Genomic DNA, 446168 nt, shown 5'->3' on the forward strand with positions numbered 1-446168 from the left:
TTGCAATCTTCTTTGGCTGACAAAAGTTGTAAGATGTTGCCATTTTTATTTTTAAATTGCTTCCCCTCATGTCATTTGCTATAAGCAGAGTGGATATTTATGGAGTGCATTTTTTAGATAAACATGCACTGTTGCTTTCAAGATATTTTTCCCCCCTGGAAAATGCCACATCAAAACACTGTTGATATATTGAGTGTGATGGGCAAGCGGCCCCCTCCTGTGTTCATTTTAAGTGGTCCATCTCTTTTGCTCAATTTCTGTCCTGGCACTACCAGCTCTCTCCTTCTAAGTTGTCTTCAGGGCATTTTCTCAAGGCTGCTAGCAAAATTCTTTCTATTTCAGCTTTAAATGGAAATTAATTCTATAGACAACTCTTGTGTTTTTCACAATATACAAACTGACCCTAGGCCTAGGATCACCTCCCAGGGTGTTCTTACTAACAAATACCCTCAAATCAGTTGTTATCTACACCAGGCTACTTAGATAAATATGTAATATAAGGGAAGACAAGTCCAGACCAATAGTATTTTTGTTCCAAACTGTTTCTGAATAGCTTCCCAAAACAAGGAAGCACTGACTAAATCTTAACAAAGGTTATCCTGCAACCCAGTTAAATGCATGTTAATTATACAAGTCACTTTTTTTTCAAATGTTTTGCCTCCTGGTTTGGTGATTATGATAGTCCCCTTCAAACTGAACACAAATATAATTTCAGAATGACTGTTATTATGTAGGAATCTTGAGAAATAAATTCACTTTTAATGACTTTAAAGTATTAAATTGCAATATATTTCTGACATGCTACATGAATTCAACATGGCTAAAAGTGTTTTGCTGCTGATTCTGGTTTGTACTCCATGTCTGATACATCTCGCTGTATTGTCCAGCAACAGTCAGACAACACTTATGGATTCCAGTTGCCCTGGTACCATTTTTCCACTGTGGCAGTGTCCTAGTGAAACCTTTCACCGTATTCATCCATACTGCTCCAAGACTTTAGGGAAAGAAGTCCAAGTGTGAATACAGAAAATGAATCTTCCATGATATGTTGCACTTCAAGGTCTTGTATGTTGTAAGAAGTTTGTCAACCAACTGAATATAGTTTGATGCTCTATAGTTGAGAAAATTCTCAATGACATCTTTGAATGCACTCCAGGTGATTTTCTCTGGTCCAATTAACAGTTCTTTGAACCGCTTGTCATTGATGACATACTTGATCTGTAGACCAACAAAAATGCCTTCCTTAATCTTGGCATCAGATATTTTTGGAAACATTTGTCTCAAATCATGAAAACCTTTACCTTCTTTGTTCATCACTTTCACAAAATTTTTCATCACCTCAAGTTTTATGTGAAGCAGAGGCAAAAATATATTTGATGGGTCAACAAGTAGTGCCACTTGTTTTTAACCTGAAAAGAAATTCTTTCATTGTGGCCATTTCTTTTCAATGTAATATGACTCTCACATGCTGCATTGTTCCATGTCCATCCTCCAACCCCTCCTACAAACAGTGCTTTGGGTGGTTAATTGGAGGCATTATAAAGACTCTGGATTTATCCCCCAAACAACAATCAGCTGTTAAGGTATCCTTGCATCCACTCTACCTAAGACTTCTTATGGAATCATTGACAAATTTGTACTAAGAGGTTTATGCCATCATGAAGGTGTTTGTCTTGATATGTTCCTGAAAAGGGAGCATTTGTTTGAGAAAGACTGTCTGGAAGAAACTGCACCAATGTCATGTTTGTTCTTCTTCTTGTGCCATATCCGTTATCGGACGTTGGCGATCATGTTGGCGATCCTGTTTTTATCAGCAGCCGCACGAAAAAGTGCTGCTGAGTTTTGTCCAAACCAATCCCTTAGATTTTGAAGCCACGATGTTCTTCTTCTGCCTGGACCTCGTTTGCCTTTAATCTTTCCCTGGAGGATTAAATGGAGTATGTCACATTTTTCTGGGTGTTGCATCACATGACCGAAATATTCTAATTTTCGTTTTTTAATTGTTTCGATGTTTTCCCTTGGCTTTCCCAGGCGGATTGTCCAGAGAAGACCATTCAGATTTGCACTAAATGGAGAACAGAATCTGCAGTGGTTCTCCACTTCAAGCAAATATTGTATAGATCTGTCCAAAGCTGACCAAAATCCATTATTTCGATGCCATAAGAGAGCACCCTGAATTTTTAATATGTATTATGCATTTCTTCTATCTTCTGTTAACAGGCAATAGATTGCTTCCTCCCAGAAGAACCACCAAAAGTGATGCTCAACAAGATTAGAAAACTTCCTTCCCAAGGATGACAGTCTCCAAATGTGCTGAGAATGCAACTCTGAGATTTCTTGGGAATCCTAGAATTTGTAATTATTCCATATTTGGAGTAGCCAGTTGAGGGACGGCTGCTGAAAATAGCAAAATGCAATTTCCCTGTACCTGGAGTCAGCAAAGCAAACAACTACATTCATATCTTGCTCACCTCTGTATGACTGCTTGAGTGATTTAACTATGATTTCTTGAATGAACCAAAATTGGCTGTGATCATATAATGCACGGGTGTCAAACTCGCCACGTCATGTGACGTGTCGCAACGTATCGCAACTCTTTTTGCATTGCCGGCAATGGGGTGGGCACGGCTTCAGTATGTTTGACACCCCTGACATAATGCATTGGACTAGAAACCATGATTTACATACCACAAGGGCTGGTTTCAAATAATATGCTAAGCAAAAATCAAAGTACAGCAATTACAGTACCATATAGCTGTAATACATTGGGCCAGCCAAATGTTTTGTATGTGGAGTGGAGGTGATTGCTAAATACCAGACACCTAAATGAAAGACACATTCCTTCCTAATCACGATGACCTGCCCCATGGCGCCATGTGATTTCCTGACTTATGTATTAAGGCATTTTATTAATCTCATAACTCTCCTTCCATGATAACTCAAAGCCATGCATTTGCCTGGGTTTGCCAGAATTACATAGTTAGCTTTTGCCTTGGAGATTTCCTGGACAGAAACATGGGTAATCTCTGCAGTTGCAGTGAGAGTTAGGCTTGGGAGAGCAAGAAGCAACTTGAAATTCTCTTTGGATAATAATTTATGTGGGGCTGCATTGGAGGATATCTGTCTTAATACCTTTCTCCAGCTTTGAAATGGAAATTTCTAAGTGAGTGAAAATACTGCTCATTGCTGTAAAATACTAAGCCAAAATGTGTTTCTTTGTGGCATTTTTCATGGGACTCTGCATATTATTATCAAATGACAGTAATAATACTGCTAATAATTTATGAAATTTATATGCTACCCAACCCCCAGCAACTGCTAAACTCATATAATTCTATAGATATCTATGTGGCATAGTGTTGCATGAAACCAATCACTGAGATTTGTAAAGTATAAAGGGATGTGAACATAGTAAATTGTGCATTTCCAATTCACAACGATTGAAAAATTCTTTAGCATGTAACATAAAAACAGCTTAACAATGTTTTATGAACTAGATTAGAATTTGTGATATTGATTTGGATCACAAATTGTGCAAAATCATGGCTTGTTGAGTGAACCCCAACTGCTGGGTTTATACAACACATTACATCATGATTAGTTTAACTATGATTTATTAACAGAATCACAATGGCTTGTTTGTAGAATACAATACATGTAGTCCTCAACTTACAACCACAATTGAGCCCAAAATTTTTATTGTTAAGTGAGGTTTGCCCCATTTTATGACTTTTCTTGCTACAGTTGTTAAGTGAATCACTATAGTTGATAAGTTAGTACACCGGTTGTTAAATGAACCTAGCTTCCCACCTTGCTTGTGAGAAGGTCGCAAAAGGTGATTACATGACCTTGGGACACTGCAGCAGTCATAAATATGAACCAGTTGCCAAGCATCTGAATTTTGATCACATGATCATGGGGATGCTGCGAAGGTCGTAACTGTGAAAAACAGTCATAAGTCACATTTTTCAGTGCCATTGTTAACTCTTGAGTGCTCACTAAACAAACTGTTGTAAGTTGAGGACTACCTGTAAGCCAAAACCAAATAAATCATTTTATGACTAGTGCAATTTGTGAACTATACCACTCAGGAATTTCCTTAATTTTATTTCTAAGTAAATTTATTTTTAGAAAAACAGTTTTAGAAAATGTGGGCCCTGACCCTTAACTTGGTGCTTCTAGACCAGGGGTAGGTAACCTTGGCTCTTTTATGACTCGTGGACTTCAACTCCCAGAATTCCTGAGCCAGCCTGGCTCAGGAATTCTGGGAGTTGAAGTCCACGAGTCATAAAAGAGCCAAGGTTACCTACCCCTGTTCTAACCAACACATCCACCACTATCAATTAAAAGCAGCTACCCAGCCATTGGGTTTTCCCCTCCTTAATAGGATATCTTTTTGGCTGGGAAAAAAAGTAAGAAAAGTGTTTGTCTACAAATTAAAGACAAGATCATCTGGAGCTTCTTCCTTTCTTCAAAGAAGTAACTCTTTGCAAATTCATGACTGGAAAAGAACCAATGTTCCTGCTCTGTGCTTTCTTTTTCTTGCTAGCATTTTCCAGCAAATGCAAGATCTGTTCTATGTATTAATTTAAAATGTTCATAGAAGAGCAGGCAGAGCTGGGGGGGGAGTTAAATGCACCATCCATTTAGAGTCCTTGTGATACCACAAACCAGTAATGGCGAACTTTTTAGAGACTGAGTGCCCAAACTGCAACCCAAAACGCACTTATGCATCATTGAGTGCCAGGTGGGTGTGGCCCATTGGCTGGGTGTGGCCAATTGGGTGGGCATGGCCCATTGGGTGGGGTGGCTGCAGTGGTAACGGCATATTGGGTGGGACTAAAAAGTTCAATCAATCAATTCCAACTTTGCAAGATCTTTTTTTTTCCCGCGAGAAGTTGAAATTGACTGATTGAACTTTTTTTTTTTGCATATGGCGGTGGAGGCCTAAAGCAAAAAGGTTTTATAAAACCCAGCTGAAGGCCTAGGACTGGGGCGACGGCGTGCGTACCCACAGAGAGGGCTCTGAGTGCCGCCTCTGGCACCAGTGCCATAGGTTCGCCACCACTGCCACAAACAATCCAAGTCCACCCCCCACTATTCCATTGACACTTATCTAGCACCAATTTAGTACTGACTTGGAAAGTTATTTGGCAAAGGAAGAAAGCTAGAGTAAGACTGAAGAAATTAAGGTTCTGACCTATTAGATGGATATTATACTACTAAACAGACGTTTGAATATGACTAAGAAAATAGATAACTGTTAGAAATAAAAGTATTATTATAATTAGAAGGATAGGATTTGTAACTAGAATATTATACTTTGTTATGAGATGGGAAATATAAAAATTCTAAAAGGGTTTGAATAAGGGAAACTTTTGGTTACCCAAATATAATTTATTATGAGAAAATTATAAGCTATAGAGATATGTTGAACATTGATGGGAAATTAATTTTTTTTAAAGCGGGAAAAACAGGATATTGCTTGAATAAGTGGATTTTAAGTGCAATATATATATATATATATATATATATATATATATATATATATATATATATAGGCTAGAGAAGATATTATAAATTGATACTATCGATATGTATAATACCAGAAAAATGTGATGAAGTTGTCTATATTTAATTGTATATGTATTAACAATAACAAGAATTGTATTTGCCCAGTGTGGAAAAATGCATACTACTGGAAGAAGAGAGGACCAAGGAAGCACTGGATGATATAGTATTGGACTAGACTGAGAAAGTTAATATGTACCACTGAATTACTAATAGACCCAGACAACATGTTACTTATTAAGTACTTATGATTGTAAAATTAGAAAATTAATAAAATATTTATTAAAAAAGTGTGCAAAGGGATGGGAATTTTTATTAAAAAAGCAAGGAAAGGAAAATGAACAAAATATTAGGGATTTTAATGGAAGAAGAGATGAGTCTGAACAGACTGTTAAACTGAACTATTTGTCCTTACAGCATTAGAAAATATATATATATATATATATATATATATATATATATATATATATATATATATATATATATATATATATATATATATTAGCTATTATGAAAAAGGCGGTGACAGAGAAGCTGTTTAAATAGTAATAAAAACAGATACCTAAAACCTTTTTGCAAATAAATAAGGATTTTTCCCCTAGTAAATATGCACAAGCTTTTTAAAATTTAAATGATCGTTGCAGTTAGAGCTTAAAACATTTAATGAAAACGGAGTTATTGCACACAAGTGTCAAGAGAGACTGTTTTATTTGCATCAGAGTGTCTCATATTTTTAAACAATGATTCATCTGCCATTTCAGTTTCTGTCCTCAGAATGCAATCAGCACACAAAATAGTTACTGTTGTACTGAATGTACTGATTGTGTTTTTTTCCAGGCACAGAGCAATGACTGCTGTGTCTGTGGCTTGCAAGTGCCAGCCTAGCCAGCTGTTGTGGATTGATAGCTTGTGCTAACCCTCTGCAGCTTACATTAATCAATAGCAAAGAACACCGAGACTGGTACGTTCCAGTCTAAATTCCATGTAGAAAGTAGGGAAGCTATGTAGATTTAGCAGGAAGGTACAACATGGTTTGTTCAGAAAAATAAAAGTTTGCTTTGGTTGGAGTGATTTCTTCTCTTTGCAAAACAAAAACAAAAACCCTGTGTGTGGGGGGGGACAACCATAGATCTTTGTGCATCTTTAAGTATGATTTTCTGTGTCACTGAAATAGTTGTAAATAGTTGTTGCAGTGTTGGATGAGAAAAAACTTAAACCTGGGAGACTGACAACCAGCACCCCCAAAATTACATGTAGTCTTGGCTTAAATATAAACAGTTTTTTATAAATGGTAAGGTCAGGTATCTGACTAAAACAATCTATCCCTCCTTTTCTGGATGGGAAGGAAGAGGGGGACCAAATGGGGAAAATGTGAGTGTGTGTACAAGAAAGTGAAATGTGCCTTCAAATGAGGTGTTTGTATAGTAATTTCTCTGCCTCAAACTGTACAGAATAATATTTTTTCCTATTTGTAACCATGCTGTCTTTTTACATCTTTCTTCTACCAATAGTATAGATAGGTATCAACTAAGGTTGATCTGGGCTGCAAACCTCAAAAGGACCACTAGATGGCAGGAAAGTGATAACTCCTTACTGCCATCTAGAGGTGGCTCTGAGGCAATTGATAAACCGTTTTAGAAAAACCTTGTCTAGAGAGAGAAAGAACAGAGACAAAAGAAGACTCACTTCTATTGTTCTGACCCAATCCATTCCTGGATTCAGTCCCACCTATCCTGGCCTACCCCAACACATTGTCATTGAAGAATACAGTTCTTATGCTTGTGCTTGGCTAGCAGTATGAACACCAGTGGTGTTCCCTAAGTTAGTCTCCTCCAAATATAATGGACTTCAATTCCTGTTTCCAGTCCTGTTAGAGAACCTGAATCTGAACCTAATCATTTATTATTGATTCCCTTGTTGCATAACATCACAGCAATGCAACTCAGTTGCATGATGCACTGGGCAATATTGATAATTATTATAATTAGACAGAGAACATTCTATTTGAATGTACTGTATAGAACAGTGGTTCTCAACCTTTCTAATACCGTGACCCCATAATACAGTTCCCCATATTGTGGTGACCCCCAAGTGGGTGTGGCCACCAATAAGAGGGAGTAGGTCAGCTAGGGAAAAGGAAAAAAATGGAGGACAGCGTGGTTTGGCGACCCCCGTGAAATGGTCGTTCGACCCCAAATGGGGTCCCGACCCACAGGTTGAGAACCACTGGTATAGAAGAAACAAGTGATTTTAACTTTGTGCTTTTCTTCTGAACATTTGAATCTGGCTTCAGATTCAAAAATATTGAACAGCTGAATCCTGTTCCAAAATTCAAGATAGCAACATTTGAGTTGTACATGTTAAAAATTAGAATGCATTAAAGATTCATAGAAACAATTGGAAAACGAATTTGAAACAAGAAGTTGTGTGCATAGTCTGGCTTGTTTGTTTTAGTTTACATATTGTATGACCAGTTTTGGTTATTCACACAGGGTTTTGAAGAAGAAGAAAAGCACTGGCATACAAAAAAACCAAAAACCCTCTAAGCCATTTTTCAAAATACTTAATACTATGAACTATTAAGTCTTTTGAAAAATGGCTTTTAGCTATATACCTTTCAGGCTTCTGTTTTGCCTAAAAAGATTTTGTCCTTTTGCATTGAAAATTACAGTTTGGTAGCAAATTTTGGAGACTGCAGTCAACATTTATAAAGAGCCACAGGCTTAAGAGGGATCTGCATTCCTGATCAAAACGCTGCCCTTTCTTTCATTTTTCCCATTATGGAGCACCTTAAAGGAATAAGGTTACAGCAATAATAAGTATTGCACTACAGTAGAATTGAATTTTTCTACTGTTGGCATTGTGCCATGCTGAGCTAGCGTAAGGGTCTAAGAACCAATGGTAGTTTTCTCAGTGGCCATAACTTGCAGATAAGATTCTTTTGTAAAGGTGAGATCATATGGAATGAGAAGAAGAAAACATAAGGGCAATGTCAGATATTAGTTCTTGAGAATGTGGGAAATCTTTCTAAGCAAATTAGAAGCCTATCTTCTTTTAGCAGCTGTTCCATTTAATATTAAGATCTTGGACTTATACAGGCAGTCCTGGGGTTAACTAGGGTCTGTTAACCAGGGACTGGCCCTGTGTTATTAATATATTATATTAAGGTCTTGGACTTATACAGGCAGTCCTGTATAGGCTCTGTTAACCCAGGGATTGGGTTAACTCGATTAAAGGCCTGAAGACTAAAATATATGAAGAACGATTACAGGAATTGGGTATGGCTAGTCTAAAGAAAAGAAGGACGAGGGGGAATATGATAGCAGTATTCCAGAATTTGAGGGGCTACCACAAAGAAGAGGGGATCAACTTATTTTCCAAAGCACCAAAAGGCAAGACAAGAAACAACGGACGGAAACTAATCAAGGATTGAAGCTGGAATTAAGGAGAAACTTCCTAATAGTGAAAAGAACAATTAGCCAGTGGAACAGCTAGCCTTCAGAAGTTGTGTGTGCTTTATCACTGGAGGTTTTTAAGAAGAGACTGGACAGCCACTTGTCTCAAATTGTATAGGGCAGGGGTCTGCAACCCTGCAATCTTAAACACTCAAAGAGTCACTTCAACCCGTTTCCCAGAGAAAAGAAAACACTGGGAGCCGCAAAACTTGTGCGCGCATTCAAGCGTGCACGGGGGAGCTTGATTGAAGAATTTAATTAAAAAGAAATAGAGGCTGCTGTACATGAGTTCTCTCTCTCTCTCTCTCTCTCTCTCTCTCTCTCTCTCTCTCTCTCTCTTTCCCTCTCTCTTTCTCTCTTTCCTCTCTCTCTCTCTTTCATCTCCCCTCTCTCTGTTTTTCCTCTCTTTCTCTCTCTCTTTCTCTCCCTCCCTCCCTCCCTCCCTCCCTCCCTCTCTTTTTCTCTCTCTTTCTCTCCCTCTCTCTTTCTCCCCCCCTCCCTCTCTCCGATCTTCTGCTCACCTGGCAAACTGGCTTCAGGCTCTTCTCCAACAAGCTGACACACATTATTGGGCTGGCTTTCTCCTGCCCTTTCTGCTTCCTGCTTCCTGCAGAGATGCAGCAAAGGGAGGAGCCCTGCCCAATAAGCTTGTCAGCTCATCGAAGAATAGGGTGAGGCCACTCTCTTTTTTACACACACACACACACAGAGAGAGAGAGAGAGAGAGAGAGAAGGGAAGCACAAGTGCCTCTCTCTGTCTCTGTCTCTCTCTGTGCAAATGGCAGAGGAGGCTGAGAGCCGCAGGAGAAGGCTCAAAGAGCCACATGCGGCTCTGGAACCATGGATACCAACCTGTGGTATAGGGTCTCCTGCTTGAGCCAGGGGTTGGATAGAAGACCTCCAAGGTCCCTTCCAGCTCTGTTCTGATTGATTGTTCACTAGTTCTGTCTTTAACCCAAATTCGTATTTCAATCACAACTCATACTTGCAAAGAGATTGCCTATTATTAAAAATGAAGACCACATTGTCTTTCTTTGAGCTGACAAAGTGCTGAAGGTGCACAATGCTTTCAGGAAACACTGAAAATGGCTAAAAACAGGCTGTATACAATGCACAGCTTCAGCACTTCAATGGCTTGAAGAAGGAGAATGACATCCTCCATGTTTAGTTGTAGGCAGCCCATTCATGTCTATGCGTTATCTTTAAGTCAGGCATTCTTAACCTGGGGAGTGTCTGTATACAAACTTCACAATACAGAGACATACGCACTCACACACATTGCCAATAAAGTCTAAATGATTTTTTTTTTAAAGAAAAGAAAAACATGATTATCAGATAATGGAATTTAATTGTGGTCAAATCATTCAAACATTAAGGACCACAATTTAATTGAAAGTAATTATAGTCTTTCTGAAGTATAATTGTAGAATATTCTTTCCTTTGACATTTCTACTGCAGAATGAAAAATAAAATGTTGTCAGAATTGTGCATTTTCCATTCATTCCATGATTCCAATCTGTCTTCAGATAATAAGAGAGGCTGAGTATCAGAACAGCAAGAAAAGTTAGGGAAAATAATTTCACAGGAGAAGATGCTATGAAATATTTTCTTTTATGTTGAAGAAAAAATGAGCCCCTTTGTATTTCAAAACTAAATCAGTTCTGAAAATTATTAGGATACTGGCCAAAGACCTGAGACAAACAATCAGGTCATCCATCCAGCAAACCTAACACAGCATTTTCACAATGGCCAAGTAAATGTTAATGGGTCACCAAAGCAGCAATGTTATCCTATTTCTTTTTGGCCAGAAACTGATAGCAAAAGACATTCTAACTACTGCAAATCTTATGCCTAATTCTCTTTTCAAGTATCCCAAAGGATAGGTATCTTAATATCTTGCATAGGTTAGCTAGTTGCAGTGTGAACAAGTATTCCATTCATCTATTGCAGCGCTTCTCAACCTATGGGTCGTGACCCCATTTGGGGTCGATCGACCATTTCTCGGGGGTCGCCAAACAAGGCGATCCGCCATTTTTCCCCCTCGGGGGCGGCGCCGCGCATGCGCGCCGCACATGTGGGTGCCGCCGCGCATGCGCGGCACGTTTGTGTGACGGGGGTCGCCGTCACACAAACGTTGAGAAGCACTGATCTATTGTGAATCTCTTATGCTTCAGCTTCCCTGGATTCACTTTCTCTACATTGTCCCAAAAATGTTTTTTTCAAAAAGCAACTGGACTTTCTTTGTTTTTCCTTGAAGATGTTTTACTTCTCATTTAAGAACTGAAGCAGCTTCTTTGATGAGAAGTGAAACGTATTCAAGGGGGGGGGAAGTCCTGTTGCCTTTTGAAAAAGCACTTTGAGATAACCATGATCTGGATGACTGGGAATCACCATAGATATTCTCCACGTTGTATTTATAATTGTAAAAACCTTTAATATGTTCTTCTCCCCACATTGACTGATTCATTTTTTTTTCTTTCAAAAGTAAAAGTCTCCATTGTAACTATTCCTTATGAGAAAGATTTTTACTGCTATTGTTCTTTTTTATATAGGATTCCCCTCTCTCCCGAATAACCTTCCTGAGAGAAAGGGATCAGAATTATGGCAGAGTTTAATTCTAGGTAAAACTGATTACATAGAGCAGTGTTTCCCAAACTTGACAATTTTAAGGCATGAGGACTTCAACTCCCAGAATTCCACGCTGGCTGTGGAATTCTGGGAGTTGAAGTCCACATGCCTTAAAATTGTCAAGTTTGGGAAACACTGACATAGAGTATTCCCTGGGGTCATGCCCTATTTTGTTTTATAAGATTTTCAGTATTGGCCATTTCTTCTGGATGTCTTTCTGGAAGATGTAGCACAAAATAGATTTTGCCTTTTGTATAGTTTCCTTCCCTGGATGCATTCACACATTGCATTTAGTGGATCCTATTTACACATCTCATTCGTGCATATAAATCAACTGACAATCCTAGGGAAGTAACAGAATTTTTGAGGGAGCATTTTAGTGTCTTATAGGACACTAAACATAGTGAAGTATTTTGGGAAGGGTAAGGGTTCAAAAGAAATGACCACCCCATGGATGCTGCTGACCTTGTCAATATCTGCTTTCTGGGATAAGTTCCTCCAATCTGCCCAATGACAAGGCTGGTCCTTGGCCAGCTGCATTTAGGGGTCTTTCTCCTCATTTGGTTGAAAGTGCCCAGATTTCTGCCTCAAAGATTATAATTGGTTGAATCAAACACCATTGATTATATTCCCCCATAGCTCTAAGCCAGTTCTTCCCAAACGTGTATATAAAATACGCCAAACTGACTAAAAGTGATTTTTGTTTGACTAACGACACATGACTTCATTACCCATCACAATAGGAACACTTAAATAGACTTTAAAATTGCCACATGTATTAAAAACTCTCCCAAAGTATTCCTATTAACACAAAAATAAATGAAGGTACCAATGATAATTTATTGAAATGACATAATTATTTATGAAATGACATTTAAGGATGCTGTTTTTATAATATAGATAGTCCTCAATTTATGATCATTTGATTGCTGACCATTTGAAATTATGACAATGCTGAAAGAAGGAACTTAGACCTCAACGCTTGATAAGACTTTCTAATAAGTGGTTTAGAATTCAGTGTTTCTCAACTTCCGCAAAAGATGTGTGGACAAGGCTAGCTGGGGAATTCTGAGGGTTGAAGTCTACATATGCTTAAGTTTCCAAGGTTGAGAAACATTGGTTTAGATCAGGGGTCTTCAAACTTGGCCCTTTTATGACTTCTGGTCTTCAAACTTGGCCCTTTTATGACTTCTGGACTTCTGCAAGTCATAAAAGGGCCAAGTTTGAAGACCCCTGGTTTAGATAATGAAGGAAATCATTTGGGAAGCACTACTTTAGTTTTCATAGTAATGCATGGTTTTCAAGCCAGAAAGGATTTAACTAGACCCAAGCAAATCACATTAGGATTAAATGAAATGATATTTGCAGGGGGGAGGGGGAGACAGTAATGTCAAAGCAGCCAAGATGGCCATGATTATGTGATTGAAGACTTGCTGTGACACATGTAAAAAATTGGTTCACTTGACTGTGGCTTCCATTTTGACGTTTTTTAATGGCAAAGCCACCCACTCTGCACTTGGCAGATGGCTGGCCTTACAAAACACTGATTAACATTCCATGAGCAAAATATCACTTTTAAGTTCTACTTGCCTTCCTGGAAGCCATCAGAGGAATTTCTTGAAGACTGCTATTGAAAGTAATATGCATTAGCTTTGCCTTCTTTTGGCAGGTGATCTGCATGGCCTGCTATCAGGATTCACCCCCTATTTAACTGCCTTTTAAAATAAGGAGCAGCATTATTTACTATAATGAGACGTTTGGGCGGGGTTGAGCAGTGAAAAGGTTATGTGGTTGTGTCCATTTGTTTTATATCTTTGTGTTTGGCACCAGGTCTTGAAGTAAATGCTACTTTGTTGTCAAAGGTGGGCATGCAAATTCTGTGCACTCCTGTTCTGGTGAAAGGGTTATGTATGTCTGTGTCACTGCCAAGTAGGTTGTAATGATTCAAGTTCATGCATTGTGGCCTAATTAAGTCTCTTTGGATCTACAGAGCTTTTAGCTGACTTGCAACCAGTTGCATTGTGCATTTGTGTCCAGAAACAACATGCATTAAATTGTAAAACTTCAAAATCTGCTGAGTCTAATGTTTAACTACTATCTAATATGGCTTTAGCAAAATCTAAGAACGTATAGCTACAATGTCAGGGTGCTGTTAAAAATTCCTCTTTGCGGTCTTGATAATATGTTTATTAATTTAATTATTTGCTGGACTTTATAAAATAAGATATTTTGCTTTATTTTTCTAAACTTGTATCTAACAATATATTTTAGTTCTTTATATATCTAAAATATGTCAGATTACGGACATGCAGATATATTAGCTAGAAATATAGAGAAAAGTGAAAACATTTCCCATTTTTAGTTCCTTTTTAAATTTTATGAGAAGATATTTCCTCTTTTTTCTCAGTTTTGCAGGAACATATATTAGGCTGGCCACTATATCTCAATTAAGCTTATTCATTGGGCAGTAGGGGTGAAATGAAAGAAGGAATGTAATCTATGCTCTTAGAGGAAATGGAAAATATTTATCTAATAAATAATGACAAGCCTGCAAAAAAGAAACAAAGACAATAATTTTGGACATGAATTTAAAAATGTATTAAGAAAGTGTTCTATATAGATAGGTGAGCATTGTTTCACTAACTGGAAAGTGTTAAAGAAGCTTTAAGCACATTTTGTTATACTAATGTTTGATTTTGTATTAATGCAATAGTTGTGTAATGCAATGCAATCTTTAATTCAGATCACATCATTTGCACAATGTCATGATGTCCATGACGTCACTGTCTTCCCCTATCCCTCCCCCTATAGATGCCCATGGAGAAAATATACCTTAACCTTTTTTTTTAAGTCATCTTATGTCAGATTATCAGGGGAGTGGTCCAAGCTGTTTCTTGGACAGTATATCCAAGAAACAGCTGATCTCAGGCATGAAATTATTTTGACAAAGAGGGAAGCTTTTAATTCATAAATTCCATCAAATTATGCGAGTCCTGCATGTTGAAAACTTCAGGTTGAAATTTTCTGGCTAAAAATGCACTATTGCACTTTTCTGGCTAGAAAGGGAGCCAGCTCCTTTTTCTACCTTCACAGGTAGAGAGGACTATAAGTTGATCTCTTATGGATAAACCAAATAGATGGCAATAAAAGAATCTGAAATTACATATTTTCTTATAGGTAACAGCTAGAAAAGATCAGCAGCAGAAGATAAACTAGAGAAGGGGAGGCAGTTGGAAGGTGGGGTTCTTTGTTTTACATTCCAATCCTATTTCAGCTTTATTTATGCCAAACATGCTTGTTCTTTTCATTCTAGGCAACATTCCTTTCCTCTCTTCTAAAGTGCCAGCCTATGCTCTTTTCAAGCCTGGAAGTATTATTTATTGGGAAATAAATTTTTAAAAGAAGAAGCAGCCAAACCCCATCTAAACTCCAGGCAAGAATAGGAGAATTGTAAACAGAGGCTAAACTTAGCTCAGTCTGATAACCACAAAGAGGAAAAGCTTCCTACTCCACCCACAGCTGCTGTTCAATGCCTGCCCTATTAAGAAAAGCTTGGGAAAATCCACAAATTTAGAACTCATAGTTCCAGCAAGCAAACAATCCCACTGGATGAGAAAGGGGCTCCCCAGTATTCTGAACACAATGTGATCCTATAGGATAATGATTTAAGTTTATTTATTTAGAACATTGATTCAGCCGCCCAGCTTTCAAACAAGCAAGGCTCCCAATCAAAGATTAACATACATATAAAATCATGTTTATGTTTGTTAAAAATCTTTATGTCCAACATGTTTACATTATTTGTGATCCCCAATCTAAGAAATGAGGGATGTTCCACCCTCTTTGGGGGCTAAAGGGCAGATATGGGATTCTGAGGACACGCAATGGACATGTCTACAAAATGGCTACCATGATTGGCCAACCACAATCTCAAATGGCAGAATGGGGCTATTCCTACCCAGGTTGTTCCCAATACATTTGCTCTCCTTGACAAATAGATCACTTTCAGACAAAACACTTGTTGCTGCTCACCACAATTTTATTTTCAAAATATGCCACTTTGGACCCCACAGGCATCATTAGGAAAGATAGAAGACTTGAAGTTGATATTTTGCTTGGAAGCACACTACTTTCCTATTTATTGATTTTCAATGCAAAGAATGTTAAATAATTAAAGTCAGGTGATGTAGGGAGCCTGGCAAATTGGTCCTTATAGAAACGCATTAGGGCACAAGGCCTATTATTTCAAGGATAAATGTAAATAGTAAATTACTTTATTGCAGTCATTAACCAGCACAAGAGAAATAATATTCAAATATTCAAAATATCCAAAGCTAAACTGACAATGTCAGGATAGTTATGAAAAGTTCATACAGACAAAAACAATGCTGCTTTTGTTTTGAAAACCTCAGGTGGGCTATATTGTTTTTTTCAGGCTGGGTTCACAGATAAGCTACTTTACAACTTGCTAACTCATGGGTTGTTGAATAAGCCAGAATTGACTAGAGATATATGGCATAATAGCAGTGCTTTGAAACACTCATTGGCTCATTCACACATCTGAAATCTCCAAAACCAATCTTTTTACGGCCTAATGAGATACATAAACCCAAACACATATCTGTGAAGAACTTGTGAGGTAGGTTAGGTAGAGGCATTATGGATGGATTAATATATCACACTGTCATAATATGGGCTATTTTATTTCAGTTGAGTACAATATGTGAATCCAAACACCATCCTTCAGACTGGGGTATTTTTGAGATAGTGTTGGAAGGTCTTTTTGAGATAGTGTGAAGTGTGAATCAAAATGTTACAATTTTTTAGTTATTCTGGCTAGATGTATAAAGCTAGCTTAGTCAATAAATCTTGATTCTAAAAAAATCAGAGCTATGTTTGATGTGAGAACTCACTAGTGTCTGAACAATCCATGATGGAAAGACAAAAGCAATGCAAACGCAACATACTAAACAGGATCAGCCATCTGGCTAAAAATCACTTTGCAGACAGATGGGTTGCAAACAAATTTAATAAATAAATAAGATCAAGAGTAGTATCAAATCAAAACAAATCATAGCTTACTATGTTGGCTTGGTTCATGCAACATGCTAACATGCTAATGTATGGTATTTATGTTTACATATGCTTAACTGATGGCTAACTATAGTTTTTTTGGTTACTCCATGGTTTTTGTATGTGTGTGCTTTCAAGTTAGTTTTTGACTCCAGACAACTGCCTGGATAAGTCCTTGGAATTTCCTTGGCAAGATTTTATAGAAGTGGTTTGCCATTGTCTGTTCCTAGGGCTGAGAGCGACTAGCCCAAGGCTTTGTGCCTAAATCAGGCCTAGAACTCACATCTTCTGGTTTTCTAGCCTAGTGCTTTACCAAAATGGCTCTGAACACCAATGATTGGTGTGAGCATATCTCACCGAATTGCTGACTCAGTTCTTGCTTAGTTCCAAAGTTATTGGTTTATTTATGGTTCAACACAGGCAGTAAATGAGAGTGGCAAAGAGGCAGATGGACATTTGTATTATTAATAATTCAGTTTTATTAATGCCACTGATCGATGCTCAAGTTCATATGCTCAACAGACAATACAAGCACAATGTAAAATTTAAAGTCAGAGAAAATTAGATAACATTACTCCTAATAAACATATGAATCGTTATTCTATTTACATATACTTCATTCGTCTCTAAATGCTGCCACTCAACCATTATAAACAGCCGGACAAAAACTTACCACTTGCCGTGTAATTCTAGAATCACAAATAAATGGCTAACATAAAAATCATCTGAGCCATCAGGGATTTTGCTAACTGTAGAATACAACAAAGTATTGCAAAAATCCTTATAAAAGGAACTGTGTAAAAGAATGTGAGCCAGACATCACTTCGATTATGTCTACTCCACCAGGACAAAGTCTTTTGTAATAGTGTATTTTTTTACATACCTACCTTCCGCATCTGCTGAGGAAAGGATATTAAACTGAGCCAAGGTAAATGCTGTATGCTATCTTGTTAGAGAAAGATGTTCCAAATATTTTGTCACCTGTGGTTTGAACATCCCCTTTCCAATTATTACATCTGTATGATTCTATTATGCTCTATCTCTATGTCAATATCAATTATCTTTTGTCTTAGCAGTACTTTAGCTTTATTGTATGCCATTCTCAGAAGCAGTGCTTTTTTTGTAAAAAAAAAAAAAAAAAAAAAAGTGCCGGAACTCACACATGTCATACAATCCGCCTTGCCTATTGTACAAGGTTCCATCCAAAAAAGGTGCTGGAACTCCGTTCTGGGCGTTCTATGAGAAAAAAAAACCCTGCTTCAGAAGCATCTATAAGGCAAACCCAATACAAATCATTCTATTCTCTACCTCCTACACTGGAAGCCAGGAATGATCAGGGGTCTTGGTCATGTAGGCAGAAGCTCTTCTTAGGCCAAAAATTCATTATTCTTAGCCAAGTTGGACTCTGACTTTTTCGATTTGCTTTTAATCAAAGTGCTGCATTTGAGACATGATTTCCTGCCCGAAAAACCTTTTTAAAAGAACCTGGATTGTACAGGTAGTCCTCAAGTTACAACCGTAATGGAACCTGCCCTTCAGGTTCGTAACTTGTGACAGGCATAAAATGGATTGGTCACATGAATGACTCAATTTTACAACTTTTTCGTAGCGTTCCGTAAGTGAATCACCACTGTTGTTATGTGAATCACTCTTGTTAAGCAAACAAATAATTTGCTATGAGTGCAGTTTCCCCAAACACTGGAAGTAAACGCCAGTTTCAACAAAACTATCATAAAATGCAGTCACGTTATTGTAGGATCCCGTAGTCAGCCATAAATGCAGCCTAGTTGCCAAACACCTAAAGTGGTGTCATGAAATCGTGGGGGAGTCCCCAACCATTGGAACTTTGAATCTGGGTCATAAATAACCCCCAGGTAGGTCTGTCAGAACTTTGAACAGTTGCTAAGTGACAGGTCATAAATCAAGAACTACCTCTACAGTCTTTATTGCAGATGTACCTCTCAGGAGGTAGTCAAGAAGTCAAGAAAGTAATTGTGATGGTGTGATTAAGTTCCACAAGTTCATGGAGCTTCACCCTCCCTGGTGGCTGCCATGTTGACTTTATGACCATATCCTGGGATAATTCAATTTCTGTTATTTTAATCTCTAAACATCGTGCTACTCCATAAAGAAGTTGTATTAAAGATTTAGTTGGGAGTAGTGTGACTGGTATGTTGGATGCCTCTGATATAAAAATACAAGGCTGAAAGTTTCTTTTGTGATTTCTGAGCAGCATGTAGGAAGTGGAATTTAAAATTACCGAAAAAATGAAAAATCCTCTCCAGATAATTGAATTGTACTACTGATTCAAAATTCTACCCAATAACAATCCTTGTTCAAATCTGGGTCTTTTTGAAAAAGTCATGTTTGCCATACTATAATTCAACTATAAATATTGTTCCTGGTTTTTTAAAAAAACCATACTTAAAGATGTACAGTATGTAATGAAATCCACTATCTGTATGTTACTCCAGTGGGATATATTTATTTGCAATTTAAGGGGATTAAATTCTATTTTCTCAAGTTTTCAGCCTGAATAAATATGGAAATTACAGAGCAACAGGCAATAAACATTCTGGTTTTACCTCTTTTCTAGTGAGTAATAAGTCAAACTGTAACCAACAATGTTACATCTTACAGTATATGAAAGTACTAATCTTAAAGTATCTTATAAATAAGAGCAGGTAAATAGCCGTCAATTGATGTGGCTCCAAGTCTGCCCTATAGTTTTACTGCTGAAACATGGTCAAATGCCTGCTTGAAATTATTAAATGCAGCATATAATGCAAACTTAAGTTGCGACGTATATTATTCCACGAGATAGCTTAGAACACAATTCACAGCACGAATGTGCTTCTAACTGCTTGCTCTTGTGTTAAAATACTCTGCAAATTAATTTGTGGACTTCTAGTGTAGGTGTCATATAAGTCTTAACTAGGTTTAACAAAACCAGGCAGTAAGTAGCCACTTTGTTCTTTTCTCTTCTAAAAGATTACTCTAGCCCAGCGGCTCCCAACCTTTTCTATACTCCGCACCCCTAGAACACTTCTGATATATTCCCGCATCCCTTATAAAAGTTTGAAATAACGAATTATGCATATACACTATAATTTTGAAACTTCTAAACCCAAGTTTCACACCCCCTGGAATATCGTCTTGCACCCCTGGTTGGGAACCCCTGCTCTAGTCCTACCCTCTTGTCTTGTATACATGGCTGTGCTATCTATATATATGAATAAAGGACATTAAGATTGAACCCTGCAAATCCAGATTATTTTTAATCTGCTCTAGGGGAATTAGGTCATCTGCCCTACTGCTTTTCCAGCTGTTAATTGATTAATGTTCTGATACAAAATAGGAATGATACACTTCAAAATCTCTTTATGAAGAGACTATAGGACTAAGCTTGTGTGCATATAAAGCACGAAAATATTTCATAGCTGGGATATGACATTACAATGCAAGTCCCAGAGAGATGAAGATACTAATCTCCAAAATCTGGAAGTGTATTTTGATTCAGCAACTTTCAATAGTTGATCCTGTTTTTCCATTATCTTTTATTTCTTTTTCAGTTCCTTATTTGTTTATGGGAAGGTAACTGTGCACCGTTTGCATATAGTTATGCCAGCCACATGACCATGGAATTGTCTTTGGACAACGCTGGCTTCCTCAGCTAAAAAATTGAGATGAGCACAGCCCCTTGCATCAGACACGACTAGCAGGAGAAACCTTTATCTTTTAAGGATATTTATCTTTTAAGGATATTTTTACTTTATTCTATCTATCTTATTGTCTGACTTAAATCTCCTCCTTAATACCCAGTTTCAGTTTACCCTTGGTATATAAATCTTGTTCTCTAAGTTGAAGCCTTAGCATCACAAGTAAATGACTAATAAGCAACAATTCACCCTAAATGTAATCATGGATGCAACATGCTACCTGAAATATCCAAACAGTCTAAGGTATTCATTGTGGTATCCAGGCAGTAGGTATGAGTTATCTTCCGTTATACATACCACATATATGAATGTATGAACCCAATTAAGTCTGGCTCAATTGCACTTTGATTTTTTTTACATTGCTGTACTAGAGAAGATAAAGCATCTCTTCTAGGGAGGTGAATATTGCTGAAATTTCCATTTAACTCATTTCTAGTCTAGCATTAAAATCACCATCTCCTGTTAAGTGAGCTTCCCGATAGCCCATTATCATGTTGTCCAAAGAGGTCTTCAAATAACAGCAATAATAATAAATTTGTGCTTTAGTAATGTTGGAAGGAAGATATGCATTCACTAGTATGAGACTAATATGTTTAAATATAATAAATAGTGCCTGGCTATCACTCTTTGGGGGGGCAGTTTAATACATGAAACACAAAATTTGGAATAAATCAATTTTCCTACCCCTTCATTGGGCTTCTGCTAATTTCATTCACATTGGCTGGCAGGACAATTGAATAATACCCATCTAAACTCATTCCTTCTCATATCCAGTTTTCTGATATAAATATCATAGCACATTTAAATAAATAGCTAATATAACGTGCTTCTTTATACATGGTCTTCCATCTTGGTATTTGCCAGGAGATTGATATGAAGAGATTAATTCTCTGACCCAACAAACACTTGTTCTACGAAAGCCACTGTCCTAACACCAAGCCATTTTCCTACCATGCTACTGTCACAAGTGTTATTTCTTCTCCTATAACCTGTTCTGCTTTTTTATGGGTTCAAAAACGCCATCAACCCAAAGATATTTATTTGACTAGATTGCCTATTAATATTTGTTATAACAGATGTTTGGATAGCATCAGCTGTCTGTACATTATCAGAATGAAAAGCTTTCATCAGAATATAAAAATATGTCAACCAATTTCAGTGTGTTATTTCAACCAATATTTTGGAATTCACTCTTTACCATCTTTGCACTGAAATACATCAACTTAATATTTTTCTACATTGGACTACTTGTGAAACCTATTAGCATGCTACAGTCTAATGAAATATAAATATGATCTTTATTTTTAAACTGCAAATAGTTTCATTTTTTCCTGTGTGAGTACAGTGTTTCCTTTTTTCTTGCTGTTTTCTAAGGTTTAAGTTTTGGTTTTGGAATAAAGAATGTATTCCACCAACAGCCCTAAGAGTAATGTGATAAATATATATTTTTATAACTTGCTCCAGCTAAGACATTAGGTTGCAACATATTTTAAATCTGAAAAATAAACATTTAAAAAGGGAATAGAACAGAAATTGAAACAAAGAATGTCTCTTTCCTATATGCATGAATCAATTAGTCTGGAGACCTCTTCATGCAGAAGCTGTCTCAGTTCAAACCCTTTTTAATATTTTACTCTGCTTATGAGTAAATTTGCCTACGTTAGGTTTTTTTAAATATACAGTATATGCCCCACAAAAACTATATAAATGATGGTGGCATCATTTAGCAGATGGGGAAAGAAATGTGTATTTCTTTCAGCAGATGGGGGGAAAGAAATGTATAAACAGGATACGGAGTGGATGGGTTGCTTGCTTTTCTTATATACATATCTCACATCATCTATTATCATAACATTCAACAATATTTTACAGGCCCCTCCCATTAATTGTTTCATAGATCTGTGGTTTTAAAGCTTTCTGCTTAAAATTGTTCTGCATGTGTGACTTCTACTTTTCCAAATAAAAATACCTAACAACAGAGACAAGGAGCAGCTAAATCAATATGCAACACTGGTTGTTTTGTCCTCAGATGTTTGCAATTATTATTAAGCAAAGGAGAGACACTGGTGCAATTTTACATGTGAAAAGATTTCATTTGTCTTAGTGGCAATAACAAAGGGTAAAGCTTTCACTGAAAATGGTGTAGGTGAGAATGGGTAAAACACAAAAGAGCTTCTTATAGTTAATTAATTTTAGAAGGAATCCCTTGGGGATTTGAACATCACGCTGAGCTTGTAGTAGAACAGTAAAACAAACATGAGATGTGAGCTACAAGAGGAAATAAGTGTTAGTTTATTTAATTTTTTTATACAAAGGAATGTCCACTCAAAATCATGAGAAATATATACAAACTAGCCTTCTGCTTGCAGCAGCTCTTCAAGGAGACTCAGTTGGATAAGCCAGAGACCACACTATTGCTATCTCCAGACTGTGGAAACTGAAATAGCACCAATTTAGGAAGCTTAAAAAACTGAACCCACCACTTCCACTAAAAGCATGTGCTGATAACTGCAACTGTAGAACTGCATAAGCATTGCATATCCTATTTTGGGACTCCCATGGTTTTCTTAACTTGCACTGTTGAATTTCAGTGACAGTTTTTGAGCAAAGCAGTACCGAACACACAAATAGTGGAAAGCCTACCTTAATTTTAACTCTCTAAATGCAAAAAATTACCTATCCAAAAAGTGTGGGAGAATAAAAACAATCCAAGTCCTAACTACTTTGCATTATTGCCTTACCTACCCCTGCCTTTGAACTCCATTTGTTTTTAATGTAGTCTTCAGTAATGAAAATCTGACTAGGTACTATAATCATATACACCAACAAACTTTGTCTCAGTTGCTTATTGGTTGTGGCATAAAGAATTGCACATATCATAGAGTCTTGGGTCAGATGCATAATCCTCAGAGTTGTGCTCATAAGACACAACTACCTATCTTTAAGCTAACCAATGAATTTTCTATTAACCTAGATTTGGGATCAAAAGACACTGAACCATAATCAGTCCAGTTGGGTTTACACAAAACACAATTAGCTAATTATGGATTGATGGAAACACAACCAAGAAATAAGCAGTGATGATCTTCAAAGATGCTGAAGAGAGCAAACGGAGAGTTTATATTAGTAGATAATTGTGGCCTGTGGATAATAGGTTTTTTTTTTTAGCTTTGTTTGTTTCTTCATTTCAATTATTGTAATTCTTCACTAAGTGTTCAGGAACAGGATTAATTTATATGCTCTTTCTTTTCCTGGCATGATATAGTTTGTGATGTGATCTCTCTGATGTGATGCACTGGTAATGGTACAGATTATGTATTAATTTGTTTATTTCACATCATTTTCACATTGCCCCAATCAGTTACCTCTTGGCATTAGGCAATAAAGCCATTCATAAAGCACAACATCTACGAAAATAACCCTACATGAACCCTCATTAAAATCACTAAAGCATAACAAGAGCATAACTGAAAGAAACACAATTAAAAGTCACCTATTGTTCTTTTGCTAGGAATCTAAAGCCTGCTGAAGAACATTGGTTTTCAGTGCCTTCTGGAATGCCAGAAGCAAAGCACCTGTGGTGATGGGGAATGATGGAGTGAAAATTTTAATTTATGTGTACCACATAAAAAAGAGGCAGAACTTTGATTATGTAGTCACACTGCTGTTGTGATTTTTTTGGGGGGGACGACAGTCAAACTGATAAAAATCAAGGACACCTCTGGGGCCACCTTGGAGAAACCACACCTTCCTTTTTATCTCTCACAGGAACCAGACATTAAGCAGACCCTGAGCAGCATCTTGTTGTGGGAAGAGGTCCATAACTGAGTTAATCTAAATTGACAGTTTGTCACATACCACATCAAAAATATTTTGTACAGAAAGCAAAATACTTAGCATTAAATTTCAGGGTGCTTCAAAGGAATGGAGCAGCAAGAACTACAGCCTTGCCTATAGAACTGAAGGAAGCTTCCTGAGAGATGGGGTTAGTTTTATCAAATAGAATTTTCCCATCCATTACAATTTAATGAAGTAGGTCAAGGGCAGCCCTGGCACCTTAGCCAGATGGAAAATCCCCAGCAATCTCAGCCTAGGAGAGAGATTACTGAGAGGTATCCTGCCTGAACATTATATTCTGATAGGTCTAAATCAGGGGAAGTGTACAACCTTAGCAACTTTAAAACTTGTGGACTTGTGAGCTTGAACTGCCGGAATTATCTGGCTGGGGAATTCTGAGAGTTAAAGTTTATAAATCTTAAAGTTGCCAAGGTTGGACACTATGGTCTAAATCGAAAGAACAATTGATCTGAAATAAACTCTCTCCTTCTATCTTTGCACAGAGAAATGGAGGTGTGATGGGGAAAGTTTTGTGATAGTGTCAACTAAAAGGAGCACCTTCATCAACATACTGCCTCCATTTCTCTCTTTCAAACACTTCTTCCAATATGAGAGTGGGAGAAAAATGTGGTTGGAAAAGGAACAACTCCTACTCTATTAGTTTAGATTAGAAGACCTTTCAACCCTATCATTCTGTAACTATAGAATCTAAAAGAGCAAAGCGCTGCATTTTTAAAGTTTAAATTAATCTAGTTACTTAGAACTAATGGCTTAATGATTGTATATTGAATAAGATCCATTAAATTAAAACATCTTTAAAAGTCTCTGTCTCTCCTGAGAGTAATGTCTGCAGTGTTATTAAATCAGAATTGTGTGTTTTTTTAAAAAAAAAATTAGTAGTCGGTTTACTCTGATAATAATGAAATATTGCCATGAAGCCATTACACAAGTCAACCCCCTCAAAGCATCCATCGTTTTCGACTTTATATATCGACAAGCATTAATGAGAGCTGTATGTTCTTTGAAGATATAGCATTTCCTTTAAAGAACAGCCCGGAAACATTAGCACTACAACTCCCAGAATCCATTTTGCACTGGCGAGAAAGTTTTCCTTTGCTATAGCATGGGCTGGTAGTAGTTTAAGCTTGCTTTGCTTAGCTTTCGAAACACGTGTCTCAGCTCGAATAATGCTTTCTTGAGGGGGGGAAGAGGAAGAACATTTGCAAGCAGGCTCCAGCTTTGGGCTATGCAAATAACCACGTCGTCTTGGAGAGAGCCAGGAGTTTAGTCCTGCCATGTGGAAATTTCAGGCAAAGCGTTTCGGTCCGTTAAAGTGTAGCAGAAGCACCTGATTAACAGCCTCGGTTTGCTTGGTCTGTGAGTTATCAATTTCACGTTTGTATTGTTAATGGGGAAGAGGAAATCCTAAAGTAAACCTTTTCGGGGAACACCTGCAAACGATCCTGTGGCTGCGTCCCGGAGAGGAATAAAGGGTCTCAACCACTCATAGAAGAGTTAAGAACCAGCCAAAGTGAGAGTCGCGTGTGCGATTGCAACTAAGAATGAACGAAGCGAGGATTTAGCAGTCTTGAGACGTTTCTTAAATCTTTTTTTTCGGGGTTGATTTTCCCATTGTTTCGTTTTTTGTTCCGAGTTTTTTTTTCCCGTTTACAAAATTACTAAATGGAGGGGGGTCACCAGGGGGTATGTTTGGAATGCCTGTACTATCACAGCAGGTTAGTTTTACTGGTTTTGGACGTGGTGACCTCCCGCTGAGAGCTGCTGGGTGAAAACGCGAGAAAGGATAACGCTTTTACGGTGTATTTTATGCCTCTCAGGAGATTAGCTTGAATTTAGAAAAATCTGGTGGAGAGGCTGGACTTGGTACCTGGATAGATTGTTTATAACTGATTAGTTCATGATTTATTTAATCGAATTAAGCGACTTGTGTTTGTACAAGTACAGAGGCACAAACTAGCAACCATATATTAGCCGGGATGCTATGAACTCCTAACGATTGGAACCTGGGAAACTTGGGGTGAAAACATGCCCTTCTGGTTGTTTTATTTATTTTTTTGTTAAATGCGATCTGCTGCTCTGTTTTTTCTTTTTCGCCTTGTATGTGTATCTGTGTGTATAATAGAGACTTCAATATCAATCTGCTCAAAACCAAAACCTACAGTGTTTATAACATTTTGAGGTAATCAACCCTTTCTTCTTCCTTAACTTTGTATGAAAAAATCAAATTTCACACCTGTAATATCCATATCCTAAATTGTATTACTGATAAAGTAGCTTCCCCTCCCTCTATTTCTAATACTCCACTTTATCTAAACATTAGACAATACTATAATAAACAGTAATACTGTAAAAATGTAGTTTTGAAAAAAAATATAATGTATCAAGACTTGTAACAGTATAATAAAGAGGAAAAAATACTTTTTACCATAAGGCCTATATTGCCTTTTTAAAATCAGTTACTGTCATTTAGTTTAACATGTTTGTTAACAGGCTTGTTATAAAGGCTGGCTGGGGACGCTGAATTGGAAACTGAAGGGGGAGCTGCCCTGAACCTAAAGATAACATGTAATTAATGCCTAATAGTAAACTACCAGAATAATGTTGCTGTAATGGTGGCAGAGTGATTGGCAATGGGAAATTATGAGTGGCTGCAGGACTCTCTGTACACAGGTCTTTAGGCCATTCCTTTATTAGCACTACTGTAGCACTTGGGTGCTAAAATTAGAAGAAAGGACATGTGGGTGGCTGATATATGAAAATTGCACTTTTATATGAGAACTGCAAGGACATCATTACTTCCTGTTCAATTGTGCTAAATCATAAACTAGTTTATAGAAGTAGGGTATACTCCAAACAAAGCCAAACAATGGTTATGTCTAAACACTGGAGGAAAAAAAGTCAGTATTTTTAGATAATGAATGAATAGGCCATAATTGTGCTGCTATGTTTAATTTTTCAAGATCCAAAGTCCAAAGGGTGGAGCTGTCTTGCACAGGCTTGTGGTGTGGTTTACAGGTTTCTGGGCAAGAAGGGGATAAAAGGAAGAGTTTAGTACAGCCAGGAGCTAATAAAGTTGGCACTTCCCCATCCCATGAAATTAACACTTACCTGACCAGCAAAAATTTAGGAGGTGAGATTTTCCCTGTCATTTCCTCTGTACGTGCATGGGAGAAGTGTGACAAGAAGGACTTATTCCAATGATCATTGAATGCATAACCAATCTTAGCTGTGTATCTTTGTCTGCTTCCAGCATAGCCTGGTTAAAGAGAGAAGTATGGGATGAGACATCTTTTTATGTGTGGTTGACAGCAGGGATTGGTTGGTGAGTAGTATTCAATTGTTTCTAGAGATGAAAACTTAATGAAAAACTATGTAGCATTTCCTGAAGTATATTAAAATGGAAGGGAAAGTTCATGCTAAATAATATTGGCGCTGTAGAAGACTAGCTAGGTTTTTGCTGCATAATCTATGCAAGTCTATTCACAAGTAAATTGCACTGAATTCCACATAGCTTATTCCCAAGAACACGTTTATGGATTGCAATCTAAGTAACTAATATATCACCCCTGGTTGTACAAGCCCTTTTGTTTGGAGATTGGGTTCTGAAGGATTGGATTGTGATAATGCATAAAACAGTATCTTTGCAGACATTTAATACAATTTGGGGATTTATAGAGAACTCAGAATTATTATTTGCAGGAGGCAAAAATAAGATAGACCAGGTACAGTTAATATATCATGAGAATTTGGTATATTATCTAAAAATTGTCATGTGAATGCATTCTCTGGGAGGAAGGGGCAATCTCTGTACCTTGTCTCTAAAGAATGGCCAGTGGAAATCCAACCTGAAAAAAAAAACTCTGAAAAAAAATTAATCTGAGATGGGTGTAAAGAGAAGGAACTGTAGTTCTTGTTATCATATGAACCACATATGTTGTTGCACCACCTTCTATTCAGGAGAAAGAACCCTTTTTTCCAAAGTTACAAAATATAACACATTCCACAACAGGAAAATATAATGTTCATAACAAGACCGCCTCTCTAGGATTATTGGTCTAAAATAATGTTTCCCAACCTTAGCTATTTTCTTTTTTTTTTTAATAAAGATTTTATTGGGTTTTTTTTCATCAACATATGTTAATTTTTCCAATCAACAAGTTGTCTGGAGTTTGCTATGCTAATACATGTTCATTTCCTAATCCTTCATTCTTTCCTCTAGCCAAGAATAAAAAAGGTCCCAAATTTGATAGTAGTCTGTATCTTTTTTATCTTTCAACCTCATAGTTAATTGTCCATCTCTGCACATTCCAAAATTTTCCTGATTATTTCTTCTTCTGATGGCAATCCTTCATTCTTCCAGTATTGTGGAAAAATTATTCTCACTGCTGTAGTGATGTGTAAGATTAAATATAATTTTTGCTTATTAGTATTTTTAGGTATAATACCTAGTAAAAAAAAGTTCAGGTTTAAAATCCACATTCACCCAATATTTTTTCTAACCACATATGTACTGTATTTTCCGGTGTATGAGATGACTTTCTAAAGCATTCAAATCGGCTCCGAAGTCGGGGGTCATCTTAAATGCCGGAAATTATGGTAGTTTCCGGCGTATAAGACGACTTTCTAGGCATTCAAATCGGCTCCGAAGTCAGGGGTTGTCTTATACGCCGGGTTGTCTAATACACCAGAAAATACGGTATCTTTCTCCAATAGGCCTTTGCCTTACCATATGTCCACCAAATGTGATAGTATGTGCCTATGTTATGTTTACATTTCCAACATCTATCTGACATATTTTTAAACATTTTTGCTAATCTTACTGGTGGCAGGTGCCATCTATAAAACATTTTATACATATTTTCTTTGTATGAAGTTGAATTGTTAATTTGTAGTTTCTCTCCCATAACATTTGCCATTTTTCTAATTCTATATTATAGCCAAAAAGTTTTGCCCATCCTGTCATTGTTTCTTTCACTTGTTCACTTTCCATATCCAAAATTAACAAAGAGTTATACATTTTCTGAATTAATTTCTCATCTGAGGTTAACAAAATCTTATTAAACACAGTTTGATCCTTATAAAATCCATACATTTTTACATTTTTTTCATATCTACTTTGTATCTGTAAATGTGCCCACCAAGACAAGTTAATTCCCTGATTTTCCAGTTCTTGTTTAGATTTTAATTTCCCATCAATATTTAGAATATCTTTATATGTCCATATTTTTTCAAAGTCTACCAAGTTTGGATGTATAAATGCCTCCATTGTTGATAACCATCCTGGAATTTTTAAATATACTTTAGCTTTAATTTTTTCCCATACTGTTGACAAGGCATTTCTTATAAAATGATTTTGAAAGTACTTATGGACTCTGTTTTTCCTGTACCATAAGAAAGCGTGCCACCCCAATTGTAAATCATGTCTCTCTAGATACAACAACCTTTTATTTCTAAGTGTTATCCACTCTTTCACCCATGTTAACACAGATGCTTGGTAATACAACATCCATTCCGGCAACCCAAAACCTCCATTTTCCTTAGCATCTTGTAATGTTTTCATCTTAATTCTAGCTTTTTTCCCCTGCCAAATAAAGTTCAAAATTAATGAATTTAAATTTTGAAAGAATTTTCTCTCAAGTTTTATCGGAATCATTTGAAATAGAAATAAAATCTTCAGCAGCACATTCATTTTTACTGTAGCAATTCTTCCTAATATTGACAGCTGCAGATTTTTCCATCTTTCCAAGTCTAGCTTTATTTGCTTCAATAATTTTGTATAATTGTCTTCTTTTATTGATGAACACTTAGCTGAAAGATGAATACCTAAATATTTAACTTTTTTCGCTATTTGTACTTCTGTTTTTTCTAATATTTGCCTTTTTTTGTTTATCTGTGAGGTTCTTTACTATTACTTTAGTTTTTTCTTTATTTATTTTTAGTCCTGTCATTTCTCCATACTCTTCTATCTTTCCCTATAGTTTAGGAATCATCTCTAAAGGTTCTTCCAAGATAAACACTAAATCATCAGCAAATGCTTGTAATTTATATGTTTCATCTTTTATTTTCAATACTTTAATTTCTGTGTCCTGTCTTATCCTTCTATTTAGTACTTCCAAAGTAAAGATAAATAATAATGGAGATAGTGGACACCCTTGTCTCGTACCTTTTCTTATCTCAAAGCTCTCAGTATAATCTCCATTCACTCTCACTTTTGCTGTCTGGTTGCTATATATTGTTTTTATCATATTTATAAAATTGTTTCCAAAATCCATTGTTTGTAATTGCCAGGAAACATTATCAAATGCCTTTTGGGCATCTAAAAACACTAATGCTAATTGTTTCCCTGGATGTAATTCATAGTATTCTAATACGTCCATTATCATCTTTAAATTGTTTCTAATTTGTCTCTTTGGTAAAAAGCCATTTTGATCTGGATATATAAATTCAACTAAGTATTTTTTCAATCTCTCTGCCATTATTGAAGTAAAAATTTTGTAATCTACATTGAGTAATGAAATCGGTTTATAGTTCTTAATATATGTCAAGTCTGAATCTTCTTTTGGTATCAAAGTAATATTTGCTTCTATCCATGTATTTGGAATTTTGGCCTCTAACAATAGTCCATTACAAACATCTTTCAGTGGTTCGCTTAATGCAGTGGTTCTCGACTTTTTTAATGCCGCGACCCCCAACTGGTCGTAAGTCGAGGACTACCCAACCGGTCGTAAGTTGAGGACTACCCAACCGGTTGTAAGTTGAGGACTTTCCCTGCCCGGGAGCGTCGTGCATGCGTGGTGCTGCCCACTGTGCCAGCTGAGGCGTAGCTGGCAAGCGGCAGAGACGGAGCAGGCCGACGACCGGCTGGGCCACCAGCTGGCCCAGCCCAAGGGAGTTAAGGCACCCGCTGGGCCCCACGCGCACCAACAACCCTCCCTGCGCCCGCCGGCCTCCCACCTCTCACCCCTGGCCCTTTTTTACTTACATTTTTAGTAGTTGCTCAGCAGGGAGGGGTGGAAACTTCTACACAGCTCGCCTTCACTGCAGACAACTTGCAGCACCGTTTGCAGAATGGGACTTTTGGCGGGCTCAGCAGGGCAGAGACAGCCTGGACAATTCCTATTGGCTTTTGAAAGCCAATAGAATTAGACTCTATTCAAGAGAGTCTATTCTATTGGCTTTCAAAAGCCAATAGAATAAAAGGGACTAGCACAGCTAAGGAAAAGGGGAAATAATGGCGGACTGCGTTGTTTGGCGATCCCCGTGAAATGGTCGTTCAACCCCAAATGGGGTCGCAACCCATAGGTTGAGAACCATTGGCTTAATGTATCTTGTAGATTTTTATAAAGTTCTGCCGGTAGCCCATCTGGGCCTGGTGTTTTCCCATTTTTTTGTCATTTTATAGCCTCTAATATCTCCATCGTTGTTATTCTTTCTTCTAACATAGTTTTGAATGTCTCTGGAATTTTTGGCAATTTACTTTCTTCTAGATATTGAGCAATTCTCTCTCTTGCAGCCTCTTCTTTACCATATAATTCCTCGTAATATTTCTTAATTATCTTTCTTATTTCTTCCTTTTTAAATTGTAAACAACCTTTCCCATCTACTAAATTATGTATTATTTTCTTCTCTTTCTGTTTTTTGATCTTATAAGCTAGCCATCTTCCTGGCTTATTGGCATTTTTGAAGAAATTTTGTTTTCCTTAGCTATTTTCTTCACGTTGGCTGACAAATTCTGGAATTTAAAGTCCATATATTTTACAATGGCTAAGGTTGAGAAACACTAGTTTAAAATGAGATATAGTACATTATGCATGAAATAAATTACAATCAGATATTGCATGCGGTCATTTTTACATGCTTATCCTTTGACAATATATTTTAATAATTACAGGTTTGATATTTTTTTTAAAAAAAACAAGCAAAAATATCTATGTTGGATATATTTAGCTGACTTGAAATCAGATTTGAAAATCATGATCAATACAAATAATATGGATCAAACTGTATTTGAGAGCTTCTAATGCTTGTGCATTTTAAAATATAAGACATTTGATTCATGTACAAAAAAGGTAGTTTTTTGTACTACCTTTTTAAAGTCTAAGCTAATGCTCTCCTAAAAGGATTCTTATTGAGTTATCGATGAAAAGCAGGCAACCTGTGTTGGAGCATTATCTGATGCATGAAGATGCTTCTAGCAGTCTTTGTGAAGCCACTGAGGGCTTTTGTAGCAAATTGTTCAGTGTAGTTTCATCTGGCATTTAAAAAGTAATCTATGCATCATGAAAAAGATATAGAATTCTGGTTATTATTATTTCAGACTGTAGGTGATGGGATGTATCATATTTTTCAATGGTCCCTAAGGATAACATATATTCTCTGCAAATAGTGTAGGAGCTAGTTCACAGAGGAAAATAAGGTTAAGTATCTTTTTTCCCCTGAGGGCTAATTAGCTACTTGCAATATTTTTTTTTAAAGTCTATATTTTTATTTCCTCTTACCAGATGGATACCTACCAGAAATTATATATTCTTATTTTCTTTGAACTTAATATGTTTTAAGATAATTGATTCTTGGCCTTAAAAGTGTTCAGACTTGTCTGAATAGAGATTTTAGCCAGTGGAGTAAACAAAGAATCACTTTAAAGACTACTAAATTTATTATTGTGTAAATTAATCTTTAGAATACCACATGATTCCATTGTTTTTGCTGCAGCAGATCCACATTGCTATCTTTCTGGATATTATTAAATAATATGAAGGACCTTATTAGATTTACTTGATATTGTTGCATCTTTTACCTGTTCAAAGAAGAATCTAGATTAAACTGCCGTAGAAGTAAGGCTGCATAGTTCAATAGGACTTACTCCTGAGTGTGTACAAAACTGCCTTATAAATTTATGTATCAGATATTAATCCCAGGTGAGAGAAAGTAAGTATTGTAAAATTTTGGAAGCAGCTGGGAGTACTGACAGTTACCATATATCTCTAAATCAAACACAGGACTAGCCAAATCTCCAACACCAAGTGATAGTAACATGAATTTATTGTCTTTCTAGCAGCTTTGTTTTCCTACTGAAACAGAAAACAATTCATTCTGAAGTCACATGGGGGCATAGCCTGTTTACTTGGGCTTATTTGTATATTTGATATTTGCAGTGGACTTTCACTGTTCACACCCAAAGTATATGGTAACTGATATGGAAACTGATATTCATGGTCTTAAATACATACTTCAGTGCTTGATGGGAAAAATAAAAAGGATAGTGAGTTTTTTAGTCAACTTAATCACCTTCAAACTGGTATGCTTCAGGTCTCTAGGAATGCATCCTGGGTCTTTAGTATTGGGGTGTGAATGTGAGAAACAAATTTACTAATTGCTTCATTTGTGATACTATACTAGTAATTCTTACTCTTTAATTTGTAGTATATACCGTAGCTGCTGATGTACAATGCATTGCACTTACTAATATATAGTGTGCTATATATATATAGCACTCAAGAAAGAATTCAGACTCCATTCACTTTTGTCAATTTTGTTGTGCTGCAGCCTGATTCTACAGTTGATGAAATTCATTTTTTCCATTTTTGTCCAATTAATCTACTATAATGTCTTCCACAATGACAAAGTAAAACACACACACACACACAGAGAGAGAGAGAGAGAGAGAGAGAGAGAGAGAGAGAGAGTAATCTTTGATTTAGAATAAGTTTCAAGGTTAACTTGCAGTCAGTTATATTACCCAACTTCATTTCTTCAGAATTTCATTTCTTTGAGTGACTCTGATTGTGAACTGTGCCTAGATAATTATAAGGAACTAGGTGGGGGAATGATTAGAGATGACTTGTTTCCCATAGTGGGTGAAGCAAAAAAACAAAAAAACATAAAGTTGCATGATTTGAACACCACAGTTCATGCACTGGGTTAAGGCATAATCAGCTTGGTTGGTTTAAACATGTTGTGAAAACCCAGCCATTTAGCTTCACAATTACATACAGGTAGTCCTCAACTTATGACCATAGTTGAGCCCAAATTTTCTGTTGCTACATAAGACAGCTGTTAAATGAATTTTACCCCAATCTACAATTTTTCTTGGCATGGTTAAGTGAATCACTGCAGTTGTTAAGTTTGTAACATGGTTGTTAAGTGAATCTGGCTTCCCCATTGATTTTGCTTGTCAGAAGGTTGCAAAAGGTGATCATATGACTGCAGAACACTGTGACCATCACAAATATATGCCAAGTGTTCAAATTTTGATTATGTGACCATGGGAACGTTGCAACAGTCGTTAAGTCTGAAAAACAGTCATAAGTCGCTTCTTTCAGTGCTGTTGCAACTTTGAACGGTCACTAAATGAATGGTTATAAGTTGAGGACTACCTGTATGGTTAAACACAATATAACTTTACACTATGTCTGAACCCAACTCAGTATGAGATTTTTTTTCTTACAGGTTTATTTTTATTTTATTTTTCCTATTTACATGTTTGATAAGAGTTTGAAAATGACTTGATGGCATATCATTTTGCTGGGTTATACCGACTGGTGATTTCCAGTCTATAGTCTACGGTGTGGACATAAAATAAAAATAACTCAGGCAATTGCTAAATCTGGTAAACTTTTAGCATTTTGCTTAACCTGATATCAGCCTTGCAGGATAAACCAGACAGGAACCACAATCAGATTAGCTATTTCTACTTTATTGTAAACCTACACTGACAGAATCTTGGAAGTATGAAATTAAATTCTCCACTCCCCCACTACTCCTTTACTGCCAAGAAACGAGGGAGGGTTTCTTCTGAGCCTCTTATCCTAGCTACTGCCCAGTTGCAGGCTATGCTGTCTCTTACCTAATTGTTCCCTTGGCAGCATCTCTTTGCCCAGTCTCCTAAAGTCTTTCTCACATACATTACACCAGTGTTTCCCAAACTTGACAATTTTAAGGCATGAGGACTTCAATTCCCAGAATTCCACAGCCAGCAACGCTGGCTGTGGAATTCTGGGAGTTGAAGTCCACATGCCTTAAAATTGTCAAGTTTGGGAAATAATGCATTACACCTTGTAAGTGATCAGGCAAGAACACCTTACAGTGTTCAAGCTTTGCAGACTGGGATGGAAGGGATGGTTCTATGTGAGCAGCGTGCGTGCAACTCCATTTGTGCAAGCAGTGAGCATGTGCACCCGCTGCTCACACAAATGGGAGTTGCATGCACACTCCCCCACTGCTTCCACAAGTGGAGCTGCATGCGTGCCTGCCTGCCTGTGCCCACCGCTTCTGTGGCCCAGTTCCAAATGGGCCATGGCCTGGGAATTGGGGACCCCCAACCTACAATAATGAGATTTCTGAATGTCAGCAAATACTATGCATTATAAAAAAAAAATAAAAGATTTTATAAAAGTGTTTATTGAGTGTCCCCTCGAATTCATTCATAGGCATTATGCTACTGATGCCTATTTTATGTGGTGGCCTGCAAGAGCTGTAAAGGATGATGCAATGGTTTATATAAAGCAAGAGGTTGTGAATTGAGCAGCTGGTACAGTCCTTACTTAGAGGTCTCTAAAGTTTGCTAAGAAGAAGCAAAAAAACAACAACAAACCTCTAGTGTGAATATCATAAAATTGATCTGTTAATATCAAAACACATTTGATAATACCTTACATCATGTCTGATAGGACCCTGCAGATTCTTACAGCAATTCACTAATCTGCTGCAGACCTCACAATACCACTAGTCAAATTCTCTTTCCCTTTATATCCTCCCCAGGTGTTTTAACTTTCTTACCTGATATAAGAAACCTGAAGGTTGACAAGTGTAGGTATTGCTGCAAAATAGGTTAGCACACAGGTCGACAATTGGAGCAACATAAAAACCTAGTAAAATAAATCAATAAAATGCCTCTTTGAAGTTACCCTGGGGATTTTTGTTGATTAGATTTGCATACAGTTGCAATCAAACAAGATAGTTAATAGCAAAGTAACTATATAAGAATATAAGTACAATGCCCAAGGTAATTCAATAGAAATTAACCCATTTGTAAAAAAAAATACAAAATCTTATAAGTAATAAGTAGGTATTCAGTGGCAACCTCTTTTTCTCTACAAGGATTCTGAAAAATTTCTCTATTTAGTAATAGAAGATTAACAATATCAGAGTAAATCTCACTTCCAGAGAAAGGCTGTACTGTAATCCAGTTGCACTCATTGGAAAACGGTGCCTGTGTGCCTCATTTTACAAAAGTCAGGGATCAACTGCAGTCTCACATACTCCCAAAAATACTGCAAAAGACAAACTAGAAACAAAAAATAAGCAAGAAAATGATAGTAGAACACCTATCTGACCTTGACAAATATAAATCACCAGAACCCAACAGATTACAGATTCCCTAGTTCTGAAGGAGCTAGCAGATGTTATCTCAGAACTATTTTACCATATCTTTCAAAAACCCTGGAGCACCAGGAAAGTACCTGAGGATTGGAAAAGGGCTGATGTAGTCCCGAGTTTCAAAAAAGGGGGGGAAAAAAAAACAGACCCAGGAAACTACAGACCAATCAGTCTAATATCAATATCTGGAAAGAACCTGGAAAAGATAATCAAAAAACAGATCTGCGAACAACTGGAAGCAAACAAAGTTATAACTGGTACTAGCATGGGTTTGTTAAAGCAGATCATGCCAAACCAATCTTATTTCATTCTTTGATAAAGTGACTAAATTAGTAGACCAGCGAAATGCTGTGGACATACTACACTTAGATTTCAGTAAGGCATTCAACAAAGTAGATCACAATCTATTGCTTGGTAAGCTAGAAAAAGGTGGAATAGACAACATCACCACCAGATGGATTTGTAGCTGGCTGACAAACCGTACTCAATGAGTAGTCCTCAATGATACTACATCCACATGGAGAAGAAAGCAGTGGGGTACCACAAGGCTTTGTCTTAGGCCCAGTACTCTTCAATATCTTCAATGAAGGGAATAGAAGGGGAACTCATCAAATTTGCAGATGACACTAAACTGGCAGGAATAGCCAACACCCCAGAAGACAAGTTCAGGATTCAAAAAGATCTTGGCAAACTGAAACAGTGGGCCCTACCCAACAAAATGAGTTTTAATGTGGAGAAAAGCAAAGTTTTACATTTGGGCAGGAAAAATCAAAGATATAAGTACAGATTAAGTGAGACCTGGCTCAAAAACAGTAACTGTGAGAGGGACCTTGTGGTCCTAGTGGAAGATCACTTGACTATGAGCCAGCAATATGCAGCAGCAGCCAAAAATAGAATCCTGGGTTGTATAAACAGAGGCATAGAATCAAGATCACTTGAAGTATTAGTTAGTACTACTTTATAAAACTCTAGTGAGACCACACTTGGAATACTGCAACCAATTTTGGTCACCATACTACAAAAAAGACGTTGAAACCTTGGAAAAAGTTCAGAGAAGAGCAACTAAGATGATCCAAGGCTTGGAGACTAAAACATATGAAGAATGGCTGCAGGACGTGGGTTTGGCTAGTCTAAAGAAAAGAAGAAATAGGGGTGACATGATAGTATTTGAGAGGCTGCCACAAAGAAGGGGGTCAAATTATTCTCCAAAGCACCAGAGGGCAGGATAAGAAACAATGGTTGGAAACTGATCAAAGAGAGACGCAACCTGGAATTAAGGAGAAAGTTCCTAACAGTGAGGACAGCTTGCCTTCAAAAATTGTGGGCACTCCATCACTGGAAGTTTTAAAGAAGAGACTGGTCAGTTACTTGTCTGAGATAGTATAGGTTCTCCTGCTTGAGTGGGGGACTGGACTAGAAGACCTCCAAGGTCCCTTCCAGATTTCTTTTCTTTTCTATTCTATTCTATTCTATTCTATTCTATTCTATTCTATTCTATTCTATTCTATTCTATTCTCAGGACATGCAAATCAGATGGGTGAATTCTGGTTGGAGAAGGCAGGCTTAGAAATTTAATGCCTATAGTATCATATTAGGGCTGATGTACTGAGTTTGCATATAAAGGGTGAGGGTAATTTAATCCATCCTTTCCTTTTTTTCTCCCTTTTTTGCGGGAGAGGGGAAGTTCTCTTCTGAAAGCATTGTTGGCACTGTGAGAAAATGCCAACTGGCACTAATGGAGTAATCTCTTCCTTAAAAAATGCTGTCAAATTAATTTTCTCCAATATAATTAAGAAGTTCTTCATTTGCAGGTAAATGTATTTTGGACTTAGAATTAGCATTCTTCTCCTTAGTGTAGCTAATTAGGTTAACATTGGGAAGCTCTTGTACATTTTCTGAAGTTAATCTCAGTTTGATGAGACTAAAGTGTTGACTTTATGGTATTTTCTTTTTAAATAGCTATTCAGAAATTCCATATACTTTCATATTTGCAGGAGAATGAAAGAAGCAGAAAAAAGCATCAGTTAAGGTTTCCCATTGAGATTGTAGACCAGGAAGGGCCTCAGGTCCAGTGACTCACAACTTGCTTATGACTTTAAAGTTGGTGAAGCACTACACATTGCCATAAAGAAACTGTAGTCCTCAAATACTTTTTTAAATATAAAATCACAAAATTGTATTATTAAATTGAGATAAGGACTGGGCTCCCAATTCTTTTAAATTCCAGTTCTGTTTCTTATTAAAGCACCTAGTCAAGCTAAATCAGTGGTTCTCAACCTGTGGGTCGGGACCCCATTTGGGGTCGAACGACCATTTCATGGGGGTCGCCAAACAATGCAGTCCGCCATTTTTTCCCCCTTTTCCTTAGCTGTGCTACTCCCTGTGCTACTCTTGAATAGAGTCTAATTCTATTGGCTTTCAAAAGCCAATAGGAATTGTCCAGGCTGTCTCTGCCCTGCTGAGCCCGCCAAAAGTCCCATTCTGCAAACGGTGCTGCACCAGTTGAGTAATCCTTGACTTACGACCGGTTGAGTAGTCCTTGACTTACGACCGGTTGGGGGTTGCGACGTTAAAAAGGTTGAGAACCACTGAGCTAAATTTATCTTTGGATATGTTGCTTTTCCTTTTTATATAATTCAGAAGTTCCAGTTGGTGCCTCTAGAGCAGTGGTTCTCAACCTTTCTAATGCCGTGACCCCATAATACAGTTCTCCATGTTATGGTGACCCCCAAGTGGGTGTGGCCACCAATAAGAGGGAGTAGGACAGCTAGGGAAAAGGGAAAAAAATGGCGGACAGCGTGGTTTGGCGACCCCTGTGAAATGGTCATTCGACCCCAAATGGGGTCCCGACCCACAGGTTGAGAACCACTGCTCTAGAGAAATTCTGTAGAAGAGGAGGAATTGTTGGAAAGGGAAATAAACCTGTGAAAAGACCTCTGTTCAACAGGGAAGTACTTAAGGAACAATATTTTACCCTCTAAACATTTTTCTCTGCTCACCTAGCTCTTCCAAATATTAAAAAACTGGGTGGGTTTTTTTGTTTTTGTTTTTTTGCATTTATAGCTGTCTAGCCAAACTTGTAATATGGAAAGCTGGCAGTTTCAAAGATCTCTCCCTATGTTTTTCAACTTCAGCAATTTTAAGATGTGTGGGATTCAACACATGCTGGCTTGGGAATTCTGGGAGTTGAAGTCCACACATTTTAAAGTTGTTGAGGTTGAGAAGCATTCTTCTAGAAGCTCTCTGGGTCTTTGTATATCCTGGCCCCGGTTCCTTCTTGCTGTAGCAGCTTGGTAATTCTTGCTGCCACAATTTATCTTTCAAGGGATGCCTTGCATCATGCCCTGATCCTAACCTTTGACAATGGCTGATTTCTTTATAATCTCATGTACCAGAACCTGGGAAAATTGCCTTCTTGAAACCCTAGAAAGCTGCTGCCAGTCAGAGCTGCCAGTAGTGGGATCAACATGCCAAATACTTTGGCAGAATGCAAAGCAACCTCATAAGTTCAAGATTTCCTGTATCCTGCTTGCCGTAACTACTGCTTTTTTGCATGACATGGGTTGTTCATTTAGAATCAAATAGTGCTGGCAAAGGACACAATAAAAAAAAATATTGACACTGACTTGAGGAGAACAGTCCAATCACTCGATAGGGAAGAGCTGGTTGATTGCAATTTCCCTGTTTTGAAGCAGGTGCTTGCTGGACCAGAGTGATGTGGCAATGCATTTATTGATTTAGATTTGCAGTTGGAAGTGTTGGTGCTATTAATGCTGTAAACACAGGCACAGCACATTGGATGTGTGAAATGCTTTGCAAAGCTGCTAGTGAACTCATTGATCTTTTTACTTAATCTGTGGAATACACAGGCAAGGCACTGCATGCCTTTTTTAGAACAGAGGGTAAACTCTAGTTTGGCTATTGTATGGACCAGTCTTCTTAGGAGTGACTTTTGTTATACTGGTGATTTAGTGAGCATATGTCCATGTGCTTTGGTGTGATAAGAATACATAATATAATAGAAAATTAGAGAAGCCTTAAATCTTAAATAAAATATGTATTTTAGGATTAATTACATTATCGAATAAATTTATTTTACTCCCAGTTCTATCAATGCTTTCACTAAAATGTAAAGTAAAATCTAATATGCAAATTAAACCGGAGGCATTAAAAACAGCCATAAAATCAACTGAAAGGCTGTTTTGAAGGTCTGCCTTTATATTTATGAGAATACAATATAGAATACTTGTTTCTGAGACTTGCCAGAGAAGGTATAAAAACCTGACTTTTAAGATTTTAAAATTTGCATAATGTTGTCAAACAATTATTTGATAAAGCCACACTCGGAATGTTTAGAGCCTAAGTATCCAAATCAAAGGAGAATAATCCAAAAAACTTCAGGGGAAAAACTGTTCAAGAGGGTGACAGAGAAAGTATGCCAACTCTGTTGGTTCTTATGGGATAGGCAGAGACAATTGGAGAAAAATTGTCCCTCAGATATCCAGGCCCTATGCCATTTAAGCTGCCTTGTAAGCAATAACTATTACCTTGAATTGTATCTGGAAGCCTGCTAATACTAAATGCAGTACAATTAGGAAGGTTACATGGCTGTACTGAGGTACTCCATTACTACTTGTGCTCTGCATTCTGGACCAGCTGTAACTTCTGAGTGGTCTTCAAGGGCAGCCCCATGTAAGACCTATTGCAGTATTCCAGAATGAAGTGACTTGGGCAGAGAATCCAAACACTGCTTCTACACTTGTTAGCAGCTTGTAAAAAGAATTATGTATTTAAAATCAAGTCATTATGAATGTTGTGACCATGTAAAACTACAGTATATTATACCTGTCTTGCCACTTCCTCAAACATTTTATGAGCCTTTTTGCTGTCTTTGAGGTGCTGCTTAGAGATAGATTGAGGCTGCCCATGCTGAATCTAAAGAAATGTATCTCAATGTCAGCAAGTTTAAAATGTGTGAACTTTTAACTCCCAGCTCAACTAGGAAATTCTGGGAGTCGAAGTCCTCACATCTTAAAATTGCTGAGTTTGAGAAACACTGATCTAAACCTCCTTTCCATTCATATCTTGACCAGAAGTAGTCACAGCAACATGTTTAAATGGTGTGGAGTTGCTTTATTTTATTCATAAGGGGGTCTTCTTACCAGGGAGTAAAACACTTATCCAAAACAGTGAAGAATATTTTGGGTGGCTAGAAGGGATGTGGCATCAATGGATACTTAGTTTTGCACCAATGAATACATTATGTCCACTATAGGAGTCATTTTGTGAAAATGCTCATGATATGTTGTTAAAACTCTAGATAAGTCTTCTAGCACAAACTAGAAGTTTATGTAATCCAATGTTCTGTTCTCATAATCTTCAACAGATGTATGTGACGAATTATATGACTTCTTATTTGTGCAAAGACTATTGCAGAGGTCTCCAACCTTTGGGGCACCAGGGACTGGTTAAGTGGAGAGAGTTTTTTCGTGGACTGGAGAGGGTGTGGTTTTGTGTGCTGCCTGCATCCTGCAGATGTGGCTTTGCTTGTTTGTGTGGACCGGTTGCTGGCATGCAGCACCCAGTACCAGTCCACAGTCGGGGTTGGGGATCCCTCGTCTGTTGGGTTATGAATGGTCAGGGAATGTGCAGTAAAACACATCAAATAATATTAAAATGTATAAAACACAAACCATTAGCTGAGCGAAATCAAAAGGTGGCATAGATAATTAGGTTTCAACATATACCTTGATAGCAGTAGAGTTAGAATATGCCCCTTCTGTTGGGGGATTTCCTTAAGTTTCTATAAATTGAGTGCCACAATAGTACCATTTGATGCCAATTGCATATTCCCAAATTTAATCTCCAGTGCTGCTAGTTTTTAACTTTTTCAGGCTTTTGAAAAAGACTTAAAGGGTAGATGGTTATTTCTACTCAAATAATTTAGTGCTGAGCTAGAATGAATCAGTGATCTACTCAGTGGAGGACATGTTTACATGTTAGCTAACCTTCTCTTTGGATGCCAAGCATGGTACTTCCACAAAGACCTATTTTTTTTTGTTTTCATTTCTAGAGGTGATTTTTAATGTAGGTCATTTTCCCACTACTGCATTAAAGTACTATCAATCCTCGATTCAGCAGAAAACTATGACATTTGCTGCCTGAGTGCTGATCACTATTCTCTTTCAGTTGCTTTGTTCTCATTCACTACTGAATGGTGCTGTCCTGTCTGTGCATGTGAACATGTGATAAGCAAAGCGATTAATTCACATCCTCCCTCTTCTGCACATTACTGGCTGTCAGGAAAGACATTTGCTAATCGAGGCAATGCGGCAGTGCAGTGCATATGTGGGTGCAAAACTCTGGTATCATCTCCAAACTCTTCCTAGTCCTCCGGCTCCTCTACCCTATTTTGTTGAAAACTGAACTGAATATTTTTTTTTTTAAAAAAAGACCAAAGTCATAGAGCAAACTGAATCAGAAGCAGCATTTTTAGGTAGAATTCTTTTCTTTCTTTAAATAAAATAAGCAATAAATTGCTGAAATCCAGTTTCCTCCACACTCTATTCAGGAACAATTAGAGGGGGAATTGGGTTGGTTCCCGCATTTCATGAGTACCTTGCTTCAACCTTGCACTAAACTATAGAGTTACTGGATGATCAGTGTAGCACTATTGCATAGACCTGAACCTGAACCAGTGCATCTTTAAAGAGACAACAGAAGAGCAGAGGTGGCACAGCAGTTAGAGTGCAGTATTGCAGGCCACTTTAGCTGACTGTGTTCAGCAGGTCAGCGGTTCAAATCTCACCGGCTCAAGGTTGACTCAGCCTTCCATCCTTCCGGGGTAGGTAAAATGAGGACCCAGATTGTTGGGGGCAATGTAAATATATATATACATTGCTTACTGGTGTACACCGCTTAGAGAGTGCTTGCACTTAAAGCGGTATATAAGTCTCATAAATAAATAAATAAATAAACAGCAGAATGGCAGCAGATGAGACACACTATGGACTGGAAGAACGAAAAAAACAAAAACAAAAAAAACGCTCCACTGTCAGCCTGAAAAAGCCAATATTTTGTTCCATTCCACTATTGATCATCTGACTTTATCTCCAGGATAAAAAGTGGAAAGTGTCACAGATTTTACAAACCTTGTTAATGGATGCTATTGATGGCTGCTGTTAGAAGGAAAAGCCATAAAAAATGACTGAAGCTGGTCTTCATAATCTAGGAATGAGATGAAGGGAATGCCACAAAGACACAGTGGAAGCCAGATATATTTCTGCTCCACTTAGGTGCAGGTGGGAAAAGAGATATCGACAAGTCTGCAAAAAGCAATTTGGCTCATTCAAAATTTGCTTAAGTCTTTGGATAGCCTATTTCTAGAGCTGTCTGTCCAGCAGTATTGCTATTAATCAAGAATGCAAGGCCACAGTCTTCATGTTGTGTAAGATATTTTCTATTAAACAGAGATGAAGAACTCATTGATTTTTTTTACCCACTGCCCTCTGGGCTTTGAAATCTATACCAGGTTAGTTCATTCTTATCCTTTATTCATCTCTACATGCCAGCTCTGTGATATCAGGCAGCACTTATGTAAATATTTATTGCTGCTGTAGTTGTTAATGTTGAAGGGAGGATTGGAAGAGCATTGTCTTGGCCTACTAATGCAGGAAACCCTTGATTCTGTCTATCTAAAGCTGCAAGAACAGGAAAAGTTGGTGTTTGGTTTTGGAGTGACTTTGATGTAACTTAACTTCCTTGGTTCCTCTTTTGCTGTCGCTTGTCGCTTGTCATTTGTATTAACGGTTGGAAGTCTGTCACCTCCTAAATAATGAAACATCCTTTTTTTCTGCCTGTTTGACTAGAGTGCTTCTCCAGCTGAAGACAATGGGACTTACAGATGTCTTGAGGCTCGACTTTATTGAGGCTAATGTTACAACAGCCACGCTGACTTTTCTGGTGGTAATGTTGGCTTTCCTTGCTTGGTAAGTGGACTTATGAGTTAAACTTTCTCAAATACAGTTTAAAGGAACAATGAGATCATAACTATTTGGTTTCCAAATTAAAATTATTTTTGAAGAACAAAAATCCACAGACTTTTGTGATACTATCAAATTAAAGGTCAGACTCTATCCATCTCAAGAAGTAGACTCAGGTCTGCAAAAGGTTACCTCTGATAAATACTTTAAAATAATCCCTTTAGAATAATCCAAGAAAGTTGAATATATGTGACTATGAATACCATATTAAAGATTAATATATTTGTGAAATTAGAAATAGTTAAATTTATAGTTGCAGGAATTCATCAACATTATCATCTGGTTGCTTGTTTGAAACTATGTCAGTTAAATTTTAATTAGACCCTATGAAAGAGTTTCTGTGTAGATGCTGGTGTAAACCATTCTTTGTACCTCTGATTCAGACATGTCATTCAACATTATTTCCATAACAATATGTGGTTTGTGATTCTCCTTGACATAAACTATTAGAATAATTAAGAGACTTTTATGCTATATTATTGAGATCAATTAATAGAAGGAAACAAAGAAATTGATTGACTTAATTTTTCAAAAAACAGGCTCACAACTATAAGTAACACAAAATATATTGAAAACTGATACTATAATTAAATGACTGTTCTAAATACCTTTAAACTGGGTAATTGTTCTTTTTCCTTTTCCAAGTCTCCATAGGAATTAATTTATACTTATGTGATTATTTTGTTTCAAAATAATGGGAATGAAATGAATAATAGTTGTCAGCTGGAAATATTTTTTTCTTCTGATACTTCTTTGCTTATGATTTTTACTTTTCCAGCTCTACCATTTTCTGCTATCCAAAGATTTCCTGCTTTATAATGTTTATAATCAATTTTTATCTTGTAAACTTTTTAGAGTAGACTCAGGTTTCTGTAAAGTGCTGTGGGTATGAATAATGGTATATAGTACTACTATTAATAATCATTGCTATTATTGTTATTATAAATTAATAGTTTGCTGTATTTTTGTTCTTCTGAGCACATTTGGAATTTTAAAAGCATTTCATAAGTCTCCTCCCAAAACAGCTATTGTTGGGGCACTTATTCACAAAATGGCTACCGGACTGAATATAGCCTGTCATACACCATCCATTTACTATAAAACCAGTTCTAGCTACATAGGATTCTGCGTATATCACTCCAATGTATCTTTAATTTTTTTTGTAGGTAAGTGGACACTTTCCCACATATAACACTGAACCAATTCCCTCTATTCTCATTTTATTTTGTTTTGTTAAATGCCAATTGGGCATTTGGGGGACCTTGAAAACAAGATGCTGTAGGTTATACTTTTCTTTGTAGCATGACAACTTTCCATTTTCAATTAAAAATTGAAATTAAAAGTTGGAGTAGGGACCACCTGGCAGATATCAAATAAAATGTTTATAGATTCACTGGTGTTTGTTGGCAGCATACTAACTCTGCTTTAATGGTAGAAGGATAGCCTGGATGCTTCTTTGAAAAATATTCCCTTGCATTCCTAGATTTTCCAAAAGCTACTTGTTCAGCAGAAACAGTGGTAATAAGCCCTTCTCTTGGACTGTCGCTGTTCTGCATTAGACTATTGGATCCAGCTCTCCAGTGTTAAGTTAAACACCCAAACAGAGCTGCGATAGGTCTCCCTTCTCAGTTTTGGAAGATTAGCACAAGCAGAGCTGTGTCTTAAATGGCCTCTTTGTTAGGCACATATCGTGGAATGCCACGCTTTAAATGATATGCTGGCTGATAGAAAAGCAACCCTGATGTGCCTGGGCTAATGCTGGTAGCAAAACATTTGTGTCACTTGTCATTTACCTGCAAAGATAACCTTCATGCTTTTTGAATGAGCAACTTCTTAGCTGTTGGCATGTGTATTTTTGTCAGCTCTTTGGTTATAGAACTCAGTTCCCTTTTATTTTTTCTTAATAGAAATGGCTTAGCTTTGTCTCTTGTTTAGTAGAGGAGAATATGCTATTAGTAACTAAATTCCATAGAATCACATAGCCAGATTTTGGGCTCAAAACCCTCACAGATGTTTGTTTGGCAAAAGGGAGGAAAATCCCACCGTCCTTGCTACCATGAGACTTTTTTGCTTCACTGCATTTAATGGCTGTGTGGAGAGACCACAGCGTAGTTACAGAACCCATTATTTGCATGCCACACCAGACTCAGTACTGGCCATTGCTGATGAAGAATGTCAACAGGAAATATATCTGCCTCAGACCCTAAAGACTAGTTGCCAAAACAAACCATCCTTTCCCCATCTGATGCCCTCCGGGTATGCTGGAGCTACAATCAGCAGAATTCCAAGTCAGCATATGAAGCCAAAACTGAAGAGACCTCTTTATGACTTTGTGTTTAATTCAGGAATATAGTGTACCACAACTTTGCTATGGCTTATCTAATTTTGGCTTAACGTGTTATGAGAACCCAGCCAACGTGGTTGTTAAATCACATATAAATTTGGGCGTAGTTCCATGATCCCAGAATCACACTATCTCTTTTGATAATAAAAAACCAAGTTGGTTCTCTGCTTGTGCAGCAGGAAGCAATTGAAAGATGTGCATCACAAATTGGTTAGTTAGCATTAAAACAAATGGCTCAGTGAAATATGTGAATGTGACTAAAATAAGATCAATAAATTGTGTTGGAAGAACTGAGATCCTTCTGTGTCAGGATTGCTACTTTGAGATCAGAGGGAGGCTAGGAAAATTTGTGATGATAGTGAAAATAATTAGAGTGGCTCTTATAACCAGAGCTAGAAGCACAAGAGGTAGTTATACAGATAGTCCTCAATTTACAACCACAATTGGGACTGGAATGTCTGTTGCTAAGCAATGGAGTCATTAAATGAGTCACACCTAATTTTATCTCCTTTTTTGCCACAGTTGTTAAGCTACTCCAGTTGTATTTTTGTCTAGTTCACATCATTAAAGGTATATTTACCTGTATCCTCCACTTCTGTCCAAGGACAATTTACTGTGCAATTAAACAAAAGCTACAGCACTATCCCTAATATAGTAGCTCAGTTAATATCAATAACAGAATTATTCATTTAAACAGCACTGCTTAAAATATAGTATCCTTCCAGTTCTTTAAAATGCAAATGATTGAAATGCCTGCCATAATAAATTTATATTCACTCAGCACCTTAAGACGTACCACTGTAAAGAATTCCATCACTAGGACAACAGACAGTAAAGTCTGTCTTTATTGCCATCAATCTAATCTCTGACATGGTGAGAAGAGCTTTAGTGAAAGTTTTTGAAGCTCAAATAGATTGGAGGAAGTGTTCCTTAAGATACTTAGGTCTCAGGTTTTAGATCTCAAGGTCAAGAAACTTGTAAGCAGTGTAGACCTCACAAAATGGATGGTCTTTATTCTCAGTGAACCACACCAATCCCCCCAAATTTTGACTTCTGTGTTGTGCTTCAAATTATGTCCAAGGAGCAATGCAATGCATTCCAGTAGCCCATGTGACATGTTTTTAAAACATGGATCCCTCTTGCATTTTTGGTGTAGACTTTGTTTCTTCGTGCAGGTGGAAACAGAGCTTTGAAAACCATTCTATGGCTGAATCCAGCAGTAGAAAGAAAATATAACACAACAGCTTGAAATAAATAAATTTCCTTCCTCCTATTCTTCATCTATACTAGCCCAGGTGGAGACTGGGAAATTCACTATTGGGTGCTGTCATGTATTTGTATTATTATATCACAGAGATAAAAATAGTACAACCTATACAGTATAACAGGCACTCCTATGCTGAACAGAGATGGACATATCAACAGCAGACTGCAAGGATCAGATGGTATAGCATTGGGCAGGGATAGGCAACCTTGGCTCTTTTATGACTCACGAACTTCAACTCCCAGAATTCCTGAGCCAGCACAGCACACAATTCTGGGAATTGAAGACCACAAGTCATAAAAGAGCCAAGGTTGCCTACCCCTGGTATAGGGTGTATGGCAATATAAATATGGATGCATAAGGTAAGAAACAGATTGTCTCAGAAAATGGGGGGGGGAGTAATGGCTTATACTGGTATTAAATAAATTTAAATGTATTTAAAAACATCCAGGAGAATGTTGTTTGAGTGTCAGCCACAAGTGATCAATGCTGCATAGTGTCCTTACTTCTTAGACCAGGAGGATCATGGAATTTATGGTAAACTTTGGATGAATAATGGCTTTAATAATAATTTTAATAATAATGGCTGAATAAGTTGTTGGTTTGATTTAATTTGACTACTTTGTAAGGCTTCTTATAACCTGTGGAGCTAGACTTACCTTAGATAAAAACAGACTTCAAGAGTCTTGGACAATCTTATGAAGACAAAGCAGCTAATATATATAGGTTTACCATAGCCTTTGCTACGTATGTATGTATGTTTGTATGTATGTATGTATGTATGTATACGTGTATATGTATATGTTTTCTGAGGTTTTCGCGGGTGTTTGTATGTCGGTCTTTGGTTGTTCGGGTTTTCTCCCGCGTAAAATACATACATATATATATATGTATGTATGTATGTATTATCATCATCACCATCATTTTAGTCATTGTCTATCTATTGGAGGATGAAGGCCTCTTCCGCATGTTTCCAACCTATATGCTCCTGAGCTTTCTTTTGCCAGCTGATTCTGCAAAGTATGGTTTAACTTTCTCAAAGTCATCATTGCCCAGGTTCTATCTAATAAAACAATTACTGTTTATGTTCCATGATTTCTGGATTCTCTCCTGAAGTTTAAATGTTGATATTCAACAGATTCTTTACCCAAACACTGTTTTTTTTAGTATGTTATGATATTTCTAAATTCTGTTTCTTGGAAGCAACTATTAAGCTTTAGAGGGGAAAATACCCCAGAATGCCTGGATTTAAATTATTGTAACCAAAAAAAAAATCAAATCCAAAATAGCTATGAGTTGGTTTGGTGTTATTTATTGAAGCTTTGCAGAAGAAAAGTTCAACCTCATACTAACATAGCTCACTGTTGCCACTATATATAAGAAAATTTAAAAATAGCGGAACTAGATCTAACTAGAACATTAGTACAGAGTTGAATCTAGGGACAGTTTTCTACATTTTGCAGTAGTGGAATTTATTTTTTCACATTTGGTGAGATAATAGAGTGTCTGAAGGTACAGAAAAACTTACAAGATAACATGGGGGGTAAAAAAAAATAATTTCCTGCTTTTAGGAATTTTCAATTGAAAGATTACCAAGGGGCAAAGAAGTACTGGGAGAGAAAGGGAGGATTCAGGTTTTGACAGTAATAAATGCAATTACACATTTTTTAAAAACATAAAGATGTCTTGGTTTCTATTGGCCCATTGTATTATGGCAGGAATTGAATTTGCCCAGACTGAGCCCCATTTCTGCTCTCTGGGATTTAAAGACTGCACTGTGGAATTCATGTACAGAATAGTGAGGCCATAGTTCTTGGCTGAATTTACAGAAAACCCCAAATTAATTTTCCAGCATTTCTGGTTAATATTTATTTATTTACTTACTTACTTACTTACTTACTTACTTACTTACTTACTTATTTACTTACCTATTTACTGACTTACTTATTTATTTAACATCTTCAAATAGCCACCCATCTCACATATTACTTTTTTAAGGGGGAGGGGCTGAGTAAAATCATCTATCTGAGCAGTTGGAGTGACATTTGGGACAGATGGATGGATAGTCTGAGTCGAGGGTTACTAAATCATGCTATGGTACATGGTTTATTATCTTGGATGAACTCAACCAACATGCACTGTAAATCATGATTTCTATCTTGGCAAATATGCGCATCCAGACCCTTGTGGCTTATTTAGCAAAAATTGGCTAAATTGTTCATTTCATATAAGAACTTAGCTAGTGATTAAGGTCAGATATTCAAATAAGTTGTTTTGCTATGATTTGTTGAACAAGCCATAGTGGCTTAGTTCGCATGTAACACTGATTTATGTAAAGTCACAGTGATGGGATTTCATGAGCGAATCAAGCAAACTGTATAATGTCTGTGTGAACAAAGAAGTATAAATAAGTGTTATACTTGCTCTAAACTATGTATGTCAGTTTTTATTTTCTTATGGTTAAGAGAGCTATATCTGCTCTTAGGGATTTTTCAGTCTAGCCGTAATGAGAAATATGATAATATGTGCTATTTACAGTCAATGTTCCTCCACATTTGCCGTCTTTTTTTACCATATCCCATCATGAGGTTTATTACTGCCAGAATCTGACCTACAGTTGTTCTTCCTGAACTGTCTTTTAGTTAATTAGTTCCTTTGTGTACGCATATAAATACACATATTCTCTCTCTCTAGGGCAGCATTGGAAAACATAAGGGAGGTGTCACCAAGCATGGAACCAGAGGTTGACCACTCTTTTTGATCCATCTCATAACGTCTTGAAGTTAGAGCATGCTGGGAAGCAAAATAGTTTCTCTCTATAATTGTACCCATTAGGACACTGTTTTTTTTAAAAAATGCTTCTGCCCTTGCTTTGGGAGGAAATAATTCTTCTTTATTATTTATCTTTATACATTAGAAAGGAATCCATCTGGATGGGGAAAACATGGTACATAGAAGAACGATTGTTCTGATTTAATATTAGCACAATCTAATTTGAGCCATTCATATATTTTCATTAGGAATGATAAAATTGAGTTTGTAGTAAAGATATGAGCCATAACTCTTTTTTTTTAAAAAAAATATGTTCTTTAAAAGCTACTCCAAAGACAATTGGAAGCAAAAATAAATTATAACACTTCCTTCCTTTTTGGCACCAAAAAGCTGCTTTTTGTAAAATGTCTAAACAGTGAAGACTATATCCAGTCGCAAAAAGGATCCAAAGGCAACAAGTATTGAAGGTGAAACAATAATGAAATGGAGGGGAAATTATAGCTTTTCTTGTTCTGGGGTGGGGTGGGTTTTTTTTTGTTTTTTGTTTTTGCATTCCCTGGCAGTAATGAAAGTTCTGTGCTTAAGGAACGTATCAGATAAAAATTTGTGCGCGTGTGTGAGAGAGATATGATGCAATTGGAAGTGTCAATGTTTCTCCCAATGAAAAAAGCTTGAAATAAAAATAAAAACAAAATGTAGTATACAATCTCCATGCATAGTTTTATTCTGTCAAAGGGACAGAAAAAGAACAAGTAAACCATTCAGTTATTACCCTGTTACTTTAGGATAAGGTTCTACGATGTTCACACAAAAGTGAACTATAAAAACTTAAAATTCAATACTGTATTTTAAACAGCTTTGCTTGGAATATGAATGCATTCAGGTGTGACAGTGGAGAGGTGTACAAGATGGTCTCCAGGGCTCCAGTGTGCACCCTTTCTGAGATTGTCCAGAAACTGTCACCAAATTTTAATTTTCATTGTGGCAGAAAAGCACATTATTAATATCCTGGAATAATTTTATCAGCTGTATCTAATTAATGTTTTGCCTTGGCCCTATCCATCCCTTTGGAGTGTGCTCCAGGTTTGCCCTTTAAAAGCCAGGTACGGTTTCCCCAGTTTAAAAGTTTCTGTCCTTGGAATAATGAAGCACATTTATCTTTTATATTATTTTTGTTGTTCTTTAATGGTATTTCACATGAAAGTAGGCTATGAAAAAAATCTTATCTTTATCCATACTAGCCTAATCTGGACTTAACCTTTTTTGTAAATTAACTTTTATTCATCCATCCATCCATCCATCCATCCATCCATCCATCCATCCATCCATTTTCTATAGCCACCCATCTAAGCAAGTAACTCTGGACAGTTAACAGTCATAAGGCAACTAACATCAATTGTGATATAGTACAAATTAAATATAGATGGCAGCTAAGAAAAAAATGTCATTATAAATGTCAATATAGGCAGGAAACAGGGACCTTCACACATTGAGCGCCTAGGCCCGAACACAAAGCCAGAACTTCAAGGCTTTACAAAAGGCTTATAGGGTTGGGGTCATACTCCGAGGTGAGAATATTCCAGAGGGCAGGGTTATGGCAGAGAAGGCACATTTCCTAGTCTCCACCAGCTGGCATTCTGTGACTGGTAGAAACCATAGCAAGCCCAGCTTCTTGCTGGACTCACATTGCTGGTGTCCATTTCTTTTAGATGGAGAATGAAGTGAGACATATGAAGTGAGAATCTATATTTGATGGCAGAGCATCTCTCTCTCTCTCTCCAAATTATGGACTTTGTCATGTGAGCTGCATGGATTCAAAACATACTGTTTTTTACAAATGTGCTTAGTGATAATAAGAAGGAAGGAGGTAGTAGGAAGAAACATTCAATACCAATTATGGAATATCAATCGAACAAGTTTCATAAGATTGTATTTTTCACTGTCTTAAACATTATCTTCGGTTTCAGGAAATATAGATATAAGCAGGTTTATTCAGAAGAAAATCCTGCTAAATGAAGAGAAACTTGCTTTCTGCTACAGTTTGGTAAGATTACAGCCAGAAGGAAATGGAGAAGACTAGATAATTCTGCACATTGAATCTATTTATTTGTTGAATTTATATAGCTGCCCATCTCACCAAAAGTATCTCTAAGTGGCATACAACAAAGCCAAAACAAAGAATACATACATAAAACCATTTATCATTAATTATGAAAAATGTTTTAAAACTATAAAAAAAGAACAAAACAAGAAAATAACAGATGGAGGGATGTTAATAATAGAGCCACTTCACATTTTATAGCATGAATTTATGCATTGCCATTCATTACAAAAAGAAAAGAAAAATAAAATACAACGTATGCAGTTTTTCCCCCAATGGAAGATATTTCTGCCAAGCTGATAGTAGGTTTGCCACCTGTTTTCTGCTGAAGCTGCTCTGTTTGTCAAAGACTTTTGACAAGTAGAAATTTTACACGCGAAGTCTTTTTTATCTGTGACCGAAACCAGACAAAAGCAATGTGAGCCATGCAGCTTTGTTTTGTTTAATTTATATAACATGTATTTATGTATTTACCTTTATTATGTTGAGGTTAGTCATTAGATTGTTCTAGGAATGAAGAAGAATGTCAAAGTTGGACTGAAAGGCTAAGAACTATTGAACTTGATTACCAACGCATCTTAAGGGTATTTTGAGAACCAATAATATATAAAAGAATCTAAAATAGAAAATTTGGGGAGTCTACAAGGAATAGCAATATTTAATAATGTACCTACTAATAAAAATGGATGTTTGGCCATATTCACCATGGAAAAACCTGGAACCATAAAAGGTCTCAATATTCCAAAATTAGGGCCCCAAAGAATAGGTAGTATGTGTATAAGTGTTACCGACAATCTGATAATATATAATTTTAAAAACTGAACATTAAAAAAACCCTGTATAATTGTTTGACAAAATGTTTTACAATAGTAATAGTATGTTTAAGGTCTGTGTTGATATATATAAATTAACTTGCTGAACTTTGTTAAGAAGTCTTTGTTAGAAGAATTGTTGCATAATTCCAAACATTGAATGGAATCTCAGGACTGATATTGCTAAATTAGACAGAGAAGATGAGAGGTAGTTTTAAATATTTTTAGCCTTCACAGTGTTGCAAATGCAAAATGTTTTAAAGGAAAGGGAAACTTTTAAAATCAGAGGAAGGGTGAATTCTTTAAAATGTCTGTTGCTTTGTTGCAGATGAAAACATTATGCAAATGTTCTTAAAAGGTAGCTCTAAGTTGTCTTACCATATTTTACAGATTTTTCTTAAAATGGAAGTCTTTCTGATTTTTACAATGCAGAATTTACTTTAAAAAGCTTTAGATGTCTTCAATGTATTGCGGACATTTATTTACCATAAAGAGCAGCAGTGGAACCAGTTACTTTCCTCAGGAGTTCTGTAGCTAGAAAAAATTAGGGACTGTATGTTGCTCCACTTTTCTGTTTAATATAATAATAATAATTCTGGAAAAAGAAAGCAAAGATAGTATCAACAGTAACAGGCACCTTGGATGCAATGCCAAAACAGCTGAGTACCACTTGAACACCATCGGCATTGACAAAATTATCATATCAGTAGCAAAAGGAAGCTTTATTTAGCACAGCTTACAGCCTGCAACAATATATTTAACACCATTAAACAACAGTATCTGCCTATCCCAGATCCCTGGGAAGGACTCAATAAGTGAACAAAAATGCCAAATCTAAACATCTGGCTGACTGTGTGATCAACCATGAAAATAGTAATTTATTAAATTTGCATGCCTCCCTACTCCCACCAACTCTACAAAAGAGTTTTATGAGCCTCTGTAGCTTGCATCCAAGCTGGTACTTGGACAGATTTACCAGTATCTACAATATAACTGCAAATTCTGTGTATCTGAATAGTATGGCTTCCTGGGAAATATTTAGTACTAAGAAATAAAAAATGCATGTCCACATCAGTTCTATTCTGGGGAACTTTAGAAAATGTGTTTAAATATCTTAGAATATCCTGTGACTGTGTTATATGTTTGTAAGCTTCTTTTGGGCTACTTTTATGTATTTATGTTTTGATCAGATTTATAGAGCTGATCATCTCACAGAAAGTGACTCTGGATGACTTCTAACAATCCAGTAAAACTAACAAAGCTGGTTCACTTTGTTTTAAATTAAAACAGTGAGAAAGCACTCTTTATTTACAGATCTTCTATTCCAGAAATATTTGGATAGTTTTTTTCAAGCAGCCATAAATCTGAAGTAAAACTCTTACAAGCTGATATATACCTTGTTGTAAAAATGCAGCAGCTGACCTTCTGCCTGTATTGCACAGGGCTGTGAGAAAAAATTATATTCTAATGTTAAACAACTGAAGCCCCCGCTGTATGTGTTATGGATGTTCACAGGTTTTCTCAAATGGAGTTTTGCTATGCATCCAACTGCCTTCATGAATGTGATGACATTTCAGTGATGCCAGTAAGATGTTTACCAAAGCTGCTGGAACTTGTCTGTTACTAGGTGCTTCTAAAAGTAATATATTTCCTTGTAGTTACAGTGCAGAGATTTAACAAAAGTTTTTTTTACAAAAAGTATTAATGTTAACATTTAAATATTTCAGCCTACTAAGCATGCCTTTCATTGAACCTGACTGCAATCTGTAAAGTAACTTGTACAATATATATATCAGTAGAATATAACTGTTCTTCAGTTTCACTCGCCATGCAAAGAAAGGTAAGATGTGTGAGAGAGCTGGATCCAGCATGACACAATTATCTTGAAAAAAACCACTCCAAGATAAAGTTATTATATCTGGCCTGGCCTTTCCATTTTTAGCAACTGCCTATACCTACCTATAAATAACTGTTCTGAATTCCATGTAACTTACAGAGTAACTTACTCCATGAAGTTTAATCTTTTGGTGATGGCCTACGAAATGTTCTTTCCTAGGAGATTTACATGGTCAGTTATCGTATTTTCTGGTGTATAAGACAACTTTCTAAAGCGTTGAAATTGGCGCTGAAGTCGGGGGTCTTATACGCCAGAAATTACGGTAGTTTCCAGCGTATAAGATAACTTTCTAGGCATGGAAATCGGCGCCAAAGTCGGGGGTCATCTTATACGCCGAGTCGCCTTATATGCCGGAAAATACGGTATTATCGTCTCCTTGGCTATTCAATATATTCTTTTTTAACTTTCCCATTGTACTAATGAAAAGTGGCTTTGGGCCAACTTTCTTCAAAGTGTACCCTCTCAACCTTGGCAGCTTGAAGAGGGGTGGACTTCAACTCCCAAAATATTGCATCATCATATTTATTTATTAAGAAAATTTGTACAACTACCCATCTCACCAAAAGCAACTCTAGGCAATGTACAATAATTGGATACAAACAATAGATATAAAAATATAAACATAAAATATAAAAAACTGCCTTAAGAAATAAATGATAAATACTATAAAAACAAATACACAAACCCCTAAGTGAAGAGAGGATAAAAATGGCCATCCTGACAATCTTATTACTTGTAGATAGACTGGATTATATAGAAAATCTATATATCTTCTTCTTGTGGTCTGCTCAGAGACTATAAATAAGATTATCCTGGGGACTTTTTTTTATTGTAGGTTCTTTCCACACTCTTACCTGTTTTCAACAGCTGTATGTTTGTTATGTACCTTGCCATTGAGTGTTTTACAGATGACTATTTAAAAGTTAAAAATGAATGTTTACATTCTCTGCTTTTTTAAAAAATAAAGTTTTATTCTATGTATCTCTTGTGAGATTGGTCTGTTTCCCCATTAAAATGGAGGGAGAGGAGGGGCTGATTTTTCTAATCCCATGCCTCAGTGCTACAGAGCCAAAGCTAGCAAATGTATTCCCCTTTTATTATTTCCTCCTTTCCTTGGCCAGTAAAGGACATAACCTATGGGTCACGTCTTCCATTTATGCTGTGAATGAATGGGAAGGATAGACATCCTTCTTGAAGACAGGTGGTTGCAGGATTAACTACCAAATTGCATGCCAAACAGATCTTGGGTATATAGTTCCAAAGTCTTCCAGGGAAGGTGATTTAAGACCCCCATTCTTTTATCCTATGGGCTCAGCTTTACTTTAGTCCCTCCTCCCATATAGAAAAGTGGATTTGATTCTGTGATAAGTGATTTATATTTTCTTGACTTTTTTTCTTGAATGTTTTCTATTTGTGCTGCTTATTTTGTTCCATTTTGTTTTGAATCACATACCTGTATTTTATCACTCTTGTTTTTTAGGTTACCTTGGTAATTATTTTGACTATAAATCAAATAATGAAAGCATGTCCATCTTTGCCTAATTACTTGTGCACTTTTTAATGTGCAGTACCAATGCATATGCTTCTGATTGTGCTTGGCTTCTGGGATTATTCTGCATCCTCCTAACCATAAGATCTCATCATCAAAATTCAGTAACACACTGGCTGTATTTCAATATGTGTTCAGGCCATTTTCAAGGTTTGGATAATTTTTAAAAGCTGAATAGAGTGTGATTTATTTTTAGAGGTCCCCTGCTATCATTTCAGATATCATGGGAATATCATTCTCATAAGCTCAAAAAGAGCCAAAAATGGGCCTTTGTTTGAGTTTGATAGGGAATGATAGCATTTGGTCTCCTGGAGACGACTTCCTTCTTTTTCCACATGTAGATCTATCTTCTACATTCTGGACCTGACAAAAAATGCTATGCATCTTCCAGTGTCGTAGCAGCACCAACCCCCATATCAATTATACTGTACTTACTGTAAATGTGTTGGTGTTGCAAGGTTACAAGTCTCTTGGTTATCTGTAACTGCCCATGTGAGTCACCAAATATTATGAAAACATATTAAATAAACATATTGCAAGGTCAATAATAGACTTCATGGATTCTAGCAGTTACTGTTAGTCTGAATATGTGTCGATCTAATGCACCAGAATATTTTTGCTTCATTTGTTCCCTGTGTCTCTGTTGAATTTGGCTTGAAAATGTATGCTGGGTTACAAAAGCATAACTTTCCACTTTCGCCCTATTTTTCTCTATCCCCACTTTGTTAGTTGCAGTTGGAATTATCTTGTTTGTGCAACATTTTTCCTCTGCAGATTTCTTTCATGCTGCCACTAAGGCAAACATCAAACTTTTGTGCTGAAAGCATCCAGAGATCTATTTTGAGATAACACGGCCCTGCTTGCATCTGTATAATCTGGGATATTTGCATTGTGTTCATTAATACAAGGAACAAAAAAGTTAATCCAGGTGCATAATTATTGGTTGTGTTCAACTTGAGCGGGTTTTTAAAAATAGATTCTTAGGTGGTCACTTTGCAGGACATAACAGATGTGCCAGGAGCCTGGATCTCTGCCATATTTATTACGTACACCCTGTTATACACAGCAGCACCTGTGAATTAAATGAAAGATTTCATTCATATGGAAGGCTCCTGTTTATGTTCCTTGTGAAGACCAAGAATGTAAAGGAAGAGAATGTTGAACAAGAAGAGAGAGAGATTTCTTAGGATTAGAAAGTATTTATTTCTGAAGTATAAAGAAAACTGAAAGAATCTATTTAATTTCTGAATGAAAATTTGGCTATGATAGGATTTTTTTTTGTTTGTGACTAGAATAGAATCCATACACAGCTCTCTTTGTACAGCAGAGGTTAGCATAAAGTTGTTAACATGTCAAGAGATTTCTAAAGCTTGAAAGAACTTGTACCTTTTATATGAATTAGTCTGTGTAGATGCACAAGATTCCAGTTTTATAGAGTGAGATTTTACAAATTCTTTTCAAACACTGAAAATTTATAAGATTTCATCCAAATCCTGCAGCATTTCTTCAGCACTTTTTCAGGTACCTGGGAGCAAAATCTTGCTGTCAAATCAGCCTGTCAATCTATCTTGCCAAGATTTCAAGTTGAGACTATTGCCTTTTCTCTTATTTGTGATTGTTTATTTGGAGGCTGAATCTGGATCATTTTGGAAATAAAATTTAATTTTACTGTTAAGCTTGCCAGCACTCAAAAATATCTGGAGACATCAAATTTAGCCCTGGATTGGTCCTTAATTACAAGCCCCCAGCCTTACAATCTGTATATCTTTCCCAAAAAGTGTAACTTAATCACTTTATTTAAAATTTATATTCCATCACCATGTACCTAGGATCATCTTCATCCTTTTTTTTTTTTTTAGGAAATTATCCTTAAATTAGAGTCAGATTAACATTTCAATTTTTTTCTGGCAAATCATAGAGCTTTTTATTGTGTTTGTATTATATTGCTGTCCTACCTTTGATATCTTTATAAATAATTCAAGATAATGAATATAACTAATATCCTTCCTCCTCCTATTTTCCCCACAACAACAACAACACTGTGAAGTGTGTTGGGCTGAGATGGACTACCTGTTACAAAATCACCCAGCTGACTTTCATGTCTAAGGCAGGACTAGAACTCACAATCCAGATATCAGTAAATGACACATGCAAATACATAAAGCTTTTAGTTAACCATGGTTTATTGACTATGCCTTAGTAATCCCACAAAAAGCTAAGCTCCAAGGCATATTTATAGCCTACAAATATTACCCTACTTATGAACTATATTTTGAGAGGGCATTTGTAAATATGTTTTGCTTGCAAATCCAATAGGCATCAAAAATATGCTCAGTTCAGACCTTGCTTTACAAAGTAATCCAGTGAGATTTGGGTGGTGGGAGGAGGCGGTGTGGGGCAGAGATTTGGAGAGGTCAAAAGGTGTTGGTTTCTGGCACATCACACACATACATGGCATGGTAGAAGCTGATCTTTTCCTGTCTTCTCCCATCTTCCTTTTCTTCCTTCTCCTATTGCTGGCCGGGGTTTCACAGGACCTATCAAATTTTGCTGCAATGCTGCCAATTGTATGGTTGAGAATACCATACAAGTGACAGTATTGTATGTCTGTAATTGTAATCTAGGGGGATCCAGGAGTCAGGAGAAGGCTGGAAGGGTTTGGTTTCTGGTACATGGTGTATGTACTTTGCCAGTATGAACAAGCCTGCCTGTCTTTTCCCGACTTCCAGATGCAAATATGTTTGTTAGTATCGGCAAAAGTTTGCAACTTGAAAGTTTGTAGGTAATGTCTCTACAGTAGTATACCTAATGTCAACATCACACTAAACTAGAACGATTGTAGTTTAAGTGTTTATAGCTGAGACTATAATATTCCAGTTCTTCCATTAGAGAATGAAAAAGGTGAGGATCTACCTGTGATTGACTACAATCTTGGACATAATTAGTACAAAGTAAATTCAACATATTTGGGGTCAATATGGATAGGATCTTGTGTTTTTAAACCTTTTATTTAAGCAAACAGTACATCAACAAAACAGTATATTAACTAAACATCAGCACTAAGAAATAGCATAATGAAAAAATTATGTAAGATTATTTTTTAAAAAGCATAGTGTAGAATCAATTTATCAATTTTCATTATATTGTCCTAAAATATAAAATATATTTATATAGGAATATCATTGTTAATATAAATAAAATATTCTCCAATTAAAGGACTGCTCAGGACTCTGTTGCTATTAATTTATGACAGTGATATTTCCTATATTTTTAAATAACACTGATCCAAAGAAATATACACTGTACTTAATTTTCAATGCTTTACGCTCTGGCAGTTTGCAACAAAAACTGAATGAGCTTCTTATATCATATGATTTTATAAATCTTGCTGGAAATGTATAAGGAAGACATAACAGAAATAAAAAAACAAAAATAAAAATAATACAATAAATATAAATAAATAATAAATAATATAAATAAAATACTATAAATAAAAGTAATAAAATAATATTTTTTCATACCCCCAAAATGTTTATACTAAAACTAATAACTAAATGAATATTGCCACCAGAAATGGAATTAGGTATCATTTGTTCTGTTTATTTATGAATGTATAAATTACTTCGGTCAAATTATGTCATTACAACTTTTCCAAAACACTGTGATTAATCTAATGTTATTTTATAGAGACTTATTCCGTTTAAACTATTTTTATGTTGTTTTGATGATTTACATACATTTTGGGGGGGGGATATCATACTGTATTATAAAACATTCAATTCATTAGAATCAAAATCAAAATGTTGAATTATGTTTCCATACTTTTGAGAACCTAAGAAGGAAGCTGTGTAATTTTAAATATTTTTATAACAAAGATTCTAGAGTTTCCATTGTTAAAAAATAAACAAAGAATATTCTGTTCTGTGACTGTAATAAAAGATAGGACTAATTGAAGAAGATGCTAGACTAGAAAGTGAGGAGGTCCTGAATTCCAATCCTCCCTTAGTCAAGAAGCTAGTTGGCTGATTTTAGGTCAGTCATGATTTTTCAGTCCAAACTACATCACAGGCTGGTTTTTGTGGGGAAAACAGGAGATAGGAACATTATATATGCCACCTTGAATTATAGAACCTTTATGAGGCTGTAAATTTATTATATAGGTTTTACTGTGGGATCCTGGGTGCTTTCTGAGCTTAATTGTTTTCTTGCAGATATTTCCTTACCAAATAATGTAACATCATTTGGTGAATCATAATGAAACACCTGCAAGAAAACAACCAAGCTCAGAGAGCACCAAGGACTCCACAAATAAATAAATAAATAAATATGGGATGTAATTCAGATAAATAAACTCCTAGCATTTTTCCTAACTTGCCAAGTTTGATAGCCTCAGATTCCCTTCCTATATCCTGGATGTAACTGCTAGCATTTCTAGCAAGATATGATGGGAAGGTCTTTGGCATAAGGTCCTTTCAATCAAGAACTGAATATTTAGGGCAAAAGTCTGTCAAAAAAAAAAAAATCTAATCTGGTATAAAAGATCTTCCTAGGTATAAAGTTGAACTCTTGACAGTACACAGTTGACTCATTAAATTATTTGCTCTTTTGCTATGCAGTTTATTAACTAATCTGTGCTATAGACTGAGCTCTGTGGAATTTAAAGGTTGTCTGGCACCTGTCATTGTAATAGGTCTACTCTCCAAAAAGAGGTATTCAGTTAATTGCCTAGGACTCAAGCCCTCCTCACATTATAAGAACAAAGCTCTATTAATCTGATTTGAGATCACGGATAAAATACTGTTCCTTATTCAAGACTGCATGGATTAATATAAAAAGAAAATTATGCAAAGGGTATTGGGGCAATTTTGAAGTCTTTCAAAAGTGTGTGGTATTTAAACTTGAAAAATGATGTAAAATTAGACTGAGAGGGAAACATATCACTAGATGCCTTCAGAGGCAAGTTCTTCACTTCACCTGTAATGTTGAACTGAAAACTCTGGAGCTCTTCAAATGCCAGTTTCAGCATTGAAGGAGAGGCTACATTTAATCCAAGCATGAAAACTGCAAGTCAGCACAACATAACTAGACACTTGTTCATGTTATCCAGTAGATCTGTATACTGGAAGGATTTCAGAGGTCATTGCTGTACCACTGACTTACTAGCCTGAAGGGATTCATTCTTAAACCTGGATAAATATAGATTGTGCAAGTGTCCTCTGAAGATTAGCTTTCAACTGCTTCATCTAGGTCAGGTGAAACTTTTCTTTGACATTTTTATAGAATGAGACTTTTGTATTGCATTATGTTAAGAACATTGTATGCTTATATACTTTGGCTTTAAGGAATAGAGCATTAGGTAGAAACTTTTACTCATTTATATACACCTGCTAATTATTTCATAAAAGCAATATATTAACTGAAAAGTCTATGTTGCAGAGGAAAATGAGGATACTTTTTAGCCCTACGGATCTTGTTGATTGATGGGCAGGAAGACAGTACTTAGCAATAGCACTTAGACTTACATACCATTCCATAGGGCTTTACAGCCCTCTCTAAGCAGTTGACAGAGTCAGCATATTGCCCCCAACAATCTGGCTTCTCATTTTACCGACCTCGGAAGAATGGAAGGCTGAGTCAACCTTGAGCCTGTCAGGATTGAACTTCTGATTGTGGGCAGAGTTAGCCTGCAATACTGCATTTTAGCCACTGGGCCACCCAGGTCTACATATAGATATTGTAGATATTAGATATTATGTAGATATTATTGATATTAGATATTATGTAGATATTAGACCTATATGAATACAGTAGACATAGCTTTTTTGTTGATCATAGAATTATTATAGTTACTGAAAACCACTAGGCTTCTCTCTTTCCCCCAGTGATAATCATGGATTTGTTGGAAGGAAGAAATGTTTCTTGGATCTTTCAATTTTCTGTAAAGATTAATGCCTTAAATTGGGAGTGAGTGACTCATGGACGTGGAAGGTGTTTTGAGGGGGTGCTGCTATTCCCTTTTTTGTGGTCCCAGTACTTCGTTGATCAGCAGATTCCTGAGGAAAATGCGAAAAAGATGAGTAGCTGGGCTTTGTAAACTTTTTCATCAACTTGTCTACAGGATGCCAGATTGAGATAAGCTAACGCTATGCAGAGAGTAGACCTCAGACCCAGGAATCATGTAATAAGTTAGACATGATTTACTCATGTTTTCAACTGTCACTTTCCTCAATCTTGAGAAATTAACTGTTGGTACCTGGTGTGGTAGTGGTACTGCCAGAAGATGTTTTGAAGACAGATGTCTTGGAAATAGGCTTGTATCTTATAATAGCTTCCTCCCTCCCTCTCCCCCTTCAAGTTGTGAGTGCTCCATTATTGGAGGTTTTCAAAATTAGACTGGACAATTACATGACCAGGATGATATAAAGTCTCCTGCCTTGAGCAGAGGGTTAGACTCGAAGACCTTTGAGGTCCCTTCCAGCCCTATGATTGTCTGTTCTAATGTGTGGAACTGCAGTCAAATATGTCTCATATGCTTGGTGTTCAGTCAGGTCACATATTCAGTAGAAAATGTGTTTTAAAGAAGTCAAATTGACTCCATTGCAAATGCTCTACCTGAATACATAAAAGAATCTATGTGTAATTCTCCTGTCTTCTCCACCACCGCACTTAGAAGAAAAAGATTGAGATCAATCCTGCTAGGCTGTTCTTTACTGCCAGCAAATCTTTTGTAGGGGATTATTTAAAAGAAAGGAATAAATTTGTTCCATCGTTTCACTGCAAGTGTAGGCCACATCATGAGTTAGCTTCCTAATGCTTACAACTGAAGTAGGGAAATCCATGGAAATCCATGACAATTGCATGATATGAGATACCTTTTCTTTGTAAGGTATAAAGGTTGCCTCTGAAAAACGTATGTGTGGAGTGGTGCTAGCAATGAACCCCTGTGGCCCAGAGATTTTCCACCTCTGCAGCTTTCTAATTGGCTCAAATAGAATGAGTGACTTAGAAAGCTGAAGTAAATGATCAATAGAGGCATGAAATGTGAATAGAATAAATAAAATAGTCTTGGCTATGAATAGTTCCCATTTGCCAATTACTCTTCTTTAGCCAGCTCAACAGTATGTCGGGCTAGATTTGATCTTCTGCCCTGGTAATCTAACCACACTGTAATCTTAGGGAGCTTAGACCCCATCACCCTTTGTGCTGGTTTATCATCACCAGCTGCAGCTTGTTAACAAAACAATGGATACAACAGCAGGATCAGAGGATGTGTGTTTCATAAGCACCACTGACTCATCTCTCCTGTTTGTTGTTGTCTTCCATGAACCAGGTGTGTGTAAGTGCGAGATGGCTCAGCCTTTTACTTGCCAATATGCCAGCAGTCATAACTGAAAAATGCAAACTTCTTCTTATCTGCTGTCTTTGAGGAAAACATTTTGACTAACATGTTTCCGATGATTTCTCCCTTGATGGAAATTCCTGTCCCCCCCCCCCATTATAACAGAGTTTTAGGGCTGTAGGAGAAAAGCAAGACATTAAAAAGATGCAAGGAATCAGTCTTTATTGAAGAAAGGAAATTGTGATTGATTAGAAAACTAATTTTAGCAATAACCTTTGTGAGCAAAAAATTAAGGGGTGCCTGCAGAAAATTTTCATACTTCATCCTCTCATAGGTTTTGCAGAAGGTCAAAAAAAAAAAAAAAAAAGCAAGCCTTTACTCTGATTTGACTTTGGAGGCTATTTTTGTATCCCAAAGTCTGCTGCTAATGTTAATGGTGTAAAGAAAATGCAAAATCATATAGATAGTCCTCGTGTAATGACCATAATTGGGATCAGAATTTTCATTGCTAAGCAATGCAGTCAATGACAAAACATCATGTGATCTCTTAGTGATGTTAGTTTTAGTAATGTCAGTTGCGATTGTTAGGCTGCACCATTGTTAGAGGACGATCTCATGTTTCTTCTGCCCTATGGCTCTCATTTCCACTTGAACTTCCTCCAACTGCTTCTCTTCCCCCATCTCTGCCCTGAACTCTGCAATCCCTGGTGCTGTGATGGCCATAACTTTGAAGACTGGATGTTTGTTTATTTCAGCACAGTCGTAACTTCAAGTAGTTGCTGAATGTTGTTAAATGAGCTAAGGACAGGAATGGAGCTGCTATGTGGGTTTATGCATTAAGTTAAACCAAAATGCATGTGTATTCATACTATGTGACATCTGCCAGAATCGCTGTTAGGAACACTTTGATCCGACTGGCAGATCCTATTGCTTCTGCCAATACTTTGACTCTATTGGTTCAGGTTGCTTGAAACGGAGCAATAAAACTAGAGAGAAATTTTGGCTCTTCCTTAATGTAAACATACTGCAGGTACAACAATCCTTACACAATTGCTGGGATTGAGAAGAAAGACCTATTCTTTGAATTCCTGATATCCTCCTCCATTCACCCCAAAGTCTTGGGGTGCTGGTGGAGGGCTGCTTATTGATATTACCAGGAAAATTAAAGGGAGAGCAAATGTGAGCCTGCCCTGCTCCAGGCTGTTATTTGTAGTTCCTCTGGTGAGGCAATGTCCAGTTCCCCACTGCAGTCTTACCTGCAGTGACTACAAGTGTATGTCTCCACAGACTGTAGTGGAGATGGACAGTGACCACAAATTGCCCCCAAGTGTTCTGGAGGCTCATGCAGTATCAAGCGGGATAGTATTAAAGCACGTTATTTGTTATGACTTGTGGTCAACACAATAAACTGATGAATTAGCCAACTGTCTTCTCCCTTAATAAAACAGACACAAAATATGGGATGGTATCTGAAATAGGTAAGCATGTGCAGGGGTCAAACTGGGTGGCATTTCGTTCTTCCAGTCTTTGGCATTCTTCCTAGAAAACATCCATATCTTTTCCAAAGAAACATGAAGCAGATTCATGGTAAGCATGATAGAGACTTAAGCTTATGTCATTTTTTTGAGAAATCCCAGAATAGCTTTTTCCCCCATTGTCAGATTGATGTAAAACTGAACTGTGTTTAAATATGGACCCAAAATGAGGAAGCAATAGCAATAGATTCTGGCATTCTCAATCAAGTTTTAGATAAGCAGTTTACATGTCATGTTCTGTCAGTTGTTTAGTGTGAGAGAGAACAGGGCTGGTGTAAATCTGGAGCAGCCAAGTTAGAGAAGGCTCTTACTGTACAGATAACATAAATGGTGTTGTTGGAGAAGATGCAGAATTATGTCTTCAGAGTGAAAAACAGTGGTTGACTTCCAGAAATTATTTTCAACAAGCTGCATATTTGAAAATTACAGAAGAAAATAGCTGGAGGTAAGTTCGAAGTTACTCATTTTGTGTCATTCCTAATTCGAAATATGTTAATAAAATCCTTTTTTTTAATGGATTGTTGTCATTCTGCTTCCTGCATTAGCTGATATCTGCTGAATATATCTCTAAATGACAAGTTCCTGGAGAAAGACTGGTTTATTATGAGTCATTGACTTCAGTGGACCTCTTGAAACTCTCATACCAAAAGTTAACAATTATGGTCTCACACCAAAAAAAAAATCTCACAAGATATGGAGATCTTGCCCAAAGTCTCATGTGAGTTGGGTAATTTTTGTGAGATGTGCAGCCAAGTAAATGTGATCAATAATAATTTGAGAGTAGAGTAACTGTGCCAGGCCATTGTATAATCAAAAATAGTGAGGTGATCCCTGATTCAAACAACCATTTATTTAGTCCCATTTGAGTCATCTGACTCCAAACTAATTTTATCTTATTAATTCTTTATGCTGCCCATTTCCCCTATAAATTGGTTTACAATATCTAAGTTATTGGTCTTCTGTCTTTCGGTCAACTCTTTGGTTTGCTTTGGTCTATTTTTTTAATCCTTAATAAAAGCTGAAGTGAATTCTAGAAAAGCAGTTAATATTTGCTTTCAGTAAATAGCAAATCATCCATTAACAGGCTATTTATCTTTTTTCAATTGTATCTAAATGTCCTGCCCAGTATATGAAATAAAGGGATGTAAGTCCCTGTTCATCCTTTGCTGCACCAAGATCGATTCTATTCATAATCCTTGCCTTTTTGATTTATTGAACTATACACTGGTACCTTGGTACTCAATTGCTTTGAAACTCATCAAATTTGGTATTCAATGCATTTTGACATGAAAATTTTGTCCCAGTACTCATCATTTGTTTGGTACTCAACGCATAAGCTAGAAGCTGTTGGTGTCAGTTGCCTTGTGACTCACTACATTATTCCTTATTGGGAAAAATTGTTTGTTATTCATCATTTTGGGCACTCAGCATGCCTCCCAGAACCAGTTAAGAGTAAGTACTGAGATACCACTTATGTCCCTGACAAATTAATTATTGTCAAAATTATTGCAGAATGAAGATCTGGAAGAATCCAATTGCTTTTCAAGGGTGCTGGATTCTCTTGTTGGTGGCAGAATCTTAGATATTTCTATTGTTCCCCCATGTCATCGTCGTCGTCATCATCATTTTAGCCATTGTCTGTCTACTGCAGAATGAAGGCCTCTTCCGCGTGTTTCCAACCAATACAGTCCTGAACTTTCTTTTGCCAATTGGGCCCACAATACTTGCTGATGTCATTGATCCATTTTGTTTTAGATTTCTTATGTGGACTCTTTTTATCAAGTGGAATCCATTCTATGATGGCCTTGGTCAATCTGCCATCAGTTCTTCTTGCTATGTGACCAGCCCATTTCCATTTCAGTTCTTTTACTCTCTTGATGATATTGTATACTTTCGTTTCTTTTCTAATCCATGTGCAGGTCTCTCTATCTTGTCTTGCAATGCCAAGCATGGATCTTTCCATGGATCTTTGCACCACTTGTAGCTTTTGTATTGATTATATTACCCAGTTAAAAATTATTTTGTTTCAGGAGACTGGAACTAGTGATTTGCATATTGAGGGCAATAAATACTTGTTTCTTCTTAGCAGCCCTTGGAACAGGACAAGATTTTTTGCAGATTTGAACATCCATATTTCAGTCACTCACTAGAATTTGTTTCTAATAAATGTTTATATGCCTTATAATATTACCTTGACCTTGAATCATAGAAATCTGGTCAAAAGTGGAAATCTACATTAATAGTCTTTGGCTATGCTCCCCATCTGCTTATATTGTTATAGTCAGGGAATTCAACATAAGATTAAGCCTGAACAATATTCCAAATTCTGCCATCCTAGAGATTGATCCCCTTTGCTAATCAGAGAACCCAAGAATAATGTTGAAGACACTTGTATATATAATACAACTCTTTTAAGAATTAGATCTACAGATCTTGAATGGCCATCTTCTGGCAGAAATTTCACACTGGGCAAGCATAGAGCCCTCCTTGATCAATTCTATTGCAATTTCTAGAAGTCTTTATTTTTCTCTGTTTAGATTTTATCAGTCTGAACCATTCTCTTCTTACATAGTACACACTATTACTCATTGTTGTAATTTGTATTTTCTTTCTTTTCTTTTTGACCTGTTTTGTTTAAAACAGACCCTTGTATACTGACTTGTCAGCTGTGAAATGGTGAGCATACGGAGTACCAAAGGGCTGGATACTTGAGTGTGTGACAGACAATATATGAGCCCAATTCTCTTTGAGAAGTTGGATAGTTTTATTGAGGCTGTAACCATATCTCAGATAATTAACAAGGGATATCTCCGTGCTGTTTCTAAAAGATGGGAAAGTAGTGGCTCATCTTACTCATTTTAATGCAAAGAATATTAATCACACAACAGGGCAGATGCTTCCATCTCTTTCTCATGTGTTTCAGTGTATTTAGATCAGAATTCGTTCATCCTATTGATATCTCAAAATGGCTGAAGTTGTATCTAGAAGCACTTGTTTTACATTTGCAAAGGGGATCGCAATGCTAGCATATGATCTTGCATAATAATTAAGATTTCTAATTAAGCTGAAACATGTCCTTTTAATTATGCAATTAAGACATCAAATTATATAATTAAGACATGTAATTACTTGATGAAAAAGTGTTATGAATTTTTCTGCTGCTTAGTTGAAATTGCATTGAAACGTTTTTAAAACTATCACATTTCAAAGGCATAATAAATTTTCTGTGTTTGTTCCTGAATTAAGAGCATATAAAACAATGGTTCTCAACCTGTGGGTCGGGACCCCATTTGGGGTCGAACAACCATTTCACGGGGGTCGCCAAACAAGGCTGTCCGCCATTTTTCCCCCCTTTTCTTTGGCCACGTCCCTGGCACCCAGTGATGGATAAGTGGTTGGGGGTTACCACAACATGGGGAACTGTATTATGGGGTCGCGGCATTAGAAAGGTTGAGAACCACTGATATAAAACAAAAGAAAGTACATATCCAGAACTTATCAAGGAAAAATTATGTTATGTTCCTTCTGGACATGTAATTAGGAGATTATGTTTGTGGAATTGGGCTGTGATATCTGGACTCAAGATATCAAATCAATTTAAAGTTGGTCTATTTCAGAATTGCAACTTGTACCATTTTGTTACATTTTGTAAATGAATGTAACATCTTTTAAGACAGACCATTAGAAAAGCCCACCTTTTATATACAACTTGCATTTTTTTTGTTTCAATTTCCCCAAATATATCCATTAACTTTTCAAAATATTTATCTGCTCATTTTTGTTAAAAAAATAAAATAATAGTAGACTTGCTGCATTTTTCTTCTTGCATCACATAATGTCATCCATTTTGCCAGATGAGGCCACTTAGTCGCACTAAACCATAATATGGCATGTTTGGCTATAGTTTTGCATGTTGTGTGAACCACTGTTTATAAACTATGATTTATGGAACCATGGTTCAGGTTTATGGCATAATTGTTTATTCACATCACTGCAACATATGGTGAATTAGGACCCTGTTTCTCATTGCATGTAAATAAATTTAGGTAGTCCTCAACAACAGTTCACGTAGTTACGACAGCACTGAAAAAAGGGACTTATGACCATTTTTCACACTTACGACCGTTGCAGCATGCCCATGGTCATGTGATCAAAATTCAGATGCTTGGCAACTGACTCATACTTATGACCCTTGTAGTGTCCCAAAGTCATTTGATCATCTTTTACAACCTTTCGACAAGCAAAATCAGTGGAGAAGCCAGATTCACTTAACAACCCTGTTACTAACTTAGCAGCTGCAGTGATTCACTTAACAACTGTGGAAAGAAAGGTCATAAAATGAGATAAACCCACTTAACAACAGAAATTTTGGGCTCAATTGTAATCGTAAGTTGAGGACTATCTGTATATTCAGTGTTAGTCTTTAATGGATTCATTCCTATGATGGGAAGATCACTCTGTAATTCTGCTAGCATGAGACAATCAATTAAGTTCAGACTCTGGTTGACAATGTGTACAGCAATTTCACATATCTTTAATATTCAGGAATGAGATAGATGTCTGCCAAAATATATAGAAGTTTGGCAAGATAATACCAAACATGCTTTTGTATCAGTAAGGTATAGCTAGATATTGTTAGTGGAAAAATTCCTTGGAGCATGTCATAATAATGGCTAGCTTATCATGGTTTCCTCATTACCATACCTTGTTTCACTAAATATACAGCAAGCAAGTGTATCTGTTTCCCTCTGTCAGAGATTGAAGAAAGTGTAAAAATATATTTTTGATGTTATTTAGTACCTAGTATGTTTCCTGTATGATATAAATGAATAAATAATTGTCATTTTTAGTCCCAGAATCTCTTCTTGGTTTACAGTGAATTAATTAGGACACTGGATAGAATTGGGGGGGGGGGGAACTAATACATATCATCCACTGGCTGGTATGTAGCAAATATCTTTGTAGCTTTGGTGAAAATGATGATGATGATGATGACAATGACAACAACAATAATAACAACAACAACAACAACAACAATACCTGGCTATGGCTAAAAGCAGGAAAATTGAAGAAAGAGACTGAGGGACTAATTTTGGCTGCACAAGACCAAGCTTTAAGGACAAATGCATACAAAGTCAAAATTGAGAAGACAGCAACAGACAGTAAGTGCCCCTATGCAAAAAAGCTGAAGAAACAGTGGACCACTTGGTAAGCTGCTGTAAGAATATCGCACAGACTGATTACAAGCAGCAGCATGACCAAGTAGCAACAATGGTGCATTGGAAGATCTGCAAGAAATATTATTTGCTGCAAGCAAGAACTGGTGGGATCATAAAATAGAGGAAGTCATAGAAAATGATAACATTAAATTGCTCTGGGACTTTAGAATTTAAGCAGACAAGCACCTGCCACATAACACCCCGGACTTAACAATTGTTGATAAGAAAGACAAAAAAAGTCTGGATAGTGGATGTGGCAGTACCTGGAGACAGCAAAATAGAAAAGAAAGAACTGGAGAAGATAACAATCAAAGATAACGACTGTGGCAAAGGCAAGCAAGGGTAGTACCAATAGTAATAGGTGCCTTAGGTGCAATCCCAAAAGAACTGGAGTACCACTTGAACACCACTGGCATTGACAAATTCGCCATTAGTCAATTGCAAAAGGTGGCCTTACTGGGAACTGCTTCCATCCTGAAACAATATTTATAATACCATCAAACATCTATCCCAGCCTATCCCAGATCCTTGGTTAGGACTTGATAGATAGACAAAAATGTCAAATCCAGTCTGAACATCTGGCTGACTGTGCAATGATTAACGATGATGATGATGATGATGATGATGGAAGAGATCTTGGAGATCTTCTAGTCCAACCCCCTGCTCAGGCAAGAAACCCTATACTATTTCAGACAAATGGCAGACACATTTGTCCCAGGTGTTGCCAAATATTACTGTTCACTGATAGATTTGAAACAAAAACTGAGTTATTCATAATCCATTGCTTTGTGGTTTATGGAAAAGTGACATTTCTGTCGTTGTCAACTGGAAGACCAAAAGAAAGAAGGGTTGTAAACTAAGGTGACCAACTTTTTTACAATGAAAAGGAGGACACAAATTGAAGAAAAAAAATCATAAATAAAAGAAACATTTTATTCATTGCAATAATACAGAATACACTATAATATGATAAATGCATAATAAAAAACATTTGCAACAATAACATTTTATATTGTAATTATGCTTACATGCCATGCCCCTTCCTGCAGCCGCCCCGCCAGTACTGCTGCCCCGCCGTGTAGAGCGGACCCCGCGGTTCCCAAAGCACCAGCTGCGCCAGCTCCGGCCCTGGGGCGCAGCCCGCCATCAACACACCTCGCTTGCAGCCGCCCCGCCAGCACCACCGCCCACCCTGCACAGCCCTGTGTAGAGCAGGCCCCGCAGCTCCCACAGCACAGGGGGCAGCCAGCCACCACTGCCCCTCACACCCCCACCCGCAGCAGCCCCACTGCCCCTGCCTCTTGCGCCTGCAGCCATTATTGCCCTAGCAGGGCCAAAGATCAAGAGAAAGTTACCGTGGCGTCGCCGCTCCAGTCTCCTCCAGGTATCTTCGGGTCTAACTAGGAGATGGTGTAGTTGGGTAGCAGGGAGGGGTGCAAAGTTCCTGCCAATTCGCCTTCGCTGCAGACAACTTACATGTGCAAAGTTTGCCGGCCGGGTGTTTTGGCGCGCTCAGCAGCAATTCTTATTGGCTTTCGAAAGCCAATAGGGGGAGTAGCTCATCCAAAGGTTGAAAAAAAAAACATCAAAAAAAGGTGCTGGAACTCTGTTCTATGAGAAAAAAAAAGCCCTGCAGATTAGTCTTCAAATATTGAAAAGGAGGACACGTAGGAGGACACTTTTCGAGGGAGGACAGAACTCACAAAAGGAGGACTGTCCTCCCTAAAGGAGGACGGTTGGTAACCTTATGTAAACAGAGGCTAATCTCACATTCTATGCTATGCCATAATATGATTTATAAACCATGGTTTATATCTAACATTATGGATGAATTGACACTATTTGTCTGTACATCATGTTTAAGACAAGTTACAGTATGTGTAAAATCATATGTGTCCCTAGCTTCAGTAAAACAAGAAAATTATAGCTATTGAGTTTGCTTTTTTAGGATACTAACATTGACTTATATTTCCTGTCATCAGGATACATATTTAGCTAGGATCCACTAAACTGTTTCTTAAAGTTCAAAAGTACTACTGCTTACACATGTTCTGTAATATAAAAACTTGAAATCCCGTTGAATGGGGATTTGCAAGCACTACAACCTGCCTTATTCAACACTTATTCATCTGATTATGCAAAATCCCATGTTTCATCTCCAACTATGTTTTAATTTGGATTAATATCTGATCAGTAGCAGTAGTCAAAGCACATCTGGTGCAGCTGTACAATGTTGAATGTTGCCTATAGTTAATCCAACTTTGCAGAGCTTGGGGAATGAAATGATGATGATGATGATAAAAAAGGAGGAGGAGTTGGAGTTCACTGCTGGATTGATTATTGATTAAATAATTATCAATTATTAATTGATGGTTGATTACCCCCTCAAATTTGCATCTAAGAAACAGGATCAGAAAAAGGAAAGGGGGTGAGGTTGTCCTACAGGAATACAAGCTAATTTGAGGGCTAATTCACATGGAGCTCCGTTTCCATCTGTCCTGTTTGTCATTGTTCGCTCCCTAGAGACTAAAATGGACATTCTGAAACTTGAGCTGGCCATGGAGTGTATATCGGAGGTGGTGATCCTTTGAGAGCTGTATGCAACGAAATTTTATTTTAATGTATGCCAATTGGTGTACATTCAAAGTGACAATAAAGTTTTTGTTGTTGTATTTAAGAACATTCCTTTTCTGTCACATTAAAAATGGCAATTTCTTGGTGACCTTCAGAGGGTAGCTATAGTACCATACTCAAAGCTTGTAGGGCTACCAGCAGCTTTGAAGCCTTGGCTGGCCTATTCTTTCTTGTACCTGTTTAATATTTTTCTGATAATGTGAGCTAACAGAAAGTGTTGTAGACCAATAACTCTCTTCTATGAGAAAACTATTAGAAGAATGATGGGAAAACAATGATGGGAAAACCATGTTCATCTGCTTGGAGTACCAGCCAGCACTTGTTTCTGCTTCCTAACAAAATTGAAGAAAAATAATCTTGTGAAAGTATTTATAGGAACCGGCAATCCATTTTTGTCCTTCACTATTATAATCAAGAACACCCAGACATTTTGCCTTTGACAAAAAGAAGGGTGTTTTTTCTTCAGAGTGGAGGGCAGAGAAAACCCAAATATTAAAAGATATGCAGGCTATCTTTTAGACCTAGCTATCTCTTCCCACAAAAAAGCCTACCCTTCATTAAAAAAAAAAACCCATAAGGAACCATCCCTTGAAATCCCATTTTTACTATAAATCACCTCTTTGCTCACTGTGGCTTTTTTGTTGTATCCTGTCACAGAATAGCTCATGTTCTTCCACCATATTGCCTGTCTCTGCTTTAATGGTACCAGGAAAAATGTTATAATATATAAAGCAGAATTTCCTATTATACCATGAAGGAAAAAGAGTAGTGATTTTTTTCCATTACTGTCTCCTGGGGTCTCTTTGCTAGCAATAGACAGAAATTTTGGAAAGCAAGCAAGTAATTCCATAAATAAACATTAGATCTTGTTGAGTTGTATTGAAGGCATCTAAAATGACTTTCTCTGTGTGGGATTCTCCAGCTGTGTTAGATGATAATTTCCATAAATCTACCACTTGCATCGCCCATGAAGGCCATAATCAGAATTATTCAGTGGATACCAGATGGGTGATGGCTGGTCTAGTAAGATCAATAGGGTTGGATTTCACAATGTTGTGTGAGAGAAAGTATCTACCAGGGCCATTATTAGTATTGGGGCGATTTAAGATTACTGAAGTCTGAGAATCTGATTTTATTTCATATATCTAGTTTGAATCAACAGCCTTTTCTGAAGTAAAGTGATAACAAATTTGGGAATAAAAATGGAATGAAAGGTTCCTATCCCATCTTGCACTGCAAGTGGTTGTGGGAATTTCCCATGATTGTTCTGCCATTTGAGCTTCATAGCTATCCTCTCACCTGAGTTCTGAGCCTTATTCTTCCAAATCTGAAAACCTGTGAAAACTTTTTCACTTTTTTTTAAATTCAGGCACACCACCTCTTCATTCTCCAGGCTTGATAAAGTGGGAGTCCGTCATCCTCCATCTTTGCCTTTCATTGGAAATCTGCTATATTTTCGTGAGGTAAGAAATTTTTTGAATGATGGCAATTTGGAGTCTTTGTCCCATCAGTCCATTCCATCCAGTCAGGCAGGAAAGGTATGTTGCAGACCTTGTGAGTTAAGGAATTCCAACTGGTGGGATCTAGGAAGAGATCCTTCTCTGCTGTCACCCCCACCCTATGGAATAGTCTTCCCTTGGAGGTGAGACAGTCCATTCTTTTGGACTTCTGAAAAGGAGTTAAGGCATGGCTCTGTGGCCTCACGTGAAGAGCCCAAGGAAACATGCAGCCCTGGGTCTGGTTAGTCCCTTGAAACCCCTCCCTTCGACTTTTAAGTAATTTTAATCTCTTGTCTCATCTTAAAATTTTAAAAACATTTTTAGGATACACATACACACACAAATACAGATAGACAGTACAGAAATGTGATAATAAATGATTGACTGAATGAATGAATTTAGACATTACTAAAGAAACCCTATTTATCCTGCCTTTTGACCACCTTATAGTTTACATTGATTATATACAGATTGAAAAACCTGCTGGAACTTTAATGAGGCTATTCTAATTTCTGAAATGTAAAGGTCCGTATCTATAATCCATTGTTCCAATGGCTTTTACAGAAAGAGATAATTCAGCAAGATATCTACTTCCCTGTTTTCCCTTTTATTTCTCCTAGCATCAGTGATTTGGTGATGGTGCTTTATATCCATTTTTATTTATGGTTCATTAATCCACACCAAGACACTAACTCTGTGTGCCAAACATACAGCTAAAATAAATGTAACTTGTCCAGGCTAATGTATTACATTTGTTGTGGTTGTGCAGAGTGGCTCAACCTGTGTGAAGATAGATGTACATAAGTTCTATTTAAACTTTAAAATGAATACACCTAGAGATAAGGAATGGGAATATGTACAATATCTCTCCTCAACCCTGCAACCAGCATTAACATTTAAGTAGTATTGCTTAAAACTTCCTCAGCAGTTAATATTACACAAGTGCTAATCAAAACTGCACAAAACAGATGAAGTGGTTTGTTTACATTTAGAATGTCAGCATTTGGAGAAGAAGCTTGCAAATGAGGTAAGCAATACCCTTCTATGCCAAAAGGCTATCCAGTGTTGTCAGTAGGATGACATCTCAGCATTGCAATTCTGAGGGGCCCCAAATTCAACACCACCCCTTAAATCAGAAACACTATCATCTCCTAGTTATTTATTTTAATTATCTTTACAAACAATGGATAATCTCATACAGCCTCAGATACTATAGGTAAACCACTGAGCCCCAGAAATGATTTTGGGAATGCTACCAAATGGATGTTCTTGAAAAGTGAATGGAAGTTGGGGTACCCTGTGCTGGGGGAACATGGTTTGAATTTGTGCTCTGCTTGGTTGCAATGGATGAGTAAAATTATAATATTGTAAAATATTGGCTGTAATAATTTTGACGTCAGCATGTCTTCATAAGCTTTTTTTCCTCCCTCTATAAGCCTTTCCTCCCTCCCTCCCCTTTTATTTTATTAGCCAAGCTGTTGACAGGGTGCGTGCAGCTTCCCTGGGTTGAATTTTAATGGAGACATCACTTTCTTGAGCTTTTCTCAGAGTGGACAGGATATTCTTTGTTTGCTCTGTTTATTCCTGTCTGGCCTATTTGTAACTCCTGGATGCTCTGCCTGAGTGGCCCATTTTGGTTGAATGGAAGATGGGAGCTGATGGGGGCAGGGATGTGGGAGCTTTGTTGAGCTTTTGGTTCTGGCTGGGCTGAGCTATTTTATAGCTGCTGGGAGGATGAGGGGAGTAGGGAAAAGAGAGAGAAGACATTACACATTCTTCATTCCACATTAAACTCCCTTTGATAAGCAAGACAAACAAAACACAGACTAGGACCATGTTGTTGAAATCAAATGCTGGCCTACTTTAAAAACTATATTGTCAGTGCTTATATCTTGGAGAGCAGAAGCTTGTACCAACAGTGTTGGACATTGAAGAAATAAATAGTAAAATGAAGTGGAAGACTTAGTATACAGTGTTTGCAGTCCCACTTTTAATTATCATTTACACAGAGAGTAAAATGTTTGCATATAGTTAAGATTGCTCTTACAAAGACAAATAGAATGGAACTGACTGGAGTATTTTCTAGCCATTTGCCTGATATTTACATTGAAGTTAAAAAAACCCAAAACCTAATGTTTTCTTCCCCTCCCAAATTTGGATACGGCTAAGCTCTAAAGTAGCTTTCTCTGTTGTGACCTCTAAATAGATTCCAGAGCAGAGAATTCTAGAAGCTGTGGTCACAACATGCCCTCTTGGACAGTACTATATTAAAGATTTATTTTGCAAATCGTTTTACTACCATAGAAATTGTATTCATTTCTGATTGCCACATTTTGTTCATACTGTATTCAAATAATTGTTTAAAATGTATATATAAGAAAATAAGAATATGTCTCCGTTCCGCTTATCTTCTCAATCAGATTGGTTTGAAGATGAGTGCTAGTCTACCAGTAGTAATGTAAAATAAATCTTAATTCTTCAGCATTTCTGTATCTTTTAGCAAGGCTCTATTTCTTAAGGCAAGTTCAACTGGTAGTCTGCAAAATAATTTTAATTGGCTAAAAATAATATGAGTTTTGTGAAGTTAAAAATTCCAAAATCCTGGGTGAAAGATAATCTTCAGATTAAGGAGAAATCAGGTAATCCTAAAAGTTGAACTCTGAACATTTTCTCTAAATCATTTATTTCCTGTGAGGTAAAATGCATTTAATTGCCCAGTTAGATTTGTTGTAAGTCTGATTCCATCAAACATTCCACCAGATTTCCTTTGTTTCTGGTCACATGGATTTTACAAGCTGTTGATCACAGTTCTGCACCCACATCCAAAGATTCTGAAAGAGCGTCATGTGTTCTCTTTGCCTCCTACAGTACTTGTGGTCTCTCGCTGCCAGTAATGTCAGATTTAATTGAAAAACAATTCAACTTTCCCTCTGATTTTTGTCATGGTCAAACTTCACAGAGCCCTGTTACCCATCAGGAAGTTAATGCAGTATGTAACAGAAATATCCTTCCAAGGAAGCAGCATGTTGCTCTTTGGAAATGGGAAGCAGGATGACAAGTGTATGCTAATAACACCCAGTGTGGTAATAGCAATGATTTAATTTAGTCATCATTAGGAGGACAATTTACTCTTGCAAAATGGTTTATTAGAACATTTACCACATTGACTCTCATCCATCCTGTGGCCAGAGTATTCCTCAGATGAGCTTTCTGAGTTTTGAAAGCAGATTATAACTCTCACCTGGACTTTTCTCTCTTGTATCTTTAAATGTCTGACGACAACTATAATTAACAAATGCATTCAGATTACAACCCATCCTGCCCCTCCCCCCCAAATTTGAGCTGCAGATTTCATTGGCATAATATTTGGTCTGAGATTTGGACTTCAACTTTTCCATCTTCTGTCTTTGACATCTACTTTGATTACTAGATAAGGTAATCTGAATACCTATATAATCTTTGGTATTATTTTGATTAACTCTAATTCATCTCTCTAACTAACCAAGGGTGCATTTTTCCATACTGATGGACCAAAACTACAAAATCTTCCTTGGCTCATGATAGTCTAAGGGAGACATGGCCCGTAGTAATTGGGATCAGAGCTATCTGCAGATTTTTGTGGTTCCCAGAGCAATATTGACTTCTTATTGACCCAATTTCCTCTTTGCCTCCAGTTGCCAGTAAATCCATTTGTTTGATCTTCACCTTTAGGTCCAATATGCACACTCTCTAAGGAAGGTAAGCAGAGATTACTGTTCCTCTTTGCTCTTATTGATGCCAGTTCCCATGACTTAACATGTAGCAAATCTCATTGATTTTTTCTTTGGATTATGCTGCATCCCCAAGTGTCTTATTTCTAACCCCACTCCACAACAGGGTAGACATGGCACCCTCTATGTGTATGTTTCGGGTTACAGTTCCTATAATTCTTATTTTTTTCAAAATCAGCCAAAGTTAACTGGGCATTGCCACCTGTTGTGATTAGCAGTCTGATCTCTTGCTCAGTAAGGTATAAAAGTACCTTACTGTTGATGTCACCTAGCATGTGAATTTACCAGTGATGACTTTCCACAGCAGCATGATGGGGTATGTTTCTGTGATCTGATCAGTCTAGATTGTCACTATTAAATTCTTAGCCCAGGTAATATTGTAGGAAGAAAAGCTTGGTTCAAGAAAGACAAAGTAGACATGCCATTAGCTATCCATCAACAGTTCAGCCTGAATATGTTGTCTGCCAGCCGGATTTCTGCTAGCTGCAAAACACATTGAATAGCTGTGGGACTCAATCCAACATATTGTTATGTCAACAGGGTTTTATATCACTTCATCGATAACTCCTGTGGCTTTCTACTGCAGAAGGCTCAGTGGCACAGACTGAGGACTGACTGTTGGAGAGATTTGGAAATGATAGAGATGAGAAATGGAATGGAATCTCTTTGAAAAATGCATGATTAACTGCAATCCTAAACAGCAGCATTTGACTGTTTAACCTTTTATTAAGAAGGTCCTGATTAATCCTTTATATATCTTTTGTGTCTACTCATTGAAAGTGAGCATTGCCTTAAAAAAAGCTAGGGTTATTTAAATCAGTTAACTGGAAAAGACTTGTAAGCAAGTGTGATAAAAGAAGTGGTATTGCTAATGTCTCTGGAGATCAGAAAGTGTATGTGTGAAGTTGCCCCAAAATAAGAAAGAATGTTGGGCCAGGAAAGTACATGAACAGAAAATGGTCTAATATCAAAAGTTAATTAATGGTCCTCCAGTGACAAGCTGATTTAGTTGAAGCAGTTCAGCCTATCAAGACAACCTGGCATTAGACAATCTAGTGAAATAGAATGATTGTCACATGATTCCTCAAGAGGTAGAATTATCAGAAGTTAAATCTTACCTTGAACAGTTTCTGTTCCCTTCTTTGTTGTAGAGCAGTGATGGCAAACCTTTTAGAGACCGAGTGCCCAAAAACTGGCTCTGCCTCCACTCCACCCCCTGCCCTGCCCCCGTTCCACCCCCCATTCCCCACCCTGCCTGCCCACAGGGCCACTCACCGCCTCCAGGGCCCGCCGCAGATCGCCCAGGCAGCCCAGCAGTGCTATGGCAGTCACGCCCTCCGCCCGCGCTCTGCAGCATCAACTGTGCATGATGGGTTGTGAGGGCAGAGTCCTGTCTATGCTGCCTGGCTGCCTTGTCCTTGACTGTGCTGCTCCACGTGGGCCACGCACAAGGGTGACTCTCCTTCAGGGGGCTGCTGGAGAGGAGGGGGAGGCAAGACTGGGGCAACGGCACATGTGCCCACAGAGAGGGCTCTGAGTGCCGCCTCTGGCACCTGTGCCATAGGTTCGCCACCACTGTTGTAGAGCTTAGAAAACTGCTGCTTTATTCACAGCCTCCCCGCCTGATTCCTGTTGCCCATGAGTTGGTTTGATCATGCTTCTGAAATTTCATGAGGGCCAAATGACTTTAAAAAAAAAGTGAACAACTTAAAGAAAAATCACACCAAACAAATTCCCAAGGAGCAATTGCACAGCCAAGATTGCTGTCAACCTTGATTTGCTATTGAGATCAGTCTTTATCTGTCAGACAATAAATTTAGTTGAGACTTAACGTTATTAGTGATATCTAAACACATTATGCATATGCTCTCCAGCATATGGGTAAATAGATATCAATTTATTTTCATTAGTGTTTTATGACAGGTGCTACTGAGGTAGGGGCTTTTGGTTTTGCTGGAGTTGTCATTATTAGGCTAGTTTTGCAGAATAAGAAGTTCCATTTCTTTGAATATTAAGACTGTTCTGCAGAGGCCTCCTTAAACTGCCTTTGGGTGATGGTTATCTACAAATTCATTGGCAAGTCCTGAGCATCTGAGGATGCTGTTTAGAAGAGGTTAGTCTATTTATCCATTGAGCTTAGTGTTGGCAGTGGCTTTTTGGGGTATTTTCTCTTCTCTTAGTTGTGGGAAATAATTATATTGCTTTTTGGACATTGTTTTCAGCAGTTGTTTAAATGTAGGCTTTTTAATTTAAGATGATTGCTGATATTTTTGGCAAATATTTTGAAAGAGAAAAGTGGATGTGCATGTTGTATTAATTTTAATAACATTTGGATTGACACCCAAACATGTATAGTTGTACTTCCTCTGTTCAGACATTTCCCAAGTTGAAGGCTACACTATTTAAAAAAACAAGGGAAACTGTCTTAGAAATCTCTGTCAATAGTTCTGTTCACAAAGAGAAGGCAAACTCCATTTCAAGCCAGCCCTTGCATTTAATAAGAAGGGAATAAGTTGTCGAATTCTGTTCATTTGAAATTGTTGTTAAACAACTCTGGGTTTGAATTATGCTCAGGTTTTGTTGGTCTGGCTGCTGAATGCCAGCAGTTACTTGTTTGCCAGTACCCTCTGTTCTCTAATATGCTAATTTTTCACTTTGTTTTATTGGCTTACATTGTCTTATTACTTTTCTTTTGATCTCTGACCATAAAACAAATGAATAAAAACACTTTGAAGGCTGCACTTGACTAGATGTGCTAGCTAGGACTTTATCACACACACTCCATAGGTAAAGCCAAGGAAAAAATCTATATTTGATTCTCCAATTATACTCTCCAGTTATGAATTTAATCATTTCTTGTACCAAACTAAAAATTATTTTTTAAAAAATCTTCTGGTGCTCTCCAGAGCTGCACATCAAACCTTTGGAGATTGCATGCCATCCCGAGGCCTCCAAGATTTTAGATACATGTGTGGCTGAGGCTAATAAATACATAATTTAATGAATTCAGGACTTTCCGTCTATACCAAGTTATGACTGTTCAATAAGCCTGCTGGAGCAATTTTAATTGGTTTATGCTTGGTAGCTCCCTTGTATGAACAAGCCCTAAATGTATAATTTTGGTTTTGTTTTTTCTGTCTTTGAGTCACTGCTGACTCCTGGTCTAGTTCCTACAGTTTTCATGGGAAGATTTCAGAAGCAATTAGCATTTGTCTCCTTCTAGGAGTTGAGAGAGAGACTGACTGTCCCAAGGTCACTCAGCTGACTTCATGCCTAAAGTGTACTAGAACTCACACTCTCCTGGTTTCTAGCCTGGTGCTTTTACTCACTACATCAAACTGGTTTTCAAATGTGGGATACTCAAGATTTTGGTCAAGCTGGGATTCTCTGTATGAATCATCTTCCCAAATTGTTTTTTTTTAATGGAGAAATTCACCCATTTCCTGTTCTTCCTTTCCTTTACAAACTATAAGGCTAGCTAGTGAAACCACACAAAACTTTTACACATACAAATATGAATAACTGAGGCAACAATTGTGCAGATATTTGGAGTAAATTTTCTTAAGATTGTTCCGATATTATCATGCAATTGATAAGATTGCATCATAATGTGAAACTAGGCTTCCACAGTAATATCTGTACATTATATATGGTTAACATTTGTAAATGTTAATTGTTTAAAAATTTAATGACTTCTCTGTCTTTTTATGGATTCTCTCTCTCTCTTTCTTACCTTCTGCTTTATTATTGATGTAACCTTCATGTTTAATTTGGAGGAGGGTTTTATTTCATAATTTAAGAGCATGTCTTCTTTTCACTCCTTTGTTTTTCTTTTCTCCAATTAAAACATCCATTAAATTCATTATCATCAATCCCAGGTTAGTAAATAAATCTTGGTATGACTTTGATTTGTGTTTTTCCTCTGTAATGTCTGTTTAGTTTTTGTTTCTATTGTTTGGCAGCTTAATGAGTACATTTAACAAAAGCCCCAAATTATTCACTTAAATTCCAAGCATCACAGGTGCTAGCATCATAGTGACTTTTCCTTTGCTTTATTTCCAACTCTGAAAATATTATTCTTTAATATAAATATAAATGTGATCATTGTTGAGTCCTCGGCTTAATGGCGAATAAGCACAGAACATCTCGTAGTGTCAAGAAGCCTTTATTGTAGTCTCTTCTGCTCCGTTACAGCTCTGAGGCTTGCAGGCCTCTCTGTTTCCCTTAAGAATGTTTCCCTGGGCTGAATGGCAATAATTGGCGCGCTCCGCGCCTCGTGCATGCGTGCGAAGCTGGCGCCAGCCAGTCTGGTCCCGGGCAGCTTGCAACTGCCCGGGACCATTGCAACGTCCCGAGCCTGCCTTTGCAGGCTCAGGACACAACACCCCTTCACCCTCGGCTAAGACTAATAAACTATATGAATAGTTACACGCAACCTCAACACGAGCGTGGTGTGCCAACCCATGCTCCAAATGGTACCAGGCTATTGTTCTGGGGATTAATACCCAATGCCCATATTTCCATTGTTCCCAACAACAGACACCTTCTCACTGTTTCTGCTTTGCCAGCAGAGTTACAAAGTCCTCAAGATACTTAGGAGATCTCTTGACTCTTTGTGATCTCCTTAGACCCTGAGAATCCCCAATTTCTTTTTGCACAGAGGATGACATGAAGTTGCCCTCTCTTTCAGACCCTGGTGGTCCCCATGGACCGTGCCCCATTGCCTGGTCTGCTTGCTTGCCCACCGGGCTCGTCAGACCAGGACTTTGTTCTCCCAATAACCTGGTTGACCTGCCTAGTTGCAGGCTCTCTGGCCCCTCTATAAAACTGCCACTGTTAGGCAACTCTGTAGAGCCTCCCAGGCCCACACTGGACCTATCAAGGGGCTGCATTCCTTCGCTCCCCAGTCCCATAATGGGACTGTCTGAGGTTTCAGTATTTCCCCAAAACTCAGTTGCCCCCCCCCATCTGTGCAGGAGGTGTCAGAATTTGGATTTGCCTCCCCGGCCACCTCCCTGTGTGAATACCTCCTTCTGAAAACAGTAGCAGTACTGGGCCAACTAGACTGTTTGTGTGCCAGTTCTCTTGCAATGTTTGAGTTATTAGGATGCTCCCGGTTATTCTCCCTGACTGGAGTGCTGAATGGTATTGTGAATGATGAGTATGCCCCCTGGGTGACTCCCTGGCTGGAGTAGGCATTGGTGCCTGTGTGCTTTCTAGTTGCCATGGATTCCTGTTTGGAACACTTGCGGAATCTTGGAATGGGCCGTCTGTGGCCTCTCTGTTGGGGCCCGGCTGCTGCCAACACCCATCCCTTTGCCCATAGTGGTCTCCCTCCCCCCCCCTGCAAAAGGCCCAGGAGTTTCTGAGGGTAAGTCCAGTCTTGTACGCAGCTGGTCGATATGCCGCCGAAGGACATGACTGTCATCCAACGAGACCTCGTATGACAAAGGGCCAGTAACCTTGCATACTACAACAGGAACCCACAAGTAACTTGGCCCGTAATTACAGGTCCATACCGGGGCACCCACTTGCAGATACCTCAGTGCCCTGGGTTGTGTAGCCTTAGGAGGCAGTCTGTCCGGGTGCAACCTGTCAAGTTTGGTGATCAGTTTGCACCCCCAGCAAAGTTCAGCTGGGCTTTTCCAAGTAGAAGTTAAAGGTGTGGTGCGGTACGCAAGAAGAAAATCTGCCAACCTGTGGTGCCAGTCCCCATAACTTAGTTTCTTTAAAGCATCCTTGGTGATGCGGACCATCCGTTCAGCCATACCGTTGGTGGAAGGGTGGAATGGTGCAGAGGTGGCATGATGAATCATGTTGGCCTGTAAGAAAGCTTGAAATTTGGAAGAGGTGAATTGAGGGCCATTGTCAGACACCAAAACATCCGGAAGCCCAGTGTAGCAAAAATCCCCCTCAGTACTTGAATGGTCTTGGCAGCGGTGGTTGACGAGACAGGTACAACCTCAAGCCACTTTGAATAGCTATCAACAAGGACCAAGAAGAATTGACCCTGAAAGGGCCCAGCGTAATCAATGTGCACCCTAGACAAGGTGACTGTGTTTCCTCCCATCTATGTACAGGAGCCTGAGGCATTTCTGGGTGTGAGCGCTGACACAGGTGGCATACATGCACCTTAGCTTCAATTTCCTTGTCTAACCCAGGCCACCAGAAATGGCTGCGCACAAGCGCCTTCATTCTTACAATGCCAGGATGAAGGGAAGCCAAGATCCTAGATCTCATTGAGGTAGGAATAACAACTCTGCTGCCCCACAGCAGACAACCCTGAAAAGTAGATAACTCATGTTTCTTAAGCCAGAAACTCTGAAACTCAGTACCTGGACAACTCTCTGGCCATCCAGACAAAACCCAGGATAATACACGAGAGAGTGTGAGATCTGTGGCTGATTCAGCAGCCACATCCCTGGCATTTAACGGTGACTCTGGCAGCACCTGAATGGAAAGGATGTTGATGGCAGCGGCGGGGTCAGCCTCTACCACTTGTAAGGGTAATCTACTGAGGCCATCAGCATGGCCCATTTCTTTGCCAGGGTTGTGAACTAAAGAAAAATCATAGGCTGACAGAAAGATGGACCATCTCAGCATCCTGGGGGAGATGATATGGGGGGGTTTGTTTGTTTGTAGTAAACAACCCCAACAAAGGCTTATGGTCAGTGTAGACCGTGAAATGTCTGCCATATAAAAAATCATGGAATTTTTTAATCCCAGCAACAACAGCTAAGGCCTCCCTGTCTATCTGGGCGTAGTTTCGCTCAGCAGAAGACAAGGTTCTGGAGTAATAAGCAACAAGAACCTGAGTTCCATCAGGTCTTAGATGGCTAAGTACTGCTCCCACCCCATAAGGGGAGGCATCACAAGCGATGCACACAGGAAGAGTTTCATTAAAATGTGCAAGCACATTATTGGATGTAAGTAAGGCCTTAACCTTATTGAAGCTTGCTTCATGTGCTTGTGACCACTGCCACACTGCCTGTTTGTCCAGAAGCCTATGAAGTGGTTCAGCTACATTAGCTTTGTTAGGAATGAATGCATTATAGAAATTCAAGAGGCCCAGAAAAGCTTGTAGTTCAGCTTTGGACTTAGGCCTAGGAGCTTGCATAATAGCCTTTAATTTGGACTCAGCAGGATGAATGCCATTGGCATCTATTTTGAATCCCAGAAAATCTGTAGAAGGCACCCCAATTTTACATTTGTCTTTTTTAAGCTTGAGAACCGCAGCAGGACAGCCCTCAATCTCTCAGCTAAATTTTGAGTGGAGTCTCCAGCTATTAAGACATCATCAAAATAGGGGCAAACCCCTGGTATACCCCTCAAAGTATTTTCCATTATGCTTTGGAAAATTCCAGGAGCCACATTTATTCCAAATTGTAGTCTTTTGACTTTGAATGCCCCCCTGTGTGTTACAATGGTTTGTGCTACAGCAGCAGCTTCATCAACAGGTAACTGTTGATAAGCCTGTGCTAAATCTAGCTTTGCAAAAACACGCCCCCCCTTGAGGGAGGCCAGAATATGGCTGACTACAGGTACAGGGTATGCATGTTGTTGCAATGCCTTGTTTAGAGTGCATTTGTAATCTGCACAGATGCGAATGTCCCCATTAGCCTTAAGAGGCATGACTATGGGAGTTTCCTAAGGACTTGAGTCAACAGATTCTAAGACTCCTTGCTGAATCAATTTGTCCAATTCAGCATCAATTTTTCCTTTTAAAGCAAAAGGTACTCTCCTTGCTTTTACTCTGGTAGGAGTGACAGTGGGGTCCAGCTTTAAGGAAACTGGGGGCCCTTTGTATGTACCCAGCTGCGGGCTGAAGACATCTGCAAATTCTTTGCAAACTTCTTGTAGACCTACTGTTTGCAAACTGTTAAGCCCCGTAACTTATATTCCCAAGGCCTCAAGCCAATCGAGTCCTATGAGACTCGTGCGCTCACCCCCAACTACCAATACATCTAATGGACCTTCAAAATCCTTGTATTGTACATTAAGGGTGGACTCCACCTTAACACACACTTTGGAGTTTTGAAAGTCTGTTAGAACTATATTGGATGGCCTAAGCTTGGCCTGGAACCCACAATCAAATCTTTCTGAATGTGTGAATGGAAATAATTGAAAGTGCAGACCCAGTGCCTAGTTCCATAACCAATGGAACTCCTTGCAACTTCACCTTAAGTGACAGTTTCTTTTTGAGTGGCTTGTGTGTGCCTGTCCTATAAATGCTTCTTCGTGATGCACAGAAACCCACCCTGTTTTGGCTGGGGACCCTGGTACCTTTCAGGTGCAATTCTTCTTGGGGTTGTACCTTCTGACGGCCCAGACACACAGCTGCTATGTGGCCTTGCTTTCCACATGCTCTACAGATTGCAGAACGGAACCTGCAGTCAGTCCTCTTGTGGCGACCTCCACACCGGAAGCACTTGGGTACAGCTGAAGACTTTTCTTTGCCTTCCTTCTGCTTCCTTTCTTTGGCTGGGTAGAGATGATCCACCTTGTCTTCAGGATCCTCTTCTGAGCTCTCCTGGACTCCCTCATGGTGCATGGAAACAGCTTCTGGAGTGCTTCTGATAGGCCTCATATTCTTGATTGCCCCACCTGCTGCCTCTTCTGCAGTGACCTCTCTCAAGGCATCTTGGAACGATATGTCTTCCTTTGCAAAAAGTCTCTGCTGCAAGTCTCTGTTCCTAAGCCCACATACAAATCCGTCTCTCAACCTTTCTTCTAAGTCTTTAAACTCACAGGGCTTAGCTGCTCTTCTCAAAGCTGCAATGTATTCTTTAGCTGATTCACCAGCCCGTTGATCCCTCTGTTCAAAAGTATGTCTCCATGCAATAACAGACAACTTGGGCTGAAAATGTTCTTTTAGTAATTTTTTCAAATCTGTGTAGGTGACAGATTCAAGAGGCGCAGGGGCTGCTAAGTTTTCAGCAATTTCAAATGTATCTTGACCACAGACACACAGCAAAGTAGCGGCCTTTAAGCCATCTTCTCTTACTTGGTTTACTCTAAAATAGTTTTCTAATCTGGCCACATAAGACTCCCATCTTTCTGGGTGCGTGACATCAAATTCAGAGAGTCTCCCTATCTTTGCCATTTTCTCCTTTGTAAGGAAGGGGTTTATCAGCCAGCATACCTCCAGCGACGCTGTACTGGCAGGCAGGTGCTGAATTTAACGCCATCTTCCTAGCTGCTCTCAGGACTCCTGGGTAAGCTTACAATTCTTCTTAATTGTAAGGCATCCCACCTTCGTCGCCAGTGTTGAGTCCTCGGCTTAATGGTGAATAAGCACAGAACATCTTGTAGTGTCAAGAAGCCTTTATTGTAGTCTCTTCTACTCCGTTACAGCTCTGAGGCTCGCAGGCCTCTCTGCTTCTCTTAAGAACATTTCCCCGGGCCGAATGGCAACAATTGGCGCGCTCCACACCTTGCGCATGCCCGCGAAGCCGGCACCAGCCAGTCTGGTCCCGGGCAGCTTGCAACTGCCCGGGACCATTGCAACGTCCCGAGCCTGCCTCTGCAGGCTCAGGACACAACAATCATAATTTCAGTTTTTTTAAAATTCAATAATTTGAAATATAGTAATCCATGAATCATGTACCATTTCATGATTATTGCATCATATTATTAGCTGATTGGTTTATCTTCTGCTTTTGGACATCACCCAGGTATGGCTTGATTCACAACTTTTGAGATGCACAACTTGCCATACTTAATACCAGCTAATCCCAGGACATTTAAGTACCCAGCACAGTAAATGAAAGCTTGGCTGAAAACTAGAAATCATATCTATGCAAAAGGTTGACTACTATAGCATATAGGAATATAGCTACGTGGCTGTGTGTTTTGGTGTGTGTATGAGGGCACCCAGGGTTTAAATCTTAGCTCTTTTCCTCCTTCCTTCCTCTCTTTCATAATAGCAGATTTTTGTGTCTCTTTTCCCATCATTCAGGGCAGAGGCATTATGTTTACATAATGGTTTTGTGATCTGAAGCTCTTGGATTCTTGCCTTGCCAGTTCCAACTTTCCAGCCCACTTACACCAGACTTCTCAAACCTTCCGATATGTTGACTTACACTTCCCATCATTCCCAGCCAATCTAATAACTTTCATCTCAATCTACCACACTGAGTATCTGTGGAAATATAATGAAGAGAGATCCTCATGTAAGCTGTCTTGAGCTCCTGAGAAGGATATAGATCTCATGCATAAAATATAAACAAAGGCAATTTCTCTAGTGTCTACCCTGTTAGAGAAAGCCAGCTTATATCTATACTGCAGGGAGTTTTGTGAGTTATTTCTCAAATTGCTGATTCCCTTGAGCAAGATAAATACTAACATAGGTAGCAGTGACAGGTGGAGCATAGGAAGAATGCCTTCATAACCAAGGAGACTGAAGGGCAGTTTATAATGGAGTGATATGGACCACAGGTAGAACTGCCTTTCTACCAGAGGTCACCACTTTAATAAAGAATCCTGATAGATTAAATTAAGACATACGTAGATTCCTATATTCAGGTATATTTACATTTTTCATCATTGCTTTTTATGCTTCCCCCTTCTCATCTATGTGACCTCTGTAAATACAGAATTTTGCTTTCATGACACTTAATTTCTGGAAGGAGAAATAAAACAATTATTCTGACCCTAAGAATGGCTCCCCAAGGCAGAAAAAAAAGTAGACTCTGCTATTGAGCTGCAAATAGGGACAGTAGGCTAGTCTAATTAAGGAAACAATTCCATTTTGTGTGAATTATTCAATTAGTATAGTTTTTCCTCTTTCTCTTTCTCTTCATGCCCCATTTACCTGCATGTTTCCCCCAAAGAATCCCTAATGTGGTTTTCTGTCTAATATGGAAGCCTCCAAGTTTTGGAGTTTCTGCTGAAACTATTCCAGGCATGTTTATCAAAATAAGGCATTGAGATCAATTTTAGCATTGTTTGAGCAATGCATTCACATGTAGAACTCACAATCTGGGCATTGTTGAACCCAGTGCAATTGTGTGGGGAAGCCTTCATGCACAGATCTTGTATGCATAACTTCAGCTCTCCATTGAGAGCCAATCTTAAAAAGGGAAAGTGGCACACCACTGTTTGCACAAAACGTTTAACTTGATCTGGCAAGCAGTTAACATGTGCTATTTTAACCAAATAACATGGTAGGTAAGGTTGAGTTGGGAATAGTCTTAGTAGGTCTTCAACAATATTCTGAATGACAAAGTGACATGAGCAGAGGTTCAGCAGAATCAGAATTAAGAGGAGCCTAATGTTGGCAGCTTCAGTTAGACGGGTTGAAAAGATAGTATAGATTCAACTAGCTTTGCAATCTAAGAGAAAAACTCCTTACTATTGTGCCCTTGGCTTGGTGGAATACTGGTTACTTGTTGAACCCAGAATTCATTGTAATGGTCAAACCAATTAAACTGTGAATTGAGATCCTTTCAGCCAAAATAAATCGTGGCCATGATCATGTTTGCAAGGATTGAACAGATCACAATGTACAAATTTCTGTAAGGTCCGTTTCGGAAACATAGGGAGGAAGCTTCGCATTTCAAATTTGAAATCATAATATCTAAACCCAGTTATTGCATTTTTTGGAAATATGAAAGCAACAATCTTTCACTGTTATAAAAAGGGAGGATTTGGAGTCTTCTGTTCAGCAAGTTATTTTAGAAAAATTATTTCTAATTTGAATGCAATTCCTTGGAGGGTGACAATATTTCTAATCAGAACAGAAATTAAATTGCATATATTAATGACCGATCTCTAAATAACAGATTAAGTCCAGGCTTGAATTCATGCACCAATATTTTTGTCCCCTCTTCTCTACAGCGTTCCCTCCATCCCATATACACAATAGGTTGGAAGATCTTACTAAAGAGGATAGTCCATTGGATGGAGAAGAGACTTCTCTCCTGCAGAGATGTCCTTAAGAAGCTTTCCCTTCACAAAAATTCCCATGTCTCTATCTAGGTCCCCAGGTTCAACTTACTTCTTAATCTTTCAGCATAACATTTGGGGGGGGGGCAGAAGGGGCAGGGAAATCTGATCTTATGAGCCCAGTTTCTCCAACCTGATGATAGTTCATTTAACCGTATAACAATTGGATCCTGTGGGGTTTCAAAAGGAACTTTGGATATTGCCGTACCTCTGTTGCATGGACCAACTGAGATCTTATGCAGTCTGCAGTGATAATGACCTTGGTTTGGAATGTTCTGTATGAATTCTCTATAGCAGTATTTTTCAACCTCAGCAACTGTAAGATGTGTACAATTTAAGGTATTGGTAATCATCTTTAAAGTTTTGCTGCATTGCCCAAGGCCACATTCACTGCAGGATCATTTGTCTTCTATGATTGTTCCCACACTACCAGATTTGGCAGGATAGGTTTGCTCCAGGTCCCTTCTGTGAAATAGTATCATCCTGCAGGACTCTCTGTTGCAATATCTGCCCTTTGGAACAGCTTTTTCCCTGAGATCCAAATAACCTTGATCCCATTGGCATTTCAGAAGAGTGTGAAGACTTGGCTTTCCCCTCAGGTTTAGGGCCAGGATGTTAGTGGAATCCAATATATGTGTTTGGTCCTATGAATATTTTAGACATCTTGGCTATAGTAACGGTACTATGGTGATTCTCAATTTTATTCTGTCTTCTCCTTTATTTCCTCTTTTATTGCTTTGCGTGTTGAGGGAGATACAGAGTTCTTGCTTTTGCTCTTTGGCAACCTCAGTCATTGTTAATTGATGTTGTAGTATGTCTTTGATACCTCATCTTCTGGATCCGCCTCATGTTCTTTGACCGTCTCCTCTTTTTTGTATATATCTGATACAGTATGGAATCCCACGATATCTTCTCCAGGTGAGCAAACCACTTTATTTGCTGGTTTTGTATGTAATTTAAGAGTGGTTCTATGCCTGTTCTTTCTCTTATGGTCTCATTTCTGATTTTATCTCTTCTGGTCAAACAACTCACTTCTGTGTTGACTAACTTTTGTTTTTGTTTTGTTCTAAGTGGTCTATGTTTGGCACTGGTAACATAGAGTAAGGATGAACATGCTTTGTATTAGACGCTTCTTTGTGCTTGATCAGTACTGCCTTATGTTGTAGGAATGGAGCAATATTGTCCCGATACTTGGTTTGCCTTACTGCATCATATGCTAATCTCTTCATCCATTTTACCATCTTTGTTGAATGTTTTCCTAAATATTTGAACTTTGATACTTGTAAACTTTTATTCTATATTGTCCTGTATTAGTAACTATTGCATTTGTTAATAAGGTACCTCAAACCAAACTAGAATGCTGCCAGAATAGACATGCCCTAACTTGTATTTTTAATATACCAATTATAAATTACAATTTTTATAGCAAAAATAAAAGAAGGAATAGATGGCCCTCTTTTTGATGAATATGTAAATGTTATGTCCATGTGCTTCCCCCAGTGCTGTGAGAAGATAGGTGCATCTCAGTTGTAGATTAATCACAGTTGAGACTGTGGTTTACAGACTAACAGAGTTGGAAGGGATCTAGAAGGACTTCTATTCCAACCCCCTGCTCAAGCAGGAAAGCCTATATCATTTCAGACAAATGTTTGTCCAATCTCTTCTTAAAAACCTCTAACATTGGAGCACCCACAACCTCTAGAGGCAAGTTGTTCTACTGATTAATTGTTCTGTCAAGAAATTTCCCCTTAGTTCCAGGTTGGTTCTGTCCTGGATTAGTTTCCACCCATTGCTTCTTGTCCTGCCTTCAGGTGCTTTGGACAATAGGTTGACCCCGTGTTCTTTAAATTTAACTATAGTTGTTTATAAACCATCACAATCCATTATTTGAATATTTCTAATTTCAAGTAAACTCTAGGCTAACTATACTTCATTTCATCCTAATGGACAAGCAGGATTCATAGAATCAAAAGCAAAATCTTCTCTGTGGAGGGATAACTACAATTTGCTATCACTTGTTTCATCACAATTACCTTTTTTAAATGATAATCGTATGTTTGCTTAGTTCACATTTATAAATTTTTTACAATTCAAAATCTGCTGAGTATCATACTAAATAATGTATAGTATGAAATGTGAAATGTTACAGAATCTTTTATGTGTTAAGCTTTTGAAGATTTTCAGAGTACCAGTACTTCCTGCAAATTGGATACTGATTGGCACAAATGAATCCAGATGGGTGTGATATTGATCTGTGGTTCTGACTGTTCATTAATCTTCTGTATTTTGGGGAAACTAGGAGTAAATTACTATGTATCACATTAAATATATAAAATAATTACACATGAGCAAGTTGTTATTCACAACATATTTTGGCAAATTTCTCAATTTCTCTTCCTGATCTGATGCAGTTTATGATGCTATTGTTATATATAAATAAAAAGGATAAATAGTTTTAATTTATTTTTTGCAACATAATTTTAAGTCCAAGCTAAAAAGTAAACCAATACGGAGCATTGAAATCTATCCTAAATAGCATATTAAATTGTTATAGTAAGAATTACTCATAAATATATGTGCTTGAGTAGAACTGATGCTATGCTTTTGATTATTTAAATCAAGCAAGCCACACTGTTATATTACACATTGTGGAAAGACCACAATGCTATAATTATTCCAAAAGATTTTCTAAGCACAGCTATTTGTCTAAAGATTATCCATTATTGATTGTTACTTTGAAAGTGACAGAATCAGAATCTAGTAACAAGATTTATGTTGCACTATAAAAATATATTGTTAACAAATTCCAGTACATAAATAAGATTTATATAAATGTATGAATGGATTTTTATCTGATGCACAGCAAATGCTGGAGGCATTAAATTGCAATTCATCTCATCTGTTTTTACTGTATCATGACCCCACACATTAAAATCTTTGCAGTGACAGCAATTTTTAATTGAAACAAATAATTAAGAATTTCCCTTATGTAGGAATTTGTTTTGCATTGTGGTTTTAGTCTACTCACTCACACGTCCTTCTTTCATCTAAGAGCAGTCTAGTGCAATCAGAGAATCTGGCTAATTAACTTATTCTTTCTGGTATACAATCTCTTGAAGGCAAGGGGAATTAACTGTGGCTCTCTTCATGAAAGTGGAACTCTACAGAGCATGAAGATATAGGGGTGCCCCTCAGGCATCCATCCCAGACGGAATGATGAGCTTTTACATCACCCCACTTCCCTGACATCAGTTTGTATCAGCTTTCTGCTTACACAATATACATGAGAAGGGCTCTGGAATATCAGTGTTTTCATTAGTATGTCTAACACTCTAAATCCTTTGTGCGGTGTATGCTTGCTTTTTAAAACAATGAAATATACTGATAATTGGCAGGTGGACTAAGGCAGTCATAGAATGAATTCCACTGGATAAAAAGCATCCACAAAAGAGACCTAAAACAAGATAGATTGACGACATCAGCAAGTACTGAGTGCAGGCTTATCTGGCAAAGGAACGCTCAAGACCATATTGGTTGGAAACATGCAGAAGAGGCCTTCATGTGCAGTGGATAGATAATGGCTAGAATGATGATGATGATACTGATAATTACATGCTCTACACATTAAATTATAAAAAAGAAAGGCTGAAACCAACTCTATACATTTTGACCAGATTATTCAAAATTCTTCACAGTGAAAAGTATAGTTATATTTTTTCTGGCAACTTTTGCAATTTATAAATTTTAATAATTTCAATGTTTCACTGGATTGTTGTATGCTTCCCTGAGTTACTTTCCCTGAGTGGGTAGGGACTTAATTTGAATAATAAATGAAATAATTTTTAGAAGTATGTCAATTTTTGAAGTAATTCAAGAATGTTTTAGTAAAGGCTTTGAAGGAATCAGGTTGTATACTTTATACTAAATCAAAAGTAAAGCAAAATATAACACTATAATGCATTAAATAAAATCTATGATAAATCTGAACTTGCTAAAATTAAAAACGCTTGTTTGAATTAATCTAACCATAGTAGGCAATTTTTATGTTCATTTCTTCTTACATTCCATGTGGATTTAAATTACACACCTTCTGTTTCTGAAATGTAAATAGCTTTCCTGTGTGATTTTTCAATAAAAAGATATGTTATTAAATTTCTGTAGTTTATGCTTTATATCAGGGGTCTTCAAACTTGGCCCTTTTATGACTTGTGGACTTCAACTCCCAGAATTCCTCAGCCAGCATGCCTGGCTGAAGAATTCTGGGAGTTGAAGTCCACAAGTCATAAAAGGGCCAAGTTTGAAGACCCTTGCTTTATATGCTGAAGGTTGCATGCTCACCAAAAGAAAGTCTAACAGTTTGATTCTATGAATAACATTTTGACCAGGATTCTCAAATTTTGTCAAAGTGAGATTTATTGAGATTCAAAACTAAGTATTTCATTCATTTGATTGCAGTATACTTCCTATGGTAGAATGGCTAGCATTTGACTTCTCAGAATATGTTGAATACATTTAGGAAGACAAGGCTATCTCTGGTTACCTGAGCAGTCGGCTTTTTTGTGTGACTTTTCACAATGCAGAACATAGGGGTAATTGGCCTGTTGTATAGACCTGACTTTTTTGGAATAGCACCCTCCAGTAATATACAGTTCCCATTATCTATAATTGTGGCTACGAGCATTGAAAATCGTAGTCTGATGGTGTGTGCCAGGTTGGAGAATTTTATTGTACAGTAATTATGCAGAGCTTGACTAAGTGCTATGCTGGGAGCAAAGTAAATGACAAAGAACTGTTGTCTTATTTCTGTTGCCTTACAGAAGATTAATTCTTTCAGGCTTACAGAGCAGAGGGCATCTATCTATGCCTTATGTTGATAAGGTTACCTGTAGGATGTCATAATATCCATGAATTGAAGCAAGAATCCATACAATTCTTGCTTCACTCAACCATTCCCCAGACTTGTTGATAGTATATTCTAGAACAACTATATGATACTCGTGTTGGGAAAAGAAGGCTGTTATCTCTATTTTTGTAGGCATCTTGCTATGGTTTGTCTTCCTCTCAGTGGATTCTTCTATATCCATCTGCCTGTAGTTCTAATCACCCCTCTTCTCATATTGGGGCACTTATTTTATTCATGCAGAGAATTGAGCATTGAGGCTATTGCATACTTAAGAAATACTTTTCAAATCAAGCACTATTAGCATCATACTAAAAGGTTGTTTCATGCCATATAGCTCCTCTTTTGTTGTTAATCTGGCATTCCATCAGGGCTCTTAGAATTTGCTGGAGAATCTTTCCCCCAAATCTTATTTATTTAGACTCCCACCGTCTGAACTTCTATTACCTCCCTTAGTCAGCTGATTACATTAATCTTTATGAAGTATGATGCCTGGCCAGATGTACATATCATGCTTTGTTTCATCATGTTTTACTGAATAAGCCACTATTGGCTGGGTTCACATAGCACATTAAGATTTATAATGGCTGGGTTTTATACTAGAACTAGCCAAAATCAAATAAACCACATAATGGATTCATCCAGTATATGGACCTATCCATAGTCGTGACAATACCTTCCATTTGTCTTCTCAGATCTCATTATGTTTGTGCACTGATAGTTGTGAAAGCAACAGTGCAAGGATGTAAGGCTCTGATCACTTTTTGCAGACATCTCTGTATCATCATATTTATTATTTTTTTCCCTACAATCCTTTTTGTTAGTCAATTAATTGCTCTCTACTCTACTAGTCAGCTAGTAAAGAAGAAACATTTACTTTAAGGAAGGGTTTGAGAAAGAGAAAGTGCAACATTTTAAAGAAATCATTTGTTGGCAATGCTTCTGTTTCAGTTGTGCAACAAATAACATGAGACTTCTGGTGTTCTGGCCATTGATAACTACGATTGATACCACTTTCTTCCTATTATTTCCACTTTGGGTGTATTTGTTTATTTTTTGCCATTAATGTTCTTTTGTCTTGTGATGTTTTGTGATTTATATTGCTTTTTGTTTTTAAATGTTTTTAAATGCAACTGTAAACTGCCCAGTTTACTGGGAGCCAGACGGCACATAAAATTAACAAATTATTATTATGGTTGTTCCTACAGTCAGCCAGATGTTTAGACTGGATCTGGCATTTTCAGCCATCTATCGGGTCCTTCCCAAGGACCTGTGACAGGCAGATGTTGTTGAATGGGGTTAAAGGTATAGGCACAGGAGGTAAGCAGTTGCAAGTAAAGCTGCCTTTTGCAATTGACTGATGGTGATTTTGTCAGTGCAAGGTGTTAATTGCCTGGATGGTATTTCCTCCACTGAGTTTGGACATGAAGAAGATCTTCTTCGCTCTCATGATATATTCATTTCCAGCCTTCTTCTTTACTTCAGTATGCTTGATGTTGTTATTTTGAAGAATGTCCAGGTATCTGTAGTGATTTTCTTTATCCACACACTGATATTATTTCTGTAGGGCATCTTGATTCCTTAATTTGTTTTTACTATTTTGCTCCTGTAGTGTAGATGATAAGCATGGCATTATTAAATATACAATAATGTGAAATCACAGCTGCTAATTCTTTCCATTGTTGGCTTTCATAAACATCAAGTTCTTCCAGAACCAACAATGTCCTAATGTATTGGCATAGTTTATATATGGATTCATGCAGTGTGGACTTTTGTAAATGGCCAATAGAAATTTTTCAGTGCATAAATTTTCTAAGTATTGTCCAAATTTTTTGGGGTATGTTACCCAGTCTGTTGGTAACTACTGGGATTACCACAGCTGGTTATATCAAACTCATTCAACTTGGCTTTCCAGATCTATGTAAATTCAAATTTTCAACTTGAAAGAACTTTTCAAATTCTTTATTTTCTATTATACTGTGGCCAGATATTGCCACATCAATTATCCACACTTCCTTCTTTTATTTATTTTAATTATTAGTATTATTTCTCAGCTTTCTAATAAGGCAGTATTGTTAAAACAAATAAGAAGATTAGCTAGGAACATTGGCTGAGATATTTGGATACTGCTCAGGAATGAAAGGACTAGACAGTTGTTTTTGCTCTCTAAATGTTGTTCTTTGTAAAAGCTTTAGATGCCATAGCATAGAATGTCTGCTGAAACTCAAAAACATTCATAGAAAATAATTCTTTCTTGCTTATGATATGTCCAGTTTTATTTTTTCCATAATAGCTTTTTTAATTTTTTTGCCTAAATCAATATATGCCCATATGTTTATTATGACTGCATTTCTTAAATGCAGAATATTTAATCCCTTTTTTAATTTGAAAAGCTTAAAACAATAGATGCATTAAGTGTTACACAAAACATTTGTATTAGAAATTATTGCTGTTTTAGCAATAATTTCTAATACAAATGTTTTGTGTAACAAATTGAGAATGCAGAAATTCAGTATTCTCCTCCAACTTGATGCCCTTTGTGTATTAGAGTTCAGGTGCCAGGATTCACAGCTGAATTGAACAATGTATTCAGAAGACCATCAAGACGAGGAAGATTGGAATGGAATGTTAGAACACAAGGTTTTAAAAACATAGTTTTATTATTTAAAACTATACAAAGAAGGAATTTCTCCTGATACAGATTAATTTCCCTTTGTTTTCTCACTTTTAATTTTTTTTTGTCTCTTTCTTTAAGATTTCACTGAAATGAAGAGTTTGAGGAAATGTTTGATGGTTCAGAGAAAATGGTGGTTGCTGCCTGGTGCAAAAAAGGAGCTGATTCAATAATTAGTAGAAAACTAGAAATAGTTTTTACTTCTATTAAAATTTACAAACAACCAGTTATGGGAGGGAGAATACCCATCATAGATTTTAAATTTCTGGATCGCTTCTTTTTTGTCAACTTGCTAGAATGTTTTGAGTAGACTTTGCTTATTAAGCTCATATACACATGGCATGTTTGATGAAGACCCCAATATAATCATTTAAGACAGAGGCTATTTACTCCACAATAGACAAATTTGACTCCCCTGATATGATTCAAATGAGGAGAACAGAAAGATTATTTATTTAAGACTTTTTTGTATATTTTCCTCACTGAGACCATAAAAGAATACTAAAAATCTTCCAGAGCATTTGTGCCTTGGATATAGACAGCCCTTCACCACATATCTACTGTATAGCTCCTCATTATTTGGCAAATAATGGCTGATTGAGCTACTTTTTCAGACTGACTATTTTTATGATGTGTTTTGGGAAAGTATGTAGCAGCTGTAGGAAGCTGTCCCTTTTCATCATCTGTTCTCTGTCATGATGTATAGAAAAAGAGGCATGTTTGTGTAAAAGCTCTAGGAAATTCTGAGTTCATGATTCATAGATCTGAGGATAAGGAGACAAGACTTTTACTGTGGACAATTTATTCAAATATGAAATAGAACCAAGATGGCAAGATACACCTACTACAACTTGTGGTTATTATTTATATAATCAAAAACTTTCTTGATTTTGCTTGGAATGTTTTAACTATAAATTTCTTTATAGCACAATCTTCCATGTTTTAATTTAGCAGTAAATCCCAATAGGTTCACTGGAGTTTGTTCACAAGTAAATAGGCATAGAATTTCAGCCTTAGGTAAAATGCTATAGGCAACAATAGCAGTTGATTGTATACTTTGTCAGACAAAGAAAATGCAAATCGAGGGCAAAAAGCATGCTGTTATATCAAATAGCCTCCTTTTTCCATTTTCTATAAAGATTATAAGAAGCAAAATAATTTGCTTGGGTTTAGCTAAGGTAATTTTTTAAAATTGTCTAATGAGAGTGCATTGTGCTAATATTCATATATGGATTCAATTAGCATTTAGTTAATTAGCATTTACAAATGAGGATTAACTTAATTACATAACACTAACCTCTCAATAACTCTAAAGGGTAAAAAAAGCTGTTTTTATTAAATTTAGAAGGCCTGTATATGTGCATTAAAATCTGAAATGGCACACACATAAATGAAAGAATATTACCCACAGAGGATGACTATTAGAGATGATGATCAAAGGAAGCAAATTGTGTATGTGATTTATTTTTTTAAAAAAAAGATGGCATACATAAAATTTCATGCACATGTGTATAGCAACTGGTTTCTATGCTTATTCCTGCTTTATTAAGAATAAATGTATTTAAACAATAGTCACTGGAGAGATTTTTTTTTTGCCTGATGTATAGTCTTTGAGAGATCATTGATTCATATGGTTTGACCTTGTGAGTTATTAGCATCTTTTGGAAACAATATGTATAAGTAAGTTTTGGGGGAAATGTACTTATTTATATTTCAATCTGATATATTGGTTTGAGGAACTTTGGCTATGTTGGGCATGGGAAATCACAGTTTCAGTTTGAGAAATTTGAAAATTAATATTATTCCAGATATTAAGGACTGGATTCAGGAGATTTGTAATCTATCCATTTTTGACATTTTGAATTTGATAGATTTTTCAATTTTTTTCAATTCTGCATGAAGTCAGTGCTTTGTTGACATTTTTATACAAGCAAGGAATGTTCAGTGTGAAAGCTAGACACTGCACATAAAATACATTCCAAATTGTGGTACTAACTTGGAGATTGTGACAAGGAAGATGGGTCATTCTCAGATCTGACTATAGTGACCCATTTGCAGTGTTTAGGCTAAGAAGGTTAATGGCTGGATTTACACTGGATTTAATGTCCACCACCAAGTCACCACAGCTTTATATTTTAGATGTCACCATAGGCGTAGATGAGAACCAGTGGCTCTTCCTAAACTGCCTAAAGCCAATTTTTAATTCTTGGCAGCTGATTCTCTGTTTCAATAAGGCATTATAAAATATTTATTTAGAAACCATATATCTCACTTTCCTTGCAAAAATCCAGGGTTTACACTGAAAAACAAATGTATCATAATTCAACTAAATGATCCTTTGGTAAATCAATTCATTTGTCATTCTTTGCTGATGTTCAGCATTATCAACCTAATGTTGTTTCGAGTTTGAATATCTCTGCCACTGCCTTATTAGCTATTATTTTGTGCATTTTGAAATTCATATTCCGTGACAATTTTATTGGAATATTTTGTGTTATATTAAAAATTGCAAATACTATGAGAAACACTACGTGCTCCTGGAAAATACAGTATGTGGCAGCGCATAAATGAAGTGTATCAGTGTTTCTTAAACATTGTTATTCTTAGAGACTGTTTTGTCTGCTTTTTAAACAACCATTAAATGTTATGTTGGAAGATACTTGAAAAGCCTGTTCCTTTACTTACTTCTATTGTTTTTACAAATAACTCAAGGAAGCAAACACATCCAACAAAACTTTCTCCTCCTACTTTTCCCACAACAACAACAACTAATCCAAGATGAGTTGAATTGAGAGAATTACTGAGTCAGGTCATTCAGTCCTTTATCTCTGTATCTAGATTTTTTTTTTATCTGTAAAAATTCTTGAAATCCGATGGACAGTTCAGTGTTGGTAAGGCAAAGAACCAGCTATAATTTCTGTCATCTCTTTGCATTCATTCAGGGCTTTTGGGAGAGCCACAACAAGCTGATCAGTGATTATGGACCTTCTTGTGGGTAAGTTTTTTTTTCCTGTTTGCTTTTTATTTTATTTATTTATTTTATTTATTAAAATTTATAGACTGCCCCATTCCCGTAGGACTCCGGGCGGCTAACAATAAAAACACAATATAACTTAACAAGACAAACAATACAGTAACATTCATCCAGGGGTCAGATTTTATAAACTCCAAGCCTGCCGGAAAAGCCAGGTCTTAAGCAGCTTGCGGAAAACCAACAGGGTGGGAGCGGTCCTAATCTCCGGGGGGAGCTGGTTCCAAGACGTGGGCACCATCACAGAGAAATCCCTCCCCCGCGGCCCCGCCAAATGGCATTGCTTGGCCGACGGGACCTGAAGGAGGCCCAACCTGTGGGATCTAACCGGACGAAGGGAACTATGAGGTAGTAGGCAGTCTCGCAAATAGCCTGGCCCTGAGCCATATAGAGCTTTAAAGGTAATAATCAACACCTTGAATTGGACCCGGAGACCAACAGGCAACCAGTGCGGCTCACAGAGGATAGATGTAACGTGGGTGTACCGAGGAACACCCACAATCACTCGCGCGGCTGCATTCTGGACCAACTGTAGTCTCCGAATACTTTTCAAGGGTAGCCCCATGTAGAGCACGTTTTGACTTAGGGCATGAAACTTCTTGTGAATTTTGACATGTGCTTAGCCATCACCCATCCCTGATCTGGTATTTTTTAGTTATATTGAATAAGAATTTTCATTATTCTCCCTAAGGTTATTATAAATTGGATCCAGTTATTTATTTACGTGTTTTATTCAATTTATATGGCCACCCATCTTACATATGTGACTCTGGTCAGCAAGCAAAGGTTAAAAACATCAATATAATTATAAAAATGGCAGTACACCACAGAGAAAATATTTTTTAAAATGGCCAAGAATGAACATCCATTTTAATAGCACACAAGCTTATCTGACCTCTTAACCCTCTCAATGCCAGGAGGGTGGGCTCTTAGCTGATGCAAAACCAGAAACTTGAGTGAACACAAAGAGTAGTACACCTCTTTCAAGCTCAACCAGGTAAAATAAACTAGGTCAATTTCTACACTCTCAGAATGTCCCTTCAGGACTTCTCATGTTCAAACCCATACTTATCATTCCTTGGAGATTGGAGGCTAAAACATATAAATAACGGTTGCTGGAATTGGATATGTCTAGTTTAATGAAGAGAAGGATAAGGGATGACATGATAGCAGTGTTCCAATATCTCAGAGGCTGCTACAAAGAAGAGGGAGTTAGGCTCTTCTCCAAAGCACCTGAAGGCAGGACAAGAAGCAACAGATGGAAATTAAGGAGAGAAGCAACCTAGAACTAAGGAGAAACTTCCTGATAGTTAGAACAATTAATCAGTGGAACAACTTGCCTCCAGAAGTTGTAAATGCTCCAACACTGGAAGTATTAAGAAGAGATGGACAGCCATTTGTCTGAAATGGTATAGGGTTTCCTGCCTAAGCAGGAGGTTGGACTAGAAGACCTCCAAGATCCCTTCCAACTTTGCTATTCTGTTCTGTTCTGTTCTTAAGCAAATCCCACACTTGATCCTCTTGTTCAAAGATTGCTGAGTTTTTTTACTATCACCTGAAAGAAAACCTCTGCCTAAAGATGCAGTGGGTTACAACTTTCATTGATCCTTGGGGGGGGGGCTGCTCCATTTATCATCATTTTAAAGGGGATGATTATTTCCTTTATGTCTTCTAAATTCTGTCAAATGACCCATCTGTTTTGCCATCCAGGATCCAGACCCTTAACACTCCTTCTGAAGACCCCCACTACTATATTGAACAGATTTGTCAGATGGGATAAATGCATACAGTAATTTCTAATGGAACATTTTTAGATTCTTGACAATTATTTGAATATGACTTCTGTTAAACTAACACAGCTGTGACTTTTCAGATTTATCTTCTCAATATTTTTTTCATTTTTGAGGACTGACCTTCCATTTTACTGAGATTATGCTTTTTTAACGCTGAATGATGGCACTTGTATTTAAAGCCATTAAAAACAAAAGCCAGAATCTTCAAATGTCATATCTCTGCAATTTTAAATACCAAAAATTCCCAAGTGATACATGTTTAATCACTTTTAAGCCCTTTCTGATGACAAAAAAGAGAATGCTAATTATTTTAAGCACCATATTTTAGATACTGAAATATTTTAACTACTGTTAACTACTGATAAAATATTGATAAGAAATTTTGTGTGTTATCTTTCTCTTACTACCATTTGTTATTATATTATGATATTCAAAGTTTATGTTAGTGATACAAAAACTTAAGATTTTGATTTATTTCAGTCATAGACACAGAATATTCATTCTTTAGTATTTAGCATTTACTTTTTTCAAAACTTTGCACTTTTTAAGTTCTTTGCTAAAATCTAGATTTCTAGCAATTCTTCCCTCTCTCCCCTCCCCCAAATGAATTGGTAGCACAACTGTTCACTCCATACCTGTGGAAAGATCTGCTGCTTTGAAGAAAAGCCAATGTTGGCAAAAGTACAAAAACATTTTGTAAAAAAATTCTAAAAGGAAGTGATATTTCTAAAATAATAGTGAATGGAATGCTGAATTGAAATAATTTTCTAAAGTTTACAAATAGATAAAAAAATAATACAAACAATACAGATAATCTTTGACTTATGACCACAATTGAACCCAAACTCCTTAGTCAAATAGTATTTTTCTGTTGTCATAATGGGTCTCTGCTACTTTATGTATAATGCTTAGTTCTCTCTGGTTCCCTCTAGTCAATATTCAAAATACTCTCTTCTTATATATTCATTTTCTGTCTTATCACTGAAATAATTAATATTGGCTGTTTAGTATAATGAAACATAATGAAACATCCAAATGAAAAAAAATGTTAAACTTAGAAAACATGATACAGTCATCTGTCTTAAGTGTCATGTATCACTCTAGGGCCTAGGCTTCTAAAAGCTCTTCAATAATTTAAAAACATTCTATGGTTTCTAGAAGACAAATCAGTTTAAATTGTAGAATATTTCAAAATATATACTGTACAAAATAGCAGTTCCTTAGTACATGGGGAAATTATGATATAGTTAATTTCCTTTTTAATCCATTTCCTTTTAATCAGTTGACTATCTAGTTAAAACAAATGCTTTTCCATATCTCTGTTCAGAAGTTTATACTTTAAACTTATTTTGTTCCTAGTGAATGTACCTAGATGTATAGTATACAAACACATAGATTTCTTTTTTCAGCTAAAGCAGCTACCATTTTGTGGCTTGACAAATATTTTGTGAATGGAAAAGCTCCCTCATGGCCACCACTTCCCTCAGAACATGCCCTCTGAAATTCAAATATGTTCTGATTATAACTGACTAAAACATCTTCCTTCTTATGTGCGATAGGGGATTGCTTGGTATATTCGTATATATTTATATTTTCATTAAAACAATTAATTTCTTTAAAAAGACCAAAAACAGAAAAAAGAATGTTAACCTAATTGGTTTTAAAAACTGATTTTAAACAGTTTAAAATAATTTTTCTAGCTGATTCATTCATTAGAGATTGCATGCCTCTTTGTTATTAGAAAGAGTGCCAACATTTGAGCACATGTAGTATTCCATTACTATGGAGCAAATTGACATAGAAAAGTGTGGAGGTGAATAATACGGAGAGTGCCAGAAGCATTTTATTTGCTAGAAACAAACAGCACTTGTGACATTGTTCCAGGTTTCTGAGGTGAATTTTTGACAGAAGCTTTCAGGAAATGCAGCTCATACTGGGGAACAAATTGGTTGTTGTGACATTAGATCCCACTCTAGAGTGTCTGTTAATGGATCTGGGAACTTTAGACAAGTAAAAATAACAACAAACTAAGTACTGAAAATAGAAGAGTAACCAAATTCATTCACCTCGGCTGGATATAGATTACTAACAAGCTTTTTCAACCAGCTTGCATACAGTTGCCAAGAAGTTGGCATGGACATATCCATGAGTCTTTAGAAGCTGAACTTCATTCAAAGAAAACTTTGTGTCAAGGTTCCGATAGACAGGACCAAACAAATGAGAATTCTGAGATTTCCTCAAAGAATATGTTTATTGATTACATAATATCAACATGATCAAAAGTGAAACCAAGTCTGAAATTCCCTTCAAAGAGAGACAATATTACAAAGTTGAACTTCCCACCCCAGTGCTATGCAATTAGCTACATTCCCCAATAAAACAGTTTGGTGGGCTTTCTAACCAAATGCTCACCTCCCCCATCTGACTAACAGAAATGATCTTGTTTCCTATGGGACAGTAAAATGTTTAGACTAGTAGAAATCCTCCACACCCTTCCCATTCCTGTGGCAACCTAGAACGATCAAAATGGCTGCAGCCAGGTTCATTGTAAAGTTGACACTTTGCTTCTGTTACACAGCCATGAAGAGATGAATTTTTCTTTAGTGTAAGGCAGTTCAGCAACTATAACTAAGTGAGGTTGTTGAGGTTCTTCGACATTGTTGAAGAACATATTGCATGTGCTATGCCCATCTAGGTCGTCTCTGGGAAGGGCAGGAAAAGAGTTGATGTGAATCTCTGGAGACTTGCCCCTCAGCTGCCGGAGTCATACTTTGACATCTATTTATATTCCTCGTGGACAGCTGGTCATTCCCTCCATTCCCCACCATCCAGTCAGAGCTGAAGAAGCTTCTTGGATGAGAAATGAAACATCTTCAAAGAAAAACAAGGAAGTCCAGCTGCCTCCTGAAAAACCACTTTTAGGACAACCATGACCTGGATGACTGAGAATCTCCGTAGAATTTAGCTATTCCCTTGGGATGAACATCCTTCGAGTAGTGCAGGAGTATGAACAGATTTCCAGAAAACATTGCAGACTACATGAACCATCTGCACTTTAGTTGGAGATGCATACAACATAGATTCATCCCCAACAGCCTATTTTCAAGAGTGCCTGTTTTCAAGAGTGAATGGACACAGAGCAGAAAACATCCTGCAGCCAAGAAGGCTCCACACACATTTGCACTACTCAGCTGATCCTGAGGACACTTGTAAACCTCCAGATGGCCCCAACAACTCTCTAAAAGAATGCAAATGACCAGCTGTCTGCAAGGAATATAAATCCTTCCATTCCCCACCATCCAGTCAGAGCTGAAGAAGCTTCTTGGATGAGAAGTGAAACGTCTTCTAAGAAAAACAAGAAAGCCCAATTGCCTCCTGAGAAAGCACTTTTGGGACAGTCATACTTTGACTTGTTTCAATCCAGCTTCCGATATGCCGCCCTGACTTTTCCCTAACCAACTGTGCAAATGAGATTAGGACTTCAGTGATTCCTGAAGACAACAGTTCACATGTTTTGTTTGCTGTTTTGGAGAACACTCTCCCAATGTAAGTCGCTTGTAGGTGAAGAAATGTGTGGAACAAACAAAAACTGAATGTAATTCCATTTAAATTGAATTAAAATTACATTTCATTAGATGACTAATAATAGATTTACTCCCTGAATGTTTAGTCATTTCCCTTTTCTGCCACTGCTGAATATACCATCTGATGGCAAGTATTAGAATGGTTCTAGAGGCCACATCCATGGTATTTATGAGCTGCATACATTATATATTGTGTTTCTTTATTTTCCCTCTTGTATCGCTGCAGCTGGTGGCAGTGGAGAGGAAAATTCATTTCATGTCCGCCATGGATAAATAAAAGAAATTATCAAAATATGAAAAACTCTCTGCTGATATCAGAATCCTTTGAAACTCCGACTCTTGGGCAGCAGGAGAGATTATACCATCTACTGAAGTACAAAGAAAATGCGTTTTGTGTTTTTATTCTTGGCACACAAATTGTTGGCGGGTGTTGTGGAACACACACAATCCTGTATACAATCAGTATTATTATGCCTGAAAAATGTCTCAAGCATCATCTTCTGTCACTCAAGAAGCTTTGCTAGTGCTTGATTTTGCAATTCTCTTGGTTCTTCTGAATGCTGGTAATGAATGCTGGGTGGAAGCCTTATACGTATAACTGACTTCAAGGGTTTGACATGGCAGGGTTAGAGAAGAGGCTGCATTTTATGCATTCCAGATTGAAAACTGCTTCCAAATGAATATGAAGAGCTTTATTTACCCCCTCCTTCATTTTGATGAACACAGAGCTTTGAAAGTTGAACCTTTATTATTTTTTTTTCCTAAGGTCACTTGAATCATTTGACTGATAGGATCACAATTTGTTTTCTTTCGGTGTGAACTGGTCTCCTTGACAACAGGATGTCAAATCAACTTTTCAGCTTTAATCAAGTCAGAACAATATGCTGTATTCTATCTATTCTGAAAGGCTTCAAGTTCTGGGAAATTATTCCAGTTCAGGTTTTGTAGGGCACATTTTTTCCCCTTTAGATAACCTTTAGTTCTGGGTGTAATTGAAAAATCGGGCCTGCTTTTATATATGGAGGGTCCAAATACAAACAAATTTCATTGTTCGGTGACACCTTAAAAATGGATAAGTTCACTTAACTGTATCAAAACATTTGGTATGGGCTCAGTGGTGGAATGTATATTTTGTATACATTAATTACTAGATACAGTCCACGATATTTGCAGTTTAAGAGATCTGGGAATAGGTGATAGGAAACACTAAAATCTGAATTGCTGCCAAAGAAAACAATACTGAGTTCAAGGAATACAAAATACAGAATAACAGAGTCGGAAGGGACATTGGAGGTCTTCTGGTCCAACTGCCTGTTTAGGCAAGAGACTCTATCATTTTAGACAAATGGCTATCCAGTCTCTTTCATAAAAACCTCCAGTGTTGGAGCATCCACAACTTTTGAAGACCAGCTGTTCCACTGATTGTTTGTTCTTACCCTCAGGAAATTTCTCCTTAGTTCTAGGTTGCTTCTCTCCTTTTTCAGTTTTTGCCTGTTGCTTCTTGTCTTGCCTTCTGGTGCTTTGGAAAATAGATTGACCACCTTTTCTTTGTGGCAGCCCCTCAAATATTGGAACACTGCTATCCTGTCAAATAGCATAACAAAACAAATAGTGTACTTGAATATAAAATATTTCCCATCATTCAGGCTTAAAATAATCTCATATTAGCAAAGGCAATGTTTGTGCTATTTTTCCTGGAATGGGAAAAAAAATGACACTGCCCCAAACCCAGGAAAGTCAAATACACTGGAATCATATTTTGCCAAAGAGCCAGTTTAGTCTAGTGATTAAAATATTGGGCTAGAAACTAGGAGACCATGAGTTCTAGTCCTGCTTTAGGCACAAAGACAGCCAGATGACCTTGCAGTCCTAAGAAGGAGGCAAGGGCAAACTATCACTGAAGAAGGTTGTTAAGAAAGTTGCAGCACCTTGTCTAGGCAGTTGCCAGGAGTCAACACGGAATCAAAAGGCACAAAATCTATCAATCAATCAGTCACAATGGATTGGATTCTCATACCATACAGTATTCAGCCAAATCCTTCCCTGGATAACCTGCATATTCATTTAATAATGAATGATATCACTAGTGATAATGAGCTGTGTGTTCATTTAGTGGCATGTGTGACAGATCATAGTGTGTTGTAAGGCACAATCATTCATATGTGAATGTGTGTGCCTCATTGTAAAAATTATTCTTCCCTCTTTTATTATTGGAGTTTTATAAGCAGCTGCTAGTATTTTTGTTTATACTTACATACTTACTAACCCATCTAGCTATTTCCTTTTGGAGTAAAGAGTATTATTTGTGACTCAAAAAAAAAAAAAAAAAGTAAAACCATCAGGCCCACAAAATTAAAGACCTGAGATAAGAAGATAAAAAAGAGAAGTAGTTAAATCTTGTTTATACCAACAGAAGCCACTATACCTCTCCATTCGTATCTATCATTAGAAGTCATTCTTACTTCTTCTGCTCATTGCTTAAGAGTATAGGAGAAAAGCTCATAGTTGCTGATCTGCCAGCTGGCTACTCACTGATATCTGGCACTGCAGGGACAGAGAACATAAGGAGCTTCATTACCCGCAGAGCCCCATTCTGATAAAATATACCAAATAAACATAGGTCCCTGTTTTTCAGAAACCTGCGTTCCTATTTATTTATTTATTTGTAAGCCTACCTAACATCTGCATCAGGGGTCCCCAACCCCTGGTTCCTGGACCAGTACCAGGCTGCAGCATGCCAGCAACCAGTCCGCAGAAACAAGCAAAGCCTCATCCGCGGGATGCAGGCAGCACACAAAACCACGCACCTTCCGGTCCATGGAAAAAACCTCTCTCCACAGAACTGGTCCCTGGTGCCCCAAAGGTTGGGGACCTCTGATCTACATATATTGCTTTCTTATTCCATTGATTTCAGATTTAAATTATAAGAGGTCACAAGACGTACCCTTAAATCCTGACTTTAAATGAAGAATCTTTTTTCTACTTTTGTCACCCTATAGGTAACCTGAATAACCCAATATTAAATAACTTTTCTAATGTGTGTGTGTGTGTTTGTGTGTGTGTGTGATATGCATTGTCTGGGATATATGCATAATCCTGGGGTACTGTATGTGGAGTTAGTTTTAATACAGCTAAACAATTGTGATGTTTTTAGAGCAAAACAGACTGAAAATCCAGAGAACAGCTGTGTTGTTTCTCAGTTTGTATTGGGACCAGCTACATAATCAAGTTTCTTTTTCAGAAAACAGTGAGATTGTTTATATAGCTTAGAATTATGTAAAAACCAGGCTGAACTGGCGAGAGGCAGTTGTCCCAATGTCACAGTCAACCATAGTTCTGAAGGGAAGGAATTAATTGGTCAAGTGCCCCGGAGAAATATGTGATAGCAACAAGATCACAATCTTTTTTACATACATACATACATACATACATACATACATACATACATACATCCAATTTTACGCGGGAGAAAACCCGAACAACCAAAGACCTACACACATATGTATATATAGGTCTTTGGTTGTTCGGGTTTTCTCCCGCGTAAAATTGGAAGTGTCTTGGCGACGTTTCAACGAAGTCCCATTCGTCATCTTCAGGCTGGTGTTTTCAGCTTCGTGCTTTGAGCAGCAATGTGTGGTCTTAGCTGTTTCTTCCTTTTAACTGCCAGTGGGGGTATGAACTGATTGGGTGGGAGCTTGGCTGTGTTCTGATTGGGTGGAGGTGTGTTCTGAATGGTTAGGGGCTTGGCTGTGCTCTGATTGGCTGGGGAGTGTTCTGTTTGGTTGTGCTCAGGTTAGTCTGAGTTGCAGAGGGATTTAAGATTTTGGGCTGCCTTGCTATTTTTTGGCTTCGCGTTCGTGGTCGTGCCTCCTCTTCATGGAGGGTGTCAGTTTGCTTCATGTATGGATTGGAGGGGTTTGAAGTGGCTAATGATGCAGCTGTGGTCTGGCTTCTGGTTTGTGGTCGTGCCTCGTCATCGGTGTGGCTTTGGGTTTGTTTTTTGCGTGGATGTGTGGTGGTGACATCCTGTGTGGTTTTTGTGAGTGTGGGTCTGGTATCATTTTTTGTGTTAGGGAGTCGTTTGTCAATAAGGGCGGGTTTCCAAATGGCTGGTAGGCGGGAGGTATCATCTCGCTTGTTCATGCTGTGTGGGCGTTTTTCTATCTCGATGGCTTCTCTGATTATTCTGTTATTAAAATGTTCACTTTTGGCAATGGTTCTGGTATTTTTAAAGTCAATTTCATGTCCTGTGGCTTTAAGGTGTTGGACCAGGGAAGATGTTGGTTCCTCTTTTTTGACTGAGTTCTTATGTTCTTCAATGCGTGCACTTATTCTTCTGTTGGTTTGTCCGATGTATGTGGTGGGACAAGTGGTGCATGGGATTTCGTATACTCCTTGATTTTCTAATTCAATTTTATCTTTGGGGTTTCTAAGGATGGTGGATATTTTTCTGTTTGTGCAGAATGCTGTTTTGATGTTGTGTTTATGGAGGATCTTACTGATTCTGTCTGTGGTGCCTTTTATGTATGGGAGGAGGGCTTTGCCGTTTTCTTGTTCTTTGTCTTGGATTTTAGTGGGGGTTTCTTTTTGGATTAGGTTTGTAATCTTATTTCTATGGAATCCATTGGATGTTAGTACATTGGTGAGAGTGTGTAGTTCGGGTTTTAGGTGTTGTTCGTCAGCTAAGCGTTTTGTTCTGGAGATGAGTGTCTTGGCTACAGAGTTGATCTGTGATGGGTGGTGGTGTGAGAGAGCGTGCAGATAGCGGTTTGTGTGTGTTTTCTTCTGGTAGATGGTGTGTCCTAGGGAGCCATTGGATTTCTTGTAGACTAAGACATCCAGGAAGGGAAGTTGGTTGTTAGCTTCTGTTTCCATGGTGAACTGTATTTTGGGGTGTAGGCTGTTGAGGTGTGTGAGGAAGTTGTCCAGTTTTTCTTTCCCATGTGGCCAGATTATGAAGGTGTCGTCTACGTATCTGAGCCAGAGTTTGGGTTTGTGATCCGATTTTTCTAGAGCTTGGGTTTCAAAGTGTTCCATGTAGAGGTTGGCAATGACAGGTGAGAGGGGTGATCCCATGGGTGCTCCTTCTGTTTGTTTGTATTTTTGTCCATTATAGATGAAGTATGTGTTGGATAGGCAGTGGTTGGTCAGATCTAAGATGTGTTTGGGGGGGTTATATTTGTTTTGAATAGCTGTCAAGGCTTCTTTGATAGGCACTTGGGTGAAGAGGGATATGACATCGAAGCTCACTAGTAGGTCGCTGGGCTGTAAGTTTTGTTTCTTTATGATCTCTATAAACTGGAATGAGTTTTTTACATGTGAGGTGATGGATTCTGCATAGGGCTGTAGTTGTTTGGCGAGAAATTTGGCTAGGTTTTGTAGAGGTGAGCCTATGGAGCTGACTATAGGTCTGAGTGGGGTTCCTTCTTTGTGTATCTTGGGGAGACCATAGAGTTTGGGGCATCTGGATGATTTCTCTCTGGGAATGATTCTTTGCTGGATCTCTTCAGCCAAGCCCCTAACCATTCAGAACACACCTCCACCCAATCAGAACACAGCCAAGCTCCCACCCAATCAGTTCATACCCCCACTGGCAGTTAAAAGGAAGAAACAGCTAAGACCACACATTGCTGCTCAAAGCACGAAGCTGAAAACACCAGCCTGAAGATGACGAATGGGACTTCGTCGAAACGTCGCCAAGACACTTCCAATTTTACGCGGGAGAAAACCCGAACAACCAAAGACCTACATACAAATACCCGCGAAAACCTCAGAAAACATATATATATCTCAGAAGAGTAAGTTTGGCTGATGAGGGTTAAAGGAACCCGAAATAGCTATACCATTCTCTCTTTATTCTTTGTTAGCAAAAAAACCTAAAAATGTAAAATGATGTCGCAGTTAGTGACTGCTGCTTGTGGATGGCTCTAGATTGAGCTGATACAGGCAAAAGAAAAGAAAAGAAAGAAGATTTCTTTCTCCCATATCTGGGCTGACAGGGTGTTCATTCAAGGTAAAAATCTCCTCCCCCTGTCTCTCTCCTGGTAGCTAACAAAGTGAGAGAGAACCCGTGGCTTAGAGGTTATAATATCTGCCTAACATGCAGATAGCCCAGGTTCGAATCTCAGAAGAGTAAGTTTGGCTGATGAGGGTTAAAGGAACCCGAAATAGCTATACCATTCTCTCTTTATTCTTTGTTAGCAAAAAAACCTAAAAATGTAAAATGATGTCGCAGTTAGTGACTGCTGCTTGTGGATGGCTCTAGATTGAGCTGATACAGGCAAAAGAAAAGAAAAGAAAGAAGATTTCTTTCTCCCATATCTGGGCTGACAGGGTGTTCATTCAAGGTAAAAATCTCCTCCCCCTGTCTCTCTCCTGGTAGCTAACAAAGTGGGAGAGAACCCGTGGCTTAGAGGTTATAACATCTGCCTAACATGCAGATAGCCCAGGTTCGAATCTCAGAAGAGTAAGTTTGGCTGATGAGGGTTAAAGGAACCCGAAATAGCTATACCATTCTCTCTTTATTCTTTGTTAACAAAAAAACCTATATATATATATATATATATATATATATATATATATATATATATATATATATATATATATGTTTTCTGAGGTTTTCGCGGGTATTTGTATGTAGGTCTTCGGTTGTTCGGGTTTTCTCCCTCGTAAAATTGGAAGTGTCTTGGCGACTATAAACTCTATAAACTGGAATGCAGCAGACAAGGGCAACGCCACGGTGGTTATGAACACATCTGACTACCAAACCAAATTAACCAACCTACTCCAAGACTCCACATACAAACCCCTAAATACAGATCCCACCACCTACCTGGAAAAAACCACCAGATCCAAAATAAAAGCCTCCCCCATTAGCGAAGAGATCCAGCAAAGAATCATTCCCAGAGAGAAATCATCCAGATGCCCCAAACTCTATGGTCTCCCCAAGATACACAAAGAAGGAACCCCACTCAGACCTATAGTCAGCTCCATAGGCTCACCTCTACAAAACCTAGCCAAATTTCTCGCCAAACAACTACAGCCCTATGCAGAATCCATCACCTCACACGTAAAAAACTCATTCCAGTTTATAGAGATCATAAAGAAACAAAACTTACAGCCCAGCGACCTACTAGTGAGCTTCGATGTCATATCCCTCTTCACCCAAGTGCCTATCAAAGAAGCCTTGACAGCTATCCAAAACAAATATAACCCCCCCAAACACATCTTAGATCTGACCAACCACTGCCTATCCAACACATACTTCATCTATAATGGACAAAAATACAAACAAACAGAAGGAGCACCCATGGGATCACCCCTCTCACCTGTCATTGCCAACCTCTACATGGAACACTTTGAAACCCAAGCTCTAGAAAAATCGGATCACAAACCCAAACTCTGGCTCAGATACGTAGACGACACCTTCATAATCTGGCCACATGGGAAAGAAAAACTGGACAACTTCCTCACACACCTCAACAGCCTACACCCCAAAATACAGTTCACCATGGAAACAGAAGCTAACAACCAACTTCCCTTCCTGGATGTCTTAGTCTACAAGAAATCCAATGGCTCCCTAGGACACACCATCTACCAGAAGAAAACACACACAAACCGCTATCTGCACGCTCTCTCACACCACCACCCATCACAGATCAACTCTGTAGCCAAGACACTCATCTCCAGAACAAAACGCTTAGCTGACGAACAACACCTAAAACCCGAACTACACACTCTCACCAATGTACTAACATCCAATGGATTCCATAGAAATAAGATTACAAACCTAATCCAAAAAGAAACCCCCACTAAAATCCAAGACAAAGAACAAGAAAACGGCAAAGCCATCCTCCCATACATAAAAGGCATCACAGACAGAATCAGTAAGATCCTCCATAAACACAACATCAAAACAGCATTCTGCACAAACAGAAAAATATCCACCATCCTTAGAAACCCCAAAGATAAAATTGAATTAGAAAATCAAGGAGTATACGAAATCCCATGCACCACTTGTCCCACCACATACATCGGACAAACCAACAGAAGAATAAGTGCACGCATTGAAGAACATAAGAACTCAGTCAAAAAAGAGGAACCAACATCTTCCCTGGTCCAACACCTTAAAGCCACAGGACATGAAATTGACTTTAAAAATACCAGAACCATTGCCAAAAGTGAACATTTTAATAACAGAATAATCAGAGAAGCCATCGAGATAGAAAAACGCCCACACAGCATGAACAAGCGAGATGATACCTCCCGCCTACCAGCCATTTGGAAACCCGCCCTCATTGACAAACGACTCCCTAACACAAAAAATGATACCAGACCCACACTCACAAAAACCACACAGGAGGTCACCACCAACATCCACGCAAAAAACAAACCCAAACACACACCGACGCACGACCACAAACCAGAAGCCAGACCACAGCTGCATCATTAGCCACTTTAAACCCCCCCAATCCATACATGAAGCAAACTGACACCCTCCATGAAGAGGAAGCACGACCACGAACACGAAGCCAAGGAATGGCAGGGCAGCCCAAAATCTTGAATCCCTCTGCAACTCAGACTAACCTGAGCACAACCAAACAGAACACTCCCCCAGCCAATCAGAGCACAGCCAACCCCCCAGCCAATCAGAGCACAGCCAACCCCCCAGCCAATCAGAGCACAGCCAAGCCCCTAACCAATCAGAACACACCTCCACCCAATCAGAACACAGCCAAGCTCCCACCCAATCAGTTCATACCTCCACTGGCAGTTAAAAGGAAGAAACAGCCAAGACCACACACTGCTGCTCGAGGCACGAAGCTGAAAGCACCAGCCTGAAGATGACGAATGGGACTTCGTCGAAACGTCGCCAAGACACTTCCAATTTTACGTGGGACCTACATATATATATATATATATATATATATATATATATATATATATATATATATATATATATAATATATATATATTTTTCAGTAAAAAAGGAAGCGATCACCAGGAAATAAAACACCAAGGTTTTAATAAATAAAATCAAGCTTTCAATGGCTAGCACCTGCCATCATTGTCAGAATATAAGCTAGCTAGTGAGGAAACCTGCTTAGCCACGCCTAAACTCTATGCATGGACCTTGTAACAGGTCCAAGCCGACTAATCCTTGCTTCACTTACAGCCTTCAGTGATTCTTTCTTATAGCTCTTACTTACATCCACACAACCACCCACTTCCCCCCTCCCTTTAGTTCCTGAGTCATATAGGCAACGTGTGTTTCTCAAAATTAAAGGGTCCTCTGCACTATTGAGTTGATTCTTCTTCCTGTGTTCCTCGGGACGTTTCTTTCCTCCACTCCTCCGGCATGCATCGCACTCATTTGCATTCTTCAATCCTGTCACTCCTTCAATCCCCCCACAATCCTTGCCACCAATCTCATCCACACTTTTATTTCCCCCCACTGTTCCCAGCATATCGCATCCTCCGTGCTCCTCCTTCGTGCCATCCGGTGCAACTCTCAATCCGGTTGTCTCTCTTTCAGTCTTCCGTAACGCCGCTTTCCGGGAGCGCGTGACCACCCCCATAATGGGGCGGCTGTAAGTATTGATCTTCTGTACATCCATTGAAGGCATGTCTCTGTCTCGGTGGCTCCGATCAGTGTGGCCGCATAGCAAAGGTGTTATTCTGCCGTCGCTCGTAGTAGGTATTGCCTTTTTTGAATTCCTATCCATTTCCAAGGCACCGGCGACCAGGTGTGTTGTAGCAGGGGCACCATTGGGGACAGTGGAGCCGATATGGTCACTGGGGTAACGAGTTTGTTTTGTGTTAATTGGGACACTTGTTGTTCTTATTCTTGAGTATTAGGTATAATGCAAGGAGGTGTCTGGGGCATCCGAGGATGGGCCACTAATATCAATAAATTTCTTAATTAACGGCGGATGTACACACAAATCGTTAACTAAAGGGGGTCTAGATTGTAGATGTCTCTCTTCTTTGTTGCCAGTTTCATCTAATGGACACCCAGAGTTTTTGTTACTCAGATGTTTTTTCCCAGGTCGTCTACACATTTCCCACGCTTTCATGGTCTGATATGCTGGGCGTAGGTCCACATGTCAATTGATTGACATGCTGTCTGAAAACCAGTCTTCTTTGAGTAACCTACCACTCTTGGAGGTGTCACTGGCAACCACCCTTACGTCGTCAAAATTAAATTTATGACCAAACTCCTCCATGTGAATGAGTATTTGGGAGTATTGCTCACCTCTTCTTATTGCCAGCTTGTGTTCCTGCATTCTTGTTCCGACCCTTTTGGAAATTTCTCCCACATAATTGCCTGGGCAGTCATTACAGTTAATCCTGTAAATGACTCCAGATCTCTCAACTATGGGGAGTGGGTCCTTTGGTCTCATAATGCAGGAACGCAACGTCCGGTCAGGTCTATGTGCAACCCTTACACCATAGGGTGCCAATAGTCTGGTGGTGGCTTCCGAGACATTGCTAATGTAAGGGAGGGTAATACGGGTCGTCTGTGATGGTACCATCCCACTTGATGGATTTGGGGATGGTTTGGACAGAGTACTGTGGCATCTGATGAATTTCATGGGGTACCCATTGTACTTACAGAGACGGAGGAGATGTTTTCTTTCCTCCATCCTAGCTTCAGCTGTACTGCAGTGGGAGTCCACCCTCTTAAAGAGGGTTCTAATGCAGCTGACTTTGTGGGCCACCGGGTGATTGCTGTTGTAATGCAAAATTCTATCGGTGTGCGTGGGTTTGCGATAGACCCGGGTGGTTAAGGTCCCATCTGGCTGGCGTTGGACTAAGACATCAAGAAATGCCAGCTTACCCTGATACTCCTCCTCCTCCGTAAATTGCAGGTCCACGCACACCGAATTAAGTGTGTCCACAAAGTCAGCTTTTTGACTCCTCTTAATTATGATGAACGTGTCGTCAACGTAGCGGGCCCAAAACTTTGGGCAGTATTGGGTCATCGCTACGTGTTCCAACTGCTGCAATACAGCCTTAGCAATAACACTCGAAATAGGTGACCCCATGGGGGTGCCCTTTATTTGCTCATACATTGTGCCCTGAAACGTAAAATATGTTTTGAGGCAAAAGACTAGAAGGGCCACAAGGTCATCATATATATGATTGCCAACTCTGATCTTGTTTGTATGTATATAATATATATAATCAGTATTAAAATAGGATAAGAAATGTGATGAGGTTTGTAAAATCAAAAAGTCATCAATTTACACAATGCCTACTATCTTCACTTCTCCCTTATTTTCTTCAGGGACGTTGCTCACATTGTACATTATGTATCTAAATAGACTGAATATGCATGGAGTGTTGTGTGTTTGTGTGTATGTAAAATAGCAACACATACCGGAATCTTGCTCACACAGATACTGTATGCACATAAAATATTTATCCAATTGATCAGAGTAATACATTAATAGTTATATTCAATATATTTAATTTTAATCATTTCTGTGTTAAGAAAATGTAAGTGATACAAACTGTTTTTCTTAGTCGCTTGATAGTGAGATGGGCAACATTTAAATGTAATAAAATAACTAAATAAATCAACAAACTATTTTTAAGTGTACAGAGGAGAATATCATCTTTGAAACAACCGTGCCCTCGTAGTTGGTGAAAGCGGTAGGCTAGACCACTGAAAACTTTGCCACTTCACAAAAGGTTAGTCAGATAATAGCTGTCTTTTTTAAAAGGCAGACAAAATGAGCCTCAGATGAGCTGAGTTAAAATGTCACAACCAAACACAGGTAATAAAATGGTCAAATAACAATGGCAACTGGGTTCGAAAAACATTTAAAAACACTCTGTTTGCCACGAGTTGCCCAGATAAAGTATTGTCCACAGTTTCTTCCTTTGTTAGCAGGAGAGATGACCTCTCATCTTATTAGCATCACATTCCTATTCAGAGCTGAGAAGCACAATCCTATTAACTGCTTTCATTATGCATTAATGAAATGGAATACTGATTCAGCTAATCAGCAGCAGCAAGAGATGACATATGTTCACCGATGTAGTTCTGGTAAAGCCTGTTACAATAACAACAATAGAAAGCAAAATAATCTTGGAATACTAGGCTGTCCACCCACCAAACAGGATGCTATCTGCTAATCCAGGTTTACCAACCTGGTAGCCTTCAGATATGTTAGGTCTGTATGACCCCCCCCCCCAGAATTCCCAGGAACCATATTTTGGTACCAGTCAAGCAATTGTTTATTTATTTAAATTTTATGCTTCTCAACCGCCCATCCCCCTCTGTGCAATTTACAATTTAATCAATAAAATTAAGCTTTAAACATGAAATAATTTAAGATTATTTTTTTCTAAAATTATAAAACATTATAACATTTCAAAAGATAGAGAGTTCCAAGATGAGAAGGTTAATAGTTGTTAATACAGGTGGGGGAGAAGTTGTCATGGGGCCAATCAGCCCCATGGTTGCATGGGCCCCTGTGACACCCCCCCATACAAGGCTACACATTATGCATTATACACTTAACTTGCAAGTGATACAGTGTGTATTTCATTAAGTTACTTTCTTTCTTCAAATACATTCCTGCCTTGATTAATCAATTTTAATAATTTGCCGATTTCCATTAACTGCATTTTCCCCTTATCTGCACAGTACCCAAATGTTTGTTTTCATTCCCAGATTCTTGTTTGTATGAGCCCTTGGTTTCATTGTAAGATTAATATAAGTGGTTTTCCATCATTAGATTGGACTTTATTCATGTAAACTAATATGTCTGTTCATAAACTGGTTCCCACATTATGTTAATACATCATGTGGTTCTGATTTAGTGTTATGATGAACCCAATTGCTGCACTTTTGAAAACATAGCTAATTATGATGTATGAACTAAGCATTAGTTACTGTCTTAGTTTTAATTGCAGATACATCTGGGATAATTTACATGCAAAAGATGTGCTTTTGTGGTATAGCCACTCTTCAAATGTGATGGACCCTATATCTGGTCATATATCTGCAGAATGGAGAAATGTTATTTTATTTATTTATTTAATGTAATTTTTGTACCAAAGGACTCAAACTGACTTATAGAAGAGAAATACTGAGAATTAAACTGAGTATCAAAGCAGGGAAAAGTAGCAGGGGAAAAAAATCTATGCTGCCTGTGTATAATATCAAATCCTTTCCTTACTGCTGTCACATGTTTTCAAAGTTCACAGAATTCCACTGGTACTGGAAGAAATGGAACAACAGATTGAATGTGTGGTTCATTTCAATATCTTATGTGGTTTTGATTGATGCAAACCACATTTCAGGACCTTGAATTCCCTTGTTGACTTCCTTTACTTGAGCATATCTTCTCAACTGTTTTTCTGATCAGTCCCACTTTAACTGTGTGAATTTTTACAACAAGAAGTAATGGATGGAAATTTATCAAGCAACCTAGAACTAAGGAGAAATTTCCTGGCAGTTAGAACAAATAATCAGTGGAACAACCTGCCTCCAGAAATTTTGAATGCTCCAACACTGGAAGTTTTTAAGAAGAGATTGGACAACCATTTGTCTGAAATGGTACAGGGTTTCCTGCCTGAGCAGGGGGTTGGACTAGATGACCTCCAAGGTCCCTTTCAACTCTGTTATTTTCTTCTGTTATTCATTTTTTAAGTGGCACTGAAGTTTTTTGTTTTTTTGTTTGTTTTGTCTTTAATAAAAAATACCATGTAAGTATATTAAGGATGCTTTAACACATATTCCTCACATATTTAAGAAACCACTCATAAAGTGTTGAAAATGGATTGAAATTCTACATGTAGCTTACAACACAATAGCAATTACTGAGTGGTATTAAAAAGCTTTCCGTCTGGAAGTACCCTTGAATTAGCAGCTGTAGCAGAAGAGGCTGTTACTTACTGACCCTTAAGTAAGTGGTTTATTGCAGGCCTTTATGGGTTGACTATTTTTGGAAAAACTGCACAAACAGCATCCATTGAAAGCTTGATTTAGCAGTGTTGTGTACTTAACAACTCAAACTTTTCTTCCCTTTACAATATTTTTAAAATGTAGACATGATTATGTTTTTGGATCACATGGGAACATAACATAAGCTCACTTTTTAAGGCAGAGTAGCCAACATTTCACTGTGGAATTTTTAGAAAACAATAATAAAGTGGAACATTATGCTGATACATTTAGAGTGACACTTAAAAGAGCAAGTTGAAAGAATAGTTGTCTGTGTGCAATATCATATAAAAAATGTTGTCACAGCCTTGCCTGTTTTCATTACCAGGAAGGAAAGAAAAGGAAGGGAATAGGAGAGATATATGGGTGGGATTATTTTTCTTATACTTCATTCAGTCATCACTTTTTCTATAGGCTTTGTATGCAATCCAAATACAACATATGAATAAATCAAATGAAAATAGTTAAATGCATGTGTATGTGTGTATATATGTATAGATAAGTGGGGAGAGTTTTTAAAAGTTCATACACATATGAAAAATCCATTTACAGTCAGTGGGACAGTTCCTTATGTCTGCTGCAAAATCTTTTCAATTGTTGTTTCTTTCTGTAAGCTGCTAATTTTCATGAGCAAGATAAATAAAGGGTGACTATGTGTATGTAAATCTGAAATAGCATGCCATGAATTCCTTCCCCTTCTTCCAGTTTGCAGTTCTGATTATTTTAATTTGGATGAAATTTGAAACTCTGTTCACTTGACAGTTGTTAATAATATGCAATAAGACTATGCTAAATCTTATTTTTTTAAAAAGGTTAACCATCTGCAGTCTAGGTGTAGCCTATGTGCAAAGCAAGCTTTCTGGGTAGTATGCTGCCATTGATGCAATTAGGGGAGAAAACCCTTGCACAACCTATCAGTAAAAACAGCCACATGCAGCTCTTTAAATTATTTTGATGCCTCTGAACAGACTTTTTGTCTATTGGCTTATTGTCAGCATCCTGAACAGACAATTCCTCGGTCCTGAATGATCATGCATTAGAAAACATGGCCCAATTAAAAAGAAAAATAATTCTGCAAAATTTTAATAACCAGAAATACTGGAAAGTTTTTGTGGAATTGTCTAGGTCAAAAGATATGATTAAGACCTGCTTCAAACAGAACATGTAGGAAATAATGGCTTGTTGAGTTAAGTCAATAATTGAACAGTGTTAGGAATGGGAATCCAGAAGGCAGGAGCAAAGAACAAGTCAGAATTGAAAGCCCTAAAATGAAAGATCAAGGCAAAATTATGGTTACATGGATATATTCAGACACAGCTTTCATATCAAACTAAACTAGAATGGAATTTGGTTGAATCATACATAAACCTAAGACAAAATCAAATATTGTGGTTTGTATATTATTAAACTATAGTTTAAAATGCTATGTGAATCAAATCTATACAGCTAAAAATAATGGAGGTAGAAGTATTCACTGGCCAGCCTAGATACATGGACTATAGGACAATTCTTCACTGAAAAAGCTGCCATTTGTAGTTTATGGACTAACCACTGGATTCAGCTACCATTTTGCTGAAGAATCAGAATTAGTTCATAAGCACCTATTATTTCTGAATAACTGACTGCTTTTAAATTAGATGCAACAGAACGACGTGCATGAGTCTGTTCTCAGATGTTTAACTTTATAAAAACCAGGCTGAAGATTTACTTTCAGCTCCTGACATCTCCAGGTAGGGCTGGGGAAAAAAATCCTTCCTGAACCCCAAGAAGGCTGGGGTTGTTGACCATATTGACAATTCTGGGTAAGAAAGATTATGGGTTCTAACTCAGCAGAAGATAGCTTCCTACTAGGTTTTTCTCCCAAGCCTACTCCAAAACCATATAAAATATGCTGGAGGAAAAAAATAATTTAACGCAATAAGAACATATTAATTCAAGGGAGAGAGAAGATGTCCTTCACATCTCACACCCCACAAAAACTTTTCCTGTTCTCCCTTTGATATAAACACTACATATATGTGATAAAGTACATTTCTTACAAATACTAAGTTCACAATATGCATGCCAAGGACATACCTTTCTTCACCAAGAAAAGCAAATTGCCAACTGTGTTGCTTAATATACCTATAATTATGATGCATATAAAAATAGAAATGTACTTTCCTCCCTGTTTTTTTTATCTGTTAGCCCCTTCTTTCTGAGTCTTTTATTCCTTACAATCTCTCTGCCTCTTGAAATCTTAAGGGTCATGTCCATTCTTAAAGCAATTTTAAAAATTTGCCATAGAATGCAATTACCTAATAAAAAATATGAATACAACTATGCTTTCATTTAAAAATAGATGCATACAGACACCAAAGGTTTAAAATTGTGGGCTTTGTCAAAACAACTTACAGACTTTTCATGTGGCCTGTTAAATCACATAACATTATATATATAATTTTTTTTTACAAAGAATCAACACACTGGATTGAAGTAGGATACTCTGATGATTTTCTGACCTCTGAAATGATTATGCAAGCAGTAATTGCCAAATATCTATTTTTAAAGGAGTCAATGTGTGCTTTATTTTCTGGGAGTTTCATTACCTGCTGTGACTGTGGCTATCTAAAAATAAGGGACAGAACAACCTCGGTCCTTCTGTTTTCTTCAGAAATGGACACTTTAGAAAAAAGCATTTCACTTCAGCATGCTTGTTCCCCACCTCCCCTCTCTTTTAAGAGGACAATTTTCCCCTTTTTCTCTCAGCCAGATAAAAGATAATGTCGTTTTCCTTTGCATTTGGTTTTTCAGGTGCTGTCTGTGTGGCTCTGCCAGCCATTGGTCTAAAGAATAAAGCAAACCCTTGTTTTACATCCCTACTCTTTCTCCCTTTTTATTATGATGCATGCAACGTGTTTGAAATGCATAGAACTGATAACAGAAAGGGAGATCAAAGCTGTCTGCAAGTTGATGGCCGGAGCACAGGTGTTTTCCCACATACAAGCCTCTTCTTTATGAAGTGCCTGTCTGTGAAGCGAGACAGAATCTAAATGGTGGCAAATGCACATTGTATAAAGACTTAATGTCTAATGTAGCATTAATGAATGACGGGGGAAAACATTAGGAAGACTCTTGAGTGTAGATAAGTCTAAAAGAATGATTAAAATGAAAAACAACAACTGTGACTATTTAGATATTGGTCCATGATTCTTATTATACAAGTAAGATTCTATAAAAGCAGACAATATATTACAAAATACTCCAAGGAAATTTGTGCATTGCAGTTAAGAAACTGAGGTCTGAGTCCTCTGTTTAGATCTTATCACAAACTCACAAGGTGCCCTTGAGAAGCTAACATTCTTCGGAACCCCATCATTTGCAGTATATTGATAATAATGGTGTTACTTCACACAGAAAGGATGAGCAAAATAAGTATTGCTAAGAAAATGTATATTAAATGCTCAGAACATTTGAAGACTTTATCCAAACGCTTATTTTGATCAATTCCGCTGGGCGATGCTACCATGGAGCAGTATACATAACAGCAATTTGTAATCCAGAGTATAGTATGCAAATAATGGTAGGGTTTCTGAAATGATGAATGATCTAATGTTGGGTAAATTTTATTTAAATTGTATTTCCTTAATGTGGTGCCCTTTGGTTGTATATGAATAAGTCTCTCATATAATTGAACTAATTGGAGCTGTAGGCTTCCTCTTGTTGAAGATAGTTGTTGTTGACTAGAAAGCTTGAGATATAAAAAATAATACTCTATGCATCACTGAAGATTTAAACACTTCTTTTTGCCAGTAAAAGATTCCATGGATAAATTAAATGGAAACCAAGAACAGATTAGCAAACTTGTCTATATATCTGTCTATATGTCTGTCTATCTTATCACAATAGACACTGATAGTGCTAGTGTCAGGCATCTGTTGTCAGTATGATAGTTTCACATTGTATTTTGATACAAATCATGGTGTTTGATTGCATTTTGGAGTGTTCCACTTTTAAAAAGCTATCCTTGAGTTCCAAAATTTAAATATAAATCACACTGTTCAGATGAAAGAAAGAGAATACAAATTAAAGAGTAAAAAAAGAATTGTGAAAAGAGAAGATACTGTATTCATATTATAATTTATTTTCATTCTTTATTGTCAAAATATTTTTTCTTTTTTTTCTTTCTTTTTTTATTATTTTAGACCAACAAAACAAAACACAACAAACATTACACACATACAAACGTAATATATCCTTTTTTGTTAACAGCAGTTTGTAACAGTACTCTTCTATTCTTTACATTTCCCCCCTCTTCTTTGAAATATTTGTCCTTATTGCCCCATTGTTTCTTATTTACATTTTCCTTCTTTTATATTCTACTACTTACTAGGAATCCAACATTATTCATTGTAGTAACACTCACATTTTTTATAAGACTCGACCGGAATTCCATCTAAGCATGGTGATCATACAAATATTCTCATATTATTTAGTGCATATACTGTTTTTACTCTAATACTTTTTCCAACATTAAAATTCATCCCTTTTCATCCAAGTATATTTATTTAATTTTATTTTTCTTTGACATATATAATAATTCCTCCTTTCTTGTTTTATGCTAATATTGTGTATAATGTTTCTAAATTTTACTTTCTCTAGTAATTTTCTATAATCCTGTTTTATGTAAACTTCCTAAAGATACATCACATCTACATCCAATTTCCTTAAATTGTTAAACGTCTAAACTCTTTTTCTTGATATATTTAATCCATTAATATTTATAGAAAAGAGCTTAAATACCTCTCCCATTTTTAACTTGATCTATTTTTTTGTTTTTATTTTGTTTTATACTTCTTGTCTCTATAAGTCTTCCTTTTGCTTCTCTTTCTAACCTTTCTCTTTCTTGTAACTTTTGTATTTCTCGCTCTCGATCAACTTCCTCTAATAGATCTTCATCATAACTTTTACTCTCCGGCTCTTCCCTACTTTCTTGTTCTTCTCCTTGTGAAAAGTAACTCTCAAAATATTTTTTAGATTTTTGAAACTAGGTATCCACTGAGATTCAGTAGGACAAACAACTACACCATTATCGATATTTCTGATCAGAGAGTGTAGCTGACTGTTTCTGTGACCAAGAGAGATCAAAATAAAAATAAAAAATAAGATTATGGTGTAAAAACTTTGCTTTTCCAAAAGAAAGAGCTAAATTAGAAATGTCAGCAAAATGAGATATCCTCAGTTGCTCAATAATCTGGCACAATATTTTGCTAGAAGCCTTCTTATATCTCAAACTTTATAGAAAATATTAACATGCACAATTCTGGGAGGGGGATCTTGAAGACCTAGTGGACGATCACTGAAACATGAGCCAGCAGTGAGCAGCAGCAGCCCAAAAAAGCTAATACAATGGTTGTATAAACAGAGGCATAGAATCAAAATCACGTGAAGTATTAGTACCACTTTATAAAGCCTTAGTAAGGTCACACCTAGAATGCTGTGATCAGTTTTGGTCACCACATTACAGAAAAGATATTGAGACTTTGGAAAAAATGCAGAAAAGATCAATTAAAATGATTATGAAGAATGGTTGCAGGAAGTCTAGAGAAAAGAAGGACTGGAGTGACATGATAGTATTATTTCAGTATTGTGCCAGTATTTGGCACAAAGAAGAAGGGGTTGACTTGTTTTCCAAAGCACCAGAAGGCAAGACAAGAAACAATGGATGGAAACTAATCAAAAGAGAGAAGCAACCTGGAGAGAACAGTGAGAACAACAACAAACTCCTTGCCTTCAGAAGTTGTAGGTGCTTCATCACTTTAAGAAGAGACTGGACAGCCACTTGTCTGAAATGGTACAGGGTCTCCTGCTTGAACAGGGGTTGGACTAGAAGACCTCAAAGGTCTCTTCCAGCTCTATTCTGATTGATAATAATAATAACATGCTCCCTAATAACATTCTCTTTAAATTTCATAGATGCTAAAAGGGACATAATTCTTCCTATTGAGTCTTTTCCCCACTACATACTTCTAAAAAATGATTTTGCTTTTGTCAGAAGTAAGTCTTCATCCTGGTTCATCCAAGCCGGGGATAAATAAGCAACAAGGCGACTGCTTTGGAAAGAAGGTTACAGTTTATTGAAGAAGCAGAAAGATGGTCCTTGCAAGAAAGAGCAGAGGAGAGGAAAGAGAAGTTGAGCACATGGGCAGTAGGTTTTTATACCCCCTCTAGCCTTTTGTTTGGAATAGTTTCCTGTTCCTGTGGCATGAACCTTGAGGCTCTTTCTGAGTGTTTTTCTAGGCTTTGATATCTGTGGTTTAATCCTATTATCATATCCTGCTTCCCAGGTGATGGGGCTAATGACTCCTAGAGTTTGGGTGGGGCATGAAGATTTTCTTTGTCTTCTTGAGTGCTCTGGCTTCAACTTTCTGATGGTTTTACATCTGCATTTGTATGGGGTTAGCTCTTGCTTGGGGCAGAGAGATAGATTGGGGGCCAGGTTTGGTTTCTGCTTTTCAAAAAATACTTTTAAAAATCCTTTTGGTGAAAAATAATTTTTCTGCCCTTTTTAATATTTCCTTTTCTGGGCTAACTTCCCTCACTTTATTTATACTAATTCTATTGATTCTACCTCTGACTATCCGCCACTACTTTAAAAACCACAAGACTGCACTTTGGTCAAAGATAGACTCATTCTATATCTAATTGTTCTGTAGTAGTTTAACAGTAGTTTAAAATATACCCTGGTATGCATTAGGCACAAGATGCAAGGTTCCTGTGAGATGTGATTTCAGAAAACTCCCAAGGAAGAAGGTATATCCCTGATAAATGACCATTTTAGAAGTACATGTTTTAAAAAAGAATAAGAAGGCATCTGCAAAAGTTAAAAAAAATATGGATAATGATTTTTCTAGGAACAGGCATGAGAAAGTCTATAAAAAATAGAACATGTCTTTTTTGGCTGTTATTTTCTATAAATAGACTTTTTGACAAATCAGCCTGCTTATGCCCTCAGACCAGTTTCTTTTTCAAATCTCAGCCTTTATTTTGGCTGAAGTAGGAGGGTGCAATTTTACATTGTGGAACATATATTTCTCTTTCCCTCCCCAGGCTATACTATAGGTATAGAATAAGTCCTGTGATGCATAGGTTCTTGTTTAATCGGATGTGTAAGTCTTTAGCTGACAACTATTTTATCTGCGCATGTCTCTCTTTTCACTATTTGGTTTCTTTGTTTGCTTGAAGCTTTATTTCATTTCGTGGTTTGTTTTTTTCTGTAGCAGTTAAACCTCTTGAATGGAGTGTACATAGTACAGATAAATGAAAAGTGGTAGGATAGTGGAAGTGTGTGCAATACATCTTTAACTTTTCAATAATAATCGATATTTGCCTATAGGAATCGGTATTTGGGAGGTGTGTGGTTGTTTTTTGTTTTTTTTTAAGTATGTGATCTGTGCAACCTTTTGAAAATAAACATAAAACTATAACATTTTGAAGGGTGACAACTTACAGTATGCTGATCTAGATCTCTTTTCTCTTACAGTTTCTTTATTCCTCTTTTTTAATTTGCAAGAAAACATACACAGACCTTAGTAACCCAGCAACCTAATTTGTGGGAACAAAATCTCTTTGGCTCCCTCTTGAGGCGATATAACAGAATTGTTCTTGATGAGCAAATGTCTCTGATAAATATGGGAAAAAAATATGCCTATCTCCTAGCCCAGTGTTTCTCAACCTTGACAATTTTAAGGCACGTGGACTTCAACTCCCAGAATTCCACAGCCAGCTGTGGAATTCTGGGAGTTGAAGTCCACGTGCCTTAAAATTGTCAAGGTTGAGAAACACTGTGACCTAGCCCATAATAATCTAGGTTTTCTCATAACACCATTCGAAAATTGAGATTGCCTGCAGATATACAAAAATGTGGCTCCATATGAAGACAAGATTGTTCATAAGGCTCAATCAGAGTGATAGAAGGAAACAAATTGTATCTTTCTGGAAAACTATCTGGAGTTTTTCAGCCGTTCCCTTTTTTAAAATCTAGCAGAAAATAAATGGCCTTCCTCACCTCACCCCAAATGGTGAAATTTACATAGCTGGGTTGCAAGATTCTTGCACTTACATAGCTCTGAGAAGGTCAAGGAATGTCAATGAGTTTCTTATCTTAAATGATATAGTTGGCTTCTTACTTTCTGGGTAAATCTTAAGAAAAAACTTTGTGATGCAGGGAGTCAAGAAAGCTATAACCATGTTGGAGCAAGGAAAAAGTAACACCAGTATTTTCATTCACATAAAGTAAGCTGAAATATATCACCCCAACCCCCTGAAACAGTCTGAGAATCAGACAGAAAAACAGAAGATTCTTCGGTAAGGGAAGAGAGATTTTGACCTAGACATGTTTCCTAACTGAGAACAATCAACCAGTGAAATGGCTTGTCTTCAGAAATTGTGGGTGCTTTATCACTTGAGTTTTTAAGAAGAGACTGGACAGCAACCTGTCTGAAATAGTATAGGGTCTCCTGCTTGAGCTGGGGGCTGGACTAAGAAGACCTCCCAGGTCCCTTCCAACTTTATTCTATATTCCTGTCAATTTCTGCTTAATGAACTATGTTCAGTATTACTGCTTGTCCATTTTCCTAATTCTTGCTATGTTGCAAGCCATTGGTCTCATGGCCATTTATGTATTCTTCCAGGAACTAGAAATAAACACAAATGTGTCCTAAAGGTTAGAACTGGTGAAACTTGGGTTTCAGATTCTGTGAAGTTTTAATTTGCACTTTGTATGTGGAATGAATGGTATGTTTGCTTCAGTTTTTATATTGTGGAATTATCATCTGGATTGGAGATAGATTGATGATAAATCAAAATGCCTTCCCTTCTCTTCCTCCATCAAGTTTTACTTTTTTTAAAAAAAAAATCTCACCTTCATAGTAGAAAGAGTGTTTTCTAAGAAGCTTTCATTTCTGGCAATATCTTTTCTTAGAGAATGTATGAGTTGAAAGGGACATTTTAAAACATTTAGTCCATTTCTTTGCTTAGTGCAGGGATCTATTATTTTAATGCAATAGCCTTTGTTGGAAAACTCTAGTAGGAGGAGTGTGTGTCCATTCATGTTCCGCCGTGTAATAGCTATTAATATCAGGAATTCCTCCTAATCTTCAGCTTAAACCTTCTTTCCTTTATTTTGAATCCACAAGTTTTTGCCTGCTCTCTGTTTCAATAGAGAACACATCTGTCCTTGCACATGACAAAAGTCTTTTAGAATTATGCCTCCATTTAGTTTAATCCTTTGCAAGTTAAACATGTACAATTGTACATACTGTTCTCTTCAGGGAACCCAACATTGCATTGGGCTTTTTAGCTGCTGCATCAGCTACCTGCCCATGTTGAGCTGGTGGTTCACTAAATACTCTTACATCCATTACACACATGGTGCTTCCAAACAAAGTCTACCCAAAACTGTGCCTAGATATTTCATTTGCCTATCCAGATTCATAATGATATACTTGATATAGACTATTATCCTGATGCATCTGGCCAGTGCTTTGTCCTCTAAGGAGTTAGCCAATCCTGCTATTGTGGTATCATTCATATATATGATAACCAGCTCTACCCTTCCATTCTCCAGATCATTTATAGAGTTGTTGAATGGCTCAGGCTTAAATATGGAGTCCCCCCTCTCAGTACATTCTTCCAGGACAATGTTAAACCATTTATGAGCAAACTTTGTGTGAAGCTTTTCCACCAGTTGCAAATCCAATGAATTGAAGTATCATGTAGCCCACATTTATCCATCTTTTCTGCAAGGACACCAAGAGAGACTCAAAATATTACTGAGATCTAAGCATCCATGACATTCTTTGCTCTGTTTCTTGTTCAAAATAGATTTTGTTCTGATGGTTGAATATGTGCTGCTTGACAATCTGTTCTAACACCTTCTCTAATATCTTTAGTATTCTATAAACATTAAAAAATCTTAGCTGTAGGCCCTTGAGTTATTCTTCTTTCACAACAAACCAATGACCTTGTAGACTCTTGTGTTGGATATACAAAATAAATCCTTTTTATTATATTTTATGGTCCTCGGTGGCTTCATTTGACCTTTAACTTTTCTAATTCCATATCTAATGACTCTGGTTACTATATGCCTTATTAGTTATCTGCCCATGCTTCTGTTTTTATACAACTTTTTTTTTTTGTTTGTTTATTGGATTATAAGAGAACTCACAATTCATTCATACTGGCTTTTTAAACTTTTCCAATTCTTCCTTCTCATGGAGATTGTTTATATCTGTGCTTTTAGAATCTAATTTTTCATGATTTCTGCTCCTTTTCAATTTATTTGAGGATTTCATCCCATAATTAGCTGCCCACTTTCCTGAATCAATTAAAAATAGCTTTCCTGAAATCCAAAGTACCTGACTGACTTCTCCCATCTTTCATTCCTTATATACTTCTCATTCAAACATGAGGTGGTCACTTTCTGTAAAGCTGCCTTACACCTTCAGGCCATTGACCAATTTCTCTCTGTTAGTCAGGATTAGGTCAGGAAAAGTTGACCTCTGTATTTCTTCCCTTTTCTGAAAAAAATGAATTTTCTGAAAGATGAAATTTATAACATATCGGAATTCTGCTCTATTTCCCACACCTAAATGAGTTTTCTAGCAAATGTCATGGTAGCTGAAGTCTTCAATTACCGTTCTAATCTGCCCTCTTGAGAACTTTAAAAAGGCATTGTTAACTTCCTGTATCTAGTAGATGGCCTGTAGTAAACTCCCACAATGGCAAAACTTTGGTTTCTTACTGGTTTTAACCTTATCTATATACTTTCAATAGGCTTTTATTCAAGGACAAGAATTTCTTCGCACGCGTATTGGATTCTTTTTTTTTCATACAAAGTCATTTTGATTCCCCTTTTCTGTTTCTTTGGAACAAGTAGAAGATACTACAAGAAGGCACTTGTATTTTCCTCTTTTCAATCTTAATTCCCATTCTGCAAGTCTTCTATAATAGCTATTACAGGTCATATTTGCTTTTCTGTGTGAAGATTTCTAGTTCTTCCTGTTTTCTACCTTATACTGTGCATTAATGAGGAAATTTAACTCACAGGACTCCCGGTCTGATTTTCAGTTTTGCTAGTTTATTTCAGAGTAAAAAACTAAAGAGTGGTCAGCTGTCTCCTTCAATTTTAGAATAAAAAAGCTTCAAAATAAAAAAGTGAAGAAAGTATTAGCTGCATGCTGCATTTTTAACCCAATGTGTAACTGGACACTGTTATAATCACAGCATGGATCCACCCTGCCCGAGCCCTCTCTAGATACGATTTTGGAGGAGGAGGAGGAGGAGGAGGAGGAGGAGGAGTCAGCAGTGGAGTTGAGTCATAGCCTCCGTTGGGGCTTGGAGAGTGCTAGCCTACAGAGCAGCCTCAGCTTGGTTGATCAGAGGAGAGACAGTCTGAGGCTAAGTGAAGTGAGCCACACTGTAGCAAGTTGGTGAGGAGGCTCCAGGCGAGGACCGAGAGCAACTGCTGCCCATTAACAAAGAGGAGGAGGTGGAGTCCCACCTCCAAGGCCATGTAGAGCAGAGAGGAGACAGGCATAACGCCGGTCAACTAGACTATTCGTGAGAAGGCAACTTTGCCTCTCTTGAAGTTCTGTACCAGCATTGCCTACTTAATCCCACCCTGAGGACTTGAGCATTGCTGGAGCAATGTGCCCAGTTCCATGCCTTGTGTGGTCATGCCATATATCCTGACCCGTTCGACTTGTGGGCTGCTTTCTAGGACTTTGTGTATGCCTGTGGGACTTGGTTACCTACTGACTCTTGCCCTGCTAAGTTCAGAATCTGAACCCGTGCAACGGGTGGTGCTTTCTGAGAACCTTTTTAGGTGAGGGGGAGTTGAATAAACAAGAACTCTTGCTGTACTTGCATGTGTGTGTGAGGGGAACGGGGCAGCACACATCACTGGTTACTCTGGCCAACACCATGAAATTGTTGGTTGATGAAATAGGGAAATATATGCATGCATTCCACAGAGGAAAGGCAATGTGGAACTCGATAAATATTACTACATAAACACATTAGAAATGAAGGGAAATAAAATGGTGTTTTACTTGAGGAGTGCAGGAGACAAATGTTCTCTTCCCATTGCCTAAATGGGATATACCCATTAAAACTTATACACCATGTCCTTTTGAGCACAGTTTGCAAATCCCTTTGAAACGATCTGAATAAGAATTTGAAAGGAAATTACTTTGAATTATAGGAAAAATATTTGTGATGTTTACCTATGATAAGGTTGTACTTAGTAATCTCTAAAAGCCAAAACCATCAGTCCTCCATCTGAGTGCTCCAGTGCATCCCCCCAGTCGTTTCCATGCCTCAACATCTTTTATTTACCAATTAAGGCTGAGTGAAATATACTGCAAATATGCTAGTGGAAAAAAATAGAGCAAAGTGTTTGAGGTAAGAGCTACTGCTGGAGATGAAAGGAAGTAGTAGGTTGTTTTATATTTCACTTTTTCTTCATACATTTTTTCCTGATTGCAGATTGGCTCAATTAAGGCATCTTTGCATAAAAGGCATTTTGCTCAATTTCCCTCACCCTATTTTAAAATTCATTTGTGTTTTGGTAAGATTTCTCTTTGCTGTTTTTTGTCAGCCTCTTTCCCTAAAGTTACTGAATTCATCATCATGGCACAAGAAAGTGCTACAGTTAACCTCATTATAGGTGATCAGGTAGACCTGTTATCAAACATCCCCTTGCTTATATATTTTGAAATAATTATGGCATGTGCTATTCAGGTTTCTGTCAAGAACATTGTGTCTTTCAAATGGTTAACTTTGTCCCTCTGATGAAGTGTGAGATTACGGTTGGAAGGAGGAAGTTACATAGAAGCTGCATGTATTCTTGTAAGAATTTGGGTTATGCACTATGTAGGCTACTTGTTTATTCAATAATGTTTGTAGTATGACTGACATTAAGGTGAACTATGCTATAAACTCTGTTGGTAGACCTTTATTTATAAAATCTAAATAAGCAGCACACTTCTTAGATTAAATCCTGTGTATAAATCTAAGATTGCTTGAATATATTACAGTTCACAAGGTTCTCACAGCATGCTAAGTCAAAAAGAAACAAATTACATCATGCTTTAGTGTGGCATGGAAACTTTGCAATTGTGGCTGTATTGAGGACATAGCAAAAATGCTAATTGATATTTTATTTAGCTTTCCTGGAATAGGGAGAATAGAGACTCTGTTGTCTATCTCTCCCGCTAAATCTTTCTTCCAGAAATTGATGTACAACTCCATGTAAAAAAAATTAGGAATGAAATTGCTTTTCTTAAGGTCAAACTAGATTCTTTACTACATTATACTTGTAGTGACCAGCAAACTTTGGACAAATATTGAACAAATCCTTTTTACATTTTATCAGCTTATAATATTTGAAAGTGTACGCTTGTGACTTCCCTCCATAGTTAGTGTTTCTGTTTCACCAAAGTCCTTATATCTACTGCCTGCTTACTTTAGTCACTAATGGAATGTTCTTCTGTTCATTTGTAAATGAATACAGGTATTACATTGGTCGACGAATGTATATAGTGGTATCTGAGCCAGATATGATCAAATGTATCTTAGAGGATGATTTCAGAAACTTCAGGAACAGAATGGTAAGTAAGCAGATTAAAACTGTTATTCCTTCTTTTTAATTCTCTGTTTCATGTCCTAATATTGTCTTCAGTGGTCCTGTTCTGAATGTCTCCTATGTAGAGATATAAAGAGTAGATCTTTTCAGTGGTGGCCCTGTTCTCAATAATATATGCCCCACAATAGTTTGCCTGGAATCTACTTTGTTTTCTGTTAAGTGTAAAACTAAGACACTTTCATTTTCTCAGGCTTTATCATGATAAGTTTAGATTCATACTATAGTGTGGCATTTTTGACACATTTTTATGCTTCTAAGCAATTGATATCTTAAAAGAGCTGTGTTTTCTTTAATTGAAACATTTAATTGTGACTTTAAAAGGTTTAAAAACCACACTAAGAAAACTTTTGTTTTGAAGGAAAACATATAGGTGAGATGGGTGAGGTGAGGTGAGATGGATGGCAAGTAAGTCAAATAAATAAATACTTTTAAATTAAAGGGGGGGAAACCCAAGCAAATAAAATAGTAAGAATGCTACAAGGACTATTTAACTGTTGTTGTTTTCAGTATTTCACTGATTCTTTAGTGTATGATGTAAGTTACTTTAAAGAGGGTCAAACACCTCTCCCATATTTCATATAAACGTTTTAAATAAATAAACAAATAGGGATGGGACTATGTTATGGCTAAGAGTTTCAGCAATAAGTCCCTTGCTCAGATTTTTGCATCACTTTGGATTGGTTCAGTATCATAATTGCTTGTTTCTATTAGGATCACAGACTGAATTAAGAATTTGAGTTATTTATTTGTTTGCTTGCTACAGTTTATACGCTGCTCATCCCAAACAAGGATTTACATACAGTAGTTTACAGTATGTTTACTTTTGGGGCAGTTAATCACACCTTACCTCAATTGAAGTTTCTCTTCCCATACCCATTTGAAAAAACATACAGGTTGACTTGACTTACTAGGCCCATGTTAGGGAAAGCAAAGGAATTGGATTGTCTCACATTTTTTATCCAAATTACCTATAGTCACAGATCCTTTGTTTTCAAAAGAGGTAGATAGAGTATGGTAGCATATGAGAAAGAAATGGGAGGATCTCTATACATAAACAAAGTATATAAACTGTGAACAGTGTTTCTCCATAATGTTTTGGAATTTAACAATTAACTTGTAGGTTTCTTGAAAGAATACAGAAAAGACAACACATTCATGCATGTCACAATCCACCCATAAGAATGTCTTCAAAACTCCTTTGAAAGACTTTATTGTCAACAAACTGAATGAGAACTTATAAAAAGACATGGGACATCATTTCCCTGTACAGCAGTAAGATATGCAACTATCTTTTAATTTGGTTCATTGATAGCTTCAGTTTGAGATGAGAATACGGATCTCCACTATCTATTTCAGTGTTTCTCAACCTTGACAATTTTAAGGCATGTGGACTTCAACTCCCAGAATTCCACAGCCAGCAATGCTGGCTGTGGAATTCTGGGAGTTGAAGTCCACATGCCTTAAAATTGTCAAGGTTGAGAAACACTGATCTATTTTATAGCAGAGATGACAACTTTTCATTGGTTGCATTTTAATTTTTGGGAAGAATGATAGCAAGAGGTTATGGTGCAGTGTTACAATGTTGTGATGGTGTGACATGCTTACATTTACATTTCAGGCAGATTGCACATTGGGAAGGGGTTGCATGGTGGTTATTATTACTATGAAACCTATGCAAAAGCTTACGCCATTTTTGCATTATTTTCTATTGTGTATTCTAGTGGCAGAATTTGGATACAATGATAATGGTCTTGAAGGCTATATTCAACCAGTTCTTGCTTATTTCTGCTTTAATAAAATAACTTTTGGAAGCTTACATCTGTGTAGCCAATTTCTTCATGAATTTACCTTGTATTTCCAACTCCTAAATTCTGTATTCAAGACTGATGAAATAAACACCTGGAGACTTTAAAAGGCCACACATGCCTTAGGCTGAAATTCCATCTCTGGCCAGTTAATAATCTCTTCATGATCCTGTCTCGTTCCCAGACTTAGCACACTTTGATGGTGTCAACATAGACAGCTTTAGGTTCAGCTATTTTCTCACTCTATGTCTGGCTACTGAATTTAATTAATATATTTAATTAACATTGACTCCTGTCCTTTTAAATTCCAAGAATTTGGGATGCGTGCAATATTTAAAGACATACCAAAATGTGTACAAGGTGCACAAATACATCTGTTTTAAATCATTTGGGATATGTTTTTGTAATGAAACTTCAACCAGATTCAACCTGCAATCCTAGCTACTTCAAATAAGAAATCCAAAATAACATTTTAAAGACAAAGGAGAAAAAAGCTCCCTTGTTCAACTTTGAATGCACTGGAAGAAGCTACTGCTCAGTTGTTTCTCAAAAGCTCTGTGAGACGGCAATTATCCAAGGCAAGGACATAAGAGCAGCAAGTGGAAATTTTTCTTTTCTTCCTCTTCCTCCTCACCATCAAATATAATTGTTTAATAAAGATAAATCAGACATTAATAAATTAATGGGAAAACAAATACCCCTCAAGATGAGATCCACCTCCACTGTCTTGGCCTTCCAAAAAAGCCTCAAGATTTTATTCTGCCATTTGGTTTGGGGACATGATTGGGGTATTCCATTTATTTTGGGTTTTATTTAATCTCTGTTTATTTTCATATTTAATGTTTTAACATTTTGTACTTACTTTTATAATGTTGTAAGCCACTCGGAGTCACTTGTCAATGAGATGGTTAGCATATATAAATTGAATAAATAATAATAAATCACTGCCTGTAGGGAAAAAAAAATCCTTTCTAAGCTCTGTAGGTGCCAGCCCTTTGAGATAAGGCAAGTCAGGAAATAGCCAGACACAAGAAATACTTTAGTGATAAAGGCTATAATAATAGAATCTTGAAAGCTCACTGGGTTCCCATCTTTTTTTTTTACTATGACTGCTTCCTTTGTATACTCTCCAATTCTGAATAGAACATCATATAATTGTTTGATTTCAGTAGCCTTGCAAGTTTATTTATCTTCACTTATTTCTAAAATGTCCAATATAACCACCACCACCACCACCACCTCCTCCTCCTCCTCCTCCTCCTTCTTCTGCAATTTTAGGTTTTCCCCAGTTTATGCTTTTCATATTCTATGTTCTAATGGCATATATTGTTTAAAACAAGGAGCTCCTTTTCCAATAATGGCACAATAAGTAAGTAAAGAAGTGTTTAGACTTCTTGACAGATTTGATCAAGTCATCATCTTCAGATTTCCTTAGGAAAGCCTAGCATTCTTCTACAGTAAAACAAGACATATCTTTGACCAGGGAATCTATTCGTCTGGCACCCAAACAAATGTTTTAGCGATGTCTATATATTTTAACACAGTGGTCACCAACCTTTCGGGCTCCATGGACCAATAGCAGTGGCAGTGGGTGGAAATCGGTGGGGGGGGATGGTTTCATGTGCTCAACTTAGATCCCTGGCATGTGCAAATGAAGCTTTGTGCACACAGCCAATGCTTGCGTTGCCCAGTTCCCAACCGATCAGGGACCAGTATGGGTCCACAAACCAGGGGTTGGGGACCCCTGCTTTAACATCAATAAAGAAAGAATTTGCCATTACTTTTTCCTGATTTGAATCTGGAGTTGGGTTGGCTGTTCTTATGTCCAGAGATTCCCAGCTACTCTCAGCCTCACAATTTTTGGTTTCAGCCCTCCATTTTCAAATTTAGCACCAACAGTAATATTATAAGAAGCTGATAGTGAAGCCAACATTGCTGTCAGTCTCGGTAAGGTTAAAGTGATAATCCCAGTTTTATATAATCTGTTTTATATAAAATACAGTCAAAATTAAGTCTTAGTCTGTGAACATAATTGTATTTCAGGCAACAGCAGATATGCAATGAGACAGAAAAAATTCAGTTGAGTACATAGAAATCATTCTGTGTAGCTTTGACAATTGTAAAGCTCAATAGTCTGTTTAGGTAAGAAGTACTATATTTTGAATATTACTCCAATAAACCCTCTCCAAACTTTTATTCAGAGCCTGTGTTCAGTCTACTCTGCAAAAATGAAACTGCTCTCTAGCATTGTTCTTTCCTGTCCCCTCTCAGATGAAATGGAGAGAATAAAACATTAAGCTTTTTGGCTTAAATGGTAACCACAATAATACAGATCATTCTTGAAACAAAATATCCTTGCTGTTTTTAGAATTGTTTTTCTCCTCTCAGATTAGAGTGAGTATAGAATCTATTACAATTTTTTTTTAAAAAAACCCTCATTCTTATTCTCTGTAGCCCTTCAGCGAACTTGGCATGTGTGAGACATATCTATTCTCCCTGTTTCATAAGCTAATTTGAGCATTAGAATGAACATATTTCAAGTGACAGAACATTCCTTTATTTGAAAACATTGTTTGAAGGGCTGCCCGGTTTGAGTCCTTCTATAATTTTTGATAGTGTACAGGTGAAACTCGAAAAATTAGAATATCGTGCAAAAGTTCATTTATTTCAGTAATGCAACTTAAAAGGTGAAACTAATATATGAGATAGACTCATTACATGCAAAGCAAGATAGTTCAAGCCATGATTTGTCATAATTGTGATGATTATGGCTTACAGCTCATGAAAACCCCAAATCCACAATCTCAGAAAATTAGAATATTACAAGCAATCAATAAAACAAGGCTTGTACATAGAACAATATCGGACCTCTGAAAAGTATAAGCATGCATATGTACTCAGTACTTGGTTTGGGCCCCTTTTGCAGCAATTACTGCCTCAATGCGCTGTGGCATGGAAGCTATTAGCCTGTGGCACTGCTGAGGTGTTATGGAAGACCAAGATGCTTCAGTAGCGGCCTTCAACTCTTCTGCATTGTTCGGTCTCATGTCTCTCATCTTTCTCTTGGCAATGTCCCATAGATTCTCTATGGGGTTCAGGTCAGGCGAGTTTGCTGGCCACTCAAGCACAGTAATCCCACGGTCATTGAACCAGGTTTTGGTGCTTTTGGCAGTGTGTGCCTCTCCATTCTTCCTCCAGACTCTGGTTCCTTGGTTTCCAAATGAGATGCAAAAGTTGCTCTCATCAGAAAAGAGGACTTTGGACCACTGAGCAACAGACCAGTTCTGTTTTTCTTTAGCCCAGATAAGACGCTTCTGATGTTGTTTGTTGTTCAGGAGCGACTTGACAAGAGGAATACGACATTTGAAGCCCATGTCCAGGATCCATCTCCGTGTGGTGGCTCTTGATGCACTGACTCCAGCCTCAGTCCACTCCTTATGAAAGTCCCCAACACTTTTGAATGGCCTTTTCCTGACAATTCCCTCCAGGCTGTGGTCATCCCTGCTGCTTGTGCACCTTTTTCTTCCACACTTCTCCCTTCCACGTAACTTTCTATTAATGTGCTTTGATATAGCACTTTGGGAACATCCAACTTCGTTTGCAATTACCTTTTGAGGCTTTCCCTCCTTATGGAGGGTGTCAATGATGGTTTTCTGCACAACTGTCAGGTCAGCAGTCTTTCCCATGATTGTGATTCCTACTGAACCTGACTGAGAGACCATTTAAAGGCTCAGGAACTTTTGCAGGTGTTATGGCTTAATTAGCTGATTAGAGTGGGACATTTTGAGCCTAGAATATTGAACCTTTTCACAATGTTCTAATTTTCTGAGATTGTGGATTTGGGGTTTTCATGAGCTGTAAGCCATAATCATCTCAATTATGACACATCACGGCTTGAACTATCTTGCTTTGCATGTAATGAGTCTATCTCATATATTAGTTTCACCTTTTAAGTTGCATTACTGAAATAAATGAACTTTTGCACGATATTCTAATTTTTCGAGTTTCAGCTGTATAAATGTCCAATTTTGCTTTTGAGATAAATTTAAATGCAAGTCATTTTGATTTAAGCTCACATCTTGAAAACTATGTTGGGGCTGGCTATAGATCTGTCATTTTTGTAATGCACAATTTTTTTCATCTGCTAATTGCTCCTTTGCTGAAACTCATTGAAATTATTCCCTTGTCTAACGGATCTGACCTTATGAAACTAATAGGATGGCTTAAAGAAAATATAACAAAAATCACTATCGGTTGTGATGTTTTACATATACAGTATATTCATAGAAATTTGACAGGCAAGCTCCATAAGAGTTCTTTTCCATGCAAGAGATGATCTAAATGGATTTTATTGTTGTTCTTTGTCCAGTTGAAGACTCATGTAACATTATTTTTTGATCCAACTTGTAGTCCTTTCTAGTTCTAGTCAATCGTATAAAACTAAAATAGATTTCTAAGTATCTTCTTGAAGTTAGGTGTGGATAAAAAGTCCTAGATAGAAAATCTGGGCAGAGACTCAATCAAGTCCAAGAACAGTAACCAATAAAGGGTTTCACACAGGACTGACCATCTAAACAAGAAGGCCTAGCAAAACTTCAACAAACGTAGTCAATTGAAAAAAGATCAAAATTAGAATAAATTTCATTTTTTGAAAAATTTATGCAGGTCTTTATCAGGTTGATTTGTTTCTGCTGTTCTGCTGTTATTTTTACAGTCAAATTCATAAATCCCTTTTTTGACTGCTTGTTTTACATGCTCTCCTGCATGGTGTAATATTTTTAATTTATTTAATTTATATTTATTATTTATTTTTGTTTATTAAATATATATCCCACCCATCTTGCTATCACAAAAGACTCCTAACAAATCTTGAGGAACCCAAAATGCAAAAGTCCATTTTAAGATAAATGAAAAATTCTGAGGTCAGCACAATGCAAAGCTATTCTAGCCCACTCATGTCAAATACTGACCCTGGCATTAAATGGGTACAACTGCCAGAAATTTCACATTTAGAGACATGGGGGAGAATAACACTACTTAACTGACATTAGCAAGACTTGGATGGAGTATTAAAATAACAAACTAGGGACAATGATGAAATTGTGATAGAAAGGAATAAACATTAAGCATCAATACCCACAAATTAAATTGAATATGCATGCAGTTAGGATGTCTCAGTGGATTAAGGGAAGGATCTGAGAAACAGGTAACTAAAAGAAGCAGGGATTTAAAGTGTGAGATACCAGATGGAATTGTTAAAACTTCCAGAAAATTTCCCAGACATGTAGCACAAAGATCTATATTTTTAGCAGATGTTAATAGAAAAGTCAGATGACAATTCAGTGAACTTTGCTAAAAGTTTTCTTTTTTTATTTTTTTTATTGAAAGTTAAACAAATCCCTTCCCCAAGCCCCCCACCCTCCCATACCCTCCCCCACCTCCCCAAACCTCCCATACCCTCCCCCAACCTTCCCAGAACTGAGTACAGGCTTAATTAAAATTTTTCAAAAAAAACTTAAAACACATATAAATCCTAAGCAAATCTAAATACATTAAATTAAACAGGTTATCTTCTCTAAAAAATAATAATTGCAATCATTAAACACATTATATTATACTCTAAACATTTTCTAATATCATACTTATATTATTATCCATCATTCTTTATAAACTCCTTCCACAACACAAATTTAAACATTACTTTCTTTAAATATCTATACCTACAATATAAAATCTAATCTCTCCCTCTTTCTTTATCCTAAAACACAAAAGTAAACATATAAACATTCATTATACCATTAAAACTAAATACTCTTTTGAATACTTAAACTAGATACTTGAACTTAAACTTCTTATCTAAAATTTTCATTCAATCTCCATAATCTTCTCTCCTATCAAAAAAAAAACTTAAAAAACATATAAATCCTAAACAAATCTAAGTATATTTAATTAAACAAGTTATCTTCTCTTAAAAATAATAATAATAATAAAAAACCCAATCATTAAACACATTATAATATACTCTAAACCTTTTCATATCATATTATTATCCATCATTCTTTATAAACTCCCTCCAAAACACAAATTTAAACATTACCTAAAACATTAAAATTCCCTTATACATATTTAAATCTTTACCAATAACAAATTCTATCCACAATAAACACATTCCTTATCAGTCTCTCTTATCTATAAACCTCGAAAGAAGTGCTTTGAAATCTGCCGTTAAAGGTAGCTCCAAAAAGTTTGTAAATCTTGCTTCTCCCGCAGACTCAGTACTCTTTTGAATACTTAAACTAAGTACTTAAACTTAAACTTCTTATCTAGAATTTTCATTCGATCTCCATAATCTTCTCTTCAATAACCAGTTCCATCCACAGTAAACACCTTCCTTATCAGTCTCTCTTATCCATAAACCTCGAAAGAAGTGCTTTGAAATCTGCCCTTAAAGGTAGCTCCAAAAAGTTTGTAAATCCTGCTTCTCCCGCAGACTCAGGAACAAATACTTGTGAGGCTTCCTTAACCTCCTTCTTCTGTTGCTCTTTTTCTTTACGTTTATATGTTGCACGAGTTGTCCTCTGCTCCTTCATCTCGACTTGTTGAGGCCCCTCGAACTGAGATTTCCCATTTTTCATTAATATAGGCTCTTCAGACTGCAATTCTACCCTTAAAGGTTGCTCCAAAAAATTTATAAATCCTACTTCTCCCGCAGAATCAGAAACCAATACTTGTGAGGCTTCCTTGACCTTCTTCTGTTGCTCCTTTTCTTTACAGTTATATGTTGCACAGGTTATCCTCTGCTCCTCCATCTCAACTTGTTGAGGCCCCTCTAACTGAGATTTCCCAATTTTCATAAGTATAAGCTCTTCAGACTGCAATTCTACCTTCTTTTCTTCCAAAGCTTTAAATGTAATAGATGGCGATGAACATACCCCCAGGACCGAAGTATAAAAGTCTTTTGCTTTAGAAACAGTATTAAGTCTATAACGTATCCCCAGGTAACTCACCACCATTCCAGTCGGAACATCCCATCTGAACAAGATTCGTCTCTTTTTAAGTTCATCTGCTAAAAAAGCAAACTCCTTTCTTCTTCTTAAAATTTTAGATGGGATCTCCTTTAAAATTATAACATCTTGTGAAGCAATTTGAAACCTCTTCTTATAAAAAGCTTGTATAATTTCATTGCGCAGGGATCTTTTCCCAAAGTAAATTACCACATCTCTTGGCAAATTCTTTTGCTCTGCCACCACAGAGTTAACTCTAAATGTTTTTTCAATTTCACTAAGTATTTCCTCTTTTTCTCTATTCAAAATCACAGCAAAGTCCTTTGCAACCATCTCTCTCAGATCTCCTTGCACAGACTCTCTCAAGCCTATTGACTGTGCCAAGGAAGAGGGTGAAGCTATTGATTTAGGTTGTTGTGCTGATGATAACACCGAAGAAGAAACCACCTTAGGAGCTGTAGGAATTACTGGATGCTTTGGAGCCATCTTAAAAAAATCTTTACTCCTTCTTAAATATTACCAAAATTAAGCAAAAGAAAAAGAGAGATTAACTCCAAAAAATCAAAAAATCCTTCAAAAGGAGATCATTATAATAAAAAGAAAGGAGTTAAAAAAAAGAAAAGGGAAAAAGAAAAAAATGATTAAATAGAAAAAATCCATTCCATTTTTTAAAAGTACAAAAAACAAAACAAAGAAGTTAAACAATTATTAAAGTGCCTATATTCAGTTGTCAGGCCTTTGTTCATGGGAAAAATGGACATAATTTGTTAAATGTAGACTTACCATAATATCTTGCATAGTTCCAAAATGAATATCAACTCATTTTTAAAATTGGAGGATTGAAATTATTCAATATTTACATAATACTAGAAAGAAATGTCACTAATATTTTACTAATTCATTTGAATTAATTTATAACCTGTTTTTCCATTAAAGGATTGACAAGGCAGCTAATAAAAAAAATGTAGTTAAGATATTAGTTTTACGAAATTGGGGATACTGAAAGCATTTTGTCGTAAGTGTAATTTCAGGGTATCTTATCACTCATGTTTTGTTAGTGTAAAAATGTGAATCCATATCTGTTAGACATATTTATTCTGTTTTTTAATGTTCAAATGATTTCAAGACTCAGTAGAAATTCATGTCATTTAAAAATGTCAACATATTTAAAACAATTTCTTTGCATTACGAATAAGCACTTTGGTATTCACACGTCCCCAGATTTTGGGAAGGAAATTCATCAGTATGTATAAATGAGTTAGGAAAAATATAGTCATAAAAACAATGCACAAAATCCACTGTCTTGGAAAAAATGGCATGTTTGGCAAAATGTTGTGAATACTTTAGTACTCAATATAGAAAAAGGATGGAACAAACTTAACTAAAAATTGACACATCTGTCCATTGTTAAGCAGGCCAAAGAAATCTTCAGTATAGACCATCTTGGTTTCACATTTAAAAACTAGTAAGAAAGGATTTGTAAATTTCCCTGAGGAGGGAATTTCACAGGCTTGATGTCATTACAGACCAGAAAAATTCATTATCTTACGAATTAAATTCCATTTGAGTATTGTGGTGTTTACTAGCCAACCTAGAACTAAGGAGAAATTTCCTGACAGAACAATTAATGTAGCAGGCCTGGAAGGAATTTGTGGGTGCTCCAACACTGGAGGTTTTAAAGAAGAGATTGGACAAGCTGCGAGATTATTGGCGTGAACATAACCTGGAGGAGAGAGATTTCACTTTCTTTTCGGATAGACATCAATCCTTTTCAAGAATTGATTTTTTTTTTTGATTACGACGGATTTATATTTTAGGGTAAAGAATGTTAAAATTTTTCCCAGGACATTGACGGATCACAGTCCAGTTTGGATGGAATTGGTTGATGAAAAAGAGGAGAGGAGATCGTGGAGGATGAATGAAAATTTATTTAGACAAGAAAAGAACGTTCAAAAGTTAAAGGAGCAATTAAAGGATTATTTTGCTTTAAATATGCATAAGGGAACTTCAGTGTCAATGGTCTGGGATGCAGGTAAAGCCTACATGCGGGGGTGACATCTATTTATTACAAAACATTGGTACAAGAGATGACTCAACCTTTAAGTGAGCTTTTAAATAATATATTACAGGGTTCAGAGATTCCCCCGTCATTGGGTAGAGCTTTTATATCTTTGATTCCAAAAGAAGATCAAGATCTCACTTTACCAAAGAATTATAGACTTATATCTCTCTTAAATGTAGACTACAAGATTTTTTCAAAAATTTTAGCTAACAGGCTTATGAGGGTTTTGCATCATGTAATACATATGGATCAAACGGGTTTTATAACTGGAAGGTACATGAAGAACAATGTCAGACAAATTATTAACTTATTAGAATATTTAGATAAAAATAATCAAGTTTCTGCAGGATTGATATTTTTAGATACTGAAAAAGCTTTTGACCAGCTGAATTGGCAATTTATGTTAAGATTAATTGAGAAAATGAATTTTGGAGAAAAAATTTTACAAGCTCTTGGTGTTATTTATCAAAAGCAAACGGCACAACTTATAGTTAATGGGGGTTTGTCAGAGGTGTTTACAATAGAGAAGGGGACTAGACAGGGTTGTCCATTGTCACTATTGCTGTTTGTTTTAACCTTGGAAATACTGTTGATTAAAATTCGAGAATCACAGCAAATAAAAGGAATAGAAATTAATAAAAAAGAATATAAATTAAGGGCTTTTGCAGATGACTTGGTGGTTACCTTATCTCAACCTACTTATTCTGTAATAGAGTTATTACAATTGATACATCAGTATGGACAGGTTTCGGGTTTTAAAATTAATAACAATAAGACTAAAATATTGCCTAAAAATATGACTAATCTGGATAAGCAGACTTTGGTTAAGTTGACAGATTTTGAGGTTGTCAATAAGGTAAAATATCTGGGGGTTATTTTATCTGTTTCTAATGCAAAATTGTACAAAAATAACTATGAAAGGCTGTGGGTCAATATACAAAGAGATTTGGAAAATTGGGAGAAGTTGCAATTATCTCTTTTGGGAAGAATTGCGGCGATCAAAATGAATGTTTTGCCAAAGTTTCTTTTTTTATTTCAAATGACACCTATTTTAAAGAATGAGGTTAATTTAAATGAATGGCAGAAAGGTATTAACAAATTTATCTGGGCAGGGAAAAAACCAAGAGTAAAACTTAAAATTATACAGGATATTTGTGAGAGAGGTGGACTCAAGGTACCGAATTTGAAATTGTATTATGATGCTGTGGTTTTAACATTAATAAGTGATTGGGTTAATTTAACAAATGTAGAAATACTCCTCTTAGAGGGTTGGGATTTACTTTTTGGATGGCATGCCTATTTAATTTTTAATAAAAAGGTTGATAGGGTCTTTAAATCTCATATTATAAGGATTTCTTTACTTCGGGTTTGGAGGAAATATTATAGAAGTGATTTTAAAATTCCACTATGGGCTATACCGGGGCATGCGATAGAAGGGATAAGGAGAGGAGTCAAGATGGATAGCGTTTCTTATGCACAACTACTTAGATGGGATGGTAAAAATTGGCAATTAAAATCTTTGGAAGATTTAATACAAGAAAATATTATTTATTCATGGTTTCATTATAGACAAATAGTGGAAAGGTGGAAGATAGATCGTAACGTGGGTTTGCTTAGAGAAGATGAGAATTTATTAAAACAAATAAAAGATCAAAGACGAATCCATATTAAGAGAATTTATGGGGTGTTAGTAGAATTGGATTCAGAAGCAGAATTAGTTAAAGAATGTATGGTCAAATGGGCACAAAATTTTGCTGAACCGGTTCTATTAGATACCTTGGAAATTATTTGGGTGAGGAATGTTAAATTTACACAAGCCCAAAATTTAAGGGAAAATTTTTACAAAATGTTTTATAGATGGCACCTTGATCCACAAAAAATGTCTTGTATGTATCCTGACTTACAGCCTAAATGTTGGAGATGTGGATGTCTGGATGCTACTTATTATCATATCTGATGGTCATGCAAAAATATAAAAGCTTTTTGGATTAAGATATGGTGGAATATTCAAAGAATTTTTAGAAGAAGGGTAAAATTTACCCCGCAACTGTTTTTGTTAGATATTGTTTCTGATTGTGATACTAAAGAGACTATATTGATGTTAAATTTAATCACAGTGGCAAGGTTGTTAGTAGGGCAATGTTGGAAGAAGGAATCTTTGCCTACCTTGCAAGAGTGGTTTTTTAAAGTTTCTTATTTGGCGGAAATGGCAAAGATTTCGGCTTTCTTGAAAAACCAATCGCAAGAGAAGTATTTTTTGGTATGGAAAAAATGGATAGACTTTATACAATATAAGTTGGATATAAAAAAATATTATTTAGCTTTTCAATAACTTATACTTAAAATTTAAGATATTTTATAGACTTTTTTCCTTTTTCTTTCTTCCTATTTTCTCGTATTTCCTTGTATTTTTGTTTTTTTTATACATATATTATTGTTAACTAGTTTACAATTTGTTTAATTAATGTATTTAGATTTGTTTATGGTTTATATCTGTTTTAAGACTTTTTGAAAACTTCTCTTTTAGTTTAATCTCATCTTCCAATTCTTTACGTTTCTGAATCTGCTTTTGTCTATAAACATTATTCATCTTTATCAAGATCCCACGCATGAAGGCTTTACCTGCATCCCATACCATTGATATTGATGTTCCCTTATACATATTTAAAGCAAAGTAATCCTTTAAGCACTCCTTTAATTTTTGAACATTTTTTCTTGTTTAAATAAGTTCTCATTCACCCTCTAGGATCTCCTCTCCTCTTTTTCGACAGCCAATTCCATCCAAACTGGACTATGATCCGTCAGTGACCTAGGAAAATTTTTTACATTCTTTACCCTATTATATAAGTCTGTTGTAATCAAGAAAAAATCAATCCTTGAAAAAGATTGGTGTCTATCTGAGAAGAAGGTAAAATCTCTCTCCTCTTGGTTACGTTCACGCCAATAATCCCTCAACTCCCAGTCCTCTTTCAAATCAAAAAAGACTTTAGGTAATTTAGCCTGTTTGAAGAAAGTAGAAGAACCTTTTTTGTCCTTTTGTGTATCTAAAACACCATTCCAATCTCCCATTAATATCACAGACCTATAGTCCAGCGAAGTTATTTTCTGATGTAACAATCTATAAAATTGTTCCTGTTGCTGGTTTGGTGCGTACAATCCCACTATAAGTATTTTCTTACCATATAGACCAAGTTCAATCATAACATATCTTCCTTGAGGATCTGATTCTACCAGGCAGGCTGGTAGACTTTGCTTAACATAAATAACCACACCCCTTTTTTTCCCAGGGGCAGGAGATGCAAAATGAGATCCCAAGCGAGCATTAGCTAAATATTTTTGATCTTTAAGTAAGATACGAGTTTCCTGTAAGCAAATAATATCATTATTATGTCTCGGGGAAGGGAACCGTATTGTTTTGTAAAATTTAAAAATTTTCAATAAAAAAAAAAAGAAGAGATTGGACAACCATTTGTCTGAAATGGTATATAGGGTTTCCTGCTTGAGCAGAGGGTTGGACTAGATCAGTGGTTCTTAACCTGGGCGATATTGTCCCCCAGGGGGCGATTTCATTTTTTAGAGGGGCGATGGAACAAAAAGGGGCGATGCGGGGGCGAAGGAACAAAAAGGGCGATATGGGGGCAATGGAGTGAGAAGTTTTGAGGACACTTTTGAGACTTTTTCGTACAGTGAATCGCTGCATATCTGTCATACAAAAACATCAGATCGCTCGCTATTAGTGGATTGAATTGTGTTTTCAAATGTTCCTCCAGCTAGCTTCAGTACAGAACGCCGTACATATGTGAAGATGCATCGCTTATCTTCATGCGCATTGCGCAGCATCCTCTATCCTTTTTATATTTCTTTTTGCATCTTAAATTTCACAATCACTAAATGTTACTGTTTTTCTTTTCGGGCATTTCACTTTCTTGCAATTGAATTTTGTTTTCAGTGGTCATTACATTTAAGTGTCTTGAATAAATAAGATAATAATGAAATACATGTATCACGAAGTTTGGGAATAAAGTGACGGGTGGCACCAAAATTTTTCAAGCAGTTGAGATATGGGAAAAAGACTGAAAATAAATTATTAGCATCGATATGTCCTGATGATAATTTTAAAGAAAATAAAAAAAGTGTTTGCATAAATTGAAGAATTATTTCCTATGTTGCGATTGAGAGGTTATGTTTGGGGAGGGGGGCGATGACAACTTCCTCATTGGCTCAAGGGGGCGATTCTTTCAAAAAGGTTAAGAACCACTGGACTAGATGACCTCCAGGGTCCCTTCCAAACTTCAGTTTGGTTATTATTAGTTCCCTTCTTCTGCAGTTACCGTATTTCCTATTTGGAGCAGCTGCTGGGCTCTGCTGGTCTGGAACATAATTGGTCTTCAATTTGTATACCTGAGTGATCACACCCATAAAAGCTGGCAGAGCCAGGATGAAGAAGTGGGTAGTATTAAAATAACAAATTTGATTTTATGTAATGTACAGTATACGTAAATATGATTATACATTTTAATTATACATATTTAAGATTTTCCTCTTTAGTATTAAAAAAATTACAATTTAAAGGCAACTATTAGAGAAGCCCTGGGGACAAGATTTAGTCTTCTGAAGATTTCAGGTTGGACACTTGTTCTCCAGAGCCCATTACAGGAGTTCTTCCAAGTCTGTGGAGAAGATTCTCCAGGCACATGAGAAGTAGGTAGAGCAGGGGTGTCAAACTGCCAGCCTGTGGGCAGGATGCATCATAGCGAAACCGCGCCTACCCCATTGCCGGCAATGGGGAAAAAAAGTCACGATACATCGCGACACGTCACGTGACATTGCGAGGTAGAGTATATATTGTAGGTATATTTAGACACTGCAAGTATCTGCAGCATCTGAGATATATAAAGCAAGTAGCTGAAGTTAACTTAGAGTAATATACTAAGAGAACAGTCCTTAAATGGTTGAAAGTACTGAGATAACATGACAGCATATGAGTAGGCTGCAAAATCTTAAAGTAGAAGGCAGCTGTGTTGTATGATAGCATCTTATAGTGGTCATTGCTGTGTTTCCAATGGTTATGAAGTACCCTTGCACTTCATGTTGATGACACAGAACATGCCACACAGCTTCCCTACTTGCCATGTCAATGGGTAAAGTGCAATATCCATGTTCCATGTGGTTCTGTGGCATCTCACCCATACTTGTGAGTCTCTATTGCATTCCTCTTTCCAAAAGACTGAAGCTGAGAAGTGGGGAATACTTACTTTTGTCCCACTTTTGCTTCCATCATCTGCTTTTCAACAGGTTGATTATTTTTCTTTTAATTTGTTTTACCAGAACCAAAACAGCTACCCTAAAAGTAGATTTCAGGGTGATCTGCTGATCAATCTGATAAGGAAGAGATCCAGGTCTTAAACTACAGCCTCCTGTGCCTTTGTGGGCAACTCTTAGATTGTATCACCCTATGTACTTGCTTTAGCTTTGTCAGATCATCAGACAAATTTCCTTTGAATGTTCTCCAGAAGAGCATTTTAGGCTTTCCTCCCAATTTTTCAATTATGATTTTTTGGGGGTCTAGATTAATTATATGTGCAGTATTTGCAGCAGGCCTGGAAGGAAGCTATGGATCCAGAAAGTAGTGAGATTTCCTGCAGGTATGTCCACTTTATAAAGACAACTAAATACAACAAACAGAGTGTTAATTTCCTGTAGAATTAAATACTGTATATTATTTTTATCCACTTTATAACTAGGTATGCAGTATAGGTAGTCCTTAATATACAACCACAATTGAGCCCAAAATTTATGTTGCTAAGTAAGAAATTTATTAAGTGAGTTTCCCCCCATTTTATGACTTTTCTCGCGACATTTGTTAGGTGAGTCACGGCTGTTGTTAAATTAGTAACACAGTTGTTGTTAAGTGAATCTGACTTCCCCATTGACTTTGCTTGTCAGAAGATCGCAGAAGTTAGGACACTGCAATCGTCATAAATGTGAGTCAGTTTTCAAGCATCCAAACGTAAATCACATGACGATGGCAATACTGCAAAGGTCATAAATGTGAAAAATGGTTATAAGTCACTTTTTTCAGTGCTATTGTAACTGAAGAGTCACTAAGCAAACTATTGTTAAGTCAAGGTCTACCTGTAATGGCCTCATCTTTTTTCTTCTTAACATACACATGAATTAAACTGGAATCTGGACCCATTTTTTTTATGTGATTTATAAGGCCATCCAATCACCAGAGTATCTTGGCAACTAACAAAGCAATAATGAACAAAAATAAAAATATACAAATATTATTATGTATTAATTAATGTAGATTTCAACCTTGAAACACACTAAAGTTTGGAGACAAAATAAGCCATTAGTACTGACTTCAATACCTGGGAAGATCCTGGAAAAGATAATCAAACAACGAATCAATGAACACCTAGCGGCAAACAAAGTCATTACTAAAAGCCAACATGGGTTTGTCAAAAATAGATCATGCCAGACAAATCTTATTGCATTCTTTGACCAAGTGACAAAATTAGTGGATCAGAGGAATGCTGTGGACATAATTTACTTGGACTTCAGTAAGGCATTTGATAAAGTAGATCACAATCTACTACTTGACAAGATAGAAAAATGTGGGGTAGACAGAATCACCACCAGATGGATCCGTAGCTGGCTGACCGGCCGTACTCAGCGAGTGGTCCTCAATGGAACTGCATCTATATGGAGGGAAGTGTGTAGTGGGGTGCCCCAGGGCTCTGTTCTGGGCCCAGTGCTCTTCAACATCTTCATCAACGATTTGGATGAAGGGATAGATGGGGAACTCATCAAATTTGCAGACGACACCAAGCTGGCAGGAATAGCCAACACTCCAGAAGACAGGCTTAAGATACAGAAGGATCTGGACAGACTTGAACACTGGGCACTAACTAACAAAATGAAATTCAATGGTGAAAAAAGCAAGGTTCTACATTTAGGCAAGAAAAACCAACTGCACAAGTACAGCATAGGTGGCACCATGCTCAACAGTAGTAACTGTGAGAGGCACCTCGGAGTCCTAGTAGACAATCACCTAAATATGAGCCAGCAGTGTGCTGCAGCTGCCAAAAAGGCCAACACAGTGCTAGGCTGCATTAACAGAGGGATAGAATCAAGATCACGTGAAGTATTAATACCACTCTTCAAGCCTTGGTAAGGCCACACTTGGAATACTGTATCCAGTTTTGGTCACCACGATGTAAAAAAGATGTTGAGACTCTAGAAAGAGTACAGAGAAGAGCAACAAAGATGATTAGGGGACTGGAGGCTAAAACATAAGGAACGTTGCTAGAATTGGGTGTGTCTAGTCTAACAAAGAGAAGGACAAGGAGGGACATGATAGCAGTATTCCAATATCTCAGGGGCTGCCATAAAGAAGAGGGAATTAAGCTATTTTCCAAAGCACCTGAAGGCAGGACAAGAAGCAACGGGTGGAAACTAATCAAGGAGAGAAGCAACCTAGAACTAAGGAGAAACTTCCTGACAGTGAGAACAATTAATCAGTGGAACAGCCTGCCTCCAGAAGCAGTAAATGCTCGAACACTGGAAGTTTTTAAGAAGAGACTGGACAGCCATTTGTCCGAAATGGTGTAGGGTTTCCTGCCTGAGCAGGGGGGTGGACTAGATGACCTCCAAGGTCCCTTCCAACTTTACTACTATTACTAGTATTAGCTCACTCTAACAAAATAAAGTTAATTTATATTTAGATTAACCCAAATATTTGCTGTGAATCATAACTAGCTATTCAAATTCAACAGGTGTTCACCTGTTATAGGCAGGGCTCTTTGTGAATACTTCAATGTACTAAACATTGAACATTCTGTGTGTGTTTAGTTACATCAGACTTTTCCCTTTGTAACTCATATTCCTTTAAAAAATTAAAATAAAAGATGAACAGTAGTACTAATATAGTCGGCTTTTGATTGCCTGCTTCCCATTAATACTAGCCAGATCTCTTTGTCAAAGGCACATTTTTTCCAAACCCCCACTATACTTAATTAAATAGTGTGCATTCAAGCAGTTGTATAAACTTACATGGTTTCTTGTATTAATAATAGGTAGGATAGGTAGATTAAGAGCCAGTTGTGGTACTTGGTGGTAAACTTTTCCCTGAAATTATTTTTTCTTGTGAATTAATAAAAAAGGGAGGGAGAGGAGGATCCATTTAGCCAGAAGATATTAATGAATCAAACTGCCTGCTTAGTGGGAAAATCAAACTTAAACTACCCCCAACAAATGGGTGACTAGTTCCACTACTAAGCTGTTCCTAGTGTTAGTATATTTTCCTTAACATTCAGTCATCATTTGTCTACTTGTATATTATGATACATTAGTATTGTATGGAATTGACAACAGATAGTTGTGCCAAATATATGTTTTTGCACTGATCACCAACATAATACAGCTAGTCCTTAATTTACAACTATTCATTTAGTGAACTTTCAAGATTACGAGGCACTGAAAAAAGTGACTTATGACTGGTCCTTGTAATTATAACCATTGCAGCATTCCCCACAGTTACATGATCACAATCCAGGCACTTAGAAATCGGCATGTATTTATGACAATTGCAGCATCCTGGGGGTCATGTGATCAACCTTTGCGGCCTTCCCAGGCTTCTGAGAAGAAAGTCAATGGGGAACGCCAGATTCACTGAACCACTGTATGGTTCACTTAACAACTGATTCGCTTGACAACCATGGCAAAAATAGCTGTAAAGTTGGGCTTGATTCATTTAACAACTGCCTTGCTTAACAACAGTTATTCTGGTCCCAGTTGTCGTCATAAATTGAGGATCACCTCTAAAGTATTAATTTTATTTCATATGTGTTATGTTTTGTCACTCTCATTTTAATGCCCAACCGAAATGCTATTGTTTTGGTTTCACTTTTTTGGTTCTTATTTTATGGATATTTTAACTGATATTTCTATTGGTATAAAATAAAAATAGCAAGCTCTCTGATGACCAATTTGGCGCAGCTATGGAGAAATGGCCCAAGAGACAGACCCAGGACTTTAAACTTTGGACCAAAGTTGTTGAAGGTTTTGTACACTGTGGAACTTATACGTATGTTTCTGCATGTATTATTTCCATCTCTTAAAAAGTCTTCAAATTAACTCACAATCATTGAATTACTTTGGGAAACGTAAATCTATGGTTATATCTTTCCAACTAAAACAAGTGCTTAAAGATGCTTATTGTAATGGAAGGTGCTCATGTTTTTGCTCCATGAAAGAAGTTCTGATAGTTAAACAAGACTTTTGATGTCTTAATATTTCCAGGAAGATACAGATGTAAGAATCTATATATCAGGGATTCCCAGTCCCCCAGCCACGGAACAGGGCCACGGAAGCAGCGGGTAAGCTCACACATGCACTCACGCATCCACACTTGCACGAGCAGCCAGGCGTCCATGCACGTGCATGCACAAACTTGCAAGCTGCTCGTGCAGAACCATTCCCCCCACACACACACTGCCAGTCCGCAAAGCCAGAAAGATTGGGAACTCTGTTGTAAATGCTTATAGAAGGGTAGAAATACTTTAGAATTGATTTGTGTATTTTAAAGTGACAAAAAACTCATCTTTTCATGGAATCATTTTAGTGATGTGTATGTACTGTATGTATATATCTGTGTGCCTGGGTGAGAAGTATTTATGTTTAAGTTTCAAGGAAAAGAATTATAACAGTGACTCCAGCAAACTAATTTTTGTCCAGCAAAATTAATTACAGTTAAATCATACAAAAGCAGTGGAATGAAACATTATTATTTTTAAATTAAGTTTTTCAGTTTGTTTAGTGCATTTTACTTTTCCCAAACTTACAAAGGATCACAGTCTTGCTTATTTCGATCCCTACTATCAGGGATTGTTTCTAATGAATTTAATTGCACTTGAATTTTCCAAACTGTGACCTGCAAATTTAATATTCTCTGGACTGTTCTCCACTTATGTACAAAGCAGTAATGCTTTTTGAAGCATTTAACTACCAGAAAGCAAGGAAAGGCAAAATGGAGTAATTCTTGCTTTAATTGTCAGTATCCCTAATTTTGCCGTGACAGGAGATAGTGTAAAAGCAATGTTCCTGTACACTATTTATTAATTGAATCCCAACATTACATTTCCAAAGTAATTAGATAAAGTCTTAATTTTAAAGTGCTTGATATATATTCATTCCCCTATCCAAGTAACAGAATATTAATTGCACAAATATTACACAGAATTAAATATATATCTTTATAGTTGGGCCAATGATTCTAGATGGAGCTTATTCAGATGTGGTTAAAGTATTTTTCCCAAATACTGTCATCACAGTTTGCTCTGAAATAACTTGAAACTGACACTGACTGAATAGCATCATCATTCTTTTTTACTTAATCCAGTGTTTCTCAACCTTGGCAACTTTTAAGATGTGTGGACTTCAATTCCCAGAATTCACTAGCTAGCTTGCACACTTACTGTAAGATAACATAGTCCACATCCACACTAAACCACAAAAAAATTAAACAGATTTATTTTTGTTCTGCAAATGAGAACTTTGAGGACTTTAACTGGTTTGCTTAAATGGCTTCTGTGAACCGTTCATTGTGATGTGTGAATCTATGCGACTTGTAACTTATTCAGCAAAGCATGGCTGAGAAGTCATCATTTTAATATGTGAATCCAATCTATGTGACATTGGGACATATAACGGTTCCTGGCACTGAACTCTGAATATTTTAAATATATTAGGTTCAGCCATAATATAGGCTGGCCATTACTTCCTTGTTCAGTTCTTGCACATTCTATTTCCTTCTCTATTTTTTATTTGTAGATGATTTGTGCATAGTGTATTTCTCTTGAATACATAGAAAACAATGATTCATTTTAGTGAACATTTCTCCTAATATATGCATTCAGTTTTCACAACAAATTATTCTAATGCAAGGCATTTTTACACATTTCTCATCTTGCATTTTATTGATTAATTACATATTAATTGATCAAATAATAAACTGAAATAATTTGCCATGAATGGTGACTAATCATGTTTCAAATGATAACTAAATTTTAGTTTTTTTGTTGGCTAGAATTGCAAAATCAGATAAACGCATGTGATTTTAAATAAATCTTGGATGGATTTCTTTCCCATATATGCTTCCATAGCCACATATTTATATTGACTAAGTCATGTGAATTGGTGTAAACTGAATTAAAATCCACTCTTTAAGCTCACTTTAGTGGCAGTTCCTTTTGTATCCCATGTATTTTGTAGAGTAAAAAAAGCCTATACTCAGGAAGATTCCAAATATTTTTTTAATACTATTAAAATTTTATCTGCCACTCATATATTAACAGCCAGTTGTTATTGTTACTTCTTATATTCTACTTTTCTGCCTTCAAACTGGCCTTGAAAATAAATATTTAAAATTGCATATGGTTGTGTGACACACTTAGTAATTTGCTATTTCTGCCTTACATTTCTACTGAGGTAGTTATAAGGTTAACAGCATCTATATCACAACATCTTCACTGGATGTTGCCACCCACAGATGACTTAGAAGAGAAAGAGTTTTCCATTTAGTGGTGCTAATGGACTCTTTCTGGAATAGAGATAACAGACTTTCAATGTGGCTCTTGGAGACCACCAGTTGTTACCACATTGTAATTCTCAATGTGCATCAAGAGGGAAAATCTTACATATTCCACAAGAGAATGTGCATATTATTATTGTTTGAATAGATTAAAATAACATCATACTTAACGTTGTTTCAAATCCATCTTATATATTTTGGAGAACAGCCACAGCTGGATATAAACCTCAGTCTGGAAAAAGTTGTGCATTTCTGTTCTAGAGACATCTCTGAACCTTTTTGCTGTATTTACTTGACTGTCAGACTGGGACCTTGCTTTCCTATCAGGCATCTCATCTTTAATATTGTATTATTATCATCTTGGTTTCTCTTTGCTTTTTCTTTTTTTATATATTTCTAAAAATATTATGTTGGGCAGCATATTAAACCAAATGCATTAATAGAATCCAAATAAACAATTTATTAAAATCAGCAATATATAAAACAGTTAAAATGAGCAGCTGAGACATCTCAAATTACCAATTAAAAGCTGCCAGAATAAAATATACTCTGGTGCAAAAAACTGAAGATAGGGGAGGGACTCTGATAAATTTCAGAGCCAAGGCATACTCAGTACAAGACAAAAGAGCTTTTCTTTCTACACATACCTAGGTTACTTGTTTCTGTAAACTTTCTTCTGCTCATCTTTGATAACTGGGAAAAGGGAGGGACAGATTTTCCTGTCAGCTATCTACTATAGTGGGTAGAATTTTTGACTACATTCCCAGGGTGGTACTTTGGCAGCAAATTGCCATAAACGTTATTCATTCAATATTCAATATTCACACATACAGGATGGCAGAAATTTTAGAGGAACTCCATGCATTAGGGTCATGTCACTATAGCAGGAGTGTCAAACTCAATTTCATTGAGGGCCACATCAGCATTTTGGTGCCCTCAGGGGGGCTGGGTGTGCTTGGCCCACTGGGTGGGTGTGGCTACAGTGGTCACGGCTGACTGGGTGGGGGAGGACACCTGAGGGGCAGAGCAGGTTGGAGGAGATCCAGTGGGTCTCTGGTGAGTTGGGCTCTGGAATGAGGTGAGGTGAAGCAGGGGCTGGAGTGGCTGCTGCCTGACACCATCGGCCCCCACACACAGAGGCCAGCAAGTGCATGGGGGCCAACGGCGTCCACCAGCAGCCACAGCCTGCTGTCCCCTTTGCCTTCTTCATGCTGGGCGGGCCTGCAGCTCTGAGCGGCATCCTAATGGACCTGCATGAGTGGCTGGTGGCCACGGCTGCAACGGGTACCAAGGTGCGTGAGGGGAATGCATTCCACCCACAGACCACAGGCAAGACCCACTAGGGGGCTGAGGAGATGGCAACCTGCTCTCCAACCAAAACGAGATGGGATGGAGTAGGTGTGTCTAGTGGTCTGCATCACATGCCGCCAACCCCGACTCCAAGTGCTGCCAGTGCCACCACAGAGCTGCTGCTGGGGGCCAGCCCAATATTCACAACGGGTTACCCAGCCCCTGCTGCTGGATGCAGTTGGCCCCCATGTACTCACTACCTCCTGCGTGTGTGCCTTGGCTGCCAAGCTTGCTGGTGGGGGCCAGTCCCTCGCCATCTCTGGGGCATCCCCGAGGGCCAAATATCGGCTAATCGTGGGCTGGATCCGGCCCATGGGCCTTGTGTTTGATGTTTCTGCACTATAGCAAAGCTTAATCTGCTGATTTACAACTGTATGTGGTATAGGATGCTGTTTCTGTCAGCTTCTCTGGGCCTCCGTGCAATCACAATAACACCCAGTCTTTTTTTTGTAATATATTGCATGTTCCTATTGAGTTATTAAAATCTCTAACTGTAAAATTAGGGTATACCTTGCATGAAAACCTGGGCAAAAGAAACTGTATCCTCATTCAACAAGCATATTCTGGGAGCCAGCTAGTCTCCCTGCTCTTAAGAGCAGGAAGAAAAGCCTTAATCTTAAAATACTTTTTAGCTGTGTCACACTCATTATGATGAAAATGTCAGCAACTTAGGAAACACTTATTCAAACAAAGACTGGTAAGTAGACTTCTGAAGCAACCCTCAGTTAGAAAAGCATTTTAATTATGTGCTTAACTCCCATTAGTTTCAGCAGGGCATGAAGAGTTGTTTAAAGCTAAGCATTTGTTGGAATGGACTGGAGGACATCCAAAACATCTGGATAATCAGAGGTTTGAAGTGCTGTTTATAATGCCATATGGTCTCAAGAGAAACATTTAGAGAAGTTGAATGAGAACTTTTTATAGTTTTTGTTTGTAGTTTTTATTCTCATTTCACCCCTTCCTTTTATTCTGGCCCTTCCCACACAGTTCTAGCAGCACATCTCTCTCTCTCTCTCTCTCTCTCTCTCTCTCTCTCTCTCTGTGTGTGTGTGTGTGTGTGTATAGATAGATAGATAGATAGATAGATAGATATAGAGAGATAGAGATACACACACACACACACACACACATATATATATATATATATATATATATGTATGTATGTATGTATGTATATATATATATATATATATATATATATATATATATATATATATATATATATATGTATATTCAATAATGATGGTGAAAATGCGACTCCCGGGCATAATTATAAATGGAATGAATAAAGCGCGTTCACCAGGAGAGTTTAAAGTTAAAATACTTCAATTAAAGTATTTTTACTATATTAAAATAGTACTATTTTAAATATACTATATTTACTATATTATGCGAGCGAAGATAAATATGGGAGCACGCAGCAGAGGAAAGATGTTAAATTGCAGCCGATGAAGCCCCGCCTCCATGGTAGGATACACAATGACATCAAACTAAACCCCCCCACTGCAACGAGAGCCAATACTGCCGGGAGAGGGCGGAACATAACTTTAACAATACCCCCTGAAGTCGACGGAAATGTGAACAAAAGTGCTCGAGAGAACGACAGAAGAAATCTTTACTCCGATCCCCCCCCCCACCTATCAGCTGTTCAGCAGGGAATGCTAGCACAGTCTAGGAACCACGCGCAGACGTCTATGGAACCCGTTTGAATCACCTTGTTAGAAACGGTCTCTCAGCCCTGAAGATGTTGGGGAGTTTTCCCAACGAAAGCTTGGCAACCTTTTAATATAGTAAAATACTTTTTACTATATTGCTATATTACTATATTATATATATGATTGCTAACAAAGAATAAAGGGAGAACTGGAGAACTGGAATAGCTATTTTGAGTTTCTTAACTCTCATCAGCCAGACTTACCTTTCTGAGATTCAAAACTTGGAGGCCAAACTCATAGCCCTCGCCCTCCAAAAGGATATGCACATTTCAGATCACAGTATTTCCACAACAGGTTTTACTTTTTGATTCATCAAAAATGTAGAGAAGCAGATCTATTTTCATCTTTATTCTTCAGCAACTCTCACATGAGGAGGATCTCTTGGCAGATTCCTCGTATGATCTTGAGCATTCTTTTGGCAAGCCATGCTGGATTTTATGGCAGGGTAGGGAGAACTATCATGTGTGCACAACCTGCGATGAAGATAAATATAGACTGGTCTTTCTGTCACACAAAAGTTGATCTGAGGCCGTCTTGCATATAATATTTCTTAAGAATCAATCTAAGGTTTTGAAAGGGTACATCTAAGTGACCAAATGAAATGTGAACAACAGGCATTTCATGTATGCTTAACAGAAACTATTGCTAGGTTGGCCAAACTTAAAAATTACTCGGCTTGTGAAAAAGTATATGTACTGCTAGAGTAAGTGGTAATGTGCCATTTTATTTCATTGTTCATTTTTGAAATACCTCTCTACTAACATGATAAAACCCCAAATAGTAAATATATGCCTACAAAATGCAGTAGCTGCACTTAGTGATAACGGGGAGACAACAGGTGATGTAGTATTCATTATTATGAGTGAGTATTGATTTATTAAATTTATTTGCTACCCATCTCTTTTCAAAGTGACTTTGGGTAGCTTAGAGTACGGAAATATTAAAATTATCAGAGATGTTCTTCCTTATTCTTCCTCCTCCTCCTCTTCCTCTCTCTTCTGAGGAAGGTAGAGTGAGAAAGGGCTGCTCTTTGGCCCTGTAGAGCAGGGGTGAGGAACATGGCACTTTTATGAGTTGTGACTTCAGCTCCCAGAATTTCTGAGCCAGCCATTCTGTCTCAGGAATTCTAGGAGTTGAAGTCCACAAGTCATAAAAGTTCCCCACTTCTGCTGTAGAGCAAGAGTCCCCAACCCACAGTCCGTGGACCAGTACCGGCCACGACATGCCAGCAGCCAGTCCACACAAACAAGCAAAGCCCCATCCATGAGATGCAGGCAGCACACAAAACAACGCACCCTCCAGTCCACGGAAAAACCTCTCTCCACGGAAGCGGTCCCTGGTGCCCAAAAGGTTGGGCACCTCTTCTGTAGAGGATGAACACTGTTTTTGTCCCTGAACTATTGAGAGCATGACTTCAGGGATATTTTCTCTTGAGCACCTTGGCACCTATTTTTGCAGCCTCCAGGCCAAAAATCTTTAATCCAGAATTTTTTGAGGGGTGGGGGCAGACAGAAGTTTGAGGATATTTTCAAATTTTAGGGGGGTATTCTTTTTATGTTGGAAAACAATTGGAAATTATGCTGCTATCTCTTATAGTTTGTTGTCTGCATTTGTTAGAAGAAAGATGGCTGAGAACTATATACAGCTAACCATTGTGTTCTGTAAATGCTTTTGCTGGAAAATAACAAAAGCTCTACTATAGAAATTTCTGAAAAGTAACTGCTAAATGTTATTTAAGCTCCCAAGCATCTGTCTGAAACAAAACATTGTGGCTTGCTCACTGGTGGTGACAGGACTACTGTTCTATGAGAATCTCTATATTTTTGGAGACTAAAGAAGTAAAATAAACTAATAAAATAAATAGGGTAAAGGGACATCTCCTTTGGAGGAAAATTGAGCCCTGATGAGGTAACGTATCCATCCACACAGTGTTTATGGCAGCAGTACGTAAATGCTATTGCTTTCAGATTTAATTTTTGGCCCCCATCCCTGGGATTTCCAGATGACCAGTCATCCAAATACTAACAAAGTCTGGCCATGGTTATCTTTTTGAGACTGACCAAAGTTGTTTTGGTGTTACCACAAACAGAAGAGATTAAATGTACAGATTATTCATGCTTGCTATTTCCCTTGCTTTCCTGGTTAAATGGTGAGAGTTCCTGGCAATTCAGCACATGTAGGAACAGACTACAAGAGGACAGAACCCACAAAGAAAGTTCTTTCTCTATTACTTAAAAAAAACACACGAAAGATGTCAGCAGAATAAGAGACTTCCTGGAGAATTTCAAAACACTTATCACCTTTTATAGGAGAAGACAATCTTAAGATAATTTGGCTTGAGGTGTTTTTTTTTTTAATTGGTGTGGTTTTACAGGTCATAATTAGCCTTTTGTATTGTGTCCAGAAGTTGGCTGGCAGCCAGGTTTCTAATGGGTATCTTCTGTTAGCACTTCATGTGCCAACTGAAAATCTTTCTATGTATCTGAGCATTTGGTGGCATTTAACAGGGAGGGCTTTTTTTTTTTTTTTTAGTGCTGGATCTGCTATTTAATTGCCATGGTATGTTTTTATATTCAATGTTTTTTTAAAAAAATAGTCTTTCTTGCATTATAGTAAGTAATTGTCATAGGGCCTCTTGAGGATCATCTTGTTGAAATACGGGTTATAATTGTAATATGGTAGGTAATGAATTAAATCTGCTTGGAAAGGAATGTGAAATGAAGTACAGAATTATTAGCAGAGTACATTGAGACTTGATTAAGCTGCATTTAAAAGGTCCATTTACTTACTGCAGTTTTATTGTACCCTTGTTCCAAAAAAACTCAGGGTAAAAACCCTAATTAGAGAGAATGACTGGCACAAGGTCTTTCCATGGACATGATCTCCAAGTGGGGATGTGAGCATGGATTTCTGTGATTCTGGTCTTATACTTGAACCATTATATCACTTCGTACTATATGAATGCACCAACATGCTGAGCTGCATTTCAAATAAATGCTATTCCATTTTCATTCCTTATGTGTCTGTTTACAGAGGATACAATCATTAAGGACTTGTCCCCTTAAGGACAAGCCGAGATTATCTAGATACAAACATTGGCGATAGGGCTAGAAATCTGTTAGTATTTTTTTGCACAAGAAAATAATATAGTCAGTGGGGAAGCTTTGCAACCCTCCCCCCTTCAAAGTGGAAACCTTTATCTGACATTTAACTTCTATTGCTTGTCAGCTGTTTGCATTTCCTTCTCAGAAGTGTTCCCTCTGCAGGCGGCTTGCAATCTTTAAAGACTCATCCCGGGGGCATTGACCAAAGAGGCCACCCAATATTTTTTATTGATTGTTGTGGCAGCTAAAACTATTGTTGAAGAACAATGTAAGGTATCTTTGCAAAAGTTGTTGCATTGGTGAAAGGGGTGAAGATTTCCTGAACTGAAGCCTGCAGTTGCCCAGATTGTGGAGGCAATTAAAAAACCCACCATTATATGGATCCTCTCTATGTATGCTGAGTAACACATGATCTGACCTATTGATCATCACTAGAAGCAACTACTTTCCTTGCCCTCTGCAGTAAGCAAGCCTGTGCTGAGTACCTCTTTCAGTATTAATACCCAGTTATCCGATGTATAAGAGCTCCTCTCCATAGGCAACTATTATTAAATAATGAAAGATAATAATAATGATGATGATGATGATGATATTGGAAGGGACCTTGGAGGTCTTCTAGTCCAACCCCCTGCTCAGGGAGGAAACCCTATACCATTTTGGACAAATGGCTGTCCAGTCTCTTCTTAAAAACTTCCAGTGTTGGAGCATTCACCGCTTCTAGAAGCAAGTTGTTCCACTGGTTACAGTACTTTCCGGCGTATAAGATGACTTTCGCAAGCTTTAAAATTGGCGCCAAAGACGGGGGTCGTCTTATACGCCGAGTCGTCTTATACGCTGGAAATAACAGTAGTTTCCGGCGTATAAGACGACTTTCTAGGCATGTGACTCGGCGCCGAAGATGGGGGTCGTCTTATACACCAGGTCACCTTATACGCCGGAATATACGGTAATTGTTCTAACTGTCAGGAAGTTTCTCCTTAGTTCTAGGTTGCTTCTCTCCTTGATTAGTTTCCATCCGTTGCTTCTTGGCCTGCCTTCAGGTGCTTTGGAGAATAGCTTGACTCCTCTTCTTTGTGGCAGCCCCTGAGATATTGGAACGCTGCTATCATGTCACCCCTCGTCCTTCTCTTCATTATACCACCGATGAGAACCACTGAGCAGTTCACCTACAATTTGAGTCACTGTTTCTAGTTTTTCAAAGATATAAATTCAATTAACTTACATGGATTTTGCTTACTTTTGGTGAACTTGATACTAAAGGCTTTGGGGAGAGATCTGTGGAAAAAAAGGTACTATAAAAGTGTATTAGAAGGAAGTTCTGAACTGAGAGTTGCAGCTGAAAAAAGGCATTATTTGATGTAGCAGAAGAGCTTCAAGTGTCCATTGACATCTTAGCCAAAGAACTCATGTTACTGATTGAGATTAAAGCACAATCAATCAGGGACCAATAGACACCCAATGCTAGCAATGCAACTTAAAGCTATACTGTCTGGCCATCATGGTCCATTGAATTATTTTATTCTACTGTAATTATCTTCTACCTTCTGCTTACTTAGCTAGGTGATGGCACCAAGGTGATCTTGGATGATCTCAGAAATCTAAACAAGATTGATCTCATTAATATTTAGAGTACAAAATATCTCAGGACAATGATACACAGTTGCCATATTGTGGGCAGGAAAAACTAAATGGGCTTGTATACAAAGCTGGTGTGAACACAAAGGAGATTTTGCTTATGAACCTCTTTATTGACCACCGTACCACCAGGAGACTTAAATCCAGTTTTAAATCAGCAACATTTGAATCATGCATGCACTTTCTCTGTGGCAGATAGCCTTAAGGTTGTCTTTGCATTCATTGCTTCAGCTTTGATTCTGCAGTTATAAACAAACATTTTGAGTAAGATTGTCACAGCCAGTTATAAATAAATTGTAACTTTATTCATAGCTTTGCCTGTTGAGGTGTATACCTTTTTTCTTTTTCCTTTTTTTGACAAAAGGAGAAAACACATATTTTACTGACTGACATTTTTGTGTTTACTTGCCTTTCTTTTTTCAGAAAAAAAAATGACATGTGTAACTGTGCTAAAGTGATATTTATATGTATCTTTTGACATTGGCTCTAAGATGTGACAGGAAAAAAAAATAAAAAGCCTCAAGGGTTTTGTTTATACACTTGACTTTTTTATTAGGCAGTATCTTAAGATACAAGTTTATGGGGCTGAGTTCCTTTGTTCCTCTTGTACAGTATAGACTCTGCCTGAAAGAGGAGAGAACGTGTGGTATATAAAGCCAGAATTCCAGAAATTGAAGGCCACACATCTTACATTTCCTGAGACTGAGAAACACTCTGCCACGCCATTATGTCCCAACATAATGCTGGTGAAAAGTGAGATAAGGAAGAAGAAAAAGCCATATTCCCTATGTCAAGGTTGTGTTAGTCCTTTGAATGCTCCAGGGGACACATGGTGATAGATAGTTTGCTATTTCCCTGCTTTTTTGTGTGCAACTGTGTGATGTTGGTTTGTTTCTTTTTACTGGAAGAATAGGTGTAAAACTTTAGTGGAGATTGTTAAAAGAAGAAGATCCAAAACTATTCCACTCCAAATCCACTAATTGTGGATGTTTCTGCTTTCAGAAAATGAAGTTGGGCACTTCATGGGGCCCGTTGTGTTGCTCATCTCTTTTAAGGCACTTGCCTTTAAGTGCTGAAGAACTATTTCCTAAATACTATTTATTTATTTGCAGATTATATCCTACTTTTTGTCCAGTAGTTCAGGGCAGTGTACACAGTCCTCCCTGTCCTTGATAGGATATATTGGGTTGAAGGAGAATAACAATAGCTTAGGCCATGAGTGAAATTTAAATATGATACAGATTGGGGGGGGAATAATAATAATAATAATAATAATAATAATAATAATAATAATAAGTTGGAAGGGACCTTGGAAGTCATCTAGTCCAACCCCCTGCTCAGGCAGGAACTCTACACCATTTCAGACAAATAGCTGTCCAGTCTCTTCTTTAAAACTTCCAGTGTTGGAGCATTCACCGCTTCTAGAGGCAGGTTGTTCCATTGGTTAATTGTTCTAACTGTCAGGAAGTTTCTCCTTAGTTCTAAGTTGCTTCTCTCCTTGATCAGTTTCCATCCGTTGCTTTTTGCCCTGCCTTCAGGTGCTTTGAAAAATAGCTTGACTCCCTCTTCTTTAGGGCAGTCCCTGAGATATTGGAACACTGCTATCATGTCCCTCCTCATCCTTCTCTTCATTAAACTAGACATACCCAATTCCAGCAACCGTTCCTTATATGTTTTAGTCTCCAGTCCCCTAATCATCTTTGTTGCTCTTCTCTGTACTCTTTCTAGAGTCTCAGCATCTTTTTTACATCATGGTGACCAAAACTGGATGGAGTATTCCAAGTGTGGGCTTACCAAGGCATTGTAAAGTGGTATTAATACGTCATGTGATCTTGATTCTATCCCTCTGTTAATGCAGCCCAGCACTGTGTTGGCTTTTTTGGCAGCTGCAGCACACTGCTGGCTCATATTTAAGTGATTGTCTACTAGAACTTCGAGATCCCTCTCACAATTACTACAATTGAGCAAGGTACCCCCTATACTATACCTATACATTTGGTTTTTCTTGCCTAAATGTAGAACCTTATTTTTCTCACCATTGAATTTCATTTTGTTAGATAGCACCCAGTGTTCAAGTCTGTCCAGGTCTTCTGGAGTGTTGGCTATTCCTGCCTGTCTTCTGGAGAGTTGGCTATTCCTGCCAGCTTGGTATCATCCACAAATTTGATGAGTTCCCCATCTATCCCCTCGTCCAAATCATTGATGAAGATATTGAAGAACACTGGGCCTAGAACAGAGCCCTGGGGCACCCCACTACACACTTCCCTCCATGTAGATGCAGTTCCATTGAGGACCACATGCTGAGTACGGCCGGTCAGCCAGCTAGTAATCCATCTGGTGGTGATGCTGTCTAATCCACATTTTTCTAAATTATCGAGTAGTAGGTTTTGATCTACTTTATCAAATGCCTTACTGAAGTCCAAGTAAATTATATCCACAGCATTTCTCTGATCCACTAATTTTGTCACTTGGTCGAAGAATGCAATATGATTTGTCTGGCATGATCTATTTTTGACAAACCCATGTTGGCTTTTAGTAATGACTTTGTTTGCCTCTAGGTGTTTGCTGATTCGTTGTTTGATTATCTTTTCCAGAATCTTCCCAGGTATTAAGGTCAGGCTGATAGGTCTGTAATTTCCTGGATCCATTTTTTCCCCTTTTTTGAAGATGGGAACTACATCAGCTCTTTTCCAGTCCTCTGGTAGTTCCCCAGTGCTCCAAGATCTTTGAAAGATATAGTTCAGTGGTTCTGAGATCTCATCTGCCAGTTCCTTGAGAACCTTGGGGTGTAATCCATCTGGTCCTGGTAAAACAAGATCAGATGATTTTGGGGGGTGCTTTGTCTGTGTACATGTTGCATTTCACTGGATGCCTTGAAATGCATTGTGGTGCATTTCACTACAATGATTCTATGTCACATAGCGTTTGTTTTTTACTAGTTGTAACTTGGTAGAGAAAAGAAGGAAATGAAACTAAAGAAGAGTCCCTGGTTATTTCTCTTCCACACATGTAACATCTGGCAAGAAAAAGTATTAATTAAAGGATGATATTGTTCATAGCATTTCTTTATACATGGTAATGGTTTCCTAGTACAAGTCAATCATTACTCACTATAAACACTCTTGATTATAAATATAATTATAATTCATTAACAAAAAGAGACATTTATAAATGCATGGCTTTCTGTTTTTGTTCTACCAAATAAAGTTTCAGTAGGAAAAAAAATCTAAGAAATATATTCATTTCAACTATATGAGTAATTGTGTGTCCGTGGAGTTGTTTTTGGTAAGATGGATGGCTATGTAAATTTGATTTAAAAAAATTAAAAAAAACTTTCAAGCTTTTTTTTACTTCTTCTCTTGGACTCCGTGTACTATTTCTTCAGGATTCATATTTATGGAATATAAAAATGGCTATTATGACACTCCTCAAGTGTGACTGAATATTGACAGCCTGACAATTCAGACTGAGAAATAAAGAAGTATCTCTCTTCTCCAGAGAACATTAAGGATTGAAAAAGCAACAACAGTAGCAGTAGTCCACTATACCATGGGTCTTCAAACTTGGCCCTTTTATGACTTGTGGACTTCAACTCCCAGAATTCCTCAGCCAGCATGCCACAAGTCATAAAAGGGTCAAGTTTGAAGATCCCTGCACTATACCTTTCTAAAGACATTTTAAAGGAACAACTGCTAATTAAAAAATGCCTGATGAGATCTGAGGAAGATCAGCAGTCACAGAATGTAGAATGATAGTTGGAATAGTAACCTAAAAAGGGGGTGAGGAACACAGAATGGTGAATCCTGTAGAAAGACATATGTCATGTGTCTGATTAATGAAATGACAACATAACTGGTTGATTGGCTTGACTTTTCTAGTTTGAAAGGTGGCTATAGTGTAGCATTTACAGGCAGATGATATCAAAGCCTGTTAGAAAAGCACAAATAGATAGGTTTCTACCTCAAGAACAATTAAGTTAATGTTTGATGTAGGAGTTGCAGGAGAAGGATATAGAGGCATGGAAAAACTATTGAGAGCTGTGCCAAGTTGCTTAAGATGGGCAGCCATATAAATCTTTTACATAAATAAATAAATACATACATAAATAAAAAAACTGAATTGGGATTGGTTATAATGTATAGCAGTGGTTCTCAACCTGTGGGTCAGGACCCCATTTGGGGTCGAACGACCATTTCACGGGGGTCGCTAAACAACGCAGTCCGCCATTTTTTCCCCCTTTTCCTTAGCTGTGCTACTCCCTTTTATTCTATTGGCTTTTGAAAGCCAATAGAATGGACTCTCTTGAATAGAGTCTAATTCTATTGGCTTTCAAAAGCCAATAGGAATTGTCCAGGCTGTCTCTGCCCTGCTGAGCCCGCCAAAAGTCCCATTCTGCAAACGGTGCTGCACCAATTGAGTAGTCCTCAACTTACGACCGGTTGAGTAGTCCTCGACTTACGACCGGTTGGGGGTCGCGGCATTAAAAAGATTGAGAACGACTGCTGTATAGGATACTGAATTAAGGAGTTCTGTAGTGCTTTAAGAAAAAAAGAGACTTTGAAGAGGGATCTGAAGGGAATGCTCAGTTGGTATACATTTAGGCAGGGGTCTTCAAACTTGGCCCTTTTATGACTTGTGGACTTCAATTCCTAGAATTCCTCAGCCAGCCATGCTGGCTGAGGAATTCTGGGAGTTGAAGTCCACAAGTCATAAAAGGGCCAAGTTTGAAGACTCCTGCATTTAGGTCAGAACCGATCCATTCTTTATTACAATCATTGATCAGAATGACAAGTCACCACAGATTTGCAATAAATATTGCAGTGTGGAGTGCTGCTTTTTTTTAGTGGTACTGCTTGGCAACAAATTTAAATGTACCTCAATTTTGTTGTTGGCACGTAATTGAGAACCAGAGTTTCTCAGATCAGAAATCATATAGCATACTTGATAGCTGCGTCCTCTTGACTCATACTAGTGATGCATTCCCCTGTACAACATTATAAGGGCTATAGCTTTTTGAAATCATTCACTATGGTTTCTTAGGGCAAAGTGTTCACCCTGTGGCCAACAGTATATATTAGAAGATGGATGAGATGACCAGAGAACATAGCTAGAATTTACACTATATGAATGGGGGAGGTCAAGATGCAGCATTCTGATTTTTACCTGTCTCTAGCATTTTGAAAAATGCTATTACAACTAATATACATTTCCAAAGGTTCCAATAATTCAGCAGATTAACAGTTTCTCATATAATATTACTGAAATGTTGAATTGTCATAATATTATTCTCATCCTGGTTAAAGCTAGATAAACTGAATTTAGGTTTAACTGAAATCAGTGGTATTAAATCTTGGACCCATAAAGTCTTGTTTTTGCAATCTTTCTTTCGAATATGTCTCTACTAGTTCTGAACTTTAAAATCATGGTTTTACTTGGAGGTTCACAAAACTCCAAGTAGGAACAATTGTGGACAACATTCTTGTTCTAGAGCAGGGGTATCAAACTGCCAGCCCATGGGCCGGATGCATCATGCCAAAACCATGCCCACCCCAGCTCCGGCAATGGGGGAAAAGTCATGATATATCGCGACATGTCACGTGATGTGGCGAGTTTGACACCCCTGTTCTAGAGCAATGAAATCATACCCCCACAGGAGCTTGGAATAGGATATCTACACAGTTACAAGAAAACCCCAGTGTGCATTAGCTTTGAGGACTCTGTGTGTGTGTGTGTGTGTGTGTGTGTGTGTGTGTATAAAGCACAAGCAAGAGTGTGCAGGCAAACCAATACAGAACTTTTCAGAATTCTGGAATCTGAACATTATTATCCTACTTCGTATTTATCGTACTTATTCATCAATTGTTAAATTGCTATTAAGATTTGTCTATTTTTGATACTATTCTATCTTTGTCCTCAATTAGAGTCTGGATTTGGTTTTTAAGCCATTTGCAGACAGCATTGTCATGTTGCGTGATGAGAAGTGGGAAAAGGTCCGGAGCATATTGACCCCAGCCTTCGGTATTGCAAAGATAAAAGAGGTAAGATGCAGGCAGGTATCACAATCGCACATACGAAACCCTTTTCTTTTTCTTTCTGCTCTGTTTCCCAAATGTGCACTATTACATAAAAAGTGACCCACTCATCCACTGCAACATGGTTAATGCCTTACTGGCTGCCTTTGCAGAATCACTGCTCCCTTAAGGAGAAGGGTTTCTCAGTATATCAAGGTGTTTAATTAGAAAATGAAGAATGAGCTTAGTTTCAACTGGACAAATAACCTTTATGCAGTTTATCTGTGTTTTTCTATCAGATTTGGACTCCAGATCCCTGTGATTGATCTCTCTCCCTCCCCAAAGGATATGACATTAGAAATCTTTATACTACTTTGGAATCTCTCCAAAAATTGGGAGGTACCTATAAACACAGGAAGACCAATTTCCACATAGAAATTCAGTATATATTTGGCAGAAATGTTTGGTTAGCATTTGTTCACAGAATCTCAACTAGAACAACTTTCATGTGTGAAATACCATAAAACAATAATATCTATGACACTTGCTATTCAGTAGGTTCAGAAGAACAGTGCAACACAACATCCATTGCATTTAGAGCATGCACAACTGCTCTACGCCCTGTTTTTGACAAAAATCTAACAGCTGAATTTTTGAGGTGACCAGTAGCTACATTTTTTTATTATTTTTTGTACATGGAACTGCATAAGTTCAAATCGTTATTTGCTGTGGATGTAAGCTTTTTTTAAAAAAAAAAAATACACAAATGAATCAGTCCTTTGCAATCTAACAATCTCTTGGGGAAAGCAGGGATTGGAAATACTCCTTTCCTGCCATGGTCTCTATGTGATGTGATACGTCTCTATGTTTCACAACCTAGTCTTATCCAAGAACTTGATCTAATTGGTTTCATAATAACTTAGGCCAAGGGTAGGCAACCTTGGCTTTTTTATGACTCATGGACTTCAACTCCCAGAATTCCTGAGCCAGCATGGCTTGCTCAGGAATTCTGGGAGTTGAAGTCCACGAGTCATAAAAGAGCCAAGGTTGCCAACCTCTGCCCTAGGCCATTTTCCTATAGTGACTTAAAGTGTTTTCATAACATTATCCAGGCATCAGTGCAGCAAAGAAAAGCCTATCCTTATTACTCTTATTTGGCACAGGGATATTGAATAATGCCAAATGAAGTTATAAGTCACTACTGTGGAAATGACCAGTTTCACAGTGCCAATGGGAAATTTCCTGACTTGATTCCCCCCCCCCACTTATATAAGCATATCTTTTCTTCAAGAGCTTTCCAGCGGGCTAGCTTTATTAATCTTTTTGCAGAAAAATGAGGAATGTTGTGGCACATTAAAAATTAATAAACCACATGAGATTACATGAATGACTTTAAAATTGTTGTGGCAGTTTAAAAAAAAACTCATTTATTAGTGCATAAGCTTTGCAGGGATTATTGAGCACATGGCCTTTGATAGCCAAAGTTTATGCAATAATGCATTTGTTGGCCTTTGAAGTTACCACAAGACATTATGTGTTTTGTTTCCCTAGAGTGTCCTCAAAAGTAAAGCTACCACAACATTTAAACACTTCATATTTAGTGTACAAAAATTGAGATTTCCTCAAAGATGCATCATTAAAAAGTGCATTTTCTTAAAAAAAATACTTTTGAGAACAAAGGCTTAGGGCAGGGGTCTTCAAACTTGCTGGCTGAGGAATTCTGGGAGTTGACGTCCACAAGTCATAGAAGGGCCAAGTTCGAAAACCCCTGGCGTAGGGTAAATAATTGGAATCTATGTTGTGTGTTTTGCAAATAAAAAGAATTCATCTCTGGATTGCTATGAGTTAGAATAGGGAGGGCTGCGTGTGTTAGCATTTACTGGCCACAAACTGACCACATCAGCTATGTGAGTTGGGCTTTGTTGTAGGAGTATTATTTAGTTTTTAACTTATCTCTGCTTTAACCTTAGTCTCAGATTGCATATCAGATGTAAGAATACATTTCTACTGTCCATAAAATCAACTCGGATAGCAAATAGCAAATGTTTTGTAGACAGCTTAGGAAAGTTGCTTTATTATAGACAAGAAATCATATATATGCAAAACACATAAATCAGACTGCCTGCCTCTCTTGCTCTCTCTTCCCTCTCTCCCACCCCAAGTTTTAAATCCCAAATCTTTTCCTGCTTTTTGTCTTTTGAAGACATTTCCCCAGCCTTGTGATAAGAGGGTTTGCACAACCCTTCTGGCTGGCCCATGCACAGCTTGTTCCTGCTTTGTCGACATCAATGCCTACAATATTATATTTCTTCATCTGTTTCCCAACTCAAATAGTGGAAAATAGTGCTGTCACTTTTCAGCATCCAATGCCAGAGGAGACTTTAAAGTCTGCTAAAAGGGGGGGGGGGAATTGGCTGCAAGTTACCCACCTTTAAATTAAAGCTTGTGCTGATATGATAGTCTGCATTTAGCTAACACAGTTTGGACTGGCAACTTGGTTGTTAAACAAAATGGGTGTTTAGAGAAATTGCAACTGTGCTTATGATTTTAAAGTATTTTGGCTTTCTATTGCTTTACAGAACTGCAAAGGCTGTAAATGTGAGAATTGTTTTTAAAATTACTTTTTCACTATCATTATCATCATCATAACTGCAATGGTTGTTGTATGACACATTCACTAAATGAGGACTGCCTGAAGCTATTTCTCTAATTCTCTTCATTTGTATGTTTATTTATTTTTTTCATATAACTTGTTGCAATATATACAGACATATTTCTACGAATAATTCTCTGGGCTCACATACAAAACGGTATGTGCAAAATAAAATGACAATTTTTTAGCACATGCTTATTTTTATCCAATTCCCCACAAAAATGTTGATTTTTACTTTGCCAGCTCTGCCCCTCCATAGCATTATTAGGCTCTTCCAGGAAAGCAATAGGTTTTACGTTCCAGCTCAGATTAACACAAGCGCGTGAAATGCAATACAGCAATATAGTCCCATTAGCCTAGTGCCTATTTTACTCAAACCAACTGAAAAATTGGATCCTGTTTTTGCTAATAAGAAGTATATCTTTCTTGTACAAGTGGGATTTGCCTAGATGACTGCTCAGGAATGGTAATTACTCTTTCGTTGGTAATTTGGCCTTACCCATGGCCTGCCCTAGAAAAAGGACTCTTGCTGTCTTCTAAATAGATCATTTCAGAATTAATTTCTCTAGATTATAGTCATGTATCTCTTAGAGAGGGCCTCTGAAAGTGTTTGGGGGTATTAATTTCTCTTGCTTCCTAGTCTGATAGCCTATTTCTCTATATCCACTCATCAAGCATCTGGAGACTTAATTTATCATGAGATAAACTTCCAGTTCATTAATATGTTCTCTTAATTGAAAATGAAGATAGCATTTCCATTACTGAAAATTCATCTCCAAACAGTATATACAGAGAAGATCATTCTTTTCCCTCACAGTCATATTCTTAAAAAGGAAATATATTTCTCACCCCATTGGCTGTTCTTTGGTTAGAAAATAAAATTACTGGACATAAGCCTATGTTGTTTTGACATGTTGCTGTCGAACTCTGCAGTAGCATCTAAATGTGTCTGGCTTCTTTAGTTCTATAGACAGCTGTTGCTTAGCAACACCAGCTGTCACCCCCTTATTATGGTAAATTCTAATTGGCCATAAGCCTGCGAAGGACCCCTGATTAATCAGAACTGACAATATCATTGGTAATGTACCTAGACAACTAGCTTACTCCCTGGTTTGATAGTGAATTTGACAGGACTTAAAGTAAGGGAAGCAATAAATGCAAATGTGCTCTCTATAATTTGGAGGGAGAGAGGCTAAAGAAGAGAGTTTTGTATTGCCTTGACAGAAATTAATCCCTCTTACTGTGGGTCATTGGCATAAGACAAATCTTTGCCTCCCTTCTTTCCCCTCCTTAAATCTAACAAAAGATAAAACCTCTGGTATACACAGAGCCAGACCCTGCTGGCAGGAGCCAGACACGCTTTAGAAGGACAAATAGTTCCTGGATATTGTGCTTTGCAGGGATAGATGTCTCTGTTTACAGAGTTAATTATTTAAGTCAAGAGGAAGATTCACACTGTTGCATTTTAAGCTGCACAATGTGAAGGAAAGCAAAAAATGTCCAGAGAGGAAAGGGAGCAGTAGTCTCAGAGAAGAAAATTACAAACAATTGCCCTTTTAAAACAACAACAGAATATTTTTATTCATGCTTCATAGCAAGTCATTTTAACAAGAAATAAGCCACAATCGAGTAGATTCATACAATATAAATCACAGGTTACAAAATCTTAAAGATTGGCAAGTATATTATACACAGCTTATACAACATCACCATCCATGCAGAGAACATTTGCATTAGCTGTAAAATAAAGAGAAATGGGGGAGGCCACCAAATAGCCCACTGGGAATTAAAAGCATGCACAGAAGAGCCACAGAATGCAAGGGTGTGGGGAGGGGGGCAAAGACAAAATAACAAAAGGGAGTGCAATGCAGTGCAATGCTTTATTTTGAAAGTAGATATGACAGATACCTGGAGCCAAGGTGGTTTTTAAAAAATATATATCTGAATTGATCTGGAGGAGGAGAGGAGTGTTGTTATTTACCTGAACCTACAAATAGCAATAAAGAACAAAACAGAAGCAAAGGGACAGCAGGAGGCAGTTCAGTTTTCATTTGCATTCCATTTTACTTTTTCTATGTAAAGCTTGAGTTCAGAGGGAAAATATGTTGCATTTCAGTATTTAGCATGATAAAATGCTACAGTTCTATTCCAACCAAGGAATATATGAGGATTGTAGGTTTTTATCTCTATAATGACTAGATTCTGTTGTTACTCAATGTTGCCCACATTATGTTTTATGCTGCAATCTCTTTCCTGAGGGCTGTCTTCATATGTCTGGCCTGACAAATTCACTATTTTCAAATATGCGTTTCTGATCATTGTTCCATCTGTGTGATGATGCGGTGAACTCTTTAATGAGCACCTGGTCTCATGTAAAATGTATATTTTCCAGTTATTTATGTAAAAAATGAATGTGCCCTTCCCCCCCCCCCCCAAAAAAAACCTATGGCTGGAGTCTTTAGACTCTCTCTACAAATTTGTATTTACAGTATAGGTCAACAATGATAATTTCACAAGGTCCTCTGCAGACACAGATTTTTATTTGTTTTTTAAGGAGTCTGAACTTAGTAGCATTATAAAAGGTTTATCTTGTTTTTACCCTGCCTTTCATAAAGCTAGGTGCATGCTGTTACTAGGAAATACACAAAACACGCTTGTGGAATTTTACTTCATTTGCTGTTTGTTGAAAACAAGTACTGGCAGGAATCAAGCATGGAAAATTTCAACCTGAAGGGTTAAAGTTCAGCATTATCATGAGGAAACCTAAAATAGTGGGTTATATCAAAAAGTTGAACAACCTTGCTGAGTTTATGAAACAGGTTCCACTGTTTATTTATTTAATTTGTGTACTGTTCTTCACAAAATATTACAGAGCAATTTACAGAAGCAAAATAAAACTCAAAGAACTATAAAATTCCATTTGTTCCAATCCAGTGAACACATCAACAGGTCTAAAGATATATTTTGTGTAATCAACAAAACTGACTTCTGTGACACAGTTGATCCAGGACTATATATCTACTTCACGGAAATGTGACTCTATGGAGAACAAATAGTTCTTTCATTCAGTAACACCTGTTTTTTTTTTCCAGCATTCTCCATCTCTGCCTTGTATCCAGCTCATTTTAGTCTCTGGAACAATCTAATGAAGAGGCAGTATTGATGATATCTCATTACAAACTTTTGTATAAACTTCCTTAGCAGCTTGATATTTAGCAATGCATTTAACTCCTCTCAGTTTGTCATTTTTGATCTATCAGGCCCACTTTTTCCAGGGTTTCATGGCTGAGGCTGGTTTAGTATTCATAGTCTTTGAGTTTCTAGGCCAGCAACTGAATCTCACCAAGTTGGCTCTCTGGTTAATTGAACTTGAGAATTTTTTTTAAAGTTTGCATTGAAATTAGCATGTGTTTTGACACATATTTTTGAAGCATACACATTTATGTTAGTAATATTCATAAATGCAGTTTTTTTCACATTGAAAGCAATTTGTGTATTCTTATCCTGAATGTATGCATATATAAGTGTGTGTATGTGTACACACACACAAATACATATATACACACACACATATACACACACATACATACATACATATATACATACACTAAATTACAACAGAAATTACAATAGAAATTACAACAAAAAAGTGTGCATTATAAACTACATTTCAGTTTTGTATACTCTTGAAAATCAGAAAATATTTAAATGTGAACTAAAATAATGGATATACCTTAAAATAAAAAAAAAACCCAATTTAATATGACATAAAATAAGACTGTCAGATTTGCTGCACCATTTAGTTTTTGAGAAGTTATTCCTCTTCTTTGTTACATTTAAAATTATTGATTTAGGATGCTTTCTGTAGGGTAGCAAACAGTTACCCTAATGTTCCAGGATTTAAAAATGAACCAAGAAAATGCTTTTTTGGAATATACATACACATACACATAATTAAAGAGTTATATGTGCAAACAGAATTCTACAGTAATATTTATATTACTGTGGATGATATGTATGTATGTATGTATGTATGTATGTGATACATACATAGGAGCAAGAAGCTGAAAGCACCAGCCTGAAGATGAGGAAGGGGCTTCGTCGAAACGTCACCAAGACACTTCCAATTTTACACGGGAGAAAACCCGAATAACCAAAGACCTACATACAAACACCCGCCAAAACCTCAGAAAACAAATATATGTATGTATGTATGTATGTATGTATGTATGTATGTATGTAGGTCTTTGGTTATTTGGGTTTTCTCCCGTGTCAAATTGGAAGTGTCTTGGTGACGTTTTGACAAAGTCTCATTTGTCATCTTCAGGCTGGTGTTTTTGGCTTCGTGCTTCTAGGAGCACTTCGTCGAAACAACCAAAAACCTACAATTGACTCTGGGTGGATATGGACAATTCCTGTTCATTTAAAACAGTGTTTTACAAACTTGGTGACTTCATCTCCCAGAATTCTCCAGACAGCCATGTGATGATATAGCAGCATGTATTGATAAAAAGAGGAGAGATCTCAATAAAGCTGCTGATCTTCTGCAGGAAGGATAGCATATAAGAATTCTGTAATAAGACTAAGCATTAGCAGTAGTTCTTAAGTCTTAAGATGGCTTAATGACATTCCAATTCATTTCTACGGAAATGTGTTAAGAATGGATGATTGATTATATTATACTAAACTACAGGAAGGCTTGATTTAGTGCTGCGGGATAGACTAGAAGAATGGAATATCCTATGTTGAAGAATCTCTTGTCAGGTTTGATAAACAACTTTGTTCCCCTGTTTAGCTGACATAATCCAAAGTATATTGATTTTTTTTTATTTTTCCTGACTGTTCTCTTGTCATTATCAATGCATAGTTCAATGTATAGTTTTACCCACACACTCCATGGAAAATTGATTAAATAAAGGTACAGAATCCTAAGTAATTGAAGCATATAGTTGATGAAGTTCTTCCTTGTATATATTACAGAATTAAATTACTAATAACTTGATTAATAGGATAAAATCATTTGCAAAACACCCCGTACTTATTTATTTCTGTGCATAGCATTGCCTCACATTTAAATTCCTGGAACTCCACATAGCTCCTGGAAATCTGGGATATAGTATTCAGGAACCTATTAGCAAATTGTAATGCTTAATGTGACAGAGAAGAAAAGTATTAAATAATTGAACACTATTACATGATTAAATACTTGACTGAAATTTCACATTCAAAGTTATTTAGAAGAGCATTTGAATTGTGATTCTTGCCATCTATTTATTTATATTACTCAGTGGTGTTAATTTTGATTTTATATTGCTTGTTATATGTTTCATTATAACCCTATTTGTATTTTGTTTACTATGGATGTTTTAATAGAATTTATTGGAAGATTGCAATGTATCAAAAAACAAAGCCACCATCTTCGCTTTTTTTCAGCTTACTTCAGATGTAGGCAGAACCAGGCAAAATAGTGGGTGAGGGGAGGAAAAAAAAAACCCTTTAGGTTAGGTTTATAAATAATGACAATCATCCTTCATATATTTAGCAATTTCCCTCTTGCATCTTCATAAAATTACAGTATGATGATAATCATCTGGCTTGGTTGTCATATCTCAACTTTTCAAAGGTTACGTATGGCCCTAGCAATTCAGATTATGTACCTCTATTCTCAGATTACAATACTGACTTTTTAGGAGGCCCTTCAACTTGGTAAGCTTGCATCAATAAAATTTGTGGCATAGCTTAAGACATTCCCTTTGCCTGATTTAAAAAGTGATATTGCTTTCATTTTATACATACATAATAAAACCACAGCCCTAACCTATATACTGTAGCTAGGTACTCTGAAGTGGTTTTCCAGTCTCATCACAATTTAATAGTAATTTAAATAATCCAAAGTTTGAAAGAGGGGTCAAAGAGGCCATCTATGTCAGAATGAATAGCCTTCTCTCAAGAAAGGGGGAGGGATGTAACATCATCTATCTCCAGTCTACAACACAGTCTTTCCAACAGTTCTAAGAAGGCTCCACACCCATTTGCACTATTCAGGTGACCCTGATGTCACAGATAAACCTCCAGATGAACTCAACAACTCTCTAAAAGTGCAAATAATCAGCTATCTGCAAGGAGTATCAATCCTTCCATTCCCCATCATCCAGTCAGAGCTGAAGAAGCTTCTTGGATGAGAAATGAAATGTCTTCAAAGGAAAAACAAGAAAGTCCAGTTGCCTCATGAAAAAGCTTCTTTCGGACGACTATCGTCTCCCATCTTGCTAACCAGTTTGGCTACAATAATTCTTAGGATATCAAGGAACTATGAAGGAGCGATATCTGTGCCAGATGAAAAGGACTGATGATGAAAACATTAAAAAAGAGTGCTTAAGAAAGATAACTATAGGGAAAGAAAATCAGAAAATTAGGTGCCTGCTGCTACAGATAGCAAAATTTGGAAAGAATAAGGATTGGTCTGAGAACATCCGATAGAAAGCTGTGGTACAAGATAGGAGAAGAGTACAACAAATCACAATCTTCTTCCCTATCTTTGCTTTGATACTGGTATCATCATGGCGATAATTAAGCAGATGCTTAATTAATTAAATTTAATTTATGATTTATCAAATAAGGAGAATATTGAACACTTCAATTTTTTTTAAAAAAATTATTTTATGCTGAAGTTCAGTGTAACTCTCTCTGTATATCTACCAAGTATATAGACTTCAATTCATTAAATTCCCTAGCCTGCATGACTGCAGTATTGCTGAAAATTCTGGAAGTTGAAGATGACATACATCAGATAAACACTGTTCTGATAACAATACTCCTGAATCAGACTGAAGTCTATGTAGCATAGCATTCTGTTCCTCACAGTGGACAACCAGATTCCTCAGTAAAGGAAAACATAACTTTCTGTTCCACTTGTGTCCTAGCAACTGTTAATTTAGAAGCATGGTGTCCCTTAACTTGGAGATAGCATATAATCATCTTGACATGCAGCCACAGATAGTCTTAACCTCCACTAATTTGTCTAAATGCTTTTAAAAACTGCACAACTTAGCTATGGTATTACTTCTTGTGGCCAATAGCTCCATATTCTAATTTGTTCAGTTGTGTGAAGTCTTCACCCAATACCTTTTTATAAAATGTTAACTATGGGTTAATAAAAGTTTGGAATAATTAAGGGAGAGGTTTCCATTTTTCAAATGGCTAAAAATTTGAGCTGTTTCAGCAAAGTAAAAATTTAATTTGCAGATTAGAACTACTAAAATTTAGGACTCCTTTAAGTACAGTATATCAGACCAGAATACCAGTTTTGTTAGAACTGAATGCTACAAATTATTAAACAGGCTTCTGCATTCAGGAAATTAAAAATGAAACTATAAATAATAATTGTTCAGTGCAATCTATTATATAATATTTGGCTAATGGCATGTAGAGCTAGCCAAATAATTGCTTGGTCTTTAGTAGTTAAAATTAGTAGGTTACAGGCTGACATAGAAATCAGAAGCACTTCATAGTCTAAAAGCTAGCAGGTTCTTAAGTAATTGACAGTCAGTGGGGATATTAACAGATTCACTTCATGAGAAAGAGATGAACAATTAATTCAGATAAAGATGGTGAAACAGGACATTTTGAGGGGAGATCAATATAATCATACCTATTCAGTTCCAGTTAGAAAAAAAAGAAAGTAAGTCAGTAGGATACATGACAAGGGTTCTTGACAAGACAAGGAAATAAAGAATTCAGAGTAAGATTAAAAGATATATGAGTCTCTTCCCCAAACAAGCAACATCAAGGCCTCTTGCCTCTACAAAGAAAGTAGGAAGTTTGAAGACACATCATTCATCTACAGATAGTCCTTCACTTATGAACTTCTGACAGCTGCCTTCTTCACCCACTCACCTCCTGCAATTATGCCATCATATATCAGGTACTCAGCAACCAACCCACATTTATGACCATTTGTATGGTCACATGACCACAGTTTATGAAGTTTTTGCCCAAAAGTGTTTATGGTAGTTAACCACGCTTAACAACTGCCACAAAAAGCTCATGAAATTGGATTGGTCAGGTGATGATCTGCTTTACAACTATCATGCTTTATGAGCATAATGGGCAGGCTCTATTATGTCAGGAACTAATTGTATACCCATGTTAAAGGGAAGCATTTTTGCATGGACCCAACTTAATTTGGGAGTGATGGACTCCTAGGGCTGGAAAGGAGCTTGGAAGTGTTCTAGTCTAATCCCCTGCCCAAGGCAGAAGCCTTTATGTAGAATAAAGGGAATGTAGAATAATGATAGAGAAGGTTATGTTTCTAGAAAAAAGCTGGAAGGGGGAGGGAAGTAGGTGGGGAGGGAGGATTGCTGGATGAGGAAGGAGAAAAAGACAAAGACTTTCCTGGAAGTGCTGGGTGGGCTTGAATTGAATGAGCTCTGATAGAAAATGGCTTAGCTGCTTTTGGATAAAGGAAAAAGATTGGGAGAGAAGTGTATCACACCTTGCTTTCCTCTGGCTCCTGGGTTATTATTTCTGTAAGGATTTAGCTAATAAAAAAGTAAATCAAAATCCTCCTACAGGCTTTTAGAAGGTCATCAATAAGTTATTAAATAAAAAAAAAGAAAAGGCAAATCTGGTTTTTATTTCTCCTATGTAGATTTAGGCCAAGGGGAAAGGATAAGGAGATTCTTTAGCACCATGGAACAGTGATGGACAGAATCTCTTAATTGTTGCATTGTCCTAACTAAAAGATTTTACTGAAGTGACCAGATTTGGCAAAAGTCACAAAACATTGTATATGTGGAATACTGGCTTTATCGATTATTCTAATGTTGCAAAATGAATCTATGTCATTTATATTCAGCATAAGGACAATAAGAGATCTTTCTGTGTATGTACATATACATAGATATATTTGTATGTGTCCATGCAGAGGAAGATACAGACATACATAAATATTAGCATTACTATTTTCGCCTTAATAAATCAATGGCAATTGGACAAAAAGTAATGGAGCAGGAAAGGAGAAAGAGTTCATGATGATGGGGTGCTCCCAAAACCACATAGCTTGCTTGTGTTTTTAAAACAAAGTTTCTCTTGTGCCTATACCAAACTGGAATGGTAAACATTTGCACAGCCAACATTACTATGATAGGGTTAAGTGCAAAAGAAAAAAATGCATGGAGTCTATGCTCCAGGAAAGAAATATCTTTCATTAAAAACAGTAGTTGTTACCACTTTGGCTAAAATATTGTTGATCAATGGCTCGGTCAGCAGGATCTACTTGAATCTGCTTCTGGTTCCTAATTCTTCCTGTTTTAAGTAGCATTTGCTGCAAGAAAGGATATGGGCTTTTTTTTTAAGGGCAAAGGTTTACTAAACCAAAAGACACCAGATAGGGGGCATTGGAAGGAGAGGAGAAAATACCATCCTAGCACAAACTGCATTACAAAAACAATGATTAATGAATAGAAGCAGGAGTTTAAAGGTCATAATTCTAGAATGGCTTTCCTGCTGGCAGGAACAAAGATTGTCAAAGAAGCTGATAGAGCTTGATAGGATCTTTAGGCTCCTTCCTTTGTTTACCAAAAAGATTCAATAGAAGGGATGTTTGTACAATTTTGATCACGTAAGTGGTTTGGAAGGTCATCCCTGGGTCACATTAATATCATTTTATTCTCTAATGCTACTAGAAATTGCTGAGCAAAGAAGGTCATAGAGGGCACTCCGCTTTTCTGCTAGACTAGCGTCAATGTGCAAGCCATCCAGAACTTGTCTACTAGTCTCCTTTTAGTATGTAATTGGTGCAGGTTTTTTTTGTTTAGGTGCTGCTTGCTGCCAACAGAACTTTTGGTCTCATTTCTGGACCAAAATATTGTGGTTGCACAAATCTTGAATCTAATTGGGGTGGATGCAATTCACGGGGGACATGGTAGATCAGCAAGAAGAAGACTAAGCAGTACGATAGCTTTGATTGCTCTTACCTATGCTCTTGGTGTCGTGCAGTAAGATCTTATCCTCTTTTAGTCTTTATAGTTGTCTTTAAACCACTCAACGAAAAACTCAAAATCTCTCTGTTACTAAGAAAGCTGTTCAAGCATAATTCCTTAAGAGGCTTTGGGCCCTTCTGCTTAAGGAACCTCTAAAGATAGCAACTTCACTTGTCTGTGGCAACATCCCTTCTTCCAGCTCTTAGTAAAACTATTTACAATTTGGTACCATTTTGTCATAAAAAAAAATCTAAGAGTAACTGTCAGAATTATCAAGATAGAGGGGACTGTCAGGGGATTTCAATACGGGAGAAAGCATTTTAAAATATAAAATCTCATTTGTATAAATGCAATACTTCACTTTCTTCCTTGAGAAAATAACTTCCTCCATTGATGAGAAGCTCTTGAGATCAGTTGGCTCCTGCAGTATATAATTAATGTAGAAAAATACAATATGTTTTAAAATTGGAATATATACCTGTGCTTCTTTATAGTTGACTCCATTAATTGACGAGGCATGCAGTATCCTGCTGAATAACTTAAAGGTCTATGCGGAATCTGGTACTGCTTTTGACATTCAAAGGTACTTTAATAAATTATCTTCTACTGGAGAGTTTTATCATCATTGACTTGCCAAATTATCCTAAATATGGAATTATTGTACAAATGTTTTAATTTTTCCCCTCTTTTTCTGTTGTCATTTGACACTTTCGAAGGCATGCGTTTCTCCTATTGATTTGGTTATAATTTATTCGAAAACAGTAATTGTAACTAAAATGATTGGTACTTGTGTATCCAAAGCAAGGCTGTCTATAAATGAAATTTTAAAAATTAGAAAGGAAATAAACCCAAACTCTAACTACATTTACATGTTATGATAACACATAGTATATTGCCCAGAATCACTTCAGTAGTGAGATGGGGGGCATATACATTTAATAAAAAAAATAAGCCTATATTACATAAACTCTCCTTTTACAAGTTACAAGTATGAGATCCAAAATACCTGTTTCCTAATAGGATTAACTGCAGCTTAACATTATGGTGACACTCTACTGCGGTTTGTTGGAAGAAGTTGGATAGGTTACGTATTTATTTACAAAATATTGACTCTACATGTTAGCACAGGGGCTTCCTGTAGTTCTTCCATACAGATTTATTATCCAAGAAACATGACACACAGAGAAAAAAAAAGGATAGAGAAGCAAGAGAGGATGAAACCCACTCAGGCAAAAGTTCTGAAAGTTATGAAGTTCTTCATGGGACTAAATGTGATTTTTTTTGTTTTGCTTTGCTGGTCAGTGACTGAAGTAAAATGACCAGTGCTTTTTTTGTATTAAAAAAAAAAAAAGATGCTTCTCACACGTTATACAACCCATCTTGCCTACCCTACAAGGTTCCATCCAAAAAAGGTGCCGGAACTCCGTTCTGGGCGTTCTATGACAAAAAAAAGCCCTGAAAATGACTGACTACTCCAAGGAACCAGCTTGAACAGAGTTTGGGGGTTGGACTAGAAGACCTCCAAGGCCTCTTCCAACTTTATTATTCTGTGGTGTTGTTTTATGATAATTTGGGTTCATTGTTAATCAAAATGTCTACTAGTAGTAAAAAGAACATTTCAGGCAGGCTGATTCAATATGATTTTTTTTCTTAATTGAGAATAAATGAATAAAAAACTATTTCTGGTCAGTATATAATGATTTTTTAAAAAATGTTTTAAGAAATAAAGTACTGTTTAAAATGGCAGATAAAAGTGACACTAGATTTATATTTTTTAATCCACATATTACTGATTAATAACTCTTGAATACCACTTTAGCTATTAATTGTTTATATCATTTTAAAAAAACTTTAAAGCAATTAATACTACTTTTTATTTTTAAAATGAAAAGATGTTATTACATTCATTTCAGTACCTAGTGACTGACAACTTAATATGTAACATGTTTTCATTGCCATTGACATCTTAAATAAGATCCATTCTGGAATTGTATTTGTGATGTCACATTCATAAATGCAATTATCACTTGATCTGGGAAGCATAAAATGATGAACCAACCCTTTGAAAATTCTATTTAGAGAAAGAAGGGAGGAATTGATTTCCAGCTGTTCATAAGATTTCATTATGATAATATGAATGGTACTGCGTTCAGAGCCATGCATAAGAAATTGTGGTTTCCCATTTTATGGTTTTAAAGTATAAGATTTTTTTTCATAAAAAAGAATAAAGTTTAAAATTATCATTGAAGAAGCTACACATAGACTGACAAGTTGTTATAAATAACTCTTGATGCTATGATATGAATTTTAAATGCTTTGACGTAAAAAAACCCTCAAAATGCCTTGCAGCAAAAAAAAAGGTAATGAAAAAAAGGACATATTAACATCCACGTTTTTGAATTTGTTGTAGGAATTATGGCTGCTTCATGTTGGATATTGTTGCAAGTGTAGCTTTTGGTACCCCTATTGATTCTCAGAAGTCTCCTAATGACATTTTTGTTAAGTACACCAGAAGATTCTTTGAACCTTTAATATTTAAACCTCTTCTCATCCTTGCTGGTAAGTATATCTCACATTGATGACTGCATCTATTCTTCCACATTTAATCCAAATGGATGGTCAAAACGTTTGAGAAATATCAGAGGAAGCTAAGAAAGATTCAAAAGCTGGAAAAATTTCTTAGCTCTTTATTGTTAGCTATGATGTGACTGCATGTCTATTTGCATTTAGAGATGCCTAAGCATCCTCTTAGTTGCTCTGAAAGGTATCAAGTCTCTGGGAAAGTTGGGAAACCTTTGGGAGATATCAAATTTTCACAAAATTTTGTTATTTTTCTTGATTTAATAACTGTAAAAAGCACAGAAGATGTGTTCAATGATCTTTGCTGCAGGCAACCATTCGCCACATCTTCTGTTCAATAGATTGAAATTACAAGTAATACGTTAATTTCCTGTTTCTATCATTCCTCAAATCCCATACATATTTGGAGATGAAGCTTTCTGGGATCTGAAGAATGCTTTCTACTTGTCTTGTTTCGTCTGCTTCAAAATAAATTGCTGGGTACATGATATGAGTTAATTAAACCTGCAGGATCAAGATGGGCTGAGATCTACAGATAGTTCTCGGTTTAATAACTACCCATTCAGAGAGCAGTTTCTGATGGTACTGAATGACCGGCTGTCCCAGCACCCTTGTGGTCATACGATTGCAAGTTGAGCCTTTGGAAACCAGGTCTCAAGTATAACAGTTACAGGGTCCCATAGTCATGTTATCTTCATTTATGACTTTCCTTGCCACCCTCCCACAAGCAAAGTTAATAGGGAAGTCAGCACAGAGGGTCTCAAATTACTCTCACTGCTTTTTCTCTCAAGGAACGTGGTTATGGGATACGAGATCCCAGGGATCTTATACTGTGTATTGTGCGGCCATGTGTAACACTCCTACCTGCACTTGGCAGGACATGCCTGCACAATGAAGTGGCAGCCAGCAATGTACTCTCCCATCTGTGTTCACGTAGTGTGGCAGCTGCCATCTGCATAATCCCCCCTGCCATGGCCAGGTTCTGACTTCATTGTAACAGCCATTTGCCCACCCACCAGCCTGTATACTAATCACTCAGGACTTGCAACTTCCTGCCAACTTTTCCATTTACTTTGCTTGTTGAAAACAGCAGGAAGATGAAAGAGATTCTCTTTAATGACCCACAGTCCTCTCTTAATGATGACAACAAGGACTGTTGGAATGGCCATTGCTAAGCAACACAGTCATGTGACATCATGGTTTATATCTGCATCACTTAACAATGGAAATTCCGGTTTGCCATCGTGGCTGCCGCAGATGCTGGAAGGCGAGCTCCATCTTCCGCATTTGGTTTCTCTCCACTGGGGGACCCTGGAAAGGGTCGAAAGTCACCCTGTAGGGGTGACGAGCAAGAAGGGGACCCCCGCTTGATCTTGGGAGAGCGGCAGTCCTTCTGCTTGATCCAGGGCAGCCCTCCAAACTGGCAGAGGTAAGACTGGCCATAGCAATATGGCCCATCACTAGGCTGCAGACAGCCGAAGTCAAACTTACCACCAGGCACTTCTAAAGCAGTGCGGTGAGACTGGGTGAGATCTAATCTTCTCTTTACCCTTAGTATTTTTTCCTGTAAAAGCTGCCCGAAGTACCTTTCCCACTGTGAGGAGAGAGAGAAGGGAATCTTCCTTCTCTATCCCACCCTCTAAGAATAGCGGCAACTGACTACCCAGAGGAATTAAAGCACTAAAAGAATATCTTTAATCTAATTGGATTTATATGTTCTTGAAACTTGGGGACCAAAAATTTTCCTATTTTTATTGGAGACTTTTGCTTTTATCTACGAAAAAGAAATAAGATTGGAAAAAGGATTATAAAAATTTTGGACTTAAAAAACTTTAAATGGCATCGGTGACATCTTGTGGCAAAGTTTGGTATTATAACTTCTTATTTCCTAAAAGAGACTTGGCTCGAAGCCCAGACCTTAGATAAGACTCTTCTGGCCTTGGCGCTACCTATGAGAAACTCAGTTGTATGAGAACCGCTGGGTGGCATAACTGAACTGTGAATGTAAACCTTTACTGACTTTCAGAATTATATGTGGGGAATTGGCTTCCTATCTCTTTATTTGAGGAATATTGGTTACTATATGAGATGATGAAATACCTTGGACTATAAAATCTTGCTTGACAAATGACTTCTACTATAAAGACTATTTATAAACACATGAAAGAGATGGATCAGAACCAGGAAAAGATTCCTTCCATGTTGAAAGCAATACATGAAACTATTCTTTCAAATAAGATGTTACAGAAAAGAACAAGATGTCAGCTTAGATATACAAACCCAATTCTGACTACAACTAAAGGACTAAAACACAGAAGGTAACAGAAGAGGTGGAATAATCAAATACTAAGACAGAGGACTCAATTGACCAACAAATACAGTTAATGGAATATCCAGAAAAGGGACTGACAATACTGAAAATGGAAAAGACTTTCTATATAAACCAGAAGAAATTTGAGGAACAAGAAGAACAGAAGGAATGGAAGATAAGCGTACCAGGACAATTGTGGGGATTTGGAATAATAGGGAGACGATTTAAGGAATACAAATGGGCTAGCACTTCCCAAAAAATGGCAACTAAATGATTTCTCTTATTCCAGACAATATATATAATAATAGAGAAAGATCCATTTGATGATTTAAAAGCGTTGACATGAAAGGCTAGTTGGCAAAGAAAAAAAGGCAGAATAAGGCTGAAGAAAATTGGGGTTTTGATTTATTAGAGGGGATTTCATATTACTAATTAGAGGGCCAAAGGGAGAAGTTGAGATAAGGGAAATTTTGGTCATTAAATTTAAAATATTTGGAAATTAGTGAAAAATAAGGATGCTATTTTGTTTAATACATAAAAATTAGACCAAAAGAAAAAAATATTATGAATATGTTTTATTTATTGATTAACTCAGACAATATATATAATGGGCTTTGATTTATTAAAGGGGATACTGTATTATTAATTAGATGATGTAAGATGGGGGAAATAGATAACTTTTAGGAAATAGAACAAGATTATATCCCAATAGATAAGATGTGTATTTTGAATATTAGATTCTGTTATGAATTGAGATAAAGGAAAAACTTTGGTTACCTAAAACCTGGAAATTATAAATATCAAATGTTAAATTTGAATATTGATGGGAAACTAAAAGTTGGGAAAAACTAATTACAGGACATTGATTGAATATAAAGATTGAATGTAAAAGTAATTAAGATATGTATAAGCTAAAAATTATTGATAAATGTAATAATGATGTTTTTATTTAGTTGATATAATAAGAATTGTATTAGCTTAAATATGAGATAGTAGATATTAAGGGAAAAAGAGAGGAAATATTTGAGGTTGTAGTTTGAGATTTCTACTAAAAAAATCTGTATGTTACTGAACTATTGATTAACCCAACCACCATGTTGCTTTTTAAATACCTAAATGTAAAATTAGAAAATAACAATTTTATTACAAAAAAAAAAAACAATGGAAATTCCATTACCGTTGTTAAGCAAGGACTACCTGTATTATCTTGTTCCCTAATGCCAACTTTTGAACTGATTTTTTTTCTGGATTTGTCCTTGTAAAGCTCTATCCCACCTTTAAGAATATTTTTATTAGCAGTACTGATTGGATGTAGTCAATATAAAATCATCAAACAGAAAAGGGTATACCAGCAAATACTGTAACTGCATTATGCCACAAATTTAAATATTTTAAATAAAAATAAAAGAAATATCTCTTTAACAATGCTACTTTATATTTAACAAATGTCAGTGAAAATGAACATTATTATTTTTGTTTTTGCAAATGATAATATTGGTATCTTTGTTGTTCTATCATCCTTGGATATCCCTGTTTTAGTGTGACTAAAACAATAACGTCTTATTAATATTTTTATGGGAATATGCCTCCCTTTGTGACTTACCTCCAAGTAAACATGCATAGGATTGAACTGCAAGCTATCTTTCTGTGTATGTGAAAGCAGTTTTATATTTTTTATTTTTATTTACTTTTATTTTGAATCCATCAATATTGCAATAGTTACTCTGTGTGGGGACTTCCGGTGGATCTGCGCGCGTGATGGCGGCTACTTTGTAGCCGTCCTCCTGGGTAAGTGTTTGAATCTCTATGAACAGCGGACATCAGCTGTTCAGCGGTTCAAAATCCCCCTCCCAGGCAAAGGGGGGGGAAGAGGGTTGTCTGAATAGTGGTAGAGCCTCTTATGCACCCCCAAGGCTTTTTTGGGGGGGGGTGAAAAGAGTGCTCCCACAGAGTTCAGACTGTCTCCGCTTCCCAGCTGCTTTTGTCCCTAGGGACAAAACAAGCCGCTGCAACCACCTCCGCGATTAAAGTGAACTGGTGAGTTTTTCTTAGAGACGGACAGAGCTGAGTAGAGGATTTAGCTTTTGCTTTCTTTGATTTTATTTGGATTTTAAGTTTAAAGACTTACTTTTACTTTTATATTCCCTTTTTTTTCCCCTTTGTTGAAAGGGAAAGTAAAATGGCGATCGGCAGGCTTTTCGGTGTTTTTTTTTCCCTTTCTTTTTTTTTTTTAATGACTGGAACGGAATGTGGACTTGATTATTTATAATGATTTTTTGATGTTGGGTTTGGATTTTAGAAGCATTATTATTTTTGTTTAACTTCTTTGTTTTGTTTTTTGTACTTTTAAAAAATGGAATGGATTTTTTTTATTTAATCATTTTTTTTTCTTCTTCCTTTTTCCTTTTTTTTAAACTCCTTTCTTTTTATTATAATGATCTCCTTTTGAAGGATTTTTGATTTTTTGGAGTTAATCTCTCTTTTTCTTTTGCTTAATTTTTGTAATTTTTAAGAAGGAGTAAAGATTTTTTTAAGATGGCTCCAAAGGGTTCAGTAATTCCTACAGTTCCTAAGGTGGTTTCTTCTTCGGTGTTATCATCAGCACAACAACCTAAATCAATAGCTTCACCCTCTTCCTTGGTACAGCCAATAATGGTGAAGGACAAGATATGATGGGAAATGTTATATCTCAGATTCGGGAAGAAATGAAAGAGATTTTAGAGGAAAATAATAAGATTTTGAGGCAAGAGATAGTTTTGGCTTTAAAAGGAGTTGCCTCTGTTCTTGAAAAGCTGAACTCTCGCGTAGAAGAGGTAGATGAAAAAGTGGAATTGATGGAGGGAAAATTTGAAAGCATGGAAAAAGAGATGGAAAATTTTCAAGATGAGATTCTTATGCTTCAATATAGACAAATGGAATATGCTTTAAGAATCAGAGGTTTGAGAGAGTCTGTGCAAGGAGACCTGAGAGAGATGGTTGCAAAGGACTTTGCTGTGATTTTGAATAAAGAAAAAGAGGAAATACTTAGTGAAATTGAAAAATCATTTAGAGTTAACTCTGTGGTGGCAGAGCAAAAGAATTTGCCAAGAGATGTGGTAATTTACTTTGGGAAAAGATCCCTGCGCAACGAAATTATACAAGCTTTTTATAAGAAGAGGTTTCAAATTGCTTCACAAGATGTTATAATTCTAAAGGAGATCCCATCTAAAATTTTAAGAAGAAGAAAGGAGTTTGCTTTTTTAGCAGATGAACTTAAAAAGAGACGAATCTTGTTCAGATGGGATGTTCCGACTGGAATGGTGGTGAGTTACCTGGGGATACGTTATAGACTTAATACTGTTTCTAAAGCAAAAGACTTTTATACTTCGGTCCTGGGGGTATGTTCATCGCCATCTATTAAGTTTAAAGCTTTGGAAGAAAAGAAGGTAGAATTGCAGTCTGAAGAGCCTATACTTATGAAAATTGGGAAATCTCAGTTTGAGGGGCCTCAACAAGTTGAGATGGAGGAGCAGAGGATAACCTGTGCAACATATAACTGTAAAGAAAAGGAGCAACAGAAGAAGGTCAAGGAAGCCTCACAAGTATTGGTTTCTGAATCTGCGGGAGAAGTAGGATTTATAAATTTTTTGGAGCAACCTTTAAGGGTAGAATTGCAGTCTGAAGAGCCTATATTAATGAAAAATGGGAAATCTCAGTTCGAGGGGCCTCAACAAGTCGAGATGAAGGAGCAGAGGACAACTCGTGCAACATATAAACGTAAAGAAAAAGAGCAACAGAAGAAGGAGGTTAAGGAAGCCTCACAAGTATTGGTTCCTGAGTCTGTGGGAGAAGCAGGATTTATAAACTTTTTGGAGCTACCTTTAAGGGCAGATTTCAAAGCACTTCTTTCGAGGTTTATGGATAAGAGAGACTGATAAGGAATGTGTTTATTGTGGATGGAAATGGTTACTGGAGAGAAGATTATGGAGATCGAATGAAAATTCTAGATAAGAAGTTTAAGTTTAAGTACTTAGTTTAAGTATTCAAAAGAGTACTGAGTCTGCGGGAGAAGCAAGATTTACAAACTTTTTGGAGCTACCTTTAAGGGCAGATTTCAAAGTACTTCTTTCGAGGTTTATAGATAAGAGAGACTGATAAGGAATGTGTTTATTGTGGATGGAATTTGTTATTGGTAAAGATTTAAATATGTATAAGGGAATTTTAATGTTTTAGGTAATGTTTAAATTTGTGTTTTGGAGGGAGTTTATAAAGAATGATGGATAATAATATAAGTATGATATGAAAAGGTTCAGAGTATATTATAATGTGTTTAATGATTGGGCTTTTTTATTATTATTATCATTATTTTTAAGAGAAGATAACTTGTTTAATTAAATGTACTTAGATTTGTTTAGGATTTATATGTCTTTTAAGTTTTTTTGATAGGAGAGAAGATTATGGAGATTGAATGAAAATTTTAGATAAGAAGTTTAAGTTTAAGTACTTAGTTTAAGTATTCAAAGGAGTATTTAGTCTTAATGGTATAATGAATGTTTATATGTTTATTTTTGTGTTTTAGGATAAAGAAAGAGGGAGAGATTAGATTTTATATTGTAGGTATAGATATTTAAAGAAAGTAATGTTTAAATTTATGTTTTGGAGGGAGTTTATAAAGAATGATGGATAATAATATAAGTATGATATTAGAAAATGTTTAGAGTATACTATAACGTGTTTAATGATTGCAATTATTATTTTTTAGAGAAGATAACCTATTTAATTTAATGTATTTAGATTTGCTTAGGATTTATATGTGTTTTAAGTTTCTTTTTGAAAAATTTTAATTAAGCCTGTACTCAGCTCTGGGAAGGTTGGGGGAGGGTTTGGGAGGTTTGGGGAGGTGGTGGAGGGTATGGGAGAGTGGGGGGGGGGTTGGGGAAGGGATTTGTTTTGTAAAATTTAAAAACTTTCAATAAAAAAAAAAGTTACTCTATGTAAAACAGAAATTCATTGTTCTTCACTTTAAGAACAATGGCTGCTTTCACATTCACTTTCTCGCTGCTTACAGAAGAATTACTGATTAAGCTTCAAATTTGTGCAGTGAACATAAGTAAGTTATTAATATTAACACCAGTAAGTTACACTATAACACTTACAATATAGTTCCTATAAAGGACAAATATTTCTGGCCAAATTCCCCATATGAAAAGTCTTCACTGTCCTTCTGTTTCATAGTTCATTAATTAAATGGTATATTTACACAAAACCTTACCACAGCCAAAAGATAGACCTTCTAATTGTTTCAGGATTCTATAAATATTGTTTGTGAAAAATATGCAAATATTAGTCAGTGAGGCAGACTGGGTTTCAGAACAAGACAGGTTAATGGGTATGAATTCATAAACTCATAATTGTATTTTAGAGCCATCATACATTTTAGGAACTTCTTTTAAAAAAAAAAGCCTTGTCATGCTATCAATTGGAGCACCCTTTAATTTTTTTTTACTGAAATTATCTCAGTAATTTTTTAGTAATAATTTTTACTGAAATTATTATTTTTTAGAAGATAAGCTAGACTATTTAAAAAAGGTTAAAAAGGGAGAAAAATAGATTTCTGAATTTGGAAGAAAAACAGTATGAAATTAAGGGTTGGGGTTAATTGCATTAATTGATAATTGAACAACTGCTAATGTTGGTCTTTCAAAATTCTATTTAAGTTGCATTTCCATGTATAATGATCCCTCTACTTCGCATTTTGCCAAATAAAAAACGAGATGAAGTGAATGGTTTTTTTATCAGTCTCATCAAGAATACGATTACCTTGCGAGATCAGCAGGATCCAAATGAGGTAAGGTATTTTATGTGTTGCTGTACCAGACCAAAGATCTGTTTAATTTCGTTCTATATAACCAACAAGCCATATTAGAGATATAATTCAAAAGACAGAAAATGAATTTATTTCATTTGGGCTTGCCTTAACATTGCTGTATCTGGGTAAAAATGTATAGGACTATGAGATTGATTCTACAATAGCCATACTGCTGTTAAGGATGCATATATGAATCTCACATTTAGCAGCAGTTGTAAATTTAAATAATGTTATGCTTATTAATATTAACATTTTAGAAATCATAATAAATATTGATATAAAGTTTTTTTTCTTTGTCTTTAAAGGTTTAAGTCAGAGGTAGGCAACCTTGGCTCTTTTATGACTTGTGGACGTCAATTCCCAGAATTCCTGAGCCAGCATGGGTGGCTCAGGAATTCTGGGAGTTGAAGTCCACGAGTCATAAAAGAGCCAAGGTTGCCTGCCCCTGGTTTAAGTTATCTAAACATTAAGAGCTTTAATAATCTCCATTTAGCACTGCATAAAAACTACCATACCTAAATAATACTGTATTACTTGTGTTTTATAATCATAGAATAAAACAGTATTAAAAGAAAGAATCTATACATTTTCCAAAGTTATATCCCTAATATAAGGAATCTAGCCGAAACTTAAGGTAAACAGGGTAGCTATGAGAACTATTGTACAACATTGGATGAGCAAATCTGTGCTGGCATCCCAGAAAAAGATGATCCATACATTTTGTCTTAATGTTTGTTTTCTTGACAGATGGCCAAAGAAACGGATTTTAAAGCATTTTGTACTTGTATATATTTTCAGGCAATTTTTAGTTGTATTTTATGTAAATATTTTGTATTGTATTTGCAGCAGTTATTCTGCTAATTTACATAAAACAGTCCTATGTTATATAACTTGTATTGAAATTAATACACAAGCTTTTTTGTTGATTAAACAATGTATGTTAATATTGTTTGTTTCTGAATAATGTTAGCTATTCCTGGAAAACTTGTAAACTGGACATTAATTCAGTAATCCTTTTCTGTTACTTTCTCTTCTCTCTTCCTCTGGCTTTTAAAAGTATTCTGTCCCTGCCTATTATAGGAATGATAACTAAACTGGCATAGGACACTGTTCAAAATGCCATAGCTGCTCAATTTAATATTCTAAACAACTCAGTTGATTGCTTTAACCTTGACTTCTACAAGAACATTTTGCTGGTGGTTAAAGGTTCTCATTAAAACTAGAATTGAAAATTCCACTTCAAAGTTAATGGTACTAATTTCCAGAACTGGTATTTCATCTGTTTAAAAGCTTTTTTCCCCACAAAGCATTTGCTCTCTCTCTCTCTCTCTCTTTCCCTCTCTCTCTCCCTCCCTCCTTCCCTCCCTCCCTCCCTCTCCCTCTCCCTCTCCCTGTTCCATTGTTTCGGATACTTATTTTGTATCTATTGCTTTCATTCTTGATCATATATTTGATCCTTTTGTATTTATTTATTTATTTATTGTCTATCCCCCTTTATTATTTTTTACAAATAACTCAAAGTGACAAACATATCCAAGATACTTTCCTCCTCCTATTTGCCCCACAGCAACAATCCTGTGATGTGAGTTGGGCTGAGAAAAGCGTGATTAGCCCAAGATCACCCATCTAACTTTCTGGCTAAGGCAGGACTAGAACTCACAGTATCTCACTTTCTAGCCTGGTGGCTTAATCTCTAGACCAAACTGGCTCTAGTGTTGAAGCCCAGTTAGTGCTATGTTGTTATTGGGGATTGTTGTTTTAGGGCACTGGGTGCTGGGGGGTTTTTTAGATTTTTTTTCTTACATATTTTTATTGTTGCTGTGAACTGCTTAGAGTTATGTTGTACAAGATGGGAGACCATGCTAATTTTTTTAAATAAATAAATCATATTAGAGGCTTTTTCTACTTCCTTTTAGTTGCAAGTCAAAATTCTTTTCTTCCAGATAGTTGTTAATAGAAAGATTCATCCTTCTCTGACTCAAGTATAATTATTGGTGCTGTGTTGCATATGAAGCACCAAAGGCTTAATAGCAGCTGATTCTTGAAGCTGGTAGGAAAAACATAAGACATAGTTATTAAAGCAATGACTGATCTGGAAAAATAGTTTGCAGATCTGTACTACAAAGATGGAGCAGTAGAAGACATACATTGCACTCTGTACAAGGTGCTAGACACAATTTTGGGATCTCAAGGTAGGGCTAGAAAATCTGGAACAACTGCTGCCCATCAGTGTTGGAAACAGGATTAACAAATCTGACCTGTATAATTCTTGCAGCCATTTGTAATACTGTTCAGAATGACTAAGAAAGGGCTGTCAAACAGTGTTGGGTTTTTGTTCATATTGTGGAGTGAGCAGCTAAAAGGCTGAGAAGGTCACCTCAAACAGCTGGTTTGCATTATCATGAAAAGGCAGAAAACTCTTACTTTTAAAATTTTCTGTGTTAATTATACAGTCAGGGAGGAGAGGATGTTCTTGTTGAATTTGTGTTTCAGATGCCAAAATAAATTGGCTTAGGTTAGATGTTCTGCATCTTGACTAGAAGGAAGAAAGTGGGAGTCTATTAACAGTAAATCATCCCACACCAGTTTCTCAGCCTGGTGGTAGAGCAGACAAACCTGTTCTAGCTGAAGGTGTACATCTGGGTCACAATGTGTCACAGTCTAGGTGAGGGTGCAAGGATGTCTAATCCAGGTTTAGGTTTAGGTTTTTTTTAAAAAAATCATATACTTCATTGTTTTTTAAATGCAGTTTAATTACACCTTCCACCCAACATTCCAGTAGTACTGGCAGTACTGAAAATGTATTTTTTGTAAATTGTTTTATGTGGACCTGTGTTAGTTTTATAAGGCATGTTTCAGAAAACTTAAATAATATATTGCAGAAATCAAACCTGAATGTAGCCACTTCTGAGATTAATGTATTGAGGCAAAGCTGCTGGTGTCCTGTTTGTTTCAGCAATATATTTGTCACCCCCAATATATTTGCCCCCTCAGCACTATATATTGCACTCCCAGCAATATATTTGCCCCCACGCCCTCCCTTTCAAGGCAACAAGAATATTATGGCTGTGTAGATTTATAAAATCTGCTATCAAGAAAAGTAGCTAGTTTTTTTCTGTTTTCATGAAAGCTGAGCTCATGAAGCAGAATTGCAAGAAGCTATTTTTGAAAATTGTATCTACAGAACAAGTATATTTTAAGGGGAAAGGAAGAAGAACTGGATAAGTAATCCTTTCAGGGAATTCTGGAATATGATGGAATTCCTATTAATTTATTGTTATTACATTAAGTGTATTTAATTAGTATTCTGCTTTTTCCCATCTTAAGAAGTACCCAGAGCAATATACAATAACTGCAAGTGGGAGGAATCATTGTCATCATCATCATCATCATTATAACCATCAACATTTTAAATCAGCCAAGATGCAATTAATGAGACTCCTACATAAGACCATTTCTATAGCTAATTTGACAAACAAATTAGGGAGGAAACATGAACCAGGAGAATATGTTTACAGTAGCTGGGCTGTTGGTTGACCTGGTAAAACCACTGTGAAAAAATCCTTTTATTAAAATAGCTTTTAAATCATCATCATCATTGTATCAGCACCGTGGCTGCCTGTAAAATACATGTACATTTTACAAACATTTGGTTTGTAAAGCCTATTGTTTGTATAAGTCAGAAGAATGAAAAATGTGTTTCAGATAAGGGCCATCATAAATTTTAAATGAGTTTCATAAAAGCTACAATCAAATGTAAACTAGCCCAAACGAAATTTCTAAAACACACAGTTCCTCTTTGGTTTTCCCACTGCTTCCTATCATGAAAATTGTTGTGCAGATTAATAATTCATTGTTCTTGATTCAGCCCTGGAGGAACATTGACTACAGTGGCATTTCCATCTGAGTGGCTTTTTAAAAACTTCCCAAAAATGTAGCTATGAATTTGCTTGCTATGTAAACCCACCAACATACATCGGTTATGGATAATTTGGTTAATTGGCTTTTTTGCTGCAGATTAATGGAAAAGGAACCTAATGGAAATTTAAACCTAAGCAGTAACTGGTGAGATGCATGGAGAATTTTGCCAACTCATTCAAACAAGACATTTAGGAAAAAGCAAAATGCCTACAAATTATATGAGAGAAAAGACTTCACTTTTAACCAGAGCCAGTTTTATTATTAAATACTGCAGATGTTTGGAAGCAGACCATGGTGTAAATTGCCAGATAGGGGTGTGTCTGCCTTGAATACCTCCAAACCAGTTTGATGCCCTCAGAAGCAGAAGCAGATACTTGACATGGATCCAATGACACTTACTCTATTAGATTCGAGACAAGAATCCATTTTGGTAGATCAAATGAAACGAAGAGGCACCATCTTTCTTCCCCCCTCTAGTAGCAAAAGATCGTGGAATGGACTTTCAAATTTAAGCTTCTATGGTTGTTTTTCTCATCTATCTTTTTCTCAGCTTTCTTCTTTCCTGCTTATTATGCAGTGTATTCCTTGTAATAGAAGCAGATGGTGCGATTTAGAAAAGAATGTCCTGATTTACATAGCCTGCTATGCTCTGATGTGTTTATTTGGGTTTGCCTTATAATATCATATGAATATGGCTACTTTGGGTTGCAAACTTGATTGGTATATAAATACATTCAGTTGTGACATAATAAACCATAATTAACTAGTAATATATGAATTTAGTGAGGAAGAAATAGTGGTTGACTAGTCACCTTCCCTATCAGAGCATTTACCACCCAGTGACAAGGTGGAGTTGGGTTGCCTTATAAATCTAAATTATATATAAATTTAAAATGTATGCCTAGGCTGTAATCCTAAATATTTCAGCTATTTGTAAAATCCAAAAGGGAAATCCTTTGAGTTTCTTTTGTTTAATAGTTTATATATCATCTTATTTTTCCTTGGAACATATTCCAGGGAATCTGTCCTGCAAAACCTTCATGATTATCTCCAGACATTAAGATAATGTAATGTTTATAAGTCTTCTCTGAAAAATCTTTTCTGGCACCCACTCTTTAGGGAACAAATCTTACTGAAAACATTGGGAATAACTTCAGTGTAGACTACTCAGTTAGCAATTTGAAAGAGCTTGAGCCCAGATTTGAAGGATTGATATGCCTTCCAAATCTGGGCTCCCACAATTCTAGTGGGCTTCGGACCACACTGTACTTTAAGGAAAAAGGAAGGGTGGGGCAGATCAGTTTCTGAAATTCCATCTTTAAAAATCATAATGATCGATGTAGTGGATTGTGAGAAAAGCCTCAAGGAACAGAAGAAAGAGCTGTAGCCAAGGCAGTGCAGTGGTGAGATAAGAGTCCAAAGCAAGAGTGGAATTTGAGAAAATGTCTCATTCTTGACCCTTTCTCATTCGCTGTAAGAGAAAAGCAGAGGAGGGAGACACATTCAGAGTTGCAAAATTCTATTACCATAACCCCATCATAAAAGGAGTTTTAGCATTCATAACTTTGGTATTCAAGTCTGGTCTACCTGATAGAACATGGCAATTCAAGGATGATTCAAGCATTAGCTTGAATATTTCTTTTCTAAAGCCAGTCTAATTCTTCTCTAATACGGCATTATTCAGAGATGTAGGTCTATTCATTTTCAACCAGCATGACCAATGAAAGTAGGTCAGGAAAACTACCAAATTAAGTAGGGAATCATTAGCACAGTGAACACTGTCCTCCAGAATTAACTAAAATTAATATTTAGAGTTTTAAAGCAAAGGTCCCCAACCTATGGGCTGCGGCCCACTACCTGGCTGTGGTCCCTTGGTCGCCAGGCTGTGTGAGTGCCACCATTGCCGTAAGTGTTGTGTGGGCAGCGGCAGCACTGCTAGTATTGTGTGGATGGCGGCAGCAACGTGAGCGGCAGATGGGCTATGACATGATCCTCGTGCGGGGGCAGTGGTGTGAGCCTCACATGGCAGCATCGCTGTGGGCCATGGTGTGGGCCTTGCATATGGCGGTGGCGTGAGCCTCGTGCAAGGAGCAGCATCACTGCGGGCCGTGGTGCAGGCCTCATGCAGGGGCAGTAGCGTGAGTCTCGCGCCAGGGGTGGCATCGCTGCGGGCCGTGGAGTGAGACTGAAGGTGGTGCCACAAGCCTCACACAGGTGCCTCCATTGCTGAGAGCTTTGCGCACATGCTCTCAACCCCATTTGCATGGTGCTCATGCTCGCAGCCTGTTTGTATGTATGCGCGCACATGTGACCACATTCACATTTACTCATGCACGCGTAATTCACCTTCCCCTCCCTCTCCCACTGGGCCATCTGAACAAAAAGGTTGGAGATCCCTGTTTTAAAAAGTTTGAACAATGGCAAAATCATCACAGGCTTATCAAATTTCATGAGTTTTCACATTCTCAGATGTGAGAGTAAAGATGATTAATTGCTGTAAAATTTCAAGCAAGGTATTGCAATTTCAGAGTACTTGGGCTACTGTATTTTCATAAGGTTGTGTCATTTAAAACTATTTATTTTTGTACAAGACTACACAATGAAAATATGATTGATCCCTGATTTTAACATACAAATTCAACATGTATAATTTACACTGAAAACAGTGAAAAGTAAACAAAGCCCTTGGTTTCCATTAATTCTGGGGAACATTAATTTTTTTTAGGTATTTCTGGCTTTTGGTTAGGTGTTCCAGGTGTAGAAAAGTTAGAGGGAGGAGTTGAATAATTGGCCACTGTAATTCTTAAAGATGGTTCTTATGTAAGAATCCTTGTTGATATTCTCAGTCCTGTTTCTGATTATCTTTCAGGTATTGTACTATATTTAAATATATTCAAGCATAGAAGTGGAAATCCACTTCTTTGAGAAAACATTCCGTATTTCAAGTTAAAGACAGATATCAGAGTCCAATTTGAAGGGGAAAAAAAATCAAAAGACTAATTTTTAATATTTCTTTTTTAAATAGTAGAACAAGGTTACACGATGTATCCATGTTTTATATTCCTATATTTTGTTGGACATTATTTACTTAGTGAAGTGTGAAAATAAAAATGATGAAAATAGAAAAAAAGGTAATTTCTGGATTTCATGATTGAAAAAAAGGTTGTATAAGGGGTTCTTGTAAGGTTAAGAAGGGAGAGAGGTAATGGTTTTGTTTCTAACTGCTGTAAAGAAGAGCAGATGTCTTTTAGTTAAGTAACTTTTTTTCTTTCTTTAACTGTATCTTTTCTGCACTTTTTCTTCTTTCTTTTCTTTCTATAATTGTATATTTGTTTTTTTTTCAGTTACATAAAAACTTTTAATAGAAATTAATAATAAAAGGAGAAACCCAGTAGTGATTAAAGCATCAGGCTGGAAACTGGGAGTCTGGGAGTTCTAGTTTCACCTTGTATATAAAGCCAGCTGAGTGATCTTTGGTTAGGCACTTTCTCTCAACTCCCAGAAGCAGATAGTGACAAACTACTGCTGAAAAACCTTACCAAGAGAACTATAGGAACTTGCCCAGACAATCTTTGAAAACCAGACATGACTGAACAGAAGAAATATTTAAAAAAATATTAACAAAAAATAAGGTCTTAAAGAAAGTTTTTTGCATGGTTTGTATTTGTCCTTTACGTGACATAAAGTTTACTATTTCCATTAATGAAGAATTGCTTCCTAGGTAATCAGACAGTGATTACAAAGTCCAATGAACAGAAGAGACATGGCCCAGAACTACTACTATGTCACAAGCAATAAAAGAAGGGATTATTATCTACAATACCATAAAGTCAAGCATTTTATTCTCTTGCAAAACTATGTTGGGCTAGACATTCTATGATAGCAGCATCAGTTGATTTTGTGGTAAATGCTTTGTCATCATACCCCACCCCTAGAAAATGAATATATGATATTTAATGATATGCCTCTTAGTTTAGTGCTTTTGTTGCACTTTTCTATAATTCAGTTATTGCATAGATGAGCAGAATAAACAGTCTTCTACATGGGTACCTTTCAGTGAAAAAAAATATGGAAGGTATGAATCTATTCTCTCTAGTCTTTGTTCTATTCTATTCTCTATTCTATTTCCTTTCCCTTCCTATCCTATCCGCATCCCATCCTTGTCCCAACATATTTAAAAATGGTACATATGAGTTTAATTTGTTTTATATTCATATTACTTTGTGAAGCATAGAGCCTATTTAATATGCTTGTTTGATATTTTATAGCAATATCCCAAGCAATCTATTTTCTCCATCATTTTATCATATTAATATGTTATCGTTACTCAGAATTAAGAAGCTCAAACTCTTTGAACCTTCCCAAATATGTCAGTGCTTGCATCCCAGCCTATAATCATAGCAACAAAATATGATCAAAAACCTAGGTTGGCTCTGAGGTTATCTGAGGAATTTATTAGGTCACGTGAGGGATCTACTTTTTGTTTCAGATGTTGACACTTTGTGGCCCTGAATGAAAAGGTTGAGACATCAGTGAAGCCAAGGACAAAAATCTAGGTCAGTGATGGCGAACCTTTTAGATACTGAGTGCCCAAACTGCAACCCAAAATCCACTTATGCATCGTCGAGTGCCGGGTGGGTGTGGCCCATTGGATGGGTGTGGCCAATTGGATGGGCGTGGTCAATTGGGTAGGCATGGCTGCAGTGGTAACGGCAGACTGGGTGGGACTAAAAAGTTTGATCAATCAATTCCAAATTTGCAAGAACTTTTTTCCCTGTGAGAAGTTGAAATTGACTGATTGAACCTTTTTTTTTTTTTTTTTTGCACATGGAGGCAGAGGCCTCCAGCAAAAAGGTTTTATAAAACCCAGCTGAAGGCCTAGGACTGGGGTGACAGCGTGCGTGCCCACAGAGAGGGCTCTGAGTGCCGCCTCTGGCACCCGTGCCATAGGTTCGCCACCACTTATCTGAGTGTAGCTGAGATATCAGATTCTAAAGAAAATAAGGCTGTCAAAAGAAGTCCCAATGATGGACCAGCTCCGTTTGTTTGACTTTTATCAACCAAAAATAAGTTGCACATGAAACTGTAACTGACTATAAAAAGCATCTTTGTACTGTGGGCTTGTGATATAGGAGATAAAAAGGAAGAACATGCAAAAAGAGAAAGTAATTTTCTAAAATGCAAGCGGCTGATATTTCTTACCACCCAAAATATTCTTTGGAACTGCAGGTTCCTCCTTCCAAGGCATTAAGCCTAATAAATACTTGGCACATTAAAATGCTGAGAACAAGCTGGAGCAATCTGTAGAAATAATAACAGTCTTTCATACATGATTGGATTCTTTTTCTAAGAATTGGAATGTCTAAAATATTTATCACAATTAATGTCCCTGAAAAGAAAGCTCGTGTTCTTGGTTCTGAAAAGAGTTGGGTTCTTAAAAATAAAAGCTATTTGTACTTGGAAGAGCTAGTTTTTGGAAGAGCTAGAGAATTCAGGGGTAGTCAGCCTTGGTTCTTTTATGACTCGTGGACTTCAACTCCCAGAATTCCTGGCTCAGGAATTCTGTGAGTTGAAGTCCACGAGTCATAAAAGAGCCAAGGTTGACTACCCCTGAGCTAGATTGTTCTTTTTTTTTTTTTTGTCCTTCTCAGAAGGTTAAGCACTCAGTCTTGACTGCTGATTACTCCAGCTCATTATATTCCTCTGAGCCCCTTAAAGAGGCCTGCTCATTTAACTTGGCCTTTTATCCCTGCCTTCAGGAAGTTTGGTGTGAATTTTGCTGTCTTCTGTGGTAGTACTGAGTACAACTGGCAACAATGTGAAGCACTCAGGGATCTTATAAATTCAGTCAAGAAAGAAAAATATTCAATTTTGTTTTCATAATTTCTATAACAAATGTGTATGGCCACTTTCCTTCTTTGTGCAGACTTTCTTGCCAACTCTGCAGGGATTTATTCTAAACAACTGTATCACAAACAGCTAAAGCCAGAGTTCAAGGAAAGTTAAGTGCATTTAAGCGATACTGAAATCAATGAAATTTCAGTGCATCAGTTAAAATGCTTATATTCAATTGATTTCATTTAATTTTGTCTGGATTGTGTCCTAAGGCTAGACCAGAGTTATGGGTTTGAAGAACTTAATATTGTTTTCCTATAATATGTATATATACTACTTTTGTCATGTCTACTTCAAAACCTAGAAATGAACCTGAACATATTGTGAATAGAATAGAATAGAGCTGGAAGGGACCTTGGAGGTCTTCTAGTCCAGCCCCCTGCTCAAGTAGGAGAATCTATTTTTTTGAATATTTTTGAAGGTTGCATGAAAGTCCATATATGAGCTACATATAAACTATCTTCCATTTCCTGAAAAGTAATATTATTGTTTCCTGTTTACAACCCACATCTAAGAAGGAAAGCCAATGTCTGAATAATTTGTTGAAGAAGATCTCTATGGGGGATTTAGAGTACTAGGTAGCAAATGAAACTTGTAAATATAGTGGACATAACAAAAACCCTATGGAAGAGAATTGGTGGAATACCATCATTTTGGGAGTTGCCCTGGCACAGGTTGTGCGGTAAACAAATTTAATAAATAAATTTTGGAATACAAACTTTATAGGAAAGACAAAGAAATATTGGTAGAAGAAGCTGAACTTTATATCAAGGACGGTATAAAATTTAACATACTAGAAAACATTGAAAGACCAAATTCCTTATATGGTTAACAATATCTGATCACAAATGTAAATAAGTTCTTGGAATGTGCTCTTGGAACTGAGCAGAGGGGAGAGTGGCCTAGACTTAATTCTAAGTAGTGGCAATGATCTGCTGCAAGTTGTAGCCAGTAGTAGGAAACTGGACATAATACTTTCAGCATACACATGAATGAGAAATTGCCAGCACTGTGGAATACAGTCACATTTGATTGCAAAGAGGAAACTTCTAAAAAATGAGGGCATTCGTGAAAATAATACTGGAAAATCCAGGAAGAGACTAGCATAGCATCCCAGTAATATACAAGTATTTGTTAAACCTTAGTAGATTTTGGGAGGGAAGAACCCAAGGGGAAAAAATTCACCTTACCCAAAAGCTTGATGCTTGACAACAATCTTAAAGGAAACCATAGGACAATTCATATAAATGGATTGGAAACAGAAAACCAAGCAGGGAAGCAATTGGGCAGTGAAATAATAACAGAATGAAAGGATTCTTGAGGCAGATATGGAAACTCAGAGAAGGAATGAAAGTGTTGCATTTGCCTTTAATAGGAAAGAGATTGTACTGAACCTGTATTGATTTTTCTCAGAGAAGGAATCTAAACAATTAAAATAAATGGGGATAAGCAGGGAAGTTATGCTAGATCATCTTGAGATGATCTGCTGTAATGGAGACCTGATTACACCTGCCCAAGTGTTCAAGACCAGGCTGTTAAGAAAATTTGCAATGCTTCCCGTGCTGCCTCTCATTGGAGCGTTTCCTCCAGCATCAACATGGCAGAGTAACAATCTCGACACAGGTGTGGAGGAGAGGAGTTTTTTGGAGCTCTGCAATCACCAGTGAATGGAGAAGTGCAGCAGACAAAATAAAGGCACTTTTTTCTTCAGAGGGAGGGGAAGATGGGGGGGGGAGTGCAGAGACCCAGTAAGGAAAAGCACAACTTTGGAAAGGTGCAAGAGCTCTGCATATTAGCCATTAACAAGCAATAACAGGAAAAAGAAATCCTGCAGAGATAAATTAAGACAGGCACTGTAAGGAGCAAACATTGATATGTAATAATACAGTAATGGTATAGAACAGAGGTCCCTCACCCTTGGTCTGTGGACCAGTATTGGGCTGTGGCATGCCAACAACCAGGCCGCACAAATAAGCAAAGCCCCATCCACAGGATGCAGGCAGTACACAAAACCAGCTCCCCTTTCTCCACAGAACCAGTCCCTAGTGCCCAAAAGGTTGGGGACCTCTGGTATAGAATAGAGGCCTATATAGTAAAAGAATATAAGTAATAGCAATAGAAATATATGTAAATAAGGTAGAGGTACTACACACACATACACAAACACTTTATACATCACTTTTATAAAATACTTTTGTCTTACAAAAAAAAAAAAGTCTCTACATCTCTTATAGAGAGCTATAAAGAAACTACCTGGTCCAGGATCCAGTACTTCTCTCTCTCTTGAGCCTGGGTCAACTTAATTGGGTATGGTTTTAAAAAGAACCTATATCACTAAGCATTCTGAAAGAACTCAAATGTGAAATTTCGGCAGAGCAAAATTTATGTATTATCACTTAAATTAGGCTCTGTGCCAGAGAATAAAAAGGTAGCCAGTGTGACACTAATTTTTAAAAGGAGATCCAAGGATGTTGTGGGAAATTATAGATCAATACATTTATAGTTCCAGTCAAGTTGGCAGAAACAGTAATTGAAGTAGATAGATAGATAGATAGATAGATAGATAGATAGATAGATAGATAGATAGATAGATAGATAGATAGATAGATAGATAGATAGGATATTTGCTTGCAGGTGTTTATTACCATACTAGGTAATGTAATGTTATTATTTAGTTGGATAATGAAACATCTGCAAATAAACAAACTCAGCATCAAGGACTCCAGAACACATGTGGATGTAGATAATCCAGTTGACTGTTATATAATTAGTTTTTCAAAAACCCTTTAACAAGAGTCTTCATCAAAGGCTCCTGAGTAAACTTAGTGGTCATGGAATAAGAAGGCCACATCTTTTGCAAATTGCTAAGTGGCTAACAGAAAACAAAGAACAGGAATAAAGGAACAGTTTTCTCAATGGAAGGAAGGAAGAAGTCTCCATCAACGATCTGTCTTGGCATCAGTGCTTTTAACTTGCTTGCAAACGATATTGGATTAGGAGCAGCCAGTGAGCTAATCAAGCCTGTAGGCAATAAAATGAAGAACTCTGGAGGTATCTCTTTAAGTGGATGGTTAACCAAAAGGCAAATAAACACAATTTAACTAAAGATAAACTAATGCCCATTAGGATGAGAATCAGTAACTTCAGATACACATTAAAGGGTCCGAATTATCTCTGACCAGAAAAATGATTCGGAGCAAAAATGGAAAGCTCAGTGAAGAAGCCCACCCAGTTTATAGCAGCTACAGAAGGCAGTCTTCATGCTAGAAATCATTAAGAGTCTGAAGAGAAGAGAAGAGAAGAGAGCTGAAAGGGACCTTGGAGGTCTTCTAGTCCAACCCCCTGCTCAAGTAGGAGAACCTATACCAGTAGTGGTGAACCTATGGCACGCGTGCCAGAGGCGGCACTCAGAGCCCTCTCTATGGGCACCCATGCCATGCCCCGGAGATGGCAACTGCCCTCTTCAACCAGCCGCCTGCTAAATCGCCGAGGTCCCACGTGGCCGGATGCATCCCAGCACCCATGCACTTGCTGGCCTCTGTGCGGGGGCCGATGGTGCCAGGCCCCTGCCTCACCCTGCGACAATGGCACCCCTGCCCTGTCTCGCCTTGCCTTGCCTCACCCCTGCAGGACCAGCCTCCTGCCCACCGCCCCACCTGCCAGAGACCCCCTGGATCTCCCCCAACCCTGCCCAGCCCCCACAGGTGTCCCTCCCCAGGAGCAACATCGAGTTGACCACCCCCACCCATCTGCCATGACCACTGTAGCCATGCCCACCCAGCAGGCCACACCCACCCAGCACCCAGCGATACATAAGTGGGTTTTGGGTTGAGGTTTGGGCACTCGGTCTCTAAAAGGTTCGCCATCACTGATCTATACAATTTCAGACAAGTGACTGTCTAGTCGAGTGGTTCTCAACCTTCCTAATGCCGCGACCCCAAACATGTGGTTGTAAGTCAAGGACTACCTGTATTTCCCTGCGGGCGGGGCAGGAGAAGGCGCGCACGCTCCGCCTTCTCTCCTGTGGCTGCACGTGGGCCATTGCCCAGCAACCACCTCGGCCCAGGAGCACCGCGCATGCATGGTGCCGCCCCCTGTGCCGGCTGAGGCGTACCTGGCAAGCGGCAGTGACGGCGCAGGCTGACCACTGGCTGGGCCACCAGCTGGCTCAGCCCAAGGGAGGTAAGCCACCTGCCCAATAGAGTCTATTCTATTGGCTTTCAAAAGCCAATAGATTCTATTGACTTTTGAACGCCAATAGAATAGAGTCTCTTGAATAGAGTCTATTCTATTGGCTTTCAAAAGCCAATAGAATAAGAGAGAGTAACACAGCTAAGGAAAAGGGGGAAAAATGGCGGACTGTGTTGTTTGGCGACCCCATGAAATGGTTGTTCGACCCCAAATGGGGTCGTGACCCACAGGTTGAGAACCGCTGGTCTAGTCTCTTCTTAAAAATCTCCAAGATGTCTGAAGGCAAGCTGTTCCACTGGTTAATTGTCCTCACTGTTAGGAAGTTTCTCCTTAATTCCAGGTTGCTTCTTTCTTTGATCAGTTTCCAACCATTGTTTCTTGTCTTGCCCTCTGGTGCTTTGGAGAATAGTTTGATGCCCTCTTCTTTGTGGCAGCCCCTCAAATACTGGAATACTGCTACCATGTCACCCCTGTTTCTTCTTTTCTTTAGACTAGCCAAATCCAAATCCTGTAGCCGTTCTTCATATGTTTTAGTTTCCAGGCCTTTGGTCATCTTATTTGCTCTTCTCTGAATTTTTCCCAGTCTCAACATGTTTTTTATAGTATGTTGATCAAAATTGGTTGCAGTATTCCAGGTGTGGTCTTACTATAGTTTTATAAAGCGGTATTAATACTCCATGTGATCTTGATTCTATGCCTCTGTTTATACAATCCAGGATTGTATTAGCTTTTTTGGCTGCTGTTGCACACTGCTGGCTCATATTTAAGTGATCATCCACTAGGACTTCAAGGTCCCTCTCACAGTTACTGTTTTTGAGCTAGGTCTTGCCTAATCTGTACTTATACCTTTGATTTTTCCTTTCGCTTTTTTCAACATTAAAGTTCATTTTGTTGGATAGGGCCGTTTGTTGAAATTTGGATCCTGAGCTCGTCTTCTGAGGTGTTGGCTATTCCTGCCAGTTTAGTGTCATCTGCAAATTATCTAAGTCATTTATGAAGATAATTGAAGAGTACGGGCCTAAGACAGAGTCTTGTGGAACCCCATTGCTTACTTCTCTTCATGTGGATGTAGTGCCATTGAGGACTACTCATTGAGTTTGGTTTGTCAGTCAGCTACAAATCCATCTAGTGGTGATGTTGTCTACTCCACCTTTTTCTAGCTTTCTAAGCAGCAGGTTGTGGTCTATCTACTTTGTCAAATGTCTTACTGAAATATAAGTATACTACATCCACAGTATTTCTCTAGTCTACTAATTTAGTCACTTTGTTAAAGAATGAAATAAGATTGGTTTGGCATGATTTGTTTTTAACAAACCCGTGTTGCTACTAGTTAAAACTTTGTTTGCTTCTAGTTGCTCACAGATCTGCTTTTTGATTATCTTGTCCAGTATCTTCCCAGGTATTGATGTTAGACTGAGTCTGGTTTTTTTGGATCTGGTTTTTTTTTCCTTTCTTAAAGATGGGAATCATATCAGCCCTTTTCCAATCCTCAGCTACTTTCCTGGTGCTCCAGTGTTTCTGAAAGATATGGTGCAATGGTTCTGAGATAACACCTGCCAGCTCCTTCAGAACTCTGGGATGTAATCTGTCGGGTCCCGGAGATTTATATTCGTCAAGGTTGGATAGGTGTTCTTTTACCATTTTCTTGTTTATTTTAATTTTTGTTTCTAGTTTGTCTTTTGCAGTAGTTTTTTGGGTGTGTTGGGCTATAAGAAAACTGATGCAAAGAATGAGTTAAGCAGCTCTTCTTTCTCCCTACTGCCTGTTATTTCCTTGCCATCTTGTCTCTTTAGTGGACCTACAGTTTCCTTGACTTTTTTCTTGTTATTAATATGTTGAAAGAATCTTTTTTGAAAAATCCTTGATTTCTGTTGCAAGTCTTTGTTCATTCTGAGCCTTTGCTTTCCTGACTTCATCTTTGCATATTCTGGCTATCTATCAATCCATCAATAGTTTCTACTCTTGAAGATTCAGTGTTTCTCCAAATATTGGTTGCAAGGGAACAACAATTGGAGAGGAATATTTATCTATAGCTAATCCTTGAAGTATGACCAGTCATTTAATGGCTGTCAAAGTTATGACAGACACCTGCCCCAAAAGCTACATACAACCCCATTTCAAAGTTAAGGCAGCTGCAGTGCCCCTGCGGTCATTCATTCTTACAGCAGTCCCTTGTTTAAAACCACAGTACTTGGACCTGCCCCCCACATGCCCATCCCCCATCACAGTTATCTTTGAAGATCACCAGACCTCATATTGGGGAAGGAGGGCAGGCATACATTCCTGGGCCACACGAGAGAAACCCAGAAATGCCTGCCTTTTCATCATGCTGCACAAAATAGTGTCTGCTTCTGAGTTATCACTATGTGGCCCAGGGATAAGTCATTTCATTTTGCTAATTTAACAAGGTCTGCACGGTGCTGTAAAAACTTTCAGAAGCTTTTTCTACTACTGTGCAGACTTCTTTAAGCAGCAAAATAGTCCACATGGCAGCAGCCTGGAAAAAGCCGCCATTTTATACTGCTCACTTGAGGGAGCAATAAAATGGCAGCCTTGTGACAAAGCTGCTTGATTTCACTGCATTAATGAAGTCTGCAGAGGCAGCCCTGGGCCTATACTAGACTTCCAAGGGTCTACCACAACCTTGAAGCACCCACACTCTGTTTAACAAAGTGCATTTTTGCTTAATAGCTGCTTCAGGAAAATAGGGGTAAAGGTTGTTAAGCAAGGCCATTTTGCTTAATGGCCATTGTGACATGTGGCCCTAATGGGCAGGCTCCATTAGGATTGTATCTAAATACTATCTGTATTTAGTCCTTTTGCAAGCATCCCAGGGGCACCTGTTTGACCACTGTGAGAAACTGAATCTTAGACCAAGACAAATCCCGGCCAGTAGAGCAGTTTTATGTTCCAGTTAAATTAATATTTAGTGACCAAGTAATGCAAGTAAAGAAGTTAAAATTGGTGCACTGTGTGTTGATTATTAATTTTTTTCCTTCAAAAATTATTTTTTCATTTCCATGGTTTTCAGTACTTCTGTTTTTCTTTAAAGCAGTATTTCTCAACTTTGGCAACATTGAGATGTCTGGACATCAACTCCCAGCATTTCCCAGCCAGCATACTGTCTGGAGAATTCTGGGAGCTGACATCCAGACATCTCAACGTTGCTAAGGTTGAGAAACACTGCTTTAAAGCAAGTGCAGGGAGTAAGATCATTATGCCCCATTCCCATTGAGTATTCTTTCCTTCTTTATCTGTCAAAATCCCTAAATCCATGTCAAATACCACCCATGAATACACATAAAGATAAATAAATCCTGGTTCAGTAGGCTCATTGACACAGTGGAAGAGGAGAAATGTTTTACAGACCTATCAAAGCAATGTTTCAGTGTGGAACTGTGTCAAGGGACTGCCCACTCACATAATCCCCTCTGGAAGTGGATCCACTCACTGAAAATCTAGAATCAATCTGAATATATAAAACACTTTTATTACAATCACAACAGCTTAAATGAGACAAGAACATATACTAACGACTATAGAGTCCTGTCATATATTTGGTTAATGCAAAATTAAATCTTGTTTCATTCTGCTGTCCTTACAGCACTGGTAGCTAACCTATTCTCAGCCTTATCTCCTATAGTCACTTGCATAATATTTGTATAACTGAGATCTCTTTTCCCAGCCTTTCCTCTTCCTGCCTTGCTATCTTTAACTCTGGCAAGCTGTTGACTAGAATTTGTATATATTTTTCTAGGGATATAAATCAGACTTGCTAGAGATGTCCATTAAAATTGAATGGCCAACAAATTTGAATGAATGAATGAACAAAGAAACAGAAAAACAAATTAAATATTAGAACTCTTGGTGTTCTTTCCAACATGACTCCTTCCTTCCCTCTCTCCTGGGCATAATTTCAAAGGTTTTAAATAGCCGTAGTTTTCTATTTTGCTGAAATTAAGAAATGATGAAATCTGGATGGGGACATACCAGTAACTTGCAGTATTGTTCAAAGTATATTTAATACTGTGACTTCATACTGAATATGGCAGATCAAGCAAAATGTGGATCCATGGAGATTCTGGGGTTTTACTTAAAACAAGTGGAGAAAAGGAACATTTACATAAGGGTGAGACTTGTTCATAACTTAGCTTGTAAATAGTTTGAGTCAATGACATATAGTTGCAAATATAGTTGTCTTGTGCATTCTGATAGGAATTTTGCAATACTACCAAGTGGAATATGGTCCCCCTCAATAACAATTGCAGAAATATACTGCTATAGTATCAATCAATATCCTTTATTACCATTGTTGTCTAGAATTTAATACTTTGATATTGTTTTTCCATTGTAAGCATTGTATCCAGCCAACACCAAATTACATTCCTATAATATTGCTATCTTAATCATTATGGACTATCCATATAGGATGTTAAGAGACAATGTATCAGGGAAATGGGGTGCAGGCCTTGGAAATGGCTAAGCCAATTATTTCCTTAGAATTTAGATTGAGAGCCCAGAATTAGTTTTGTTGAACAACCCCCTCTGCTCCTGCCCAAGAAACTTTATGGATGGCCTTTCCTTCTAGCTGAGTCATGTCACTTAACCAGCTGTATAGTCAAAGTGCAGTATGTTAAATATTTCTGCTCCTTTGTTTCTCATTATTCCTGTCTCAATAATCTGATAAAGTCCTTTGACCTATGTAATGAATTATTCCTTCACATTCTTATCTCATTTGCCCTTTCCTCCTGCCTCTTGCCTTCCCCTCTATTTCCTATCATGATTTCAGGAATGTAATTTGAAATATTTAGTTTGCACTTTTTAACTGTTATAACGAAGCATAATCAACCCTGTTTCAGCTTGCACTAGCATCTGAAGTAATTGTAGCTTTGCACCTATTTTGCATCTCTTGTTTTTTTTTCCTGACAAAATTACACAAGAGTTTCAAGAACTGAAAGCAACTTAATGCCACAATAGACTAAATGTCCATGCCAGCAGTACTTACCAGTACATAGACTAAATGTCCATGCCAGCTTTAATAAATTGTTGTTGAGTAGATTTCTGCTGAAAACTTTATTTATTGAATATTCCATGCATAGGGCAATAGCTGAATGGTGATGAAAATGTAAGATTGCAAAATTACCATTAAGACAGATTATTGGTAAAAATCTGAAACAGTAGGCACAATCTAAAGAACTACAGATCTAGTTGTATACTTCCAAGTACTTTTTGGGCTTGTGTCTTTTGGTCAGCGCGCACACACACACACACACACACACACACTCCATTCAGGAGTGCATCTGAGCTACTTAGATCCTTGCAAGCATTTAGAGAAACCTGTAGAAAAATTAATGAATCTTATGAGAGCCAGTTTGGTGTAATAGTTAAAGCACCAGGATGGAAACTGAGAGACTCTGAATTTTAGTCTTGCCTTAGATACAAGTGGATGATCTTGGGCCAGACACTCTCTCTTAGCCCTAGTAAGGAGGCAATGACAAACCACTTTTGAAAAATCTTATCAAGAAAACTGCAGGGACTAGTCCAGGTAGTTACAAGGAGTCAACACTGACTTGAAGGCACACAACCACCCACCCACCCAAAATATCATATCTTATAAAAAAGGCAAAGAGGGAAAATATTTTGTTGCATATAATATCAACACAAATGGTATATGGAATATGCTCACCTAGTCAAAAAATGTTAGTCACCTTAAAATTAATCTAATTTTAAATGGGTAAATGTAAATGGCTTTTTTGGGACCAGCCAGAAGACATGAAGATATATCCAGTTGTTCTGATTCCCTTCCCCCTCTGGCAATAAACACCTTTGCATATTTTTGTGTCATTTAGATAACATAGATTTTAAACCCCACCCCACCCTCAACATGGAGATTTTTAAAATCTTATATACACATAACATTTTTTTTCTCTGTAATGTTTCTCACTGTTTTTAATGTTTTCTTCCCAGGATCTTTATGAGTTTGGACAGTGTTAAAAATTAGACGAACATTTTAAAGTTTGTTTAAATCCAACTTGGCCAATGGAAACATGGAGAAATATTACAGTTTTGGCATTAGTGGGGAAAATGAAAACAAATTAAAAGATTATAGTATTATAATATGTGTTATGAGAAATATTAAAATATTATATTTCTCATATCACATTGCAGCAAACAAGAGAGGAACTTCTCTTCTTTTGTCATTCAGAGGTTTTGTAGACTGCCCTTGAAATACTAAGCATCACTGAATATCTTGATCCCTGTTGTATAAATTTTAATAGTAGGATCTTGAAATCCAGTTGAAATGAGTATTTAGCTATAGAAACTGAACTGGGATCCATTTCTCTCAGCCCTCCTAACATGTGGAAATGAAAGGAAGGGAGATACCCCTGTAAATTGACTTGAGCTCTTGGAGAAAAGACAGGATATGAATCTAATAAACAAATTATGGGGAACTGAAGGCTAGTGGGTCAGGTCACTCTGACTCCCATAAAGTCATAAAAAGTGATTGCTAAACAGAAAAGAAAATATGAAGGCAGATTCTGGAGAAGGGAGCTGAAAACAAGAGAACGTCATATGCATTGCTGAGTCAGCACCAGCTTAATATTATTAGAAAGGATTCTTTTAAAAGCCTTTGTTTAAGGGAGGCGATATAGCCTGCTAATTGAAAAAGACAACATGTATCTAAGATGTTAATGGGTTATTTTCAATATTGGATTCAAAGAAGCGTATAGCCAAGGAAAAAGACTTTGTGCTATTTCTAGGTGCAGACTAAGTTTAACAGAGGCTACTTGCGGAGTGTTGCTAGATCTATGTTTTGTGATAAAATACAATATGGGTGTTTTTGCTTTGTTTTCATTTTTTGACATAGTATAATGTGTGAATAATCTTGGGAGAGCTTATATGCCCTCTCCCCAATTGCTAATCAGTCTATTAATAGAAGAGGGAAAATAAGCCAGTAAGTACTTTGCCTATACAAATCATTGCTGGCTTGCAAGAGTGGCTTTGCTTTGTCCAACAAACCAACATTAAAGGAAATCCTAGGTTAGCGTGATTTGTTGCTGTAGCTACATTTATTAGACAACTGGGCATGGAACTCTCCCACTTCAGTGTTAAGGATACCCATAAAGTTTAAGAATTAATCCCAAATTCAAGCTGCTGAACTGCTTTTCAAAACAAAAGAAAATTGAAAGAAAAAAAATGCTGTCTTCTCCAAATTGTGTTTAATTTAGCTGGGCAGAAGAAGGAGACCTTCTGAACTTCATATGAAGAGATAAGAAATCCTTCCCCCCCAAGTGATGTATTACATTTTCCTCATTGCTATATATTTAGCTCACCAAGCTTGCCACCAAAATACAGTAAAGTCATCAGGAAAATTTTAGGGACTGATGCACCCCTCACTCCCACCTCTCATATCTGGCACTTGTGATTTCCCATACCTATTTGGGGTTTAATGTTAACCAAGTAACAACAATAAAAAAATAATGCAAAATTTTGCAGCATTAAAAACAGTAGTTTGCTACCAAATCAGTGATTCAGTCCTGGGTAAGAAATGTGACATACAGCCTGTGGGTTACCTTAAAAGGTTACCTCCTTTTAAAAAGAGACTGGAAAATGTGGGTGTGATTACAATACTTAAACAATGAAGAAAAGACTTCTTTGCTGACTTCTGTAGAAAAGACATGGAAAGAGTCAGAATACAGATAGTCCTTGGCTTACAATGACAAGGGAGACCGAAATTTCTGTTGCTAAGCGAGAAAGTTGTTAACTAAATTTTGCTCCATTTTATGACTATTCTTGCCACGTTTAGTGGATCACTGCAGTTGTTAAGCTAGCAATACAGTTGTTAAATGAATCTGGCTTTCCCATTGATTTTGCTTGTTAGAAGGTTGCAAAAAGTGATCACATAATCTTGGAAAACTGCAACCGTCATAAATATGAGTCAGCTGCCAAGTGTCTGAATTTTGATCATGTGACCATGGGGATACTGCAATGGTCATAAATGTGAAAAATGATCATAAGTCACTTTCAGTGCCATTGTAAGTTTGAACGGTCACTAAATGAACGGTTGTAAGTGGAAGACTATTTGTAAATGTATATTCATCTAGCTCAGTGTTTCTCAACCTTGACAATTTTAAGGCATGTGGACTTCAACTCCCAGAATTCCACAGCCAGCATTGCTGGCTGTGGAATTCTGGGAGTTGAAGTCCACATGCCTTAAAATTGTCAAGGTTGAGAAACAGTGATCTAGCTAGTAACTTGTTGTTCAACTAGTAACTCTTTTACACTGCAGGGCAGAGACGCCTTATGCCAAAAGATCAGAAGTATCAGGAATCAATTTTTCTAACTATCACATTTTATGAAAAAGCATAAGCATCCATGAATTGCAACCCACTTCATCGATTCCATATATATGTTGTTCTAAATATTTTTTTAATTGGAATAAGGACTACCAGACTCCTGGTTTTTAATTTCTTTTACAATATGCTTTACAGAGACGCAGAGACTTTCTCCAGCTGATGCTTGATGCATGTATCCTGACATCTGACATCGTCATGGAGCAATCGGACAGAGTCAGTCAAGATGATATTTCCGGAGCTCTGCCAAAAAAGCAGCAGATGTGGTTGAATGATGATGAGATAGCTGGACAAGCCTCCTTGTTCCTAATTGCTGGCTATGAAACCAGCAACAGCACACTTTCCTTTGGCACTTACCTGCTGGCTACTAACCCCCAATGCCAGGAGAAGCTGCTGCAAGAGGTGGATGGCTTCTTTTCAAAACATGTAAGTGGGCATCCTGACTGCCATTCTCCCTTTGGACAAAGGTTGGGTGGTGAGATTGAGATGCCCTTGATAGGACTTCTAAAATAGGATGGTTTAAAATGTGGGTTACAGGCCAAGCAAGAGTAGTAAGATGCATATTTCAGTCAAAATTGAGCCAAGCCATCTTGATCAGGGCAAATCCTTGCCCTATCCGTGATCTTTATTGTGAACAAAGTAATACAGCCAGATCGCTTCCAGATGGAAGGTCAGTGCAATTATCTCTGTAAATGGAAAAAATGCTTTATAATATTTTCACAAGCCAGAAGTATCTGTTTCTCAAGCGCATGCATTCAGTTGCAAATGCCTAGACGCTGTTCCTCAGCTAGGCCATTGATCTGTCTCTTCTATCAATTGGCTAGGGAACAGTTCTCCATATTTTCAGACAAAACCCCTTCTCAGTTCTTTAATGTATTCCAAGTATTAAACTTGGGAATTAAACTTGGGAATCCTTTTGCATCAGAGTATACACTCTGCCGGTGAGCTGTAATACATCATCTGGCCCTGCATTTTCAGTTTTTCTCAGCAGTTGTACTTATCATTTGATAAACAACTTCCTAAAGATATTCTTCAGTGCCCCCTTCCTCCTCCTCCTCTTCCTCCTCCCCCTCCTCCTGCTCCTCCTTGCCATTTTTAAAGTCATAAAAGAAAGAAAAATTACCAAATGCCCTACTTTATTGATTATCTATTAATCCATATCAGGATATAATATATAAAATACAGAGCAATAATAAGACCATCTGTTACAAAAAGATAGAAGTAAAAGGAAATGCAGATCAAATTTCTATATTATGCCTACAATTTAGCCCTATCATTTCCACATGGGTGGTTCTGAACTATTTGATTCCGATAAAGGGCCATGCTATGAGCAATATTTGGGAGCAAATCATTAAAAGGGATTTGATTTTAATTAAATGTAAAAGCAGAGGAAATAACTATTTCTGTTATTCTCCCAAAGGTGCTTTTTCAAGAGGCAACTGGACTTCCTTTGTTTTTCCTTGAAGATGTTTCGCTTCTCATCTAAGAAGAACTGAAGAAGCTTTTGGATGAGAAGCGAAACGTCTTCAAGGAAAAACAAAGAAAGTCCAATTGCCTCTTGAAAAAGCACCTTTGGGACAACTATAACCTGGATGACTGAGAATCTTCATAGATATTTCTTTTGTTTTGACCCCACCATCTTTTCTATCTTGAATCCATCCATTTTTGAAATATGACATGTAGCATTCTATTCAACAGTTCTATAGCTCTTGATTCCCAAAAGTTATACACCCTCACCTATGACAGTGACCATGATGGAGGAACATGTCTCCCTTCCTTCACTGAGATTGTTGCTGTAGAGAACAAAGTACATTGCAAGGCTGTTTCCCTACCCGTATATCAGTGATACCTTGGCCAAATTCACACATAGTGGTAAGCCATGATTTAATGTTACCAGCACAGGCCACACACTCAATCATCCTCTCCATCAGAATTTAGTCTGTTTCACTGTAGGTTTGATACCATAGCAATTATAGCCCCAGATATATCCCTGGAAGAAAAAACTCTTTTCCTTCCATGGAGTTTCTAGACAACAATGAAAAACAAAGATTTTTGTGGATCATGCCACCTGTTTTAGTATTTTATTTTTTATATTATGCATTGAACCATTTGGAAGCAAAAATTGCTTTCTCTGACTATTAAAAGAAACTGAATGTCATACGTACAGAGATGATCTTGTCAACGAACCATCCAGGAATGACCGCATTATTCCCCATATATTTAATGACATTCAGATAGTCTCAAAGCACTTCACACCCAGAACTACGGAAGCTACAATTTCTTGAATCAATATACTGCTGAAAAGGCTGCATGTATCAGGAGAGACTGCGGTGTAAATAGAAGTTGGAAGAGGAGTTCCAGAGGCAAAAGAGACTATAGTGTATATGCAGAGCACACAACAAAAGCAAGTGCGGCAAATAGATATAATTTGCCTGTCCAGAAACAAAAACACCAAAGTACTTTGATTTCTTTATATGTATTCTACATGATAGAGCTTCGGTTGCAGGCAAAGGGGTTTTATATAGTTAGGAAAAAAAATAAAACAAAATCACCAATTCTTTCCTAGGGAAGACAAGTGCCAAGCCCCATTTTTTAAATCACTGTTTATAAACATTTACTATTTGCTTGGATCACTGGGAAGATTTCCATTTTAAAGGTGAAGATTGTCACATTTCTGTAGCTCGTCTCATCAGATCAAAAGAATGGAAGTATATTCTGCCTGTCAAGATGAAGGGTAAAGTCTCAAAAATAGGTTTTGATGGACAGATATTTCTCTTATTCCCTTCCCTTTTACTTACATAACTGCACCCCACCATAGTCTTTTTGCTCTTTTCAGTGCTACTCACCACATCCACTTAAAGTCTAGAAAATAAAGGGCATATGTAAATTTAGTTTAGCATTCAAGAAAATGAAACTTTATGGCAGAGGATATTGAATCGTGAATAGAGTTTCTAAAATACATTCCAGCCAAATCCTGTATTTCTTTATTTATATATATTCTCCTCTGTTTAATAGCATTTTTACAAGTTCAAAAAAGATATATTTTTGTATATAACTTAAGATCCCTGTCATATCAATGAATCTTTGAGAATTGTGCACAGGAATTTAATTTTAATGCTTTCTCAGTTTTCAAAGTTGTGTGTGAAATTAGATATTTTAAGGTATGTTTTATAGTAGTATTCTGTTGTTGTCTTTTAGCCATAAGATTCTTTTCCTCCAAAATGTAAACTTTCTGATGATGTAGAAATGCTTTCATCATTTTAGGGGAATTCAAAATCTTTTGAAGATTTTGCTTTAAGGGAGAGAATGATAAATAGAAATATTCCAAGTAAATAGGATGTTTCATGTTATAAGTCAGGCAAAGGAGATTTAATATTAGTGACTTAGGCATTGTAATTATTACAATGATTGATTAGGTTAAATTGTTTTATGGATATATATTGACAGTAAACACTGAACATTGTGTTTTCTGGAATAAAGCACAATTTCATATTTCAGTAAAGTATTCCAGAATTAAATTTGAAAGGCTGGAAAACTTTATAAGATAAATGCTCAATCTGAACATTAGTTATTTTACACTTAAGAATAGATCTCTTTAGTTTCTCCAAGTACTATTAATCACTGTATTCCTTAGAGATCACTAGAAGTCTTTGGTCAAGGCAAGCATCTTATTCTGAAAATGATATTTTCCTAGGTTGGCAAAGCCCCAACCTGTTGTAGCAGCTTCTTTCCTTTTGCAAAGCTATTTGTAAGTGCTAGAAACTTAGGAAAATGGTTGTCACCTCTTTAAGCAGTGCCCTTATTTATATTTTATTCATTTATGTGATTACTATATAGACCAATGAACTGCAGTTGTAGGAGATTTACAGAGTACAGACGATTGGAACTAAAACAAGAACACGGAAGAAAAATCAAACCAGTAACAATAACTTTGCCAAAATCCTGTCTCTTGGAAACAAGAAACCCTATTATATACCATAAAAATATACCGTAATTACAAAACAGTGTGCTGAAAAATCCAGTTCTTCTTAAAGGGAAGAAGGAAGGAAGTTGGTATATTTTACCAAACCATAAGTATCTAAATTCAAACAAGATGTTAAATCAAAACCAAACAAGCCACATAATAAACCACGAACCAGACTTGTACATTACAGAGAGAAATGATAGAATACAGCCTAGGCACAGAATTGTATTCTATCACCTAACCTTCCTTCCCCACCCTAAATTATGCACATATTTACAAAGTCTGAATACCAATAAGAATGCTTGTCTAATTTATTAAGAAATATTAAATCCCTAGAAGCAATGACTGATGGAATTAGGCAACAATTTAATGTTGCTGTGGCTTAAAAAAAATGTTCCAGATTGTACGGGTATATAGTTATGTGTATATAGTCAGAATGGAAATTTTCCTCCAGGTATGTACATAAATTAGGGTAGCATTAATGGGAATCAAGAGTCCATTTATTTGTCAATAATTGTGCAAAGTGAAAGCTGAAATACTAATTGCCGAAAGCATGGAAACTTGTTTATATGTGATGGTTATGTAAAGCAGAACCCTTCAGTGAAGTGAAAAGGAACTATGGCTTTGTATTTCTTGGTGTTCCCTACTTTCTGCAGCTACTTTCTATACTGCTGGATTGAATTAGCATGTTTTCTATTTATTGATTCATGCACTAGCTGAATGCAGTAGGAAACATTGCTAATATCTGACTGATCTAAAATGAAATTTCATGTAACCTCTAACCCCTTTTTATAAGTTCCAGAGCAAAAAAGTGGTGACAAAACACCAATACATGAAAACACATAATTTTAAATCTTCTAAAGGCAACCTATGTCCCAAAACTATTCCCACCCAACCCTTGAAGATACAGGATCCTAACCTCAGTTCTACATTGTTCCAAACATTATACCTTTGGTTCCCCACCCCTCACCCCCAAAATGACACATTCACCCCCCCCTTCCAAAAAGAGACTTGGACTCCAACCATCAAGTTACATATTTGTAACATACCCAATTTAACTTGATTAGGTTGGAACTGCTTTGCCTGTGCCCTATAAATAATAATACATTTAAAACTCTTTGAAACTACTTTATAGCTAAGTCACAGCATTATCTGCACAAGGAATGGCTATAGAAAAATAAGTGCATGTCCACTGGGGTTTTTTATACGCATCAGTATGTTTGGGATTTTCTTATGGTCATCAAATATCCAGCTAGTTTTGCTCTTGCTTTGTTTGCATATTCTTGCCTTTAACATCTGTTTCCTTCTATTTCCTGGTTTCTTGTCCCATACTTTGCTCCTAGGAATGGGCTTTTCCTGCCATCGTGATCAATTACTTTGCCTTATCTTTAAGTTAAATGATTTGACCCAATCTTCAAAAGATGGGATTCTTCTTTTATTTTTATTATTTATTATAATTAATTAATGATTATCAATATCAATTAAATAATAATAATTATTAATAGTAATTAAATACTAATGAATTCATAATTATTAATTAATGGAATTGCTTATTATTATTTATTAGACAAATTCTTATAGTCTTCTAGTGTTTATTAGGATTTTTTAAAAGTGAATTGAGTATACATAAAGGACATTTCACTATTAGCATCTTTAAATATACAGGTAGTCCTCAACTTACAACAGTTCATTTTAGTGACGGTTCAAAGTTACAGTGGCACTGAAAATAGTGAATTATGACTGTTTTCCACAGTTACAACCATTGCAGCATCCCTCTGAGCATGTGATCAAAACTCAGATGCTTGGCAACTGGTTCATACTTAGGACCATTGTGTCCAAAGGTCATGTGATCCTCTTTTGCCATCTTCTGACAAGCAAAATCAATGGGGAAGCCAGATTCACTTAACAACCGGGTTACTAACTTATCAACTGCAGTGATTCACTTAACAACTGTGGCAAGAAAGGTCCTAAAATGGGGCAAAACTCAACAAATGTCTCACTTAACAGATATTTTGGGCTCAATTATGGTCATAAATCGAGGACCACCTGTATATGATTGATTGGCTAGGTGCCCCTCATCAGCAGTGGGAGGAAGAAGATGATGATTGTCAGCAGCAGTGGAGGTGGGGGGAGGCGGCAGTGCAAGACAGTGCAAAGGGCAGAGATAGGACGAAATAATCAGGTAGGGGAGTTGAAGCAGAGATGAGTGCAGCAGGGTAGGAATGCAAGATGCTTACCTAACAAAGCCAACCAGGACTGTTGGAACTCCCATTGTTAAGCAATGCAGTCATGTGATGTTTCAACCATGCTTCACTTTGCAAGAAAAATCCTGATCCCAATGAGGGTCATTAAGCAAGGACTATCTGTCAAGCCTACTTTCCCTTAGGCTCTCAGTAATGTTATGTGGGAAAGAAGGTCAAAAGCGCCTCCCAGGGAATGATCAGAGAGGAGACGGCATAGCCTGCAACTGGATAATAGGCAGGGCAAGAGTCTCAGAAGGGACCTTCCTAGTTTCTTGGACTGTAAAGGAGAAAGTAGAAGAATTGTATTGTTAGATTTGGGATTGGATTGGATTGGGTTGGGTTGGGTTGGGTTGGATTGGGTTGGGTTGGGTTGGGTTGGGTTGGGTTGGGTTGGACTGGACTGGACTGGACTGGAGAGGAGAGGAGAGGAGAGAAGAAGAGAGGAGAGGATATTCTTTATTGGCCAAGTGTGATTGGACACACAAGGAATTTGTCTGTGATGCATAAGCTCTCAGTGTACATACAAACAATATTCTGTACATACAAACAAGTTTCTGATAATATAAACTTACAATAAGGTAGAATTAGCATATCTGATCATGTTTCCTGTCTGGTCTAACTAACAAGCCTGACAGAGTAGAGTTACATTATGTTGCATCCCCTTATCTCTGTCTATTTTTACCAAGCTACATTCTGGAGGATGTTTTCAGGGACATTGGCCACCACAGGCCATATCTCTCCAGAGGAATGATTCATACCATTCTCATAGATTTTATGTAACCCTTCTACAGCATCACTGAGTGCCAGGAGCTGGATAGCTTCTAAAACTAATGCCCTGTACATAATCATATAAAGTGCTAGGCTCCATGAGTTTAATCTCCAGGAGAAGGTTTGAACCCCATAGAATAAAAGTCTGGCTATCTCTGCCTAACAAGTCCCATATAGGATTACACTGGTCACCTAGTGCCTCCTAGTGGTCATAATAACCAAAAAGATGCAAAAAAAAAAAAAAAAAACCTGCTGCCATCTAGAAACTCTTTGGAATTTCTGTCTCCCAGAGCTGATGGTGTTCTGATAAAGATGTTCTCCAATTAGAAGGCATTTCAGTAGATACAGAATGGTTAACTTTAGAGCATTAGTCTAATTCAACAGGATTTTAATATTGAAGTTACTTTAGCACGATGTGAAAGCTGAGATTGAATTTTTTTTTAAATTGTGTCAGTATATACTAAGAATATGTTTTCTTTTTGTTGGGAAGAAAATATTTTGTTTTTTTCTCTTTGATACAGGGAAATATAAATTTAGATGTTCACCTTAATTTTTTTTCCATTCTCTAATCAACAAACTTTAATCAACAAAATCAAATAATCAAATTATCATTTTTGTAAAAAAGATAAAAGGGTATTTTGAAACAAAAGAAAATTTGGAAAACATTTTCAGCTCAAATAATTATCAGTTGATCAAAGAGGTAATTGGAATTCTACAAAGCAGCTTTGTGTCTCATGCATTTTTCTTTTTTCTAGATGAATGTGGTAAAAAAAACCCTATAATGATTAGAACACTTCTTTTATCCACTGACCTGTTCTTTCTACTATATTTTTGACCACTTGCTCTCCCATTTCTCAATTTCCAAGTCCTAAATGGCTAAAAGTATAAAGGGCAAACTTGTATGTATTTGTTATTGTTATTGGATGTCCACAGATTATGGTAAAAATATGAGAATGTAATGTATAAAGGGAAGATTAAAGCTCAGTCTTCTTAGTTTTAAAATGTAAGCCACTCAGAGTTGTTTGGGAACTCGACAGCCTTTAAATCCAATTAAATAAATAATGATTTGATTTAGCTGCAGGATACGGAAATCCAACCAAAGTTAAAACTGAGGATGCAAACTTGAACTCCAACTGCTGTATGCCAAACCTTTGGATATGGCCCCTAGATACTTATGAATTATGGAATTTAAAATGACCCAGAAGGGAAAAACTAGTATGGAGAGTAATCAAATTGAATTTTAATTTAAATTTAAATAAAATGAATGTACTTTTGAATGGGCTCCGCTCTGTATTTTTTAAAGTGAGACTCATAGCATGCTACTTATAATTCAAAACTCTGGCCTAAAACATGCTTTATGCCCTTATTTGGAACCTAGCATGGTATGGAAACTGAGCCAGTTATTCTTAATTCAATAGTCCATAGTCAATAAACTATGCTTGATATAATATGTGAATCCAACGGGGTTCCTACGGATTTTATTTCCTTGTTCTAAACCAGACATGTCAAACACAAGGCCCGGGGGCCAGATGCAGCCCACGAAGTGGTTTCATTGGCCCACAAAGCCATCCTTGAAACAGTGAGGGAACGGCCCCGTTGCCTTGGCCCTGGCCCAAGCTAGCCGGGAGCCAATGTACAATTTTGTGGTGGCCAAGGTGTACAATGTACACTTGGCACTTGCCCTGGTGGACCATGCCTTGGCACTTGCCTCAGTCCCACCCCCTTCTGCCAGAGACCCTCAGATCTGTCCCACTCCTGCCCAGGCCCCATAGGCACCCTTGACGTGAATGATGTAGAATTGGCCACGCCTACCCAGTAGCCACACTCACTCCATCTACGCCCACCCAGTAGGCTGCACCCACTCTGGCCACACCCATCTGCCCCCCCCAGGGCAACCGCAATGCTGATGCGGCCCTCAGTGAAATTGAGTTTGACACCCCTGTTCTAAACGAAGGTGAGGAGTAAAGAAATTCAAAATCTGTTTCTGTGTTTCAAAAAAAAAAAAAAATTGCCAGAAATTATTTAGACTAGTTGAAACTCGTTATTTAATTTCTTATCTTTTAACAGTGGGATTCAAGATAGATCTTTAAAAAATAACAATAAAGTAAAATTCCAATTTCCCACATTGTATCAACTTTTTATGATCAGCTAAAAATGCTTCTTGGAAAATAAGAAAATTTTCTTTTTTTTAATCTTGCCAAACTTCTTTTTTCTCCCTCTCTGTCAAATTAATGCTTTCTTTAACTTGGATTATGAAAGTGAATGCAATCTTTTATTTTCTTAACAAAGTTTCACAAATCTCATAATTTTCTGCAGAGAAAGTATTTTATTTAATATTGAGAGCCATGTTTCAAAAGATTTAGGGCAAAGGAGAACACCTTCTTTATTATGGAAATAGCAAATTTATCATATTCTTTTCTCTCTTCTCCGCAGACAGAATAAATAGCGTACTAATCTATGAAGATAATTGTGCAGAAAGTCTGTTACAGTAATGCTGTAGTGTCACTACAAACTGACTAGCAAATTGGTGCCTTCAGTCTGAAATTACATGTTGCAGTTACCAGGCATCACTTCAGATTAGTATTACTTCTGTCTTGGGCAGCTCACAGAGTGTTATATTGATAACTTTAGGGAGGGAAATGAGCCACACCTAGATGGCAAGGGGGGAAAAAAGCACAAGAAGGAATCCATAGATAGCTTCTTTATTAACTTAATTTTCTATCTTTCAGGTTGTAATTTGATGCTAAGGTCATTACCACTCATAACATACATGCATGATCCAATACAGAGATGAATACAGAGAAGAGCAACAAAGATGATTAGGGGATTGGAGCCTAAAACATATAAAGAACGGTTGCTGGAATTGGGTATGTCTAGTTTAATGAAAAGAAGGACTAGGGGTGACATGAAAACAGTGTTGGGGTATCTAAGGGGTTGCCACAAAGAAGAGGGGGTCAGCCCATTCTCCAAACACCTGAAGGCAGGACAAGAAGCAGTGGATGGAAACTAATCAAAGAGAGAACCAACCTAGAATTAAGGAGAAATTTCCTGATAGTTAGAACAATTAATCAGATGTCAGGCTTTTTAAATGTTTGAAATGGAGGCATTTTACAACAATTTTAGGATGTTTCATTTATGATGGATACAGGGTAAAAGCACTACTGTGGGATTATTGAGAAAATTGATGTTAACAGCCCATGGTGATGCTATGGAGCTTCATGACCAGTACCAAGTCCTATGAAGCCACAGTTGGTCTGGTTCCACATCATACAAAGCCATAGATGAGTGCTTATAATCGCTTGTGGTTGAATTTACACATTTCATTCACGTTTTGATGAGGTTAGTTTGAGTTTGCTCAGCATAATGTATGAAATGGCTGTAGAAGCCTCACGTAAAGGTTGCATGAAGAAAATAGCAAAGATTGTTGATTTAGCTGGATATGGAGGAGCCAACAAGTTACTGATTACAGAATAGTTTCATAGGGAAGCAGAATGTATGAATCAGCTGGTGGCATATTGAAAGAAAGACCTCCTTGGATAAAGCATTTAAATTGGTTCTGTATTTGCTGTTGCCAAGAATTTAATAAACTGCTGGGGTTGGTAGGAAAAAAGAAAGGAATTCATTGTCTCAATCTATCTTTGGGGAATATGCAACTTCTGAATGCTATGCTACTATTATGGTTGAGTCTATAGGGCAACTGGGGAGGGCCTACAGACCTACAGAGCAGAGCAGCAGATCCAAGCTTCCATTGTTGCATCAAAAAAACTTCTAGCCCAAACAGGAAGCCTTTGAGAGCCCTTCCTGTCTAGGATGGAGCTTTGATTGTTTGGCAACATAGCAGTGGAGTTAATAAATAGATCAGCAAAAATAGATGCCCCAAATCTGGAACCTGAGAACATTTTGTTGCCAAAGAGGTACTTTAAATAATACTTACAGTATCTCACCTCTTCCAAGACAATTCTATAGGGTACTAACATTTTCTGGTTCTACCCCAAAGAATATTTCCATTTTCCTGTTGTGCTGGTTTTGCAGTGCTCCCTTTGCTTGCTTGCTTCCTTCTTAGCTTGCTTGCTTGACAAGTTACATCTTATCTATAGTTTGATATGGAACCAAAAGCAGTCTGTCATTAACCTCCCAGCCAAGTCTAACTCCTCTATCTTCTACCCAAGTTATTTACAGTATATCATTGAGTTTCTCTGCTACTAGATTCTGTGTGTAAAAAACTTGGTGGATAAAAACCAGATGTGATTAGCTTGATGATAAATCCTGAATCTCTGATGGCAGGTACAGAAACAGAGCATCACTGTTCATAGTCACAAAACAATTAACAAACTGTTATAACAATTCTGTCTTCTGTGAATATTTCAAATCATTAAATAATTAATGCTCCATTTAATTAGAGGAGAGACAGTGGGAAGGCTTGAGCCACAAAAGTGCCATTCTCTCTGATGTCTCTAACCCTAAATGTGTGATTTATATAAGAGAAACAGGACCTTGTATGATGAAAGAAGCTCATCTCTGTTAATGCTGTAATTGTTATTTTAATAAAATGCAAGAATGGAAGGTTGAGAGTTTAGCAAAGCAAGACCAGAGGAGGGTTAGAAAAGGTAGAATTGCTTGTATCATTTTCTTCCAGCTGTTTTTCTATTAAAAATGATCACTTTCTCCATTTTTCTAGTTATGAAAAATGGTTTTGAGTGCTGGCTGTCTTTCATTAAAAAAGGCTAATATATATAATTTTGCCCAAGGAAAAGTACACATATAGTGAGAAAAATTACGAGAAATATCAAGCAGAAGCATCTATTGCTAATACATTGTTTGTTAGCTGCAATGTAAAAGTGGAATTGTACTGTGTTTTCCTGAAAATAAGACCCGGTCTTATATATTCTTTGCCTCCAAAAGAGGCAGTAGGTCTTATTTGGGGGGGATGTCTTATTTTTTTTCCCCGACATGTGCCTCACCTCGTGGCAGTGGCACCAACAGCTCCGTTCAGCAGGAGCCCATGCGGCTGCCAGTCCACTTCTGCGGCCACTCAGAGCCACTAGTGATAGTAGGCTGCATTGCCCACCATGCCATTGCCACGAGGTGAGTGGGGGAGGAGGTGGAGCTGCCCCAAGTGCCCCATAGGCACCCAAACACTTTTTGGCCAGAGGAAGACTGGAAACTTTGTGTGCTTGCAAATGAGGCCCTTGGGAATGGGGCTAATCTCTCCATTCCCAAGTGCCCCATTTTCAAGCACACGAAGTTTCCAGTCTCCATCATTTCTCCATCTGAGCAAAAAGTGTTTGGGCCATTTGGAAATGGAGCGCTATGGGCCACTGCCTATGGGCCATTTGGAAATGGAGCGCTCCATTTCCAAATGCCCCATAGGCACCCTAACACTTTTCGCCCGGAGAAAAGACATATCCGGGAAGCTTCATCTGCTTGCAAATGGGGCACTTGGAGATGGAATGAATCGCTTGGTTTCTAAGTGCCCCGTTCGCAAGCAGATGAAGCTTCCAGTCTCTCTCTGGGTGAAAAGTGCACGGCGCGTCTAGATCACCTGCCTCCCCCCACCTCTGCTTCTGTGCTCGGACTTATCTTTGCTGCACCAAGGGGCCAGCAGGCCGCGGCTACTGCTGGACACTGTCAGCCCCCATGCGCTTACCGCTTACCGCTTGTGCTGGCCATTCCCACCCCCGGGCTTATATGTGTGTGTGTGTGTGTGTGTGTGTGTGTGTGTGTGTGTGTATGTATATATCGAAACGTCGCCAAGACACTTCCAATTTTACGCGGGAGAAAACCCGAACAACCAAAGACCTACATATATATATTTGTTTTCTGAGGTTTTCGCGGGTGTTTGTATGTAGGTCTTTGGTTATTCGGGTTTTTGCGTGGATGTGTGGTGGTGACATCCTGTGTGGTTTTTGTGAGTGTGGGTCTGGTGTCATTTTTTGTGTTAGGGAGTCGTTTGTCAATAAGGGTGGGTTTCCAAATGGCTGGTAGGAGGGAGGTATCATCTCGTTTGTTCATGCTGTGTGGGCGTTTTTCTATCTCGATGGCTTCTCTGATTATTCTGTTATTAAAATGTTCAGTTTGGCGATAGTTCTGGTCTTTGTAAAGTTGACTTTAAAGATTGACTTTAAAAAGACCAGAACTATCGCCAAAACTGAACATTTTAATAACAGAATAATCAGAGAAGCCATCGAGATAGAAAAACGCCCACACAGCATGAACAAACGAGATGATACCTCCTGCCTACCAGCCATTTGGAAATCCGCCCTTATTGACAAACGACTCCCTAACACAAAAAATGACACCAGACCCACACTCACAAAAACCACACAGGATGTCACCACCACACATCCACGCAAAAAGCAAACCCAAAGCCACACCGATGATGAGGCATGACCACAAACCAGAAGCCAGACCACAGCTGCATCATTAGCCACTTTAAACCCCTCCAATCCATACATGAAGCAAACTGACACCCACCATGAAGATGAGGCACGACCACGAACACGCCAAAAAATAGCAATGCAGTTCACCATTTTAAAACCCCCCTGCAACTCAGACTAACCTGAGCACAACAAAGCCCCCACCCAAACAGAACACTCCCCCAGCCAATCAGAGCACAGCCAACCCCCCAGTCAATCAGAGCACAGCCAACCCCCCAGCCAATCAGAGCACAGCCAAGCTCCTAACCAATCAGAACACACCTCCATCCAATCAGAACACAGCCAAGCTCTCATCCAATCAGTTCATACCCCCACTGGCAGTTAAAAGGAGGAAACAGCTACAATCACACATTGCTCCTAGAAGCACGAAGCCGAAAGCACCAGCCTGAAGATGAACACCAGGAGAATATAAATATAAAAATATACTTTACTAAAAGCTGCCAAGCTTTCATTTGGAAACTCCAAACATCATCAGGGCTAAGGAGCCAGTAAACAATGATGACTTAAATGGGTTTTGCCGGCATCTGCACCCGGCTCATGGACCACGTCACCGGTCCCGGACGGTTAATTAGTGTTCCAGATGTTTCTTTATTACTCTTCTTGCGCTTCCTTCTATGGTTCTTCTGGATCATTCCTTCCACTATCTCATTACTGACATTCATCTCCTCCACCACCCCTTGATCCTTATTTCCTTCCATAGTACTGACCCTCATCCCCTTTTTATTTTCATTTTCCACCCTGGGGGTATCCGTTTCTCCTCTATCAGTGTTACAAGCTTCCCTGGGCTCACAGACGCTCCCCCCCCACGCTTTTCTCAATCCCTGCTCCACACCCTTTCTTCTCACTCCTCCACTGTCATGAGTAACTTTCATATGGGTGTTGCATATTTGGGGGTCTATGCCCTCCTCCTCCATCCTGGCAATCTTTGTGTCGACAGTTCTCCACCGTTCCATTTGTTTGCTGCGTGATCGAGTGCTTACTCCGCCTCTCAATTCATCATCCCCCCTCCTCCCTATCACACGCTCTTCCCCATTGCTGATAGGAACGGCATTCAGGCAGACACCAGGTCTCCGGATCTCTGCATTCTGATTCCCCGCGTTCTCACTCTCCTCTCCTGTGCTCGTCTTTGGGGGGACTTCAAAGTGTTCGTCCCGGGGGGGGGGCTGGATCATTGGTGGGGGTATTCTTTGTCTGCAGAGGGTCCAGGCAGAACACTGTGTCTCTTCCTTTCACCGTATGCCTAGGCGATCGAGCCGTGCTTTCGTTCTTCTTCTCCCCCCCTTTTTTCTTTTGATCTCCGTCGACATTCCCCACAGCGTCGGGCTGCAAACTCCTCATGCTGGATCTTCCACACTCTCCACAGTTGTTGTTAAGTTCCAGGGGTGGGGGTCTATCGTGGTGATATTGGAGAAGGGGGAGGTCTTCCATTGGTGGATGATTACATGTGTTTGACAGTGGTGGCCTCCTCAGACGTTCATTAGAGCGGTATTGGTGTTGATCGGGCGAAACGGGGGTGCCCCTGCAGTGTCGAAGGTTAGCCAAAGTTCCATCTATCTGTTCAGGATGGAGGCCAGGTATCCCGTCACATTTACAGCTATACAAGCATTGTTCAGACCGCTTATAATAATTGGCATTTCCTCAATGCTTGTTGCGCTGGATGTAAGTCAATGTGACGATTAACCGCGTCTTTGTTGGAATACCACGCCTCTTTCAATAGCCGGCCTCCCTTAGTGGCATCTTTAGACATAACACGAACATTCACAAAGTCACACTGGTGGCCATGTTGTGCCATATGCATCCACAATTGAGAATGCTGTTCGCCCCTTCTTATAGCTAACTGATGTTCATGCAGGCGAGATCTTAAACGCTTAGCTGTTTCACCCACATAATTGCCATCGCATCTGGCAACTTGCCCGTGGTCCTGATGGTTTTTTTCCAATCCTGAATCGCTCTTCTGGCGTGCGTACAAGCGCCCTGGGGACGGCTATCTAGCCATGTCTGTGCTTCATCTCCCTCCCCTCCCATTTTAAAGCAATCCCGGGGTGAAAGGATTACGGTCGAGACAACAGCAGCCTTGGGGGTGGGGGAGGATGATGGCCCGATGGTATACCTGAATTGCAGTTTGAGTAATAACACCCGGAATTGCTTTAAAATTCTGTGTGTGTGTGTGTGTGTGTGTGTGTGTGTGTATTTTCAGGCAGTGTCTGAGAACTGAAAATGATTGAATATAAGAAAAAATATATATTTTTACATCATCCTACACGTTTCACTCATGGTTGTATTTTTAGCACGATCCTTCCATTTTTCTAAAGGAGATAATGTTGTCAATTCATGAGTAACAATGAGCCTGTAAAAATACTTTTTGCAGAGGGTGACAGTTTTTAACACTGTGTATCTTTTAAATTGATATTTTAAGCAGCAATCATGTTCAGTTGTTTTTACTGCCTGGATTCATGGTCACTGGAGGAAGGGGGCAATGACCTGGTGTTCACTTACATACAGAGAAACCCACCCCCTCCTCCAGAGAATATAGCTTTTACACAAGCAGCATTTATAAAGCCACGGATGCAAAACAATTGTTTTGTTTTCTCCATGAAAAGCAAAACAAAAATAGCATTTTATCAGGGACGGGTTCTAAAATAGTAATGCTCCCTAGAAAACAAGGATTGATATAATTTTAAAACCAATTTTAAATAAGTGCTGTATATTCATTGAATTTACTTTTCTAGATTTCATTTAGAACACTTTGATTTCTTCTAGCCCCATTCTGTGCAGGTGAAATCTAAAAGTTTTACCCACCTTTCTTCCTGCTTCAGACAGCAGCTGAAGACAGATCTTTGGGAAGCATACTCAATACACAGATACAAATGCACAATCTTCTGATAACAAGATTGCTAGAAAACCATTTTATTCGCAATTTGATCCCGAAGGACAAACAACATTTTTTTTCCATTTAGCATATTGGTTCCCAGAAGATTCAAATTAACTAATTAAACTATGTTTTAGGAGTATGAGTTTATTTGACTGACCACTTTGCTTCACAATTGTTAGTGTATTGGCAAAGCTAATTTTCACACTGTCGTTTTTACATGCAGCAAAAAGGGGCTATTTTTATTTTTTACTCTCAATATTTAGAACTCAAGTGTTAGTATGACATTCCTGCAAAGTGAAAGCCCTCCCCTCCCTTCCTTGCTGAACCTAAGAGAGAAACTAATGAAACCTGAATTGGTCCCTGATGTTAGGAGCCAGACTATACAAGCTTTCTTCCTGAGACTGAAAAGAGAAGATGAAGTCATTGTTCCTAAATATCAGAAGTGTAAAAATCAAAGGTGATACAGCAGCTGGAATGAGCAGTTTGATAATAATCAGGATCAGGCTCACCCTGTTAAAGGAGCCATGCATCATGCAGAATATGCAGTGCAATAAAAGTTAGTGCATGCAACAAATAAAAATGTCAAAGTACTAAAAAAAATATCAGCTGAAAAGTTTTCATTGACTGCCTCTTTGTTCTAGGCCAGGGGTGTCAAACTGCCAGCCCGTGGGCCGGTTTCATCATACTGAAGCTGCGCCCACCGCATTGCCGGCAATGGCCCGATACGTTACATGACATCACGTGACGTCACGAGTTTGACATCCCTGTTCTAGACTCAGTTGGCCTTGCCTTTTCAGCATTATAAATTGTATATCCAATTACCAGGGAGTAAGTAGAAAATTCCAATTAAATGATGTCAAATGCGAGATTTTGTAACTTTGAGCTATGGAGTCTAAAGCCAAAACGGGCAGAAGTTGGATCACTGGTAGATCTTTGGGCTCTTTGGCAAAGTTGCTCCAGGTATTTGCTACTATCATAATTGTATTTCACCCTAAATAGCAAAATGAAGAAGGTTTGGAGTAGTTGTTGACTAGGAACAGATGTTTAGCTGGAAAGATTGTGAAGTTCATTCTGTTCAGATATTCAGAACAACATCCTGGGCTCTGAATAATTTCATTGTAACTATATTTATTCTGAACCAGGATCCTGATGAAATTGCCCTCCTTTACATGAATTGGCTCCTTATTTTAACCTCTTTTAGGTATTTCCATCTTTGGTAGTTAGCTATAACAAAACAATCATTCTGGTAACATACACAAATTATGAAACACCTTCTTTGTTCTCTTATAGGTGTCAAACCAAGTCCTTTCTCTTGGTACCATTTCCAAATTCTGCCAGAAAAAAGTATACGTCTGAATGGTCACAATAGAACGGCAGCAGCTGCATTCTACCATACATATTAGGATCAGAACTGTTAGAATTCTCTAAAATCTTCTGTGTGGTAATGATAAAGCAACATAGGGACTTCTACACAATGATTCTGTCCTAGTTTAAATGTGGTTCTGGATCTCTCTGTTTCCATAGTACAAGCTGTATTGGGAATCTAAGTTGGTTTGTTTTCAGTTCAAATATGGGATAATTAAAATTATTCCAAATCTAGGAATTTTTGTTTGTTGTTTTTGAGATTCTGTGGTTCAATTTTTCTATTTCAAGGAACTCTTTTTATTCATCTTTTCAGCTTCTTCGTTCTAGTCCTGGAAGACAAATGCTGGTTTGATGGCTTTATAGCTTCTCCTAAATACCCCAAACATAAGAAGCAGTGATGAAATTGACCAACATTTTATTAGACGCTCTTTTTTTTAGTACAGTACTGGAAAAGGCACTGTAATTAACAATCCTTTCTTTTCTGTGGAGTCAGGAATGTTTTGTTGCTGCAAATTTTTCAGCAGCTTTGGACAGGAAAATAATTTCAGCTGCTGTTTTTCAGCATTTCAAATTTGCAGAAGTGATTATGGTTAGAAGTGCACATCTGCTGTGTCTACAAGTAAGTTCTCTAGATTTACATTGGGCTTTATTTTTAAAGGAGCAAACACTCAAAAGGGTGTAGTAGAGAAATTGAAGGGTGGATCTCTCTATAGCCAAACCAGAAACAATATATTTACTTTTCCAGCATTCATTTCTGAATACTTAGCCCTAAAACACACTTCTGTATTTTTTTACAACCTGAAGGGAAGCAAGCAGACTGCTCCAATCACAGCAATGCTGTGCTTGCTCTTTTGTATATTAAGACATAATAAGCAAACAGATATTTACTTTTGCTTGTTAGATTTCTATCTTGACTTTGTTTCAGTAGTTTGAAGAGGCAGATATTATACTCTTATCTTCAATACATTTTTTTTTTACAAAAAAACTGTTGGACTGACAAAGAGTGAGGGTTGTTTTGTTTTGTTTTTAACCTAGTGAGTTTCCATAGTGGATGTATTCCTGTGACTCCCTAGACTGAGGTGGTCTCCCATGGAGAATGAGACACGCACACAGATATCTCGGGATGGGAGCCCAGAGCTGACTCTTCCACCCTATTTTATTGTTACTAAGGTTTTTACATCATACAGCGTAACCAAAAGACGTGTATAGGGGTGGTTACAATATATCAAATAACAAACACTCTCCATATGCAAGGCTATGCAGGTGTTCTTATCAGACTCTGTCCAAATGGTTGATGAATGTATCCTGTGTCTGGAGCAGTCATTTGTTATCTCTGGGGCCCTTGTGGGAGATGCCCATGGGTATATTTGTGCAATTAATCCCACATCTCCTCCTTTTCTGTTTTTTCAATGTTACTCACTTCCAGTTCCAGAAGGGATCTTGACTCACTGATTAAGGCGTCCTTCCTAGTGGAGGGCGTAACATTTTTGCACATTTGCAGGAGGGAGGGAATACATTGAATGCAATAACATAGCAATACAATTAATATCAAAATGGTTACTATAATAGAAATCAAAGATCGTAGCCAGGATCCATCCGGTAGCCAGGACCAAAGGGCACCCCAAATATCCACGGTGCCTGATCCATCACTGCGTAAGGGATTATTTTGTAGCATAGATTCCATTTTCTTTGCTGTAGCAGAAATATTAGGTTGAAAACCATGTATATACATACAACAATGAGAATGAATTAAAGCACACACACCGCCTTTTGCTGCTAAAATAATATCTAAAGCATACCGATTTTGCAAAACTACTTCCCTTATTTCCCCCATTTCTTGATTAATCATTTTAATGCTGTTGATTGTTTCATTAAACATATGAACAGTCCAATTGTTAAGCAAATGAAGGTCCCTATAGTTCATGGCAACTCCTAGATTGGGTAGAATTCCTCTGCTGATTTGAGTCTCTAAACTACCACCCAATGTTAGGGGTGGATCCGAGGAACCAGTATCACGTTTGTTCCGCAGGCGTCCATCAGGGAGATGAGGCAAGGCATATACAGCAGGAGTCAAAAGGCCCAGTGTACAGGTGCCTTTCCAATCCTTAGGCACCTGGCGATAGGCTCTACGGCCACATAGTAGCCACATATCGGGTAACTCATAATAACCCTGGTGAGACTCATTAGCAAATGTTATTATGGATTCCATGTCAAGGCAAGCCATGTAGGTACTGATGTTTGTCCATTGATTGCTTTGATAAGTGTCATTTATCTTAGTAAGGTTGTTTTTGATGGATATGCATTTTTTTGCTGAATTCCATATAATAACTTGTTGACAATTACTATAAGTTCCCAAATAAATGGCAGTACGGAATAGTCCTGTGCTATAAAAACAAAATCTGGCAGGTTCCATTATACGAGCGCCCACAGCATATGTCTTATGCAATGTCTCTGTAGTTATGCTCCACAGCTGCTTCCATCCTGTTTCATTGAACGGAATGGCATGGAAAATAAGGCCACCACGACTGTCACCAGGAATTTGCATGCAAATCCAACAGTTCGTGATGTTAAGTGTAAGAGCAGTGTGCCTGGCATCCCGTACAAAAGCATTAAAAGCCCACAGTCCCTGATCCTCATATGCTTGGCTGAGGTGGTGTATGTTGAGCCATATAAGGACGAACACAACGAGCTGGAGTCCAAATGATCTCGCCATGGTCGTCTATTGCAGCGTAGCCTCGACCCCAGGTAATGAGGGAGGCAGGCCCTTTCCAGGTGGGATCAGGCAAACGTCAATAGTATACCTGGGGGCGTGAAGAATCTGTGGGAGAAGCAGAAAATTGCCTGCTTGCGGCAGTTGAGCCAGGGGTGCCAGAAACATTCAAAAAGTTTCAGGTAAAAAGTACAAGATTAATGGGTGAAGGAGGCATTATTAGTCTTCCAGAGTTAACTTTGCATTAAATTGAGAGAGTAAGTCTCTGCCCCATAAATTTGTGTGAAGAGGTAGGACGACAGGTTTAAATTTAGCAGAAATGCCTTTTGTGATTCGTTGTGCAGTAAGCCAATTTTTACTGGAGCTTGCCTGTTGAAGACCTCCCACTCCCCTGACTGCCGGCGAGGATTCCAGGGGCCAGTTAGAGGGCCATTCAGCTGTTCTTATGACTGAGACATCCGCATCAGAGTCTACAAGACCAGAGAAGAGAATGCCATTGATTAAAAAAGGCATCACCAGTTTTTGGGGAGTAATTTGCTTTCTAAGTGCCAATAAATCAAAGGAAGAATTCCCAGAGTGAGGTGCATATGCAGCCTCTGGAATGGGTGGTGCTGGACGTGGTAATAAGACCAAGCGTGCCACTGTATCCCCCCGGTTCATTGTGACAGGGAGATTGGTATAAAATTGGACTTTTAGGGTGTCTCTATACATGGGATCTATCAAACCTGGAAGCACAAACACTCCTTGTTCCCGAGCAACAGGTGTGGGAAGGATTATTGCCTCCGTTTCCGGAGGCAAGGGTCCAGAATAAAGGGTTTCAGCAACCGTGAGTAGGTTAGGAAAAGTAACAGAAAGATCAGAAGCCAATTTTAAATCAATGCCAGAAAAACATTGCGAAGCTGGAGTAAGATCTGAAAAGGATGCAGCCTTTGGAGAGGGGTTAGCTACAGACCCCTTTGTTAGTTTCCCCGATTAGACTGAGAGGAACGGCACTGATTGGCCCAATGAAAACCCTTTTTACATTTTGGGCACACAGTTTTGGGCTTGGCTCCGGGGATGGCAGCAGGTTGAGCTGCGCCGCCTCCTGGGGCTCTGCATTGTTTTTTAAAATGACCAAATTTTTTACAATTAAAGCAAGTGCCTTGGGGTTGATTCCCCTTTTGGATTGCAGCTGCAAGAGTGTCCATTTGAAAAGCATTGGTTCCCACAATGTGACAGGCTTTAAGAAAATCTGCTAAGGTGGCCGTGGGACTGGAAACAATTGGTTTAAAAATGGACTGGCAGTCTGCATTTGCATGTTCATAAGCCAATTTTATGAGGATTTCATTTGCTGCATCTTTGTTTGAAATTTGACGCTCAATGGCAACTTGCAGGCAATTCACAAAGTCTGCATAGGATTCAGTTGCAGTTTGGTGAATGGCAGAAAAAGATTGAATCGGGGTGCCAGACTCATCAACACGAGCCATGGTAGAAAGAACACAAGCATTAATGATAGGAAATGCAAAGGGAGTAAAAGTTTGAGCTTGAGCATTAAGGGTAGCAAAATCGCCTTCTCCAAAGAGTTGTTCTGCTGTCCATTGTGAACCTGGGTGATTAGCTCTCTTTTGTGCCTCTCTTTTATATTCAGATTCAAAGACTACATATTGTGTTCTGTTAAGAAGCATGCGGAACAGATCTTTCCAATCTTGAGGCAACATTCGATATGCACTAGCAATTGAATGTATCAGTCCTCTAGTATAGGGACTGGTTATGCCATAATCTTTTGTAGGCTTTTTCAATTCTCGGATCATAGCCAAGGGAAGTGCTTCCCAATCAACTACTATGCCTGCTGCAGTCAGTTGGTAAGTAACAGGGAACAACTCTGTCTCGGATAGTTCAGAAACGCTTAAATCACCATTGTTTAAAGCCTTTTGAAAAGCACCACGGATGATTCCGGGCCGGGAGACAGGCGGCAACATGGCAGGAACAGGAGAGGCTGTTTGTTGTTTATCAGGATCCATAGAATTTGCAGGGGCAGAAGGAGGGTTAAAACCAGCTCCAGGGGGCAAGGGAGAGGCCAACATAACAGACGGATTTTTATACGGTGGAGGGTCTAATAAAGGCTGATGAGGCGAGTCAGCATGGGTTTGAATCAGGATATAGGCAATTTTCCAAAGGCACAAAATCTCTGCTGGGGCTCTTGGAGACTGATGGAGAACGGTGCCAATTTTCCTCCATGTATCTACTTTTAAAGATCCAGACTCCGGATAAGATGAGCAGTTAGCCCATACATAAGCAAGCAATTTAACAGCCTCAGATTTAGAAAGGTGACGGGTTAATTTCTGTTCCTGATCAGTAAGATATTTTTTCCTGCCAAGTAGCCTCAGCTCTTCCACATGCTGCTTTTGAGCGTGAGACATTCCACCCCCCATACTTACGAAGAGGAGTCAGTTGCCAGCAACTTCGTCGGGTGCACCAAGCCTATTCCAGGCGATAAGTAAAGGGTCGGCAGGGACGTATCCCTCAGTGGATCACGTCGGGGTCACCAGATGAGGTGGTCTCCCATGGAGAATGAGACACGCACACAGGTATTTCGGGATGGGAGCCCAGAGCTGACTCTTCCACCCTATTTTATTGTTACTAAGGTTTTTACATCATACAGCGTAAGCAAAAGACGTGTATAGGGGTGGTTACAATATATCAAATAACAAACACTCTCCATATGCAAGGCTATGCAGGTGTTCTTATCAGACTCTGTCCAAATGGTTGATGAATGTATCCTGTGTCTGGAGCAGTCCGTTTGTTATCTCTGGGGCCCTTGTGGGAGATGCCCATGGATATATTTGTGCAATTAATCCCACACTAGACCTAGCTTAATATTTAACTATTAACATGCTATTTTTGTACACAAGGCACTTTGATCAAATGGGATGCTTGGTCCAAATTGGAAGGTATCAGTTTAGGAAAGGTTCTCCTATTGATTTCTTACGTTTTATCAATTGTTTTTTGTAACTTATGATTAATAGTTGTAACTATGATTATAATCTATGACCTATTATTTGCTTTTTATATATATACACTATGAACTTACGCACCGGAGACAAATTCCTTGTGTGTCCAATCACACTTGGCCAATAAAGAGTCCTATCCTATCTGATCCGATCCAATCCGATCCTCATAAGGGCAGCTTCTTGAGAAGAACCACCATTCTACAAAAGGAACTGAAGTTAAATCACTTCAAAATCATTCTGTGGATTTGCCTGAAAATCAGATTTCTCAATCTAGCTCTAGTTTTGGACTGAGATTTGGGATTGAGCAAGGCAAGTATGAGGAATGTGTTTGCAAAGAAAAAATGATAATAATAATTTAGAGGAATTAAAATACACCAAGTCTTTCTAGGTGCTGCTATCTGATGCTTTTTTTTTTAGAACAGTCACTCACTGCTCTCTGAATAAATAATAATGACTGTTTCCCGCAACTCCACTGTGAACAGCATTCGCTCCATGCAGGGAAGCATAAAATAAAGCCCCATGCAACCCACACAAGATGATAACTCTTGTAATATTCAGCAGTCAGGCCTGGTTAAAAGCATTTCATTATCTCCGATTTAGGAAGGAGCTTCCTGCTGTTGCTCCATCTACTTCTTTTCTTCTTCTCTTTCTGTAAAATGCCACAGATATTGATTCATCTTAGAGATATATGACCCATCAAATTATTATTTGTAATAACAGTACGAATCATGGTCATTTTATTTTTGTTTCTGCAACATGCCTGAAAGTTAACTTTCATATTTTTCTGACCTCTCACCCGTCTCTTTTCTCTTAGTTTATAGTGAAAGAATTAGCAGATGAAGTATCCTTTTGAACCATAAAGCTGCGTGCTTTAATTAAGCTTAGTTTTTGCCCTTCTCTGGGTTTGATGTTACTCTGGATTTGCAATCCTATTGTATAAAGGGAGGAGGACCTACCTCAGCAGTAATGCATGTGCTTTGCATGCAGGAAGCCCTAAATTCAACCCACAATCTCTCCAGTTTTAAAAGATTAAATCATAAGGGGTATTAACTATTCTGATGGCCATTTAAATAATATAATACTTTTATTATTATGTAGTGCCATCAATTCTTATAACATTTAAAAATTGTTATGGTTAAAATTAAACATTTGACATGGAAATTAATGGAAGGAATAGGAAAATGTAAAGGCACAGAGAAGGTATGGTGATGGCTCTGCTCCTTCCTGAATGGGTGGTTTTCTCAATATTAGTGGGGGAGGGGTGCTCAAATCCTTGACTGCTCTACTGTGGAAATATTTCTGCTAGGTGCAGCATTCTCTCCCTTCTTACTCAGCATCTGTAGGGAGCTCCTGAGGGGAGGTCATTCATCTTTGGGGGGTATATTTACACAAATATCTTCTGCTCAGACTAGACAGGAGATGAAGTAGATATATTCTATCTTGTTCTCTGGAGGTTGTCAGGATAAGAGAAACCAAACTGAAGCTGAATTCCAGTAAATCTGAGTTGTTTGTTTGAAAGCCTTCAGGTTTTCTGTTGGTCCATTCTTCAGTTCTAAATGGGGTCACAGACTTTCTGAAGGAGCAGGTCTGTCCCTTTGAATTACTCTTGAACTCATGATTATTGCCAGAACAGTGGATAGAGACCATGGCCAACAAAGCCTTCATCCATATTTAGCTAGTGCCGACTGGTGCCAATTGCAGTCCTACTTAGTGATGCTAACTCACCACAGTCATTATTTCTCTCCTGTGTTACTCTAATGCACTTTTTGTGGGGCTATAATGGGAGTGTCAAACTTGCAATGTCACATGACGTGTCGCAACGTATCATGACTTTTTTTCCATTGACGGCAATGGGGTGGGCGCGGTTTCACCATGACGCATCTGGCCCACGGACTGGCAGTTTGACACCCCTGGGCTGTAAGCTTCAGTTGGTGCCAAATGCTACTATTTGGTGGGAATTTAATTGGTCACTGGTATGTTTCTGAGTACAATTAAAAGGCATATTTATTGCCTATTAAGTGCTTCAATTAAAAGTAGCCCAGAGATTGTCTTCTCCAGAGGGAACCTAACATCTTATCTGGTTCACCAAAACAAGGTTCTCTGGGTACCCCTATTCCACCCCCCAGTGTAAGAGTAAAAGGAAGAGGGAACCTGGAAACAGATTTTTCTGTTATGGACTTTGGAATGTGCTTTCCTATGAAATGAAAAGTCCCATATCCCACTTCTTGTAAAGTAACAAAAACCTGGCTTTTTATCAGGGTATTTGGAATGTGGAATCTCAAATATACATTACATTTCTCCCTTAAACATTTTTATGATGTTTTCTTGTTTATGTTTATGCTTTTATTATTTAATTTCTTTATTTTATATAAGCTGCCGAATCTTGGGAATAGGGTAGACTATAAATGTTATAAGTAAATAAACACCTTTATCTTTCTACATGACATGTGAGTTCTAATTATCAACACAATGCAATTTGTTGGATTTTAGAGTCAAGGCTGCAAGGCTGCTGTAATGTATCTGCATGCCTGAAGTGAAGACAGACACTGCAGTACTGATTTGATTGTCATGGTTGTTGAAAGCAGATAAGAAAGAAAAATCCGTGTTTTCCCCCTCTCCATAACAAATGGAAACCATTTTCAGCTCTGCTTTCTCTACCTTCTCAGACTTCTGGGTTCTGTATTTTCATTATTATAAATGGAAATAGCAAGGCATCCTAACTGGAATTTGCTGTCCTGGAAGAGACTGTTGTATCCTTTTCTGAGAAAGGAGTTGGGCTTGATTCTAGCAGACAGTGCAAAAGAATTAAATGGGAAAAGGTGTTGCTGTTTCCAAAAAAAAAAAATCTTATCAGTCACATACAAAAAGGTGGTTCTGATGTTTAATCAACTTACTGCTATTTCCTTTCCCCCTTTTATCTAGTCCTTTGTTTTCCTCAAGTGACTTCTTGTTAATTTATATATTCCTGTTCTGCAGCCTTACACACCAACAGAAGTGTTACATATAGGTGGTGCTTAGTTAGAATTGTTCTGACTTTGAAAAAGGAGTATTTGCTGCTTTAAAGATATCGAGATTAATGAAGAAAAAAAGCACAGCTTTCATTAATGTTTTCCACCAATTCATCCTTCTTATTCCTCTGCATTAATTCTTTATTGGGTTGTCTCCCACATAAGATATTGTTGGTAATACCTTACTCTTACCTTGTAAATTACATTTTCTACCCCTTCCTTTGATATATCCCTCTCACAGTTATTGTTTTTGAGCTAGGATTTTGAATTTGGATGATTTCACCATAATGCTACTGCAAATGTTGCATGTCCACTGGTGTTCCTTTCAATGCTTGCTCCAAAGAGCAAAGTTTATTTGGGAACACAGATTCTTTGCTGATCCTATGTTTTGAATTTCTAGATCACTTGGAGTTTCCTGAAGTACATATACATATACATACATATGCATATACATACATACATACATACATACATACATACATACATATATACATACATATTTTTAAAATTTGGATTGCTAACAAAGAATTAAGGGAGAATGGAATAGGGTGCATCAAAAAAAAAACACTCAAAGTAATACATACATACATACATACATACATACATACATAAATACATACAAAATGAACACCAGGATAAAAATAAAACAAACCTGTTTAATACAAACAAGTTTGTAAGTAAAAGAGTTACCAAGCTTTCATTGGCCCGACTGCCGTCATCAGGGTTGGAAGCTAGGTGATTAGGAACCTTGCCTATATAGCTACCCGTCTCTGCGCCTGGCTTCTCGAGCACGTAATCAGCCCATTAGTTGTATTAATCTGCAACGTGCTAAGTTGATTCACATCTGGCAGCCTGTTGGTGGACCCGTGGGTTATGCCCAGATGAACTGGCAATTAAAAGGCAGGAGCAGCACTCACAAGTGTGGACCCACATGGCCAACCTGGACCATACATTCAATCTGGAAAACGCACAGGCCATATCTCGTGAGACCACCAAGGGTGGCCGCCTTTTTAAAGAAGCCTGACTTTCGGATAAAAACTCCACATTAGACCTCCTACCGGCATACCAGATCCTTAGAAAGTGGGAGAGTTAATGTTGCAATCCACAGAATAGATGGCCATCCCTCACGGTGCAAAAGCAAGATCATGATTTTACAAATGGGGAAACTGTGATCCCTAAGGAAGACAACAAACCGGAAAAAGGAGAGAGGGGGCAGGGAACATTGCAACGAAATAGCAACAGGCAAGACTGGAGTGACAGGGCTATGGGTGAGGCAATAACAGCTGCTATGGGAGGGGATGAGAAACTAATGATGTGTCAAGATTGGGTGTAGAAAACGGATGCACGGAAGCAGCTTGGAAGGAGAGACAGAAAGGGGGGAGAATAGTGAGCAGGAAGATCTTAACAGCTGCTCCTTGCAGGATTGGGGATAGAGAGCTATGGGGGAGATAACGGCGGCCGCAGGGCATTTGAAATGCAGATTTGAGAGATTGCTCCAAAATGAGAGAGGGGAGGAGAGATAGGGGGCAGAGACAGCTTGATAGCCTCCCCAAGGCGCTCGCATGCGCACTAGAAAAGTAATGGAGGATCTGGGCATAACCACTGGGTCCACCAACAGGCTGCCAGATGTGAATCAACTTAGCACGTTGCAGATTAATACAACTAATGGGCCGATTACGCACTCGAGAAGCCAGGCGCAGAGACAGGTAGCTATATAGGCAAGCTTCCTAATCACCTAGCATTCCAACCCTGATGACGTCGGCAGTCGGGCTGATGAAAGCTTGATAACTCTTTTACTTACAAATTTGTTTGTATTAAACAGGTTTGTTTTATTTTTATCCTGGTGTTCATTTTTTCTATATTTTATTGATATGTGTTTGCCCATGATTTGCATTTTTAATGTTATTAAGGATATATATATTCTGATATATATATCAGAACAGAGCTGGAAGGGACATTGAAGGTCTTCTAGTCCAACCCCCTGCTCAAACAGGAGACCCTATACCATACCATTTCAGACAAGTGGCTGTCCAGTCTCTTCTTAAAAGACCTCCAGTGATGAAGCACCCAGAACTTCTGAAAGAGTTCCACTGGTTAATATTCCCACTGTTACGAAGTTTCTCCTTAATTCCAGGTTGCGTTTCTTCTTGATTAATTTCCATCCATTGTTTCTTGTCTTGCTTTCTGGTACTTTGGAAAATAAGTTGACATCCCCCCCCCTTCGTTGTGCCAGCTCCTCAAATACTGGAATACTGCTATCATGTTACCCATAGTCCTTTTTTTATCTAGACTGGCCATACCCCATTCCTGCAACCATTCTTCATAAGTTTTAGTCTCAACATCTTTTTTGTAAATGTGGTAACCAAAACAGGATGCAGTATTCCAGGTGTGGCCTTACTAAGGTTTTATAAAGAGGTACTAATATTTCATGTGAATTTGATCTATACCTTTGTTTATGTAACCAAGAATTGTATTAGCTGTTTTGGCTGCTACCGCACACTGCTAGCTCATGTTTAAGTGATCATCCACTAGGACTCCAAGGTCCCTCTCACAATTATTGTTTTTGAGCCAGGATTTTGAATTTGGATGATTTCACTATAAAACTACTGCAAATGTTGCATGTCTGCTGGCATTCCTTTCAATACTTGCTCCAAAGAGCCAAGTTTAGTTGGGAACATAGATTCTTTGCTGATCCTATGTTTGGAATTTCTAGATCACTTGGAGTTTCCTGAAGCATATATGAACATGGTCATTTTGAATTCATTGCCAACTCTTTTCATTTTAGCAGCAGAAAAGAAAACCAAGGGGAGGGTGAAATGGGAAGTGTGTGTGTGTGTGTGTGTGTGTGTGTAAATGTGTAGTAGGAATCTATTCATAGTAAAAAAAAAAAAAGTATTTTGTAGGAAACACAATTCCCAGTGTTGGAAACATTATTCACAGTTGTTTTCAAAAGTCCCATTACAAACCACACTCTAGCTGATTACAACTTTAAAAATGTCCTGCAGCAAATGGGCAAATGTGCTTGCTGGGCTATTAATACTTGTGGCCTCAAGGAATCCAAGTGATTCTGGCTTTTGGATTAAATGGTCACTGACACAAACTGAGTTTTAGGGGAAAAGAGAGAGGGAATAAAAGGGAAGGCATAGAAAAGCCACTGGCACCACCAGGACCTTGTCTCACCAGCCTCGACAAGCAGTCAGCCGCTTGCTTAAAGATTGGTGCCAATGACCTTTTAATTCCTTTGTGAAATGAAAGCAGACATTCCAGAGAGCTCCCTATTTGCTGTTTCAGCAGAGAACTGTTTATAGTAGCAGAAGATGGGCTTTTACTTTTCACAGACAAAATGCTCCCCATAATTTTTGCCAGCCTTCATTCTCCTGCTCTTCCAATGTTCAAAAGTTGTAAAGGCTCTTGCTATCATTTAGCAGGTTGCAACAACTTCTTCCTTCTTTCCTTTCTATTTTTAAACAGCCTTCCTTTTTGTTTTTGTTTTTTTCCTATCTTACATTGTGCTGGGCTGGCTTTCAATTCCTCAGGATGTTGATTGTCTAACAGATCTCTCCACCTGTTGTCTTTCAGATGTAACAGGAGGACTATAATTCTCCCAAATCCCAGCCAACATGCTAATGCAGGGGTGTCAAACTCGCAATGTCACGTGATGTGTCGCAACATATTGCGACTTTTTTGCCTTTGCTGGCAATGGGGTGGGCACGGTTTTGCTATGAAGCATCCGGCCCATGGGCTGGCAGTTTGACACCCCTGTGCTAATGGGATCCTGGCAGTTGTGATCCCATCCTGATGTATCTGAAAAGTGCAGTCCCCAGAGAAAACTCTTTCAGATTTTTTACTTTTGGGAAACTGGACCTTATACTGTATGTACTATTCTTCTGTTTGTGTTTTACACTAAGATATGTGGGATCCTGTAATGATATACCTGGCCAAATCAGTCTATTTACATTTGGGAGAACACTAATCATGGTGGGAAGTAAAAATTAAATCCTGCTTTATTGCTCACCTATTCAGTATATCTGTCCCCAGAAATCGTGATACGAATCCATCATACAATCTTATATTGTTACGTTATGTAACCAGTCTTGACTTATTGTCTATGTTGATAAAATTCAATATAGTTCATTGGATCATACAGTTGATTTCCTAATTTTTCCTAATTTTATTTGGAAAATAAGCACGTGATCTAAGCTGATATTTATTTGATTTTATATATTGATGTGTATATATGTTAGGGCAGTGGGTGGCTCAGCAGTTAAGATGCTGGGCTTGTTGGCTAGAAAGCCAGCAGCCCAAGTTTGAAACCTGAGCTTCACGTGATGGGGTGACCTCCTGTCCTTGCCCTAGCTCTTGCCAAACTAGTAGTTCAAAAACATGCAGATGTGAGTAGATAATTAGATACCACTTCAGTGGGAAGATATCAGTGCTACATGATGTCATGCTGGCCACATGATTGCGGAAACATCTTTGGACAGTGTTGGCTCAATGGCCTTGAAATGGAGATCAGCACCTCCCCCTAGAATCGGCAACAAAGCAAATAAGATAAAAAGTGTCTTTGCTTTTTAGTTTTAGCAGCCCAAGCCGTTGTATTTGCATTTCTGGCAATATGATCTCTCTAAAAAGGCTTAAATTCAAATTGAGTACATGCTTATTTTTCCTGTAAGTGTTTACACAGTACAGTGATGTGAAAGTTCATAAAACAATAACCATCTATAGCTTTTGTTCAGTGACTGGCCATCATGCAGTTTTCATATTGGTATTATGTGCCAAGTAGCAAAAGACTTCTAGATATTAGCTAGCCTAATATTAAGGTTGACTTTTTTAATCAAAAGAGACTTATTAAGAATTATTAAATAAGCTATGTAGCACCTCATTGTTAAATACTTAAGTCATTTGTCTGGAAGAAATGTAGCTATAAAATTGTAAAATTAATTATGGCATCTTGTTTAATCTTGGGTTTAAGACCTAGATTCCTCAAGACATTGGTGGGAGATTGGGAACTTTACACAGAAAATATACTTTCAAGTCTGAGGAACTAGATGCTAGAAAAAAAAATATCTGCATCTTTTTTAATTCAGCAAAATAGCAGATAAAGATAGTTCAAAGCGGTTAAATACAATATTTGTCAAAATCCCTCAGAAGGGTTCATTACTGGTGGAACCACACTAGAAAGCTAAGTTTACAAACTGCAAGCTATTTTAGTTATCACATTCCCAAAATAGCAATTGCTACCAAACATTTTGAACCTATTGCTAAACTGTACGGTACAGTATATAGTATACTATACAGTATATTGGCAAAGGCCCTCGACCTTTTACAATACCTGTGTAAGAGATATTGATTCTAGGGTGAAAAAACTATATTTCCCCTTATTATAAGACTTCAACTTGGAATCATGCAGTGAAACTGGTTAGTAGTTTCAATGACTTGAGGACAAATACATCAAGTGCTTATTCATACCATATACAGTATGTCACACAGGGGTTGAAATGGGATCCCACTTTAGATCAAAGTGGTTGATGCAAGTTTGGGTTTCTTATGTTTTTTTCTTCCAAAAGTTGGGACAGGATAAAGGTGGGTTCTAACCATTTCCTCTCATGCCTAGCTTGATCCCACTATCAAGGTTTTGTACCATGGATAGCTAGAAAACTGTTTTTCAAAGTCATGTTCCCAGGCAACCACAAAAAGGTTAGAAAAGCAGTTAGAGAATTAGAAAGCCATACATGTGACTTTTGTGTCTCACTATATCTTATACACATGTCAGCTTCAAGGTCCAAATCCTGGGCCTCCCATCTTTTTAACCTTCCCTTCCCAGCCTTGAAGCTCTCTGCCATCTGTCTTTTGTTTATAAAACAGCTTTTTAGTCTCATTAGCTTCAATCTTTATGCAAGTTGTTACAATAAGACCTTAGACCAAGGACAAGCAAAATCCTTTTCTTGGTGCCCAGCACTGTGTGATCTTATCACTTGTATATTATAGTGCTTTCTTTCCTGATATCCTTTCATAGATAATCTCTGCCTAGATAGGAGAAGCCATATTTCTTTTCAGATACCATTTAAAGAACTTGTACTAAGGTCTAAGACAGTGGTGGCAAACCTATGGCATGGGTGCCAGAGGCGGCACTCAGAGCCCTCTTTGTGGGCACGTGCACCGTCGCCCCAGTCCTAGGTCTTCAGCTGGGTTTTATAAAACCTTTTTGCTTTAGGCCTCCTCCACCATGTGCAAAAAAAAAAAGTTCAATCAGTCAATTTCAACTTCTCACGAAAAAAAAAGATCTTGCAAAGTTGGAATTGATTGACTGAACTTTTTAGTCCCACGCAATTTGCTGTTACCACTGCAGCCATGCTCAACCAATGGGCTACACCCACCCGGCACTCGACAATGCATAAGTGGGTTTTGGGTTGCAGTTTGGACACTCAGTCTCTAAAAGGTTCGCCATCACTGGTCTAAGAGCAATTTCTGTGAACCGTACCATGACAATGTGCTTTTCCTACAAAGGCTAAGCAAACATCTAGTTCAAAAGTAACAACGGGTTGCTAAATGACACTCTCTTGTATACAGATTTTCCTCAACAAATTTTCTACAAATGTTCCAAAACTGGATGATCTCAAATTTTAGTCTCCTTATTGAGTTAGTCTTGAACTAATGATAGAATATAGAGCAATCCATGTGTTTCTATGGAATTTATTTTTCTCAGTGATCTCTTGACTGTTGTCTAAAAAATATGTCCTGTAATACATCCTGTAAATTGCCCTGTAGATTCATGGAAAATCAAGCAATTACGTAATAACAAGGTATTTCTGATTTGTTTGTTTTAATTAGGTTTCTATGTTTATTGAGCATTAGCTTCCCTTCATCTTGTCTCCCTGTTTTAGAGTCTCCAATATTTATAGCTCAGGCTTGAAATGAGGAGTCCTTGGTGCTCTCTGAGTTTGCTTGTTTTCTTGCAGATGTTTCATTACCCTAACTAGGTACATCATCAGTGCTAGTTAACTACTAACAAGCTATTAGTTAGTTAACTGCTAACTAGGTAACCTTATTACTTTCACTGATGAAGTTACCCAGTTAGGGTAATGAAACATCTGCAAGAAAACAAGCTCAGAGATCACCAAGGACCTAATAATAATAATAATAATAATAATAATAATAATAATAATAATCCTGCAACAAGATCTGTAATACCATCAGACATCCACATCTGCCTATCCCAGGTCCTGGGTAAGGACTTGATAGGTAGACAAAAATCCAGTCTGAACATCTGGCTGTGCAATGATTAATAATAATAATAGTAATAATAATAAAGTTGGAAGGGACCTTGGAGGTCATCGAGTCCAACCCCCTGCTCAGGCAGGAACCCTACACCATTTCAACAAATGGCTGTCCAGTCTCTTCTTAAAAACTTCCAGTGTTGGAGCATTCACCGCTTCTGGAGGCAGGTTATTCCATTGGTTAATTGTTCTAACTGTCAGGAAGTTTCTCCTTAGTTCTAAGTTGCTTCTCTCCTTGATCAGTTTCCATCTGTTGCTTTTTGCCCTGCCTTCAGGCGTCTTGGAGAATAGCTTGACTCCCTCTTCTTTGTGGCAGCCCCTGAGATATTGGAATACTGCTATCATGTCACTCCTCATCCTTCTCTTTGTTAAACTAGACATACCCAATTCCAGCAACCGTTCCTTATATGTTTTAGCTTCCAGTCCCCTAATCGTCTTTGTTGCTCTTCTCTGTACTCTTTCTAGAGTCTCAGCATCTTTTTTACATCGTGGTGACCAAAACTGGATGCAGTATTCCAAGTGTGGCCTTACTAAGGCATTGTAAAGTGGTATTAATATTTCACGTGATCTTGATTCTATCCCTCTGTTAATTCAGCCCAGCACTGTGTTGGCTTTTTTGGCAGCTGCAGCACACTGCTGGCTCATATTTAAGTGATTGTCCACTAGGATTCCGAGATCCCTCTCACAGTTACTACTATTGAGCAAGGTACCTCCTATACTATACCTTTTTGTTTATTCTTTGGGTCTTCAGTTTTATTAATAAATGAGCCCTTAATCATGGTTTATATCTGGCACAACAATAATTGTAGTATTATTAGTCATTTCTTTTTTTTCTTTTAAATATAATTTAGCTAAATGTCATTTAGAGCAGGAAATTTAAATGGGCTCAGACAGTTGTCATTTTCTTGTTTGGTAATCAGAGTTGGCTTTCTGCCAGGAAAATATAATTAAAATTATTCTTCATAATGAAAAAAAAATGAATACAGAAGAAGGGTTCCTGTGTGCAAATACAGGAAACAAACTGCTACACATTATCTCTTTGCATACATATTTTAATGGTATGTTATCTAGGATGCTCTAAAAATAGATAAATGTGGCACCCCTGAATCACTACTGAGGGGAAATAAGTGGGTGTTTTTTTTTTAACAGGACAACTTTTTTGTGTCAGTGTGTGTCAATTAAAAATTTAAAGGTGTGCCTGTTTTCCATTTTATTCCCTAAATTACACAATTTAATTTTGTGTTGATCCTCCAGATTGTGAAGATACGTTCATATTTTCATATTAAATCAATTTTCCAATCTTTTGAATTTATATCACTATTGCCAAAATGAAATGGAAATAATATGTGTGAAATCCTTTTGTACATCTTTCCGTAAATATCTTCCTGCCTTACTATCTGCTGACCTGTTTTCAGCTTTTTAAAACTTACTTGAGTTCTGCAGATCTCTTCTTTAGTGCAAGTGTGGGGGATCCATCCTGGACCTCCCTTAATCTGCTGATTCCTAGCAGTGGAATTTTTCACTATAGACCAGGGGTAGGCAACCTTGGCTCTTTTATGACTCAGGAATTCTGGGAGTTGAAGTCCACGAGTCATAAAAGAGCCAAGGTTGCCTACCCCTGCTGTAGACAATAAGCATCAAAATAGGTGCACTAACCTTACAACACTTCTTCTACCCAATTTATCCCACATAAATCCAGTTTTCAGAAAAATGTTTGTGCATAACAACCAGTTCTACTGAACAGATTTGAAAGTAATTATTTCCAAAATTATATGTGAACCATCTTATTTAGTACACTGTTCCCTCTATTCATGGTGTTTCCATTTGTTGCAGAATTTGTAAAAAGTCTGAAGAGTAGCTATGATGGGGGCTGAACAGACATATTAGCACGAAACTACAGATGTTGAAGTTTTATTGTGAGGGGGCCAGGAGGTAAGATGAGCTAGAATTCCCAACAATGGGAAAAAGGAAAACTAAACTCTTGATGGAAAACTGGCTTCACTGCAATTTTGGATGTAATGCATTTGTTCCAGAAACAAATGAAAAATAAACTAACTCAGCTGTTAACAGAGATGATAGTGGTGATTCAGGACCCTATTGGGAATGTTCGTTATTCCACCCTTAGAATTCATCAGTCTGTCACAGCCAATCAAGGCCTCTAGGCTGTATGTATTTTCCTTTCTGTGAGGGGAATCTCATTTCCCTTCCTATATTCAAGGATGGAGATTAAATAAGCCCCTTTAGCAAGCTGCCTTTCTCTTGTTTATTTATTCATCATTTTTTTATTGTCACTCCTAAGAGTTCAGCTTCTGAAACTGCAGTTTGTTCAGAATTTCAGAAGTCAGCATAGCCTTGCAAATGAGAAACAGCAGGTCCCACAAAAGGCAAATATAGCACTGCCAACTCAATAGGATGAGTGGTATGGTACAAATTCAGAACACATCCAATAACTGGGCCTCATTGTGTGAAAACAAGGGCAAAATTGGAGTTGTTTCTTTAATGAACAAAGAATTCAGTAGAAAGGAGTTGTAATGAGAGTATGCATTCTTTGAATGTGATAAGACACTTATGTTGAAGAAGGTTAATCAATAAGAAAATATTGTCTTGTTCCTTGTCAATGCAAGGAACTTATTCAGATGTAAACTTCCCATTATCTTTATGCATCAGGATTTTATTTATTTATTATGTTCAATTTATATATGGATTTATGTTGCATCTTTATTATTTCATACTGAACCAACCACTCCTAATGAAGCTAACATTCCTGGCTTATATGAAGTCCAGATGATGGACCAGGTTGTTGTTTGGAATTTGGGTAGGATTTGATCTTTCTTTATGCTTTTTTTTATAATGCCTTCAATGTGTCCTAAACTCCTTCTTCAACATTTGTCATAAATCTTTTGTATTACTAAGGTGACCAACCATCCTCCTTTAGGGAGGACAGTCCTCCTTTTGTAAGTTCTGTCCTCCCTCGAAAAGTGTCCTCCTACATGTCCTCCTTTTTGATATTTGAAGACTAATCTGCAGGGCTTTTTTTTTTTCTCATAGAATGCTCAGAACAGCGTTCAGGCACCTTTTTAAATGTTTTTTTTTTCAACTTTTGCATGAGCTGTGCTACTCCCACTATTGGCTTTCAAAAGCCAATAGGAATTGCTGCTGAGCGTGCCAAAACACCTGGCTGGCAAACTTTGCACATGCAAGTTGTCTGTATTATTGTTGCAATGAATAAAATGTTTCTTTTATTTACAATATTTTTTTCTTCAATTTATTTGTGTCCTCCTTTTTATTGCAAAAAAGTTGGTCACCTTAGTATTACAGGCCTGTGTCTCTAATTTGCTGACTTTTTGATTTTGAAAAAATCAAAGTTGAGTTGAAAAAAATTAATCCAGTAAGTCTGAGACTTTGCAACATATTGCAATGGCAAAAAGTGATAGAAAAATGACTGATAATTTGGCACTGTAACCTAATGTGCCTTATTTGTAGCAATATGCCTCTTTGCCAATAATGTACACAATCTATTCATTGTTTATAAAAAAAGTTCACTATACATTTATAGAATTTGGAAAAAGCATACAACAAAATTAATTGGCTTTGATTATGGAATGTTTTGTACAACTATGGAAAATAGCAGGTTGGTTGCTAAATATTAAGAGCAGTACATAATGGTAGTAAAACATGCCTAAGAATCAGTTAAATGCTTAATGAATGTTTCAATGTTTATCGTAATATAAAACAAGAATGTATGCTGTGCCTTTCATTTGTGTGTGTGTGTGTGTGTGTGTGTGTTATTGTGACAAATGTATAAAAATGTGGTACATTAGAGATGTGATGGTTGGGATATGAATTTCTGTATGCAGACTATGTTTTGTTATTGACTGAGAACCTAAATCTTTGCAGCTTACTCTAGATCGTATTATGTAATAAGGTGTATGGATCTGAAAATTAATGTAGCAAGACTAAAAAATTGAGCAAACAATTTCATAAATGATGAAAAAGTCAAATTGAAGGTTTTTGTTTTTTGTTTTGCCTTGTCTGAAGGTTGGCAAAATGGATAGAAAAAATTTAAGATGTACAAATGGTTCCAGAAAGGCTATGGGTATGGGAGAATTTTAATCAAAAGAAATGAAAATGGCTGGATATGCTTCTGCCTTCTTTGTTACCTGGATGTGAGAGTTGGAAATGTCAGGAGAAATATGAAAATACATCAAAGGAGCCCAAATAAATAAACACATACACACACACACACACACACTAACTATAGAAATGGGATATTTAAGAAGCATGCATAATAAAATAAAAAGAGGTAGATGAAAGAAAGAATAGTCTATGAATATTGATTGAATACAATAGTGTGAATGGGCTGAGAGAAAGAGAAAGACCAAGAAAAATTGTAATTCGATGGAACTGATGAAATCCTCAGAAGGAGCAATATGAGAATTTAAAAACACATAAAAACCAATGCTTGAATAGTGCCTGGGCATGCTAGAAGCAAGATGATTTGCAAGGATGCAAATATATAAAGATGGAAAATGAATGATGTAACTATAACCTAGATTTAGTTATGTTTATCTTTCTTTTTCTTTCCCTGTAACTAGTTTTAATTCTATTTCTCTCTTTCTTGTGCCTAAATTTGTTTGGTTTGACTTCTTATTCCTTTTCTGTGCTGTGCGTGTTATTTACCCCGAAATACTGCTATTTGCTATGCAGCCACAGATGTATTCTTTACATTTATGTCTCCTTTTGTCTAGAAACTCAGAGCTGCATGTTCCATATATGACAATATATCTTCCCCAAGAGCCAGTTAGATGTAATGGTTAAAGCACCAGGCTAGAGGAGTTTTAGTCTCACCTTAGGAACAAAGCCAACTGTGTGACTTTGGGCCAGTCACACTATCTCAGTCCTAGGAAGGAAGCAATGACAAACTACTTCCAAAATTTGAGAACTGCAGGGACTTGTTCAAGAAGTCATCAGAAGTCAACAATAACTTTAAGGCAACAACAATAACAACGAATCTTCACCAAGACCTTTCAATTAGCTTAGGTAGAACAATAACAGCTATCCTATAGCCATCCATTTAGCCTTGTCACTAATGTGGGACATGGCCCTAGATCAGTGATGGTGACCTTTTCGAGACCGAGTGCCCAAAAACTGCCCTGCCCCCGCCCCACCCGCCCCCTGCTCTGCCCCAGCCCCGCCCACCCACAGGCCCACCCACTGCCTCCACTGCCTGCCGCAGATCACCCAGGCGGCCCAGTAGTGTCACGCCCTCCGCCCGCACCTGCAGCATTATCTGTGCGTGATGGGGCGCAAGGGCGGAGTGTTGTCCTCGCTGCCCAGCTGCCATGCCCTTGGCTGCACTGCTCTGCGCAGGCCGCGCCTGGGGATGACTCTCCTCTGGGGGGGGTGCTGGTGAGGAGGGGGCCACAGGGGGAGGCAGGGCTGGAGTGATGGTGCACATGCCCACAGAGAGGGCTGTGAGTACCGCCTCTGGCATGCGTGCCATAGGTTCGCCACCACTGCCCTAGATCTACCCAGTTTTAATCCAGCACTTAAACCGGATGCTAGCAGGAGCTACCTACCTTTGTATTATCAACAGGGACTGTCTTCCTTTCAGAGATTATAATAATGGCATTCTACTTGTAAAACTCGTTACATTCTGCTGAAGGCTCTTGATCTACTTGCTGTGCTATATTCATTTATGAATTGATTTGTAATATTTTAAGTCTTCTTCTCTACCCCAGGCTTCTAATAATGAGAAAGAAAAGAAAACTTAATTTTGATTTGCAATCCTATTCAAGAGGCAATAAAACAATAAACACATTTTAAAAACAAACAACCTTTTTAAACCTCCAAAGCCCCTTCATCCATTCATCTCTGGGGACATTTTTGTATTCTTTACTTTTTCCTCCAAGATATTATAACAACTCATTCTGTATCCTCTCATTATTTATTTCCCTCCCAGTGACTGTTCATTGCAAAGCAAGCCTCATGGGGTCAAGAGTACTGTAAAAAAAAAAAAAACTCCCTTAAGAAAGACATAACAGACTTTGTTCTTTGGTAATTTTTCTTTCTTTCAAGGTGAGAAGCTGATCTAGTATCTCTGAAGTATATCTCGAAAGGCAGGTGATGGAGAAATGATGGTGAAATAAAATCAAAGGCTACTTAACTCCTTCTCTGCCCCCCAGTATGTTACTACAGCTATGATTAAAAACAGTCATAACTCTGTTGGTCCTGCTCTAATTGATTAGTTGATACCAACTAAAATAATAAAAAAATTGTGCTAAGTTTTCAAGTTCTTCAGAACAATTCATCAGGTGTGATATTTAATTCTTTTTTTAAAGTAGGTGTGTGGATAAAAAAAAGCAAGAAAGTTTCCCCCAGACAGATATTAAAGCCATGAAGTCCAAAGGCTGAATTAGGTGTCACTGATATTACTGTGCAATTAATCTTCAAGGACATAAGAAACTGTTCCTCCAATCTATGAAGAACTTTGGATACAAAGTTGAGTTTATTCTAACTTTTTTTTAAAAAAAATATTATGTACTGATGCAAGAATCCATTATTTAAAGGATTGTTATTTAAGGAATGTTTAAATAAATAAAAATATATATTCGAGACTGTGAGTTCAAGTCCCGCCTTAGCCATAAAAGCGAGTTTAGGAGTTATTTTTCATTTTCTTTCTTTTCTCACAATACAGTTCTTTTTATACAGATTATATTTGGTTTATACAATTATATAATTACATTCCTATTAATTACAAATGCCTAATAATTACATTTTAAAGAAATATTAATTGTAATTTTTAAAACTTTAATAAAATTATGTTATAAAATTATGTTATAAAGAGAGTAATTTTGGTTAATATATTATGTATAAAATCAGTTAAGCCAAATTATGTATTATTACCATATAATTAGAATTAAAATGAACTGTTTCTCTTAAAGTCCAGTTTCTCTTAAGATTGAATGAGATTCCCTTGTGCTGAAAGTAGAGGCCATTCTGGATATTCTACAATATCTTCCAGAATACATGAAAAGTACTTATTTATGGTTGCGTTCCACAGTATGGAAGCCTTGAAATATGTTGGACTTCAGCTCCTATAATTGAAGGATAGCTTTTGGCTGGATGATAAGAAAGTATAACTATTTTAGATGCCCTAAGCTAGCCCATATATTATTTTTCAAATGAAAAAATGGTGCTTAAGGCTACAGGCTAGAAACCACTAGACTGTGAGTTCTAGTCCCACCTTAATCATGAATGCCGGCTGGGTGATCTTGGGCCAGTCACACACACTTAGCCCTATCCACCTCACGTTGTTGTTGTTGTGGGCAAATAGGAAGAGGAAGATGTGTTCTATTTGTTCATCACTTTGAGTTATTTGTAAAAATAATAGCAATAGCAATAGTACTTAGACTTAATATACTTCTACGTAATGCTTTACAACACTCTCTGAGCAGTTTACAAAGATCAGCATAATGTCCCATAATCTGGGTCCTCATTTTACCAACCTTGGAAGGATAGAAGGCTAAGTCCATCTTGAGCCGGTGAGGATTGAACTCCTGGCTGTTGACAGAATTAGCCTGCAATACTGCATTCTAACCACTGTGCCAGCGCAGCTCATGGCTCAAAATAATAAAGATGGGATATGAATAAAATGATTAAATAAAGCTGGATCCTCCAGGTGAATCATTTCTTACTAAAATAGATAAATGCAGTTAGATGAAAGAGCATCCCCATTTGCAACATTCCCGTTTCCTGAAAGAGAAAAGTGGAGGAAAGGAATCCTATACCTTTGATAATTGTAATAGTAAATTTCAGAGGGTGCAGATTTTCTCTTTCTTGATATATTAGGGCAAGAAAAAGTGTTGTTAATTTTTTTTCTATTATTAAACTTAACAATGGTTCCAGCTGTCCAGTCTTTGATGTGATTGAGATATATTAAAAGCAGGAACACAAAAAGCACTTTGAAAAAGTAAAAGGGAACCTCAAGTTGCAAGGCGTGATTCAGGATGGATCTTGGGTTTGAAAAGGTTGGGCTGATTGGCCTATAGTCTTTTGAGGGCAATTGTGGTAAAAGATCTTGAACATTAAAAATTTACTGCCACCTGAATCCATATATTCAGAAATCTAAAACAAAGGTGAGAAGGTTGATCACACCACTGATTTTTGGTGGCAAATTAGCAGAACTTTATCATAGGGATTTTTCTTCCAAAATTAAAGATTGGAAGGTTTTGAAAGATTTAAGTGTAGGTAATGGAAGTATTTTGTCTCCCAGAGACTTCCCATTCTTAATCCCATTCTTAAAGCACCCAAAAATGGGTCTGTCCCCATGGAGTTCCCATAACTGTATGACTTTTTGAGGTCCTTCACAAATCAGAAAAAGGAAGTATAACTTCTGTCCATCAAACACTACCTCCCATGTTTTGAACTGTTGCATTTTAGGAGCTATGATGTGTACACAGATCTTCTGTTGCCCTTGTTTCCCTCCTTGGGCTTCTCATTGTGCTTTAATTGAAGTAATTGTTTTGCCTAATTAAGAAAATGTGCGTGTGAATAGTCCAAAAATCTAGTGTGTTCCCCATCCTTTTCTTACTGTGGCCAACCGGAGGGGGTCAAATTATTCTCCAAAGCACCAGAGGGCAGGACAAGAAACAATGGTTGGAAACTGACCAACAAGAGAAGCAACCTGGAATTAAGGAGAAAGTTCCTAACCGTGAGGACAATTAACCAGTGGAACAGCTTGCCTCCAGAAATCATGGGTGCTCCATCACTGGAGGTTTTTAAGAAGAGACTAGACAGTCAGTAGACTTGGACTAGAAGACCTTCAAGATCCTTTCCAGTTCTATTCTATTCTATTCTATTCTATTCTATTCTATTCTATTCTATTCTATTCTATTCTATTCTATTCTATTCCATTCCATTCCATTCCATTCCATTCACTAAGTTTTCCATTTGCAGGACAAAGAAATATCAGTATTCAGTACAAATCTTTTCTTGTAATGAAACTCTGTTCCAATACAGAGTTTCTATTTTATCATCACACCAATAGTTATTGATAGATCATTTAGTGATTGTAAAACAAGCTTCCCCAAACTGGGCATATTCCAAATAATATAGTGTTAAATTTTGAACTCTCTACCTAGCATGACAGTGGCCACTCCTTACTGAACCAAATATTTTAGGAAAAAGATGCCTAATTCCATATACATATGATCAAATTTTAGATCAAGAAGGCATTCTCAACATTGTCAAGAACTCCTGATGTGATGATGGAAACGAAAAAAATTACACTTAGATTTCCGGAATATTGCAGCTATGTTCACTCCAGTAGAAATAACAAATCAAGGACCATTTCTAGCATTTAGCGAATATTCTTGGTATGCTTAATTCAGTACAGATAGTCCTCAAGTTACAACCACAATTGAGCCTAAAATCTCCATTGCTAAGCAAGACAATTATTAAGTGAGTTTTGCCATATTTTATTATCTTTCTTGCCACAGTTGTTAAGTGAATTGCTTCAGTTATTAAGTTAGTAACACAGTTGTTAAGTGAGCCCATAGACAGTTATTAAGTTAGTCTGGCTTTCTCATTGACTTTGCTTGTCAGATGTTTGCAAAAAGTGATCACAGGAGCCTGGGACACTGCAACTGTCATAAATACCAGCCAGTTGCTAAGCATCTGAAGTTTGTGATCATGATCCTTGTAAGTGTGAAAAATGGGCAAAAGTCACTTTTTTCAGTGCTGTTGTAACTAACAAATTGTTGTAACTCGAGGTTTACCTGTAAGGCATAACAAAGACTCTTCAATTCAATAAGGTATTTTTATATATGGAAACATTGGAAATTGCTTCCCACTTTAGTTGCTATGTCATTTTTCCTGCAATAATAATGTAGTGATTGGATAAAGGTAATAGAAAATTACCTTTTGCTCTGTTAGGAGGAAGAAACACTCATTAGTTAACAGAAAAAACAGAAAGTAATTCGCTGGGTGACATTAAGACATTTTTCTTTCCTCTTGTCTTATTTCCTTTTTGTACTAAACAGAATTTATTATGTCAACAAATTATGACCACAAATGGATCTACAGCTTTGTGTTTTCACAGGGCAGTTTTAAATTTTGAATGTAAGAAATTATCCCTTTCTAAAAGCTTATAAGGTTCCAAATTCTAATGCCCTGCCTTGGAACACGCTACAATGAAGTATGCGTATATAGGCTTCTCTATCTTTGTTACTCTATTATATTGTCATACATATCTTTTTTCTTTAACATTATCCTTATAAACAAATCTAAAAATGCTGTTCATCTTTTTATAGTAGAATCCCACACAAGCAGAAATGTTTACGCTGTGTAGTCTCCAGCGAAAATGAAAAACCCACTGGGTTTTTTCCTTCGCATTCACAACACTAAAGAAATAATATGCACTTATCATCAGTATGATATGTGCTATTTATGTATCAAGCCAGAAAGGAGAAATATTTATTGAAGTATTCATTTCTTCTGATTTAGGAAGCTGACTGGTTGGCTGGCTAGTTCTTTCTTTCTTTCTTTCTTGGTCTCACATAGTCATCCAGCAAGAATACAGAGTATAAGAACCGAACTAGGAATAAACATGGAACCTGTTGGCTGATCAGGACTGACTGATTTTACTTACTGTATATTCTGGTTTGCTTCTTTCATAGAAAAAGAGGCTATAATTATTTTGAAGAGGGAGTGCCAGACACGGAATCTTTCAGTTAAGATAAATCTGCAGTTGCCTTAAGGTTACTAATAATATGAATTTCCAGCATGGACAGAGTGTATTCAGTACAAATCACATACTCCTCCACCATTTTGCTCTGTCTACCAAAGCAAAACATGTATCAAACTGTCAGAACAATTGGGAGTGTAAAAAAAAAGTAACCTTTGAAAGGATAATTGCAATTGTTTTATAGTTTCTAGAATGGCAGTGATTTCTAGTAGTATTTTTTGTCAGTTCCACAGAGTATATGCATTTTTTTTTTAACTCCCTTCCTAAAAGCTTCATCAGCCATTATTTTTCAGGAATCAATTCCTAGAGGAATATCCATGGACACATGAATTTGTGCAAAGTAGAGAAATATAACAATTTCACCAAAATAGTTGACTTTCAGAATATTTGAATGACTAAAAATATCCTCTCTCTCCTTCTGTGTTTTGTAAGCCAGTTTTTTCTCCTATGGTATGGGGGATAATGAAATTTTTAATTATTTCCTTTTCATTCAATCTGAAAGTACTTTATTGTGATCAGCAGGATTAAAGGCCATAGGACAGGCTTGCTCTAGTAGAGTAAACAAAATCAGAATAATATTTCTTGCACAGCTCTCATTAGACACCTCTTTTCTTCTCCTAGGGTGGCAAAGGTTTTCATGGCTCTGATATAGTAAGAGTGTAATTAGAGCTAACCAGCTGCCTGCGAAATAACCAAGTATGTTTATCTGTGCAATCAGAAACAAGGTATTGTTCGGGGAAAATCATAAACAGATGGGCAGCCTGTCCTGTGGGGCATGAGATAGAAGGAAAAAGAAGTGAAGAAGGATGCTCCAGTATGGAATGCACAAATCATGGCTCTTACAACCTTGCTTCAAATCCTATGTTGTGCAATAAAAAGATAAAGGTAAAGGAGTCCCTGCGGATTTTATTCTCTAGTCGTTGCTGACTATAGGGGACAGTGTTCGTCTCCATTTCAAGGCCATTAAGCCAGCACTGTCTGAAGACATTTCCGTGGTCATGTGGCCAGCATGATGTCATAGACTCCTGTTACCTTCCCACCGAAGTGGTACCTATTTATCTACTTGCATTTGCATGTTTTAGAACTGCTAGTTTGGCAGGAGCTGGGATGAGGGAGCTCACCCCCATCGTGTGGCGCTCAGGTCTCAAACCTGGGCTGCTGGCTTTCCAATCGACGTGCCCAGTGTCTTAACCGCTGAGCCACTGCGCCGCCCCAATTTTGTGCAGTGAATGCCTGAAAAGATTGTGTATGTGAATCATTGAAACGACCAATCTGCTGGTGACCTCTTCAACCTCCATGAGCAGAATGAGGTTGCGATGTTCAGAAGAAAATAGTTAGGCTAACATTTCTCATGCACTGAATAATCAATGAAAATACTCTGTGAACCATGCTGCGTGTGCAGAAAGTTGTCAGATCACAACTCAGTCATAAATGGGCTTGCTAAATTCATGTTGTCTTCTGAGGATCACAGGTATTAATTTGGCTAGGCATCTTTATTTACAGTGGGATTTGAGATACAGGTAGTCCTCAACTTACGACTACAATTGAGCCCAAAATTGCTGTTGCTAAGCAAGACAGTTGTTAAGTGAGTTTTGCCCCATTTTACATTTTACATCCTTTCTTGCCGCAGTTGTTAAATGAATCACTGTAGTTGTTTAATAACATGGTTGTTAAGTGAATCTGATTTCTCCATTGACTTTACTTGACTTTACTTGGCAAAAGGATATGACATGACCCTGGGACACTGCAACCGTCATAACTATGAGTCAGTTACCAAGTATCTGAATTTTGGTCAAATGACCATGGGGATACTGCAAAGGTTATAAGTGTTGAAAAACAGTCACAAGTCACTTTTTTCAGTGCCATTGTAACTTTGAACAATCATTAAACAAATGGTTGTAAGTCAAAGACTACCTTTAATGGAACTAGTCCTCTATGAAAGTTAAGATGAATATGAAGAGAACTCTGGGCTGTATACATAGTTCTCTTTTCCCATTTTATCTGCATAACAACTTCTGACCTAGACTGAGAGATGATACTAGTTCATGATCCCCAGTGGCTGGATTTGTGCAACTTGTTTGATTTGGATATGTTGTTAGGCAATTTTCTGAATTTGCACAACGTATCATTACATTGAAACTGAAATAGGCAAGAGTTGTATGCCGGGTTCATACAGCAGTATAAACTACAAGAAAACCAACCCAGGTTTTACACAAACCAAGCTTAGTATTTTGTGAAAATACATATGTTGGTCTTTAACTGACCTGATTTATAGAAACCAATTACTATAGCCAATCTGTTTGTTAATCTAGGCAGTGCTCTCTAAAATACAAGATAAAAATAGAGACAACAAGTGATAGAGGAGAAGACTGAACTGCTGTGCAATCTGCAAACTTGTGAAAGCTCACCAGTCAGTTGTTATTATATATATTCACAACACAAACAAGTCACATTTGCATTCCAAATCTGTGCCTGATTACTCAGAAATATATCATATTGTGTCTAATGGTGCTTATGTACATAAGATTCCAAATTTAGAAATAGATTTTCCTGACTTTCCCAGACCTAGACATAGAAACAGGCATATAAATATATAGATATAATGAATGCTCTTAAGGAAATACTATACCCATATCATGCAGTTGATAGCAATGCATGAAAGCTTTTGTTTGTCTCCAAAATAATCTTTTGTAGCTTGTCCCGTCTGTTCATAAAAGTGCCATACAATAATAAAACAGTTCAAAGTAGCAATCCATTATCCTTAAAATAGACCAATATAACTTTCATCTTTTCACTTGCCCAAGTTATATCATAATTTAATGCTTTCATCTTTTCCAGGTTTTTTTTTTTTTTTTGAAGAGGGAGGCTGACAAGAAAGATCAAGGATGAACCAATCTGATGTAACACGGGGAGGGGGGAGAAGCTTTACTATACTTTTGAAAGGCACTTCATTGAATACACAGAAGGATACTGCCATTAACACTCAGCAGCAGTCTATTGAGGTGATATAAGAGGTGTGAATGGGAACAATCATAAATGGGAACGATCATTAAGTTTCTGTCAGATGGAATTAAGAAAGTGAGAAGGTCTCCTGTTTGTCGAGGGGGAGAGAAGAGAGGAAGTAATGCTTAATACATGCAACCAAGCATCCCCAAGTTAGGGATGGAAAAATAAGTCTAGGGGATTTTTTTCAGATTCCTCAAACGTCTACATCTACAAAGTCAGAAATGTGATCCCTGAAACCAAGCCAGAGGCTTCATGTCTTTTGGTTCCCTTCCAGTCATCGTGATTGTGAAGTTGATTTCTTAATTGTTAAAGCCTTGATGTATCAGTTCTGTTTTCTCCTGGGACTTTGCTAATATATACATTAATGCATGTTATGAGAATGTAGATGATATATCTCTCTATGAAATACATTTGAGCATATCTGATTAAACTTATCAAACAATGGTAAAGTAGCATTGTAAAATATTAGGAAGATTAGGAAACATTTGTCCTGAGGGGTCCTTGGTATTCTCTGAGCTTGGTTGTTTTCTTGCTGATGATGTGCTGAGGATGTTACTTAGTTTGGGAAATGAAACCTCTGCAAGAAAACAACCAAACTCAGAGAGCATCAAGGACTCCTCATTTCAACCCTGAGTTACAAATATTCTTTTTTATTGGTAAAAAGTGTCCTATCATCAGAATCAAAAGTTTTGACCAAAGTCATGATGGTTGTGTCAGCACAGATAAATCTTAGCTGAAATAAAATTAATATTCAGTATTAGTTTTACCAGTTACAAGCTTATCTAAACATAATTTCTGTGGTGAATAAAATGATAGAATCACCTCCTCTATAGGCATAGCTCAGTCAACACTTTTTGAGATATTCATTTTGATATACAGGTTTTTCTACATCCTGTGAAAAATAATTTTGACACCCAAAAGTGTGACGTGTTTATGTCTGCTCTGTCATGCAACATCTTTCTCCCGAATTAATGCAAACTTTTTCGAATTCAGTACATGTTAGCTAAACTGCAAGATCCAATTTTGAAATGTGACAGCTCTGTCTCAAACTGAATAGCTCATCTACAAAGATGTTGATAGCATTCATGGGAAATTGGAAATGAGAAACTGGAAGGCAGCTCAAAGCCCATAATCCGCAATTGCCACCAAATAGGGGAGTCAATATACCAAGAGAGTTTTCTGGATTCTACCAAGCTGTCAAAGGTCTATAGATTGCTCAATTGTTTGTTCTCCCTTGGTTGAACCATACAGTCATACCTTGGTAAAACACATTGAATTTGGTATTTGATATGTTTTGAAACAGAAATCTTGTCCCAGCACTCATCTTTCTCCCAGTAGTCAATACGCAAGGAAGGACTTGCTGTCGGCTGTCTCATGATTTGCTATTTACATCCTGCAATGATACCTTTAACACCATCAAACAACATCTGCATATCCCAGGAAGGACTGGATAGGTGGCTAAAACGCCAAACTCAATCTAAGCATTTACCTGACTGCGATAAACCATGATAATTTATTTCTCTTGTTAATTCAGTCTTGAATTATCAGGTCAGCAGTCTAAAAGTTCTGCCTTGGTCCTCAGTTATTGGACTTGCTGATAGCAACTGTGTTGATCACTTTTGCACAGTGATGCCTAGCACATCCGTAGCAAATCTCCCAGATCCTGCAGGATTTGCCAATGATGATTCATGCCTTGGTTGCATTCTGCCTTGTGCATTGCACAATACACTATGAAAAAATGCCCAACACTGGAAATGGCACAAAATTAGTATTGAACAATCTGAACTGGATGATAGGTTTACAGGCATGTTGACCTTTAAAGTCCCAAAATACTAATAGGCTTGACTATCTAACAGATACCCTTTTTTCCCTTTTGAATCTGCAGGCGAGACCTTTTTAGCAGATTTTCTCACAGATGGGAGGACCTTTTGGGTCTCAATCTTTCATTGTTTAGGAAATCTGTGAAGCTGCATTTCTTTTATCAGTGTTTTAATGATAAACATTTTAGTATTCTGATTTAAATTTCTAATTGTGTTTTGGGTTTTATTAACTATCTAACAAAATAACTTTAGTTATATGAAGTAAAGTTGACTAAATAACTAAACTAAATAGATTTTGGACTCTCAGTATGCCCACAATTACTGCCATTCATGAATCACTGGACTTAGCTGACATTTACCATTTCAAGTTGATCTTGAGCTTAGTTCAGAATTCCTGGTCCAACACTTAATTGTGCAGAATTTTCAATGTGCCACTGCTTATTTCTACTATGGATGCCAGGACTTGTGCTTTAGCACAATGAAAAGGTGCATGAAAAATGTTAAGAGTTGAATCAGGTCTAGGGAAAACCTGGTACAAATGTTTGCTTGGCTCGGAATTTTGGATAATCTTTATCTTGACTCAATGTTCCTAGTAGGAGTCTAAAATTGAGGCTGGTTCCCTGGAAAAATGTGAAATAACGTGCTGAATAGAATAGAGGGTCTGTGGTAACATGTAGCAGTGACAAGTGCATTTCTTAAGAGTCTGTGATTTAATTTGAAAAATAGTCAAGGTATCTACAGGAAATATAACCATATCCTATGAGGAGCAGATTTATTCTGCAATAGTGACTATTAGTCACAGTTTTATTATAAATATGTATCTAGTGTTTGACTTTAGTGTGGAGAAAAACTTTTGTAGAAAAGATAACAGACAAGTTATTGCTATTGAAAATTGACTATAAATTCAAATTTAATAAATCAATAAATTCTTTAGACTCTATGCAAGTACTAGAAATGTAATTGGCAGACTTCTTAACAGTGGTTTTCAGAAAGGTTTTCTATCCAACAAAAGGTAAAGAATCTGAAGGCTCAGATGGATTATTTTTAATTCTTTCTCTCCCTTTCCCTCTCATTCTCCTTCTCCCTGTGTGTATGTGTATGCATGTGTTTGTGTGTGCAATTGTAAGCAAGCCTAGGTCCCTCCGTATTCAACTGTTCTCTGTCCAGCTCACCACTGAAGAAATAACATCTACATTCTGTATAGTTTCCTAGTTTTGGTACCTTTATGTATTAAGACCATAACTTCCAGCTTTATTAACTTAAGGTGACCAACTTTTTTACAACGAAAAGGAGGACACAAATAAATTGAAGAAAAAAATATCGTAAATAAAAGAAACATTTTATTCATTACAACAATAATACAGACAACTTGCACATGCAAAGTTTGCTGGCTGGGTGTTTTGGCGCGCTCAGCAGCAATTCCTATTGGCTTTCGAAAGCCAATAGCGGGAGTAGCACAGCTCATGCAAAAGTTGAAAAAAAACCATCAAAAAAAAGGTGCTGAAACGCCGTTCTGAGCATTCTATGAGGAAAAAAAAGCCCTGCAGATTAGTCTTTAAATATCGAAAAGGAGGACATGTAGGAGGACACTTTTCGAGGGAGGACAGAACTTATAAAAGGAGGACTGTCGTCCCTAAAGGAGGACAGTTGGTCACCTTAGCTAACTGGAAATTCTGGGTGGTGTAGTCTTAGAATTTAAGGAGGGTACCAGGTTGGGTAAAGCTCCTCTCTAGCATTGCTGTCTGCTGGGTATACACATTTAGCATCATTTAACTTTGCTTTGCCTGGAGAAAACAGGAAGGTTGTGGCATTGACCAGGTCCTTGATAACTTTCCCTGCACATTTTTCTTGTCAGTCCAAATGCATGTTTGATTGGGCTTTTTAAAGTTTTAAAATATGGATAAATCTTCCATTCTCCTTCAAAACCAGACCCCCCCCCCAGTGAGGTTATCCCTTCCTGCCTTCTGCACAGATGTGAGGGGAAATCTTTTTTCTTGCTGCTGCCTGCTTGGCATACAAAGTCTGGTAGATGAAAAAGGGGGTTTGAAAAGGAGCACTGTTCAAGATTCACATGATCATCATTGTTGCGGGGGGAGGCATATGAAAATTCACACTGCTGCTGATGTCTTTTAATATAAACACAAACCTGAGGAAATGAACATTTGATTAAACTAAACACATGGGCCTTTTATATCTACAGACCTTAATTTAAAGCATCGTCACATCCACATTGCAAATGCCAGCTGGAGGAAAAATGATTTAAATTTACCATCTGACTTCTAAGTGATACCACAAATGTCTGCTGAGATGTGCAGGAGAGTGGTGGAAACAAGGGAGAAAGAGGCAGGAGATTTGGAGATTCTTTATTATAAAATATCTGCAATAACTATTTCTGGATATTATATCTCATGCAGAACAGTAATGCAAGAATTGTGTGGTGTTTAATTGCTGTGATACTCTTTGGACCCCAATGTCATTTTCCATTAGGATGAGAAGCTGTTTTTTAAATATATATATATATATATATATATATATATATATATATATATATATATATATATATATATAGAGAGAGAGAGAGAGAGAGAGAGAGAGAGAGAGAGAGAGAGAGAGAGAGAGAGAGAGAGGATATGATATATGTATGTATGTATGTATGTATGTATGCATGTATGTATCATATCCTCTCTCTGCCTATTTCCCCTTGGACATTTTGCCATCTAGGGGGTGGGATTGGTGGGTTGTTACCCACATACAATTTGAGAGCATGTCAGACCAACTTAAAGGCAACTAGTTAAAGTACAAAAGAAAGAAAAATAACTTTCTTTTGTAGAAAGAGAGGAAAAAACACTGGTTATGCGTATTTCCCCCACATTGACCAGCTTGAATTTGATTTCTGTTTATAAACTCAATTGTCATAATCCTTCTCAACTCATGCCCTCCAGATTGTGCTTGGAATTCCCAGTTAACTTGATAATCTTAAACTAAAATAGAAAAGATGGAACACTTCAAGGGTTTGGCTGTTGGGTTATTAGGAATTAGATCTTGAGGCTTTGTACTCCAGTGAATGTAGGACTTTGATTTGCTGTGGCTAACTTGGTCTGTTTATTTCAACCTGAACATTCCTATCTTCAGCCTCAACATTCCCTGTTGTAGGTCATGGGAAATATTCACTGAAGCATATTAACTCATAATAATAATAATAAAGTTGGAAGGGACCTTGGAGGTCATCAAGTCCAAACCCCTGCTCAGGCAGGTAACCCTATACCATTTCGGATAAATGGCTGTCCAGTCTCTTCTTGAAAACTTCCAGTGTTGGAGCATTCACCGCTTCTGGAGGCAGATAGTTCCACTGGTTAATTGTTCTAACTGTCAGGAAGTTTCTCCTTAGTTCTAGGTTGCTTCTCTCCTTGATTAGTTTCCATCCATTGCTTCTTGTCCTGCCTTCAGGCGCTTTGGAAAATAAAAGCTTGACTCCCTCTTCTTTGGGGCAGCCCCTGAGATATTGGAACACTGCTATCATGTTCCTCCTTGTCATGTTGCAATTCATTTTTATTAATATGAAAGATGGTCAAAGCTGATGTAGATACTAATGTAGGAAATATTCTTCTGACTAATGTAGGAAATATTCTTCTATTTTGAGATTCCCCAAATCTGATTATTAGTCTACAAATAAAAACTCCTGACTTGTAAAAATTAAGGGCTTTTCCCCCCTTTGTTGAGGATCACTGAATAGATGAATTGCTTTAAAAATGCAGGTCTTTGCATTTGATGATATACAGGAGAACCAGTCAGTAGGACAATGGCCATAATGCCTGTGGTTTGCCAAGTGAACTGAAGGGACATTATAATTAAGCTACTGCCTGTTTAATTAAGCTTATTATTGTCAGAATCATGCTAGTGTTTGGGGGGAAGCAGCTGGAAAGAGAATAACACTAGGGTTGACATGTTTTCAGTATTTTTGTCACAGCTGTGCATGTCTATGTATCTGAAAGGGAAAAGGTGAGTCAGAGCATGGTTAATTATCATGTTCCCCTTGTCAGCAACTCTGAAAAGAAGCTGTATTAAGCTTTCCCTCAGTTGTATGAGACTAGGAAAAGACCCATTTGATTAAGGACATGCAGATAGGTGCAGAGGTGCAACATGCACATCCACAGGCCCTTTGAATCCAGACCATTGAAATTTTGCAAATCAAACTGCCCACCCCCTCTCTTTTTCCCTTGCTGTGGAAGCACTGCTGGTGAAACAAAGCCAATAGGAAAATGCCATGATTTGTTCTCTTCAGTCCCTCAAAAAGGAAATCCTTGATATTTTGTGGTCCTGACACACCTTTTGAAGAGACCATAAGATGGCAGTTTCAGAAATTCAAAGACTGAAATAGAGATGGCCAGCTTTAAAAAGAGCCATGAAATGTAGCAGTGGTTAGTGATATTTTTTTGTTTGCCTAAGCTTTGTCACTGGAAACCTTCCCTCTTGAAAAATGAGACCTGAGGCTTCTTTATAATTTTTTTTATCAAGCTTTGATACAATTTTTACACATGCATACATGTAGCCCTTCTGGGACTAATGCTTCAGAATATAGGTGGAAGAGTTTCAAGCATGAATGCCTCCTTGCATTAAAGAAGACCAAACAAAATCCCCCAAAGAATCCCTCTTCCATAAAGAAAAAGTGGCACATTAGTAGGGGGAAAAAAGCAGGCTTAGAATTTTTCTTCCCACCTTCTTGTAAGTGGGAAATTTATGAAAAGGGAGTGAAATCAAACATGCGCTAATCCCCTTGAGTTGTATAATTGCAGAAAGACAGTATTGGTTGCTTTTTCTGGTTATTCAAATGTACCTTTGTCAAAAACTCTATTTCAAACTGATGTTCAGGCCTTCCCTTTTCACACAAACTGGGTATATGTAGTAAAGTTCCAGGCTGTGCATTGCACTTCCCATTTTAACAGAAGAGAATGGTGTAGCTCAGGGCTGAATTGTGGAATCCTTGATGATCTCCAGGCACCAAGGACCCCACTCTTCCAATTTTGAATGGATCCCAGAGATCTCGCATTGTCTTCTCCTCACAATCTCTGTAAGGACGAACTTGCTTCAGCAAACAGCTCTGGAAGATTCTGTTAAAGCCCGCTCGGAGTCTGTCCTTGCATTTATCAGTAAGGCAATAGCAAATGTGTGCAGCAAAATGCCTAACATTATCAGGTTTCCCTGACCTCTCTTGGCTGGGTAGGAAATCGAGATGGATCTAGTTTAGCTGGAAGCTTATCCTGCCCCTAGAAACTGAGGAAGGTCAGACATCTGTGCCTCTTTCTGTGCAGTCTTTTAGTAAATTTTGAATTATAACTGGCATATTTGCTGATCCTGGACTAAATAATGATGCAGTTCAGGAAGAACAGTAAGGCCAGGATAAATAACTACCCTACATTGATTTTTATCATATTTAAAGAAATGAAACGTATTTTTGATCCTGACCTGATTCGAGTCTTTATATGTTGGTTAAGACACAACAGACTGGTAATTCACATCATCTCTCAATCAGATGGCCAGTAACCATAATGGGCTAAGGATTGTGGAAATTAAATACTAAATGCTAGCATATTCTAAACCTTAAGGAAGATTTCTCAAAATTAATATGAAATGTTAACATAAGATATCTTGTAGTGTTTTATTTGAAGTGAACATTCAGGCATTGTAAGTGTTCTGCTTTATACACATATTTGGTACGTATAGTTTTGCTGCCCTCACCTGGCTCATCAGAGTAATATTTCATGCCTTCCTTATTCCTTTTGACTATTTTCAATGGGAAGGGTGGGCAGATAATAGATTAGTAAGAAAAAACCCCAAAACATGGTTTTTAGAAAGCAGGGCTGGAAGATGTTTAACTGCTTTTTTTTTTTACAATTTAAAACCTAAGGAGGAAATGTAAATTAATATTTATTCCCGATCCAAAGATGCTATTCAGTGTGACAAAGATCAAAAGGTTGGATTCATTTTTCTTTTTCTTCCAATGAGAACCTGCTTTGCGGAATGACCAGATCAAAATGGTTCTCCAGAAGAAATGATGCTTGCGAATGCCCTGCTATTCCCAGAAAATTGAGGGGTATAATTTAGGAGATGGCAGGAAGAAGAAAGGGAACAATCCCATTTCCTGTCATCAAGATACCTGCGCTGTGTTGGAAGCCCTTGTAGCAGAGACCCTTGTCTCTATAACTATCTATGATTCTGGATCCAATTCACTGTGGCTCCTTGATTCACAGTGTGAATCGGTTTCCAACCAATAGGAAAATAAGGTATAGGGTTTTTATCACATTTGCAGCCCAACTTTTCTCCAGGAAGCTGAGTTGAGGTCATGGCAATCATCCCATTTTGTCCTCACAACAATCCTGAAATCTAGGGTAGAATGAGAAAGAATGACATTATAGCAGTATAATGTTTCCTTTTCATTCCATATATTAATGTTATTTATAATTAATAATTAGATCCCTTCCCTTCTCTATAGTAATATTATATATTAGATTTCTCTCTCTCTCTCTCTTCCTCCCTTCCTCTCCCCCCCTCCCCAAACACAGGGCAGGTCAGATAAAAATGTAAAATCACAAAACTGCGGTTTAAAACAGCACAACAAAACCATAATCAATGCAGCAGTGTCTGCAGAGAGGGTGGGTGGGTAAGAAAAAAAAATCAAGAGGGTGTCCATAACCAGGTGATCAAACTGCACCCAGCATTGTGGCATTAATTGCACATTTGTGTTCACCTTCTTGACTTTTTGACCCTTTCCCTGTGAACTCTCCCTGAGTAAAACAGCTTTACAACATAAGGCGTCTCAGGCCTTTGATGGGTTGCATGGTGGAAGCTAAGCTGTGACTGTCATAGGCCTGCTTGTAAGCTACTATTCCTGGCTAGCCACACAGAACCTGCAGATTTTCTTTAGGGAGAATTGAGGATTCTGTACACCTGGATATTAGCTCTAGACAATGTGATCAGTACAAATCAGCATTCTGAATTATACTTGGAAACATTCTGACAATCAGTGAAGGACCCATCCTATAAATGTTCCATTGCTGAAGCAAATCTCTTCTGCCAGCCTATAAGCTGCCACATTTTCAAATAACCTTCAAATGCATTGTGACTTACAATTCCTGGGTAAAAAAAATACTACTATGCCTAGATGCAAGCTTGTTTTTTGCTATTGGCATTTTTTGTTCATTTAGGGTTAGGGTCTACTGTTTTGCTGGTACTTCATGCTTTCATGTTGTGCTTCTGGTGGCCATTGTGATGGTAAGAGACAGGTATAATATAAATATTCTGCTAAAATAATAATCATTTTTTTCTTCCCATTCCCACAGGACATTCCAGATTATGAAAATATACAGGACCTTCCATATCTTGATATGGTGATAGCAGAGATTCTGCGCATGTATCCTCCAGCATTCAGGTTAGTAAGATAGGAGACACTGTGATTTTTGAAGCGTCTTTTCTTTCTTATGTAGGCGATTCACATCACTCCAGGGAATGAATGTGAGTCTGGTCTCAATCTATAAGGAGTCAGGCTTATTCTGGGTCTTGAAAGAGCTCTGGTACAGTACAGGATATTCCAAAATTCTTAGTGCAGTTTTAAGCTTTAATAATATACTTTCAGAAGTATAAATGTTGCATACTTAAAATAAAAAAAATCATTGGAAAGTTTAATGAATCAAATGTCTTTTACACTTAAATTTATGAATTGGGAATAATATGTTTTTAATTTTATTTTTTTGTTCAAATCTGTTTAAAAAATGGCAAGCATTGAAAAAAAAGTCAACTTCATTTGCTGGTTAGCTGAATTCAAATCACAAACAGCAGTAAAAAGAAAATTCACTTCCCATTATAAGGAGGCTCACGGCAGAAATTTAATTAACAACTGGATGAAAAACGTTCAGGGAAACTGGCTCATTTTATGATGAGCATAGATCTAAGAGGTGCTGAGCAAGCAAATAGAAATTGAGAAGGCATTTGAACAGAGATTCCCAAAACCAATGTACCATTCAAAACTCACATTGCACAGAATTCTAACAATGAAATTCCATAAGCTCCAATGAAATTCCATTACAATGTTATTCTAGAAGATGACAAAGGGAGGAGTCAAATGTATCATCAGTCTTGAGTCCCTGCATGCCCACAAGAGTACTGAGTCCAACCCATCTTGAATTCCTTTCTATTCTTAATTCCTGTTAATTTCCCTTGACCATTAGTTCAGGCTCTTGCAGAGAGCTTAAATCTTGCAATAAATCTTTATACTCATTTGAATTCCCCATCTCCTGATTTCCCTGGCACTTGATAGTTATATAGATAGTCCTCATTTAGCATCTACTTATTCAGAATGATTCATGGTTATGACAGAACAAGGGATACTTATTTTTATTAAAAATATTTTATTGATTTTTAACAATTACAATCTTTAGTGCTTAGTAAACAACGTGTTGTTTGGGTTTACATATTTAACATTAACTTCTTCAATGTCAATCAGTTCAATACTGCACAACCCTGATCCTCCTTTCTTCCCAAATTATTTTCATTTTCCCAACACTACGCAAATACAATTCTTGCTACTGATGCATACAAAATTGAATATAAACATCCTCATCATATTTTCTAGCGTTATACAAATAACAATATCAGTTTACAACCTTTTCTAACCAATCTATATTTCAAATGTATTTGCAATTAAAATCTTATTAAATCAATATCCTGTTTTTCATGTTCTTATTTAAGTTTAATTTCCTATCAATATTCAGAATATCTTTATCAGTTATAATTTTCTCAAGATTAGTTACATTTATATAGCTAAGAGTTTTATTTATATAAGCCATCCTTGTATTTTCATATTTTCCATATCAAAAAAGGTGCTATTCTACTTATAAATTATATCATCCTTATTATAAAAATCTAATTATATCTAAGAGTTATCCAATCTTTTAATCATATTCAAACAAATACTTAATCATATAATGTCCCCTCTGATAAGACAAATCTTCTGTTTTTTAAGTGTAACTCTAGCTTTCTTCCTTTACCAAATAGCCTTCCAGGCCAAGGCAATTAAATAATCAAAGAATTTTTCCTCTATTTTTGTGTAAGTTGCTTGGAGTAAGGAAGACAATTTATGTAAGGTATTTTTGAGGGGGAATTCCGCCCATTTATATTCCTAAGCAACTCCCACTTTCTTTCTCCCTCAACTTCTCTTTTCATTTTTTGTCTCCCAATTTCTGGAATTTCCCCTAACAGCTCTACAGTCCATTTTTTAAAATCTTCTTTCTTGTCCTCAAGTATATTTTGCAGACCTAGGGGGTAAAGTTTCCATTTTCATTATTATAGCTGGGTCTTGCAGGATTTTATTTGTCTGTGGCAGTTTGTATTTCCCTTCTTTTATGTCTTCTGTCTTGGATCAATTTCCTTTGATTCATCTTCTATTTTCTGGGTTGTTTGTTCATACTTTGTAGTCGTTGTCTGGGAACTTTCTAGCTGTAAGTTTAAATTAGAAATTTGCTCATTTATGTTAACTAAATTGTTTTTAATCTCATTATAATTTCTTTTTGTGTCTTCTTTATGTGAAGCAATTGTCTGGTGAATTAATTGTAGCATAGAATATATCTCCTTCTGAAAAGTGTTTGTTTTTTCTTGAGGCATCACTCCTGCAGATCCTTCATTAAACCTGGCTGGGGCTTCAGATGGAGGTGTTGAGTATGCTTTCCCACTTTTGGCTGGATATAAGGCCTCCATTTAGTTTCCCCCCTCCAGATAAGTCTGTCAGAATTTTTGTGATCTCCAAATACAAGTCTTATCTAATATTACCAATCTTGATGGCAATAGAACAAAGTTTCATCTAGTTTTTCTGGTCTTTATATATAGCCTTTATAATCCAATAGATGCCAAGATATGAGTCCAGCATTAAAAGCAATGTTTTGTAATAGTCCTTCTGCTCTGGTGTCCAGGTCAGCATCAGTCCTTTCAATTATAGTGCTATTTTCTAAACCACCACTAGATGTCATTTTATATCCATTTTCCATTATCAAAACAGAAGATTGATTTTGACAAAAAGAAAATCTTAACACTTATTTCAGTTATCAAATTTGTCAAAGCTGTAGTTCTATATTTTTCCACTTCAGTATTATGTATTTCTGTCCCCCATAAAAAAATTAAAATGCTGCTTCCGTTTCTCTAGAAGGATGGGGCTACAGTCTCTTTCCTTCTCACGTTCGGAAGTTTTTAGCTTCTTGGGAGCCTTTTCCAGGAAATTCAGTTAAAAATAAAAAAAAAGGATCAATATTCTCACCCAGTTCCAAACTCATTGTTTACGATCTGCTAGTTAGTGCTTTGTTTCTTCGACTGTCAGTAGCTGGAAGCTGGCCACAGGGATGCAGCCAGTCTTTTCCCTGCCAGTTTGGAGGGATTTCCTTGGATCAAATGGAAAGACCACCATCTCTCTGTGATTGAGGCACCCCTCCTTCTTCATCGGCTCTTTGGGGCAACTTTAGGCCCTTTTAGGGCTCCTAGCAAGGTGAAATTGGGCATGGAAAGCAGAGCTCTGCCTTCCTACATCCGTATCACTACGACATTATACCGGAAGCTGAACAAGGGATACTTACGATGGTTCCTGATAGTTATGGTTATTACAACATCCATGCAATCATAAGGTTGCAATTTGGGTATTTAGTGACTGGCTTGCACTTATGATAGTGGTTCCCAACCTTTCTGTCAGCGATGGGGGTGGTGGTGGTTTTGAGGATATAATCTAGATCCCATGCATGCACAAATGAAGCTTTGTGCGCTCGCCCACTGCTTGCATGGCCTAGTTTCCAACAGTTTGTGGACTGGGTGTTGGAGACCCCTGAGTTATAATATTGCAGCTTCCTATAATATTGCCATTTGCAACATTCACCAGTGACTTCCAACAAGCAAAGTCAGTGAGGAAGCCAGCAGGAGGTTGCAAATCACATGGCGTTGTTCCCAACAACCATGGAGAATTAGATTAACAATGGCAACTGGAACTGCTGCAACTGCTGTCCTAAGTCAGCATGGACATGTGACATCATATTTTATGATTGCAGTGCTTGGTGTCAAGAGTTGCTAATCTCAATTACTGATGGTAAGCACTGACTATCTGTAGTTGTTCAACTGCTACATGAAGATTACTGATCAAGGTTATACAGTTGATTTTTTTTTCAACATTTGCTAACAAATATTCTTCAACAAAAAATTAAAATTGAAAATATATTATCCCACTTTGATAGATGGGAAAATGGATAGATACATTTTAAAGTGTGCAAATGCTGGCAGAAAGGTAGCAGATTGTATGTGGTCTTTTGTCAGGAATGATTGTCAAAAGAAGCAAACATGTTCATGCTTAAGAATATGCTTCTGCCCATGTTGTTAGAGCTGAATATGGAGGGAGGAACTGCTAAAAATAAACCGAATGCTGTGGCAGTGGGATATTTAAGAGGTAAGAAGTGGTGAGGTGAAGAATAGTTTGAATTATTACAGATTGAATCCACAAATAAGATCCAGGATACGATTTGGTTATATGGAGAGTAAATTAATATGAATCAGGCTTTTTTCAGAAAGAGAATGTGGGACCTTTACAGAACGAAAGGAAATGTATGAATGTATGTATGGATTTGATGAAATCATGTATGGTATGTATGAAAAGTATAGAGAGCTATGGTAAATGTATTTGCATAAATTGCAATTAATTAGATTTCTATGTGCTTATCTTGTACTTTTCCTTGCTTAAGGCTTTCCACTTTTTTTGCTTTGCATAACATTTCTTATCCCACAAGACAATAACATGTTGAGTAGGTATTTGTATCTTACGCCAATATAAAGTCATCTGTTAGATATTCTCAATAGTCTTTCTAACATTAGAAATCAAGCTGAATCCAGTACTTTTAAAACAGGTGACATCTTGTTTTGTTTTCAACCATATCTTTTCTTTTTCCATCAGAAATTTCAAACTGTTTACTTTTTTACTTTAAAACAATGCAGTTTAAAATGCAAAATATTAAGAAATAAATGTCAGAAAATTGTTCTGGGTAATTAAAAGTAGCAATAAAAGAAACAAATATTAGAAAACATTTTAACTTGGCAGTAAGGAATAATATATTGGAACCATCATAATCAAATATGACTTTGAATGGAAGGACCAAAAATGGAGTTGGCATAGAAGAAAAGGAAATATTTCAGATTTCCTTTTCTCAGGTAATTCACAGGCTTTATAAAGCTGAACCCAAAATGACACTCCACTCTGTCTGCTGAATTCAGACAGAACAAAATAAATATCATTTAACAGTATAGTGGTCAAATGAAGAGAGTTTATGCACAACACTGGCTCTTTTTTAGATGTTTTTCCCCTATCACAGTGCATCCCAACAAGGCTGGGCGCTATCTAACAAAATGAAATTCAATGGTGAAAAAAGCAAGGTTCTACATTTAGGCAAGAAAAACCAAATGCACAGGTATAGCATAGGGGGTACCTTGCTCAATAGTAGTAACTGTGAGAGGGACCTCGGAGTCCTAGTGGACAATCACCTAAATATGAGCCAGCAGTGTGCTGCAGCTGCCAAAAAGGCCAACACAGTGCTAGGCTGCATTAACAGAGGGATAGAATCAAGATCACATGAAGTGTTAATACCACTTTACAATGCCTTGGTAAGGCCACACTTGGAATACTGCATCCAGTTTTGGTCGCCGCGATGTAAAAAAGATGTTGAGACTCTAGAAAGAGTACAGAGAAGAGCAACAAAGATGATTAGGGGACTGGAGGCTAAAGCATATAAGGAATGGTTGCTGGAATTGGGTATGTCTAGTTTAATGAAGAGAAGGACGAGGGAGGACATGATAGCAGTATTCCAATATCTCAGGGGCTGCCACAAAGAAGAGGGAGTCAAGCTATTCTCCAAAGCACTCGAAGGCAGGAGAAGAAGCAATGGATGTAAACTAATCAAGGAGAGAAGCAACCTAGAACTGAGGAGAAACTTCCTGACAGAACAATTAACCAGTGGAACAACCTGCCTCCAGAAGTGGTGAATGCTCCAACACTGGAGGTTTTTAAGAAGAGACTGGACAGCCATTTGTCCGAAATGGTATAGGGTTTCCTGCCTGAGCAGGGGGTTGGACTAGATGACCTCCAAGGTCCCTTCCAACTTTACTATTATTATTATTAACTGAGTTATGATGCAAATATATAGGTGAGTTATGTTCTCTGTAGCATAATTTTCCCTGGAAAATATTCACAGCCATCAGCTGGTGGGGAAATTCCAGGAAATCCAGTAGAATTTTGATTGAGTCTTTCTTTCTTTCTTTCTTTCTTTCTTTCTTTCTTTCTTTCTTTCTTTCTTTCTTTCTTTCTTTCTTTCTTTCTTTCTTTTTCTTTCCTTCCTTCCTTTTCTTTTCTTTCTTTCTTCTCTTTTTTTCTTTTTCTTTCTTTCTTTTCCTTTCCTTCCTTTTCATTTTTCTCCCTCCCTCCCTCTTTCTCTTCTATTTCTTCTGCCTAAAGCCTTCAGAACTGGGCAACATATAACCAGATAGATAGATAGATAAATTTTCCATTTCAAGACAGAAGTTGTCACGTAGGACAGTTCAAGTAAAAAAAGGTTTTTCATTGGTTCCTAAAAATAAAGTAGAAGCCTAAGAGTAGCTTTTAAGGACTAGCAAAATATTCAGTTTCATCAGCTCCCATCTTCCTATCTAGTAAGACCTCACCTGGAATACTGCAGCCAACTTTGGTCACCATGTCACAAAAAAAATGTTGAGAGTTTGGAAAAAATTCAGAGAAGAGCAACTGAGATGATCAAAGGCCTGGAGACTAAAACATACGAAGAATGGCTGCAGGACTTGGATTTGGCAGGTCTAAAGAAAAGAAGAAATAGGGGAGACATGATAGCAGGATTCCAGTATTTGAGGGGCTGCCACAAAGAAGAGGAGGGGGTCACTTTATTCACCAAAGCACCTGAGGGCAGGACAAGAAACAATGGTTGGAAACTGATCAGAGAGAAGCAACCTGGAGTTAAGGAGAAACTTCTTGACAGTGAGGACAATTAACCAGTGGAATGGGCTTGCCTCCAGAAATCGTGGGTGCTCCATCACTGGAGATTTTTAAGAAGAGGCTAGACAGTCACTTGTCTGAGATGGTATAGGTCCTCCTGCTTGAGCAGGGGGCTGGACTAGAAGACCTCCAAAACCCCTTCCAGCTGTATTCTATTCTATTCTATTCTATTCTAATTCTAATTCTATTCTATTCATCCAAACAATTTTCTTTGCATTGATTATAATAATACTTTTCCTACTTAGACACATCAGCTGAGGTCTGAAATGGCTTACAATGAAGCTTCTTCAAGTGCTTCATTGTCATGTTTTTGCTTTCTTATTTATGGAATATGTAATCTTTGCTCTTGTAGGTTTACCCGGGAAGCAGCAAAAGACTGCTTAGTGCTGCAGCAGCAAGTCCCAGCTGGCACTATCATGGAAATTGCTGTTGGACATCTCCATTATAATCCAAAGTTCTGGCCAGACCCTGAAAAGTTTATTCCTGAGAGGTAAATAGGGCTTATAGTTCTTTGTTCAAATCACAATGTTAAATCTGTCAAATCACATTATTTATTGTACAGAAAACAACAACAAAGCACTGGGAGGCACAATTATGCATAATGCAAAATGTGTACCCTCCCACAGAACACATTATAGGTATTCCTTGACCGGTCCCGCCACAGTTGGGAGCAGGATTACTGATGCTAAGCAAGGCAGTTGTTAAGGGAATCACACCCAGTTTTATGACCTTTTTTTGCTCTTAAGTGAACCACTGCAATTAAACGAATCACTTGGCTGTTAAATGAATCCGGCTCCCCGCCTATTGACTTTGCTTGTGGGAAGCCCCTGGAAAGATCACAAGACCCTGGAATGCTGCAACCATCATAAATACATGCCAGTTGCCAAGTTCCCAAAGTTTGATCATGTGACCATGTGGATGGTGCAATGGTTATAAGTCAGGGGTCCTCAAACATGGCCACTTTAAGATTTGTGGACTTCAACTCCCAGAATTCCCCAGCCAGCTGGGAAATTCTGGGAGTTGAAATCCACAAGTCTTAAAGTGGCTAAGTTTGAGGACCCCTGTTATAAAAGTGCAAGGACCAATTGCAAGTCACCTACAAGTACCATTATAATTTCGAATGTCACTAAATGAATGATTGTTAAGTCATGGACTGACTACCTTTACAGGAATGGAACTGCTGTGTCTTAATTATCAAACAAGCCATACAAACACTGCCTACCCAGTTTTTTAAAATGAAAATGCTCAATTTCTCAACCAATATTTTAACTTTGCCCACAGATTTACAGCTGAGGCTATGCAGCAGCAGCAGCAGCCCTTTGCTTATCTGCCCTTTGGAGCAGGTCCTCGTGGCTGCATTGGCATGAAGTTGGGCTTGATGACGATAAAAATGGCACTGTTAAGAATTTTGCAAAGGTTCATGTTCAAAACCTGCCCCGAGACCCAGGTTTGTGCATGTTTTACTTCTTGCGGAAGATAGTAACAAAAAGCAAATAACTAGACCATGAGGGGAGGAATTGTTTTTCATTTCTCTTTAGTACAAATAGACTTATAGCTATTTCCCCTGTATCTCCAACATGGCTTTCAAGATATGGGACCACCAAGGCTTCTTGCTTTTTTTAAAAAAAAATACTTTGTTTAAAATGAACTGCAAAGCAAAAAAAAAAGAGAGCTTCAAGTAGCATCTCCTGGTTTCCCAACAAGGTCTCCAGGAGTGGGCAACCCATCCTTTATTTTGAAAAATTCATATATATATATTTACTCCATAATATCGTAAGTTTTTAAAAATACACTGGTATGATTTGGTTGTTTTTAACTCCAAGAATAGGATATGGAATTAAGCTCAAGAATCTCAACTGGGCCACTTTTCCTTTACTCTAGACCAGTGGTTCTCAACCTGTGGGTCGGGACCCCATTTGGGGTCGAACGACCATTTCACAGGGGTCGCCAAACAAGGCTGTCCGCCATTTTTTCCCCCTTTTCTTTGGCCACGCCCCTGGCACCCGGTGATGTATAAGTGGTTGGGGGTCACCACAACATGGGGAACTGTATTATGGGGTCGCGGCATTAGAAAGGTTGAGAACCACTGCTCTAGACTGAGCTAGATATACAATATATTATGGAGATTGTTCTGAAGGGTATACTGTATCTCAGGCTCTCTTGGTGGATCAAAGGTTCTTTTGAAAAATAAGGTAGACCTTTCATGTAACATTGCCCCCAAATATTCCTAAAACACTGTAGCACACTGCAAGGATGGTTGCCAGCCAGACTCTCTATGGCTGATCTGACTGGAAAACATCCTGAGGTACCTGCTAGGCATTTCAGGTATATTGTTAGATTTATATCTCATTTATCCAGGAGCTCTGGGCACCATGTATAGTCTCCCTTCTTTATTTTTCCTACCAATCAGTTTGAACCGGGATTCCTCTAATTCTAGTTTCATGTTTGCTTATTGTAGCCCTCTTCCAACTCACACAAATATGAAACTTGGGAAGTACAGAGTAGAAAATTCCCTTTCCTATATTACTTGATGCTTGCTAACTTGCTTTGCATTTTCTTTCTTCACCCTCTTCCCAGATCCCTTTGCAGGTCAAATCTCATGGCACACTAGGACCAAGGGATGGCGTCTTCATCAAGATTGTTTCTCGTTAAGATACTGTAGTTGCATCTTCCCATTTCTTTTTCAGGAGATGCTTTGGCTTCCCTCATGCTGAAAATCTATTTGTAACATGGTAAAACCTGTTAAAGGCAACAAAGCTCTTACCTCAGAACACCTTTTTCAGCTTTCTCTTCTACTATTTCAAATCTCTAGAGTCTGCCTTCTAGCCTTAGAAGTCAACTTAGAATGCTAAATTCCAAAGACAGTTAACCTCTGTGCTGGGAAGACTTAACTGTTAGTGCCTGATATGCATCTAGACTTTGAAAGTATGTTTAATTTTTTTGATGTGTGGAGGGGAAATTTACTAATAACAACAATAGGATACTCACAAAATAAACTGCTTCAGCTGTTATTAAAAACATAAGTTTTTTTTTCCAGGTTGTTATAACTGATCAGTCCTCAGCTTAGCCTCTATTTTCACTTGTTCCTCCCCTGTCCAAGATCATGGGCAGATTTACCTAGACAATTGTGCAACTCAAGATGTAATTGACAGTCTGGAATCTAGTATTTTGCCCTTTCTTCCCACCAGAAACCAAACAAGGCAATCTTTTCCAATCTGGTTCCCTATCCACATGATAGCTTATAACCTTTTTCATCGTCTGGCTTGCTTGGTTAATGGTAATTCATAGTAATTGTGAGAACTGGAAATAAAATAAAAATGCACTGTTGTTATTTATATAACATGTTCTAAATTTTTTTCAAGCAATTCATATTTTCTTTCAGTTGAAAATTGTTAGCTTTTAAAGCAGAACTTGAAGAAAACTGCTTTTATCAATATTTTAAAGAATGTGTTTTGTATAGAAACTGTTCTAAACTGTTCTTGATTATTAAAATGTTAGACATTATATATATAGTTTATGCATATACAGGTAGTCCTCAGCTTTCAACCACAATTGGAACAGGATTGCTATTGCTAAGCAAGGAATTGTTAAGTGAGTTGTATCTATTTTACGACCTTTTTTTCCACAGTTAAGTGAACCACTGCAATTGTAAAGTAAATAACACAGTAATTAAACAACTCCGGCTCTCCCCCGCCCCCCATTGACTGCTTGTTGAAAGCCAGCTGGGAAAGTGGCAAATGGGAATCACACAACCTCGGGATGCTGTAATTGTTGGAAATTCATGCTGGTTCTCAAGCGTCTGCATTTTGATCACATGACAGTGGGGATACTGTGATGATTGTAATGTGATGATTGTAAGTGTGAGCACTGATCATAAGTCACTTTTTTCAACGCCATTGTAACTTTGAACCATCATTAAACAAATGGTTATAAGTTGAGAATTATCTGTATTTATTTTACGTGTAGACAATAAAGGATTCTAAAATCACTTGCAAATTCCCTTTATTACAGTACAGACAATTTACGTCTATTCATCCTTATAAACAAATAGTACTATAGACCAGCTATCTGCATTCTGTACAAAGTAAACCAGGGTACTGGTGTTGTTACCTCATAATGCTCTTATTTATCTGCAAAATTTCCACAGCTAGTAAGATTTCGAGACTTCACTTTTGAAATGAGCCCGTCTTGATTTGGTACAGTGCTGAAACTTCCAACTTACATAACCATTAAAACTTTTTTTAAAACTCCTTGGTGGCTTTTAAACCACAGACAGTGATTTCTTTATATTATTTGTTATAAGGCATCTATCTTGAGATTTTAGTAAACAATAAAGCAAAATTAACTACATGTAAACTTTATAGCATCAACCTATAACAGTGGTGGCGAATCTATGGCACGGGTGCCAGAGGCGGCACTCAGAGCCCTCTCTGTGGGCACGCGCGCCATTGCCCCAGTCCTAGGCCTTCAGCTGGGTTTTATAAAAGCTTTTCGCTTTAGGCCTCTGCTGCCATGTGTAAAAAAAAAGGGGGGGGGGTTCAATCAGTCAGTCAATTTCAACTTCTCGCGAGGAAAAATAATATCTTGCAAAGTTGGAATTGATTGATTAAACTTTTTAGTCTCACCCAGTCTCACCCTTTACCACCGCAGCCACGCCCACCCAATGGGCCACCCGGCACCCGACGATGCATAAGTGGGTTTGGGGTTGCAGTTTGGGCACTTGGTCTCTAAAAGGTTCGCCATCACTGACCTATAATTTATACTTAGAGAAAGCAGATATGTTGGGAAGAATGATTCCTTAAGGTAAAATCAGATATTTATCTGAAGCACAAAAACCAGAAAGAGCTTTACAGCTGTATCTAGATATGGTTTGCTCCAAGAATTTCATTACATATCTGTAATTCAGTAAAGGACCCATTCAACTACATTCATCATATTCTCACTAAAGGGCTGTATCCAGAAGTTTCAGTAGCACGTGATGAAGTCACCACAGCCAACTATATATCCATTGAGATGCAAAAAAATGATATTATCTAATACAACCAAACAAGACTTCTTTTGCTAAAGTTTATTTAAACAGATGGCAAGTTCTTAAGCAACATTTACCAACATATATTCAAAATCTAAAATTTTAAGAAGTTGGTCTCTAGTGACTGGAAATGTAAGGAGAATTTTTTTTGTATCATTATATGCAATGATATATCACTTTATCAAAGAGGAAGCACAAAAGTTAGCAAAGGAAATCAGAGAAAAATGCTATAATAGCATTCCTCGATGTTTTACAGCTGATTAGGGCTGTAATTCCATGCTGAGAGAATATTCTGGAGTCATATTTCAAAAGTTTTAAAAAAGACTACAAAAGACATTTAAAAAGTACTTACTTCTAGAACTTAAATAGAAGTCAAGAGTTATATGATTCATATGGAGCTTTAAGATGTACAGATAAGGTAATCTGAACTGAAGGTTTGTCTCTACCCTCATGCCCTTAGAAAGACAGAACAGCCATTTAATAGTTTAATACTAAAATATTAAAATATACTGTAAAAACAGTAGAACAATTTCAAATAGAACCTTAGAGATTATTAAAATCAGTGTTTCTTCATGTGGGCACTTGTGACTTTATCTGGTATTTATAAATATCCAGTGCTTCAGATTTAAGATTGTAAAATTGTTTCAGAACAAGTGTGAGGATACCATATCTACGGGAAAAGGCACATGTAGATAATACACTGCCTTATGTACATATAGTGTGTGTGTGCATGCTGTCCCAAAGCACTTTTTCAAACCACTCCAATCCCCTACGGCAATTAATGCAAAGGGGATGGTGGTGATGGTGATGTTACTATTTAAGGCTAAGGATTATGGGTGTGGCTCCCCTAGGAAAACCTAGTCAATAAGTAATTTCAGATTCAACTGATTAAATTTCCTCATCGAATACAAAAGAATGATCCTGGATTTTACATGATATACAGCTATCAGAACAAGTATAAACAAAGCAAAATTATTCCTCCTTGAGAAAGGAATAACATCTCTTCTACAAAAAAGCACTTAACGTTAAAAATTAAGTCTGCTTTTTACATTTAGGATGCCCAATTGCACGGGGAGGAAAAGAGGATATTTTTTTAATCTATTAAAAACTTGTTTAAAAATCAATCAACAAAATGCTGATACTGTTAACATGACTAAGGTCTTCAATAGTCATCCAGAAAGTAGCTCATTTAGCAGTGCATTAAACAGGAATACGTGGTCTACCCCCAAATTTAATTTTTGTATTCAATCAGGTATTCTGGATAAATCTGGTGCTTCTCAAAAATGACAAAAATGGATGGATTCAGGAGACTGTTCACGCAGCTGTTATAGAAAAGATTGCTCTGGTTATTTTTGGCGGGAGGGCGGAGATAGGAAGAACAGCCGTTTGTAAAATCTCCCACCAATACTTTGGCGAGAAACATGATCTTGATAGAAGAATTGACTCCACTGTAGTTATCAGAATATGCAGCATCCCTTGCAAAGTAACTTCCTATAAAGAAGAAAGACATAAAGCAAAAGAGGCCACTCTACAAATTCAACAGGTGGATATAGTGTATTTAGTGGTTTTAATGCCAAACAAGGACTGGGAAGACCAAAATTCAAATCCATACTGGTTTGGACCAGTCCCTACATCTCAACTCCATCCACCTTGATGAGGATAAAACTGGAGAAAAAGATGATGTGTGCCAGCCTAACCTCCTGGTACCAGGATATAAATGCAGCAAATAAATCTAATATTAAATTTTGAAATCATTTATGTTCTTAAGCGGGGCCAGACCCGCCCCAAAACAGCTGGATCAGCATAATTCAAAGAAGGAACTGAACCTTCCACACTTTGAATGATAGGTTTTACACATACTGTATCTAGGGCAGAGGGTTTTTTCTGCTAAATATTTTACTACAACCTTTTTTAACTAGATGCCCTTCAGATATGTTAAATGTCAACATACATTATTTCCAACCAATGTTATCATTGAAGACAGGTATTAGAACCCAATTCAACAACATCTGGATGGTCAGAATTCCCCATCCACTTTCAGTCCAAATAGATGGTATAGAAGTATAGGAAGTGTATCAACTTCAATTAAATTATTGCGCACAAAACACAATAAAAGTTACCTTTGCCATAAGCCGTACCATGAACACCACAGATCCTCCAATCAAAATTCTGCTGGCAGATAGCATCAACATGGTTTTTACTTGTTCCATGAAACAGAGACCTTTCATCTACATCCTTTCCCCCATTTGCCTTCTTCATTTGCTCTTTCTGCCTATAAACATGAAAAAAAATGACACAAATATGATCATGGAAAAATAAAATAGGAACTGGCAAGGGGATACTTGATACTAAGTATCCTATCCTAGATACTGAAGTCTCTTAATCCGTGTTGCTCAACCTCAGCACCTTTTAAGATACATGAACTTCAACTCCCAGTCAGCATAGCCAGCTAGGAAATCCTGGGAACTGAAGTTCACACATCTTAGAGCTTCTGAGATTTAGAAACATTGCTGTTAATGATATCTTGTTCTAGTGGATGGTAGACTCCATAAGAGAAGCTGGGTTCTTCACTTATGTGGCGGCATCTGTGGCTTGCAATGTCTCAGTACATATAGTCTTTAGAATTGAGACGTCAGGAGCTAAATTACTGAAAGAGTAGAGTTTTCTATTTTGCATATTCTGATCATCTTCCTAGTCAGACTTAGCCGCCTCCAACATTTTGCTAGCCAAATGTATTTGAACCCTACCCAAAGAGCTGAGCCATGCTTACTGAGATTAAGCTAATACTCAAGAGATTGGGAGCATGTGGATCCCACCTAGTGTCTACTAGTTTTTAGGTGCTAAAAGGTCTGCTAATTCTGGAAGCTTTTTCATTTTGTTTTGGCTTTTTTATACGTTGTCTATTAATGATCAAAAGACAAGTTAAGAGATATTTAACTAGTCAATCAAATGTATTTTACTAAAACCCAATAGGGAACTATTACAGCTGAAAAACATTCTGCAAATACTGTACATATCTTATTTCTTTGTAAGTTTTCATGATTTAATTCTTCCTCCCATAATTAATTGCCTCAAGTTACAGAATTAAGTGAGGAGAAATTTGTAATGGAAAAACTGCTGTTTCAATGTCCTGCTCCTCTTTTTAAAATGACTCCTCCTTGGCACTAGTCTTTCCTTTTAATTTTCCCTTCCACTACAAAAATGTTTCATTCTCTTTGTACTCCAGGAGTTACATGGGAGATCAAGACAATCTGACTAACAAATCAAAAAGAGCTCCTTCCAGGCCACTCTGCATATACCTTTTTCCTGCCCATACACAGATAGTGTGACAGGAAGACCAGAACAGCTTTCTATTTGGACTAGAAAGATCCACAAAGATACTATTTCCATGAAATATTGATGGGGGAATATTGCTACATCATGCTAGGGTAAAATAAAGAAAGCTATATATTCTACCATTTGTTTTCCAATGTATCAAACAAAAAAGGGTGCGAAGGAGACATTGAAACTCAGAACATACAATTTATTTTCTCAGTGATTATTGTTTCCATAAAATTCTGAAAACTGAAGTTGAATCAAATATTTTTATATGTTAGCTTGGTTTCTGATTTGAAGTGTTTCCAAACCCAGACCTGCTCCCTTCACATCTTACCTCCTTTATGCATAATTTACAAAGGAAGGTTTTGTTCAGAAAATATCTTTAAAGAAAAATGTCTTCCCTCCAAGTCTTCAATATGTACCCTGGCAGGCTCCTTCTCTGCTTACAGAGCTCTTTTTCTCTCTACTTGCAACAAGTAGTAGACCCATGTATTGTTCTCCTTAATCTAAGTCAGTGTTTTTCAACTCAAGATGTATGAACATTAACTCCCACATGTCTATGGAGATTCACAATCATCCAGATCCCAAAGGTGCTTTTGAAAAAACAGCTAGACTTTCTTGTTTTTTTCTGTGAAGATGTCATCCAAGAAACTTCTTCAGTTCTTTAACTTCCACAATTTTCTAGGAGTTGAAGTCCAGGCATTGCCAAGATTGTGAAACGTTGTTCTAAGCTAACATCGCCAAGTCTTCCTTAGCCATGATAATGGATTCCTCATTTTACAACTAACAAATGGATTTTCCACTTAGGTCCAATCAGCCAGGGCTTTTCAACCAGTGGTACGGGTACCACCTGTGGTACATTGGCACCTGGCAGGTGGTACGTGACCATCCTAGAAAAGTGGTAGCGGGGGAGGGGAATGAGCTAAACCAGTAGCAGCACTGCACAAGCCTGAGCGAGAGATGGCTGCAGCTGCAGGGCTGTCAGGGGTCAGTGGAAGCACCAGGACCAGCGCTTCTTTGGGGCTGTCAGGACTCAGTGGAAGCGCCAGGATCAGCGCCAGGCTCCAGCTGGAGCTCGGCGCTGATCCTGGCGCTTCTGCTAAGCCCAGAAGAAGCACCAATCAGCTGGAATGTTGCAGAATCTCCAGGGTCTTGTGATTTACATTTAGATGCTTGGCAACTCATTCACATTTATGATGGTCACAGTGTTCCATGTGAAGTGACCAAAACCTGCTGCAATCACCCAGCAGATGGGGGGAATAAAAACCAAACACCCCCCATCCCACCCCCGTGCCAATCCTCAACAGAAATGCTCACAACAATGAAAACCTCGGACAGGAGGAAGAGCGCCACCAGGTGGGCAAGCAGGTCTCTTACTCAGCTGTGGCTGGGGGGGGCACTTTTTTAAGTGCCATTGTAACTTCATTAAGTCATTAAGCAAACTGTTGTAAGTTGAGGACGACCTGTACTTCATCACTTTTTTCTCTTTTGGGGGGGGGGGAAAACTTTATCAAGTTTTTGACACCTTGCTAGGCGACTGGTGGTACTCGGATGTTGCCATATCCTAAAAGTGGTACAATGGGTGAAAAGGTTGAAAAACCCTGCAATAAGCAACATTTGTACTATGATAAAGGAAAGCTTTTACATTACTGGGGAAAAGAAATGTCAAAGAAAATGAACATTCTGCCATATAAAAGGAACTCTATTTATATTCCAGGAACTTAAGATAACCACTATACATGAAGACAGAAGCTCTCAACCAGATAATGAGCTAGGTGCCCATCAGAGAGTAGCCCCCAAAGAGTAAGAGTTAAATTCTCTGCTCCCTGGAAATACAACCATGATCAACCCTCAATACTTTGAATTTAAATAACACTGAGAAATTCTTCCAAGAAAGCATTCTCCTTTAATCCAGCATTCTGCTATGCAACAGAAACATGAAGCTTTTGAAAAAAATCAATTTCAGAGAAGCCAATGACAACAATGGAGCCGGTTTGCACGTACCACTGATAAACTTCCCAAAGAGACACATTCTGGATTCTTTTGATGGTCAATATTGTGGCCTTGGGCAGTGTGCGCTGAAAATTAGTCTGGACTTTTATGTACTCACTGGAGGATAGAAGGAGGTTGATCAGCTGCAAAGGGGAAAAAAGGTTATAAACATGGGTCTCAAATATGGGAGGGAAATTTATCTGCCCTAACTTACCAAGCAAAACAAGTCACAGATTCGTTAAGCATTCACTGATCAGGAGAGATGAGATAGAAAAGACTTAGATCTATGTGTTGAATCATCTTCATACTCTTTGAGTATACTTCCCAAGGATGATCAAATTAGGACTATGAGCCATCCTGCATATTCCTCTTACAATGGTATTTTTAATCAGTGTCAATATTTAATCCTGATGCTGAATAGCACTTCAAATAGCAAGAAGAAAATCTCTGTCTGGTTCAAGAAGTTAAAAGATCTGAACTCTCAGAGAATTGAGAATTTCCTTTCTCTGTCTATTGACTATCTAGTAGAAAAATCACATAAATTTTCTAACAAGTTCTTGCTTCTTAAGGGCTTAGCAATTGCTGTCTAACTGAAGTTATAGAACAGTAGTTCTCAACCTTTTTAATGCCGCGACCCCCAACCGGTCGTAAGTTGAGGACTACTCAACCAGTCGTAAGTCGAGGACTACTCAACTGGTGCAGCACCGTTGCATGGTGGGCAATGGGCTCAGCAGGGCAGAGACAGCCTGGACAATTCCTATTGGCTTTTGAAAGCCAATAGAATTAGACTCTATTCAAGAGAGTCTATTCTATTGACTTTCAAAAGCCAATAGAATAAAAGAGAGTAGCACAGCTAAGGAAAAGGGGAAAAAAATGGCGGACTGCGTTGTTTGGCGACCCCCGTGAAATGGTCCCGACCCACATGTTGAGAACCACTGTTATAGAACATCTGATCCAGCTTGCGCCTATTCTGAGTTCTCCCAGTGTTGCTTATTTCATGGTTAATTGCCTTATATAGGACTCTCACTTCAGTTTCAATCTAACATCAACCCCATGATATTGATTGGGCCAGAAATCAAGTAGATTGGCCTCAAATCATTCAGTAAGCATCCTTCCCAAATGAATGAGCCTTTAGCCTCAGTCTTTCCAGCACAGTATATTGACTCTTAATTCTGACCTTAGCCACCAATTTCATTCCTTGTTCTCTGTAACCTACTTATCATCAAGCTACCTTACTTCCTTATTTTATAGAGATGGAAATTGCAGAAGAAGAATTAATTGAAAAAGTAAAGCCACCATTGTTAACGTTACTGGATATGACTTTTGTTGCCGATATGAAATTTTCCATTGCTGGTATTTATTGGACTGTTAATTTATATTTTATTAGAGTACACTCTCTCATACACCTTCACACAGAGGAAGAGGTAGAATAAAAACTTCTTACTTCCTCAAAACATGTATCAAGGAACTCAAACAAAACATTTAAAATAAAGGATTATGAAAATCTGAATAATGATCGGCTATAAAACCAGAGCTTGCCAAGGATGAAACACCAGCATTTGCATTCCAGAAGAATAGCCATTTGTCTATTTGTTATGATACCACTATGCACAGCGCCTGACTTAAAACACAAACACACACACAGACAGACACACGTTATGTAACATTCTGACTCGAATGACTGCCCTAGGAATACAGAACCATCTACCTAGTTTAGTGAAACCTACCTTGTATCCCAGTTCTGGTAAAGCTGATTGGTCCCAGTGAGGTGGAATGTGTGTAGCACTTTCCTTTGATTGCTTTGTTCTGCTTGTAAATAAAAAGATTGCAGAATTAACCGACACTCTCTTATATATAATGCAAAGAAAAAAAATTGACCATCAAGCAAAGTCAAAGAATTCTGATTCAGACTGCGACTTTGAAGCGAGTGTTAAGAACACCTATAAGTTGAATGAAGGAGGGGAAATTGAAGCAACCAGCAATACTTTGAGTGATGTGTAAGTGAACTTCTCCCCTTATTCTTGGTCTTCATTGAGAACACTTAGTTTGATCCCCACACAAAATACACATTAAAAAAACCAGGCAAAACTTTGATCACACCATCTAGACTGCCATCTAGAACTTTTTTTAACCACATCCGGTGGATATCCTTGAATTCCAGTATCTATTATTCAACTTTAACCTCTATACTAGGGCTCTCTTCAGGACATGCAGATAGCAGTTGCATCATATAATAGTCATTTTGGTTCTCTCTTTTTTTGCCTTATACTGGCCTTCCTCAAGCTTCTGCCCCCCGTCCAATTTCCATAGAATTTATAACTTGCTAGGAATTTTACTGGTGTTGGACCAGTATCTCTGACAGAAAACAGATTAGGGAAATCAATCAGGATGATTTGCAAAATGTACCACTCTGGGCTGATGGAATCCCAAGGAAAAACAGAATGTTCTGGAGATCTAGACACATACATAAGCACATATATACTTTCCAAATTACAAATCAAATTATCACGTTTCCCCCCCTCACACACATATCCTAGTTACCCACCTGCTTTTCTTTTTCTCCACTTCTTCTGTAGACACAAACTTAGGCCGTCTACAAACACTTCTTTCCGTCTGATATTTTAGGTTTCTCTGTTTCATGGCTGAAAAATGCCACATATATATCCCTCAAAACATTGAATTGTGTCTTAAGAATGAAAACAAAGTCTGTCTAGGACCTAGCAGGATTCTAAGAAGGTCAAACATTAGGCAGAACAAAACTTGTCCTTATCTAGACCAGATAATGAGCAATACAATAATGGCTGCTACTATCTTTTTTTAACCACTGACATCAATCTGCCAAAGAGTCCCATTTTTGTTCTCTAGCTTCTTTTGGAATTCTTACATGTTATATGTTTTGTAGGCATCCTTCTGCCTACAAAATATCAAATGTTCTTTTGGCCCCAAAGATTGTTTATCCAAGGCATGTTAAACCCTCTTCTGCCCACAGATCTGACCTACCAAGTTTCCAATTTCATTTTTAATTGAAAATTGGTGCAAATAAAAATCTATTCTTAAAATCAAGTGGAAAGTCATGGTGACCTAGCCTTATTACTTATCTGAAAACTCCTTACTATATTCAAAAATCTCTTTTATTAACTAAAACATTAAAAGGCCCACGTTTACTTATTCCCTTTCTTTTTTTTTATTGAAAATTTTTTAAAATTTTACAGAAAAGTTCCCTTCCCCAAACCCTCCCAACCCACCCCAACCTTCCCCCAACCTTCCCAGAGCTGAATACAGGCTTAGTTAAAATTTAAAAGAAAAAATTTTAAACACAAATAAACCATATACAAATTTAGTTACAATAATTAAACAAATTATGAAAAACTTTAACACCAATATTTAGAAAGCAGAAAGAGAAAAAAAAGAAACAAGAAAAAAAAAGAAAAAAGAAAAAAAATTTAAAAAAGAAAAGAATATCTAAAAAGATATCTTAAACTTTAAATATAAATTATTCAAAAACTAAATAATATTTTTTATATCATACTTATATTGCATAAAATTTATCCATCTTTTCCATACCAAAAAGTACTTCTCTTGCGATTGATCTTTCAAGAAAGCCGAAATCTTTGCCATCTCCGCTAAGTAAGAAACTTTAAAAAACCATTCTTGCAAAGTGGGCAAAGGTTCCTTCTTCCAACATTGCCCTACTAACAACCTAGCCGCTGTAATTAAATTTAACATTAACTTATTCCCTTTCTTATACAACCATGATTCCAAATTATATTAATGCTTTAAAGATCAAAGTTATTTGTCAAGCAAAACCACTCAATCAGAAATCCACAGAACTCCCTTGTTTAGGAGTTACAAGCTTGGATGCTGTTATCCACGAACTTGGGCCTAGAAAATGATCAAAAACAGTTGAACCTGATTAACAGAGATGTACAATTCACCAGCAATTTACACTGATTTGACAGATTCTACAGTGGTTTTTGGGGACTTTACAAAATAGCTTTCAACCTTAATCAGCTATGTTTAAGCCAGGTGCATAGTCATTCAATCACAGCCAGCACCTTTGTGACGAAGACAAATTGCCTTCTATCACAAGGTAATCTTACTCAATTTTACTACTAAACTGGGGGCAATTTGAGCATATCTTAGAGGTAATGAGTAAGGGTAAGGATCTCGGGTGGCACAGTATTTGAATGTGGTATTGCAGGCTAATTCTGCCAATAGCCTGGAGTTTGATCCTAACGGGGCTCAAGGTTGACTCAGCCTTCCATCCTTCTGATGTCAGTAAAATAAGAACCCAAATTGATAGGGGTAATATGCAAATAATTCTGACTTTGTGAATCTCCCAGAGAGTACTGTAAAGCACTATGATACAGTATAAAAGTCTAAGCGCTATTGCTAATGGAGCAATTTATAATTGCTTGTTTGAAGTTCAGGACAGCCACTGCCACAATACTTGTATAAAACAGGGGAGTCTGGAGGGTTTTTTTTTTGTGATGTATAATAATACTGTATTAGGTATCCTAAGCCCAGGAAAAGGGCATTGGGGAAACAGTTTAAGAACCACCAACTTAATATGATAACTTAATTATATCCAAGTTTAATAATACAAAAATTATTTGCTTGATTTCTAATCAGACGGAGAATTCTTCCTAATAGACAATATTAGGCTAAAGGAACTAAATATTGTGGCCAAGGCAGATCAACATTGATTTTTATCTGGTGATATTTCCAAACAACTCAGCTGATACAAGAGGGAAAACACACCTTTAAAATCAATCTCATAATTCTGTGTCCCAGCTGAGAACTTGAGTGTCGTAAATGCTTCAGACTGGTAGGCTTTCTCCAAGTCAAAGCTGGATATAGTAGCAGCAGCATGATGATCATCCTGGTACCACAGAACCAAACAAAAGCATTTGCACATCACTCCAGAAAAATCTAGGTTCTTTGAATTTGGATTTTCTTAAGAATTAGAATGACTTATCTATATCTAGACTGTTTAAGGCGGCTTCAAATTTATGTTGGAAATGCTGAAAACATGACGGGTCATTTTATTGGTGGAGTTGTAAAAAAGGCAGAATATTTGGGGTTCAGATTTATTAACTTTATTAATATAAAAACTTTTCCGGTTCAACTGAAACCAGAAAAAAACTTCTGTGACTAATGGATAGACAATTTGAAAAGTCTTATGAAAGATTGTTTTTGTATATGGTAATTGCAGTGAGATTATATGCAAAAAGACTCTGGAATACCCATAATGGAGGAATAGTTGGTGAAAATAACAGAATTTGCAGAAATGGTAAAATTGACTTATTTAATTAGGAAAAAGACAACAACTGTATTCATAAGTGACTGGAAGCCCTTTATGGACTTTTTGTTGAAAACAGGAAAAAATAATCTGTGATTTATGAGTTTGCCAATTGGAAAGAGCAGCTTTGGAAAGAAGGAAGCCAAGATATAACTATAGAGAGAAGTGATGCACATGAGGGTGGCCACATTGTTCCTGGAGGAGAATCTAAATCAATTGTCAGTCTGCATAATGTATTTGCTGCTTAGTCCCAGCTCTACTTCTCTTTTGCAAGTAACAATCAGTGCAAGGGGTTGCCCCATTTTCTTCTCAATGCTGGAGGTGAAATCTACTCTTCCTGAACCTTCAATCCTTCCTCCATGAAAGAATAGAGAGCTATAGACTGAACAGAAACTTTCTTCCCTGGAAGAGAAAGAAATCTTAAGCCCTGTCTCCTAATTAGAAGTGGTCGAGCCTTTCTTCTGGCTTCAATAAACAAGAATTAACAAATGAGACCAGCTACTGAGAAGCAGTTTTACCAGCTACCCATTTATTTCTAGCATTGTCCAGACTGAAATTTAACAGCCAGAGATTTTGGATCCATGTCTATTTTCGCATGTACCAACCAGCATATTTTAATTACAGACGTGATGGCCTTTCTTCTGATGCTCCAAATATTGCATACCATTTGTATCATCAGGCTTTCCTGATACCCATAATTTATTAGAATATTTATTCTAAAATGAAATTAAACTCAGCGTGTTCCCTCTTGCAGTAAACACCAACCTGTGATAGAATTTCATTTTTATTGGCTGCTTTACTAAAGTTTATGAGTGTTGAAGTCTGTTCCCTTATCTTCCCAACACCTTTTCGTTTGGTGTTTTAAAAAACTTTGATATTGATTTTATTCTGTTCTCGTTATAAAAGTTTGCATTTTGTACTGCTGTGTCTTAATTTCACTACTTTTCTGTTTAGGAAACAAAGTTACAACCACAATGGGGACCAGAATTTCCATTGCTAATAAGCAAGATGGTTGTTGAGTGAGTTGCACCTGATTTTATGATCTTTTTTTGACACAATTGTTAAGCAAGTCACCACAATCCAATTTCCCCCAATTAACTATGCTTGTTGGAAGTTGGCTGGGAAGATCTCAAATGGCGATCTTATGGCCCCAGGATGCTGCAACTATTCTAAATAGATGTCAGTTGCCAAGTGCCCAAATTATCATCCCATGATGATGGGGATGCTGCAATAATTGTAAGCATGAGGACCAATCAAATATGTTGTAACTCTGAATGGATACTAAATGAATGGTTGTGCAGTAAGTCAAGGACCACCTGTAACTAATCTAGGTGCTGCTTTTACACAGATCTATTCTGATTCATTTTATGAAGGACCAGGTAGGATATTTATATGTTGCATTAATTTAGTAGTAAAAGAGGAAGGTCAACTGGATTATTATTAAAGGTATCAAACTTATTAGGATACTACACAGCTGTGTTTCTCTGGCTGGCTGGGGAGGAAACTCTGGGAGTTGAAGTCCACTCATCTTAAACTTGCTAAAGTTGAGAAACCTTCTATACAGCATACAGAAGATGACAGCATGATGACAAGGTTTACTTACTTGCTTTCCGTATTCGATCCATAGATTGTACTCATCCTTCCAGTACCAGATCCAATCTGTTGTAAGAATATAGTATGGAGGCTTGGTCACTGAAGATGCTGTGGAAAGCCGTCTAATTTTAGCAGAGCCCCATGTCATACTGGAGAAATTGATAGATTGCATGAATAAAGACTGTTCCGGTCCTCCGAAATGGAATATACTGTGGAACAATGGGATTTTAAAAAGTTATAACTTTTTTTAAAAAAAGGATTGTTCTATCTTCTATTTCAGTGATGGTGAGCTATGGCATGCCTTCAAAAGTGATATACCACAACATTTTGGATGGCACACCAGCGTTCACCAATATCCAATGCTAAGAGCAACAGTTCAGGATGGTCTAGATTTGGGGGGGGGGGAGATAGACAATTGTTTTTTGTGTGTGTGTTTGTATGTAACATGCCAACAGAGTCAAGTTACCATTTCCTGAATTTTTGGCATGCTGAGTCCAAAAGATTCACTATCGCTGTTCTATTTTAATGGTCCTTTTATAAAAACTAGAAAAATATATTAGAACAGTGAGAAGTATTTTCTGCATGGAAAGAAAACTTTTAGCTTTCAATCCTTTACAACAGTGACTGTATCACATTTCTTATGTTAAATTTCTAAGGGTAATGAAGCTAATTTAGGACAAGAATGCTTTCACTCAAAATAAGCTTTACCCAGGAGCACAATCCCAAAAACAAATCTAATGAAATCTTTTTTATCTAGGAAAAAGATGGACAGCTTTCAAAAATAAAGCTGCTAAAGAAGAAATCCAAAGGAATACAAAGTTTAATTGAAACAATTATTCCTTGAACATGTCACCAAAAAACAAGTTTTTTTAAAAAAAAGGAAAAATTATTTATAAAATGCACTGTTTTAACATAAAGTGTTTCACCACTACAGCAGTCACTAAGCATATGACCTTATTCAGAACCTCATTGTAAAGCCAGAATAATAAGTAGCTGGTATTATAGTCATAAAAGAGACCATATCTATGATACCTAAGCAAGAAGCAACTGAAAGGCTTGTATCATTTTTTATATTTATAAGCTATATTAACTTATTTTATATTCCATTTCAGTGGTACAGCTTTAAGTGCTAAAATTCTCAAACCTTGGATAGAACCAGGTTAATAGTAAGTACTCTTATTAGTATTAGGCTTTTTTTTTTAATCAAATGTTTGAAAATCTCCCCTTCCATTATTTTCATTCTTCCATCTTTTCAAATTCAAAAAAAAGAGAAAGGAGAAATTCAGTCTCATTGATAAAACTCAAAAATAAATTTGCACTGATTTCATCAAGATCTTAAGTGTAACTTATATGAGTCTAAAAGTTGAATTATCTGAAGCACATAATCCACTTTCAGATTCTATTTACAGTAAATACATAGCAGCCCAATCCCGATTATGATCTGCATATGGAAAGAGAGAAACCTTCGTTTTCCCCAAGATTCTTTAATATATTCCTGAGCAAATATAATGAAACTCTACTGGAGAGGAACATTTTGCAAATAAAGAAGCTTGAGAGGAAAGATTTAGCTTTTCTCACCCACTTGTACCCTAATTATGGTGCATTTACAGTAAATGTAAATCCAGAAACAGAGTAGCACAATATGGGATTTATGTATGATCAGAGTTTTCAAGAATTGCACATTTTGATTATATGATTTATGCCAGTTGGAAGTCAGAGAGAGAAGGCAATGGCAAAAACACTTCCAAAAATGTTGCCAAGAAAACTGCATGGATTATGTCCAGGCATTCATCAAGAATCAAAACACTACACACTACTAATTTACACAGGAAGCCTATATTATAATATTACATGTCACTTCTACATATTACGATAATAGGCAAACCATTAAAAAACAGATAAACGTGTATTAAAATATTTAAAGTAGAAAAAGATAGCAAAATAGTATCAATACAGTTTAAGTCAAACAAAAACATGTTATAAGAACAATTATTATTATATTTATACCTTTCATTGCCTGGGTCACAGTAGGCTTTTTCAATTTTCTTCATATTGTCCATATCTTTCCACAAAGCACGATCTAAAACTTGCCATCTATATGGCAAATTGTAGTGAATTCGGGTACACTTATCTAAATAAACAAACCCATATTATATTGCATTATATTCATGAACCATTAAGATACTTTTCAAGAGAAATGCTAGGGAATTTGTACTGATGAAAATGCCAGGGATTCAGGGTGGTGAGCCCCTTGCAAATGTTCCATTTTTAGACCTTTTATTTTCTCTTTTGCACATACTTGTATACAGTACATCTGCTGCATATTAATTGCTTGGTTTTAGTACATATCAGAAATCATTAAAGGTATTATAGATCGGACCTCAAGTTTCTAAGAGAGCTACAAAATGAGCTACAAAGAAAAGAACCAAAAGCCCTCATAATTCTTTGCTGAATAATTAGTTCAGATCTTTGCAGCCTAAATAAGGTAGATCTAGTTCTTATTCATTCTCATGTAAGTCATAATAGCAAGATGACAACCTTACTTTTCCCAAATGTGAAATTAATACCTTTTTTTTCTTCTATTGAAAGCACTGTACTAGTGGGTGGAGTTAAAGAAGTCTTGTGGTCTACAGCTAAGCTGTTCTGAAATGAAGCAAAAGGTCAATTTTGTGGTATCTGAAAATACCCAAACCCAAGACCAGATTGACAAGGGATTTTTCTGAATGGTGGTAGTCTCCATACAGATAGAGACAAAGAGCCATCAATCCAGAGATTCTTTATTTTGGATTTCTGTACTGAACAAGGATTGGATTCAGCCTAAATGATCTAACTCCACGATTCTAAGGATATGGTGAGAAATAGTAGCATTCACATATCAAAAACAGGGAACTCTTGACCCAACTGGTTTTAGCCCACTTACCTTGAAAGCTACAACTTTTCCTAATGTGGTACAAGCAAATCATATCTGATTCATCAATGTCTGTGGTGGACACTACTTGGTTTTCTTTTCTCTCTAAGGAAAAATGAAGTATATATTTTGACTCAAGACGACAAAAGTATGATTTTAACTTCCTCCAATTCTCCTGATCTCCCTCAAGGGAAGAAATAAGTACTCAGATCACCTCTAGAATTACAAAGACAGGTAGAAGTTGTGGGTAAAAGGCTATGGGTGGGAGCATGACTTCAAAGAGGATTTCTTGATTTCATGAAGACTCCATAAGAAGAGAGCTCTGTTAGTCTAGGGTGGCAAAATAAGAGGAGTTCAAAGCACCTTTTCGATAAACGTATTATCTAACAGGCACAAAAAACTTTTGTGAGCTGCACCCCCTTTGATTCTCTCAGCATTTCAAGACCTAACATTTTTTTAATATCAGTAATAAAAGTACTGTTTCATGCAATATATCCTCTAATCCTTAACTTATAAATTGTTTGCAGCAAGGACAGTTGTGATTCCTCTTTTACAAGCACAAATAATCAAGAGAAATTTGCCTGAAATTATAATGCAGTTTGGTCTTATCTTAGCATGGGATGTGAATCCAGTCCCTTTGGTTCATGTATCATGATGGTTTATCCAATCAACTAGGCCAGTCAGCAAACCATGATTAAAACAAATAATGTGGTAATGAATAAACTATTTTTTCTCTGTAAAATTTTCTTATTGAAAGTTTTAACTATAATAAAAACTAATATAAACTAAAAGAAAAAAGAAAAGAAGTAGCATAAAGGGGAAAAAAAGAAAAACCTAAAAGTCCAGAAAGAAAAAAAGTAGCAGAAATATAGGAAAAAATAAAAGATATAAAGAAGTGGCTTCAGATATTCTTCACAGCAGTTATACTTTTTTAACTACTCACTCTAAAATTATATCTTGGCTCTCTTCATTTTATAATCTATAATCTATCCTATTTAATCATCAAAACCATACATCATAAGGTTTTTTTTTTTAATCAAAAGGCCTATAGGGGTTTCCAGTCACCAATAAAATGTAAATACGGGGGTACCTTCTTACTCAACTGCTTTGGAAATCATCGAACTTGGTACTCAATGCATTTTGATGCAAGGTTTGTCCTGGTACTCGTTTGTTTGGTACTCAACGCATAAGCTAGAACTTGTTGGTGTTGGCTGCCTTGTGACTTACTATATTATTACTTATGGGAAAAAATTGTTTGGTACTCATCATTTGAACTAATTAACGTATTGAGGTACCATGGTACTGTCTTTTGTAGAATAAAACAAATCCATTTAGTGCTTTCATGAATGAACTTCTGAGAATTTCACATGATTGATATGCTCAAAATATTCTATCCACACAGTGAGATAAGGTTTGAATAGAAGAGTTATTGACAACCTTCATCCAGTTTTAATAGGCTTATCAACCTGGGACCCGTTCTCTGAAGACTATGGGAGCATAGTCCCAGAATACTGCTTCCATGAGAATGACAGCGGGATCAGAACTCCCAAGATACTAAACCTATGTCAGCGGCCCCAACCTTTTCAGCACCAGGGACTGGTTCCATGGAGAGAGGTTTTTGCGTTTCCATTTGCACAGATGGAGCTTTGCGAAGTGAGAGGAAGTGAGCAAAAGCGCTCTCTGCTCAAGCACCTTCACTTGTGAATGGAACTTTGCGCACGAGCATAAATGCCCTCCTCTCACACAAGTGCAGCTTTGCATGTGCACGCTTGCCTGCCACTTGATGAGTGGAGCTGCATGCACACACGTGTGCTTGCCCATTACTTGCACAGTCCAGTTTCAAACGGACTGCGACCCAGTATTGACCCATAGCCCACAGGTTGGGGACCCCTACTGTAGCACACCTCTGCCCACAGTATCCCACACATACACTCTTTAGCACACAATGGCTTCCCAGCCATGCTTGTGCAGTACTACTCCACCTGGCAACAGCCACTCCCCTATCTGGCTGCACTTACACCGCATCATAGCACTTTTCCACTCACTGACCTACTTGCAAGCCACCTGGGACTTCCAGATGGCTTCCTCAATGATTTTGTTTATTAGAAGCCATCAGGAAGTCACCAAAAATCCTCATTTAACAACCTGTTATCCTCTCTCAGCAACAGAAATGGAGACTGCTGGAACTACCATTGCTAAGTGATGCAGTCACATTTTGACACATTTTATGACTCCACTCCTTAGCTATAGCAATTCCAGTCCCAATTACCATCCTTAAACAAGGGCTTATAATTTGACTTAAAAAAAGAACAACTGGTAACTGCTGATTAATCATGCAGCAGACAGAAATGAACTTCCCAAATGTTTATATTCCCATAAATTATTTAAAACTCAACTATGCAATCCTAATGGGCAAGTAGCTAAATGCAGTCTATTTAATACTGTTTCCAATGTTATAATTGAAGTTTTTACATCACAGCTGAGAAAGCACAGAACCAACTATATCTTCTCTATTTTCAGAGAGGACCAAGCTGGCCATGTAATGCAAAGTGGACAGATGTAATCTTTGCACACCTCCCTGATAAATAATAGTGATCTTAAAACATCTGGGAGAATGTCAGACTTAAGTCTGAGTTATCCCAATGCAAAGCTCCTTAATCGCAAAGCAGCTAATTGCTATAAAACTAAGCAGAGGTGATTCTGACAGTGCAACCCTCCCAACTTACTGCTTTCCAATTGGCACACCAGGAAAATTACAAATTGTACTCCCAACACAGAGGGCATCAATTTGGAAACGGCTGTTGTATTGTTTTCAAATAGGGTAAAGTATTTTACCTCTGTATTTTGAAGATGTGTTGTTTTTTATGTCATACACATTCCTGTAGATCAATGGAATTTTACTAATCAAAGTTTGGCTCATCCCCCACTTCTCCAGCTTCTCATAACATTCAGGATTAAAAATATCATGAGAGTGTCTGCAGTTACTCCCAAATCTACATTCTCCTTGGAGGTAGTACTGACATATGTGAAGTTTAACACAGATCTTCTTAAAGGTGCATGATCCATAAGGCCCATTTCCTTTGTTGTAATATGGACAGATCTAGCAAAGATAAGAATATTATATGGGTATATTTGAAGCTAATGGATATATTTAGTCTATCTCTAGCCAAGCAAAGATGTAATACACAATTATGCCTAAATGTTCACAAGGAATATGGATTAAAGCATCTCCAGAGAGATTTAGAAATGGAACCAGGAACCATCCTAACTCAAGACTAGTATATAAAATTCTATTCCCACCTATGACCACCAATTGCATTAATAAATCTCTTTCTTCCTAAATGCCCATTCAGACAATTCAATGGTAATTTCCCACTGCCTTATTAAAGGAATCCAACTGCATAAACCATGTCTATTATAAAGTTAGCTATGCTGTACCCTTAATTGGTCTTCATTTATTTGGAAGATTATTATACTCCACTTATCAATAGTGGTTTTGAAAACAAGATTAAACCAAATTAAAAATATTAAGCCCAATAACTGAGACCATTTTGGTTTTGGCTTTGGTTTTCTTTTGGTGCCTTCAAGTCAGCCAACTCCTGACAACTGCCTTGACATGTTCCTGCAATTTTCTTGGCAATTTGGCCACAATGTTTGGCTACTGCCTTCTTCCTAGGGGTGAGAGAAAGTGACTAGCCCAAGGTCAGCCAATTGCTTTGTGGCTAAGGTGAGACTGGAACTCAAGGTCTCCCTATTTCTAGTCTAGTGCCTTAACCACCATACCAAACTGGCTCTCCAAATAGAAATACTGATTTATCACTGGAAAGGCCAGTGATAGTCTCTAAAAGTGCCACTTAATACAGGTAGTCTTTGATTTACAAACATTCATTTACTGACCACTCAAAGTAACAATGGCAGCGAAAGAAGTGACTTATCAGTTTTCAGATTTACAATCAGTTGCAGCAACCCTATGGTCACCTAATCAAAATTAGGATGCCTGGAAAGCACTTCATATTTATGATGGTTGCAGTGTCAACAGGTCACGTGATCATCTTTTGCAACCTTCTGACAAGCAAAGTCAGTGGGGAAGCCAGATTCACTTAACTGTGTTACTAACTTAACAATTTCAGTGATTTTCTTCACAACTGTGGCAAGAAAGGTCAAAAAATGAGGCAAGACTTAATTAACAACTGTCTCACTTTTGGGCTCAATTGTGGTCATAAGTTCAGGACTACCTGTAAAATATGAAATTTTCCCCAACATTGAATTTCTTGGGCAAATTAAAATGGTTCAGGGGGCCACATCTTCAACAACTGAAATTTTATTGCCTATCAAGCATCAATTGTATGTGATAAGCTCACCTCAGGCAGGAGTGAAGGTTCATTCTGAAGCAGCAGTTGACATAATTCATCAGAGTTTAAGATATCTAGACCATGTTCTTTTAGGACAGAGAAGTTGTGGCCTGTATTAATATCATGGATAAACTTGCATGGTTTCCTAAAAGTTTTGAAAATATTAAACATAGTTTGTAACTGTATCCAGATTTAAGTTTTAAACTACACACTGTTCATAGGCATGAGCAGACAGCAGAAAGTGTCACGTAGGCTGATAATGAAAGTTTAGCTGGGTCAGCCCTTGGACTAGGCTAGGGACTTCCTGGGAATTCCAAAGATGGCAATTTAAAATCTAGGAAACAAAAATACCAATAATAATCCTGGAAGAAAGCAATGGCAGACTAGTTCCATTTCATGCTAAGCAATCTGTACAGCTACATCCAAGCAAATTATCAGATGACCTCATATGAAAAATTGGCTTTATTTTTTTCTGGAATTCCAAGGTGCTTTTTAAATTAAACTTAAAAACCGGAGCTTTCGATGTACATGGGACTGCAAGTTTAGGAAGCTTCTTCCAACAAGATTCTGGCTAATAAATGCTTTAGATACATTGTGTTTTAAAATCCTAATTTTGTAATGTCAATAAAGTTTCGGGAGGGGGAAATGAAGGATCTGGTAAAACAGGTGAATGGTGAATGATGGGGGAGTCAACTGAGAAATGCTAATCGGCAGCTTGTTATTAGAGAGCTATTCATTCTGTTCTTACAGTACCTAAGCAGAGAAACACATTGTTTCAAACTGATAAAGAAGCACAACCTTCCACTTCCTTTTCAACTAAGTCTTGAAAAGAGTAAACAGGATGGCCAGAAACAGAGAATTAAGAACAAGACCTTAAAAGTAGCTTCCTTCTGAAAGGTCCCAGGATCTTATAGAACAATGTTTCTCAACCTTGACAATTTTAAGGCATGTGGACTTCAACTCCCAGAATTCCACAGCCTGCATTGCTGGCTGTGGAATTCTGGGAGTTGAAGTCCACATGCCTTAAAATTGTCAAGGTTGAGAAACACTGTTATAGAACAGGGTGCCATTTTCTTTGGAAAACCTGGATTGGAAAGTCCATTTATACGTCTCATTTCGGTGGTACATAAAATTTATCCCAGCTTCACTATTTACAAGTATTGTTGTTGTTAGTTGCGAAGCCGTGTCCGACCCATCGCGACCCCATGGACAACTTTCCTCCAGGCCTTCCTGTCCTCTACCATCTTCTATTTACAAGTATAAAGCCACCAAAGAAAAATATCTGAGGAGGAATCACCCACCGTTTCCCTTCAGACCAAAGACCAGAGTTTGAAATCCTTCCCAAGGGCGCAGCGTCCCTAGGGAAAGTTGCAGGGTTCTTCCTTCCATAAAGAGGATCATAACATTTCTTTTCTAGCCAGGTGGACAAGAGGAGCCTCAGATGCAAAGTTGCCCTCTTCAAAATTCCCCTGAATGAATCTGGAATGAGAATCGCGAACTACCCGGCACCCCCGCCTTCCGCTCTGCCGAAGTTGCCCCTAGAAAATGGCAAATTGTCTCCCAGGCTGGGCGGCTCTAGGACCAATTCCTTTCTCCCGCAATTCCCCGGAGGACATCCGGCCGCCTCCACCGGCAAATCAATTCCTTGGAAAGCAAGATCCGGGTCCCCTCTGCCCTCCCCCCACGGGGTGGTTTCAAGACTGCCCCAGTCCCTCCCGCTCGGAAGCGACCCCCCCTCCTCTTTCCCGGCTGGGGCGACGGGCTCACCTCGAGGCCTCTTGGCGGCACCCCCCGTAGACGAAGTACCGGCAGAGGTGGAGCTGCCGGCAGCCACCGGCGCACTTCCCTGTGCCGTGATCGCGGCACAGCCGCGCCCCAGTAGTAGCCACGACAACACGGTGGTCTTCGCTGCTGGCCGCCGAGGGGGGGTCCTCCCGGATGACCACGATGAATTTCATTTTATCCTGCAGAATCGAGGCCAGGCGCTCCGAATCCAGCCGGACCTTAATCTCGCTGACTTTCATAGAGCCGCCCGCGGCGCACACCCCCCGGAAGATTTCCTTGGCAAATTCCGCGTCCATTCTGGCCTGAGAGTCTCACCCCACCCCTTTCCTCTTCCCCACGAGCCAAGCCCCCCGGACGCTCAATTCCTCGGAATTCCCGCCTCTCAAGAACGCTTGTCCCACCCCCTCAGGTCAGACCCGACTCCGCTCTTCAGCTCTCGCTCCCTCTTTCTCTCTCTCTCTGTCTCTCCGGAGAAATGAAACCGAAAGCAAGAGCTTCCCAATAGAACAAAGTGCGGCTGGGTTGCTAAGCAATGGAGAGATGGGGGAAGTGAAACTTTTACTTCCGAATCGACAAGTCTGAAAGGCCAGAAAAGTAGGCAAGGTTTCGACTCCTCCAGTGCTCTTCATTAGGCGACCAACAAAGCATAAATAGAAATGATCCCAAATTATGCCAGGGATCATGATCTAAGAAGAGAAGAGAATATAGAAGATAGAATAAGATACAATCATAAATCATAAGATACAAACAACAATAAATCATAATATAAAAAGGTAGGTGAGAAAGATGTTATGTGCTCCTGGCTACTTTCCTTCCTGACCAGAGGCAAGCTCGCCTGACCAATAACCACCCAAGACACAGTGAAGGCCTTTTGTTTCGTTTATTGCAATAAACGGGGAGAGAAGCTATCAAAGCTTGGTTCTCTCCAAAGTTTTAATCCAAAATATCTCCTTCTTTTATTCATCCCTATCACCAGCCGCTACATCCCTGCTCTTTCCCCATTGGCTGAGGTAGTATGAGGTTACACTCTTTCTGACCGCCTATACACATTTCCTGATAACATATTAAATCATATTCACATATACAATAAGAATAAGAAAAATTAGACATTTAAATTATTTTAAACTCAGTAGATATTTATGTCCCCATTTTAAACAATAAGTTCTTTTCCTGCTTTTCAATTCAGTGTGCCTTTCCTCTTATCTTATTCAGCTTATTTTCCTATTCTCCAACCTGTCTTTTCCTGGCTAGCCATTTCCTTTTACAAACTATATATATTTTTATGGCTTCTCTTCTTCCTTTCTCAGACCCAACTATTTTTGCCTGTATGGTTTATCTTACTTCCTTTATGTTAACCTTTTCCTGACTCTCACCAATTGTGTTCTTCTATTCATTTAGTTTCCATTGTATTGTAGGTTTAACTGACTCTGAAGATTTATCATATTGATGCATATTTATCAATGAGAAGATTAGGTTAGTTTCCCATATCACACTATGTAAAGTTATGTCTTTGTCTTATTGGTTCTCAAACAATTGGTTTCTTGGTTAGTTGCACAAAACATTCAAAAAACATGTTTTGTTAAGCCAAATGACTTAACATGGAGTGTTAAAATGGAGACTACAGACTGGTAGTAACATCTGGCTGTGAAATCTGGACCACCAGAGTCATGGGAACCTGGTGGCTTATAAACTTCATAACAATAAGGCTGAATGAATGACAAAATGATGTTTTTGAATTGTGCTGAGAAAATAGTTGAATATTCGTTGGATCACAAGAAGAACAAATCATTCAGTGTGTGATGAACAAAAATAGGTATCGTTGTGGAAGATCTCTGGATGAAGCTAAAGCTTAGATATTTTGAACATGCAATCCAAAGGCAAAAGTCACTGGGGAAAAAAGGCAATAAAAATGGTCAACAGAGATGGCTTAAGTACTAGCGCTGATGACACAAGCATGAGCTTATAAGAAATCAAGCAGCTGCCAACACATAGTATTCTGTCTATCAAATTACACAATGTCAAAAGAGAATGAATGACTAAACAGCAACTTCCTGATTATGGCTTGATGCATATTTATGCTTCGCCTGACTATGCAATTCTCATTTTTGTAGAACAAAATGCACAGAAGCTTGTTATTAAATAGTCATTTTGCATTTCTATGGGGGAAACAGAAGAAAACATCAACATATTTCCAGTAACATCAGATAAGAGGAGCATTGATCGGGATATGAGAAAAAATAAAAAAAAGACACTATGAGAAAATTCCAAATTGGTTCTTGCCGATAGATGCAGTTATTCATCCCAATACATTAGAGGAAAAAAAAAGATGATTAGGTATAAAGAATTACTGGATAACCAAGGAAATCTCAAGTCAAGAGAAGAGTTGGAGGAACAAAGAATACCCATAGATTGGTGGCTGTATTTACAAATTCAATCTAGATATAATAGGGATAGGCAAGAACATGGAATTAGTCAGACCCCACACCAACTTGATGAAATTCTAATAAGGAAGGAAGGAAAACTATTATCAAAAATTTATAAATACTTATTAGAGATAGAGTTAAAGGAAGAAATAGTGAAGGGGCCAATGATAGCGTGGGCATGAAATGTGGGGCAAAATATAAATTTAGAGAAATGGGAAAGATTATGGAACATAAATTGCAAATTGACGCTATCAACTGCATACAGAGAGAATCAATATAAAATGATTTACAGATGGCATTTAACACCGGCGAGATTGGCTAAAATGTATAAAAATATAGACCCGAAGTGTTGGAAATGTAAAATCAGAGAAAGAACATTTTATCACATGTGGTGGCTGTGCCCCAAAACAAAAAATTATTGGGAACGAATAAGAGATTGGATACAGGAGATAACGGAGATATAAATGGATTTTAAACCAGAATTATTTCTTTTGGGCATAATAAATTTAAAGATGGAAAAACAACTCCAACATATCATTTTACACATATTGACTGCAGCTCGTATAGCATATTCTCAATGTTGGAAGAGTGAAAATATTCCCACAAATGATATGATTATGTACAAAATCTTGGAATGCACAGAAATGAACAAACTTACGTTAGAATTAAAAGACAAGGAGGCGACAGAATTCTATGAAATTTGGAATAAATGTTATAATTGGCTAGAATAGAGAAAGGAATGATATAATTTCCTTGCAATAGACCTGATACAATTCACCAGTATTTGCATATGTTAATATATTCAGGATATTAGTGACAACGTGGCTGCTTGGTCAAGTGAACTCCTATCTAAATATCTACTTTATTAGTGTCTTATGTGAAATAGATTAATTAGGTAAACTAGGTTTTGCAAAGTTGTTTGGCAGAAAAAATATTTAAAATGCAGTGGACACATTCCCAAACTTTAGGTTATTTTCATATATAAAGCTTATTATAACATATATTAAAGCTTATCACTGCAGTACAGAACACCACTGAGAAACAACTCTGATTTGGCTAAAGTGCAACCTTCTCATCTCTCTTCTCTGACCTAGCATCTTCTTGAACTATACAGCTTTAATAATATAATATCATTTAAAAGTCATTGGAGCTTGTTTCTGAGAAAATAGTAGGATTAGAAAATAGCACATGGGAGTGACAATACCTCCAGTCCACACTTGGATGGTTCATTGCTTCAGATTCCCTCTCCAGAGGGACTTAGGAATGTATGGGGAGCCATAAAGAACAACTGTCTGCAATGCATTAAAATAGCTGTATCTTTACCAATGATTTTAAGAGAAGAAAAGCACATTTAAAACATTTACAAACAAGTGTTATAATTTTACTTTTGAACTTCAGGGGGTAGATTTTGCAGGTCAGCTTTGAAGTTCTCTAGCCCCAAGAAACAAAGCATAGTTTAGTACAAGTGTCAAACTCGCCATGTCATGAGACGTGTTGTAGTGTATCACAACTTTTTTTGCATTGCCGGACCTGGGGTGGTGCAGCCTCCGCATGATGCAACTGGCCCACAGGCCAGCAGTTGCAAAAGTGACACAAGCAAAGAATAAACACACTTAGTAAATTGCACTCAATAATTTACTGCTGTTAGGATTTTTAAGTAGATCCTGTATATATAATATGCAGAGCAAGCTACAAATGTTTCTCACTTCTATGTAGGATTTTAATCATATTGATTGTGCATACTGGATGCACAAAGCCAAAACAAATAATGGAAAAGCAAGACAAATATTACAATAGCAAAAATCTACATGTGGTGAACGGTTATTCTAGAAGGACTAAAATAATCCCTCTTTAAAAATTACCCCATTAGAGTGAACAAACAACGTTTGTGCCACATGAAATGTAATCTGAGATGGCTTTCTCTGTTGTTTTTAAAAACTTGACTAAGAAAGTTGCAACATTTGATAACAATTAGACCTTTCTTCAGAAGACAAAGCCAAAAGCTATTATCTTAAAGGGAAAAAATCCAATGAAAGCCAGTGGGATAGTTGTCAATTATTTTAATGAGTGTGCTTGTTAACATGCTTTCTTATACTGTACTGAAAGATACCATTTACTATTGTGAGTTGCTAATCTGTTTTCAAGGTTGAGCTCCATTCTCATAGCCTCTAAAGATAAATTTCTGAGTGGGAAGCTGTTTCATACCTCTAAGATTGCTGATAGCAAATTTACTGCATTTAGACATCACTTCAAGTTATACTTTTTGATGATTTTCTCCTAACTGTAAAAGAGCTGTGTGTGTTTTGCAAAATTACTTCTGTTTTCTTACTAATAGGAGCAGCTAAAATAAAGCTAGATGGCTCTGGCCAGAGCCAGAGTCATAAGCCAAAACAATGCTAAGAGACAGAGAAGACAGAGTTTGCAGTTCACCGTTGATTAGGTTCAAATGTTTCTTGAACTAAGACATGATTTGCTTTTGTGTGTTTGTTGTGCAATATATCACCACTGGTTGAGATACACACATAAGCTTTAAACCAGGGTTTACAAAACAACAGGTGTTCATTCAGATATTTTAAGCTAAAGTACATTAACAACTCTGTGAACCCAGCTAAAATCATATGAATTGGAAGAATAATATGCAAATCTGTCCTGGCTTAGAAGATAGTCATTTTGACATATATACCAATACACTGAGATATTATTGAATTCTCAAACAATCTCAGTAAACGAAAAGCAGAATATCTTCCAGGATATTCTTGAGTTTCAGCAACTCCTCTCCATTGGTTATGGATATACATTTGGAGAACACCAGCTTGTCCATATTTAGGTCCCTATTTTTACTTATAAAGTGACAAATCTAAAATAAGGAAGGCATCAACATTGGGGTCTAATGGAAGCTATAGTGCAGTGATGGTGAACTTTTTAGAGATTGAGTGCCCAAACTGCAACCCAAAACCCACTTATGCATCGTCGAGTGCCGGGTGGGTGTGGCCCGTTGGCTGGGTGTTGCCAATTAGGTGGGCATGGCCAATTGGGTGGGCATGGCTGCGGTGGTAATGGCAGACTGGGTGGGACTAAAAAGTTCAATCAATCCCAACTTTGCAAGATCTTTTTTTTTCCTGCGAGAAGTTGAAATTGACTGATTGAACCTTTTTTTTTTTTTTTTTTTTTTTTGCACATGGTGGCGGAGGCCTAAAGTGAAGAGGTTTTATAAAACCCAGCTGAAGGCCTAGGACTGGGGCGACAGCGCGTGTGCCCACAAAGAAGGCTCTGAGTGCCGCCTCTGGCACCCATGCCATATGTTCGCCACCACTGCTATTATAGTGGATGTGTTGTAGATATCTTCTACTAGAAACTACTACTACCTTTCATCTACATTCATGGGCACCATGGTGGAAAAAGCTCACATCAATTTTACACATGCATATTGGGTTTTTCATATTTAAATAATCAATTATCAAATAATTACTGTATACTATTCATTGATGCTAAAGAACAAGAATTACGTCTAATATATACCGCAAATTATGCCATAATGTGATATATATATATATATATATATATATATATATATATATATATATATAGGCGTATCATTTAAACTCACTTTGTTTTATTCATTAAACCATGGTTAAAGAATCCCGGGCTTGGTGTGATGTAACTATGAAAGAGCAATTTGGAAAAAGACAAAAAAAAGGAGGCAAACAAAAGTTCTTAGATCAGACATAACATAATACTTGGCAAGGGATTCTTAAACATTTGAAATGGCCCTCAGATGAACTTGGTTCTATATCAGTGTGATTTCTTTGAAAATAGAACAAGTTGCTTGCTTTGGTTTTTTTCCTGGATGTTTTATCAATTTTCTACTATAGTCTCAAACTCTGGGATTATTAGGCATTCCCTACTGAAATTCAAATCAGAGCCAAATTTGTTTAATTCTCTATTATGGAGGGTTGATTAAGTGCTGCCATCTGCTGAAGCAATAGGGTCTTGCCAGCTTTAGAAGGCAAAACCCAAATTAAATTCCAATGAAATCTTTGAAGTGCTTCTTCCCTGGATTTATAGCTGAATATTAGATTGTGATTGTAAAGAATTTTGTTCTCATGTTTATATATTTAAGTCCATGGTTCATGCTTTCCTATGAAACTCAGCTCTTAAGAAGTCAACTTTCAGATTAATACAATCACTGTTAGACAATTACATGTAGTATTGTCATGAGAAGCAGATATCCAGAGATATTTAGAAATGATAGGAAATGGGATTTTTCAAGATGCACTATGATGTAACACATAAAGACACATGCCACCAAACTTGGTGGGATGAAACCCACAAATGGTACACACAGCTAGAGGGATTTAAGTTATTTAAAAGAAACAGACCAAATAAAAGAGGGGGTGGGGTTGCTCTCTATATAAGAAATAACTACATCTCTACAGAAATAGAGCACTGTCTTGAATGCATTTGGGTCAATAGAAATGGGGGGGAAATGACATTGCCATAAGTGCATATTATAGACCACCCAACCAAACAAAAGGTGATAGATGAACTTTTTGCTAGTCAGTTAATTAAGATATGTAGGAAGCACATCACAATAGTAATGGGGGACTTTAATTACTCTGACATCAACTGGAAGACAAACTCTGCACCAAATGGAAGATCAAACAGGTTCCTGACAAACCTAGCAGACAGCTTTGTCTCCCAAAAAGTAGACAAAGGAACTAGAGAATCAGCCATATTGGACTTAATTCTCACTAACAGAGATGAAATGATAGAAGGTGTTGAAGCCACAGGAACCTTGGGAGGGAGGAGTGATTACGCAATATTGGAATTCAACATTATGCAAGCACAAGTATAGAACATAGTCAAACTAGATTCTTGGACTAAGAGAGCTAATTTCAATAAACTTAGAAAGCGCTTGGGAAGGATTCCATGAAAGAGAATCCTCAAGGGGAAAACAACTCAAGAAGCTTGGGAAATTTTGAAAAGTGAGATTATAAAAGCACAGTCAAACACAATACCAACAAAGAAGAAAAATAACAGCTCTCAAAAGAAACCAGCATGGCTGTATAAAAAATTCTCTGATAAATTGAAAGATAAAAAGGACAAGTATAGAAAGTGGAAAGAGGGGAACATAACTAAGTCAGAATATCAGCAAATAGCCCGAGCCTGCAAAGATGAAGTGAAGAAAGCCAAGGCTCAAAATGAACTAAGGCTTGCGACCAAAGTCAAAAATAACAAAAAAAGCTTCTTTCAACATGTAAAAAACAAGAAAAAAGTGAAGGAAATGATTGGTCCATTAGTGGGTGGAAGTGGCAAGAAGGTGACAAGCTACAGGGAGAAAGCAGAACTATTTAACTCATTTTTTGCATCTGTCTTTACACAAAGGGAAAAAACAGTCCAACCTATCAAAAACAGTATCATAAAAAATAGATTAGAAACACAAGTTAAGATAGGTAAGAAAATGGTAAGTGAGCACCTATCCAGCCTAGATGAGTTCAAATCACCAGGACCAGATGGATTACACCCCAAGGTTCTCAAGGAACTGGCAGATGTGATCTCAGAACTACTGAACTATATCTTTCAAAGATCCTGGAGCACTGGGGAACTACCAGAGAACTGGAAAAAAGCTGATGTAATTCCCATCTTCAAAAAAGGGGGAAAAAATGGATCCAGGAAATTACAGACCTATCAGCCTGAGCTCAATAGCTGGGAAGATTCTGGAAAAGATAATCAAGCAACGAATTAGCAAACACCTAGAGGCAAACAAAGTCATTACCAAAAGCCAACATGAGTTTGTCAAAAACAAATCATGCCAGACAAATCTTATTGCATTCTTTGACCAGATGACAAAATTAGTGGACCAGAGGAATGCTGTGAATGTAATTTACTCAGACTTCAGTAAGGCATTTGATAAAGTAGACCACAACCTATCACTGGATAAGATAGAAAAATGTGGGTTAGACAGCATCACCACCAAATGGATTTGTAGCTGGCTGACCAGCCATACTCAGCATGTGGTCCTCAATGGAACTGCATCTACATGGAGGGAAGTGTGTAGTGGAGTGCCCCAGGGCTCTGTTCTGGGCCCAGTGCTCTTCAACATCTTCATCAATGATTTGGATGAGGGGATAAATGGGTAATTCATCAAATTTGCAGACAACATCAAGATGGCAGGAATAGCCAACACTCCAGAAGATAGGCTTAAGATTCAGGAGGACCAAATGCACAGGTATAGTACAGGTGGTACCTTGCTCAATAGTAGTAATTGCAAGAGTGATCTCTGACTCCTAGTGGAAAATCACTTAAATATTTGCCAGCAGTGTGCTGCATCTGCCAAAAAAGCCAACATAGTGCTAGGCTGCATTAACAGGGATAAAATCAAGATCACATTAAGTATTAATACCACTTTACAATGCCTTCAATTTTCTTCAATTTTCCTGCTCTTAGCCATTGCCAGGTCTTGTTATTATCTGCTTTCCCAACTATTTTTTTAATGTATTGGCCATGTAGTGCTTTGTCTTCCCATGCCTCTATTCTGTTCTTTATTTGGTCTTTCCTGTAGGCCAGTTTGGTCTCTCCAGTAGTCAGTAAGCCTTCCTGATATACTAATTTCAGTGCATCTTCATCATTGTTCTTCAGATATTCTTCCAAAGCCATTTTTTCTTCTTCAACCATCTGATGTACTTGTAGCATTCCAGGCCCACCTATTTGCCTTGGTAGATAAAGTCTGTCAATGTCACTGTGTGGATGAAGGGCATGATTCATTGTCATTATTTTTCTGGTCTTCTTATCCATTGCTTTTAGTTCTGCTTGAGTCCAGTCCACTATTCCAGCTGTGTACCTAATGGTATTTTATTACTACTACTACTACTACTACTACTACTACTACTACTACTACTACTACATGCAATGTTACAGAAAGACCAGATTCTGGAGTTAATGGATTTTCTTACAGAAATAACAGCTGTATCCTTATTTGTCTCTGGGCACGACTGTTGAAGAAAATTTTCTCAGTCCGTTTGGTTTGGTAAAGAAATGATGACATGGTCTGTCCTGTTTTACATTGTTCCCCTCCTTTCAAGATTAATAAAGGGGTAAATAAAGGGGCAGATGATGGCAACTAATAAGCATTCAGCCACAGGGGAGATTTCTCCTTTAATGAAATATCCTTCCATCATATATATGAACTGCATCCTCATGTTTAATATTTAGGAAGCTTTTTAATAGATGGGTTTTTTCCATGTGCATTTGTGAATTGAAGCAAGAGTAGGAGATGTACCTGAGTTAGTTATTAGTCTGTTTATTTTAAAGCTATGTGGTGCTGTCACTGGATTATGCTTTATACCATATTCATGTTATGCTTGTATGATTTTATCATTTCAATGATTTGTTCATTATTGTAATGTGTATATATATTATTCATAATTATAATAGATTGTTGCTCTTAAGTGCTTAGAGATTAGAGACTGAAATGGCATAAAAACATTTGTAATCATTAAAAATAAATTTATAATTTATTGTATGGATATGGAAGGATAACCGAAGTAGAAGCTCCCCCTTTTTTCTGGGAGAAAGAAGAAAGAGATTGATAAATAGGGAATGTAATACAGTACCTTTAGCTTCAGGTAATGGCTCGCATTATGAATGAGACATCAGGGATTTCAGTGGTTTTCAGCAGCAAAGTACATTTAACAGTGTATCACTATTTTTCCAGTACTACATCCATTTATATAAGTAAGTAGTGACCAGCCTATACCAAATGCAAAATTTACTGGCACACACGTCATTTGGCTTTAGGTTAAAGCCAAATGACATGTGTCATTTAGTACCATCATCCCCAAATATGAGTACTGTGCTGCTTTTTATATCACTTGATAATTCTTTTTAGTTTTTGTTTCCTGTCTAGCTGCTGTTTTGTACTATCTGATGTTTTGTACTGTTGTCTTTTAATATTATTGTTTTCATGATCTAAACTTTGCAATTTTTGTAAAGGGGTGCCTTGAGTATCTCTGGATAGACAAGGTATAAATAAATCAAAGATCCATATGTTTATGTATTGGTTCTGCTTAGCTGACAGGTTTTTATAATAAAACTAATTTTTAAAAATGCTATGATAATCTACCAGGAATGGCTAAATGTTATTAAGGTTACAATCCAATTGTCAGCTTTTTTTTTGTCATGTCTATTAACCATGGTTGGATTTTCATCTCAATAACCACCCATATAGTTGGGGGGGGGAAACTTCTCTTAGTAGAAAATGTCTCTGTGTTTTCCTGCTCATGACCTCTTGACTGATTTATGAGAAATTCAGAATGACTGGTAAATACAAGGCAGGGATTTTTTAAAAATTGATTAACGGTGAATCCCAAATGCATTTTTCTAGGTACAGTTTATTGTTATTCATGAACTTATGCTCTCAGCATCTTTAGAAAACATTAAACATTTCATTTGATTTTCAATATTCACAGAGCTGTTCCTTCTTGTTGTGGTTTTCAAGGGTTCCTTTCTCAATGGGACTTCCCAAAGAAGCCCTGGGTTGGGTTAAACGGACATAGTGGCATGAGAAACAACCCTGATTGCTGGAAATTATGCTTAAAAATGGCATTGTAGCTCCTCTGAGGTCTACATGGGTGATAGAACCACCTCAGAATCACATATACTGACTTTGGCATAAATGATTTGCACATATTAGAAAATTCAAAGTATTAGTCAACTGATGTATACTTGTAATTGAGTTTAAATCTTCTTTTCAACTAAGCCATTCTTTTCTCTATTTGTTTGTATTCTTTATGACCATTTTTTTTTCTATTTAAGCACATTACACAATACCTTTTTCTCATGCTTTTTTGGGGGGAGGGTGGCAGTATTCTTTCCAATCCACATCCTCTTTCATTTCATGACTTCTCCATTCACCATTTTCTCACACCTTCTATTAGCATATCTCTACAGGCCTCTGTAGCAGTGTGCAATAAATTTTGTTTTGTTCTTTTTCTATGTCTGATTGTTATTATTATGTTGGGAAACATTTCTTCGTACAGCACTTGTACTACTTCTGCAGTTGTTCTACTTTCATGCAACTTCTCTTTTATTTCCCTTATCTATTTTTGCCACTGCCAAATAATGGTCTGTACCAATAGTAGGTGCCTCAGATTATTCTTACATTCTTCACTAATTTCTTGCAAAAAAATTCACTAAAAACAATCATGCATATTATGTTGTATATATGAAAAGACTTGTATTTAATCATATATTAGAAATAAACCAACCACTTATCATTTACTAGTCACATTCATCCTAAGTTTCTGAATGAGCCAATTGCCTTTTCTATATACTCTCATCTCATTTCCATTCATCAGTTCATATCATCTAAAAATATGTTTTTCTTCTGAATTACATCTATTCATGATGATGCACAACTTTCCTTAAAACTCATTCTTGGTTCTTTCTTTTTTTATTTTTTTTTTTATTATTTTTCACCATACACCATACACCCAAACAAACTTAAAATACATAAACATAAATCTTTTCTTTTAACAGAACAGTACTATACATTTTAAGCATTTTAAGGTTCTTTCATTGTCATTTTTCCCTGCAGCATAATATGTATGTGATGATTCCCCCATATACTTCTTCAGATGTCAGTTTGGAAGAGGATGTGCCAGTTCCTGGTACATCAGGAGGGGAGGCAGCTGAAGGCTCTGAGATGTGGGGGCTGTGAATCCAAGCCAGGTGGAGCTGCCACAAGGAAAGCAACCAGAGGAGCAGCTGGATAAGAGTGGGAAGGTTGAAGTACAGATGCAACAGGACAGCCTGAGGCTTCTGGTGGGAGAGCATCCAGTTGCAGCTGGTCAGCAATGAGGAAGAAGAACTGCCTTTTCCACTTAATCCGAGGCCACTTAAGGTGGAGAAAAAGCAGGAGCAGAGGAGGTCTGCTCTATTACTTATGCAATGGCAGCCTTGTTCCCCCCCCCCCAATGGGCTGCATCAGAAGCTGGCTATTTAGCACAGGATAGGAGGGGAACAATGCTGGGAATGTGTCCGTTTTCTGGCTGTGTATGCTCCTGTGCTCGTGACTCTTGTCTTGAAATATGGATTCTGGACTTGTTCCTGCCCATGGATGTCCTTTGACCTTCTGGACTTTGATTCCTGGACTTACTCTTTGTCTTCTGGACTTGGCTATATGGACTTGTCTTGATTTTGTGGACTGGCCTTGACACAGTGGATTTGCCTTGCCTTGAATTCATTGAGGGTGTTCTATTTGTTGGCAAAGGAAATTTCTGGGAAATATTAATTCAGAGCTGGAATAAAGACTCCTAACTCCTTCATGTATTTGTGTGTGAGAGAGCAGAACAGCAGAATGTAACTGTCATCAACCTATGAGTCCTATATTTCTATGGATTTACAACATCTTAATCAGACATGTCAAGCTCGCGACATCACATAACGTCATGTAATGTATCGGAACTTTTTCCCCATTGCCGGCAATGGGATGGGCACGGTTTCCTCATGAGGGGCCGGCAGTTTGACATCCCTGCTTTAGATGATACCAGTTCCTACTCTGAATCATATATTTTAGCCATTCTTCCAGTCATAATTATACCTATAACTTCACTTCCATACTTGTATTGCTAAATTGAACAAAACTCAGGGTTATAGGTGGAGAGTACTTTAAAACATGATGAATCAAATATCTGGGCTTCACATTCTTCAGTTATAAGGAAATGTCTTCTTGGTCCAGACCTTAAATATCTATTATCATAGCTAAAATAAGCTCTTCAAAATTATAATTCTTAATATGACAAAAGTAAGATATTATGTAATGCCTGTTTCAATATTAGTTTATTATGATTGATTACGTACCACTAAGTTGGTGTCAGTTCTTAGCAACCACATAGATAGATTTTCTCCATGATGATCTGTCCCTAACCTGGCTCTTCATCTCTTTCAATGGTGCATTCCTATAACTGAGTCTATCCACTTTATTGTTCATCTTCCTCTTCTCTTTCTGTTCATCATTCTCGATATTAGAATGTTCTTCAGACAACCAGGTCTTTCCGTAATGCATCCAAAGTTATAATTTGAGCTGAATAATACTAATTGCATTTAACTAATTTAATGCAAATTAAATCAAGCTTAGATTTTCCTTCATTTTCTTCATCTTGCTTCTGTCTAATTTTTTTACTTTGCCAAAGAAGACCTGATCAGGCAGCAAATATTGATGGAAGAAGGCAGTCCTCTCCAAATGACACAGACATTATATTATATTATTAAATTATAATTATAATAATTGTATTATTTCTGTTACTTTCAAAGAGACATTTCATGATCTTAATGACCAAAGAGGCAGATAGCATGAAAAGGGGTCTTATAAGGCAGGGGTGTCAAACTGCTGGCCCGTGGCTGGATGCGTCATGGTGAAACCGCACCCACCCCATTGCTGGCAATGGAAAAAAAGTTGCAATATGATGTTGCAAGTTTGACACCCCTGTTATAAGGGCTTTTGTCTGGTTGACAGCAGATCTACTGTATAAAGCAGTCCTTGTTGTTGTTGTTAATTGTTGTTGTTAACTGCGAAGTCGTGTCCGACCCATCGCGATCCCATGGACAATGTTCCTCCAAGTCTTCCTGTCCTCTACCATCTTCTTGAGTCCATTTAACTTCACACCTACTGCTTCAGTGACTCCATCCAGCCATCTCATTCTCTGTTGTCCCCTTCTTCTATTGCCCTCAATCTTTCCCAGCATTAGGTCCTTCTCCAGTGAGTCCTTCCTTCTCATTAGGTGGCCAAAGTATTTGAGTTTCAACTTCAGGATCTGGCCTTCTAAAGAGCAGTCGGGGTTGATCTCTTCTAGGACTGACCGGTTTGAACGCCTTGCAGTCCAAGGGACTCGCAGGAGTCTTCTCCAGCACCATAGTTCAAAGGCCTCAATTCTTTGGCGCTCAGCCTTTCTTATGGTCCAACTTTCACAGCCATACATTGCAACTGGGAAAACCATGGCCTGGACTATACGCACTTTTGTTGGCAGGGTGATGTCTCTGCTTTTTAGTATGCTGTCTAGATTTGCCATAGCTTTCCTCCCCAGGAGCAAGCGTCTTTTAATTTCTTGGCTGCAGTCCCCATCTGAGGTGATCTTGGAGCCCAGAAAAATAAAATCTGTCACTACCTCCATTTCTTCCCCATCTATTTGCCAGGAATTGAGAGGGCCGGATGCCATGATTTTGGTTTTCTTAATGTTGAGTTTCAAGCCAACTTTTGCACTCTCCTTCTTCACCCGCATCAAGAGGCTCTTTAGTTCCTCTTCACTTTCTGCCATTAGAGTGGTATCATCTGCATATCTTAGGTTGTTGATATTTCTCCCGGCAATCTTAATTCCAACTTTTGATTCATCTAGCCCTGCCTTTCTCATGATGTGCTCTGCATATAAGTTAAATAGGCAGGGCGACAGTATACAGCCTTGCCGGACTCCTTTTCCAATTTTGAACCAATCAGTAGTTCCGTGTCCAGTTCTCACTGTTGCTTCTTGACCCGCATATAGGTTTCTCAAGAGACAAATAAGATGGTCTGGTATTCCCATCTTTTTAAGAACTTGCCACAATTTGTTGTGATCCACACAATCAAAGGCTCATAGTCAATGAAGCAGAAGTAGATGTTTTTCTGGAACTCCCTAGCTTTCTCCATGATCCAGCGTATGTTGGCAATTTGATCTCTAGTTCCTCTGCCTCTTCGAAATCCTGCCTGTACTTCTGGTAGTTCTCGATCCACATACTGCTGGAGTCTAGCTTGTAGGATTTTAAGCATAACTTTACTAGCATGTGAAATGAGTGCAATGGTGCGATAGCAGTCCTATAAAGCAGTCCTATAAAGACTCAAAGTATTATACAAAACAGAACATAGAGATAAATTTCAATTTTGCCTTCAGATTTGCTATATTTTTAAACAGAGACATATATGGAACATGAATGAAAAAGGTGATAGGGAAAGAGAAACAGAGACATTAACTGTTTTAAAAATTTATATATATCTATATAAAGGAAGTTACATTTTCAAGAGTAATTTTTCAATACATCTCAGTTAATAATCCAGGGGATTGCATAGATACATAAATGCATACCCATCATGCTATTCTTTTTGGAATAAACAACCCTATGTAAAACACAAAAATGGAATAGAAAATGGTAAGCCAAATAAAGATATGAGATAAGAAAAAGAAAAGGATACAGTTAAAGCTATTGTACTGTAGCTACTGACAAAGACACTATACTTCTTTATACGTTTTTCTTTTTAAAGACTCTTCTTTCTCCATCACGTCCAAACCATTTGTACTTTAAACCTCTGTCTTTACATATATAATTGTTTTAAAGTGTTTACATAATTAGAAGATAAACAAGATATGTAGGGAAAATAATGTTTGTCATAAACACCATAATAAATATAATACTTCTTAAAGGCTACAGTTGTCTTTACTGAGCAGACTAACAGGGTCATTTCTCTGGAAAATGTTACAATAGATTAAATGAATATCATAATCACTTGCATGGCAGAAGTAAAATTGAATTGGCGGTATTTTCATTTGTGTGTGTATTCAAACATTTCAGTATCCCTTTGCTTTCATCTGATGGCTGTACAGAGATTTTCAGCCCAAATCTGATAGCCTGAATATTTATGACTTCTATATCTAACCCAGAGAATTCCAAGTTTGGTGTCTGAATTAAGTATAAGAGGTAGGTAAACAATCCTTGAAAGATTACCTAGATTAAACTCTCAACACTGATATGTGTGTGTGCGCGCGCATGTTATGTATACATACGCACATAAATATATTTGTATTATAGCTGGATATATATTTGCATTTGCCAATCCACATATGCAAATTCTACATAGAATAGAATTTCTTATTAAAAGGAAAAAGACAGGTAGTCCTCCACTTACAACAATTCGTTTAGTGACTGTTCAAAGTTATAACAGCTCTGAAAAAAATGACTTCTGATTGGCTTTCACACAAGACCCTTGCAGAACCTCCAAGGTCATATAATAAAAAATCAGATGCTTGGCAATTGATTAATATTTACGATGTCCTGGGGTCATGTGATCATCTTTTGTGACTTTCTGTCAAGCAAAGTCAAAGGAGAAGCCAGATTCATTTAACAATTGTGACAAGAAAGGTCATAAAATGGGACAAAACTTACTTAACAACTGTCCCACTTAGCAACAGAAATTTTGGGCTCAACTGTAGTCATAAGATGAGGATTACTTGAACATTAACAGAAAGAGCTTTGTGCACATCATAAATGATACAGGACAATGGCTGAGTTCATACATCATGCTAAGCTTTAATGTTTGGTTCTGGCTTACAGCCTATACAAACAATTTTTATTATAGTCAATGACCACAAAATGTGAACCCATTCACTTTGGTTTATAAACCAGGTTTTATGAACAAACCAGGTTATCATATACTGCAAAACAAATTACAGTGAAAATAAACTATCATTAAACACAGTGCATAAACTAAAACATTCCTAAAATGTGGATTTTTTTGTTATCCAAGCAATATTATCCATATGGAAGAAATATATAGGAACCGCCACAGTTTGCAGAACTACAAAATTATTTAGGGGAACCTTCCAAACTGCTGATGGAGATGCTTTGTAGGATGGATTGCTTCTTACTAATAACAATATTTGCTGATTTAGTCCCCAACCACAAGTAAGCCTTTAAGAAGGATATCCTGCATACAAGAATTCCCCTCAGTTACTACATGTCTGATGCTCATTAAAAAGGCTCCATATTTTTGTGGCTGGTGCAAGAAAAACCCTTTTAGTGCTCCATGGTTAAAATAACTTTATATTACATGGAGATTAGAATTCAATTCAATGAAACTTTCTGCATTTTGGCTTAGACATCTCCTGTTTCTTATTATAGAGGTTACTGTTCATTGAATTTGCTTTTTGCATCAGTTCTGACCAATATGTTTTCAGTATTAAGGTCTTCAAAATGTCAACATGAAATTTCAGGAGATATGTTTACTTTGATTATCTAACCAGCAGGTGTAAAATAGTGTTTGTCTTCACTATTCACTATTCTTCCAGTTGCTTTGCACAGTTATTTTTTTTTAAGGATAGAGACTCATTTCCATATAACAATATTTCCATTTACCATAGATGTATATAGAACCTATGTGAGATTAATCAGCACCATATAAATAAAAAATGATGTTGAAGAATATGTAAGAATATGTAAATCTGTTACAGCAAAAAGTAGTTGTCAACATCATCAGATAACTGCAGACTTTGTCCACACCAGTATTCTACATCATTTGAGGACCATCATGAGTTCTGTTGATTCTACCCTAACATCTACTTTTGAAGGCTGAAGACATTACCAGCCATGGTTTCATGTGTGTGTGTGTGTGTGTGTGTGTGTGTGTGTGTGTGTGTGTGTGAGTCAATTGTCTATGTGAAAGCTAAGGATAAAAACACTGATGTCATGAAAGCATTTCTATTCAGGCTTAAAAGACCAAAGCCTGGTTCAATAGATTTTTGAAGCATTATCCTTTTTAATAATGATTAAAAAGAATTCTACTACAGCTGGTAACATGTTGCAAAAAAAAAACAACCAAAACAAAACCCTCTTGCTTTATTTTATTATTTAATTTGTTTATTAAATTTGTATGCTACCCACTTCCTTGATCGGGTGACTCTGTTACAGTTATTTCTTTCCAAACTGATATGTTTCCCCCCCCCCCAGTCCTCTTCCTTTTTCTGGAAAAAAATTGAATTTTATGAATGGGAAAAACTAAAGTATTCCTTATTGTCTGTATTGAAACGAGTTGACATCAGGATGCTTCCCATTGGCTTGGGCTTGGCCATTTCCCTACAACTGCCTTCTATCATGCCGTAGAGCAGTGGTTCTCAACCTGTGGGTCGGGACCCCATTTGGGGTCAAACGACCATTTCACGGGAGTCGCCAAACAGCACAGTCCGCCATTTTTCCCCCCTTTTCCTTAGCTGTGCTACTCTCTTGAATAGCCAGTAGGAATTCAAAAGCCAATAGGAATTGTCCAGGCTGTCTCTGCCCTGCTGAGCCCGCCAAAAGTCCCATTCTGCAAATGGTGCTGCACCAGTTGAGTAGTCCTCGACTTACGACCAGTTGAGTAGTCCTCGACTTACAACCGGTTGGGGGTTGCGGCATTAAAAAGGTTGAGAACCACTGCCGTAGAGTCACTCAATCATCATTAAGGCATTGACAAGTCACTTGTAATTACTATTTTAATGTCTCCCTATTGATAGGTGACACCTCCAGTCAAGAGTAGGGAAATGGACCATTCCTAAAGCAAGGTAGCAGGTTTTCCCAAGTTTTAATCGTGCAATGAGAATAACTTTATCAGCTTAATTTCTGTGGAAACCCATCCACAGGATTTATAAATCATGCTTCATGTCAAAGTAAACAATGTGATGCTTTCCAGTTGTTTTAGGATTTCAATTTGCATTAGCCCAGAATCCTGGCAAGGAGTTCTGGGAACTGTAATCCAAACCCTGAGAGGACTCCTGATAACTGGTTTGACATTATATATGAACTCAGTTAATAGATTCTTAGCCACAATTTAGCATAGTGTTAACAAAAGTATAGTTCAGTCTACAGTTCATATATTTTGTCTGATTAAATCTAAGCCCTTGATTGTCCTTAAAGTTTTACACCCTTTAAGGAAAGTTGACTTAGTCAATCAGGAATCTGGTAGCATCTTCTCTGACTAACAAATTGTATTAAAAGGCATAATTTTTTGTGAGCTGAAGGTCGCTTCATCAGATGCATTACTATATCTAAATTGATGTAGGATTCAAACTGGGAGAAGATAGTGGGGACAGAGAAGAAGAGATACTTTAATTACGTAGATGCACGTGTATACATGTAAAACAGATTACGATTAGTTTATAAATTAACAATTGTGATGTGTAAAAACTTAGTATGTTTGTTGAATCTTTTTGAGATTGCCTGAAACCTTTCAATGTACTGACTTCAACAGTTTCTCACTCAATGATATTGTTAAAAATCGGCGATGGAGCATCTTTGGAGTTTTACATAGTTTAAAACAGTTATTTCCATTTGTTTTTAACAAAAGTGTCCATTTCACCCAGATGGTTGTCTTCTCTGTAACATCAAGGAACTTCCTTTTTTCTCACTGCTTTTGTCTATGTAAAGGCAATCTATATACATCAACTAAGACTGTAATGTACCACATCTTTTATTTGCAAAAAAATCCCCAAATGGAATACTTCCCTAAAATTGTCTACTTAATACAGCCCCTCTACTGATTGACTTCTGCGGCTGTTAGCAATTCTTGTTCCATTAAAGCAGGTATTCCTTAGTAAGCTACTTAAAAATCAGTCCTTTTAGCTTCAGATGTACTTTGGCTTCCTTCTAGAAGTCTCCAGGTGAGTGCATGGAAAGAAATTGACAGGTATGTACAAGACTGATTCAAGACTGTAGAAAAATATATTTTAGTGGTTATAACCAAAGGCTGTAATAATACTGAATGATTGGGGCTATTTCATTGTTCACATTTCATTATTTCATTCCTTTCTCTCATAAATTTAAGTAGATTATTCCAGAATCTCTTGGATATGGTTCTGCATATACTCTTTTTATTTTGTCTTTATTTTCTTTTGCCTTTGTAAGTATGTGGTTGAAAACTTAAAGAGTTTTTTTTTACCTGTTTCAAAGGTCAGATACTAAATAAAGAAAGCACATATGTCTATCCAAATATGGACAGACATTATACCACTGCATCAATTGAAAAATTGATGGAATAAAATAACACAATGTTAAAATGATGCAGGATATTTTTTAAACATTTATGTTTAATTCTATAGTGCAAAGATTTTCATTTTATTTTAAATATAAAGGTCTATAGACACAAACACAAGTACTAAAAATGTGACAAAGTAAATTAGTAATTAACAGACTATGCATTTGCTAATATTAATCTTATCTAATTGTTGGATCTTCTTTCTACTGTTTTGACTAATTTGAACCACCAGCTTCTTAATAGAAGTAATTTAGTTATGTTGCCAAAAAATGCTTCAGGAAGTACATTGATGAATAAGTACATAGCCTGAATTTTTAATAAGTGCCCCTAATATTAAGAGCTCAGTCTAAGTTTATGATGTATCACTTCTGGATTAAAGAATACTGGTCAAATAAAGCCATGCTTTCATAAATTATGTTGTTTGATTTCACACAGGATTGAAGATTCAATTTGGGATTTTAAAATGGTAAGTACAAACTCTTAATGTCTTGTTTGAAGACAATTACTCATTTGTATCTAAGAATCATTTATAAAGGACTATGGGTGAGGACCAGAACAACTCAGGTTTAGATCTACCTTCACCCATAGAATCTCAGTGGGTGACCTAGGAAAGTAATTTACTATTTCCCAGCCCAAACAGGGCTGTTACTATCGGAAAATGGAAGGAGAGAATACTACACCTATCATCTCAAGATCCAAAGAAAAAAATGGAATATAAATCCAACAGTAGCTAATAAATGTGTAACATCTGCCTAATGGCATGTACCAAATTGGTTTTATAACTGGACTAGATAGGCAAGTAAATGAAGCAAGAATAAGGACAGATTGTAATGATAAAAGATGTCCTATAATTAAATGACTAGTCAAATCTATGATATATTTCAGCTTTCCAAACATTATCCTTTGTTCATTTTTTGTAGCCAATGTACTTGAAGTCCAATCTGGGGCCTCATGCCTTCTCATTAGGGGAACATGCACTTTGTATCTTTATGAGCTATGTGAAATTAATGCAAAATCCCTGTTTCTTTTGGTAACAAGGACAGTTCCCACTGCACCCATCAGGATAATCTCCATTAGAGAAAACAGGGCCAGTGTTAATGAGCCTGGCAGCCAAATATTCCTGCCAACTGTTCAATGGATATATATGAGAATGAGCTCTAAGTATCTACTAGTTATAGAACAAGAGATAGTTTTAAAAGGACATTCATTCATAGTCTGCCAAAACAAAAATATCTGTTTTAAGTTTCTTATCATTTGGGCAAAAAATAAGTTTAGAGAATGATGGTCCCCAAAAGGTTAGTCATATCGGTCTAGTGGTCACATGGTTTGATTTTTTTCAGTCTGATTATTTGGGACTGCAACTCCCAGAATTCCTTTATTCACTCACCAAGGGGACATCCAAACCAGGTGAACCAACATTGCTAATTTATACTGTATTACAGTATTACATTACATTACTCCTTTAATTGGATATGACTCAGGGAAGGGGGGGGGGCTAAATTTTCCCTTTATGAAGGTTCAAATACCTGAGTCTGTGTTCCATTTAATTATCCTGGTTTTTGTTTCCTTTCCACTGCCCAGAGGCAAACCAAAGCAAACCAATTTTTATGGTTGCAGAGTTTTACAGGCCAAGACCTATTTGGACAAGCTCTTGAAGATGCCTTGGAGGTCTTACAGCAACATTCTGATGGCACCTATAATTATATGCCAGGTAAAAACAAAACAACAAGGTCAATTCATTGTTTTACTGTGACTAGTTTCTACATTTATGAATGAATGTGGATGGATATTTATAGAGGTTTGTGCAAATAACGGTTATAATTTTAAAAAATCTAATATATTCAGCATAAACATATTTGACAAATTATGTTAAGGGCAAAACAGGCGGTACAGAGGGAGCTATTATGCAGCGAATCCTTTTTTTTAATCAATTTGTTGTCTTTTTATTGTACCATTCCTCCAAGGTTCTCAGCCTAATGCTTTAACCATTACATAATAATAGCCTCCATTTACAGCAAGCTACCACAATCAGGTATAGATTATATATATAAAAAAGAGCATGCATACACTTCAGCCCTGAGATATAAAAATATCCTTATGATAGGCAGACAATCTCCAGAGTGGTATGAACATTTGCCAGAGTCGAATGTTTGCCCTTGCATTATCCACTATTTAAAGATTTGGGACATTTACTCTATACATCAAAAGTATCCCACTGCAAGAGATTCAAAGGGCTACTGTAGGAGAAGAGCAGGCAGAATCTGGGGGCGGACTCAAGAAAGAACTCAGCCTAGAATTGTTACATGTCCACAAATTTCCAAGTTCAGCCCTTCTTGAATTCTGTTAACTCGTATCTAGCATCAATTTAGTGCTGACTGCTAATTGACCAGATTCTTGTATATAGGCTTGAGCAATAAAACTTCTAAATTGGAACATACATGTGATCCTGATTCTTCATGCCTGACAGCTACAGAAAGGAAAAGATGCTTCTCTGTTATGGCCCATACATGGTAGAACAGTTTACCACCAGGCTCAACCTGACCATGTTAACCTCTCACAAGCAGGTCCAAACAAAACTCTGGTTATAGTGAAATGGATGTTTTATTGGAAGATCTAGCCAGGATCCTGGGCAGGGTCTATCTATGTGGTCACTCAGAGTCTTGATGGCACATAATCAATTAATCAGTCAGTCAATCAGTAATTGACATTAGACTTGTAAACTACCCAGTATCACATGATTGTGATGTCTTAAACATCTAATAAATAAAGAGATAGACTCAAGGAACATAGCCCTATATTATGTGAATGGGGCCTGGATTCAATTGTTTGGGGTCCAGAGTGTCAAGGGGTATAAGAAGTGTACTAGGCTTCAGTTTGTATAAGTTGTCATTTTGCCCCATAATCCCCCCATGTTCCCCAAATATGTCAAAAAGTCAAATTTTTTAAAACCTCAACCACTATGAGAGGGCTCAGAATTACAAAAAAGATGCTTGCAGACTGCACTTTTAAAACAGAATGGAACTACCCTAATGCTATAATGTTTCCTGCTTCTGTGCAAATTAGACATTAATTCATATCTGGATCCCACCTGCAGTTAATCATGACGTATTGGACAAGGAACATCTGTCTATCCTCAGATTTGAATTTTCTTTAAGTTAACCCTACATTTTCCACATAGGTAAAATGCTTCTCACAGATGTGTTTCACTCATGTGACTGAGGAAAAATTGTAATTTGGCTTAAAACAGGATTCCAGTCTTTCCTTTGCTTCATTTTTCCTTCTCACATATTCTAGTCCATTTTTTTCCCCTTAGGAGATTATAAAAACTATCTGACTTGCCATCACAATCTTTTCCAAACAAATATGAATAACTTGTCTGAGCCTTTTACTGAAGAAACAACATATAACCAGAATAATACAACAGTAAGTGAAATATTAAAATGTACAAGTTATTAATAATTTAATTTGATTTGATTTGATTTAATTTAATTTGTTTATTTATGCTTGGTATTGTTTTGACAACATCTTTTTTCTTAAGTAGAGCTTAAGTTTACAGAATATTGCCACTCTGTGTTGTATTTAGAAATTTATGGGGGGTTTTATCATCAGTGATGATAAGGGGAGAATTACTAAGAGTGTAACCTTGTGAATTATCTTGATAATAAATCTTACTGCACTCTGTAGAAGCTACTGCTCTGTTAATATACCTAAAGTTCAGTATGATCCTAATTAAGGGATTATAAAAGTCTCTTATCTTAAGAAGTCATGTTAATTTATTGCTTAAATGGAGGTTCAAATTTATCCTTGAACACCTGAAAATAAATTTCATCTAGATATCAATAAAAGGGTACTTCATCATACTGTGCTTATAAGATTGCTCATAAAATCTGATCCAGACATAGAACCACGAAGGGAGTAGAAACAAGTTTTAGTCCTTACTTTCCACCAACATTACCTTGTAAACAGTTGAATCCTATGAATTATGATTAAAAATAATTTTGGGAAGACTTGAAGAAATTAAGAGAGAAGCCATAATCCCCAAGCAATCTGACCATATACGATGATGATATTATCCATTCAGTCATGTCCAACCCTTGGAAGCCTGCTTGAGGGATTCTGGTTCGTATATAGCAGGGGTTCTCAACCTTGGCAACTTTAAGACTTGTGGACTTCAACTCCCAGAATTCCTCAGCCAGCGAACCCCTGGTATATAGTATTTTTTGTTAGTAACCTGATTCCTCCCCTTGCTTTCTCAATCTTTCTGATTTTATTTCTATTTTTATGCATGATCTAGAACAGGGGTATCAAAATGGTGGCCTGCGGCCTGATGCACCACACGCAGGCCATGCCTAACCCACCTCCGCAAAGGCAAAAAATGTCACGATATGTCATGATACGTCACATGATGTGATCGAGTTTGACACCCATGATCTAGAATGTTCTACCCAAACTCTACTCTGTAACCTTTCTCCCAAATGACTACAAATAGATAATTATTAACCAGGAGCATCCACAGAGGAGAATAGGTGATGTCACTTTGAATGATGATGTCAAGATGCATTCGGAATTCATTGTGGCTTCTACTGGCTGCCTATGTTTACCATATTTCTTCCCTGTTGGTTGGTTAATTGTTGAAATGTTATGTTTCTGCCCATTGTGATTGCCCACTTCTGCAAGAATGACACCGACTTGTATTCTGGAGCTAGCTTTTGTACCCTGCCAACTATTCCAGAAAATGAAAAGATGTATACCACAGCTCTTCATCAAAAAAGCAACAGAGGTTTGTAAAAATCTTCATTTACACATGTATGTAATTTTGATTCTGAGCTATTCCTGTGAAAATTTTAGAGTCCACAGTTTTCTGTTTTGCACTGAATTCAGTGGCATCGAGAACATATATTAATGTTTTCAGACCTATAATTTATACTACTACATGTCTGCATGCCGTATTTGAGAATTAAGATGTGTCAGAAATATGAATAATTATGTAGAATTTTAATTGTTTAGAAGATCACAGTTTTTCCTATTCATGTATACAGTATATGCATTCACATATCGCTCTAAATCATGCCTAGTTGTTAGTAAGCTACACAGAGTCACGTAGCCATCCAGTCACCTTGCAATGAGATGGGTGGCAAACAAATTTAATTAATAATAATAATAATAATAATAATAATAATAATAAATGGCTTACTAATTGCAATAGTGGGTTCACCCATCACTCACCACCATACACCAAAAAACAAGAAACATTATAACCTGTTGGGAGAGAAGCAGAGATACAGAGCTCCATTGCAATGCTCCAGCTTCCTTCCTTTCCTACTGTAAATGAGGGAACCTGATCAATTCTACTCTGCCCCCCCGCCCCGCTGCCCTTTCACTCATTATATGTTCTGTAGCACAGAAAGGACCAGAACTCAGGACTTCGCAGCTGCCATTCTTTAGGTCAACCATTTAATTAAAAGTGGCTGCATTATCTACCCATTGTGGCTTCAGATTACAGTGACAAGAAAAATGTGATTTAATCACAGGTGGGAAGAGGGAAGGAGATGCCTCATAGCAGACCCAATGGACCAACTGGAGCAATGCATGCCTTCTACATCTGCTATCCCATCAGATCCATGAATTGGAACAGCATTTGCAGCTCTAAGCATCCTTTTATGCTGTGGTGTTGCATTGTGGAAATTTCACACACACACTCACAGAGAGAGAGAGAGAGAGAGAGAGAGAGAGAGGGAGGGAGGGAGGGAGGGAGGGAGGGAGAGAGAGAGAGAGAGAGAGAGAGAGAGAGAGAGAGAGAGAGAGAGAGGAGATTGGCCTCATCACTTCTGAATTTCAGATCAGTTGTTCCCAACTCAGTTTCCCAAATGCTTTGGGTTTGCTGCTTCCAGAATATCCAGCAATGGGAACTCTAGGAAATCTGTATTAACATATTTAGAGGTTTCCAGTTTACATCAGTGGACAATTGTGCCAGGTTAACAATTATTTTGTCTTCAAGGAATTTTGGGAACTTTGGAACCGAGAAGGAAACTTGACATTCCTAACAGTACAAAATGCTTCCAATCAGTTTAAAACACGACTGTATATCTAATAAAAACATACATTTGAGAACCCACTTTTTATTTTTAATCATATACTGTGCTATAATAGCTTTGCTGGATGGATTTATGGCTTGTATTAAACCATCAATTGTTTAAGTTATTGTTTATTGAGCAAGCTATAATGGTCTTAGGTGTATATAATTCAAAGTCATGGTTTATTAGAACACAGTGACTAAATTTACATGTCATACTAAATCAGAAACAAATAAAGCACATTAAGGCTTAGCATCATATATGAACCCAGCTGTGATACAGTGAACTAGAAAATGACATCTAATTTACAGTAACTTCAGCCATTTGCTCAGTCTCAATTTTCATATTGAATCATGCTAAGGTTTCATTTAATTCATTTTGAAATTCCAAAACAAATCGCATTATACACTCATTCCATTTATAGTCTTGTCTTTTTTCTTCTGGGCAGGTCGGAAAAGACTGCGACTGTTTGAATACATTCTTGAGTCTCTTCATAATCCAGACATGGCAAACTGTATCCAGTGGATAGATAAAGCCAATGGTGTCTTCCAGTTTGTTTCCAAAAACAAGGAGAAATTGGCAGAACAGTGGGGGGAACGCAAAGGAAACCGAAAAGTCATGACTTACCAGAAAATGGCAAGAGCACTGAGGAATTATGGGAGAACAGGAGAAATAATTAAAATTCGAAGAAAGCTGACCTATCAGTTTGGGTCTGTGGTTTTGCGAAAGCTCTCTCTGGCCTGCTTTTCAGGAAAAGATATAAATATTGACAATCAATTTGCTAAAGCTGAACAGGAATGCCTATATGTAGCTGACTGGCTTACTTATCAAAACTGCATAAACCGAAAAGGCTGTGATCTACAACAGGACAGCAGCCTGACAAGTTCATTCTACTATGAACCTTAGTAGATGATTTTTTTCCCCTTATTATGTCTTCCCACAAGATTTATGTGGAATGATTAACTCACCAGAAACAAACACCAGCTACCAGATTAAAAAAACCAAAAACCCTTTTTAGGCTAATCTGGAGTGGTTTGCAAATAGATTTTGCTCGGAGTAAGCTTTGTTAAACTTCAGAGTAGGCACCTAGAGCACTGAAGTGCCTAGCTGGGATCTCATACTTAATTGTATCAAGTCTTGCTTCTGAGTAGTCTTGCATAGAATGGAACTTCATTCTCTTTCTTGGTTTATAAGGGAATCTCATTTATTTCACTGTATTTTTTCTATTTTACAATTGTTGATTTAGAAGGAAACTTACTGAACTTAGTCCTGTCTGATTGCTTTTAGTATTGCAGTCTTAACAATAGAAATTAGAGGTGTAGCATAAATGCATGGAATAAATATAAATGTGTAATAAAACACATGCACATATTAACTTTCTGAATTTTGTTATGCTTAAAATATATTCAGAATGACTAGTTTCTGTCTCATTTATAACTTCATTTAAATCTTAAATTCTGTACTACGTTTAAGTGCAAGTTTCTTTATTTTCATTCCTGTGCTGGCTGCAAATGTAAACTGAAATCTGTTTCATTTCAAGGACAATGGGCTGATAAAGAGTTATTTCTTAAAACATAAATGCAGGAGTGCAGGAGATCAAGCAGAAGGGGAGGATGAATGAGAAAGGGAGAGAATGATTGCTATAGCAGTAAGAAGCATGATCCTCCCTTTCTCCTGTAGTTGCCATCAATGGAGGTGTAGAAGGATCAACATCTGAATTCTTTCAGCATCTAAAAATTTTGCCTTGGGATCCAAAGAACCATATTGACACTCCTGCATTTATAACAGAAATTTGAGGTTCAGAAAAGGAAAAAAGAAGAGGAAAGGGCTTGTACATGTTAAGGAAGAATGTAGTATACACAGATGAAATTATAGTAAGTTAAAATTGGATGACTTTCCCAGTTGAAAAGAAAGAAGATTTTTAGTGTGTACCATTGTCTATCCTATGGCTTAGGGTTTTCAAAGGTTCTGCAATTATGTGATAAACCAGTGAGTATGCTAATTAAAGAAGCGGTTGAGCTCATATTTAAATTCACTCAATTTTCTTCTGTTTAATGCTAAATACAAATGTCAAGATTAAATTAATTTCCCCTATCAGCATTTACCAACTTTGATTGAATTTAAATATAAAAAAAAAAAACAAGCCCAAAATTCAATTTCATCCTGCATCTTTTATAAAGTATAAATCATATAAGGATACAATTTTAGGATATATTTTTCACTAATAATCAATTGATCAAATTAGTCACTATCAATTGATTTACTGTAAATATGGACTTAACACAATTTTTGTACATTTGTAGTTATTCAGAGTATATTTTAAGGAAGATTATTGTGTCTATTGTGTATGATTATTTTAAAAACTTTGTAACATTCAAAATAAATTATGTTTTCTGTATGTATATGTGTGTGTATGTGTGCATACATGTATATATATATATACATATATATCCCTAATACTTTTAAAAATGCGAATCCCAGACATGTTTACGTTAAAAATATGAAAATTCTTGAACTCTGGGATAGATAAAACCAGCTGTTTATTGTTAAAAGCAACAGAGGCACAAAAAGAATAAAAAACAAGCGTTCATAAAAACAAATATCTACTGCCTTAGAAGAGGACCAGGGAAAGCTAAGGCAGTAGATATTTGTTTTTATGAATGCTTGTTTTTTATTGTTTTTGTGCCTCTGTTGCTTTTAACAATAAACAGCTGGTTTTATCTATCCCAGAGTTCAAGAATTTTCATATTTTTAACATTTATATATATATATGCAACTGGACTTTGTTTTTCCTTGAAGTTTGTTATTCATTCTTAGTGAATATTCAGTTTTGAGATGTAAAAACACCCAAAAGGGGATCCCCCACCCATTTTTGTATCTATCTCATATAATAAAATATGTTAATTAGAATTCACATTTATTCCATTTTAGTTTTCTCTGCATTGTTAAGCATCCTGTTGACTAAAGTTAATGAGCCTCGATTTTGAAAAACAAATTCATCTGTTTGTATATTTGTGTGTGTTTTCTCCAGTGCTTTGAAGCTATATTCTACTAGTCCCATTGCTACTCAATCAACAGCTCTCTGTGTCCGAATAAAATTAGATTACTGTAAGTCTCCCTAAAGGTTCAGGTTATATCAGTATGTATTATCTCAAAGAATCCGAAAAATGATAGGATGATATCAGTCTTGGTTATTCTCTTTTATTTAGTCCATGATTAGTTTAATAATTGGTTACTCAATTTTCTGGGTTTGCATGACACTCTGAACCATATAATAAAGCAATGATCTGGTTATGTACAACTTGCACATTGTTAGTTGGGGTTTTTTTATAGACCAATATAACACTACAGAGATGCCTATCACACTTTCCCAATTTACAGTTCCTGGGAAGAGGAGATGATGATTAAATCATCTCAAGGGTAAGATGAGCAGACTATTCTCTTGCTCTGGATTTAGTACCATCAAGACCTATGAGGTATGAGTGGTTCCTGAGCTATACTATCTAAACTATAGTATTCTATAATTTTGAAGTGAATCCTCTGCAAGGTGACTTTATTACATTTCTATATATTAATTTCCTCCAGGATTCTAAAAATAAAGCTCTTCTGTCACTGATATAATCCCTCTTAGATAAAGCAAAGATTTAGAGTCTTCTGCACCTAAGGGTTGTCCAGTTTATTGTCACCCAAATGGTAGCATCATCTGCTATTCAAATTATATTTTGCTGTAGCTCCTGCTTTATGTATGTGCTGTATCTTGACCAATACTTTTTTGTGATCATCTCAAGAGTTTTTGTCATTAGGTAATAGTTGAATAGTGAAAATCAATAAATGTTAGATTTAGTTGTCTCCACAACTGGATGGTGAACATTCATGAGTTTGCCTTTCAACTTCAAAAGAAACTCAGCTGCTTCCTTGAGTGACTCATGACTTTGACTGTTGACAAAGTACTGCAGTTGGAGAATGAACCTGTGCTACTAATCTTTTAGTTTTAGGGCAAGGCAAGCAGATTAGCAAACTGAGTTGGTAAGTGAGTCTATGAGGGAGATGGGTGATCTCTAAATATGATCAATCAACAATTCAGAGAGCAGATACTTACAATATGCCTTTACTGAAACAGGGCAAAGCTCTAATGTTCACGGTCCTTTTTTGTGCAACCCCTGGCTTACACTGTAGAAAAAACTTTCTCTCCACTTTGAGAATGAATGAATAACAACAAATCATTTCAGTGCCAATGCAAAGCAGGTGAAAATCCCAGTGTTTAAGACTGATATAACTTTACTTAGGTACCACAAGGTGGTGCTGTATGTCAAACTAGCTTCCAGGCAAATCTAGTTTTTGTTTGGCTCTATAGAGGGCCACAAATCATATGGATCTAATTTGCAGTTTGTTGAAAATGTACAGGAAAGGGATCACAACTGATGAAATCAAAGCTGGCAAGGTGGGGAATTAACTTTTTCTTAACTTACTGAGATCCTATGAAAATTCCTCTAAAGTGGAAGTTATATATGGTAGAATGGTCCATTGGTATCATCTGAGGATTTTTTTCTTGGTGAAAATGCCATGGGCCCTTTGATTCCTTTTTCCTGGCTTCCTTATTTCAACTATAAAAACAGTGGTCATGTTTGAACCTACCTGTTTAGCTGAAGAGTTTCCAGCCCTTCCAATTTCTTAAACACATTCATCTGAAACATAATTTTTAATCTATATTTTTAAATTATGTATATTTGAAGACTACATTTCATCTAATGGAAGAAGTTTAGCCACAGAAGCTATTTGCACTTGCTCTCTGGAATGAGGTTTCCACTGATATGCTGGTGGCTCCCACCTTCATTGGCATTGCAGAAGGCCGTGAAGATCTGGCTCTTTGCTCAGGCCTTTGAATAGGATGGATATTGACTCTTCAGCAATGGGGATGTTTTTTTTCTTGGGGCTCAGTTTTGCCATCTTTGCTTTCTGCATTTTCATTTATTGTTGCACGATTCTCCTGTTTTTGTGAGAATTGCTCAGAAATATTGGGAGTCAGGGGGTAAATTGAGTAAATAAATAAATATAAATCTTAAATATGAATATTGTGGTAAATCTTAACAGCATCCGGATGCTTTTGCATGGGGACTATGTTACTTTTTTGGTTTCCAAAACCTATGAGCAATTTGAACCTGATGTGCAACAGTTTTATCTCTCTTGAAGTGAACCAGTTAGGGTTCTCTCTGGCTGACTGGAAGAAATATACCAAAACTAAATTCTAAGATTTTTATCCTGACTTAATTTTTTTATAAAATCAGGGTGATGTATATATCTAATGCTCCCACCTTCTATTTGACTCTTGACAACAGACTTATTAGATAAGTTAAGCAGTCAAAAACTGACTAGCCCAAAGTCTCTCAGCCCAGATTTCATAATTAAGAGAGAACTAGAACTCACAGACTCCTGGTTTCTCTACTGGCTGGGGAATTCTGGGAATTGAAGTCCATGCCTCTTAGTGTTGCAAAGTTAGAAAAATGTTGCACTATTCCAAGCTGGCTCTAATTTTGTTTCATTTAATAGTGCCTTTACCCTGAGTAACCAGTAATACTGAAAGAACAACATTCTCTTCACTCCTTCTTCACAGAAAAGTTTAAGGAAAGAAATTGCTAAACGCCTTTCCTTGGCACATTACTAGTACAGCACATTTTGACTGATTCAAAAATATTTTAAAAAGAGCAATTGTTATGAGGAAAGGATTCCTCTCTGCAAAACTGTCGTTCCTCCTGCATTTAAATGCCTCTTACATTTTCAGTGAAGATGATATGATATCGTGAACAATGCTTTCCCTAACACTTATTACTATAATTACATTTAGTTACAGCAACAGCCAGAGTCAAGACCTGGAATCTTAGATAGGTCAGGAAATATGACCAATGGGACAAAGAAGCTAGCATAGCTTTTATTTTGTTGGGGGTGGGGTGTTGGCTAGAGACGGGTAGGGGAATGAGGCTTTGAGAATGAACAGTAGGTTGACACTAAATGCTAAAATTAATGTAACAGTAAATTTCAGGGTTGCTAGAACTGTCCTTATCTCCCAACTAGTTTCATTTGGGTTCATCAGAGCAGGAATGAGGCAATGATGTCTCCTGTATTGGGTCATCTTTATAAATTGGCTCCTCTCCTTGGATAAATTTCATCTGCACTGGTCATTGTATTCCATTTTAATCACTGAGACATTTCTGTATTTGCCAGAAGTGCACAGAAGAGGATATTTTCTATCTCAGGGGTGTCAACTCGCAACATGTTCTGACCTGGCTCTCCAAACAAAACAGACACACCAAATAGTCTCTAACGTTCCTTTTATTTCAGGAACGCCAGCAGTTTCACACAGCCTCCAAACAATGGAGCTTGCTCCCTTTTCCCCTATAGGAGTCTCCCAATATCCAGAGTTATTCTCAGTCTCGCCATGCTTGCAGCCAAAAGTCCTTCAAGCAAGATGGCTATTGTTTAGCATAAGACACACCCACACTCAGAAGGTGCTCTGACTTCCAGCGCCACAGGATCTGAAGAAAAAACTCTGGCAAAATTCCAAGGAGAAGAGTCAGAAGTTCCAAATACAAGTGGCTGATCAGCCGGAAGACAAAGACGAAGTTGTCTGCCACACCTATTCATCTCCGCCCATGACTTTTATGCAGAACTGAGGGCGGGGCTACATTAGCAGCGGTGACTCTTCTGCTCCGAAGACCGCCCCATAGCCTCTCACTGTTCTCCTCTTCTCAGCTTCCACCACACCCATGCATCAGTTACTGGCCCCATGTGATCCTCCTCTCCTGACTCACTTGCATCAAGGCATAGAGGTCTCAACCTTTCTATCTGAGGGCTGATGACCCAGGCTCTGCCTCTGTCCCTGGCTGTGACAGCTCCATTCCTTCTTCGAAGCTTTCAGATGACCCTGACACTGAGCCCGGCGCCCATTCCTGTGCTTCCTCGTCTGAATTGGTTGCTAAGTCTCTGGTGGCTGACAGGCCACAACACAATGTCACGTGACTTGTCACGACATATCGTGACTTTTTTTCCATTGCCGGCAATGGGGTGGGCGCAGTTTCAGCATGATGCATCCGTCGGCGGACCGGCAGTTTGATATCCCTGTTCTATCTGAGAGAAATACAGTTTCAATTATCAATTGCCCTGAGATGGCAGATTCTGGTCCCATCAACTAAAGAACGCATGGAAAGTTGACTGATTTGGGAGAGGCAGATAACAGGTTGAAAGGGAATGGAATGAATGAGAGTATGTGGCAACTTTTTCTTTCAGTATGGTGTTCAGCTGGTTTTTCAGAAAGCCATCTACATGTGGCTATTCCAGGAAATTTTGCAGTAGAATTGGCGTGAGTTGTGAGCCTTTCAGTTATAGATTATTGTATGATGTTTAGTTATTCCTCAGCCACTGAAGGTTAATTATTCCTTTAAAAAAGCATCTCTTCTATAGAGGGAAATGTAAGCCATCCATGCCATCCTTTTGGATTGCAGTGGTAAATAAGAAAATTAATAAATTAAATAAAAGAAAAAAATAACTTGTGTGCATGAAATAATGTCTGTTGATACAGTGGATTAGAAAATTATGCTCAGTGGGACTGGACTATATTAGCAAGATGCCACCAGTGTGCAATGTGTAAATTGATGGTGGAAAAACAAATCTCTTTGGACATCCAGAGTCACATATTGCATGCCAAGGCCTGAAGAACTAAGAAGGACTTTGGGGAGGTGGGGGAAGGGAGACAACTGGCTTCAATTTCCAGTGATGGAGAAGAAGACCAACTTGAAACTAATAGAAACTTCCAGATATTAATTCATCAGGTCGAGCTGAACTGACATCAGTCATGCCCAAGGCAGAGATTTGAGAGGACTTAGAGGGATTCCAAAATGTTTGAAAATACAAAACATCTTAAACACCCCGAAGCGAGGGGACTCTAGAAACAGATCAGTGACAATTGAGCATGCTATGGCAATACCAAACTGTCCATAATAACAGACAGGAAGAATAGAATGTTTTAGTTAGTAGATATAATTATCTACTGTGGAAAAGGGATACTGAATGAGCTATATTCACTGCAATCCTTTTGCTTTTTTTCTTGTTTTAAAAATCTTTAAATGGATGATAAAAACAAATATAAAATATTGTACCAACAACTGAATAATTCTGCAACTGACATTAGGACAACTCATCTGAAGATATCAAAAATGTACGGTAAACCATACTGCACTTCCACAACAAGGGTGCCGTCTCCCAGAATCTAATATCTGAAACTCATTTTGCATAATTCAGCCATGGACATATGGTTCCCGAATATGTAGGTCATAATCAACTTAAAACACACGGTATGCATAAATATAAATGATATCTCAGATTTCTCCCTAGAAAGAGGAACTGGAACTATGGAAATATTGGTTGCATTTATGTCCAAAATTGTGAATAGTGAACCAATACAACCAGCCATTCTTGTTAGTGTTGAAATGCAGATTTGGGTTAGACATAATTAATATTTAGATTAGTAAAGGAAATCTCAGGGTTATAAGCTAGTTTGGAGAAGCAAAAACACACTCTGGAAGGCATTGGCAAGACTCTTCCATAAGTTCTGTAAATAAATAAATATACCTACCCGTATATGTGGCCATCTGGTGGGAGGCTAGAGATGTCATCTATAGCATTGCATAAATAATATGAATTATACAACTCATCAATCATATCGGTGATCAGAATACTTAATTTCAACCATTTGGATGATTTTACTTATTACCTAGTTCTCTCCCTCTTTATATTTTTTATAACCAGAACCCCAAACAATCATTCATTGAATGATTGCCTAGAAACTGGCAAAAATAAAAGCCAACACTTTCATTTCATTCTACTCTGAAAGAAAAAAGATAAGGAAAGTAATAAAAGCTGTGCTATTGTCTTATATGTCAAAGGAAATGTCATCTAGAATGCATTAAAAAGGATTTTCTCTCTAGAGCCATTATGAGGACTAGGGATTTCTGCCTGGTCAAAAAAAGGTAAAATCAAGATGTTATTCATGATGATGTGATCAAAACTCTGCCCATTTTTAGTGTGTGCTGCACTTTGACTTGTTTTGGCCGTGCCATCTGGACACTCTTTATTAGGACAATTCCAGCCTCACTGCCAAATTTATTTAGCACTGGGAATATTCTATTCCTCTGAGTAAAAAGTTCAGAGTAATCTTAATGAGAGGAAAAAATAGCTAAGAAGAAATGTGTGTAATAATATAAATGAATGGACTTCATATAGATTGGATAAATGTATATAGCACAGGTGACAAAGAGGGTGTCAGAAAGCCTAAACAGTTGTACTGTAGAATCGTCAGTCAGAAAATTGATCAGAGAAAGGGAGACCTTAAGCCTAGGCTTAAAAATGGGTGATTTTAACAGATTTGACATTATACAGTAGGACTCCTCTGATTTTTATTTTTAAAATGGTCTTTTTTTAAAAAAAAAAAAAGTACCTGTGGTTAGGTTTTGTTTGCATTTTTATTACAGCTCTGATGTTTGAATTTTTAAAGTATGTTTCATTTATGATTCACGCCAAAAGAGAGAAGGATAAACTAAAGAATAACTATACAGACTAACAGAATTACAGAGTTGGAAGGGATCTTGGAGGTCTTCTAGTCCAACCCCTTGCTCAAGCAGGAAACCCTATGTACCATTTCAGACAAATGGTTGTCCAATCTCTTCTTAAAAACCTCCAGTGATGAAGCACCCACAACTTCTGGAGGCAAATCGTTCTACTGATTAATTGTTCCAACTGTCAAGAAATTTTTCCTTAGTTCTATCCAAAACACAAATGAAAAGTAGAGCCCCCTCAGTTTTGTTAGGACTGGGGATCTGATTATTTTAATTTCATGCATGGGGGTTGTCTATTAAAAATGTAGACATAATTTGTTTCTTTATTTAACTGTTAGATAAATCCTGGTCCTTCACATTTCCAGTGGTGCGTTCATTGTGTAATGAAAATCTATCCTTGCAGGACTTGGCAGCATGGGGGGAGGGGCGAGTTACCCACAAATTTACCACTCTTCAAAGCCTAAAGGGAACATCAGACTTGGAAACCAACTTCATAAGAACTTCAGAACTATATTTTATTGATTTATGCTTTAGTAAGTCTGATTGTGCTTGTCTTCCTTCTCTTATACCCCAGAGTGGAGTCATCCTGACTGTCTTCTTAATATTATTTCTGTTGCCTGGGCTTCAGAATGCTTCTGTCATTTTTTTTTTACCTAATAGTTTCTGAATATTTGCTTCAAGGCTATCTCCCTAGATCTCTACACAAAACAACTTAATACTTATTCTGCATTAAACATAGAAAATCTGGAAAATAAAGACCAAAGTTAAAAACAGAAATACCTTGGTATTGAAAAACTACAGAGCCAGTTTCAGTGGCAAACCTCATTGCTGATTTTCAGCAAATCACACTATTAGTTTTCAAGGGCAATTTCAGCAGGAGCTCCAGGGACTTAGTGACAGTTGACGGTTACCTCTTTCTATTCTGCAGAAAAGAGATGCTGATGCCTTAGTAAGGGCCCAGGGAGAAAGTCTTGTTTGGTCAAGGAAAACAAAGCCTTTTGGATGGTCCAGAATGATTCTGTGTTGACAGGAAAGCAAACTACCCCTTGTAATACCATCATTAATTCAGATTTATGGGATCAGACTGCAAAGTTATAAAGCCACAGCTGATGCTGCAACAAGTTCCTACTCTGTGTTGCAAGATCATAGATGGTTTATCAGAACTCCGGCTGCTGCTCCTCAACCCCAGTGGAGGGTAACATATTTTCCCTAGTATAGGTGGCTTGTCCCAAGTATCTGCTGCCAACATAGCTACAATTCCGGATGAACTCTTTGGAACAGCTGTCACCAGAGCTCAAATGAATTACGTCAGCAGCTTCAGAGAGTAAGCCACGATCACTGTTGGTTTAGCTGTGCTGAGAGAGATCTACAGTTTTTTGTTTCTATGTAACAACACCAATTCTGGAATCAAATTACTCAGTTTTGAAGGCCACAGTGGAATTGAATAGTTTGATTATAGTTGTATGAATAGGTGGATGTATGATTTTCATATATAGCAGCATAGCATCAGAGGTTTTGAGAGTATCTCTATTGACCTCCCGGCTTACACTGTAATCTACAATAATGGGGATAAATGAGAAGATCTAGAGCAGAATTGTCAAACTGGTAGCCCAGATGTGTCATGCGTAGACCATGCCCATCCTGGCTCTTCAAAAGCAAAAAAGTCATGATATATCACGATAGGTCACATGATACAATCGAGTTTGACACCCATGATCTAATCAACTTCATGGAGTAATTCGGGTGGCTCATCTTCATGTTTCCCCAGCTATGCCACAAATAAGTCCCAATAATCTTTTTTATATTGCCTTTTTCCCATCCCCAATCCATAGTTGAGCTTAAAGTCTCATATAGTTTTCCAATTTTATTGTCATGTTTTCCCCCTTCTTCAAAAATAATTCATATCCTGGGTATGATCTTGCATACTTTATTGATAATGTAGCTAATTACACAATGGGGGGCACGATTTTCCCAGCTCTTATTGGCCAGTTTAACCAGTTGTGAACATGCCTCTCTCTTCCAGTCATAGTCAATTGCCTTCTATGGCCATTTTGGCCTGAGCTGCAGAAGTGACCAGTTAACTGGCTTCTGCAGATGCGTCTGCCCATTATAATGTCTGACCTGTGCTTTCCATTCCATTCCTCTGCATCTGCAACCTGTCAGCTGGATTCTGTTTGGACACATATACCCATCCACATTCAGAGCACACATACACATGAACACACACGCTTTCCCAGCCCCACCATGTCACTTGTTAAGGAGTGCAGTCTTTTCTTGACAGCTGTAAATGATCCCTCAGTGGAAGAGGAAACAAAGCTTTCATTAACTTATCCTGTATTAAACCATAAGGACAGCATGAGGCCCAGGGCTTGTTATTGAGACGGAATAGGATTTAATTGATGAGGAAATGTAGTAAATGTTACATTTTTTTGCCAGCTCAAGAAATGATAGATTTCAGCTCCCTTCCTATGCCTAGAGGACTGATATTTATTCCATGGGAAAATCGAGACTGAATCTGTCAAATTGTCACAGATGATATATTAATCTTTAAAGTCATCTTAGAATGAAGTAGATTTCTCCTTGGATGGGAGAATATGCACAATTTTCTGTTATGAAGAAAAATTTCCTTGCATAATAAATCAAAGAATAGGACCAGGAATGTAGCAAACACAATTACATTAGTAACCAGATTTCTTCTGATTTTTTTTTTTTTTGCTACCATAGACTAACATGGCTATCCTCCTACAATAATCTTAATAGACCATAGGAAGCAATACAATGCAATGCAATGCAATACAATACAATACAATACAATACAACAAAACACAACATAACACAACACAACACAAAAGCAGAGTTGGAAGGGACCTTGGAGGTCTTCTAGTCCAACTCAGGCAGGAAACTCTATATCATTTCAAACAATGGTTGTCCAATCTCTTCTTAAAAACTTCCAGTGTTGAAGCATTCACAACTTCTGGAGGCAGGTTGAGCCAATGGATTAATTTTCTAACTGGCATGAAATTTCTTCTTAGTTATAAGTTGCTTCTCTCCTTGATTAGTTTCCATCCATTGCTTCTTGTCCTGCCCTCAGGTGTTTTGGAGAATAATTTGACTCCCTCTTCACTGTGGCAACCCCTGAGATATTGGAACACTATCTAGTCCTTCTTTTTATTAAGCTGTAGTGACTTTCCTATCCTACAGTACCAAATTACAGCCTTAGTCTGATTCTCTTTCAGTCCACTCAAATTAAAATCCTCTATTGACTTCTTTCAATTTTATTTCCAAAAAGACATGTGGAAGATTAGGCTGGTAACTAGCATTGCAGAAATCAATAGACCTGAATGTCTTTCTTGAACAGCAGAGAATCACACATTAGAAATGGATCTTTTCAAAACGGAATGTAAATCACGATACAGGAGCCCAGTTCTTTGAGGAATGCAATATGAGACCAGCAATATTTTCATGCAGGCCAAGCTGTTCCATTTGTTCAGCCACTTGTGGTTCTACATGAGTGATGATAACTTAGGAAAGTTCTTCACATTTCAAACTTGCACATTGGGCTATCAAGTTAATTCCAGCCTTATTCTGCATCATTCTTCCACTCTCAGTTGTGAGAGATACTCAGCACAGTATTACTTTGAGAACCACTTTATTTTCTCTTAAGTTAATGTAATGCAAACAGTTACAGTTTCTGGCAAAGACAAATGGGATACACCTTTCTATTTTTCTGGCAGACCCAAAGAAGCATTGTCTGTGCGTGCAAAGACAAATGGGGTAAACTTCAGTCATATAAAGTTGTGGCTGCTTTCAGGAGAGATGTTTTGCTTGTATTGACCTGCTTTCAAATGATTTGCAGAGTCTAAATTCCAGTGATGGATTGTATAAAGTACTAATATAGTATCACTGTGTCTCCAAGCCATTGCTATGGCAGTGAAAAGTCTTAAAATAGAAAACCTTTGTTTGTACTGAAATTGTAACTTGTGAAATGACCATTCCACTTACAGTTGCTGTGTGAAGAAACCAAAACAATGCAAATAATATAAAAAAGTATGCTGTAATGGATTAAGAGTTGTCCTAATTTTGAGTGGGATGCTGACTAGCTGGAGAATCTTTAAAATATTTTCAAATTGTAGACACTGTCCTTTCCAATGAAAAGGAAGAGGGATTAGATTCTGAGGGGAAATAAGTTAGATTTTTCTTGATCCTGAGTTAGATTTTGTCTGAAACATCCTGCAGGATCCAAGCATCTGAATAAATGTTGTGTGATTGGACATAAGAGTTCAAGGCAAAAATTTAGAAAGCCTTGGAAGAATAGGAATGAAAAAAATAAAATGGGAAGGAATATTAATTCAGTTTCATGAAGTTTCTTTTAAAATGATGTTCAGTGCTGAGTTTTCACACTATGATAATTTTGTATTTGCTCCAGTCCTTTATGACTTCTTGTTTACACAAACCTTAGAGCACATTGAGTGGCAGTTTTGGAATTCAGATCTCAGCTTTTAATAATAGGTTGCAATTCAAGCAGTCTCTCAAATCCTTGCTTTATTGCTTTTATTAATATTAAAAGCTTCCTTTTGATTAAAAAAGAAAAAAATGAGAATGTCACAAGGGTAGACTCAGTGAGGAACTGCCTCTGACATGGCTCTGATATGTACCTCAGGAAGACATACGTTTGAAAGTATAAGTTACATTCACATTTATTTCTGACTAGTTATCTATTTGTCCAGAAAAGCAAAAGTGAATTGCATCAATTTGTCTCTTCTCATCTATCCAAACTATTTATATGAAATAAGCCATACTTTGCAATTGAGTCAACTGAATATTTTATACACAGATGTTCCCAGGTTCAAACCCTGGCATCTTTATTTAAATAGTAGTTATGGAAAACTCTGGGATTCTGAACTGCCAAAGCAGAATTATCTAGAAGGAAGGATGGATGGAATATGTACCATCAAGTCACTTTTGAGTCCTACTTACTACATAGATTATCTCTCTCATGATCTATACCTAATCTGTTCTTTCAAGTCTCCCAATGGTGCACTCATCACTATTGTAACTGAATCCATCTTGCTGCTAGTCATCTATCCTGAACCTCATAGACAAAAAGAATGGATATATATTAGGAACTGACTTCAAGACTTTGTAGGTCTAACTTTCCTCTGCCACTGAGCTATCATCTGTAAAGCATCATATTCTATCTTGGGCAGTTGGCAATTGGCCTCCAGGGTATATTGTACTGTGCCAAAATAAGTTGGTTGCTGGTTCCCTTGGTGGCCATAGTGAGACTGTGTGAGACTTGCATTGCTGGTATGATTCAAAGTGCCCATATTCTGGAGAAAGAACAAGCCACAGCCCCACTATTCTTCACATTATACTTTGGTTGAGTCTCCCCTGACATTTAAGAAAAAAGGTAAGGAAAAAACCCAATATCTCTTTGAAGATATTCTGCTGCTACTCTGCCAGCAAATAGACCAGCTGTAAGGCTGATCTACATATTTCCCAAATGGAAATCTTATCTACATTGTTGTCACTTTTCTGTTAAAAAGCCATATGCATCATGTAACTGAAAGCTTAATTAATCTAGAAAGACAAATGGACTGGACTGGAATGGTCCTTTAGATAATTAAAGGAGATATTCCTCTAGATCAGAGTTCCCCAACTTTGTCAGCTTTGTGGACCGGGGGGGTTGGGGACAGGGGACAGTTGTGCAAGTGGCTGGCAAGTGCACATGAGCACACAGCTCCATTTCCATGAACCTGCACCTGCACATGCACCTGCCGCTCATGCAAATGGAGCACACATGCACGTGCTTGCCCACTGTTCATACAAGAGAGAATGCACATGTGTGCGTGCATGCTCGCCGGTCATTTCCACAGCCCAGTTGCAAACCCTAAGCCCTGTTCTAGATCAGGGGTGTCAAACTGCCAGCCGGTGGGCTGGACACATCATGAGGAAACCGTGCCCACCCCATTGCCGACAATTGGGAAAAAGCTCCGAGACATTGCGAGTTTGACATGTCTGTTCTAGATGAATGAGGTTATAATGATCTATAAAGATGGATCCACTGGTTAGGAACTGTGCTTCAGTCTTCAACTTTGCTTAAGTGGCATTAATATTTTTTGATAAGATTAGATAATGCCCACTTAGGATTTCCTTCTGGAAAGAAAGATCTAAAAATAGACTAATCTGCAAAGATTTGTTTCAGGATGCAATTCAGTGTGTCACTGTGGTTGATCCTATGATGAAGAAGTGATGTGAATTTTAGCAGGACAGCTGGACTTCTGGCATTTTAGATCCATTGATCAGGTTAGGGTCACTGACAATAAGAAAAACCTACCCATTTTTATTTGCCTATACATTTGGTGGCACTTGGTAGCTTTTTAAATTCATAATGTATTTGTTACTTTTAGTTGATGTTTATTTCTGCATTTGGATATTGATTTATCAAAGTACCTTGGAGCAATTCTGATCGAATGGAGGATACTAAAAAATAAAATAGACAATTTTGTATTTTTATATAGGGCTATAGAGTGATTGTAACATCTGTTTCTCTTGTAATCTATCTCCTGCCAAAATGAGAAATCTGCTTCTTGATAAATGGATTTTCAGCTTTTTATCTATCTTCCCTTACCAAAATTTCAGGCTGATAGCTCCACTATTGAATGATGTAAATTGTAAAACATTAAGAAGTTCTTTTTCTGTTATTACATGTTTATTCTTGTGCAAATGTTGTGCCCCCTTGGTCCTTACTCTGAATTCTTTTCATCCACTCACTTTCTACTTCTACATACAAGTCCTCCTCAGCTTCCATCACATTGTCAACAGCAGAACTAATTAATGTTAAATGAAAATGGCAATTAATTTAACAAGCACTGTTCTGCGGTACATGTCAAACTGGGAGCTGTAGGCTTTCCCAGATGACAAATGGTGACCCTAGAAGAATTATGGTTTCTTTTATTCCTGCAATTTTCTACAAGCCAGCTTTGCTACGTTTGATACTTTTAACAACAGATTAATCTATTTTGGGCACAGCCATTCATATAATGCTCTTATATGTAAAATGGTGGCTACTTACCATTGAAAAAAAGGACTGATAACACGAATTTTTACACATGGATGTCAGAGATTTCCTTCTTATGGCTGGAGTGGGCTGTTCAGTGCTGCACAACTGTTCTTCCTGAGTAAAGATGAGAATTGATTGTATAACATAGCTATCCAAATATTGTTGGGCTGAAACTACTGGAGTTGGGTAGAGCTGCTAGGTCCAGGATATGTAGTTCTGAGACATCTGGAGTGTTGAGATTACCTTGTAAGCCAACACAGAGCTTTCCACATCCGCTTATGCAATATACGGAGACCTACTCAGCAAGCAGTCTAGTAATTAGGCTCTCAAAGCAGCTACCAATATAAAATAAGAGCCCATTAAAAACTGTTAAAAACAGCAACAATACAATTCAAAAGATCTATTTGATGTTTTCCTTCTGCAGAAAAAGTGGGAGTAAAACACAGCTCCCAGAAACTACATTCCTTAGTTGGATAGCAATATAAGTAAAGACTGATTGTCAGAGGGGAAGAAGTTTTAATCAGCTGTTTACTGTCAGATATGCAACTCAATGTTACTTTAAATGTTAAAAACAATACTCTGATGCTCAGAGTGTAATTGGCAATTAGTGCATGTCTTTCAACTTGGGGTTAATATGATCCTACTGTCATGCATCACTTAGCAGTTGATTGTTCAGTGATTCTTGTCTTAGCTCTGTAGTAGAGTGTGTTTTACACACAAAAGATCAGTCCCTGATACTTTCATTTAAATGGTTAGAGAATGGGTCAGCCAGGGCCAATATTCTTTCCTGCACCAGATATAAACATCTTCCTAAGGATCTAAATCAATCTAGATCAAGCAGTAAAAACTTTGCCCAAATGGTGGCAACTTCCCAATTCAGTATCTATTGTTCTGAAGATATTTGAATGTATTTAAAGGGGAATGCAGCTGAAATTGCATTTGAACTTCACCATGGGCTTAAAATGCACACCCTAGAAGAAGACTATTGGGGTGAGGTCCATCTGTTGTGTGCAGATCTCCAGAATCTAAAGGATATCATATAATTTGTTCACTTTTCCATCTTTAATCATTTTTAATAGTGTTTTATTGTTGCTGCTTTGCATAAAGTGCACTGTTGACACCAAATTGCATCAACTTTACCTTATCATCTATATTAGACATGTCAAACTCGCGACGTCATGTGATGTCGCGCAACGTATCGGGACGGTTTTGCCATTGCCAGCAATGGGGTGGGCGCAGCTTCTGGATGACGCATCCAGCCCACAGCCAGCAGTTTGACACCCCTGATCTATATGCTCCTTCCCTGAATCCATCTCATTACTACTAGTAGTAATATAGATGGATATAATAGCACCTGGAGGATACCAGATTTTGAAAAGCTGCGAAATGTACCTAAAAAAGAGGCAGGGTTTTCATCATGTAGTCATAGCTGCCAGCTTGAATTTTTTGACACACAGATTTGAAGATGCTCCAGCCAGCTGTCTCAACTTTAAAATAGCTTTTAGACCTGGGTATATGAAAAAAAATATTTTCTAGGTAGTGAAATGTTTAAAAACCTAATAATAAAGAGTTCCACAAGATATCATAACCAGGCTTATCATTCTTACATTTAATCTGTTCCCCATTTTACCACTGGTAGAAGAACTGGAAATAATTACCTTAGACATAGAATGTGAAATCGTAGGTCTGCTTCACCAATAAAGCACTATAAGAATAAAGAGCAGGGACAACAGTTAGTGCCAGGTTCATTATTAATTTATAAGGTAGCCCTTGTAGCGCGACTGCCTCATTTAGTGTTTGTGGTTATGATGGTGATGAAACAGTAACATTATAATCAATCCTTGCATTTTGCAACTTTGGCAGGTCTGTAAAGCAAAAGCAAAGCTGACGTAAAATCGTAAAGGTTTCACTTAGTGGTTGCTTCACTTAATGGTCAAGTTGCCAGTCCCAATCGTAATCACTAAACTATGACTACATATAATATCTATTTGTGGTCTTTGGGGTGATTCATATCCTTTTCCATGAAATTTTAGTTATTATATTCAACCTAAAGTCATGATCATACACTTAACTACTAGAAAAAGCAGTCCAATGTCCACATGAAATAATATTCCTCAGTTTTTCCATAGCTTTGGAAGACTACCAGTTTGTAAACAGTGAGCACATAGCTATATATTAACACAAAAAATGTTAAAAATTCTAAATAAATAAATACATTCTCCTTACAGTCTTAAAATATATGTAAATACGTTGTGATATTAAGAAGAAATCTCCCCAGGTCCCTGGGACCCCCAGGTCTGATAGCGTAGCCAGATCTCAAGGGTCTAAAAAGTGTTTCTCAACTTTGGCATCTTTAAGATGTATGGTCTTGGACTCCCACAATTACCTAGCCAGCCAACTTAAAAATGGCCAAGTTTGAGAAACGCTGGTCTAAAGCAGAGGTCCCCAACCTCTTGGCCATCAGGCCGTGTGAGTAGTTGGCCAGTTTGTGCATGCATGTGTGCACATTCACCCCCTTGCGCTGGCACTAGCTGAGCCGCGAGCCGTGAGCCTCATGCTGGTGCTAGCTGAGCTGCGAGCCTCGTACCGGTGCTAGCAGCCCCATTTGTGGAGTGCGCATGCATGCATAAAGGATCCTGCCCCTCCCTTTCCCATCAGGCTGCCAACCCAGAAAGGTTGGGGATCCCTGGTCTAAAGTATTTCCTACCCAGTTGTACAAAGAAGTGTGCGCTTTGTAGCTGATTTAACAGTTCCTGCTGCCAAATTCAGCACAGTAATCAAAGATAATGTGCTTGGCACAGAATTATGCTTCTTTATCTGAACATAGAGGGAGATGTTAATTTACAGCCTAAATTTAAGGTTGGGATAGTCCATCCTTGTGATGAATCTCAGTCAAGCACACTCTGTAGCTTTGACATACTCTTCTGGGTGCTGAGATGAAAATTCTGATGAGTTATCACATTTGCTAAGGTAATAATAACTTTTAGTACCTTTAGCAGCTGGTCTGCAGACAGCTACAGATATATTTCTTACACATTAATACATGCTCTGAATTGAAAGTGCTCAGCTTTTGATGGAGAGTGATATAACATCATCGGTATGTCATCAGCACACTGCACTGGGGAAAGCTACTGCTGCTTGAATGGGACCATAAAATAGTTGTTCTGCTTGTAAAGTAAAAACAGGAACCATGGAAAAAAAATACACACAAATATATTTCAGCAGGAAAAGTCAGTGAAGCCATTGTACATACCAGTATTAAGTGGTGCTGGAACAAGCTAAGTGGAGCTTAAGCCAAGAGTTAGTAGAGGTGCCCATTCTCCTTCCTTTTCTGACATCCCTTCTTTCTTTTCTTACATCTTCTTTTTCCTTTGGATAACTTCTATTTTCCCTCTTTTAAGCTGCAATTAACAACCGCTTGAAAGAATCAATTGTTTGATTTGAATCAATTGTTGATTTGAAATTTTGCTGAGACTGCATGAATGGATCCAAAGGCCATCCATGGCCCACAACTACAAGTTGCTTATCCAGTCCTAGAGGACATGAACAGATGTGACTTAATATAAGCTGCTTCAAGATGAATGAAAGGACAGATATAAATGGACTGCATTAAAAAATAGGAACAAAATATAGAAGACTGAAACTTTGCAGAATGCTGATGTCATTCAGCTGTTCGCAGTGAGAAAAAAAACGGATTTCTTTTCCCTCTTCCCCTGAACAGTCATATCTCCCATAAACATTATGTGTAATGTATACAGCATTTTATGTCACAATATATTGTGCAAATTGGCAAGACACATATCATTTTCAAAGATCTCCATTGCTATGGCAAGATGGGAATCACACAAAGAATCAAGTTGCTTTTAAGGCTGTCAGACAAGTGACGTCCAAAATCCTCTTAAGTGGCTAGGAATGTTAAAGGATATATCTAAACCACAAGATTTGAACTGGCTAAAAATATTATCTCTGCTCAAGAAAGCGGAGAACTGGTTGGGGGGGGGAAGCAAGGGATACAGGCAGATACTTAAAACAATGAAAGTGCAATATAGATATGCCCTAACAATTCTGCCTGCCCTCAAGAAGGCTGATTTAGAAATCTGGTCCACAAAGCAGAGAGATCATTCCTTTGAAAATGGGAGAATTTACCTGCCTTTTACAGCATTCAAAGCAGCACTGTTGCTGGGGAAAGGGAGTTCTTCAGGCATGGGATAGGAGATCTGTACGAAATCTAGAACTGCACTGAGATTCAGCATTGGGAATTTAGAATGAAAAGGAATACAATCTTTCTGAGCCTTTTGAACTGCTGCATTCAAAACGAGCTGCTGTGCCTTGAACTGCTGCATTCAAAATGAACTGCTCAATTCAAAATGAGAAATAAAAAGGTTTCTACAATTGTAGCATCCTCAGGGTATTTTGCGGTGCTCTCCTGAGCATCAAAATTGGCACAGTGGTGGAAAGAGTGCCTCAATGCAAGCTCTGCCCCTTTTGTACATGAGTCAACAGGTCACACATGTCCTAAAAGGGTTAGGATTTGCATGACAGTGCTCCTCCTGACATCTTGAAGGTTTTGATTTGCTTGTGGATATTATTGTATAGGTATACAGCAAGCCAGTGGTTCTCAACCTTTTCTTCCCCATGGACCCCCATTAATACCTTTTGTGCTCATGGACCATGGCTACAGACCATCAAGACTTAAGATTTAAATCATAACATTTCTTCAAGCCTTTTCAGACCCCTTGTGATAACATCACAGACCCCCCAGGAGTCTGTGGAACACAGGTTAAGAACCACTAAAGTGAGCTATTGAAGAGGCTTGCCAGCATTCAGGGGCCTTGGTATTCTGGACATTGTGATTCAATTGTTTCTTTTATTTCTTCAAGTTAAAATATTTGAACATATTAGCAGGAAGCTTGCACTGAAAAGGCAAAGCATCATAGAGGTCTTAGAGATAATATATATATATATCAAGCAGCTGGGCTGCAAAATGTCTTCTAGGTTCTATAGATGAGGCAGTTGTTCCATGGGCTGAATTAAATATGTGGACCCATTTTGAGCAACTAAAGTTGCTGTAGCCTCATGAAGAACATATATTTTGTCTGCCTCAAGGTCAACCTCAGCTTCTCAAGAATTAAGTTTCAGTCTACCCCCAGGGCTTCCCTGTCGTGGATGGGTTTTGAAATAAATTGTTACTTGTTTGTTTATTTTGCCAAAATGTTTTGCCATTCCAATTGATACTGCCTTTGAGCAGCTGGCTTGTGACCAGGCGCTCCAAGGAAATGGAAGCACCATTAGACTGTTCCACAGGACCATAGCATGAGATTGAATGCCCATAACTCTGCTTCTATGATTCTCTATCCAGTAAAAAGGCTACCTGTGCTATTTTCCCGCTGCTATGCTGCTGTTGATATTTTTAACCAGGAAATGTCAGAGACTCAGCATGGAATCTTCTATATATGTTTTGCCATTGAAAGATATTTTCTCTTTGTATGATCAGCTTATCTCAGGCTGCAAGTCAAGGTGCACAACTTTTCCCCACAATAACACTACGCTCAAGATAATTGTGCAAAGTCATGTGCATTGATCTCAAATATTTTTCAGCCCACGGGTATTTTTCTGTTTGTGTTTCTGGAGAGTCAGTCTCAGTTGGGCACTGTTTGAGAAGGTTTGAATTCTCTGGGCACACATTTTTCCCCCCCTCCATTCTGTGGCTTCTTTTGTTAGCATCCTAGGAATACCGTGGGGACATGTGCTTTTAGCCAAGAATAGCCTTGCAAAGTTCAACAGACATAGAGAGAGGGACTTTTAAAGTGTGTATCGAATTTCTACAATGTCAAGCCAAGCAGTCTGAAGTTCTGGACACCACTATCATTTTTCTCAAGACTGGCTTGCCACTGAACATTAGAAAGAAAAGTTAATTTTAGCAAAAAGCACATCATTTATGTGCTTTTTGTCCCTGATGAATATTTTCTAGAAGACATGGCCAGGAGTCTGCTATTTCATTTTTTTTTCTATCTAGGCATTTTAGTTTTCTGAAAGGAAGGAGAATAGCCAGGGAAGAAGAGGACACTCATATTTAATCATGTCATAATCCTATTATGAAAAATCTGCTTTATGTGTTTATCATTTTACAAAATAATTTGTTCACTTTGGAGGAAAATGTTTTGAAACAAAGTAGATTTTTTAAAATTAAATATTTTTTAGTAAAATCTATATTGATGCCTTGACAGCCAGTTCTGATGTGATGGTTAAAGCATCAGGCTAGAGCCCAGGAGATGATGAATTGTAATTCTGCCTTGGACACAAAGCCAACTGGGTGACTCTGGGCCATTCACTTTCTCTCAGCCCAAAGAAGGAGGCAATGGCAAAACACTTCTGAAAAACCTTGCCAAGAAAACTGCAGAGACTTATCTAGGCAATCTCTAAGACTTAGACACAAACTGAATTGAAAATGCATATATACTGATGCTGTAGGCAACAGGCCCCTTAAAAAAAATCTGTTCAAGCTCAGTTAAACAGGAACTTCCATTCCTTTCAACTGGGACTTATACCAGATGGCAATGCTACTATTTAACATACCATTTTTCTGATCAAACCTATATGCATATTTAACACAGAGATTTTTCTATGCAGACTTCTAGGATATCTAGCAAGACTAGAATTATACAGAATATTAGAAGTGGGCCAAAGATGTAGGCTTCAAGTCTACTTCTATGCCCATTCCCCTCTGCTAATATTAATAGATTGGAGCTGGATCCCCTGAGAAACAAAGTGTACCATCTGATATGATACTTGCCATTTGACAAGCTATTTCACTGTTATGCCTTGGTTATGGAAGTAATCTGTGGTTTATTAAGTACCAAATACACTTTTTAATTCTCTCTCAGTGTTTCAATTTTCTTTAGATTTAGATCTTCCACACTGTTTTATCTCCTGCTTCAGGAGAATTTATTTTAATTATTTCATCTGAATCAATAGCCTAATTTGGAAAATTGATTCCATTCAGAAATTCAAATCACCAATGAATCTTTGAATCAATTATTTACACAATCTTAGAGCATCTGTCATGAAACCTTCCATCCAGGACAGTTGTGTGACTATATCAACTGAAAAAAAAATGCTAATAAAACCTTTGTGCGGTTGCAGGAAGATGGCAACCAGTCTCTCTGCTTATCCAGATGATATTTTTAAAATAATACTGTTGCAGCAATCGCAAATGAATTGATGTTATCATAACAAAGCAATGACAACACTAAGTACAAATGCCATTCAGCCACATTTGGACTTATCATGAGCTTGTTTTGTTATGGTTCCAGACTACTAATACCCTTAAGCTTTAGGCTCTAACTTGAACAGGAAGATTTTATTTTTGGAAGAAGAATCTTTCCTGTAAACGAGTTCCAATAATTCCAACAAATGTCCTTTTTAAAAAACAGATACAGTGAGCTGCATTGTTTGATCTAAAAAAGACCATTGTTGCTATGACTCAAGGCTCTGAAAAAGCTGTTTTTGAACAATGTAACTACAGCAGCACAGTCAGATTCCAGTTATAAGACAAAATGTAGAGCCACCGAACGGTGCTCATCTATCAGACAAATGCATTGCATTACTTGAGATAATTTATGTGGACTGAAAACCAACTACAGGACTATGATTAGATAGATGAGATTTATCCATAATATTTGCTTTCTTCCTCTAGCTAAAACATTGGTTTCAGTCGAAATGTGTTATTGTTTAGTGAGTAGAAAACATGTCCATGTCTGCAAGGAAAAGGGACTGTTTATTTATTTATTAGCTTTGTTTGCTGCCCTTATCACCACAAGGTGAGTCTGGGAGGCTTACAATGTTAAAAAGAATAAACCAGTATGACAACATGTATACAATAAGACCAGGGCTTTTTTTTTTTTTTTGTTATAGAATGCCCAGAACGGAGTTCTGGCACCTTTTTTGGATGGAACCTTGTAGGGTAGGCAAGGCGGGTTGTATGACGTGTGTGAGTTCCAGCACCTTTTGTTTTTTTTTTTTACAAAAAAAGCACTGAATAAGACTGAAACATTATTAAAATACAAATTATCAACTACAACTAAAAGATGGGTAGGGAGGAATTGGGATGAGCAGGGATGGGTGGGATCTGTTATTAATCTATCAATCACCTCCAGTGTGACATTCCCTATTGAAGCTCCAGGCCAACTGGCAGAGCCAGGTCTTCAAGCCCCTGTGGAAGATCAGGAGGTGGGAGCTGGTCTTACTCCTATGGAGCAAGATGGGCCAAAGGGCAGGAGCCATGGCAAAGAAGGCTCTTCTCTTGGACCAAATCTGACAGAATTCCCTGACTGACAGGCCCTGCAGCATGCACATTCTGCTGGCATGGGTGAAGCGGACCAATCCCAGTGGGATGAGACAGCTCCTCAAGTAACATGACCCATACCACGAAGGGCTTAAAAAGTGATAACTATGTTTTGTAGTTATACACATGCCCACCACCAGCCCATTGGATCATCATAAAAAAATGTTTCTATGTAATTGTGCAGCAAGTAGGCTGGAATGAGCTTATGATGCATGCATAAACAGCACTCTTACTTAATCCAGGAATCCATTCTACCTTCATTATATATATATATATATATAATTTATTTAAAGACTGTTCAATGAGGACATTTTGCTGCAACTTATTTGTATCATAGGTTCTATTCTGTTTTCGATGTAAAGACATTGAGACGAGGCAGGAGTAACAACAGTCTTCTCTTTATTTTAATCTCCAACAGAACCAACACAAAATGGCACAGATTCCTTTTATACCCCCTTGCAGGGACAGTGTCAACCAATCAATACAACGGATTCTCCCGCCTTGTGCATGCGCAATAGGCTGGAGACAGCCTGTCTGGTCCCGGGCATCCACATGATCTGCCAGGGCCTCTCTGCAGCTTCCTGCTCCTGCTGAGTCAATCAGCAGGTTCCATGAACTTTGCTTTGTTTGGGAATCAACAACTGTAAAAACAAAATGCAAGAAAAACTTTACTCCCAATTTACTATGATTAATTTTGAAACAGGTAGTATAATTTTCATTGAGAAAGGAATAAAATAATTAAAATTTAACTCAACATGTGCAGGGAACTGGAGCAAAAAGGCTTTTTAACCCCCTTGTTATCCTGCTTTGCACATCTTATATGAAGACTCAGCTCTCTGGAGAAGGTTATAATGCAGGAAAAAGGAAGAAGAGGACAACCAGCAGCAAGATGGGTCCTACTGGGAGACCTGAAAGACCAGATGAAGGATAGGTCATATGTGATTGCTACCGACTTGATGGCACTCGCTCTCTTGCTCACTCATTCAGTCAATCATTATAAGAGTTTTAAAATAAAGACTTATCCCCAGTAAGATACTTCTAATCAATGCTGGAAATGTAGAAAACATGAAGGATCATTTTACCATGCGTGGTGGAATTATGCAAAAGAAAAAAAATCTTGAATACAGGTACATACATTGTTGCAGAGAATTTTAAGGATTAATATTCAAATGACATCAGAACTTTCCCTATTGGGGCTTCTGGGTAATCAGTAAGAAAAGGCTGATGGAAGATTAGTTTTATATATGGTGGCTGCAGCGAGGTTCTTATATGTAAAGAGATGGAAAAATACTAAATGCCCCACAATGAAGGAAGGGATTATGAAGATGATGGAATTTTCAAAAATGTTAAAATTGACCTTTTTGATTAGGGGATAAAACAATAGGTATTTTTTTTAAAGACTGGAAACCTTTTATGATTTTTTTTTTTTTTTTGCTGAAAATGAGAAAAAATGAGTAAGGGACTGATGGATTTGCTGATTAAAAGGGTGAAATATGGGAAGAAAGAAAATATGATGTAATTTAAAGAAGAAGTTGTGAAGATATGTTTGTAACAGCTATAAAGAAGAATGGGAATCACTTCTTTCTAATTATTTTTCTTTTCTTTTTCTCTTTGCTTTCTTTATACATCTTTATCCTTTTATTCAATCATCTCCAATTAGATACTGCCTGGATAGGCGGTTTTCTTGGCAAGGCTTTTTAAAGAAATGGTTTACTATTGCCTCCTTTTTTGGGTTGAAAGAGAATGACTGGCCCAAGATTACTCATCTGGCTTCATGCCTAAGGCTGGACTAGAACTCACAGTTTTCAGATTTCTAGCCTGAAGCTAGAAACCACTACACCAAACTGGCTTTCTATACATCATATGCATTGCATGTAATCTCTTTTATTCTTTTCTTACTTTCTTACTTCACTTTTTTCTTTTCTTGCTTTATGCTATTTTATATTTACTTTTATATAATATCTGAGAAATTTTTTATTAAAATTATTATAAAATGCGGGTATGAAAGTAGAGAACCTGAGGATGTGTTAACCCCATATAATAAATGTGAACAGAGGTCTTAAAAATCCACAAGGAGGTGATCATCAGCTGAATACCTAGAATACAATATAATCTAAAATTTTTACTTCTACAACAGTTTTAAAACAAAACGGTGACAAATAAGGAAAATGTAACTGAAAAAGGGCACTAAGGATGGAGCAACATAACAAAATGATTTCAGATACATGCATCAAGAAATAATCTGTTTGCAAGGCTTATTCATAAGTAATATTGATGTTTTAGCATTATATTCTTTTCATTACCCCATGCCCAAAGACTACAAAAAAACTGTAGAAACTTTTCCAAAGAAATATTGAAATAAGTTAAAAAAAATAGAAATAGATGAAAAGAGATTTGGACTTACTATAAATTTAGCAATCATTATAAACACGTTGAACCATAAGTAACTCTGCTCTCATTCTGGATAGCAATTGATTTTTAATATACTCAGTATACTCGGTATCCAAGGAGAAGTTTTAAAATATCCACAGTGACCAGAAGAATTAGAATATTAAAGGGGAGCAGGGGAGATGAATGTATATTTTGAACCTATTTTGGGGGGCTTAGAAGCTGTTCTGTCAAAGAGGTGCCTGAGAAATACTGTAGTTCCTATAAATGACACAAAACACCACTGAGGTTAAAGAAGGATTTGTTTATGAATGTTCCCCTTACATTACAATGTTAAAACACAAAGTCATGCACTAAATTAGGGAAGGAAGACTATAACAATTGATACCAGAAGGCTTCCTTTAATCTCCAAAAGGTACAGCAGATCACACAGATCTATCTGCCTGAGCAAAACAACAAGGTATTTGTAGAATTAAAGCATGTTAATGATAGTTACACTGCCATGACTATTGAAATTCTAAGAAGCAATGAAATGAAATGGATTAAAATGCATCCCTTCACATCAGAAAAGCATCAGATCTATTATAGACAGGAAAATCATGGACAAAATATAAGAGCCATAATTATTGGTGAAAGGATGCCAAAATCAGTGCTTGCACATCATCCCAAAATGATACGTAGTACACTTTGATCATTAGTTGAATCCAAAACAAGTCAATAAGTATTATAAGGATCCAACTGAAAATGGAAAAGAAGTAGACTTTGCACTATTCTATGAATATTTGGCACAACACCCCCCTTTTAAAAACCCTCATATTAATCATAGGAATGCTAAATTTGGAAGCTGAATAGAATATGAATTATGTGGAAATTTGGCCTTGGTGTAGAAACAAAGTAGAAAACAGACTAATGAAAAGTTTTGCCAAGAAAGCCCAATGTTTGTAATTCAAAATACTTGTTTCACCTTCTTCAACAACCTGAAAGATTATGTTACATATGGAGATCACCGAATGGGCAACCCAGAAATCAAAATGACTATATACTGTATTCTGCAAGCAAAGATGGAGAACTACTACTCATTCAGCAAAAATAGGACCTAGTGTTAATTGTGTTCAGATTACAAATGCCTACTTACAAAATTATTAAATTCATAATTTTATTTTATGTTTATTTTCTTTATCATCTAGCTCTTATTTTTCTTGTCAGAACAAAGCCAATGGGTGATCTTGGACTAGTCACTTTCTCTCAGCCCTAGGAAGGAAGTAATGGCAAACCACTTCTAAAAAACTTTGCCAAAAAACTGCAATGATTTGTCCAGACAGCTGCCAAGAATTAGACATGATTGAACAGAAGAAAAAAAGTGTAGGAAGTATATTAATAAAAAACTAGACACATTTGTGTTTTCCTGCAACATTTTCATATTAAATGTTTTCCAGCCTGGGGGATTGGGGGCTGCATAGGACCCATGATGATGCAAACCTGATGGGCTTATAGATTTTTGGAGGATGGTAGTCCTTTGTATTTCTTATGTTTCCACTACAGATTTGTTTTTTGACTGATTGCCTCCACAATCTGCAGGAAATTATACCACCAGTTTTGAGCTACTATAATCAGAGATAATTCCAATAGTCCCTAAAAATGGATCTGTGTATTTCAGCCCTATTTTACTGCAAGGATGAGGTAAACAAAGCTCATATTATTACTGAGTATTGCTACAAGAACTGCTATGATCTGCATTCTTGCCCTTTAACATTCTGAGAGAGTGTTATAAACAAACTATGTCTTTTCAGAGGACAAGTGACTTATCAATAATAGGTCTATTTAAGCCATGCAATTAATCTGTTTATTCTATTCTTTTCCACCCTTGAGATCCCTGATATGTTGAAAATCCCACCAACCCCCCAACAGTTCTTTTGCTTAGATTGTGATGAACTGAAGCCCAGTGACATCTGGAATCCTGTAGCTGAAAGCTGCTAGTCCAATCATTGCCTTTGCTGCATAGATTGACGTCTCCCAATACAGGATAATTTATATAGATATTCAGATAAGGGAATCCTTATTGTGAATCTTCCTATAATCCGTAACCACTGTAAATGCCGGCGTATAAGACGACTTCCGCGAGCGCTGAAATCGGCGCCAAAGACGGGGGTCGTCTTATACGCCGAGTCGTCTTATACGCCGGAAATACTGGTAGTTTCCGGCGTATAAGGCGACGTTCTAGGAATGCGGCCTGGCTATAAAGATGGGGGTCGTCTTATACACCGGGTCGCCTTGTACGCCGGCATTTACGGTAGTAGTTTCTATCTGTTTGGGATTATAGGAAAGCAAAAACTACCCCCACCCAAAAAGTACACTCCCAGAACGTACTCTAGATCAGTGGTTCTTAACCTGGGCGATATCGCCCCCCAGGGGGCGATTTCATTTTTCAGGGGGGTGATGGAACAAAAAGGGGCAACGCGGGGGCGAAGGAACAAAAAGGGGGCAATATGGGGGCAATGGAGCGAGAAGTTTTGGGGACACTTTTGAGACTTTTGTACAGTGAATCGCTGCATATCTGTCGTACAAAAACGTCAGATCACTTGCTATTAGTGGATTGAATTGTGTTTTCAAATGTTCCTCCAGCTAGCTTCAGTACAGAACGTCGTACATATGTCAATATGCATCGCTTATCGTCATGCACGTTGCGCAGCAGCTTCTACCCTTTTTATATTTCTTTTTGCGTCTTAAATTTCACTTGTAATTCAATCATTAAATGTTACTGTTTTTCTTTTCGGGCATTTCACTTTCTTGCAATTGAATTTTGTTTTCAGTGGTCATTACATTTAAGTGTCTTGAATAAATAAGATAATAATGAAATACATGTATAAAGTGATGGGTGGCACCAAAATTTTTCAAACAGTTGAGATATGGGAAAAAGACTGGAAATAAATTATTTGCATCGATATGTCCTGATGACAATTTTAAAGAAAACAAAAAAAGCGTTTGCATAATTTGAAGAATTATTGCCTATGTTGTGATTGAGAGGTTATGTTGGGGGAGGGGGGGCGATGACAACTTTCTCATTGGCTCAAGGGGGCGATTCGTTCAAAAAGGTTAAGAACCACTGCTCTAGATCAATGTTTGTCACGCCTGGCAACTTGCAGATGTGTGGACTTCAACTCCCAGAATTCCCCAGTCAGCATGCTGACTAAGGAATTCTAGAAATCGAAGTCTACACATCTTCAGATTGCCAAGGTTGGGAAACACTGGTCTAGGTAATCAATGCCAGGGGCTAGGGATGTTGAGGGCTGTGAATACCCTGAATAATATCTGGGCCATCCCTGGAATCATCATGATATGATTCATTAAGCCTATGCAAAGAATGTAAAGTGGTACCATAGAATTACTGCTGCTTCTGAGACAGGCTTTTGTTTTTTCTCCTCCACTTCTGTTAAAAAGATTGCAAAGCATGGCAATAAAAAAGGAAGCTGGGTTAATGTGACTAGAAGATACAATAGGAAAAACAGGAACAATTGTTTAATCAAATTACATTCCCCTTTTTAAAGAACTGTTGAAGTTTATGACACAATAATTTGGGGTATGTGGGAAACTGAGCACATTAACTCACATAAACATGGACTTGGATGATTAGTTTTATTACTCTGCATGAAAAGTACCAACTCTTCAGATCTGAACTACATTCTGATACCTGTGACAATTGCCTCCATGCCTTGCTTCTAAAGAACTTATGGATGGTAAACAGTATTTCCTGTCAGCACATGCAAAAGAAATAACATGCTACTGATTGCATAGACTTAATCTTGCCAATCCTTCTGGAGGAGGGTCAAAAATTACTGTGGAGAAGAGGTCAAAAATATTAACATGGTGACCATGATCATGAGATTGAAGCCTCATCTGCCTTTTACATTCATTACATAAAATGGATTGAGACTTTAGTACTGAACATTCCCATATCATCTCAAAACATCTGGAGGTACCTGGATGGGGAATACTAGATAAGATAGATAGGCAGACAAATATCTCAACCCTGTTTCTTAGACCTTTTAAATGGTCACAGAATCATTTTGATTCATTCATACAATCATCTGAAAGTACACAAAAGCTGTGCTGTTGTACTGTCATGTTTTTTTTAATTTTTGTAAAAAATCATATTTGTGTCCCCTTCATTAATGTACCGTTCTTTTGCCTTCTTATTTACAGATAAAAATTACCCATCATTTTTGAATGAAGAAGAAAATAAGTATCACTTCCATTAGTGGTCCTTGTCTTGAGCAGTTTCACTGAAGCCAGCCATAATCTCCTGTCCCAGAAGATGAGAACTCTATATTACTCAAGTTAAGGAAAGCATTCTGAGGTTTAAATTATCTTTCAAAGAACTAAAAATAGTTAAGTAGTATTGCAGGTTTCTGATCAGGTTATCTGTCTGGGCTATAGTGTCACAAAGGTTGAGTGGAACGACAATTCTCTATTGACCGATCTCTCATCTCTAAAAGCCCTTTGATAGCGCGGCAAACTGTTTGATTCCCCATGTTGTATGTGGATCCACAGGTCTGAAATTAGAAAGTTATAGCTGATCTCCTCATCCACATGAAATGCAGCAGAGATTCCTTCCTAAAGCCGAGGGGGGCAGTGGCTTCAAACAACAGATGTACGCTGAGCTCCCATAACTGTCAATTTTCAGAGGGTTTACATTGATAGGAGAGGAGGTGCTATTCTGATTGATATTTTAAGGCTGTATATAAAGTGAACAAATTCTTCTCACTCTCTGCTTGTCATACTGGGCTGCATTTGTATCCGGGGCTCAATGTTTCCTTGCACATACTGGAAATAAAGACAAACTGAAACAATGCCAGAACCCACTAAAACAGCTGGTAAGTTTAATTGTTTTTTTAATACATGCATATATCATACTGAAATTCTGAAATGCACGTTTTCAAACCAGTTTGCAAATGAAGAGAGATCAGAGAAGGTAAACTATATTGGTGCGATATCGAATTTCTGTTCAAGGACATCTGCTAAACTAAAGCAACTTACATGATTATTTAACCACATTTGAATGGCTTTGTAGTAAAAACTAGAAAGCTCTGCCTAACTGGAAAATTATGATTTGGGCTGTGTGCAGGCTTACTTATCAGGATTGTTGGCAGTTGAATTATTATTCTATTATTACTAGTTCTACAGTTGTACTTAATTTTTACGAAAGCATCCTGTCCTAGCATTTGCAAATCTGGAAATTTAAGAGGGTATTTTATTTATATTATCTTTACAAACTTCGTTAATTTTTATATTAATAAATAAATCATATTTTAGGTTTATAACATGATAGATGTATAGATAGAGATAGAGATAGATAATATGACTGAAAGTGCAATCTTTGTAAGTTATGCATTAAATTTCAAGGGTGTTACTTTGCTCCTTGCCTGAAGTTTGGAGAAGGACCTTATTCCTTTCCAGCAAAACCTTTACAAAGAGTTACAGTACACATTTACAAACATTTCGTAAAACATTGCACAGTAGGGAGATTGGGGAGGTTGTCTAGTTATTTCTTAATAGCTAGGTCTTGAGGCTCCTCAACTTCCATTGTCAGAGGTTCCCAACAGCCCTGCTATTGTGTCTTTCTTCTTATACAATTCTTCTTCAATGTGCTATGGCTCCAGACCAAAAAGCCTCTTCCTTTGCTTTGTATTATTCTTTTATGAATACTTAGAAGATTACATACAGGCCAGTTCAGTATAGGACTGGAAAACATTTGAAACCACCATAGACTTATTTGGAATTTTGAGAAGTTATTGTAGGTGCTCTCAAAAAATGGTTGCGCATCGTTTACAAAATGGCTGACAAAAAGGTTTTGACCATTCACAAAGCATCCATTTGCAAGGTTTTGAAGTACTGACATTGCTGTTCACCCCCACCAATTGAGTGCCCTGTACGACCTTTGGCTTTTTTTTCTGTGCAGGTCAAATAAAGGACTAAATACTGGCTACCCACCATTCCATTTTTAAACAATGCCTCAGAAGCCAGTGTGCAGAGGTATTCTTAGAAATAAAGATGATCCCGATTGCTGGGACCTTGCTTTGTCACATGTCACATTATTTTTTCTAGAGCTAAAATAATAAAAGTTTGAAGTCAGAAGTGGGGCAGGGTGCCAAGGGTGACTGCAAGTACAGCATATCCACAGGTCTTGTATTGCTTTTCAGTGTTGTGTATTCTTTCTGGGAACAAAATTCTGTTAAGTTGAATGGTATTACTGTCAAGTCAGAAGGAAACTTCAATTCTCCCTGAATAAAACCAGCCTAGTTCCTTCCTTTCCACTATCATAGGTTCATATTATACATCAACCTTACTGCCATTCTCTATGAGAAATATTACAACAACACAATCTTTTATTTAAAACCTGATATAAGTGTTATTCAAAAATACCTCCTGTGAGATAAACACACCTTTTTTTATCTAAGAAGATGGAAATGATATTTTCATGAGTAATTTCCATTTGTGAAAGTACCATCATTATTGCTCTCTGGATTGAGAGAACATCTGAAAAAAAAGATGTTGTTATGCTAGCAAACATACACCCCTCTGATACATTTCAGATGATTCTGTTTGTTTCATACTGTGAACATAATTCCCTCCCATTTTAGGGATGTGAAAAAACCCTCTGGGCATATTAGATAGTGCCACAGTGGGGATTACACCTTGTCTGTGAGTTTGTGACAGGGATATTCTGAGTGTTTTATGAAGTGTGCTTTAAATGACATCCTTATACAGCTAGTGTGTTTCACACCTCAGATCTTGTATTTTCTTTCTTTCTCTTTCTTTCTTTCTTTCTTTCTTTCTTTCTTTCTTTCTTTCTTTCTTTCTTTCTTTCTTTCCTTACTTTTTGCATTCTGTGCTGATAATACAAGTTAATTTATGAGGGGTATACATTTTATGGCCGACTTTCATTGGAACGGTGGATTGAATATGTACTTTTTCCAAAATCTTTCTAGCTCAGTTGTGACTTAAGTTAAACTCTATCATGTGGTCTCTGATTTAATGGAGAGCCGTGAGGTTTGACCTGCTTGTTTTGAGCATTTATAGTTAACTTTCTGAATATGGTTGAAGCTACCTGATTATCATAGGTGTTGGCTTCGTGATACAATCTGCTGGTTTTTTATTGTCTGTATAACTGTATAATCTGGAGTAGTGGTAAACACTACAAAGTTTAGCTGACGAGATTTAAGATTGGGATCTTTATTGCTATTTTATTCTGTTAGAGTCATAAGGAAAAGGTATATTCTCTCTGTGTGTGTCTCTCTTATTCCGTCTCTCAATATACAACAGTTAGTAACTAATCATTTCTAAGACCCCTATACGGTCTTATTTTAACCCATAGTTCTTGGTTGAACCTAAAAACAACATTTAGTGACTCTTTGGGGTCAGAGTGACATTTAAACTTAAATGAATTTAAATTTAAATGAAGAATGACATTTAAGCCAGAGTGACATTTAAAAAAACAAATAAGGAGTAGAATCTCATGTTAACCAATTACAAACAAAAAGTACATAATGAGAAATACCCATAACTCTGCAGGATTAAGATCTAATTTTGTTGCCAGCTTTTGTCTCCTTTCTGTCAAACCATGGGGATTAGGGATCTTTGGACTGGGGTAGTAACAAGAAAGACCAATGGTTGAGATGACCTTCCCCAACCCATGGGAATTATAGTCCAGTTCATTGGAAGGGCTCTTGGTTCAGGATAGCTGGTTTGCTGAAGCCTTGGATGAAAAAAAATCAAATTACTTCTTTACAGATATTAACTATTTTAAATTCATGGGTCTGTGATTTGATTGAGAACTTTGTTATACACTTTTCATTATTTGCTTATCAAATTTATATGCCACTCTTATACATGAGCATATGCTCATATGTAGTGTGAGGCAACATAGAGTGGCTTGCTTGTCAAGCTGTTTAGTTATAAAGTTTTCTGTTCTCAATATAAATAAGAGGTTATGATCTCTGGAAGCTATAAGGATTTTAGCACCTCAAAATGAGACTCAGCATCATACAGGGCTGGGTCCAAGGCAACTAGTGTTGACAGGCTGAAGGATTTATTTACTTGCTGACAAAGCTCTGCAATGCAGGAGGACAATGTATGAGGTACCTTCCCCAAAATAGCTGTATAAAATATGTGTGCAAATTTGAAAGCTCAAGTCCTATTCAGGTTTCCTTTTAAGGTATCCTATTTGTAATGAAAATGGGAATACAGGTAATCCTTGACTTACAACAGTTCGTTTACTGACTGTTTGAAATTACAATATTACTGCAAAAAGTGATTACCATTTATCACATTTATGACCGTTGCAGCATCCCCATGTTTACATGATAAAAATTCAAACTCTTGGCAACTGGTTCATATTTATGATGGTTGCCGTGTCACAGGGTCATGTGAGCCCCTTTTGCGACCTTTTGACAAGCGAAGTCAGTGGGGAAGCCAGACTCACTTAACAACCATGTTACTAACTTAACAGCTGCAGTGATTCATTTAACAACTGTGGCAATAAAATATCTTAAAATGTCTCGCTTAGAAACAGAAATTTTTGGCTCAATTGTGACCGTAAGTTGAGGACTACCTGTGTATACAGTATATCTTCATAGTTTATCTTTAGGGTAGAGTTAAATTAGCTATAAGGTCTCCATTGCCAGTCTTTATTTTGATGGGTTGATTTGTGAATTGCGATACCGATATAAGTAAAATTATATCTAGAGCTAAATGTGGCGCAGCAGTTAGAGTGCAGTACTGCAGGCCACTTTAGCTGACTGTGTTCAGCAGGTCAGCGGTTCAAATCTCACCGGCTCAAGGTTGACTCAGCCTTCCATCCTTCCGAGGTAGGTAAAATGAGGACCCAGATTGTTGGGGGCAATGTAATATATATATATATATATATATATATATATATATATATATATATATATATACATTGCTTACTGGTGTACACTGCTTAGAGAGTGCTTGCACTTAAAGCGGTATATAAGTCTCATAAATAAATAAATAAGAAATGCTAAGTTTTGCCAATCTCATGATTTATCTGTTCTGTGGTTGTTACGCCAGAAAATGACTGCAGATAAAACTGAGCATCAATTAAGAGAAACTCTGTTCCATTGATCTATAGTTCTTTGGATAGAAGTATCATTGATATTACTCAACATAATCTTAATAATAGGCTAGAATGGAAATGACATCCATCAGCATCCATCAATCTCTTGCTATGTGTAGCGGTGCCATTGTGTGTTCAAAATATTTCATGTAATGCTGCATCTTCAGAATGTTTAATCTGTTGCACATGGTCACAAATGGGAGATTGCTAGAGAGTCAGAATTGTTCACATGGATACAGAATAACATGGCCTACATATATGCAAAGACAGATGCATGCAAAGACAGATGAAATATAACAACATAACTCTAAGCTTATGAATAGAAACATACTACAATATTCAGATACATTTTCACTTTCTGAGGTGGAAGTTATCCCCCTCAGACTCTTACTGTTGTGTCCTGAGCCTGCAGAAGCAGGCTCGGGACATTGCTATGGTCCCGGGTTGCTGCAAGCTGCCCGGGACCAGACAGCGTGGCGCCAGCCTCGCACGCATGCGCGAGATGCAAAAACATGCCTATCAGCTGTATCTTTTTTGCCCGGGGATCCGGGCATACTTAAGAGGCCTGCGAGCCTCTTTGTTTGGTTGTTGTTGTTGGTTGTTGGAATGAAGTGAATAAAGAACAGACCTGTTTGAAGAATGAGTCTCCAGCCTTTTGATTACGCTCAGGACTTAACACTGGCGACGAAGGTGGGATCAGAAGAGCTTCAAACAAACAAGCTTTAATCACCCACAAGAAGTCCTGAAGAAGGGGGAAGTCGGCGTTGGGAGCAGCGTCTCAGGCCTACCAGTACAGCGTCGCTGGAGGGTGAGCTCGGCTGAATAACCCTTTCCCCACACACACATTAGAAATAGTAGAGAGAAAATGGCAAAGATTGGGCGTATTTCTGAGTGACATTGCCCATCCTGAAAAATGGGACTCTATGTTGCCAGGGTAGAAAATTATTTTAGAGTAAACCAGATAAGAGAAGATGGATTAAAGGCTGCAACACTGTTGTGTGTCTGTGGTCAGGAGGTGTTTCAAATAGCTGAGAACGGCCCCTGCACTTCTAGAGTCAGTTACGTTCACTGACTTGAAGAAATTGTTAAAGGAACATTTCCAGCCCAAATTGTCTGTGATGGCATGGAGGCACACATTTGAGCAAAGAGACTAGAGGGCAGGTGAATCTGCTAAAGAATATATTGCAGCTTTAAGGAGAGCAGCCAAGTCTTGTGAGTTCAAGGATCTGGAAGAGAGGCTGCGAGATTGCTTAGTTTGCGGTTTAAGAAACAGAGATTTGCAGCAGAAACTTTTTGCCAGAGAAGATATCTCCTTCCAAGATGCACTAAGAGAGGTGACGGCTGAAGAAGCAGCTGGAGGAGCTGTAAAGTCTCTACGGCCTACCAGGAGCGTTCCTGAGACGGCAACTGTCCATCAGGAAGACATCAAAGATGAATCTGATACAGATCCTGAAGACGAGGTGAATAGACTTTACCTGCCATCGGGGAAGAAGCAGAAGGGACGTCAGAACAAGGCCACTACAGCCATCAAATGCTTTGGATGCGGTGGAAGCCACAAGAGAGCTGAGTGCAGGTTCCGGTCTACCATATGTAGAGGGTGTGGAAAGCGAGGCCACATTGCAGCCGTATGTTTGAGTCAACAGAAGGTACAACCTCAGGAAGAATTGCGTCTGAAAGGTACCAGGGTCCCCAGCCAAAAGAAGGTGGGTTTCTGCGCATCGCGCAGGAGTATTTTGAAGACAGGAACACATAAACCCTTAAAGAAAAAACTGACTTTAAAAGTAAGGTTGCAAGGGGTTCCTATAGCTATGGAGTTGGACACAGGGTCCACTCTCTCTATTATTTCTAACAATACATTTAAAAAGATTTGCAACAGTAGTGGCATTCGAGCCAAACTAAGACCAGCCAACATAATTCTCACAGACTTTCAGAATTCTAAAGTGTGTGTTAAGGGGGAGGCCACCCATAATATGCAGCATAAGGATTTTGAAGGTCCTCTAGACGTGTTGGTAGTGGGGGGGGGACGCACGAGCCTTATTGGATTTGAGGCCCTTGGCATCCAAATCACTGGGCTGCATAATTTGCAAATGTCAAGCCTGGCAGAAGTCTGCCAGGAGTTTGCAGATGTGTTTAGTTCAGAGCTTGGATCCTTCAAAGGGCCTCCAGTCTCGTTAAGGTTAGACCCAACAATCATCCCCATCAGGGCAAGCCAAGGAGGGTACCTTTTGCCCTCAAGGCCAGGATTGATGCTGAACTGGACAAACTGCTACAGTAAGGTATTTTAGAACCTGTAGATTCAAGTCCATGGGAAACCCCCATAGTAACACCTCTAAAGGCTAATGGGGAGATATGTATTTGTGCAGATTACAAATGTACACTAAATAAGGCTTTACAACAGCATGCTTATCCAGTTCCAGTGGTAAGTCACATTCTGGCATCCCTTAAGGGGGGGCGCATCTTTGCAAAGCTTGACCTGGCACAGGCCTACCAACAGTTGCCTATTGATGAGGCAGCTGCAGAAGCATGAACTATAGTCACTCATAGAGGGGAATTTAAGGTCAAGAGACTGCAATTTGGGGTTAGTGCAGCCCCTGGCATATTCCAAAGCATCATGGAAAGCACGCTGCGTGGGATTCCAGGGGTCTGCCCCTACTTTGATGATGTCCTCATTGCTGGGGAGTCATCTCAAATGCTAGCTGAGAGATTAAGGGCTGTCTTGCTTCGATTCAGAAGAGCAGGCTTTAAACTTAAAAAGGAAAAATGTAAAATTGGAGTCAATTCCACTGAATTCTTGGGATTTAGAATAGATGCCCAGGGTATCCACCCTGCTGAAGGAAAGTTGCGAGCTATACAAGAGGCCCCTAATCCTAAATCCAAGGGTGAATTGCAAGCCTTCCTGGGCCTCTTAAATTTTTATCATGCCTTCCTACCTTACAAGGCTGCTGTGGCGGAGCCATTACATAGGCTCTTGGACAAACAGGCTCCTTGGCAGTGGACTAAGGTCCATGACAAGAGTTTCAATGAGGTTAAGGCCTTACTAACTTCCAATACTGTCTTAGCTCATCTCAACGAGCAGCTGCCTGTGTGCCTCGCCTGCGATGCATCTCCTTACGGGGTTGGAGCAGTACTCAGCCATCTGAAGACAGATGGAACTCAGGTCCCTGTGTCTTATTATTCCAGGACCCTGTCTTCTGCTGAGCACAACTATGCTCAGATTGACAGAGAGGTTTTGGCCATAGTGGCCGGCATTAAGAAATTTCATGATTTCTTATATGGCCACAAATTTACAGTCTATACTGACCATAAGCCTCTCTTGGGGTTGTTTATCACAAACAAACAGACCCCACATATCATTTCTCCTCGTATGCTGAGATGGTCCATTTTTCTGTCAGCATACGACTTTACTTTAATTCACAAACCTGGAAAAGATATGGGTCATGCTGATGGCCTGAGTAGATTGCTCTTGCAGCAATTGGAGCCTGATCTGGCTCCAGCTGTTCATATTCTGTCAATTCAGGAATTACCAGAGTATCCCCTCAATGCCAGGGATGTGGTTGCAGAAACTGCCACTGATCACACGCTCACACAAGTGTTGTCGTGGGTGTTGTCAGGGTGGCCTGACAAATGTCCTGATACGGAGTTTCAGAACTTCTGGAAAAAGAAGCATGAATTTTCCACTTTCAAAGGTTGCCTGTTGTGGGGTAGCAGGGTTGTGATACTTACCTCGTTGAGACCTAGAATCTTTTGCTCTCTGCACGAAGGACATCCTGATATAGTAAGGATGAAAGCACTTGCGCACAGCCATCTTTGGTGGCCTGGTCTTGATAAGGCCATCGAGGCCCAGGTTCACGGGTGCCAAGCATGCCAACAGTCCCGGCCTGAAATGCCTCAGGCCCCAGTACACAGGTGGGAGGAAACTCAATTCCCATGGTCCAGGGTACATATTGATTACGCTCGGCCCTTTCTGGGGCAATTCTTCCTCATTGTGGTTGACAGCCATTTCAAATGGCTAGATGTTGTTCCTGTTTCCTCCACTACTACTGCCAGGACCATCCAGGTGTTGAGAGGCATTTTTGCATCACATGGTCTTCCTGATGTGTTGGTTTCAGACAATGGTCCCCAATTTACTTCTTCTGAGTTCCAGGCTTTCCTGCAAGCCAACTTGATCTTGCACGCGACTTCGGTTCCCTTCCACCCATCCTCCAACGGAATGGCTGAGAGAATGGTGCGCACTACCAAAAATGCCCTCAAGAGATTGACTTATGGTAATTGGCATCACAGGTTAGCAGTTTTCCTTCTTGCACACTGCACCACACCACGCACTGCCACGGGGAAGAGCTCTGCTGAAATCCACTGGGGTCGCCGCCTCATAACGAAACTGGACAGGCTGCATCCTGACCGGGTGGCTTCACAGGTGTCACAACCGCGGGCACCGAGGAGACTCCAAGTGGGTGATTCGGTCTGGGCATGTAACTATGGGCCTGGTCATCTCTGGGTGACAGCTGTGGTCTGCAAGGCTTCGGGACCATTGTCTTACGAAGTGACATTGGGGGACAGCTGTGTCATTCGCAGACACATAGATCAGCTGCGTTGGAGATTGGACTCTCACTCTTCCACTCCTGGCTCTGCTCTGGGGGGGGAGGGGGATGATAATATGCAGCATGAAGATTCAAGGGAAAGGGGGTTTCCCCACTTATCCACTAGTACTCCAGACAGGGAGTTATACCGGGGGTGTCCACATGACTCACCTTCAACAAATAACACTCCAGACAGGGAGTCTGACAGGGGGTATCTTCATATTTCACAAGGAACAGTGACCAGGAATTCCAGCAAGGGCGAGGGTACATCCCTGCAACTGCCTCAAGAAGGAGGTCAGCAGGGAGAGGGGTGGCCAGGGAGGCGACTCCTGATTCCGGCACCTCAGACACAGGTGGAAGAGCTCCCGAGCACTGGGGTGGCTCCAATGCCCTGAACCCAGCATCGGCTGGCCACAGGTCCCAGGGACAGTGCTCCCAAGGAAGGTCCATTGTGGACCTGGGGACTACCACCCCTCCAAGGTATGCTGGCTTGGACATAGAGGGTCCAGCCAGCCAGCTGGGGGGCAGGTCAACTGGGTATGTGGGGCAACAAAGCCCTGGCCTGCTGAGCCTGATAGGCGAGCAGGCAGGCCAGCAACAGCTCCAGGGGCCTCTGGAAATGTAGGGCAGCAACATCTCAGCTCACCTAGCCTAGCAGGTGAGCAAGTGAGCCCTGCACCCTTGCCAGGTCCGAGAAGGTTGCAAAGGACCAGATACCCACCAAAATACCTGAGGAAATATGTTAACCTGCAGACCAGTTTTGGGAAACTGCAGAGGGAAGAGCCCAAAAGTAATGGGGCAGTCTTGTATTAATATTTTTGGTTTCTGATACATTTATTTCCAAAACAATAGGGCGTGTGCCCAACTTAACATAACAGCTTACATATTCCATGCATTTGATGGATGGAATCTTGAACACGTCCCATCAGAGAGGTCGCATATGTGTGCGAACATGTTTCATCTGGGGGGAAGGGATGTTGTGTCCTGAGCCTGCAGAAGCAGGCTCGGGACATTGCTATGGTCCCGGGTTGCTGCAAGCTGCCCAGGACCAGACAGCGCAGTGCCAGCCTCACTCACATGCACGAGGTGCGAAAATGTGCCTATCAGCTGTATCTTGTTTGCCCGGGGATCTGGGCATACTTAAGAGGCCTGCGAGCCTCTTTGTTTGGTTGTTGTTGGTGGTTCTGGAACGAAGTGAATAAAGAACAGACTTGTTTGAAGAATGAGTCTCCAGCCTTTTAATTACTCTCAGGACTTAACACTTACCATCAGGTATCAATGCAGAGAATGATTTGCATGCAAGTATTTTTGGACTACTCTTGTAATGCAAAATGCAAGTCAATGTTGTTCAATTAATAATGTGCGGAAGTCATTATTGGCTTTTAACTTCCTCTAATAAGCCATCAAGTTCACAAAATTGCTAAATCAATTCATTTTATTAACTTCAGGCCGCAATAAATTCATGCCTCTGTTTTTATTGTTCACCAATTTAGAGATTCTGAAATTATGTTCCTAAAAAGCAAAACTGAACGCTATACATCAAACGAGCACTTTGCCTATGTAACTTCTTTTTATCTTATTTTAAAAGAATATAAAAATGAGGCTCCCTTCATCTTGAACATAACCAAAGACCTCACTAGACTGAGAGAAGAATCTCGGAACATTTTTTAGGGTTAGAACTTGTTTTTGTAACTGTAAAGTGCAAGAATATAATTAATTTTGTTTGTTTGGCATTTGAAGTAAATGTATTTTAATAGAATTGGATTTAATGATGGGAAGATGATTAACTTTAGCAAATGCATGACATTTAGAATAATCAACTTCTCTTTTTTAGCTATAAAGATTCATGCAAAAGCTAAAAGGAACAAAAGGAAATAATATTAAGGTACCATTCTTCAGAAAGAGATATTGGCTATACATTGTTAACTGCTAATGAATTGCTATATAATGGCTCATTGGAACACCATAATAGAATGAATGATTAATTGAATATTTGCTAATAGACAGCCAATCTTTGGAAGATCTTTTTCCAAAAATGAAAAAAATTAGTTTCTAATTGACAGATAAATCTAAAAAAGGATTGACTGGGTTTTTAATTTCTCCTCTGCCACAAAAATACTGTGGACTTTGACCCTTTAATGTTAAGCACGAAGAGCTATGCTATCAGATATCTGTCCTTCTTCCTTTTCAGGGGTGTCTGACCCATATAAAAAAGGGATAAGGCTTCAATCATGTGGTCGCAGGCATCATTTTGACATCTGGGGATGCCCCTGTTCCTTTTTCAAGAGCTTTCAAGTTTGAGGAATTTTATTCTGCACTAGCGAGACCTCATCTAGAATTTAGTGCCAGTGCAGGATGTTGGGGTTTTGAAAGCACTACAATCTACAAGTTTTTAGTTGAGTTTCAGGCCAATGTGCTTGAGTACAAAAACAGCTTGACAATACAAGCAAGTGTTTGCAGGACATGGGAAGTTTTTCTCTTACAGGATGCTTCTAAAAGAGACCAGACAGCCAACTATTGGGTGGATATGGAGCAAAGATTTTATCTCAGTTAACTATAATTTTCTCCCTCCTTTCTATGCACTGTCAACAGGGAAAGCAAAAAATCAATGGCAAGGGCAAAAGAAAAGAGATTTTATGAATAAAAGTGGCATTGTTCGGATGAAGTAAAGTAGAAGAAATAAAAGCTGGTGTACCTTATGGTTCACAGGATGAAGTGATAAAATCTTTGACACTATATCTCTAGATTATAATTGGATATTTTTCTTACTTCAAAACAAAGAAAGAATGCCATCACCAATGTGATGATTTACCACATGTAGGTTTTTAAAAATACTTATTCACCTGCAGTTCAGATTGTTCTCAGATTAGTTCTGTGGAAGAGTTTAAATATAACCCAAATATTCTTTTTATTAGGGCTTCCGGGCCTATTATGGAGCAGTACCAGCTACCACAAGGTGGAAAAAAACTAAGCAAAATAACAGATCATGCTAAAGAATAATCATGAAGACTTTATACCTCCATATTTATTATCCAGGCCTTTTATGTTCTGCTGGAGCCAATCAGAAGCACTGTTAGAACAGATTTAGCAAGCTGTTATGTTTTAAGGATGAGAGAGAATATACTTGTATAGTCAACCTAGACATGCTGGTAAATTATAAGGTTTTCATGAAGAAGATCTCTGGTTCAGTGCCTGACATATTAGTTTTAAAAAAATCCATTGCAAATATTTGGAAAAGTCCCAGCTGGATATGATGGATAGCTGCTGTTAAAGTAAATTCTTGGTCTAGATGGAAAATTATCTGAGTATAATCTTACTCTTTCAGTAATACACTTTGTATTTCAGAAAAAAATTAGAAGAGCAAGAATTTATTTCATTTCAGGGTAATTGTATTTATTTGCCCTCTAATGGTCCTTCAGCTGTGCATTTATACCCATGTAACTTTTAAGTCTGCCCAATTTAATATGGAAAATAATTTTATTTTATCTCCAGAAAAAGCAGTTAACAATCTACAGTATATTACTTGCAGTTCTTCATTGTCATAAGGTGTTTTAACTTTCTTTAACCATTGCATTAAGAAAAGATCACAGTCTCAGATTATATGTTGCTTTATAATTGGCCATTTCCTTATACAGAGATTTCCAAACTTGGCAACTTTAAGACTAGTGAACTTCAACTCCCAGAATTCCCCACCCAGAGGAAGTTTGTCAAGCAAGTTGCCAAGTTTGGAGACCTCTGTCCTTAGGTAATAGACTCAGCAGTACAACGAGGACCTAACTTCTGCGGGGAGGTTAGAGTTAGGTTTACTGCTACCTCACAAGTATGTTTTCATGTTCATCTCCCACATTTCCTCCTATGATATTAAATTAATGTTAACCTTTAAAACTCCCACTCATCATGTTTGAATCAAGATCACTATCCTTAACTGAATATATGCATCTCAGTTACGATGATTCAAGTAGGCTGTTGCTAAATTGGTAAACACTGAAAACTGTATCAGCCAATGTTTGTACACAAATTGTAAGACATTTACCTCACTACCACGTAGGGCTACTTTAAGCTCTGCCAAGAGTTCACCACTTCTGGAATCTGTTTATTATTCACTGTACATCGAATCCCTTCTCACACAAACACATATTACAATATCACAAACTATTTTTGAAATTTCCCATTTGGGAAGGAGTCTGAAAGTATTATCCAAAGCATAGATGTGAAATTATCAAATCATAGTCCTCAACTAGCCTACATTCTCTGAACTTTACCACACTGAAACCTAACTGACAATTCTGAAAGAAAATTTTCCTATATCCACACTATTGTAGTACTTGGTTGAACTTCAGGTCTCTCGGTTTCTAGTCTGAAGCCTTAATCACTTCAGCAATCTGGCTCTCTAGGTTTGACTTATCTTCAGTTAATTCAAATCTTTCATGGGCTGACCTTAATCAGTGCTCTTGGAAAGGTACAGGTATCCACAGGTATGTGTAGCAGTCAAGAAGAAAAGTGGAGAAAGTATTTACCTGCGGATGGAGATGAAGATTAGTAAAAATTCTACTAAAGATAATTCGTTATCAAATATATGCTACAAGTTGTGTACATTATGTGTGGGTAGATAAAATAATTCAAGTTGTAAATACATATTTAATTTTAGATTACTTTTGGGTACAAAATGGAGTTTTAAAAGGTTTTTGAAATAGCGGGGAGGACATAAATAAATGCAAACATACAGTAATCATGATTTAGTTTCCTAGAAAATGGGAACTGTTGAGCTCTTAAAGATGAGAACAATTAAAGTGTTTCGTTAATTGAGTGATTACACATTTTCTAAATGTTTATTTAATTATCTAGTTTGCAGAAAATTAGAGAAACGCTGCTTTAAGCAAATATTTTACAATCAAGGCAGCAAAAATAAATAAAATTTTATTTCCACAGGATAATCATGAAGATATTTTGATTTACTTAAATATAAATGGCAGAATGTATGGATGGAAACTAACCATAGGGAATTGTTCTCTTTGCAGGAATTTAAAAGTGATTGTAAAGCTTGTATAATTGGAAGAAATATATCAATTATCTGCTTTATAGTTAAAATAATAATTTTAGCTATATGTAAATGGGTATAGCCTGAAAATTTATTGACAGATGTTTTAAGGGTCCACTTTATAATTGTCATTAATAAGCTATTATTATTATTATCTCCATCATCTCATTCTCTCTTTCTCTGCCATACTTATATCTGATGGAATAGCAATGATTTTATTTGCCAATACTTTGGGGCCACATTTTATTTAAATAAAGCAATCTATCATGCACTATATAAATCTTTTCAAATTAATCTGGTCTTACGGGCAATCTGATTCTTGTTTGACAATACAACTGAGTACAGTAGAGATAAGTTATTTTAGATTGGTAGTGAAGAGGTGCGTTTCATAGATCTTTGGAAAAGTGGCATGATATAGGTATCATAATTCCTACATCAGTATATATTTAAGTACTTTTCCTTTATATATCATAATTTGTCTCAATTTGATTGTCAAAGAATAAAAATCATTTAGGCCAAAAGGGTGTACTATTTCTTATTTGGATTAGCTAGGAAAAAATGTGATTGATGAATATCAAAAATTCAAAGAGAAATGTTTAAATGTATGCATATATTCATTGATTTGATTGATATAGCCAACCAACATGCCAAAGTTACTCTGTGTGTTTCACAGTGGAATAGAAGAACAAAAGCCACAGGAATTAAAATAAAATCCAGCAAATAACTGGAACCAAAAAAAGACAGTAATAGAATAACCAAATGAAATAATAGAATAAAAACGATAAATAATTGATTGTTAAACATTAAATCAAAGTATAATGCAAATACAGAAAGAATGTGGGCTTATGTTCTGTTTCATATATCTTTTTCTATTTCAGTGGCTGCCAGTCCAAATCTGTCAAATAAGGAATCATAAGAAGGAAACGAAGTTTCCCATGACCTCATCAAACAATAGTTTGAAGAGGCATAGAGTCATTTGGTCAGAAACTCCACTCATTACAACCTCTTTACAACCTGTGGAATTCAACATCTAGAATTCCTCAGTGACCAAAGCTGGCTCAGGCATTAGGGGAGTTGAAATCCACAGATCATAAAGGAGCCATAGCTGCCCATTCCTTCATTACAGAGATGCAGGGATAGCATCTTAGACTGATATACCATTCCATAGTGCTTTACAGCACTCTCTGAACGGTTTATAAATGTCAGCATATTGCCCCCAACAACCTGGGTTCTCATTTTACCAACCTTGGAAGGATGGAAGGCTGAGTCAACGTTGAGCCCATCAGGATTGAACTTCTGTCTGTGAGCAGAGTTAGCCTGCAATACTGCATTCTAAGCACTGCACCACCACATAAGAACTGTACAATCTTATGTGATGGTCCAATCACCCCATTTTCAAAATTGTAAAACATTTGCTGTATCATAACATGAGATTCAGCAGTTGAAGAACTGATCTCATATTTTATGTAAGTTTGTCTAAATCATGCATAATATCATATGCAAGGCAAGACAGATGAAATCTCATCAAATTTTCCTAAAGTTTGCAATGACAACTTGTTTTTCCTAAGTGCTTCTTGGACATCCAGAGGTTGCCCTGATGTTTTCCAGCACCCCAATATCTAAATCTAAATTTGCATCTGTATCTACATCTGTATCATCTCATAAATTTGTATCATTATTGAGTGGCACATTTTCTTCAGATCTGTTCCTCTTTAGTCCTTTTCTTTAAAAAAAATAGCAATGCAGTTCTGTCTAAAAATAAGAGTGATGGAAATGCATAAGTAGCTACTCTATTTTCATCAGTCAACAAATGGTCTGGCAAGAATCAGGCTCCTTGGTGAGCTTGGCTATTGGTGTAAATCAGGATACATAATCCTTTTCTTGGATGGCTAAACCATGAAAGCATTTCTCTGTGCAAAATTAAGTAACAGCTGTGCTTTTACTCTCTTAATTAGATGTCGCATCTTGATATTCTAGGCATGTTCTTCTAGTGTATAAAGCAGAGATGGGTTACATTTTCAACCTTATTGCATTTAGCCTTATTCAACAAGGCTGTCTTTGAAACTTCATGTCAACAGAATCAGTAAGTCTATTGCACACTTTATTGGATACTGGTTCCCAGCAAATGCAATGGAAGTTATTTATTTATTTTTAGTAAATATGCATGTTTACAATTCATCTGCAATCAGGAGATAAAAAGAGGAGCTTGTTAATACATAGTACAAGTAAATTTGCTTGAGGAGATCTGCTTTAGGTTTTGTGTGTTATATTTGATAGGGAGTAGATATAAGGCAGGGGTCTTCAAACTTGGTCATTTTGGACTTGTGGACTTCAACTTCCAGAATTCCTCAGCCAAGCACGCTGGCCAAGGAATTCTGGGAGTTGAAGTCCACAAGTCATAAAAGGGCCAAGTTTGAAGACCCCTGATATAAGGGTAGCCTAGTGCAACAAGAAGGAGATTTCTGCTTCACAGTATCATCATAATTTAAGCACTAATCTGTGCTTGAAGATAGCTGCCAGGTACTATAAAATTGTGTGATACAGCAGGAATATTGGTTCTGCCCTAAAGTGCAGAAGAGACCTGTTGACTGCAGCATATTGAGTCACAGCTGGCAATTATACAGAAGGAAGGCTGTGCAGTACAGCAGAAGAGAGATTCTGGAGCCCTGGGAGTCTGCCTCCTGCAGACTTTTTGATCCACCTCAGTTGATGCAATGGCATTCACAACATAGTGGGAGTCTCCCTCCCACAGCTTCAGATAACCTCTTTTCCCTCGTCAGCTGTTCAGTCTGCACACAAGAAGTTCAAAGCTGGAGAAGTGGCATCCTTACCCATGAGATTTAGGCCTGCCTTAGGATTAGAATTTGATCACCCTATTAACAGTGAGACCTTCCTTTTGAGAAGAAGAAAAATGAATTTTCCAATAAATGTTTCCCCCGTTTTAAAACTTAGTTTTCTAGATTATACCTTTGAAAGAGATTTGGAAAATCTAGATGTTCAAAATCTGGATGTTCAAAATCTGGATGCAAAGAACAGATGTGTAGATTTTCAGTTATAAAATGTCTTAAAACCTGCTTTAAAAAAACGGCCTGCAGAGGTAGAGTGTCTTCCGCAGACATACAGATGAGGCCTGGCTCTCTGCTGCAGAGTGAGAGGGATATAAAGAAAGGGATGTCCATGGAACGTGGCCTCAGGAGACCTTCCAGTAAACTTCCCTTAATCTGACTCAAGAAATTCTTCTGCAATAGATAGGTTTTGGAAAGGCAGTATGTAGTATTTGCTGCTGCAACAAGCCTGCAAATGTTCTTCTTTCCATGGATCATTCTTTGTTTATCAGAGTTGCATTCCATGACATTCATAGGTGTACCCAGAATTGCAGAAAATGTTCAAGACTGTGAACTTACCACCACCAATATAAATATATTAAATGTTAAATATAAAAACATTTATATTAAAACTTCTTCAAAACCTCTACAAGATTTTATTTGACCCCCTAGATGTGGCCACACAACCACATGTAAACCATAATAATGTCACACTTGTTTTAACATTGCACAAATAATTACATCATTGTTTCTGTCATGTACATGATGACATAAAATAAATATTTGCTCTTCCAGAGAAATGAATGGCTGAGGCCCTCAGAACCTGCAAAAGTTATCCAAGTGTAATTTTTAATGTGGGAGGGAGGAGAAATTGTTAATAATGTATCAATATAAGAAAAGAAAATCACATTTAATTTGGTTCTACCCACTAATTATGGGTCTTGGCTTGTCATCCAAAGGCCAAATGAGGCACTTGGCTCAGAAAAAAAATGTGTCACTTTCAAAGTTTATGATTGTATTTAGTTAACAGATACTCTATGGGAGGACAAGACAATTGATCAGAGTCCTAAAGGAAAACTGAGCTATCTATTTAATTTTCATATTGCTATTTCTAATTTTTAAAAGAAATTGGGAAAGTAATGGCATTTTTCTTAACTTAAGTTGCTTCCATGCTCTCTTGAACAATAATGTCTAGTTAAATACTTTTTAAACATTAGAGTACTCTTCCAACTTTAGAATGCTGTCTCAACACAAGTACATACTCATCGGTCTTTTTAGCATTGACCTCTCCCCCACATTTTTTTTTTAAAAAACCTCTCCATTGACCTTTGCATTATTTATTTATCTAATTAATTGATTCTACCTTTCCTCTGGGAACTCAAGGCACGGTACACAGCATTCCCTCCTCCAAATTCTTTATCACAGCAAAATCTCTGTGGAGTAGGTTGTCTTGCTAAATGCTAATCAGGTTCAATGTTTAACAGTAAAGTTCATCATTAAACACTGTATTATAAATGCCCTTGAGAGTTCTAAATGGGAAACGGCATACAAGCATGTGAATGAAGGAATGAAAATGAATGAATGAGCAAGCCAGCCAGCCAAGTGGTCATAGAATTCCTGGGGTAAAAAAGTCTCGAACCAGAGTCTGGAGATATGAATGAAACAAAAACTAGCTAAAACTGAAGCAAAAGGTATGTTTCATGCAGAAAGGATCTGGTATTCCCTTTTAAAGAGCAGGAATGTGACATGAGGGTCTAGGAGTCTCAGTTATTGTTAGATAAGCAGGTGGAACATATGGGGGTATTTTTAGTCATCTTTGGCTGATGCATGTTTGTGGTCCTTCCTGGAATGAGATTCCCTGCCAAGGATGACTTGGGCACTCATCAACACCCAAGTAAATTATTTTAGTCACTCGTCATGGTTCTGCCTTTGAAGAACACCTGGAAACCGGTGGTCTAATTGGTCTATATTACAAGCAAATTGGAGTCATCATAGTCATCTAACATCAGTTTCTCAATCACAGCATAGTTCAAGTGCAACTTGCAGTGCTACTTTTAACATCTAACATCCATGTGGAGTTACAATTAGGTTACTTACATCTAACTTCCTTGAAGTTGCCCATATGAGCTATTCAGATGTATTATATGTTACAATCTATGATGTTATATCAAGCTGATGAGGTGAAGAGAGGACAGTCCATAGTCGATGCTTTCCCATTGCAATACTCACCATGGAATGGGTCCCCTCTTGGAGCAGGTCAACTTACAGCAATTATTTCAAACCAAACTATTCTGAGATCATTTGAGGAATGAGAATGGTAACTGTCATGCTTATGTCCATCTGCTCTATTTTTGCACCTAATTATTTTTATCTCAATTTTATTTTATTTTATAGAATATACGTATTTGTTTTATGCTTTTATGACATAGTCCTTAGAATAAAGTGCAATAAATAAATGAGATATAAATTTAAATCTTGTATGTCTTCATTGATATTCTTAAATGGCCATTTTGACTGATTTTTTTTCTTCAACTTACTAGTGTTGCAATTTTTCAGAGCTATTGGGTTATATGTTACCTGGGACGATATGGTTAACCTTGTAAATTAAGCTGGTTTAGCACTAATTATTACTTGAACAAGAGACCTCCAGGGAATAGCTGAGCTGTAGGGTAGGCTGAAAAGTTAGGAAACAACTTGAAAGACAGCAGTGGCAAAGAATTTCAGTATTCTTACTGAGAGAATTTCATGAATGTATCTCTGCTGTCCTCAGAAATTGAGTTTAACTTGACTTTCTTCCTACTGAATCTTTCTTTCAAAATACATTTTGAAAGATTTTTGTGAAATCAACATAGAAACAAATACTGCTACTTTCTAAAATATACACTTTCAGGCCCTCAACTCTTCTCTTATTCTGCAATTCTATTTCAGGTATTTATAATCTTTTTGGTCATGTTCTATGTTTAGCCTGAAGTACCTTCAGCTTTCCTGGCTAAAACTGTATTGACATTTTCCTAGTCTTGGCAGCTGAAGAGGGTCCTCATGATTTAATGAGGAAAACCTCTCTATAAGGGGATGAAATGCTTTCTCAGGCATTCAGTGTGGGGAATTAGTATAGTATAACCCTCACAACACCTAGCCAGAGGACCTTGTAAGGCAACTGGATGGTAAAGAATGACATCTAGGGACTCCACTGAGCATGCTGAATCAGAAAGGCTGAACAGTTACAGAAGTAACATGTCCTCTTTTTTATTGTTCTTCCTTTCTTGGCAGAAAGGTCTATCCTGAAAGCTAATAGTCTGGTTAACCTTTGGTACTGGGAGCTGTGATAGGTTTACTGTTGGCTTCCTTCAGAACTGAAAGTGGCAGCCATGGACACCTTATTGTTGATAGATAAATGAACCATGCAGTCCAAGTTAATTGCCAACTGAAAGAGGGAATCTACTACAGACCTAAGTTCAGATGATACCAGTGCCAATTCTTGCCTTCCTTTTTAGACCTAATCTTGCTCTTATCTTCAAAGAGGCTAACATTGCTTTTCCCTATGTGTAGCTGAAATGTATCAGGATGCTTCTCAAGTTAAGGGCTGTTCATGGTCTTTTGAGTGACATGTTGGAGACTCCGTTCAAAAGATGAATGTAACTAGGACCAAAATGTGGGTAACATAAAGCCAGGACAGAATTTAAATTTAATAATTAAAAATTCAGCCCCCTCTGCCACTTATCAGGGCCTATCTCTGTATCTCCACAAAACTATAGGGCTTCTGAAGAGTTTAAAAAGCTGAGCTGATTAACCTTAAACTCAACTTCTAGGAGAGAAAATTTGTAATATTTATCTTGAACTTCCCACTCTTAGAAGCTTCTGTCTTGAACTCTTCTTGGTTCTTGGCATTATCCCCCGTCCCACCTGAGATCAAAGCATCAGGATGCCCTGGTTTGTTTGTTTTTTTGCTTCCCAGTGTCCAGGAGGTAGAATAATAGAACAACAGAATTGAAAGGGACCTTGACCCCTCTTCTTTGTAGCAGCACCTCAAATATTGCTATTATGTCACTTCTTTTCACTAGACTAGACACCCAATTCCTGCGACTGTTCTTCATATGTTTTAGCCTCCACCCTCTGATATTCTTTGTTGCTCTTTTCTGCACTCTTTCCAGAGTCTCAACATCTTTTTTTTGCAAGCAAAACTGGATGCAATATTCCAAATGTGGTCTTACTGGGCATTATAAAATACTACCAACACTTGATGTGATCTTGCTTCTATCCCTCTGTTAATGTGGTCTAGGATTGCATTAGCTTTTTTGGTGGCTACCTCACACAGCTAACTCATATTGTCCACTAGGACTCCAAGATTCCTCTCAATTACTGCTGTTTTGCCAGGTTCCACCTATTCTATAGTTCCACCTATTCTATACATTTGTTTTTTCTTGCCTAAGTGTAAAACCTTTCCCTTCTTACTGTTGAATTTCATTTCGTTAGATAGGGCCCAGAGTTCATGTCTGTCGAGATCCTTCAGGGGTGTTGTCTATTCCTTCCAGCTTGATATCATATGCAAATTTGACGAGTTCCCTTTCTATTCCCTTATCTAAATAGTTTATGAAGATACTGAAGACTACTGGGCCTAAGACAAAACCTTGGGTTACCCCACTGCTTACTTCTCCTCATGTACAGTAGATGTAGTTTCATTAAGAATTACACATTGAGTGCAGTTTGTCAGTCAGTTATGAATCCATCTGGTGGTGCTGTCTATCCCACATTTTTCTAACTTACTAAGAAGGTTGTGATCTATTTTGTCAAATGCCTTACTGAAATCCAAGTATATTATGTCCACAGCATTTCACTGGTCCACTAATTTAGTCACCTTGTTAAAGAATGAAACATGATCTGTTTTTGACAAACCCATGTTGGATTCTGGTTACAACTTTGCTTGCTGTTAGGTGTTCACAGATCTGTTGCTGGTTATTTTTTCCAGGATCTTCCTAGGTATTGATATCAGGCTGATTATTCTGCAGTTTCCATGGCGATTTGACAGCACCTCCACATGGTCACCCTGAAAGAAAATGCAGTGTGGAACTGAGGAGAAATAAAGCATAGGGTGCTTGCCAGAGCACACATTTTTACTTCCCGCATTGGGCATCCAGAAGATCTTCCCTTGCTTCTCCTTTGTCATCCACCAAATTCCCAAGAAAAAGCCATGAAACACAGCAGGAGGAAGGAGGGTGGCTATGGTTAAATATAACTACTACACGTGAAGTAGTGTATAAAAATCATATAATGGGGAAAATGTGGACAGTGGATATTTTAAGTGAATGGTCTAAAAATCAATGTGAAAAGAAAGCATACAGAATTCAAGATTGTAAAAAAACAAGGTGACAAAAATCAGAATTATTATTAATTACAGACTATATGCCATAAAGTTGATGTAGACTCAGCTGTCACATAGATAACTTTTTTCTATGATAAGACCCTAAACTCGAACTTCCGGTGGATTTGCGTTGGGCGATGGCGGCTACTTTTTAGCCGTCCTCCTGGGTAAGTGTAATGAACCGCTATGAACAGCATACATCAGCTGTTCAGCGGTTCAAAATCCCCCTCCCGGGCAAAGGGGGGGGCAGAGGGTTGTCTGAATAGTGGTAGAGCCTCTTATGTACCCCCAATTTTCTTTTTTGGGGGGTGACAGAGTGCTCCCACGGAGTTCAGACTGTCTCCGCTTCCCAGCTGCTTTTGTCCTTGGGACAAAACAAGCCTTCGCAACCACCTCCGCATTTAAAGTGATCTAGTGAGTTTTTTTAAGAAGCGGACAGAGTTGTTTAGAGGATTTATTTTTCGCTTTCCTTGACTTTATATGTATTTTAAATTCAAAGGTTTATTCTTCTGTTTATAGTCTCTCTTTTTATTTTTTGCTTTTTGCTGAAAGGGAAAGTAAAATGGCGATCGGCAGATTTTTTAGCGTTTTTTTTTTCGGGAAGCTAGAATGGCGAGCGGCTTTTTTACCTTCTCTTTTTTTTTCTTTTTAAGGACTGGATGGATTTTAGAAGTATTATTAATTTTTGTTGTTTAACTTTCTAAACATTATTGTTCTGGTTTGATTTTTTGTTTTGTTTTCTGTATTTTTAAAAGGCAGGCATTTTGGTCTTTTCTTTCCCCCCCTTTTTTTTCACTTTAACGATTGGAGTGTATATTTTAATTTCTTTTATTGATTTATTTTTCGCCTTCGTTGATTTTATATCTATTTTAAATCCAAAGGTTTATTGTTCTGTTTATAGTCTTTTTTTTACTTCTTGCTTTTTTGTTGAAAGAGAAAGTAAATGGCGATCGGGAGACCTTCTAGCGTCTTTTTTTCGGGAAGCTAGAGTGGCGATCGGCTTTTTCTACTTTCTCCCTTTTTTTTTTCCTTTTTAATGAATTGGATGGATTTTAGAAGTATTATTATTGTTTTGGTTTGATTTGTTGCTTTGTCTCTTGTATTTTTAAAGGGCAGGCATTCTGGTTTTTTCTCTCCCCCCCCCCTTTTTTTTAATGATTGGAGTGTATATTTTAATTTCTTTTATTTTTTCTCTTCTTTTCTAACTCCCTCTTTTTTATTTTTTTATTTTTCTTATTATTTTAAAGATTTTCCTTTGAGGGAGTTATGATTTTCTTTTGAAGGAATTTTTGTAATTTTTAAGAAGGAGCAAAGTTTTTTTTTTTTTTTAAGATGGCTCCAAAGCGTCCAGGGAATTTCACAGTTCCTAAATCTTCTGTGGCCCAGCCAACAACTGTGAAGGATATGCAAGAAATGATGGGAAATTTTACAATTCAAATTAGGGCAGAAATGAAAAAGATTTTAGAAGAAAATAATAAGATTTTGAGGCAAGACATAGTCTTGGCTTTAAAAGGAGTTGCTTCTGTTCTTGAAAAGTTGAATTCCCATGTGGAAGAAGTAGCTGAAAAAGTGGAATTAATGGAGGGAAAAATTGAAAGTATGGAAAAAGAAATGGAAAATGAGATTCTTATGCTTCAATATGGTCAAATGGAATATGCCTTAAGAATTAGAGGCTTGGGAGAGTCCTTGCAAGGAGATCTGAAAGAGATGGTTGCAAAGGACTTTGCTGTAATTTTGAATAAAGAAAAAGAAGGAATACTTAGTGAAATTGAAAAACTATTTAGAGTCAACTCTGCGGTGGCAGTACAAAAGAATTTGCCAAGAGATGTGGTAATTTACTTTGGGAAGAAATCTTTACGCAATGAAATTATACAAGCTTTTTATAAGAAGAGATTTCAAATTGCTTCACAAGATGTTATAATTTTAAAGGAGATCCCATCTAAAATTTTAAGAAGAAGAAAGGAGTTTGCCTTTTTAGCAAATGAACTTAAAATGAGACGAATTTCGTTTAGATGGGATGTTCCGATTGGAATGGTGGTGAATTACCTGGGGATATGTTACAGACTTAATACTGTTTCTCAAGCAAAAGATTTTTATACTTTAGTATTGGGGGCATGCTCATCTCCATCTATTAAGTTCAAGACTTTGGAAGAAATGGATGTAGAATTACAGTTTGAAGATTCTAAAATTGGGGAACCCCTGTTTAAGAGGTCTCAACATGTTCAGATTGAGGAGCAGGAGACAACTTGTGTAGCACAAAACTGTAAAGAAAAGCAGCAACAGAAGAAGAGTAATGAAATTTCACACCTAGTGGTTGCTGAATCTGTGGGAGAAGCAAGACCTATAAATCCTTTGGAGCAACCTTCAAGGATGGAAGGGTCATCTGAGATGAAAAATGGGAAATTTCAGCTTGAGGGGCTTCAACAAGTTGAGAGGAAGGGGCAGAGGAAAATCTGTGCAACATATAATTGTAAAGAAAAAGACCAACAGAATAAGGAGCTTAAGGAATCCCCACATGTACTGGCTTTTGAGTCGTTGGGAGACTCAGGAAATTTGGAGCAGCTTTTGAGGGCAGATCCTAAAGCATTTGTTTTAAGTTTCATAACGAAAATGGATAATCGAGGCTGACAATAATAATATCAGTATGATAATGAATGGAGAATGAAAATGGACAATTGAGATTGATAAGGACTGGGTTTTTTGTGGTTGTAACTTGTTATTGATGAAGACTTAAATATCTATTGTGTTTATTGTGGATGGAATTTGTTATAGTGTTTTTTGTGGGTGGAATTTGTTATAAACTGTCTACTGTGGATGGAATCTGATAAGATTTAAATGAGTATAAAGGTGTTGTTTTTTTTTTCTTTTTTAAGTTTTAAGTAATGTATAAATTTGTGTTTTGGGGGAGCTTATGAAAATGATAATAATATTTATGATATTAGAAGGATTGGAGTATATTATAATGTGTTTAGTGTTTGGGTGGGGATTCTAATGTTTAAAGTTTTAAGTAATGTTTAGATTTGTGTTTTTGATTGACTATAATTTGATTGTTCTAATGTCTTAAGTTTTAAGTATTGTTTAAATTTGTGTTTCGGAGGGACTATAACTTGTTTAACTAAATGTATTTAGATTTGCTTATGATTTATGCTAGACTTTATATTGTAGTTATAGATGTTTAAAGAAAGTAGTGCTTAAAATTGTGTCTTGGAAGAAACTTATGTAAAATGATGGATAATATTATAAGTAAGATTAGAAGATTTTTAGAGTATATTATAATGTGTTTAATGATTATTATTTTCTAGAAATAATTTATTTAATTTAAGGTACTTAGATTTGTTTAGGATTTATAGGTGTCTTAAGTTTTATATGTGTTTTAAGTTCTTTTTCTTTTTTTTTCTTTTGAAACATTTTGGATAAGCCTGTAATCAACTCTGGGAGGTTCAGGGGAGGGTTAGGGAGGTTTGGGGAGTTGGGGGAGGGTATGGGTGGGCGGGGGGGTTTTGGGGAGGGGATTTATTTTGTAAAATGTTAAAAATTTTCAATTAAAAAAAAAAAAGACCCTAAACTCAGGTCTTCCAACAGTGCATCCCGCTATACAAGAATCTGAAATACTCAGTGACTAGCAGTAGGTTTAAGAGTGACAAAATAAATTAATTACGGTAACTTGTAAAATCATGAGAACTGTTGAGAAATGCTATTGAAACATGAAATGTTTCAAAAAGCATATAATGTTCTTACAACATCCAGGATGATAACTGAGTGTTGTTTTGAAACTTTGAAACTCCCTGTTAAGGAAGTTCAAAAGAATTTCCATTTTGTGTATTTTACTGCTGGCAGACAATGTTTAGATTAAGGCAGGGTTAAGTATGCAAGCTGGTTTTTCTGGTGAGTTGAGTGGGTACTGAACTTTAGTTATTTATTTAGAAATGCACCTTTGTCACCTTTCATACATAAATTGCCCTTTATATTTTGCTTCCAAACAGTTAAGATTAGAAAGAAGCACAAATATCAAGAGGTGTTCAAAGTGTTGTGGTTCACGTTTTCATTTAGAAAACATTTAAATCTCTATTCAACTACAGAGATCAGTAGGTGACTTTAAGCCAGTTGCTCTCTCTCTCAGCCCTTCCAGTTTCTGCAAGCATTTGGTAGGAAAAAAAGATGCTAAACTACTGTAGGTGGACCAGCAGATAAAATCATTATAAAGACTTCCTTTCTTTCTTCATAAAATAGTAACAAGAATGTTATACAAATGTATAGTATAGCTAAGCCAACTCAGAGAAAAATATACAGGTAGTCCTTGGCTTATAACCACCGTTGGGACTTATGATACTAAATGATGTCATGTTACATGATGGCACCTGAGATGGTATGATCTTTTTTGCCATGGTTATTACGTGAATTTGGCTTTCTCCCTTGACTTTGCTTGTCGGAAGCCAGTTGGGAAGGTTGCAAATGATAATCATGTGACCCAGTGATACTGCAACTGTTGTAAGTACATGCCAGTTGCCAAGCACGCAAATCTCAATCACATGGCCGCAAAAGCGCTGCAATATCATAAGTGTGAGGACCAATTGTAACTTTTTTCCATGCCCTGAAAACTTCGAACTGTTACTAAACAAATGGTCATAAGACAAGTGGTACCTATGGATCAGGATTCTTACTGGAATAGAAAGCCAGTCTCACTAATGTGTGTGAATGCCGCTGCCAGATTGGGCCATGGCTTATCATAGCCCACCAGTTTGTTTCTTATATTGGCCATCCAGATGCCTGTAGGTTACTGCAAAGAGAAGATGATGGTATTTCACTCCTCCATTTTTATCTCCTTTGTGATAGGAAAAATGCCCACCTAAATAAGGAGCCAGAGCATTTGAAGACAAATGCAATGAAGTATATTTTATTGGCAGTGATCACTGGCCTTCTGGACAAAACACAAAAAACTGGTTTCAGCAGAGGTATATATACCCATAGATATGTTACACAAGACTCACAAAGGCAACATATATCATGGAGTGGCCATACTATAGCCTGACCTGGAGCCTCTAAACTCTACATTCCCAGGGAAGCTTCAAACCAGCCCTTTCTGTATATTAGCACCTTCTATCATATATAATGTCATTTCACACCAAAAAACCCCCCAACAATCTGATTTTTGTTATCAAACTCCTTGCCTTCCAGGGTCATCAGGGAGTTTTAATTTGCCTATTTCTTCTGTGCAAAATCCTTCACAAGGATCACGAATGCAAGCACAGAATATTAGGATCCTCCACATCCTGCAGTATTAGGCATTTGGGGGCATGCTGAAACACATTCAGTCTTAAAACCTAATTGCTCTTAATAGACCTAAATGTCTATGGAGATTCTCAAATGGAACAGCCCTCTCTCAATAGAGAGGGGGGGATACGACATCATCTATCTTCAGTCCACAACACAGTCCTGTCAATAGTTCCAAGAAGGCTCCACACCCATTTGCACTATTCAGGTGACCCTGATGACACAGACAAACTTCCAGATGGCCTCAACAACTCTCTAAAACAGGGGTGTCAAACTGCCAGCCTGTGGGCCGGTTTCATCATACCAAACCCCACTGTCGGCAATGCAAAAAGAATCGTGATATGTCACGACACGTCACATGACGTGGCGAGTTTGACACCCGTGCACTAAAAGAATGCAAATGATCAGCTGTCTGCAATGAGTATAAATCCTGCCATTCCCCACTATCTAGTCAGAGCTGAAGAAGCTTCTTGGATGAGAAGCAAAATATCTTCAAGAAAAACAAGAGTCCTTTGGGACTCTTAATAGACCCTTTTTGTTATGTACTTCGTTCGCATGCGAATAATGAAGACACATGGCAATGTTAAACAGCTCTTTATTCTTCTTCTAACAACACCCGAACAACAACAAAAGGCACGCAGACCTTTTTATATGGCCAGAAACCCGGACAATGTCCACCAATAGAATAGAGAGTTTTCGTGCCTTGCGCATGTGCACAAGGCTGGCGCCACTGTGTCTGGTCCCGGGCAGCTTTTGGAATGCCCGGGACCAATACAACGTCCTGAGCCTGCTTTTTCCCCCTAGATGGAACATACCTGCGCACACACATGTACGTCATACATTGGAAGAGTGTTATATAGTTTCATTAATCAAATGCAAGAAATGTGGAATACTCGAGTTTGCCCTCAGGCAAAACCCCTTCAACTTTATTCATACAATAAATGTATCCGAAATCAAAAAATAATACAAAATAATCTACCCAACTTACTCCCATTATTCAGGGGCCTCATGAACAGAACCCTCATGATTTGACAGCAACTTCACAAAGTCTCTCAGATGTTTGGGTGGGCACTTGGCCCGCTGCGACCTTCTAAGGGCTGGAGAGATTGCCTGGCCCACCTGCTTGCCTACCAGGTTAGGCAGGCCAGGGCATTGCTGCCCTAAATTCCCAGGTGACCCTGGTGAGGGTGCCTGGCCTACCTGCTCGCCTACCAGGCAAGGCAGGCCAGACTTTGCTGCCCCAAATACCCGGTTGACCTGCCCTGCTGCTGGCTGGCTGGACCCTCTAAGTCCAAGCCAGCATACCATGGAGAGGTGGAATTTCCCGAGTCCACAATGGACCCCTCTTGGGAACACTGTCCCTCGAGTCCAAGGCCAGCAGATGGAGAGGACTGGGTAACGGAAGTGCCCCAATACTCTGTAGCCCCTAAGCACATGCCCAAGGTGCCAGAGTCAGGAGTCGCCTCCATGGCAACCTTCTGGTGACTGGTGACCTCCTTTTGGGAGCAATTGAGGAATTTGGCAAGCGCCCCTGATGGAATTATTTTTCTCTTGCTGCTTGTGATTTGTGTGGATATCCCTGGTCAGTCTCCCTGTCTGGAGCATTATCTGACATATATGAATACTGTGGATACGTCCGGTGTGACTCCCTGTCTGGAGTGATTATGGATGTGTGGGATGACCCCCTATCCCATGAATTCCTGTTAGGAGCACTTGTGGAACCTTGGGATGAATCCCTAATAGCCTCAGTAGCAGCTAGTAATGGCCTGTTAGGCTTGTGAAGACCCAGAATGCATGTTATGGTCCTCCCCCCCATCAGAGCAGAGCCAGGAGCGGAAGGATGAGAGTCCAGTCTCCAATGCAGTTGGTCTATGTGTCTGCGAAGAATGTGGCTGTCTCCCAAGGCAACTTCGTATGACAACAACCCAGAGACCTTGCAAACCACAGCTGTGACCCAGGGATGACCAGGCCCATAGTTTCGTGCCCAGACCAGATCGCCCACCTGGAGTTTTTTAGGTGCCCGCAGTTGTGACACCTGTGAAGCCACCTGGTCAGGGTGCAACCTGCACAGTTTAGTGATGAGGCGGCAACCCTAGTGGAGTTCAGCAGGGCTCTTCCCTGTGGCAGTGCATGGTGTGGTGTGGTGTGCAAGAAGGAAATCTGCTAACCTGTGATGCCAGTTACTATAAGTCAGTTTCTTGAGGGCATCTTTGGTGGTGCGCACCATTCTCTCTGCCAGTCCGTTGGAGGATGGGTGGAAGGGAGCCGATGTTGCATGCCAGATCAGATTGGCCTGAAGAAAAGCCTGGAACTCAAAAGAGGTAAACTGAGGGCCATTATCTGAAACCAGAACATCTGGAAGACTGTGTGATGCAAAAATTCCTCTCAACACCTGGATGGTCCTGGCAGTAGTAGTGGAGGAAACAGGAACAACCTCCAGCCACTTGGAATGGCTATCAACAACAACCAGGAAGAATTGCCCCTGAAAGGGCCCAGCATAATCTATATGCACCGTAGACCATAGGGTTTGAGTTTCCTCCCACCTATGTATTGGGGCCTGAAGCATTTCTGGCTGAGACTGTTGGCACACTTGGCTCCCGTGCACCTGGGCCTCAATGGCTTTATCGAGTCCAGGCCATCAAAGATGGCTGCGCGCAAGCGCTTTCATCCTGACTATGTCAGGATGTCCCTCATGCATAGATATCAAGATTCTAGACCTCAATGAGGCTGGGATCACTACCCTGCTACTCCATAACAGGCATCCCTTGAAAGTGGAAAACTCATGCTTCTTGTGCCAGAAGCTTTGGAACTCAGTATCTGGGCACTTGTCAGGCCATTCTGACAACACCCATGTCAGCACACATGTAAGTGTGTGATCAGTGGCAGTTTCTGCAGCCACATCCCTAGCATTGAGGGGAGACTCAGGCAATTCCTGAATAGACAGAATATTAATGGCTGGAGCAGGATCTGGCTCCAATTGATTCAGGGGTAATCTGCTCAGGCCATCTGCGTGACCCATTTCTTTTCCTGGTTTGTGAACTAATGTATAGTCATATGCTGACAGGAAAATGGACCATCTCAGCATACGAGGTGAAATGATATGTGGGGTCTATTTGTTAGGCTCAGGACACAACATTTTCCATAAAAGAATCCAGTTCCTTTCTAAGCTATCTAAATCAGTGTGGCCATTGCCTTGTCTTGGAGTAGTATATTCCCACAGATTAATTATGCTGCATTTTGACGGCTCTGCCTTTGTAAGGTTCATCGGTCTTGATTTTTCCATACTTTGCATAACTTTAGAGATCTTGATCAAGTGCCCACTTAGTCATGTTTTTTTCCAAGCTAAAGACAAACATTCTTGCCTTTTCTTAAAGGAAAGTGATTGAGCTGCCTGATCATTTTAGATGAACTTATTTCAAGCTCAGATAAACCCTTTGTTTTTCAAACCAGAACGGTATACAGCTTTTCAGATGGAAATGTACTAGAGGTTATCTGAGAGTATTATTAAGTTGAGCATTTTATTTTCCACCTCATTCCAAATGATTCCTAACATCAACTGTGCCTTTTTGTTCCATCCATGTGCCAGCAGATGCTCTCAATAAACTCAATAAAGTACTGGAGAGATGGGATTTAGCTCTGCAGAATCCATGCAGATTTTTCCTCTGTATTTAGTAATTTTTTATTTGATTAATACCAATTTGTATGGAGCAGATATTAAATTGACTAGTCTGTAATTTCCTACCTCTCCTTTGGGTCCATTTTTAAAAACTGGTGTCACATTGGCTACCTTCCAGTTCTATCCTAGTGAGCCCAATAAAAGAGATAAATTACATATATTGTAAAGGGATCAGCAATTTCACATCTGAGGCTTTTAAAAATTCTTGAGTGGCTGTCATCAGCGTTCAGTAATTTATTACTGTATGATCAAGAGATTAAAAAATAAATCCCAGGAAAAGAGATTTAAAGTGGTGAGAGGTCCCAGAATATCTTCTCTTTTTACCTCAACTGGCTTCGCTCAATCGGAGACACAGGGATGTTCTCCTCTATATTCTGTAGCAAATACAGAGGCCAAGAATTCATTCAATTTTTATCAATTCCACAGTATCCTTATTCCTCCTCTTCTATCTAACAAATCACCTGTTTTTTTGGCTTGTTTTCTGCACTGAATAGAATGAAAAAAAGTTCTGATTGATTGATTGTCATACCCTACTTAACTCCTTCTCCTTCCTCATGATCACCCCCCCCCCCACCTTTCCTGCCAGAGTTTATATTCCTTTTTGCTCTTGGTGGGTTTTCCAATTTCTGGGGGAAGTCTTCTTTATCAGCTCAATGTCTATGGAGATTCTCAGTCATCCAGGTCATAGTTGTCCCAAAGGTGCTTTTTTCATGAGGCAATTGGACTTCAAAGAAAAACAGGAAAGTCCAGCTGCCTCATGAAAAAAGCACATTCTTTATCAGGATTCTGGGAGGAGTCCTGTGGCCATCTTCCTGGACTTGATTGACCTTTTTTACATTGTGTGATTCATTCCACTTGGGCTTCAATTGTTGGGCTTTAAAATCATCTCTAAGCATTACAAAGAAATTTAATCCTCTTAACTTTTCTGTCTCTTTTTCACCAGTCCTAACATTTTTCAGAACTTTCTCATTTTGTAGTTAACTGAAACAATGGTGACTTCTCGCTTGCGTGCAAGTTAAAGGTCATTGTTTCCTATTAGTTTCATACAAATGCCTCACACCAGATTATGGTTACCACCTAGATTTATATCAAGGTTGTCTCTACAGGTAGTCCTCACCTTACAACCACAATTAAGCCCAAATTTTCTGTTGCTAAGTGAAACAGTTGTTAAGTGAGTTTTGCCTCATGTTACAACCTTTATTGCCACCGTTGTTAAGTTAGTAACCCAGTTGTTAAGGGACTCTGGCTTCCCCATTAACTTTGCTTGTCAGAAGGTCGTAAAAGAGGATCATGTGAACCCAGGACAACTGTCATAAATATGAACCTGTTGCCAAGCAGCTAAATTCTGATCAAGTGACCACATGACGGTCGTAAGTGTGCAAAACAGTCATTAGTCACTTTTTTCAGTTCTGTTGTAACTTGGAATGGTCACTAAACAAATGGTTGTAAATCAAGGACTACCTGTATTCTGGTTAGAAGAACTACTAATAGTTCTAAGGAACAGCTATTTAAAGCACCTAGAAATTTGTTTCCTTTGTCATAGCCACGGCCATATTCAGGCAGTCTGTGACTGCCAACTAGAATTGTGAACAGAATTTCTGTTGCTAAGCAAGGTGATTGGTAACCGAGTTGCACTCTATTTTATGATCTTTTTTTACCAAGGTTGTTAAGTGAATCACTTAACAATGGAATAAAATGGAATGCAGTCATTAAGCAAAATCCAGCTTCTCCCATTGATTTCACATGGCAGAAGCTGGCTGGGAAGTTCACAAATCACAAATCACATGACCACAGGATGCTGTAACCATTGTAGATACATTCTGGTTGCCAAGCACCTAAATTTTGATTGTGTAATTGTGGGGAAGCTGAAACAGATGTGTGAGTACTGGTTGTAAGTCACGTTTTTCAACGTACCATCAAGCAGTCACTAAACAAATGATTGTAAGTCAAGGACTATTTGTATACAGTTTGTGTGAGGATAATTGAAGTCCCTTCAGAGCTTCCCTAATTTTTGTCACCCAAACAGCATGTGAACAAAATGCGGGAAAAGAAGTCTGCATTACTACCGTTAAATATCACTGGGCTATTAATAAATGCTAGTAAAATGGGTGTAGATCCCCCATAGGCTTCCGGGCATTACAGTTCATGGCTAACAGAAGGAAAGCTGAGAAGAGTATTTTAACAACATCTGGAGCACCACAGGATTGCAGTAGGATAGCGTCGCAATGCATTCAAGAAGGGTCCTATTTAAAACACACTGACATGCATGAAATACCCTTCCATGTGGGTAAGCCAAAAGTGAGCCTCTAGTCTAGGCAGTTGAGTTATATTCCATGTTCGGTTGAGCCTGCGGGCATTCTTAGGATGCTATGTAAGACAAGGCCCTCATACCAACCACCCCTGTTGTCCCCCACCTAAAATCTATTGCAGACGCTCAGTAGCTAAAGTTGTCTATGTAGGATTAAATGTTCTAATACAAGGACAAAGTCACGGGTGCGAACACTACACTGTTCAAAGCCAACTGTTCAATGATCCACTGATGAAACCATGATTAATACCGTAGAAGTTTAGTTTTGGTAATTAGGGTTTAGTAGCCTTTTTTTTTCCTGTTGGGTAATATTTTGGACATTGCATTGCCAGCAGAGTTTCCTCACATTCACAGTTAAAAGGAGGTGAGGATAATTATTCTCTAAAATCCCTTCTGCTATTGTCTTTCTGACAACACTTCTTCTCTCTCCCAAACTATGGGCTGCGAGGGAAGAACAGAAGTCTGAAGAGGGGTCTGGGCTGGCTTCCTTCATAGCAGATTAGAAATGAGACAGAGGTTGCATGAAATCAGACCAGAGGCTACATGAAAAAGTGCTGAACCCAACCCTGCTGCCAGTCCTAGTTTTGCTTGGAGAAAAAGATATTTTTAGGTGTCCTGCAAGTAATTTTTCAAGACTTAGGGGCAATATGGATCATCAGCATTTTGGGAATAATCTCCTTTGTATTAAATGTTTGCAGAATATTGTGCATTAACATTTGCCTCATAATAAAGATAGCCTATTTATTATAGAAAAGAGAAGGAAAACCTTCAAGGGCAAGTAATTTGCTTTTTAAAAAAAACCTCCTGAAATAATGCACCATATTGTAATAGGCTATATGCAAATAGAGTCCAGTTGAATAGTCTGATCTAATTTTTTAAACTATTATAATGCAAAATTTATATTACTATACAATAAAATAGAAGCATCATTATGTATGCTTCTTTTCTTTCAGAATGTTATAAATCTCTTTCTTTTAACCTTTTCAGATACACCAACAACAGAAAGTGCACCTCCTCCAGGTTAGTAACATATATATATGTTTTCTGAGGTTTTCGCGGGTGTTTGTATGTAGGTCTTTGGTTGTTCGGGTTTTCTCCCACGTAAAATTGGAAGTGTCTTGGCGACGTTTCGACGATGTCCCATTCGTCATCTTCAGGCTGGTGTTTTCAGCTTCGTGCTTCGAGCAGCAATGTGTGGTCTTAGCTGTTTCTTCCTTTTAACTGCCAGTGGGGGTATGAACTGATTGGGTGGGAGCTTGGTTGTGTTCTGATTGGGTGGAGGTGTGTTCTGATTGGTTAGGGGCTTGACTTTAAACCCCTCCAACCCATACATGAAGCAAACTGACACCCTCCATGAAGATGAGACACGACCACGAACGCGAAGCCAAAAAATAGCAAGGCAGCCCAAAATCTTAAACCCCCCTGCAACTCAGACTAACCTGAGCACAACCAAACAGAACACTCCCCCAGCCAATCAGAGCACAGCCAACCCCCCAGCCAATCAGAGCACAGCCAACCCTCCAGCCAATCAGAGCACAGCCACGCCCCTAACCAATCAGAACACACCTCCACCCAATCAGAACACAGCCAAGCTCCCACCCAATCAGTTCATACCCCCACTGGCAGTCAAAAGGAAGAAACAGCTAAGACCACACATTGCTGCTCAAAGCACGAAGCTGAAAACACCAGCCTGAAGATGACGAATGGGACTTCGTCGAAACGTCGCCAAGACACTTCCAATTTTACACGGGAGAAAACCCGAACAACCAAAAACCTACATATATATATATATATATATATATATATATATATATATATATATATATATATATATATAGTAAGTTTGTTAAAATAGCAGAATATTGTAAAGGTCTCATTAGGAACATAAAGAAGTGATTAGAACGTTAAACTTGTTCTACCACACATTAATAATTTTTTTGTGTTGTTGAATTTCTGAGAATCTCTCTTTCTATGGATGTAGTTCCCAGTATTCTACAGTAGTGGCCAAAATTGTGGAAACCTTTTGGGAAAAGTGTATTTTTGAGGTTTGATGGCTAATAACACCACCTTTTTTTGGAGTAGTACCATAAAATTATATATCAATGGAAAGGTATTTTAATCAAGAATATAATGAAACAAAGTTTGTTCAATTATCTGTACTGTATTCTATGAAAAGGTATAGCCAAATAACCAGAAAAAAGAAGCACAACTTGTTTAGGTTGATATCAGGTAGCTTTCCTTCATCTGATTGTAGCCAATGAGCTTGAATGTTTAGAGAGCCAATCAGGTGTCATCTTGTTTTGGCAATGAGCCAATCAGATCACAGTAGGATTCAGTTATTGATGTCATGTATTAAAGCTGAGAGGAGGACATTTGTCAGTGTGTTATGTGATCACTATCAAGTTGGTTGGGTTTTTTTGTGTTCTTTCATTTAGTGAGTTTGTAAAACTTTAATAAAATTAAAGTAATGTTGCAAAGAGTTGACTGATTGCCCAGAAAGTGATGTAAAATAGTATTATTAAGTGAACAAGGCTACAGTTATAATTAGAAATTAGAAGAAAAATTAGTGGAAACTTAACCAAAGGTGGCATTTCTACTGTACACTTTTCCCAAAAGGTTTCCACAATTTTGGCACTACTGTATATTGTCTTGGAAATTGAAAAATCAAACTCTCTCAGATTAAACTTGCTTCCTGTTGATTACATGAACACATCCATACTGTTTTTCAGCAGCATCTTCTGAGATGTAGATCTATGAGGGTGAAAGTTCGTTCTCTGAGCTTGTGGGTTGGTTTCTGAACATTTCATTACCAGGCTAGGTTACATCTTTACTAAACACCATACCCACAAAGATGATGCCACTACAAAACACTCCATGTCCACAGAAACCATTATGAAACTCCTGTATCTATACCTGAACACATACTTCAAGTTCAATGGGAAAACATACAAGCAAGTATCAGCCCTAATAAGAGAAGCACTGAAGATGTTACCTGGCTTGATAATAAAACGTTTGGAAACCAACCCACAAGCTCAGAAAATGGACCTTCACCCTCATCCTTCACCCCAGCTACAAATATCTGCCACTAATGTAGATCTATATCTACTGAGGCTAGCCTAAAATCCATGGATTTGCTGATAGTCCTTCAAATAGGGACTATAGGAACCCTGCTTAGTTTTTCAAGATCAACCAGGGTTATTGAAATGCTCTCAATTACTGTGGTAACCTTGGGGAAATTATGGAGGTTTATTTATAAAATAAGCCATCATAGTTCTACGTTAGTACATGAAGCAAATGCAGTCTTTCTCATTTTTCTTCTTTCTTATTGATTACTCTGATCATATTCTAAACTGAGTTTTTTCTCATAGCTATTGTTAGCAGATGTCATTGCATTATTTCATCTCCTGCACAAGTACCCATGTTTTAAGTGCAGTCTGATGGAAACTGTAATTCACCATATGTAAATAGGTATCATTCCAATCCTTAGGAGACTGCATGCTAACAAGCAGTTTTTTTTAAAAAACAATAAATGTAAAGATGCAGCTTTATGTTATGCTAAAGGTATTCAAGTTATTCGTAATACTGCTATGGAGTATTCCAATAGCCTAATTTACACATTTAAAATGTTGGTGTAATATTAACACTAGTAGCAGAAACATACACAATATTTATGATCAGGGTGTTTCTTTTAAAAAATGTGTTTCTATTTCCTATATAGTAGAAACTAACGCTCAGAAAGATGGGAATCCCCCAGAAAAAGGTGAGTACGAATATTCTACAAAAGCTAGACGAGATTCTACAGTTCAGGTAGATTATGTTTTTGTTCTTCCTTGTTCAATCCAATCCCCTACTGGATTTGGATTTCATTTCTTTTAAAAATGTAATTAAGTATACATTCCTGGATTATTTCTGTACATGTCTCAGAGCCAATGTTTACTCACTGTCTTTTCTCCCTTTTCCTTTATCAGTTGATTTGGTCCATTATGTGCACTTTTTTTCCTAGAAAGAATACATCTAACTTTTTGGGTAGGGTAAAACAATCTGTAGTCACTTATGATTTAACATCTTAATACTAGATTATTATAGCATACATTATATCTGCCCTGGAAAAGCTTCAGCGATATAAAATGTCACCATTAGTCTGGAATAAAATCATTAAAAGTTGTAATTCCAGTATTATCCAACATCTGGGTATACAGACAGACAGAGATAGAGATATATACATGCACATACATATGACATTTGTTTGTTCAACTATGAAATATACGATATATATAAATGTTTTTCATATATTTTATTCCATAATATGCATTTATTAACATCCTTTTTTTCAGAAAATATAGCAACTACAATATGCCTATAACTTGGAATGCTAACATTAATTTAATAACATTCTCTAAATTCCATCAGGTATCAAGCTATCTAATGAGCCATCTGTTATTTCATTTTAACTTATTCTAGCCCGGTTCTACTTTGTCAACACATGGATTTTCTGATTGCAGTTTCTATGAAATCTGTCTACAACATCTCTCTTGCTTTCTAGAATATGTTTACCATTTTTAAAGTTGGATCAACCATGACAGATCTGGAAAGGCGGCAGAGACAAATTTTCATCACAGTTTTCAACTGCCTTACATCTTATAAATATTAAATAAGTTGTCCTTTTCCTTCTTTTATGCTGTATTCTTTCAATTGCCATTACAGTAAAGATCTATTCACAAGCCTTCAGGAGAAATACTGGAATCACTGGCTGTGTTTCTACAGTTATTTCTTTATTACACTTTTTATATTTTATTCCACTTTTATATGTATGTGGCAGACATGTTATGACAACATACACTGTGCAGTTAAGTGAAAGGGTTTTCTAAAAGTTAAATAATCCATATTTAAAAGATATTGAGATTTGATTAAAGTCAAATAATTTTGAATCACAGTAATAGTTTGGATTCAGATTGTCCAGACGATTCCACTTTTGCAATAATTTTAATTCAGAATTTCCCTTCCAACTCAAATATTGGTTCCCATTGTTTTATAAGGATTGCTTAACAACTTTAAGCATCCATATACACAATGAGGAGCAGCAGTATTGTTTACAGAGCATTCAATTTTATGCTTGTTGTTACACTTCAATGAAACATTCTCACTGAGAATAGTGAGTTTGCTTTCCTTAACAGACACATTCTTATCATTTTTAGATAAATTAAATAAAAGAATAAATCTGTACTTCTATGAGCACCAACTTTGGTCTATGAGTGAAAATATAATAAATTAATAACTAACTCTGAGCACAATAACCAAAATGTATCAAAGAGGGAACCATAAAATTTCAGGATGAACAGACTTTCCACTTAGTTTAGACCTTTGCTTTAATGTTTGTTCCCCTATTTTCAGAATTTCTTCACTAAATTTTTACAAACCAGCGATCATATAAGTCTATGCTATGAACATACCAAATCACTATAATAAATGTAAAATTAAAAACAATTTCACTGTTTCGAGAATTGCATTACTAAATGTATTTATTAAAATTTCAATTGCAAAAAAAGGAGAATGAAATAATTATCATGTTTCTACCATGAAGTCTGATTTGGGGACACTCTATTTGTTACTTTTAATGACAGCATTAATATAGATTAGATTTTATTTTTCATTTTAAGCAAGTTACAATTGTTAATCATGCCTTCATTTCATAGAGAAAAGAATCCATTCATTCATAATTACAAAACCAGCTAGGAAAAAAATCAATATTAAGCCTTTCTGTTTCCAATGGCTGTTGGAATTATAATTGTTTTTTATAATAAATAGTCCCTTTTTACTGTTCCAGTTTCTCAGATTTCTCAACAAAATAGTAATGAGGCCTACAAAATATTGTAGCCATATGGTAGCATTCTTGATTGACTGGATTACAATTGTATCAAAATCTCCCCCCCCCCTTTCCTATTATTTCTAATAAATATCAATGCTCCAAAACTGACAGTTGGATTTCTCAATTTTCAGCTCTGTATTGAAAGTGATCAAGTTTTCTGACATATCTTCTTCTTCTTTCTGTTTTCATGTTTTTGACTGAAAGGCAGTTTGTACCACTGGGAAGGGTATTTTCTATGCCTGTTCCTCAACTAAGGCTTCCTTCCTCTGTAATGAGAAGCGACAGTTGAGAGCTGGAAAGGACAATTTTGAAACATTGGGAGGAAAAATGTCTATTTCTGCCTGAGAATGGGCACTTACAGGGGACCAGTGCACAGTGCATGAGGCATCAAAATGGGAGCTCTGATCATGTGATTGAAGCCCTGTCTCTTTTAAATGTATGTCTCAGTGCAACACAATTTTTAAAAAGAACTGGACTTCAATCACATGTTTGTTGGTGTCATGTTTACTTTTTTTAACATGCACACACAAACACACACACAGATATCCCCAGATGGTTTATAGTCAAGAGTAAATTTTAAAGTGTTTTTTCCCTGATATTAATGTAAACTATTAGGAAACAGAAGGCAGAATCAAAAATCCTGATTTTATCTTAAAAGCTCACAAGTATCTAGATAATCTTCTAGAAATCTGCTGGTATTATGTTCACTAACAGAATAACAGAATTGGAAGGAACCTTGGAGATCTTCTAGTTCAACCCTCAAGCAGGAAATCCTATACCATTTCAAACAAATGGTTATCCAATCTCTTCTTAAAAACCTCCAGAATTGGAGCACCCACAATTTCTAGAAGCAATCTGTTTCACTGATTAATTGTTCTGTCAGGAAAATTCTCCTTAGTTCTAGATTGCTTCTCTTCTTGATTAGTTTCCATCCATTGCTTCTTTTCCTGTCTTCAGGTGCTTTGGAGAATAGCTTGACTTTTTTTTTGTGGCAGCACCTTAGATATTGGAACACTGCTATCATGTCACTCTTAGTCTGTTTCTTAATAGTGTAATAGTAATGTTTCTTAATATTATTGCAGAAGTAAATATTATTGGATGAAGTCTTCATTATTGTTTTTAATTGATTTCAATTTTAGGGCCCATTAACTTATGATGAGTAATCTTAATGCTTAATTCTTCCTTTGAAAGGAACAGAACACTGAATGAATGTTCTGTCAAAATGCAATCTTCTACTTGGGAGAAAAGCTGTTTAAACTGAATAGGCATGCATACAACATTCTGTAAGTCTGGGTTCACACAATATCCTGGACACTGTACCGTATAGGTTAACAAAGTCCAATATCTGAATCTATGTAGCCTATTATGTCCAAAAACATAAAATCATATTGTGGGTAAACATAATGGCCTTTTTGCCATAATCTGCTATGACAATTACAACTTTTCCACAAGAGGGTGAACTATGATTTTTCCCCCCTTTCCATTCATTCAAATTGTGATCTTCCCAACCCCTTTTAGTTTAGTGTAACATGTCATGCAAACCCAACCCTGTGTCTTAATTTTGAAAGAAATAATAGGCATGCCATTTATATTTTTACATAGGTATCTTAATATGAATGAAGAAGAATAATTGTTTGATTTTAGCACTTTTTGTTCTTTTTTAAATTCTTGATTATATTATTTTTGCCTCTTAAAAAACTCAAAAAATCATGGTGATGAATGTATCTATGGTACACGTTTTACTTGCAGACGGAAACCTCACTGAAACAACATCTTCTTCAGGTCAGATCTATGGTTGACCTTGATTTTCATTGTAACTTTTTTGTATTCCATTTCCCCACTCAGTTTTTGTATTTTGTGTCTAACAAACACAACCATTTTGAAAGCTCCCATTCAAACCCATGTTTTAATAATGGATCACATGTCATATATCCCATTTTTGTTTTTGCGTGAAGCATTAAAGTTGACCACTTCAGCTGCTCAATCCCATAAAGCTTTCTCCACAAGTTTACCTTGTCATTACCAGCTTCCCAGCTATCATAGTTTTCCTTTCCTTCTATTACAGGTTTCTTGTTTCCCTCCATTTTTACTAAACTACATTGTTGCTTTTTCTTGTCACAATTCTCTATTTTACCTGTTATGTATTTCTTTTTACAGATGAAGAGGATTCTTCAGCAACAGGTTAGGAGGACTATTCCATTTAATGTTATATGATAGCAATAGCAATAGCACGTAGACTTATATACTGATTCACAGTGCTTTACAGCCCTCTCTAAGCAGTTTAAAGAGTCAGCATATTGCCCCCAACAATCTGGGTCCTCATTTTACCAACCTTGGAAAGATGGAAGGCTGAGTCAACCTTGAGCCGGTCAGGATCGAACTGCTGGCAGTTGGCAGAGTTAGCCTGAAGTACTACATTCTAATCACTGTGCCACCACGATATTAGGATAAAATATGAAGAGCTATTAAGATTCAATTCTTCTGTTCCCAATCAGGGATAATTTCATCAAAAAGAAACCAGATACCTTTGTAAATTCATTTATTTTTGAGCAACTCCCCAGTTGATTTCAGTAGAATTTCCCAATAAAAGACTTTGAAAGGCTATGTTTTAAAAATCTGCTATCCTTTTTGAAGAAATGTATTTTGAAAGATTTTAAGAAAGATTTTTAAAAATAGCCTAACAATTATTTATTTATTTATATTTATACACAACTTCTTTAACATGACAAAACTCAAGAATAAGCAAAATATGATGACCAGGTTGATTAATGAGAATATAAATCGTTCTGCTGGATCAGATGAAAAATCAGATTATTGTAGCCATAAACATCCAGGGTGGAAGCAAGAAATGGGGCAAATGATCACCCCAGTCTAAATGGTATCACCACACACAATGCAAGTTGTATGCGTGTGTCAAATATCATGACATGAGTAATTGCACTATTTGTATGATGATGCCATGAATGCTATGTCATCATTTTAACATCATGAAGTTGACAACTATGCCAACCAGAATGCAGGCAGGAGCCATTATGGGACATTCTCTGAAATTATTGGGAGAGAAAATTTAAAAATCCACACACTTCTATGCCCCTGGAATGAGAAAAACATTCGCCCATATTGAAGAGACCGTACTTTAAATTTAAGAAGAAAACAAAAGAGATGATGCTCTTCTCTGTCTTCATTCCTTTTGCTCTGTTGAGATTAGGAATATTTGGGAATATTGTCTGAGGTGCTACCATAGCCATCCAAAGCATTTTGGATTGAGTGGCCATAATAAACTTATAGTAAATAATAATACCACTACCAATAGAAAATTATTCTACAATTAGGATTGCTCTACCCATTAACAAAGGGTTAGGGTTAGGCTATCTCAAAGACCAATCTGCTCAGCTTCAACAAAATGATCCCACTGCCCTCTTAAACAATTCATTATAATCTATAATTTTCCTCCTTTCTTTTAACATACAAGGTGTCCAGACAGTCAATTAAGCAATCAAGATAATAACTTTTGAATATTGATATCATCCAGTTTATGCTTACTTTTCAGATGGTACAAATAAACCTGGAGATAGAAAGGACTCAGGTAAGATACGCTAAATCTGAAAAAAAGAAGAGAAAACTCAAAACATTCCAATTTTCATTATCTATTAACATTTTTTTTGTTACTTACTTTTTCAGTTGCGAAGTAATTTATGGTCTGGAGTGAAATTAGAAGCCTCCAATCATATGAAGCTTTGGAGTACATTAGTGTACAATGGTGTTTCAAATGAACTGTGATATAGGAAATGGATATGGAAAAACTAACAATTAACTTTTGTTCATACACCACTGTAACTCATTTTTACAAAGGAAATATCAAAACAAAATCTATTTTAAATATTTCATGTTTGGAGAGCTACTTATTGATTTGTTTAGCAAAATGCATTTAAATTCTTTTAAATTAGTTATCAAATGTATTATATTCGACACAGAAGTTATGTATTCCAGCTATTTTGATGTATTATTTTTCTTCCCTCAGGATTAAACTGCAGACTAAGAATTATATAATAACTGAAGTATATAGCTGAAAGAAGGAATTTGTCTCTAAAGATGAGTTCCTTCCCAGAGAAACACATACAGACCAGCCTGGTTGTTGATAGTTAAAGACATTTGGTAGCAACACTTGGCAATAAAAAGTTCATATAAAGTTTTTGACATATAGTGTAATATACCATGCATATAATACAGATAGAAATATGGTAAGATTTGGTACATCCATCCATCCATCATTCTTTGTGAGTATACTTGTACTTATATATAAGCAACAATCAACGTCAATTGTCCATGATATATATAGAGAGACAAATGTTGAAAAGAGAATCTGTTGGAGTATGAAAAATGCGGAGTAAGGCAATTTTTTTGCTGGTTCTTGAAATTCCTCTGCAGATTTCTTTTTTATTACAATGGCTATTCCTAGTTACTCTCTTTTTCCTCATAAGATGACTCAGTCTTTAATATTCACAACCCCACAAAGTTGGCCAGAAGACCATAAAGTTAAGACCATCAGATATATATTAAAATTAAACTTTCTACAGCACTATATTCTTCATTAGATTCCAGTAGCATACATCTGTCTAGACTCTAATCCAGAGATTAATATCTTGTACATACCAAACATACGTCTATGCATGCAAGGAATTACATTACATTTGTCTTCTACTGAAAGGATGGAAGACAGCTTTCACCAGCAGGATAACTTGTAGCAATTGATATGGAGGATTTTATAACGCAAAAAAAAAAAACCCAATTTTTTTTCCTCAGGCAAAGTCAAGGATTAGAAATTGAGAGACCTATTTACTGTTGCCCAATACTATATAGTTAGCTAATAGGGACCTGGGCTTCATCTCTGACATTCAGCACTAGGATCGCCACTTCTTTTAGCTCAGTAGATAGAATTTTGCCTAGCTGCCTACTTTGAGCTCTGGCCTGGGTGTTCCCAAGATTCCACCTTCATTCCACAGTTGGGTGAAGTCAGTGATGGGATTCAGCCAGTTCGCACCAGTTCAGCAGAACTGGTAGCTAATTTTTTGTTGCCCAGGCCCAGAATGGACTTCTGGACATAGCATCCACACAGAGAACCGGTTGTTCACATATTTGAATCCCACCACTGAGTGCAGCTTACAACTGAGATGGGTTCGCCCAGCTTGAAACACAAGGAAGCTCTCTGTGTTCATTGTTGAAACAAGGAAGCTATTCAAATTGTAAAACTTGTGAGAAGACTGTAACTGATAGTTACAGTTCAGATCACTAGTAAAAAAACTCTATTTCATTCATAAGTGTGTGGTCTGTATGACACTTTTTTTTATTTCAGTAACCTTATCTTACCCTGAAAGAGAGTTATGGGGAGTGCATGCCTATTTTTAAGAAGTAATATTAATGCTAAAAAAAACAGAAACCAGGTAAGCATTGCTTAATTGATAGGTTCATTTTGATAATGGTTATTTCCCTTTATTTTCTATACTAATAGGGTCTGCAGGAGAAGAAGGAGGAAAACAAGATTCCGAGAAATCTGTTTTATTTGTTGAAAAACCAAAAGGTGGATCAATTAGTGTAGGTAAGTGTAAAAAGAACAATTATACCAGCAACTCTGTTCATATCTATCTGGCAAAAAAGGACTTGCTTCTCTGCAAACATTTACAGCACGATACAGTTCATTTGTTCATATGTGTGCATGATACAGTTCACTGTGATTATGAATTAGCATTGGTCAGGGACCTCTAGTCAGTGACTGTAGATATAACACACTCATACAATCATATACTTAGCCTGCCCATCCCCAGCATTCAATCAGAATATCTTTTCCCTAAGTAGAAGCTAGTCTTCCATGTCCTACACCCAGAATGAGAAGAACATGTCTTGACCTTCCTTAGAGTGACATCCTTTCCAGCCTTGTAAGAGGACTATCATATTTCCTCACAGGCATATTTTCTCAAGGCTAAATTTACCACCACTTTAAATCTCTTTTCATGGGATTTATCTTTTAATCCCTTGATCATTTTCATTGTCCTTCTCTGAACCTATACAAATTTCTCTCAATCCTTAAAGTGTGGTGGTCCAGAATTTGCTGATGATAAAGCCTCAAATTGGCATTCTTTGCTCTTTTTTGCAGCCACGTCTCTCTGCTAGTCCATGTTCATTTGCAATCTCCTATTTCTCCAAGCCATTTTATACAAGTACAGTTATCCCATCCTATATTAGTGCATGTGGTGGTTTTTTTACGGGAAAAACTTTACATTGGTCTCTACTAAAGTTCATGTTACTTGCTGATCATTTTCTTTTAGCCAATTGCTTTTCTGACATCTGGATTATCTACCTATATTTTTTCCTTTGATACTATTTCTTCTTTCCATATCCTTTCATTTTCAGTAAACTTTATATGTAGCCAAATGGGCTGTTCATGTCATAAAGGCATAGCAATGATGCAGTTTGCCTAATTGTGGCACTGCAATGTTGTTCTGGGGCCTCTTCTACTACCTCTGGAGCACAAGAAGGCAATAAGTGAAATACTAAAGAAAAGTCCCAAATAACATGTGAAGTGTTGCAGAAGGTTGCAGAAGTGTTGCTTTCAAGCAGCTTCAAAAGTCCCCCTCGATCATCCCAGTTATTGGAAGTAAATGCAAGGTTGAAATTATACATGTAAATCTTTCCCTACTCCATTCCCTGTTCCCTAGCAATGATCTGATCCTTAGATAGAGGCTGGATATCATTTCTTTTTTTCCTCTGTTTCTCATGAAACAAACCAGCTATAGTTTAATAACATGCTCTGGTTTCCTTCTGTTGAATTAATTCTTTATACGAAAAATAATGAAATAAATAATTTGGTATTTGAGTATCTTTTTTAATTATTAAAAAAGATTTTTTTTTACAAAATACAAACAAAAATTTAAAGAAAAAATAAAGTGATGAATAAATAAGGAAAGAGAAAAAAGACAAGGAAGAAAGAAAAAAGAAAAAATAGATATAAAGAAGTGGCTTCTGATTTTCTTTATAGCAAATGCATTTACATTTCTTCCTATATTTATATTCTCCCTATATAAAATATTTTGCCCTTTCTAATCATCAATCTCATGAAGCACAAATTAATTTTTTTTCCAGCCGTGGCAAAAAGTCCATGAGGGGTTTCAGTCATTGAGAAATGTTATTGTCTAAGGTTTTTATTGTTAGGGAATTTGCTATTCCCTAATTAAACAAGTCAATTTTGCCATTTTTGCAAATTCTTTAACAATCATTTTTCCATTGTGTGTTTTTCAAAATCTTTCCATCTTTAGAATTTGGTATTTAAAACTCATTTACATGTGTTAGATATTCCCAATTGATTAATTCTGTTTTGATTTATGTTGGTTGACTTGCTTGTTTTCAGGGCAAAATATCACATTCATAGCCAAAGTAGAAGCTCAGGATCTTCTTCGGAAACCAACTGTTAAATGGTTTAAAGGAAAATGGATGGACTTGGCAAGCAAAGTTGGCAAGCATCTTCAGTTAAAAGAAACATTTGAGCGACAAACCAAGGTATATATAGAGAGAGATATAGAGAGATTCAGGTTAATGAGGGCAGATACGATATTGTTGCCATTATGGAAACATGGTGGGATGAAACCCACACATGGAACACACAGCTAGAGGGATTTAAATTATTTAAAAGAAACAGACCAAATAAAAGAGGAGGTGGAGTTGCTCTCTATATAAGAAATAATTACATCTCCACAGAAATAGAGCACAACAATGATAAAAACTGTCTTGAATGCATTTGGGTCAATATAAAAGGGAGGGGAAATGACATTGCCATAGGTGTATACTACAGATCACCCAACCAAACAGAGGAAATAGATGAACTTTTTGATAGTCAGCTAACTAAGGTATGTAGGAAGCACATCACAATAGTAATGGGGGACTTTAACTACCCTGACATCAACTGGGAGACAAACTCCGCACCAAGTGGAAGATCAAACAGGTTCCTAGCAAACCTAGCAGACAACTTTGTCTCCCAAAAAGTAGAGAAGGGAACTAGGGGATTAGCCATTTTGGATCTAATTCTCACTAACAGAGATGAAATGATAGACGGTGTTGAAGCCATAGGAACCCTGGGAGGAAGTGATCATGCAATATTAGAATTCAACATTATAGAAGCACAACCAATAGAACACAGTCAAACTAGAGTCTTGGACTTCAAGAGAGCTAATTTCAATAAACTTAGAGATGGCTTGGGAAGGATTCCATGGATGAGAATCCTCAAGGGGAAAACAACTCAAGAAGCTTGGGAAATTTTGAAAAATGAGATAATAAAAGTACAGTCTAGCACAATACCAACAAAGAGGAAAAACAACAGTCTCAAAAGAAACCAGCATGGCTGCATAAAGAACTCTCTGACAAATTGAAAGATAAAAAGGACAAGTATAGAAAGTGGAAAGAGGGGAACATAACTAAGTCAGAATATCAGCAAATAGCCCGAGCCTGCAAAGATGAAGTGAAGAAAGCCAAGGCTCAAAATGAACTGAGGCTTGCGACCAAAGTCAAAAATAACAAAAAAAGCTTCTGTCAACATGTAAAAAACAAGAAAAAAGTGAAGGAAATGATTGGTCCATTAGTGGGTGGAAGTGGCAAGAAGGTGACAAGCAACAGGGAGAAAGCAGAACTATTTAACTCATTTTTTGCATTTGCCTTTAAACAAAGGGAAAAAAACAGACCAACCTATCAAAAATAGTGCCATAAAAAACAAAATAGAAACACAAGTTAAGATAGGCAAGAAAATGGTAAATGAGCACCTGTCCAGCCTAGATGAGTTCAAATTGCCAGGACCAGATGGATTACACTCCAAGGTTCTCAAGGAACTGGCAGATGTGATATCAGAACCACTGAACTATATTTTTCAAAGATCTTGGAACACAGGGGAACTACCAGAGGACTGGAAAAGAGCTGATGTAGTTCCCATCCACAAAAAAGGAGAAAAAATGGATCCAGGAAATTACAGACCTATCAGCCTGACCTCAATACCTGGGAAGATCCTGGAAAAGATAATCAAACAATGAATCAATGAACACCTAGAGGCAAACAAAGTCATTATAAAAGCCAACATGGGTTTGTCAAAAATAGATCATGCCAGACAAATCTTATTGCATTCTTTGACCAAGTGACAAAATTAGTGGATCAGAGGAATGCTGTGGACATAATTTACTTGGACTTCAGTAAGGCATTTGATAAAGTAGATCACAATCTACTACTTGATAAGATAGAAAAATGTGGGGTAGACAGAATCACCACCAGATGGATCCGTAGCTGGCTGACCGGCCGTACTCAGCAAGTGGTCCTTCATGGAACTGCATCTATATGGAGGGAAGTGTGTAGTGGGTGCCCCAGGGCTCTGTTCTGGGCCCAGTACTCTTCAACATCTTCATCAACGATTTGGATGAAAGGATAGATGGGGAACTCATCAAATTTGCAGATGACACCAAGCTGGCAGGAATAGCCAACACTCCAGAAGACAGGCTTAGGATACAGGAGGATCTGGACAGACTTGAACACTGGGCGCTATCTAACAAAATGAAATTTAATGGTGAAAAAAGCAAGGTTCTACATTTAGGCAAGAAAAACCAAATGCACAAGTACAGCATAGGTGGCACCATGCTCAATAGTAGTAACTGTGAGAGGGACCTCGGAGTCCTAGTAGACAATCACCTAAATATGAGCCAGCAGTGTGCTGCAGCTGCCAAAAAGGCCACCACAGTGCTAGGCTGCATTAACAGAGGGATAGAATCAAGATCACGTGAAGTATTAATACCACTCTACAATGCCTTGGTAAGGCTACACTTGGAATACTGCATCCAGTTTTGGTCACCACGATGTAAAAAAGATGCTGAGACTCTAGAAAGAGTACAGAGAAGAGCAGCAAAGATGATTAGGGGACTGGAGGCTAAAATATATAAGGAACGGTTGCTAGAATTGGGTATGTCTAGTTTAACGAAGAGAAGGACAAGGGGGAACATGATAGCAGTATTCCAATATCTCAGGGGCTGCTATAAAGAAGAGGGAATCAAGCTATTTTCCAAAGCACCTGAAGGCAGGACAAGAAGCAACGGGAGGAAACTAATCAAGGAGAGAAGCAACCTAAAACTAAGGAGAAACTTCCTGACAGTGAGAACAATTAATCAGTGGAACAGCCTGCCTCCAGAAGCAGTAAATGCTCCAACACTGGAAGTTTTTAAGAAGAGACTGGACAGCCATTTGTCCGAAATGGGGTAGGGTTTCCTGCCTGAGCAGGGGGTTGGACTAGATGACCTCCAAGGTCCCTTCCAACTTTACTACTACTACTACTACTACTACTACTACTACTACTACTACTACTACTACTATTATTATTATTATTATAGATGACCTTTTTCAAAATATATTTACCCCCCCCCCCCAAAGAAAATGGTTTAATGGTGGTGGGTGGCAGCATTTATCTAAAATTACTTGCTTGGAAAAAGAGAAAGATGATATGGGATTCATTGATCAAAGTGATTCTTATGATTACACAGTTATGGATTGTCTTAGACTCAATCCATAGGAGATAGGTCCCAGGCAAATTGTGAGCTCATAAAATTGCTGGGAGATAGGGAATTGCTGTGATCAAAAGGAGAAGCTATAGCAGACCTGGAGTCACAATGCAATTTGTGAGACCCAAAATTGCTGTCATTTTCTGAGTGGACAGAAGAAGGTCAAAATGGGATTTTGGAAATCAGTTATTAACTGCTTGGTACGGCAAAATAACAGAATTAAGAAATATGAAAAAGAAGTAAAAAAAATCAACCCATTTCTCTATGTCAACATATAAGATGCACATAAGTAAGTGTGTTTAGTTTCCAATTATTCTTGTGATTTTTATATGAATAATTGCATTATACCTTTGGATTTCAGATGTATACATTTGAGATGCAAATAATCAAAGCTAAGGAAAATTATGGAGGAAATTATAGATGTGAAGTAACATATAAAGATAAGGTGGATAGCTGTTCTTTTGATCTGGAAGTCCATGGTAAGAATCTTTATATATATATATATATACATATTAATGGTGAATATATATTAAAGTAAAAATTTTTCCCAGAACTAACCCTGAATTTATTTCCCTATACCATGTTAGATTTCAGCTCCTGTAATTCCACAGACAAAATAGTTTAACTTTGTGGGTAAGTGGGATTCTAGAAGATGAAATCTAACAGTCTTGGAAAGACTACTTTATATTTACTTAAATTTTAAATGCCCTCCAGGCTAAGCATTTTATTGCATATTTGAAAATTATCCTTCTGTATTTTTAGCACCATTCAGAGATAATGAGCAGGAGTATGCCTTCCTGAATAGCTTTTTAGAGCTGGAATTGAAATCTACTTTTAAAGCGTTAAAGGAGTTTTGGCACTGTGAAGGGGGTTGAGGAAACTAAGCTCAGAAGGAAAAGAAGAATAGATCAAGAGACTAATAGTAGATAAAAGCATCAAGAATGGGACCAAATATCATTTGTTAGACCCAATATATTTAGAACTCAATGAGTACTACTTCCCTAGAGTTTTGCACCTCTGTCCCCATTTCAAAGAAATGTCAGTCATATCTGGAAATAAGAATGGTATCAATGTATTGTGGTAATGTGGCATCCAGCTCATAACCTAGGCTTTGGGTCCTAGGATATAAAAGATTTCTGACAAAGAATTTTCAGTATACAAGACTCATGAATTTGATCAGGGGTCTAAATGAAACATCTGGGAAATTCAAAAGGTAGATCTTTAGAAAGTCTACAGGACAGATTAGAGATCTATTGCCTTCCTCTACTGCTATTATTGCATCCCAACAACTGGTACTAGCTAACTGCTTCTGAATGTGAAAGTTTCATGTAACATTTTGGCTAATATCTATGGAAAGATCTATCTATCTCCATCATCTTTTAAAACACTCACTTTAATTCATAGTTGGCGGGAGAAAGGACTCAGAATATCTTTGAGCTGGTGAGCTCATGCTTTATCCTTGAAGCAATTATTTCTGAAGCTTGCTGAAGTATTCAGTTTATATTTGGACAAATATGGTGGATACCAGGCCCGACAGCTCAAGACTATAAATTTATTCTTTAGGAATATCAAAAACAGCTTTCATCTTGACTTGAACAAAAGCTTTTCCTGTTAGTAGATCATCATGAAACCCCAAGAGAAAGGGCGTAAGTCTTAAACTCTGTCAAAACCAATTTTTTCCTATGTTTGTTGACAAAAGGATGAAATAAAAGACCATCAGATTTGAATTCTTTTAGCCAGTGCTTTTTTTTCTAAAAAAAAAAAAAAGGTGCAGGAACTCACACACATCATACAACCTGCCTTGCCTACCCTACAAGGTTCCATCCAAAAAAGGTGCCGGAACTCCGTTCTGGGCATTCTATGAGAAAAAAAGCCCTGCTTTTAGCATAGATATAGATTTGTTTGCAAAAAAGAAGAAGAGCTTATGCAGACATGTAAGCAGAATTCTCTTCATTATTGCATGATGAAATCATGGTGACTTAGAACCATCCAAAAAACCCAGGGGTGTCCTATTCTACAGGGTGAACTGCTTTTTCCAAACAGCAGATGCTGGAAAGTGGGATAATAGGTTTTGGATGATAGAACTGTCTTTGCCAAAATCACTTAGTGAAATTTCCTGTGCAAAGAAAGAGCCAGTCCTATCTTTTAGAAATAAAATGAAAGTTGGAGAAAGGGCCATCTTTGGATTCCCTCAGGGAGTACACTATTTTGGATTGTCTCTGTCTCTCAGAATTGTTTGATGGCAGCCAAGGAATAGAGCAGCAGCAGAAGTTTGGTATCCCAGTTTGATGAAGTTTACAAACAATGATGAAAACCTTCTTAGGGTATATTTTTAAGTCTCAACTCCCAGTCTTAAGATTATGCATAGATGGAAGATCAGAGCTTAATTCTTGTCTAGCATGTTTAAATCTATCTTAGTGGTTTTATAAGAGAACCAGGTTGGTGTAGTGGTTAAGGCATCGGGTGAGAAACTGGGATACTTTGGACAGGGAGCCAACTGGGTGATTTTGGGCCAATGGAAAACCTCTTCTGAAATCTTGTCAAGAAAACTGCAGGGACTTTTCCAGGCAGTTGCCAGGAGTCAACACTAACTTGAAGGGACAAAAAAAAATGTCTTATGGAAATTTGCAGCATATAATTCATTTATGGATTAAATTGAGTCCATCCAGATCAGAGAATTTAGACCCTCAGAATCCCACAAGTCCTGGACCCTGATTGCTGACCATATGGTTTCAGCTATCAAGAACATCTAGGCAAGCCTTCCAAATATCCCAGACTTCCAGTAATTTGGCAGCAAACCCATTAGATATTCACTTTACCAACACACGTCTACAAGATTACCAAGGTCAGCATCTTCATTAATCTGCCAAGGCATCAGGGCACATTAATGGAATGTCTAGCAGCTGATAGCCAGCTAACCAGACAAACTACAACCTCTGGCTCAATTCAGAAGCAGATTGGCAAATAGCCAACCTCTTGGCAGATGTAAGCTTTCTGCAGGGTAAATTGGTTTGTCTAATTATGTGGTTAATCAACACAAGGTGAAACTGAACTCTGTGTTTACCAATTTAGTCAGATATTTTACTCACTTTTAAAGTCATTTCTTCAATGAGTATGAAGAATTTAAGTAATACCCAGTTTATAGAAACACTTGTGATTTATTTTAGATTTTCTGATTATATAATCTTATCCTCTATTTTTAGTCTACTGTTATTTTTGCTATAATAGATTTAAGTAATTAAATAAAATTATTATGATGGATATGGAATCCATGATATGCAGAATCCATTTTTGTTGGAGTAGAGTGGGAAATATCCATTTCTCGCATAATTCTCTGGGCACTTTTTAGTGCTCCAGGGGATTCTCCTGTCTTCCAGGGCAGTTTTAAAAGGGCTTCTATCACACAACTGCAGTGCAGGCTTGTGGTTTTGTTTTGTTTTTAACTTCCCATTTTAAGGCAGAGAGAGAATAACTGACCCCAAATCACCTGGATGGCTTCTATGCTTACCGAAGACTAGCATCTGTGTCTCTCTACTCTTAGCCTTGCACTTTAATCAATGGGCCACACTGATACTCATTTATCCTCTTTTTCTGACTTGCTCTATCTTCCCCCACCCTTCCATACATAATTTCCTTGATTATTATATTTGATTATATTGCAGATTCAGGCTTGCAAAATTGCTTTCATTTTATGAAAAATCTCTTTTATTACTTTTGATTACTATTAATATAATTTCAGGTAAACTGTTCTGAATAATGAATTACTCTGCAAAGAAGTTTATAATTCTGCCGAGAGTTGGATCCTTTTGTCACTTGCCAATAGGATTCTATTCACCTATGTATACATGATTACTTGAGCTGCCAAAATCAATACATAGTGTTGAACATATCATATTTTAAATCAAATAAATGCCGTCTACCACAAAATCACTCTCTGCCCAGGTTTAACCTTTGAAAAAACTTCAAAAATTAAACATTTTATTTTTATCTTATTTTTTAGAAGTAGAATCTACGCCATCAATAGATATCCGGTCTGCATTCAAAAGAAGGTAATTTTAAGTGATCTTGGAAACTTCTTCAGTAACAGGTATTGAAAACATTGCACAAATTACATTATCTTTGAACACCCTTTACAGGAAGTAGATTGAAACAAAACTAAAATGACTGGCAAACCTCATTGTCCTCTACAAAACTCTTTACTTGACTTTTCTGTTCCAAAACTGGTCACCTTAGCTCTAGGTAATGATCATTCCTTCTCCATTGCTAATGCTAGCAAAGAGTCACCATATGGAGCAGGAAAATTGGAAAGAAGAATTAAAGTCCCCATCATTACAACTTCCAGCTACTTTGCACAAATTCTCTGCTGCAATTTGGCAGCAGGAATGCTGTGAGGAAGGAAGATGAGGAAGAAGTTTGTAGTTATGGGCATGTGTGTTTATCTGGAAGTTTGCTTTTTGTCTGAGAAATGGGAACGGCTCCAAGGCTTGCCTATCCTAAGCAACTTCCAATTCTTCACGAAGCAATTGAAAAACATGATCTACAAGATCAGATCAAACAGCATGTATGGTAATGTAGCAGAGCTTTAAAATGTTGCTAGTGCCTTCTGCAATTATCTGATTGTGAGTTTCATGATTCTTATAGATTTAGAGTGAATTTCTGAGAAATTTATGGGAATATTCCTGATATAGAAAGGTCCTATAATCTCCTTTCCTTTGATGTATTTCACTTAATTCAGTGGCCTCCAGTGAGGCCAGATATTCACTCAGATTGCTACTAAGCCAAGAAGGCAAGGAGAACTTTCTGCCAACTAATTTTCAGTGACATGGGTTCCTTTGATCAGCCTTACCAGCATGGACTGATCACTTTGAGATATTAAATAAAAAGGAACTGGTGACAGAGAGTATAAATTGGTTGTGGAGCTTACATTTCCTAACACCTTCACTTAAGAAGCAGTTGAGAGAAGTGACTTTGCTTGGGATTCTGAGCAGCTGTTACCAGTTAAAACAGATTATGAGATTTCACCCTACAAAGAGCTTGATTAAATGTAAAGTAAAAAACAGTTAAGATTCTGACTTGTGAAATGGCCTTTTATTGTTTAAGACCATTTAGATGAACCACATATAAGGCACCACATGTCTCAGAATTATTCAGACTGTTGGAAGGCCCCCCTCCCCAGAATAAAATATTGTTTATTCTTAATATTTCCCCAAAGAAGAAATGGAGAAAAAAACTTAACAAAAGCAGAAAAAAGCCCCAGTCTTTCTTAATAGCTTCAAGCAGAAGCCTCAAGTCTGCATGCTGTTGCTGGTTCTGCTCATCAATAAAAAAGAATCTTGTTTCCTAAGTAGTCAGCCATCTTTTTTTTTTAATTCTTGGCTTGGAACTGGACCTAATTTTTCTTTCAACAAGACTTAGTAACTTTTTAAAGAGCTGTTGCCACAAAGAAGACATATTTTTATGTATAAAATCACATTAAATTGCAATTAAATACAAGTTGTAACTAAAGATGGGGAGGGAGAGCTAAATACTATAAATATTTGAATAAAATATTTTTTCCTTAAAATTCCTGATTACATTTTCTATACAGTTTCTTGTTATTAAATACATTTGAGCAGCTGAATCCTTTGTTGACTACAATTAGATTTTATCCCACTCCTTCCTCCTTCACTCAGTCAGAAGGATTCATATTCAAGCATTTAATTCTGCATGAACTTGAAGCTTCTCTATTTCTTTTTCCTGCCAATATTCAGATTCTAAGACAAAGATTGTAAGGATCCAAAAAGATGACTGTGGGGAAAATATTCTGAAACTATTACAAAAACAAAAAGTTTAGATGCAGGCCTTGAATCCTAGAAAGGAGAAAGTTATGTATCCAGAAAAGACTCAGCTTGGTTCCTCCCTGACTCCTTTGTGATGTAAGAAGGAGGGAAGGGAAAATGTAATCAGACTTGTATATATTTTTTGAATATAGCCTATCTCAAGAAAGCATAGTTCTAATTCTCTTGTAGAATCTGTTTTCTGATCTAGACAATCTCAAAGGACTGATTGGCATTCATTTTTAACAGGGAAATGCAATTGCAAAAGAATGCTTTTATAAAGTTTAGAAAGAGCTTTTATACCTAGCAAAAGTGGTTAATGGCATCCTCAACACCATAGTAACTTTTCCTAATTTTTTTTTAATAAGCAGAAATATTAAATTCTGTTTCAGGAAAGTACAAATTGTGATGTCAATTTTTTAAAAAGACACATTTATTCAATTTCATTTGATTTCCATCTAGTATTATTTCTGGTGATTTTGAGTTTTGATGTTGGAATTGATGAAGTGGAAGAGAAATAAACAGAAATATTAGAATAAATGCAGGTGGCAAGTACATTAGTGCAAAGGAATAGAAGTTTTAGCTGCGTGATTGATTGATTACATTTCTTCCAATGATATCCCCATTGCTGCTGTTATTGAACCCAACCACTTTACCATTGGTCTTCCTCTTCCTTTTCCTTTCACTTTCCTAGCATTAGACCCTTCTCCAGAGAGCTAAGTCTTCATGTAAAGTAGAATAGCCTGATCATTTGTGCCTCAAGTGAGAACTTTGGGTTGATCTATTTGCTTGTTTTTGGATTGTCCATAGTATTCTCAGGAGTTTTCTTCAACACCAGATCTCAAAAATGTCACCACTTTTTCTATGCTGTTTCTTCAAAGTCCAACTTCACTTCCATAGAAGGTCACTGGGAGTACCACTGCCTGCATTATTCTGATCTTTGTAGACATAGACATATCCTGGCGTCTGAATACCCTTTCCATGGTCTTCTGCCAAGTATTAGCCTGTATTTATTTCTTGACTGCTTATTCTTTTATGGTTGATGTTTTGGTCCTAAAAGCAGAAGCTTCAGTATCTTCACTGTCAATTCTAAGTATGGCTGTTGTACCTGTTGTCATTAGTTTGGTCTTCTTTAAATTTAATTACTATGTTTTCACTGAAATTTTTATTGCTAGAGCTTACCAATCCTTTGCATTTCCTGCTATTCAATTAGTGTCATTAGCAAAATGAAGATCATTGATGTTTCTTCCTCCAGTTTTAAAACCACACTCAACGTTTTCCAATCCAGATTCCTTAATATATCTTCAATGTATAGGTTGAATAAATATATTTAAGAGAGGAGAGTATAAGGCCTTTCCTCCTGTAGCCATGCAATAGAAAGAGATAATTCCCCATTCACACACAGACAAAAAAAAACCCCAGCTCTCCCCACCCTTTTTTTTATTATACCCTGGTTTACGTATTTTCTCAGTCATTGTATAAGCAGGCAAGAGTGATTTCAAGGTGTTGAATTCAGTGCCAAGGCAATCCTTAGAGAAGCAAAATACATTAAACCTTATTTAATAAATATTTCAGTGATAGAGTTAATGCTCAATATGTTCTAAACATGCATTTGTCTATTTTTAACTATCTTTATGACTTCCCATCTTTAAAATCATGCAACACATTGTGCATGTGGGGTAGGATCTCAGATTCTCAGATTCTCCTTGCTAACTAGTCTAAAAGATATTTAACTTATTTCATACAGGTTTGCATTGTTTTGCACAGCACAAATAACAATGCAAATATTTGATTTACACTTAAAGCTGAGTTCAGCACAAGCCCTTTATTTTATTTATTTATGTACTTTTAGGTACACACACTGGAAGCTGTTAAAACAAAGCCCCATGTGCTAACTCACCTTAAAAACACATTTGTGTTACACAAACACATAACACAAATTGGGGCAAATTTATGATTCTATTTACAAGAATTTGCCTGAGCAGGTATAACCTGGAGCAATGCAAATCTTTGTGTTCATGTTTCACAAATGCTTGTTACAGAAATTGTAAATCCTGTGAAAAAGAATACAAGTTTGTGTTGACATAATAGTTTTTCCTTGTGTGTCTGCATATATATTGCATTGGTAGGGCAGCTAGGATATATGCAATATGTGTTGTTTGACTTTCTGCATATTAAATGAAGACTTTTTTGTTTGTTTGTTTTTGTTTGTTTGTTTGTTTATTAATAACAGTGGTGAAGGACAAGAGGATGCAGGAGAACTTGACTTTAGTGGTCTCCTGAAACGTAGGTGAGAACCAAGCAATGAAGTGAGCAAATGTTTATTCAAAATGGTTAAGTTCGTGCATAGAAAATGTCAGGTGTAGAGTTAATACGTTCAGAAAATGTTATAGCTTCTTTAATTTACAAAAGCTGAGTTCTCAAAAGAACAACACTTGCTTAAATTTAAGTCATTTGTCAGCACAATGACAAGAAATGAGTTAAATCCTAGATTATAATGCTCTTTCTTATAGTTGATACCATATTATGCTTTAAAAATAACATTGAAGTATCTCAGATAAGTTAAAGTATAACATTGGATGAGGTTTTTCTGTGTTTTGTCTTGCATGCTTTTTTTTCCCTACATGGGGATGAGAAATTCAAACAAATGATCCTGGTATGGAATTTTTTTTTAATTATACTGATCTTGAGAATTCATTTTCCAAACATACAGACCACAGATGAAAACTTTTCTTATCCTGCTTTCTGCTAGAATGTTACAAAATGCTTTACTGCAGTCTAACTGTACATGTTTTCATTATGTGACATCTCTCTGGAATTTGAGAAGGTATTATAAAACAAGACACATGGAAACATTTTTTAAAAATTAAAATAATCCAAGAAGCTGTCAGCTGTACTTTAAATCCTGAAGTATGATTAACAATATAAACAAGTGTCCAGTTCTATATTGTTTTGGTTTTCAATATCCTATTCTGCTCAATAAAACTACAAGAACAATAGTAGTTAAGGTTCAAGAATGAGATCCCATTTCAAGTTTGCCCATCTGCGTGGTGAAAGAGGTGCGTATAGTTTCCCACAACATTTCTTTTATTAATAAAGGAGAATATTTATAGCATTATATCAGACCAAAAATCAAGTAAACAATACCCCAATCAAGGAATTGCCAAACAAGCCAACAGCAAATAGCCCAACCAAAGAACTTCTAAGACCACCCCCACCAACACTGACAGGGCAAGCCATCAGAATGTAAACTGAGAGCAAACCCCACTCCTTACAACGATGGAGGATGTTGCCTAATTTGGGTAATAAAACGTCTGCAAGAAAACAACCAAGCTCAGAGAGCACCGAGGATCCTTCATTTCTTTTGTTTTCTTTCTAATGGGATTAGCAATAGAAATGCCACTTAGACTTTTATACTGCTTCATAGTGCTTAACAGTAGGGGTCCCCAACCCCTAGGTTGCAGCCCACTACCGGACCATGGCCTGTTGGAAACTGGGCCACAGGAGAAACAGGCAAGTGAGAACTTTGCACACAAGAGCCCTCTGCTCATGTGAGTAGAGCTTTGTGTGCGAGCACAAGTGCCCTCCGCTCAAGTGTCCATTCACACAAGTGGAGCTTTGTGCGCGAATGCAAGTGCCTGCTGCTCGTGCAATGGAGCTTCATGTGCAAGCGCAAGCACCCTCTGCTCAGACGTGAAGTTCCATTCTCATGAGTGGAGGGAGCGTGCATGCACCGATCATATAAATGCAGCTGTGCACGTATGTGTGCCTGCCACTCACATGCCCCTCCTCCCCACTGGGCCGGGCCACCAAGCTGGAAAGGTTGGAGATCGCTGCTTTACAGCCCTCTCTAAAAGGTTTACAGAGTCAGCATATTGCCCCCAAGAATCTGGGTCCTTATTTTACTGACCTCAGAAGGATGGAAGTTGAGTCAATATTCAGCTGGTCAGTATCAAAGGAATCAAACTCCTAGCAGTGAGCAGAGTTAGCTTGCATTCTAACCACTGCACCACCAAGGTTCTTATTGTATTGTGAGCCATTGGGAATCACTTGGCAAAAGGTGGTGGATAAATTGAATTATTTTATTTTGTGCTTTAAGTTTATGTTGACTGGCTGGATAAGTCCCTGCAGTTTTCTTGGCAAGATTTTAGAAGTGGCTTGCCATTGCCTCCTTCCTAGGGCTGAGACAAAGTGACAGGCCCAAGGTCACCCAGTTGGCTTTGCACTAAAGCAAAATTAGAATTCATAGCCTTCCGGTTTCTATCTTAGTGCCTTAACCGCTACAGGTAGTCTTTGAATTATGACCACAATTGAGCCCAAAATTTCTGTGGTTAAATGAGACAATTTTTTAAGTGAGTTTTCCTCCATTTTATGATCTTCTTTGCTACAGTTATCAAGTGAATTACTGAAGTTGTTAATTTAATAACACAGTTGTTAAGTGAGTTTGGCTTTCCCATTGCTGTCAGAAGGTCACAAAATGTGATTATATGACCCCAGGACACCACAACCATTATAAATATGAGCCAGTTGCCAAGCGTCTGAATTTTAATAATATGACCGTGAGGATGCTGCAACAATCGTTAAGTGTGAAAAGCAGTCATACTTTTTTCACTGCTATTGTAACTTCGAACGGTCACTAAAAAACTGTTGCAAGTCAACGAATATATGTATACCTAAACTGATTCTAACACTGCCTATTAAATAAAATTAAATAAAAACATGAGGAATAGGTAGTGTATGATTCCAAATCACAGCAGATACCAATCTCCAATAAGATAATCTTTATTGTCATTTTTATACTGTGGGCACAATGGCACACATCAAAAATGAAATTTAGTTGCCCGCTCTCAAAGTGAAACACATACATGACACACACCTAAACATACTATGAACAACATATGTATAGACCCACATCCCTACATATACGTAGCAAATAAATATTAAATATTGTCCATCTTGAATATATAATGGAAGGAGGAAGCTTGAGAGTTTGCAAGGTTAATGCTGTATGGAATGAAACTCTGGCTGAATCTGGATGTTCTGCTTCGGATACCATGAAGCCTCCTCCCAGAAGGTAACAAGGAAAACAGGTCGTGAAGAGGATGTGTAGGGTCCCAGACAATCTTACGGACACTGCCAATGATCTTTTCGGCCATTCTCACCACTCTCTGCACCGCTTTCCTGTCTGAAGCAGTGATGCCTCCAAACCAGACTGTGACGCTGTATGACAGGATGCTCTCGATTGTCCCCCTGTAGAAAGTGGTCAGGACAGGGGAAGAAAGATGTGCTTTTCTCATGCGGCACAGAAAATGCAGGTGCTGCTTAAATATTTAAATATTGTTTAAATATTAAACAATAATATTTTAAAAGTCAAACCAACCTTTTTTTCATTTATTCCTGCCAGGTCTTCATTTCTCCTTTCTCTTCCCATATGTATATTTCATATGCTTGGCTTCACTTTTGAGGTTTCCTATTAAGATGCAACTTAATGCATGGAAAACACTTTTATTAGAATTTGTGATAGTGAGAAATGATGGTTTTGCCTGTATTAATTTGTTGCATATGAATATAAATGTCTCTGTATTTGCATAGAATAGATGTATAGAAATATATTGTTATGTTGATAGAGTTGTCGTGCTTTGAAGTGAATCTGAGGACTTCACTTAAGTATTAAAAATGAAAGTTCAGTCACCAAGGGTAGGATACTGACAATCAAGAAGGACATGGAAATAGGCATCTACTTCCTGTCTAAATGTAACTGAATTTTGCTCAATTATCCTAATTATTTCCTTTAAACAAATCTCTAGCAAATGATGCAGTTATTCTCACCTCCTAAAATTGTTTTATTAAACATGGCATGATTTTTTTTATCAATCAATATCCTACTTGCAACCTTCTTTTCAATTTGTAACTTCAGTGCTTTTATGACAGTGCTTATGCCAAATTTACTCATAATTTTCTAAACTTATTTTACTGGGTTTTTAAAGTATCCATTTTTTAGAGGTTTGAAAATTCTGAATGTTCACTCAATACATTCTGCATATTTTAAGCTGCTAGTGGTGGAATATCAGTGTCAATTTAAAACCATTCATTGCTGCTGATTTCAAAAGAACAGGTGCCAAGTTAAAGGTACTCCTCAACTTGTAACCAAAATTGGGGCCAGAGTTGCCATTGTTAAGCAAGATAGTTGTTAAGTGAATTGCATCTGATTTTACAACCTTTTTTGCCATGGTTATTAAGCAAATCACTGCAATTGTTAACCAATCACAGGGTTGTTAATTGAATCTAGGTTCCCCTGTTGACTTTGCCTGTCGGAAATTAGCTGAGAAAGTGATCACATGAGTCCAGTGCTGCTGTTAGCCTAAATTTTGATCAATAGCTGTAAATGCAAAACTTGGTCATAAGTCACTTTTTTCAGTGCCATTATAACTTCGAACTTATGCTAAACATAGGTTGAGGGCTACCTATTAATGGATTGATGTAAGGGAAGGGGTCGCACAATCTGGTGCTGGAGTGGAATACCTACAAGCCACAAGCAAGTCCAACCTCCTTGCTGTGGTTCCATATCTAATTCCTAGCAGTTGCTAACCATTAGTTGAGAATATTCCTGTGCATAGGCATCAGTAGCTACAAATCAGCTTAACTGGACCTTAACATGTGGTCCTGATCTTTTGCACCTGGCATGACGTCAGATTACATTATAGTCTAGGTCAACAATCAACAACCTGATCATTGGACAAATGCATAATTGTATTTGTGAAATCTGAGCCTTTGCCTTGCATCAGATAGTGGCCACATTCTAGATTAAACTATCAATGGTGATGTAATCAACTAAATTTCAAAGGCAGATGGGTATGTATCAAAGTATGTGTGTGTGTGTGTGTGTGTGTGTGTGTGTGTGTGTGTGTATCACTCCCTGGAGAAAAAAATAGATATTAGAAGCTAAGTAGGTTTAAAAATTTATTGTTATGAATGTAATAGTTAATGACAGGGTTTTACTGATTTGAGATTGTTTTTTTAATAATTGTAAACATATTTTAATGACTTTTGTTTTTTAGAAAAAAAAATCAGACTATGCTTAACAAAGTATTTTCTAGGAAGAGAGAAAAGGATTACATCACTTGCTAGAGAATTGTCTAAAACAAATGAAAGATTCATCCTATTATATACCCAACCAGTCTTTTCATCTATGAAATAAATTGTGATCTCCCCAAGGTGTTCTTTGTTGAAGTAAAGAACAAATCTTGATGAAAGAAGCATCTTTAATTAAATGGAAAACACTTCCTTATCATGGATTGAAAATCATGATGCATCTTATTATTTACAAAAATAAAGGGGCACGTCCCCATTTTGATTCCTGTTGATGGAGGTGGCTGGCTCTCTGGTAGCTAGAAAGCACAGCCAGAATATTGGAATGAAAAAAAAGCCTCTTGAATGTATGCAAATTCTACAACATGCTTATATTTTGATATGATCTTTGGAAAGGTACTGCAGTCTTCCATCAAGTAGCCAAGCTCAGCAAATTCTAAATGTAATAAACAAATAAGCAGTAAAGCCACTATAAATGTTAATACCATAATTTAATTATCTGAATATTTCCTAGCTGCTTCCAGTTTTCCAATATATTGACAAGGTGGTTGTGTAGAATTGCAACAGATGTTAATTCACTGTTTGTTATACTAAAGAATATAAGGTTTTTCTGCAGTGTGCTATGATAATATCAGTTACAGTCATTGTTACCATCTTTTAAATACAAAATGATCTCTTGAAGTAATTAAAAAAAGAATCTTTTCCAGTAACTTTTATTTGGAGAAATGTTTATTCCAACACAATGTAATTCATTTCTGTTCTCAATATATCCCCCTTTTTTAATGTGTAAGATCAGCATAAGATGTATGAATAAGTTTTCATGTTATGAATGTTAATTTTTCTTTGTGCAAGTATTATAGCTGAGAACAGTTTTTTAAAGTCATTTCAATTATATCAGGATCACACCACACTAAAAATTAAGAAGAGTCTAAAATCCATCTTTTGTTAATCTGGTGTTATTCAGATGTGTTAGACTTTGATCTCCATGACGACTGGAAATTCTGGAACATCTAGAAAAACATCTGGAAAAATCAGGTTGTAGAAAACTAATTTCAAAGGGCTAATTTCAAAGCAGATTTGACTGGCCACTTTCTTTTTATTCTAGGTTAATTTTAGTAAAGGCCCATGGTAAAAGTAATCTTCAAATATAGAAACATTGAACTTCAGTATTACACTTCTGATGATACTCAAAAACTATGGCTAGTAGACAGAATTCTTCTGAACGTGTCTGACTTTCATGTTGATTTCACCAGTCCATCCTTGCAAAAATCTTAAAATGGCAGGGGAAAGCAATCTAATCATGATAGTGATGTTCTTAGAATGAAGGACATCATTAACTTATGTCCTTTTTGTGGGTCAGTAAATGACATCTCATTAAGTTTCAGACTAAAATATTAATGGATGATTTCCATACTTAATTCCTGACCCAACTAATCCATTTGTTGTTAATCCCAGACACTTTGACATTTCCTATTTCTAGTATATCTCACAGTTTTGAGACAATGCACAATGCAGACTCCTAGTTTCATTCTTGTGAAAATGCATAGGTTTCCATTTCAAAGGGCTAATTCAAGATCTGTAATATGCTGCCCACTGAAGACATGGGGTAAGTGTGTATCCTGTTATTCCCTTCCTTTCTGCTATTAAGATGTTTAACAACATAACCAGACATTTTAGCTCAAACCCATTCCTAAACCTAACTAAGCTTAGCTAAAGCATTTCAGACATAGTCTTCGTTGGATTTCATTTCCAGTTGCCACGTTCATAATGTACGAGGTCTCATTAATCTGGGCCGCATCCCTTTTCTTCTTTCTTTTGTTTTTTTTAAATCTTTGTTCCTGATTAGGGAATTTAAACAGGAACCGGAAGAGCCAGAAATAGATGTGTGGGAACTCCTGAAGAATGCAAATCCCAATGACTATGAGAAGATTGCATTTCAGTATGGAATTACTGACCTGAGGGGTATGCTGAAACGTCTGAAGCGCACTCGCAGGGAAGAAAAGAAGAGTGCAGGTATTAATTGCTTGGGAAAGTTGTCTCTTTCTTCCCCCAGGAATCCCTCCCTCCCGCCCCCCCGCTGCCCAAAAAAATCTTCCTTTAGAGCTTTCAGAACGGAATTGGATTTAATTAGGCAGCTCAATTTCTTTTGGTCTTCATGTACACTACCAGTTTAAGTATCCAGCTCCATTGTCAATGACAACTCAACAGTTTCTCCTTTGCATATTTCTCTGAATATGTGAGAATAAAAGGGAAGTACAAGCCAGGTCTATATGTTTGAAATGGAGCTAATTATGTAGAAATTATGCATTGAAATTCCAAAATACACACTTACAATAACCTGGGGAAATAGGGCTCCTTCTTTCCCTTTCCCTCTCCCTGTCCAAACTGAGTTTTTGGGAGGAAATGTTAATTCATAATGAAGTTAATTTTTACCTAGTGTAGGGCTCTTGCATGTACTGGCTGCAAAAATACAGATTAGAAGAAGATATTGGTGAGGTTGTTTGCTTCACTTTGCTTCACTTTGCTACCATGTAATAATTCATCTTGAGATCTGCAGTTCAGATCTGGAAACTCTACTATAATAAAATATAATTAAAAAATCAGCTAGAATACTCATTTAGATTTTGTGAAGTTAAATATCAACTTTTACTTTCCAAAGGCTCTCTTTTTTTTAACTGCCAGTTGTCATCATTTTTTTTTAACAACAGCCTTTTCTAAGATTCTGGATCCTGCTTATCAAGTGGACAAAGGAGGTAGAGTAAGGTTTGCGGTGGAGCTGGCTGATCCAACAATTGAACTAAAGTGGTATAAAAATGGCCAAGAAATACGACCAAGTGGAAAGTAAGTATGTGCATTGACTTAAATATAAAGAATCTTTCTTATTCATATTCTATTGGTGATACAACCATGGTAGCTTATTGGGCATTAGTGAGAAGAGATTTGTGACTATATGGGCTCAGGGACAAGCAATCTTGGTGGCAAAGGACCATGACTTTATTCATTTACTGTGCAGTTTTGAGTTTTATTCAGTGCTTTTTTTGTAAAAAAAAAAAAAAAAAAAAGGTGCCGGAACTCACACGTTATACAATCTGCCTTGCCTACCTTACAAGGTTCCATCCAAAAAAGGTACCGGAACTCTGTTCGGAGTGTTCTATGACAAAAAAAGCCCTGGTTTTATTTATCTGTTTGTTTTGTTTTAGAATCAGTTTTGACTCCTGATAACTTTCTGGATAGGTCCATCAAGTGGTTTTTTTTTTTTTTTTTTTTTGCAATATCATAGAAGCGGTTTGCCATCGTTAGTTTCTGGGATGTTTTCTCAACTTTCCAGACTAAGAATTGGAGAGAGTGACTGGTTCAAAATCACTCAGCTGACTTCCATTCTTAAGGGTCTCCTTACTCCTAAGCTTGGGTCCCCCTCCACTAGACCTCTCTGACTCCCTACACTTCACTTGCTTTCTCAGCATTATAGATTACCCCAATCTGGGTAACATGAGCAATAATGAGATGATCCATGGCAGCAAAGTAGAACTGACACTTTTGTAAGGAATTTCTTTTTTGTATGTTTGTTTGGACAGGCAGCGATTAGAAGGGTATTTATTTGAGTATGGTTGTATTAAGCATTTATCTTGAAAATCTATAGAAAACTACATCATTTAATGTACAGTTTGCAAGCTAATGTCAACAATCTTTGGCGGCTAGGGCTTTGGTGGCTGAACAAATGATTTGAGAATCCTATGCAACCTATTCCTTGTTGCTATAGAATGAAAAATAAACAGGAAAATACAGTTCAAAAGAAGCAAAGACTCCCATAAAATCTATCCCGCCTCTTCTTTTAGTACACCAGTGAAGTAATAGTTGAATGTAATTAATATAGTAAACACTTGCAGCCACTTTATAGCTTTTGCCACCACTAGACCAGGGAGAAGCCATCCATCAGCCAGATCAGTTTGAAGAATATTGACCTATATCCAGTGGTCTTCTCTGGATACATTTAAATTAATTATCTGATATTTGAAAGTAAGGTAGAGCAGCATTGGTTGAAGCTAAAGAGCCTCCAATCTTCATCCTGCAGTACTTCTTCTCACATCCAATATTTAAAACTGGGCTATTGTTTGTTTATTTGTTTTGAACATATGTCTGGTGATCTTCCAGAAGACCATTAGACATGTGTTAAAAATGCCCCCTTTCTCATCCCATTCTCAGGCTGGTAGGAGAAGATGGGAAGAAGCAGCTCTTTAGCTGCCAGTTGATTAGAGAACCAACAGCTAAAGAACAATTTCCCAAGATTTCTATTTCTCTATCTTCTCTTGCCACCCACCCATCTCTGTTCCTAGGAGTTGGAAGGGTGATAACAAAAGGGAAAAACTTAAATGCAGAAAAGCAAGTCCTTAATTGTCAGTTCTATAGTCCTTTGGATTGCTTCATGGGATCAGAGAACTCATTAAAAAACTAAATTAAGAACTCTATGAACTTAGAACTAAAAATGGCTTACCACCCCCAATGCTTCTTTGCCAGCCCTCAATGCCCGAGGATCACCAGCTCAGTCTGCCAGGGGTGGCAGAAGTGAGGATCAATTGCTCTTTGAGGAAGGAGAGAGTCTGATTAGAAAGAACCAGATTCTTCTTCTGCCAAAGAATGGTTCTGTCAAGGGTGCCCAGACAGAGAGGGTATGCCTGCAGCAATCACAGATGGCCAATAGGAGAATAATTACCCTCATCATATCATCAGAAATGAGAAATGATTAGTAGCAAAACATGTCAATAACCTGTTAAATCATGGCTGCCTCTATCTTGAGACTAAATCTACATGTTGTATTCTTCCCTCTCCTTGATAAATGCTTCTAGAGAATTGTAACATTTGCAGCATATTCTGTGGTATGTTGATTGTTTTCAACATAAGTATTGGGCTGGGTTGAATTCTGCTGAGCCAATAAGATTAGCTCTGCCTTTAAAAATTCAGTGAAGATCACTGCAGTAGATCCTTGTTCTTGTGGAAACTCTCTCCATCACAGTCAATTAGCAATGAAATATAGAAGGAGAAAGGAAGCAAGGAAGCAAGATGAGCTAGTTAATAGGACCTCTGAGAAACTGAATGATGAGAACCCTTTAGTTCAGTGTTTAATATTAGATTAAAGGTGGCATAAGGTATAGTCTTCCACCATGTCCTTTAACTTTCTGACCCCAAGTGTGAAAGAGTTTTGACTTACAAAATACAGTCCGTATCTCTTTCAATGCTTTCTTTTCCAAAGCCAGGACTTCTCTTAAGAACTAACTAACCTGAATACACCAACTCCAAACTATTGAGCAGCTGCAAGATGGCAATGAGCTTTGGTCATTATTGACCTGAAACAAATGTGAACCAATGATCTTAAGGTGAAAGGCGCCATATCCCATTACGTACCCCAGGAGCCAAATGGCCTACCAGAAATGTTGGCTCCTTTGCCCCAGCTATTATTGTACTTTTGAAAATATGTCAAGAGTGCAGGAATGGAACTAGGCTCCTGTTACGTTTATTTCCATCTTCCCTGAGCTAAGGTTTCAGTGACTGTTGTGTTCAGAACTCTTGAAGTTTGCATTTGCACTGCATGTTTCCCCACACCATAGAAAGTTTTAGGGACAAATGTTAAATCTATCTTTGCATCAATCTTGGACCCAAATCCTACAAAAGCACCAGACATGTGGAAGTGGAGGAATTTAGTACAAAAAATATTCGCTGGAGAAGAGAGAACAAGAGAATCATTTTTGTTTGGGGGAAAATCCTTCATTGTTGTCAAGACTACAGCAAGAAGGAAAGGCTAAATATACCTACCTCCAAATTGCTACTATAATTGCACATAGCCTATCTATCTACAGTTTAAAAAAGAAACCTGCATGTCAGACACAGTGACCTAATTAGATAAGTGTTTTGAATACCTCCTGTTGCATCAATCACTTTACAGTGAAGTACCCACTTAGGATCTGAAGGTTGAAGAATAATTACATCTTCTAATAATTCCAACTTTGTTAATCTGCCATTTTCTCATAGGTGCATATTTGAACACAAAGGTAATGAGCGAATCTTATTTATCAATAACTGCTCGCTGACAGATGATGCCCGTTATCATGTCACAGCTGGAGATGAGAAATGCTCTACTGAATTGTTTGTTAGAGGTACAGTAATGAATCACTATTGTTATTTCAAAACTTCTGTCCATTTCTTTAATAGAGTCAAATCTCAATTTAATAAATGCCTACGCAATAGATTTCAGATTAAACACAGACAATTTAAACTCAGATTTATCCCCATTTAACAGACAATCACCCTCATTTTGTGGACAAATGGGAACCTTTCAATAAGATCTAAAAATGAAGGATCCAATAAATCTCTGCAGAGTTCCTCCATTATTGTTGGTTGAATGGGTGGGGGGATCTTGGAATCCAATGCAAAATGGAACTAAGTGTATATATAACCCTAAAATTTAATGCTTGACCAGCCTCTGAAATCTCTGAGAACTTCGTTTTTCCAGATGGTATGTAGGAACTTGGTCTCTCTGATTCAAAGAAAGCTATAGCATGAGAAATCACCTAATATCAGAGATGGCTTGTTTTTTGTTTGTTTATTTGTTTTTTAAAAAAATGAGTCTTTGTGATCCTTTGTTCATGATTTTTTTTTCTTCCTTCAGAGCCTCCAATAATAGTGACAAAAGGCCTGGAAGATACCAATGGTTATATTGGTGACAGAATAGAATTATCAGTTGAAGTGTCTGAAGATGATGCAAATGTGAAATGGTAGGCCAATTACCTCATTCTTTCATAAATAGTTTAAACCTGAATTTCACTAAGGCTAGTGGTAACCAATTAAGACAGTCACACCTAATTTCACTCCCATTTCTTTTACCTGAATTTGATTATGACTCTTTAGCTGAATTGGATCCTTATGAACCAAACACATTTACTGAAAAATAAAAAGGCTTTTTAATGCTTGCTAAATGGAAATCACTAAAGATGACAAACAATGCAAGGCCTTGATAATCTTTCACAAGAGCAGACATGTCAAACTCGTGACGTCATATGATGTCGGGTGACGTATCAGAGCTTTTTCCCCAGCAATGGGGTGGGCACGGTTTTGTCGTGACATGTCCGGCCCATGGGCCGGCAGTTTTTTTTTTAAAAGGTTTTTATTTTCCATTTATTGATACAAAATACAATTAAATTCCTAACCATTGGTACCGCCTGCCCATTCCCCCCAGGCTGTGTCCACCCTCTCTAATCCTTCCCCACTTCCCTCCTCTTTCTCTCCTCCCCTCCTACTCTCTTCCCCTCCCCTTCTCCTCTAACCATCCTACTTCCACCCTACTCCTTCCTCCCCTCTCATCCCTCTCACACACATGAACGCAGCATAGGGGAAATGCCCAAGCGTTTACCATGTTTATATTATCATTACCCACCCACCCACTCACCCACCCACCCACCCACCCTCAACCCCCCCCACTCGCTTCCCAGAGCAGAATACAGGGTTATTATTAAGAAAGTTAACAATAATAAAAAAAAAGAAAATAAAAGAGAGAAAAAAAACATCATACTTAATCTTTAACTCCCCTTAAATTAAGTCATATAAACAAATCTCTACAACAGTTACTATAAAATTTACTCATAAAATAAATGAAACTTTATAGTCCCATATTTTTTCTGAATATAATCTATCCATCTTCTCCATACAATAATATATCTTTCTTGTGTATGATCCTTCAAATAAGCAGAAATTTTTGCCATTTCTGCAAAGTTAGAAACTTTAAATATCTATTCTTCTAAAGTAGGCAACGAGTCCTTCTTCCAATATGAGCCTACTAATAACCTTGCTGCAGTTAATAAATTCAACATTAAAGTAGTTTCTTTGTCATTTAAATCCACAAAGATACCCAATAAGAATAATTGAGGGGTGAACTTTATCTTCCTTTTAAAAATCTTTTGAATGTTCCACCAAATCATAATCCAAAAAGCCTTTACCTTTTTACAATTCCACCAAACATGAAAATATGTCGCATCCATATTACCACATCTCCAACATTTGGGTTGTAAATTTGGATACATACAAGATAATTTTTTAGGATCTAAATGCCATCTGTAAAACATTTTATAAAAATTTTCCCTCAAATTTTGAGCTTGTGTAAATCTAACATTTCTAATCCAAATTGTCTCCCATAAGTCCAATGGGATCGGATCCTGGATATTCTGAGCCCATTTAATCATACAGTCTTTAACCAATTCTGTTTCAGAGTCTAATTCTATTAAAGCATTGTAAATTCTTTTTATATGGGCCTGACTCTGATCTTTAATCTGAATAACCAGATTTCCATCTTCTAGTGTTATTCCTTCTTTTTTATCTACAGTCCACCTGTCCACTATTTGTAAATATTGAAACCATGACTGTAGAATATTTTCTTGCCTTAATACATCTAGAGATTTTAGATGCCAATCCGAACCTGACCAAGTTAATAATTCTTTATACGAAATTTTATCAAAATTCATCCCCTTAGAAATCCCCTCAATTGCATGTCTAGGAATCCCCCAGATAGGTATTTTATAATTTAACCTATAATAATACTTTTTCCAAACTCGAAGTAAGGCACTCCTCAAATATGTGATTTGAAAGCCCGGTCCACTTTCTTATTAAAAATTAAATATGCATGCCAACCATACATTAAGTCCCACTCTTCAAGAACAAGAATATCCTTATTTGTTAAATTAAGCCAATCATTTATCCAAGTTAAGGCGGCTGCATCATAATATAATTTCAAGTTAGATGCTTTAAGTCCTCCTCTTTCTCGGGCATCTTGCAAAATCTTAAACTTAACTCTTGTTTTTTTCCCAGCCCAAATGAATTTATTGATACCCTTCTGCCATTCCTCCAAATTTACATCTTTTTTTAAAATAGGTATCATCTGAAACAAGAAAAGAAACTTTGGTAGAACATTCATTTTTACAGCTGAAATTCTCCCCAACAATGACAATTGCAGTTTTTTCCAGTCATTTAAATCCTTTTGCACTTTTGCCCATAGTAATTCATAATTATTTTTATACAATTTTCCATTTGAGGCAGTTAAATATACTCCCAGATATTTAACCTTTTTCACCATCTGAAAACCTGTGGCTTTAACCAAACTTTCCTTGTCATTGGCTAACATATTCTTAGATAATATCTTAGTCTTATGGTTATTGACTTTAAAACCAGAAACTTTTCCATACTGTATTATAAGTTCTAATAGACAATCAACCGCTCTAATCGGTTGTTCCAAAATCAAAACCAAATCATCCGCAAAAGCCCGTAATTTATACTCATTTTTTCTTATCTTTATGCCCTTGATTACCATTGATTCTTGAATCTGGATCAACAAAATCTCCAATGTCAAAACAAATAACAAAGGAGATAATGGGCATCCTTGTCTTGTCCCTTTTTCAATATTAAAAGTCTCAGTCAATCCCCCATTAACAACAATTTGAGCAGATTGTTGCTGATATATAGCTTTAAGTGCATGTAAAAAATTATCCCCAAAATTCATTTTCTCTACCAGTGAGAATAAGAATTGCCAATCTAATTGATCAAAGGCTTTTTCAGCATCCAAAAATATAAAAGCCACAGGAATCTGATTGTTCTTATCCAGATACTTAATTAAGTTAATAATTTGTCTAACATTATATTTCATGTATCGCCCTGTTATGATTCCTAATTGATCACTGTGAATCAAATCCTTCATAACCTGCATTAATCTATTTGCCAAAATTTTTGTAAAAATCTTGTAATCTACATTTAATAATGATATCGGCCTGTAATTCTTAGGCTCTGTAAGATCTTGATCCTCCTTCGGAATCAATGATATAAACGCTCTTTTCCAAGAAGGAGGAACTTGTGCTCCCAGCAAGATACTATTGATACGCCTGATATAGAGTATTTGCCAGGAATGAAGAAGACAGAGCTTCCCTGGTTCAAAACAAATTAAGGCTTCAATTTACATATATATTATTAGTAATCTATGCAGCTGGATTACAAATACATGGATAGCAACAACAATAGCATTTAGGCTTACATTCTAGCACTTTATAGCACACTCTAAATGGTTTACAATGTAAGCATTATTTGCATATTGCCTCCAACAATCTGGGTCCTCATTTTACCTTCCAACCTCGGAAGAATGAGTCAATCTTGAGCCCTGTCAGGATCAAACTCCAAGCTGTGGGCAGAGTTTGTCTGAAATACTACATTCTAACCACTGAACTACCAGGGCTCTTCTGGATGTATGAGATCCCTCCTGATTGCCAATTTGTTTCACAGTTCCTGAATAAAACTTGATTATGGTGAAATTTAATAATGGTGTAGAAATATCTTTAATGGTAAAACTGTTGCACTAGATAGGAGATTGGATCTTATGGCCAAAATAAGCCTTCCAGCTATATAGTACTATGATTTTTCTGAAAGTGAAAACCAAAGATAAAATTCACGCTTCTTCTCTGGCATCTGCAGAGGGGATAAAACAAAAGTAACATGGTGCTACATAGGTCAAAGCCATGCAACTTTGTATATGCATATACCTGCTTGCCTTTCTTTGATCACAGTTACAGATGCTGGTGTGTTTGGCCTAAAAAAAAAAAAAATAAGCTAAATTCTGCAACTTTATAGAACTTTCCTGATCTATCCTGATCCTACCTGATCAAGATTTCCCTCTATCCCTCTTTTGTTTGTCTCATATACCAAGCTTTTCTTTTTTGTTTTATTTTATTTCATTTAAAAGATGGCTTTTTTCAATCAAATAAAGATTCTGATGCCTTTTTTTAAGTAAGGGTATTTTCAAGTTAATTTATATCATTTGGAGATGTTGTTATTGTTCATCAGGTTTAAGAATGGTGTGGAATTGCCCCTTGATGGTAAATCAAGATATAAAGTTAAAGTCGAGGGTAAAAAGCACACTTTGATTATTGAAGAAGCAACAAAAGCTGACAATGCAACTTACTCAGTCATGACAACTGGAGGACAATCAGCTGCCAAACTGACCGTTGGTTGTGAGTGAAGATTTTATTTCTAGTTTATAAGTAGGAATCCTTTTTTTTAAAAAAAATATTTATATTAGCATGTCCTTGTCACCTCATAGATAGACTTTGACTGGTTTGAAGATGAGTTGGTACCTTTAGTTGATCCAAAATATGATGGTCTGTCTGTTGACATATCAATAGCAGATTAAATAATCTAACATTTCTACTGCAGGCAACATTGGTTCTGAGTTCAATTTAACATATTGATTATTACTTTTAAATTCCTCTATGCTTGGTGCCTATATACCTAAGGAAAATCTTTCCTGTCCACGTATGGCCTATCCCATGTTTCTGAGGGAGGGTGCATTAAGGGAATTGGGGACCTAATATTTTATCTTCTCAATGGCTGCCCCCCTAAAAAAAGTTTTTTGGAATCCCATGCCTCTTGAGATAAGGAAGCCCCCAATCTTTTGGCTTTAAGAAGCTTAATGACAAGGTGTTATCAAATAGACTGTCTTATGTTTATGTTTATTTTATTTATTATATCCCACCTTTATTATTTTTACAAATAACTCAAGGCAGTGACCATATCCAACACACCTTCCTCCTCCTAGTTTACCTACAACAATAACACTGTGAGATGGGTTGAGCTGAGAGAGAATCATACAACTGGCTTTCATGGTTAAAGTGGGATTTGAACTTATGGTCTCCCACTTTCTAGTCCAGTGCCTTAAACATTAGACCAAATAAATATAATTGTTTGTTATTTCGTCTGATTATAAATCACCTTGAGTCTATAGATGTTTGAATACATAAATAAAATGTATATTTCGTCTTATGGATTAGCTGTTCAAGACAGCTAAGAATGATTCAAATAATACTTAGAATTGCTTAAAATAACCCCACCCACAAGTATAAGCCAACAGAGCAGATAACCTATTACATCAAATAAATATTATATTCTGGGTCATGTTTACATCAAAGGGATTTTTTATATTTACAGAATAATATATCCTCATCTCATATCAGCCTATTAAAAAGTTGGTAAGCTGTAGATGCATATTAGCTAAAGAATTCTAACTGGTAAGGTCCAGGAAGAGAGCTTTCTCTGCCATTGCTCCGTCCTCATTCTCCCTCCCCTAGGTGAGACAGGCCCCAAACCTCCTGGCCTTTTGGAAAGGGTGAAAAACAATTCTGCGGCCTTGCCTGGGGAATGTAGCCATGAGGCTGGTTAGCATCCTCCCTCTGGCTTTTAATTAACTTTTAATCATGCTTACTTGTTTTTAAAGTTTATATGCCATTTTTAGGTTCTAAGATCTTATTTCTACACTGCCCAAAGTCCTTCTGTGAGAAAGATGGGCGATTTCAAAATTAGATATAGGAATAAATATTAGGATTTCCAAATCTATGCAAGTGTCCATTGCATATGCAGTCCTTTTTGTGCACATTTACAATCGACACTTTTGTCAATTGACAATTTTGACACTTCAGAATGAGGTGGCCACACACACCAGGCCCATCCTATGTTCCTAGCTATAGTCTAGATATGTAAGTGTGTGATCTAGTCTGGTGTCACTGAACAAATATCCCATAATAAAACTAGCAGTCTTTCATTCCTCATTTCTTTAGTGAGGCCACTGAAGATATTGCGTCCACTGGAAGATCAGACTGTCTGGCTCGGCAAAGAGATCTCTTTGAAGTGTGAGATTTCTGAGTATGTAGAAGGAAAGTGGTACAAAAACGGGCAGCTGCTCCAACCCAGTGATCGCATCAAATTATATCACAAAGGAAGGTAAGCTTGTAACTTAGACCAGGAGAAGTAATGATAGTAAAAACAGTGGATTTTCCCAAAGATATTTGGGAAATTGAACTAGAATTTCAGAAAAAAAAAATCATTTTGGGGTATGGCATGTCCTAACGATTATTCTTCCAAATCATTCCATTTATGCTTCAGATAAAGTTGGCAAAAATCTCGTGTGCAAAAGTCTGTGCTCCAGTAACAGAATGTTCTTGAATGACCGGTTTTCACCTGGTATGTGCCAACCTGCTCATTCTCAGAAGATTCCAGGGAGCATTAGAAAACTCTGTTGCCAAAACAGAGAATTTTGCAGCTCTGTATGTAAATATATGAAGTTCAGATATTTGTTCCTGTAAATATCTCAAGTTTAGTTCATTATGCTTGAGAACTCTTCTTTAATAATATTAATTCTAAAAATTGTATTTTAATGTACATATCTCCAGATATGTGCAATTTTCTTTGCAATTTTGCTTACTGCAACCATGTTTTCCAAATAATTGTCAATATTAGCACCTTTGTATGTTGTTTTATGAATATATATACTTTTGTACCGTATTTGCTCACCTTGGGATTGTTTTTAATGAAGATATGGTGATTAAAATAGTTTTAAATTATGGTTGAGCTAATCTCAAAATCTGGAAAACGGTAAGTAAGTTAATTCACATATTGGTCCAACGTTCAATTAAAATATTAAAAGAGCCGAGGTGGCGCAGCAGTTAGAGTGCAGTACTGCAGGCCACTTTAGCTGACTATGTTCAGCAGGTCAGCGGTTCAAATCTCACCGGTTCAAGTTGACTCAGCCTTCCATCCTTCCGGGGTAGGTAAAATGAGGACCCAGATTGTTTATATATACGTTGCTTACTGGTGTACACCGCTTAGAGAGTGCTTGCACTTAAAGTGGTATATAAGTCTCATAAATAAATAAATAAATAAATAAATAAATAAATATGAACAAAATGAATTTCTTCCCCCACCATTAGCTCCCATGCATTTATTTTATGAAAGCTGCAGTAATAATGATAAATAGATACAAGGATCAATTTACATGGCAATATGTATTATTAAACTGACTGAGCTTTATTTCTAATTAAACATATCTAGGACTACATTATTAAACCCTTCACCACCATTCTTTTTCTGCAAAATGTTATTATATAGCTCCTTCTTGAACTCAAGATTCAATTTTCAAATAAAGTTTCTATGCAGATTTTTGCAATACCTCCTTATTTTTTTAAAAAATGTATACAGGTAATAATAATAATAATAGTAGTAGTAGTAGTAGTAAAGTTGGAAGGGACTTTGGAGGTCATCTAGTCCAACCCCCTGCTCGGGCAGGAAACCCTACAACATTTCGGACAAGTGGCTGTCCAGTCTCTTCTTAAAAACTTCCAGTGTTGGAGCATTTACTGCTTCTGAAGGCAGGCTGTTCCACTGATTAATTGTTCTCACTGTCAGGAAGTTTCTCCTTAGTTCTAGGTTGCTTCTCTCCTTGATTAGTTTCCACCCGTTGCTTCTTGTCCTGCCTTCAGGTGCTCAACTTAATCCTCAACTTACAATTACAATTGAACCCAAAATTTCTGTTGTTAAGTGAGACATTTGTTAAGTGGGGTTTGGCCCATTTCACAAATTTCTTGCCACAGTTGTTAAGTGAATCACTGCAGTTGATAAGTTAGTAACCCAGTTACTAACCGGGCTTCCACATTGACTCTGCTTGTTAGAAGGTTGCAAAAGGAGATTACATGACCCTGGGACACTGCAACCATCATAAATGTAATTGTCTGGGGATGCTGCAAAGGTGTAACTGTGAAAAATGTTCATAAGTCACACCATTCAGTGCCATTGTACCTTTGAACAGTCACTAAATTGTTGAAAGTTGAAAGTTTCAAGCTCATTTTTTTCATTTGGGGTTTACCTAATATTGCAATTTGCACACAATAGAGATGCTTGATATGCTGAATTTGCCATAGATCAAAAAGCTTTTGAAAAGCTGAATTTTTCAGTTGCCTTACCTTTTCACAACAATAAAATTTATTATAGGTTCTACACAAATTAATAACAGGCTTGTGAGAAAGTGTAATAGAGGAAAGACAATTGTGTGAATGCAGTCTCCTCTATTATTTTTTTCTAGATTAACAATCAAGCTCAGAGAGGATCATGCGGAGGATCTTTCCAGTTTAACTGTCCTTTTACATTCATCATCACCCAGTTTCTCCAGGGTGGGGGCCCTCTGCCCCCTGTAGTTATCTGGCCATGTAGGAATAAGGATATTTATTTTGGTTTCCTATCTTGATTTTTTTTATAGAATCCATCGGTTAATTATTGATAGCTCACTTGTGGAGGATGATGGTGAATACATGTTTGTTCCAGATGCCTACAATGTCAACATCCCTTGCAAAGTTCATGTTATAGGTAACTCCTACGTTTCTCTCTTTTTTGGGCTCTGTCATGTATTTATATACCGGTTATAAGACAAGTGCACAGAAGTGATGTGATGTTCCTAAAATGGACTGATCATTGGATGTTCTGGAGTGACCTAGTAAAGCCAACTGAGCTTGGAACTATCTTGCTGTGTTAGGATTGCAACTTCAAAGTTCCCAGGCAGTAGCCAGAGTTTCCAGTCTGCTTCCTGCATTTCAGCCTTATGGAATTCTAGAATTCTACATAATTTGCAGTGATTGTGTTGGCCATTTCTACAGTAAAATAGTGTTTTAAATATTGTAGGAAATGGTCTAGTAGATGTTGATCTGAGCTGGAATGAATCAGGAGGAAAGCATTAAAGGTCTGGATTGTAGACTTCCATAACTGCTATCAAATTAAATAAATATTGATGTGGTTACTAATAAGTACAAGTCACAGTATTAATAATGTCATGTCCCATATAGATAATATACTATATCAATTAAGAAGAAACTTCACCTTGATGAAAGTTTGTGCAAGGACTTCTTCAAAGCACTGTTATGATGCAATACTCTCTTCCTTCTAAAGCGAAGGAAGTGAAAGTGTTACATTGCTTCACTTCATATCACTCAAGGCTATACCTTGCCTCACAAAGTGCATCGTATCATGGAGGCTATGCAATTGTCTTTGCAGAGTGACAAGGCAACACAATTCTCCTGATAAAGTACTTTTCTTTTTTCTTTTTATTTCTGGCAGTTTTGGAAGGGGGGAAAAAAGCTGAACATATGCAGTAAATGTAATTTTCCAGGTTTTTCGCCCTAGGGCAGTGGTGGCGAACCTATGGCACGGGCGCCAGAGGCGGCACTCAGAGTGCTTTTTGTGGGCATGCGCGCCGTCGCCCCAATCCTAGGCCTTCATCTGGGTTTTATAAAACCTTTTCACTTTAAGCCTTCGTCGCTGTGTGAAAAAAAAAAAGTTCAATCAATCAGTCAATTTCATCTTCTTGCGGAAAAAAAAGATCTTGCAAAGTTGGAATTGATTGATTGAACTTTTTAGTCCCACCCACTGTTCTGTTACCACCGCAGCCACACCCACCCAATGGGCCACACCCACCCAATGGGCCACACCCACCCGGCACCTGACGATGCATAAGTGGGTTTTGGGTTGCAGTTTGGGCACGCGGTCTCTAAAAGGTTCGCCATCACTGCTCCAGGGAAATACCCCTGGTTGCTTCTTTTAATTTCCTTTCAACTCCAGCCCAGGTGGCAATTTATTATGCTTTTTAGTTTCAGTCATTGGTTGGACTTGTCTTTTTAAAAAATTTGTTAAGAGGTCAGCTATCTCCTGCACGATATCTTGCCCACACACATAATGCAGAGCTACTTCAAATTATTCATGTTCCATAGTATATGTGCAGCTATTTGTCTATGAGTAGGAATAAATTGCTCTAATGGGATTTGGAGAATCCTCCATTTTTCCCATTTCTGGTATAATTTCAAAATTGCCAGCCTGTCTGAGCAGGAAGAAGAATCCAGATCGAACCATGCACTAGACATTTACTCTGAAATATTAAATATCAATCCAAGAAATAAATTATAACAATAACAACTAGAAGTTGCCAAATATTTCAGTGGTATTATGAGAAAGTCTATTAATACCAAAGTACAAAGAAAATTTACTAACTTATACCTACTTAATTAGGTATAGTGAGAATGAGTCATAAAGAAATTAGGACAACTGTCCATTTAGTGCTGACTAAATTGAACCATATTTTACTGATTCATTTATTTCTACTTAGGGATGCCAGGCACTTAGATAGGATCTTTTGAACATAAACTACCAATGAGTAGTCCCCACAGAGCTGCAACAGGAAAAACAGAATGGAACAGAATGAAATGGAACAGAATGGAATAGAATAGAGGGTGGAAATGAGAGTGGAATGGAGGGTGGAGTGGAATGGAATGGAGTGTGGAGAGTGGAAATAAGGATGGAGTGCAGGGTGAAGTAGAGTGGAGTGGAATGGAATGGACTGGGAGTCATGATTATAGCACACTAAGGAACTAAAAATATTAATGCTTTTTTATTATTGCATCTGAACACATCAGTTTGCTAATAAGTATTTGAGACAAAATATAGGAAGAACTGATGTAAAAATAATAAGGAATATATTAAATGTTTTAAAATGTACATGTAGAAATTGTTTCTCTGCTATCCTCTATATTATAGGAGAATTTTTCCAGGGGTATGTCTGAACCAGAGACTAGGACACAATTATGTCAAAGCATAAATTAGTTATTGGCAGAGCTGGAAATAAACATGTCTTAAAAGGTGTAGGATTATGTACAAATTAAGGTGTGCACATAATTATAAATAGCAGTATGATGTGGCTGTAGCACATCATGTATGGTATCTAATGAAGTCAGTTTTAGGATCGGGTGAGATAACTGAGCAGGGGGGGAGTTGAAAGAGAAAAAAAACCCCAGTAATTCGAGTACATAGTTTCTTTTTAAGGAGTTAATGTTACAGGGTTAATCAAATGGTTCCTACTTCTCAGAGTCTATGTTTGCTTTTTGGTAACATTTCCAGAACATTCTGGTAATATTTCATCATTGCTTGCCTTCTAAATGTTTTATGGCTGAGTTGATAATTCAGTTTCCCTGGGAAAGTGTCTTTGGGCAGAGGATGGTTGCTAAATTTGATACTATATAGCTGAGCGAGTGCTTTGTTTTTCCTAGGAAGGTTAGGGACTTTTAGCTTGACTCCCAAAACTCTTCTTCAGCATTATATGAACTCTGGCTTTGTATATATGAAGAGGTTTCTTCTATCACACATTCAAATTTTGAGATGTTTTTCTTATCATGAAATTTCCTCAGTATCTTGGTTTTGCAGATCCTCCTAAGCTTCACCTTGAAGGCCTTGGTGATGATAACACGGTAACAGTTGTCGCGGGAACGAAATTACGTCTTGAAATCCCTGTTTCTGGGGAGCCTCCACCAAAAATCACGTGGAGCAGGGGAGATAAGGTAAAATTGTAAATTTAAACAAATATATCTTAAGTCCAATCTTTTCAATAAGTTGCAATAAAATATGTAATGCCATGAAAGTACTCAGAATCTCTTGCACCAT

The 446168-nt window shown here is 37.5% G+C and overlaps 4 protein-coding genes across 29 annotated transcripts in view; 3 read left to right on the forward strand and 1 right to left on the reverse strand.

The window, feature by feature from the left end:
* Positions 1 to 25365: 25365 nt before the first annotated feature.
* On the forward strand, positions 25366 to 284318 carry TBXAS1 (thromboxane A synthase 1). 10 transcript variants are annotated; one of them, XM_039362422.1, is made up of 17 exons: positions 25366 to 25660; positions 26427 to 26483; positions 27555 to 27626; positions 44551 to 44670; positions 75560 to 75653; positions 101922 to 101974; positions 116852 to 116977; positions 134903 to 134999; positions 171230 to 171346; positions 184450 to 184538; positions 186366 to 186514; positions 194543 to 194673; positions 217194 to 217481; positions 273600 to 273688; positions 280683 to 280820; positions 281612 to 281777; positions 282908 to 284318. In XM_039362422.1, exons 4-17 carry the CDS (start codon positions 44573 to 44575, stop codon positions 282980 to 282982), a joined length of 1710 nt encoding a protein of 569 aa, XP_039218356.1. In that variant the 5' UTR covers positions 25366 to 25660; positions 26427 to 26483; positions 27555 to 27626; positions 44551 to 44572; the 3' UTR covers positions 282983 to 284318. The 10 variants fall into 10 exon arrangements, with proteins under 10 accessions (XP_039218356.1, XP_039218351.1, XP_039218400.1 ...); XM_039362417.1 differs by lacking the exon at positions 26427 to 26483; XM_039362437.1 differs by lacking the exons at positions 25366 to 25660; positions 26427 to 26483 and adding an exon at positions 25672 to 25814.
* Positions 284319 to 284958: 640 nt separating this feature from the next.
* LOC120316668 (protein mono-ADP-ribosyltransferase PARP12-like) lies at positions 284959 to 306980 on the reverse strand. Of its 2 annotated transcripts, none has more exons than XM_039362493.1 (12): positions 306592 to 306980; positions 304834 to 304969; positions 303308 to 303572; positions 300485 to 300577; positions 299572 to 299695; positions 297575 to 297773; positions 295431 to 295551; positions 293215 to 293311; positions 292397 to 292478; positions 290682 to 290812; positions 287480 to 287631; positions 284959 to 286850 (listed from the first exon to the last, which is right to left on the reverse strand). In XM_039362493.1, exons 1-12 carry the CDS (start codon positions 306903 to 306905, stop codon positions 286591 to 286593), a joined length of 1974 nt encoding a protein of 657 aa, XP_039218427.1. In that variant the 5' UTR covers positions 306906 to 306980; the 3' UTR covers positions 284959 to 286590. The 2 variants fall into 2 exon arrangements, with proteins under 2 accessions (XP_039218427.1, XP_039218435.1); XM_039362501.1 differs by having other exon boundaries at positions 292397 to 292475; positions 306592 to 306975.
* Positions 306981 to 326321: 19341 nt separating this feature from the next.
* SPIC (Spi-C transcription factor) lies at positions 326322 to 335490 on the forward strand. 4 transcript variants are annotated; one of them, XM_039362513.1, is made up of 6 exons: positions 326322 to 326464; positions 327274 to 327304; positions 328420 to 328549; positions 330152 to 330261; positions 331516 to 331618; positions 333361 to 335490. In XM_039362513.1, exons 1-6 carry the CDS (start codon positions 326433 to 326435, stop codon positions 333816 to 333818), a joined length of 864 nt encoding a protein of 287 aa, XP_039218447.1. In that variant the 5' UTR covers positions 326322 to 326432; the 3' UTR covers positions 333819 to 335490. The 4 variants fall into 4 exon arrangements, with proteins under 4 accessions (XP_039218447.1, XP_039218456.1, XP_039218465.1 ...); XM_039362522.1 differs by having other exon boundaries at positions 326324 to 326464; positions 328456 to 328549; XM_039362531.1 differs by having other exon boundaries at positions 326336 to 326490.
* Positions 335491 to 364982: 29492 nt separating this feature from the next.
* The window catches only part of MYBPC1 (myosin binding protein C1), a 107523-nt gene continuing 26337 nt past the window's right edge, over positions 364983 to 446168 (forward strand). For 3 of the 13 annotated variants that reach the window (XM_039362628.1, XM_039362557.1, XM_039362619.1), the window contains exons 1-19: positions 383528 to 383576; positions 399487 to 399519; positions 402218 to 402259; positions 406115 to 406147; positions 406523 to 406546; positions 407916 to 407951; positions 409875 to 409961; positions 411768 to 411916; positions 415301 to 415418; positions 418940 to 418988; positions 422989 to 423045; positions 429691 to 429857; positions 430553 to 430685; positions 433869 to 433993; positions 434506 to 434611; positions 438711 to 438877; positions 440477 to 440639; positions 442948 to 443054; positions 445932 to 446065. In XM_039362628.1, the coding sequence (XP_039218562.1) occupies positions 383543 to 383576; positions 399487 to 399519; positions 402218 to 402259; positions 406115 to 406147; positions 406523 to 406546; positions 407916 to 407951; positions 409875 to 409961; positions 411768 to 411916; positions 415301 to 415418; positions 418940 to 418988; positions 422989 to 423045; positions 429691 to 429857; positions 430553 to 430685; positions 433869 to 433993; positions 434506 to 434611; positions 438711 to 438877; positions 440477 to 440639; positions 442948 to 443054; positions 445932 to 446065 (1764 nt within the window). In that variant the 5' untranslated portion in view covers positions 383528 to 383542. Of the gene's footprint in view, positions 365184 to 383527; positions 383577 to 399486; positions 399520 to 402217; positions 402260 to 406114; positions 406148 to 406522; positions 406547 to 407915; positions 407952 to 409874; positions 409962 to 411767; positions 411917 to 415300; positions 415419 to 418939; positions 418989 to 422988; positions 423046 to 429690; positions 429858 to 430552; positions 430686 to 433868; positions 433994 to 434505; positions 434612 to 438710; positions 438878 to 440476; positions 440640 to 442947; positions 443055 to 445931; positions 446066 to 446168 lie in introns of those variants that run through there. The other 10 variants (XM_039362576.1, XM_039362566.1, XM_039362599.1 and 7 more) reach the window with 10 other exon arrangements.

This window comes from Crotalus tigris, unplaced genomic scaffold (assembly GCF_016545835.1).
Source record: "Crotalus tigris isolate CLP2741 ecotype Arizona unplaced genomic scaffold, ASM1654583v1 scf7180000017588.1960692, whole genome shotgun sequence".
NCBI lineage: Eukaryota > Metazoa > Chordata > Lepidosauria > Squamata > Viperidae > Crotalus > Crotalus tigris.

Excerpts from the sequence above, each read along its gene's own strand:
- TBXAS1 (XM_039362422.1), top strand. The coding sequence starts at position 44,573 with ATGGGACTTACAGATGTCTTGAGGCTCGACTTTATTGAGGCTAATGTT. Across the intron at positions 44,671-75,559 it reads ATGTTGGCTTTCCTTGCTTG|GCACACCACCTCTTCATTCT; the intron begins GTAAGTGGACTT and ends TTTTAAATTCAG. Across the intron at positions 184,539-186,365 it reads ACTGCTTTTGACATTCAAAG|GAATTATGGCTGCTTCATGT; the intron begins GTACTTTAATAA and ends AATTTGTTGTAG.
- LOC120316668 (XM_039362493.1), bottom strand. The coding sequence starts at position 306,905 with ATGGACGCGGAATTTGCCAAGGAAATCTTCCGGGGGGTGTGCGCCGCG. Across the intron at positions 304,970-306,591 it reads TGCCGCCAAGAGGCCTCGAG|GAAACCATGCAAGTTTATCC; the intron begins GTGAGCCCGTCG and ends CAAAACTTTTAG. Across the intron at positions 290,813-292,396 it reads TACCAGAACTGGGATACAAG|CTGATCAACCTCCTTCTATC; the intron begins GTAGGTTTCACT and ends TCCCCTTTGCAG.
- SPIC (XM_039362513.1), top strand. The coding sequence starts at position 326,433 with ATGTACTTTGGCTTCCTTCTAGAAGTCTCCAG. Across the intron at positions 327,305-328,419 it reads CAATTTGGGATTTTAAAATG|AGGCAAACCAAAGCAAACCA; the intron begins GTAAGTACAAAC and ends TCCACTGCCCAG. Across the intron at positions 330,262-331,515 it reads ATAACCAGAATAATACAACA|AATGACACCGACTTGTATTC; the intron begins GTAAGTGAAATA and ends CACTTCTGCAAG.